General features: G+C 45.0%; 11 protein-coding genes, 3 long non-coding RNA genes and 1 pseudogene across 37 annotated transcripts; 11 read left to right on the top strand and 4 right to left on the bottom strand.

The window, feature by feature from the left end:
* Window positions 1–1,824: 1,824 nt before the first annotated feature.
* Window positions 1,825–11,914, top strand: CNPPD1 (cyclin Pas1/PHO80 domain containing 1). The gene is made up of 8 exons (XM_081920866.1): window positions 1,825–2,028; window positions 4,573–4,675; window positions 6,118–6,199; window positions 7,083–7,203; window positions 8,055–8,183; window positions 8,891–8,952; window positions 9,437–9,554; window positions 10,399–11,914. The coding sequence occupies exons 1-8, from the start codon at window positions 1,960–1,962 to the stop codon at window positions 11,002–11,004; spliced, it is 1,290 nt and encodes a 429-aa protein (XP_081776992.1). The 5' UTR covers window positions 1,825–1,959; the 3' UTR covers window positions 11,005–11,914.
* Window positions 11,915–17,412: 5,498 nt separating this feature from the next.
* SLC23A3 (solute carrier family 23 member 3) lies at window positions 17,413–29,180 on the top strand. 2 transcript variants are annotated; one of them, XM_081920404.1, is made up of 12 exons: window positions 17,413–17,921; window positions 18,411–18,574; window positions 18,791–18,885; window positions 19,852–19,925; window positions 20,871–21,052; window positions 22,137–22,260; window positions 22,484–22,631; window positions 22,720–22,973; window positions 24,288–24,393; window positions 25,467–25,640; window positions 26,412–26,507; window positions 27,394–29,180. In XM_081920404.1, the coding sequence occupies exons 1-12, from the start codon at window positions 17,823–17,825 to the stop codon at window positions 27,717–27,719; spliced, it is 1,842 nt and encodes a 613-aa protein (XP_081776530.1). In that variant the 5' UTR covers window positions 17,413–17,822; the 3' UTR covers window positions 27,720–29,180. The 2 variants fall into 2 exon arrangements, with proteins under 2 accessions (XP_081776530.1, XP_081776531.1); XM_081920405.1 differs by lacking the exon at window positions 18,411–18,574 and having other exon boundaries at window positions 17,847–17,921.
* A 1,768-nt stretch (window positions 29,181–30,948) lies between these two features.
* NHEJ1 (non-homologous end joining factor 1) lies at window positions 30,949–141,521 on the top strand. 3 transcript variants are annotated; one of them, XM_081920798.1, is made up of 9 exons: window positions 30,949–31,194; window positions 33,077–33,173; window positions 33,648–33,837; window positions 35,343–35,552; window positions 43,718–43,856; window positions 46,590–46,648; window positions 133,322–133,439; window positions 136,499–136,623; window positions 138,558–141,521. In XM_081920798.1, the coding sequence occupies exons 3-9, from the start codon at window positions 33,649–33,651 to the stop codon at window positions 138,636–138,638; spliced, it is 921 nt and encodes a 306-aa protein (XP_081776924.1). In that variant the 5' UTR covers window positions 30,949–31,194; window positions 33,077–33,173; window position 33,648; the 3' UTR covers window positions 138,639–141,521. The 3 variants fall into 3 exon arrangements, with proteins under 3 accessions (XP_081776924.1, XP_081776926.1, XP_081776925.1); XM_081920799.1 differs by lacking the exon at window positions 30,949–31,194 and adding an exon at window positions 31,600–31,737; XM_081920800.1 differs by lacking the exon at window positions 33,077–33,173.
* A 7,620-nt stretch (window positions 141,522–149,141) lies between these two features.
* On the top strand, window positions 149,142–174,726 carry IHH (Indian hedgehog signaling molecule). Of its 2 annotated transcripts, none has more exons than XM_081920597.1 (3): window positions 149,142–150,359; window positions 164,402–164,663; window positions 172,564–174,726. In XM_081920597.1, the coding sequence occupies exons 1-3, from the start codon at window positions 150,054–150,056 to the stop codon at window positions 173,211–173,213; spliced, it is 1,218 nt and encodes a 405-aa protein (XP_081776723.1). In that variant the 5' UTR covers window positions 149,142–150,053; the 3' UTR covers window positions 173,214–174,726. The 2 variants fall into 2 exon arrangements, with proteins under 2 accessions (XP_081776723.1, XP_081776724.1); XM_081920598.1 differs by lacking the exon at window positions 149,142–150,359 and adding an exon at window positions 161,727–163,047.
* Window positions 174,727–184,649: 9,923 nt separating this feature from the next.
* Window positions 184,650–186,300, top strand: TEX12 (testis expressed 12). Its single transcript, XM_081920990.1, has 4 exons — window positions 184,650–184,715; window positions 184,924–185,035; window positions 185,129–185,180; window positions 185,704–186,300. Exons 1-4 carry the CDS (start codon window positions 184,656–184,658, stop codon window positions 185,867–185,869), a joined length of 390 nt encoding a protein of 129 aa, XP_081777116.1. The 5' UTR covers window positions 184,650–184,655; the 3' UTR covers window positions 185,870–186,300.
* Window positions 186,301–210,070: 23,770 nt separating this feature from the next.
* On the top strand, window positions 210,071–225,658 carry LOC309377145 (uncharacterized protein). Of its 2 annotated transcripts, none has more exons than XM_081924141.1 (3): window positions 210,071–210,667; window positions 223,143–223,303; window positions 224,076–225,658. In XM_081924141.1, the coding sequence occupies exons 1-3, from the start codon at window positions 210,229–210,231 to the stop codon at window positions 224,385–224,387; spliced, it is 912 nt and encodes a 303-aa protein (XP_081780267.1). In that variant the 5' UTR covers window positions 210,071–210,228; the 3' UTR covers window positions 224,388–225,658. The 2 variants fall into 2 exon arrangements, with proteins under 2 accessions (XP_081780267.1, XP_081780268.1); XM_081924142.1 differs by having other exon boundaries at window positions 224,094–225,569.
* A 6,578-nt stretch (window positions 225,659–232,236) lies between these two features.
* CFAP65 (cilia and flagella associated protein 65) lies at window positions 232,237–274,137 on the top strand. 5 transcript variants are annotated; one of them, XM_081924094.1, is made up of 33 exons: window positions 232,237–232,255; window positions 233,219–233,301; window positions 234,016–234,197; window positions 235,120–235,222; window positions 236,517–236,683; window positions 237,249–237,445; window positions 238,101–238,246; window positions 240,471–240,693; window positions 241,256–241,521; window positions 242,891–243,091; window positions 243,332–243,694; window positions 244,367–244,504; window positions 245,884–246,129; window positions 248,408–248,632; window positions 248,941–249,099; window positions 250,052–250,217; window positions 250,316–250,444; window positions 251,433–251,649; window positions 251,890–252,018; window positions 252,810–252,986; window positions 253,452–253,518; window positions 254,899–255,009; window positions 257,207–257,398; window positions 258,789–258,947; window positions 260,619–260,762; window positions 260,954–261,070; window positions 261,639–261,776; window positions 263,523–263,585; window positions 267,006–267,220; window positions 267,945–268,103; window positions 269,294–269,584; window positions 271,749–271,886; window positions 272,955–274,137. In XM_081924094.1, the coding sequence occupies exons 2-33, from the start codon at window positions 233,227–233,229 to the stop codon at window positions 273,079–273,081; spliced, it is 5,430 nt and encodes a 1,809-aa protein (XP_081780220.1). In that variant the 5' UTR covers window positions 232,237–232,255; window positions 233,219–233,226; the 3' UTR covers window positions 273,082–274,137. The 5 variants fall into 5 exon arrangements, with proteins under 5 accessions (XP_081780220.1, XP_081780219.1, XP_081780218.1 ...); XM_081924093.1 differs by lacking the exon at window positions 232,237–232,255 and adding an exon at window positions 232,315–232,572 and having other exon boundaries at window positions 233,126–233,301; XM_081924092.1 differs by lacking the exon at window positions 232,237–232,255 and adding an exon at window positions 232,316–232,572.
* Window positions 268,188–284,030, bottom strand: LOC309377204. Its single transcript, XR_014171488.1, has 7 exons — window positions 283,630–284,030; window positions 279,851–279,974; window positions 278,365–278,508; window positions 276,111–276,165; window positions 274,897–274,963; window positions 270,959–271,021; window positions 268,188–268,599 (listed from the first exon to the last, which is right to left on the bottom strand). It is a non-coding gene; the product is annotated as an uncharacterized lncRNA (long non-coding RNA).
* Window positions 283,531–313,799, top strand: CRYBA2 (crystallin beta A2). 6 transcript variants are annotated; one of them, XM_081924154.1, is made up of 7 exons: window positions 300,001–300,074; window positions 302,557–302,666; window positions 305,531–305,725; window positions 308,989–309,157; window positions 309,446–309,587; window positions 312,988–313,130; window positions 313,528–313,799. In XM_081924154.1, the coding sequence occupies exons 4-7, from the start codon at window positions 309,000–309,002 to the stop codon at window positions 313,673–313,675; spliced, it is 591 nt and encodes a 196-aa protein (XP_081780280.1). In that variant the 5' UTR covers window positions 300,001–300,074; window positions 302,557–302,666; window positions 305,531–305,725; window positions 308,989–308,999; the 3' UTR covers window positions 313,676–313,799. The 6 variants fall into 6 exon arrangements, with proteins under 6 accessions (XP_081780281.1, XP_081780280.1, XP_081780279.1 ...); XM_081924153.1 differs by having other exon boundaries at window positions 308,986–309,157; XM_081924155.1 differs by lacking the exons at window positions 300,001–300,074; window positions 302,557–302,666; window positions 305,531–305,725 and adding an exon at window positions 283,531–283,535 and having other exon boundaries at window positions 308,986–309,157.
* A 13,007-nt stretch (window positions 313,800–326,806) lies between these two features.
* FEV (FEV transcription factor, ETS family member) lies at window positions 326,807–338,352 on the top strand. 2 transcript variants are annotated; one of them, XM_081920921.1, is made up of 3 exons: window positions 326,807–327,356; window positions 327,892–327,966; window positions 336,314–338,352. In XM_081920921.1, the coding sequence occupies exons 1-3, from the start codon at window positions 327,308–327,310 to the stop codon at window positions 336,814–336,816; spliced, it is 627 nt and encodes a 208-aa protein (XP_081777047.1). In that variant the 5' UTR covers window positions 326,807–327,307; the 3' UTR covers window positions 336,817–338,352. The 2 variants fall into 2 exon arrangements, with proteins under 2 accessions (XP_081777047.1, XP_081777046.1); XM_081920920.1 differs by lacking the exon at window positions 326,807–327,356 and having other exon boundaries at window positions 327,503–327,966.
* LOC309375317 lies at window positions 329,454–359,861 on the bottom strand. Of its 2 annotated transcripts, XR_014170826.1 has the most exons (4): window positions 359,792–359,827; window positions 333,372–333,458; window positions 331,310–331,401; window positions 329,454–329,654 (listed from the first exon to the last, which is right to left on the bottom strand). It is a non-coding gene; the product is annotated as an uncharacterized lncRNA (long non-coding RNA). The 2 variants fall into 2 exon arrangements; XR_014170825.1 differs by lacking the exon at window positions 333,372–333,458 and having other exon boundaries at window positions 359,792–359,861.
* An 8,300-nt stretch (window positions 359,862–368,161) lies between these two features.
* CDK5R2 (cyclin dependent kinase 5 regulatory subunit 2) lies at window positions 368,162–410,775 on the bottom strand. Of its 5 annotated transcripts, none has more exons than XM_081920748.1 (4): window positions 410,493–410,775; window positions 383,254–383,415; window positions 373,865–374,015; window positions 368,162–370,720 (listed from the first exon to the last, which is right to left on the bottom strand). In XM_081920748.1, exon 4 carries the CDS (start codon window positions 370,345–370,347, stop codon window positions 369,391–369,393), a length of 957 nt encoding a protein of 318 aa, XP_081776874.1. In that variant the 5' UTR covers window positions 370,348–370,720; window positions 373,865–374,015; window positions 383,254–383,415; window positions 410,493–410,775; the 3' UTR covers window positions 368,162–369,390. The 5 variants fall into 5 exon arrangements, with proteins under 5 accessions (XP_081776874.1, XP_081776873.1, XP_081776875.1 ...); XM_081920747.1 differs by lacking the exon at window positions 410,493–410,775 and adding an exon at window positions 389,824–389,913; XM_081920749.1 differs by lacking the exon at window positions 383,254–383,415.
* Window positions 390,048–392,281, top strand: LOC309375086 (A-kinase anchor protein 4 pseudogene; annotated as a pseudogene). The gene has a single exon. The product of its transcript is annotated as an A-kinase anchor protein 4 pseudogene (transcript).
* A 7-nt stretch (window positions 410,776–410,782) lies between the features above and the next one.
* LOC309375343 lies at window positions 410,783–442,506 on the top strand. Of its 3 annotated transcripts, XR_014170833.1 has the most exons (4): window positions 410,783–411,544; window positions 429,567–429,622; window positions 437,832–437,929; window positions 440,914–442,506. It is a non-coding gene; the product is annotated as an uncharacterized lncRNA (long non-coding RNA). The 3 variants fall into 3 exon arrangements; XR_014170832.1 differs by lacking the exon at window positions 429,567–429,622; XR_014170834.1 differs by lacking the exons at window positions 410,783–411,544; window positions 429,567–429,622 and adding an exon at window positions 437,277–437,689.
* WNT10A (Wnt family member 10A) lies at window positions 418,488–463,067 on the bottom strand. Its single transcript, XM_081920655.1, has 4 exons — window positions 461,969–463,067; window positions 447,571–447,833; window positions 433,179–433,555; window positions 418,488–419,828 (listed from the first exon to the last, which is right to left on the bottom strand). The coding sequence occupies exons 1-4, from the start codon at window positions 462,028–462,030 to the stop codon at window positions 419,361–419,363; spliced, it is 1,170 nt and encodes a 389-aa protein (XP_081776781.1). The 5' UTR covers window positions 462,031–463,067; the 3' UTR covers window positions 418,488–419,360.
* Window positions 463,068–463,322: the final 255 nt, after the last annotated feature.

Here is a 463,322-nt window from a genome sequence, read left to right as displayed (position 1 = left end):
TCATGTCATTTGTATATCACAAAAATAGCATAATAAATGTAGAGTAATATCTACAACATATGGTTCATTATTAGCAGTGAATGTGTAAGTTCTTGGTTCATGAATTGGTTTAAACAAAGGGGAAACAGGATAGAACAGAGTTAACAGGCAACATTCAACATCACAAACCAAATGGCTAATCAGGAGACCTCGTGGTTGTGCTTAGATTTAAGTATGAGTAATAGTCATTTTTAATTACTCCTTTATGTGAATGAGCACAAAGAAGGCTGGTGACTTGAAGTACATCTAATAAAGTGAAAGACTGTTTTGTGAACACAGCCTAACAGAGCAGTTGAAGAAATGAGAAACAGACCCTTTTGGAAAAATAAAATCCGAATTCCTCTACTGCTGGTGTGATCGTTACGGGTGTAATATTCTCATTGCCAGGTTGCCTGCCAGGCTGTGGTTACTTGTATTATAGAGGCATTGTATAAACTTCAGTTCTTTACTGAGGCTGTTCATGCTTCTGTTTTGAATTTTTGTAGGGACTAGAAATAAGAAATTGGTAATAGTAACCAACTTCAACCTTGTGCTTTGGGAAGTGGAACCAAGAGCAAATCCTGGGATCCCTCTCTCACCACTTCTGTTTGTGCAGTGTGCTATTAACTGCCTTCAGAAAATTAATATACACATGTGGCTCTGGTCATATCGGAGTTTATGGCATTTCAGACACCCAATGGCTTGGTGGTAGTAGATATTAGTTCACCTATACAAGGCCAGAATCATTTTTAGCATAATATGTTGTTGTCTGATGGATGTGAAGAGAAAGTGAGACATCTCTATATCTATTGCAATGCCTCTGTACAAAATATCATTTACTTCCACTGAAAGGAAGTACTTGGTAACCATGAGGAGATTCTGTTTTGGAGACAGAAGGATGGCGGAACACAAACGTGCCACAGTATGTTCTATGCACTGTCAGAATGATCACAATGGACAAAAGGGTTATCTTCCATTCCTCCCACCATTTCAATTTATGATTTGTAGCGCAAATAATCAAATTGGTACACATGGGGTCCAATTTAACAAGATTTATATCCTGCTTTTTCAAAAAAAACCTCTACGCAGATTACATAAAACAATATAAAATATATATTAAAGTACTGATAAAAGCAAACTTTAAAAGCAAACAGACATAACATTTAGCACAATACAGATAAAAACAGCAGTTTTGACATAAATGTTCAAAATAAAGTTACATGTCTGGGTAGGCTTGCTTGCCTAAAAAACAAGAAATACTCTCTTATTACAGGTGTAGGAAAAAATAACATCGTGATGTGCCAGGATCCATCCTCTTGACACGCTCGCTCAAAGGACTAATTCGTATAGATGTGTTCATCCCTTGATTACCAATGTGACTGACGCAAAGCTTTGAAACGGAGTCAGTTCACTTATTCGCGGGCAGTATATCAACGATGAGAAATCGAGTGTCGCATGTATACCTATGTACAACCAGTACTTCTATTTTCCGTCAAACTTCCATCCCTCCAGTTCTGTTTGAGGGGTTGCTGGGTTGCAGCAGGCGGATCCCAACCCTGCAAAGAAAAAAGCCAAGTCCCGCTTCCTTTGCCGCCAGAGACGCCCATCTCGGCTGCTTGCGACCTGAGTTGGCAGGACCGGACGGAGGGCTGATGAAGGCGCCACACGCGCGGTGACTCATCCTAAAGGCAACCCTTTCGCCCTCCCTCGCGCTCGGCTTATTAGAAGTGGAGGCCGCAGAAAAGCCCGCCTCCTTCCCTCCCTCCCTCTCTTCTCTCCCGCCCCAGGAAGAGGAAGGCTGCACCGAGTCCTTTCTTCTTCCTTTTGCGGTGCTATCTGCGGAGGAGGCGTCTTGCTCCCACCCGGGCACCTGCCTACCTACCAACGGGGGCAGCAGCAAGGAGGCAGCCTCGCTTGACGCCCCTTTTCACGCGCGGCAGGATGGATCTGAACGGGCTCCTGTTGGACGAGGAGGGCGCTTTCTCTCTGAGCGGCTTCCAGGAGTTCACGGTGAGCTGCTGTCACCAGACTGAACCGCACTCCCTTCCCCCGCACACGCCGGCCTTCGCCTGCTGATTGGGACCCCCCTCCCCTCCCGCCAGCGAGGGGTCTGTCATTCTCCTTTAGCGGGTGCGAAGGACTTCTGTATTTTGCTCTTTGGGTGGCCACGCCCACCGGGTGCCATTCTGTGACAATTCCTTCCCTCCGTTGCCTTGAGCTTCAAGGCACCATAATTGGGCTTTGCTGCACCTCTGTAAGCGCGGGCTGTCATCCCAGTTTACTCCCAGGCTCGGTGGGAACTTGGGATTTATTACTTCAGTGTAGATATGGCATATGCGTAGGCAATCTTAAGGGGTCCGTCTTTTGCTGGCTTTCAGCACATTGTTTACCTCCAAATGTTGTTGGGACTGCAACTCCCATCAGCTTCAGCCTGTATGCTAATATTCAGAAATTGTGGTAGTTGTAGTCCCCTCAGCTGGAGGGCCACAGATTCCCCATCCCTTGTTACTTAGTGGTTCAATCTATGGCTGTTTGTTAATGACAGGAGTATGGGAACTATTAGCGTCTGTCCAGACTGATCACTAGAAGGGTGTACGTTGGTATGCCAAAGGGGCCATACTGATATAGTGAATGACAACATGCTAATTCTTTATTTGCTCAACTTTATCTAATCTTTCTTCAAAGTATGCTTGGGCGGGCTTCCCTGGCAGTATTAGATGCAGACGCTTAAGTTGGTTAAAAGGGTGAAGGAAAATCCATTCTGTTTGTTACTGTACTTCAAAACTTATTAAGGTTTTTGCAGCACTCAAGTGCTGTAAAAGGGACTTCAGGGCCTGTGGTTTCCTCCCTCTATTTACTCTGGGGTTGCAGGTTTGGGGATGCATGAGAAATCAAGGGGTAATAAAGGTGTGTTTGGAAATCCTGAAAACAGAACCAGGAAAGAGAAAGAAGAATGTCATTAAGGAGGGCTATAAAGAAAAGGCATGAGACAACAGCACAAAAAAGAACTGGTCAAGAATGTTAGAAATAGTACTTTTGTGTGTGGCTGCATAGGGTTTGGTGTTTTCAGTCAATACGTGGGCCTGTTGATTGGTTGCTGACATAAAATATAAAGGAAAGCAAGTTGATAGGTTTTATCACCGAACTTGCATTTGGCTGGGGAACACTGATAAAAGGGGAGAAGGAAAGGAAAAGAGCAGGCACTCATTCAGTCATGCAACCATAATGGGATTCTCTGTTTCCCCTACTGTGCTCTGCTTCCACATAACCAGTGCTTTATTCCTGGGGGGGGGGGGACTTTTTCCATTTATTGTATTTATTTTCCCCGATTTGAACTATAAAACTGTGGTTTTCTTGAGTCAAAAAGAGAGTACCCCTAAACATTTCTTTAATAAAAAAAGCACTGCACATAACAATTGGTATTGGTTGATGCAAATCTTCCACAATAACTGGTAAGAACAAAAATTCCCAGAGCTGAGAGATGCAATTCAAGCACAGACCTGGGAGCATAGAAGTCTGGAGGGAGCAGCCTGTTACAGGAATAAAAGAGGATGTGTGGTAGTCCAGAAAAACCTTTGCTGTCTTCTTCCTCCTTGTTGTTTTCTCCCATGTACACGATCTATGGCCTCAGAGTCAGGGGATACTTCTCTCCAGACCATCCAAGCTTGTATTGTCCACCCTGAGGTGTGTTTCCAGCCTGCTTTTTAATAATAATTTTAAAAAATCCCTTTCCACATTAAGTAGGCCTGTAATTCTTCTGAGCATGTGGACCATGCCACTTTAGTGTGGCCCTTTTAACAAAGGTACTGCTGGTGCTTCCCCCGTAAGTCCCAACCATATTGCTGAATTTCTGACTCTATAAAGTGAGTGTTCTTTTTGACATAAAGATGTAAATGCCACTCGGTACTATACAGTTTGGCCACAACTTTAAGGAAGGATGTGAAAAGCATTCAAATAATTTCAGAAGTTCTTTTATTTAAAACAAAATATAAGGGAAGATTGAGGGGGCTAGGCAATTTTAACTGGGAAAACTGGGGTTTTCAGCTTCTTGCTATTTAAGCAGGATAGGGTGGTATGAAGGTTGGACTTTTAACTTTGGTAAGGGTTTTTTTCTTCTGTTTTTGGAATGAATTTGGCTAGCCTATAACATGAATAAATAAACAAATACTGTATTGAAGGATAACTGTTGAGCATAATTGTTGAGGGTAAAGTAATCTGGGGGTAAAAGTGCAGATTTGTAGGAATAGAAAGAGAGGGGGCACCTGGTGGAATAAATAGGATGGGGTTTTTGGAATCTCCTCTCCTGGAGATTTTAAACGAATTCTTACAGTATGCCTTTTTGCTTCAGCTCAGTGGTTAGCGTGTATGGCTAGGCTGCCCTGCCTAAAATGGAAGCTTGTTGGTAGATATTTATAATTACACTGTTTTCTCCTACAGATGCTAATTATACCCTTATACATTGAATTATGATACTGAGGTGTTGTGTGTCACTTGGGTTGGGGAGAAAGGTCGAGGTTCACAGCACCACACTCTCATTTGCCAGTTTTCTCTCAGTTTCTTCCCAGGCACCAGCAACTGAGTGATCGGGTACGCAAGCGGCTTTACTATGGCTGGGATAAAGAAAGTGCCCTTGATAACCTCTCAAGCCCAGTTGCCGGTGAGTTTGGCTTTGAAATGGGTCTTAAGGGGAGGGGCTAAGGGTTAAAAGCTCCCTTACTTTCTACTCCACACCACCACCTCCTTACCATCCTCGGTAAAAAACAACAACATTCAATTGAATTGGGTACAAGCTGGGGGAAATACTTAAGAATTTGACTGTATCTGTGCTTTCTGGCATTTTGATTGATTGTGGTAGAAGTTTTTCGGAGCTGAGATCTCTCTTCTCCCCTTGCTTCCCTCTTTTTCTCTTTCACATAATCTGGAACAGCACTGCTCACTTCCCCACCACCAAGTTTGGTTGCTATAATGTGTTCTTCTGCCATAATTCTGCCTGGCTCTAATATGGTTAATTACTTCATTTCCTGCTTTGTTCATTTGTCTGCATTGTTGTCCAATTAAACACTCCAGATCATTGAAGTGGTGGAATGTTGAGTCATGTGCCAGAGAACTGCTGTGTGAGAGAGAACAAATATGTGTGAATACTTCATAGCTAGGAACAAGCCCTTTATTTAAAGGTGTCCTGAAAGGCAGGGAGTGGTGGCCAGCATGGACAATGATCAGGGATACTGAAACTTGTAGTCCAGCAACAACTGAAGAGCAACAGGTTGCCATAGGCCTCTGGTTCCTAAACACCTCTATAATTGCTGTAGGCCTCTTGTACTTTTTAAAATATCCCATCCTCCATTTGATGAACGTTGACGTATACTCTGTTCTTCTAGTAAGATATCCAGAGTAGTATACAATGATTTCTTCCCATTTTAATCTCTAGTATGAGCTACCAGAGGTTTCCCCCCTGCCCTCAAGCTATCTTGCAACTGTGGCTGGTAATTTTATTATCTGTTTGTGTATGTATGGGTAGGATGGGAATAATGGATACTAACATACAGCATGAACTTCTGAGCGACTGACTCAGTAGATTCCTTGTGGTTGCTAAGAGACAAGTATTTCAGAGGCGGAAGTCTAAAGTTGGCCTTGAATTGCAGGAATGAATGTATATATGGTTGATCTTGTCAAGTTGCAACAAAAGACACATGGGCCATGAACAATGCTATCAGGGACAAATAACATCAAGGACAAATAAGACAACTGTATACTTATACAGTTCCAGATAGGTGTGTTCAGATCTGGGAGAAACCAGGGCAAGCTGTCTAGTCTTTCTATCCAGCTGTTATATTCTTGTTGACATAACCTTGTTTTAAAAAATGATTTTCCAAATGGATGTTGCATCTTTGGAGATGAAATTGAACCCCCCACCCGGTAGGACTCCAATCCCCCCCATGTTTTCCATTTGCAAGCGCCTTTCTTTGCCAGGTTGGCTACAGAGGGAAGCAGGTATTGTCTTCTGAAAAAGAGATGGTGCTAAACTATAGAGTATGACAATGACTTGGGGACAAGGGGTTCTGTGCACTGAGTTGAACCCTGCTGTTTTCTCCTTCCTAGATATTGCTGTTGAATTGCTCCAGAAGGCTGCTCCCAGCCCGATTCGCAGGCTCCAGAAAAAATATGTATCACATGTCTCCCGGTATGGCTCAGAAATGATTTTCTGTTTCTTTGTTGCCCATACAGAGTTGTTTCCTGTTCTGTGGACTGGGGTGTGTGTGTTTTTTAAACAATGTTTAAATTTGTGCAATTGCATCCCTGCTGATTTGAGGATCATTCTCATAAAAGGCAGCATATGCATTATTGAAATATAAAGTTATATAAACATAATAATAACTTTGTACAAAATCAGCTTTTCTATTAAAAAAACAGTTGGGAGGGGTGGAGGGAAGCCTTAAGTTAGGAAACGCCCTCCCTTTATGGGAACAGCAATAGGTGGGAAGAAGTTTGAGGCTGTTGCCTAGAGTGGCTGCGGAGGAGTTTTTGATGAAGTACTAATTTCTTCACGAAAGAAATTGAATGCTAATTGAGGACAATTAGAAAGCAGCCTGTGGCCTCTTCAGTGGGAGCTCATAGAAAAATGAGCTGGGGTGGATATAAGCCTAAGAGGTTTTCCCCTGGTTGCAGGGAGGATCTGTTTCCTTGCAAAGCCCTTGCAAAGCCCTTGCAAAGGCAAACATGAATTTTCTATGCCTGCAGCACCTTGATGGCACTTAGTTGATCCATTCTCATTAATACTTCCAAGCCTCCTTAGCTGTGTTCCATCTTCTGTGAATCTGTATGGAGTTTGACTGCAGATCAATATGTTGGGGTTGTGCAGTATCCAACTTGCAGTACATATGACATATGGATGTTTAAGGATGGTTTGTTTGTACAATTAGAGTGGCCCCAAGAACGGGCAAAGTCTTGATTTCTTTAAAGTGGGATTTTCAGTCTCCAAAGGTTTCTGGGGTATAGGTGATCTGCTTTACAGATGAACTTATGATGGAGTGCTTGAGCGGTTGTCTCTTAACCTTTCATCCTAGGGAGGCTTGCATCTCGCCCTGCTCCCTGATGTTGGCCCTGGTTTACATTGAGAGGCTTCGGCATCGCAATCCTGAATATCTACAGCAGATCTCCTCCTCTGACCTCTTCTTGATCTCTATGGTGGGTGCCTGGGTTGGTTTAGAGCAGGGAAAGCAATGGTTAAGTAGTAAGAGATTGTTTGGCCCAAAGATCTCTGCCACAAGGAGCATACGTTTTTAATGCTGGAAAAAGGGTTCCTATCTTTCCTGGCGATGCAGCTGCCATATCCATTTTGAACCTCCAGCACTTCAAAACATTTGCCTGTCTTCCGTTCCTTACAATACAACTACAGGAGCCTGTGGATCCCCATCTTGAAGGCGCTGTGATGTAGTTGCTAAGAATGCTGTTCATGAAATAGTATTTGAATTTTTTGCCATGGCCCTGAACTTATTGGGTGGCTTTTAAGCAAGCTGCTAATCCCTGAGGCGCTGGTTCCCATTTGATATTATCATGATCTGAATGGTTTATAAGGATCCATGAGGAAATTTACAAAGTGCTTTGAATAAGCTGGTCCTGTGTGAATGGAAACTGTTGTCTTCTCTTTCCCCTGGGCCATAAACTTCAATGTAACTTCCCTGATCCTCTGTAACTTGACTTCTGTCTTTTTCTTTTTGATTACAAGTCAGAGGTTTTCCTGCCATAGGCCCCCTCCCACCAAACCAGATATTTGCCTTTTTTGAATGGCTGGTACCTTGTCTGTCTAACCTGTTAAAAACTGAGGGTGTTGAACTCTTCACACTGGCTGTACAGACTATGGTCTGTACAGATCCCTCTCTCCTTATTACCTGGGAATCTTGGTAAGTTGAGGATGGGGTTTTCCTCCATCCTTAAATGGGGCAACTGATTCCAGTAGGAAAGCGGGGGTATCTGTCCCACCTCCATTGAAATTTCACCTTGTGCCACTCTCTTAGCGTCTCTCCTGTTGCTTTCAGATGGTTGCCAGCAAATACTTATATGACGAAGGAGAAGAGGAGGAGGTCTTCAATGATGAATGGGGTGCCGCAGGCAAAGTAGACGTACAGACCATGAACACACTGGAGATGAATTTCCTCAGTGCCATTGTAAGTCTGCTACATCTACCTTATCAGGAAGGGAGGGCTGCTGGGGAATTTTCAGCTGAAGTTCAGCAGAATGTAGACCAGTCACTGTGTTTAGAAGGGTGTGAGTGCATGTTGGTTATAATTTATATACTGCTTTTCTTCGCAGCCTACAGTATGGTTAACAACAATAAATTCATTAAACAATTAAATCATAAAACTCTTTAAAATGTCCAAAAAATATCTAAATTTACTAGTACAATCAATAAGAGAGAGCAGTGATGAAACAATCAGTACAGTACTATTTTAAAATGCAGTTACACCAGATCAAAACCATCCACTAAAACAATTTGTGTAGAAATGTGTTTTAACCTGGTGCCTGAATATTTCTGTCACTTGACCAGGGTGGGCATTGAGTATTGTCACTGTTGTAGAAATGTTGCCAAATTGGGGCAGGGGGGCTGAGTGAAAAAATATTCATAGGGGTGAACTTACCCCAACAACTTTTCTTGGGAAGCTTGGGAAGCTTCTTCTATTAGACGTGGATAGCGTGGTGATAATGGCTTCTCTGACCCTTCCCACTCCTAATCTTCTTGTAGAGGGATCTGCCCTCCCAATAGGGTAATTGTGTATTCCATGCATCATTCAAGTAAGATTTGTTACCTTGCAAGTGAGTGCATAGGAAGAGAATTCTAGCTCCCTGGTTTAATAATTCCTGTTACTTTCTATAGGATTGGAGCCTCTATACAGATCCCAAGGAGCTTTTTGAAATGCTCAGCTGGCTGGAGGGATGGTAAGTACGTTTGCTTTTTCAGGATGGCATTGTCCTTCTGCAGCTGGCATAGAAGGAGTCTTTCGGGTTCTCTGTTCTTTCTGGGTATATGCAGTTGCTGCTGTCCATTAGGAATAGGCTGAACATGGCCTCAGAGTCCCTTTCAACATGCCTCTCAAATACCTGGATTGGCTTCATTAATGTTAACAATGTTCCCCAGGGCAGGAATGGTCCCATAGTCCCTGATCACTGGCAGGGGCTCATGGTAGCTTGGAATTGAGCAGCTTCTGGAATGCAACACATTTAGCTACCCCTGCTGCAGGGCAGTGGGCTATTCAACATACCATCCTGCTTGCAGTCTTCTTTATGTGGCTTTGCAGCATAGGGAATAGCAGTAATGGGCATCTGTGTGAGTTCTTAAACGCTTCCTGTTCATGGTGCAGAATGCTGCCAGGATACAAGGTCTTGAGACATGAACTTTATTTCCTTATTTCCTTTCCTGCAGTGTGGCTGAGAGGCAGGGCATCTGGCGTGGCTGGTTCACTTACACTGACCTGTGTGTCTTAATGGAGCAAACACTGTGGCAGCAGGCACTGGGGCATTTCTACCAGCAGGTGGCAAAGGTAAGGCAGGGCAAGCTAGGACCAGCTCACTGAATGGGATGGGGGTTGGGGAACAGAGAGCAGCTGTCCTCTGTGGGTGCAGTGATGCTGGAAATGAATAGACTCTCGATGCCAAGGCATGGGGTTTGTGCATGTGTGTGAGAGAGAGAGGACAGACAGAGACTTACTAGATAGGACCGGATATGCCTCTGTGCAGTGTTTTACTGTTGGCTGATAATTAATAAATAACAAATTTACCCTTTCTATTCTAGGCTGCTTTTCAATATAGGCCCTTTAAGTAGCTCAGTTGAATAAAAAATCTGCCGGAGACATACAAAGCAGCTAAACCAACCATAGCATGGCTAAAAACAGCAGATATAAAAATCCCAAAGATAAGCAACAGAGCTAGCAGCATTTATTCATCCAGCCTAACACATCAGTGAATCAAAGTTTTTAACGTATTCATTGAATAGAAAAAGCAAACAGGTGTGCCAGTCCTCCCAGGGTTGAGATTCCACAACCCAGGGTGCCACTATTCTTTTATTTTAAAAAGGCTCAGCCAATTTGGTCTCACCCAATGATGGAATCTGGATGAAAACATTCTTCTGCTAACTTGTACCCTCCTATCCACACATGTGCTAGGTAAACCAAACCTCTGCCTTTGAAAAGGACAGTGTTCAGGGCAGTGTTCTTACCAGTTTATATCTGGTTGCTGTTGTGGGAAAGTGGGACACTGGGCTGGGTGGGCCTTTGAATGGCTCACATAGGAATCTCCTTGAGTTCATCTATACGTGATCTCAGGTGGATTGTTCCAGGTGGGGCAGAAGACATGCTGCATACTGACATTTGTCATCTCTTTTCACAGCTGGCTTGCATTCTAGGTGTGATGTACCTGACAGGTGTTGCTGCTGTCCTTGCTTCTACTGCAGTGGTTCATCACACTATACATGTGAAAAGGGCCAGTCCTACTGAGTTTGCCAGCACCAGGGATGCTCTAGCTGCATACCTGCCTCTCCCCTCTTCAGACCAGCATCTGGATCATGGCTTAGTGCTACCTAACAGCTCTCCGTGCACAGGAGCAGAGAACAGAACCATTCAAGGAGAGAAGCAGCAACAGCGGCAGCAGCAGCCAGGAAGCAATGGTGTAATGGCTACAGCACTCTACCTGTGGGGCAGCGTCCTTAATGTGTTACCTTATCCGCCACCAGCGCCCACCAGTCCCTTGCGTTGTCCACACTGCAGTCAATCCACCACCTGCGTGGCAGCCAACCTCACAGTTTGCACCCACCCTGCTCCACAGTTGGCCCCCTTTGGACTTTCTGCCCAGTGCACCAGCTGCTCATGCTGGGGTTGGCCTCTTCCTGTGTCCTCTAACTGCAAAGACTGGCCTGAACCTCTGGCATTGAAGCAGTGCCCCTCACAGGCTGCCTTGGAGCTTGGGACGATCAAGGCTTTCATGTTCCCTAGCTAGGGCTGCAGGGGAGGGGATGTAGTTTGGGCTTGGGGCTGGGGTGGGGGCACCTTGATGGGAAATGCTTTGGGTGTCTGGGTGTAGGGGACAAGGCAGGAAAGAGTGGGAAAGGAGGTACCTATCAGTCTGTGCCCCACTGGATGTCAACTTCCCTTTCTGACTGCAGGACTTCTCTGCCCTCCAAAATGGTCACTTTGCCTAGGGGCCACAATAAGTCTTCTGGAATGATGCATCCCATCTTAGCTGTGTAAGGCTGGGTAGGATGAAGGACTGAATCAGCGAGGCCTGGGCCTGTTGGAACCAGTCTTCTGCTACAGCTGAGCCATTTACCTGCCTGAAAGGCCTGACTATATTTTTGTCTGGCCATATTGAGTAAAACTTGGGGTAAATTCACACACCTTGGGAGAGCTAGTATAGGGCACCATGAATGGCCCTCTAGCTTGGCTCTTATTGTGTGGGAATTTGCCAGGGGCACTTGGAAGTAATCATCTGTGGTGACTCCCTATCATGGTGAAAAATACCAGCAATTCTACGCATTCAGGCCATCAAGTGATTGCCACACAATTAACATTACTTTGGCCTGTGCCTGCCTACCTTGCTTTCCTTTATGAAGACAGTGTGCTTTCTAAGAGCCATGCAGGACTAGCCTGGAGTTTTCTTAGCCATAAGTCTGAGAAGAAAAGGGCACCGATTTGCAGGGGGAGGCTCATGGTCCATCAGGTCAAGTCAGTGTTTTGGGATCTCTGCTTGTGAGTGCTTGACTGCCCCCTCCATTTCTTGGGCTGGGAGGGGGTGGAGGGATGGCGACCACTTCTTATGCCCTGTTCCTACCAGCACATTTTTGCTGTAGTTTTTTCACTATTTCTTGTAGATGGGATCTCTTCTAATAAATATAGCTGTTGATGTGCAACTGTCTTGCCTTTTCTTTTTTTACTAAACCCCAAGCCAAGTGCTGCCAGTTCCCTACTAGCTTCCCTTTCTTTGGAAACAGAAAAACCTGTAGAAGTTTTACGGTGTATGAAATGTTTGGGGAAAGGGGTGAAGTGCTCTTGCGGTTGAGCCAGGATTGCAAAGAGGAGCTGGGTGGGTAGCCGTGACCTAATCCCTCAGCCTGACCCACTTCACGATTGTTCTGAGAATAAAATGGTAGAGGTGCATGGGGAGAACCTTGTATGTCACTCTGAGCTCTTTGAAAAAAACCCCAAGATTAAAATGTAATAATAATACAAAGAGAACTGAAGCCTTATTGGAGTGGGAGTGTTGGAGCCACTTCAAACATTACAGTGTTAGGTGTATGCCTAAGATGCTTCCATTGTCCATCTAAAAAATGTAAAGTGTGAGCAAGAAATGCATATGCTAGGTATTATGTAGGTACACTCGGGCAGGGGTCTCCGTAGCTTGTGTGTGTACACAAACACACACACAGTAGCAATCCTGGCATTTGTAGCTGTGCCAAAGATGTTGTTCTTGTTCCAAACATTGCAAATTGTGGACAAAACGGAGTGTTTCCGGAGGTGGCAGAGAGATATTTCCAAATTTGTCTGGCAGGGCAAAAAGCCCAGAATCAAGTTTAAGATATTAACAGATGCAAAGGAAAGAGGGGGCTTTGCCCTGCCAGACTTAAGGTTGTACTATGAAGCCGCAGCTTTCTGCTGGCTAAAAGATTGGCTACTTTTATATGTTTTAAGCTGTTTTTATCTTTTGATTTGTTGTGCCACCATAAGCTGTGGTTTTTATCTATGTATTTTATTTTTGTTTTGGTTTATTTTGGGTTGGGGTGGGGTGATTGTGGAGTGGGGTGGGGATTGGTTTGTTTCAGTGTATTATTATTATTATTATTATTTGCTTTTATATTCTGTAAATAGAGGCGAATATGAGGCTTGGGATTCCTACTGTGGAGGGGCGAAGGAGGTATGGCGGTGGGGGCAGATGTCATAGGCGAAGGGGATCGAGATACGGATATGCTCGTACCCCTTCCAATCTGCGCCCCATCCCGAGAGACGAGGGTAGGGTGAGCAAAGATTACTCACCTCCGTCACTGGTGTTGTGCAATGCCAGGTCTATAGGCAACAAAACCGCCACCCTGCGAGATTTCTTCATCTCGCAGGGGGCCGACCTGGCTTGTGTGACGGAGACCTGGGTGCGCGAAGGGGATACTGTTACTTTACGAGAGATGGCGCCCCCAGGTTTCTCCGTCCTCCACCAGTCGCGGACTGTGGGCCGGGGGGGGGAGGGGTGGCATTATTAATCCGGGAAGATTGTTCTTTCAGGGCTCTACCATCGCCATCGATCCCCGGCATTGAATGTGTTGGCCTAGTGTGGGGCTCCGAGGTGAGCTTGGCTGTCTGGCTGGTGTACCGGCCACCTAGCGCACCAGCAGCCACCCTGTCAGGCCTGCTGGAGGCGGTGGCCGGCTGGGCCTTGGAGTTCCCTAACCTATTGGTATTGGGGGACTTCAACATCCATGCTGATGCCACTCCCTCCTCACAGGCTCTGGACCTGGTGTCTTCCATGGCGACACTAGGGCTCTCCCAGTTTGTTTCGGGCCCCACACATCAAGCAGGCCACACGCTGGATTTGATCTTTGGCGCTGGTATAGATGTGATCATGTTTCCTTCGATGAAGGTGCCATGGTCTGATCACTATGCTCTGAAAGCCAGGATTGACGTTCCACCCCCACCCTGCTTAGGTGGCGAGCCGATTTGGGCTCGCCCGCAGAGGCTGATGGACCCTGATAGATTCCGTCAAGCCTTGCGGGACCTTTCTCCCCCTGGCGACTCATTGACTGAGCTTGTTGAGGGCTGGAATACCCATCTCCTGGCAGCCATCAATGAGATCGCACCTAAGCGCCCTCTGCGACCCCGCAGAAACCGGGCTCCCTGGTTTACCGAGGAGCTCCGGAAAATGAAGCGGGACCTCAGACGGCTAGAGCGAGTATGGCGGCGTGCCCGTGACGGAGCTTCAAGAACATCTTATAGGGTTTTTATGAAAACCTACGAGATGGCTGTGAAGGCCACTAAGAAGTCCTACTTCTCGGCCTCCATTGCATCCGCTAGCTCTCGCCCGGCGCAATTATTTAGTATAATTCGGTCTTTAACGTCCCTCGAAGGACAGCCAAATTTAAATAACAATTTGACACACAGCTGTGAGGCATTTGCGAGCTTTTTTGCGGAGAAGGTCTTGTTGCTCCGCCATGACCTCCCTGCCAATTTGGATACAATAAAGGAACTGGAGGCCCCTCGACTGTCCTCGGGTCCAGTATTGGACCACTTCGACCGGATATCCCCAGCCGATGTGGACAGACTCCTCCGAGCTGGAAAGCCCACCACCTGTCCTCTTGACCCGTGCCCGTCTTGGCTGATTAGAGCGTGTCCAGACGAGGTGCGGGTCCTCCTGGGGGATATCATCAATTTGTCCCTTGGCACGGGGACATTCCCAGGGGAACTGAAGGAGGCAGTGGTGCGCCCGCTCTTAAAGAAAACATCATTAGATCCTTTAGATCTATCCAATTACCGCCCGGTTTCGAATCTTCCGTTCCTGGGTAAGGTGATTGAGAGAGCGGTTGCTGAACAGCTTGGTGGGTTTCTGGATGAAACATCGGCTCTGGATCCATTCCAGTCCGGCTTCCGCGCTGGTCATGGGACCGAGACAGCTCTGGTTGCCCTAACAGATGATCTTCGTAGACAGCTGGATCGAGGCGGGTCGGGGCTGCTGATTCTTCTAGATTTGTCAGCAGCTTTTGACATGGTCGATCACGAACTTCTGGACCACCGCCTTGCCGACGTGGGGATCCAGGGCACAGTCCTTCAATGGCTGCGCTCGTTTCTCTCTGGTCGGGGACAGAGGGTGGCGCTTGGGGGGGAATTGTCATCACGCCACTCCTTGGTGTGTGGAGTGCCTCAGGGTGCGATTCTCTCCCCGATGCTTTTTAACATCTTTATGCGCCCCCTCGCCCAGCTTGTCCGGAGTTTCGGGCTGGGCTGCCATCAGTATGCTGATGACACCCAACTCTATCTGTTGATGGATGGCCATCCTGACTCGGCCCCAGACACACTGATCAGATGCTTGGAAGCTGTGGCTGGATGGTTACGTGGGAGCCGGTTGAAGTTAAATCCTTCGAAGACAGAGGTCCTCTGGCTGGGACGGGATGATATGGGACTGAGGGGGCAGCTCCCATCTCTTGCGGGGGTGCAATTAGTGCCAGCACCGTCCGTTAAGAGTTTGGGTGTAATCTTCGATACCTCCCTCTCCATGGAGGCGCAGATTGCAGCTATTACAAAGGCGGCATTTTTTCATCTCCGCCAAGCTAAGCAGTTGGCTCCTTACCTCTCTCGCCCTGACCTAGCTACTGTGATCCACGCGACGGTCACCTCCAGACTGGATTATTGTAACTCGCTCTACGTGGGGCTGCCCTTGAGACTGACCCAAAAACTCCAGCGGGTGCAGAATGCCGCAGCGAGACTCCTTACGGGGTCTTCGCTGCGAGATCACATTCATCCGGTGCTATACCAGCTGCACTGGCTCCCGGTGGAGTACAGGATCAGGTTTAAGGTGCTGGTTTTAACCTTCAAAGCCCTATACGGCCTAGGACCCTCGTACCTACGGGACCGCCTCTCCTGGTATGCCCCACAGAGGAACCTGCGGTCTTCAAACAAAAACACCTTGAAGGTCCCAGGCCACAGAGAGGTTAGGCTGGCCTCAACTAGAGCCAGGGCCTTTTCGGCTGCGGCTCCAACCTGGTGGAATGCTCTGTCACAAGAGACAAGGGCCCTGCAGGACTTGACATCTTTCCGTAGGGCCTGCAAGACAGAGCTGTTCCGCCAGGCCTTTGGTTAGGGCGCAGCCTGACTCCCTCCTTTGGCAACCTTTACAAAACTTTATGGCTGCCATCAATCTTGATTTTAATTAATTTTTATAATGTTTTTATAATGTCGCACTATTTTGGTGTTGTTAGCCGCCCTGAGCCCGGCTTCGGCTGGGGAGGGCGGGATATAAATAAAATTTATTATTATTATTATTATTCTTGAAGACACTGATGTGTTAGATCTGGAAGGTTATAACAATGCTTTTGGTTGGCATGCATATTTGTGGTATGACAAAGTTAAGATCAATAAGGCCTTTAAGAACCATATTGTCAGAAAAGCAGTGTTTAATGTCTGGACAAAATACAAAGACTTACTGGAAAATAAAACTCCAAGGTGGCTCTCACCTTTGGAAGCTAAGGCCTGGAAAAGACCCAATATGGAAGCCTACTGGCCAAAATATTGGGAACTGTTAGAAAAAGACGGAGATAATTGGAAATTGCAGAGTATGGAGAAAATGAAGGATAAAGTGCGAGACTGGTTACACTACGCTCAGATTAAGGAAATTTTTAAAAGTGACAAAAAGTTAGGATTCCAGGTGGAGAAATCGAAGTTGGAAACAGAACTGTTAGAACCTAAGACTAAGGTACTTTCAAGAATGTATAACTTGCTGTTGAAATTGAATACACAAGACGAAATGGTTAAGTCGGCTATGATAAAATGGGCACAGGATATTGGGCATAACATTATGTTTGAGGACTGGGAAAGGTTGTGGACCACTGGGTTGAACTTTACTGCATGTAATGCTTTGAAAGAAAATGTAATGAAAATGATATACAGATGGTACATGACCCCAGTTAAACTTGCCAAAATATACCATTCGTCTGATAACAAATGCTGGAAATGTAAAGAAAATGAAGGAACATTCTTCCACCTCTGGTGGACTTGCCCCAAAGTGAAGGTCTTCTGGGAAATGATATATAATGAGTTGAAAAAAGTATTTAAGTATACCTTTACCAAGAAACCAGAGGCCTTTCTTCTGGGCATTGTCGACCAGAAGGTGTTAAAGAAAGATAGAACATTTTTTCATGTATGCAACAACAGCAGCAAGGATACTACTCACTAAGAATTGGAAAACTCAAGATCTACCCACACTGGAAGAATGGCAGATGCAACTGATGGACTATATGCAACTGGCGGAGATGACTGGCAGAATCCGAGACCTGGGAGAAGAAAGGATTGAAGAAGATTGGAAGAAATTCAAGACTTATTTACAGAAATATTGTGATTTAGTGGAATGTTAAGAAGGATGCTTGGTTATAAATAATTGGCCATCACTAAAATAGATCAGGATTTGATGATAAGAGAGATTAAGAGAAACAAATTTGCAGGAGAATTATTTTATTGTATTTAAATAAGCGGTTACAAAATTGGAAATAAGATGATAATTTGCTTGACAAAAATTTATTAATGATGTAAGTGGGAGAGGGAGACGTGAGGAAGTTCAAGGATGTGACGAAATTTTGTTAAAACAAAGCAATACTGTTTATTATCATTGTACTCTTTTTCCTAAAAACCCCAATAAATATTTATAAAAAAAAATTGTTTTAAGTATGGTCTCTGAGAAATAATAACATGTAATAGGTCCCTTTTATGCAAATAAACAAGTGCCTAGGCATGTTTATCATATGCACACTGTCCCTTGGTTATAGATGGCCAACCACAGCACTATCCCTTGCTGATACTGTCCAATAGGTCAGGTGTGGTCCACATAAAACCAGCTTGCTGTAGTTTAACCCCTGCTCAGTCATGCCTTTTACCTCTCAGCACTAGTGGTGAGTTACTGGGCAAGCCAAGTTAATAGCTAACAGGCTGAGCAACTGTGGCCTGGAAGGGCCAAAGGTGGAAGTTCAGATGCATATGGCCAGTGAAGGGTGTAAATAAAAGAAGGGGAGGAATTGGAGATATACTCAGTTGCTAGGTCACTTTCCAGCACAAAGGAAAAAGACAGACATCATGAACAAAGTCAACAGGGCTTCTAAAAGCATCCTTCCCCATGCTCGTAAAGGGCCAAAATTTCCTCCCTGGCCCCTGATCTGCTTGTTGGCCTTGCAGGTGAGTTGGGTTGCTTGGAGTGGGCGGGTGTAGCACAACACCCAAGAGGAAACATTCCGCAAAAAGGGTGTCACAAGGCTCTGTGTTGTGTTTGCTGCAATGCAGACAAACATTGCAACTCTGAAGAATTGCAAAAAGTGAGGAGCATCTTGTGAAAAAAAGAGCAGTGATGAACCAGTGGTCATCTCTGATGCAATATATGCAGGAATGTGATTCCAGAGTTTGGGCTGTTTTTCATTAAATCCAGACCTGCAGATACTAGGTGAAGTTTGGAACTGCCGATGAGGCAGAAATTGGTGTTAGCAACTGTATTTTGATGTGGGTCTCTTTAAAGAAAGTGGCAATGTATGAGTGGCAGCAAAGCCAGCATCTGAAGCTTTGGGAGTGACTGAGACACACTATTGGGCTTAAGTGTGTTGTGCCATCTTCTAGGGAAGGGTGAAGGTGCTCACAAGGCCATGGCTCAGACCAACTTGTTTTCCTTCCTAGCATCTCCTGGTCCAGGTATCTTTTCTCTGCATCTTTCACTTTTTCTTCATCGCCACCCTCCCCGGCAAGATGCTGAATGGTACTCCATGTTGGAATGAACTTCTAGCATGCAACCTTTTTGCCTGCGGCATAGCCACAGCCTTTCAGTGTGGATTGGGAACCAGGTAAGCTGGCTCTAGGCAACCCTTGACCTATTGGAATCCCACAGCCCTGCTGCCTTCTTGGTTGGGGAGTTGGGTGTGGCCTTCTATTACTAGAAGTCTAAGCAGGGACTAGCATTCTGGAAAATGCCTAGTTCTACACAGCTTCTAGTTAGCAGCTCCTTCCCTTAGGCTTTGTCCATTCCTTGTAGCAGGATCTCCCCTTTGTCTTCCCTGCAGGTTGCCGCTGGTTCAGGCTCCATCTTTTGAGTTCCTTATCCCAGCCATGATACAGACCCAACATGTGGCTCCCATTCTCCAGTCAAATGGAAATAGTGAGTTATAGGCAAAAGTACCCAGTCCTCTTCCAAATACTCAGCCACCAGCACAGGACACTGCAATCACAGGGCAAGGATGGCAAGGTTTCCAAATGCCATCTCTTTTGAGGAGTTTTGGATCCAGCAAGAATGGTAACCAGCTATCAGTGGCTGCTGTTTTGTTGCACAGTGAATACTCACGTCTTAGTGCTGAATCCTATGTTCCAAAAATAAGCACAACCATCTCTTGTTCGATTGGGCAGACTTAGGTGTGTAATTTGCCTTTCTGGATCAGAACAATTGCTGTCAAGTCCAGCCTTCTGTTCAACAGTAGTCGTTCACATGCTTCTTGAAAAGCTCACAAGCTATTCTCTGTTGCTTTTTTGTCATTAGCTTTTGACAATTAAAGGTGTACTGCCTCAGATCTTATAGATTTAATTTCACTGTCATGGCTAGCGGTCATTGACAAGTCCATGCTTCCACAGATTTAGAAGCCTCTCCCCATGTCAGTGTGGCCACCACCACATCATTTAGCCATGAACCTTCCATGAAGTACTTCCTTTTGTCTGTGGGTGACCAGTATTGTGTGAAAGAAATTTCTCTACACATCCTCTCCAGTTCTTTTACAATTCTTTGCCATGTTCTCCCTCAGTTGTCTGTCTTTCTAAATGGGAAAAACACCTTTCAGTCTCATCCCCTTGAATACAGTAGGTAGTCAAAGGGATGCAATTGTCAGTGTTTGACGCCAGTGACTGGTTTCAGCCCTTTATCCTTGTTTTCCTCCACTACATATTCCTCAAAAATCCTTGCTTATCCCTCACATCAGCATTCCATTCAGAAGCAATGACTTCTGCAGATCAGTTTTTAAAAATATGAAATCTGCTTAACACTAAATTTGAATTCTGGGATCTTCCTCTTCTCCTCATTGTGTTCTTCATTTCACTGTATTCCCAACTCATTTATCTGTCCCTGCTTCCCTTTCAGGCACTGAGGCCCCTGACATATGTGCTGGGCCAGATTGTGAAAACTCAAGAAACTGGGACCAGTTACTCCATGAGGTTGGCAGCTTTGATTGGTTAAACCCAATACGGAGAGGCTGGCATCAGTGGTGGTGGGGTTGGGGTTAGACACCAGGAAGACAGAGTCTCTTGGATCCCTTTGGACATAAGATACCAGCTTGGTGGGTGTACCAAAGTCATGGCAGCACATGGCATGTTCTGTTGCCACCATGAAGGATGGAAAGTAATTCACCACCATGCTGCTGGACTCTGCTCTCAATTGCTTTGGGGTGTCTCCCAATCCTACCATAGCTGTCCCACCAGCTCTGCCTGTGCCTCTCACACCACCTTGCCTGCATGAAAAAAAATATCCCCGAGGAAGCATGTAATGGAGGCCTATAGTAACAGGGCTGGGGGACCTGTTTCAACCTGGGGGACACATGCCCTTATGGGTGGGGTGGTCACATGCTAGTGGTCAGTGAAGTCAGAGGCAAAAGTGGATAGAGGAACAAATGCAAATTTTACCTTTGTAAGGCAGCTGGTTTCTACACACTCTCACACAACCCTCTCTTGTCCATCAAGGCAAGCAAGAGGCATTGTGAGAATTTGTTTATTTTTACATTTAACACCTGCCTGCCCACTTTCCTCCAAGGAACTTAAGGGAATGTACATTTTTTCCCTCCCCCTTTTATCCCCTGTGAGGTAAGTTAGACTGTAAATGGCCCAAGGTCACCCAGTAAGCTTAATGACTGAGTGGGAATTCGAACCCTGGTGCTGGGCCTAGTCGATCACTCTAACCACTTTTCAGCCCGACAAGATCACTCCAGGAAAGGGTACAGCAGGACCAATGAGGGTGTCACCTGAGGAGAGGGATGGTGTGTGGTGTGGCAAGAGTCCCGAGCATCAGATAGAGATGCTTGGAGGCCCACATCTGGCCCCCAGTCCTAAAATTCCACATCCCTGTTTTGTCACTTGACCCTGTTCTGCCTGTTTTTCCCCTTCCAGGTTTCAGGTGCAGTGCTGATTTCCGCTCTGGTGCAGGTGGCATTGGGGATGTCAGGTGCCTGTGGGTGGATTACCCATCGCTGCGGACCCATGGTTCTGGCCCCAAGCCTTTCTGTCATTGGACTTTCAGCATACAGACCTGCTGCTCTTCTCTGCTCTGAAAACTGGGGAGTCGCCCTGCTGTAAGTTCAGATTGCTGACTGCTAGCTCTCTTCAAAAGACCAGCCAGCTCCAGTAACTGTGCTTCATGCCCTCTCAAAAGGAGGTTGTGAAGGGAATGAATGAGGCATATTGGGCTGGAATTGAAATTCAGACAGTCACCAACTTTCTCACACTAAAACTGCCAGATTCAAATTCAAATCTAAGCCAAAAGACTTAAATCCCACAAAACCTAAGGTTCAAACCAGAGACATGTCAGCTGAAGGGGATGGGGGAAAGGTGGCTTTCCTATCTTCTCCTTTCACTCTCCACCCCATTCAGGAGACATTCCCCAATGATAAAAAGTATAGGGTTTCAAAAGTTGAGGTCCTCCTTATGGGATAAGGTCACATCCATTCCATAAAGCACCATAAGAATCCTGTGAAGTGCATTTTACCCTGCACAGATATACTGCTCCCAACACCTTTAACAGACTACAGTTCCCAGGAGTCCCTGGGGGAAGCAATGTGCTTTAAATGTCTGGTGCGGATGTGACTCGAGCTGTGTAGAATGTTTGAGATTCTGGAGTAATTTGTTTAATTTTTTTTCTGCTCTAACATTAGTGCTGGGATGAGAATCCCAGAAAACACTGTTCATTCCCAGAGTTTTCCCAACAATATTTATTTTATTTATTTATTACATTTATATACCACCTTTTTCTCTAAGCTACTCAAGGTGGTGTACATGGTTATTTTCTCCTCACAAAAACCCTGTGAGGTAGGTTAGGCTAAAAGATGGTGGCTGGTCCAAGGTCACCCAATGAACTTCATGGGTGAATAGGGATTCTAACCCTGGGCTCCCCGGTCATAGTCCCTGTTAGCTAGGGATGATGGGAGTTGTAGTCCCAAAACAGCTGAAGGGCCGAGTTTGGGGATGCCTGCATTAGGGAATGGAAATAGAACATTGGGTAGTATTGGGGAAAGGAGTAGCTACTCAACTGAGAAACCTCTTGGAGCCGAGCTGTTCTCATGGCAGCTCTTGGGATTTACATATTCTCTGTGTTAGGACCAAGCAACCTATATTCCTAGGGCAGTGCTTTGCTGAATATCACTCATGATCTCTTTTTAGGCTTGTGTTGCTGTGCGTTTTGCTATCCCAGCACCTGGCTTCCTGCCGACTGCCCATTTGCCAGTGGAGCCAAGCAAGAGGGCTCACTATAAAATCGGGCCGCCCAGCCCTGCACTTTTTTTCGGTATGAATTCATGAACTAACGATACAGCCAAACTAGGCTCCCTTTTCCACTATCCCCTTCCCCTGTTATCTCCCACTCCCCAAATCTCCAATATTTCCAAAGCCCTGAGCTGAGAAATATGGCACAGCTTAATCCTGTGTCCTTTGGCGTTATGCAGATGGATCCAGGGACAGCAAGAGGGGCAGGTAGGCAAATTCTCACTTTCAGTTTTGCATTCCTATAGATTCTGCTGCCCTTCTCTGGGATCTGGCTTGTCTGTGGGATGCTGAGACCTGTTCCAACCTCTTGGGATGTGTTGCATCCTTCCACACCCCACTTAACCCTCACCAATAGCACCCTGCAGTCCCCATGGCTCAAACTGCCTTACCCAGGTAATAAATGGCTTAACCATACTTTGCCCTTTCATTGGCTTAATGATTGGACTTCACTTCTCGTCTTTTCTATCTCTTTGTCCCGCAGGTGCACAGGGCTGGCCAGTACTTAGTACCCGTGCCATTGGCATTGGTGCTGCTATGGGTATTACCGCAAGCGTGAATTCTGTGGGCTGCTATCTGCTGTGCAGCAAGTCCTTATGGGATCCACCCCCACCACAGCATTTGTGCAACAGAGGGCTCTGTACTGAGGGCCTTGGCACCCTCCTGGCAGCTGTGCTGGGCAGTGTATCTGGAACTGCATCCAGCATGCCCAATGCTTGTGCCGGCAGACTGACCCAGGTAAGAGCATGGGTCGAGATCATGGATTCCTTTATGCAGGTTCAGAGTAGGCACTGAGATGTCCCATGGATCACTCTCCTCCAACAGTTGGTACATGAGCTCCTGTTTCAGAGATTGCCTTAAGTCTTGCCTTTCCCCATTAACATCTGAAGCTGTCTGATGCTGAGTCAGAGGCAATTGGTCCTTCTACCCCAGTATTGTTTTCTCTGGCTGCTAGTGGCAGCAGTCTTTCTAAAGGTCTTGTTGTTCAAGCCTTGTTGTTAACATATAAAACCCTGAACAACGTTATACACGTGCAATATTAATTATCTGGAGAAATTCCATTTGTACCACACACTACAGCAGAGATTTCCAAACTGTGTGTCGCAACACATTAGTATTGGCTGCTGTGTGTACGTGTGTTGTGCGAATGCTCCCTGCGCTCCCCCCGGGGCTGGAAAGGGAGTGGGCTGCCCACTGGTTTCCTAGAAAAACTGAATTACTGTGTCACAAAATGATGCATGTCTAAAAAGTGTGTCACCAACATGAAACGTTTGGAAAGCTCTACCCTACAGAATGCGTGGTGAAGTAAGACAGGGAGACCTACAGTAAGTGGAACCAGAACCAATGATGGGAAGTGACAACTACCATATTTTCCCGTGTATAAGACTATATTTCCCCCCAAATTTTTTAAGTTTAAAATTGGGAGGGGTGGCCTCATAGACAGAATGTTTAAAATACTTATTTCTTAATTCTGGGGTCAAAAAATAGGGGTCGTCTTATACATGGGGGCGTCTTATAGACAGAAAAATATGGTAATTATTGTTTTGTCTCCATCTTGCTCCCTGTTGAGTTCTGCAAGAGGCACAGACTAGGGAGGGGGAGGGGGCAGATGGTGCCACCCCCTAGGCTGGTTGTAAGAAAGGAGGCGGATGAGGGTTGGCTAAGGGCAGATTGAGTTTGGTGGGGCAGTGCCCCAAGTGTCCTAATGGACCAGCCTCCACTGCACATACAGAAGCCAACTGGATGGACGATTGACTCTTACTTCAACCCTGGGGATAGGATAGCATCTTAGAGGACCCAGGACAGGCTGTGAGATAATAGGAGGGGGAAATGTTACCATGTGAATGTCTTCCCACAGAGACTGCAGTATGAAGAATAGCATTTTCTCATCTATAGGTTTTCCTCCTGTTTTCTTCCATCCACTACAGTCCCCCACCCTGCCCACTAGTCATCCTGTAGAATGCAGAATGCTCTGTGGGGTTCCATGCCTGGAGAGACCTGAGGTCATGGGTTTTCAAGGTTCCAGTCTCATGCCCTGTTTCCTACATTCAGGCTCCCTCATGCCGTGCAGTGTGGATCAGTGCGTTGGCATGTGTACTGTTGGGACTGTCTCCTCGGCTCATGGGAATTCTTACCACCATCCCTCTGGCAATTCATGGTAATAAACACTTCCTTTCCTTTCCTTATACCTCCGTTCCACCTAGCCAGCCCACCCCCTCCCTGTTTGGGGCATCTCTCACTGCTGCCTTCTTTATAATGTATGTTGGAACAACCATTATCTTCCACTACTATGTAAGGCATTGGCTACCCTAGACATAAATGAGGGTCCTATACTCTTTCCATGGTGACATAATTTTAAATAAGTTTAAGTTCTCAGTCAAGGTTATCCTTGTAAGTGATATTTTATAATCCTAAAGGGTGCCATTGCCAGCCAACAAATTCTATAACCTAGAGCCAGCCTTGAAAGACCTACATTGGCTCCCTGTACATTTCCGAGCACAATTCAAAGTGTTGGTGCTGACCTTTAAAGCCCTAAATGGCCTCGGTCCAGTATACCTGAAGGAGCGTCTCCACCCCCATCGTTCTACCCGGACACTGAGGTCCAGCACCGAGGGCCTTCTGGTGGTTCCCTCACTGCGAGAAGCCAAGTTACAGGGAACCAGGCAGAGGGCCTTCTCGGTAGTGGCGCCCTCCCTGTGGAACGCCCTCCCACCAGATGTCAAAGAGAACAACAACTACCAGACTTTTAGAAGACATCTGAAGGCAACCCTGTTTAGGGAAGCTTTTAATGTTTGATGTATCACAGTATTTTAATATTATTTTGGAAGCCGCCCAGAGTGGCTGGGGAAACCCAGCCAGATGGGCGGGGTATAAATAATAAATTATTATTATATTATTATAGTGTGGGTGCACTTCCTGGCTAGGTTACCAGTTATGCATTGCCAAAAAGGACAGCAATTTTCATAAGATGATGATGATGTTGTTGTTGTTGTTGATGATGATGTGTGTGTGTACAAATTTAGAAATAATAGCTATAATTTCAATTAAAAAACCCTGCATCTTACCAGAGTGGGGGAGATACCAGGTGATGCTGTTTATGGGCAAATTCAAGGCTCCTGCTCTATTCTTATGGTTACTCATATTTAAGTCCCTCTCCATTCTTTGCCCTTTCCCTTTTCCAAAGTCAGTTCAGCTACTTTGTTATGCTTCTTTCTCCCTTGTTATCCGCAGGAGGAGTGCTGTGTGTGACATACAGCATGGCTGTGGGCACCGGTGTCTCTTATTTCCAGTACACAAACATTGACTCGGGCAGGAACATCTTCATTGTGGGCTTCACTATGTTCATGGGTCTGCTGTTTCCAAAGTGGCTCTTCACGGCACCAGGATCCCTGGCCACAGCTACAGGTGCCAAGAGGGGGGCAGGGGCTGGCATGATCAGAGCTGTGGTGAGAAGAAAAGCTTGAGACTGCCTTCTGCAGGAAATTCAGAACCATAACAGGACCCTCAAGTTGTGTCCCTGTCTTGCAAAAAGCAGATAGATCGGGGGGGGGGGGGATTTAAAAAGTTTTCACAAACATTTAAATTTCCAAAGCTATCTGGACATTTTTGCACTTTGTGGAGTGTGCCTTTTTGGTTCTTTGCATCCCATATTTATTGATTATCTAAAACTGATTAATGAAATGATAATAATAATAATAATAATAATAATAATCATCATCATCATCATCTTATTAGTTGTACATCAATGTTACACTGCACGTTATTTCATTTTAAGCCAAATATTTTTATTTGTATGATATGTAGGAAGTACTTAGAATCATAAAGAGGAAGGACTATGTCAGACTCTCCAAGTGTCCCTATTTTCCTCCCCACATGTTGAGCTTCTCTAGTAGACTGGGGTGAACAATATGCTTGATTACTCATTTCCTCGCAAGGTGAGCTAAGCCTGGTAGGACATGTTACCCTATTTAATCTCTTCGTGCATTAATTAGACTTAAGCATGATGGTTATCCCACACTTTCAGCATTTGGGTGGAAGCCTTTTTGCCACAGAAAATTATTTCTGACCCATTCTAGTTACAATGAATAACTATCTGAGGTTCTGTTGGATCGACTTAGGGATGTTAGGGTACCACATTATGGCATTTCTAAGATAACTGTGATGCTCTCTCTGCAGGTTGTGTCCCTGTAGACCTCTTCCTCCTTTCTCTGTTGATGGTTCCTGCCTTTATAACTGGATTCCTATCCTTTTTCTTAGAGAACACAGTTTCCGGTAAGGAGGAAGTCACCAGTTACTTCGTTTTGATACTTTTACTGTTATCCCTCTCTCAGTGTTCAACTCCAGATGAGTGTCTGCAGTGGGTCTTTTAATTAGTTGTATGGTATTATTATAGAATAATCACTGCAGATAAGAATTGGTAGTGTCCATGTTTGCTGACATGCTGACCATAGATACCACTTAGACCTGGGAAACCTTAAGAGATGGCAGCTGTTATGGTGGGAATTATTTAAACATGGCCTGATTTGTAGTAGCAGTTGTTACTACGGTGACTGTAAGCATTTTGGCACAGGAACATACCAACCTAAAACATTTCAGTCTCAAAATTGTTTTCTTACAACATCCTAGTGATATATGGGGGCATTACGTTGTTTCATTCCCTCACCAGATAAAGTATGCTTATCTAAAGAGTGGAACAAGGCCTTCTTGATTGTGATGCCCCCAACTATGGAACTCTCACCCACTAGAGTTTAGATTGTTTATTTACAATGTATTTTCTTTTATGTTTTTATTCCTTTCATTTTTCATTAAATTTACAAATGGGGGAAAAAATAACAGCCATGAATAAGAATGGTTAGATTGGGAAATATGCCGCATTTGTTCCATTAGACCTTTGATATATTTTAATTCCTTCCTGCTCACATTTTGGTTTTATTGCCTTTTTTTTACTGCTGTCTGGTTTGATAGTTTAAAACAATCTACTTTAAATAAATTACATAATTTTGCAGACTGTGTTGGGGAGACCCTTTTGGGGGCTGAGAGGTGGTATGTACATAATGAATAAAGAATTATTGTAGTTGGACAGAGATACTAAATGGCTGCAATCCATATTCCACAATACATAGTTCTTCTAAGTTGTCCTATCATTGTTATTATCAAGGCACCCTGCAAGAGCGTGGGCTGCTCAACTACTCATCAGCAAGCAAACCAGAGGCCAGAGAGAATTCCCTGCAGCAATGCAGAAACGGCTCTGCACAAAGAAATCAGCTGCCTCTAGTCCTACAAAAGCATCCAACACCTTCATGGCGTAAGGGCTTTCCTTTCTGTTTCCTCTGTCCCTTGGGGGACAACAAAGTGGAGATTGTGAACACTTACCCCCTGGAAGAATTGCGGCATTCAGAAGAGCAAACCACAGATCTGCTGCTGAAACCAGAAACAGTGGTGCTGGAGTCAGAACTGGAGCTGGAGACAGTGCCAAGAGCCTAACATTCCACAAAGGAATTTGGAGAATCATAAATATGGCAGACCAACAGCTAATGAGATGACCTCTCTATGCTGATCTCTAAACAGAAATATTATTCAAGGACAGGTACTTGAAAATCCATCAGAGGAGTCTGGTTTCAGACAAATATGGAAACAAATCTGGAGACCATGCATGCTTCTACAAGTCTAAAATGGTTTCTGCAGCATCACCTTTGGGATTTCTTTTCTATACCTTTGTGACAACTTGCATTAAGACTTCCCATTTAATGTCACTGCGTGTGGGAATGAAACTATCCCATAGCAGCATGCAAGAACTAGGCCTGCATTACTGTAGCATGCCCCAGGGAAGCTAGAGTAGAGGATGAACATATTTTCTGTACTTCTGCCCTTTTGTTTTTAAATGTATCACCAACTCAATTCCAAGTGAATAACTTGCCTAACACACTTTATAACCCAGGGCTACAGTTTCCTGTTGGGTACTGTATATTTCTTAGTTTAATAAAGTGGGACTCTCCTCCTTTCATAGGAGGGAGGGAGGGAGCTGTTGTGAATCCCTCAAGGAGGCTACCATTCTTTAGCTGACCATGACCCACTTTCTGTGTCAAGGAGATAATAGACCTTTGGTGTCTCCCTCTACCAGAAGTATAGAGATGCACTGCCAGGGGTGGCATGATCTGTTTTGCCACTTAAGGTGAAACAGGAAGTACTGCCCCACCCTGCCACCTGTCCCGTCACCTTTGCCACTGTTGCAGAAGCAGCTCTGCAACATCTTCTGCAGTTTCAAAAATTGTTGAGATATTGCCAGAAATTGGCACCAGTGTTGGTGCTGCTTCTTCGCTGACCCCATGAACTTAGCCAGGATTTTTGTTGAGGGAGGCAGGAATTTTTAAGGGGGGCAGAACTAACATGATTGGTCAGTTATTGTCTTACATGATTGGGGGGGGGCAGCTGCCTCCTGTCCTTCCTCGGCTATGCCCATGGCTGGGGGTGGAGACAGTTGGGCAAGCAGGGCACTGCCTTAGGAGCTTCTGCTGCCTAAGATGGCAGCCTCAGCACTCCTCCTCCTCCGCAATGGCTGGGTCGGCCCTCTGCTACACATAAGCAACCTGAGGGTGTGTGCATGTAAAGATTCTCACTAGTCAAACCTTTAGAAAATATTACGTGCACCCCAGTTCTCTGGGCAGTGAGGGCCACCGTGTATAGTTGGGTTTTGTTTCCCTTTAATGAGGTAACTGGCAGCTCATTGGCATTTTGTGGCATGTGGTTTAATCACACATATACCCAGATTTGGTAAAGATGAAGCTGAACTCTAACAGCTGCCCCACATTAATCGAGTAGTTGGATTTCTGAGGAATTTGTGAGCATAATGAAACCCTTAGAGGGATCCTACCCCACTTTGTTCTTTTTTCAGTCTCATTTGGATATGAATAAAAAAAATTGCACTCCTTTCCTGTTCACAAAGTTAATTTTAGTACCACATTCTATAACAGGGAATGGGGATGGTGCTCAGAAGATAGCCTATTTTCCCAAACCAGAAAATCATGTGGTCTACCACCAGGCTTCCTTGATCTGTGGCAAGGTAGCAAAGGCAGATAAAACACTGGCTTGGTAAGAAACACCTTCAGCTGAAACATCAAAGGCTTGAATGAATAAAGTTAATAAATGCAAGCAAAGAATTAGAGGGCAGAGCAGTACTACACAACAGGTTCTCTGTGTCACAGATACACCAGTTTTGTAGGAGGTGCTCCATTAGGGTTGGCATATTTCAAAAAGTGAAAATCCGGACAGAAAAGTTGAGTATTTTTTTTGCAAAATCTCCACCCAAAATTGTGGGGTTTTTTTAGGTGTTTATAAAAAATTGCTGGAAAAAAAACCACAGCTTCCGATATGGACTGCCATACGCCTGGGTTTCCCCAGACGTTTCAAGCGCTTTTTGAAAATTCTGCCTGGACGCCATCTTAGAAGGATGAATCCCGGCAATGTCTGGGAAATTCCGGATGTACAGTATTGGCAGCCCTATGCTCCATTGACATAACCAGGGCTTTTTGTCAGCTGGAATTCACCAGAACCCAGTTCCGGTACCTCTCAGGTGGGCACCATTGCCATAACAAGAGAACAAGGTTCATGGTGAGTTCCAACACATCTTTTTCTAGAAAAACAGCACTGGACATAACCATCATTCTGTTGATTTAGTTCCTGCTCCACTAGCAGAGAGTGGCATTTAAACTGCTTCCAAAGGCCACTCAAGCTAGCATAACTGGAGTAAAAGGTTGACCCTAAGATATATGCAACACCATAGAAGATAACAGGGTGGGCATATTTTGAAGAGCAAAAGAGAGAATGCTATGATAGCCATTCAAATCAAATAAATGCAATTTGTCTCTAATTTTCCCCTGGAAAGAGGATGTATCCTGCAAAAAGAGGACACATGGCAACCCTAACATATGAAATACCAATCTCATCGTATGAAATACCAATCTCCTACTATGTAAAGCAACCCCATTGGCAACATCATTTAGAAGGGCAGTGAAAACTTAAATTTTGCTAGGTGTTTTAAGAATCACCTGTTAGTTTTATTGTTGTTTTTCAGATAACGTAGTTGACTGTTGTTTTTGTTTTGCTGTATGTCATTTTGGGAACATCTTATTGAAAGACAGTCTATTCATGGGGAGTGGTGTTCAACCTGTTTTGAGGGAGCAGTTCTCCCTCAAGGACCAAACTTATGGTTGTCACAAGAGGTGGAAGTGGACTCTAAGCCTCAGCTCGCCTTTTACTAACTTAAGCTGATATTTTAACCCTACCAGACAGGGATAGCCAGGCTTCAGTTGCTCATAGGTTTCACACCTCTCAAACAGCAATGTAGGCTGCAGTTCTAGCCTCACTTTTACCTGCAGGCCCTACTGAATTCAATAGGACTGAGTCAACATGTAAACTATTTGTTTTTTTCTTTTGTATTTTTTTACAATCAAGCGCTGTGTGATTTTTACGAAATAAATAAATAAATAAATAGACAGACACAATTAAGATAGAATAAATAGGTAGACACTGTTAGGATCGCAAGGTTAGATTGTAAGCACCCTGAGGCAGGGAGCTTTTCGTTTTCGTTTGGACACTCTTTTGAAACGCCATGTTCACTGGAAGTGGCAAATATAATAATAATCTGTCTATCATGTGAATATAAATATATTTGAATATATATGAATATAAATAACACAATTAACAGCAGTGCCACGGATATTTGGCTCTTGAAGCTTCGCTGTTTTTACTGCGATACTTCAGGAGCGGGTGTCGCGCGCGCACCCACACGAGGGAAACTCCCCCGCTTTCAACGGTCGCCGACGGATTTAACGTAAATTAAATAGGTGGGAAACTGCTTCTGAGGAACAGCAGCCACAGGAGAGTTTCCGGCGCCGTCTGAATCTCCTCCCCCTTCCTCGGCGCGGCCTCGCTTTCCTTGCTGTGGGAGCCGAAGGTCACGGTAAGGCGGGAAGTAAATGGAGACAGAAAATATAATAAGGTTTTCCCTCAGCCTGTTTTCTACCGCTGCCCCAGTTACTTGAGGGATGAAAGACGGGAATTCCCGTCTTGGCCTAATTCCGGCCGGCGGCAGGCAGGCATCTCCATGACTACATCATCCGGCATGCCTTTAGAGACGAGAATGGCACGCTGGGAATTGTAGTTTACATGTGCTGTACTGGTCTGCGAGGCTATGTCGTGTTTATGTGTTTATAGCTATGAGGGACGAGGGTTGGGCTTGGAAAGGAGCTTAGAATTTTGAAGCGCCAAAGGCGGCCCTTTCTCTCCCGGGCCGAGCAAAACTGGTTGTGGGAGTGCAGTCGGAGCAGCAGGGCTGTTGTTGTTGCTAAATGCCTTTGGGTCCCGCCCCTATTTTGCCTTTGCGGGAGAACCGACCCCGATTTTCAGTTCAGTGGGATTTAGTCATGGTTGGTTCCAAGGTGTAGCGCTGGGCTTTCCTCAGAACATTTCTCGCCTCCACAGCTTCCAGTCACAGTATGTTAAGGTATTTCGTAGCCCGGATTCAATTATTACTCCCCTAATTCAGGTTGGAATCCTTACCCGCGGAAAATTCCGAGGAAGACCCCAGAATTTTGAAGCTCTGGAAGGAGGATACCAAATGGGACAATGCTTTCTCTTTTTGTATTCATAGGGTATTAAGCAACAAGCCTATTAGTAAATCAACAAACACACTCCTTTTCCCCCTGTATGCTTAAAAATGTTTAATAACAGGATGCTTGCAGATTGAGCCTCTTCAGATTTATGCAGAAGTAAGAAAGAGGTTTTGAGCCACCCCTCTGCCCTCTCAAGACAAGTACAGTCATAATAACTACAACCTTATACAATTATTTGGGGCTAATTGATAAGTTACTCCTGAAAAACTAGATGCAGGAAGAGGGGAGCGAAAGGGCAGCAAAGCACTGACTTCACTCTCCCTCTGTTTTCTCCCATGTAAGAAAAGCCTTGCTGGCAAAAGAATATTGGTTTATAGTTTTTAAGGAAATAGAGGGAATGACAAGACAGACCATAGATAGCGCCCCAAAGCTTGCCTTACTGAATATATATATTGGATATAATTAGACCAAAAAGTCAAGCACTTAAAGGACATTTGTTGATGGCAGCTTTTTAAACAGTGGCCAGGTGTTTGTGAAGCCTGAAGGGAGCCATGATGTAAAATTGGCTTGGAAAAGTTTGGTATATGGGACTTTGTCAAAAACCTGGCTTACAAACTGAAGCAGGTTAAAGGTCAAAACTGGATATATGTATGCCAGTGTGGTATAATTCCATCACCTATATGAACAAGAAAGAAGAACAGAAAGCCACTGAAACAGTATGGGAAGCCTGCAAACAGGATTTGAGTGCAACAGCATTCCTTCCTCTTGTGATTCCCAGCAACCAGTATTCAGAGGCATACTGCCTGTGACCGTGGAAGTAGTATATAGCCATAATGGTTGCTAGCAATGGATAGTCTTATCCTCCACAAATTTGTCTGATCCCCTGACTGGTGACTATCACTACATCTTGTGGTAGCAAATTCTATAATTCATCTATGAACTGTGTGAAAAAGTACTTCCTTTTCCCCATCCTCAACTTTTCCAACACCATCCAGCAACACTTTAATCCCCCTCATCTCAGGAGAGTAACTGTAAGCAGAAAGGCTGCCACATTCTTCACCTAGTACCCCTCCTCTCCTTGGGCAGTAGAGGACCCAGGCGCATCACTGCCCCGTTTGCCTAAGTTAGTTAAAGAAAGTGTTGGTTCTTCTATTCTGTTATCTCCTCTTGTTAATCTTTTGTGCAAAATGTCAACAACAGATAAACAAAATGCCTTTTCTGCTTTCCCAGTGGCATTATAAGAAGGGAGAAGTAGCTTACAATCTACCTGAGAAGAAAGAGAGAGAGAGGAAAAGAAACTCTTCCACATTTGGCTGCTGTGGTGTAGGTGGGTACACACCTGGAATTCTTTTCATAGGAAATCACTCCTGGTTCACATGCTCTTTTTCCAGCCATCCAGCACGTTCTCCTGCCAGTGCTGCACTGTCGGAAGCAGTATGCCTCTGAATACTCGTATTTTGAAATCACAGGTTGGGGAATGCTGTTGTGTTCAGGCTTTGCTTGGAGGTTCCCATGCATCTGGTTGGCCACTATGAGGACAGGATGCTGGACTAGATGGCTTTGGCCTGATCTAGCAGTCTGTTCTTATGATTGAGGTTCCTCTGCCACACTAGGAATGTTACATATGCCAGCTGATGAAGGGCCAAACTTGATCTTATGTGGGAGTTCCATGACTCAGGTGTCCCTCATTTTTTTCTTTCTTAAAAAATGAGGATTAGGCATCACAGAAGGGCTTCAATTTGTTTACCATGTAGAAATAATGTGATTAAGTGTATAAAAGTGTATTTCATTATTGTTATAGGATGGAGAGCACTGAGGACCCAGAAAACAGACTCCTCCTGCAGCCCTGGACTTCAGTCTGCTTTGATGAGTCCACAAAACTGATGATTAAGGTTTGGTTTGGAGATGCTGGCTATGCCTTGCTCCTTTCTGACCTCAGCAGTATGTGGTACGAAAAGGTAGATACTGAGGTGATACAACAGAGATCAAAGGTAAGTAAAGAATTAGGGTTGTGAAATGTGCACATGGTATATCCACCTCAGCAGCTATTCTATCAGCTCAGGCTTAAAAGAAACCTTAAAAGGCAATTCTGCACAGACAATACATTCTTGTTTGTCACTAGCCCTGTTTTGTAAATGTTCTTCATTATTACACTGCGACTGCTATCCTATCAGTAGGCACAGCCTCCAAATCAGTAGAAGCCTTCACTAAAACTAAAAAGAATCTCAAAGTGGCAAAGTGGCACACTTCTGTTTGTCTCGTGATTTCTAGTCGTGGGCCTGAGAGGTTCTTTTTATTTGTCCCACCGCTTTCCGTGGGAGAACCTGCTGTTTACTTCTGAATTGGAACAAACATCAATTGGATTTTATGTGAGTTAACTTTCATTCCTGGGGAAAGTGGCAAGACAAAAAAAGAACCTCTTGGACCCATGACTGGAAATCACAGGACTAATACTGTAGGTGAAATCATGGGACAAAAGGTAGTGCAGATGAGCCCAGAGTGTGACTGGGGATTTTGTGTGGAATCATCACTTCTCAGAAATTTTATTTTTCATCTAACATTGCATTTATATTCCACCTTATCTCCAAGGAGCTCAAAGTGATGTTTATGGTTCTTTCTATTCCCATTTTATCTACAAAACAACCCTATTATGTAGGTTGGGCTGAAAGAGAGTGACTGGCCCAAGGTTATCCAATGAGCTTTATGACTGAGTGTTAATTTGAACCTTAATCTTCTGGATTCTAGTTCAATACTCTTAATGACTTCACCACAACCCATATCCAGTAGGTGTCTGTTAGCACTCATACTTCCATATTCCAAGTTGCCAATGAGTAGAGTAGAGTTTTCTCAGGTACAGGTTATTGTACATTGAATGCTTAGAAGATGCAATATCCTTGCAACAAGGGAAAGTGCTGCAGCTCAGTGGCAAAGCATGCAGAAGCTGCCAGGTTCAATCCCCAATGGCTCCCTGTAGAGATGGGAATATTACCTGTCTGAAAACCTGAAGGACTGCTTCCAGTCAGTGTACACAATACTGAGTTAACTGGACCCAATGGTCTAACTCAATAGAAGGCAGCTTCCTAGGTTCCTGGCAAAACTATTGGGAAAGATGTGTAGTGTGTACAAAAGCAATTTTTGCAATATTAGGTCTTCCGTTTTTATTATGTATTTTTAAAAAAATGTTCTTACTCATTCCATATCTCTAGAGATGAAGCACAATAGAAATAAACAAGAAACAAATAAGCCTCAGATGCACACATATTTTGCAGAAATGCCTTTAGCGTGGTTTCTGGGATCTTCTGGACAGCAGGTGTGTGCACACACCTTTCAGTGTTATCCACTGGCAGGGTGGGGGTGGGGAAGAGGGAGGAGATAGTGGGGAAACTCCTGCCCAGTTTTCTGTGGGCATTAGTAATTTTGCCCCCATCTCTTTTTTAAAAAAACATAACTTTATTGAATAATACAGTCTCATTGTATTTTTTGAAATCTCATCCAGGAGCTAAATAAGCGTTTGACAGCTCATGTATCCTCCTTCCTGAGCCGCCTGCGCAGTCTGATATGTCCCCTTCTGGAAGGAGAAAAAAGCAGTTCTACCATCTTCTCCTGCCAGCTCAGCTCCAGCACACTGACTCTTCGTGTGAAGAGTGAGCTCTCAGGGCTACCCTTCTACTGGGATTTCTGTTGTTCAGCAGCACCTGTTAAGATGGTGAGTTGGCTCTTGGATTGAGAAGGAAGGTCAGTGCTTCAGTGGAGTACTTCTTGGTTTCTGGATCTTCCAGGGAAGGGATAAAGATATTTGAGTGACGATAAGAAACTCAGATATGTTTGCCTAGATCTAAGGGGATTCTAGGCACAGACCAGCAAATGGATTAATGGAATAATTCTTACCTATTAGCTGAGATGTTCTGAGGATATAGCTTCCCCTTCATAGTCATGGTTTTGGTTTTAGCCCTGCTTATCAGTTAATTGGCAAATGCTCTGGATCTGCTTGTTATTAAAGTGTAGGATTGTGTACAGTAGTACCTCGGGTTACAGACACTTCAGGTTACAGATGCTTCAGGTTACAGATTAAGGTTAAGAACAGTTTCAGGTTAAGAATGGACCTCCAGAACGAATTAAGTTCTTAACCTGAGGTATCACTGTACTTGCATCAGCCATCACCTGCCAAAAAGCAGATCCTTGTAGTAGAGTGTGAGACCTAATACAATGTGAGAATTGGAGCCAATTTCTTGAACACCTTAATGCAGGGGTAGCCAATGTGGTGCCCTCCAGATGTTGTTGGGCTCAACTCCCATCAGCCCAGGTCAGCATGGCCAATGGCCAGAGATGATGGGAATTGTAGGCCAGTAAATATCTGGAGGACACCATGTTGGCTACTGTCAGGGAACTGACATCTAAAGCGCCGCAGGTGCAAAGGCTCCCTGAGGTTGAGAGAGCAGTAGCAGCGGAAGAGGGAACCAGTAGAGGGCGAGCAAGAACTCCAAGGGAAAGTGAGTCGGAGGGATGGCTCAGAGACGCTTCAAGCGAAACCAGTGGGGAGGTCTCAGGACCTCCTATAGGGACACCCACACCTCGACGGAAACTGTCACGCCGAGAGGCCAGACGACGTGTTTCCGTTAAGGAGCTTTTATGTTGGAAACGTTTCCGAAAGCAGCCACTTTCGGATTCTACTAGTGATTGACGCAGCCATGCTGGAGGGGCTCCGTCACAGGCAGAGGTTTGAAAACCTGATCAAACTCTGAGGGACTTGCATTTTACGCACAAGCAGCTCATCGTCCCATCACAGCAATCCGAAAGTCACCGAAAGCCAGCTTGTGCAGAGAGAAGCATCATGAGCAACCCAGCCGGAACCGGGGGTGCAGGAGCAGCTGGAGGGGGTCCAAGCCTGGAAGAAAGGTACAGAGCGTTGGAGATCCAGTTGGCGCTGCAAACGGCGAGGCTTGAGGAGAGGAGGGCTCAGGATGCAGAAAAGGGAAAGGAGAAAACCACCCCGCTCGCCAGAAAGGTACCAGGATTGGTGCAGAAATTCGGGGGGGATCCCAGGAACTATCATGCCTTTAGAACAGAGATGCAATACGCTCTAAACTTGCAGTTTGATGACTTCCCCGACGAGGAATCGCGAGTGGCGTATGTGATTGGCCATCTCGAATCCGGGGCGAAAGATTGGGTTAGACCCCTGATGGCAGCGAATAATGAGATCTTAAAGGACACGAGGAAGTTTTTTCATGCCATGGACCTGATGTTTTCCAGCGATATTGAGCAGGGGGTGGTGCGAAGGCAGTTAATGGCTTGCCAGCAAGGAAGCAGATCTGTCCGTGAGTACTGGACTGAATTTACTATGCTGATTCATAAATTGGGGTGGGACCTATCGGCGGAGCCCATCCAAATGCTTTTCGAAGAGGGGCTTTCTTCAACCGTCAAAGATGAGCTTTCCCGGGGGCCCAGGGCGGAGTCTATGGACCAATTAACCAAATCTGCGCTGGCCATAGGAGCGCGCCAGGAGGCGAGGGCTTTGGAAAGGCGGGAAGGGAAAGGAGACCGTTGGAGGGAGTTCCGCATTCCAGACATTCCAGAGCCATCTTTCCCGCCGGCAGAGCCGATGGAAGTTGGAACAGCGCGGGCGCGCGCAGTTTCAAATCCCAGTGAAGGGCGGAAGAAGGAGGGAAAGAGCGCCAAGAGATGTTATCTCTGCCAACAGCCAGGGCACTTTGCCAGAGTCTGCCCACAAAGAAAGGAATGGCAAGGGATGGCAGGAGCTGTTGGGGGAAAGGAAGAGGAAAGCAAGGAGCAAGTAAAAGCCAACGCCTGGCTGCCACCGTCGGGGCACAGCAGCCAGGCCAAAGAGCAATGAAAGTGCCCATGCCAGAACCTCCCAGACCTGCTTTAGTGATAGAGGTGTTACTAGAACTGCCAAACGGACACCCACTAAAGGTCAAGGCGCTTTTGGATTCAGGCAGCTCCTGTAATTTCATGAGTAAGGAGTTTGCAGCTGAGCACCAGATACAGACCATCCCTTTAAGTAACCCCTTGCAGGTGACTACGATTGACGGCAGAGAGCTGTTGGGGGGAGAAGTTAGCCAACAGACTGTCCCGATGATAATGAGAGTGGCAAGGCACACCGAACAGATAGCGTTTAATGTGGCCATCCTGGGAGGAGCGCCCATCATTTTGGGGATGAGCTGGCTGGCGCTACACGATCCGCTAGTGGGCTGGCATCAGAGGGTGGTCTCCTTTGGGTCAGCGCATTGCCTAGAACACTGCAAGGAGGGGAAGGTCTCGGGAGGAGACAGAGTCACCCTAGCGGGGATGGAAGTGATGGGCAAAGGGAAGGTGCCCCCGCAATACGCAGATCTGAGCAACGTATTCAGCGAAAGGGAAGCAGACAAACTGCCACCGCATAGACCCTTTGACTGTCAAATCAACCTACTCCCAGGGGCCCAACTCCCAGTAGGCAAGCTGTACGCCATGTCAGACAGGGAGATGCAGGAGCTGAGGGAGTTCATTGACAAAAACTTGAAGCGAGGTTTCATCAGAGAGTCCCGAGCGGTGGGGGGCAGCCCAGTGTTTTTTGTGGACAAAAAGAACACAGACAAACCGAGACTGGTGTGTGACTTCAGGGGCCTCAATGCAGTGTCGGAGCCCCTGGCTTTCCCTATGCCCCGAATTGACGACATTTTGACCAGAGTAAGGAAGGGAAAGATTTTTACAAAACTGGACCTGCGGGGGGCGTACAATCTGATACGCATAAGGAAGGGAGATGAATGGAAGACCACCATGTTTACCCCTTTGGGAGCCTTTGAATACCTCGTTATGCCCTTCGGTCTACAAGGGGGCTCCGCCTGTTTTCAAGCTTTTATAAACCACGTTCTGGGACCTTTGCTCTACAAGAACTGTGTGGCCTTTTTAGACGACGTGTTGGTGTATTCGGAAGATGAGGAACAGCATGTGAGGGACGTTCGAGAAGTGTTGGGCAGGCTGCAAGCCAACCAGCTGTGGGTGAAACTGGAGAAGTGCCAGTTTCATACCAAGGAGGTGGAATTCCTGGGGTACCGCTTGTCAGACAAGGGATTGGCCATGGATCCAGGCAAGGTTCAAGCGGTACTGGAATGGAAGACACCGAAGACCAAGAAGGACGTGCAAAGATTCTTGGGGTTTGGGAACTTTTATCGGAAGTTCATCAAGAACTTTGCCCACTTGACGGCGCCCATCACCGACTGCCTCAGCAGCAAGAAGAAATTTGTTTGGACGGTGGAGGCGGATCGAGCCTTTGAAGAACTGAAAAGGGCTTTCGCCTCGGAAGAACAACTTCTGCATGTGGATTTACAAAAACCCATGAGAGTGGAAACAGATGCATCCGACCGGGCTATAGGGGCGGTCCTTCTTCAACCGGGGAGGAGTGCGTCGGAGTGGAGACCGTGTGCATTCTTCTCGCGGAAACTGAATAAGTCCGAGAGGAATTACACGGTGTATGACAGGGAACTACTTGCCATTCACGAAGCATTCCGGAGGTGGAGACATTTATTAATTGGGGCACAACACAAGGTGCAAGTGTGCACCGACCACAAAAATTTAGAGTATTGGAGAACAGCTCGAGTGCTCAACCAACGACAAGTGAGATGGGCACAGGAATTCTCCAAATTTAACTTTGAGATTTGTTATGTGCCAGGCCCAGAAAACGTCAGGGCGGATGCGCTCTCACGCAAACCAGAATATTGGGAAGGGGAGGAGGTGATCGAAGAGAGACATGTCATCCCGGAGGACCGCTGGGTGTGTGGGGCGGCGCTGGTGGGGCAACGGGAACTGGTGGAGGAAACGGAAAATGATGAATATGCCCCGGATAAGCTCAGAGGTCTCAGGGGGGAGGGCGAGAGCCCCGGAGGTTTTGAGGAAAGAAATGGGGCATTGTATTACAAAGGGGCACTGTATATACCCGAAGGTGAATTGAGGGGGAGAGTACTCAAGCAGTTGCATGATAGCCCCACGGCGGGACATTTTGGGCAACACAAAACCATGTGGTTGGTTACCAGGGAATTTTGGTGGCCTAAGGTGAGGGAAGATGTAAGGGAGTATGTAAGAGGGTGTGACCAATGTCAGCGAGCCAAAGGGGAAAGAAGGGCGCCGGCAGGGTTATTAGAACCTTTACCCACACCAGAACGGCCTTGGGAAGCGATATCAATAGATTTTATGACGGATCTGCCAAGGTCCAAGGGGAAAACAGCCATCATGGTAGTAGTAGACCTGTTAACTAAGATGTGCCATTTTGTAGCATGCTCACATGCAGTCACAGCGGAAGAAACGGCGAAGTTGTTTGTGGAACATATCTTTAGGTTGCACGGGGCTCCCTCGAGGGTGATCTCAGATCGAGGCAAACAATTTACTTCCAGGTTCTGGAGGAAGCTCATGAGCTTGCTACACGTGGAAGTTAATTTTTCAACTGCCCGGCACCCTGAAACCAACGGGCAGGCGGAAAGGGCAAATGGCATTCTTCAACAATATCTTAGGTGTTATGTCAATGACAGAGAGAACGATTGGGTCGAAAAGTTGGCGTTGGCAGAATTTGCCTACAATAATGCGGAGAATGTGTCCACAGGGATGAGTCCCTTTTTGGCTAATTACGGGTGTCACCCCAGGGCATTTCCAGGGGAAGGAGGGGAGAGATGGAGCGTTCCAGCGGCTGAACATTTTGTAGAAGAGATGGAAGCCATCCATCAGCAGCTCCAGCTCAACTTAGAAAGGGCCAAGGCACAATATAAGAAGCAGGCAGACAAGAACAGAAGGGAAGGTGAAACCATAAGGGTGGGGGATCAAGTGTGGTTGTCAACCCAAGGGTTGCCGTTCAAAGGGGGTTGTAAGAAACTGAGGCCCAGAAGATTGGGACCCTTTGAGGTGATTCAGCAGGTCAACCCGGTAGCTTTCAAACTCCGATTACCCAACCACATGAAATTGCACCCAGTGTTCCACAGGTCGTTACTGTCACCATACAGGGGGGGACGTGAAGGGGAGCACGTCAGGGGACCAGCCTTGGAAGAGAGGGAACGCCGCAACCATGTAGCGGAAATCCTCGATTCCAGGTGGAAGGGTAATCAGGTGGAGTATTTGGTGGCGTGGGAAGGGGAACCGGAGTCAGAAAACACCTGGGTAAGTGCAGAGGAAGTCAATGACGAGGTTTTAACAGAAACGTTCCACCAAAGGTTCCCGAGGAAACCTCAGCCTATAGCAAGGTTTAGGAGGGAGTATTTCGGCACCACCGATGAGGAAGAGGAAATGGAAGGGTTCGCGGAGTCGGAGTTGGAAGATGGAGTGGACTCTGATGACGAAGAGTACCTAGAGAGTAGGAACAGCAACAAGTGGAAGGAAGTGTTCGCGACGTCGGAAGATGAGGGAGGTTCTTTCAGGGGTTTTACCTCCTCACCGCCAGTAGGAGAGGAGACGGGAGGGGGTGAAGGGGGCCCTGGAGGGGAGGTGGATGTCAGGGAACTGACATCTAAAGCGCCGCAGGTGCAAAGGCTCCCTGAGGTTGAGAGAGCAGTAGCAGCGGAAGAGGGAACCAGTAGAGGGCGAGCAAGAACTCCAAGGGAAAGTGAGTCGGAGGGATGGCTCAGAGACGCTTCAAGCGAAACCAGTGGGGAGGTCTCAGGACCTCCTATAGGGACACCCACACCTCGACGGAAACTGTCACGCCGAGAGGCCAGACGACGTGTTTCCGTTAAGGAGCTTTTATGTTGGAAACGTTTCCGAAAGCAGCCACTTTCGGATTCTACTAGTGATTGACGCAGCCATGCTGGAGGGGCTCCGTCACAGGCAGAGGTTTGAAAACCTGATCAAACTCTGAGGGACTTGCATTTTACGCACAAGCAGCTCATCGTCCCATCACAGCTACCCATGCCTCACTTAAGGTGTTATGCTGGTGACACTACCACCAAGCATTTAAATGGTAAAACATTAACAAATGAGTCCATAATGAATATTTGGCTGAAAGTGGGCCCCAGGTTTGAAAATATTAGACTACTGTTTTTTAGGTTGCCTGGAAACTAGAAAATTGCATTCTTTTTTTTTAATGTTTGCTTTAGTGTCTCTGGATGGCATCTCATCCTATGCCATCCTCTGCTCAGTTGCAGAGTGCTGCCTTACTGCTCTGTATGTTTTGTCTGTCTGTTTACATAATACTACTTAGGATGTGGAAGCAGATGTCGTCTTAGGACCAGCTTTGCTCAGATAAATGCCTAAATGCTCTGCTCTCATATAGTTTTTAGCTGACTGGTTACAGTTTTGCCATGTGTGCACCAGGGGGCACTGCATACCCAGGTAACATTCTCTTCTGACTGGCCTAGAGATACAGAATTTAGTTGTGTTATTTCACTTGAGATTTGTTATTACTTGCATCTCAGAGAGCATGAGAGACATACTTTTTTAAAAAGTAAAATAACAGACAGCTGTATAGAACCTAAACACCTTTTTGAGATAATGTAGCTTTCTAGGCTGGTGCTATTTCAGAAGAGCACTAGCACTTGGGAGTTAATAGCTATTTTATCTATTGCTTATGCATCATTCTGCATCTCTTGTCAGCTGTCAAGTGTTTGATGGACCTTGCACTTTTAGATATTCTACTGAGTTATGCTACTGGGTTACTAACTCAAGTATTTGTTTTTTGCACTTTTATGCTGTGAAATGTAACAGCTCTGCCTGGGGAAAGCTGCCTGGGCAGGTTGATTGAGTTCCCCTATGTGGCATATCTCTTCTTTCTTCCCTGTCTGGCAGGCATTGGTCCTTAAATGTTAGAATCAGTTGAGAATTGAGTGATCCAGGGCTGCCCAGCTGCATGCCATAGCTCTTCCACATCTAATTTTAGCTTTTTCACCACTTACTTTATGTCTCGGATGGTGTATGCAACCAGTATTTTGGCTGACAGTTGAGGTTGTTCTTGTTTCCCAAGGTGGGCGGATTTTCTTTTATTCCAATTAAAACAGAGCTAATTAGGACTTTTAAGGGAGTAAGCATATTGTTCCAAAGTCCATATTCCATGATGGCAAGTACAGCTCAAGAATCCATAGAGTATTTCAGACCTTGATGCCATAATGCTTTGAGGGTAAATATTTATTCTGCACCTTGATTTTAACATCTCTCTTTTCAGCTACAGTGTGAAATATATGTTTCATGCGCCTTGCTTTTTCTCATGCAGCTTTCTGGGAGGTGCTGGAACAGCAGAGACTAGGGGCTCATACAGACTTGCGCTTGCCCCATGCCTAAAAAGCATAGGTTCAGGTAGTTTTCTGCTTGTCCCAAGCTTTCTAGTCATGGATCCAAACAGTTTTGCCCTTGTCCTACTGCTTTCTCCCGGAAAATCCTTTCTTTTGCAGTAAATCAGAGTAAACATCATCCAGAGAAAACTTGAAAGACGTTTGCTCTGATTCAGCAGAAAACATCAGATTCACTCAGGGGGAAAGTGACAGGGCACAGGCAAGTCTGGATGAGCTCTAGGTCTGAATTGCACCTTTCTCACTCAAAAGCCCAGCATGAGCTTTTATTTTTAAATGACCAGGTTGAAAACCTTGTTGCAGAGCCCTCTTGTGGCAAACAATAAAAAAGGCAGAGAACTCTGCTACTGTAGTCTGAGGACCATTATTGATCATGGCAGTGTCCCAAATAGAGTTTATGGCACATGGCAGAGCTTTTCCTTCTCATTTGCAAATATACACTTGCTGGTTCTTACAGTGTCCCTCTCTGACGGGGATGGAGCGGAAGATAGTGTGTGGCTTCATTGGCACTTTTGTCATCCCTGTGCTTGGTTTAAATGACCATGGCTGGCACCAGGCCCTTTACTCTCATTGCTGCTTGTTGACCCTTGCCCTTCTTTTCTGTGCCCTATGACAGGTGTTCCACCACCTTGTGCAGCCCCTGATGGCGATGAGCTTGGTGTTGCAGAGTCAAGTGCAGGACCTGGCATCTTTGTTGCTCCGAAAGGATGCCGAGATCGAAGACTACCGGGAGAGTGGGGCTACTCTCAGTCGAGGTAAGGAGGGAGGGTGCTGCCTGCACTCTGCTCCACTTTGGGACACGAGCTTTCTTTCTTCCTTCCTTCCTTCCTTCCTTTCTCATGGCTGGCACCGAGCATGCTGTCTTTGGCCATTAGCCATCCTGACCTGGATTTCACACACAGCTGCTCCAGACTATTAACCAGAAGCTTTGGGGTCAGTGCCCTGAAGGTGGAAAGAGCTGGACACTGACCAGTAGCTGAAATGCTTGGGGGCTAGCCAAAGGGCTCTTTCCTTTCCTTTGAGCATCTGGCTGCAACCCAGGAGGCTGGGGCCAGTGCCAGCTTGTAAAGGAGCTTGAGTGGAGTCAGGCTGTTCTTTCTGCTCTGTAGAAGCTCTGCAAGCATTTGGCGCAAATGGGGGCTCCCCGAATCAAAGATCGGAAGGGACCACAAAGGGTCATCTAGTCCAACCCCCTATAATGCAGGAATCTCAACTAAAGCATCCAACCTTTGCTTAAAAAACCTCCAATGAAGGAGAGTCTACAACCTCCCAAGGGAGTCTGTTCCACTATCAAACAGCTCTTACCATCAGTTCTTGATGTTTAGTTGGAATATCCTTTCTTGTAACTTGAAGCCATTGGTTCATGTCCTACCCTCCAGAGCAGGAGAAAACAATCTTGCTCCATCTTCTATGTAGCAGTCCTTAAGATATTTGAAGATAGCTATCATATCTCTTCTCAGTCTCCTCTTTTCCAAGATAAACATACGCAGCTCCTTCAACCATTCCTCATAAGGCTTGGGTCTTCTTACCCCCTGCAAAGTTGCAGATAAGCCTACAGGTGTTCTGTTTCAGATACTTTTGGGGGTAGGGAGGGATTCCATTGCTGGCTGTTAAACCCCAGAGAATGGAAAGATTCAGATTAGCCAGACAGGGATTGGGTTGTGCCAGTGATGTGTGTTCAAGGTTTAGTATGTACTCTGGGACAGCAGAGGAGGCCTTGTGTTGCCCTGCTCTTCCTCTGTACAACCATGTAGTGTGATTGATTATCATATCATCTCAAGTGTCCCCTTTTCCCCACCCCACTTAGTAATTGCTGGGGAAAGTGGATCGGAACTTCTAATTTGGTATGGCTTGTTCTTTGCACAGTCTCTTTGAGCAGATGCCAACCACTGTTCTCACTGATTGCTTATACAGCTTGCAGATATCTGCCACTTGTGAAATGGGCCTTCACAATTATTCTTATTCTTATTAATTGAACGCATTACACAAAAAGGTATTCAAGTGATGTACAACATATATAAGAGCATAGGGTTTTATTCAACTGTGCTAAGAAGTAGTTCTGTCTGGACAAGAATTTCTGCTTGCACAATAGAACTTCCCTCCCTTCCCCCTGTGTGCCTCAAAATCTGTTCTTGGGGTTCCCAACCCTCTGTATCAGATCTGGGGGAAACAGGAGGGGAAGGGGCAAGTCCCATTGCGCTAGCAGTAATCCTTGCATTACAGACAAATGAGTAGAATACCAAGCATAGGAAAAACACATTATAATAAAACACATTTACACAAAGCCATACACAAATCATAAAAAATATACAAAACAGCCACTAGTAACAGCATCTGCAAGTTTGGGCAGCACAGCTAACAGCAGACAACATTTTAGTCCATCAAAAACCACTGCTTCAATCTGAGACCATCCATTGTGCTATAAGGGAGAAGAAATGGCAAGTTACCTTGGAAACCTAGGACAAGAATAAGGCTCTCTGTAGGTCATACATTACCAGGGTTACACCTTCCTGGCCAAGTTGCCATCTCTGGGTATCTGCTTGAACCTCATTTTGGACAGGGAAAGTTGGTCTTAGATTCCAATTTCCTTTTTTAATTATCAGGTAGTGCAAGATCTTACATCATTGGCTCAAAGAACAAGGGGTCTGACATGGTTCCTATATATGTGCATGTACACATGCACGCAGCTGTGCTTTCTTGCATTTATTTAGCTAGAGGTGGTATTTTGCACAGTTGGATCTTTTACAAAGACTGAACTCCATACATGTGACTTGTCATACCCCACTTCTATATTAGTCTAAAATGACAGGCTGAGTTGGGCCAGGGATTTCCTGAGGCACAGAGAACCGGAGATATGTTCTGTCCCCACAGGGGAGAGCTCTGTGTTCTCAGAGCTAGGAAATAGGATGTAACACAGATGTGTTACATTTGTCCTCAGTTGCCCTAGATAGACCACTGACCTCAGGCCGCTTCCTGGGAGCGAGGTGTAAAGCACTCTCTTCTTGGAGGTTTACTAGTCATTACCTATGTAGCATGGTCCTCTTATTCACCCTTTTCATTTTTCTTCACACCAACCCTGTGAGGTAGGTTCTCCCTATTAGCAGAGGAGTGGGCTGAGATAAAATTTTCCAGATTCCCTTGTGGAGCCTTTGTTTGAACTGGGGTTTGAACTTCAGTCTCTTGGGTTTAACACTATGCATCAGGCCATACATATTACATCATGTTGACATAGTTAGATGCAGTTGTACCCAGGTATATACCAGTTGAATCACTCAGTGCCTAGCTGTGGGCTTGACACAGGAAAAGGGTGTTGACTAATCTTTGTGTGTTCTCAGGTGGGAATGGGATAAGATTGCTTGAGTTATCTTTCAATAGGTGATATATAGCTATTTCCAAGGTAATGTAGCATCTGAAGAATAAAGAGAGCTTGTATACCTGGCCAGATTGGAGCACCACTCACTCTTCTATTGTTGGTACTTCTCTTGCAGAACGTTTAAAGACAGAACCTTTCAATGAAGAATCTTTCCTACAGACATTTGAGACTAAGGTACAAGAATCTTCATGTTTTCATTAAGTTATTGTATAGGATAAACTGCTTCTCCTAATTAATTTGGTAAATGGTAGTATTGTAGGCAGTAGTGACATGTACTCAGAGCTTCTGGTTGTGGTGGTCTGCCAGTGGGATATTTTGGTTCTCCAATTCTTCACTGGTTTCCTTCTCCCCTTGCCTCTGGTTGGTTCTTCTTCTCCCTGCAAAGTTATACTAATAGGCATCAAGAACTGCAGCTATACATGCATGAGCATGACTGTGCCATGTAGGTGTGCTTTGGTTTTGGTTAACTGTAGGCAGGTATGATTAGTTTAGCATAGGTTTGTGTAATGTTGTCTTTCCAATCTGATGTACAGTCATGTTGTGAAGTGCCAGAGTAAATGAGCCATTGTTGTGTTGTGCTAGGTTAAGCTGCAGTTAGCATAATGTGTGATTGTGTCACGGAGCTTGGATTAATATGGAATCTAAGTGAGAATTTATTTAGGGCATATCTCTCCTGCAAATGTAAAACTGATTTATTAGACATACTGTGTCTCAGGGAATCCCAGGGACTGTAATTTTATGAGATAAAGCTAGGGATCTCTATTGGAAATCCCTCTGACCTCACCAGTTACCATTCCCAATAATCTCTGGGGGCAAACTGTGGCACTTAGTTTGTACTATACATTTGGACAAAGTGATGGCATCTGTACATTTGTCAAGTAATTTTTTACGTCCTTCCCACCAGTGCTAGCACTGAAGCTTTCCATTTCCCCTATGCAAGCAAATCCCATTTACCCTTATTAGCTTTTCTGCTGTTCTTGATAAAGCAGGTGTTAAGACTGTTTTCCAGCAGTCAGAGTTGAGAATCCTGAACATTCCTTATTGCTTTTATGGAGTGTACCCCTTTCCAACCCCATTCTTCCCATTTTGCCATTTTTCTTCTGGGCAGTAACTACTCCCCTCCCCCTTGCCATCTTATCTCCATGTTGGTTGGTTTTCTGCCTCTTCCATCTACTAGTTAAAATAAGCAGCAAATGAAGTCCTATGCTAATGCCAACATTTATAGAGTGCTATGCATTTAGTGGTGTCTGAAGTGGTTGGCTCTTGCTCTTAGGCCATCTTGGCCCATGTGGATTGTCTACATTTTGTGTGTATCATTATCTGCTGATACCCAACCACCAGGGTATTGATGTTAGTGTTTATGAGCTTGTTCTGTTTGGAGCAGGTCCCTTAGCAGCCCTTTTTTATTTATTTGCTTCAGAACATGGCTGCTGGTTTGAGCTCAAGGAGAGGTTACGCCTAAGCAATATGCACACCTGTCTGTCGGGGTTTCATCATAGGAGCTTGCTGATTATGTATCAGAGCCCCCAGAGTTTCACCGCTCTTAACAATGTACAAGCTTGTAATTCATGTCATAGGAAGTGGCTTGTGGAATTTTCCCACGCTCCTACTCTTACCGGCTGCAGTGATTTCATGCTCTCTTTCCAATGCCACGTGCCGTGACTGAAAGTTTCTTATTCCCTGAAGGCTGAGGAGTGGAGGGTTATAGAGTAAGGTCTGTTGGCATGCACTTGAAAGAGATGGAAAGTTGGGGTTCTCTCTCTGTGTGTTGGTTATATTGGCACGTGCCAGGGCTCAAACTGCTGTGCTGTTCACACTGGTCAAGGTTAATCTCTGTGTCAAAAGAACTATGTGCAAAGTGGCCTTGAGAAAGAGCCTGTATTGGAAGCACTGTTTTAAGGGTCATGCTAAGCAAATGTGGGATCACAAAGCCTAAAGTTGGGATTTGTTTATATGTTCAAGTGTGAATTGGAATTTAAGGCAAGCTTAAAGAGGGTCAGTTGCAAGACTATGTAATCAGTAGTAGGGCTCTTATGTGTAATTGGTTGGAGCTTCCAGGGGAAACACAACAGCCCATGAGAGTTACCTAGGGACTGAGACATCTTGCTTTTAGAATGAATAAAGGAGTAATAAGGGCAAAAGTCAAATCCTACAGAAGACATTTATCAGCCAAACCATGATGTGAAGAGCAATAAACATGGTCTTTGGCTTTCTGTGAAAGTTGCCAATTGGCAAGCTCTGGACAGTCCTTCCATTTTTTCCACACTGTCTATCCAAGGTCGGTCAAATGACTGGTGTGTGTATGTTTCAGTAGTACCGTATTTTTCACCCCATAGGACGCACCGGCCCATAAGACGCACCTATTTTTTTGGGGGGGGGAAATAAAGGGGAAAAATTATTTTTCCCCCCCAGGTGCGGGGCTGGGGCGGGGGAAGCCAGAGCTTCCCCCGACCCCAGCCCCCAGAACAGGCAGCTCTCCGCAAGCGGTGGGAGCCCAGCCCCGGGCTCCCAAGGCTTTCAGAGAGCTGCGGGAAGCTCGAAGCCAGGGTGCGCTGAGCTCAGCGCGCCCAGGCTTCGGCATGCAGACAACTCTAGGCAAGCCGTGGGAGCCCGGGGCTGGGCTCCCACGGCTTGTGGAGAGCTGCCTGTTCTGGGGGCTGGGGTCGGGGGAAGCTCCTGAATTGTTTTTGACACAATTGTCTGGGACACTTCCAAAAGTAAAATTGGGGTGGTTTTCAGCTAAGTTTTCCTTGGAATAGACCCACTGAAATTAATGAATATGACTAAGTTAGGTCCATTAATTTCAGTGTGTCTGCCCTGAATAAAACTTAATAGCTTATGAAGGGCTACTATACGAAGGGAGGAATTTAGTGTCACACTAAGGCTATCATTCCATTAGGGAAACTTTTTGGCTTGCCAAAAAGAGCAATTTCTCCCTCTCCTCCCCCCACAGGCTGTTACAGGGGTTCTTCTGATCCTTCTGGGCCATCTTCCCCCCCCCTTTTTTTTGAGGAAGGGACTCAGTTGTAGAGAAGTGGAAACCCCATTGCACAATCACACCCATAGTGTATACAACTGAGTGGAAAGCTGAGCTGAGAAAACAAGGATTGGTGTTTTAGTGCCCAATTTGGTAGGTGAGACCAGCTGGTGAGGGCCTGGTGCATTGAGAAATTGAAGACAAGTTGAAGAGGGTGCTGAGCATAGAATGAAAGATGTCAAGAGACTGGATGGGCAGTTTCCCTTCAGAAGAGGGATGGATAATAATAAATGTGTTTTCCTTTTTATGAAAGGTAATGAAAAAGAAAGAGGGAGCACCTGTTCTTTCCTGGCCCTAGTAAGAGTCCAGAAGAGAAAAAGGAGGCTATTCTAGGTCGCTTTAATTTTTTAATTTTGACAGAGCTTCTAATAATATGTCTTGAGGCTATTTGCAGACAGGGTTTTAGGAGTTCCTTTTGAGACTTAGATGAGTTGTTGGGCTATTGGAGAATGTGTTGATGGAGGAAGGGTAGGCAGTACTCAGCAATGCATGCTAATCTTTCTTCAGTGCATGAATACTGTCTGAAGACCTCTACTTCTGTGCAGTCCTTGAGGGTTTTCATGCCAGGTAAGGGCAGCTGCTGTTCCCTATTCTACTTTTCTTATGCTGCTCTGTAGAAGGCTTTTTTTCTGGGCATTTTGTGCTGCAGCCTGCTTATTGGTAGACACAAGTCTGGGCAGCAAAGAGCTATTGTACCTATAATTCCTCAAGCTGCGCAGCAAGCCTGGACCTTGGTCCGGAACCACATTTGTCTTAGCTGCTCATTTGCAAGTAACTGTTGATTCAAATATAGCCTGTCCCCAAGAATATTTCCCCAGAATATTTTTGTGTACCATGGTCCTGACTTTTGTGCTGCACCTTTGTCCGTCTCTGCGCAGTTAGCTCCAGCAAACAGGATGTGGAGGGCTCATGGGTCAACCTGGGCTGGACCAGAAGGATGTGCCATCAAAATAAGCAATGCTGAAGAGGAAGATAAACAAACAGGCGGCTCCCCAGTGTGTCCGTCACTGCTGTAGCTGGGCAGGCTAAGTGAGTGATAGAGCAGGGAGTGTGGACATCTGCAGAAGAGCACCCTCCCACTGACGTCAGTAAGCACTGGGTCAAAGCTGCTGTTAGCACAACGGAGGGAGGAGGAGGGGGTTCCCTCCCCTGGATTAGGGTTAAGAGGGCTAGACAAGGGGTGCACGTCAATGTCTTGAAAGTCTCCTGGGGATTGTGGAGGGAGGAATTGGGAGAACTGATCTGGGAAGTCACTTTGGCACTGCCATGCTTGTTGTAGGAGCTAGAAAGAGTGTGGAAGGAATGTTAGTGGCATATACATATATATGTACATATGACTTTTAATTCTTAGACTTCAGCTGCAATCTTAACACCACTTGCTTGGCAATAAGCTCCATTGATTTCAATAGGACTTCCTTCTGAATACACACAATTACAACTGTGCTGTTAAAATGATTGAATGATCATTCCCAGAGGACTCTGTGAACTATAATTTTGTGAGAGATACTAAGGATTTCTAACATCCTCAACACCTTTGCAAATTACACTTATTTGGGGGAATCCATGACACTTATATGTTGGTTTTATACTATATAGTGGATAGATGATGATGATTTATTACATTTGTATACCGCCCTTCAGCAGAAGATCCCAGGGTGGTTCACAACAGAAAAATACAAAATGAGAATACATAATACAGAATAAAACAAAAACAAACTGATAACCCCCTCCCACAAACACATTTTAAAAGCCATAGAATGTTAATCAGCAGAATGCGTGGTTGAAGAGAAATGTTTTTGCCTGGCAGCTAAAGATATGTAATGAAGGCATCAGGTGAGCCTCCATGGGGAGAGTTTTCCACAAATGAGGAGCCACTGCAGAAAAGGCCCGTTCTTGTGTTACCACCCTCCAGACCTCTCATGAAGGGCCTCAGATGATGGTCACAGGGTCTGGTTTGGTTCATATTGGGAGAGGCAGTCCTTGAAGTATTGCAGTCCTACACCATTTAGAACTATATAGATCAAAACCAGCACTTTGAATTGGGCCCAGAAACTAATTGGCAGCCAGTGTAGTCAGGTCAGGATTGGTGTAATATGCTTAAATAGTCTTGTCCAAGTGAGCAACCTGGCCACTAAATTCTGCACCAGCTGAATTTTAGAGGCAGCCTTACATATAGCGTGTTGTAGTAATCTAACCTAGAAATGTTGGTGGTGATAACAATAATAAGTAATATAGACCTGTATGTTTTGGATGCTGAAGGCCCCCATTTCAATCCCTGGTATCTTCAGGTAGGGCTAGGAAAGGCTGTTGTCAGAAACCCTGGTGAGTTAGAGAATACTGAACTAGAAGAATTCCTCTGAGAGTGGCCTAAATTATTTTGTGTTGGGAAGTAGGCTTGGGACAGCAGGGTGAGGGTTCTTCCTTTTTAGTTTGGGGCTGTCTCATACTGGCTCAGATGGCACATAAGTAGAAAACTCTGGGTAGGACAGTTCTGTAAAAAGCCCTGCTTCCCTGGATTTCCCAGGTCGCTGAAATGCTCAGCCTGGCCTCACCTAGCACCTGCCTGCTTGTTGCCCAGCTCACCACACTGTCATTTTTATTGGTGCTAAAAATATTCTCCTTGAGAGAAGCAGCTATTGTTTGGCAGGCAGCAGTGATCCTCCTGCATTACAGACGGCCGTGGCAGTGACCTTCACTCCGTTTGCCAGCTCCATTTGCAGAGGGAGGGAGAGGAAGCTACTGTTCCTGTCACCTCCTTCCTTCTGGGGAATGGTTTTCATTAGCAAAAGGTGGCTGTGGTTTGCAGCCTACAGAAGCATGGGAGCTGGGTTTGCTGGGAAAACATGGCAATTTCCATGGCTGAGGGGCACCACCTGCAACAGTTGGCAAGCAAATGTCTTATAGAATTTCTCTTGGCCATCTCCTGTATCACTTGGCTGTGAGTTTGGGATAAAGGGGGGGAAGGGACTAGCTTTTTTAAAATTATGATTCTACCTACCCCCCCTTTTTCTTAAAAAAAAAGAGTTATTAACAACCTTTGCTAGGAAATTATCCTTGCTAGGAAATTATCCACAAGCTGAGAATTCAATAAATATTTTGATGCATCCTTCTCTGTGAACTATTATTATTTATTGAACTTATTAATTACTTTTAAAAGCAACTTTCAAAAATAGTGGTACTTAACTCTAAAGCTTCCTGAGTGACTTTGGGCCAAATTCTGTCTCTCAGCCTACTAACCTTCCTCACAGAGACCTTGTGAGAATAAAAATGGAGAAAAACCCTTGTATGCTGCTTTGAACTCCCAACAGGAGGGAAAGATACAAATTATTCAGACCGTAGACTGTAGTTTTCTCTATACTAACAGAGAAACAAGCAAGATGAGCTCTCAGTACAGGATGGCAAACATGAGCTAATAGGCATTACTGAAACTCGGTAGGATGAGAATCATGACTGGAATGTAGAAATTGAGGTGAATGACCTATTCAAAAGGAATAGAGGAGACAAGAGGGGAGGAGTAGCAGCATTATATGTAAAGGATGTGTACACTTGTGAAGACATCCATTTGGAAAATGGAATACAGATTGAGAGGATATGGGTAAAAATTGTAGGAGAGGGAAACAACAGTGACACTGAGGTTGTAAGCTATAGACCTCCAAGCTAGACTGAAGATTTGGATGATGCCTTCCTACAGCAGATTACCAAATATTCAAAAAAGAAGAAATATAGTAGTGGTAAGAGACTTCAACTACCCCAATATCTGTTGGAACTCAAACTCTGCCAAGAGTATAAGGTCCAACAAATACTCAAAGAGAAGAGTCCAAGATGGATGGGAGTTTCTTAAAGGTGAACTATTGAAGATACAAATGCAGACAATTCCAGCAAGAAAGAAAAGTGGGAGGCACCTAAAGAAACTAGTGTGGCTGCATAAGGGGCTTGCAGGTGAGCTGAGATTTAAGAAGAGCATATATAAGAAATGTAAGAATCGGGAAACCATGAAGGAAGAATATACTCGAGTAGCCAACAGTTGGCAGTGATAAAGTCAAGTTTTCTTAAGCTCAGAATGAGCTCAAACTTGCAAGAGAGGTTAAAAATAATTTTTAAAAAATTCATTGGCTGTGTTCAGAATAAGAATAATAAGCAAATAGTTGGTCTTCTGTGTGGAGAAGATGGAAAAATTATACAGTATTGGGTGACAGAGAGAAGGCGGAACTGCTCAACCCCTACTTTGCCTTTTGAGAAAAACCTCAACACCAAAAGGAAAGCAATGCCCAATCTGATGATAAAAGAATAAATGATGCAAGGAAGGATCTGCAGCTCAATATAGGAAAAGAGGTGTTAGAGTAGTATAGTAGTAGTATATTTAGAAGAAGTATAGTCTAAAATGCATAGTACCACATGTACTTCTACACCTTTAAATTGGCTCTAACATTTAGGACTGTGTGTGTTCTGCGATCCCACACAAGTACAAAATCTTTGATACTAACCTGATCATCATGGTTCGTTGGTTTGTTTTTTGAAGTTTCTAGATCCTATGGCTGTGAAAACATGCAGACGTGGGAACACAGGAAGACCAGCCCATTTTGCATGCTACATTAAACTATATGGTTTAATATGCAAGGGGGAGGAAACAGGTTGGAGTTGGGCAAAGGTAGAGCATCCACTTTGCAAGCAGAAGATCCCTGGTTCAACTCTCAGCATCTCCAGGTAAGGCTGAGAGGGGCTCCCTATTTGAAACCCTGGAGAGATGCTGCCTATCTTTGCTGGCAATACTGAGCTAGATGGACCCAGTGGTCTGACAATGCAAGGCAGCTTCCCATGTTCTATGAGTTCGCTTGTCGTGATGTGTAAACCGTGAGCAGTAAGCCATTGAATACACATTGGCTTCTGCTTATGGCTTGTTTGAGGAGAAATACACCACGAGCTCATGTTTGCACTTTGAGAAGCTGGAATCTGCCTTGTTTCTCCCCTGCACAGCATAGTCAGGCGCAAGAGAAGGAGCAAAATGCTTGTGTGTTTTAAATTGTAGTTAAACTGTTGCAAATCAGACCTTGGGAAGCTGCCTTGTACCAATTGGTCCATCTAGCTCAGTTTTATCTACTGGGAATGAATTTCCAGGGATTCTGACAGGAATCATTCCCAGTCCTCCCTTGAGATATTAGGGATTGAAACGGACCTTCTGCTTTCACAACAAGTGCTCTGGCACTGAACTTCAACCCAGCCTGGAAGTGTGTGGTCAACACCTGGTGAAATCTCAGAAGCGGAGCATTAAGCAATTAAGGGTTTCCAGTGGCCAGGGAGTAGGATTTCAGTGTCTTGCCTATGTCATTGTCCCACACAGCTAGCATATTTTAATTTGCACTATTAGGCTGCAGAAGCCATCTTTTCTTTTTTCTTGTTTTTAAAAAAGCACAAAGCACACTTAGCCCTGCTTACACCTTTTCCACAAATGAAAAGATCCTATAGCTGGTCCTATATATAGGGCAACTAGAAAAACAACCTTGGTGAAAGGTAGACTGACATGGAAAGGTGCAGGTGAGCCCATGAAATGGAACAGAAAGGTTCTGTCAATGCATAATATTGTCAATATTGTGGAAGGGTAATTATTACCTGCATCAGTGACTCAGTATAGAGTTGCCCAAGCTAGTTATGTACGGGGTTGTGTATGTATTCATGCTCCCACTTGGCATGTTCTTATGGCTCTCCTACCCCATTTGTTTGCCATCCAGGCGTCTTTCAGAGGGTGAGCCGCTGTATTTATTTATTGATTTAGGCATAATCAGGTGAGGAGGGAGTTGGCGTGGAGCAGGAACCACAGACCGTTTACCCTGGCTTGTGAGTCAGCTGGGCTGCATGCTGCTGAAACCAGACTGGGCACAGCAGCCCCTGAAATAGAGGCCAGACCACAAGCTTGAGAACAAACCCCAGTGGCAGGATCAGCAAGGCTGCTGTCCTGGGGTGTACTTCTGCCAAGCCTGGGTTCCTTTCTATGGGATCCATTCTTGAAATGTGGAGTGAATCACCATAGTGAGCATCTGAATGGGGTACTCTGCTTGTGTTCCTTGCAGGGTGGAGGATGTGCGGGCTGGCCAATTCTGGAGCTGGGGCAGTGGCTATTCCCCATGTGTTCAGCACTTACGTCATTTAATATTTGAGGGCTTCTGGCCATGCCCCAGCTGCTACTGCTGGCCAGGAAAGGCCTTGTTGCCTTTCTTTCCAAGGCATACCATGAATAGAATCCAGTCCTCCTACTCTTAAGGCACAAACATTCTCTCTGATGCAAGGACAGCTGATGAACTCTTAAATCTCTCTCCTTTCCTCTCAATACCAGAGCATGAAAGTGTGTTGACTTTCTTCTTCTTGTTGTTGTTAGATAAAGGAAAGAAGCATAGTGGATTAGATTGCAGGCCTGTACATATTCCCCCACTCCAATAAGCAATAGCTGGCCTTTCTGGGATTAGAATAAGCTGACAATCTTATTCCAGTGCAGAAAAAGAAAATGCAGGCAAGAGGAACAAGAAGATCCTGATCTTTTGTGTGTAAGCATCCAGGGACAGATCTTATTTGTGTTCTCTGCAGTGTGATATACGGGCTATGCTTCAGGGGGTAGTATGAAAATGAGCAGTCAGTGTTTTCTGTAAGGCTCAGAAATCAAAGGGGTCCTTGCGTATGACTTCCAGCAGCTGTCAAAAGGGAGAGAGAGGTAGAGCACCCTTCTATTAGCTCTCTGCCTTTCCTTTCCTTTCCTTTCCTTTCCTTTCCTTTCCTTGTCATTGATTATAACTTTCCTCACCTTTTTGCAAATGTCTAGGTAAAACAGATGTATAAATTATGTATAGAATTTGGATCTGGTGGGAGGGGCAGAATGTGCCAAGTTCTGCCTGGGGTGGATTAATTTGTAAAGAGGTATCCATGGCATGTGACAAATCAGAGCCATACAACATTTAATAACACTTTGTACTGATCTTTCTGCCAGTAATAGCTACTTGCTGCCACCTTCTCTGTGTTTGTAATGATGCTTCTTGTGTTCTTTATCTTAATGTAATGGTACAGCTTTGGATTCCTGCAGCAGGAAAACTAGTGAGCACATTTTGAAGCAGAAGGTTGGTTGAAGGCTAGTGGGACTTTGCAGGGATGTGTGCTGGGTGAACTTGGCTGGAAAGGACCAAATTGCCAAAGTGTAAAGATCTAGCAAATATGACTTCAATAATTTCAGGCTCATTGTCTATTGCCTGCCCTAGGGGGAAATGGATACAGGTCTTTAGAAATCGTTTTGCAGCAAAACAAATATAATATTGGTTTAATTTTATCAATTGGTGGCAGGCATATCTGTTGAAGTTAATTGCACTGTTTGGAAAAAGTTATTTGTCCACATTTGCTGTCATAAGTGAGTTCTGTGCTCGTGTTTGATTTTCATAGCTCTTCCATGAAATAGGACAAGGTCTGAATCAAGGCATAACAGGAAACTGGACTTCTTGCTAGTGTTTGAAACAAGGACCCCTCCATGTTGTTCTACCCTGCTTTTTGTCATTCCATTTCCCCATCTGTGTTCATTTGTATGTACCTCCTGAGACTATATATGTACCTCTGTGGGTTGAAGGAAAAACTGCAAAGAAGATGCTCTCCATATTAAAGAGGTACTGTCAAGTTGTCAGTGGATTAGGCCTATCTGTAGTGTGCTGTCCTCCATAGATGTCCTCAGTGGCAGGATACTGGACCATTTGTGGGTTCCTCTGTTTGTACCTCTACTTTTCCAAATGCGTGTGAGCTGCTTCAGTGATGGTCTTGCCTGTGTGGTTGTGTGACTCCCCTACCCCATCCCTGGAATATATATGTTGAAGCCACCCAGACAAGGAATATTAGTCTGGCAGTGTACACATGTGTACAATGCATTATTATTTTTACAGCGTGCCAATATTTATTTAGAGGGAGACAGACCTGCATGCATGTACATCTGTAGTGTTTATATACTTTTACTGCTGTGATGTGTAGATGTAAATATGGTCAAGAGGTGGGTGCTGTAGTTAGCCTAACACCTCCATATCAAAGGGTGTTGTGGCTGACCAAACTACCACTGGAGACAAATTGGCCTTCCACTCCCTTGGAACTCCTCTGGGGGATGAGAACATGTCTCCTTTCGTTGATTGCCCAAGGATACTGACTCACCTGACTTTGCTTTTGGACAGGAAGGGTGTTGTAGGGCATTACTTGTACCCCTCAGACAAGCTGCCTGGTCTTAAGAGAATCAACAGAAGCCTCTTGTATGACTTGGTAGCCCACAGTTTCTTATAGATTGCTTAGTGACATATTAAGAACTTAAAAAGAGCCATACCGGATCAAACCAAAGACCTATCTTGTCTAGCACTATGTTTCTCCTAGTGGCCAACCAGAGGCCTCTCAGAAGCCCACAAGCAAGACATGAGTGTAATGTTTCTTAACCAACAATATTCAGAGGCACACTGGAGCTAATATTTCACCATCATAGCTAGTAGCTATTGATAACCTTGTCCTCTATGAATTTGCCCAATCCACCTTTAAAGCCATCTAAGTTAGGGACACGGGTGGTGCTGTGGGTTAAACCACAGAGCCTAGGGCTTGGCAGTCAGAAGGTCGATGGTTCAAATCCCCGTGATGGGGTGAGCTCCTGTTGCTTGGTTCCTGCTCCTGCCAACCTAGCAGTTCGAAAGCACTCAGTGCAAGTGGATAAATAGGTACTGCTCCGGCGGGAAGGTAAATGGCGTTTCCATGTGCTGCTCTGGTTTGCCAGAAGCGGCTTAGTCATGCTGGCCACATGATGCGGAAGCTGTATGCTGACTCCCTTGGCCAGTAAAGTGAGATGAGCGCTGCAACCCCAGAGTCATCTGTGACTGGACCTAACAGACAGGGGTACCTTTAAGTTTACGTTAGTGGCTATCGCCACACCTTGCGTTACAAATATACCTTCTGTGAAGAAGTACTTCCTTTTGTTTGTCCTGAATCTCCTACTATTATGCTTCCTTGGATGATGCCCAAGTTCTAGCATTGTGAGAGAGGGAGAGAAAAATTTGGCCATTCCCAATTCTCCTGGCTAGACAGTAAGGTGACCAGCACATTTCTGAGGATCCGATCTGAGCATTTGACAAACCCTGCCCCCTGTCATTTGAAAGCAATGAGGCAATACGAAGCCTATTTTCATATATTTCATATTTGCAGTTATGAATATTATTTGGCTGTTTAGGAGATGGGAGAAGAGAAAGTACAAGAGGGCACTTAAAGTTGGGAGAGGCATCAAGCTAAAAGGTTTCTCTCCTGTATGGCAGAGGTGGCTAACTTTTATTTTAGCTAGAGTTTCACACTTGCCCATGGCTAACTGGACCACATGCCACTAGTGGGTGTGGCCATTCTGAACACACTCACGTACTAACAGGCAGCACACCCACCCACACCCTACTAGCGCAGAACAACTGAGGAATGAAGTTGCTCATCAAATGGTTGATCAGGTAACTAGGGAGGGAGCAATTTGCATCCTCATCAGGGTGCTGGGATTTGTCTTCCCCAGTGCTGTGTCTAAATTGGTCTCCTTTCTGCCAAAATCTGTGGGATCATGGAGGTCCAGATCAGGCCTCTGAACTGATTATTAGCTCTAGGACATGCCTGCACAGGAAGCTTCCCAGGCTCCCAGCTGATGCAGCTACACACAATGAGCGGTGTTAGAAGCAGCTCCAGAGAAGCAGAGGTCTGAGGTGATAAGAGATTCCTTGCACCAAAATCTTACTTCACTTATGTCCTGTTCACAACCCAGTATTTGACAATATTGACTGTGTGGACAGCCGGGAGATCAGGGCAGGCTGTATATGGGAGCTGTGGTGCTTTTATGGCTCTTTGGTATGTTGCCCTAGGAGGACACAGGGAATGCTTAGCCAATCGCATTGCAGAAGTAGCTTTACAGTCATGAATTGTAAGTTTCATCTTCCAGTGCTATACATAATCACACCTGCTGCCTGGATTGGGTGTTGAATGCATAGTTGTGGTAGTATCTCATCAGTGGTAACAAAGAGGCAGGCTGATGTCCAAGTTAGAACTTGGCATTTCCAGGTAGCAGTAAGAGGTTACTGACCCAGACCCTGCAGAGACTTCTTCTGAGGAACATTGGGGAGTACCTCAGGATAAATGAGGACCTAGAGAAACCTACAGTCATCTCAAGACAACCTGATATCCATCCTGAACCAAAGAAGCAAAGGTAATAGTACACCTGATAGGAAACTCAGAACTGCTGGGTTTTGTCAGGCAACTGTGATTTATTAGGGAGCTATAGCAGGTTAGCTAGTTCGACAAATGATCTATAGTCTAATCGTTTTGGTTTTTCAGCATTGTGACATGAAGTTCAGCATGTTGATGTTATAAATGCCAAGCCTCAGTCAATGTTCTTATCACAATTACTTTCTGATCTGAATTGATATTTTGATATCATTGTTAAATAGTTGCTATAAAATCAGGAAATCGGCTTGCCTTAAAAATCCTTAATGTGCCTATTTTAAAAACAGTGTGGGCTTTGTTTGTTTATTTTTCTTAATGTTTTCAAATCTGTGTTTGCTATTGCAATGGCTAGACGTAAGGGATAACCAACTTGCTAGCTACCCAGTGATATTTTGGGGACTTCAAGCCATCCAAGACCAGACCCACATGTTACACCCAACCCCACCTCTCCAGACTTAGTGACATATGTCATTTCTCCATCTGATCTCCTATCTATGGCTTATACTGTAATCCCTGACAGCTAGCCTCCATCACAGGACCATGATGTGGTCTTTTGGGCTGCCCCTGGGATTGGGTGAGATGGGAGATGTGGAGATTCAGACCTGACTAAGCCATAATTTCTGAGGCTCCTCTGTGCTTTCTGGGACAAGGATGGGGCCACTGGGGAGTGAGCTCTTCCAAAACCCAATCCCAGACAGGAGGATATTGGAGAAGCACTAGCCACAGACCCCATCCCTCAGAGGCCCTCCCCTCAGCCCCTTTGGCCAGATGAAATGCCCATTATTCTGCCAGTGTGCATGTGCCCAGACTGTCCCATTCTGTGACTGTACAGCACACATGGCTAAATATATATCCACATGTGGAGAGTTCAGAGGGTCTATGAGATGCTCTGTCTCTATGGCCCCTTTTCATGGCTGGTGCTAATGAGATTCGTGTCTTTCCCAGGCTGATGTTTTGTGGGCCGAGGGGCCTTTTCAACTGGATGGGCTTTGGCATAGTCATGGCAAATATTTACCAAAAAAGGGACATACCATATAAATTTAGAGTCCTGAAAATAGAGATTGAGAGAGAAAGAGAGAGACCAAACCAGAAAATACAGCCTAGTCTGTTCAAGAGCAAAGGAGTAAAAATGGAGAGATAAAAAGAGCAAAACCTCGGCAGTAAAAACAGCATCTTGGTAAATAGACTATTAAAAACCCTGCTGACCTGCTTTATGGCTTTCTTGGCTGCCATTCAGCAGGCACCGGGGGAAGGTAGCAGGAGCCGGCGGGCGGGTGCTTCACTCCCCCCTCCAAGTGGGGCGTTAAATTTAGCCACATAATGACGGCCCTGAGGAAGCAGCCTCTTGTCGGCCACGCAGTAATTACTGCTTCCCTTATGCATTTTATTTTTCTTATTACGTTGCCTCCTCTCCCCAAATGGTGCAAGAATTGCCCAAGGGCAGTGATCTGCTGTGTGCCTCCACCGAGACTGCAGCTTTAGTGAAAGTTTGGGCAGAACCCAAGGGCAGTGCAGGGATCTCCCTGGGGCGGGGCTGGGGGGAGCATACATTTTGAGGCAGTGGGTTAGCGTTGTTACTTTGAGGGATGGTGGGTCACAGCACTGGATGAGAGTTCAAAGCACTCCCAGTCTACTTTGGCCTGCAAGCCCATATCCTTGAAACAAGGAATCTGGAATCCATAAGAACTGGCAGCAGCATGGATGGATTTAAATCACTACCCAAAAACCTGAGTTAAATCAGTTATTTAAATCAAGTTTCTTCATTTTGTATTTCACATGTTTCCTGAATAAATGAGCACACTCTTTGGTTGCTGCTATAATTAAAACACATTTGCTTGCATTAAATAGAGCCTTTATACTGTACTACTAGGGGCATATTTTAAAATCTTTGATCGTGCAGCTGACACACCTTTTGTGCTACTCTCAGAGACAAGCAGCTAGTTGTGAACTTAATAGGTTTTTTAGTCCCATACACACATACCTGGGCTAAGCCTCACTGAACATAGAACTGACTCGTGGATAAACACTTTGGGGAGTGGGGCATAAAGGCAGGATATAACTGTTTCAATAAATAAAATAAGCACACATAGGACTAGACTGAAAGGGGTGAATCCAAAGTTACATGCGGAAGGTGCCTTCCAATTAGAACAATTTCTCACTAGAGCACCATTAGTAGCCTTCCAGGTGTTGTTGAACTCCACCTGCAGCATGGCCAGTGGGTAGGGGTAATTGCAGTTGTAATCCAACAACATCTGGAAGGCCCCTGTTTCACTATCCCAGCACTAGAGCTGTGGCAGGATACAAGGGGAAGATTCTGATATGTTATTTCTATATGTGCATGGACTTGGTGAACCACAAAAACAGCTATCAAATTTGCTGCAGCACTCTGAACACTTGTACACACTTTTTACAGCAGCATTTGCTGAGCAGTGTTTAATGGCTTAACCCTACCTTCCTTTCTCTCAGTTCCTTGTATCCAACGCATCATGTCCAGAACTTCTGAAAAGTTAATGGGGCAGATCTGTGTTTCTCCATGCAAGTAAATACCTATCCCATTTGTTTTGATAGTTATAATCATTCATAATTTGAGAAATGAATACTCTGCAAAACTCAGAGAGCATAAAATAAAAGTAAAGAATCCTATAAAGGGGTTAGCAGATGATCCTGATGGGAATCCGAATTGTGTCTCCTGGATCTTGCCACCTGTGCTTACATGCCACTTCTTGGACCCAGTATGAACCTTGCAAAATGCATTTAATATTTTATCTATTATTTGACCTTTGAGGTCAAACATTACAAATATTTTTGCCATTTATCTTGGTGTCTTTGAAAGAGGAGCATGGGTTCAGTTTAAGAGATTTGATGCATAGGGACAGATTCACTAATGGTTTCTGTTAGCAAAAGCCCATGCAAAGACTTTCACTAGTGCAATGTGGCTTTCACCCCTCTGTGGCCTGCTCAAAGTGGCTCTGGGGTGGTTGGAAGAACCCCAGAGCAGTGCACAGGTGGAGGAGAGAGGAGATCATTCCATCAGGCAAGTGGAAATGGTTGTGCTCACAGAATAATCTCCTTAGCGTTACATTGAATTCTGCTCAGATACTTCAACATACTTTTAAAAAAAGAACTTAGATTTAATTTTAAACCAGGTTATGCCTTCTCTCTTAAATAATATATACTAAAAGTACTAGAAACCCTATCTTATTTTTTATCTATCTGAAATATATGTATCATGACTTGTATCCAATTTTTGCTCTACTCAGAGCAGTTCCATTGCAGTTAATTGCAATAGAATCATAGAGTTGGAAGAGACCACAAGGGCCATCTGGTCCAACCCCCTGCCAAGCAGGAAACACCATCAGAGCACTCCTGACATATGGTTGTCAAGCCTCTGCTTAAAGACCTCCAAAGAAGGAGACTCCACCACACTCCTTGACAGCAAATTCCACTGTTGAACAGCTCTTACTGTCAGGAAGTTCTTCCTAATGTTTAGGTGGAATCTTCTTTCTTGTAGTTTGGATCCATTGCTCCGTGTCCGCTTCTCTGGAGCAGCAGAAAACAACCTTTCTCCCTCCTCTATGTGGCATCCTTTTATATATTTGAACATGGCTATCATATCACCCCTTAACCTCCTCTTCTCCAGGCTAAACATGCCAAGCCCCCCTAGCCGTTCCTCATAAGGCATCGTTTCCAGGCCTTTGACCATTTTGGTTGCCCTCCTCTGGACACGTTCCAGTTTGTCAGTGTCCTTCTTGAACTGTGGTGCCCAGAACTGGACACAGTACTCCAGGTGAGGTCTGACCAGAGCAGAATACAGTGGCACTATTACTTCCCTTGATCTAGATGCTATACTCCTATTGATGCAGCCCAGAATTGCATTGGCTTTTTTAGCTGCCGCGTCACACTGTTGGCTCATGTCAAGTTTGTGGTCAACCAAGACTCCTAGATCCTTTTCACATGTACTGCTCTCAAGCCAGGTGTCGCCTATCTTGTATTTGTGCCTCTCATTTTTTTTGCCCAAGTGCAATACTTTACATTTCTCCCTGTTAAAATTCATCTTGTTTGTTTTGGCCCAGTTCTCTAATCTGTCAAGGTCGTTTTGAAGTGTGATCCTGTCCTCTGGGGTGTTAGCCACCCCTCCCAGTTTGGTGTCATCTGCAAATTTGATCAGGATGCCCTTGAGTCCATCATCCAAGTCGTTGATAAAGATGTTGAATAAGACCGGGCCCAAGACAGAACCCTGAGGCACCCCACTAGTCACTTTTCTCCAGGATGAAGAGGAACCATTGATGAGCACCCTTTGGCTTCGGTTAGTCAGCCAGTTATAAATCCACTGAGTGGTAGCATAGTCAAGACCGCATTTTACCAGCTTCTTTACAAGAATATCATGGGGCACCTTGTCAAATGCCTTGCTGAAATCAAGGTAGGCTACATCCAAATGCAAGAGACCACAGTAGGGCAGCACCACTGCCACTCACCAGTTGTGTTCTAACAATGTTCCCATGTTTGTCTTGCATGATAGGAACTTTTCAATGCATCCCGAAAGCCCTAGGTTTAATCCCTGACATCTCCATAAAGGGCAGGGGAAAAACTAAAATCTTGGACAGCTACTACTAATCAGTGTAGACAATAATGAGTTAAATAATGATAAGGGTCCTTCCAGATGTCCTTTTAATTGTATGGTCACGTTTATTTGTGTTTAAGATGGTATCGGGTTGATACATGATGCTGTTCTCAGTAATGTTTGCACCTGCAATAGTTCTGGGGTGGACATACTGCCAGCCTGGAGAGACCCTAAGGCAGCTTCCTGAGTTCACAAAGACATCACAGTTCCCACTACAGTGCATCTGTGACCCAAGCTGGACATGGAAGCCATTTCTGAGTTAAGCAGTTCTGTCTTTGCATGCATGCATGTAAATACAGTGGAACCTCGTGTTACTGGTACTGTCCTCTTTGGGAACGATGAGTTACAAGCTCCGTTAACCTGGAAGTAGATGCCCCTTGTTGCGAACTTTGTCCTGGAATGCAGCAGTGGGAGGTGCCATTAGCAAAAGCGCGCCTCCTGTTATGAGCGGTTTCGGGTTACAAACAGACCTCCGGAACAGATTAAGCTCATAACTGGAAGTACCACTGTATTCTGTTAATGCACCCTAAAAAATGGCATTGACCTCTTTTTCTTCGTTTTCTTAAATATGCGCTGTGATCCCGTGTATTATCTTTATTAAATGGTCTTTTACTCAGACCTATGTTTTGGACCCATGTTCTGATTTATCATGTCTCTGCGGAGCTTTTAATCTGGTCTCGTGTAGTATTTGCACGAGTGGGAACGCTTGCTAGCCGGTGATTTTTGTCTTTCTTTCTGTCCAGCAGGATGCCAGACCAAACTTGTTTCAGCAGCACTCTCTTGCGACTTCTGAATTCAGAAAGAAAAATAGCTTTTATGCTTTCCACCTTCCCCATGGCCAGCCTCTATGAGCCTCCTTGGGGAAAAAAAGACAAGGGGGGGAAGGGGTTCAGAGGGGAATGACTTGTGCTTGCACTGGTGCAATTGGGGGACACTTTTAGGCTGGGCAACGACATTCCAGGAAAGGTCTCATTCTTGGGCTTGTTTTCCCAAAACAAAGGAAGCAGCCTTGCATTGCTGGAAGTCGCGTGCTTTGGTTGTGCTGCCTTGTTATCATCCGATAACCTGGCGACCCTGGCGCTGCCCTGCTCCTCACCCGGCAGCCTCGGGCTAGGGGATGTGAACAGCTTCCGCACACTTGCCCTTGTGCACAGATTCACCTTCCTTTCAGTGCATAGCATAGCATGGTGTGTGCGTTACACATGCAGTGATAGCATTAAGGAGAGGTGTCTCTGAACCTTCTCTATCTTCGCTTTCCTCAGCCCTGTGGTGATGTAATTCTGTGGACAGGCTACCATGGAAGGGTAGATTTCCCATCATGCATCAAACATCATCAAATGGCTATTTTACAGTTGCAATTTCTGAAAGTATTTTATAAAATTGTGGGTAGCTAGACTAAGAATGATGTTCTAATTTCACACTTGGAATGTCCTAAAGACGCCTGAAAGTCAGTCATAATGGCACAATTCATTTATTTATTAGAAATATTTTATACCGCATTTTATAAAATCTCAAAGCAGTGTACAGAGTTAACATTCAAAACACAACAATAAAATCATATATACAAGGCAGTTAAATATGATGTCTCTTGCCCTGTTAAATCATCCATTGATAGGTTGCTAATGATGCAGTCTCCATTGACTGGAGAAAGCATATTTGGGCTGTGGGCTGTGGGCTGTTGATCTGACTCAGCCACAGATCTTGTTGAATGAGGGATATGAGGAGGAGATTGTTTAGCTTTATAGCTCAAATGTAGTATGTGAAAGCTGTGTGGGTTTTTTTATATAAAAAATGTACAAAGAATAGCTGCAGTACGCACCCTGCATAAATTATACAAATTAATAAAATGTACATATATTTATTATACATAATTTATTCTGCATCTCCAAAGCTTTTTTCCTCATCCTGTAGTTAGAACACTGAAGTTTTACCTCTGCTCAGCTTCCCACTTTTCAGCAGGGAATATCTAAAAATACAAGCTGTGGCTTGTGGACTTTAGAGCAGATATTGCTCACACTTTCAAGCCAATATTCACAAGCCTTGAGTTATGGGAACTTTGCCTTATTAAAGATAAAAACTGTGGTACTAAGGGCCCTTCTGGAGCACCTTCACAGATTTCACACAGTCCTGACACCAGTAGGAATGTGTGCTTTTACATAGGCTATGAAAAAAAGAGAGAATACAGTGTGTAGTAAGTAAAAGAAATAAATTTTTAAAAAACTCAGTTCAAGATGGACAGGGCCCTTCAGATTTGCTCTGCAAAGATTTTGATGAGTTTCTGTATTCAGAACTTGCTGAAATTTCCTGCTGGATTCTAGAACTTCTTGCTCTTTCTGGGCTCTACTGCCAACCCTTGCTGCACATGAACAGAGGCCTCAACATTAAAATTCCAATGCTTTTTTGATGGCGGAAGTCCTGCCTGGGTGGATGCCCAAATTTAGCACTGTATTCTCAGATAAGCTAAATTTTGGTGTCATTATTAGTACCCCCATTTCCCAGGCTGGGGAGCAAGACCAATTTTTTCCTCTTCCTCTGTATTCATAGGGTGAAATCTGCAGTTCTTTGTTCTTATAATCTCAGCTTTTAATATTTAAATTTTTTTTCTAAACCTCTGTCTTTACACAGAAAAGTCCTTCCAAATGTGCAAAGTTCTTACTCTTTCTGTTGGGAAAAGAAAATAAGAAAATTTAAATTACCCGAATATAAACATACTGGGGGGGGGGGAGCTGTGCTGCGTTGCTGGTGGCCTTTCCCCTTCCGTGCTCTCTCTCTTCCTGGTCTTAGGGAAGAGGACAGGGGACTACTCGCAAGGCGGGCGCCGCTTTGCCGTGCTCCTGGCACTGTTTGCCCCATGCTCCTGGCTGCATACTGTAAGGTTGCGAATATAACCCACACTTTTCATGGTCGGAATTTGGGGGGAAAGTGAGGCTTCTATTCAGGCCAATACGGTATTTGAGGATTTTATGCACACCTTGCACAATATGATTTCTGTACAGAATAGATGTTTCCAGAGCCTGAGACTTTTCAGCTCAGGCCGGTGGGTTTGAACCTCAAGTTGGGCAAAAAGATTCCTGCATTGCAGGGGGTTGGACTAGGTGACCCTTGTGGGCCTTTCCAACTCTACCTTTTTATGAATCTTTGAAGCTACCTTATACCAAGCCAGACAGTTAGTCTGTCTAATCTTGCCCTCTTTCTTTTGGCTGGCCATGGCTCTCCAGGGTCTCTGAGAGAGGAGGGCCTTCTTGATGCCCTCCCACCTGGGGATTAAGGCAAACGAGAGCCACAGCATGTGTGTGCAACCCTGCCAGTCTAGTCTGTTGCTTTTTAGCTATAGTTGGACCAAGCTCACTCATGCCTTGTGCCTGCCACTAAGATTTGTGTGAGGAACTTGCCTATTTTCGGATCTCCTACAAATAGTTATCTACAACATAATGGCCTAAGGAATTTGATGCACACTCTGGATCCTTACCATGGATTTTGGTGTTCTGATCAAATTATTTTTAAGACTTAAAAAAAATAAAATCCTCCAAGAACTGTTAGAAAAGAATAGCACAGAAAGGAGGATTACCCCAACCCTATGGCACGCCCAGGAAAAGGAAAAGACGGCCAGTATGTCCTCTTTACCACAATCTGCACGTGTGCCAGTGTAAAGGAAGCTTGCGTCTGTCTATTTATTTGCTCATCATCACTTCTTACTCATTGTGGGTGTTTTTCTTTCCCTTCTCTTGGGTCTCCCCTCCCCACCCCCACACTGCTCTAGATCTGTAATTTGTTTTATGACTTTCCCCTCCCCCTCAAAATCTCTAGTTTTAGGAACTGAAAACAAAAAGTATTTTTAGCTACTCCCTGTTGAAATATCATGCTTGGTGCGTTGTTGCTATTAGTTTAAGCCTCCATCCCACACATGCGCATAAAGGAGAGGGGGATGCGTGCTGGAGCGGTAAATGAGCACAAGGCATCTCCAATCTGGCCTTTATTGAGGTCTGGCCTGGTGTGGCACAAGAGGGATGTGCCCTGGAATGAGCCAGCCACCAGCGTGGGCCGTCCTTGTAATAAAGCAATTCTATATTTATTCCATCTGTTTATCCTTTGCCCTGTAATAGTGCAGGGAGCCTTTCAAACGGCCTTTCCCCATTTTGGGCTGGAGGGGGATTGGAAGGCAGCAAGGAATTTGTGGATATTCCAAGGACCATGTGTGCTTGTTCTCTTTTAAACATGTGCAGCTGAGAGACAGATCCCATCTCTGAATCTGGAGGAAAAGAATGGGAGGTCATTCTGCCTTAAACCTGCCTTTGGGAGGGATCCAGAGCAAAAGGCCCTGTGCAAAACTTTTTTTTACTTTCTTGTACCCTACAACCCTATAAAGGTTGTTGTTCGTTTGTTTGTTTTTACCCTTCTATACAGGTTTTTCTCTAAAACCTTTTCCTTTCAGGGAATATTCTACGCTTCCATGAATCACAGATTTAAACAGGCATTTCAGTGTTTATCCTAATATGCATTATGTGACTGGAAGATTCCAGCTAAGCCCCTGGGATCTCTGTGGTATAGCGGTTAGAGTGTCAAACCAGGAATGGAGAGGCCTAGGTTCAAATCCTGACTCACCCATAAAATTTGCAGGGTGATCTTAGGCTAGTCACTATCTTTCAGCCTGAGCTATCTCACAGGGAGTTTGTGGTGATAACGTGTCTGTGTGTGGGAAGAGGCAGTGTATGCTGCCCAGAGCTCCTTCTTCCAAGGGCTGGTTATAAATGTAATAAATAATAAATTTCACAGGTAGCATGACATCCATACAAAGCCTGCACATGGGCTATATAGCCAGTTCATGTGTTAGACTGGGGAAATAGCAAGAGATAGCTAAGGTTATAGGGAATGGATGTAAACAAACCTGTGCATTATTGCATTTGCTGGTTTTGGAAGCTGCTTTCTATGCTTCTGACTGCATCAAAGTACCAAATGGAGGGACTAGGAGGCTTGTGTATGAGCATGCTCTTGGAGCCAATTCAAACTGCATATGCATAGATAGCAGTGCCATAGTGTGAGAATGGAAGATGTTCATCTCCAAACTTGCAGCACCTATGTGCTTGGAAGACACATCAGTCACAGATCTGCAATGCACATTCATGAGTGTTTTGTGATGCACACCTTCCCTTCATGCCAGGGCAAAACTTGTCTGCTATGTAAACCGTGACTGAGTTGTATAAAGTAGTTATGTTCTAGCCCTAGAAGCCCTAGAATTTCCTACATTGATTGCTATAAATGATGCCTTAAAATGGGATCTGAAACAACATTTGGTTTCTAGGATGGAAAATACTTATGTTGGTTTACCTTAGAGAATGAATACAGCAAACAAGCAGGAAAGGAATAACCTGAAGGCTGTTTTATCTGATTCCTTCTCTTTAATAGAAAGCATTTAAGAAATAACATGCAAGCGACAAATAGATAACATCATGTCATGTTTTCGATTCATGATGTACTGTGTATATGCTATAGCTTCCCAGTGAATATAAACTGCAGTCATTAAGACGTACTTGTGTGGCAAATTAGCACATCTGATTCTTGATTTCAGTTAGTGCATCTTGATTTCAGTAAAGCTTTTGACAAAGTTGCCTATGATATTCTTGTGGGGAAGCTGATAAAATACAGGATGGACAAGATCATTGTTGGGGGGATTTGTTGACTGATCAAACCCAGAGTTCTCACTAATAGTTCCTCATACTGGAAAAAAGTGACAAGTGAGGTGCTACAGGGTTCTATCCTGAGCCCATTGTTGTTCAGCGTCTTTTTAAATGGCTTGGATGAAGGAATTGAGGGGATGCTAATGCTACAAAATACAGAATCGGGATTCAAGATTACCTTAACAGATTGGAGAACTGGGCCAAAACTAACAAAGTGAATTTCAATAGGGACAAATGTCAGGTTCTACACTTAAGCAGATAGAACCAGCTGCACAAATGTAATATGGGGGACACCTGGCTTGCCAGTAGTATATGTGAAAAGGCTCTAGGGGTCTTAGCGGACCACAAGCTTAACATGAGTCAACAGTCAGGTAGGTAGTCATGTTGGTCTGATACAGTTGAAATAAATAAATAAAGTCATTGAATGTCTGGTGGAAGGTGTCCAGGGTCTGCTGACCATGTGTCCAGATAATAAAAATATTGTCAGTGTATTGCAGGTACAAGAGAGATTTGAGTGGGTTAGGAGTTTAGGAAGCATTGTTCCAAATCTGCCATGAAGATGTTGGCATACTGTGGGTGCCCACTGCTGTGCCACTGATCTGGAGAAACAGGTCACCTCCAAATTTGAAGTGATTGTAGGTGAGGACAAAATAGCAGAGTTTGGTAGCAAAGTCCACTGTGATTTTATCTGAAATGGTGTTCCTTATACCTTGTAATCCATCGTTGTGTGGGATGTTGGTGTACAGGAGGAGTAAAGTGTTCCGATCAAGAGAAGTAATAGTCCCACTCTATTCTGCCTTGGTCAGACCCCACTTGGAGTACTATGCTCATTTCTGGGCACCATGATATGAGAAGGATATTGACAAGCTGGAACGTGTGTAGTGGAGGGCGACCAAGATTACCAAGGGTCTGGAAACCAAGCTTTATGGGGAACTGTTGAGGAATAAGAGGAGGCTGAGAGGAGATAATACAGCCATCTGCAGATATCTAAAGGGCTGTCATATGGAAGATGGAGCAAGCTTGTTTTCTCCTGCTCTGGAGGGTAGGACCTGAACCAGTGGCTTTAAGTTACAAGAAAGGAGATTCCAACTAAACATAGGAAGAACTTTCTGCCAGGAAAGCTGTTCAACAGTGGAATGGACTCCCTCAGATGGTGGTGGACTCTCCTTCATTGGAGGTTTTTAAGCAGAGGTTAGATGGCCACCTATCATGGATGCTTTAGTTGAGATTCCAGCATTGCTTGGGGTTGGACTAGATCACCCTCAGAGGTACCTTCCAACTCTACATTTCTATTATTCTATGTGGTGATCTGCACAGGGGTTGTGCTTTGTTTTCTATGCAGAAGCACTTTCCATAGGGAGTCAACTTGTTACTTTGCAAGCCATGCACTTATTTTGCAAGCCATGAGGGCTCCACTGCATTTTGAAGGGTGATTATCTGTGTTTGGATCACAAATATGTTCTAATGCTGACCTGCAGGTACCTTGTAGTTTCCAGCCTCATTGTTGACATCAATGCAATTAATAGATCTATCACTTATTATATTGCTCAAAGTTCTATTGCCCACAATATCCTTATTGTTTGAAGCACCCCCCTTTTTTAGTATTTCTCATATTTCCTTATTTTTTGTCTCCTACCCCCATTTCTACCACTATCTTTAAATCCTGACTCTTGATTATGCTTCATTCCTGACTTGCAGCTTCATATACCCTATTATTCCTTCTAAAAACATTGAACATTAACTAGCTTCATTAACCCGTGCTGGGCTACCCTTCCCCCTCTAAGTGTCTGAAGGCTGGAACACTGCTGGCCTGTTTGCCCGGGTGCCTGTAGGTCGAGTGCAATCTCTCGGTGAAAGCAACAATGTGAAAAGGCCAAATAATTCCTGGAGATACTGACGCCGAGGAGGAGTGTGACTCTGAGCAGCCCATTCACGCCTGGAATTCTATAAATACTTTTACTGTGTGGCACTAGGAAAACTTCAAGCCTTTTTATTAGTGCTGCATATAGTGTAGTAATTGTGTGTGGCTTAAGTGTGATTCCTGAGCCTTGTCTGGGGTTCATGTTCCTGGGTGTGACCCTGTGCCCTGATGATTGACAGAGGAAAACTACAGGGGGAAGGCGATAGTAGAGTGTTGGAAATGGGAGCTTCAGGGCATTTGGGGAAAGTATGATCAAGTGTTGCGGGGTGTCTCTGTAAGTTTGGTGTCCACAGTACCAATCTTCTATAGTACTCTTGCGAGAGCAACCTTAGAATCCCAAGCCAACTACACTGTTCTCCTCATTTAGTTTATCTTAAATATTCCATTTGCATTCTCTCCATGCTATGTTCTTTCACATGGAGCCCGATTATCATTTCACACACACACAATTTCTCCAAATATCCTGTATATCCTTGCATTTGTCCCGCACTGTTCTTTTTTCTGCATCAGCATCTGGTTGACTGTGGGACTACCCTGATCTCATGCTTTTATATGCAAAGAACAAAAAGTTAACTACCAGGCTGATAGTGACTCAGATTCTGCTGGTTCTGGTCCTGTAGCAGAAATCAGGATGATTTAGGCCTTGACTGCAAAATAAATGTACATGTGCAAGAGGTTCCTCCAACCTTTCAAATGCTTTAAATGTTAGAATTGTAGAATTGGAAGGGATCCTGAGGGTCATCTAGTCCAACCCCCAGCAATGCAGGCATCTTAACACACACTCCATCCAATTTGAAACCGTACTGGACTCTGCTTAGCTTTGCAAATGTGCTAGCAGTTTTATGTTGTTTGGCTTGAAGACTGTGTTGCTGAATATGAGATTTAGAGTAAAAAACATTCTTGGATACTTTTTAGGCATTTTTGATTTAATGGAAGCATGGGGAACCTGTAGCCCTCCATATGTTGTTTGTCTCTTATCAGCTTCAGCCAGTATGGCCAATAGTCAGGTATTGTGGGGGTTGTAGCCCAGCAACATTAGGAGGGCATTGCTCATCCTTGGTCCAGCTGTTTAACTCCCAAGTCCTCTTCAGCAGATGTAGCTGATGAGCTGTGCTTTCTTCCCCCCAAGTAAGCTACACTATTGCTCCCACCATTGAGTATGAGCGATACTATTTGCTCTATCCCTTATCGGTCCCACTGGGGCTGTTCTCACCTGCAAGACAGCTGTGCAGCTGGCATAGTCTGGCATGACTTCCAGACACATCTTTAGGTCTGATGCAAATAATCCCATCTGTGCAATAGACACTGATCATTTTGGTGCCACCTCATGGAGAGGTAATCAGTGTAGTGGCCTTGTTCAGGCTTTGGGTCAGTTCTTTATGGTGCTGTGGGGGGGGGGGTAGGAAGGGAAAGTGGGGAGGAGGGGTTGTTGGGACTTCCCTGTTAACCCTGGCCGTGTTATGGAGCTTTCTCAGTTTCCCTGGAGTGGATATTGATATGCTCCCTCGCCAAGAGTAATATTAGGACTTCTTACTAGTCTTGTTGATGTTTCTGCTGCCTACAGCATCTCATCCATATTCATGAATCCACAGAGTCTCATCCATATTCATAAGCCTTCATATATCTATGAGCGCGTACACAAGTGTGTGGCGGTGTGTGCGCTCACCCTTCTCACCTGTGAGGCACATACCAGCCCACAAAGTGACTCTGTCAGACTGGGACCAAAGGCAGGAGCAGGAATTGTTACACAGGAGTGCGTGAAATGCAGATCCCTTTGCTGAGAGTAGATTTTGTGAAAATCTTTCCCCCTTAGTAGCAACCTCAGCTCTTACTTCAAGGATAAGCTTTGAAGATGAATGAGATAGAACATCTGCATTCTGTCTCTTAACTCCCTCTTCTCCTCACCTTTCTTTCACAGCCCCAAATAGTTTACCCTGCAGCTTTCCTTCCTAGAAATCTCCTCCATCACCCCTTGCCAGTATGCAGAAGTCAACAGACTACTACTCGAACTCAACACTCAGCGGAGTGGCGTTCTCTGGGTATTAGTAAGGACAGCATGGAGGACACAAAACATTGAGATACAGAAATATGTTGAGAGGCAATATTTTAGAGACTGACATGGAAGCAGGAGGGTGACCTATTGAAGGCAAGAATTCCTCCATCTCTCTTGGTTGCCATACATGAGAAGGAATTGCATTCAGGCGAGTCAGTGCCTGTACCCAGCATAGAAATATAGTGTGCTGCTGCAGTAGGGATGGAGCTCCTAGTCTCCCTGCCTCCCTGCTCACTGTAGGCTAATAACACGTTTTGCAGGCTGGTAGCATTGCGAGGCTGGGTCCTCTGTAACTTTGTTAAAGGTAAAGGTAAAGGTACCCCTGCCCGTACGGGCCAGTCTTGACAGACTCTGGGGTTGTGCGCCCATCTCACTTAAGAGGCCAGGGGCCAGCGCTGTCCGGAGACACTTCCGGGTCACATGGCCAGTGTGACATCGCTGCTCTGGCGAGCCAGAGCTGCACACGGAAACGCCGTTTACCTTCCCGCTAGTAAGCGGTCCCTATTTATCTACTTGCACCCGGAGGTGCTTTCGAACTGCTAGGTTGGCAGGCGCTGGGACCGAGCAGCGGGAGCGCACCCCACCGCAGGGATTCGAACCGCCGACCTTTCGATCGGCAAGTCCTAGGCGCTGAGGCTTTAACCCACAGCGCCACCTGCGTCCCACGTAACTTTGTTAGCAGTTTATTATTATTATTTTATTACATTTATATACCAGCTTTATCTTCCAAGGATCTCAAGGTGGTGTACATGGTTCTTCTCCCCATTTCATCATCACAACAACCCTGGGAGGTAAGTTAGGCTAAGAGATGGTGACAGGCGCAAGGTCACCCAGTGAGCTTTATGGCTGAGTTGGGATTCAAACCCTGCTCTCCCAGGTCCTAGTCCAACATTCTAACCATTGCACCACACTGGTTGTTGGTTTTCTGCTGTTAGTCACACTGAAAGAGGAACAGATCTTTTCTAATGCTGAATCTGTGAACAGCAGGTGTTTAGGAAGAAAATGACCCCTAGCTCTGAAATAGCAATTTGGAAATAGTTCTGGCTGCTTCTCCATGGCCCCTACTATTACCACAAAACTTAATCTTCCATGACTGGGTTTTCTGGTGGGACAGAAGCCTTCCTGTTGAGTTCTGAGGTTTAAGGCTTGTTCTGAGCTGTCTCTTCAGATCTTACTGAATCATCTTGAAAGTTTGACTGTGAGAATCCTTCTTACTGCTGAGAATTTAGCTGTAATAGGAGAGGCCTCTTTGCTCAGGGGTGAATGTGATCCCCCTACAAAGAATTGATCTAGACAGAATCCCTTGGCCTCTCCCAAAGAGTAGAGCTACTTGTAGCAATGATGTACTCTCCCTCCAGGACTGGGGGTTCCCACAGGAGGTTGCTGAGAGGACATGACTCTATTGGGAGATAGGATGGTGGGTAAAATGAAGTTCTTTTGTGAGTTTCTATGAAATAGGGAACTCAAGTGTCAACTCTCTGACAATCTTTGGACAGCATGGATCTTGGCTTTCCTGTAATAAGAGAGACAAGGATCCAGCTAGATTTGATCAGGGGAGCTGATTTCTCAATACCAATATGGACTGTTAGTTTGTCCAAGAAGTAGGCTGATACTGTCATTTCCTCTGGAGCCAAGAGAGAAACTAAAGCTGGGCAATAATGCTGCTCTGTCCATTAGCTCTATGTAGATGAGAGTGAGTGCACAGAGTACTGTATGTTGTTGCCTTGTGCTTTAATGGTGTTGTGGAAGAGTATTCTGCAAACAAAAAGCCCATGGCAGGTAGATGGCTGTCCCACTGACTCTAAGAACTGCCAATCAATATGAGTGGAGTTCATACAGTCACTCACGTTACACTGATTGCAAAAGTTTAGGCTTGCAGCGTTTCCTGGATAATACACAAACACACCTGGCTTGACCATAGTTAGGGAAGAGTTAATCTTTTTGTTAAATCAGCTTCCCGAATTTCCTTTGGCTCACCCCAAACTTCATAACTGCCATAGTGATTAACCACAACCACCTCTGTCCCTCACTCTTTTGCTGTCCTGCTGGGAGAAATTTGCAGTCCATCTAGCCCAGACCCCAAGTCGCTTGTAAACATTTCTGGTATCTGCTGTTGTAAGAGAGTTAAGTTGGCTTGCTCCTATTTTACAGCTACATACTACTCCCATCTTTACACTTTGATATTTTGGCCCTGAGGCTATAGGCTTTGTCTTTTTCTCCTTATAACTGGGCAACTTTAACAACTGCAGCTTTATATTCTCCTTGGGCAAGCGACACCATATTGCATCTGTGGGTTTTCCCTGATAACCATGCTTCTCAGAACTTTTATAGCAGGAATGGGGGAACCTCAGTCTTCTTTATCTGGTTCTTGAGACTCTTCAGGCCACACACCCTCCAAAGCACCACCCCTAACCAGCCCTGCTTTGTAGTCTCCCTTAATTTTTTTGCCTGGCTGGAACGTGTCCTTGAACTCTGATCATGCTCCTTGCTTGCCTGGGTAGAGGATAGAGAGCGAGCCGTGTGTGTGTGTAAATCAGCTATGCAAAGTTAAAATTAATATTTCATACTCTGCCTACTTTTGTCTGTGGCCCTGCCCACCACTGGCATATGGCCCCTAGAAGGTTGCCTAGAAGGGAATGTGGCCCCTGGGCTGAAAAATGTCCCCCCCCCCTCTGTTTCATTGTTTGCTTTAGTAATGCTGGGGCAAGAGGTGAGTGCAAAATGATTATAGGAATCCTCTTGGAGCAAAGTGGTGACAAGGTAGGCAGAGGATATCACCTTCAATTCCCCTTTGCCTGTCTGCTTCTATACTTCAGCCATATCCAACCCACAGACTTCTCCCATCAACCTACTGAATATATGCCTACCCCCCCCCCGCCTCCTCCCAATCCCTGGGAGCGCCTGGCTGTCTGAGCTGCTCCTTTTAGCTACTGGACGCAGTGACTTTGCTTGGCCTCTTGTTTGGGGTGTTTACGGCTCCGAGGGAAGCAGCCTTGCTGAATTCCCTGTGTACTCTTAATTTCATAGTTTTTTATATATATATATATATCCATCCATATCCATATACTTTTTGATACAGGTTTTATTGGCATTTCCATACATTTTACAGACACAGCTGTTACAGAGACATGTTTCTCCCAAGAAAGCCCGGGGGAGATGGTGCCTGAATCGGCTCAGTCTTGGCCCAAGAACAAGGCTCTCTTCTCTCTCCCTCTCTATCAGTGTCAGAATGCGCTTGGGGACGACACACTGGCTGGCTAGGCCAGGCCTCAGGGGAGCTGTCTTGCTGCCACGTGGCCCATATGAGCTAGGATCTAGGGCCTTGCAGTCGTGAGATGCTTTTGTTTTCCTCTGTCCTGATGGAATATTTGCCACTTGTATGCCAATGCCTAGAGGTTTCTGCTGGACCATCTCTAGTGCAGGCACCCACTTATATTGTCTCTTGCCTGTCTGATGCCAGTCAAAAAGAGAGTGTTGGGAGTGTGACAGGTTTCAAACTTCTTGGTGATTTAGTTTGTTTTTAAAACCCCAGCTTTATCTGCATTGGTTACCAGTTTGTTTCCAGGCCCAGTTGAAGATGCTCTTGTTAGTGTTTAAAGCCTTAGATGACTTAGACCCCAAATTTCTGAGATACCGTCTCTTGTTTACAGACTCTCTTGGGTGTTATTGTCAACAGAGGGGGCCCTTTTGGTGGCTCCATTGCCCTCTGAAGCTTGGGTTGTGGTGGCCTGAGAGGGCACCTTTAGTAGCAGTTGCTAGGTTATGGAATTTCCTCCCCACAGTGGTGCATCTGGCACTTCATCATATCCTGAAGACACACCTATTTGCCCTGGCTTTTGACAACTGAGATATGTGTTTTGAGACCCACCCTATTATTGTGATTGTGATTTGTTTTACCTGTTTTCAATGTTGAATTTGAGATTGTAGTAACCCATTCTGGGATCTGCTAGTGAAGGATGGGTAATAAATTTAACATGACAATATCAATACAATTTTGGGGCAATGCCTTATGAACATAGACAGTTACCTTATACTAAGTTAAACTATTTACCCATCTAGCCCAGTACTGGCAATACTTTGCCAGGATCTCGGGTAGGGGGTCATTCCCTTCATCTGCTCTTAGCCTCATTCTGTAATGCCATGGAATGAAACTGGGATGTTCTGTGTGCAAAGCTATGGTTCCTCCACTGTCTCTTTTTTCTTCCAGGGTCTTGGCTCCAACCTATTTTTAGTTTCCTTCAAGATTTCTTGCAGCTCTTTATTTTGTCCAAAGAATGGTTTAGAGTTGATCACACTTGTCGCTGTGTAAATAATACAGAAGAATGGCCTCTTTACAGGTTTCCCTCCAAGGATTTTCCTTGGTACGGAATTTGACTTCTTATGTGATCTTTAAGGTGCTTTCTTCTGTCATGCCCTTCTCCCTCTAGCTTATTATAAACAGGCCAGGTGTATATTGATAGTGTGAGCAAGAGATGTCTAGGGAATATGGATGTTAGAAGAGATGGTCGAATTCTGCAACCTGTGATGAGCAGCCAGCAGGAGGCTGCACTGACACATATTTTGCTCTGTGTAGAAAAAACCAGCCATTTCTGAATGCAATGTGCTTTGGGGAGGGAAACACAGGGGCCCTGAACAAAGAACTGAGAAAGTGAGGGTGGCTTTCTTTCTTGGCTGGAGGAATGTCAGGATGGGAGGTAAGGCCTTCTTGAATTCACAGTGCAGACCAGGCACAGCATTGTCTCTTGCAGGACCCCAAACTCTGCTTTGTTGTGAGGAAAGATAGGAGTCCAGCTGTGCCTTACCACAAAATTTCAGTATTTGGATCGCTCTCAGTGAACCTTATCTGACTATGGCTCCCTCTCCAATTTCCAGTCTCACTACCACCTCAGCTTCCTCTTCTTACCAGGTTCGGGGCCCTTGCTTGCTCAGGAATTACCACCCATTTCTTCTATGGCTACCCACCCTCCATCCAAGCTATTCGCCTGGGTCAAGAACCCAGTGCATGGCTTTGCCTTTCGGCTCTCAAGGTGAGCATGCCTCAGCCTGTCATGTCCCATCACGTGCTATTCCCTGCACTGTTTACTGTTCTTTTGTGGGCTAAGGGGTTTCCATTATAGCGTAGGGTGCTGTGAGAGAAGAGGGGGAGGTGTATGGCCACATGGGGGTCAGGAGACCAAGCAACACAAGCCTATCCTTTATAGAACTGCATGGCTGCACAGCTCATAAAGCAGCCCCCGGACAGAGAGGGGGATAAATCATTTGGGTGCTGGCATTGGTGGTTACCCACGGTGAGATGCTGGCTTTGCATTGGACGGGCCCCAGACCATGAGCTGCGAGAGAGCGGAAAGACTGTGCAACCTCAGACAGCCTTTTCTCCCTACTTTCCGTTCTCCCTGCCTTGTTGATTGTCTCTCTTCCAAATCTGATCTTGCCCCTCAAGGCTGTGCCCCATGATTCTAAGGCTTTGGGCTGGCCCCTTGATGCAGAGAGAGCAAACCAAGAGCAGCAAAAACAGTTGCTTTCAGGTTTAACCTCAACTCCCATTTACTGTGCCTGGGAGGTGAAGCCTCCTGCTGGTGATAGGAAGCATTTACAGATTGAATTGCTGGCAAGTAGACTTGGAGGCACATCCTTGAAAGGCAAGACTTCAAAAAAGGGACTGTGACATGCATTTGAGCATGGATGGGGTACCATGATATTTTGCTTACAGACCATCCACACACACACCAAGAATGCACAAATCGTTAGAAGGAGCATAGGGTTTGTGCAGTAGAAAGAGTAACTCCCCTCTGACTCTAACCCTGTCTTCTCCTTTACTGCTCTGGTTGCGTTTTTCTGTTTGACAGGAGAACACAGCTCCGCACAGACAGGAGTGACTAAAAGGTTTGGTGACTTGATCGTTTGTGGTTGGGCCTGTCACACTAAAGCAGGAACTCCTGAGCCAGAAGGATGATTAGCCTGGGGGCTTTTCTCCTCATAAAACCTAGTTTCACTGCTGTAGTTGAGTTGTGTTGTGTCAGTTTAGGAACTCCTTTGGTCACTTTGGAGAGGTGGATTCCTACCCACTTCACAACATGCTCCTCTGTTCAGATCATTGCCTTTTGTTGTCTCATTGTTACATTTTTATCCTGCCCATTCTCCTAGAAGTTCAGGGTGATGTACGTACATGGTTACCTCCAGTTTTCACAACAAACTTGTGAGGTCTGTTATAATGGAGCCAAGAATATTCAGTGAGGTTCATGGGTGACAGGGATCTGAATGTGCTCTCCCTCTTCTATCTGCTGTGACCTTTCTGCCCTCTAAACCTAACATCAGGCTGGGAATTGCTTCAGGCTTGATGTGTTACTATGGAAGGATGTTGCTCTATTTTCTGGTTTTCACACAGAGAGGGGATGGGGGGGGGAAGCTTCTACTTTATTGATTCTTCACTGGATTCTTCAGTTGCCAAACATGACAAGGAATCCTACGCTGCTATAAGTACCTTGTTGCAGGCTTCTCTCCAACATCCAAAGTTAACATTGTCTGCTCTCTCGGTGCACACTCTCACAAAGTGGTTTGGGGCTCATTCTTGCACCCTCCAGTCATGTGTCTCCTATGCTGCCATTCTGAACCCACAGCAGTACACAAAACAGTTTCTGAACCCACAGCAATCCACAAAACAGATTTTGAGGACTGCAGAGATTGTGCTTCTAACTGTACTACTTTTGTAAAGCTTTCGCTCACTTCCAGTCTTGATTTGAGATCCCTGGAAGTTTCTCCATTGAGTTAGTCTGGAGTCTCTGGACCTGCTGGCTGCCTTGACTGTAAACAGCTACTTGGTACCAGGTCCAATTTGGAGGGGCAGAGGCGCAGGGAGCTGGAGTAGGCCCTGTTCTCAACCCCCATGAGCAGAGTGGCTAAGGCTATGCCTAATGCAAATAGACCTGACTCTCTCTTTTCCTTTCCCCCTGCCTGTGCTGCTTGTATGCCTGCCTTTTGGCTCTGTAATAGCTCCCGGGCTTTACTTTGGGATTAGTCTCTAATTGGAAGCCGATTTTGTTTCCCTTCTCCCCTTCACAAGGCTCACCAGTCCCAGCGGGACAAAGCGATTAAGTTGAGGTTTTGGAGGGTTTTTTTAATATGGCAGAATTATTTTGGAACGGCCGGGATCCTTACATGATGGACTCCTTGAAAAAAAAAATCCCCAGGCTTTGCCTTTCCTACGAGGCCCCTTTTCAAGTGGTTTTGCACAGTACATGTCTCTGGGCAGCATGCGTCTCAAACAGTTGCTGGTAATTATAGAAGCCTCTTTCCCGCACGCCCATTACTCAAAGGATTCTTGTGTGTTTCACAGAGTTTTGCTTCAGCCTGAATAAGACTCTATTCAGGATTTCCGAGGCCTGGGATAGCAAAGCATCTCCTCGCTTCATGCAGGCTGTATCTTCCTGCACTGCCACCCCCCACTGGCTCTTGAATGGCACAAGGCCTGGGGCATGCTTAATGGGAGAAACTCCTCCTGGTTACACATACATGCACATGCCTTTTGTGCAAACTTTTGTGCATGTGTTACATATGCACACATACATGTACACACCTTTTTGTAGGCCATATTACTAATAGAGGTCAGGACCTACCCACTGGATTAGAGGAGTGGTGGTGTACAGGAGCTTTGCTAATGAGGTGGGGGAGCACATTTACTCCCTATGGATAGAAACTTTCTCCAGAGGCATAACCAGAGCTTGGTCTTGGGGAAGACTAGCGTACTACAAGAGGTGGGCTTTTTCTGCTGTCCTTTTACACCTACTGCTGTCTCTTTTTTTTGTCTCACTTGGTCATGGTTTAATGGCCACTCTGTTTGCAAAAGAGATTCATGCGCTTGTCATTCATATACTCATTAGGAAACTATTTCTATTGAAATCAGTAGGGGTTGCTCCTGGGTAAATAGGTTTATAGTTAGGGCAGAGGTAGCCAGTGGTGATAACCTCCAATTATTGACCACGCTGGCTGGGGCTGATAGGAGTTGGAATCCAACAGGATCTGGAGGGCACACCATTGGCTACCCCTGGGTTAAGGCATTTAAAGATAATGGGCAGTAATTTTTAAAATATATATGTGTGAGTTACGCAGCTAAATTATATTAAAGAGGAAATTGTCTTTGTTGCAGGGTGTGTCTGATAAAGAGTCAGTGTGGTGTAGTGGTTAGAGTGCTGGACTAGGATCACAGTTCAAATCCTCATTCGGCCATGAAATTTGCTGGGTGACATGGCCATTTAATGTCTCTTAGTCTAACCCAATGTTTCCCAACCAGGGGCCATATGGCCCCCTGGGGCCCCCAGAATATTCTAACGGGGCCATAGGTGAAAAATGCATAAATGGGTTCCCACCGCACAAGGCTAGGGGGCCACAGAGGGAAGTGAGAAGTGAAGGGGGGGGGAAACACACGTGCACTTTAAAAATCCTAATTGGCTGGCTATCTGCTTGGCTAATCACAAGTGGGTAAGGGAGTGGCCCACCAGGGACTAACCCTCCTTTTTGCCGCACGTGTTTTCTTGGAGCAGTCCTGGTTCGTTTCTGGCAGGAGAGGGCAATTGTTAAGGCTCCCATTTTGACCAGTAGAGCCCGCAATCTGGAACCAGGTCAGGTAAGTACAGTGGTGGAGTGGCAATGGGTAGGGCTGGGTAAACAGGAGCTGCTTGTTGCTGCTGCCAATGCTGGGCCCAGTGGGCCTAACTCTGCAAGGCGCAGGGTGCAGTTCACCCCAGCGACTAGTGGATCAGGGCCTTCGGATGTTGCCACGGGGCATAGGGCCTGTCGGCAGAGGTAGCCTGGCTCTGCAAGACATGGGGTGAAATCTACCCTAGCACCTAGCTGAGCGGGTTGTCTGGTGCTGCTGACTTGCATCTTGTAAATAACTAAGTGTCTACTCAGAAGAAAGCTGCACTGAGTTCAGTTGGCCTTTCTCCCAGGTAAGGGTGTGGGGGGCTATAGTGCTTTATCTAGGCAGCCCGGGCTCCTCCAGATGACAAGATCTTTTTGCACCAGGTCAGTGAAGACCACTTGCTTTTTAAAATTCTCCCATATATACAGAACTCCCTGTGCGCCTTTTGGACTGTGTCTGTAGGTTTTCCCCTCTGTGTCAAATCACTGGGGTCAAATAAGTGTTGTTTACTTTTTATAATACATGGAAGATGGATCTTCCTTGGGAGGTTCTGGACTCTCTGTCCTTGGAGGTTTCTAAGCAGAGGTTGGGTGGCCATCTGTCATTGATGCTTTAGCTGAGTTCCCTACATTGCAGGGGGTTGCACTAGAAAGATTGCACTTGGGGGTCCCTTCCAACTCCACAATTCTATGTTTTTCTGCTTCAACAATATTTCATTATGCTTTTATCATTTTATGTAATTGTATTTTGTATAAATTATAAAAATTATAAATAAAACACGTTCTATTTACAAACAAAACATTTAAATACCTACCTTTCTACTGGTAGGATGGGGGCATGGGCATATCCAGGATTTTTGTTGGGGGGACAGAACCTCAGATTTGTATTGATTTGTATTTATAGGGGGGCAGCTTCGCCCCCCTGGTCACTGGTCTAACCTACCTCACGGGGTTGTTATGATAATAAAATGGAGAGGAAGACAATAACCTATGCCACCTTGAGTTCCTTGTACTAATAAATTCAATTTACAAAAAATCATTTCCGTTTAATATGTTATATTAAGGTTCACTCAGCTCCAAAATGCCAGAAAATTACATCTGCTAAGGACAACACCCTCAACAGACACATTATTTAGGTAATATTGATATGGCATGGAGTTCTGTGCTGTGGTTCCAGCTTCACTACTACCTTGAAGCCAGATGGCTGTCAGTGGGAGAGAAGTGGACCTAGCTCCCAGATTTGCCTATTTGCTTGAATAGACATGAAATCTGTGCAACTGAAGCTATCATGCAGTTGGATCTACTGTTCCACATTGCAAGAATCCAACAAGCAACCAGTACCATCCACATAGAATGATAAAAGTTAGAAGGGCCTTGAAGGTCATCTAGTGTACTCCCCAAAGCATACAATCCCCTCTGTTGATTTTGTTTGCTAAATGTGCAGGAGCATGTCTAGCTGGGGGTTTTCAGATCTCTGGCAAGCCTAAAGGTTGCGATGGGGGGAAAACCAGGAAATCCAGCAGGTAAAACACACACAATCACTTGCCCATTAGAAATCAGCTATGGTGCACCTCAGATATATTGCCATTTCTCCCATTATCTTTACTTATCTCCTTTGATTTCTTCTCCCCTCCTGCTTTCTCTTCTAACTTCTAACCTCTTGGCCCACCTCAATTGTAAATTCTTCAGGGCTGAGGACGCTATAGACTATCAAGAAAAAAGAGCTGGCAAATCCCTTATCCGCCAGTGCTATTGTTTATTGGCTATAGCTAATAAGATTGATTAGCATATGGACTAGTGACTTTACCACTGGCGTTGCCAGGGGTGGGACTGAATATTTTCCTTAGTGCCTGGGTATTTCTGGCTGGGTAATGAATGAATTTGAGATTATTTATCTAGAGATGCTGTGGAGGATAGTGAATAGAGGGAACTGAACTGATTTAGCATCGGATCTGTTGGGAAACTGGGGAAGAAGAACTGACTTGGGATGATATGTGGTGGGGTGCAAATTAGTAGAATAACTTATCTGGGATGATTTGGATGGAAAATTAGTTGGCATGCCTTCTGTGACATTTAAAGTCTAGATTTTCATCTATACATGGAAACTGACATACACAAAATTGTGCTTATGCGCCCTTGCTGCAAATCTTTTAAGTACCAAGCAATGCTCCTTGGTCTCACATTGACAACAGTCTGCCTTTGTCCAGCCCCAAGGACCTTTCAGTTTACCTAGCCCATGGGTAGGCAAACTAAGGCCTGGGGGCCGGATCCGGCCCAATCGCCTTCTAAATCCGGCCCGTGGACGTTCTGGGAATCAGCATGTTTTTACATGAGTAGAATGTGTCCTTTTATTTAAAATGCATCTCTGGGTTATTTGTAGGGCCTAGGAATTCGTTCATTTTTAGTTTTATTTTACAATCTAGTTCAGCCCCCCACAAGGTCTGAGGGACAGTGGACCGCCCCCCCTGCTGAAAAAGTTTGCTGGCCCCTGACCTAGCCCCCTCCAGTTTCTCCTCCCCCAGTTAATGTTTTGTCTGCAGGTCTTGTTATTGTTTCCCACCCTATCTCAGGCAGTAGCATGGTATATCTCACCAGGATTAATAGCAATGGAGTGCATTGGGAATAAATTAAGTTGCTGGGGTATTTTCATAACTGACTTGGGTAAAGCTGCTATATGGTTCACACCTTCCACTTTCGTGAAGCACTTCACCTCTGTGAAGCACTATGCTCACTAAACATGTACATGCCAGAGCAGATGCAATGTTTAGTAGAGATGCTTTTCATAAACTACTTTCCTGAGTTTCCCTGCACCCTCCACTGGGTACAGAGCTGCAAGGCTGGCCCACCCATGAGGCAAGATTAAGCGTCTGCCTCAGGTGGCAGGATCCACAGGGGCAACAGATCCTGATGTAGATCTTTATTCCTCCCTTGTTCTTGTTGTAGATAATTCACCCCTTCTTCCCTAGTGAAGAGGGGAGCGGCATTTTGTGGTTCACCTTGGGTGCCAAAATGTCTTGAGCTGGCCCTGCATTGCTGAACAGTCAGCCTTATGTGGAACTACACAGAGACCATAAATATGTTCCATAAAAATGTTCCTAGGGTGAGCTCTCTACAGGTGCAGAATCCACATGTGACACTGCAGAGATGACCACTAAAAGAATACTGTATCAATTTCAGATAAGCTACCTGTGTCCCTTTCCTTTCTTGTGTAGGGGTGCCAGTAGAGTTGTGGTTCTTGGTATGGTATGTTTTTGTCAAGAGTAGGCAGAATATATCTGTGAAAAATCTGATAAACTATATACTCTGGGTCCTGCACCATGATTGGCTACTGAGTAAGTTGAATCCTGTTTCCCAGTGTGGCTACGGTGGAAATGGAGCTGGGGAGGGTAGTATCCGGAGCTTTCCATTATCTCCAATAGAATTGTTTTTGCTTGTAATGACCATTTTGTTAGTTTAACTTTGTGCTGATGAGAGAAACCGTAAGAGAACCTAGAAACTGGATTAATCTCGATATCTTTCTTTCTAGACTAAATAAACTGTCCATTATCAATGGACCTTTGTTGTGACAAACATTAACTGGATTGGGGACTTTCATTAGCACGTACACCATTTAAAATTTCTATAACTTCACTAGCATAACTTAGGGATATGAGTTGAATTGAGCTTCAGTGAAATTCCATTGAAAGCAATGGAACAAGTTGTGACTCATTTTATGTTGCTCATTTATCGCATTTTTATCTCTCTCTTCCTCCAAGGATCTTAGGATTGTTTGCAAGGTTCTTTCCTCTGATCCCTTCAGTCCCTATAACAACCTTGTGAGGCAGGTCATAGAGGAGAATATATGACTAGCCCAAAGTTACCCAGTATGTTTCATGGCCAAGTGGGGATATAAACCTAGATCTCCACACTCCTAGTCCAATACTCTGTCTGTTACCATACTGAGTTTCTCCCAGTTGAGTTGCATTGCTTTCACTGGGCCTTAATCATGACTAGTGCTACTTGGATTGGAGCCTTCCATTTTGCCTCTCCGGTCTTTCTCCATAAGTTTTACATCGGCCAAAATATATTGTATGCCTATTTATTGTATTTTATGGAATCAGGAACTGAGGTTTTGGGGTTTGCTTTTTTACGAGTTGGGAGAGCACATGGAGAAACCCAAAGAAACACTGGAAAAAGATTAAGTCTCTCCAAATTGCCCCATCTTAAAAATCCAAAACAGAGTTAAATGTTTTGAAAGAGTAAAGAACAGATTGCTACCTACTCACATTTCAGGTCTCTGCTTCTTGGAGGCAGCAATTTAATTGAGATGTTCTGTAGTCCAGTTCTAACTGGTCTAATCTATGGAATTCTTCACATTTCTTTTCAAGAAATATCCTTGCCAAGTCCTATCCAATTTATGTTTTCATGGGGATCAACATATAGGTGGTGCAAAGCATCCTCTGATACATGGATAACAGCAAGCTGTACATATGAAGGCTGACAACCCATTTATGTTAGCTCCATTTCTTGCCTTGTCTTAGCAAGTAACAGTGACTTGGTTGTAGCATGTAGCTTCCAGTCATTACCTGATGCTGGTTTCAAGCCAGCTAGCAACTATTTGGGGCTTTGAAAGGGCAGATTTCCTGGAGATGGGTTTGGAAACATCACCAGCCAAATGCTCTGGAAAGGCAGATTTTCACTAGGGAAATGTGAACAATAATTGGGAGGGTTTACTAGACAACCAGAAAGCCACAATTGCAAAAGATGGTTGCTTTGGTCAAAATCCCATTCTGGTTCAGAGGGGAAGTGGGTAGCTACAATTAGAAATAAAATAGCCAGGCATAAAGCAAATACCTAAAGAAGAAGCTGTCAGTTAGGGAGTTAAGTAGAACTAGAGATCTGTAGCCCTACATTTTGGCTGGGTCTTTAGAATCAATATATGAAATGCAGCCCTCTTCTCCAATCTTCTCATCCGGAAAATAGCATACAACTCCCTCCTGTCCCAAAGCTATGTGAGCTTTTTATCCTCCTTCTTCCTGGCTGTGCAGCCCCCTGCAATACACAGTCCCGCTTGCCCTTTGTGAATCTTTTACCCCCAGCATCTTTCTCCTGTCTCCATAGCCCCCCAATACCACTCTGAGATGTGCATTTTCTGTCAGAACTCAGTCTTGTCTGCCAAGAAAGATGAAATTTGGACCAGCTCACATGTTTGGCGCTTCTTCTGAAAGCTGTGATGACTTTTTAATTTTTTTTTTTAAAAAGAGCACTTCGTTGAGTGTGCTTTTAGCATAGCCTATTCCTTCTTACTATGGGACATGGGTGGCGCTGTGGGTTAAACCACAGAGACTAGGACTTGCCGATCAGAAGGTCGGCGGTTCGAATCCCCGTGACGGGGTGAGCTCCCGTTGCTCGGTCCCTGCTCCTGCCAACCTAGCAGTTCGAAAGCACGTCAAACTGCAAGTAGATAAATAGGTACGGCTCTAGCAGGAAGGTAAACGGCGTTTCCGTGCGCTGCTCTGGTTCGCCAGAAGCAGCTTCGTCATGCTGGCCACATGACCCGGAAGCTGTACGCTGGCTCCCTCGGCCAATAAAGCGAGATGGGCGCCGCAACCCCAGAGTCGGCCACGACTGGACCTAATGGTCAGGGGTCCCTTTACCTTTACCTATTGCTTCTTAAGGAAATCAGCCCTGAGTGCTCACTGGAAGGACAGATCTGGAAGCTGAGGCTCCAGTACTTTGGCCACCTCATGAGAAGAGAAGACTCCCTGGAAAAGACCCTGATGATGGGAAAGATTAAGGGCATAAGGAGAAGGGGAAGACAGAAGACGAGATGGTTAGACAGTGTTCTCGAAGCTATCAACATGAGTTTGACCAAACTGCGGGAGGCAGTGGAAGACAGGAGTGCCTGGCATGCTCTGGTCCATGGGGTCACGAAGAGTCGGACACAACTAAACGACTAAACAACAAGATGCAGCATAGTGGTCAGAGTGTCTGACTATGATTGGGAAGTTTCATGTTTAAAGCTTACTGGGTGACCTTGGGTCAGTCATATTCTTTCTCTTTCTCAGGCTAACCTACTTCACAGGGTCTTTATGAAAATAAAATGTATGTGTCTTGGTGGAGAACTGTGTACATCTCTGTGGATTCCTTGGGAAAAAGCTGCGTTATTGATTGACTGATAGACTGAATTTATGTCTTGCCTTACGTAAGGCAACAAATGTGGTTATTTCCCCTCCTCCTTGCAACAAACCTGTGAGGTGGATCAAACTGAGATAGAAATTTGCCCAAGGTCACTTCATGAACTTCGTGGAAGGGTAGGAATTTGAACCCAGGCCTCATCAGTTCAAATCTGAGGCTCTAGCCACAACACCACCACTACACCTATAAATGTAATAAACAAATAATAGCCTGACCCCTCCCTCCCCCAAGAGAATTGGCGCAAAATGAAAATGTGTCCAAAGTGATTGTGTGAATCAAACCTCAGACCCCAGGTGCTTTGGGGAGGTTGGATCCAGCTTATTCTGATGCCCATGAGATGCCTCTGCACTAGGGGGCAGGAATCAGAAGAAGAAACTGTGAAAGCCTCACTTTCTTCAGTCAGTTAGGGGGGCAGTAACCCTAGAACTGTCTCTCTATGTCAGTGACTAAAGTTCAAATTAGAGCTGGAAGGATGCAATATAAAAACGGGTGGTAGTGATTTTCGTACATGTTCAATGTTATTCAAAAGCTGAGCGTGGTTTGCTTATTAAACTTTATTCAACCCAGAGAGTCCTTTGTTTCTGAAGTTCTGCTGTGACTGGGCAGATATGCAGAAGGCAATTTACATTTTTTTAAAATGCTTTTTTATATTTCCTGTCATACTTAGCTCAAAAGCTTTTTCTCTACAGCAACTTACAAAACGAGGCTCATTTGTTCAGTATGCAGTTATGATATATTGATAAACTACAATAGAGCTCTGTGATCAGGCTAGTACCACTCTTGGGGCAAAATGGTACATTTGCAGAGAGCTACTCATAAGGTGTTGAGATAATTTTGTCATCTATGGCAGTGGTTCCCAATTAGGACCCCCTATTTTTCAAAGCCAAACCATGGACCCCCTGCTTTTGATTTTTTTTTTTTAACTCTATGGTGATTACCTCTGCAAAGCATTTTTTTGAACAAAATGTGGGGTAGCCCCTAAAAAGCAAAGGATTTTACGTATACTAAAAAAACGATGAAGGCTGAACGATATCTGGTTTTCAACATCATGATATTTCAGCAGCCAAACATGGTGATATTCAAATATATCATGATGTCTGATATTGAAGATCAGGCATGGGGAGGAGGGAAGGAGCAGCTGCGGAGATTGGATGGGTGGGGGGAGGAGAGGAAGCAGAGTAACCTCCACCGCATGGTTTGAGTGGGTGGGGATGGGGATAGAGGGTGCATCAAGCCACCATCAGCGGAGCAGCCCGCAGTGGCACACCAGCGAAGATGCACATCCACTGTGGCAGAGGCTGCTTTCCTACTACCTAAGAAAAGGTGGTCTGCCTCAGTGCCAGTGGAAGGTAGTGCCATGGTACCTTGAAGTGAGGGCAGTCAGCTGCCCTGTTCTCTGTCAGTGTGAGGGAAAGGCAGCACTTTGCAATTGGCTGCCCTGTTTTCCCTCAGCCTGAGGGGAGGCTGCAGTGTTATTGGCTGCCCTGGTCTCCCTCAGCGTAAGGGTAGGCAGCTCAGATCAACAGCATTATCGGCTGAGATCATCATGCGATATCAGTGGTGCCTTGAAATCAGCTACCCTGCTTTCCCTTGCGTGAGGAGCAATATAGTGCTGTGTATTGCTGGGTCAAAATTGTTATCACGCTGTGAATTCAAAACCGGTTTTGGCCAATACAGTCAAACCTCGGTTGTCGAATGTACTGTAATCCATTTCAGAAGACCATTCGGGTTCCGAAATGTTTGACAACCAAGGCGCGACTTCTGATTGGTTGGGGGGGGAGGAAAGGGATGATGTCACAGCCCCCTTTGGTGCATTCTGTGGACCCCCAGGGGTCCCTGGACCCCTAATTGGGAACCACTGATCTATAGGAAAATCTTTTCCTGATCTTTAGGTGTGGCAGGGGTGGGGAACCTTGTGCCCAGGAGCCAAATGTACCACCTCCCTGGCCTCTCTGTCCACACCTATGCACTCCTCTTGCCTGCATGGAGGATGAAGAGCGGTGTGTGTGGCCACACCCACTTTTGCCATTCCCACTTCTGATATGCAGTCCCCATGTGGTCCTTGAGTTTAAAAAAGGTTCCCCACATCTGACATGTGGGGTGAGGAATATGATGAAACAACCCTAGGGCTGTAATGTCACTGAGCCTTCCACAGAATACACAGTAATTTTTCTTGCTGGCTTAGCCCTTCTGCAGCTTGTAACAAAAGTTGGAGGTTCTGCTTCATGTTTATCCAAAGTGTTGCACCTTCTCATTGCCCAAAGGAAGGATACACTGACCTGCAACCGAGTAGGCTGCTGCTGTCCTCCTGCACCTCACAGTCCCTCACACTCTTACCATGTGCTGGTGGCACTTCAGCCTTTGCCCAACCAAGTGAGGAGGCACATAAGGCAGATATGGTCATCCCCATTTATAAAGCTAGTAAATATATTGCAACCAGTTTGTTTCCCCTCCAAAGGTCAATATTTGTGCAGAGTTTAATTTTAACTTAACAAGCAGCTGTTTGCTGAGCTGCTCTCTTGTTTTAGTTTCTTACGCACTCTAGTGTGTGCCCAAAGTTTTTGATGCAGACTCTTAATGGTGTGAGCATAGGTGTACCATGGGCTCAAGTGTGATGCATTTTGTTTTAATGTTATACTATTAATTCAGTAAAGTTCTTTAAAAAGTGAACATTTGCAGGCATGTGTTTTACTTGTCCATTGCCAATTAACAATTATTGTAGACCCTGGAAGTATTCATAATGAAAAATGGCATAGAAAGTAATAAAGTGAAAATCAATAAAATGCATCTTCCCCATTTGCACAGAGATCACTTACTATTCATTGACACATTCAGCTTAACAGTTGATCACTACTGAGAAAGTGCTGCTCCCTTGCTTTCTTCACCTCTTCCCACCAACACACTACTACTTTTGTTCTCTAGCCATTTGTGCTGATAGGTTTACCCCTTAGCACAGAGCTTTCCAGACTGTGTGTCGTGACACACCAGCAGTGTGTAGGTGTGTCGCGCAAACACTCACCCTTCTCCTTCCAGGGCTGGAAAGCGGTTAGTTTAATCCCTGGTTTGCTAGTAAAACTGAATTACTGTGTCTCCAAAAGATGTAAAACTGAATTACTGTGTCATGAAATGATGCAAGTCTAAAAAGTGTGTCACCAACATGAAAAGTTTGAAAAGCTTTGCCTTAGCACTTGGAATGTTGCTGAATATTCTGTGATACCACAGGAGCTCAACCAATGGCTAGGAAGGTGCATGGGCATCGAAACACCCCCCCCCCAAAGTACATTTACTGTGCTTGCATTGCATTGCAGTGACATTCTTTCAAATAGTTTCTTAGGGAAACTGTCTAATCTGCCTTAGTCACCAATTTGGGATGCTTGCTTATAAGTAAATGCGCTTTTGGGGAAAGTGTGCAGAAACTGAAGAAAGCCCCCTTTTCTCATGAAGATTGCCTTATGTAGTGGTCTTCCTTTTTTGGCAGTCATTTTTGGCAGTCTCTGGTGTTAAAATCTTGTTATAGATCTGTTTGTGCTAAATGCTTGGGTTTAATAAATGTTGGAATTTAATTAGAACTGGCATGTTAGAACCAAGAAATAGCCAGACCCAAGTGTATATTAGAGGTACTAAGAGATAGTACCATACTAAGAGGTAGTAGACCCACTGATAAGCCTCTGTTATTAGTGCATGTAAAAGCTAGTTAAGTAGGCACACTTCCTGGGTTGTGTATTGGTCATTGTAATCCTGCCAAATCGACAAGTGCTTATGAAGTCAGGCACACTTCTTTGTGAGATGACAGCCTGTGAGGATCAAAGGGAAAAGGTGTTAGAATGCAAATGAATGAAGTCCTCCCTCCCTCTGTAGATAATGGGGCTTAGTTTAGGGAAGGGGGATTGGAAGTGATGTAACCAGGAAGCAAAGAGGAGCAGTTGAGCTAGGACAGGGGTCTGCAACCCGCGGCACCGGAGCCGCATGTGGCTCTTTTACACCTTTGACGCGGCTCCAGGGCAGATACTAGCGAGAGGAAGAGGCACATTGTGTGCCCCGACACTCCCCACTGTGGCGGGCACTGTACTGGCTGTGACGTCGCATGGGCGCGGTGTGTGCATTAGTCACGCACCGTCCTGACGTCACCTTCCCGCCCGCTGTCAGATCGCAGCTCCGGAGATATATTTGTTTTAAATGTCTAAATGGTTTTGCAGCTCCCAGTTTTTTTTTCTTCGGAAACGGGTCCAAGTGGCTCTTTTTGTCTTAAAGGTTGCAGACCCCTGAGCTAGGATGTGCCCTGGAAGGTAGAGGATACTGGTGCTGCTACTATGGAATAAGCAGGCATGTTTTGGGGTGCTGCTGCTGTGAGCTCCTCCATTGAAAGCTTCAGGTTGTATATATGTATAAATAAACCATATATCATAAAGATACTGTAGCCTCTGGTGTGCCTAATTTTCTGAAAGAAAGACAAACTCTTGTTAAGTGCCAAGACCCTTAGAATCTCGCACACTGCTCAGCAGAGATGCAGGTGGCCCGTAACAATATTTTGCTTGCAACAAAGCTGAGCATGTTAATTTTGATGTAGAAGCTAGATGTGACGTAGAAATACTAGTAAGTTGTAGCATGGGATTGTTTTCATTTGTTTGTTTTTGTTAGGAGGTTAGTGGCCTTTGTTAACACAGGCTCTGACTTACTTGTCTTGTGCATCAGGGAGCAAATTCACTGAAAGTATGCACAGTATCGTAGTGAAATTTTGCAGGTAGTATTTATTGCCTGATGCCATGCTGCACACTCCATATGGAGCAAACCCTTCCCACTTCAGTCTCCATATCCATACAAGACTCAGCACCATGCACCAGTGACATACACTGGGAGATCCATTTGGGGGAGGAAATTGTCCCACTTAGTTACTGATTGCTGTTGGTTGCTTGGCTTTCTAGCTAGCAGATGAACAATAAGCTCTAATGGAAGAGGAGGAAAGTCTTTTCTTCTCTGCTGTTCCATGTCCATATTGTAAAAGTTATTTTGTGAGGAGTTTCTGTGAGGTTGAAGGCTCCGTTCTCACTCTCCACACCAAACCCTTCATAGCAGGTTGGGGAGAAAATGGTTGGGGCAATGAGGAAGGTTCTGCTTGGGGATTGTTCTCCTTGCTATTTCCAGTGTGGCCCTGTCATCATTCACCATCTATATAGGGTAGAATTGCAGGGTATTGGCTTGAAGGTTGGTCTTGGCAACCAGTTGAGCAGCAGAAGCCACTATCGTACCCGCATACCAGAGGGAAAAACAACAAAGTGTCTTGTGGCACCTTAAAAACTAACAGAGTTAATGCAGCAGAAGCGCTTTTGAACTAGAGCCCACTTCATTAGGATCAGGGAGAAGCATAAATTGTTCTCCTTTGCTGGCAAGGATGCATGGCTACAGAGGAAACAACAGCTGTAAACAGCAGAGCGAAGAAGTTGGGAAATGCAGATCTGCGACACTTCTGTGCAAAGCACAGATACATAAAAGATAAGGACAGTGACCATTTACAGCAGCAGTAAATGAACAGGGACAGGTTTGTTAATTAATTGTAGTTCAGCAAAAGGTGTCTTCTTTTAAATGAATTTTGTTGTTGCTGAAGACTGTTGCCTTTCTGATATCAGATTTTGTCCATTTATTCTTTTGTGTAGAGTAGAGGCAGGGAAACTTGTGTCCAGGGAACATATGTGGCCTCCTAGACCAGGGGTGAACCTAGGGGCCTCAAATTTCAGTGGTGCGCTGTACGATGCCAAAATCCGTCACTTCCCCCTTCTCACCTTCTATTGAACCAGTCATGCTCCCTAGATCTGCCTTGGCCCAGACCTTGCCCTCTTCACTGATCCTGCTCCCTGCCCCCATCAAATACTTTTGTCTGGCTGAAATGTGTTCTTCAACTGTGATAATGCCTCTTGCTTGCCTGGAGAATGGAGGGATTGGAGCAGGGGGATTAAAAGCACTGACTTTTGCATGACTGGAATGTGGCCTTCTGTACATAGGTAAAAGGGACACCCATTTCTCCTCCCTCTTTTCCTCTGGCCCTATCCACCACTGGCATGTGGTCCCCAGAAGGTTGTCCATGAGGGAATGTGACTCTCAGCCTGGAAAAGATTCTCCTCCCATGGTATAGAGCATGGGTAGGCAAACTAAGGTTTGGGGGCTGGATCCGGCCCAATCGCCTTCTAAATCCGGCCCATGGACGGTCCGGGAATCAGCGTGTTTTTACATGAGTAGAATGTGTGCTTTTATTTAAAATGTATCTCTGGATTATTCATGAGGCATAGGAATTTGTTCATATATATTTTTCAAAATATAGTCCGGCCCCCCCACAAGGTCTGAGGGACAGTGGACCGGCCCTCTGCTGAAAAAGTTTGCTGACCCCTGGTATAGAGACTGGTCCGTCTGACCTACAAATTTCTACCCCAAAAAAGTCTGCTATATATTATGTTTGTCACTGTATCTACTCAGGCAGTACAATTTCAGGCTGTCATTGCTTTTTTTCTAGAAAAACATGAAGTTGTTAGAGTAAGTGCCATACTTTTTAACAACAAAAAAGAGGTGCCAGTACTATTTACCCTTGAGTACTCCCTGAAAGAAAGCAATGCTAATAATATTGACCACATAATTTCAGGCTTGCTTCACTTGCTCATCCTCTAATCACCTATCCTACCTTTTTTATTTTCTGCATAGGGCAGACAACTCAGTCCCTGCTCTAAAGAATAGAAAGACACAAATCTGACATCAAAATTGGCAACATTCAGAAACCACCTGGAGAATATCCTTCTACTTTCCTAAAAAGTCATTCCATAAAAAATCAAATCAAAGGCTCCCCTGTGGATTGGTAGATTAGAATTTGTCATCAAATCTGATTTTTTTAGATCTTAATAGGAACCATGGATTTCTTGCCCACTATAGCACTGCATTTGAGCTTTGCACATAAATGTCATAGGCCTTCTGGCCCTTTTGCATTTCATAGCCTTTTAGTCTCCCTGTTTACATTTCTGCTGCTTTTTGCATATCCTTCATCTTTGGCAATCACTCGTAGCCGAGTAAGATTGTCTTCCATGAACACGGTCTTAACAATGAGTCTGTAAGTGACTGTGGAGGCCAATTCTGGATCCACATGTCCTTCCACAGTGGGGACATAGGTTTCCAGGTGAGAGTTGATCATGGTGAGGGTTTGCCAAATATGCCTTCCTCTTAGCACGTTTCTCCTTTTCTTCCAAAGTCCATAACACTTTTGGTAAAGGCTATTCTCCAGTTGGAGCACTCATAGGCCAGTGTTTCCCGATTGTTGGTGTTTATCCTACATTTTTAAAGATTTGCCTTGAGTGAGTCTTTAAACCTCTTTTGTTGACCACCTAAAGTTCAGAATAAAGTAGTTGCTTTGGAAGATGATAATCAGGCATCCAAACAACATGACCAGTCCAACTAAGTTGATGTTGAAGAATCATTGCTTCAACACTGGTGATCTTTGCTTCTTCCTATGCCAACTATGGATTGTGCTTTATGCATCTAGTCCACAAAAGTTCAAGTTACAGTCAGTTGTTAATGTGCCACGAAATTCTGTGTTGCATTTGCTGCATCAGTCCAACTCTGCTACCCTTCTGGAATATCACAGTGAGTACGTGGAAAAAGTTTTCAGCATCCCACCTGCCTGTTGTTGTTGTTGTTGTTTTATAACAAATAAACATTTCAACAATAATTTAACATTTCAAACCTCGACTTCCCTGCCCATCTTCCTGCGGTTCAAAAAAATTATTTTCATCTTTACCTGTATATCTCAATTATCTCTAGTTATTCTTTTCTTCATCTATTTTCATATATGTTTTAGAAACAGCGAATTTTTACAGTAATCCTGCTAATGTCTTAATATGTTTACAATTTGTCTGTAAAATTCAATAAACCATTTCCATTCCTTTGTAAAAAGTTTGTTGTCTTCATTTCTTATTCTTCCACTAAGTTTCACCATTTCTACATAGTCCATTACTTTCTGTAGCCATTTTTCTCTCGTCAGGACTACTACTTCTTTCCATTTTGGGGCAGGTGTTGTTCTTGCAGCTGTTGTTGCATACATAAATAAATTTCTATATTGTTTAGGTAACTCTGATCCCATAATCCCTGAAAGGAAAGCTTCTGCATTTTTTTTACAAATGTTATCTTAAACATATTTTTCAATTCATTATACATCATTTCCCAGTAAGCTTTAACATTATTGCATGACTACCACATATGGAAAAAGGTACCTTCTTTCTCCTTACATTTCCAACACTTATTCAATTTTTAATTATACATTTTTGCCAATCCACTAGGTGTTAAGTACCAGCTGTATAATATTTTCATATAATTTTCTCTTAAACCATAAAATGCTGTAAATTTTATATCTATATTCCACAATCGGTCCCATGCCTCCATTTCTTTGTTATGACCAATATCTATTGCCCAGTGTACCATTGAAGATTTCACTTGTTCGTCTTTTGTCTCCCATACCAATAACATCTTACACATTTTAGACACTACTTTAGCATTACAGTCTAGTAGGTGTCTCTCTAATTGACATATTTGTGACCCAAACCACCATTTCATATCTTTTAAAAATACTTCATTCAAATGATAATATTGTATCCATGTTGTTAACATTTCTGATAAATCCTTAAATCCTTTTAATTTGAATTCTCCATCATCCTTTCTTTATTTTTTTTTTATAGTTTCCTACATTTCCCACCATATTCCTCTTCTTCACCTCTATGGCTTCCAGTAGTGAAAGTCAAAAGGGGTGTTTTTGGCTCCAATAATTTTTTTATTTGTCCCATACTCTATACAAATGTTTCCTAATTACAATCGTACTTTGGTTCTCGAACGAAATCCATTCCTGAAGTCCATTCGACTTCTGAAAATGTTCAAAAACCAAGGCGCGGCTTCCAATTGGCTGCAGGTGTTTTCTGCACTCAGTCAGAAGCAACAACAGACATTTGGCTTCCAAAAAAAGTTTGCAAACCAGAACACTCACTTCCAGGCATCTGGAAGCCAAAACGTTCAAGTCACAGGGCGTTCGAAAACCAAGGTACGACTGTATATGATTTGTAAGTTCTTTATGTGGTTTCACCTTTTCATACCACAAATATGTGTGCCAGCCAAATATATTATCATGCCCTTCCAAGTCTAAAATATGTGGATTCTTCAGGGACAAACATTTCTTCAACCACCACAGACAGGAAGCTTCGTAATATAATCTCATATACGGCAAGGGAAAACCACCTCTCTCTTTCACTATCAATATTTTATATTTTATTCTTGCTTTTTTTCCTTGCCAGATATATTTAGAAATATACTTTTGCCATTTATTGAAACAATCTGTCTTGCCGATCACTGCAATTGTTTGAAACAAAAATACCATCCTTGGTAATACATTCATTTTTATGGTCAACAAAGCTACATTTTATTCTTTGCACCAAAACTTCTAAAACTAATATAAACAATAAATGTGACAGCGGGCAGCCTTGTGTAGTTCCTTTGGTTATTTTGCAGTTCTCCGTTAACACCTGCCTGCTGCTGTTAACTGGCTGGAAGCTTCCCATTGCTGAGAATCAACTTTGCATCATAGCTGTCAACTTACAGATTTGAAAATAAGGGACCAGCAGTCTCGAAAATAAGGGATCAGCAGCCAAAATAAGGAATTTTCTGGGCACAGGTATGTTCAGCTTCTGAGCCCCTCTGAGCCAAAGGCAAAAAGCCCAGCCAGCAGCCAAATGAAGCCTCATCAGTAAGGGACAGCAGTGGGACATGGCACTGGGATAAGGGACTGTCCTGCCAAATAAGGGACACTTGACAGCTATGCTTTGCATCTACAGACTAGTTTTGTAACAGTGAATGGGTGTCAATCACAATTACATTATTAGGTAAGCTTGGCAGTTTCAAAGTGTTTAGCTTAGTTTACTAAATATAAAAGGTGAAATAAGTGAAATGGACATGGGTGGTACTGTGGTCTAAACCACCGAGCTTCTTGGGCTTGCTGATCAGAAGGTCGGCAGTTCGAATCCGCCCAGTGGGGTGAGCAGCTCCAGTTGCTCTGTCCCAGCTTCTGTCAACCTAGCCGTTTGAAAACATACCAGTGCAAGTAAATAAATAGGTACTGCTGCGGCAGAAAGGTAAATGGAGTTTCTGTGCACTCTGGCACTTGTCACAGTCCTCCGTGCACCAGTAACAGTTTAGTCATGCTGGCCACATGACCCAGAAAGCTGTCTGTGGACAAACACTGGCTCCCTCAGCCTGAAGCAAGATGAGCACTGTACCCCATAGTCACCTTTGACTGGACTTAATCGTCCAGGAGTCCTTTGCCATTGCCTGACTATATACAAGTAAAACTGCAGAACCTATGGTCCTCTGGCTGTTGTTGGACTCCAGCTTCCATCAACTCCAGCCAGCAGGGGCAATTGTCAGGGACTATGGGAATTGTAGTCCAGCAACAACTGGTTGCTCATCTTTGTTCTAGGGCATGAGAAAATTTCCTGATGCAAATTCCCTTATTTGAATTTGCCTAATTTGCAAATAAGCAAATTCAGAATTTCCCAAAAACCAACATCACTTTCTCTCCTCCCCCCCCCAAATAAACTGAGTTCTTATTTCTCATTTATCCTGTCCTTCATGAGCTCTACCACCCTTGTCTGCTTTGCCTGAAGGTCACTCACTTCATGTGTGTGTTTCTCTAACATACTGTATATTGTGTGGGAATGCAGACTTAATCTTGACACCTCCCAGTAACCTATGATATCTCTGTGTTGCTTCATTCATTTTTCATGGAAAGATAAGGCAAGAGAGAGAATGAGGCAGGTAGAAAGACGGAATATAAGAAATGCAAGTATGGGGGAGGCTGTGTCCTCCGCTTGAGGCTACTCGTTGCATTTCTCCCCCTCCTCCAGTGCTCTGAGGTTGACCTGTGGGTGCTGTGGTTTGTGGGTTTGTGTTCAACTCTAGTATTCTTTGTTGCTTGTTTTTCTCTCCGTGCCAAGTGCTAGACTGCCAGCCCCAGTGAAGCTGCTTCGGTCAATGACAGCATGCAGGGGGTGGGCAGCTTGGGTGAGTAAACAGAGGCTTCTTGATGGCCAGTGAACTCATCTCATGACAGCCGGCCTGTGGCTGCTCCAGGGAAAAGCAGTGGTTAGCCATTCCCAGAGGAGCGGCTCCGTTTTCCTGCTATTGATGGTTTGCTCTCGGTGCCCGTCTAACGTATAAACTTTAATGGCCAGTTTAAATGGTTCCTGCCATGGGCACTTTGGTGCCAGATTTAGTGTTTTAATTTGGAAACTTTCTCCCTTTGTGGTCATACGGAGGAAAAGGTCTTAGGCCGCTTGGGGCCAGTCATGAGGATTTGTGGGTGCTGAGGAGACAGCACCTCCGGCTGCTTATGACGTTGGATGGGGTGGCTGGGTTGGAGCAAGAGCCAGGCCAGGAAATTCTTGATCATTGTCATTCCCCACCCCCACCCTCTACTCCTGTACATATTGAGGGTGTCCACCTCCCACCTCCCACTGCATCATTTGGGTGGAGAGCATTGCAAGAGAGCCCTGCATTGTCACACATGAATCATCTGGGCTATTTTGTCTCACTTTCAGTGTATGTATTTATGTGTATGTGGATACATATATCTTAAACCATTATTGTCTGTGTTGATGAACCACATTTTCTTACAGCTGAGAGGGTACTGGACATCCTCATCCCTATTTTGGATACCTGAGATTATAGAACTGTCGAAATGGTAAGGAGTTTAGTCCAAACCCCATGCATAGAAGCTGGATGTTCCATAAGCAAAAATACGCCCATACCCTTATTACATTTGGCTAAGATCATTCATATTTAATGGTAGTTCAGGAAGATGGTATGAGTGAACAAGGTATGGCATGCCAAAAGCTTTTACACGGCAAGAAATAACTTCAGTAAAACAGACCCAGATGTCTTCAGCTGCTTTCAGTCTTCACTTGAGGCAAAGAAACAAATTACTCCTTTCAAGACTGGAGGACAGTAACCTTTTCGATCAAAAATCTACAGTGGCAACCAGAATAACCCAATTCCACAATTAATTTTCATATTCACATGCAGTTAACTTAATTTGGACATCATGAGCTGTGGCTTGTGCATACTGTTCTCATTCGATCCTCTAGTCTCTTTAAGGAAGGCTTCCCTCTGGGAATCTGCAGAATGTGGGGACTAACCTCTTATTTCTGCCATATCTCTGTTTTGCTCACATCAGTGATGTAGTGGTACATTCATAAATGTAGGTACTCATCAGTCTCCATAGTATGTTCCCAAGTAGAGTGTATAGACACCCCCCACCCCTAGGGGAGTCCTAAAACACAGGCAGCTGTGTTGTTCCAGGGAGAGAGAGAGAGAGAGAGAGAGAGAGAGAGAGAGAGAGAGAGAGAGAAGGGGAGGGAGAAGCACTACATAACATAATACTTGTTTTATTAGGATCAGGATACCAGCAACCCTATGCATCCTGGGAGTAAACTTCATGGAACTAATTGGTGCTTATTTGTGACTGCATAGTTCAGCTTATTTCTTTTTTAAAAAGAGCTTTAATACAACAGATCTTCAGCTAGCAGAAATGCAACCTTTAGTTTTTAATTATAAATGTGACCAATCTTGCAAAGAGGTGTTGCCACTTAAACTGCTGGCATAAAGTAGGAACTCCATCAAATAAAAGGAAAGAAGTACCTAGCCTCTGCTTTGTTATTTTCCTTATTCTCTGACTTCCTCCATGCTAATCTGTCACAAGCAAACTTGAAAGTCTTATTATTAGTACATTCCCTTGTCAGAGCAAGGAAGGTTTGCCAGTTACCATAGTGCTCTAGGAGATGATGTCATTATTCCTGCTCTGACAAAAAGTCATAGTTGCATTTCCCTTCCATTTCCCATCATCTACATCATTGGTGCACAAAGTGAAAATTTGCTAGTTCTGGTCTGGTTCTGTTAAAAAATACTCCTTCACTCAAGGCTGAGCTGCTCCACCACAAAAAGGATACCCCAAAATAAGTTGGTTTATATTTGCTATTCTGTTTTGTTCACTTCTGCATGTTTCAGGAGCTTCTCACTCCTATTCCCATGAGCCTGAGTTTGCTACTTATGTGGTGGAAGCTTGTTTCGCCCTGAGCCATATATCACTTACTCCTTTCCAGCTTGGCTCAAGGCTATACTCACTGTGCACATATTAGTCGAGTTCTCACCTTATGGCCACACAATGAAGTTGTGGGCAGGACCATCAAGCATAATCCATCCCATGTGTTCATTTAATGTGTGAGTGTGAAAGGAGGAACAGGGTTATGATGTGTTGGTGTCTGATGCGTTTTTGATAGTGATAGTGCTATGGTGTAGGTAGTTGGGCATGGGAAGAGAAGGAGGTGTGACTTCTACCAGGGTTGGGTTGGGGAAATGTCCCAGGGATTTGAAGCAGAGCCTTGGAAAAAGTTTCATATCAAGACAGCCCAAGAGGTCATTGTAGAGGCAAAAATCTAAATTGAGGAGTGTTGCTGAAGGGGGCTAGAACAATGGGAGAAGGAAGCAGCAAACAGGAGAGCTGGTGGCCAGATATAGGAAACCAGCAGACTGAAATAGCAGCATGCACAGATACCTAATTAGTACCCAAGGAATCACACAGAGAAGACCAGAGTCACACAGAGTCTGGATGTTCCCAAGACAAAGACCCAGATCTGACCCAGAAGCATTTTATAGTTGAACTGAGTCAGGAAGAACCCGTGAGCTGCATGGGGGTAGATGGATATGGATCCATGTTGGGTGGGACACAGGGAAGCACTACTTCCCTGCCTTCCTCAATTACACTTCTGCACAAATCAGTTTGATGGATTATGAGAACAGTTTGGATGAAATATCAGGTGTGCATACAGGTAGGCATTTAACCTCTTTAGATTCTTCCTAAAAATCCCCAAGTTGTTCTGAATCAGCTGTGGGTTCATGTCACTCCCTTTCAGTATCCTAGGCTTGTCCAGCAGCAGCTGTCTATGGTGGGATAAACTGCCAAGGGGTGGGGGAGATTATTTGGCAGAAGGCTGTGCCACAATGGTTGAGGGAAAACCCAGGGTGGGCACCAGGATCTCTATTTATAGAGCTCCCATCTTGAGAGGCAGAGGAGTGGCCATGCTTTCATACCATGCTCCTTTCAAGTGGTTGGCATGTTCCTTCCACATCAACCATTTGTACAGCTGCTTCCCTTGGGGGAAGGGGGGATGGAGTGGGGTGTGGCTGGAAGGGAAAATGGTTCTGTTCTTAGCCATTCTTAGGGATGGAGAGAATTGGATGCTTTCTCTGAGCTGTCGGCATTTCACTGGCACACAGTAGCATGAGGCTGTATCCTCCTGTGGTACACACACACACACACACCCAGCATGAATTTTGCTAAAGCTGCTAGAAAAACTGAGAAAGCTTCACTTAATTTGAGACCACAAATAAACTGTAATTGTGTAATGTTCTGCCATGTTCTTGATGGGAATGAAGTATTCTTAGATGCAATGAGGTGTAGGGGTGGAATGCTTAGTATAATAGCTACAAGTTCAACTGGTGTGAACCTTTTGGAACCCCAGGCCCTGCTTGGCCCCACTGCTCCCACACACAACTGTAAACCAGCTCTCAGACCCTAACTGCACCAAGCTGAAAGCTAGTTCCTCTGGACAGTTAACAACTTTGCATCTGTTCTCTAGGGGATTACAGAAGTGCTTATCCCCAAACCACAACCTTTCAAGGTGCATCAGGCTTGGGAAAATTGCTGCCTCTGTTGAGCAGCTTGTCCCCAGTACACTAGCAGATCAATCCCAAAAAATACAGACTCTTTTACAAGCCGGAGTCCAAATATGTTTGTACAGATAATAATAACTGCTACGTGTCTCGCTGTGGAGTTAAGATTAAGAAAGTAGATTTGCAGCACAATTTTGTATAGTCTGCCTATGGACCTCAATATGTGAATATTGTTGTGAATTATGTTGTGAACCGTCCTGAGATCTACAGATGAAGGGGGGTATGCAAATTTAATAGATAAAATAAGACTGCCTATAGTTCTCTTTCAAAGTCCTCGGCACAAGCAGAGGAGTCAAGTGTTGCTGTGCCTTGTGGGTAGTTGTGGGGAAGGGGTGTGGATTGAGGGAATGGCAGTGGTAAATAAGTGTTGCATTCACAGCTGATTGGTGATTCAGCAGTGAGGCAATGTGGCGAAGTGACTAAAGGTTTTTCCGCATTTCTAAAGGTTGCATGGCTGAACCTTATTTAGTCAGGATTCGTGTTATAACAAGCTTTGGCTAATTCATCTCCGTAAGACTGTGTCAATCTTCATATATTCCAAGTATTAGGAATATTTAACACTTAAGATGCACATAAGTTTTTATTTATCAAATTTCAATCCCACATCTTCATCTAAGTAATAAAAACCACAGTCAGCCACTAAAACCGTAATCAATAAAGGAATAAACAGCAAATGCAGATAAAATAAGCAGCAACAGCAACTCATATTAGAAGAAGCAGAAATCCGCCAATATGTTTTAAGCTCTTCCTAAAAAACAAACAAGGGATACGGGTGGCGCTGTGGTCTAAACAACAGAGCCTAGGGCTTGCCGATCGGAAGGTCGACAGTTCATTGTTCGGTCCAAGCTCCTGCCCACCTAGCAGTTCAAAAGCACATCAAGTGCAAGTAGATAAATAGGTACCACTCCGGCAGGAAGGTAAACGGCATTTCCATGTGCTGCTCTGGTCCACCAGAAGCAGCTTGGTCATGTTGGCCACATGACCCAGAAGCTGTCTGCAGACAAACACTGGCTCCCTCGGCCTATAGAGCGAGATGAGTGCAGAACGCCAGAGTCATCCACGACTGGACCTAACAGTCAGGGGCACCTTTACCTTTAAAAAACAAACATCAAAGGCTTTGTTCTTCATTAACACTAACCCCACTTCAGAAGGTGGGTATCATCTAAGCATGTCCTCTGAAGATGATTTTAAAGGCTGGGCAGGCTTGTGTGGGAGCAGGTGTGGGTCTTTCAATTATTCGTCCTCATATTTGTGGGATGGTGTAAGGAAAGAGGCTTTCTGGGAGACAGCAAATTTCTTCCAAGTAGCAGTGTCTGTTGCAACACTTTGAGTTGCTGATACTCAAGCTTTGGCACAAGGGAGCACAAGGGAGAAGAGTGCTGTTGTCATGTCCTGCTTGCAGGCTGCCCATAGGCATCAAGTTGACCACTATGCAAATAGGATGCTGAACTAGATGGGGCTTTGGTGTGATCCAGCAGGGTCACATTCTCCCCAGGACCCAAAAAGTTTAGCAACCACTATCATAAGTCATAGGCCTGTCCAGGACTTTTGAGGGGGGGGGGGACTAAGGAAGAGGATTCCACGGCCTCTCTAGGTAGTCTGCTTCACTGCTGATACGCTGTTATAATTGGTTTTGTCCACCCTTTATCATTATCTTGATTGTACCTCTCTGAAAATGTACCCATGGGCATGGCTGGGCATCTCTTTATTTTCAAAGTCATTTAAAATATTTGAAAAACTGTCGATGTGTTCTCTGTAATCTATCCCATCAAGATATTTTTTCTTTTTCATATGCTTGATGTATCTAATTTATTCACTGCTTGCTCGTATGACTCCTCCTTTTGCACTGCAAATCCCTTTTAGTTTGTCAACATCCTTCTTGAATTCTGGTTCCCAGAACTGAATGCAGTGCTTGCAGTTCCTGTGATTAGAAGAGTGATACTATTGCTCTTGAAGTCTTGGATGCAGTGTTGCTTTTGGAACCACTGCATTTCATTGTTGACTCATGTCTAGTTGATAATCCACCATAACCCCTAAATCCTTACTGGCAATGCTACTTACTGCTAGTCACTTATTCACCCAGCTTAAATATCTGCATTTGATGCTGTAAGTCAGGGTTGGGTATATTTTTCCTCTCAAGGGTCAAACTCCCTTGACAAAACATGGCTGGAGGAGGAGGTATGTGCCCAAAGTGGCCGCGGCTAGCACACGTACACACCATTTACACACACACTCAAATCAGGATCCATTTGCAAGTCTGGACATTCAATTGAAGATCTTGTTGAGAGATATGTGCCACCTTTGCAAATAGCAGAAGTGAAACTGGTAAAAGCTGCAAAACTCAGATCTCTCTCCCCGCCCCCCATCTTTGCTACCTGCATATATAGCTGCCCTGCTCTGCAAAGCTAAGAGTCATATCCATTCTTCTACCACTGGCATGTACTTATGGAAGGTTGCCCAGAAGGAGATGCAACCCTCCATTGGTGCTGCCTTTCCCTCACGCTGATGGAGAATAGGGCAGCTGACTGTCCTCATTTCAAGGCACCGTGGCACTACCTTCCCCGGGCACTGAGGTGGAGCACCTTTTCTTAGTCAGCAGGAAAGCAGCAGCAGCCACAGTGGATGTGCATCTTCACTGGCTGCCCTGCTAATGGCGCCTTGATGCACCCTCCCATCCCGGTCCCCTCCCACCCAAACCATGTGGTGGAGGTTCCTCCGCTTCCTCTCCTACCCTCACCCATCCCATCTCCACAGTTGATCCCCATGCCTGATCTCCAATTTCAGACATTATATCGGAATATCATGATGTTTAGCTGTTGATATATCACAGTGTTGAAAACCAGATGTCACTCAGCCTTAGTCTAATCTTTTAGTATACCTAAAATCATTTGCTTTTTAGAGGCTACCCCATATTTTGTTCAAAAAATTGCTTTGCAGAGGTAGCTACCATAGAGTTATCAAAATTTTCAAAAGTAGGGGGTCCGTGGCTTTTCTTTTGGAAAAAAGAGGATCCTCAGAGATTAGCTAATTGGGAACCATTGTCCTACAGGATCTTTTCCTGAAGTACACTTATAATCTATAAAATTTAAAAAGTTACAAAAGTTATTAGTCTTTAAGATACCACAAGACTTTATGTTGCCTTTTCTTCAACAGACTAACATGACTGTCACTGGAAACTGATATAAAACATGTATTTACCCTTTTGAGCCACCTAAGCTTTCTATGAAAAATAAAAATTCTGCAGAGAGGCATACATAATCGCCATAATAATCAGATGCCAAATTACCCATTCCTTTTTTTCCAGTGACCTCTGGGGAGATACAGATTTATCCAGATCCTGGATATAGGATGTATTCCGAATAACTGTACAAGGAACTCCTGACTTAGGCACGTCAGAATGACACGCAGTCACACACACATGCATGGCATTGAACCTGGAAGTAGCCCCAAAAGTTATAAAGACATTGTGAAAAGGGTCTGGGTGGAACAGAACCCCTGCGCAAAACAAGGATTGCCTGCACAACTAATGCTACATGGCCAAGTGGGACTTTTGACTTGGTAATAGCCATTTGCAACTTGCTGTGTGGCAAGCTGCTTTGGAAAGCTGAGATAATTTCCAAAGCTGTTTGTGACATGGCACAGAGAAGCAGGGTTCGCTACTGTTACTACAAAAAAAGGATTAAAAATCCTGTTGCATAAGTGTCAGCATTTATGCACATGAAAATGAGCTCTCGTGCCTCTGGGTGAGATCCAACATAGTGCAAGTGGGCATTTGCTTAGGTAGTGGGGATTCTGTTTTCTTGTTTCCCTCTTGCAGCCACTGGGTGCCCCTAAATCTTGCTTTGGAGAGTTCCTCTAGAGTAGTTTTGGTGGGTACGTTGGGGAATGGAGCAGGAGAAGAGAAGCCGAAAGTCCTGTTGTGCAAGCAGATTTCCATTGCACAAGTGGGCTGACATCTTTGGATATTGCCTGTATCCATAGCCACAGAATGTTTTTTAAACGTTATGGAAATTATTAGTTCTAGTGTTATTTTCTGTTTAGGTACACAGCGTATAGAATAAACTGGAATAAATTGCTGTATACAGGGTAAGTTAAAAAAGTAATAAACTTACCCTTCCCTCAAGAAGCTCAGAACAACATCATTACCCCCCCCTTTTTTTTTAATTCTTGGCACAACCTTGTGAGGTGGGTGCAGGGTTTGTTATGGTAAGGAGGCCTTGTCAGGTTTTGAAAATCTCAATCTTCAAATGTTGTCCAGGAACAACACATCAAAATAGTAAAGCATGGTGTCCTTTCCATCTCCAAACATGGAGGATCATGGGGATGGGGGAGATTTCCATAGGCTGCTTGCTGCAAATGAGTACTCCACTGGCTATGGAGTCACCTGTTTGGGCCCATGCTTGTCATTGAAGCACCCAACAAGAAGAGGATTTACTAATGAAAGAAGATGAGAAGGCATCAGAATGAAAAGGAAGAACAGCTTCAATGTCCAAGGGTGTGATCACAGCCATGCGGATTTCAAAAATCTGTGTTGTAGTAATGTGTGCTTTGTTAATCTTTCAAAGCACTGTTACTCTGGAAGAGATTTCTTTCATTCCTCCCTACTTATGTATGTGTTCATGTAGGGGTTTGAAGGCAATATATGAATTGGCTGCATAACACATATTTCAGTACCCTTTCTTCATGTTGACTCACAAAGGTTGTGATATATTTTCTCTCTCCCCGCCCCCGTCTAGTCCTTAGTTCAATAAAGTCTGCATGTCACACCTTTTGGTGCTCCACTCATCAATTAGATTCCCTGGAGATCAGCTCTGTGAATGACTCAGGCGAGGCACTGACTCTTACCTCCCAAAGTGGCCCAACCTAGCTGTGGCAAGTGCTGTTGTCATGCTTACCATTCCCTCAACACCCTTTTGTCCCTAGATTGATTGGGGAGGAGGGACCATTATTCAGTGGTAGAGCAAATGCTTTGTATAGAAAAAGGTCCCAAGTTCAATCCCTGATATCTCCAGTTAATATGGAGTAGGTAATAGGAAAGGCTTATGCCTAGTACCGGGACGCGGGTGGCGCTGTGGGTTAAACCACAGAGTCTAGGACTTGCCGATCAGAAGGTCAGCGGTTTGAATCTCCGCAACGGGGTGAGCTCCCGTTGCTCGGTCCCTGCTCCTGCCAACCTAGCAATTCAAAAGCACCTCAAAGCGCAAGTAGATAAAGGTAAACGGCGTTTCCGTGCGCTGCTCTGGTTCACCAGAAGCGGCTTAGTCATGCTGGCCACATGACCCAGAAGCTGTACGCTGGCTCCCTTGGCCAATAAAGCGAGATGAGTGCCGCAACCCCAGAGTCGGTCATGACTGGACCTAATGGTCAGGGGTCCCTTTACCTTTACCTTTTATGCCTAGTACCCTGGATAGCTTCTTTCCAGTCAAAGCAATAAGAGCATGAGAAGAGCCTGCTGAATCAGGCCAATGGCCCATTTAATCCAGCATGTTCTCACAGTGGCCAACCAGATAAATGGTGAGACTGAGTGCAACAGCATTCCCCCTACTTGTGACTCCCAGCAACTGCATTCAGAGGTACACTGCTTCTGACAGTGAAGGTAGAACATAGCCATTGTGGCTAGTCACCCTTGATAGCCTTGTGTTCCATGAATGCAGAGAATACTAGAATATTAGGCTAGATGGCCAACTGATGTGGCGTAAAGTAGCCACAGAAGAAATAGTTATGGGAACCATATTCTTTTACATAGAACTAACCTTTTCTGTTTGTTGTACTGAATGGAGACAAATAAGAAATACAGGAGAATGGATTGAGCTCCAAGAGCAGCTCTTTTATCCTATTGGTACTTCAGTAGAGCTGATTTCACGCAATGGAAACATTATTCAGACATTTCTTAGCTTTTTAGTATATTGTATTTTAAAATGGGGTTTCAGAGTTTTTAGGGGTTTTTGAATGTTTTATGTAGATTTTCATTTTCATTGTTCTGTATAGGACAATGACAATAAAGATATTGTATAGTATTTTAAAGTATGATCTAAGTCAGGGGTCTGCAACCCGCGGCTCCAGAGCCGCATGTGGCTCTTTTACACCTTTGCCGCGGCTCCGGGGCGGATACTAGCGAGGGGAGGAGGCGCATTATGCGCCCCGACACTCCCCACTGTGGCGGGCGCTGTACTGGCTGTGACGTCGCATGGCGTTAGTCATGCACCGTCCCGACGTCACCTTCCTGCCCACTGTCAGATCGTGGCTCCGGAGATATATTTGTTTTAAATGTCGCAATGGTTTTGCAGCTCCCAGTTTTTTCCCCTTCGGAAACGGATCCAAGTGGCTCTTTTTGTCTTAAAGGTTGCAGACCCCTGATCTAAGTTAAGCCAGTGGTGGTTGTCCTATGTTCAGTACTGGAGGTGTGGTCATCGTTCCATCTCCCTTTGATGTTAGAAGCAGCAGGAGGATTGTTGGTAGTGCAAACAAGCTATAACTACACACAAGTGCATTTTTATGTCTCTATTGTTCTTTTGGAGCACAGATCCTTGACCTTTGCTGTGTTGGCATTATGCCTACCAATAAACAACAATAAATAAAAGAATTAATAGTGTTATTGGAGTGGCAAAACTGTGCTTTAGGGGTGCACAAGGGAATTTCCTGTGCTAATGCAGTGTTGTTGGATTTATTCTGGGGGGGAATTCCCTTGAAGGACTAGCTTGCGGGATGTGCATTAGCGGCAGAGATGGGTTATAAGCAAGGTGTTCAGTGTTCTTCTGCCACCTTGATTACTAAGCAGTCTCCACTGAGCCTGAGAATGGAATGCAGAGAGAAATACCAAACAGTTTTCCATAGTGTCTAGTTGGAGCCGGTATGAGTTCTGGGGTCACCTTCTACTGATGAAGTTGAGCTAAGCTAAGGGATGGCAAGATTCCCACAGCCACTTGTGGCTTTCTCTCAGAGATGTATTACTGTGAAATGAAATACATGCATTAAGGTAGTTCTTTGTAGGAAAGAGCTCCTTTTACACCATGGTCCCTCTGTGTGTACCTGAAGGTGTCCAGGTGAGGACAATATTTTCTGCCTCTCACGAAGTAGCCTCTAGTCCATGTTCATCTTTAAGGTGCTTTAGGACTCTTTTTATTGTTTTTGCTACAATAGACTACCCCTCAGGGTGTTACATGTGAAGGTAGCCCTGATGATGATGATAGGATTTGGCTTCATGTTCATTCAGGGGTCTGTATTATGTGAACCCCATAGCAAACCTTTATATATGGGTCACTTCTGGATTTGACCTTGGGGGTCTTGAGTTCAAGTGCCAGCTCTGTTGCAGGCCATGGGTAAATTACCACCTTTTGTAAATTAAACATGATAATGACTTGTCTCAACAGGTTTGGTGTTGATGTGAATGACATAAAGTTTATGAAACACATAATTCTTCACAAGTCCTACAGAAATGACGACCCCTTTAAGGAATGCTACTTATGTGGTTGCTCCTGCTCAGTGCTATGGTTATTTCTATTATTATTTCTATCTTCTATCTCTTATTTCTATCTCTCTAGAGGCTGGAACCAGAATGATGGTGATGGCGCCATGCTGTTTCCGTCAGGAAACTGTGCCATATATATAAAACCCAGGGATCATCTGGAAGCTCTTTAAAATCACCAACATACTCTTTTTGTCCCTCTGTGCCCTGTGGAAGTTTCCTTTGCCTAGAGCGTGTAAGGGTGATCCCATGACAGTGAGTGTTTTATTAGTAGCAGGTGTCTGAGTATCCCTTGAAACCTGAGCTCTCTCTGTCCCCTCACCTGACAATGAACTCAGGACCAGGGCATCCCTGCCCGGTGCCAGAGATTATTGCTGCCCATAACCTGACAACATCATCCTATTGGTAGGGACAGGCGTGTAATGTGCAATTTCTCAGTGGCATGGCGTTCTGTTTGCTTGGTGCACTGATCTATCGTGGCCCTCCCCATCCTGTAGGCCTGGGTGCTGTCAGCTTGGGATTAGGACCACGATTTAGTGGTTGCCACTAATACCTCTTCAGGGACTGGATCACTGTCTGGCAGGAAGCGAAAGGGAAAACCACCCTTGGAATTCAAGTGAAATTGCCACTGCAGACAGAGAGGCCTACCCAGTGTGAGAGGTGATGGTAATCCTCCTAAGAGCAGAACTAAATCTGCAGAAAACAGACCCTACCTAGTGACATTAATTCTCTAGCGCTTAAGGTTAATTCAGCAGTCCTATGAGAAGTAACTGGACTTGGGCATTAGCCACTGGAGGCTCCACCCATAATAAATGTGGTGAAAAGCACTCTTATCAGTACATGGTATAATAGAGAGATGGGCTATTGACATTGTCTGAGAATCTAGGCAAAGGCTATTAGATTCAGGCCTCTCTTTCTAGAATGGAGAGCCAGTGTTCTCCACATTTTTCCCAATCTCCTGGAAATGTTCCTAGTCTGTTTAGAATAGTGAGATAATAGGCAGAGAGGGAACAGGACAAGAAGGAATTCCTTGGATTCTCAGTTGCTTTGACTTTGCAAGACAAGAGGATTGTTTTGGAGACAAATGAGAGACTATTGAGATTGTTGAGGCTACCTGAGTTGCAGATTATGGTGTCCTCTGAATTATTCAGCTGTTTGCCATGCGCTGCGCTGTCATTGGGAAGTCCTGTAGACCAAGTATATTTAGGGAAGCAACATCTCACTGAAGCATATTTGCTGAATAATGTGTGCTGTGTGCTATATCAGCTGTGTGTCTTTTAATTTCATAACTGCACCCATACAGTCCTGATCTGCAGGCTGTCCTGTCCCATGTTAGTGCACTCTGTGGCCACCGTAAAACAATGTCATTGTTGTTCTCTCCACCATGTCAAGCCTGACATTATGTGCTCTGAGGCATTGTGTGTGACAGTGTAACAGTACTTACTCTTCCAAGTACAACTCAGCCTTAGAGCTTGCCCTCCCTCTTCCGCTGCCAGGCTTTTCCTAAAGTGTCACTTCCTCGCTGTTTCTCTAGATCCAGCACTGCCAGCTTTGTTGGCTGAGACATTTAGCCTTGACTGGAATGCAGGGCCATGTTGGCCCCCTGCCAGCCCAAACATCCCCACCCTAGTGCACGACACAAGGTGATAAGAATGAGTGCTCTGAGTGGTCTGGGATCCCTCACGGAGGGGCAAGTATCTTATGCCCAGCCCATAACCCTCCCACCACATGACCTTAGAGGCCATCGTTAATCGTGTGTGTGTGTGTGTGTTTCTTTTCCTTTAGCATCCCTATGAAATGTTCTCAGCGTCTCTGTGGGCCAAACCCACAGTGCCTCATGCCCGAGACCGACTACAAGCAGACTGCTTTGATGGGTAGGGGCTTGACTATATATTTGGCATTCCAGCTGCAGCACGCAGAGGGTGTGAAAGCCTTTGCTTGACAAACTCAGAGTGCTGTCGCCTCCCTGCCTGCCTGCCAGCCAGCCAGCCAGGCCACGGATATTTTTAGGCTCCAAATGTCAAGGAATTTTTCACCTTCTGTTTTTTGTTTTTGTGTTTTCAGTTTGTTTTGTTTCTTTTCCTTTTTAAAAGGAATTTTTAGCTCAGGCGGTGAAAGGTGCCCCTGACTGACAAGCTCAGAGACTGAATCCTCTATTTATCGCCAGGCAGGTAACGGTTTCCACATGCCACCCACCCTGTCTCCATGGCCCATTCAGTCATTTTGGTAGCTACAATAACCCTTTGCTTGCCTGCTGTACCCACATCCTTCCATGGGATGTCTGTATCAAAGCTGGCAGAGGCAGTGAGGGATGCAAGCAATTTCATCTCTACTGTGATTACTCTCCTTTTTTAATTGACTCCAGAATCCTGGGATTCAGATAGTTGCTCCCATCTCAGAAGCACCACCTCATAAGAGCACATATAGCCATCCTTTCCAAGTCTGATATCCAAGTCCCTCCCCTACTCTCACATCTGAGCCCCTTTCGAAGTTCCTAACAGGGTGATTTTTGACACTGTCTTAGCTTCTGTGCTGAGTGTGACTGGAGGAAACTACCCATGGAAGCTTGATGGAGGTATCTTGATCAGGGTGATTCCTTCACAATGTGGTGGCTCCCACCAGGGGGAGCCAACAGCCTTTTCTTTGGCCTCAGGTTTCTGGTATTTGATGGAGACCAGGCTAGTCAGGCCCTTCTTGGCTGCTCAGGAAGGTGTATGAAGTTTGAAGCATGCCTCTGTCAAGACTACAACAATTACAGTTTTTAGCTTCACATAGCTATCTATCTTATTTGGGGGCAGGAAACAGGGTCTTGGGAGTGAAATAATCTTGAACCCATCATACCACCATCTTTGGGGTTGGGCATCTGAATCATTAGTCACAACATGCGAAGCCAAGATTCTGAGGACAGTATGGGTATGGTGGAACTAAAATTAGTAGGCCCCATTCTTCTGTCTTAGGCCTACCCAGAACATAATGGTGCCTGAATCAAACCTGACACTGCCTGTCACCAATGGACTCTTCACCATTACTCCCTATAGTGTAGCCTGAACTTTGCTAGGAGATCCCTCCCTCTGCAAGTGCTGACTTAGCACTTCCTAGTATCATATGCCATCTTTGTTGATGGGAGGTTCCTATTCATTTGGGAGCAAATTGTTTTCAAAGTTCAAGGGGCTATTCCCCGGAATAGAGTGCTTCCTGGAAGAATACTTCACTGTGTAGAGATTGCAGTTTAACCAGTTTACACCTGCCCTTTTCCATTACATCTGTAGATTCTGTACTTGGATAGCACTGTCAGCATCCAAAGTGCATTCTGTGTAAATTCTGGATTTGCACTTTCCCAGTGGCATTATCTGTAAGTTGGCTTTACCATGATTGCAAGGGTTGGCTTGGTGGGGTCGTGGTGTCAGCAGAAATGTATTTTAACAAAGGTAGACAACCTGGTGCCCTCCTGATGCTCTACTGCAGCTCCCATCATCACTGATCATGTTGGCTGGACCTGAGAGGAGATAGGAGCCTAACATCATTTGACGGTACCACCTTGGCTACTCCTGCTTTATAACAGTCCCTTCTGATTCTGGGCAGTGCCTCTGGGCATTAGTTTCAGAGCACTATACTATCTTCTAGCAATATAGTCCTGAACTTTGTGTAGAGGGGAGAGCTGTGCATGGGAAACAGGAGAAACCTTTGTTAGGATGCAGGGTAAGGAGTGTTCCTTTAGGGTGGAACCCTTGTTGTTGGGGAGATCCCGTTAGGAAACAATCTAAGGTATTTGCACTTGTGCCAAATGTTTGGCCGGGTCTTGAGCAGGGAGAGAAGCCTCCTTTTTCATGTGGCTGCTTGCAAGCTTTTGTTGGCATCCCCAGGACCTGCCCAACTCACGGGCCATTCAGAATTTTTACATCACCTTTCTCGTCCTGTGTTATGTGTGTTTTGGCCAGAGGAGAATCCCACTGCAACCTATGCAACAGAAAGGGCCATTCTGCCTGAGAGAATCCAGGCTAGAGGAGATGTGGGGGCAGGGGTCCCAGAGCCTGAATAAATGGGGAGAGGGAGGGAGCTGGGCCAAAGACCATTGGATCTGTGGGCTATGAATGAGACAGCTGTGCACTCGTAGGCCTACCTTTCTCCTCTGTACCAAAAGCACTGAACTAACATTCAGTGCAAGGGACCAGGCAGATGGCCAAGTACTGCCTGGATGAGGTCCCTCTCCAGCATCTAGGAGCCAAATGCCTGTGCAGATTCCATTCCATTCCATTCTCAATGCCGACATCCAGGTAACTGGACAGCAACCCTCTCCCCAACATTAGCTGCAAGGTCCTTTGGGTAGTGCTCCTTTTCTGAAGATTGGAAGCCAGTTGGTCAGGTTGTACTGTTTTCTCACATTTTGATAGCTGAGAGCAGAGGGCACTTCAAGGGCAGCCAATCCTGCACTGGCTGGATATGTGTCTCTTTGGAGAAATGTTTAGGCTGTGCCTTCCTTCCAGATGCTAGGACAGGTATTCACTTAGAAACTCCAATGTAGACTAATGTCTGGTGTGCCAGAGTCCTGGGTGTTCATGTTCTTGGAGAACGGAAGGTGCCGTGGAAGATGTATATGGGAACAAGGAAGTTGCAGGCAGATATATGTTTCTATGGTTAATCCCTTCTCTCCCTCCTGTTTTTGTTGTGACTGAGACACTTGACTCAGTGGTAGACTCATTGGTGTATCCACTACTTCCTGCTGAAGTTTTAGGTCAGGATGGGACAGTGTTCCCGCATGCTTTCTACTTCCTGTGATGTTTCAGGCCAAGTCACTGATAAAGGGGAAATGGGTGCTCTGAGTTTACCCAAAAACCACAAATCCTTCAAACCGGCCTACATGGTTGGTAATCAGCTGTGCCCACTTCATTCTCAAACGCACCCAAATTCCCTCCCTAAGCCCATAATCTGGGTTGATTCCATTGGAAGCGTCTGCATTCTCCATCTGTGTTGTCTTGCCTAATCCTAATAGGAGGTGTACTGGCTGTTGCTTAGCCCATCCCCATGGCCTTTGATTGCTCTCTGCCTCTTAGGCTCCTGTCTCGCCAATCCAGTCTCTTGCCAGCATTCCACATCTTCAAGAAGTTGCAAGATGACGCAATGCTACTATTATGCTCCTTGTTTACAGAAGGGGTTGATGCCATGCTGTGGTCTTCAGCCCATCTTTGCTTAAACCAGTGAACAAAAGTAATGGGTTGTGCCTTACCAGCCTTTGTATTGCAGGAAATATGAAAGGTACCTGGACTTGAGAAGAATGGAAAATTGTAGCACTATATAGAAACATTGGTGGTCAGTGTTGTAGGTTGCCACAATTCTCCCTCCATAGTTGAACACTGGTCTTCAGTTGAAAGGGCTCAGTTCACAACTGGGATGGTTTTTGCCCTAAGGCACAACAGCAGCACTATTGCCACTTTCTTTACTTTTTTTTTTTTAAAAAAAAGGATGGAATTCAAGGTGATTGTTTCAGCAGTGCAAGCATTTCTGCTTGCCAGACAGAAGGATCTCCTCTCTTTTCCTCCCATGTGTTGTTCCAGGGATTCTTCTGACACTTCTGAGAAAATTTGGGGAGGGTGCAGGAATGAAGAGGAGGCGAATAGTCCCATTGTGCTAGCACAACTCTTTGCACTGGCTTCTGCTAGCATAACAACTTAGTTGAATCTGGCCCTTTATTTTTAAAGTGAAGCCTCAGCTTCCTTTCTGATGCAGTCTAGCTGATGCCTTGGTGTACATTTCTGCTGTTGTAGTTTCTTCTCCTCAGCCTGCCTCCCTATGCCTCCTGTTGTTGATGAGGGATAGAGGAAGAGGAAGGAGCAGGGAGGTTGTCTCTGTTGCTGCTTTGATCCTGGAAGGAAGGCGCAAGCACTAGGAGTGATATTTGGTTGTCACTGCAAAGTCTCCTCCTTACTGTGTCTAAACTTCCCTCCTGGCTTGCCCAGAAGAAGAAAAACAATGGCTGAATGAAAAGCTGCTTCAGGAGCAGCATCTGAGGTGCAGTGTGCCTGGCCGCACATGTAGCATTAGCAATGCTGGAAGCCATGCATCAGCCCAGGCCTCCGTGTTAAGTTTCTGTGCTGTTTTAGACATTGCCTATTGAAAATTACACTCCAATTATTATTTTTTAAGTAAGTTCAACTTTTTATTTTTAAAAATAGGGATGGGATTCACCTAACCCAGTATAGGGACTACCACTTGTGGAACAGGTCTTCTCTCCGCCCGCCCCCATACCCCCCCCCAAAAAAAATTGGCTTGGGGCAGTCAGGAGAACCCCCAGAACAGCACACAAGGGGAGAAGAAGGGGAATTGTCCCAGCTGGCAAGCTGCAATGCTTGTGCAGACAGAACGGTTGGAAGAGCGAGACACTGAGTTCCACCCATAGTTCTCCATTGAATATTAGGGTATGTGGTCACTTCTGGGTCTGGGAAATTAAAAAAACATCTGTAGAATACCTTTCACCTCAATCAGATGTATAAAAGACAGCCACCCAAATAAAGCCTATGACTACAAATGAGAGCTGCAATCTGGGAAGCATAAGGCTCATTTGAATGCAGAAAAAGAGTGACCACAATGTCACATTCATAACATGAAAATTAAGTCAAAGAAATATGGATGTATTTTGGTGCTTTGAAAGGAAAGCTGCAGCCTCCTTATTGAATGCTTATAAGACAAAATGACATCTAAAACAAAGATGTCATTAGCTTTGTGTGGCATTTCAACCTGTGTGTGGATCCACAACTGAAATGGACAGAGAACGTCCCTTCTAGGATCTTCCCTCTTTATGTGTAGATTCTTCCTGTCCTGCAGATTCCATAGTAATCATCTAAACTCTTATGTTTTGGTAACCCTTGGATCATTTATAAATAGTCTGAAGTGTCTTGAATAATATACTTGGGTCACACAACTACCAGAGAAAGAGCAAGAAAACCCAAGTGAGACTGAAGCCGTGTCCAGTGAAGGTTAGTACAGCTTGGCACTGTAGCTGATATCAGAACTTGGGCATTGCCTACTGCAAACAGGATGCGAAGCAGTGATCAATAAATCCATACAGTCTCTGGCAAATATCAGTGTGTTTCATGAGAACTCTCTATGCTTAGAGATGCTGGTACCCTCTTTCCTGTGCTGTCCCTGGTGATAGAGAGTAATGCTACGGTTCTCACTTCTCACTGCTTGCTGGGAGCTGCCTTTGGATGCTATTGACGCTATGTGGTTTGCAGAGTGACTCAGGGTGGGCAGCAGGATCAAAGGTTTCTCTCCTGGCTCGGGTGGGACGGATTCCACCGGCTGCTCTGCAATGTGTTTTCTTTCCACTGCCCCCTCGCCAGCCACTTATTTACCTTTTGCTTTCTCTCCTTGTGCAGCATGGAATAACCCACTCTCTGTCCTCCCTACTGTGCATGTGCAATCCCCTCCATTGCTAGTGGCTTTTCACAGGCACTGTATGGCATAGCACTGTGCATGAATGGCTCTTTCTTTACAAGGCTTCTTCTAGATTAGGGGTGAAGAGCAAAACAACACCCTTCCTCTCCGCTGTCAATTTGTCACTAGATGTGTTTTGTGCCTCTCCTGTCTCCTGTGCTTAAGGATCTGGCCAGCCCCACCAGGAGTCAACTGGTACAAGCGAGTTTCCACTTGAACATATGATGCTGCCTTATAGTCAGTCAGACCATTAGCTCATATGGTTCATACTGTTGCTAATGGTAGCTTTCCAATGAGATCTCGTTAGCTTGAAATGCCAGGAATGGAACCTGGGACCTTCTGCATGCAAAGTGCACACTTTGCTAATGATCTGTGACTCAATTTGCTCTCTCATGGGTAGAATTGCTCTGAAATACTACAGTGTTCCTCTTGGGCAGGAGAAGGGGGCTCTGGTAGTGCTTTCCCTGAGCCAAGAGCCCTTAAGAGTGTAAAAGAAGAATGTAAAAGAAGAATCAGAAGGATTGTTAGCTCTGAAGAGTTAGAACCCCAGCAAGTTTACTAGTTCACTTCAGCATTTCACTCTGATGTCATAGTACTTTGATTTACTCTTTAGGAACAAGAGCCAGCTGAAGATGAAACTTAAGAAGCTGCCTTATAGCAAATCAGGTCAGTTATTTATCTTGCTCAGTATTGTCTTCACTCTCTGACAGCAGCTCTTCAGGATTTCAGATAGGAGTCTCTCTTAAGTCCTACCTATAAATGCAAGAGATTGAACCAGGGAACTTCTGCATGCAAAGCAGATGCTCTACCACTCACCTATCCTCCTGTATAGGGAGGATAGGGAAGGTACTTGTATGGGATAAATAGGATATGCAATGCTATAAAACAAAATGAATATAAATGCAAACCTCTAGCCTACTTCCTAGGAACGTCAGATCAGAGAGGGCCACTTTTTAATAACGACCACTTAGCTGAGCTGGATTCTTGAGCAGTTAATAATGTTTGAGGATGATAGGGATGCACATGGAGAATCCAGAAAGTGTAGCATGGCATATCATATCGCATAGCAAAAATCCTACACTGAATTACCTGAAGGTAAGCTATACATATGTTTTCAGAACATGGAGCAGATCTTGCAGTGACAAAATGGCACATGTTGAGTTGTGCAGATTTAACTGGCTCTGGGCAGTCACTTTGGTCACAGCACTTCCTGCAAAGCTGCTTGGATGTTTAATTGTGTGAAGGCTTGGAATCTTCTCTCCTATGCCCTAACTGACACAACCCTAGCCTCCCATAGGCCATTGACTGGTACATACTGGCCTGCCCAGAAAGCTGTACATTAAAGGTTCTGCAGCTTCCTACAGTTTTGGACCTCAGGGGTTTGTTTGTTTTTGGCATGCTTATGATGCAGTTCTGCCTTTTTCCTCCCTTGTTGTAAAAGGAAACCCAAACTCCCCTGTTTAACTTGTAATGAAAACTCCACTTTCTTTATGAGAGAGATAATCAGAACAGGGTTTGTGCTGTGCACTTTTATCCAATACTCTCTTAAGCCTCCACTCACTCCTCTCCATCATACTTTTAACTGGAGGTCACCATAACAGGGCCTTTTCAGCAGTGGCGCCTACCTTATAGAACTCTTCCTACAGTAAATAGGTATAGTGGTGATGTTAGTATAATTATTTATTATTATTTAGTAGCAGCAGCAGCAGCAGTAGTAGTAGTAGTATTTTGATTTCTTACCCACCCTTCACCATAAGGTCCTAGGACAGGTTATAGTAGCTTAAAAATCTAATATTAAAACACTTTAAAACAAATTACAGCCACAAGAATAGGGTGTGTCCTAACAATCTTTATCTTAGGTGTCAAAGCCCACAGTAAAAAAATGTGTGTCTTCAGCATATGATGGAAGTTGTATAATTAAGATGCCATATCTCTATGGGAAGGGAATTCCACAACTTTAGGGCTGACGCAGAGACTGCCCTCTGATGGGCCACCCCCCCAAAAAAAAACTTCTGAAGGCAGTGGAACTACCAAGAGGGCCTCCTCTGCTGATAAAAACATCTGAGAGATTCTATAGGGCAGAATACGGTTTTTCAGATATTTAAAGCAGCATTTGGCTACCATATCCTGTCAGTGCTGGGATTTCTGTTTGCACAATGGGACTTTCCCCCTCCCCTCCCCCTACACCCTCACCAAATCTGCTTCAGAGGATTGGGGGGACCCCTAGGACAGATTTAGGGGGTGCACGGGATAAGGTAAGGGGCATAACACTCCATTGAGCAAGCAGAAATCCTTGTGGTGAATTTCTACATTGGATTCTACCATTGGGGCGTAAGTCATTTAGGTCTTTAAACACCTTGAATTGGGCCTGGAAACAAACTGGTAGCCACTGCAGCTGATTTAAAACAGGGTTTATATTTTTTAAAGACTTTTAAAGATCTTTCTTTTAAAAGGCTCTTAACTTTTTTGTTGCTTTTCTCTTTTTTTGACATTTTTATTTTACTGCTGTGCCTTCGGAATGGTTTTATACTGGCCTGTTTTAATGCATTTTGATGGGTTTATCTTTCTTAATTTTGAAATTTTTGTTAATGCTGTTTTGTTTTATTGAGTTTCATTACTCTATTGCTGCTCGCCACCTTGGGTGCATTTGGTCCAGAAATACAGCTTTGAAATGTCTAAAATCAATAAACCAAGTAGGAAAATTAGCTAAAACCATGCAAATTGACTTAGTTTTATTCTGATTTTGGAGTTCTGAACTTCAGTCAATAGGGGGTTGCTGTGAGCACCAGGGCACAGTGGGCACATGTGCACCCATTGGCAACTCCTGGCCTCCAACTCAAGGATGGAATGCACACTAATGGCAATCCCACACTCCACATAGCAGACCTGACCCCAGAAGTGCTTCTGACTTCATGTGCAAATAGCAACAGAACAATTGCTCAGATGACCATGTCAGTCTGCTTTGCCAATTTGTACAACTTTCAGAACCAAATAACTATTAAAACTATGCATCTTTATGGATGTCAGACCCCTGGCATCTTTCATAGTCTTAAAAGGCAACAAGGAAGTATTGTCCAAAGCTAGTATTGCATTGCACAGGAAAGAGTTAAGATGAATGTGAGGCATTTCAGCTCAAGGGTGAAAGGGGCACTAATGACAATCTCTCTCACACACATCCCAAGTCAGTTTATTTATATACTACATTTTCCACAAAAACATTGTGCTCATAGTGGTTTTTAAGTACAAAGCACAAAAGATGAATTCCATGTTAGGGATCGTTAGGAAAGCAGTTGAAAATAAAACTGCCAGTATCATAATGTTGTTATACAAATCTGGTGAGACCACATTTGAAATATTGTGTTCAGTTCTGGTTGCCTCACCTCAAAAAGGATATTGTAGAGCTAGAAAGGATTCAGAAAAGGGCACTTAAAACGAACAAGGGGCTAAAGCAACTTTGCTATGAGGAAAGGTTACAACATTTGGGGCTTTTTAGTGTAGAAATGAAATGAGGGGGTAGGGATGTGGAGGTGTATAAGATAATGCATTATGTGGAGAAATGAATAGAGAAGCGTTTTTTTCTGCCTTGCTCCTCATACTAAAACTCAAGACTATCCAACAAAGCTGAATGTTGGAACAATCAGAACAGATAAGAGGAGACACTCATTCACACAACATATAGTTATAATGTAGAATTAGCTCCCATAGTGATGGCCACCAACCATTAGACAAATATATGGAAGATACGGCTATCAGTGGCTACTAACTACAATAACTATGATCTGTCTCCACGGTTGGAGGCAGTATGCCTCTGAATACCAGTTGCTAAGAAGAGAGGGGAGAGTGTTATTGTGTTCAGGTGCTGCTTTTGTAGTTGTTGTGCAGCAACATCTGCAGGACTAAAGGTTCCCCACTCCTGCTTTACGGTAACACTTGCCATTCTTTATTGAAGAGCTTTGGTATGATTATTATGCTCTTCTTGGCACTGTTTAGTCAAAACTGGAGTATTTCTTTTCAAAAGCCTTGCTGTTAAGTGCCACATCTAAGGTGACACAGGGTCTCTGTGGCAGAGCAGCAAACTTAACTCATTTCCTCTAAACTCTGGGTCAGTGTCTGACCTAGAGGGCTATCCCCTTCCCCTTGATACATTTTCTCCCAAGTTCCTGCAACTCTGTCCCATTTCCTTTGGCCTTATTCCTGGGGTAGAAATATTTCCACCTCTCCTGTAGACTGTCCAAAATTGCACAAAGGGGAGGGGTCTGTGAGTGGAGATGATTCCACATAGGGCTTTCACAATGTTTCTCTCCCCCACCCCCACATGCACACCTCAAAATGGAGAGCTGTGAGAAAAGGCCTGTAACCCAAGCCAGGAAAACAGCAGCAAACGGGGAAAGAAAAGGTTATTGAGCAGCAGGCCGGGCTGCTGTGGTCTCAGAGCGAGCATAGACTGTCAGTTGTTAGGTGGGTGCCTCAGCGGGGAAAGACTGCCTTGATTATGTGTTATGCGGCAGTTACACAGGGACAGCGGCCCTGCATTCCCCGTTCCACAGTGCCGGCCTTTATGTGCCTGACATTTACTCTCTAAGCGTCGGGGCTACAGGGGGGAAAGGAAAACATTGTGTGCAGCGCTCAGCCATGCTGGCCTGTCACGCTCCCCACTTCCGCCCTGCTGGCTTCTTCCTGTTTGCCCCACTGGCCGCCCTGCCTACGACCCCTCAGTCCCCCTCAGCCATTGCTTGACCCTCCTAGAGCTTTCCTGCCTGGAGGGGTCCCTGGGATGACCTGGAAGCTGAGAGTTGCCTGTACATTGGCCTTCTGAGCAAATCAGTCCCTGGCTCTCATGGACACGTTTAGATGCCTAGCAGCTCAGCCAACACTTCCACCACCCCTCATTTGCTTTTGCTGCCCCCTTCTGACCCATATGCATATGGGGCACTGGGCCAGGATGAAATCAGAACTTCTTTCCTATTCCTGTTCGTTACCTCAAGCCTGGATCACTTCTAGCTCTTTCAAACCTGCTTCTCAAAGTTTTACTTAATCTCTCTCCCTTTAGAAACATCCATTTCCTTTCTTTATGGAGGCCAGACCTGTAAGGCTTTTTGACTCTAGCTGTGCATGTAGGACCTCTCCTGAATGTGTCAGTTAGCTTATGTTTATCCTCTGCACCAAAGGCAGAGGGAAATCTAGAGTCGGGGCTCTGTGCTGCTTTGTTAACTGAAAGTCCTGCAATCAGCAGCTTTTCCCAAACACTCCCAGCTCTTACAGGGGTGTGTGCAACATGTAGTCTGATAGCTGCATGCAAAGAGCAGGAGCCCAGTACTTTGCCTTCTTAGGATACATGGACTCAAGTTCAGCTGTGCCATCCCCTTCTAGCATGGCTGGCAAATTCATGCCCAATCTTCTTTACAATACAGTGGCTTAAGTGGCAAAAATTGAATAAATCTGTGTTTCAGTAGGATTAAGTTAAGGCAAAACACTCCAGGGAGCAGTAGCCCTCTTCAGTGGTCCCAGAGTGCCTTATTGTCACATAGTGGTTGAGAAGAAGCTTTATATTGAGTCTCTTCTGTCATGCCAAAGTTGAGGATACCTCCAGTTCACTCCCTATGGTTTGTCATGGGTGACACCAGTCTTGGGTCCTGGGTTCCACACTGCTCTGCCACGAACCAGTGCTCAATGCCTTATGCCTTGTTTCCCTTTCTTCCTTCCTCCCCACACCCCCCCCTCTCAGCCCAAACCCCTATGCTCCCCTGGCCACAGGGTGATTTATTAAGCATGCCCTCCCTCGATGGAACATGTGCTGAGGTTGCCCACGGGAATGTGGGCAGATCTGACAGTCGCACCGCCACAGCCCAGGCTATAATTTCAAAGCCAGCCCCAATCAGTTAAAAATATATTAAAAAATTGGAATATGGGCTTTGCCAGGGAAAATGTTTGTAACCACTTGGCAAGCTCTGGTGTGATAATGAAAGGGTCCAGACTGCTCCTGGGGAATGACCGATTTAGAGACTGCGCTCACATAGGGACTTGGTCATTGGGCACTGCAACCTTAGCCAATATACTCCCCCTTCCCACCCCCAAATATATACACAGCACTCTGAAACCACTGCACAGTGCTGCTAGCAGCTTGTTTCCTATTTGAACATATAGAGGAGGGGAGAAAAGAACACAAATCATGGAGGGGAAAGGGTTAGGAATGGGCTTTTGCCTTAGGACTTACCAGGCAGTGGTCATCACAGCCTAGTCACCTTCTGGTGCTGCAGGCTGTGTAAAGTATCAGTGCCTGTTGTGTTCAAGGGAGTCAGAAAACAGCTATATAGGCACAATAAGAAACTCCATCCATAAGTATTGCAAGGAGGTTAGATATGAGAGTTTCTGTTATTTATCTGAGGTAAGCAAGTGGTCATCTGTTTGCCAAACTCAGGTTACCAGTTTCTCCTGCCTGTTCCTCTGACATGTCTGTACTGGTATACCATGCTAGTATACCATGTTGCTCAGAATCCTAGTCTCCCTGCACATCTAAATCCTTTCTCTTTAGGTGTGCTTGATTAATTTCCCAAAGTCAACCAAAACACTTTTTGAGGCTAAACTTTAGTAGAATGTGCAGCACAATCCTATGCAAAGTAAGTTCCATTAAATTATACCCAGGCAGATGCAGCTTAAGACAAGCCTAAATTAACAGTTATGTTGTGAACTTATTACAGACAAGGTTGCTCTGCATTTTCTCTCATATTTCTCTAATCCAGTTTTCTATCTGTTGAGGGGATTTCTTCCACACCAACTTGCCTTTCAGTGAACCCTTGGATGCTGGGGACATGTTCAAGGCTGTACATTCACTTCCTGTGGAACACAGGCCAACTCTAATCACCTTTGCAATTCCCCTCGATGAATTTAGCTTGGGTCAGACCAGGCCCTTATCCCCGCTCACTCCTGTACATTGAATGGAGAGTATTGCTAATGGTGGTCAAGCTTGCTTTCTTTGCTGGTTTTCTCATTGAATAATCTCTATAGAACTTGTGAGGAACCCAAGGCTTCCTGAAACGCAGTTAGAAAAGTACTGCTCTAATCCAGGAGTACCCAATGCACTGCCCTCCAGGTGATGTTGGTCTCCTATCAGTCCCAGTGCTGATGGAAATTTCAGTCCAACATTATTTGGAGGGCAGTATGTTGCTCCCCTGAATCCAAAAAGACATCCATATTTGCTGTCTCCAAAAAGTATTTTTTCTTCTTCTGACTTATCTGCCCCTAACAGGGCAACACTGTGTCAGCTAAGATGCAAATGTAGATATGATTACCTTTCTTTGATCATCGCTTCTGTTCAACACATTAATGTCTTTGCTGTACCTCTAAATATTCCTTCCTGGCCAGATAAATGGCTTTAATTCACCATCATAAATAATCCCTGCAAGGTAGGATGTGGTCCCTCCTAGATCATTTCCTGCAGAGCAAATGTATATTGTCTGGTGGCCTTTGCTACCCTATCTGCATGCATTAATTAAGTTGCTGACTTCAGAAGGAAATGGAAGTTTGCTGCACATATGGCCTATAGGTAATGTGCTCTCTGATCATCCACAGGCCCTTGATTCTGTGGTGCTGGAGACCCAGACAACTGCTGTTTTTGCTCTCATTGCTGTTTGGTCCCAACCTTGTTTCGTTATTTGCTTGACTATCAATTGTCTCAAGTCTTTGAAACTCATGCTATACCTGGAATAAAGTATGGAGATGTTTGCCTGACCCCTGGCTTAGATAGAAGCTGTCTGGACTTACAGACTTTACAGGTAACCAGGCCTGAGTGCCTGCCTTCTAAATTTGTACTATTAAAAAAAAAGTGGGGATGCTTCCTAGCTAAAATAATTCTACCACTCATTCATTGGCTCCCTAAAAATCCTTCTATCTGCCACACCATGTCTTGCCCATAGAAGCTGTTATTAAATGATGCCTTGGAATACTGGATGCTAGGGACAAATAATAGAGGAGGCGCTTTCAAGATGTTTTGGCCTATGGGACCCATCAGCCCAGCCAGCGTGGACACTAGTAACGAACAATGGGAGGTATAGTCCCTAACATCTGGAGGGCACCAGGTTGAGGAATGTTGCCACAGATCAGCCTTCCACCCAACCCCTCATGAGATCTAACATCAGCCTGTCCATCCCCCAGGGTAGGGGGGTCTCATGACTATTCTACACCTTTGTCCCACAGAAAGGAATTCTGACATGTCCTTCATAAAGTGTTGCCTATCTCACAGCTGCAGAATGGATTGTGCTGTGGCTCCCCTGTTCCCTGGCAAACCTTAGTTCTGCCCTCTTGGCCTAAGAGTTGAAGGTTCAGAATCTCTGCCCCAGTGCCCTGCAGATCACTGAGTTCCTAGATGGCATACTGTGTAAATCCTGTAGTCCTCCTCCCAACCTTAGCCTTGAGCTGCTGGCATCTGATATATACTTGGCCTTGTCAGGTAGTCATAACACAAGCAGCAGCATACCCCCATTTAACTCATGCTGGCGAGCACTCTGCATCCGTCATGCTCGGCTGAGACACAACTTTTTTTGCTGATTTTGTACAGGGACAATCCAAACCACCCGCCCACCTCAGCAACAGCTCCCAGGCAAGGGAATGGCATGTGCGCTTTTTGGCATCTTCCCCAGTGACTCCCTTCTGGACATTGCTTGGTAGCGATTTTGCTATCTTTGGGACATTTTTTACTGCAGTGTCCTAGAAAGCTTTGGTTATCTTGTGAAGGAGCTGGTGCATTGGATTCAAGCACATGGAGTCCATAATAAATTATCTGTTGGGGGGAAGGGGGAGAATGAGCAGAATACTGAGGAGACAGTTTAGGCTGCTTGGGGCAGTTTCTGGACTGTTTAAGTAACCTATTAGTAATGAACTAGGTGACATTTGTAGGTGGCCTAAGGTTTCATAAATCATGGCATTGTGGAGTAGTTATAACCTCTCTTTTAGACAATGATTGCTGTGGAAATCCTGAGTTGAATGGGGCTGTGGACCTATGTTGTTCATTTGTAAACAATGCAGATTTCTGAAAATCTGAACAACACATTCAGTTTTGAATTCTGACAGCCTTGAAAAATGTCTCCTTGTTTTGTTTTGCCTTGAGGAGGAAGACATGATGACATCATATGAGGAAGTATAATGTGCCTTGTTAGCCAATTAGTATTTGTGTCTTGGAATGGTTCTGTTTGTTGAGAGTTAGCTTGTTTGTTTACTAGCTTGACTATTTTATATAATAACTTTGCTCCAAAAGTTTTGCTTAGGAATTTGTGACATTCGAATATGCTGTACTGGACACATTTTAACCTGGTTTTACATATTTGGTCTTTTGCTATGAGAATCCAACTTGCTTTAAGAACTGAGGCTGCATTCCTATTCCCACTTACCTGGGAGTAAGTCCCACTGAATCAAAAGTACTTATCTTCTGGGTAGATACAATTAGGATTGCAGCAAATTGAGATTGAGATGTCTTACAGTTAACCAGCTGCCACCAACAGTCTGCTGCCATCCTGGGCTATTAAACTAAATGTAAGACTAGAATGATGTGTGATGATTAACACATCTAGCAGCTTGATGTAACCCCCACTGGGGTGGTTACCCAAACTGTGTAGATGCCACTTGGGTGCAAAGAGTGGCTAGCCATCTGAACAGGGCTCAGATACTGGACAGCAAAAGCAGATGTTATGTTGTGTTCCGTTACGTTACAAAGAGGAAAGAAGGTATTTTGTGCTCTCCTGCTCTCCCTTTCCCTCCAAATGGGTTAAAATGCACTATAAGGATGGGCTTCCTATGGAAACAGTGAGTGCACAGGTGCTATGAATCCACTGGGTGGGCAGTTTTAACAGAGGGAACACCAGTTTCTGAGATTTTGGTGTGTTGTTCAGTCTCTGCCGTGCTTGGTTCATAGTGGTCTGTTACCTAATGAGGATTGAGCCTTGAGACACTTCTTTTAAAAAACAAATTTGGAGCATTGTCAACACCAGATGGCACCAGAGCTTCCTTAGGCAAGATGACTTTATTTTGTGTTACTTAGGCAAGTTTCTGCTCTACAGAGACATGCTAATAACCCCAACTCATCTTTGCTGCCTTAATAGCCCCAAGGGCATCACAGTGGAATATATACCTTCTGATCTCATGGACAGGGCTACAGCTCAGTGGTAGAACACATGCTTTGCATACAGAAGGTTCCAGGTTCCGTCCCCAGCATCTCCACATAGGTCCAGGAAAGACCCCTGTCTGAAGCTCTGAAGACCCACTGCCACTCAGTGTAGACAATACTGAGCTAAATGGGATAATGGTGCAGCACTGTATAAGTTTCCTATGTTCCTGTTATTTATTTATATACCACTTACATGCCAAAATGGGTCTAATGGCTCTCCTATGAATATGTGGAGAATCCCTTTCTAGAATGACAAGTGCAGAGATTTTGCTCATCCTCTGCAGTCATTGCCATAATGTCCTCTGCCATCATGGGGCTTACAGTCCAGAGTAACATGGGGCACTTGAGCCTTAGCTTTGTGCAAAGAATCAGTGCTTGTCTTAGTGAGAGACCATAGGCTTTGAGATACACAGAGCACAATTTCTGGCAGTGGCTTAGAGAAAGTAGTGGGGGTCACCATGCTCTGGGATTTACTACCACCTTGATTTCTGCCAGTATTACCATTGTAGGGGGGAGTGAATGGATGGGGAAAGCAAGGAAGGGTGGCAATGACCTGCCACGGTGTCTGCCCTGGGTACACTGTTTTTGTTCTGTGCCGGTCCCCTGCTGTTTACTTTTCCTTGAGTTATGACTATGTCTTTGCCTTTGATCTGGCACCTCCAACTGCCTATTGGCTATTCTTGCCCTACCTTTGGGGTTCATTCACCTGCCAGTTTTACAACTCACCACAGGCTGGACTTGATGAAAATGCTGATCTCAATGGTTATAAGCAAAACCTTTTGTTTGCGGTCCCTCTTGTGGGGTATGAAGGGAACAAAGGTTTATCTAAACCTAGGCTCCTCTCAAAAGCAAGTCCACCCACTACTCCCTCCCTGCAAACAAGTCCACTGTTCCTCAGGAAAAGAGCAGGGGTACTGCAGGAAAAAGCATCTACAGAGGAACAGATTGAACAAGATGGCTCAAGCAAGCAAGCCAAACCATGTGCTATAGAGAAAAGCACAGTTTGTAGATGCAGTGACCATTAACAATTGCTCAAGTCCCTGGCAATCCCTTCCTTTCATTTTCCTTAGTGGTATACCTCTGGCCAATGTGTTTGCCTTCTCCTTTTAGAAACATGCAGGAAAACACACAGTAGTTCTGTTCTGTTTCTGTTTTTTATATGGTATTCTGGACCATATTGTATCAGTGAACAGGGTGAATGCTCCCTAAAATTGCTGAGGTACTGAATTATACTGGGCGGATATAATCAAACTGTCACTATGAATAGGTCATAACACTAGGTTTCATTTGAAAAAGCACCTCCTTCTAGCTTTCATGGCTGTAAAAGGTGAATGCAGCATTTGCCAAAGACTCTGTGGGCCTTTCCAGTGGTTGCACATATTATTCTGGATGCTTGTCAACTCGGTGCCATAATGTACAACATAATGTGTGGGGTGGGGCAGCTTTATTTCAAAGGAGCAGCTTTTCATTATGCTCGTATTGGTAAAATGAGATATTTGTGTCCTCCTTTGCATAGCCTCCAAAGAAAAGAGAAACAAAATCATAAAGTGTAATAAAATGGTGAGAGGCTGTGCTGCAGGCACAGTTGTTAAAGGGCTTCATGGAACAGCAAATGAGTACTCAAAACTTCCAAGTGGTAAGGAGAAACAAAAAATATGATAACATCGGCATGGCAAAGGGTTGTCACTCATCTCCAGTCATGTTATGGGCCATAGTCAGTAGGTGCCCACAATCCTGCAGCATTTGCAATCCAAATGTGTGTATGATTAGGGGAGACGAGTGGTTGCATTTGCTGTGTGGCATAATATTATCCTTTCAGTACTGGGAATATGTGATTTTCCTGCAGCAGAAGCACTTTGAAGGAAAGTGTCTGGATTCCTCAGAAGAACCAAGTAACATAAGCACATACAAATAAAAGCATTTTCTGTGAAGGCTTTGGTTACACTGGAAGGGCCTTTCATTAGCAACTGCAAGAATAAGTCTTTTCATCCTGTTATTCCGTCATAGCCTATAGGTTCATTTCCAATACTCCTTAACTGCCTACCCTTGGTGATTATATCCTCTGCATCCCAACCTCCTTGCTTTCTTTAACAGTACTTTTGCCATCAGGACAGCTTAATTTGGTGTGTGTGGTCGTCTCCCAACTGTGTAGTTGCCTCTTCTGTTGATGTGGAACCATTTACTTCCATTGAACCCAAAGTGATAGATCAAAGAGCAGGTGCATTATTTATATCATTTGCAGAATGTGCTCTAGTCACAATGCAATGGCAGAGCCTTTTGTCTGAACTTGTAGCAGGCAAATGTCTGCTCATTTTGGTGAAGGAGAAACACACACTTGCATTGCAGTGAGAGTGATTCATATGGACCCAGCTTCATGTCACAAACCTCATGTTGTAGGGAAGGGAGTTGATAGGCAGAGTCCCACTACTCTGTATCGTGAAGCTGAGGCTTCCATTCAGACTTCTGTACACAACAGAAATTGATGACGTCAGATTATCCCCAGATTATTTTACATGACTTCTGCCACTCAGTAGGATATCTCCCAAATTAGTGTTCCCAGCCTCCTTTAGTTCCTTGGACCTCACATTAATATTTTCTAGGATGTTGGCATTTGGATAGAATAGGAAGATCTCCACATCTGAAGAATAAGCTTCCCTCACCTGCCACATGTAGCGGAATATCTTTGTAGCTCAGTGACAGATCACCTGCTTTACAGGAAGGTTCTAGGTTCAGTTCCTAATATCTCATCTTGCAGAGGTGGGGAAGACCACTGCATGAAGCCTTGAAGAGTGGTTGCTAGTCAGAGCAGACAACACTAGGCTATACTGGAGCAATGGTGCAACCCAGTATAAGGCAGCTTAACATGTTTAATCTAATATATGTAAATGACCAGTTGCCAGAGGGAAGCTGGAGCCCTACTTGATGCTCAAATGGTCCTGAAAGAGTTTAGGATGGTTTGGGAGTTGTATCAAGACCTGTGTGACATTCCTCTCTCACTCCCCACCCCTTTCTGTCAGCCTACTGTCCCCTCTACTATTAGCTGGGAGCCTTGTGTCACTCCTATGGCCTGGAGTGGGAGGAGTGGGTGAAAGGCACTGCCTTTGGACTCTGGCCTTGAGCAGCTCAGTGGGTGAGTGCCTGGAGAGGAACTGCCCTGTTATCTGTTACACTTTGTTCTCCCGACTGTTTGGGTGTGGAGCAGGCACAGTGCACAGAGAAGTTATCTCTGGAAGCCTTTGAAATGCAGGCAGCAGGCTGGGCTCACTGTGTTCAGGGGTGGGTGTAGGCCTTGTGCCCCTCACCCTGTGATGATAGCTCTCCTCACCATTTTGTCATAAAAGAGAGGGGGGGCTGTTTCACAGCTATTCCTCATCAGTGTGTGTATCTGGGTGCCCAAACTTATTTCAAAGTGAACATGTGTGAGGGCCAGCCAAAGTTGTTGAGCTTTTTACAATTTCCCCCCAAAGTTGTTCAGCTTTTATAGGATTGAAGTTTACCTTGAAGTTGCTGGGCTTTTTTTTTAAAGGATTTTACCCCAGGACATATACTCCCACGGGGGCTGGATTAAATTGATCAGCGGGCTGGATTAGGCCCCCAAAATGGACTTTGCACATGCCTGGTGTAGGTAGCAGCAGCAGCAGCAGCAGCAGCTGGGATATTCTCCTCCAAACACTGTAGCTACCCCCTTTTGGATCAGGTGAAACTGGGTATCTTTCCGATTTCATTCTAGCTTCCAGATTGAAAATTGGAAATCCTTTAATGTATAGTGAGAATTTCCCCAGGAAGTGATACTCGAAGCACTGATTGTTTTGCAGTGAGAGCCATTGCAAGAATTAATCTATGAGGCTCCTTATATCAGGTCAGTGTTTTTGTCCATCTAGCCCAGTATTGCCTGCTCTCCTGAATATCAGGCAGAGATCCCTCCCCTCCCCTGCTACATCACCCATTTAACTGGAGGTACCAAGGATTGAACCTGGACCATCTGTATGCAAAGCATGTGCTCTACCACTAAAATATTATCTCTCCCCAATTACGGCTGTTTAGTATGCAGTACAACTACTGAGATGCCTTTCCTATCACAAACATTATTGGTAACACTGTAGTACAGAATCAGCATCCTTCTAAGTGCCTATCTGGTGAGCTGCACAGTGGTACCTTGGTTCTCAAACTTAATCCATTTCGGGAGTCGGTTTGACTCCCGAAACCAGTGCTTTTTTCTGGGGGGATGCAGGGGTACGCATACCCCTAAACATTTTGTGAATCTAAGTTTGGCCTCATTGAGGGGCAGTATTTCAATATCAGTAGGAAAATGAGAGTACCCCTAAACAATTTTTGAGAAAAAAGCACTGCCCAAAATCATTCGAAAACCAAGGCATGGCTTCTGATTGGATGAAGGAGCTTCCTGCACTCAAAAGGAAGCCGTGTCGGACGTTCGGCTTCCAAAAAACATTCGCAAACCAGAACATTTACTTCCGGTTTGCGGCGTTCGGGAGCCGATTTGTTCAGAAGCCAAGTCATTTGAGTACCAAGGTACCACTGTAGTTGAAATGAGGCTGTCTTGTGTTGTGTAGTCTAGTTTCTTGTATTCCCACCTCTGACATGCTTCATAGCTAGCTTGACATGCTCCTCTTTTGCTTCACAGATTTTGCCCCAGGCTTGCTGCCTGGGAGATGGGCACCAATTCACTTCTAACCTGAAAGAGCTCTATGTGTCAGTGTCCCAAAAGCAGGCTAGGGCAGCTTGCAAACGGCATTGGGAAGGTGAGTAAATGAATCATGCAATGGGAAGGATGTGTCTACTGCAACACTACTCTTGTGAAGATAGGAATACATCTGGCAATGGCCATAAACAGGAATAATCTTAACTTTGATGTTTTTGAACTGCCACAAAATAGCCATGCAATTTTCCTGATGCATCTCCAGATGGATTACTTCTAGCTCAAAAAAAGAAAAAAAGCTAGTCTTACCCACAAGAGAGTGAAACAACCTCTTGATGTGCCATTTTTATGTGTATTATTCTCTTGTACACCCTTGCCATTTCTCCTTGCAATTCCTGCTCATCTGTCTTAAGCACTGGCCACTCTGGCCATTATCGTTAATGCTTTAGTACAGGGATGAGGAACCTTTTTCAGCCCCCAAATCACATTCCTTTCTGGGCAGTCTTTCAAGGGCCACGTTCACATGTATTGCTCTGTTTACTTTTGCCTTTGGCTCCTGCCCACCACTGGCACGTATCTTTGTACAATAGGCTAGAATCTATACCAGGGGCTGCCAACCTTTTTGGACTTGTGAGCACATTTTGAATTTTGAAGAAATACTGGGAGAGCCAGTCACAAAATGACTGCTGTTGGAGGACATGACATAATACAAAATTAGAGAGCCAACCACCCCCAACAACCTGATGCTTACACAATATCGTAACTAAACACTGGAAGAACCTATCGGGAGTGAACATAGACCATGGGTACCGAAATGTGTGGGAACCCACGCTACTAGAGAAGTTAACCAACAAACTCAAACTAACACAGGGACAAGCAAAGGAGGATGCCTTCACCTCGGTGCATAGCTGTCAACGTTTCCCTTTTTTAAAGGGAAATTCCCTTATTCTGAATAGGATTCCTTGCAAGAAAAGGGAAAAGTTGACAGCTATGTCCCGGTGTGGTTCCCCTTTATCACAAACACGGCACAACGGGACAATGACCTATCCCTCCACAACAGCATAAAAATCAATATGGCTTGCCTGACCCAACAACCTAGCCCTCCCTCCAAAAAACAAGCCACACTGCATTCAGCTGAATGAAATCAACCAAGCTTGGGAACCCCTAACCCAGGCTTCCTCAACCCTTTCCCTCCAGATGTTTTGAGACTACAATTCCCATCATCCCTGACCATTGGTCCTGCTAGCAAGGGATTATGTGAGTTGTAGGCCAAAAACATTGGAGGGCCGAGGTTGAGGAAGCCTGCCCTAACCTCTCGCATTATCAATAATAAATAATACATAAACAAAGGACCTACCCATGTGATGCTGACACAGCCCACCTAAACTAATACAGTAATAGGCAATAGAATAAAAGAACAATACCCCCCATCTCTCTCCCCCACTGCTTCCCCCCAAACTGCAATATGTCTATGACAAAAGGGTCTCTCACCAAACATAAACGAACTATGAAAAAGACTATGAATTGAACGTGGAGACAATAGATGTACCTTTCCCTGTTTATCTGTTTGCTTTCTAAAACAAAAACTCCTTCATAAAAACTAATTTTTTAAAAAGGAATTTGCACATTCTGCCCCATAACCTCCTTTCTAGAAGAGCTAGAGACTTACTTTAAAAAGAAAGAAGAAGTGAAAGCTCAGAGTCTGTTGCACCTGCCCAGGCACACCATTGGAAACCTTCACAGACGCCATGGTAAAGACCCCTAATTTATACACACTTGCATACCCTTCTCTATACTCCATGTAGGCAAGGAAGAGTCAATCAGTGTACAAAGAGACATTAAGGCCAGGCAAAAAGACTTGATTTTCTGAAGGAAGGCCAGCAAGAGTTGTAGCCTGGGGAGGGAGTATGGTCTGGAGAGAAGCCTGGAGAGCTGCATTTGGCATTAGACATGGGGTTCCCCATCCCTGCTTTAGTTATTCCAAGGTTGGATTGCCATAATGCACTCCATATGATGCTGCCTTCAAAGTCTATTCAGAAGCTTCAGCTAGTACATAATGCAGCTACTTGCCTGTTGATTGGTGCCTATCAGTATGGTCCTATATCACCTGTTTTGAGGCATCTGTGCTCATGGGAGTAGCCAGGGGGCGGGGTGTATGTGTGTGAAGCTGCCTCCCGCTTAAATCAAGTAAATAATAAAAATACTTAACTAACTGACCTATCACATTGCAGATAGCTCAGTTCTGCCCCCCCCCCAACATAAATCCTGTTCCTGCTAACATAAATCCTGGCTATGCCCATGTGCGAGCTACCTGCTTATTTGATTCAAGCCCCTGTTCAAAGTGCTGCTTTTTAACCATTTAAAGCCCTCAAATGCTCAGGTCCTGATTATCTTAGGGAAAGTCTCCTTCCCTATGCTCTCTCTCCTGGCAGTTGAGGTCTGTACAAGGATCAGTGCCTTTTCAGTGGCAGTCCTAATTCTTTTGAATTATTCCAAAAAAGAGACACACATATTTTCCCCTTCTGTCCTTTATGGAAGTCAATAAAATTATGTTTCAAAAAATCTTCAAGGACTGATTTCTTCTATGACTGCTACTGTATGTACTCTTGCTGACTTTATTCTTTATTCTTTTATTGTTGATACTTTTAATTTTGTAAAATACTATGAAATTTAATGAGCAAAGCTATACATTTGGATAACTAAATAAAATGTGGTCATATTTGCCTTCCCTACTGTTAGTGTTCCCCTGCACATTTCAGTATGACCCAACTCCTTCCAGCTGTTTCCATTTACAAGTTTTAAACTTGTGTAAGTGGTATAGAGTGAGGATGTGAATTATCTTCCTTAGATGTTGGAGGGAGGATAGACTTGTGGGTTAGTTGCTGCTGCTACCCCCAGAATCACATGAAGCCAGAAGAGATGGCCTCTTGTTAAACTAAAATTATCCTTTCCCGGGACACTACTGTTGTTACTCTACAGCTCTGTGATCTTAGGGGGAAGGATTTATATTTCTGTATAGGTAGGTACCTAGGTAGATAGGAGATGTCAATTTACAAAAATATATTTATTTGATTTCTATCCCTTGCCCCTGCTCTTTCTTATGTACATTGGCCTACTGAATTCCTCGCTCCCATGGATGTTGTTTTTATTTGACACTATCAGGAGACTGTGAGAGTCCTGAACATGCCAGCTTCCAGGACCTTGCCCAGAAGGCTGCAGATTTGCCAACTGAGGAGAAGAAGACTGAATCACAGTCAGCAGCTACACAGTGTACACAAGACACAGTGGTGAGAGGAGCCCCTCAGCGTACATGTGGGAATGGGCCAGGGAAGGGGTAGATGTATGAGGATATGATTCGGGGTAACCATGCCGTGAATGTGGATGGAGAGACACAGGAACTTTCCCAGAGATCCTGATGCATCTACTAGATTTTGCAGCTCTGTTATGTTATATAGTGGTCTGCCAGCTCCACAGAGGTGTGGCGGAGTAAGCAAACCATAGGTTGCCAGCCCATGTATGTCCTACAATCTCGGAATAGAAAGGGGCAGGTGAATGTCTACAGTTTGGCAACAAACACAAGAGAGTGTGAGGTGCTGTTGCTCACCGCTTACTGAATACCAGCTGTGGGTTGGGGGTGCGTGGCAAAAGGCTTGTCAAGGTATATTTGTAATGTAAATAGGAGAGGAGGAGAGCTCCCTAGCAGCAAAAGGCATGGGAAAAGTGGTGCCTTTTTCTGACTCATCCCAATGATCCACCAAGTCCAGTGCTCTCTACTATGACTGGCAATGATTCTCCAAGGTTCTTGGCCAAATGTTTTCCCCATTACTGCTACCTGATGCCAGGGTTTAAATCTGGGGATCATTTGCATGCAGAGCATGTGCTCCACCACTAAGCTATGGTCCCTTCACTTAGACATTTTAAAATGTACATCTGCCTTCATACTTCTGGCAGCAGTTTCATAGGGATTCATACTGGGAACCACAGGAGCTGTGCCGTCACCCATCGAGGATGTGACCAAGGATAGCAGTGGAAACATGTTATGCTGGGGGAGAAATGAAATAGGAAAAGTGTTGGGAGGTAGCTTAATAGATTAGAAGGAGAAGGCTCTTCCAGGCAAGTGGAGTAACATGCTGTTGGTAGAAGAAAGACTTTAAAGGATAGATGGGTTTTACAGAATAAGGAGAAACTAATGAGAAGGGGAGAAAACAGGAATTGAAAGCAGACCTAAGGCCTAGTTTGCTGAAGCAGTATGGTTGCCACTTTCATATTATTCTATCCCGCAGTGCTCCAGTGATATGTGAAGTAGCAAAGTCACATGGGAAGAGAAGATCATGTACTGACCCTGCCAGCGCATACAAATTTTTGAAAGCTCATAAAATGAGGATGGCATTTGTGTGTGCGAGGAGTTAAGTCGTTTGCCAGTAGTGTTGTTATAGGCACTAGGCAATAAGTGTATGTGACATTCATACAACTGCATTCCAGACAGCATTCCAGATTGCAGTGACTGGGAGAGAGAATTACATTTCCCCAGTGATTATATATTGCATTTTGAGTGCTAGAAAAATATGATGTTCTATCACAGCGGAGCTTTCTAATGGAAAGGTGTCTATCCCTGTTACAAATGAGTAAAAATTGCACGTGTTGTATAAATAAGTGAATATAAGTTTGGCCATGTGGAAAAACAATAGTACTAAAATGTCAGTGCAAAGCAAAATCAATATTTGATTTACTGCATGAAAAATAGTAACTAGAGAGTCCTTAGGAATGTAGTTTTCATATAAACAAAGGGGAAATGCCATAGGCAAGGGGGTCTTGGTCAATCCAAACCATGCTTCACCATTCCCTTACTGAGTGCCCTGCATCAAGAGGACTAGCTGGTGTCTGGAGTAGGGACTTCCCTTGTTCACTGTGAGATTGATTAACTCATGGATGTCCTGTGGACTCCTCCAGCTTCTTTTTGCCCCACAGATGTAACCTTCATAAGTTAGATATACAAAAGACACATTTATCCCATGACCAAACAACATTACCAAGTGCTACTGCCAGCTACTTGCTACTGTTCACAACCCACGCAGCAACTGTAAGCTCTGTGTCTGGATAGCCAAATGCTCGAAGTGAATATACCAGAGAGATCCTGTGTGGCTGTAATTGTTTTTGTTTGTTCCTACTGATGAATTGATTTGTTAACTGATTGGTTCTAACTATTGCCTCTTCTTTCCAGGTACCTTCCTCCCAGACCCAGAAGGTTCATTTGCCCATTGCCAAGAGCAAAAGGAAGAAGGCAAAAGGGCTATTTGGCTGATGCAAATCACTCTTCCACAGAGACAGAAATGCTGTTGTTGTATTGAACCTCTCCCTCTTCCTGGAACAACTGGAAGAGAGATGGACTTTTCTCCTCCAGAATACAGCTATGCCACTCTGTTCCTTCCCTCTCCTCTCTTTCTTGCCATGTTGGGCACCATAGTGGGCAGTATCCCCTTCCACACTACAGCTGTCTATTGCCCAACCTCTGCTTATTTTTTTCTTATTTTCTGGAGTACAGATACTAGCCTTGAAAATTGGAGATGATGCATTCAAAATAAAAAGCAGGGAAAAGTAAGTGGACAGTGATAGGAATCCAAGACTGATAGTTATCTGGGCTCCTACTACACCTATTCTGTCCATAAAATCTATACCCCACTTTATTAATGTGTGTGTAATGAAGACCTTGGATAAAAAAGTTGGGCTTACTGATGCAGTGTTTTTTACACATGCACTATACAATGCAGCATTGCCAGCATCAATCAGCTGAACCACATCTTCTTTTTTCTACACGCTTACAGCCTTCTTGGTGGTAGATAAATGTTTAAGAAGGATGTGGACATTGTCTAACAAAGGTGCAAAACCCAAAGCAGGGCATGGGTTGGGGTTGTGTTGGTCTGTGTGATTTGCATGGTCTTTCTTCTGTCTCTGCACAGAATCTATGTCTCTTAATCTGTGTCTTCCTTCTCTTCCACTCAGCACTTGCTTCCTCTCATCCTTTGTTTAGTTCTACTCTATTTTTCACAAAATATACTGCAGAGGATTAAATTTTGATGAAATGAAGGTACATTATACTGATTCAAGCAAATTCACACAAACATAATTTTAGCCTGGGCTCCACTTTCCTTGACGCAAACATTTGCTTTTTTAAGGCACAGAATATTCTCTTCCCTAAATATCTAACGTTAAGTCTGTGAAACCTTAGTCCTTTGACTGATCAGACTTTTCCTGCCCTTATAGCTAGAGATAGGACATAACCTTCTACCTTTATTTTTGCACAGAGGCAGTCCAAGGGATGCTTGTGCCTGAGGTAGAAAAATGACACCTTCCCTAGTAATAATAATAATAAGAAGGAGGAGGAGGAGGAGAAGAAGAAGAATTATTTAAATCTTTTGCTGCCTATCAATATTCCAAAACTTGCCATATACCATGTCTAACAACAAGTTTAGAACTGCAGCACCCAGAACTCGGAGCACATATGGGGTTCTCTTGGACTTTTTGTTTAATATCATCATGTTTGTAAGCTGAAGTTCCACACATCCTGAAACATTTTCTGCAACATAGATCTACACAACTTTGGACTTGCCAAGCTGAATGACATATTTCATCTGGGGATCACAGGGCAGTATATTTAAAAATCACCTTTCTGCCCCATACGAGTATAAGGGCTCACTGAGATCTCAGTACATCTATTGCTTTTGCTATTTGAGACCACAAGAACAGTGGGGTTGTATAGCACCTGGCAATGATGGCATTAGGCTTCTGGGCTCTGTTTGGCTTGTGCAGTCATGAGTTGTACAGGACTGTGCTGTAAACCCTTCTTACTCATACAGTTCATTACTACATAGTCCTGTCTTCACTGCTGTACAGTTCTCTTCTTGCACTGACTTTTACTCCATTCTTATGCCCTTCTTCTATCCTTCAACCTGCAGAACTTCACTATACCAAACCTCCAGATTTTTATAGCAAACGTTGTGTCATTTGATGCCCATGAAGTCCTAGTGTTGTGAAAGGAAGCAGTTTACTGTAGCTGCAAAGCAGGTTTCTAACATACTACCCCCTCATACCTGCTTCCAGGATCAAAAGGCGAATAAAAACAGATTGCTCTTGGCCAAAGGAATTACAGGCTATCATTGCAAGCAAGCTGGAAAACCACATCCTAGAGGCCAGAAGGGGAAGAGGCTTCTGCTATAGCAAGTGATGCTAAAGAATTACCTTCCCCCAAATGCTGTTCTGCCCACTTTGGCTGTCAGTCAAGTAGTGCTCATGCTGTCCTGCTGGGCCACACCCAATAGCCACAGAACCATTCACAATGAAATTAACTCCTCTGACCTTAGAGGGAATTAAGCTAAAAAGTCTCTTCCTTTTCCTCCCTATGAAGCCAGAATAGTTCAACTCTGCTGCCTGTTAACAAGATACTGATATGAAAAATGAAGAAATAGTAGATGCAGAGTTCTGGAATTATCTAAAGATTCATCCTAACATACTGGGGTTTGTCCACTGACATTGTGCGACACATTGTGCTATGGTTCCCACTGCAGAAACAGAAGGACCAAAAGGTTTCAGTGAACTGATTGTAGAGTCTTAGATTGATTAACCAGAACAGTACAGTTTTACATTACTGAATGTTTTTAAAATGAAATCTGGAGTTTATGAAATCTTGAAATCTGGAGTCTTAAATTCATATTTTGAACCATATAGAATGAGTGATTACATAATATATAACTTAATGTTCTGGGAGGGCACATGCTTTGTATGCAAAAGATCCCGTGTTCAATCCCTGGTACCTCCAGATAGATTTGGGAAATGCACCTGTCTGGAACCCTAGATAGTCAGCCACTGCCTGTCAGTGTACAATGTACTTGCAGTCAGTCTTAGCTCCCTAGTTTATCTAACACTAATTTTATACTCAAACTTCATACCCCTCCATTTCTATTGTTGACATATCTGTCTTTTTAAAGTAATTAATATGATTATGTTTATTACATCTGAATATATATTGGGAGAGGGGGGAAATTGTTGAAACATAGAGCCCCTCCAGATGTCTTTTTTATTGCACATTCATCATGATTTGCCCCCAATGTGTTAATGGTGAAGTTGTACATGATTGCACTTTCAATGTGCCTGTGAATGTTCCAGGGTGATTAAACTAGATTAGTTGCAATTGATGCTTGTCCTGCGCTTTCTTGATAACAATTCTGTAACTTCTTGTACTACGAAAGTACCGACTTCCTGTCTTCATCCACATGGGTAAGACACAGCACATAAAACTCCAAACATAACAAACAAAACCCCAAGCCCTAAGCCTACAATTTCAGGCAAAGGGAACATGCCTGTAGGGGAAGTGTGCAAAGATTTGTACTGCGACAGTAAGGGACGAAACTGCACATCTCCTGATACAAACTGAGGAGGCAAACAAACATCTTTCCCCCCCTTCCCAAGAAGTCGGGGGCAGCTTGAAAGAGTGAACACTGCTTGGGTGTATATACTCTTTCCACTGTTATCTTTGATCCAATAAGTTTGGCAGGCTTTTCATTTTTGAAAAAACCTGCACAACCTGTTTGAACATAAGCAACAAAGTGACAAAAGGGACGTGTTTGTACACCACAAGAAGCAAAGCCTCTTTCAAACCACTTTCAACTCTCTTTAAAACAATCATCTGGCTCCTGTCTGAGGATGTCCTAGAGGCTGTCATTCCAAGCAAACACGCTACATGCAACAGGCAGAATGGGTGTGAGCTCTGTCTGCAGAACACAGTCCCTGACCACCACACGGCCCTGCCCAAGTGGTGCAGCCCAGACAAGCATCTGCATTTGTCATTAAAGAGACATCATCAGCATAAGGAGAAGTGAAAGAGTTTTTTGTAAAAATAAAATAAAAAATTGAAGTCGTGGTGTTCCTGTTCAGAGACTACTCCTGGCTGAGCTACTTTCACCTTTGCATTAGACATTTCCTGCTAGGAAATCAGGCGGCAAGTGACACTGGGAAGGGTCCAAAAGCAGCCATTGCAATTAGGACTTGGTGTATTGTTAAGAAGGAGCGTTCTTGCTCATCAGGCTAAGTAGCAGAGAGAAATGACACAGAGTATGCTGACAAGACTATGACATTATTAATTTGTTTGACAAGAGTTTAATGACAGCTACTACCGTGACACAAAGTAATACTCAACTACTGTGTCTGTGCCAGTCACTCTAGTTTCATGTTAAAATATTATATTAGCTGGTTTTACTATTAGCAGTGGAAGATCACCTTATCCATATATGGCACTTGACCAATCTGCAGAACTGGCACTGTTACAGGTGTCGCATGATACTCATCTCACAGTGTAAGAATTAGATATTTTACTGTGGTAGCACCCACACTCCCAGCCTGTTGGCATCAGGCAGGTGCCTTCACTGTATTCTCTTTGGTGCCTGCTAAAAATATTTTTGTTTAGGCAAGCCTATCCAGATATGTAGACTCATGTTTTATTCAGTTTTTCAGCTTATCATTGATTTTAATTATTTTTAAATTGTTGTTTTTACTACTCAAATGAAAGCCCAGTAGAATTTGTATATAGGATAGTAGCCTTAGGGTCCACTGTGTTCTGCCAAAATTGCATGTTTGTACAAGGTGTTTTCTAGTGTGTATCTTTTATATATATTTTTATTGCCACTTATTTATTTTTACTTCTTGAAACAATTATTTTACAACTTAACTACAATTGTCTCTAAGTGGTGTACAATAAATAAAAAGGTAAAGGTAAAGGACCCCTAACCGTTAGGTCCAGTCACAGACGACTCTGGGGTTGTGGCGTTTATCTCACTTTACTGGCCGAGGAAGCTGGCGTTTGTCCGCAGACAGCTTCCGGGTCATGTGGCCAGCATGACTAAGCCGCTTCTGGCGAACCAGAGCAGTGCACGGAAATGCCGTTTACCTTCCCGCTAGAGCAGTACCTATTCGTTATCTACTTGCACTTTGATGTGCTTTCGAACTGCTAGGTTGGCAGGAGCAGGGACCGAACAATGGGAGCTCACCCTGTCGCGGGAATTTGAACTGCCGACCTTCTGATCGGCAAGCCCTAGGCTCTGTGGTTTAGACCACAGCACCACCCGTGTCCCGTGTACAATAAATACAATACAGAAAATATTTAAAAATTGTCAACATGATAAATTCATATTTCTATTAAAATTCCTGCTGCGGAAAAAGAGGTGCTTGGAGTTCAACAGAGTGGGGGCCTACCTGATCTCAACTGGGAGTTCCATAAAATTGGGCACACAACACTGAATGCACTGCTTCTGGTGGGTAGGAGTCGTGCAGCTGAACCATGGAGACCATTAACAGTGATTCTCCCAAATACCTCTGTGACTGGGCAGGGATATAAGAGATTCAGTAGTCCTTGAGGTATCCTGGACCTAAGTTGTTAAGGGCCTTGTAAATTAATACAAGAACCTGGCCTGGTAGTGTAGTGTATGGGCAGCCAGTGCAAGTGTTTAAACACCTGAATTATGTGCTGGCCATAGTATAATCAATGTGTTTTGAACCAGCTGGTGGAAATATATCCGCAAGTGAAGGAACTATAGGACCCCCTACTGCAATATTTGTCCCCTAAAATAAGTCCACACTCAAATCAGAAACCGTTGACATAGCTTGGGATGGTCCAGGGTTTATTCCCAAATGTAAATCCTGCTGTTTCTTATGTTTCTTGGTTCATTCATATGTTTATGAGTGACAAATTGCATGGAGGGACATTATTTGCACAAAGGTGAAGCTTTTGGTTTAATGCAATACTAAGGCACCTTGCAGGGGGGAAACTTACTTTATGGAAGAAATCTCCCCTGCCCCGATTTCTTCAGGTAGTAGAAGCACCTCTTGAATGAGGAACTGCAAACCCAGGAACCAACTTCAGTCTCCACCCTTGCCTTCTAGTCTCCACAGCATGGGTGGGGAACCTCAGGTTTATGGGGTGTCAAATAGAGACCCTCCAGCCCTTTTAGTATGGCCCACTGAACTCTACCCAGGAACCTCACTCTTCCTGCTTCACCCCCTGAATGTTACTGCCTGGCTGGAATGTGTCATTGATTTCCCTGGATGGAGGATAGAGAGGGGTGTGTGAGTGCATGCAGAAACTAGCCTGCTGTACAAAGGCAAAGTTTACATTCGTTGCTCTGCCCACTTTTGCTTCTATCTCTGTCCACCACTAGCTTATGGCCCCCAGAAAGATGCCCAGAAGGGAAATTCAGCCCTCAGGCTGAGAAAAATCCCTACCTCTGGTCCACATCAGTGCCTGAATACAAAGATTCATTCAAGAATACAAAAATAGATTTCTGTCTCCATAGAAATAGTACCCCATATTGAAAAACTTCCTTCAGTGTCCCACCCAATAACTATACAGTTCTTCATGGCCACTTACACTATTACGGTGAACCAAGGAAAACATTAATGAAAGATAAGGGAAGCAGTTGGGGAGGGTAAAATTAGTTAAGCTGCAGAGCAAAGTTATACACATGCTTTCCTAATCTACACTTGTTCTCTTAGTTTAGCTCCTGCTTGTATTATAAACTTTTATAATGCTACAGTCTTCTAGTGAGACAGTAACCTGAGCGTGAAGGCCCTGAGAAGAGGGTAGAGAAGAGTATGCTAATGCACTTCATACCATCCATGCCCCTTCTTGGGTTGATGTCCCAAACTCCCATCAGCCTTAACTCCTCTCTCCACTTCTTCCTCTTAAGTTCTAGCCCCCAGTCTTTCACCTAGTGCAGGGCATATACCTTGTTATTTACTTGGGGTGTGTGTATTCAAAGTGAACACCACACATAAGAACATAAGAGCCCCATCATAATCAGGCCAAAGGCCCATCTAGTCTAACATTCTGCTCTCATAATGACCAGCCAGATGCCTATGGGAAGTGCACAAGCAGGACTTGAGTGCAACAGAGCTCTCTCCACTTGTGATTTGCAGCAGTTTCAGGAGTCTAAACTTTCTTTTCTAATGCATTTCTGTCCCTTAAGACTGACAATAGTATGGTGTGTAATGTGTAATGTGTGTAAAGATGTCTCAGAAGCCCAGGAGAAAGGGGAGGGTAGGGTGCACTGAGCTAAATTTTCTGGTATGGATCTTAATTGCCCAGCATAGCATATTTCCCTCATATAATCTAGTATGAGCTGATTGGTGCAAATCTGCATAGAATGGTTCATTTTACAGTGATAGTTTTATCTGACACATTTTTAGTAATATTAGTTTTACACACTGTAAACAGGTCTTTAAAAGTATTGGCACTCAGCGTCTATTAAAAAGAAAAAGAAAATAGCACGCCCTCCATCTTTACCTGGAGATACCACGAGATAGCAGCAATTCTGTTTACCTCTGGATACCTGCTTCTTTTATCTGTGGGCAGAGCTATTCAGTGGAAGCCAATGGAAACTCATAAACCTGGAGCAGATAATCTCCCGCGCATTAGATTTGCAGTGACTATACCGAGAACTTGTGCTGAACCCAACGCGCACGTGGGACACGGACAGCGTCCAAGTAGGCAGCCTCGCTTTGCAAAAATTCAATCTGGATGGTCAGTAATGCAAGGAAAATTCCCTCTCTCCTGTCACAGAAGTGCGCCTCGGTTTTAAAAATTAAGGAAATAGTGCCCCCTGGACTGCAATGCCAGTTGTGATTATGGGGATTTTTCCGGCTGCCCTTTTCGTGTGCCAGCCTGAGGAGGGAGGGATCCATTCAGTACTGCTACACGTCTCTTTTCGAGTCAGTCAACGCCACCACCCACTCCCTCACGTCAGAACCAGAGAGGCCCCCTGCATCCAAGGCAGAGGCTGAAGAACCCAACTCTCAAACTACTTGGGAAGCACAGCTTCTTTCTTTGGCGATCACTCGTAGCCGAGTAAGATTGTCTTCCATAAACACGGTTTTAACAATGAGTCCGTAAGTGACTGTGGAGGCCAATTCTGGACCCACGCGTCCTTCCACAGTTGGGACATTGGTTCCCGGGCATGGTAACCCTGTGGGCCGTGCTGTGTTAAGCCCGAAGAAGTTGATCAGGGGCCGTTTGGGAGTAAAGAGGAAGCGTTTCAGGGCGGGAACTCTTGGCTGTGTAGGCTCTTTGTCGATTCCCCCTACAGTGTGTGGAGACAAACTGACCCCCCTCTTGCGAGGCGGGGGGAGAGAAAGGGAAAGTTGGATTGGCAGAATTGGCTAGGACGCAGGGTGGTTTTCAGCCCATCTGCTATTCTTCGACTCCCACTACCCACCTCACGCTTTGATAGAGTTGATACAGTCCAGGGAAGGGACTACAGCCTAGACGGGGTAATAATCCCTAAATCGCAAGGATTATGCCTGACCTCATGGGAACAGCGAACGAAGAGCCAGGACCTGTTTCCTCATGGTTGGCGCTCTGTTGCCCTGAAAGTTTGTACCAGCCCGTGCTTGAAGGTACTCAATACTAATGTTCAAGTGTTTGTTACTACTTCCTCTGCCGATCCTCCCCTGACAGGTTAACTGGATTGCTGGCCTCTGGGTGCCGACTCAAGGGACAGGAAGTTAGGGAGTTGGTTTATACAGAATCAGACCATCCACTTGGTCCACTTTAGCTCCTTACTGTCCCCACTGACTGTCAGCAGCTCTCCGTGATTTCAGACAGGGGATATTGCCAACCTTATCTAAAGATACGTATTAATGTCTGGAATCTGGAGCCTTCTGCATACAAAGCAGCTGCCCTCCCCTAGAGATGAATCGTGCCAGTTTTGAAGCCCCCCCCCACTCTAAGTCCACACATTTCTTGCCCGTCCTAATAGCCAGAACCACTGACTGCCCCATATGCCTTTCTGTGGCTGCTTCCTTTCCATCCTTTTGCCTTGTTCTTGCTTCCACCCAACCTTAGCTGTCTGCCACAGCAGCCGCAACAAGGGGGGCGGGGGCAAGCTGGCTGCTGATGTCCTCTTCGCAACAAATGCCCCATGGAGTGTATCCAGTGAGTGGATAGAGTTGCAGCCTCAGTAGTGCCCTCCATGCTGCATCCCATCCAGTCTCCACTGAACTTGCAGGGGACATGATTATTTCACAGCCCCAGCATGGACGTGCACGTGTGTTCAACCAAACCCAGGAAGCCAGTGTGTTCCTGGTGCCTAGATAGTTGGAGCTGGCTCTGAGGATTTGGATTCAAATCTCTCCACCACCACTCCGCTTCTGCCATTGATTCAGTGAGTGACTTAAGGCGAGTCATAAGCTCACCCTGCAATTTTCTTTTTTTAGAGCAAATTCCACATTGCCTGCAGAATGGCTGTGCAGGCACCAATAGCTATGATATGCTTATATTTGCAGTAATAGGTTGCCATATTCAAAAAGCGACCTCTTCCTGCACCCTTCTAGGGTAATATTGGATCAGATCTTGGTTTAGGGTCACCGGATGGGTTGCAAACACTGGTAAGAAGGCCCAGCCCAGGAAAAGGCATCCCCAGGAAAAGCTTCCCGTACAGCTCAGTATGGCTGTAGCTGGTTCGCTCGCTCTCTCTCTCATATAGGGAGCCTGGTGATAGAATGTAACCCAGGTGGGTGTAGGTCGAGGTGGTGCCATCAGAGCAAATCCAGGACCCCACTCAGCAAAAGGACCAGGAAGGGATGTCTTACTATGGGTTGAAAAAGCGAAATCTATTGGTCCAGGTACTAAAATGGACCTAAATGCATCAGTGGTAGGTAGGACAGAAAGCAGTAAGTAGGTGGCAGATGGATAATGGGCAGGTGTTCTGATTGTGAAAGGAGGGAGCGGGCGTTACTAGAGGTTATGGGTAGCCCATTCGGGGTCCCATCAAGGTATGTCTGAGGGGTCCTTCACATACACTCTTTTGCATTGGTAGTTAAGACGGGCACCTTCTAGATCCAGTTGGACTACAACTGGAATGACCCCTGACCAGTGCAATGTCAGGTTGGTAAGGAAAAACTGGGTAGTGCAGAGAAGTGGCAGAGAGCTGGATGCATGGGCGTAGCCAAGGGGGAGCAGGGGGGCAGCAGCCTCAGATCAAGTAAAACAATAGAAATACTTAATTAACTGACCAATCACGTCGGTCCTGCTCCCCCGTTAACAAAGTCCTCCCCCCCCAAAAAAAAAAAATCCTGGCTACGCCCATGGCTGGATGGATGAATTAAAGGAGAGGAGCAACAGAGTCCAGAGGAGGGCAGACCTCCGGGAAGTCCATTTATTATATAAAAGAAAATCGATCAAGCCGAAGCTCTTCAGTATGTTTTGGGAACTCTCTTCTCCCCAAGCTCTGAAGCACAAGTCTGCCTCTGACTTCTCGATTATGAGAGAGAATCCGAAAAGAACTTTTCACATGCTCGGGTTCACGCTCACTTACTCCCTTCCTCCCTATCACTTTGCATGCGCTCTGAAGCTAGGCACACGGCCCCGGGACTGAATAAGAAAGCCCTCGCTCCTCTCCAGACAGAGGTGCCAACTTGAATTAAATTTGGGGGGCAGGTAAGCCCCGCCCGTCGACCCCTAGGAGTTGGCTCCTATGTCTCCAGGCTGCGCTCCCGGGCGTTGTGTTGACTTTGCCCGCTGGCAGCTGCAAGGGGAAGCCCGGCCCAGGCGGCATTGTTGTCTCAGCCGGTTAATCAGATCCTACGAGTCGCTGTGGAAATATCGGGCCTCCTGCCGAACAATAGGGCCCCAGGAGGTGGTGGTTAAACTTCAACCAGCTTAACTTCCCCCCTCCCCGTCGGAACCCAGGGAGTCGGGCACGCGAGCCAGGCGGGGACACCCCAAGGCAAACACAACACGGGGCGGCGGAGATGGGGGTAAATTGGCGGGGGGGGGGCATTAAGGGATCAGCAGGGGAAGCAGCTTTGAGGAGCTGAGGGCACCCGCCCCTAACTCTCTGTCCTCTTTATTTTTTTGTAATCCCAGCCAGGGATATGAGAGCGGGTTGGGCACCCGTTTTAACTCCCCCAGCCAGAACTGGCGCCAATTGTGGCAGCCTGGGACTGTGTTGGTTTGGAGAATGGCATTTGCAGACCGATCCTGCACTTGGTGGGGGCTTTTTTCCGGCGACCGAACTGACACTAACAGAAGTGGGCTTTACTCCCAAGTAAGCGTGTGCCTCGGCCCGCAGCCTTTTGGCCCCTCTTCGTGGCGCACGTGGAGTTGGGACTGGGCGCCAGGCGGGAGGGGGAGAAGGGGCGGCCCTGTTTGCCGTGGCGTATGCCTCCCCCGATGACAGCAGGTGAGCGAGGCGCGGGGGTGGGTCGGGCTCCTGCCCCCCCTCCCCGTCGTCGGGCCCTGGTAGTGGCAGGCAGGCAGGTTCCGCGGGGAGGAGGCGAAGGAAAGAGGGAGAGGGAGGGCCGGCCACGGGTTGGGTGCGGTCCTGGCGGTCCCCGATCCCGGATCTCTTCAATTTCCCCTCTCTGTCGCTCACTCGTGCGCCGCGAGCAGAGGCAGCGGCAGCTAGAGCAGCAGCTCCGGCGGCGGCGCTGACCGCTAGAGCGCGGCGGCGATTTAACCGCGGCAGCCAAAACAAACGGGGCCCGCGCTATTTATTGGTGGCGGCCGGAGCGGGCCGGCTCAGAGCGGCCCATCAGCGCACCTGCCCCGCTCGCCGCATGGACGCTGCCGCTGCTCGCTGCCCGGGGCTGCCCGGCTGCTGCCGCCGCCGCCGCCACCACCGCCGCTGCTGCAGTTCCTCCTGCTGCTGAGCGCCCGCTCGTCGTCGTCGGAGCCATGAAGGCGGCGCGGCTCCTGCTCCTGCTGAGCGGCTGCGCTCTGCTCTTGCTAGCGCCGCCGGTGCGCGGCTGCGGGCCGGGCCGAGTGGTAGGCAGCCGCCGCCGCCCGCCCAGGAAGCTCATCCCGCTCGCCTACAAGCAGTTCAGCCCCAATGTGCCCGAGAAGACGCTGGGCGCCAGCGGCAGGTACGAAGGCAAGATCGCCCGCAACTCCGAGCGCTTCAAGGAGCTCACGCCCAACTACAACCCGGACATCATTTTCAAGGACGAGGAGAACACGGGCGCCGATCGCCTCATGACCCAGGTAGGCACCAACCCCAGCCCCTGCTCCAGCCGCGTCTCTCGACTTCGCTCGCTTTCGCTGCCTTGCCTTCTCCATTCGAGTCTACCTGAGCGGCACGCTAGAACCCGAACCCACGTGCCCTCTGCCGTGGCTAAGCTAAACACGGCGCCGCGCTCTGCGCTCCGCCGAGCTGCTCTGTGCCAAGTGGCCGGCGAGCCCTTCGGAAAAAGGGAAGGAATCCTTCGCGGCTCGTCTTCCCTTCTCCAGGGCACCTGCTCACTCCGTGTGGGCTCTGGCCACCTGTTTGCTGCCACCTCCATATCCAGTCCTGTGGGTTTCGCCGGCTTTCGAGGAAAGCAAAGCGTAGCTACGGGCCGTGGAAGCATGGAGAGATTACCGGGACCTTTGGAATGGCTTTTTGGAAGTCAGCTCCGGGTTCCGATCACTTTCCTGCTCCCCAATCCAGACCTGGAAAGTTATTAGACTCTCATTGCCGGTGGAAACCCTGATGAAAGTTTAGGGGCGATGATGCATAATCAATGCCAGATCCTTTTATCCGCTTGGCATCGGTAGCAGTAGCACGGGAAAAATCACCCTTCTTTAGGTGTTGTGAGGGCGGATGCGTTCCGCGACAACTTCTTGTTATTATTGATTATATATATTGGTTGCGTTTTTCGGGGGGGGGGGGATGAACTCAAAGCAACTTTAAAAAACAAAATAGATATAAAACAAGAATAAAAACATAAAATAACATGCATAGATGAGCAAATCCAACACCATCCCACCCCACTTAAAAACATGTTCAGGAAATTAAACTCCCAAGGCCTGGGTGAATATACATGATTTTTACCTGGTGCCCAAAACAGCTAGTCAAGATGTCAGGTTTGCCTCCCTCAGGCTCCCTGGGAAAAACATTCCACAATCAAGGAGCCACCACTGTGAAGGCCAGTTCTTGTGTCATTACCCTTTGCATTTCCCTTGGAGAGGTTACACAAAGGATTGCCACAAATGAAGTTCTATGTGTGCATGGTCCCAATCCGGCAGAGGCGCCCAGGACTTTGAAGGGTTGGTAGGATGGTGATGGGGAGAAATTGAGGTGTTTGGGGATTGATTGATTGATTGATTGAATGATTGCCTGCCTGCTTAGTTTCACAGACAGCATTAAATCCTTTCATTTCTCTCCCTCCCTCTCTCATCCCTGCTCTCAATTTCTTTCAAGAAATGAGATGTCTCATCAGGCACCAGCATAAATTGAAATATGGAAACACATATTGTAATGTGGAGGAAAATGATAGTTGAAGTGCATTAAGAATCATTATTATTATGAACTTTATTCTTCCCCACACCCTTTTCCATAGAGGTGATCACCATAGCACAGATTTGCAATATATTTCTTATTATAGACTGAACAATTCTGTGAGATAGTCTAGGCTGAAAAGTACAGTGCAAGCAAGGTTACCCAGTGGAGCTTTGTGGCTGAGAGGATTTCATACAGGGATCTGTTCATGTATGGTTGGGGGACCATAATTCCCAATATCCCTAGGCATTGGTCATGCAGACTGGGACTGCTGTATGTAGGAGTCCAACAACATCTGGAGAGCCACTGGATCCCGATTTCTGATGTAGGTCCAGCTCTATAGCCACTGTCCAATTATAGCTTGTTTGCATAGAGAGTAGGTTGTGATAGCAAGGCACCTGCCTGTTAGCAAAAACAACCTGTCTGGGGGGGCAATACTTTGATACCTACCTCCAGTGGTTGCACATATTTGACCTTACAAGGCAGCAAGGGTGGGCATATGTGCCCCCTGACCTGCTGTTTGTCCTCCCCATCACTGCAGAAAGCATTTCCCTAACATCTAATTCAAGCAGCACATTCCCTATTGGAAACTATTTTGGCTTCTCTCCAATGCCCCTTTACTATGGTTTTTCCCCTAAGACTGGGTTTACCAAGAGTTCTGTTTTGGCCCATTCTCCACAAAGGGGACCTGGCAGCTATTCAAGTAGACTGATGATTGTAGCCCCACAGTTCCATTCTATGTTGCTTTGCCCAAAAGTAAATTCCACTGTGTTCAATGGGATTTACATCCTAGAAAGCGTGTTAAGGGCTGCAGCTTTAGTGTGGAAAGGTAAAGGTAAAGGGACCCCTGTCCATTAGGTCCAGTCGCAGACGACTCTGGGGTTGCAGCGCTCATCTTGCCATAACTACATCCCACTAAGTTCAGTACAGCTTGCTCCCATGTAAGTATACATAGGATTGCACCCAAAGTGTGATAGGTAGGGAAGCAGTACCCAATATTGGCACTTGGGCAAGTGGTTAGGCATGGATAAGTGCTTTGTGGGTACAATCAATCCCAAAAACTGGATTTTAGGATAGGGAGGCTATATTCTGGATGTCTCAACTGACAGGAATGCCATATCTTGAAGATGACCTTTGCCACTTGGTTTTAATAGCATTATTTAAATAAATAAAAAGAACAATCAATGTATCTTTAATTGTGACCTAATTTGATCTACTCTGCAACAGGCAGACACCACCATGTCCCAAGCTTTTTAAAAAATAGATCAGTCTTGAGTGGTCTACTTAAAAAAGAAAGAACATAATTCTTGTATTCTACAAATGTGATCTAAGTTGCATACTGTACTCAGGCTCCCTTCACATAACTTGTGGTGTGATGGGCAGGATATAAATATTTAAATATGTAAACAAACAAACATTAAAAATGTCTTGCTGGCTTTGACCAAAGTCCATCTTGTCCAACATCCTTTGTAAGAATCCTTGCAGCCAGCATATACTAGGTGGATCACCAGAAACTGGTGCAGCTGTGTCAACAGGGGCAGGACTTGGGGGCTGAAGTCTGTGGCCCCACTTGGGAGAATAAGCAGGATGGCTCCAAATATGTTGGGGTTGATTTATCACATTCTGAAGCAAGTGAAACAATGCACATTACCATCTAATGAGTGGATGGGCTGTTAGGCTGTTAAGTCCAATTACCTGTGCCATTGCATTGGTTAATCATGATCAGCCTTCTGTCCACTCCTGGCTTAGATGAAAACATCAAAGGTGGTGGTTGGCTCCAACAGTCAAAAGTTTTAACATTCATTTTCAGAGGCTGCTGCCCACTTTGCATATCAAATGATAGAGATTAACAAGGGATAGTGAAAGCTCTGAGGACATGCTCTGCTATGAACCACCTAGGAATATTGTGCTGGTTTCGTCATGTCAGAAAACAGAATGCCAGGCTAGAGGGTAGTGGGTTATTTATTATGCTCTTCAGATGCTATTGACACTCAGTTAAACCCAACAATATAAGAAAAATGCAGTTCAGTATCAGATGACATGGCAGAGCAGTCTTCGTCAGCCTGTTACCCTCCAGATATTTTGGACTGCAACTCTCCTCAAACCCAGCCAGCATAACATGATGGGAGTCGTAGTCTGAAAAATCTGCAGGGCACCACATTGGCAATTACTGTGATACAGCGGTGCCAACTCGAATAAAATATTGTGGGGCCCAGGTAAGCCCGCCCCACATAATCAGTCACATGACACAGTGCACACACACCATTTGAATGGGAATGCTTATAAACTTTGTGGGGGCCCAGCCCCCTCAAATATTTTATTGTGGCAGCTGAAGCCCCTACAGCCCCTAGGAGTTGGCTCCTATGCTGTTATAGCCATAGAGCAGGAGGGATTCAAGTATGCCATGCCAGAAAAGCCTATGGGACTAGGGATAAGCATACATAGGAAGCTGCCTTACATCAAATCAGACCATTGGTGCATCTAGCTCAATATTGTTCACACCAGCTGGCACTGGCTCTCCAGATTTTCAAATGGGAGAGGCTCACTCCTACTTGGAGATGCTGGGGTTTTAATCTGGGACCTTCTGAATGCAAAGCAGATACTCCACCACTGAGCTAGAGCCCTGTAAAACATGCCTAGCAGGCTCAGCATGTCACATGCAGCTACAGCAAAAGCTGAAACGGGACTCTTTTAGTCCCCAGCCAGTCTCTGACTATGGGAAGGGAAAATCCCTTTCCAAGCTAAATATGGGGATCCATTACTGACATGGGGACAAATAGAAGAAGATGCATGGAATAGAAGAGTATGGTTCCCCTTTATCACATACATAGTCGAACAAGACAACAACAAGAATCCACTGACAGCATACAAATCAATATGGCTAACCAGAACCAAAAATCCACCCCCTCTCACACACAAACAAATTTCACTACAGCCAACAAAAGACAACTAATCACACCCTAGGCTACCCCCAACCTCTCTCACTACCAAAGAAATATTACAAGTGAATAGAAAGAGAACCCACACAAGTGATGCTGACACAAAATCCCACACATACACTACATGGAAGAATAGAAGCATCCCCACCCCATGCACAATGCCCACCCTTCCCCTCTTTCCACCTCTTTTCTTCCCAACCTAATACTGCATGCAACATTAATGTCTCACAGCAAATTAAACTGATTTGTAGAAAACACAATTTGAAAAAAGACACAATGCACGTATTTTTGAAAACTAAGAATTTATTAAAATTATTTAAAAATAAAAAATATGGAGATTCATTTTAGTCTTTGGAGTCCAATTTGAAATGTGTTTACTTGGAAATAAGTTTCAGTAACTTCAGTGGGATTTCCTTCCTTGAAAGTGCCAGTAGAATTAATACGCAAGTGATACCTGTTCAGAAACATCACACCCTCCCCTTCCCAAGAGCCTCTGCTTCACTTATAAGTCCTAGGGTAAAAAAGTTTGTTATAATGTGTTTACCCAAGAATCACGTAACACAATGTGGAGCAGGATCCTGAGTATGCTAACTCAGATGGAGATTGGAATGACATTATTGCACAGGAAGCATGGTTTTTCCAATCCTATGTTTACCATGTGAAGGGGAAGGAGGTTATGCAGGGGAGAATTAGTAGGCAGGAGGGAGGTGTTTAGCTTTACCTCATTGCCTGCCCACTGCTTTACCTCTGGCTAACGTCTGTGGGGAATTGACCTGGGGGAAGTAGTTGTGGGGGAAATTGGTAGGCTGATCCTTATGTTTGGGACATTTTGAAAAGGATGCCCTAGCTTTCCAGTTAACATAACTGGGATAGAATCTGTCTTGGGGGATTGTTATAGCAAAGTGATCCTGCTTATTAAGTTGGAAGCAAAGAATCTGACTGTCTATAGGCAGCCTAGAGTTCACTAGGCCACCTTCTAAGCATACTGTAACATCAAAGCTAATTCTTAAAAAGCAAACTATTCAGAGTCTAATCTTTGTTTTAAAAACCATCCGGATTCTCCATTTAGCCTGTTTTGAGGAGATGGTGGCCCCAAATAGGGTTATATACTAAATCTAGAATAGGAAGGACTGGGGAAAACAATCTGCCTTCTGTCCCCAGGTCGGGGAGCGTTTTCATATTGGACCCTTAAAAAAAGCCCTGTAGTGTTTGTTTGTTTGTTTGTTTGTTTGTTTGTTTGTTTGTATGGATGTCCATTTTAGCCAAGTGGAAGTTTTACATTACAGATGTGGTAAATGAAAAACAAACAAACTCCTAACGTTTAAAGCAGGGATGGGGAACCTGTGCCCCCTGCAGATGTTGTTGTAGACCAGCAACATTTGGAGGGCCACAGGTTCCTCAACCCTTGATTAAAGCCTCAGTTTTGACAATAGTCTGAGATAACCAATGCATAGTGGGAAGAAAGGCTGGGAGGGAGGCCTGGGAGGTGAATTGCTAGGGTCCAGCTACTTTTGGCCAGCTATTCTTTTTTTGTGGTGGGGTAGGGGAAGAAGTACAATAGACTGGTTGTAGTAGATTAGACCTCTGGAGTGACAGGGGATGTCAGAAAGATCTAGGCCCACTGAATGTTTTAGAACAGCCTCTTGGAGTATAGACCCAATGAGACGTGGCTACTGCTCTGTACAGAGCCCTGTGTTCTGAAAGACAGGGGAAATAGGGAGGGGGTGCTCCTAACACCTCCCTAAATGACATAGTTGCAAGAACCTGCAGGTTTCGGTTCTGACACCAAGATGCTGAATGGGGCTTATTTCCCCCCTCCCCCATGCCTCAGTTTCCCCTGCTGGCCAGGGTTGCTGGAAGGATATTTGAGCAAGGTGAGTGCTGAGCATTGTGAAGATGTTGACACAAGCATGACTGAGATGCTTACACAGGGGACTATTCCCTCTTGTAAATTCCACAAGTCTTGCCCGTTGGAGCTGGAACCTGGGATGGTGATAGTTGGGGGATGGGTACTGTGGAGCCGGAAGTTATGTAGGACTCTTTCAGTATCACCGGAGAAATGCCTGTGGGCTCCAGGAATGCAGATAAAGAGCTATTTCCCCCTCCTGGTCTGCCACCCTGCCTGCCACAAGTCAGGGTTATGGTGCAGGTGAGTCTCCTAAAGCCTCTGGGATGCAGCTGGAGGTCTGCTGGGTCAGTGCTCTCACCCACCCTAGGGGCATGGGGGTGGGGTCTGTCACTGGTTAAAATACAGAGAGTTTGACAGAGTAGGCAAAACCAAAGAGGTTCACTGGTGTTGCACATGGCAGCTTGACTAGGCATAGGGATGGATTATCTGGCTGAACAATCATAACATAAAATCATGCATTGCCTCTATTAACAGGGCTTGGGATCTATGTGGCTTTCAACAAGGGCTCCCCATTCAAGAGACTCTGCTAGAAGTATCACTTAGCATGTTATAGTTCAGGGAAGAACCACCTTTGGCCCGTCAGAAGATGGATTCCATCTCCCATCTGTCCCAGGCAGCATGATCAGTGGTTAGGGATGAGGGAACCTGAAACCGAATGATGTTTGTGTATGTTTACAGCAACAAGCTAACCTGATAATACTTGGACTTTTGTCAGCATCCCCACCTTCTCTCCAGAGCAGGCAGGCATGCTGAAGGCATAGCGTCTGAGGCATGATGTGAGGTTCAAAATGTATCACCTGAGCATGAGGGGTGCTCTTGTTCAGCCCCTCCTTACCTCTCCACCCCCACCCCCATTGCTGGTTTCTTATTGCTCTTGACTTGAGTTTCATCAAGTCCAAGGGTCTGCATATTCCTGGGCAACAGGATCCCGCCCACATGTCCTTATCACTCCATCTTTCTCAAGAATGTCAGTCTCTGTTTGCTTCTGGTGCCTGAGCTCAGAGGTGGAGATAAGGCCCAGGAATAATTGCCTCACCTCTTCTCCACCCATCACCGCCCCCCAGCCCCAGCTTCCTTCTCCTTGCTCTCTGAACCAACCCTCTCCATGATCTGCAGGGAGCTTAAGTTAGGCCAGGCCAACATCCTCTGGGCTCCTCCAGATTGGAGCGTGCATGCATGGGCGGAGGTAGGGAGGTTTGTGGGTGTATTCTGCAACATGTGATTCATGCAATAATATTGCATTAGTGGTGGATTTATACTGAACTGTTCACACATCATTCTGCTTTATTAGATGTTCTGTGATGCTCCCTCAATATGATTGCATTATTGCCATCTGGGCGGGGTACTGTTGCACAGTAGCACAAGAAAAGCAGGCAGAAAAAGAAGAAGCCACCAAACCCAGAACACCAATGGTATAGAAAGTTATAGAATTCCATCAAAAGGTTACAGGATATAGATTGGCTGGAAACAAAGTAGTACGTCCACCCCAAAACCTTTGCAAGTGCATACATTATTGAAAGTGGGACAACAGCCCCAATACAGTACCATCATTAGCACAAAGCATCATGAATGCTTATAAACAGGCTGCTGGTATTCGTTTGTGAGCTGCTGCTGGTCTTTCCCCCTCTCAAACTGATAGGGGAAAGAGTACTAGTTCTAGGGTCTAGTGCTCAGCTCTAGCCATCATCCTCTGACTCTACCAAGACAATTGATCTTCCAAGCACCTCAAGCAACTGTCCCTCCTGGAGGTGGCTTTCATGGTCCCCATGATGTCTATTCACTGCTCAGTGCTCCTGCAGGAATAAGTGCCATTCTTTGCTTTCCAGACCAAAAGTTGTCAGCAACTTAGTGGAGCTGGTATCAATTTGTACAACAGTGGATACTTTTCTGAGCAGCACAGAAATATGCAGGCTGGGTAAATTCCCCCTGTCTATCCAAGGCCTGCTAGCAGAGCCCTGGTCCTCTCCAAGAAGTTGAGCTGCAGAAACTTCCAGCTCTGCCTACTTAATACTGTGGGTTGTATTTAACCTTTATTTAGCACAAGCAATGTGTACAGTGCTGTATAAAACAGAAACAATGTAGTTCCTGCCCTTGCTTGCCACTTGCCATTTCTTTACCTTGCCATTAAGGCTTATTTGCTAATTTTTAAAACCCAACTCTTCCTCCAAGGATCTCAAAGTGGTATATGTAGTTCTCTCCCTCATCCCTGTTATCCTCACAATAACCCCGAGAAGTAGGTTAAGACTGAGAGATAATGACTAGTCATCCAGTGAGTTTCATTACTGAATGGGGATTTGAACCCCAGGTATTCCTTGTTTTCTAGGCTCTATACCACACTAACACTTACCAGCTCTTCTCTAAAGTGTACTGTAGATCTGTCCACTATAATATAAATCAGAGAAGGCTAACCTGCAGCAGCTGGACTGTGAACCCCATTACCCCTGACCATTGGGATTGTTGGCTGGGGCTAATAGATGTTAGAATCCAACAATGTTTGCAAGGCCACAGGTTAGCCACTCCTGTAGGTTACATTTTCTGGATAAGGAGCAAATGGACAGTGCTGGTATTGCCAAATGATTAGTAAATATAGTTCCTATCCCCACCTTTCACCATGGACAACTTCTTCATAGCATCACTGACTGCATGCGCTGGAATGTGGCTTCCATTCTAAGGGTGTGGAGAGGGAACCCTGGAGAATATTTGTGGCTGAATATATGTGGGTATAGTGTTGGAAGCAGGGCTTGCTGAATTTTGTCCTTTTACTGATGAATTGGACTCAATAAATGAGGCAAGAAATGAGGAGAACCTCATCCCTTTCATATGTGAGCATGTACCGCTCCATGTGCTGTTTTCTGAGCATTCAGCCTGATTTGTTTGCAGAGAAATTAGACAACATTAATGAGGCTGAATGATGTTGCATCAAAGCAAGTACTATCTCACATCCCCCAGTGCATTTCTGTAACTTCCCTTATTGCAAAAAGTGCAGTCTTTGGAGAAAATGGGCTTGTTACACAAGAGCTGCCAATCAGGTATAATTGTGCTGCCTGAATTTGTCAATATGTGGTTGAATCCCACCAGAAAATAGCAGCAGTCTGAAAATGTGCCCTGTATTTATATTTACAATTTATGATTATCTCCTTGGATGGTGGGAAGGGCAGACATGTTATGTGCTTCACCAAATATCTAGCACCTTGTTAACAAAATCCCACTTTTTTACTGCTCAACATGTAGCCCCTATGCTGTTAGCCTTGGGAGAATTGATTGGGCACTGAGGCTTACATAGCTACTATAGTTTGACCCTTTCCTCTTCTGCTGCTTTCTCCAAACCCTTCATTGCAGCTCATATTTCACCATGGTACAGCAGCCTCAGCATCAAATGTTGGGGATTCTTTCTGAGAGTATCTGTTCCTATATCTGGGCATCAGAGGTGTTTCTTTAGAACTTGCCTTGTGGTCAATGAATTAAAGTACCTGCCTTGTGACAATCGGCTCTCCTGTTGCAGCTCTACGCTGACACCTTCTGGCTACAGCTGGAATTAGCATATATGTGAATCAATTCTGAATTTATTCCCAATGCAGAAGAATATGTAACCTGGGATTCCCTATGTAATTCTCCCATGAGCTCTCCCATTGCTCTGGGTAAATGATATAGCCTGGAAGAGTATGAATGTGAGGTGAAGGTGATGGGTACAATGGCTATTCCCTGTGCAGCTGACTGTGAGGAATAACAAACAAAGTCTTGTCTGAAGGCTGTATTAAGAGGAGTTATTTTGATGAGAGGAACAGCCCGTGTATTTGGATTCACTAACTCAGGAGTTAGCATTTTAACATGGTGTTCTGTCTAGAGCTAGTCCTTATTCTTGGTCTGCAGTTTAACATTTGTTTTAAACTGGTTTTAATATTGTACTTTATTTTTTAAAAAAGCATTGCTGTACTCCACCCAGGAACCATATGGTGAAGGGTGGGTAAGAAATTGAATAAAATAAAATAAATAATAATAATCCCACAAAACCTGATGCAGCCAGATTTACCAAGAGACTCATCAGCTTGTTTGTTTCTACAGTATGCAAAGTTAAGATGATTTGGAGTGGTTTGTTAACTGTTGTTACAAGGAAAAGTGAGCCAGAGATGGGGATGAGATCCCAATTATGTAACCCCAAACTATGCAACCCTCACCTTTCCTATGGTATTTTAAGGAAATAAATAAATCTCTCTCATATATAAAACACTGTGTGTTGCCTTCTGTAGCTCCTTATCTCTTGAGGTCCAGAACAAACAGTGGTGTGTGTGGTTGTAGAAACTGGGATAGCCCTTTGTGCCTGCCCTGTTTTACTAGGGACAAAGGCCAGCCCTGGCCATATATGACCTTTCCTCTGAATGCAGGGGCAGGTTTTTTGCCTCACCCTTGTGCTGCTGCTGCATTGCTCTTTGCCCTCTTCTCAAGGCTGAGTGAAACGTGACCTAAGGAGTGGGAGGGTCAGGCCTTTTATCCTTGCAGATTGTTGGCCACATTCCAAGGTCACACATGGAAGGGCTTTGCTGTCTTTTTGCAGTTTGGGATGATTCTCCCCTCTTTTTCCACACACAAAACCACACATTCCAATGTGGGACTGCTTCTCTGTTGTGATGTTCCAGGATTTCATGAAATACAGTAGTACCTCGGGTTAAGAACTTAATTCGTTCTGGAGGTCTGTTCTTAACCTGAAACTGTTCTTAAGCTGAAGCACCACTTTAGCTAATGGGGCCTCCTCCTGCTGCTGCTGCTGCATGATTTCTGTTCTCATCCTGAAGCAAAGTTCTTAACCCAAGGTAATATTTCCGGGTTAGTGGAGTCTGTAACCTGAAGCGTATGTAATTCGAGGTACCACTGTGTGTGTGAATACAGTGGTGCCCCGCAAGACGAACGCCTCGCAAGACGAAAAACCCGCTAGACGAAAGGGTTTTCCGTTTTGGAGGCGCTTCGCAAAACGAATTCCCCTATGGGGTTGCTTCGCAAGACGGAAAAAATCTTGCATCCCCCCGCGGGTTTTTTTTGCTTTTTTCGCCCTTTTCTTAAGCCGCTAAGCCGCTTATCAGCTGTTCCGCTGATAAGCCGCTTAACAGCTGATCGCTGGAAGCCGCTTGACAGCTGTAGCGCTAATCCGCTAAGCTGTCAATGGGCTTGCTTCGCAAGACGAAAAAACCGCTAGACGAAGAGCCTCACGGAACGGATTAATTTCGTCTTGCGAGGCACCACTGTATTGCAGCATGAGTGAAGTGGTGTTTTAGGACATTTCTGACTCTGAACTTAGCACATGCACACACCCTCATTAGATGGAAATGTGTTTTATTTCGTTTTATTTCAGTTGTGGGAAACCAGCACTGCTGTATTCAGGATGGGGGGACTTCTGCTTGTTCTGATGAAAGGGGCACTGGAGCTCTGCCTCAAAGTCCTGCCCTGACAGCACCAATGTACATGTGATCACCTGGGTCATTACCAATCAATCGGCATCCTGCAAGAAACTCAGTTTGGCTGCTCTCAGAATTGCCTGTGCAGGTATCCCAGGGTTAATGTAAGCTTTTAGGTCTGTGCAGGACTTTAGTCACAAGTGACATATTTCGTGATTCATTTACTTGTAAGCCAAATCAGTGAGGTTCAGGAATAGGGCATGGAGGGAAAATAGGACAGTAAAGCAATGAATTTAATATTGTTCAGTATGGACAGCAGCAATAGAGCATGACATGCCCATATGGTGTGTATATCTATATATTAATAATGAGTTCCTGATACCTAGAAAAAACTTAATGGCGTGGGGATGCTACAAAAATAATTGAGGTCTATCTACAAATCCTGCAACTCTGTGCACAAGCATACAACATCTCTCTAACTTTGCCAAAAGTTCTCTTATGCATTTTAAAAAGTGGTGTGGGTGAACCCATGTTACTGGTGCAGGAACAAGAGCTGATCTGAGAAACTGGGCCCCTCCAGATTACCTGATTCTTGAACTTTCACCCTGACTTGCTTTACACAGAGATTAGACTACAGTATGACTAGTCTTTAATGAGCTTTCATTCTGATTTGTTTACAGGGCAGTTATATGGTAATCATCTCCCATCTTGTACCCATCCTGATCTACTTTGGAGTGTTTACACATCTTGTTAGTCATTAGTTTATCCCACACTTTTCAATGCATTCTCCAATCATTTTCCAAATTGCAGAAAGTCTTTTTTTAAGGAGAATTTGTTGTGCACTGGAGACTTTTAATCCACCTTAACTGGACACACCTAAATTCCCAGTATGTGCTTGAATCCCTCCTGCAAAATCCTGACAATCTAGAGGGACCATTATGTCTCTATGTAAGGGAGAGGTACCGCCTTCTCTGGAGGATTGAAGGGGCCCAACACAACATCTTTATGTCACATCTTTATGACATGATGTCTTTATGTCCTGATGACACACACACAATGTCATGCTACGTCAGTACATCACATGTGGGGCCCTCTGAACATTGAAGGGGTCTGGACCCCTAAGAAAGAGATTGGGGGGGCCCCAGTGCCTTGGCCCCCAGGAGCCAGTGCCCTTGATGTAAGGTGGTTTTTATTATTATCCCCAATTAGCTTCTGAACCCAATCAAAGTGCTGATTTTGATCTATAAAGCCTTACACAGCTCAAGACCTCAATACCTAAGGACAGCCTCTCCCCATACAAACCAACCTGGACCCTGCATTTGTCATCCAAGGATCTATGTCCTCACTCCCTGAGAGGTTCGGAGGGTGGCAACACAAGAATGAGTCTTTTTTCTGTGGTGGCCCCCAATCTGTGGAATGCTCTCCCCAGAGAGGCTTGCCTGGCATCATCATTATATGGCCTTTGTCCATTAAATAATCTGTGGTCTGTTAAAGCTGGGGGAGTGGCTGTTATTATGATTATTTTATTATTATGCTGTCTATTATTGTGCTTTTTATTAGGTTTTTATTGTTATGCTCTATAAAATGTGTTCTTAATGTTGTACACCACCCTAGGATCTTTTGATAAAGGGTTGTATATAAAATTATTATTATTATAATTATAATTATTATTATTATTATTATTATTATTATTATTATTATTATTAGAGAGGGGTTTAACAAGAATGTAGAATACATTTTGAAAAGCAAAGTGACTTTAACATCTAGTAGTGGACTGAATTGCTACCATGTCAGGATGTTATCACATCATTTGGCTGCATGTGTGTTGACCCAGGTGTGGCTCTTTGTTTCCCGGGTGGTAAATGTTCTGGACTGTGGCTAAGCAATGCTTGATATGGTGGGGAATTTAATCTAGGCTACCCATTTACACATTGCAAAACAAAACAAAAACAGATTTTCAGTATACCTGAAGGAGCGTCTCCACCCCCATCATCCAGCCCGGACACTAAGGTCCTCCTCCAAGGGTCTTCCGGTGGTTCCCTCACTGTGGTGCCCTCCCTGTGGAATGCCCTTCCTTCAGATGTTCAGGAGATTAAGAACTACATAACTTTTAGAAAACATCTGAAGGCAGCCCTGTATCGGGAAGTTTTTAATGTTTGATGTTTTATATATTCTGTAAGCCACCCAGAGTGGCTGGGGAAACCCAGCCAGATGGGCAGCGTATAATAATAAAAGTATTATTATTATTATTATTATTATTATTATTATTATTATTAATAATAATAATAATAATAATAATAATAATAATAATAATAATAATTTACTACTAGTACTGCTATTACTATTATTACAGTATTACTATCACTATTCTCTGCCACCCTTTCAAGGAAAGGATTGTCCTTTGTCAAGAACGACACATGGCCACCCCAATCTAATCCAAGTTTTGTACTTCCAGGTAATGCTCTCCTCTATGTGTAGGTGCATGATGCTAATCTATTTCTATTCTGTCACTTTTCATCCACTTCCCATAGCGCTGCAAGGATCGCCTAAACTCTCTGGCCATCTCGGTAATGAACCAGTGGCCAGGGGTAAAGCTGCGTGTGACAGAGGGCTGGGATGAAGATGGGCACCACTCAGAGGAATCGCTGCACTATGAAGGCCGTGCTGTTGACATCACCACCTCTGACCGTGACCGCAACAAGTATGGGATGCTGGCACGTTTAGCTGTTGAGGCTGGCTTCGACTGGGTCTACTATGAATCTAAGGCTCATATTCACTGCTCTGTCAAATCTGGTAAGCACCAGTTTTGAGATGGGATTGAGGGAGATTGGCAGGAATGGGGGAGGTAGTGGGAGAGTATCTGTGAATCATGAATAAGGGAGATAGGCACAATTGAAGAAAGGTTTGGGGTAATGGAAGGTGGAGTGGGTAAGTTATAAGGTTGAAGAGCACATTTTTGCTTGTGTGGGTCACCGTGGGATAACAGTAGCAATGCTGTACTCCATTCTTACTGTTCATCAGAACTGGGGAACCTGTGGACCTACCAGTATTGTTGAACTCAAACTCCCTCCAGCCACAACCAGCATGGCCAATGATCAGGGATAATGGGAGTTGTAGTCCAGCAATAGCTGGTGAACCACAGATATTCTTCCATGCCTGCATCCCTTATGTTAGTGTTAGCTAATCTTGGTTTGGCTTAGTTCCCCCCGAGTGTCTCCCTCACTGGGCTAGGACCAAGCACACCTGCTCTAAGATCTGGTTGTTAAAGCCACAGGAAATATTTCCCTGCAAATACTCTCCCAGTTGAACACCTGGCTAATATTTTTCATCTGAGCTGCACATCCTCTCATCCAGAAAAAAATTTAGATTTCTACAAGCAGTGGGCAGCAAAAGGTTTGGTCCAGCCCTAGGTATATTAAGGACAGTAGGGGCCTGACTTGTTTGTTGGGATTAGGTGCTGAGGTTCTCCCCCTGTTGGCCAGAGTACCACACTTTGACTGTGGCATCTTGTTCCTATCCTTTGACCATTAGCATGAGCTGCTGGTGTTCCGGCCCTTTCCAGACCCACAGGGTCTCTGGTTGATGGGAAGGAAGTGCCTTTGCCCTGCCTTGAGCTTATACTGCCTGATCCAACAGCCGAGTCTCCACCTACCTGACTGCAGCACACCAGGAGGGATCAGCGCTGGAGAAAGAGACTGGCTCAGCCAGAGTGGAGCACAACCTTCTCCCCTCTGGCACCAATATGGACTGTGCCACTTTATACTCTCCAGGAAGTAGCTGTGCCAGCCAAGTGGCTAAGAAACAAGCACTTTTTGTCCCTTTGGACTTTGGGTCCCCAAAGCCTTGAAATCTACAAAGCTGCAAGTTAGGTCTAAGTGCGGTGGATATAAAAAATTATGCATAATTCTTCAAATGGTTGCACTGGGTACTGTGGCCTGCCACCTCCAGGCTGGGCATCTTGACTGTGGAGCTCTACAGACTGTCCATTTCCTCTGAGCTCCACAAGCAGGAGTAGGAAAACACTTTTGATTTGTCTCTTTGATACTGCACACATTCCTGGGATGCTGTGTCTGCTTCTGGGTGCCCATGCTTCCAAAAGGATGTTGCAACACTACAAAGTGCCAAAGACTGGGAAACTGTCTTGGTAGTAAATGACTAGAGGAGCAGCACAATCTTGCAGGGAAAGCACTGGATGCTGGAGGGTTGGCAACAGCTTTGATGGAGACTGGGTGGGGCAAAAAGGATGAGCGTGAACCAACACTAGAGAGTTTATCCTGGGTGCAGGTTTTACTACAGGTGGAGACAAGCACTTGGGTATAGGCTATTCTGGAAGGGAGGCATTGCTCCAGTATTTCAGGCTGATGGATGGTGGGTAGGGCTAATGTATAGTGCCAGGGTGGCTAACCTGTGGCCTGCCAGGTATTTGGACTCTAGCACTCATCAGCCCCAGCCAGCAAGACCAATAATGAGCATTGATGGGAGTTGTAGTCCAGCTGCATCTGGAGGGCTTTGGGCTGGTCACTCCTGATGCAGTGGAACATACTGAGTACAGAAGGAATGTCCTGGCCTGTGTAAGATAAAGTGTGAGAGACGCAAACACTGGTTTAATGGAGGACTTTTAAGTGTCTGGAAATGGTGTGTATTCAGGGCAGCTGGCCTGCCATAAGTACCTTAATAAATGGCCTTTATTTTTGTACCATTTGTGTGGCCTGGTCTGTCTGTCCTCTGCCCTCCCCCAATCTCTTCATCCACTTGGCTTCTGTAAGTCTTACCTCCTTTTAAAAAAACGAGCTATACTAGCTTTTTATATTTAAACTTGCCCTTTTCCTGGAGACTTGGGTTGAAACCAAACTAACAACAACTACCACTACAATCCCTCCAGGTTGCACACTAGCTTGGCCATAGCCACTGAATCTGATCCCATAGCAAAAAAAAACCACAAAACCCTCTTTTAGAACAGGCTCAGTGTATTTTTACCTATAAGGCTTAAACTGATATATCTTTTAATGAACATACATCCTACACTGCCTCAAATGTTCATTTGATTTCTCTTCCATGGATGAATGCCAATTAACTGAACATTCACAAAAATGTCTCCTGTAAAGCACTTATCAGACTCTGGAAGGGGATTCTTTCATTGCACCTCTATGTATCTTCATTGTTTGGACTTCACAGAGATGGCACAGTCTTGCTCATGGTACCAGGAGCACCTTCTTGACTGTATCATCCATGTAGCAAGCAGGTCATAAGAACAGAGGAAGCTGCCTTTTTCAATGTCAGACCACTCAGTATTATCTAAACTAACTGGCAGCAGCTCTTCAGGGTTTCAGACAGGAATATTTTCCAGTTCTACCTGGAAATGCTGGAGATTGAACCTGGGACCTAAGCATGTGCTCTTTCACTGAGCTGTGACCCTTCCCAAACAATGAAGATACATTGTGTATTGATTTTTACTGTTTCAATTGACATATGGTATGCTCAAAAGGGCACCCTTCGTCACTTGGCCATGACTATATCATCTGTGATCCAAGACTGAACAATGGAGATATGCAGATGCATGACTATGGCATGGCATCTGCTAAACTCTCCATTTTTAAGTGTCTTCTTCCCACATGGTGACAACTTTTAGCATTTCATATAGACATAGCAATTGGTTTCAAATGAATTATATGAGTACGGTAGACTGTTTTATTATTTACTTATTGCACACATGGGACTATGAGAGAGAAAGAATGAAAGGGAGAACATGCCTATAGCAGCTCACTCTCTGAGTTGCTCTGCCATACCAACTCCATTGCTCTCTACATACCAACATCTGTTTGCATGTGGTTAAATCTGACCTACAATAGCAGCAGATGTTGCACAAAACTGAGATTATCTAACAAGTCAGTTGCATGCCAGATCCAAAGGTGAGCTTGGGGCTGTGTTGGCTGCTCCTTGTAGACAGGGACCCCCATTCTTGCAAATGGTGAAGTGAATAGGAGAAAGAAAGGCATTGCCCTCTTGGCCCTCTTCTGCAAGGCTGTGGGTGGCTGTTTGTTCGTTTTAGAATCAGTGCTTTTTTTAAGGGAAAAAAAGATGCCAGTGCTCACCATGAAGTTGTTACAGTAAGCGCTACACTTTTAACAGGGGTGGGTGGGGGCTACTGATACTGTATACCCTTGAGTGCTTCCTGAAAAAAGAACTGTTTAGAATCATTACTGAAAAACAACCAACTAAGAACTGGAGGAAAAGAGTACTGTTTTTGTTAAGTACAAGGAAGTTGGACATGAAAAGTGCCTAGAGAGAACGGGACATATTCTCTGCTACCTTGGGGAGGCTCTCCTTTCATCTTAGGGATCTGAAGAACTAGCTGGAGGGAAGTCAATGCTGCATAACACACACATGATACAATATGCTTTATATTGCCATCATTGCACTGTTGTATGGAGGTCCTGCTAGCAGATAATAATAATAATAATAATAATAATAATAATAATAATAATAATAATAATATTTATACCCCACCCATCTGGCTGAATTTCCCCAGCCACTCTGGGCAGCTTCCAATCGAGTGTTAAAAACAATTCAGCATTAATTATTAAAAACTTCCCTAAACAGGGCTGCCTTCAGATGTCTTTTAAAGATAAGATAGCTGCTTATTTCCTTCACATCTGAAGGGAGGGCGTTCCACAGGGCAGGTGCCACGACCGAGAAGGCCCTCTGTCTGGTTCCCTATAACCTCACTTCTCGCAATGAGGGAACTACCAGAAGGCCCTCGGCACTGGATCTCAGTGTCCGGACTGAACGATGAGGGTGGAGACGCTCCTTCAGGTATACAGGACCAAGGCCGTATTATTTATTATTATTTTTTGTTTTCCATGGGATACTGTGAGAGCAGGATACTGAATTAGATGGGCCCTTAGCCTCATCCAGCAGGGCTTCTGTTAAGTTTTAAAGAAATTTAAATCAGTACTATTTATAAACTATGTGTGCTTTACCAGCTTTCTGATTGTTTGCTGGGTTATGTGAGCTTCAGAAGCCATAGCTGCCTTTTTGAAAAGTAAGTATTTCTTCTTATTGTGGTCCTTGTTTCTCAGGCTGAGCAGATCTATTCTGATGCTCTTAATTGGCTGTTGAACCCACCCATTTTTAGAGGGTGGCTTTTCCTACCCTTTCACTGAAGGCTGATGGCTAAAGAATGGTTTCTTGCTTTACATGTCATTAATTTCCCACCTTTTCTACTTCCAAGCAGAAGCCAAATAGTAAATACAGATCTTAACCAAAGAAGCACTACAAGTAGTCTGAGGAAGTAGACCGAGGCAGATTTATTTATTTGCCAAACCTGTAAAGCAGTTAGAGAATCATTGAATCACAGAATCTTAGAGCTGGAAGGGTCCACAAGGGTCATCAAGTCCAAACCCCTGCAATGCAGCAGCTAAAGCATCCATGACAGATGACCATCCAATCTCTGTTTAAAAACCTCCGTGGAAGGAGAGTCCTACCACCTCTTTTGGGAGTCTGTTCCGCTGCTGAACAGCTCTTACTGTCAGAAAGTTTTTCCGAATGTTTAGTCAGAACCTTCTTTCTTGCAACTTGAAGCTATTGGTTCGAGTCCTACCCTCCAGAGCAGGAGAAAACAAGCATGCTCTCTTTTCCATGTGACAGCCCTTAAGATATTTGAAGATGGCTATCATATCTCCTTTCAGTCTCCTCTTTTCCAGGCTAAACATACCCAACTCCTTCAAGCGCTCCTCATAAGGCTTAGTTTCCAGACCCTTGATCATCTTGGTTGCCCTCCTCTGCACATGTTCCAGCTTGTCCACATCCTTCTTAAATTGTGGTGCCCAGAATTGGACACAGTTTTCCAAGTGTGTCCACTTGGAATTACAGTCAGTGCAAGCCAGTTCTGAGTGTCTGCATTTGCAAGTGGAGAGCAAATTATTGCTTCAGACGGAGTGAGCAGGGAGGTAAGGCAGAATAGAGTGGTACTATTACTTCCCTTGATCTGGACACTATACTTCTGTTGATACAGCCTAGAATATTAGCTTTTGTGCTGATGCATCAATCTGTTGACTCATGTTAAGCTTGGGTCCACCAAGACCCATAGATGCTTTTCACATGTACTGCTAGTAAGCCAGATGACCCCCATCCTATATTTGTGTATCTGGTTCTTCCTGCCTAAGTGCAGAACCATACATTTGTCCCTATTGAAATTCATTTTGTTAGCTTGCACCCAGTTCTCCAATCTGTTACGGTCATTTTTAATTCTGATTCTGTCTTCTGTGCCATTAGCTACCCCTCTCAGTTTGGTGTCATATGCAAATTTGATGAGCATCCCCTCAATTCGTTCAATCAAGTCATTTATAAAAATGTTGAACAACAATGGGGCCGGGACAGAACCCTGCAGCACCCCACTTGTCATGTTTTTCCAGTATGACAAGGAACTATTAATGAGTACTCTTTGAGTTTGGTCAGTCAACCAGCTACAAATCCACCTAACAGTTACCTTTTTCAACCCACATTTTACCAGTTTTCTCGCAAGAATATCTTGGGGGACATTGTCAAAAGCCTTACTGAAATCAAAATACACTATGTCCATAACATTTCCCTGATCCACCAAGTTTGTAATTACATCAAAAAAAGAAATCAGATTGGTCTGGCATGACTTATTTTTAAGAAAACCATGCTGGGTCTTAGTAATCACAGCCTTTTCTAAATGCTCTCAGATCGACTGTTGAATTATCTGTTCTAGGACCTTCCCTGGTATCGATGTCAAGCTCACTGGTCGCTAGCTGCCTGGCTATTCCTTTCCCCCCTTTTTGAAGATGGGGATAATATTTGCCGGCCTCCAGTCTGTAGGGACCTCACCTGTTCTCCAAGAAATCTCAAAGATAATAGACAAAGGCTCTGAAATTACATCCACAAGCTCCTTTAGTACCCTTGGTTGCAGTTCATCAGGCTCTGGAAATTTTAATTCATTTAAAGTAGCTAGGTGTTCCCTTACTACCTCTTTTCATATTTTGGGCTGCAGCTCCCTCCTTACATCATTTATTCTGTTATCACCAGGTCGGGCATCACTTTACTTTTGAGTGAAGACAGAGGCAAAGTAGGTGTTGAGTAGTTCCACCTTTTCTCTTTCACCCAATAGCATTTCTCTGTGTTCCCCACGCAGAGGACCCACCACTTGCTTGTTATTCCTCTTACTTCAGACATAGCTGAATAAACCTTTTAGTATTTTTAACCTCTCTTGCAAGCCTGAGCTCATTCTGAGCTTTAGCCAGCCTGACTTTCCATCTGCAACTGTTGGCTACTCATGTATACTCCTCCTTTGTGATTTCCCCTTTCTTCCATTTCTTATACATGCCCTTCTTAACTCTCAGTTCATCTGTAAGCTCCTTATGCAGCCACACTGGTTTTTTTTAGATGCCTCCCACTTTTCATTCTTGTTGGTATTGTCTGCATTTGGGCCTCCAATATTTCTCCTTTTAAAAACTTCCATCCTTCTTGGACTCCCTTCTCACCAAGCATTTCTGACCACGTGATCACACCCAGTAGCTCCTTCAGCTTTTCAAAATTGGCCTTCTTAAAGTCCAGAGTGTGTGTCTGACTACACTCAGTTTTCCCTTGCCTCTGTATCTTCCAACCCAGGAGAGCATGATCACTTCCTCCCAAGTATAACAAATATAGTTTTTGCTATCTTTGTTATACTGTGTAAAAGATGTGGTAGAATATTTGTTGTTGATGTTTGAGAGTGTGCATTATTCATTCATTCAAAATATAATTGGAAGGAGAAAACAGAAATAGGGGTTGCCTGCTAGCACCCTTACCACACAATTCCCAGCATACTTGAGGAAGACATGACCATTAACCAATGTTTTTTATTTAGCTGGTGTAAATCAGTTGTGTAGATATACTCAATAAGACCATTGGATCCTAGGTGTTGGTTAATCAAGATCAGCCTTTCCCAACCTGTAGCTCTCCAGATGTTGATTGACTACAACTTCTATAATCCCTGACCATTGGCCATGCTGGCTGGTGCTGATGGGTGTTGCAGTCCAAAATCTCTGGAGAGCAATCAGATGGGAAAGGCTATTTCAGATGAATGATGAATGTGCTGTTGTGCATGTGACATCATATATCAGGCCCTCCATCCTCCCTATCTGGTACTAGAAACTCTCCTCAGCACACCCCTTTCTCCTCTTTGAGTGTTCCTGAATGGCTGAAATGTGTCATTGAACTCCAATTAAACTTCTGCCCTGGATGGAGTGTAGGAAGGGGTATGTGTAGAAGCTAACCTGCTGTACAAAGGTGAAATTTACATTCACTGTCTTTGGTCCCACTCACCACTGGCATGTGGCCCCCCCAAAAGGGTTTCTTAGAAAGGAATGTGGTCCTTGGACTGCAAAGTTTCCCAACTCCCCTGCTAGATGAATTAATCAGTAGTCTATATGAACTATACTGTTCATATGAACAGTAGTCTGTATGAACAGTAGTCTATATGAACTCCACCAACCTACAAAACAGAGGCCACTTGATTCCAGTTGAAAGGCCCCCATAACAAAACTTAGCCTCATCACAACCACCCATAGCCCATCTAAATCTTACCAAATTTCATTTGTGTTTACTTATTTGCACCTTAATCAAATCTCCCTCCCTCTAGTAACTGGGCTGGTCTCTCTATTTGTTTCTCCCTCTCCCTCTCTTTGTCTAGAGCATTCAGCAGCGGCAAAGACAGGAGGCTGTTTCCCAGCCCAGGCACTGGCAACTCTAGAAAGCGGGACCAAGATTCCAGTGTGGGCACTGAGGCCTGGGCAGCGGGTCCAAGCCATGGATGAGCAAGGCCGTCCCATATACAGTGAATTCCTGGCATTTCTGGACAAGGCATCATCGGCACGGACTGCTTTCCACGTCATTGAGACGCGGGATCCACCCCGCCGCCTTGCCCTCACTGCAGCACACCTCCTTTTTGTGGGGGAGAATGCCACTGCACCCATGAAGGCTATTTTTGCCAGCCTGGTACACCCAGGCCAATATGTGCTGGTGACAGATGGGAGTGAGCTAAGACCAGCCAGGGTAGCAGCAGCCTCAGTGCAGATGGATATTGGGGCCTATGCCCCCCTCACTCGCCATGGGACGGTGGTGGTGGATGGAGTGGTAGCATCTTGTTTTGCTTTGGTGCAGGAGCAGCACCTGGCCCAGCTGGCCTTTTGGCCCCTTCGACTCTTTCGCAGCCTGGCAGGGGGTGAGCAGACTCAACCAGAAGGCGTTCATTGGTACCCTGCACTTCTCTATCGCCTAGGCCGAATGCTCCTGGCTTCGAACAGCTTCCACCCATTGGCCACAGCACAGTTTGAGAGATGAGACGACGTCATCAGGTGCCCCTTAAAGAGGGAGAAACCAGGTGTCACCTCCTGTGGTTATAGGGAGGGACTGCATGGTAGCCAGAATCCTGAATGTGGGGAAAAGGTGAGGCCACTGGCTCCCTATACCCTTTCCCAGGCATAAGGGCCAAAGAGAGGTTTTGACCTCTATCTGAGTTGCCCCCTTTTTGGCAGGTTACAGAAGGGGATGCCCAATGACAGGGTTGTATGCTGCTATTTTGGTTCAGGAACCTCTGATAGAGGGGGAGTTAACCAGGTGGATGCAGGTAGTGAGTGGAGGCCTGGAAGCCTGGGGTGAATGAATGAGGGGAAGGAAATCCTGCATCTCAATATGCAGACTGGGGAAGTTGGAGGGGTGGGCTGCTACAAGAAGGTATCTGGGAGGGCTGAGTATGGGGGGCCTGCAGGACACTTTCTCTCAGCAGACATCCATGTGGTGCTCCTCCCAGCACTGCGGCAGGCAAAGTAGCTGTAAGGAAGACATATGGGACTCTTCCGATGCTCTTTCCAGCTGCCAGTCAACTGGGCTTGTGTGTGGGACAAGAGGTAGTCCACCAGCCCTGACGTGGAGAGGTAGGCACGAGTTATGATGAGGAAAGAGACAGTAGAAAGTGAAGGTTGTTTATAAAATCACACCGTCTTCTCTGGATCAGGTGAATTTAAGCCTGGAATACTTATAATGCCTCATTTCATTCTCAGATCCAGTAAAGAATCACTCCACCTATAATCAGTAGTGGACACTGGCAGCTTGCACCTGACCTCCAGTTGGTTGCATTGCGGCCACTTACCAGGAGGTAGCTCAGGGGCAAGGCAGTAGTAAGGTTGAGCCAGACAAATTTGTGTTTCTCCCAGTGCATTTGCATCAGTGTTGTCACTTCACCCCTCTACCTCACAGTAACCAGTAGATCCGACTGACAGGAGGTCAAGTGAACACCGCCACCCCACCATGCCATCTGCTACTAGCAATAACCATGCACTGAAAGAACAGGGGTTTGCATAGGGGAGAGAAATGTGCCTTATCAATGTGCTTTAAGTATTGAACGCTCATCAAAAGGAGGCTAGAACAGTTTAACTAAGGATGTTAACCCATGTAAAGTAATCTTGAAAGGAAATCACCTAAAGGGTAGGATAGACATTTACACAATCCCCCCCACCCCCCAGGAAATGCATCATCAAAACCATTGATTTGCATAGACTAATTTATATGTAGTTGCAAATTTAGAAATAACAACTTGTTATTTAAATAGAAAGACACATCCCTTCATAGCAGTTAAGACAGTGACCTAGTGAATGTTGTGTGCTGTTTCCAGGTGATAACTGTAGATGGGCATCTTCAAGCCTCCCCACTCCTCTGCTGCTCTCCTTTCTTAGGATTCTTTCTTTTTAATCCAGATTCACAGTAGGCAGCCCTTGAAATAAAGGACTGTCCTTTGCCACCCCTACAAACAGAAGGCTGTCCTCTGCAAAGTAGGACATATTGACTGTCCTTCTGGAGAGCAAACTGGGACATGGGAGGAGAAATGGAGGTGCAGGAGAGATGGATTCAGTTACCTTTTGTAAAACCATCCTTTGCTTCCTGAAGGTACTGAAGAAGAATATATTCTATTGGGTTGTAATTACTGGGTAGATAATTGTCCTCCATTATCACAGCACTCTAACAGGACAGTCCCCATTCTATTAACCCGGCAGAGGTTCTGATGCCTGTGCTTATGTGAGGGAAGAAATGCACTGTCTACTACAGTACATGCTCAATTTTAGCTGTTCTGTCCTGGATATTCTCAGAAGTAACATAGTATCTCAGGATGGTGGAACTACTTGTTCCTATGAGACCACACTTATGCAGCATTGTGGGGGTAACATTTGCGGGAGAGCATCAGTTTGATTGTTTGTTTTTTGGCGGGGCGTTATGTAACAATTTCCCAACCAACCAATTCTCTGATGCAATCCCTTCCCTGGCCTTTTTTAAAAAAGCTCAGCCACATTTCAAGAAAGGAAAGAAACCCAGATTTTTTTGGGGGGGACACGATGACGACAGAGATTACCTGGAAGAGCACTTGCCAAGGAGAAGCAGTAGGCAGGGGGAGTGTTAAACACTCCCATCTACTGATTCATCCTTGTACACATGCATGCACACAACAATCAGATTCCCTTGGTAAATATGGGTTTGGGAAGATGCATTTGCCAAGGAGATGCACAGGTCCATTCTTGGAGCCTCTTCATGTGTCAGAAATTTTGTTCCAAGGAAATAAATTTTGTGTAGGAAAAATATGTATCATGCACACAACAGTGTCTGATGAGCACTCACACTAGTTTTCCGCATGTGCACGTGTGTTGGAAAATGTGGCTTTGTGCTGTGTGTACATGCAGAACAGTAGACCCTCATGCTCACCCCAGGTGGCAGTGTACACTACACAAGGCTTACAAATAGTTGCTTGTGCAATTGTGTGTAATAACAACTTTCAGGTGATTTGGCAGTTAAGTCTTCTAATGAAAAGAGTTCATTTATTCTCTCTCCCGCCCCCCGCTCCCTTCTCCCTGGGACCATCCATGTGCCAAAGATGACTAATAGATTTTTTTGTGGGCAAATTGGTTATATTTTTCTCAGGCTATTAATCTGAAAATTTAGTTGTAAAGCTGTTGTATACAATCTTTTCCTGCAAGCAAGTAATATCCATTCTGAAAATAGTCACATGTGAAGCAGCCCTTAGCTGGGTTCCAGATGCCCTAATTTCATTCATCTCCTTAAAGAAATCCCATAGCACTTTGTGCACTAGTCAGAACCAGAATCTGCCCCTTCCCCACGCTCTTACTTCTTCCTTGTCTGGTACCAGTTAAGTCATCAAGACAACAAGGAATAAGCATGTCCCTTGCTAGCAGCGTAGCTCAGAAGGCCCCCCACAGTCCCAATATTGTGACTGGGGTGGTAGCATCTGGGAAGGCATCATCTCCTACCCCATGACATTTATTTATTTGCTTCCATTTGCAGGGTGCTCAAAAGATTTCCCTGGTGAGGAAACCCTTTTGCTGAATGACACCAAATGGGGAGGGATGGGACATTTTTTTTCTAAGGATAAAAGTATTTAAGAATTATTTCAGAAGTGATACTTTAATGGGACCATTGGGAATTGCAAAGCTTTTTGTCTCTTCACTGGATGTAGATTTCCTAAACAGGCAAGAAGTCTAATAAATCTCTTGACCCACACTTGGTGTCTGTGTCTTTTTTCTCTGAGTCAAAAGACCCCCCCCCCCACAGGTCTGGCTCCCAGCATACAATCTCTACTTTAACAGACATTATGGAATTGATCAGGAGAGTTCAAGTGTTCTGAAGGAAAAGTATGTTATTTCTTAACACAGAGGTTGCCAACCTTTTTGTGAGTATGTTTGCAAACCAGAGAAACTGTCACCACCTCTGCAAGCCAGCACACCCTGCAACACCCTACAGGCGACACTAGAATGCTTCTTTCAAGCCTAATTTCAATAGAGGGAGGGGAACCTATGGGAACCAGAGAAGCCTATGTGGGCACTCATGCCACACTGGTGACACCTCTCTTAAAATAACTAGGATGCTAGCAGCTGTACCCTATCCATTGCTTCTAGGATGCCTGGGATCTCTGCCCCACACTTCAAATGGAACTGGTGCAGCACTTTGTGCATGTGCACTTGCAAACACAAAAATTCTAAATAGACTGTGAAATTCAGCCATTTCTGGAGCAGAGCTAATCAAGATTGAACAGACCCCAATGGAGTCTGTTTCATGTAGGCATGAAAGAGGGTTTCCATGGCTTGGTTATGAGGGGAGGAGCTTAAAAGCACTGTTGACATCAGACAAGTTCTTGGGAAAGAAGTCAAGGGCCTCAGAATCAGCCAGACGGGCCCCAAATGCAGCACATTTACCCATATTTTGAAGAATGTGAAGATACATGTATCACCATATAAAGGGAAGTAACTGTAAGAGCACTGAATATAGTGTCTAAAATTTTCTCACTGAACCAACAAGCATCTAAGATGGACAATCCCTGCAGCATCCTGAACTAACTTCAGTTAAGTACTACAGTAAATAAAAGTATTCAGCCAAATTCTAGACTGAGCTTTTATATCTACTATTACAGCAGAAACACAAGCTTGAAGCACCTTAAAGGACAAGACATTTAAAAATAGTGTTTATCCTGATGATAATAATGCATTATTTGTTATTCACTGTTGTGGGGTTTTTTTTGTCCCAGTTGCCACTGAAGCAAATTGGTGTGAGCTAAGCAAATTAAGTCTGCATGACATGTCCTGTACTCCATCTTAAGATGTTTACTGGCTGCAGTCTTTGGGCCTTCTCCATCATGCCCAGCTACCTCTTTCCTAATCTTTTTGTAGGTTTGCTTGACATCCAGCCTGAAGAAAAGCACTGGAGAAGATTACATACTTTTATTTTATTTACTTATAAAAAATATTTAAATACTACTGCTATTTCATTGGAAAGTATCAAATTGGTTTACAATAGTACATAAAACCATACAAACCATACTTTATGACATTTCAGTTGCTACTAATAAAGGTCTTGCTCTGTTGTGGCTTTTGGATAGTTTTTAAAATATGAATCTATGATTTTAAACTATTTTAGACTGCAATCTTTATCTTATTTGAGAAGGTGTGGAGGATCACAATATTATTGTGATGTAAATTAGGAGACATTATGTATCATTCTTCAACAATTATTTGTTCTCCTTCAAAGAGAGACTCCAGCCTACTGCTGATGAATTATAACTTGCCAGCAAATTTCACACCAAGTCTGGGAGCAGCTTGCCTACCTGAGAAAGCAATTGTCCCTCTTTAGGACCATTTAATTTACACTATTCAACTTGCTATGCCAATTTATCATCAGGGGCCACCTATATGGAGTATATCACACCTAATATGGTCAGACGTGATCTTCATTAGTACACTACACACCATTGATATATCATACATTGCTTGGAAGTTTTTCTCATTTGGGAGACAGGAAACAAAACTTTTCTCTATGTCCTCATGGTTTGATACCTACAAACTAGGAGAGCATCCTGAGGTGGGCTCTGTCCCTGAAAAAGCTTATGCCACAATAAATACAACCACGTTAACTGACTCATATATACAGCAACAGACAGTCTCCAATCCAGCAATTGAGTCAACCTAAGTTTAGCATGATTAGAATATTATTTATTCATTTAGAAAATTTCTAGACCCTTTAGTATTAAAAACCTAAGGGTTCACAATACATAATAAAACATAACAAGGTACAAAAGTGTTAAACACATCATAAAAACATAGTAAAATGTAGTGGCATAAATACAGAAGTGAACAATTTGATCTTGGAGGTCAGGAAATGACTGGACAAATGTAAAACAACTGATGGCAAACATGGAAAACGCCCACTCCAGTGATCTGTAGAGCATGATGCCACCATTAAGAATAAAGAACCTTTACTGAATCAGGAGCAAAGAACATTTTCAGATGGAAAACTGTATTTTATTCTGGGCAATATTTTGGGAGGGTGCACATGCCAATGGACAGACAAACTAGGCATGATCAGAAACAAAAATGGACAAAACAATTAATATAAATGTCTGTGGGCCAGATAGAGCCTAGAGCATGGGTAGGCAAACTAAGGCCTGGGGGCCGCATCCGACCCAATTGCCTTCTCAATCCAGCCTGCGGATGATCTGGGAATCAGTGCGTTTTTACATGAGTAGAACGTGCCCTTTTATTTAAAATGCATCTCTGGGTTATTTGTGGGGCATAGGAATTTGTTCATACCCCCCCCAAAAAATAGTCCGGCCCCCCACAAGGTCTGAGGGACAGTGGACCAGCCCCCTGCTGAAAAAGTTTGCTGACCCCTGGCCTAGAGTCAAATTGAAGCACTGGGTCTGAGGTTCCCCACTATTGACCTAAGTGGTCAAACATGTTTGTACTGAAAGCAGTCTTTCAGACAAAACTTGTCCCAAGGCCAGGGTCAGCCTAGGATGTTTCTCACTTCAGGCAAAACAGAAAATGCCTCCTCACACCTGCTGCTGCTTCCCCTTCCACTGCACACCCCCCCCCCACCTCCTCCTCTGCAGCGCTTCCTGGAGCAGGCAGAGGGCAGCTGCATGAGAGCCCGGATGAAGAGGCAATAGGTGGGCCTGGGGGAGGTGGCAAAGATGAGGTACACTCCTCGGAGACCAAATCTGCAGCCTGAGACAACTTCCTTACCTTGTCTCATGTGCAAGATGGCCCTGCCTGAGGTTCACCACTAACTAATGCACATGCGTCCAAGGCAGTTTTGCTTTTCTCAGTGACTGTTGTATGGGGACTGCCACAACCAGGTAATTAACTGTTGGAAGCACAAGCGCGCCACCAAGTGGTTATGAGAGGAAATGCTTAAACTAGAAATTAAATCGCTCGTAGGATACATTTTTGTGTCCTTATTAAACAGTGGTAGTTTAATCAAACATTTAACACATTCAGTAAGAACAACTAAAAGTCTCCTGGTTTCTTAAAGACTAATAAATTTATCACCTGAGACTTCAATCTCCAGCAACTCCTGGTAGGACTTAGAAAAAGATTGCTGTCTAAAACTCTGGAGACCGACTGCCAGCCAATATAGACAATACTGAGCTAGATGGACCAATGGTCTGATTTGGTATAAGATAGCATCCTAGAATCCTAACAATGTTCAGTATTTATTACTACCTTAGTAATAATGAAAACAGCACTATATATTATTCCCCCCTCCATGCTACATATGGGGGCAGGGGCTTAGAGATAATGGCTTGCCTCTGGCGGAATAAAGATTTGAACTTCAACTTCCCCAAATTTTGGTTCATTTTCTTAACCTGTACTCATTGCCAGCTTCCCAAGACCATGACTAGTGTCGACTGCCCAGGATCATTGTTGACAGAATGGGGTATAAATCCAAATGCTTTAAAACTGCAAATATATCTCACTAAAGGTCTTGAAGAAACATTGAACAAATGATTAAACAAAGGTAACAGCAGGAAGCAGAACTGTGAAGGTTGTGCAATAGTGACAGAAAGGGAACATTCTGATAGGAAAGCACTGAAGGAAAAGATTCAGTGTCTTTAGAGGAGGTGAAAAGAATGTCATGATTGTGCTGGCTGGATATGTAAATGAGCAATTTTCCTACATTCCATATACGGGACTGAAATAATTGTGTCCCCTCCAACCTTCTGCATTTTTAGTGGCAGCACTTTAATTAATTTCCTTACTCTTGAACATTCCCCAAAGGGTCAGCAGGGGGTGCTGCATGTCAGAAGATTCTTCCATGGAAATTGTATTTGTCCCTTCAAGGCAACATTGCCCTCAGGTGTGCAGAATGCTACTGAGTTTGAAGAAGAGATGTGTTCTCTCTTCACATGGCTGGCCACAGCAGACACCAGTAAACTCACATCAGAAGCATGTCCCATCTGCCCAGAAGTAAAATGTTTTGAAACTAATATGAAATACTTGGTCCAGAGAATCAGAGAATACAAGAATGTCCCAACCTAGAATGATTTTGCTAACATATTCTGTAATGAAGCAGTAGTAGTTTGTTGCCAGAAAATCCTGATCCAACATATAAAATGGAATGTAACATTTAGGTCAGGGTTGTTCTTCAAGTGTCTTATGATACAATTCTGGTACCTGGATCCAAAAGCTCATTCTTTACCACTCACTGACCAATACTGACACAATGCACCTGGGAAGGAATTCACAGGAGCCTGATGGTATTGGAGCAGAATGGCACTTGGGGATATACTATATCACTCACTGGCATTTCCAGGCAGGGTTGGGAAAGATTATTGTATCTCCAGTGAAACATTGGAGAGCTGCTGTTAGGCATTGCAGTAGACCAGGATGGGCAGAAGAGATCATAGATAGGGAAGGATTTCTGACTTCCAATTATTGAATAACAGTAACAACAAAATGACCCCCTCCCCCCCAAAAAAACCCCCCAAACGACAACAACAACAAATATTACTACTGAAAAGAAGAAAACTGAAAGTGGAGGAGGTAACCAGACGTGGATTTGTATATAGAACGACTGTCATGTCAGTTCATTTCTGCCACTCATATCAAATCCCTGGCCTCCAAATTCTATAATTCTAAATGTAGTTGGTGTGTCTCCAAAAACAAAGGTGATTCTGCTAGCATGAAGTCCACCACCCACAGACAGTCCTGAGCTAGATAGCTCAATGGTCTGACGACTCATGTAATGCAGTGCCTTATGTTCCTTCCTATTTTACTGAATTTTCATGAAAGAGGGGAAATAAATTTAAACATTTAATAATCTAATGACTGCACAAGATGGAAGAGCTACATAAACATGATTTAGGATTGTAGCATATGCCTCCATCCTTAATCTTTTCTCATTATTCCTAAACTTGAGAACCAAATTCCTTAAAATACTCACTCAGTAGCTGCGTCTCATTTTTTCACGAGTAGCTTATTTCTCAATGGTGGTGATGGAGCTGATGCTTGCTTGGTAGTCACATTCCTTGATCAGGAAAGTCTGTGCACTCTGACCCTGCTCAATAACACTTTTTACTTGCCCATGAGCTGCATTCTGACATTGAAAAGAGGTTGTGGATGGAAATGCCTGGGATTGAGCATTGATTCCAAATGTTTCACTTCAGAAGCTGGCAGTCCTAGCTCTGTGTCGGAAACCTTTTCTGATTGTTTAATGCATGATTTATTTCTCTACTCACAGGTTTCTGCAAACTGTCTTGCATCTATCTTAACTCATTTTCCGGAAATGGAGCTGCAGTCACCTCAAGGGTATCCCTCAACAACTGAGGTGTCAGTACACAGAACTTTCAGTGAAGAAGCCACCTGCTGGTAGGAAAAAGTAATTATTATGCAACATGGCGCTGTGGGTTAAAGCCTCAGCGCCTAGGACTTGCTGATCAAAAGGTCGGCGGTTCGAATCCCTGCTGCGGGGTGCGCTCCCGCTGCTCGGTCCCAGCGCCTGCCAACCTAGCAGTTCGAAAGCACCTCAGGGTGCAAGTAGATAAATAGGGACCGCTTACCAGCGGGAAGGTAAACGGCGTTTCCGTGTGCAGCTCTGGCTCGCCAGAGCAGCGATGTCACGCTGGCCACGTGACCCGGAAGTGTCTCCGGACAGCGCTGGCCCCTGGCCTCTTAAGTGAGATGGGCGCACAACCCCAGAGTCTGTCAAGACTGGCCCGTACGGGCAGGGGTACCTTTACCTTTACCTTTATGCAACATTTAAAACTAATAAATACTTCTGTAGTGGTCTCTTATACAGTACTTCCGTCTTCAGCAATTTCCTCTTCTTCTGATTCATTTGTTTCTGGAAAGATTTAGAAGCTGAGTAACATGCCACAAACACACTTTCAGTCTGTGTGTGGATTAATCTGGAATAACAGGAACATGAATTCCCAGCTTGCAAAATCTAGTAACACAGGTAAGATTCCCCACACAATAAGCATACATAAACATGATGAATTCTACACCATTAACACATGTTCTTGTTACAGCATTGACAATAAACTTGTAAGTAGCAGTTTGTTAGACTAGGACCTGGGAGGCCAAGGGTTCAAATTTGCACTCAGTCATGATACTCACTGAGTGATTTTGGGCCAGTCACTGTATCTCAGTTTAGCCCACCTCACAGGGTTATTGTGAGAATAAACTGGGGAGGGGGAGATTATCTTTGGAGGAGAGCAAAGCTAGGATATAAATGTGGTAAACAAAAATAACTACAGTAGCCTGCTTTGAATGAGTTGATTCCAATTTGTTCTTCTTGTAATTCTGAAAACAGAATCTGCAAGGAGTGATCCTCGATTAAGAATATGGAGCAGTGTGCAATTTCGTGTATGTGGCAATTATGAGAAAATAGGTGTTTCATGTGGTGCAACAAACTGAACCGACAGCATGTTGCTTCTGTGCTTTTTAAATGACAGCCAAACAAACTGGGAGTTTCATATTGGATAAATACACTTTCAAAACTCGCTGAAGGATAAATAACCCATAAGCTGTCCTGATAAAAGTTGATCCTCAGTATTACTTTATTGTTGTGCCTTCTCCTTTCTCAACATGGCTACCTGATTTTGGGTTGCATCCCACTAAATTCTTCACAGAATTGGAAAAGTTAGTCATCTCCATTCACTTCAATGGTCTGACTTTGAGTATGAGTAAGACTTTAAATAAGCTTTTGTGAACAAGGTAATTATATATAAACTTCCAGGATAAAAGGAGACCTGAGTTGGCTCTGAGGGAGGGCTCACAACTTTTTTCATAGTTCCTATACAGGAAGCCTGCCTCAAATGTGCTTGCTGCCTACAAAATAAACTCTCTTAAATACAATTTGTACCGTTATTCTGCTTCGACTTCTCTCTCCCGAGCTGAGGAGAGCAAACACGACACGCGCTTCCCGCCAAAACTCCCTGAGCACGAGCCGATCGTTAACGGTCACCAGAAAAATTTTGAGGAGGGAGGGGTAGCTGAGCCCTGCGGCGCGTGCCCCCCTCGCTCCGCCTATTCCCCGCGCTGCAGGGAATGCGCATGCTCGGAAGCGGGGATCCGCTTCTTCTTCCCTCTTTTTCCACCACCACATTTAAGGGGGGTGTGAGGTGATGAGGGGGCGAAAATGCGGGAAAACTCCCATGGGGTGCATTCACACGAGGGGCGGAGGGAGCGTGTGGAAACACACGCACGCATATGAAGATGATAAAAGTTAAAGGGTGTCCATTGAAGGATGTTTACATTTAATAAGGAGAAGAGCGCGCGTTTGTCCATGTTGATGAGGGATTCATTTTCCCCTCATGATTAGTTTTACTAGCAAACCAGAGCTTAAAGTAACCCTTTTCCAGCCCTGGAAGGAGCACGGGGAGCTTTCGCATGACAAAATTACACGCTGCATTCGACACACGTGTCGCAACACAGTTTGGAAAGCTCTGCTGTACTCCTTTGACTGCACATTCAAATGAAAATATGAAACATGCGGTGGTCATCACAATGAAATAAACCGATCAGATCTGCTCAACCTCTCAGTATTGATGGGCCAATATGTTTAAGTAGAGCTGCCCAACCTCATTTCCAAATAAATACCATTTCACTCTTTTCCTAAACAGCAGTTCTTGTTTTTCCTTGCTTTTGATCTATTCCATGTTTCAAACTGTAATGTTTCCAGTGAGTGATGGGTGATAGGTTCTAGGAAACAATTGTACAACTGTTAACAGTGCCATTCATGTAAAATAAAAATTGTTGCCTGAATACAGACCTTGGGACTGGTCGCTATGCAAATTATTTTGTTCCTGTTTTTTAAAGTTTCTGTCTAGTTTTGTTAGAGTAAGGACAGCACTGTGATATTATTTTACAGTTACATCTTGCAATACCTTCACAGGAAAAAAATATTGTTTATAAAATATGACATTACATTTTTTATCAGGTAACAATGACAAGTAACCCAGTAAAGTCTGATGAAAATAGAAAAAAACGTAAAAAGGAAGAAAAGGTGAGCAGTTTTAAATAGCTATTTTTATTTTTTAAATGTAAAATGATTGCAGTTTCTGTTTTGGTTCTTTTTCTTTTCCAAAAATGCCTTTCTATGACACATATAGTCACATATTATGTGATAAGTGTGGTGTGAAAAAAAGTATGTGTACAGTTTTGCAAGGCTGAAAGATTATTCCAGCTTTCCATTGTTTGTTTTCTGTTGACAGAATGAATCTTCAGAAAATCCACAAATGTCTTCTTTTGAGAAAATGGATTTGTCTCTTTCTGAAAGCTCCCAGGCAGTTCTCAAAACTGAAGCCCTAGAAAAAGTTTTGAATGGTGATGTATATAAAATTATATCAACTTGTAATAAATATCACTTAATTAACTTTTACATCTACTTTTTACTAAAACAAATATTTATATTAACAGATACAAGCAAAGAAATAAATATTCTATTATCAAAATATGTTCATATTTTAAGGCAAGTATACTGTTTTATTAATTCATTTTTTATAGTACTTATCCAGCTAGTGTAACAAATATTCAGCTAAATTGTTGATAATTTCAAAGTGGTATTTGTGAAATTTTTATTAATTAAAACATTAAACCAACAAACTATTGTTCCTTATCTGGAACAACTTCAGTGTTTGACATTTGCTCTTCACTTTATGTGTAGACCTATCCTCTGTTAGTGACATTTCATAATATAATTACTTTGAAATTAAAATAATTATTTTGTTCTGATCTCCCTACATATTGACATTACAAGTAACTGTCTTTAATATAGGGTCTACAGTACAATTATTTATTCTGTGAGTTGGGAATATTTTAAATACAAAATTATACCTAAAAAATGAGACACATATATATAGCTCCAGTTGCATGCTTACATTATTATTGCAGAAATGTTTGCAGAATGAGTAGGTACCAGCAGACATCAGTAAAAATTAAAGTTAATTTGTAGCTTTATATTAACTACAGATTTTTATTTTTTGTAAATAAAGTGAGAGAGCAGCAATGGATGCCTCATATGTAGAGGAGCTTGGAGGAATTCTGAAAGAAGCTGGTTCTATAGAATATCACTTGAGATTGAAATGGGAGAATCTAAAGCACAGGTTTGCTGCAATGACAGGCCCTCTACAATGTGAAAATGGATTATCTAGCAAATGATCTTTATTCAAAGGCACTGGCTGCATGTTTAGAGTTCTGTATCTGCTGAACACTAATGTATAATTGAAATACCCTTTTATCTGGCTGGATGCTTGATGTACACACTTGTATTGTATACTGTCTTCATGCAAGTTATGATTTCACAGCCTGTAAAAAATATCTCTGTCATGAGGATAGAATCTCTGCCATGCATGTCTACCTGTCTGTTCTTTGTGACCTCTATTCATGACCTCCAGCCCTTACTACACATCACTTGCTCATATCTTTCTGCAACTGCATTGCTCCTCACAATGAATTCTGTAAATTCAAATGTATGTGGCATTGGCACTGGATATTTTCCTCTGAGGACTTAATATGAGCAACCCTGCTTTTTAATGTTTAAAATTTGTGAACTCACATGCTTATTAAATAGATATTCACTGAACAACAAATCTCAAGTTGCAGGAGAAATCCAGTCAGACTGAAAACATGGGATTATTTTATTTGTTTTGTTGTATTATATTTTTTTTGCTGTAATCCACCCTGGGGTCTTGTGGGGAAGGACAGGTTAATTAATTAATAATATCTAAACTATAGGCTATGTTCAGATATCCTGCCACTTTCATAAGTTTTTTTTTTTCTGAAAAAGGTAAAGCAAGCCTTAGGACAAGGAGGGGAATGTGGGAGCTGTTCCACTCTATTAAGGGCTATTTATGGCCCGTTTAATCTTATTAGCCAGGGCCTGGTGCTGTGATCCATTGCAAGCATTTCCTCCAGGCAGCAGGAGGAGGATGGATAATTCTGGCAGTGGGTGGCTGGCTGGGTGGGCCTGCCTGCCACAGATCCATTACAATGGAAATGTCTCCCATCAATTTGTCCTCATTTCCATGTCAATGGCATGGGTAAGAATGGGCAGCTGTGGGGGCAGGACCTTCTGGTCCCATCTGGGATAGTCACCACTCCCTTCATTGGGGCATGGTGCTCTTTTGGGACTCCTTTTTTTCAAAACCAGTGTTCCCTCTGCCCCCCCCCCCCCGCAGAGTATGTATATTTATTTATGCCCATTTAGGCAATGAGGAAAAGGTTCATTAGCTCTGGGTTGTTAACAAGGAGGTGTCTTCCCTTCTGTCCTGCTGTCATGTCAGCCCTGCTGTTTGATCAAGTATGGCTTGACCCTTCATTGTAACCCCCAAAGTCATCACTGCATGCTGAGTTAGTCATGCAAAGTCAAGAGGAAACAAGAGAACCATTTCCTTTTTTCCTTACTTTCGAGAGAGGTGTTGATGTGGAGAGGGGCAGCGCTGGGAACTCAGGCCCAGCAGCAGTAGCAGCAGGAACACAAACTAATGGGGGCTCCTCCAGATAAGACTTGTTTATTCAGCACTCATCTCAATTTGCGTGGCGAGTTCCCGCCCCCCGCCAGGATAAATAAAGACACGAGACACCAAATTTAAGGTTAATTGGGCGAATTAGGCCACAACTTTATTGAATTCAGGAATGAGAGGCATTGGCATAGGCATTGGTCCTAACGACTATCCGGCTCCAGCCCATTTGCTGGAGACACGGGGAAGGGTTAACCTTATATCGGGGGAGACTCCCGTGAGGCACGTCGACTAGGAGCTCCCCCGGGTCACCGCTCTGGGGCGTGCCTTTGGCCCACACCTCCATAGGCTTCGGACAGGGCCACGCCCCCCGGGGTCCTTTAACGGACCACCCTTCGCTCGCTGGGGGGAGGTGATGGCGTTCCTCCCCCCCCCCACATCCTCTTAACCCCTTCTTACCAATGCCTACCGCCAAATGCCGAGAAGTTGTGACGAGTTGCTACGAGGTAGGCGAAAAACCAAAAGGCCAGAAATTGCCAATTGGGAAAAATTCCTACCATGCCCCTTGCGGCGACAGACCGAAGTCCATAGCAAAGTCAAAGACCTACCTAAGCCTACTTAAAGGGAGGGAGGGTGGGAAAACGTGAGGGCGAGCCGGCGAAAAGAGGGCGAGCCCCCTCCGTGCCGGCTCTAAATAGGGCAAACCACGCCCCCCCAAACAGCCAGTGAATGGCTGGCTGGGGGGGGCTGGCCCGGCCGGGATTCCCCTGCTCTTGCGGGGGCTGGGACCAGCCCCCGCTCATGTGGGGTGGGCGTGAAGCCCGCAACCCCACCTCCTGGGCAGGCCGGAAGTGGCTTTGCGTGGCGAGTTCCCGCCCCCCGCCAGGATAAATAAAGACACGAGACACCAAATTTAAGGTTAATTGGGCGAATTAGGCCACAACTTTATTGAATTCAGGAATGAGAGGCATTGGCATAGGCATTGGTCCTAACGACTATCCGGCTCCAGCCCATTTGCTGGAGACACGGGGAAGGGTTAACCTTATATCGGGGGAGACTCCCGTGAGGCACGTCGACTAGGAGCTCCCCCGGGTCACCGCTCTGGGGCGTGCCTTTGGCCCACACCTCCATAGGCTTCGGACAGGGCCACGCCCCCCGGGGTCCTTTAACGGACCACCCTTCGCTCGCTGGGGGGAGGTGATGGCGTTCCTCCCCCCCCCCACATCCTCTTAACCCCTTCTTACCAATGCCTACCGCCACACGAGCAATCGCTCGCCGCCAATACTCTCATGCCTGAAACCAATCCCTTATCCCCTTTGCCACATCCATCAGCCAAATATCATTTCCAGCATACGAGAGATGCACGCCATCAGCCAAATATCATTTCCCGCATCCGAAAGATGCACGCCATCAAACCGGTAGAGGGCCTCACACATATGCCCGGGTGGTCAATGACACTCCCACCCAGGGCTGCCACTCTACGCACCACCGCCCCATTTATGGCTATCGGGCACCTGCCATCTCTCCAAACCTGCCTCTCCATCCACGAGGCCCAAATAAAATAGTAGTGACGTTTGGGTAAGAGGCCTTAAGTTCCTCAAAATCACTAAAGATGTGCCACATCAAGTCGACTGCCTTTCTATAAGCTAACTCTTTTCGCCTAATTGGATAACCAAACATCTGGGGGGCCCTCCGCTGTCACTCTGGCCCTAATAGCGGGCAACATTTCGGCCCAGCACATTCCCCTTTGAGAGATCCAAGATATATTGATGTAGCTAAGGTGCGGCCCGAGACCGGAATTGATGGTGCGGACCCTGGCCCAATGCACCATGCTGTGTCCGATTATCCAGATGCGCGCCCTCATAGCTCCTGCACCCTAGGTCCTCGTTAATGGCATAGTTTCTATCCCAGTGGACGGTGCAGGGCCTATACTCCAAATATGCATCACAACGTCACCTGAAAGCAAAAGAAGGTAACAAAGCCAGGTCAAGTATACTGTGAACAATCACAAGGACTTACTAATATATCCTTTATATGCATCAGAGTTCCCTTAATGCATCAGACTTCCACTGCCCCCAAGTCCTTCATCCTTTCAGATGAGAGTCCCAAATGCACCGCTGCGGTGGGTAAACCGCTGAGGGTAAACCGCAGGCAGCAATCGCCCCTCGCATAACGTGCATGGACTGATGCCAGGCCAGGCCGGAGCCATCCCAATGTTTGATGAATGGACCTGAAACGGTTGGTCTCACGTACATGAATTGTTTAGTGTCCTTTACTGCTGATTGGTTTTGGAACATTGGACATGCAGGACTAAATTGGATCTGAACAAGGTCAGGTCTCTCAAACTACCTTGGGCAGCGGAATCTGGTTGGCCCTTACAAACCACTTCGCATAGCGCCAAAGGCAATGGAGTATGCAGCTGTAAATAACTGGGCCTTGTCCTCGGACCAATAGATACTTGCTTTATGCAGAGGTTAGACTCTATGGTATCTGTTGAGCATTCATTTGAATTCATTGACAGGCAGTTATATGACAATGAACATTCATCCTGATTTCCTTGTGCAGTGTTTACACATTTTCCTGTTGATCTTTCATTTAGGGGAAGGGTCGTAGCTCAGTGGTTAGAGCATCTGCTGTGCCTGAAAAGGGTCCCAGGTGCAATCCCAGGCATCTTCAGGTTGGGCTGGGAATATCCCTTGTCTGAGATATTGAAAATCTGATGCCAGTCAGTGTACCTGCTTCCCTCCCAGCACAGGTCAAAGACAGTATTGAATAAAGGAACTTGTGTGCCTCCAAGTAGGGCCACAGAACAACAAATCTTGGACATGAACTGGAAAGGTCCACATCTAACATGTACTAACAATTAAATATTCATTCAGTGGGACAGACATTTGGCTTATACTTGATCAAAAGGGTCTGTACTGATCCTGAGAAGTTCCACAACATTGACCTTTGATGGGTCTCTTCAGGGACAGACTTTCTACAACCAAGCTATGACTATTGAAAACACTCTATTCTGGATCCTTCATGATGCAGTTAAGTAGTTTTAGACATTTAAGAGAGTGGCCCCATCACAACTCTTTAGACTGTGGTTGATGAACCTGTGGCCCTCCAGAAGTTGCTAAACCACAGTTCCCATCATCCCTGAAGGTTGCTTACGGTCTAACCAGTCATATGACATGGCCCCCAATAGGTGCTGGATAGCTCCACCGTTTGTCTGTGACTCATCTCAGTTCACTGATCGCCTGATTAAGAGGATGAGGATGCCCAAAAACTTGAGTGTATATGCAATCTTTCAGAGACTGCAAATGCTTGTGAAGACTTCTGAAGTCAATATTGTGTATATGTGTGCACAAACACTGTCTCAACAAGTCCTTCCCATATCTATTGGAAATATTTTCTCTATGATTCAACTTATGCACAACCCTACCCCCCTTTTTTGTCTTTCCATTTTTGTCTTTTGATCTGGCATGTCTAAGCACCCCTGGCATTTTATTGTTTAAAGCTACAGCCCTCATCAGCTAATTAAAACACATAAAGTGGCCATTGCCGAAGTTTGACCTGCATACTGGATTGAGATGGTTTCTTTATTATACATTTTAAAAAAATCTTTATAGTCTGTTGACTTGGTTCTTAATGGTCATCATGCATTAAACTTCATTTGGGGTGGGGGTTTTGGGGGGGGCTCATTTGAATTTGTCCCTGTGTTAATGCCAACCAGTTAGGCCCAGTAGGAGGAATGGGGCACTGACCACTGTCTGAAGCTACCCCCACCGGCCGGCCTTCATATAGACCACCGGATGGCACTACTTGCCAGCTCTCTCCTCCTTCATGCCAATCTTGCCCTTATAGAACTCAGCAAAGAGAATGGGGACAAAACTAGAATTAGATGGTTCTGCAAATCATTAGTGCTGGATCCATCAACTGTTGGGCTCTTTACCTTCTGCCCTACCACTTCCAATGGCACCAGCCACTACTACTTCTCTCATGGGGTTCTTCATTATGACCAAAAAGATAAGAGCTATTACTTGAACATCAATGACTGCCCCTTTTAGCCTCCTTTTCCATTGTTCTGTCCAGAGTGCCTGACAAAGCAATCTGCTCCCTGTGATGATATAACCTATTCTGATGATATCACCATCTCTTCACAATTCTCTGAGAAAGAATAGGCAAGGGACAGCGCTTCTCCTAAATTCTGGCTGAACTTGGCTGTTTCGGTGTGGCAATATGCAGTGCTTGAGGGAGGGCAGAAGAGAGAAAAGGGTTTTGCCAGCTTTGAATCCACTCAGACTGACTCATTGAACTCCATGAAATGGATTTGAGGTTGCTTGGAGAGGGATCTGCTGCCACTATTGCTTCCTGTCACACACTAATGATTCAATCAGTCTAATTGATATTGATGTTTGTGTGGGGTCTACCAGGATTTGGAAAGAGAGCTGGGGGCAGGAAGAATGAGACTTCTGTATCAGCTACAAGCAAGCAATGCTTTGCTGGGTACAGGGGTGGGCTTTGGTAATATGGCACCCTGAGCAAGGACAAAAATTGGCGTACCCCCTCACCCATATTAAAATATAGATATTATTATTATTATTTGTGCCCCTTGGCACCCTGTACAAGAGATCCACCCACACCATCCTAAATCGGGTGCTACTGGATTTAGCAGAGGAGCTGAGAAAGGAAGGGAACACGACTGGGTTCAGCTTCATTTTGAAATTACTCCAGTATAGGATTAATGAACATGATCAGTCTAATATAGTGCATGGGTGAGGATCCTGTGGCACTCTGGATGGTGCAGGATTCCAATCCAATCAGCTCCAGTCAGCATGGCTTATGGTCAGAGATTAGGAGAGTCCAGCAACATCATAAGAACCAGAGGTTCCCCACCCTGAGCAAAGATGGCATTTTGGTAGAGCCATCCACAATTCTGAGCTTTCAATTAGGTTAAATGAAAAATAGAAGAGAAAGCACTAAATCCAAGTAGCTTAAAGCCAAAACAAAGAAGGATCAATACTTGGCTTGGAGTCTGTTGCTAAACATAACGGGCTTCCTATGTCACTCCTTCCAAGAAACCCTGTATTTTGGATTCTGAATTCTGATGCCTCACAATAGGAATGTGTCACCTGTAGCCTGTAGATGTTGCTGGGCTACAATACTATTGTCTTGGACCTTTGGCTATGCTGGCTGGGGCGGGTGGGAGCTGGAGTCCAACTACACCTACAGACCAACATCTGCAGAAGTTCCCCCAGCCATGTATTTACAAGGCTAAAGTTGTTTCCTAGCTGGTTGTAGCACTTTTGATCAGAGCTATTACTTGTGAGTTCTGAAGGGGATATTCTTCTGATCAATGAGATGTATGATATGAGGCGACCCAAAGCTTATTTTGGGGGACAGGCACATATGAAGTTCAGTACCTTATTCAGGCTGTTAATACAGTTCTATTTTGAATTAGGAATTGAGAACTAGTTACCACTTTCAGCTTTATCTATTGCTTATCCAAGTCTGGTCACAGCAGAGACCTTTCTTTTTCTTAAATATTCAGTACCATGGACAGTCCCTTATAAACAGGATACTGTCCGCATTAAACCTCTCTCAAATAAATAAGATCCCTATTTCCTCCTTGGAACAACACAAAGTTTTTATTTTCTAAGGGCCTACAGTATGGGCATTGCAGACCTTCAGAGACCAGCTCTTTTGAGTTTGGCTCAAGAGGCAGAAAGTAATGATTTCTTGGGGAAACTACTTCTAACCCCAAATCTCCTTTACTCTAGCCCAGGTGGGGCACAGCTAGTATGACAGTCCCTTGTGGGAAAAGTTCTATCTCTATAATCACATCTTCTACTGCTTAGTTGTAAGCTTGTTACTACAGGGGTTGTCAACCTGGTCCCTACCACCCACTAGTGGGTGTTTCAGGATTCTATGTGGGCGGTAGAGGGTTCTATGGCACAAGTTGAATCCTCCTTCCATCGAGAAGGAAATTTTACCATCAAGAAAGGAGCATTAGTGGGTGGTAGGTATAAAAAGGTTGACTATCCCTGATTTAGAGCAAGATGGGGACTGGGTAGGCAACCTCAATAACATAAGAAGATCCTTGCTGGATCAGGCCAATGGTCCATCTAGTCCAGTGGCCAGCTAGATCCCTATGAGAGGACTATAGGCAGGATCTCAGTGCAACAGTAATACTTTTTTTGTTCTCAGAGCTGCATACTAGCAGTGGGCAGGGCTGGATCCCAAAGTAGGTGGGGCTAGAGACAAAGCCCCCCCCCTTTACTCTCTCTTTCTGCCACTAGCTTGCTGCTCCTATCTCTCTGCCACCCTCCCCCCTTTTTTGGTTAACCTCTTGCCAGTCCATGAAATTAGTCTAAAAGTTACATGCAGCCCTAGGGTTGCAAGTTGCTCACCTGTGAGCTTAGCATTTTCCTCTGGTTGCAGCAAAACCAAGGGAATCAGTAGCCTGGTGTTCTTTTGGCCCTGTGTGGGCCAAAATCACCATCCCTACTGAAGTAGAAATTCTGTGTTTAATAAATACATTCAGAGGCCCACGGTTCCTGATTTGAAGCCTACCTGGCTGAATCAACAAGTAGTTCTTTCTTCCGATGTATGATATGCAATGAATGTGCTTGCGGTGCCGACAACAGCCATCTCCTGGTGACCTTCGAGTGGATGACTCCTTGGGGAGTGTGTGTGTGTGTGTGTGTGTGTGTGTGACAGAGAGAGAGAGAAACACAATTGGAATTGGCTGACAGCCTACACAGTGGAGCGGGGGGGGGGGGCAGTCAAATCTAATCAGTGCCCTTTCCCTTAATAAATCATTTGTCTTAATCAAATGCCCACCCTCCCCAGCTAATAACTCACGGCATCAGGGACCCAACTGCAGCAACAATGCGGCTAATGGAACAATTTATTTTCATAATGGTGCTGGGTTTGCTGTGAGCAAGGAGAAGGGGCAGGCGGCAGGCAGGGCTGTATGGGCTTGGGGAGGTGAGGGGGAGCAAGACTTTCTAATTAGTGAATGAAATTTGATGTAAGTCCACAGCAAGATGGATTTGCTTCCTGACAAGAGGCTTTTCTGCTCAAAGCACCTGTCAAGAGACGAAAATTAAATTATTTCTAATTCCTCACTAACCTCGCGGGAGTCACTATTCCACTGGGAAAAGGTGGGACCATTCCTTTAAATAAACAGGCAATTGAAGGACTGAACAGGAATGCGTTGACATTTGCAGACAGGAGGTAATGGCAATGCATGAGTGTATTAAAATCTCCTGTGTTTTCCTTTGGCAAATGCTAAGAATGAGGACTTAGCATAGAGTGGGGGCATTGGCAGGGAAAGTGTTCTGTGCTGTGAAATAAAAGAAATATGTGGGTGCAGAAAAACAGACATTTGGGTGTATTGAATTAACCCCTCCCCCAAAAAAGAATAAAACCTTAACAAACACACTGAACAGCTATGAATATGTTGTTAAAGACTGGGGAAGAAGAACACAAGAAATAGGGGAAGGCATGGATTAGGAAACCATAGTGGTGGTGAAAGGGTTAGGAAAAAGGACAGGAATAACAGAGGTGGCCAGAAAACTATGAAGACCACAAAAGATTCTTCCCTTGAGCCAGTTTTAAGCATTTTGCTGCTCCAGATGACCTATCTACCTACCTATTTCTTATCCACTTTCTACCATAAGGTGTCGGTGCTGGTTAAAAGGTAAAGTAAAGGTAAAGGGACCCCTGACCATTAGGTCCAGTCGTGACCAACTCTGGGGTTGCGGCGCTCATCTCACTTTATTGGCTGAGGGAGCCGGCATACAGCTTCCGGGTCATGTGGCCAGCATGATAAGCCGCTTCTGGCGAACCAGAGCAGCGCACGGAAACGCCGTTTACCTTCCTGCCAGAGCAGTACGTGTTTATCTACTTGCACTTTGACGTGCTTTCAAACTGCTAGGTTGGCAGGATCAGGGACCGAGTAACGGGAGCTCACCCCGTCGCAGGTATTCGAACCGCCGACCTTCTGATCGGCAAGTACTAGGCTCTGTGGTTTAACCCACAGCACCACCACAATATAAAAATACAATATTAAAAACAATTTACATTGAAACACCAACCTCTTCCACCCTGTATCTGGGATTCATAGTCCCTCATCTTTAACCTCACAACTTTCTGTTGGGTTTCCAAAGACTAGCAGGATCTTCCTTCACATTCCACATCCAGAACTGCTTTGTACAGAGGCCTCCTGCTCTCGCTTCCTTGTTGCACCCATTGTTATGAATCAACAATACTTCTGAACTGCTCTCCTTCCAAGGAACACAGAGTGGCATTTGCAGGACCCTCCCACTTGACTCCTCACATCAATTTGACAGAGAGGTTGCGGCTTGGCCAAAGGCCACCCAGGAAACCCTCATTGCAGAGTGGGATTGCAGCTCACATCTCTGTGCCCTAAAACCCTTCCCTTTATTTTTTGCAACAGCCTAGCAAATTAGATTAGTGTTATTCCAATGGCGTTTATAGAGTTCTTTAAAAAACAACAACTGAGGTTGGTAGTGACCAACCCCAAGTCTTTTCTTCAACTTGTGTGGAGTACATGCTGCATTTATTGTCCACTCTGGCTTCTCTATACTGTACAGACAGACAAACTATCTAGAGTGCTGACGGTGAACTCCACCTCTTTCCAGGTTTCTGGGCTAGATTAACCGGTTCCATTGCCTTTTAAGAAGCAAAGAACTGTCCGGCACAGAAAAGTACTGAAGGATCATTAGAGGAAATTCTGCGTCTCGATTTTAATCCAGAGTTAGGGACGCGGGTGGCGCTGTGGATAAAACCTCAGTGCCTAGGACTTGCTGATCGTAAGGTCGGCGGTTCGAATCCCCGTGGTGGGGTGAGCTCCCGTCATTTGGTCCCAGCTCCTGCCCACCTAACAGTTTGAAAGCACCCCTAAGTGCAAGTAGATAAATAGGTACCGCTTTATAGCGAGAAGGTAAACGCCATTACCATGTGCGGTGCTGGTGCTGGCTCGCCAGTTGCAGCTTCGTCATGCTGGCCACGTGACCCGGAAATGTCTTCGGACGGTGCCGGCTCCTGGCCTCTTGAGCGAGATGAGCGCGCAACCCTAGAGTCGGACACGACTGGCCCGTACGGGCAGGGGTACCTTTACCTATGTTTACCCAGGCCACGTTCATTCTCAAGTACAGCTCTGTCTTCTGCCCATTGACGCTTCTTGGGGAAATGGAAATAGAGCCCGATGGTCCATGAACAGAACAAGGCAGAAGCAATCATGTAGCTTCCTAATAGCATACAGAGGCCTTCACTCCGAGGGGTTGGGATGCCATTCCAGTCATATCGACTCCCAAGTTTTATGTGGGGGGCTGAACTTCAGCTTCCCCTCCACATCTAAGCACCCATCAATATATAACCCTACCCTGAGTTTCCCAGTTTTCAGATTAGCCTATCCCTGTCTCATTTAGGTGACCTGACATGACCAAGGCACACACACGATGATTCCAGTGCTGAAGGCCAATCGTTAACACCCACCCCTCCGTGCCAATATGGGGCTTCACCTGTTGAATTTCTGCTTGTCACGCAGCCGGGAGAAGTGCTAGAGAACGAAACGGGGCGAGAATGGTGCGCCTCAGCCGTGCGCCTCGCTCCTTTCCCCCGCAGGCAGGCAGCCCCCTCCGGCGGCGATCCGAAACGCCCCAGAAATTTAATTTGTTTAATCTATTCCCTAGGCAAGGAGTCAATAAGCGAGCAGCGCCCGGTGTGGCCCTCGCCTCAGAGGTGTCAGCGTGACGAGGTGAAGTCCTCAGCCTGATTGATCCGCCACCGCTCCGGCTAATAGAGCCGCGCTAAGCGGAGTGATTGATATAATGGGGCTCATTAGCCTTAAAGGCTGCCGGGGGAGAAGCGAGCCGGCGCTTTATTTATGGCGTTCACACCCACACGATGGCACCTGGATTGGAAGGGAAGGTCGTTTGAGGGTCTCGCTTCATCAGGGTAAGGAACAGAAGGGACGCCTTGCTCTTGCCTGGACCACAAGTGAGGGTTGCCAACTGGCCAGAAACACAAATAAGCTCCCCTCCACTTGGTATGCAGAAATCAAAAGCCTCAGCTTTTCATTTAACGGAGATTATCATGATAAGAACATCGGAAGAGCCTTGCTGGATGGGGTCAAAGGCCCAGCTAGTCCCGCATCCTGTTCTCACAGCCGTCCACCAGATGCCTGTGGGAAGCCTGGCACTTGCCAGCAACTGGTATTCAGAAGCACACTGTCTTCCAACAGTGGATGAAGAATGCAGCCATCATGTCTAGCAGCCACATCCAGCTGTTGTTAAGCTACAGAAAATAAACTCGTAGAAAAAGAGAGATGGTGTCAGCCTCAGGGCTTTTGGCTCCTGATTTGCCTCTGTCTGGGAAGGTAAACGGCATTTCCATGTGCTGCTCTGGTTTGCCAGAAGTGGCTTAGTCCTTCTGGCCACATGACCCGGAATCTGTATGCTGGCTCCCTCGGCCAATAAAGCGAGATGAGTGCCGCAACCCCCGAGTCGTCTGCGACTGGACCTAATGGTCAGGGGTCCCTTTACCTTTACCTTTTATAGAGCTCAAGCCATTTTGCTACCTGAGGCAGAGCAGCAAATGGCAAAGTGCAGAGTATGCCAGGAGCATCAAATTATTGGGTGGCTGAAGTGAAAAATTCTCACAAACTGTACACATACCACAAACATATTGCAACCACACAAGCATATATACACTGCACCAGGCACACACCACAAACAGGTAACTGTGACAGCGATTAGGCTTGAAAAAATGTTTTTGTTTTCCTCTCCAAGTATAATGAGGGCAAGAAGAGAATATATGTATGGGGAGGCAAGAGTTACATTTCCCTATCCAGCGGCAATCTCCAAGAAGATGCCCCCCTCCAACAATTAGACTTGAAAAATAAAAAAAAATTAAAAAAATACTGGGGGCAAGGAAGGGATTAAATCTTACCTTCACCAGTTGATTTCCAAAAACCACCCCTCCTCCATTGCAATTGGGCTGTGTAAAAAAAAAAGCCTTCTGTTGGCACCAGTGTAAGGCTTCTCTCAGCCCTAATTGTAGTGAGGAGTGTTTTCTGTGGGGGCACAGAGATGCAGAAGTAAGTTTAACACACATGCCACCACAATTAGCAGGCCTGTGTGGCAGGGGTGGCGGGAGCTGGGTATGCTTGCTCCTGGCCTCAGAGGGCTAAGTTGGATGGTGGCACCCTCCAGGGACTGGCTACTCTGTTGTTTAAGTTTATAATTTTATTCTAATTAGACTCCTGACAAGCTTCAGACAAGCTCTTCCTGACTGTCTCAGACAAGCTCTGCATGGGCCTGATAGTTAGGAATGAAATTGTGCAATAGAAGGACTATCTAAAGACTAATTTCAGCAGAGGGTGGATTCTGGGGTGGCAGGGAAGGCCTCTGTAGGTGTGGATGTGCCCACAGACACCATGTTGTCAACCCACGGAATAAACAATCAAATATTCAGCAGGTGAAGTTTTGCTCACAATAGATTCCTTTGTCAAAAAGAATTAGTTATCTTTGGTGCAATTTATTCCTATCATGCACAGGGTGGGGGGCAACTTCACTAGCTGGGCTCCCTCCACCCCCTTTCTTTTTCGTTGCCAGACTCTCCACTGCTTCTTGATGGGTGTCAATCTCACCTGCTTCAGGCTTAAGCTGGTTGAGAGGAAGCAGCTACCCACCTCCCTTTGGCAGTGTTGGAGGGAGAAGTGGGTTAATCAGAAGCCAGAGAAACAGTAATAAATGCCCATTATCTTTTTAATGAGCTGACATTAATTAGAGCTCAAGGTCGTGGGAAAGGGGGCTGATTTATTCAACTCCTCCTGCCCATGCTGGAGGGTCTACTCAATGAAAAGAGCATTAACATGGAATGAAGAAGGGTGCTATCAGCTGGAGTGGTGGTGGGAATAAGCTTTGTGTAGGAGAAGCCTTGACTATGTCTCTATGTACATCCATCCTTCTTGCTGGGCTTCACCTCTGCTCTCTTTTCTTGGCTGTGCTGCAATGTGATGATGATAACCTCCATTTCCATAGGTGGCTGTAGTTAGTTACTATATTTAAAGGATTTCTAATCCTTTCAGGGCACACTACTCTCACAAGATAGTTTGCAATACAGTGGTACCTCAGGTTACATACACTTCAGGTTACAGATTCTGCTAACCCAGAAATATTACCTGGGGTTCAGAACTTTGCTTCAGGATAAGAACAGAAATCGTGCTCTGGCGGCACGGCTGCAGCAGGAGGCCCCATTAGCTAAAGTGGTGCTTCAGATTAAGAACAATTTCAGGTTTAGAACAGACCTCCAGGACGAATTAAGTTCTTAACCCGAGGTACCACTGTAATTTAAAACACACAACAACAGTAGCAAAAACTTCAGGATTAACAGTTGCTTTAAAAAATGGAAAACTTCACACACAAATGTAATAGAAATTTGGTATCAGGATGTGGCCAGGTGAAAAGGAGCAGAATCAGACACATTCCAGGGGTGTGGTATTGCTTTATTGAATATTCTTCCACTTCAGAAAGTAACCATAATCCACCATGAACCCATGGAGATCTGATCTTGGTTAATACAACATTTGAAAGACCTTCCTCGACTGGACCTTTGTTTCTACTCAGAAACCTTGATGCCTCATCATAGTACCATCTCAATTATCTCATTAATGTACTGTTACAGACGTTATTGTCATCTAATGTTTGTATGTTAAACTCAGTTTTCAAAAACTTTTTGAAGTTATTTTCTTGTTTTAAAAAAATTAACCAAATGCATCAAGGAATTGAAATGTCTTGATATCCATCTATTTCGATATGTATTTATGTGCCCTGCAGCAGATGACAAATGTTGGCGATAGGGTGAGGAGGATAAGAATGTACATTTATTAAGAAATTTTGTTGGGGAATATTGGGGAAATGGCAGGTTATAATTTAACACAGGGCCTATTAGTCATTTTGTTTGGTAACATGAAAAAATAAAGGAAACGGGGAGAAAATAGAAATGTTTATTTATTTACTTACAGCTGCCAGAATGCCAATTTGCAAAAAGTAGAAAGAGAAAGATTCCCCATCATTAAGAGAATGGTTGAACAGGACATGAGATATGCTAAAGTTGACAGACATAATCAAAAACAGAGAAATCAAGAATGTCAGCAAGGAAGCAAAAACTCTATTGAAAAATGGTCATTGTTTGTAATGGAGTGGAATAATCAAGTGCAAAATAACGTGCAACCACAAAGAATCACAAAACAAAGAATCACAAATGCTTATTACTTGTCTTCTGTTTCCTTCCATCTTCTGTAAATGGAATTTACTATATTTTTCTCCTCCATCTTTATTTCACATGGAATGTTATAGATTCATGCAAAGCTTGTACCGTGGTACCTCGGATTACAGACGCTTCAGGTTACAGACTCCGCTAACCCAGAAATAGTACCTCGGGTTAAGAACTTTGATTCAGGAGGCCCCATTAGCTAAAGTGGTACCTCAAGTTAAGAACAGTTTCAGGTTAAGAATGGACCTCCGGAACGAATTAAGTTCTTAACCCGAGGTACCACTGTATTACAACTTACTAAAAGTTATCAGTTTTTGTGCCCAAGACATTGGTCATAACATTATGTTTGCTGACTGGGAAAAGTTGTGGACCACCGGAATGAAATTTACGGCATGTAATGCCCTAAGAGAAAATATTATGAAAATGATTTATAGGTGGTACATGACCCCAGTCAAGCTTGCAAAAATTTACCACTTGCCTGATAATAAATGTTGGAAATGTAAAGAGACTGAAGGTACATTCTTTCACCTTTGGTGGACATGCCCAAAGATTGAGGCTTTCTGGGAAATGATATATAATGAATTGAAAAAGGTATTTAAATATACCTTTCTGAAGAAACCAGAGGCCTTTCTCTTGGGTATTGTCGGCCAAACGGTACCAAAGAAGGATAGAACATTCTTTATGTATGCTACAACAGCAGCAAGAATACTCATCGCAAAGTATTGGAAGACACAAGATCTACCCACCTTGGAAGAATGGCAGATGAAGGTGATAGACTATATAGGACTGGCAGAAATGACTGGCAGAATCCGAGACCAGGGGAGAGAGACAGCAGAAGAAGATTGGAAGAAATTTAAGGACTATCTCAAAAAATATTGCAAAGTTAATGAATGTTAGAATGACGTTGGTTTAGAAACTGTGTGGTTTCCAGCCAGATTGGATAAGTAGTAAGAAAAGAAGGGTTAAAAACTAAATGAAATTAAGGGAAAGGATTTGCTGAATTAATAAAATAGAAATTGGAATACAGAGAGGGGAGGTAAGGTATAAGAAAATAAGGTAATGAAATTGTACCTGGTTTTTTTGTGTTTGATTGTATTGTTGTTATGTTTTGTTTTTAATATAATTTTTAAAACCTTAATAAATATCTATTTAAAAAAAAGTTATCAGTTTTTGTTTTTAAAAGGAGGGAGAGAAGAAATGTTTTAAAGGGCTGCTTGAAGACCAACAACAATGAAATCACATATCTTTCAGAGGTTCAGGACCACCACTGAAAAAGCCTTGTCCCTGATGTGGATGAATTGAGGGTTAAATCTGAAAATTTAAATTTAAACCTCCTGTCCCATGTGTGTGGGAGAAATATGAGAGTAAATAGGCTGTGAAACCCTTTTAGCAGAATAAAAGCACATGTGCTTTTGCAACTTGCTGGAAACTATGGATTAGACAATTACACCTCTTATTCCAGTTTACTTGTGCTCTGCTAACCTTTCCCTTCTCTGTCCCTGTTGCTAAGAATGTTCCAGACATTTTAGAATGGAGTCCTACAATATATCCAAAACAATGGGAGAAATTGGAAGGACCTCAAAAGAGAAGATAGACAGGGACTGGAAGGTGTTTAAAGGATACTTGCAAAACAATATTGAAAAATCAGAACTCCTATTAGAATAAACAAGTTCCATTTTAAATACTGGAATACCAAATAAGATGGATAACAATGTGTAATAGAAAAAGAAGCATGAAATTAGGTTAAAGTGTGTGAAAGAAAGTAATAGAAGTGGAAAGAAATTGCAATTGAGTAGATTGGAAGTCTAACACAAAGGTGGGGTGAGGGGTGGTGGATGGTGATGGGAAAAGGAATTATCTGTGGGATTGAGTGTAGGTATGTTTGAACATTTTTAAGGATTGTATGAAATGTATGTTTGTATCTTTGTATATTCGCAATATGTGTGTATTAATGCTGAATTATTTTAACAATAAAAACTTTTTTTAAAAAAAGACATTTTAGAATGTACCAGATATAAAAGCAAAAAAATGTTTACTTACATTTCAATGCAGGCAGCAAATATATCAAAGCAGTATGCAGGTGAAAATGCTTCTTAGTTACAAAATACAAAATTAGTTTCCAAAATGGAGTGTTCACATTGCTGGCATGAAAGAAGAGAGAGACTGAGGCAAGGAGAAAAGATTAAGATCCTTTGTCCTATTTCCTGCCACAGGAAGTAAGAGATATGATGTCACACCAACCTGTCTTCTCTAGGAATGCAGGAACTCTGTGAGCCTTAACCCTTTCATATGCTTATTTAGCAAACATGATTGTCACTTTGACTGCAGATTTTCCTACAGTCCCTGGTATGCGTCCATCTAATAACTCTTAATAGCAAATCAATGAACAGGACCTCTGATGCAGATCCTAAAGCTCAGGCAGGCCCATATGGGTACAGGCTGTTCGTCATATATCCCCTTTTCTCATGTCTTTATTTGAAGCAAGGCTGCATGAACAGTTTAGGAAAAGGAAACTTTCTATGTAAGAATAAGTCACAAATGCTGAAATTCCCTATTTGCAGGGCCGACCTTACAGTATAGCAGAGTCTGGCAGCTGTCTCAGGCAGCTGATTTTGGGTGCCATGAAAGGACAGCAAGTTGCTAGTTATTTAATGTATTATTATTGTATTTTTGCTACCAGGAAAGGGGAGAGGCATTTGTGGGATTTTCTGCCTTACATGCCAAAATAACTTGATGGATACTATGCACCTTATCTCAGGTAAGCAAAATGTTTTCAGTGGACTCAGATTCCTGCCCACAGCTCATTGTGGAGGGCCATGAGAGATGCTGTGTTGAAAGAAAAGAAAAAGAGTTGGCTGTTCTGCCCCCACCCTAAGTTCTGCTACTGTGATCTTCCATCTGGAATAAGCAGTGGAAGAATAGAAGGGAATCCATATGAGACACTTGGATGTGAAGATATGGGGGAACTAAAGGACAGGATGGAGTAGGAGGAAGGAGGCCTGTGGTTGAGGAGCACAAACCATTTTGACAAAGCAGGGAGAAGAACTACCCTTCCCAGCACACAGACTTAATGGGGAAAGTAAACAAGGCAGGTTTCCTCCCAACCAGCCCACTCTTCAAAGATACTGTTTATTTAATGAAGCTACTCCTCAAACAAACCCCTCTGGCTTTAATGAACTGCTAGGCCAAGTGGAAAAGTGTGCTAATGAAAAGCTTCTCTGAAGAAGGGTGTGGGGTCATGTCCATAGCAAAGATAGAGAGTAGGGGGGAAACGGCATCAGACCCCCTCCATTTATTTATTTTTAATTTCGTAATATTTATACATTGTTTGTTTTTTAATAAAAAACCTCCAAGTGATTTACAAAAAGAATAATACAATAAAATCATCAGTAAAAACAGTTAAACAACTATTTAAAATATTTCAAGAAAAATTAAAATCAGTGATAAACTAAAAGCAGATGGAAACACACATCAGCATTCTATATAGCTAGGTAGCCTTGTCTAAACAAAAATGTTTTCAGCAGACACAAAAAACAGTACAGTGAGTGCGCTTGCCTGATGTCAATAACCAGGGATTTCCAAAGTATAGGTGCTACCACATTAAAATATTGTTTTCTTACATATGCAGAATAGCTATTATCAGTGCCAGTTTTACAGATTAAAATGGTTAAGTGGGCACATATGGGTAAGGTGGTCTCTCAGGTAAACTTGGTCCCAAGTTGCTACGGGCTTTATATACTAATATACCTGCCCCAGTAGTAGCGAACTGGTAACCAGTGCAGACATCTGAGCACAGGTATTATATGCTGACAAGGTCTCACTTCTGTCAGCAATTGTGCTGCAGGTATTCTGCACTAAATGCAGTTTTCCATTCAAGCACAAGGACCTGGCTCAAAAAGTTTTCCTTTTGAGAAAACTTACTCAAGTGCATAGCAAAAGGTAGTCCTTTTTAATGGCCCTGGGGGTCAAGGGCATTAAAAGGTACTTAGCTTCAAGAGAGAGGTCATTACAAGATGCTAGGTAGCATATTAAAAGGTGCTAGGATGGTATTTCCTATCCAACATGCCTTTTCACCCATCATTTTTAATTTTTGTTGTTTATTGCATTTCTTTCTCCCGTTCAATGAGTAGGTGAGGTGAGGAAAAAGTCTTTCTTTTTGTGTATAAAATTTGGTGCCCTTTGACCAAGCAGTAAATGTTTTTATATGATTACTCTCAAACTGTTTTCTCTTATAGTGGCTTTAAAGTTTTATTTTAACAGATTTACTGGATATTTTGTTGTTAATGGCCTTGAGCAACGGGAGAACAAAAGAAGGAACCTCTTATCTGTCTGATTTTGGTATCCTATTTAACCTTTGATATCTAGCTGGAAACTCACTTTTACCTTGATCATTCCCCACCCACCCTTCTCTTTTTGAACCTTCCCAAATTGCCAATTATTCCATATTACCAGGGCCTTCACATTCAGGTGAAACCTCTTTCAATTCTCCTTGCCTTTCAGTTGGGTGTGCAGGTAGAAATGCTACCACACTTGCTCTTTTGCTGACTTTAATCACCCATGCATCCTTGCTGCTGGCCAAGTGAGCTGTCAGCCTAGTTGTGACGGATGGCAATGGACTCGCACCTTCCTTCAATGGGAAATGAAGCTAATCAGAGCCTGGACACCTTAATCTGATTTGGGTCTGATTGATGACCTGCAGACTCTGAACTCATCAGTGCTGTTGGCATCTATCACTGACTGGTGCCCGCCCCTTCCAGCCAGCTCTTCTATTCTGTCTTGAGCCTTGCCTAGACCCCTTGCCCTAGTCTTAGGCCCAGCTCTTCCACTGCAAGAGGAGATTGTGGGATTTCCAGGGCACCTGGTCCCAGCTGGGGTTTCCTGGACTCAGATCTACTGATAACATTAAATAGGAAGACCTGTGCTATGGCTTATCCTAGCACCTGGCCAATTAGACATTGGCGGTAGATTTAATCCTCAGCAAATGCAGATCAACCCATCTCCAATGGATTTATAGTCATGTGTGTGACCAAAGAATGTCCTGCAGAGATAGCTAATGTGATGCCATCCAAATATTGCTGGACTACATCTCTCATCATTCCTGACCAGTGGCCATGATGGCTGTAGCTATTGGGAATCAGAGTCCAATAACAAGTGTAGCACGCCACATGGGCTACCCTGTCAGAGTTCCCTGTTTGGCATTGCAGAGTAGGAATGATGGGAGGAGTAGACATACCCTGTTTCTCTTGGAGGTTTGCCTAATCATTGCTTGGAGCCTTACAGTATGAACTTGTACAGCTTTAGCTTCTGCCTTTTAGGACTGTGTCTGCCACTCACCCCTCCCCATTGCCCTGGACTCTTAAAGAAAGACAGCATGTTAAAGTTAATTGTCAAGCAGAGAAATGTTGGCTATGAAATCAGGTGGCCACTGGAATGAGTTGCTCTATGAATGATTCCCTTAGGGATCTTCCAGCTTCCAAACTGCCCTCCCAATTAATATTATTGTACACAACACTATATTTCTAGAAAAAGAGGTGCTGGAACTCACCATGAATGCCTCCCTTGTTCTCTTATAATGGCGACAGCGCCCACCTGAGAGGGGCCAGAACTGAGTTCCAGCTGGAAAAAACTGTGGTTGTATGAAACTGCCATCTCGGAGTGCTTCAAGATTACAGGGTTTCCAGGATCACTTACCCAGGGTTTGTGTTTCCTTTTGGAAATGAGACCCAGCAGAGACTGTCTTTATCGTTTATTTGTGCATATATACAGCCTGAGCCTACGATGGAGGGGTTTCACAGCATAATCACCCCAAGAGGGTCTTGCTTCTCCCATAAATACAGCCCAGGATTTCAATAGACATCAACCATCATGCTCTGCCTGCTATTTTTCTTCTGGCTTCTTTTGCCTCCCACTTCTGGCTCACATAACTCATAACTCCTTACTCAAAGCTCTGGCTTTATCTGTTGAGGAAGGGGCTGGCTGAAGGCAGATGAAGGCTGGTGGGGTATTCCCCCATTCACTCTAATGGACCAGCCTCTGCTGCTGATCGCTTTCCACATTATTTTCCATTCTCTCCAGTTTTCCCACTGAGACATAATCAGCAAGGCCTTCCTTTGCTGTTTAAAGAGATCCTTCATGCAGAGCAAACTGTTGACTTTAGATTGACGCTGGGGATCATTAACCTTTGATCCAACCACTTCTCTCCCTTGAAGGAAAAAAAAATGTGTATATGAAATGCTAAATTACCCCCAGGAGAGATAAGGACAAAATTAATTGTTTGTCTGATTCCTGTTGTTATGAAGAGCTTGTTTCCCCAAATGTTTATGGCCTTGGCCAGTGGCAGGAGACAGGGAGGGAAATGTTGGTTTAAAGCCAGCTTGGATTTTTCCCACTGTGAGGGGCCATAGAAAATATTTTGCACCACCATGTAGGTTGAATTCTACCAAATGACTCCCTGCTCCCTTCCAATAAGCATCTTCCTGCTAGTTTCCATTCTGCGCTTCACAGAAAGCGACATACTGGGAAGTAACAGCATGGAACCAGTGAGACTTCCTTGCTCATGGATGGACCACCACCATCTCTAAAGAAATTGTGAATTCATTCATAGGTGTATCCACCACCTTCACTAAAGCCTAAATACAGTTGGTCTAAAGTGATTGACAATCCATTAAATGTCACTTCACACATTATGGTTTTAGGGAGAATACACAAAGCATTTAGGTGCACCCATAAAACTTTAACATGCAGGTGGCAATTGGGTTTTTCAGCCATGTGTACAGTTTATGTCGGAAGTTTTTGGATGAAATTCAGCTTTGCACTGGAGGCTGATGTGTCTGCAATGGGAAAGATTAGATAGTGAGAGGAACTTCCAAGTTTCCTAAACGCTTTTTTTTTAAAGGAACAAACCTGCATTGACTTTCCCTGATCTCATCTCAGTCCCTCCCTCATCTTGTCTCTAAAAGCTTCTAAAGATAAGTTGCACACAGATAGTGAAATTACTCTGCTGAAATAGGTATTTGCATTCTTACAAAAGTAAGAAGAGGAAGGATAAATAAAATATCCTACGCATCAAAAACCACCCAATGCATAGAACATTGATAATAAATTATGCTAAGTATTAAACTGTTCAGACATTACCATCTCCCCATATGAATATGCCAATAAGGTTAAAATAAGCAGCAATATGAGTGAAACAGGAAACACATTGATATAAAATTGAACTTCCACTTTTGAATAGCAGCGCCATATTTAATCTTTAACTCCCAATAAATAGGAGCTTAAAAGGAATATTACATGAAATGTAGTGTGTTCAACTGTCCTTCATTGCTCTTCCAAAAGATTCCACACATCCTTCACATAAGGACTAGAAAGGGAAGGGAAGGGAAAGGATATCAAAAGAAAGCTGAATTGTTCGGGGCTTCCTGCAAAGTCTGATATACAAAACAGGTGAGGACACCTATAGGTCATCCCGCAACTGGCTCCAGGATTTCAGACGGGGGATAGGTGGGGGAAAGGCATGTATGGGCTTTGAAGAAGGCAAAAATGACTGTTCACGACCTAATATAACGATTATCTCAATGTATTTACTATATTATTACCCCAAACTGGGCGGAGAGTCCCGGGACTAATGATTGCTAACTGATTGCTAGTTGGTGTGTTTAGCTGGCAATTAAATCTTGATTTTATATACTCTTCGATGTTCTCTATAAATGTAAGACAAATGATAGAAGTCCTTTCGGCAAGCAGGATAAAATGCGATTGTTCGAAACTGAAAAATTAGAAAGAAAATAACCCCTGCCCTTGTTAAAACTGCAAACAGATTGAATCAATAGTAATAGTTATGAAATAAAGCAATGCACTGGAATTCACCACCGATTTATTGTATTAAGTTCTTGCTTACTCGGAAGTAAGTCCCGTTGTGTCCAATGAGAACAGACATTGCTGCTTCAGTGGCAACTATATGGAGGGGCAATATGAATTTAGGGGGTGATCATATGATTAATATTCCAATGATAATGGAATCTCATTGGGCATCATGGACAAATTTATTTCTTAATATTGATTCATTATTATGTGATTGGGGTTCTGTGGGCGTAATATAAAATGCATGTGCTGTGAAGAATGTTTCTTTCCGTTCTGTGCTCTAGCAAGGGTACAAGTCCAACGGAGTAATACAGCACATAAATAAATAGTTTTATTTAATATCAGGCACCCGAAGGACTCTGGGCGCGGAATAGCTACCTATCAATCATCTTGGCAAATAGAAGACACGTTTTAGTTTTATAGTATGAAATGCATTTGAGTTGACATCTCTTCTCCCAGAAGCGGGGGAAAGGATCCACTTTATTTTTTTCTGCTGGGACTTCAGAACTGGGCTAGTGGGCTGTGCCCTGCCCCCAACACCTGCCTCCTTCCTGCTTCCTCCGGTGTTCGCATCCGCAGAGAGTCAAGACCATTGGGGAGCCGGCTGCTTTATCTTGGGAGTGTCACTGAGCGTTTTCTAGAGGCAATGGAGAACACAAATTGGTTATCTGCGTGTTCCTAATCTGCCACCAAATTAAGCAAAAAACGTAAAAAGCTTTGCTCTGTGGTTGTGGAACCAGTTTAAATTGGTAGTTTTGGCGGGGAGCTAACAGAGCTCTTATCAGAAGGAACAGGGCCGGTTTATGCGCAGAATTAGGGTCCCGTGAGACTGAGATTATTGTGTCTTTCTCTTATAAAGGAACATTTACAGACCTCCCCAGGAGTACAAGGGCGCCCCTCTGTTTAGTTCTAGCAACCGGGACAACAGTTCTTGATTATAATACTGTGGCCACATGTCAAAGAATTAGCCTCTGTCCTAAAAAGGCTTTGCAGAAGGCTGGCGGCGGGGAGGGGGGGACTACTGTAGCTTTGCAATATAAGCCCACAAGTTACTAGTCCTCAGCATGTATTGTCAACCAGTGGAGGAGGATTGGCCCCTATTTTCCAGCTGAACAGCTGAAAAACCAGGGTGATCTCCATGTTACCCTGTGAAAGGGGCCGTGATGGTTCTCAAGACCGTATCCTCTGAAAGCAGCCACCGCTATTTCTGTAAGCCTTGCAGTGATGTCCAAACTTTTTTCAAAGAGGGCCAGATTTGATGAAGTGAAGGACCGTGAGGGCCGACCAAAGGGCCAACCAAAGTTGTTAACCTTTTATAAGGATTGAAGTTGTTGGGCTTTCTTAATGGTTGAAGTTGAGGCGTTTTTTAAAGGATTTTACCCCAGGAAATAAACTGCCACAGAGGCCGGATTAAACAGACTGGCGGGCCGGATTAGGCCCCCGAAACGGACTTTGGACATGCCTGAAGGGTTCTGCAGTAAATGCACTGGATGTGAGCGCTCCCTCTTCTAAAGAAGCCTACCCTTTTATTCAGGCTACTCCAGACCTGCCTTCCAAAGTGTGCTATTCATGACTTGGGCAGCAGCTCCTGATCCGCAGCGGTATGGACAAAAGGGCCGGGAGCCAATAGACAGGTGGGGAGGAGATTTCAAACAATTGCCTCGCGTGTCAGGCGAGATCGGAGGCGGGAGGGAAAGGAGGAGCGACCGAGGAGAAGAAGTGGCTCCAGAGGAGGGGGCGAGCAGGTGCGCGTGCAGGAGCGGAAGCCTTTCCAAGCCTCCGACCCCGCGCGAGAAGGAGCCTGGAGTCTGCCTGGCCGCTGAGAGGAGGAGATCTCGCCCTTGCGACGGCGTGCCGAAGGGGCTTGCCGCTTTCCCCAAAGGCTCCTGGGGAGCGGGGGCCATGATGCAGAAGGCCATGGAGAAATCTCAAAGCTTCCGCATAGACGCCCTCCTGGCTGAGGAGCCCCCGCGACCCGCGCAGAGCGCTTCCCCCGAAAGCTCGACGGGGAGCCCGGGCTCCTGCGCGCGGAACGAGACGCCCTCGCCGTGCGCGCCCTCCATGGTGGCCCCGTTGCCTCCTGCCGCCTTCATCCCCAAGCCCGGCTTGTTGAACTTTCCCCCTCCGGGACTGGGCGGCCTGCCCGCCATGTACCCGCCCCCTCTCTACCCGATCTCGGCTCTGGCCGGCCAGCACCCTGCTTTCGCTTACAGCGCCGCCTTCCCCCACCTGCCTCAGCCGGGTCCGGAGCACTTCAAGGCGTCCGCCGTCGCCGGGGCCGTCCCGCTGGAGCACTGGATTCGCGCAGGGATCATGGCCCCCCGCTTTCCCGACTTCCACGGTGAGTAAGACCCCAGCTCCGGAGCCTCCGGTAGCCGGGAGGACACCGTGCGCCCAGGGCGCATGGCGAAAGTCTCTCTAGGGCCACTGGTGGAGCCCAATAAGCCACGCCCGGGAAATGAAACACATTCCGGTATATAGCGCGATCTTCCTTAACTGAGCGTTTCCTCTTGATCCTTTTCTACTTTTGGAGGGGTCAGTTTCTGCTTCTCGGTTGGGCATGTAGTAGAAGCGCGCGGAAAAGGTCATGGCATCTTGCGGGGACGTTACTGAAAAGCGAAAGAGGCTAAAAACGACACACACATATCCATCAAAACAAAAACTGTAGGTAAAGATTGCAGGGTGTGCAATGGCAATCACTGTCATTGTGGCTGTGGGCAGTATTCACTGTCACAAGATGTGGTTCTCGCCGCTGGCTTACCAGGTGGTTCAAAGGATACGAGTCCGTCCTCGGCTCCTAGTCACGATGGCTGCGTGCTTCTGAATGACACTTTCTGGAAGGCGATTTCCTTCCCAGAAGCGTCTGGTGAAGTGCTGTGGGCACTTAGGGTGCTGAACGGCGGGACTTTGATCTGATCCTGCAGGACTCGACAAATGGATTAAGTCCATCACAACATCCCCACCTGCCCTCATGCGCTCCTTATCAAAACCGAGCTTCAGCCTCTACTATTTGAGGCATGAATTGCCCACAGTCGTGGATTCTGTTTATAGTTTAGGCTGTCTTAGAAAAAAAAAATGCAAACTGGTTTTTCATGTAGTTAAGCAAAACTGTTCATCGCACCTGTGGCGTGCACGCCTAGAGTACTTGTACCCTGGATTTGTTATTTGAACCCTAGTGTTCTCCCAATAACGTCCTGATAAGAACAGAATATTTATATCAACTTTGGGGATGTATTTTTCCCCACCAATTTTACCTAGTGAAAAGACTGGTATCTGTGTCCTCCCCCCCCCAATAAAAAGTTCGTAACATAAATTTTGAAACGTTTAACATCCTCCTTCATCGCAATCTAATCTAAATGACACATGTTATCTTCCTAGCTTTAAAAAAATGGTTATTGAAAAAAATACATTTGGAGACACCTTTTAATTCTAAGAGCAATTCGACATTGGAGCCAATTGTCATGGAGAGGGGAAAACGGGGGCTTTTCCTTCGTGAAGTCTTCGAGCTGGGCGCCTCCGCCATCTGTTGGAGGTGCTCTAACTCTAGGTTCCTGTTTTGAGCTGGCAGTTAGACTAGGTGACCCCCAAAGCCCCCATCAGCGTGACGTTCAGCCTGCTCTTATGTGTTCCTGTTGCTCAAAACCAAACCACACTGCATTCAGTGAGGCTGATTCCCAAGGAAGCCTTCGCAGATTTAATGTTTAGCTTTTTTTCCTACAATATCGTCCCACGACTTCTACATCCCAGTTAAGCAGAAGTGCCTAAGACATGAAAGTGATTTAAACTGTGGTTCCAGGAATCTTGCTTTGGAGAGAAGCGAATAAAAAGGGGAATTGCTGTCAAGAAAAAAGGGAATAACGGTGCACTCCTCCTGCACATCCCTACTCGAAAGTAAACCCCATTAAATTCAACGAGGGAATGTGTATAAGATTGCAGCCTAAGGCCGGAATTCTGGTCTCTCAAAAAGGGAGCATTGTGTCAGGTTTTAGAAAGGGCGGGTTAATGGCAGTCTTCGGAGGCTGTTAAAGATTAACCTGGAACCTCATGGTGAAGACAGGGTAAGCAATCTTACAAATAAAATTAAATAATAAATTGGGAGGGGAACTCAGGTGTACTTGGAGTAGTTGTTGACATTACTTTAAAATACTATTAAAAACCTTAAAAACAAAGCAAACCACCTCATTAGCAACAGCGCCTTGAACTCTCTCCCGCGCTCACGGAGTCATTTGTTTCTGACACTTCTACAAATAGAAAAATAAGAATTTGAAGGAGAAGGCTAAAATCTTTTTTCCCTGACATCAAGCTTGATATGGGAAGGGAACGGCTTGTCCTGAGAAGCATTTAGTCGTACCTGTCGGAATGGGTAGTTGGAAGTGGTACAGTCCAGAGGCAAGTTTGGGCATAACCATCCCATCTGATGCTTGAGAGAACTAGGCATATATTTCCGGCGACGTTACTGAGCCTGCCCCCCAAGTACGTGCGTACGTGTGTGTGTCGTTCTGGGACAGTGTTTAATTATGTGAGCCCTCGCTCTGTCTAATGTGGTAGTGCCCAGAGGAAGATTTACCACCCGCCTCTATTGTTGTGATAACTAGGTCTGACTGCTCCTCAATGAAAACTGCCAGCTGTCTTAAAGTGGTTGGTTGGAGAGGACGGCGTGTTCTTTGCCTTCCGTAGGGGCCTTCTCTGGTCCTCAGCGCATTTTGCGGTGCAGTCCTAGACGTGTCTAGGCAGTGGCAAGCCCCACTGAATTCAATAGAGCTTACTCTCCCATTGTAATATTTTGTTCCTAAAGACTACATTTAGGCAACTGGAAGTCGAACACCCCGCTTTTGCTATTTATTCCTGGATGGAATGTGCTTTGCTTAAATCGCTCCAGACACCGCTTCCAATGCAGACAGTCTATGTTTGGGAGTGCTTCATACCCGAGCGCCTTTTTGCCTAGGAGACAGAGAGGGGAGCTAGGAAGGAGCCGGGAATCGACTAAGGCAAGACTCCAGGCTTCCCCGCGGCAGGATTCACCTGTTCAGAAGCATTAGGCAACTGCGGTTGTGATATTTTATTGCACCCAAACTCGGCTCTGAGGCATAGTGACGGGGTGGGGTGGGGGCAGAGCTGAGCTGAGCTGAGCCAAGCCACCTCTGGAGCCCTGCTGTCCTGCCGGCAAGTTTTCCCACATCAATCACTCGACCCCGGGCAGGGGAAGTTGTAAAAGGTTTTGAACTTTAATCCGCCCAAGGTCTCCGGGTACTTAGGCTGGAGCTGGCGGAGGGCTGGGCTGGTGCAGTTAATTTGTTACCAACGGCGGAGAAAAAAAGAATGTCTCTGTCTTGTCAGCTGGAAGCAGGCGACGCAGACAAGCGAAGAAAGAAAGCTTTTGCGTGTGTGTTATGTTGCGCTATTTCTTCATCTTCTAGGCTCTTTTTCTCGGAATGCAGCTTACAAGTGTGCGAGATGGGTGGTGATGGCTATCCCCGCCCCATCTAATAGTTGGTGTGAAAGAGTGTGAAAGAGACATTCCGTATCGGAGATTTTTAAGATGCCGATTGCAAAGCTATCCAGCTTCAATCTGACCACTGGCTTCTCTTTAAAAACCTAGGCGATTTTATAAGGCTTTCTAACTGGCTGAGAGGCTAAGTGTTCCATCATTCACATTTCAGAAAGTCTGCTATACAAAAGAAATAGAATCCTCGCAGTTTCGAAAAAAATTAAGTTGCCCTTCAGTAGAGAACGGGGCGGGGGGAGGAGTTGCCAGCGTCTGGTCGCCAAGAGCCAAATGAGAAAGCAATGGGGATTTCGTTTGAAGAAAAGCAGCAGCAGCGACTAAACACCTTGATAAACCTCGTTTAAACACTGAATTGGTTATAAGCTGAAAAGCATTCCTTATTAATTGAGCAGTGGATTAATAAAGCATCTTGACAGGTCCATCAATTAATACATTGGTCGATATTAACGTTACACTGTTTCAACGGTAGTATTTTAACTACATTTAATAGGGCGGTGCATTTAGTTATGATTGCGAATGGTTTAAAATTCTGTGCTCGATCTCAACATAGAAAAAAACCCATGCCCCTAAAAATTGTCTTCAGATAGTAAGATAGATATGCCCCAAATATCAGTCTTCCATTCCTTAAAATTGGAGATCAATTGATCCAGTATCTCAATAAACCACTTTGATTTCCTGCTTCTCCCTCTTCCCCACCCACAATCTCATTCCTTTACATTTTCAATTATTTTCTGGAGTATTTTTTATGGTGTCCTTTAAAACACACACATGGATACTCCAGATTCTTGTAGCAGGACAAGAAGGAAAGGTTGCAGTCAGTTCTCAGATTACAGAGTTTATGGCTGCAAGGGATGAGTGCATGCCACCTGAGCCCACCAATGGAGCTGGCATGCTGAGAGTATGTAGCCTTATGCCGAGAAGGAGCCGGTGGTGCTGATGGTTCTGCTCTCAGTTCTAACTCTTTGTGTTTGTAGCTCGCTATGTCCCTTGCCACAGACAGCAGACAGAAAACAACATTAACTGTGCAATCCTATGTGGGTTTACTTAAAATGTATGTCTCCTCGAGTTAAACGAGGATTACTTCCAGGTAGGGAGGTTGAGGGTCGTCCCGTCAGGCTGAAATCCTGTGCACGCTCCTCTGAGATAAAGCTCAACTGAAACACAATGGGACTTCTAACTCGGTATAAGAGAACCTGGCCACTAAACCTGCAGCTCAGATATTTAATCTCTCAGAGGTCAATAGCCCTTGGTCGCCTGGACTGTGGGAAATGACCGGGACGCGGATGTGGTGATGGTTACTGTCCTGCCTTCATAGTCTCTGGATCCCCAGGTTAGCAGGGTGGCGCTTGCGATTGCCCTCCTTCGTTCTACCAGCTCTTATTTGCAACGATTTAAATCACAGAGATGGTCCTGAGTTTACAAAACCAGGTTCGTCACTCGGTTGGTAACACGGGTGTCTACGTGGCAACCGGCAGGAGCATTGACTGGCGTCGCCTCAAACTCAGAGGTTTCAGCTTGAGGCAGTTCACACGTTCAGCTGTGACAGCGAGCGAAGCACCTGCCGTGCACGTGTGAATGAATGGGCCCTTTGGCGGGATGAACGGGTGAACGGTTTCTTGCCCTTTTTCGGGGATTACTTTCATCTGCCTGGACATTTGGGTAGCGTCCCGGATCTCGCGCATGCCGCTTTGGACTACCTGATCATGCAAGATAACCAAAACTAACCAAAGCTAATGGTCAGGGCTCATCGGCCGATCTGTTCCCACTCTTTTCAAGCGGGAACGTGACGGGTGGTGGTGTTGGAGGGTCCCAGAGTTGGAGACCTGGAGGAAGAGGAAGAGGTGACAGCGTAGTTCCGCAGCTGCCACTTCCCATCAGAGGAAATTGTTCCCGGAACAATTGTCCTTCTTTCTGCTCCAGCGCGCAAGGACAAGCCTTGTTTCACGCCTTGTTCGCCGGTCAACGACGCGAGACGAGTGTCTGCGGCTTATTGCATTAAAGGAGGAAGACCCCGGCAGAAGACTGGTTAGGTAGCCAACCAGCCAACCAACTACAAAGAGCCTTCAAGCGCGAAGGAACCGCCGAGATCTGGCAATGGCGCAGTTAGGCAATCTTCGACTCTAGAGCCGCCTTGCCAACCTGTAGCCTCCATCTCTGGTCATCTTTGCGCATATCTCCGCGCTTGCGAGTCTCGTTCGCAAGCGCAGAGAATAACTCAACAAGGGAAAGAGAAGAAAGAGCTTTGACAGGGCGATCTAGCCATGTGATTGCCATGCACGTATGACTGGGCCATTTGACAACTCGGTCATGTAATGGACAACCACAACTTTCCGAGAGGGTCGCTCGATCAACTGAAAGTCGCATCCGCGCGGGTTATCTTCTGCCTCAGAGAGGATGGTCAAAGCCTCAGTTTTGGCCCGGTTCTTACTGCCCCAATGATGTAGCTATGGAATTGGGAGATGCTCCTCATCACCTGCAAACAAACAGGAAGACATTCCGACTCTTTGCCCTTTGAATGCCTATGATAATATCCTACTAATTCATACTCGGAGTACACGGAGCGAAATCAACGGACGTTAGGTTAGTTACTTAGAACTACTGCTGGGTATTACCCGCGGAAAGGAGACTCCATTTATTCTGCACTTTGGGGGGGGGGCATATTCATTCATACACGCAAGCCACTATTTTAAAGCTGCACTTAGGGAGCAAGGTGCGCGTGTGTGAAAACGCCATCAGTGTGAGCAGTAAAGGCATTGCTACATAGGCATCACTAAGGTTCTCGTGAACTCCATGATATTTGCCGCTCCTGGATAAAGGCGCTTAGGAAGGCCACCCTGTACACGTTTGCTCAGAAGTAAGTCCCACACTCAGTCTGTGATGGGTCTGTCTCAAGAGCTGTACGACATCGGGGAAAAGATTGGAGAACAGGCATCACCCTGCCCCAATACTGTACACTGTACAGTACTTAAAATCTACCATCAATGAAGGGAGAGTCCACAACCTTCTAAGGGACACCGTCCCACTGTCAAACAACTCTTACTGTCAGAAAGTTCTTCCTGGTATTTAGTCAGACTCTGAACACTCCAAGGACATTTAAAGTCCTTCTGAACTCAATATGCCTCTCTTTCTTTCTTTCTTTCTTTCTTTCTTTCTTTCTTTCTTTCTTTCTTTCTTTCTTTCTTTCTTTCTTGACCTTTTGTTCATCCGTGTCGGGTCATCATACCGCAGCTCCAGCAGATGTGCGCCATTTATTTAAAAAAATCGTCTCATTTTTATTTTACTTAAATTAACAACAAATACAAGAAAAGCAATATCCAGCAGCGTAACTGAGCTACGTGCCTTTCAGCTGCAGATCCACGTGTGCGCCGATTCCCCCTTTCCCCCAGGTAGGATTAGCTCTGTCTCTGCCCCTGTGCTGGCTCTAACCCAAACGGTGTCTCTTCCTGAAACACGAAGGGAAAAAAGAGAAAAGAAAGAAAATGTGGGTGGTTTTGAAGAGGCTGTACATTTGAAGAGGCTGTGCATTAGGGGCTTCCGTACATTAAGGTTGAATCGCTCCCTTGATTTAATATGGTCATTAATTGTGATTTTAGAATGGGAAGTTTATTCCCATCCTAAACTGCGTCATCTGCGTAGCTACGGACATCCTTGTCAACAATCGTTCTTGGGAGGCTAGCAAATCAGTTAGCTGATGGATTCCTGCCGCCGCCGCCCCGGCCAAAACCTGCGTATTAATAAACGCCGCAGCCGGTGCGGTTTTAAAGCGGCCCTGGGTCTCTTGTGTTGCTGAATGGTCTTCCGGGCGACCTTGTCATTCGGATTTGTTTGCCTGGACCTAGCCTCAAGGAATTGTTATCCAAGGCTTTCCAGTGCAATTCCCGACCCCCTCCATATCCCCTGAAATCCGATTTGGGGCGCGGACGAAAGGAGGCGAAGAAGGTTTGTCTCAAGAGCGCCAAATCAACGTCAGTTGTGCAACCTGGACTTGCCAGCCTGTGGCTGCGTGCACGCGAGACCTTTAAAGCACATTCGAAGCGCAATTCTTTCTCTTGGAAGTGAGCCCCGGTTCGGTTGAATCAATGGGACTTACTCTCCAGTAAATGTGCATTGGATGGATTGCGTTGTTCGTCAGGACAGGAGGCTTTCTTGGCTAAGAAAGTGACGCCGTCAAGGTTCGCCTTGGGCAGATTCTTGAAGCGTGGCTCCCTCCCTCCTCACCCACACAAACAGGAAAGGACGAAGCGCAGGAGGTTTGTCCTCAAGGCGCTCCGCTGTGCTTTCGTGGTTTGCCAGCGCGGAAGGATCGGGAGCGAATCACACGCAGTTTTCAGAAGTGTTTGACTGGCAAGGAGATGGGGGTGGGGACGACGACACGACGTCCGTAAACTGTGAGCATATCACCACACTGTTGTTGTCTTTGAAGTGTCCAAAGGAGAAAATATGCAAGGAGTATGAACCGTGTGCAAATCCATAGCGCAATCCCATGTTGCGTTTCTAACACCTCTGTTCTCTCTCTCTCTCTCTCTCTCTCCACACACCCACACCCCCAAGTTTTCGTGTTGGATTGATATACCTGTAGTTATACGTATTTACTTACTTACTTATTTCTGTATTGTTTTGCTCAGCCTCTTAGGGCAGCTAGCAGCAGGGGAGACTGTGGGCATGCATGTATCCATAGGTCTCTCCTGAAAATATGCACCTGAAATTTCCAGTTTCAAAGCAAACAAGACCCAGATCCGCATCTAAGGCACGCACCACCCCCAACTCGGATACGTTCCGTGGAGAGAGTAGCAGTGAAGCCCGATTGGCTCCTATGAATTTCAACTTGGTAAAGCGAAGCTCGGGCCTGACTGTCTCATTCGGTTTGGCTGCACTATGCCGAATGTTGTGGGCTGTTCTGTCATCAAGTCCTCGCCCCTATTCTGATCTTGCAAGATAATCCAATTCAGGGAATATGAGTGTTTCATTGCCCAGTACCATTCCTCCGCAACATATCTGCTGCTGGAGACATATCGACTCTGATATGTTAACGCCACATGCCTCCCCGGATTACCCTCTCTAGGCCACCCATTTGATAACTGGGGGATGCGCTCTCCCAGCCCTCTGAAGGTGAGCCTTTCCTTTCATCAATAAAACAAACCGGGAAAATAAAAACGAAATAGAAAATTCGCAAAACCATGAAACAGCGATGGCATCGCAGGCAGCCCGAGCTCCTCTTTTCCATAGGGACAGGGCAGCCTCCAGAAGATCGCGCGTCCCAGCTGGCATATTTGGCATCCTGTTGGCACACCCAGTCAGGCCATTCAGCCATTATTATGCCAAGGTGTGTCCTGTCCTGCGCGGCTACGGTAAATCTTGCAGACAGCCGACAAGCAGAGGTGCTTCGGGAAAACGTGCACTTTAAACATTTTGTTGTTGTTGTTTGTTTAAATTTGCATACCTGCCTACATGCGTAGGTCTCAGGGAAGTTCACAACACAAAATTACAACTCTCCAGGAGAAATTTTAGCAAGTTACTAATATCAGTTGTCCCCCTTTAAAGCCTTTGTTTATGCTCGTTCTTGCGGTGTTTAAAATACTTTTGGTTTGTACACCTGAAAAAAGAGAAACAAAGATGTCTAGATGATCCAGATGATTATTAAAAGAGAAGATGTGTGGTGGGGTGGAGTTTAATATTTTAATAACGACGAACTCCAATAAAAATAGTATATTGCAAGCAGGTGTGTTATTTTTAATATGGAGGGGTTTCTCTTTCCTTCCACAAAGGGCCAATAGTAAGTCTATGTATTAACAGTTTGCGTTAAGCATAAGGTGCTGATTTGCTACATTTCCAGCACCTGAGTTAATGGGCAGTGGCAAATAAAAAAGGGAAAAAGCAGGAGAACATTTTGATCTTAGTAGTAATTCACATTTGTTTGAACAGAACACAGGAGCATCTTTGACATCCTGGCTCCATGTGAAAAGATGTGAGTCTTTCTGTGGCGTTTTTGTTAACCTCTCTCCCCCCCCCCCCCCGCATCTGAGGCTGAAAATCTAAATAGCACCCCAACCCCATGGTATCAAAAAATAAAATTAAAAAACAATCTGAAAGTTCATTCTGAAGTGCCTCTTAATGAGTTCAGTAATACTTGTTCTCTAGTAAGTGTATTCACAGCCTAAGTCACAGATATGAGAAAACTGACGAGTGAAACGGGACATTCTAGAGAATTTTGAATACTGATGAATATTCATTTCCACTTTATCATTATCTGAGGCACATTTGTTTTTCCCTTATGCTTGATAGTGCTCCTTTCGAACTGCCTTGCAAGGGTCTGTTCAAATTGCCTTAATGTTTCTGTGCTGCTCTCCAACATGAAAAATGAATACAGTAAAGAGAAAGAAGGCTGGACAGTTCTCCAGTCTGCAGAACACCCAGGAAGTGTATTTAATTTCATACGAATGCTCAAAATATGAACAAGAGGAAATAAAACATGACATCCTGGTGAAACATGGCTTCCCACTGCTGCCACCCACTTACACACACACTCCTACTCTTCTTCCTGGAAATCATCTGCATTTATCTGAATCCATGGAAGACACCCCCTGCCCTCATTTGCATCTCTACATCTAGATTGTTGGCATATTTTATTTTTTTCAGAAAACAGTTGCCCTTGTAGGTTCTCACTCTGACTTGGGATCCCACCTTCCCTTTGCACGGTGACATTTGAATAGGCATCTTCAAATGCGAACATGTTTTTCTGCATTTTGTATCAGCTTAAATTTGTACATAATGTACAAACGCTTCAGTCCAAGTTAATTAAGATGCGAGTTATACTGCAAGCAATGGGTTTCAATGGACCTACAACTCGACTCCTAGGGTGAGGTGTGTCTAAGCCCACTGAAATAAATGTTTTTTGCAAGATCATAAATAGGGCTGGCTGTTAATCATAACTAACTTTAGCCAGATTAGGGTCATCATCCTTAAATTATCTACAATATCTATATTTTGTCGATTGGTCGATCTGAAAACTGAAATGTTGTACTCTGTTGAAATACTTTATTTTATTATTGAAATGCCTTGGAATTTCCAGACAGCTCCTGCTAACCACCTAGGAGTTTGCTGCAGAAATTCAATCAGGCGGCAATCTTACCCATGGTCCTATAACTTAATTTCAGCATCTTCTTGGCATATACAGGAGCAGCAAGGTGCCCCATGACACAGATTAGGGACAAAGATTCAAAGGCGGATGCCAAATAAAATGCCTTGCTGGATCAGGCATACATACCTTCATGGTTATGATCAGGCAGGTTAGCTTATTTTACATGGAGGCATTCATTTAACTCAGCTTCTGCAATTTAAGCATCACCTCGTTGACAACTGGGGCTTGGAGATATGTTTCAGAGTATGGAGAAGGGCTATAGCTCAGCAGTAGAGAAACTGCTTTGCATGCAGAAGATTCCAGGTTCAATTCCCAGTATCTCCAGGTAGGACTGGGAATATATCCTGTTTGAAACTCTGGCAAGCCATTGCCAGTTAATGTGGACTTTGCTTGATGGACCACTGGTCCCATGCAGTATCAGGCAGCTTCCTATGTTGCTGTGACAGGGATAGCCAATGTGGTGGCCCTCCAAATGTTTTGGACTACAAATTCCATCACCCCCAGCCAGCATCACCAATGGTCAAGGATGATGGGATTTGTAGTCCATGGGAAGGCAGCACATTGTCATTTCCTGCACTACGGGGAGCCTTTTTAGGGGTATGAGTTTCCTTCTCGGAACCCACCTCTTTCGTTTCCAATGTGTGCTGCGATCAAAGCAACTTGCATGTTTGTATAGAATTCCCACAATGTTTTCTCGGCATTCTGTACCTGTCTGTCCTCGCCCACTTCCACCACTGAAAGTCTGTTCTCTATTTAGTGAAGGGCAGTAAAAACTGATCCTAGTGGAAGCCCATAAAGTTGATGATAATTAGGGGCATCAGCAGCACCCTTCCTGTTCTGCCTGTGTGGGGCAAATGCTCTCCCTCAAAGCTTCTTTTGTTCAGTTTCCCCCCTCCTTCCTCTATTCAGCAGGCTGCTCTGATAAAGGTTCATTAGTGAGATAGGCGCTCTAAGGCCTCTGTGGAGTCAGGCTGCCTTTATCACCACCTTAGGACAGCTGGAGGTAATTAAATACACCTTAGGCTAATAAAGGAGGTTTAATTTCACCAACGGAATTGATTGTGATTGTTAAAATGAGCATGATAACATATCAAGCAGGTTAATATCAGTGAGGCAATAAAATCATTACTTGAAGGGAAGGCAGTGGGCTCCATGTGTCTAGCTTATGTCTCCTCGCAGCGTCTGCTGGGCCTCATATACAGCACCAAATGCCACTGCTGGTTAGGGAATACTACCACAGGTGTTATTTCCTTATTGGATCTATGTATGTTGCCAGTGGAATTAATTAGAGGTGTGGTATCTACGAACGAGTCAAAATAAGATCTATTTTTTTTTCTCCAGAGACTTCTATTCCCTGCAAAAAATCACCAGTCTTTCGGTGATTTTTGGAGGACTGTCTTTGAACAGGGATGAAAGTCTTTGCCTAGTGTGAGGGCAATGATTTCTGTTCTCACTCTGAACTGGCTTTGCTATGACATAAAGCAGCCAAATTGAATTTGTAACATGAAGGTTATCAAGGTGATCAACACTCTGACCAGAACACCACACTGGATCTCACTTCTTTGGGCAGAAAGAAGTGTCTTATTCTGCAGAAGAAAGGTGCTCCCATAAGCACCTTTAAGCAAAGCTGCTCCACACATCCCAGTGAGGAGAGCATTGTCTCCCACTGGGCAAGGGAAGAGGTGTGATGCTCTGATGCTTGGTGTGCAGTTGCACCCTGAGGCTGGTGTGAAGAATGGAGATGAGGGACTATTTAAGACTTTCTGCCCTCACTCTTCATTTTTGGTCCCCACCCAGTCCACTGGCTATTTTGGGGCTGAGTAGGAATTTCTTTCTTGTCCATACAATGGTCCATGAGTAGGGTCTTTTTTTTTCACGTTCTCCATAAACATGCTGCTTAGTTTGTTTCTTTTGGCAATGATTTTTTTAAAAAAGTGTATTGTGTTCCCTTCTTTCTCTAGCTAAGGATACAGCCCAGACCTCCACCTCCTTTTCCTCCTCTTTCCTCTTCCTCCTTCTTCCATCATAACAATCTGATTTATTACCCATCCAGCAATTTTAAAATATAATATTAAACCAGTTTTTTAAAAAATTGCACTTACTATGCAGCTGCCCCCTGTAACATCCTTCTGGGTCAAATTTATTCTTCCTGACTCTTTTTTCCCTTTTCAGTTGCCCCACAGTCTGGCCTGATGGGCAAGTGCCGCCGACCCCGAACAGCATTTACCAGCCAGCAACTCCTTGAACTTGAGAACCAGTTCAAGATCAACAAGTACTTATCAAGGCCCAAGCGCTTTGAGGTGGCCACGTCTCTGATGCTGACTGAAACGCAGGTACATCACAGAGGGGGAGAGGGTGCATGGCCTTCGCAACAGTCAAGGGAACTCTCCTCTTCCCCCAGTACTTTCCCATACAGATCTTTGCACCAATTACCACACAGAAATGAAAGCTACAAAATAACTTCTTTGGTATATCATGCAATAGATAGACCAAACCTCTGGGCTCTATAAACAATGTAAACTGTGAGCACACTAGGTTTATTTATATATTTAGGTGTACATCACACACATTTTGTACTACTTAGTGCATAAACACTGGAAGGGCAAGGCCTGTAGCTTTACAAATTTCCAGATGAAAATTGCAGGAAATCTTGTGGCAAACATTGATGGGCTACACAAATGTACAGAAAGGAAGTAGCTCCTGTGCAGTGCAGCAAAAATAGGTAGCTTGTTATCAAAAAAGAGAGGAGGTGATCAGTCATAGGTTATGGCATGGGAGTGAATCTGGTTCAGGTGAAACTAAGGTATGGTTCCACATATGGAGAATAGTAGAAGGCACTGTGACACAGACTATGGGACTATCTAGAGCAGCCTTCATCCCCTTGATGCTCTCCAGATGTTTTTGGCTGCAATCCCATCCTCCTTGACCACTGACCATGCTGGCTGGAGCTGATGGGAGTTGCAGTCCAAAACAGGGCAAGCAGGTTGAGAAAAAGGCTGATCTGGGGTCTTAAGGCTAGGACAGAAAGATGGAAATGCCAGAGTGTTGGAATAAATCTCCTCCCAACAGAGTACCTATCACTGTCTGTCTGTCCATCTCACGCAGGTGAAAATCTGGTTTCAGAACCGCAGGATGAAGTGGAAACGCAGCCGGAAGGCCAAAGAGCAGGTGTCACAAGCTGAGGCTGAGAAACAGAGGGGCGTGAGCAAGGCCTCTGAGAAACTGCTGTCCGGAGAAGGGCGAGGGCAGGAGGAGGAAGAGGAGAGCGGTGGTGATGAATGCAGCAGCCACAGTGCTGGCACACAGTTCCTGCGTCACAGTGCTGACACCTTCAGCTACAGCCCAGATTCCTCATGCTCAGAGGAGGAAGAGGAGGTTCGAAGCCCTACTCACAGGGAGATGAACTTGTTGCTATGAGTGGACCATAAGCCCAACAAACAGGGGGGGGGGGTCATCCATCAACCAACTCTAGATCACCGAAAAAGGATTGGTGCCCTCCTTTTGCTCATAGACTAAAAAGACTCTGCCTGGGCTGGTGCCCTGGTGAAATTGTGCCACTTAACTTATGTGTGTTTGGAATATATTTATCTTATAATTGTTCTATTAGTGTATTTGGAGCAGGGAGGGGAAGCACGCGCCTTGGGATTCTCCTCACGATGGTATAAAGGCATTTACTTCAGCAGACTAGCAAGCTGCAATTTGCTTTGCTGTGGTTTCAAGGCATTTTTCTCCCCATCCATGTATTCTGACAAAACCCTTCATGACAGAACCTTTCCATCCTGCAATTTAATTGCTTCAGCCCTCGCTAATGAGGAAGAGAGGGGGCTCCAGATATTGTCTCCACAATGTTGGCTGGTGAGGAAAAGAGGAAATCCCAGCCTCCTGGGAAGAATCCCTCTCATTGGAGAAATAAGAAAAAAAGAACACATGTAGTTGGAGGTAATGAAAAACTGGTTCAGAACCTGACACATTCACAAATAGTTGAAATGGATGGTTTGGGGGAGGTACTTAGGAGCCATTTGCAACATGCTGAGGTTAGAGATATTGCATGGAAGATGGATTGCAATAGTAACCCAGGTAGTAGGAATTATAAGCCCCTTTTATGGCCATTAGGGGGTTACAAACTGTACATTCTGGTGCTCATATGATGATGCCAGGAAAATAAGTATGCATAAGATCAGGCTGCTAGTAGGAAGCAGATTAGGTTACTTAATACGCTGACTTCCCATGTGTGTGGTCTTCCAGGGAATGAGTTATCAATATCAACTCTACAGGTATTGCTGCTTTCACTCAGATATTGTATTGCTTATGCCAGGAGTAGCCAACACGATGCTCTCCAGATGCTCTTGGTCTACAGCTCCAAGTGGTCCTAAGCAGCAGGGCCAGTCATCAGGAACGATGGAAGTTCTGGGAATGTTCAGGGTGGCAGAAGAAAATATATTGTTTATTAATATCCTTCCTAACTTGCGCTAGCAAGTTCCTTTACTTAGCAGAGTGCATTCCCCTTTACACAGCAGAAAACTAGTTGCAAATTCGTGTGAGTTTCTTAAGACAATATGCAGTTCAATCTGGATTCCCCACATTGCAATGTGTTCTACTATTTTCCTGGTAAGACCCCTTGAATCCCTCCTAAAAGAATAAAGACACCACAGTCTTATTCATAAACAATAAAAAGAAAGTTTACTCACGATCAGGCAGAGCACAGAGTGATCTCTGAAGGCAGGCTTAAGGCTTAAAGTTACAAGCATATACAAACAGGTTCACCCCACATTTGGGTTGACCCAATGACTGCAGTTAGCAGTCTGGGAAGTTTGCAGGACAAAAGGAAGATGGAAAAGAGAGGGGGGGCAGTGAGGCAGCATGCCTTGTCCTTTTAGCAGGTCTGGAAAGCTCACGCTCACCCCCTAGTCACATTCAAGGAGGAACAGGAAGTTTTGACTGGCTGGACCAAATATTCCCTTGCATGTCCACTCTAGGAAAACAAGGAATGTTGTACTTGACTGCTCTCAGTGGATTACATCCCATAGAAGTTGTGGTCCAATAACATCTCAAAGGCACTATGTTGGGTACTCCTGCTCTACAAAGTAAGAGGACACATGTAATACTGTATGGACAGGGCAAAGTATGTTTGCACTCCAAGGCCCCATGCCCTCACACAAAAGGTGAGGAACTCAGTGGTTGCATGTAGAAATCTGAAATAGAGGAAGGAACAGCTGTGGGCAAACAATGTTTCATTCTTTCCCCCCCATAGCAATATTCATAATTCAGTCATATTTTCTCCACATCTAATGTTTATTAGTTCCTCACAATGATACTTAAAATATAAGTGCAAAAATAAAAGAGGCTGGGTGTTCTTGCACATCTTGATCACTCTGAGACAGCGCCCCTCAAGAGTGAGCCAGTGGGGAGACTTGAAGCTGTTTTACCTTGGGCAAACCAAAATTAAGTGTGTGTGTGTGTTTGTACACACATCCATCCTGATATCACATGCAAGTCAAATATTATTTTTGCTCTGTACCTCCTTTTCTGACGAGGGACTGTGTGTGGTCTAGAAGCCTTCAGAATAACAAAAGATGGTTCTGTAAGAGATGTAATCATTACCTGTGTCATGCTGTTGAGCCACAAACCTCAGAAACCTCAGTGTTCATTAGTCATCCAACCACAAACATTCATCAGCTGGTACTTCACCTGTTCCACAAATAAAGACTTCCTTCTTCACAAGCATCCTACTAAACACTTGGCAACATGTATCACCAGGAGTCAACTGTTCAATTACCCATTTAGCCTAGGCTTCATGCAATCTCTATTCCCAGATTCCCAGAGTTCTGTATTCCCAGAGTTTCTGAGCTCCAAGTTGGAGCATCCAAGTGGACCTGATCCCAGCTGAATGCAGGGTTTAAAGCCGGCATCAATCAGCTGATCAGTGGTGACTTCAGGCTCTGCTGGGATTGACTGTGCTTCAGAACATCAGGAGCTCCAATGTGTAGCTGGTCCAAGTGGGCCTTAAAGTCATCATCAAAACTTGAAGCCCCACTTGCATTGGCTGGTATCCTGCTGGAAACTCAGCACAGCTTGAGTTCAAACCTGAGGTTGGTGGGGCAGAGGTTGATGTCTCCGCTGCTAATGGGGCTGGGATTCTTGAAAAGATTGGTGGACAGGGCGGGCCTCCAGCCAATACAGCAAGGCACATCTTAAGGGCCAAAGTACACATGACCTGCAGGAATGCAATCAACATTTTTTGCATCCCCCCCAATATAGATATCAGGCAAAGGAGATCAGACCAGCATCAGAACTGCAAGAAATTGGGAAGGAGAATTAAACAATTTTCTCCTGTGCCTTCCCTCTCAAAGGAAATAGCTGCTGAATGCCACACAATTAATATCACAGTTTGGCCCTGAGGTCTTGAGCATAGACCACTATGGCTGGAGGAATCTTGAGGTGTACATTTCATAGGGAAGGAGGCGATTGCTAGCTTCTTTCAGAAACACTGCAAAATTGCAGCTTATGGAGCTTGAGTGAGGAGATTTCCAAAGAGTTAAAGTGATCTCAACAAGCTGGAGACCTAGCACTGAAGCATTCAAAATAAGAACACAAGAGGAGCCTGCTGGATCAGGCCAATGGCTCATCTAGTCCAGCATCCTGTTCTCACAGTGGCCACCCAGATGCCTGTGGGAAAACAACAAGCAGGATTAGAGCACAAGTGGACTCTACCTTCCTGTGGTATAGAGTATACCACAGTGTGGAACACAAATTGCTACTTCTAAGATGAGGGGTTTTATTTCAGTTAAAAGCCACATCTCTCCTTCAGTAATATGTAGCACAACTTCATTGTGTCCTCACACTATTTTGTTGAACATTATTACATTTGCCAACAGCAGCAGCTAATGACATTGGTTTGGTGAGTAGTGTAATGACATCAAAACCTGGGATATACTGTACTACATCTTAGGAGAAGAAGAAGAAGAGTTTGGATTTGATATTCCGCCTTTCACTCCCTTTAAGGAGTCTCAAAGCGGCTAACATTCTCCTTTCCCTTCCTCCCCCACAACAAACACTCTGTGAGGTGAGTGGGGCTGAGAGACTTCAAAGAAGAGTGACTGGCCCAAGGTCACCCAGCAGATGCATGTGGAGGAGCGGAGACTCGAACCCAGTTCCCCAGATTACAAGACTACCGCTCTTAACCACTACACCACACTGGCTCTCTAAGATGAGAGGGAGAAGAACTTCCCTAACTTCACCTTCGTAGGAAGGCCTGCCTCAAAGGTGGTGCCATAAAATGAACTAGTTAGTACAGCTCCTTACAAACAGATAAGAGGCACAGAGCAACAGTGACACACAGCGGCTGAAGTGAAGAAATGCAGCCCTGACCGTTTTACACCAGGCTTCCACAACCTCAGCCCTCCAGATGTTTTGAGACTACAATTCCCATCATCCCTGACCACTGGTCCTGCTAGCTAGGGATCATGGGAGTTGTAGGCTAAAAACATCTGGAGGGCCGAGGTTGAGGAAGCCTGTTTTACACCAAAGGGCTATTCTGGATGATCCATTTATTGAGCTTTCATCTGGATTTGCTTTCTCCCGAAAAAGCTTGTGTGGAGGGTAGACTATGTCTGGTCTTTATCAAGCATTCATACTGATCTGTTTGCAGGGTGGTTATACGCAGGGATGCCAACAGAATTTCCTTGCTGCATTCCCCTGCAATTTATTGAGAAGAACTGCTGCTAATGTAAATCTATTAATGAGGAGAAGTTTTACGTTAGGTTCAAATTACTGACTTCCCTGAAGTGATCTTCTTACTTTCAGGATGCCACCGCCACCACTTTTCATGCAGATGAGATTCTTCCAATTACGCCCAATGCCTTGCCCCTGTCATCCAGGCATGGATATTCGAGATAGATAGAAATAATAAGGAACATGTTCCTTCAGCATCCTGCATTCAGGTAAGCTTTGCATTCCCCCAACTGGCATAACTGAGATTCTACTTGTCCTCTTCTGCAAACCCTGTGTCTCTAGAACTATGCTTAAAACAGCCAGGTAGCAAATAATGGCTCTCTCTGAGGCACATGAGCACCCATGAATTCTGATAGAAGAGCCAAGCCCTATCACATCCTTAGAACTGACCTCATAATCTGACACCAGAGCTTCAAAGTAGCAAAGGTCACAGGTTAAGTGGAAGCACATGGAGAAGGTGGCACGAGGCAGAGAAAAAGATGGAAGAAGTGTGTGTTATCAGGATGTCACATGCTGAAACATTCCCCCTGATGGGCCATGACAGGTTTAATTTCCAGAGTACACCCATTAAAGTGATGGATGGTGGCATTCAGCTCATGCAGAGTTTGTTTGTGGCTCCCTGCCGCTGCACAAAGCATGTTATTTAGTGGCTCTTATTTATGAGATTGTTTCTGCTCCATCTGGGCACCTGTCCAGTTTGGGGGGAGAGGTGGTATTGAAGAGAGAGGGGAAAGGGTTGATTTATGGTCATTTAGCTGCATGACTCAGAATGTAAACAGACATACCCCATTAAAGACACATTTTTACCCTTCTCCCCGTATCTCAGAACCAATGCAGTTTTACAACACCAAGGGCACTGGCAAGGATGTTTCTAGATCCCATGGATCTCTCTTTAGGATGGGGAACTTGGGAATCTGGACACTGTTGCCTGTGCATTTGCCATCAGAACAAAACCTCTTTTCAGGAACAGATCTGGGATATGTTCTACCATAATACTGTTCCCAAGAGTACCTTTGGGAGAGAAGATGCTGGATACTATAATAAATAATAATAATAAAAAAATTTTTTATTTATACCCCGCCCCGAATTTAAAACACTTAATTGTAAAAGCAGCATAAAATACAGTATAAAAATATGAATAACAATAAAATTCAAAATTCAAAAACCAATTTGGGGAAAATCCATCTAATAAACATTAGGGCTAGCTGGCTGAATTAGTCCTACTTGGGCCAGCGAGGAGGTCAGGGGAGAATTAGCTGTGGGGTCTCAGAGCGGGTAATCTTCATAAAAGGGGAGGGAAGAGAAGGGAAATAAAAAATCAGGCTGAATTCAAATTAAAGGCCAGGTGGAATAGCTCTGTCTTACAGGCCCGATGGAAGGAGGTTAAATCCTGAAGGGCCCTAGTCTCATGCGACAGAGCATTCCACCAGGTCAGAGCCATCACTGAAAAGGCCCTGGCCCTGGTGGAGGATAGTCTGACTTCCTTAGGGTCCGGGACCTCTAAATTATGGTTATTCATGGACCTTAAGGTCCTCTGCGGAGCATGCCAGGAGAGGTGGTCCTGTAAATACAAGGGCCCTAAGCCACAAAAGGCTTTAAAGGTCAAAACCAGCACCTTGAACCTGACCCTATACTCCACCAGGAGCCAGTGCAATTGGTAAAGCACTGGGTGAATATGCTCCCATGGCAGGGACCCCATGAGGAGCCTTGCTGCAGCATTCTGCACCCGCTGGAGTTTGTGGGACAGTTTCAAGGGCAGCCCCGCATAGAGCGAATTACAGTAGTCAAGCCTGGAGGTGACCATCACATGGATCACTGTGGCCAGATCGGGGCAGGAAAGGTAAGGGACTAACTGCTTAATGTGGCAAAGATTGAAAAATGTCGCCTTAGCTGTTGCTGTAACCTGCACCTCCATGGAACGGGAGACATCAAGGAATACACCAACTACTGTACTGCCTTCAAATAGCATAAGGACAACTTAAGTGGGGTGGGCAGTTATTTGCTTTTAAGCCTATTGAACTGTCCCAATGAGAGATACTGAAAGACGAGGAAAAAAATGCATATTGTGCAGGGATGGAAAGAAGATACTGTCCCAACTAAGGAAGAATGGCAGGCAAAGTTAGTGAACTATGCAGAAACGGCAAAACTTACAGGAAGAATGAAGAGTCAAGAAGGAACAATTAAACACATTAGCAGGATTAATTTAAAAACGAAGCAGTTAAAAGGTTAATTTAAAAGAAATTCAGAGAGTAACAAAGTTAAAGGTGTTAAGGGGGAGATGCAGTTTTAAAAATTCTTTTATAAGAAACCAGGGAAGGGGGGGGAAGGGGAGTCAAAATAAATATGTATGTATCTACCTTTTTAATGTATGATTATTGTTGTTAAACTGAAAAATAAAAATTTAAAAAGGACTTTTGTCCAAATGTAGTTTTTGTCAGGTGAACAAAAGCTGATAATATTTTTATCACCCAGCTTTGCAGCAAACATCTAGAATTGAACAATGAATGACTAAGATCACAGCTTCCACATTTTTTGGGAGGGGGAATCTAATTAGCCAAAAGGTTGTATCTAATGTTAGTCCTACTCAGAGTAGACTTATTAAAATTAATGGACATGACCAGCTCAGGTTGATGAATTTCAGTGGGTTTATTCTGAGCAGGACCAGGCTGACTATAACCCAGAGATCAAACTGGTATATAAACCCTCTTCCCCATTCCATCTTTGAATTCCCTACCTGTGTCCCGCAAAACTGTCTCTTGAACACAGTGTGCACTTCCAGTATATCTCCCAATATTTACATATAATAAATATAGTCAATAGTTTTGTAACAAAATATGGCCATGTATGAGACAAAACAGAATTTGAAAACCTCATGACTATGCATCAGACACACAAGGTATTGAGTAAGTTGAATGGTTTGTTTATGCACTTTATCACCTAAAATCTACCAAACACTGGGAGTGAGATCTAGGGGTTAAATATCATATGAAAAAAGGACTGGTTATGGAAATATGTTCCACATCAAACTATTGCTCTCAGTTTGAAGGATTTTTTTAAATGTACTATCACACTGCTATTTAATCCCATTATGATTTAATTGTATCTATTCCTTCATCCATGCAAAACCTCCATGCAAAATCTTACACCAAACGAACAAGAAACCATTAATCTATCCCAGCTTTGCCCCCTCACATGTTGCTGGACTACAACTCCCATGGTTTCTCTCTGGCCATTAGTCATACTAGTTGGGGCTGGTGGGCGTTGGGAGTGAAAACATCTGGAGGACCACAGCATTTTAAAAGATCGTTAGATCTCTCCGCTCCGCCCGCGACACACCCACCCGCTTCTTCAAGCACCTGAGCGGGATCAGGCTAAGGAACAGCTGCATCTAGTTCAATGAGCCGCAGCTGGCAAAAATTAATAAATGCTGGGGTTACACGGAACAGAACCCTCTTGAAGTTGGCGGCGGTTTGGACAAGAAGCCACTTTTTGAGGGGAGGAGAAATGTCACTTCTTGCTCGAGGGCTCTCTCTAGAGGCCAGCTTCGTTATGAGGTACGGGGAGCGGAGCGGGTGGGGTCTGATCTCCTTTCTTCCTTCTTATTTTTTAACTAAACCTCCTGGACCTGTTTGCCCCATTCACGACGCGCGCACCTTGGTCTCGTTTTCCCGGGACGGCCCTCAAACGCCCTTTTGTAATAGGAATGTCCCTCCACGGCGGCCGTACTTACTTACTCGGCTAGGCCATTTCCGCGTCTCGTTGCTGTAGCAACGCCGGTTTCGCGTTCTTCGCCTGCTTTGATCTTCCTCTCGCGCCTTCTTCGCCTGTTCTAGGATTTCCCTCTCCTGAGCTGTGGGAAGGTGAAGATTAGGTAGGACCCGGTACCCGCTCCAGAACGCTCGACCTCCACACTCCCGCCGCCCTCTTAGCAGGGCTCATCGAAAGCAGGATATTCCTTCCACTTAGTGGCACCGACTGTGCGCTCCAGATCTCCTGTCCTTAACTCCCTTTTTTAAAAAATGTGAAAAATCACATGCTATTGGGCACCTATTTTTCTAAAAAGAGAGCCCTGCCGTTACTTACCATGAAGCTGTTACAGTAAGTGCCACACTTTTTAACAACAACAAAAAAGAGGTGCCGGTACTGTGTACCATTGAGTACCCACGAAAAACAAAAAGCGCTGTGCTGGGCATGTTTCAAAGCACAGTGCCAGGGAGACCCCAGCTCATCCAGCATCTTTATTTGCTCAGTGACCTAATTTGCACACACAAAAAATACGTAGGGCACCAATTTGCATATGAATGAGTTTTTAAAGTACCTGGCAACACCCATGCAAACAGAAACATAAGATTACTTATTTTAAATGTTTTGTTTTCAATTTATGTGGAACAGAGTAATCGGTCCCGTAATTCCATTATTGCCAGATTCTCACCCTAGAGAACAGCCTTCTCCTGTCACCAGCAGCTTTGCTGTTCTACAATTTTCTGAACAACTGAGATGTTCTTTGGCTCTCTCAGGTGCAAAGATGCTGACTCATATGCACAGATACACAGCCAACTCAGACCCCCTTCAGAGACTTGGTGGTGGTGGTACCAAGCAGGTGAGTAATCTTTGTGCTATATAGCTGATAATAGAGCTTTCATTGCCTTTAAATTGTGAGTAATTTCCACTGATGTTTTATTTATTTATTTAATAAAATTTATACTCTGATTGTAAAACACATCAAAGCAGTTTACAAAAAAGATAAAACAATAAAATCAAGAAACATTCACAACCTTATTCTTAAGCATACAAAAGTTAAAATACTAAAACAGATGAAATTACCTCAACTTTCTGTGCAGCTGGGTAGGATTTTCAAAACAAGAATGTTTTCTTATCTGTTCCAGTGTAAGGTAAAGGTACCCCTGACCGTTAAGTCCAGTCGCAGACGACTCTGGGGTTGCGGCACTCATCTGGCATAGTTTCTCCTGTAAAATCCCCCCCCCATTTTTTTAATGCATTTTATAACACAAATGAACAACATAAACAGAAAAACAAACAATACAAATTATTTTCTTATCCTTATTTTTTCTAAACATTGTTAGGTGAGCTTCCCCAAGTCCCCCCTATCTGATTTTCATTTTAGCTCATCTTTATCAGTTTACATATATCATAATTTTAACCATTTTTTAAATCACACTTTTACCATAAAAATCTTCACATTTTATCCCTTACAAATAATACTATTTTATTATGTAAAATCTTTGGGCTCACGTGGATACTTTATGATGAAGTAATGAGCAGCATGGCAACTTGCTTTTCTTTGTTTCTTTAGAAGCTGGTGGTGTCTGTGCGGCAGAAGCCTTCATTCTTCACTGCAAGAAAAACCAAGAATATTTTCTGGGGTATTGAAGTACCTGATACTCTCACCTGGCAAGGATGGTGTCTAGGAAAAGAATTCACAAAACATCTCATTTTGAGAAATGTGTGTTTGAAACCCCAGAAGTTGAAGTTCAGGTGTGTAAGCCATGTGGAAGGCGAAAGGAGCTGCCATTTCTCTGCCTTGAATTTTCTTTTCACTGCAGTAGTAGTCATTTACCATTCGCCACTCAACCCTATTCTGTTGAGTAAAACTTTGCTGATATTTTACATTGCATAAATGTGTACATGTTGGATGGTCACTGCAAACCCTACTCAACTGCATACTGGTCCTAGAAATGATTATTTAGAAGTAGCTCCCAGTGATTTCAGTGGGACTTCACCCAAGTAAATATGCATAGGGTTGCCAGCATAATATATTTTATCTACTAGCAACTTCTAACAGATTGCATGGTTTGTTAGGTTTTTCACATTATTTGATGGGTGTATTGTGTATTTTTCAACAATTCTGATTTTTACCATAATTTTAGTATGTATGTATGTATGTATTTAAAATGCTTATAACCCACCCTTCATTTCAGTGGATCCCAGGGCAGGATATAGTAGTAATTATAATAATAGTAATAATAAAAAAAAACTTTTATTTGTATCCCGCCCTCCCCAGCCGAGACTGGGAAAAGAGATTCCATAAAATTCCATAAAAACAACCATAAATAATAAAACTAACTTAATGATAAAAACTGCTGAAACCACAGCAATGGCTGCCTGCTACAGTTATTACAATGCAACACTAAAAATGCCCGGGCAAATAGGTAAGTCTTTATTTAGTGCTGAATTTTAACATTTTTATTACTATTCTCTTCGAAGTATTTCCCCCCGCATATTAAGTATCATTAAATCTGACAGTGCAAATTTTGTTTTGACTTTTCACAATGTTATTTTGTTTCATACAAAAGAGAATAAAATATGTTCTTAAATATTCATAGTTATGCTTTTTGTACTCTCTTGTGTCACCTCCATCTCCACTTTCCATGGTCACTTTGTTCTGATTTGTTTCCAGGCCTCCTACAACTCGTTTCTTCAATACTGTTTTCCCACAGCCAATTATTCTGAGTCCTGGGATGTCCATAACTTTGCCCATCATCTTCTGCCCTTTGGAAAAGGTAAAGCAGTTCAGGGATATACCTACTTCTCTTCCAAAAGCACCAATCTATCAGAACAGTGTTCTCTCTGTGTCCTCTTCTAACATGGCCGGCAAGGAAAGTTGATGACAATTGAACTTACGAGCCTATGTGAAGATTGAGACAATGTTCACCTCCTGTTGCAGCCCAAACGTGTTAATTGTTTGATGTCACAAATGTATGAATTCTGATTTGATTTGCCGCTCCCGCTCCCGTAACAGAAAGGAATTCAAATCTGGGGGAAGCAGGGCAGAATTTGAGCACAGTAAAAATACTGATCTGTTGGTAATAGTGCAATACCATATGCCCTTGACATTTACAAAACTGTTATGTTCACCTTTCATTTGCACCAACTTCACAATATTCTTTTCAGCAAAGTGGCAAAATACTGCAGTTAATGGGCTATGGGCAGGGGCATACAAAGTGTGTGTGTGGGGAGCCGTCCTGGGTGCCATCTGGGGTGTGTGTGACAAGACGGCCCGCTGCCTCCCCCCAGCTGTAAAGTGGGCGTGGGCGCAGTCAGTATGGGTGCTGCTCATGCGGTGTCCGTACGGGCTGCCGCTCGCTCGCTCGCGCCATCCATACGAGCCTCTGCACGGGCTTCTGCGCATGCGCAGTTTGTACGGATGGTGCACATGTGCCACTGGGCATCCTGTCCCGCCCTGGGTGCCAGAGAGGGTTCCTCCACCCCTGACTATGGGGGATTTTTTTGTTTGTTTTCGGGCTCAATTTGGCCCAAGAGCAGGTTATCTTAAGGATAGTCTGCATCTTATGTAATCCTGCCTGAGTCTTAATATTGGCTCTAGGGCCCATCATTAGCTAAGATCTCATTGGAGGATACAAGGAACAGGACTTCTTTTTGTGGAGGTTACACCACAGCCGTAGATTCCCTTCTCTGGAAAGTCTAATAGGCCCTCTGTCTACCATTTGTAGATGGTATTTGAATATATTTTAAATCTGCGTGGTATTTTATGACAGAGTCTGCTGGTTTTGTTTTTTCTGCTGGTTTTTAATGCTGCTGTATGCATATGCTTTTTGCATCGCATATTGTTACGTAAGCTGTTCTGAAAAAAATAAGTGTTTGAAATGTGGGACAGAAATAATTGAAACAAATGGACCTAATCACAGCATAGCACAGCTGCTCATGCTCAGTCAGTCCTTTTATTTTCTCTTGGAATGCATGAATGTGTAATTCCTGCTCTGTGTATGTAGAAGTTGCCTGCCTGTTCTTTGCACTTGGCATGGAGTTCAGCCACTCTCTCCACTTCTTATGCAGAAAGAGTATGAAGACAGCGTTCTTTTTGAAAAGGCAGAAGGAGAGTTTTCTGTTGCTCTGGTAGCCAAGCTACCTCACCTTGATTTGCTTTTCCAAGAGAGTATCCAGCTTCCTGCATGTGCTGTCTATGACTCTACAGAGGCCTCCTTTACCATGTACAATGATGGGTGAGTGTGGTTGTCTGTAGCCTCTAAAGCTGTTTACTCACTGGATTAGGATGGGATCCATACAGCTGACCCATGTTTTTCCATATACTACTTCTGAGACACAGAGTGCCCCTAAGTTTTCCAAAGGGCATCTGTTTGGGATATTGTGGAAAGGCACTGTCAAATGAGATGTCGAGAAAAACTATTTTGCTCTAAAGCCTTTGGTTTACAGCGGGGGTGGGGAAGCTTATTTAGCCTGAAGGCCGCATGCCGGTGGTGGGCAGAGCCTATGGCGAAAGTAGGCAGAGCAATAAATACGAATTTTATCTTTGTACAGCAGGCTAGTTTCTTCACCCCCAAATGTCCTTCTCTATCCTCCACCTAGGCAGGCAAGAATCACTGTTGTAGTTCACGAATGTACTCGAGTCAGGCAAAAGCATTCAAGGAGGGTGCAGTGTGGGGCCCATGAGAGGTGCAGCTCTGGAGGTCGTATTGCCTGGGGAGAATCCTGAGGGACAGGCAGAGAGGCCTTGAGGGCCACATTTGGGGTACCCCATCCCCGGTTTACCGTGTGTGTTTCTTCTAGAGAACTACTGACATGCTTTAGTTGGGAGGTGCCACCTTCCTTCTGCATTCTTCCTTCTCGTGGCATGTTGGATCCAGGCGAAGAGTGCACAATGAAAGTGATATTTCAACCTGAGATGGCTCAAGTGCACAACATATCAGCAATATGCAGTTTTGGAGATACTCCGGAGCAAAAGGCCATCCAGCTGAAAGCTGTTGGTGAGGATTTTTCAACTCTAAAGCAAAAGGGCACACAATGTAGGCCATAACATTAGGTTTTATGGGTATCTATGTTCTTGCCTATGGGTTCACCTGCAACACTGAAACCCCATGAGCTAAAGGAGTCCGGTAATAGAGGGTCCTATCTGCTGTTTTGCAAAGGGTCGCTCTCAGATGTTCCTGGTTGCTGAGAACATCTCTAATCTGAACCTCATTTTTCACCTGTTCTCTCACTCGCTTGCCTCACTTGCAATTTATCTAATTTTGCCACATATTCTTATTTTATGTGCAGCTGCCTAAAATTATACCTAATGCCTCCTAGAAATCATCATAGTATCTGCTACATTTTTTGATACCCTAAGCTATCCATTCAAGGAAGAGTACAGTTGTTATGAAATATAGTATAGGTATTCCAGGGTCCAAAAGGCCCCATGGAGCAGCCATTTTAATCCCCATGCTCATAATTTAGAGGGTTTCTGTCCTGAATATAAAGTTCATGGCCTGAGAACTGTTCAAAAGGCAGATTACTGGTCACTGAATGATTTTGCTTCAGTTTAGATATTTGACACAGTGATTCAAATGCCCCAACCAATATGTTTTCAGTGTAGGAAGGCCTCCACCTTTGGCTTTTAAAAGTAATCTTTATTTTCTGCAGCTAAATATCCCCACCTGCTGGTGAATGTGCCAGGAGACTCGTGTGAAGATGCCAGGCTTAGAAACTTCCGGGATGTGCTCTGCTTTGGTGCTGTTGCTGCTGGCAGCACTGTAGAAAAATATGTGGATGTCTTCAATGTGTCTGTGGTACGATAAGTTGATCCTTGAAGCTTTCAGACAGATATATTCTCATGACCTAGATGTGTGCCCAAGAGGACATGTCCATATTCTGCTTTGTCAGTGCCTACAACATGCCTATATTTTTCTTTTCTTTTTTCCAATTTTTTAAATTGATTTTCCAGATTTTTCACACAGAAAAAAGAAAAAAACATGACAAAACACGCAACAAAGACAATAAACTAAACACAAAAGAAAATTATTACTTCAAATACCTAAATCTCTTAACATTGGTAACTGACTTCCTCGAATCCCCTCTATCTGAATTTCATTATATCACCTGTATAACAGTTCTCCAATTTCATATTTCTAATAATATTAACTCCTTTCATTAACTAAGCTCTTCTCAGTGGCGTAGCGTGGGGGGTGCAGGGGGGGCCGGTTGCACCGGGCGCAACATCTGGGGGTTAGGGTTAGGGGGCACAAACCCACGGGTTAGGGGGCGCAAATTACTTGCCTTGCCCCGGGTGCTGACAACCCATGCTACGCCACTGGCTCTTCTCCTTTATTATTATTCAAATCATTAATATTTATTACCACATATTCTTATTCTACCCCTAAGCCTATTTGTTGCTTATAAGTATTTTCTAATTATCTTATATTGCAATATTTAGCTAAATATTCTTTAAATTTCTTCCAATCCTCTTGTGTCTCCTCTTCTTTCTGGTCGCGGATTCTTCCAGTCAGGTCAGCCAGCTCCAAAAAATCCAACATCTTTCATTTTACATTTCCAACATACTTTGTTCCTCACTCTGTACATTTTTGCTAGGGGTGATATACCAGCGGTACATCATTTTCATTATATTTTCTTTTAGGGTGGTTCATGCTGTGAATTTCAGACCTTCGTTTCATAATTTTGCTAAAATGTCATAATCAATGTTATACCCAAAATCAATTGCCCATTTTATCAGTACTTCTTTTTTCAATTCATCTTTTGTGTTCCATTCCAACAAATAATCGTACATTTTTGATAAAAGTTTTGACCTGCCTTCTAATATTTCAATTTGATATCCTCACATTTTATCACTAAAACCCAATTTCTTATCCTCTAAGTATATCATTCACTTGATGATATTGTAACCATCCTGTTAGTGCATTCTCTATTCAATTATAAGGTTTTAGTTTCCATCCTTTTTCAGTTCTCATTAATATTTCTTCATAAATTGCTCTCCTTCCCTCCATATTCAACTTTCTTACTGTCAACTCTTCCACCGGGGATATCCACCATGGTGTATTTCTTTCTAATAAAGTCCTATTCCTGTCCCAAACATCATATAAAGCACCCCTAATTATATGATTTACAAATCCTCTATGTATTTTCACCTTGTTATACCATAAATAGGAGTGCCATCCATATCTATTATTATACCCTTCTAGATCCAGCAGGTCCATGTTTTCCAATAATATCCAATCTTTTATCCAACACAAGCAAGATGCTTCATAATAAAGCTTTAAATTTGGCACCGAGAATCCTCCTCTTTTTCTTTTTCTTCAACTTATCAGTCAATAGTTGAAATTTTGTCCTGGGTGTTTCCCACTGCCATATGAATCGTGACAAGACTTTTTGCCATTCTCGAAATTGTGTCGACTTAATTGTAAACAGCAGCTGTAAACATTGACTGCATACTTTACATTTGCCACAATAAATTATTTTATTTAAGTTATTCATTCTTTGAATACCACACTTCCAGCAACACTCTGAAAGCATGTGCACAATGTGGAAGTTTTCTCTAGATGTACACAGTAGGTGGCAACCTTTGCTTGGGAATTTTGAGGGGAATTTATAGTCTGTGCAGAGTGTTCAACTGCCAAGAATTGCAGGAGCCTGGACATAGGATTTAATGGAGACACTTGGTTGTAGAATGGATCTCTCCTGAAAGAGAGGGCAGGCAGATGCTAGTGAGTCTTTGGTCTCTGTCTGCAGTTTCCCTGGCATTATCGGCACAGGACCACAAAGGTGGCGGCTGCTGCTTCTTCTTAATTCCTATATTCATGCAATACAGTGTCTCAGAAGCTAAGACTGCTGGTCTCCAGATGCATCACCAGTTACTCAAAGGGGATTATGAGTGTTTTGTGTGGGAATGTACCAAAGTTTCCATCAGAATAAAAAACTGCCAATTTAGAGGATTGGCCTAAGCTGTAGGCTTTTCTCTCTTCAGTGAGTGGAAGGATATCACTTTCTGTCTCTCGGCAGGTCAGTGCCCCATTCAGGATTGAGCGAGCAAAGGAAGTAGTGCTTCGTGATCGTGTTTTTTCTTGTGACACCACCCAAAACATTGCTCCAGCTCGTGGGAAGTCAGTCATCCCTGTGAGGTTCAGCCCACACACCGTGGGTGTAAAGAGTGTGGACTACTTCACTGTTCTGCCTGCTGGGAGCAGCACCCATTCTGTGCTGAAGGTGACAGGTTCATGCAAAGGTACAAGGCAGTGAGAGCCCTTTTGCATCTCCATGCTTCATCAAAGCACGTATATCAGTGTTTCGCTCCTGATTCCAGCAGATTTGGGTTATGGTACCTTGCTGGATATTGAGCATGTACAAAACATTTTGTCCAAAGATTTCAAAGCTGTGCTAATGCTACTTTCCAATAGCATTTGCATTTGAAGAGTTGTGAGTTGTTGTATATTATAGTTAAGTTGCAACCAGAGGTTGTTTGGGTTGGACCCCTATTCCTGCCTGTCCTTGAGATTTTAGCAAAAGGAACCCTGCCCTCCTAGCAGAAAGAGGCTGACCCCATCTGGGTGGAGGGAGTGGGGCTCTGTGCATGTCTTCTTGCCACTGTGTGAGTGAGACTGTCTATATATTTGGGAGCGCTGCTGCATAAAGATAGGTGATGAGGATCAACCACTTTTATAGCAAAAATAATAACAACCAACCCTGGAGGGCAGGGAATTAGGAACTATTAGTATACAAAAACTAAAAACAGCCTCCTTTCTCAATAGCAGCAATGGTGTGAAAATTGGCCTTGTTTGTCATTCCAGGTCCTGCAGTTTCCTTTCAGCACCCCGTTGTCTACTTTAGCTGCATTAACCTTGGAGAGTACTTAGTTCAGCCCCTAGAGATGACCAATAACTCTGACGTTCCAGCCTACTATCAATTTAACATTGACTGCAAACAAAGTGTCTTTTCCTTTGACCGTCCTGTTGGGGTCTTGGATGGGATGTCCACTATCACACTGAAGGTCACCTTCCAACCCACCTACCCAATAATTTTCTACCGACGAGTGGTTTGCCTTGTTCATCATCAGGTAAGAGGGCTAGGATACATCTTCCATTGAAACAGGCCTGTTGGTTGTGTGCCCCAGTCAAGCAGGGGGTGGTTGAATGCCATTTCATGGAGAGAACAGGACCCTCTCTTTTGCCTGGTTGTTGTGCTTTATCAGGCAAATATCCTTACATGGAAATGCTCAGGCTTTCTCAGGCCAATGCCTTATTTTCCACATCTTTGATAGCTTTTCTTAAACATACCTAGAAGCACAGCATTTTATTCATGCCCTAACCTCCATACCCCTGTAATGTGTGCCTAGACCTCAAGCCCTGACCTACTGCATCTCCCCCCCCCTGCTCAGTAGCTCTTGTCCCTCTTATGAACAGAGGTTTTGATTTTAAGTCATTACCCTGTGTTGAATTGTGTAGATAAGAGGACCTGGCTTTCAGGCTGATTTTGGAATGCAGGGAAGGATAGAGCATCTTCCCAAGGCAATTTCCTGCATTTCCAGTTCAAAGTGGTAGCATAAAAGTAAAAATGCATGAAGCAAGCTTAGAAGCATTCTGTAGCTTTCCCTTAGGATGCCCTCTTCTCAGAACAGAAGGCAACTGTCTAGAATGCACAACACTGCTGATTTTGCAGAGGTCTATCAGCTGTGATGACCAGCGTAAGGGGAAGCAACTTGGTTGTGTTTGCTATGGAGGTTGGATGCACAGGAACAGAGCATGTTACCCCCTAAAGGAAAGCTTTGTGGATACGTACCACCAGCACAGAATAGCTGCTGGAGTGCTGCGTGTGGACATGGGAAACACAGATTCACACCCCAGCTTAGCTTCTGAGCCAGTTGGATGGACACAGACAAGTCATTATCTCCCAGCCTCATTTACTGGATTGTTCACTGCAATTCCTTGTAGAAAGGTTGGGAAACTAATACTAAAACAAATGCATATAGTGCACTGCCTCTGCCAGTGTGTAATCTTTCTCATTTTAACAAAGTCCAGCTCTCAAAAGCGGGAGACGATAACTAGAAAATTTGACTGAGGATCCCTTTAAATGTCACCCTAACCACACCGGAGCTATTTTTCTGTGAGCAGTTCCTGTACAGTTGGAGTAAATGTTTAAATGACCACCCACATGGTCGATCTTTCTCATGGAATAAATACCCAGAAACCAAAGGAGAAGCTTATTCTGTGATCAGATCCCACATGATTGGCCCTTTCACATCTGGATTTTAAAGGCTCCCATAGTTGGTGGGGGAGCTGCTTGTGGAAAAGTGCCCCTGGAGGGACAGGGAGGGATAATGTTTAAAGGCTCCCTGGAACAACATATTAATGGGTGAAAGTTGCAAAATTATATTCCTGAAAAGAATGCAGATTAAGTGGACTCTGCTGTGGTCTCTGCTGTTTCAGGACCCATTATTCATAGATTTGATTGGGACCTGCCACTCGGAAACAATGAACCCAAACATTCTGAGATTGAGTGACATTACCAGGTACAGGACACACATGGCCAGAGGACTGACCTTTTTCCCACCGGACATCCTGGGCACTATGTTGAAGGAGGGCAAACTGTTGGTGGATGAAACCAGAGCTCTCACACTCCCACCGGAGGTACAGTACTCAGTTTTGCACCCCTGGAGGTAGATTCCGCAGAATCAGTGATGTCTTGGTGCCCATGCTGAGTTTGCAAGTGATCACAGTTGCTAGACTCTGAGTGCTTACTCAAGTACCAGAGTGCACTCTGTTGAGTATAGCAGAGATGGGAAACTCAGGCCTGGGGGCTGAATGTTGTCTTCAGTAAGATGTTAGTCTTTGGTTTAGGCATACACCTCTCCTTTCCCCCCTTTTTAGATGCTGGAGGACAAACCTCCTGAAGAGTACCCTGCCCTTGAGCCCATGGTTGAATATTTCCATGACGGTGTAAGCAGTGACCTCACGGTGTTTCCTCCCCACGTTAGCCTTAGCATCAAGGAGTATGATTTTGGCTGTTGTGCAAAGCTTCAAGAGGTACAACCACTCCCTTTCTGCGTGACCAATCACACAAAGGGAAAAATCACGGTTATATGGACAAACAAGCCACATAGTCCTTTTCAAGTGACCCCAGAAGTCTGCGACATCCCACCTCTGAAGACTATGGCTTTCCATGTCACCTTCAAGCCTTCTTTGCTCAATTCCATGTATGCAGCTGAACTGGAGGGCTTTGCCTTCTATAAAGTGAGTAAAAATTTGGTGTCCAAAGCATTGACATTTATTGCACAGAAATTCTAGCCTCTGCAGATCCACACCATATATTTAAAGCACATTCAATGCACTTTTAAAGCCTACGACTTCCTCCTAAGAAACTGTCGTTCCGTCCTCACAGAGCTAGAATACCCAGCACCCCCAACAAATTACAGTTCCCAGGATTCTTGGGGCGAAGCCATGTGCTTAAAGTGCATTTGCTTAAATGTATGGTCCCATTGTCCTGGGTTCAGAATTTCCCCTGGTCATGAGAACAGCAAGAAAATAACATGGTTCAATCATCACAACGTGGGCTGGTTGGCTGGCTAGTACAAAACCTTTTGCCAAAAGCACTCTCTAGCAAAACGTTAAATTGCCACGTCCACTGAGAAGAGGAGGGAACAGATTTAAAAAAGAGAAATGATGATTAGTGAGGGGATTCCTGCTGAAGGGCAGTTTTGTTCTCTTTCTGCTACAAAATTCTGGCTTGGAACCCCATGGCAGGGCATTAAGGTAGAGCACAGATGAAGCTCTGCTGTATCGTGCTGCTCATCAGAGAGATCCCAGCATACCCTAGTTTGGTTGTAAGTCACTTTGGCTTGTCTTTGGCAGGTTATAGCGACTAACAAATCTTAAAATTAATAATATTTTGTTTGTTGCTGGCAGGTGCTGCGGAACTTCAACAACATTGAGGAGCCCATCACCATGTGCCCATCCTGGGACTTAGCCATCTCCTTGCGCGGACACACTTTTCAACCTGGGCGGCAGCACTTTATCCCAAAGTACGACTTGGACTGTCACAAGGTGAGAGGGATAGCCTTTGCCTTCTGGGGTGGAGTGTTTCTCATCTACTGCCTGCAAAGTAGAAAGGATTCATTGTTAGTTTTGTGTGTCTGAAATGTGTTTTACAATCTTTCTTTCATTTCCCTGCAATAATGAGATGTTGGTTTCTGTTCTTTCCGTTTTCCAGAAAGGAACAAATTTTGGAAAGTCATGACGAGGACACCCAGTGGCCACAGAGATGAGCACTTGCTGATCTAGGCATACTGGATTGAGGGCTCATTCAGTCACTCCAGCATTCTTTCTGCTTTAGTGTACTTACAAACCTAGCCAGAGCCTTGCATTGTGTCCTTTCCTGATAAAGTAGAAATTGGAGTGGCTTTCTTGATCTCTTCCCTTGCTTCTTCTATTTTGGGGGAAATTATTATTTTCTCCTTAGCAGAATTTCTGGGTTAGTATGTCTCGGCTGGTGCCTCAACCCAGTCAGTGACAGCAGAAGTCAACAAGGGATCCACCTCCAAGGGGAAATACCTGCCAATTTTAAAGTATGGTAAAAGCATATTTGCGGGCCCTCCCTTTATTTCTGGAGTCAAAGTTTGCCCATCTGTAAAATGGGAACAATAACAAAGGAGGCAATTTTTCCTATTCTTTACAACAGGAGGCACTTGTTCAAGCCTGGGTTTTTGAACTAAACCATAGCTCCTTTAATTCTATTTAGGTGTCTACAGACTTACAACATTTGAGTGGTGAGCTTGCTGTGGATTGGTCTGTTTAAGCTCAGGGGAAACCCATACTTCCAATTGGCACTTGAAAAGGCTGTGCACAGTGCTGATCGGCCAGCCCGTATGTCAATCATTAAATCTTCTCTCCCCCCCCCACATCCAGAGCAGGTTTTAAAGCATAAAAGTGTTTTAAAACTTCCCCGCCCCCTTAAAGACAGTGCTGAACAAATGTTTGATCAGATAAATAGGCAAGGTGCTTGGAAAGCAAGACAGAAACCCCAAGTGTGTGTCCTGTGAGAGTATGGCTGGAAGCTGAGTAACTCCACAATAGAATCATGTACAGGTGCACATGCAAAGGGAAGTGTGCACACGTCGTCTCTGAATCATGCGCCTCCCTTCCAAAATGAGGTTAATTTTTGCACAGGTGTAGCTTGCTGTTCATGCTTGGGATTTTAATTTTGTTCTTCTACGCCAGTCAATAAAAGGGGTAAGAATGTTAAACTCATGGACGTGATCTTGGAAAGTGAGTCGGATTTTATGCATTTTTTGTGGCCCTCGTTGTTTTCTTTGTCTTTTGAAGAAGTGCAGCCTTTCCCAACTGGCCATTCAAGGCAGAGATGCTAAGAAGAGAAGAATGCAGATGAGTTATTCCTTCAACCAAAACCTCTTCCTGTCTTCTAGGTCTTCCCTCCGGTGAGCCCAAACATCACCACGTATCGCAGCATGCTGCTCTCCAACGTGGGTAGCACTGCCATAAGCTTCAGCCTAAGCCGGGAGAAGTGTCCTTCCATCCTAGTGAAGCCCAACTGTGGATATATTGCACCTGGAGCTCACCAGATCGTTCTCCTCTCAACTTGCCCAGTGGAAACATCTATACAGCAGCACATCTTGTCCATGCAGTTCAATTTCTGGCCCTCCTTCACCCAGGTAGGGGCAGGAAGAGGTAGACTCTTCCTTTCATTCTCTGCCCCATTTTATCACTATACGGTGAAGAGGGACATACCCCTTCACCCTGTCTGTAACACCCTGGAATAGCTCAGTTGGTATAGCATGAGGCTCTTAATCTCAGGGTTGTGGGTTCAAGCTTCACACTTGGCAAAAGATTCCTGCATTGGACTGCAATAGGATTCTGGTAGTCCCTTTCAATTCTACAATTCTGTGACCCCTAATTTCTTTATCTTAATATTCTAATGATTTGGAGGCTAAGCACACTCCTGCTGTAATAGTTCAATGTTGAGAGCATTTGTTTAGCCTTAAAAAAAAGGCTACCCACCCAGCCCACAGCAGTACCATTTTTTTAATCTCTTTTCTTTAGTTTGACGCTTCAATACTTGAGGTGATTCTTTTGAGGAGCCACACTATTCATGTGACTATAATTTGTTTTAAATGGTTTTTAATGTTGTATTTTAAATTATTGTGATCCTCCTTGGGACCTTAGGGTGAAGGGCGGGTAATAAATGCAAAGAATTCTTTGATGCACTGGAAACCACATCTTACCCTATTTTTTAAAAGTAGTATGGTTTTTGGTCATCTTCCACATGGGCTGAATGAGGTTGAAGTACGCATTATTTTTGTCTTTCATTCTGTTTATCAGCTGCAAAATAGGTCCCAAGACAACTTGTAATACTTAAAATCAAAATTATCAGTCTAGGTCAGGTAAGATTTAAAACTCCCCAATAATGTATAGAATCCATCAAATAAAACTGTTTTCTGATGCAGTGCAGCATAAAGTAGATAAACCATGAGGAAAGGAAAGCTGTTTCATGTTATTTAGCTCCTTGCTATTGTAGGTCCATGTGCTCAGCTGATTTCGGTACAAAAGTCCTTGGGTGGGTAGGAGGGAGTTGTTTACTTCCTTCTCCTTCTGCCAAACACCTTGCAAATGTCTTCAGTGTATTCTCTTAACTATCATGGACATAAAAAGTGGTATTCTAGTGACTAGATTACATACCGTATTTTTTGCTCTATGACTCACTTTTTCCCTCCTAAAAGGTAAGGGGAAATGTGTGTGTGTCTTATGGAGCAAATGCAGGCTGCGCAGCTATCCCAGAAGCCAGAACAGCAAGAGGGATTGCTGCTTTCACTGCGCAGCAATCCCTCTTGCTGTTCTGGCTTCTGAGATTCAGAACATTTTTTTCCTTGTTTTCCTTCTCCAAAAACTAGGTGCGTCTTGTGGTCTGGTGCGTCTTATAGAGCGAAAAATACGGTATTTTGTTTGACTACTTAGATCTCAGCTATTTGGGAAAGCTGAGCCTCTCCTAGCAAAGAACACTTCAAAAGGCAAAATAACCTACTGATGGGTTGGAGGAAGGTGGCCAGCCATCACTTCACTGGTAGCTCTGGTGACATTTAAGTGACTGCATTCTATGTGGTGATCACAGCCAATGTACAAGATAACTGTTTTAACTATTATGAAAACATAAAAGAAGTGCTCCGTTAGAGGAGGCTCCTAGATCCTCTGCAATATATGAATAACAACTGTCATGAATTGAGGAGGGACTGTTGCTCAGAGGTAGAGCATGTGTTTTGCATGCAAGATCAATCCCATATATCTTCCAGGGAAGGATTCTTTGTCTAAAGTCCTGGAGAGCTGCTACCAGTCTGTGCAAATGGTCCTGAACTAGATGAACCAATGGTTGGACTCGGTATAAGGCAGCTTCCTATGTTCCTGTGCTCCTTACGTCGCCTTTAATGATTGGGAAAATTGGTTCACGAGGAAAGGCCTTCCTGCACATGCACATGTTTTGGTTTATATCAGCTTCCAAAAGTTTCTAGACTGCCAAAAAATTGTCAGGCTGGAGACTGACATGAAGATAGAGAATTAAACCACAGTGGCAGCTTGCTTTGTTTCTCTCCTGGGTGAAGAGATTTGGAGTGCTGCATCTCACATCTGCCGGGCTATTCTCGCTCAATCTAGGTGCTATAGACGATGTTTATACACCATCCCATGCACACACCTTCATGCAGTTCCTGGTTCAGTATAATGGTTTACCTTGCACTTGAAAACCGTTGTTTAATGGCACTTCTAGAACTTCACAAATGGAAAAAATTGTTTTGGCAGCGTTGCCCTTGTGCCTCCTTCTGTGTATTGTCTCAGTTTTCCCAGGCCTGTCCATGCCAGCCTAGAACCTAGCTCAACTTTCCTGTGAAAGTGCTGTGGCTTTCAACATTGGCTGAAGATTCTTGCTGATGTTTGCTTCCTCAGGAGCTCCACCTTCAGAGCAGTGCTGAGCCCCTGGTCTTGCTATTAGAAGGTGATGGCTGCCTGTACTTCAAACCCACATATGTGGGCAGCTCCTCCTCACGCACCTTCACTATCAAGAACTGCACCCGGTTACCCATGCTCTTCAGGTGGAAAATCCAGCAGTCAGACAAAAACCTTTTATCTGTGCAGCCTGCTGAAGGAACTATATTGCCCAATGAAGCTTTGGTGAGTAGACCTTGGTCACTGTTTCCACTAAGCAATCTGAAGCAATTACATTGAAATATAGCAAAGTCCTCCTTGGGCCAAGCCAAAGATAGCAATAAATGTGAAACCAGTTCCAAGACAAATGTTTTGTTAGATATATGGACTCACCCCTGCATGCTTCTGGGTGTAGAAGTGGGGAGAAGAGGAAGTTGGGTTCTCCCTGTGGGTTCTCCTGTATCCCTAGCAACCGGCTCACCCAGATGCTGCATCCCAGAAAGGCGGAGTGCTGTGAATCCCCGCTCAGCCTTCTCTCTTGTATGCGATTTCAGGCTCAGACATGGACCTTCACTCCCAGTGAGCAAATCAAATACCTTCTGCGGAGTTGGGTGATAGTGTGGAGAGAGCAAGAGATTCTGGAAGACAATACCCCAAAGACTGCCCGCTATATCCTGCGGGTTATCGGCGAAGGATCACAGGGCACTTTAACAGTAAGTGACAGCATACGGGGTAGGAGAAGTAATCAAGACCATGTTGGAAGAGGGTGGAAGTCCAATCACAGAGCTGATAGTTTAAGCATACCCAGATGACACCTGCCATTTATGGAAGCCTGGACATATCCCTTCCAGTTGGTAGTGCTACAAAGCCTCTATCTGCTGGCCAGTGTGTTTTTTTCCTAGGAAAAAAGTACTGCTCAGTTGCAGGGGGGTCAGAGGGTGAACACTCTGCACTTGCTCAGAGGCACACTGCTCTTTTCCAATGCTGGCATCGTCACTTGGCACCAACGAACAGGCCAACAGGTTTTGGGAATGGCTTTGCAAAGCAGGATGGAGGTTCTTATTCCTAAGAGTGCCTACTGTTTTTGCCATCATCCAGCCCACGGTTGACCTTTGCTGGCAGAGCATCATTTCCTGCCACATGCTTGCCCCTTCCATGAGTGAAATTGCCCCATGGCTGCCCTTCTACAGCTTGCTGCCGCGCTCTCTGATGGGAAAATGGAGGACTGCTTGCATTTCCTCCCCTCACCAAGCAACACTGCGAGGTATACCCAGAACAGCAGAGCACTGTCCACCCTTTGGCCATGCTCAGCCGCAGTGCCCTAGCCCTTGCTTTGCGCTTGCTCTGGCGTGTGGATTTGCCCCAGACCACGCAAGAGGCTGGGAGAAGAGGGTTTTCCTCGGGGAGATAGTTGTACCCACCAGAGAAGGTGAGCAGATTTGACAAAAAAAAGTTCCTGGAACTGTGTTCTGGTGGGTTCCACCAGGGAAAAACCCCCTCTGCTGCTGGCAGTGATGGATTGAATAGTGATCCTAATGAGACCCTTGGCCTACCCCTCTGATGCTATTCTTTTCCCTCAGTGTATTAAATTTCAGAATTTATTTGCATGGAATACCCATTGTCAGCATCTCTTAATAAACTTCCTGTGTTGTACTTGCTCTGCAGGGACAAAAAGAGCAGGTAGCTGTTGGCAACATCCTGGTTGGCAGCACACAGTCATGTGAATTTGCCTTCTTTAACAACGGAGCCTGCTGCTTAAAATACGTCCTTAGTGTGGAGCAGTTGATCACTGGACCATGTGACCCTGAAGAAGTTGCCAGCGACTCCTTAGGTATTTAATGGAAAGACAGATTTCTTGTGCTTTGCAGCTGCCTAAAGTCTCTCCCCATCCATACTCACAATTTTGTTTTTTGTCTTTCCTCCTCACAGCAATAGAACTTGACCACTACAAAGGGACAATTCCTGCTCGGGGAAAGATCTTTGTACGCGGGATTATTAGGCCAACCCGCCAATTGCACTACATCTGGACAATCTATTATGCCATTTCCACTCCCAAAGGTGAGAAATGGAAAGTATGAAAGCAGCCTCACACCAAGGATATTATTAATGGGGTGGGCTCAGCAGGGAGAGGTTCCACACCAGATGAAAAGGCTCCATCTGTTTGACTACACATCAAACCTATAGAAAACCTGTGCGGCAGAGGAATGAGTGATGTGGTGATAGAAGGTTTAGCCTAAATTGTGGGATTGTGAGGCAGAAAGAGAGCTCCCCTTTTTATCTTATTTGCTTCTATCTTCCCCTATTCTGCCCTCAAATGAATATCTGGCATTGGGGTTCAGGGTCTCCTTTGTTTAACCTGAGGGCTTTCTCTCACAATCGAAGAAAGTGTGGACCCCAACCATCTTTAGTCATTTGTGGAAAGCTCCTATAAATCCACTTCACTGACAGTAATGCCCAAGACTTCCATGTGCAGTAATAGACTGAACAGAGAAGAGAATAATCCTTCTGTTGTTCACCCAAAATGCAAACTGGTTTGTAGGCTCCCAAACTGTAACAGGGAGTGGAGAAATTATGAAGGATGGTGCAGAAACCTCAGGGGTTTGTCACCCCTTCCCCAAAAAGTAGATCCCACAAACGTGACATCTGCCCTCCCTTGACTTCATTGTCAGTAGCAATAGCCAGGAGGTGCTGGTGACACTTGCAGAACAAAGTTCAATTCAGCATTATCTGGGGAAAGAAATCATACTACTGGTCCATCTGGTGCTGTAGCTTCTAGGTTTCAGATAGGGGTCTTTCCTATTTGGAGATACTGGGGATTGACTCTAAGAGCGTCTGCTCTCATAAGATATCCTCTAGCTTTGGCCCCCTTTCTAGGAACAGCATTTTATGCAGTAGAAAAACACAGTCTGCAAGAAGTAGCACAGCCTTAAGGGAGATTTGCAGTCCGCAAATGTGGGGAAAGGGAGACATTTATCTATAAAATCATAATAAAAGTTTTACTTTTATGATGCCTAGTCTGCAAGTCTGTTTTGTCTCCCCATGCAAGCCGCGAATCCTCTTGGGGAAAAGCAGCCGCTTTGCCAGGTGACAGCAACAGGTGTCTATCCATCCATCTGCATCACGGATGCCTGTGGGACAGGAAGTGCCAGTGGCATCAGTAAGCTGTTTCTCTGGCGGCTTTTCTCTTTGGAGGCTCTGAACCAGTATTTGGAGCTAGATCCAACACCACAGGAGCTCACCTTCAGAGTGCCTACCAGGCATAGGTAAGAATAGTTCATCTTCTGCCAGATCCTGAACCCCTAGTTCTTCTGCTTCATACACAGGGATACAGTACTCCTGATATCCTCACAGTCTGAAACAACAGCTTCCTTCCCTTTTCTATTCTGGCAAACAAGTGCTAGGTAATATGGTGTGAGTGTGAGCAAGACTTGGGGATTTCCAGCCCCACCATGGAACACCTCTTCATGGATTTTTCTCACATCCAATTTCTCTTTCATTTGAAGCACACGGCTAATCCCTCCAGTTTACACTCCTGTCATGCTGGATTTCAACTTTGGTGCAGCTCCTGTCAGAAGTGTGCCCTCGGTAGTTGTGCTGATGCTACAAAACAAGGGGGGGATACCCGTGAGCTGGTGAGTAATCCTCACTTCCTGGCCCTAACGAAGGAGGGAGTAGTTAGGACAGCCATGTAGAATTCTGATGGCAGGCATCTAGAACAGCCACCCACCCTAGCAGGAACTTACATAGGACTCACAGTGTAGGCATGGCTTCTTTAACATGCAGATACACAAAACCTCTGTTGGAGGGACTGCCAGTGGCCAGGTTGCAGGTCTTTATGTCCCAAAGGGCTCCTTGGCCCCCTGTAAGGCACAAGAAAATGTTTATGGCTTTAGAGATTCCTGCATTGCAGGGGGTTGGAGTAGATGACCCTTGGGGTCCCGTCCAGCTCTATGATTCCATGAACTAAATACATGCACAGCAAAGACAGGGACTGATTGTGTCTGTTAGGAGAAGCATCTTAACAATAAGAGCAGTTTAGCAATGGAACCAATGGCCTAGGGTGCAGATGGGCTCCCTATTGCTAGAGATATTCATAGCATCATAGAACTGCAGAGTTGAAAGGGACCCCCAAGGGACATCTAGTCCAACCCCCTGTAATGCCAGACTCATACCTAGGAGGCTGAGAATACTCTAGCTCTCAATTACTTTCTCAAGCAAGAAGTTGGACTAGGTGGCCCATCACCAGCTTTTCCTGGGTGCAGCAGTTTATTTATTTAAATTTTATGCATATTGCCCAGCTCAGGGTTGGGGAGCTTTGTCAATGTGACCATAAGGCAGGCTGCTCTCTTGGTTTTCATATCTTGATTCTTTTTGGTTTCCAATATTAAGTGATGCCTTTTGCTTTGTTCTGCCTGCTTCCCAGGGCCTTTCTGTTTCCTTCTGACCAGAGGATTGAAATGGAATACTGGGCAGAAAGCACAGAGTTTGACCCCAGTGAGCTGCATCAGATGCGGATCCAGGATAACCAGCTTTTTGCCATTTCCCCCAAGGCAGGAAAGCTTCTTCCAGGGCAAGAGCAAGCTATACACTTATCCTACAGGTACCTACATGCTGTGGTTCCTTCTTTCCCCATGTGGAAATTGATCCCAAACCCAAACGCCAAGGTATACTCCTAATTAGCGTCCACCAGCACAAGGGCCCCTTGAGTATGCCATCTTCTGTCCTTGGGCATTATCAAGGTTGTCTTAAGTGTGACACCCAGGCAGAAAAAGTCACCATCAGTAACATAGCCTTGCACCATGAAAAAGCCAACAGCTGTATGGATTCTATTTCCTCCAAAGCCCAGTTTTTCAGTGCCCTGTTTGTAGAAAACAGGGCATTTCTAGGTGAATGTATCTGTCCAGACATATCTGTCCTTCTGGCTCTTTATGCAACAGTTCAGCTCTTAGCAGGTAAATGTATTGTCACTAATCTGCTGTTTGAGGCAGGATTCTCCTTCTTAAAAGTCTGGAACGGTTTCATCTACGTGTGTTTCTGATATTGGTTTTTTGTTTCCCCTTGCTAGACATGATTTCATTGGCACTGATCGGCTTCCAGTCCTGCTGAAGATCTCCCATGGCCGAGAAATTCTGGTATGATACTGGGCTGAGAGGTTCAGAAACGGTCCTCACTGGTGAGGATTTCCAAAACCCTTTCCTAGAGCCAGTCAGGCTCCTTTAATGGTATAGCAGTAGGAGACATTGTTTTCCTGAAGCTGCCTTCTCTTGGATGGAGGGACAAAGGATGCCTTTTGGTATTATTATTATTATTATTAGTGCTTTTTTCCTAGAAAAATATTCACCATGAAGTTGTTATGGTAAGCGCCACACTTTTTAACAACAAAAAAAGAGTGATGCCAGTAGTGTGTACTCTTGAGTAACCCCCCCAAAAAACACTGGTTATTGTTAATTAAAATTGTATCCTGTCCTGAACCCGCAGGCCTCAGGTATTCACACCTTAATCTGTCCTAGAACTACAGCTCTTCATGCATATAGCCATATTTTATTTCTACTATTCTACTCCCTGCACAGTAAGGCCACATGGATGGCAGAATTTTCCCTTCAGCAAGCACTTTTCTAGGAAGCATCCTCTCATTTCCAGCTCTCTGAATCCTCCTCCTCCTTCACGCAGAGACCTCACTTTTGGCTCACATCCTGACTAGATAACTTTGTGGAGTGCTGTGGGAAAAGATCATTCCTCCCAAGCAGAAACATGAGCCACCATCCTTTTATTACTTCATGCCATCTTCCCTTATGCCACTCGTGTTTCCTGCATTTGGTTGTCCTCAAATTCTGAACTTTGCCTGCCTTTCCTGTTTTTTTCCTCGCTCCCCTTCGACTTGTCAGTTAGAGTCAAAGTCACCTTGTGCTCCAATGGGCACCTTTCTCATGGCCCACTGAACCTCCACTAGGTGCCCAAGATTTCCTGTGAGAGTATTGTGTTCCCATCACCCTTTATTTTTCTTTTCCCCGCTGCCCCACTTCAGGGACCATTGTCAGCTGAAAATCCAGCCTGTTGAGCAGGCTGTGAAAACACAAGGCTTAACTGTGCCTTTGTGCAAAGCCCTTGGATGGGCTCTCTTGGCTCTGCCCATTTGGCACAGGTCTTGATGGCTGCCCAGAGGGGCAGCTGAGTGCAGGGGTCCCGGCTGGGGGGCACACATCCTAGTCAGCCAAGTGGCCAGAAACTCTTTAACCGCATGTTCCCTAAACCTCTTCAGTGGGAGAGTTAAAGAGGAGAATTCCTGACAATGCTGCCAAGCTATTCCCTGAAGCCATACTGCTTCAACTATCTTCGAAGGGCAAGAGTGAAAGACCCTTCATTTCATACTGTTACGCTTTCCTCTGCATGGCCCCTCTGAGTGAAGCAAGCGCAAGGTGTCTTCTGCTTTTGTAATCCGTGTGTTTGTGATCTGCATGGTACAAACTAAGTCTATTCCTCCCCCCACCCCTACAATTATTCTGCATCTGCAGCTGAACTTTATTGGTGTGACCCTGCAAATGGAGCGCCGATACATTCACTTCACTTCAACCAAGCATATGTTCACGCCTATTGCTATTGGCACCTATGACCCTCCTAAACAGGTGAGGCATCAAAAGTCTTTCCCCCCCACTGCTCCCCCACCCTCCCAACAGAATGTTGTAAAGCAATGAGGAGAAAAGAAAATTCAGAGGTCCAGATCTGTATGGGCAGGTACCTTCCAAGAGGAGGAACAGTATAGAATTAAAGATAAACAGTGCTTCTGTGCGCTCTGGCCTCCGTCACAGTGTCCTGTTGTGCCAGAAGTGGTTCAGTCATGTTGGCCACATGACCTGGAAAGCTGTCTGCAGACAAATGCTGGCTCCCTCAGCCTAAAAGCAAGATGAGCGCTGCACCCCATAGTCGCCTTTGACTGGGTTTAACCGTCCAGAGGTCCTTTACCTTTACCTAGTATAGAATTATCAGCATGGAAAAAATTATGGAAAAACACTAAAATTCTCAGCATGTTACACAATTAGAGAACCCCCCCCCCCAAATGATCTTCAGATGGCATTTAACGCCCAGCAAACTGGTTAAAATGTATAAAAGAGGCTCCAACTTACGTTGGAAATGTTTAGACAAGGAGGGATCATAATCCACATGTGGTGGTAATGCGAATTTGCAAATAAATAAATAAATAAATGCCGGGGAATGATTTACTAAGAACTGAAGAAGATGCTTAAATGTTTATTTCCCAAGAAGCCAGAAGCATTCCTGTTAGCTAAAATAGGACAGGAAATTCCAGATCAAGTAAAAAACATCTTCCTTTACGCAACAGCAGCAGCAAGGGTACTATATGCTAAAATGTGGAAGAAGAGGAAAACCCTGACCAAAGACCAGTGGTTGCTTAAACTAACAGAATATGTAGAATTTGCCACAATGATGGCCAAAATAAGAAATACAAAGAGAACAACAGTATTAAGTGAGTGGAAACAACTAGGAGTATTTAAAACGAAGCGGTATAAATATAAATTTACAAGTAGGGTTAAACATATGAACACCAGAAAACACAACAAAGAGTGAAAGGGGGGGAAGGATTGGAAAGCTTTAGGAGTTGCAGCAAACTAAAGTGCCTGGGTTAGAATGTCAAGGAAAGATAGGTTGGAAAGTCCAGGTGAGAAGAATTAGGAGATGATGTCTGTAACTGGAATAATTATAACTGGCTGTAAATGAAAAATGTGCAAACAAATTAAAAAGGAAAAGGAAAAAAAGAAGTAACAGGGTGATAGGTGGCAGAAGAAATGTCATGCTTTGGGCAAGAGTGATGTTACAAACTATAAAGTGAGCATGGGTTTTCTAGTGCTTTTTTAAGGCCAATGCAGGCATAGGGACATTTGCAGGGGAGGACTGGTCACCAGTTGTCCTTTTCAGCAGCTACTCCATGCCATTTTAATTCATTTCCTGCAGAGGGTTCATCCAGAGTTCCGCTTGTCCCACTGCTTTCTCCTGGAAAACCTGCTATTTAGCACTGAATCAGAGCAAACGTCAGTCGGGTTTTCTGTGTATTGATGTTTGCTCCGATTCAGCGCTAAGGAAGGGGATTTCCCACAGACAGTGGCGGGGCAAACAGAAAACCACTCAGACCCTCCGGGTCTGACAAGCACAAGACAAGCTGAAAACCACTTGGACCCATGGTTTCTAGGCCTAGGAGAAGTGGAAGTGTGGATGAGCCCAGAGACTGGAATGTCTGACTGGGGGTGGAGAACTGCAGGAGGAGCATTTACATTGGAGAATCACTTAACACAAGAGTTCAGGACCCCACTTTTTCCCTGTTGATACTTCTCTATAAATCCCCCTCTGTTCCTGCATTTTATTTTTCTTTGTGCCCAGCAGTTAGACTACACTCAACAGTCCGCATAAGGAAAAAGTGGCACTACATGTTCATTTATCACACATTGATTGATCCAGTCTCTTGCATACGTATTGTGGGAGAACCTTCTTCATCCTGATTTCATCCAGTCCATTTCATTTGCCACATAGCAGAGAATGATGTAAATAAAATACCTCAAAGAGAATCCTTCTCTCATATCATTTCCTGAACTGTTCCAAGCGTTCTGAGAAAACACTGCTGGCTGGTTAGCTGTCACAGATTGATATAGAACTTTGGAATTCTGCTAAGGAATAACATTTAAGATTGTAGCTGCCAGGCTTAGGTTTCCTCTAATAGGGACTACTTAGTAGAAGACCCAGTAGAAGCCACACCAGACCATGTGAGCATCTTGAAAGCCAGTGCTAACCAGTCTTTCCCCTCTCTTCTTGCAGATCTATGAACTGTACAATGGAGGTGCCACAACTGCAATGTATGAAATCCAAGTGGATGCTCTGATGAAAGTACAGGAAGAGAATTACCAGCATGGGGTGTTTGTCTGCCTGAATCCAAGAGGAGAGATTGGTCCAGGCTTGACAGCACACACGGAATGGATCTTTTCACCATTGGAAGCCAAAATGTACTCGGTGAGGCTGGCACCTTTAAGAACAAGCACTTTCCTTTGGGAGCTTGTGTCTCATAGCATTCCTACCTAGCTGCTTAGAACTTTCTTCTTTGACTGCCCTTATTCACAAGAGTTCTAATACATTCCCATATTGTTCATTGCTGCATAACTCCTGCTGGGGCAGCTGCTTCTTGGTCCTTCCAACTTTCAGCCCCAATTGCTGCCCCAAAGCTGCATTACAGTGTGAATTCCTAAGAATGCAAACTTGATATGTGACCAACACCTTTTTATCTGAGAGCTTTTTATACACAGTCAGCCAAAACAAGCTCCAGGTGCATTTTAGCCTTTGCAGGATATGCTTCCCAACACACTTTTAATCAGGGCTGCCAGAAGGGCCATGGCCCCAGGTGTGGGTGGAGGGGGCATGAAGCAGGTGCCCACACACCAGCGCCCCCTCCTGGTGTCAGAGGAACCAACACTCGCCGGGCCATTTGTATTCACCTCCTTGACTTTCATTCCTTACCTTGGGCAAACATGGGAATTGTGGCAATTTCTGCTCCTGTTTCTGTTTCTGATATCCTTAATTGCCACTGGAGAATTATACAACAAAGCCTTTTTAAAATGTACAAATTGGGGAGTATGGGAAGGAAGAGCTGGGCTATACACCGCTGGTTATGCCTCAGGCAAAATCTAGTGAGTGGACGTAAAATCCACACAACCACGTTCTATACAATTACAGCAGTAACAAGCATATTATCTGTGAAAATTATTGTCATATTTTCATTACTGTAGTTACAAAAGACTGCATTGTGACTGCTGGAAAAACATAGCTGCAAAGAAACACAACCTTGCAGAAAGATACATGGCGATTAACAAATGAGAAACAACTGGGCAGTCATTGCCCAAGGCCACAATGGTGCAGGAAAGCCCTAAAAGTGGGGAGAAACTCTTGGTTCGTGTGCACAGTGGCTTATCAAAAACACTAAAATTGATTAAAATGGCTCTGAACCATGCACAACCAGGGCTTAATTTGCAGAATTCAATCCAGAATCTGTTTCAGTGGTCATCTTTGGCATGTGTAAAATAATAGAAAAGAATATCATTGAGCATGTAAAAAGCACACTTGCCTTCCTAGGACAGAGATTGTGAGCCTTAAGAGCTCTGTTTTTAGATTTGAACTACCGACTGAAATCTGATTGGAACATTTCCCAGCAAAAGGTAACAGGCCTATTTTGTTTCTGTCTCTCCTTGCTTTGCTAACCCCCTTGGGCTCTGACATGAACATCCTTTCCCTGATTTAACTCGCAAGATAGCTGCTGTACTCCAACAAAGCTGTTTTTGACTCTTATTGAACACCAGAGTAAAACCAGAGCCCTTCCAGTCGCAGCTTTGTGTTTCGTTTTTCTGCCTAGGTAGAGGTACCTATCCACATCCTTGAAGGGGACTCTGCTCTGATTACCTTCCAAGGCATAGGCTTCGATCCACACGTTATGGGTGAATCAGCACAATTCGACAAAGTGGTTTGTGCTGCGACAACACCAGGTTCTGCCAAATTAACAGTGCCTGGCCTGGTAAGTATAAAAGGATAGTGTGCTTCTAGCATGGAAGAACGTTGGAGGGCGTAGAACAGAGATTTCAAATTGTATGAGCCCTTGGCACCGCAAGAGCTATACTTCTCTGTGTAGTTCTGTTTCCTCTTGAGTAATGTGTTGTGTGATCCTCCTCTCACCCAAACAGCAATGGCTATCTTTGTGCAATTGGTTAATTTAAACCAGGCCTATGCAATTTGTGGTCCACAAACCACAAAATCAGTGTTGTTTTTTCTTCAAGAACCAGGCATGCAATAGTAGTCTCCTATCATACTGCAGATGTTTCTGGGTGTGCATGTTTTGAAGAACTTCTTTGTTGTGATATGAACCAGCAGTTTTTTACTGGATAAACCATCTGTTCAATTACAAGAGCCTCAGTAATGCAATTTTAATTCCACTTCTGTGGCCTATTTTGTTTGCGATTTCTTATTAATTTTCTGGTGCTGTTTGATTTGCTTTGTTTTAAAATGTTAGCCTCCTTGATCAACTATGATATGCCCACAAGTAAGGATGAGTAGCGCTAGGCTTTGCAAAACCCAGATTGTTGACCACTGCAAGAAAGTAACTTGCAAATGAGTCATTGCTTTTTGAGAATTGAATGCTGCTTGTTCAGTCATCTCTGGGATGACACACGATGCTCCTTTGGTAGAATTCTATGGCCAGCTTCAGATTTTGCAAGTGTGGTGTGATGGCTGCAAAAACCAAACCAAACAATTCAGTATTATTGAAAGATTCATGCCACTGCTGCAACATTTGTAAATGGAAGCCACAGGGGTTGATTGGGATTGCATGATAGAGTTCAAATGCCAGAGGCAGCAGCTGCAGCAGCGTGCAGCGCTGATGCAGGGATATAGCATGCTGCCCAACCAATCTCCACAGTTGCTACTTATAAATTTTATAACTATGGTGCGGAGGCCTTACCACGTAGAGCCTTTTACCAACGTTGAAACAGGTGAAGTCAGTCTAATGTGACTATATAGTATGATCCGTTATATATTCAACAGTAGGGAGGTTCTGCATGTGACACCTGAAACATTATTTGAAAGCTCACATGCTCTTTCTCCAGTGAGGCTTAAGCTTTCTCTGAAAATATATTCATCATGGATGCAGTGGTGGTGATGGATGAGTAGAGCCATCTCATTTTGGCCAAAGCAGGAAGTGGGGCAGAGGTGGCATGTGTTGCTGCCACCATGACTTTCTCCTTCCCTTTGGGTTGAAAAGAACTGGGAGAGGGGGAAGAACTAGATGAGCACAGAAGGTTGCCCCCTTGAAGTAGCTGGGGTTTTGACCTATATTTGTGTGTTAACTAAGAATTCTAAATCTTACTGAGATGTTGGTGGGAGGTTTTTGAGATCCCGGTTAACACTTTGCTTCAGCTACACTAGGAGTCTTTTCACAATCTTCCCATACGGATGCCTCCTACTAGGAAAGCATTGTTGTAATTGGATCACATCTGTAGCTGAGAGTTTTGTGAAACAGGCTGCTACCACTAATCTGTATTTTTTTAGACATGTTTCATGCATATAGTGCTGCTTAAATGTCTGCCACTGGTAGCACTGTGCTAGCTTCCTTTCACGGGGAGGGGTGGGTGGGGAGACATGAGATCCCGTCTTGTTAGGATAGGGGATCACCCTCTGTTTATTCTCTTTGCAGACGGTGTACTTATCTCATCCCCGGATTTGTTTTGGCAACATCCCAGTCTACAGTAAATGCAGCCGACTCTTTTTTCTCAACAATGCCTCCGAGAATGAGGCCATTGTTTTTTCTTGGCACACTGGGACTTCCAATTCCATGGTGGTGAGCTTCATCTGTCTGATTGCTCTTGGTACCCTTTGGCAGTGTTGTGGCTTCTCCCACTGTGATGCTGGAGTACTGAAAGCCACATACCCTCCTTTCCTAACGGTTAGAAGCCATAGCTCTGAAAACATTCTGGTGGGGATCCATTATGCACTGCTAATGCTTCTGACAACCACTTTCTTTGTTTCAAGGTAATGGACATTATTCCAGAGACTGGAGTTGTGCAGGCTGGGGAGAGCGTGTCATTTGTTCTCACACTGTATGCTGGTGAAATTCCATGCTTCTACAACATAGATTTGATATGTGAGGTGAGGATTAGTGTGTACTTTAGATCATCACTTCTTTGAACACCAAAACCCAAGGATGTTGCTAGATTACTGAAATATACTCGACTCCTATTACATTACCTACTCCTATAGCACCACTGTTGCATATCACCTAGAAACTTATTGTATGAGGTGACAAATACATACAACAAATGAGGATGCTGTTGAGCAGGCATGGCTCAATTTCTCCCCTCATAATTTCTCAGGGTGCTGCAGTTGAGGTTCGTCCTTGGTCCAAACACTTGTAGTTGCTGCTCTGCAACCACCTTGTTCCCTCTTTGATTGTGTGTTAACTAAGAATTCTAAATCTTACTGAGATGTTGGTGGGAGGTTTTTGAGATCCCGGTTAACCCTTTGCTTTGATTGGTTGGACAAGTTATTGTTTCCACACATTTGGTGTATAAGGTCAGAAAATAAAGTCAGAGTTTTGCTAGAAATTCATGCTTAGAAGACATATGTCTATAGGCAGAGCAGGTTTTTCATCATCTCAGAGTACTGAAGTAGCAGGAGTGCAAACATGCTGAGTTAATCATAGGTTTGTCCCCTGTAGATTTTTACCCAGCACCCACTCGATCAGTATGAGAAAGAGCTGCAAGAATGGGAAGCTGAGAAGGCACGCCAGGCTGTGGAGTTCACCATCACAGAGAAAGACCTGGATACACAGAAGAACCTAAAACAGTTTCCAGTGGTAAGCTGGCCTTCCAGAGAGGGAGATTTTAGCACTGAAAAAAGAACAGTACAGCTTCTTTGGATGGGTTTTCTGTTCAAAGTGACACCTGCATCACATGATTCTATTGGTGTTTCGCAAGCACATGTAGGGCACAAAGTGACTTAAGTGATGATAGGCATCTTTGTAGTGGTGGGCTGGTCAGGCACAAATGAGACTTGGGTCCCACAATTGAGAAAGCTATGTGAGTGTTCAGACTTTACAAATATGTATTTTCAGCCATCTTCTGGTTGTTTTCCCACATATAGTTTCCAAATGTAAATCGGGGGGAGACAAAAGTGATATTAAGAACCTATTAGCAACTGAGCTGCTTTCTGTGGGGCAAGCCCAATACATTGCAGCACTTGAAGTGGAAAATCCAAGCGGCATCCTCCTCAAATTAATTAACCCAGGACACAAGCCTCCACGAAGTTCTCCTGCACAAACCTAATTAATGACTGTTCATTTCACTGAAACTTGCACAGGAGAAATTCCAGGCGAATTGTCCCCGTGCATTAGATCTGCCTGCTTCACACTCATAAAAACTTTGCATTCATGTCAGATACAATGCTCTGCAAATTTCCACTTCTGATGATAACACTTGTCAGGATTACTTCATTGGCACCTGTCCTCATCTATCTACATATGCTAATTTGCATGTTGAAAATAAAGCCAGGATGTTTAGGGCCCCTCCAGACTACCTGTTTGTTGTGCATTCATCCTTATTTGCTTGCAGGGTGTTTATATGTGCTCCTGTTAGGCGCTTGTCCATCCCACTTTACAACACATTTCCCCATCACATTGCAAATGACAAAAAGTCTGGGGTTTGTTAAGTGGATGTGTTGCTTTCATCCACAACTTGATTTCCTCCCACAAAATACTGACATTCTGGAGGTGCCTTTTAGATGGAGCACATTAAGGGAACAGAAAAAGAGGGGGGGGACCACTTCCATAACTGTTCTGCAGTTTTATGCAAACCGTGTCACGAGTTGGCAGATTTTCACAGAAGTTTACTAAATTCCTGCCATTCAGTGCACAAATTCAAGGCCATTTCACAAGTTACGTGAAGGCAAACTTGGATTTTTGGTTAGGATGCACTCAGCAGGCAGCTGCAGTCAATTACAGCTCCCTGACTAGTGTACTTGTACATGTTATATGAAAAGGCATGTTATAAAGCACAGCTATATGCCTTTTCAAAAATGCAGAGGAATCTCAGGAGGCTGTTGTTGTGAGCAGAAGAGGAGCAAGGGAGAAAAGAGTTTTGAACCTTTTCTCTGTAGGCAATTTCCTCGAAATCTCTTACACACGTTGTTGTGATTGCTACGTTTTTAACACTGAATTTTCATTCTGTTTGCAAATTGCAGACTATTATTGCATTAGGGAAGGAAGGAAGGAAGGAAGGAAGGAAGGAAGGAAGGAAGGAAGGAAGGAAGAATTTCCCCCTATGTTGTTCCAGATTATCCATCTAGAACCTCACATGGGGCAAAGCAGCTTGAGGGGGAAAATGGCTGGTACAGAAAGGGTTAAACCCCTGCTCCATTGACTGTTGCGCCTCTCTGCTCAAAACTGCACCTTCCTTTGGGTCTTTTACAGTAACAAACAAAATTGCCAGGGCTTTGTTATAAACATTTGCATATACTTTACTTTGCACCATTGAGTACCTTACTTTATGTCATTGTGTAACAGCATCATGGTTATGTTTACTATGATTTTCTTCCCTTTGTTTAGGGGGCTTCAAACTTGGCGTCAGCAAAGCTTTCTGCCACACATCCAGTGATCCGGAAATACAAGGTAATAAGTTGACTGTTACCTTCTCTGAAGTGGAATATGTTGAGATTTCTGAGGGTGACTGATAGGGCAGTGAACCAACGGGGCTCTTATTTCAGAGCTAGGATGCTTGATTAAGAATTTGGCATTTTGGTGGCAGAATGGAAGTGCCCACGCACACAGAATAATTGTGTGTTGCTATCAAAGCATTTGTTGGGTCTGTTTTGACTGTACAGCTTTTCTGTATTATTTGAAAATGCTTTGCTGCAGGGTGGGTAGCAATCCAGTATGATGATCAGGAAAAGTGCATTTTGGGGGCATATGGATTATCCAAAAACAAGAGCTAGTCCCCACCACTTTGATGTATGTGTCAGATTTCTGTCTGCCTTTCCACTACACTGCATAGTCCATTTTAAATACTGATTTTGTAGTTGTGTCCCATTACTCCCTGCTCCCCAGTGGTTTAGGTGAGCTGCCTGCCTTTTGAAAATGTTTACTGAACTACCACTTAAATGTTGATGTGATCCAAAATCTCTTTGCATTTTTTTTAAAATGTATTGTTGGGGGGGGGGCTGTGGTGGTTTAATTTGCAAAGCTGCTCTGGGCAGGTATGGGATCAAAAGTTACCACTACCAGCCAATCAGTGCTGTGCAAAAACAGCTTCAGCTTCCAGCCTACAGAATCAATCTTCCTTAAGAAAGGAATAGTCATATAGTCTAACCACAATGTGGCAAGCAGGCTTCCTGGGCACAGCAACTACCGAGAAGAGTCATCTGGTGTTTTGGAGTGTGTTGTCATCAATATGCTGAGGACACATAGTTCTGTTTCTCTGCATGGTAAACCAGTGCCTGACTTTGGTAATGGGCTGGATAAGGGTCAAAAAACTGAAGCTCAATCCAGCTTCTTCACTGTTGGGGTGGTTCTTCTGTCCAGAGACGTTGCCTGTCCCATGCTGTGGAACTGTGTTTCAGCAGTGATTTTGCAAGCATCCTTGCTTTTGACTTTTGGAGGCCTCTTGAAGACTACTTGCGCCAACAGACCTTTGGAGCCGTTTAATTTTGATTAGCCTTACTGATTGTCTGTATTCTTGAATTTTTTATTTCATCTTTAAATGATGTTTTATGTTTGAGCAGTATATACTACCTTGATATTTGGTGATATAGCAGCACAGAAAAAAATTCAGAATATGTATGTGTGATCATATATATATATATATATATATATTTGCTTTCGTAGATTTTCACGGGTACAGGAATGCAGGTTTTGGTGTCCAACACGTACTTCATCCACAATGGACAAAGATACAAACAGATAGAAGGAGCACCTATGGGATCACCCCTCTCACCGGTCATCGCAAACCTGTACATGGAACACTTTGAAACCAATGCTTTAGACAAGTCAGAACACAAACCCAAACTTTGGCTCAGATATGTTGACGACACCTTTGTAATTTGGCCACACGGGAAGGAAAAACTGGATAGCTTCCTCACACATCTCAACAGCCTACACCCCAAAATACAATTCACTATGGAAATAGAAGCCAACAACCAACTTCCCTTCCTTGACGTCCTAATCTACAAAAAACCTGATGGCTCCCTAGGACACACTATCTACCGGAAAAAAACACACACCAACCGCTACTTACATGCACAATCACACCACCACCCTGCACAAATAAACTCCGTAGCCAAGACTCTCATCTCCAGAACCAAACGCCTGGCTGACAAAGACCACTTGACAACTGAGTTACAGAATCTCTCAAATGTGTTAATTGCCAATGGATACCAGCAAAACAGGGTTACGAAGCTAATCCAAAAAGAAACAGCCCCCAAAAACCAAGACACAGAAGAAAACAATGGCATGGCCCTCCTTCCTTATATCAAGGGCACTACAGATAAAATTAGCAAAATCCTCCATAAACACAATATCAAAACAGCCTTTTGCACCAACCAAAAAATAGCCAATATCCTCAGAAACCCCAAGGATAAAATCCAGTTGGAAAACCAAGGGGTCTATGAAATACCCTGCAAAGTCTGCCCAGCCACGTACATTGGACAAACAAACAGACGAATAAATGCACGTATCGCAGAACACAAGAATGCCGTCAAAAAAGAAGAAAAAACTTCCTCTCTTTTCCAACACATGAAAGAAACAGGACACGAAATTAATTTTGCAGATTCCAAATTGCTCTTTAACATAGAACATCACCACAAGAGAATAATCATGGAAGCCATCGAGATAGAGAAACACCCTCACAACATGAACAAGCGTGACGACACATCCCGCTTGCCAGACATCTGGAAATTAGCCCTCCCCACAAAAACTGACACCAGATCCAGAGGCACACAGAACGCCATCACCAATCAACCACACCAGACCCAAACCCAGACCCTCTCCACAGATAAATTACAGACACCATCCAGTAGCCAAACCATGGTGGCACCTCTGGATGCTGCACCCCCCTGCAATCCCTACACAGATCTGGCTGACACAGGCCACAAAACCACAGCTCGCCCCTATACACGAAGCCAAGCCAGAGCACAACTAAGTGCAGTACAGCCATCTTCTCAGAAAAACTCTTCACAAAGTTCAAGAGGTCAAGACACAAAGACTTTAGCAACTAATCCACACCTAATGACCCACCTAAGTGGTACTCAGGATATCACTCAAGAAATCACTCAAGATATCCCTCAAGTAATTAAGGAACAAAAGAAGAAAAGGCACACTAGCCTGGGAACTCCCTCTCTGCCCAGAACATTGGAGGCTATACACCACACCCCCTCAACAGTATTTATAGGAACTCAAACACTGAGATCCTGCTCTGTTCCAGTAACAAGAAGCCGAAAGCACCAGCCTGAAGATGACGAGTGAGACCTCGTCGAAACGTCGCCTAGACACCCCAACTTTTACACGGGAAGACACCCGAGGACACCAAAACCTGCATTCCTGTACCCGTGAAAATCTACGAAAGCAAATATATATATATATATATATATATAGTGGTGCTTGGATGGGAATCACAATTCTGCTGAAGGAGCAGGTTCTTAGCTTGAGGGTACTTCTTAGTCCAGTAATGAGCCCCTAAGAATGATGTGGTGAAGGTTCTGAGTAATTACTGTATTTTTTATATATATAGTCCATTCTTTTCTCCACACATTTGTGTTTGAGAGAGAGGTCTATGCACAGCCTAATTCATGGGAGAACCAAGATGAAGGCTGAAAATTGGAACTGTGTATAAAACAGAAAGAAACCCCAACCCCTCTTTTAAGCAATTTGTTCTGGTGGTGGTTGTTATTTAATCTGTATACCACCCTTCATCCAAAAAGACAGGGTGGTTTGCTACATACAAATACAAAATGAGAACACAAAATACATAGTGGTGTTTGGCTTTGGAGGGCTCCAACCCACTCATTAAAGAGTGCCTTTTAAAATCTACCCCAACAGACTCTTCCACCCATTAGGAACATCCATGTGCCTAACCCTCCTGCCAGCCGCAGCCAGAGGAAGCTCACGAGGAACAAAGATGCCAGCAGGTTGTGGGTGAAGCCGGAGCCCCCCAAGCCCTTCCTCATGCACTTGGGGGTTACAGCCAGGTCACACTCAACTGATGACTACCTGGTCAACTTCCCTAATGACCTGCCCCAGCACTTCCTTTTCCGGTAAGGCCTTCCCCTGTCCCCAGGTCCCCAGGGGAGATGTTGGTTCTCTGTATATTCTCCTACAAGACAAATAAATGAGATGCTGTTTGTTACTGGCATCCAAAACGGTTTCTTCAAAAAGCAATGGGTGGTATTCAGTGCTGGTCTTACTCAGAGTAGACCTGGTGAAGTTAATGGACATTATTATTAATTTATATACTGTAATACTGATATGCTATGATGTTGTCTAAGTGGTTTACAAATATAAAATCAATCCATAATTAAGAGTACACTAAAACTTCCTTTATTAAAATATACAGTAACACAAATAATTTAAAAACATAACAATTAAAAACAGTTAAAATAATAAAATCACAAGTTCAGTTCAGGGGAAGCTTGCTTTACAACATGACCAGCATATTAATTTCAACTGCTCTACACCATCTACTCTAGGTAGGACTTAGTTGAATACAACCCAATGCATAAGGAAATTGTGAATCTTACGTAAATCTCACTCTTACGAAAGCTGCTTTACATGTTGTTTTTCTTAACATTTCTATGTTGGAATTGAGAAAAGCAGTGTGTGAGTCTGATTCCTTCCAATCCACTGCTGTGAATTGTGGGGAAATTTAACAAACTGAGCCAGAGGACAAAAATCTTGGCTTGTTTCTAGAGACCTGTGGTTCATGGCATTCTTGTATCATTTGGCAAGGCACTTTAATTCTCCTTGTTGTCCTCTTTCCAGCCAACTTAAGAAGACGACAATCAGAAGGAATACGCTGAGCAGGAGCAGGAGCAGAAGCAGGAGCAGGAGCAAAAGCGGATCTCCGAGTTTGATGGCGTTAGCAAGCTGCACGGAACAGGAGGCACAGCTAGTGACAGACATGCTGTCGACAGTGATCAAGTGGGTGGCTCCTCAACCAGAATTCTGCTGTTCAAAGGCAGAATATGCTTTCATAACAGTCTGCTCAGATGCATAGAATTGTCACATTTGCCTTCTTTTCCTCCAAGGTGGTCAGCAATAGTGTACAGGAGTTATTACACTGTGTCCTCACAGTAATCCTATGAGGTGGGGAAAGGCCATAGGGAATGTGTGTGGCAGGGTACATGCTTGGCATGCAACAGGTCCCATGTTCAATTCATGGCATCTCCCGGAAGGGCTGAGGAAAGATCCTGTCTGCAACTCTGGAGAGCTGTTGCAAGTCAGTCAATAATGAGCCACATGGGCTCTGGATAAGGCAGATTCCTATGCTCTCGCGTGGATTAGGCTGAGACTTGGCATTATCCAAGGCACGGAGTGAACCTCATGACTGAATGGAGATTTGAAAGTCAGGTCGTCCTGGTCCAAGTCCACTTCATTGTAGTGACTAAGTAACATGGAGGTAAATTAGTTCAAATTCCTGCAGGAAAGGGAAGAATTAATCAGTTGTGGACATTGGGTGAAGGGCAGTATACAAATTAAATAATAATAATAATCACCCTAAGATCTTAGGGTGGTTCACAACAGAAAAATACAAAATACATAAAACAAAGACAAACCAATAACCTCCCTCCCACAAACACATTAAAAAAGCCACCAAATGTTAACCAGCCAAGCGCCTGGTTGAAGAGAAATGTTTTTGCCTGGTGCGAAAAAGGTGAAGGGCCCAGGTGCACCTCGCTAAGGAGAGTATTCCACAAACGGGAAGCCACCACAGAAAAGGCCCATTCTTGTGTTGCCACCCTCCAGACCTCTTATGAAGGAGGCACATGAAGAAGGGCCTCAAATGATGATCACAGGGCAGGGTCAGTTCATAAGGGGAGCGGCAGTCTTTTGAGCTTTTGCATCTTTTGCTCTGCTTTCTTGCTGATAATTCACCATGACATCTCACTGCAGCCAATTTCACTAATTTACTGTGAAGCGGGGGAACCTATATTCAGGGAAGACTTCCAATACCTTTTTCCTACACGTATCCCTTCGGATGTATACCTGGATAGTCTTAAGGGGACGCTGGCTTTTCATATTCCCAGGGTTTGGGGGCAGAGGGCAACAGTGTGACAAAGGCAGCCAGCTCTGTCTTTCATTCCAAAGTGAATTCTCTCCTGACATTCTAGGGGGCTGCTGGAGGAAAGCCAGTTCCAGGAAGCAGTGATCAGAAGCCTAGCAGAGCCCACACCCTACTTCTGCCAGTTCTGGAGTGAGGAGTCAGCCAAACAAAAGCACAGCCCAGGTGGTACCTCTACAACACCAACTTCCCCAGAGTTTAGCCCTAAGTGTAGAGCAGAAGATGAAGATGCTGGAGGAGTACAAGAGAGATCTCCTACAGAAACTTCAGAAGCTCAAGAGAGTCTAAGTGTCATTATTCGGAAGGAACAATTCCGGGAGCAGAAAGAAACCATTATCAGGTGAGCCAAATTGAGGGGCATATCTAAGTAGGGGTTCTCAGCAAAATAGCTATACAGTGGTGCCTCGCAAGACGAAATTAATTCGTTCCGCAAGTTTTTTCTTCTTGCAAGTTTTTCGTCTTGCAAAGCACGGTTTCCCATAGGAATGCATTGAAAATCAATTAATGCGTTCCTATGGAGACCGCCTTCAGACCAGGTCCGGGGACAGTCTGTCCCTGGACCTCTTCTGAAGGCTGGCGGGGGGAGAAGGACTTTTCTCTCCACCGCCAGCCTTCAGAACAGCCTTCAGAAGAGGTCCGGGGACAGACATCTGCAGCTTGGGGAGCCCTGCAGGAGTTCCCCGCAGGGCTCTCCAAGCTGCGGATAGCAGCCTGCTGCCCCGCGCGAGGGGCGCTCTGCTTCAGAGCGCCCCTCGCGCGGGGCAGACATTCGCAGCTTGGGGAGCTCTGCAGGACTTCCCCGCAGGGCTCTCCAAGCTGCGGATAGGGGCAGCAGGCTGCTATCCGCAGCTTGGAGAGCCCTGCGGGGAACTCCTGCAGGGCTCCCCAAGCTGCGGATGTCTGCCCAGCGTGAGGGGCGCTCTGAAGCAGAGCGCCCCTCGCGCAGGGCAGCAGGCTGCTATCCGCAGCCTAGGCAGCCCTGCGGGAACTCTTCTGAAGGCTGGCGGGGGAGAAGGGCTTTTCTTCCCACCGCCAGCCTTCAGAACAGCCTTCTGAATGTTGGCGGTGGGGAGGAAAACCTTCCTCCCACCGCAAGTCTTCAAGACAGGTCCGGGAACAGAGAAGCGCTGCGCGCCTTCCCCTCTGTTCCCGGACCTGTCCTGAAGGTCCTGTCTTGCGAAGCAAGCCCATAGGGAAATTCGTCTTGCGAAGCCGCTAAAAATCGGAAAACCCTTTCGTCTTTCGGGTTTTTCGTTTAGCGAGGCATTCGTCTTGCGGGGCACCACTGTACTTTGGTGACAATACTTACGTAATGCGAAAGATGCACAGAACAATGGGCAGGATTCAACAATGTTTTTGAGCTAGTGTCCTGACTTAAAAAATATTTAAAAGAATGTCACTCATTCCATGTCCCTGCGGCTCACCTATGTCCTTAAAATGCTAACTCTTGCCACAATTTCAAAATATTGCTAAGCGACACATTTTAGGTTATATTCTGCACTATCAAAGTTTTTTTTTTTTTAATAAAAAAAAAAAACTTTGATAGTGCAGAATATAACCTAAAATGTGTCCTGACTTAAAAAATATTTAAAAGAATGTCACTCATTCCATGTCCCTGCGGCTCACCTATGTCCTTAAAATGCTAACTCTTGCCACAATTTCAAAATATTGCTAAGCGACACATTTTAGGTTATATTCTGCACTATCAAAGTACCTGTTGCTATATCATGGGATGCATTTCTCTTCCTCAACAAAAGCCAAAAGCAGCCATTCATGTCTGTGGGAGAAAGTAAAGCAGCTATAATTGGAGACATTGAAGAGGTAGTGCAAAACTTGGCCTCATCCCAGATGTTGAGCCCATCAGTATCTGAGATGGAGGGATGGTTTTCCCCCTCCACTCCAGTATATTCTCTTTAGAAAGCAAAGGGACAAATACATTTCTATGGGAGAAAGAAATGAGACTGCAGTCTGGCACATACTTGAGCTAGGGACAAAATTTACTCCCTTCCCTGACAGGGCTGTTGCTTTTCTTTTGCCCATAGAAGTGAGCAACCCCTGACTTCTATGGACATCTAAGAGAAAAAGTAAATACAATCCATTACGGTGATGATCCTACTACTCTGAAGTTGAGAAGGATTCCAATGTATTAGAGAGAAGCAATGAATCTGTGCCTAAGCTTCAGCCTAGAACCTCTCTTACATTTACTAGCCTTGTGTATGTGTACTGGTACTTTCTGAGTCCCATCATAGACATTCAGTTCTATATATGGATTCATCTATTCATCTGTCCTGTCTGTGAACACACCCTTTCAATAAAACTGGTTTAGCTTTTTTTCATTCAGGCCAGTGTGCCTTTGGTTTGTTAGAACTTTGCCAACTTGTCAGCTATGCTATTAAAAAGGTAGCGAGTAGGGTGGGCACTATTCTGTAGTACCATTCTGTAAGCATGCTTGGAAACACCAACTTCCCTGGAGAGGGAGAACTGAAATGCTCTTTTCTCTAAAGGTTGCCAGCATTTTCAAATCTGACTGAGATGGTGCTGGAAAACACAATCAGAAACGTTCTGGTGGAGGCCAGTCGTGGGGAGGTAGTGCTGACAGCACGACCCAGAATCATTGCACTCCCTACTGTTTTCTCCCAAAAGTGAGTAACGGGGTATGGAATAATAATAATAATAATAATAATAATAATAATAATAATAATAATAATAATAATAAATTATTATTTCATTTTTGTATGAGCCTAGAACAAAAGGATAGAAGAACTTGGTTGATGCCTATTTAGTAACTATGAAAGCTTAGTAGCAGAGGGTCATTTATGTCCTTGTGGTTGGAATGTTCGTCCCTCTTTTCTTTTGTATGCTATTGGTTTTCTTTTTTGATTGTCTCACCTTGTGGTGTGATTGGCCTGCTCAGTGGCCACGGAATGGAAGCACAAAAGATGAGGCAAATGGGTATATGGTTGAAGTTAAAGGAGATGGTGAATAAAGGGAAAGATGGCTTGGAGGAGGAAGAGGTGGAGTGTGGTGAGTGCTGTGGGTGTTGTGGCCTCAGGTGCAATTTCGAGAGGGGTTGGGGTAGGCTACTTCCTTGGCTGTGGTGCTTGTCCAGGGGAGGAGAGCAAGTGAGTGGGCAGTATTACTGCCACCCACCCTCCTTGGCTGTGGCACTCCTTGTGCCCAGTGGCAGCAGCTCTGCTGGTGGGTTACTTCTGACCCAGCAGCAGACAGCAGAAGTGTTGGTGGCAATGCTGGTGGTAATTATTCATTGGCCTTCTGTGTTCAAGACAGAACCCTCCTTGGTTGTGAGGCGCATTACGCCTGGCTGCAGTAGCAGACATGACCCGGTGGTGGAGGGCAGGAGGAGAGTGGGCAGCAGCTTCCCTGGCACTGCCAGCATACACTCTGCTGCTGGCCAGAGGATAATGGTAAGAGGTAAAAGCAGTAAGGAATCCACCAAGGTTAAGCCTGGAGAGGGGTGAATCAGTCAGAATAGAAGGTTCTCATGGTACCTGCTGCTACACAAGGAAATCAAGCAATAAGGTATGAGAAGTGTGCCATTGGGATCCTGTTAGGTGGTATCTTCCCAAGTTCTCTAGCAAAGAACATGCCCGGCCATGCTCTTTTAAAGTCAGAAACTGGACCTGGGGCTTTAGAATACTTTCTTTAGTATTATGAAGTTGTAAAAACTGAAATGAAGCTTTTTATTTCAGGACTATCAGTCCCATTGCTCCAATGCACAAACCGTCTCTGCTCCACCCCACCACAACACCACTGACCTGTGCCTCCAGAGAGAACAAGGACTCTGAAGGGCAGCGGCACATCATCTTGCCCCCCTAGGGGCTTGGAGAACTCTGGTACCACACAAGTCCGGTATTCACATCTGGCTAGTCCCTGTAGGAGCCATGGTGCTACTGGAAAGCTGCTCCCTTAGAGGTGGGTCAAAAGAGAAGTGACTTGCAGAGAAAGCTATGTGACCCTACCCTATTCAATAATAGCACGGGATCTTTATCATGCAGCCTTCAAAATACAACTCTGGTTTGCACCAAAGCAGAAGTGGTTTCACTTGTGCCATGTGTGAGAGAGATTATTTTTCAAATTAAGATGACTTTGTTTTCATCTTGGGAAGCCTCTTGTATTGTAAGTGTTCAACTTTCCCTCCACCAAGGGGCAGTGCAGTCTAGTTTGTCAGCGCTCCAGCCTCCACAGAGGACAGCACAGGGTGCACTTTTCCTTGCTGCTACGATTCCTACATAATGAAATCTGGCAACCAGATATGCAAGCCACAAAGCCTTTCTGAACACTAGGAACCAAGATTAAAATAACACAAACTTGACAGAAAGCCAACTGGGGTGGCCTGAGCTTCAGCATGCAGTTGTTTAAGAAGCAGGCTGTTTATGGAGAGACTCTTCATTCTGTCATTCCTTTTTAGTTTCCAGGAGCTAGAGGTCTGCAAACCTTGAAGATGTTGTTGTTTTTTAAGGCTAGATCACCACACAAACATTTTCAGATTGCTATACATTGTCGGGCTTGGGCCACTGAGCTCTGTAACAGCAGTGTGTTGCAGTTTCTAAACATCACCAAATATACTCTCCTAGCAGCTTGATTTGCATCTTTCAAAGATCTCTTTTAAGTGTCCTGTTTTTGAATTTGCAGAGGTATCTATCCAAAATGTGTTCTAAGTGTAAGACAAAATTGTTAGCATAACCTCAACACACATAAGCATCTATGAAAACTGGAACAAAGAATTTGAAGTGTGAGAGGTAGCAGGATCTGTTCTCTGTTAAACAGCAACCAGCCAGCAGACTGACAATAAACCAACGGGTACGCCATTCACTGCAATGTCTTGTGTGCAAAAGCTTTACTTCATTATAGAATTATAAACTTTTCTGTGAATGGTGTGGACAGTAGTCTTGCCTTATCTCTTTAGGTTAATGTAATGACTATCATCCTTGATCAACACCCCCCTTTTTTTTGGACAATGCTGAATTGCCATTGTGCCAAACCCATCCATTTGCCAGAGCTGCCTTGTTCATTTTTAGCAAATATTTTAACTTATTTCACCATCTCCTCTCAAGGGTAAAAGGTAAAGGTAAAGGTACCCCTGCCCGTACGGGCCAGTCTTGACAGACTCTGGGGTTGTGCGCCCATCTCACTTAAGAGGCCAGGGGCCAGCGCTGTCCGGAGACACTTCCGGGTCACGTGGCCAGCGTGACATCGCTGCTCTGGCGAGCCAGAGCCGCACACGGAAACACCGTTTACCTTCCCGCTGGTAAGCGGTCCCTATTTATCTACTTGCACCTGGAGGTGCTTTCGAACTGCTACGTTGGCAGGCGCTGGGACCGAGCAGCGGGAGCGCACCCCGCTGCAGGGATTCGAACCGCCGACCTTTCGATCGGCAAGTCCTAGGCGCTGAGGCTTTAACCCACAGTGCCACCTGCATCCTCTCAAGGGTGCCTGGCCTCAATTATTGGGGTATGTGTGGTGGTCTAAATTCAGAATTTATTAAGAAAAGCAACCACTCCCCCAATTTCCAAACATGCAATTTTAGGAGGAAGATATGGGTATGAACAGGGCACGTGCAAAGGTTTCTGCAAGGTTGGTGAGAGCAAAAAAATTAAATGGAATGTGACAGGGCATGATGTACAGACATACCTTCAGGATGACAAATTCCATGCAACCAAATATTGTGCTTCTGTTTCTGGAGCAGAGGGTCCTGTGACTAAAACAGCATGAGAAGAGTACTGAAAACAGTGGCTTTATTCAAACAGCAGTTTAGTTCAACAATAAACACTTTTGTTCCCACCACACTGTCAGTACTCAAGTAGCAACTTCAACAATATCTTCAAGAACTCTCACCATCACAGACTTCTCATGCCACCTTAGCAGGGGGACTTAACACCTAAGCCCATAAGCCTTTTAAAAACAAAGTATTTGTGCTGCAGCTAATTTATTTCAGAAAGTCTGAATTGGCTTTAATTTGGCATATCTAGGGCGGTTCTTTTTTCCTGGGTATCATTACCTATCTTCAAACCAGGGCAACAGCTCAGTTAGCTACTTGGGAGTATTTACGTGTCAAATGGAGACAGCCTAGGAAGAATCTCAAGAGAAAGAAAGCACAGGGGCAGCTATCTATCGTGGCCGGATTGGAAACACTTAGAGAGGATGCAGCCAAAGCGGCCGTGTCCATGCTGCTTAGCAGCATGTGAACAGCAGTATCTTCCCCGTTGCGCAGGTGATGGCTGAAGCTTGGTGGGAAAGGTGGGCAGGGGTGGGTGCACTGCATGGAGAGCAGCCATGGGTTGCGAACACGTGAACTGGAATATGGTCTGATGTGATTAAATTATTGGGGAGGCTGGCTGCTCGAGGCCTCGCTGTTATTAGTAAAGTACCTCTGCTCTGTTCTTTAGCCTGCACATTGCTTCTCTTTTCTGTGAGCTGTTTTAGCTAGCTGCCTTGAGAGGGAGACTAACTAAACCCAAGAGAGAGCCCCAGAGCCAAGCTATGCCATAGCTTCATTATGTGATGGCCAGCAGCACCATGCTAGGCCCTCAAAAGGAAGCTGAGCATGGAGCCTCCAAGCTGCGGAGCTTCAGGGCCAAACAAACATGACAATAATTGTGTGAATGCAATTACTGCACTTCCCCCTCCTTATGTAAATAGCAGTCACAGTCTGAGGATCCTGTCAGATGTGGAGAGCAGTTTAACACTTTGCCTTCCTGCCACATTCCTGGTCCCAAAAATGCCTTTCTGAAGCTGCTATTTGCATTTCAAGTGTAGAAACATCTCTCTCTCTCTCTCTCTCTCTCTCTCTCTCTCTTGTTTTTAAGCCTGGGTCAGCAGCAAGGAAGCTGAAGAGTTAAACTCACCCCTCTCTCCCCATATGGTCCCATGGTTAAGCTTCTTCCTGGCTGATGTACATAACTGAAAAGAAAAGTGTACATTAATTGTAGTCATGTAATTAACATCTAGTTGGCAGTCAAGTTTAGCCCTGTGACTGTCTTGCTTACTCCCTTGCAGGATCACAAAAATAAACCAACTCATGTTTGAACCACAAAGTGCTGTTCTATTGTAACAGCATAATGCTGAATAAGAAACAAATAAGTGCTTTATGCAGCCAGGATCTGGTGCCTTGCCAGCAATCTAGCTTCCTGGAATTGCTGCTGGAATTGCTGTTTGCCATGAGATAGTTTCTCAGGGAGAAAAAAAACCCTCGCCCAATCTGGGGAAAAAGGGTATTAGCTAGACACCAACCTTTGCTCCTGTGCCTTTAACATAAGTTTGAACAGATGTTGGTTGTGAAAATGATTGCCTTTCTACCTCGACAAGCTGCTTCTACACATCACACATCAAGCAACAGTTAAAAAGCACAAGAGCAGGCCAGGTTGAATGTGTTTGTATTTGGTCAGCTGGCAACCCCATAAGCCATGATGCAATCACTGTAGGCAATCCGACTCCCAGCCTATGACTATCTATTCTACCTTATTCACTCCTCTCCCCCTCCAGGAAAACACACCTTTCTTAGTTTGTCTATTATTTCCCCACCCACTGCAACACTGCTTTTATTTCTCATTTGCCCTTTAGTATCTCCTAGACGCCCAAGCTTCATTCATTTTTTATTCTCTATTCCAAAGAGCATTATATATTGTCAGTGGCTCTTCATTGTTGAAATAATTGTGACTGGAGATACAAAAACACAGAATTATAAAAATACTTCTGTTCAAATGTACTGAGAGGGGAAACAACTTGCTCATTTGTATGAACCATGTTTCATACGTTTCTGAGCACAATTCAAAGTGTTGGTGCTGACATTTAAAGCCCTAAACGGCCTTGGTCCTGTATACCTGAAGGAGCGTCTCCACCCCCATCGTTCAGCCTGGACACTGAGATCCAGCGCCGAGGGCCTTCTGGTGGTTCCCTCATTGCGAGAAGTGAGGTTACAGGGAACCAGACAGAGGGCCTTCTCAGTAGTGGCACCCACCCTGTGGAACACCCTCCCTTCAGATGTGAAGGAAATAAGCAGTTCTCCTATCTTTAAAAGACATCTGAAGGCAGCCCTGTTTACGGAAGATTTTAATACTTAATGCTGTACTGTTTTTAACACTTGATTGGGAGCCATCCAGAGTGGCTGGGGAAACTCAGCCAGATGGGCGGGGTATAAATTATTATTATTATTATTATTATTATTATTATTATTATTATTACTACCACAGGCCTGTAAACAGAGCAATCCAATGCATGTCTACTCAGAAGTAAGTCCCTCTGAGTTCAGTGGAACTTGCTCTCAGGTAAGTGTGTATAGGATCACAGCCTAAATGTGTAAAGGTTTATCAATACACAAATTATCTCCTGCTAAATTGATTCTGGATATATGGTTTAAAAAGCAAGATTATGAAGATGAGTTTTTAAATATGTATTATGTAGAAGAGATAAAACACCATGATAAAAATTTAATGTTTTAGGATTCACAGAGTCTAATTGTTAGTTCCATTCTGCTTTGTCTTGTACAAATTTTATGTAATGGGGAACAATGGCAGGAACATGCACTGATACGAAGACAAACCCCTATTTGCTTTTGTTTTCTACTCTCTTCTACTATTAAAAGACTAACAATGTAAATAAATTTTGGAAGATTATGGTCTAATATCCTGTGAATTGCTATATAAAAGGGTGTGAAATCTCTTCATAGCTCCAAAAGAAGATGGATTTTGCATCTATCTCAGATGCAGGGCTGGATTGTGACCTGCATAATTTCAGTCTCCAGTTTATATTGTGCAATCTGGATTCCAGCTTGCAAACAAAATGTTGCAGCTTTTGTAGGATCTTAATTCACAAAATGTGGGAGCGTGTTGAGAAAGAAAAAGATTAACCAACATATATAGAGCATCTTTCATAACTTCATGCAACAATTTTGAATGTATCTAACATATGAGGTGAGGTGTTTAGCCAACAATCTCCCACTGTTTTCATACACTTCCTAAAATTTACAGTAACATTTAGTTCATTTTAACTGTTGCTTTCACATAGTGCACGTTCCTGCTTGGTTTTCCATCAGTGGTTATGCCCACCAGAAGCCCAGACCCTTTGCACAATTGAATATCCTTCCCCCCCCCCCATACATACTGTTTCTCAAAGAGTAGCCTTTTGTCCATCGTTGGTCCTCTTGTTAAAGGGGTGTGTACCGACATCCAGGTTTTTTTGGCAAATCACCCCACCCTGGAGCGTTTTGATTGTGGAACACAGTTGTCCTTCCTTCACACTGAGGCTCTGCAACAGGGAAAACCGGTTTTACCAGTACACAGTCTTCTTGTTGCTGGCAAATCTCCTACCCTCACTCTATAAGCAACATTTTTTTATTAATTGAAGTGTGTTCTTGTGTAATCGTCATGGGCACATGTGCCTATGACATCACTTATGACAATCAACCCCCCAAGCAATTGTAATGAATTTTAAAGGGTTAGATCCTCATTCCTGATTTCAATGGAAAATAACTATCCCTATTCCCTGGTGCCTTGCTGGTTCCCCAGATTCAAAACCCATCTTTCCCCCTCTACACTGGAACTCCCCCTCTTTTGTTTAAAGCAGTGATGGCCAAACTTGGCCCTCCAGCTGTTTTGGGACTACAACTCCCATCATCCCTAGCTAACAGGACCAGTGGTCAGGGATGATGGGAATTGTAGTCCCAAAATAGCTGTTTGGCCATCACTGGTTTAAAGTAACAAACATTTATAATCAGTAGGGCTATAGTTCTTGCTACAGGACCCATTCGAACATATGCACAAAGTTAACTGGCAGAGAGCATCATGAAGAATGTTGGTCCTTTAAAAAGATAATTCCACACTCAATGACTGAACATGCATGAAGCCCAGATCCTTCTTGGTCAAGTTGCTGCCCAGCAAGGGACCTTTTGTTTTCTAACACATAGTAGCATCATTTAACCTGTTAGGGTCACTGATTAATGTCCTGCTTCCTAAATTATACTGTGTGTGGATTCTGATCTGAATTATAACTGGTGCTATCCCACTGTCATTCTTGATGCAAGTAACATGTTTTAAAATGATATCCACATCAATACATACATGTTATATATAAAAGAGTTATTTTCATTTTTTTAAAAACAAACTTCAAAATAATATTTATTTCAATTCATAGTCTTGCTTTTAACAATGATTGGGACAAGACAACCTGGTGAATTTTGACATTAGATGGACAACACACACTTATTTCATTTTACCACAAAATGTCTTGCCAAAACTTTGTCCAAGGTCAGAATGCTAAAAATCAATGATGATATCCATGTCTTATGAGGACATTGCCATCTTGGATATCATTCTGCATGTACAGTACAGCTACTGCACATTTCTATCTAAGATGACAACTCAGGCACAAAGACGTATTTGAGAGGCAAATTTCACCAGGAGCAGCTCTTTCCAGCACCACCAGCTACAAGCAGAGGGTACAACAGTTGTGCATTTCCCACCTGACAGCCTTTGGGGGGGGGTTCTTTGGGCCAGGTGTGATCCTCAGACCTGTTAAACATTTAACACCTGCTGTATCTCTCCATTGTTGGTCTGAAAAAAAGAAAGAACAAAAGCAGTGGATGGATCACCTGTTGGCAGGCTGTTCTTTGCAGGCTTACGATGATGATGATGATGATGCTTTCCTTCAGGCAACTGGTGCGTAAGGGTCCAGTTTTGTTGGCTAGGACAGGGTGTCATTCTATGGCATCCTTGCTATAAGTGGGGGGTGGGGGAATGGGGAAGAACATCAGTAAGACAAGATGAAACATCATACTGGAGAATGCCTGGGCTGCTTTAATAAATCTTTTGAGAACATGGCACATCCCCTGGTATATAACAAAAAAACAGGTAAATTGTTTGGGGAAAGGAAAATGCTTTTAAGGCCATTAGAATGTCCTGTATTGTTCATGACAGTTCCAACAAAATACAATGCAGTGGCTGCTGGCTGGTCCTTTCGGAAAATAAGGCCCTGTCCTCTGTTAGTCCCACCTGCCTATCTTTTTACTTAGAACCATTCCAGAGGGTGACACTGACTGCCCGTGTTGTCCTTGAATAACTTAGCAGGGAGAAAGAAGGGGACAAAACAAGAATTAGTTGGCTCTGCTTACCATTGTCTCTTGTTCCACCTACTGTTTGGGCTCACTGCCTTCCGCCCCAGTAGTTCTACTGTAACAAAGTAAACCAGAGCTTTCCAAACTGTGTGGTGCAACACGTTAGTGTGTCAGCTGCAGTGTGTAGTAGTGTCATGCAAATGCTCTTATAAGGTAGTTTAACCTCCGGTTTGCAAGTAAAACTGAGTTACTGTGTCACAAAATGATGCATGTCTCCAACATGGAATGTTTAGAAAGCTCTGAAGTAAATGATCACCTTTCTGTCTATCATTTGAAAATCAGGGATTTATAAGAGACCGTGACATATAGTTTTATGCAGAGGTCTTATATTGAATTTATGGCTCAAATTATGGTTTGTATAATTATGTAGAAAAGAAACACCCACCTGGATTTCTACTGATACTGGTCCCACCAATGCTGCTGGTGTTACTGCACACATTATATTGCAAGCACAAATTGAGTCCCCTCAAAAGTGAAACTAACATGCCACTTAAGGCAAGAAAATTGAGTGAGAATGTCTCTAAAATATGTAGGAAAAAAACGCATTGTATGGTGTTAGGTATGTCACTAATCTCTTTGTCCTTAAGATTTCCAGCTGCAAAATGGGAGCAAGAGTAATAGCACGCATTCGTCTTGAAATCAAGTAACATTGTAAAGCATTGTCCACCCTGTAAGTGTTATCTAAATAAGAAAAACCATACAGTGTCAAGTCATCCTGGAAAAAGGGCAAAATTCAATGAAAAATTAACCTCTTTGAATTCCTACCAATCTTTTTCACACACACACCCCAATTGCTTTGCTTCTACTACTTTTCTTCTTATAGTTACAGCCTACAGGCACTTCTGGCTGTCACACATACACTACAATAACAATCAAGAATCTTGCGGCAGGCATCTGAAAGAAATTATGACATAAGCTTTTCATGGACATCAGATGCACCTACACTTTGCTATAGTGATGATAAAGTCTACAACAAAGGCTGCACCCTTCTGTTTTATGGGACTGCTGGCACATGGAAATTTCAGTTTCATTTCTGACAGGCTACTCTAAATGATGTGCAAGTCCGCTCCAACCTTACAATTTCATTGCTGGCATAGTATACAAGGGGAGAACTAGGCATTATGGAAAACACAGGAATGCCTCTTAAGGCCATGTCTATTGCCCCATGATGTGGATCAAGGGATGTGTGTGTGAATGCACAGTATGATGGTATCATTACTAAATATTACAGGGGAAAGGAACTCCAGATGTGGCAGCTGTTTTAGGCAGCAGTTCTGTGCTTTGGATAAATTCTAGTTTTGCCTGGAGAGACTCCATTCAGTGTGGGTTTTTGGGATGCAGAGCCCCTAGCAACATTGACTGCAGGCTGCCCTAGGGCCTTAACTACCAGCACTGCTTTAGGGCAGGGGTCAGCAACCTAAGGCCCGTGGGCTGGTAGCGTCCTGTAGAGGTCATTTGGCCAGCCCATGAGCTGCCCCTGAACCGAGCTGCCCGCTCACATGCTGCACTAAACCGGCGCAGCGCCTTGCTCCCGCGGCGCCGAAAATCGCATCTGCACAGACACAGACGCTGAAGAACGCATCTGTGCAGGCGCATACACATGGGGGCACATGCTCATTCACGGGCGTGCAATCCAGCCCACAGAGGGATCTCCATGGGACCAATCTGGCTCAGGCTAGATAAACCTTGTTGACCCCTATTTTAGGGGTTTGGGTTTTTTTAAAGCTAAAATACTGTTTCGTTAGATGACCTCCATGAACTCAGTTTGGGAGTATAGTTTAATCCTGCAACATGGAACCAGAAATGCATTCCCAGAACAGGCAACGCACACACTAGCTTTAATGTTTCCTTTCAGTCACATAAAGCTGCCTTAACAACTAGAACTCAACACTCTCTTCCAAGTCCCTGGCTCAGAAATCTCATTCTCATGGCCTTTTTGGTTTCCATAGAGAGAACTCTGTCCCACTGACTTCAGCGGTGGCTCTGCCAATGCTGATGTTGTTTACAGAAGACCAAGGGGAGAGGGATCCCAAGGAGAGAAGATTTTTGTCCAAGCGGAATGACTGTAGATGTGTAGTAAAGGTTCAAGTCCGCTCAGCATGAAATCAGTGGGTAGACCTTCAGGAAGTACACCTCTTGCCTTGGTGCCCAATATGTAAAATGGGAGGAATATATCACAGCAAAATGAAAACTGTAAAAAGCACTTTAATATAATTAAAGGGACTAGGCAAACGATTAATACAAAGACTGAATCTTGTTCTCCAGCAGAAGCTCAAGCATACAGTCACCTCCCAAGCTCCAGTACATTGTGTGCAGTTCTTTTGCTCGACCGTCTCCAAACTGTGCGTAATGTACGTGTGTGCGTGCGTGTATAAACACCACGCTGAGTTACATTCAGTTTGTGACTTTCTCCAGCCTCTCACTCCTCAATAGTGCACTCAAGGTACTCTTCCCACTTAGGCCTGATTTGAATTTGCTGGCCTCTGCCTGGCACAAATGGGCAACCTAGCTTCCCTCTGGTTTGCCATCCAGTGCCAGCGGTGTGACAAAGGGAACTCTGCACAGCCTCCTCTCCTGTTCTCCCTCCCAAAGCTGCACATTCAAGCCCGATTCTCCTTGGCACCTGCCAATCCCCTTGCACCTGAACCAGGATGTGGACGTTTTACACGTCCCTCCCTTGGCCATGCCCATCCCCTCCTTCCTCCCTTCTCCTCCTGTGTTCCCAGCAGTGCCATACACCTGCCCAGGACTGCGCTCCCTCCCTCCCCCCTCCCCACGCTGCCCGCCCTGGGGCAGCGAAGTGAGAGAGGCAGGTGGGCGGAAAGCGACAGCTGGTGTTGTTCCAGGGAAGGTTTAATGAGCATTGCCTTCCTTCCCTCCCCCTCTCTGCTCTTTGTGCAGCGAGTTGCCCGGGCTGCTGGCTCTAATCAACCCCATTAGCAAGGGCTCTGGTGCTAATCTGGGGGGCTCCTGATGCCCCCCTCTCCCCCCACCCTACATGCCTGGCTTGCCTTCCTGCCCTGCTGTGTCAATATTTGCCCTGAGCAAATGCAGAGCCCATGACAGGTGTGCAGGGGAGACGGCACTCTCTCCTGGTGACAACCCAGCCCTCGGGCTCCTCCATGCAGCCCCCCACGCCCTGGCCCCCCTTGCTGCCTGCCAAGCCAGAGCTATTTTTATCAGGCCTATAAAAGCCACCGCAGGGCCAGCATCACCCTCATTTTCCACTTGCTCGGCTGGGAAGGTGAGTCCCTCACCTGGAGCTGCCAACGTGTCACTGGAGCCAGGTGAGATGTTCCCAGGCTATTGCTCAGCAATGCCGGGGGGGGGGGATGGGCGCTGGGAAGAGGAGACCGGCGGCTGGAGGCTGCCCCAGTGGGGGTTTGTTATGGGGGGCTCAACACCCCAAATGCACAGGGGCTTCTGCTGTGCCCCAGGACCATCCCTGGTACTTGGGGAAGGGGGTGGGAGAGAAAAGGGAACCTGCTGGGGTGCCTGATTCAGCACTGCACTTCTCTGCCTTCGATAGTTTTGCCAACAAGAGGGAAATTAAGCATATGCAGCTTCTCCCATCAGGGTGGGAAGAGAAGTTAAGCTTGGCAAAATTCTCCCCTCTGTCATTATTTTTAATTGCTTACAGCAACGTGGCTACCCAGTGTGATTCATGAGTCAGAGGAAACGGAATCTGGAATTTCCCTTCTCCTGGCAGCATTCGGTCCTACATTGTACTGTTGTAAAACGGTTGGATATTTATTAAAGGCAAAGAAAACCTATCCCACACTAAATCCGAGGGTTTAGTTCTGCCAGACATGACCCTTGCCTCTCCTTTTCTTTTATTCGTTTATTGTTAAGTATTTTTTTACTCCTGCCCCCATTTTTCTTTTATTTTACCATTCCCTTCCACCATCCCTTTTCCTTTCCTTTCCTTTCCCTATAAGCTCTTTTTCTTCCACAGATACCTCGGCGTTCCCTTCCAGGTGATGCTCTGACTGGAATCCCATGTGGCGGCTGGGGCATATTTCGTGGCAGAATGACATGGCAGGAATGGGCTCCTTCACACATCTCCAGTAGCCAGTCCCCAGGCTTTTGCTGTGCTTGCCTCGCGTTGAGCCCCACGCACAAGACCTGACGTGAATGTTTTGTTCGTTCGGCTCGCGTTAGGCAGGTCCAGCCTATCTGCAAACACATGGCATGCCTGCACAGTGGAAATGGGTGACATGCATGTAGCATACATACCTACATGTGCTGGGTGCTCACGGGGCATCATGTGCATCCTTAGAGCCTTGTACACCTGTGCCCTCCTACTGCTTCAACACCCAGCCTCTGCATCAAGTAAGCTACGCTTGGCAATACAGCCTGTCCAGGAAAACAGCCATAGACAGCCTACGCAACTTTATAAAAGGCTTGGCTTGGCCACCATAAGCCTTTTTCGGAGCATGGCTATAATGGGATATTTTGAAGTGAGTTGTCAGCCATCTTTGTCTTGCATTACACAGCAGCTATGCTTGGGAAAAGCTTTTATTGAAGGCTGCCAGCACTTGGAGGAATCGTATGTTCAGAAAGACAATGCAGTTTACAAAGGACACCTGTAACATTGCTGCCCATTTTGTCCTCTAACTACTTTATCGACCAACTGAATTTTGCCACTCTTGTTACCTTCTTTTAATGCCTTTGACCTCCCACTAATTGCAAGTCCCATTAGGCTCATTTTGCAGAAAGAAACTGAAGCGGAAACTAAACAGTTTGCCCTCCAATCCCAAAGGGATTCTGTGGCAAAACTAGGATTTTAATTTGGCTTTTAAGGGTATTTCTACTGCGCCCATTATTCCCAATGCCAGTTCATCCACATACTCCTGTCCTCGATTATGAGCACTTTGGATTGGATCTTCTTGGCTGGCTATTTTAGCTGCTTTGTCATATACAAAGAAAAAATTATCATCACCCAGATACTGTGTTCTTTAGCCTTGTTGTAGTAAAAAAAAGAATTGCTTTCCATACGGTAATGGGGGGAGGAAACAGAGTGGAATGAAGATGAACACATATGAGTTTTCCTCCTTTCACCAAAACAGATTCCCGGGGGGGGGGGGGGACCTACTGAAAGAGGGTGCTTGTGTGAGGTTCAAAGAGCAGTCAGCAGTCCTTATGTATGGATACAGAATCAGATTAATATTAAGCGATGCAGTTGTGGGCTGCTCAAAGAAAACTTCTGCCTTCCAGTTGGGAAATCTCCAGCAACAGTTCCTCTAAAAACCCTAGAATCAGGAGCACGGATGCATCTCCTCCATATTTACCTGAAAGTTCAGAAGTTACAAGAGAGAGAGAGAGAGAGAGAGAGAGAGAGAGAGAGAGAGAGAGAGAGAGTGAGTTGCAGGGTGGGCTAGGGAGTGTTCTTCTTAGTCCCCAGTAACTTTATCTCTCACATCAGTCCTTGCTACCTCAAGCAGAAAGTGGAGAGGAGATTTGCATCCGGGAAGGGAGAGCCAACACAGCCTAGCTTCAGTTTTGAATAAAAATTACCTACGAGCCAGCTATTTTGGGACTAGCCAGGGTGCAGCGATAAATTTGCTTATCACCAGGGATGAGAAAAGATAACCAAAGAGGGCAACAATTCTTATGTGGTCTATGTAAGAAAAGTGCTGCTACTGCTATGGTAAAAAATGAGGGAGTGACTCCAGTAAGGACTCCAAAGGAAGCACATTTTTAACGTGACTATCCAAATCTCCAATCCTATGCACATTAACCTAGGACAAGGACCAAGTCCCATTGAATTTAATGTGTCTTACATCTGAGTATACATGACATAGATTGTACCATAAATCTATTAATTTAAGGGACCTTACTATGAACAATCATAGCTGCCTATGAATTGTGCACTTTCCAGATGCTCTCCTTGAATCCCAGCTATTTAAATGAATAAGCAAGTACTGTACTGTATTTGTTTAGCTGCATTAACATTCTAACTTTTCACCAACCAAAAGTAGATAACAATGGTTCATTGACCCTAATTTCCATCTTGGATATTTTGTTTTAGTTTCAGACATAATTCAACTCTAAACAATAGGTACCCTGCAGCAAAAAGAATACTTTAGAAATCAACCAATTTTTTGTATATATTAAGACATCTTCATGTGGACAAATTTGCATTTACAAAAGGTTTGCTTTTCCCCAAAGCCCCTTTTTTCAAACACATAAACAAGATAACTATCAGTTTCAAATGCACCAACAAGCAATTTTTGACTATAGAACACACATGAATATTTTAGCAATCACAACCATGTAAATTACTCAGCTTTCACAGAACTTCTTCAAAAGAAGATTGCCAATCTTTACTTGGCAGGGTCTTTCTGCTTTTGAACCGCTAGGTAACAAACAGAAATTCAGCAAAGTGATGCTTTTTCCAGCATCAAATAATGGTGAAAGTTTCCTCTGCCTGGTAAGAAAAAAAGGTACAACCTAAACACCTGGACACAAATAACAGACAACTCTCCACTACATTTTGTTTCCTTTCAGGAAAGTACAGTTGGGCCATGAGGACTCCTACCCTGTCCCTAGGGTTTCTAATTTTTCCACTAGCCCCAGTAACTGTGCTTTTAAGATAACTTGACGTGCAGATGTTAGTAAGTTATACTATTTTCCCTCAATGCTGTGAAAAGCCTCGTTTGCCGATTTCTCCCTATCAAGCTGCTGTTACAGGCACAGAAGCTGGCCAAGTAGTTTCTTTCTGGTGAGTGTGTTTGCGCTTCGGAGATTTAATATGTATGATCCAACTGGCAGAGCTCCTTATAAAATCATATTTACTGGCTACTGGATTTGGTTCACTGGTCACAATGCAGGTCCACAGGATATTTGCCCTATGGTATCCACAGTAGGGTTGCCAGCATTCTCAACTGGAGACAGTGATTAAAACTTTGCCTCATTACACCAAGAGACGATACAGCAACCACACAGCCTACTCTGTTCTTTCACAAATCCCTTCACCTATCCCCTTTCCTGTCTACTATTCTGTGGCCAGCAGGAACCATAAATTAAACTCAAAACCAGCAAGGAAGGGGTGTAAGAGGAAGAGCAGGTTGGAAAGCACAGAAGTTGCAGACGACTCAGGACCTTGCTGCAGCCTTCCTCAATCTGTTGCCCTTCAGTTGTTTTGGAACACAACTCCTATCAGTCCCAGCCTGCATGGCCACAATCATAGTCCAAAACATCTGGAAGGCAACATGGTTGGGTGCCTTATACCAATTAATAGTACAGACATTATACCTCGCAATGAGTTTGGAACCTTAGTGGAGAGCTTTCATAGACCGTTACTCAGCACTTCTATTTAATCTACATATTAAAATGACATGTTGTCAAGAACATAAGAAGAACATAAGAAGGCCAGGCCAAAGGTCCTGCTGGATCCGGCCAAAGATCTATATAGCCCAGCATCATGTTATCACAGTGGCCTATAGAAATCCACAAGCAAGACCTGAACACAAAAGCACCTCCCCATATCATTCCCAGAAATAAGTATTCAGGAGTGTTAGAAAATCAGATATATAATCTAATTGCCAAACGGCACCTTAAATATAGGTTGTGATCACCACAATGGAATGTCTAGGCATGTGTTTTGGGTATTTTTTGTAGTGGGGTTTATTATTATTATCGATTTCATTTCTACACTGCTTTATATTAAAAAACCACAAATCTCAAAGTGGTTTACCACACATTAAAACATCAAACCAAACAATCCAGAATAAAACAAATTCACGCTTCAAGGAAAATATTGTGACATTTTGCTTCCCCCAACTGCCAATCTGGCATCCAGAGATTTCCACGTGGTCGCAATTGGACCTGTACTAGTTGCAAAATGTACCGGGTGCCTGACTAATTTCTAACACTGATTCAGAGACATACTGCCACAACAAATGGATGTAGAAATATAGGCATCCTCCATGAATTTGTCCAATACTCTCTTAAAGCCATTCAAGTTTGTGGCCATCACTACTACATCCTGAGGCAGTGGAATCTATTGTTTTACAACATGCTGTGTGAAGAAGTACTTTCCTTTGTTCAGAATTTTCCAGCATTAGAGGGTGCACCTCCACAGGCACATACCTCCATGTGGTGGGAGTGCCCCAAAATCCAACTCTTCTGGACAACAGCCATACGAGAAATATGTAAGATAACTAAGCAAATATTAGACATCACCCCAGAATTGGCCCTACTAAACATCTTCCAAGACAACAATGCCCACTTACACCACAAAGAACTCATAGCCCGCCTAATTTCAGCAGCCAGAAACACCATAATCAGACACTGGAGAGACCTGTCAGGAGTAAGCATGGACCAATGGTTCCAAATAGTATGGGAAACAGCCCTACTAGAAAAATTAACCAATAAACTGAAATGGGGACAAACAGAAGATGACGCTCCCCTTTATCACATACACAGCCCAACAAGACAATTACAATAATTCACCAACAGCATACAAATCAATATGGCTAACCTGATCCAAAACACACACACACCCCACTCACAAACGAAAACAAAGATCACCACAGCTAATCACAAACAAGCAACCACACCCTAGGCCAACCCCAACCTCTCTCACCACCAGAAGAACACAAGTGAACAGCAGAGACCCTGCACGAGCAACACTGACACCAAACCCTACATACATTAAGCAAAATAGAAACATCACACCCAACCCTAACCCCACCCATCTTCCCCCCCCTCCACCCCTTTTCTTCCTAATGTCTCAACAAATGAAACTGATTTGTAAAAATGTTACATGGAAAAAATACGAGAGACATCACACATACTTCTGTAAATCAAGAAAATCTTTAATAATACATAACTAAATAAGCATTTTCCAGCATTCATCTTAGATAAAATGGCCCTGATTTTGATTTCTAGTATTACGAGGCAGAAAGACTTCTTCATTAAGAGGAAAATTACCACAAAGAACAGCATGAACACCATGGTAACAGTTCTGCAGTTAAGACAGCAAAAACACCACTTACATATGTATCAACATTTACATGTTAATGGGTACCACTTAAATGAGACACCCCCCTTTCAAACTCATGGGTTAGATGAAAATCACCATCTGTATAATTAAACCTTCTCAGGAAGTTCATTCACCCCATTCAAACAAAACATTTTCTCCTTCCCCAGAAATGGCAGTGAGTCAGAGCTCAACAGGTGGGTATTAGAAAACAGCAGTTACAATACTATTCGGAAAAAGAAGCAAAAAGAAAAAGCTGTTGGTCACTTCAAATATGCTAATAGCAAAGCCCCCAATACAGTCTGAACAAAATGATAAACAGCCCACATGTATGTGTGTGTGTCCCCTAGGTCCCCTAGGCCCCCCTAGGCATTTAACAAAGAGTGTCTCCTTAGAAGGTAGCCCCATTGAGTTCAATGGGGCTTACTCCCTGGTAAGGACTGTAATCTCAAACAGCACTGCTATCTGTTTAACCCCACCAGTTTAAAACTGCCTTGACAAGTTTATTTATTTATGGCAATATTTTTCCTAGCTATGCAAATCTGTGCCCTTTTTTTGGTGATATATAAGCAGCCACCTTGTAGACAGACCAACACATTTAAGCTCTCTCTCTCTCTCTCTCACTTGAACCATGTATGGTTTTAACTGCTTAAGAGAACACAAATCTGCTTTTTCACAAATGGGATGCCATCTGTTTTTTATGGAAGGAGACTGTGCTTTTAATTGCTATTTGGCAGGTAGGCGCCCAACAGGCAAGCCTTTTTCATTTACGGTATTTATTTTTTGCATGGAAATGAAATTATGATGACAGCTGTACTTGTTGAATTTCTATTACGCTGTAACTGCAAAGGGCATAGAATATTGGTTCTTAACATGGAGGCAACCATATGCACAGATCAGGGCTGCTCCCTTCAGATCAGTTCCTCTTTTCTCCTGAATCTATCAGATGCATTCTAGGAGGCCTCCCTCCTAGCAAATTGAAAATGCTTCAAGCTTTATTTTAGGGTTGCCATGTTTCAAAAAGTAAAAACCAGGACACCTGAAAACTATACCACACTTCATTTACATAGATTCTATTTAAACGGGTGGCGCTGTGGGTTAAACCACAGAGCCTAGGACTTGCCGATCAGAAGGTCGGCGGTTCAAATCCCCGCGACGGGGTGAGCTCCTGTTGCTTGGTCCCTGCTCCTGCCAACCTAGCAGATCGAAAGCACGTCAAAAGTGCAAGTAGATAAATAGGTACCACTCTGGCGGGAAGGTAAACGGCATTTCCGTGTGCTGCTCTGCTTCGCCAGAAGCGGCTTAGTCATGGTGGCGACATGACCTGGAAGCTGTACGCCGGCTCCCTTGGCCAATAAAGCAAGATGAGCGCTGCAACCCCAGAGTCAGTCACAACTGGACCTAATGGTCAGGGGCCCCTTTACCTTTTATATTCAGATGCAACCTGCACTCACTGGCATTCTTATTACACATTCCCACATTGCCTTTTGTTTTCTTATGCACTAAAGTCATTTCACAAATCTCAATCAAAGTCCATCCTGTTAACTTTATCAATTTTTCTGCCTATAATTCCAAGAATCCAAATATCATTCTTCAGGATTTTTCCTTGCACAGCATTCTGAAAGTATTTATTTTTTAACTGTTTCATGATATTCCCCTGCCCACCAGTGACTTTTTAATAATGAAAGTGTGATAGATAAGAGTGAGATCCTGTTATGCTGCTGTTTCTCCCTTAAATAAAACTAGTTAATTTTATGCTCTAAGGGAAATGCATAATATTTAGTTAAGATTGCCAACTGGCCAGAAAACAACTGATCAGCTCCTGTGCCTTGTAAAACAGCTTGAAATCAGGTGCTGATTTCACACCACTGACACCTACTAATGTTTCCATTAAAAGCACAAAAACAGGAGCTACTTTTTTCCAAGTTGGCAACCCTGTCTCTAAAGTGAAAGCTCCAAAAAATGATGCAGAAGTGACCTGAGGGAGGGAGTTCCTTAAAGGAAGAAAGAATACAGCTAGATTCATAAACTAGAGGAGTGCATGGCCTCTAAATAATCTTTTAAACTATCAAATAGTTTTTCAAAAGGTATTTGGTGTGTGTGTGTGTGTGTGTGTGTGTCTGTGGTGTCACCTGTCACAGATGATCAACATCATACCTAAAATAGCTGTGACACCCCTAAAATGTCGTTGTGACTAGCACAACTACATTTCACATTACGCATAAACTAACGGGAACCAGTGTGCATTTATTATATGCACAAACACAGAGGTTGATAACCTGGATATAATAGAACTGAAGTCAGGTGTGGTGCCAACATGTCTTCCTTGCACAACAGCTGGGATTCTAGCGCCGGCCATTCCCAGGCCTTAAAAAGAAGCCCACCTAGTCAAATTCAGTCTTCTTCTCTATGTCTCTTCAAAGTACAGGAAGTGCTGGCAGGGACTGGACTCTGCATCAGTGCACCCACATTGTCCTGTGTTTTTCAGACTTTTGATCTGTATCTTGGGTCATGGTAAAAAGCCTGCCCAGACAGGGAATGGGAGGGTAGTGGTAAGTTCCCGCTTGTCAGGGTAAGGCACCAGGATGTGGTAGCTAGGAGTTAACTGCAGCATGTTTTGTGGATGCATCCCTGAGCAAACAGAAAGCAGGGATGCAAATATAGCTGCAGGTAGTCCTTCATAGGGCAGCAAGATACAAAGGAAGAAAAGGCTTGTGTGTTTAACAGGTCTTCTTGACACACACACACAAATTGTTTAGCAGATGCAGCTTGCCATGCAGGGGTGATGAAATTCCCTCTAGTGGTCCCATCCACTCCAGTACCTCTCTGGGCAGTCATCTCTTCTGCCCCTGTGGAGCAAGGCTGATTTGGACATGGTAAGACCGATACTGTGGGGGTCTATGTGACACAGAAAAATCAAACATGTTTCATTTTATGTCTGCAAGTCAGAGGCACTCTCCATGGGTATAAAAAAGTAAAGGTAAAGGGACCCCTGACCATTAGGTCCAGTCATGACCGACTCTGGGGTTGTGGTGCTCATCTCGCTCTATAGGCCAAGGGAGCCAGCGTTTGCCCGCAGACAGCTTCCAGGTCATGTGGCCAGCATGACTAAGCCGCTTCTGGCGAACCAGAGCAGTGCACGGAAACGCCGTTTACCTTCCTGCTGGAGCAGTACCTATTTATCTACTTGCACTTTGACGTGCTTTTGAACTGCTAGGTTGGCAGGAGCAGGGACCGAGCAATTGGAGCTCACCCCATCACGGGGATTTGAACCACCAACCTTCTGGGCAGCAAGTCCTAGGCTCTGTGGTTTAACCCACAGTGCCACCAGCGTCCCTCTCCATGGGCATAGCCAGGATTTATTTTAGGGCAGGCTTTATGTTGGGAGGGGGCAGAACCAAGTTATCCGAGACTCAGTTGGTCAGTTAAGTGTTTTTATTTATTAGCTTGATTTGGGGGTGGGGAGCAGCTGCCCCTCAGCCCCTCCCCGGCTATGCACATGGCATTCTCCCATATCAGTCTCTACAACAGCAGCAGGCGCCACAACCTTCCAACACCCCAAAAGCGCATTCCACCATTGTCTCCCAAAACAGACAGATGCCAGCAACCAAACAGATGTGAGTCCATGGTGTCTGGAAGCAGCTGGAGAGAGACTGTTGGAGTTTATAGTGCAGGGCTGGGCTGTGGAAACCGTAGAGAAGGTTTTAGCTGCTATAGAATTTCTTTCCTGTTAACTGCATGGTGTGATATGTGTGCTCATAAGACTCCAGGGCAAGAAGCTTTAGTGATTGATATCTTTTCAATTCCTAGCAGGTCACCTTAACCCCAACTAGCCAAGGACTGCAACCAGGACTCCTAGGCTCCAACCTACAAGAGATGAGACAATAGTTTGGGAGACAAGGAGTGGCTGCAGAAATGAACCATGTCGGGGGTCAACCAGACTAAATATGTTGTTTGTTGAGTAGTCCACTTAATCCACCTTTGACAACTGGTCTCATATTAATGTATTTTTGAGGAGTTGGGTGGCAGGAGAGAGACCAAGGATCTAGATCAGTGGTTATTAACAGCATTAACTGTTAATAACTCATTCTCGAATTGCCCCCCTTAAAATTCAAATTGTCCCCGTTTGGGAACCATGGATTTAGATAATAATATTTACCCTTCCATCCTCAACCTAAATAAGGGCTGCCTTTCTGGTGAAGGAAAATACCAGAAAATCACCTGGTGGTATTTTACATTAGCTGAATGGGTTAACACCCTGCTTCGTTAGTGCTGTGGTCTCTACTGGAAGTGGCCCAGGCCCAGCAGCTGCTTAAAAAAATATTAAATGATGAGTGTTTCAGACACAGATCTCCAACATCTTATTTTAGTTTGGCCTCTGCAAGTTGCCAACCAATTGGCAGCCAATTTTAACAAAACGTTAAAGGGCACCAAACTATCTAGTGTTTCCCAACCTTGGGCCTCCAGCTATTTTTGGACTACAACTCCCATCATTCCCTAGCTAGCAAGACCAGTGGTCAGGGATGATGGGAATTGTAGTTCAAAAACAGCTGGAGGCCCAAGGTTGGGAAACACTGATCTAGGGTAAGCAAGCATAGGCTTGGGCTACAAGGCTTAAAAATCAGTTATAACCCTGGGCCAGTTGTTTAGGAATTTTATAAGCTTGAAACCAAAAGGTAAATTCACATAGCAACTGTAGGGGCTAAACTAGAGCATAATGTTAGAGCTGTGCCCTTTAGCTTAGGTTGTTGTTTTTATTTTTACACAAATAGGCAATGCAGAAGGCCAGGCCAGTTTTCAGTGCAAGTGAGAGGAACTTTAATCCTTTGGTCCGTGCTATGATCCTGATCTGAAGTGTGCAAGTCTGCAATTTGAATGGGGGGGGGGGGGCGGGGAAGCTCCCATTGAACCATGTGGCATAGGAGCCAAGAACATTACAAGCTGAAATGTTGCTGGTTTAAATCTGACCTGTCAGCATGAGCTCACAAGGTGGCTGGATGAGGATGAAATATTCAGCCCCTCTATCAGGCAGGGTTGTTGTTCCCACCGAGCTGTCTGTCTGGGCACCCTCAGGCAATAGGATGTTCTGTTCTCACTGTACCACAATCGTCACCAAGTACAGGAGGGACAGATCCACCCGCTAGGGTTTCATTCATGAGCTATCAGAGGCAAGTTTTATTGCTGATGCTATCAATGGTGATTGTTCAGCACTGCAGAATATCCCTCAGATTCTCTCCCTGAAGCCATGTCTATTTTCCATACTTTAGGATTGCAATTTTATATATTTTAGTGGCAGAAGCACTGTGCACCCTTAAGAGCTGCTGGAGAAGCAGAAACTGCAAGCAAAACATTTTCTGCTTTCATGGTTCCTTGCTGGGAAGTGTTTACCTGTTGATTTCTGCCAGACAAAGTTATTAAGAACACAAAGCCTTGGATAACGTTTCTGCCAAAGCCTTAGGGTTACCAGCTTTCTGAGCCTTTAACAACAGTATAATCTGCAGAATCAGCTTTCTCCATGCTCTGGAAAGTTGAAGTCAATTCGAAGTCCAAGCAGTTGCTGATTGATTCCCCCCCCCCCTTTTTCTGGCCAGTTATTGGCAACCCTATGAGAACCTCAATCCTATTCAATAGTTTCCTTGTTACTCCACTCCTAGGCTTAACTGAAAATAATAATAATAATAATAATAATAATAATAATAATAATAATAATAATAATAATTTATTTATACCCCGCCCTCCCCAGCCAAGGCCGGGCTCAGAGCGGCTTACAAGCAATAATAAAAACAAGATGAATGATTACAACTTAAAAACAAAAATAAAATACAACATTAAAATAATGGAACATTAAAATATTAAAATGTAGCCTCATCGCAGGAGGAGAAGGAAAAGAAAAAAGAAAGAGAGGGAGGGAGGGAATCAAATTGGCTCCAAGCCAAAGGCCAGGCGGAACAACTCTGTCTTACAGGCCCTGCAGAAAGAAATCAGATCCTGCAGGGCCCTGGTCTCATGAGGCAGAGCGTTCCACCAGGCCGGAGCCAGAGTTGAAAAGACCCTGGCTCTGGTTGAAGCCAATCTAACTTCCTTAGGGCCTGGAATCACTAGGGTGTTGTTATTTATGGACCTTGAGGCTCTCTGTGGGGCATACCAGGAGAGGCGGTCCCGTAGGTACGAGGGTCCTAGGCCGTGAAGGGCTTTAAAGGTCAAAAGCAGCACCTTAAATCTGACCCTGTACTCCACCGAGAGCCAGTGCAACTTGAAAAGCACTGGGTGAATATGCTCCCATGGCAGAGACCCTGTGAGGAGCCTTGCTGCAGCATTCTGTACCCGCTGGAGTTTCTGGGACAGCTTCAAGGGCAGCCCCGCGTAGAGCGAATTACAGTAGTCAAGCCTGGAGCATGGATCACTGTGGCCAGGTCAGGGCGGGAAAATGACAGATACGGTATATTGTTTAGAAGACCAATTGGCTGTTAAGTGAGCTTATGTCTATAATGTAGATAAACTCAGAGTTTGTACTCAATATATATGGAAAAAGCCAAAAGATTATAAACAGTCTAGAATTAGCATGGTTGCAAACCCTACAACTGCAGCTTATCTTGAATGACCCTATAATTAAACTTCAAACTTGCAGATCGCATATATGGTACAAATAAATAGTGAAAACAGTAACTTATAAGTGCCAAGGAGTGAAGTCACAAATTTATTCCGTATTGCTGGGGAATTAGATGGGAATTACTGGACTGAGACAGATCTGCGAGACTGACATAAATCACAGATACTAGCGCAGGATTGAAAAATAAGTTAGAAAGAGGGTGCCTCTGGGAAGGAGTCAAAAGGCCAGTGGGCCAGCGAAAGACACTGTCTTGCGGGCAGAAGAGGCGACGGTCAAGGAAGAAAAGAGATGGTTTGAGGACAATGGAGGAAGCCAGGGTCCAGAAGGAAGACACTAAGAGGATAATCAAGGAAGCCAGCAAGCCAGGAAGAGGATCCTGCTGCAGACAGCTAAGGACAGTGGGCTAGGAAGAGAGTCCTGCCCCGTGGCAGGGAAAGAGAACAAAGGACCAGAAATGGAGGCAGTGAATCAGGCCAGTAGGCCTGGAAAAGCGATGCTATGGACAGCCAAGAGGCTAGTGCAGCAGGAAGAGCTTCTATCTGGGGAGCATGTCAGAGGCCATTGACCAGAATGAGGGTCAAGGAGTCCAGCAGGCTAGGAAAAGAGGTACAATGGGAACAATCGAGGCCAGTGGTCCAGTGAAAGAACCACTATGGAGACAGAGGCTACTGGGCTTGAAAGAGGATCAAGAAGGGCAGAGAAGGAATTGTTGATCATTGCTGATCATGTCAGACCAACATCCTTCCTTCTCTGCCACACCCAGTGACCCCGACTGCTGAGCCAAGGAAAGATGAATGCATCATAATAGAAAAATATCTGGGGAGATTATATTTGCCATAGTTTATAGGTTTGTATATTTGAGAGAGAGGTGATGGTATCACAGCCTGTCTACACTACCTTTCCTCCTTACAACAATCTCCAAGGCAGCTGCCAGGAAGCATGATAATTTTTTTTAAGGCAATGGTGAGTGTGAAAGCTCTGGAGGGATGAGAGTGGGAAATGTCCACACCTCGACCCTTATTAATTACTGCTGCTACTAATGGTTGTTGTTTAATGGTTGTTCCCTACTTCTAATCTTTGAAGGTTCTGTGGTAACCATAGAGGAAAATAACAAAAACTGCTGCTCTTTCAAGGTTCCATGTGTTACCATGATCACCATAGGGGGAAACAGCCCCTCGCCTGGAAGTGTGCTACCTAGCAACTGGGCCAGGTGACACTAGACGTTTAGGTCCCCATGTGACGAGAAATTTCCCTATCTGCTCTGCTAAATAGTCTGTTGCCCCTGATTCTTCCCACCAGCAGGGCTGACCACTGAAGGTGGAAATCATCCACTCCCTAAGCTGTAGATATTCTGCTACCAACACAAATTAGGGTGTTTATTATTATTCCATTTCCATCAATTTCACAACACCAATACCACATTTTCCCAACCCAACCCCCCTTTGAAAAGCATCTTTTACTGAATACAAGGTAATATCTCATCAGGAAATAATAGAGGATAAGGCTTCAACTAGGGTGCCCAGCTGAAACCAAGAAGACTGGGTTCCTGTACTTTGAATAGTGAAGTTCCCTTTTCTATACAATTATTTTGAGTTTCGCATAGGGTCGCCAATAACTGGCCAGAAAGGGGGGGGGGGAGGAATCCCTCAGCAACTACATGGACTTCAAATTGACTTCAACTTTTCGGATCATGGAGATAGCTAATTCTGCAGATCATGTTGTTGTTGTTTAGTCGTTTAGTTGTGTCCAACTCTTCGTGACCCCATGGACCAGAGCACAGGCACTCCTATCTTTCACTGCTTCCCGCAGTTTGGTCAAACTCATGTTAGTAGCTTCAAGAACACTGTCCAACCATTTCGTCCTCTGTCGTCCCCTTCTCCTTGTGTCCTCCATCTTTCCCAACATCAGGGTCTTTTCCAGGGAGTCTTCTCTTCTCATGAGGTGGCCAAAGTATTGGAGCCTCAGCTTCAGGATCTGTCCTTCCAATGAGCACTCAGGGCTGATTTCCTTCAGAATGGATAGGTTTGATCTTCTTGCAGTCCATGGGATCTGCAGATCATACTATTGTTAAAGGTTCAGAAAGCTGGTAACCCTAAGGCTTTGGCAGAAACGTTATCCAAGGCCCCCATCATTTTTAATAGTAGCGTAGAAGACATTTCAGTATATGGTTGTTTTCTCATTGGTGCCTGAGTGAGGGGAACAACTGCACTAGCTAAACTTCACTGTTTGACTCCCTCCTTGCCTTAAGGATAAAATACAAAAACCACTTTGTTAAGACTTTCAGTTGAAAGTACTGTTGACATGATCTGCTGCTGCTGACGACGACCTTAAATGATTCTGTTCTGGAGCCTTTCTTTTTACGTGAGATTGTTTTAATAGTAAGGTTATATTGTGTTTATTGTGGCAAGCCACTTTAAGCACTAGAACAGGCAGGATAGAAATTATGATTATACACAATTATGAAGAAATATAGAAGCCTGGTCCTTTATTACATCTGAGTATCCTAACACATGCACATATGCTCATGAAAATGCTTGCATCCTGTCCTATGTCTAGAGTTACCACATGTAAAGGAGAACCAGGACCCTGATTCTTTCAACAGTTGGGGCTTCTTTTTTTCAAAGTGTTGTATTTTCATTCCTAAGTGATAATCTATACCTGTGAGCATCCCCTCTTATATACAGCAATTTTAAGGTACAGGAGTCTTACCCATCTTTACATCTGGCTACCCTTTGTACATGCATTAACACACACATTTAGCAAATCTACAGCCAAATGCCACCTCTGATGTCCACATCCAAACAACACACAAATTCCAGCCTGCACCCTCTAGATCCACCAGTATTTTATGACAGGGTGCAGAACCTGGACCCCAGAGCCACACATAGCTGTTGCCTGCAGGGAGAGAGAAGATGGGGGCAAAGGGGGATAAGCTGAAGGAGGAAGTGGGGAAAAGCTCTACAAGTGATCAGACCTATAGGAAGAGCAATCTGTCCCTCCCTGGACAGATCACTGAGAGGGCTGAAAAAGGGGGAGAGAAAGAAAGAAAGAAAGAAAGAAAGAAAGAAAGAAAGAAAGAAAGAAAGAAAGAAAGAAAGAAAGAAAGAAAGAAAGAAAGAAAGAAAGAAAGGGAGACAAGGGGGTGTCAGAAAGGGAAATAGAAAAGGAATAAGCTTGCTCAATTTTGGCTCTGACCACACTAAGCATCTGCACATTCCCTGGGGGAATGTTGCTGACATCAGCATAAAAAGTTTTACCAATCTGTATTCCTAATTTGGGGCATCTCTCAAGCTACCTGTACCGCGGCCAGTTAAAGTCCCTCTTGTTGGGCCCTGCTGAGGCGTTTCGATACTGAGGAAGAAAGCCGGACCTTCACAGTGGTTGCTCCAACATACTGGTCAAGTTTACAGGAAGAAATCCAGTTGTGTCCCTCCCTCTCTCTTGACATGCGGGGGGGGGGAGGGGGGAGGGATGCAATGCACATATTTTGGGGGTGATTTTTAGATATAGGCATTCTAATTCCCCCCAAGTCCTTGTTTTTGTTTTAGCTGTGAAATTCCATCTCACTTTTTATCACTGTTGTTAACTGCCTCAAGTTTGAGAGAGGTGGCACACTTTTTATTTATTTAAACAAAGCAGTTCATAGAGTGTCACTTCTGTGGGTTCATATGTTTAGGGTCTATCTAGGCTATACAGTTCTATGGAGCTAGGAGGCTTCCGCTATGGAAGCGGCATCAATTAGAGACCCTTGTTCAGTCCTGGGAGCCAGGCATTGAGACATCATCATCTGTGTGGTAACAGCTGGCTGGTCTTTTGTGGCCTTTCAGGTGGATTAGTCCCCATAGCAATCAGAGGCCAGACAGGTAACTTGATGTTCAGGGAGGGGGCGGGAGAAGCTGTGCTCAGGATATCAGCAGGTCTGTTTCCTTTCACACTGTGTACCAAGGGCAAGTGTGTGTGTGTGTGTGTGTGTGTGTGTGTGTGTTTGTGTGTGTATCCCCAGTGTCCAAATACAGAGAAACATTAAGCTGATGCTCTTCCTTTCAGAGGTCCCTTCAGAGCCTTCCTCTCAAAAGATCCTTCTCCTAAAGACATCTGGGGAGTGGGTAAGAGCATGAGCTTTGAACTGGATGCCCCTCAGAGCAAACAGCTCAGCTCAGTCAAGAACTCAGTGGGTGCCTTCGGTGAACTACTATCCTCCTCAAGCTATATAATATATGGCTAATCATATTGGCCTACCTTACAGGGGCATCATTAATGATGTACTGTATGTGTGCTTTGGGCTTTCTAGAAAAGCACTACATACATATTTTTATTCTTTATACTGTAACACACCTACAAAATTTGGAAGTAAAATCTCTTGCAGCAATTGACTGAACAGAGTGACAAAGGCAGTTTTCATGCACGATCAAGCAACTTGTCCAATAAGAGGTTACTGGGAACTGGACAATAGTTGTTCAGTACCTCTGTATCCAGGGAATCCCTCTTGGGAAGGCAATGGACCATTGCCTCCTTAAAGACCAGTGGCACCTTCTCCCTCCTGCGACTCACCCATGTGGGCTCACCCAGCAACACCCTTTCATCTGCCTTTTGTAAGCCATGATGGGCAAGGGTCAAAAGGACACTTAGTCAATCTCCTTCAAGCAGCTTGTCTGCATTCTCAGACTGCAAGAATTGAACTTGATCCAAGGTAACCTGACCAGATGATGCTGGTCATGATCATTCCATCAACTCAAGGAACAAACCAATCAGCTAAACAGTATCTTCACTCAGGGAGGGAAGAGGGCATCAGTTTGGCTGGGTACAAGGAGAACTGGGTGTGAAGCAGACTGAAGCCGACCAGAAAGCTGAGAAGCAAGGTCTTCCCAAGAAATCTGGTCGTGTGGGCGGGCACATCCAGGTGTCCCTCCCTTAACATCATGTCCCTTCCAAATACTGGTGTTGCACATATGTAGAATCATAGAATCATAGAGCTGGAAGAGACCACAAGGGCCATCGAGTCCAATTCCCTGCCAAGCAGGAAACACCATCAGAGCACTCCTGACATATGGTTGTCAAGCCTCTGCTTAAAGGCCTCCAAAGAAGGAGACTCCACCACGCTCCTTGGCAGCAAATTCCACTGTCGAACAGCTCTTACTGTCAGGAAGTTCTTCCTAATGTTTAGGTGGAATCTTCTTTCTTGTAGTTTGGATCCATTGCTCCATGTCCACTTCTCTGGAGCAGCAGAAAACAACCTTTCTCCCTCCTCTATGTGACATCCTTTTATATATTTGAACATGGCTATCATATCACCCCTTAAGCTCCTCTTCTCCAGGCTAAACATGCCCAGCTCCCTTACCCTTTCCTCATAAGGCATCGTTTCCAGGCCTTTGAGCATTTTGGTTGTCCTCCTCTGGACACGTTCCAGTTTGTCAGTGTCCTTCTGACATATGTCCATATCTTGCTGTGATAGTGCCCTTTTATTTATTTATTTTTCACATTGGATTTCCTCGCCACCTCTATACAGCCAAAGTTAGTGTTATGACTTGAAGGGTTCGCATCTTGGAAGAACATCTAACATTAAGGGGCTTAGGATGGGAAAGCCTGTGAGATGACGGCAGGAAAGGTGTGGATAGGCAGAGGTATTTTGGAAACTAGAGGTAAGGCTGCCACCTTTGTATGGTGTGGCTTATGTCCCTTTAATAGCTGCAATATGATGGAAAAGCTCCTAAAGATGCAAAGACCTGCCTAGATCTGGAAATCTAAAGGGAGTAGTGAGGTCCAAAGGGGCACTATAGAGGTAACAGACTGAAGATGGGGACTCTCCACAAGAGGTCCCGGAGCTCGCTGCCCTCTTGGGATTTTCAGATCAGGCAACCTGTGAGGAGGATGAGGCAATGAGCGATCAGAAACTTGCAAGTGAGTGCATGAGAAAGAGGCAACTGGCCATTCCTAAGATTAAGGTTCAATAACATTTGTGCTGGAGTGAAGGAGTGTCAGAAAAAACCAGAGTGCCCTGTCCAGAATGCTGGCAGTACTGCCTGTTGGTCCACAGTACCCAAAGTGATAAATAGCAGGTGGTGTACTTGCGTTTGGAATGGATTCAGTGGCCTGGACATCTCCTAGCTCTTACTGAAGGAGATGCTTTTCCTGCCACCTTGGCACCTGGCTGTATTGGGGTAAATGACAGGCTGCCTGCCCTATTTGCATTTCCTTCCTAAGGCAGCAAGATGATTTGTTAGTGAAATCAGATGGCAGAAGCAGGGAGAGAGTGTGAGTTGGGGGAAGAGGGAGAAGAGAGGCAGTGGGAGCTATTCCTGATCTAATCAGCCAGACCTGGTAAATAAACCCAGCTGTATCTGTGCCTGCAGCAGGAAATGGTCCTCGGAGCAAACAGTGCACCAGGCAACGGGTGGCAAGATAAACAGGGGTTGGTGCTGCTTCCATCTGCTCCAGGGAGGGGGGGGGGGAAATGTGGCTGCAGCAAAACTGTCTCCCTAGTACTGGACAGTCACACACATGGGGGGACCAGGAATCCACACCGAGGGACCTGCTGCAGTCTGTTAAATCTATGCAATTGCTCACCTGCCTTCCTATTATTCCACCTAGAGGGGCTGAAAATAAGGGAAGGTGATGTGATGCCCCACGCTTTGGAAATCTGCAGAAGAACCAGCAGACTCGGCTTGACACTATTTACTCAATCATACACTTAACAAGTGGTAGGATTTATTATTGCCTTGGTTCCTTATTCAACATTTACCTAATTTGTGGATGTAATTGTGTGACTGGTTTTGGGGTTGGTCCCATGATGTGAAAGTAAGTGATTTCATTGGTTCAGTCACTTTTAATGAAGTCAAATAGAAGGTTTGGTTACTCAGCGATTTACCGTAGCTCAACAAACTAATTATACTCTGGTCTGTTATAACAAACGAATCAAAGATAATGATGCCAAGTTCTTTGTAGGTACTCTAGAGATGTATTAACTGAAATGATTGCTCACATTTAATTCACCAACTAGATCAGCCAAACTTTCTAGACACAAACCACAGACATTCTTTCCACCAATACCACAGTAGGGTAACTGGATGCAACGTTGTTCTTTCAACAGAAGAATAGAATAACTTGTTTCGGGAGGTGCAATTTTTCTTATTCTTACATGGCAAGCTACTTGGCCTTGGCTTGGGTGCCAAGGACACAGGAAATGACAACTGAACTCTACAGAATAGAGACACTTTTCCTTTGGAAGTTTCAAGGCTGGTCATTGGGGAGGGGTGGGGCCATTTGGAGTAATTAAACCATTGCTTCCTGTGGCATTTGGGCATCCCAAGCCAGTAAAGGACATTGAGGGAAGTAATAGAGAAACCACTTGCAAGTAGACCAGCCAATCAATATTGAGGTCCAAATTATCCTGAAAACCTTGCAGGGAAGGGATATTTACTGACCATACCTGCTGGGTACAACGAAAGAGATGATCTGTTTTAGTGCTGCATAGAATGGACCTGACAGATCAAATTAACTTATGCAGCAGCAGGAGAAGGCCTTGAGCTAACAATAGGAGGCAGCAACTTCAACACAGGAAACAAAATAGCCCCCCTTCTCCTTCTCTTGCTTGTAGTATGGCTAGCAGATTAGTTAGGAACCCCTAGAGACAGCACCAGTTGTTGAGGATAGAACAGCTGGCAGAAGGGCATGAGATGCAATTGTTCCAAGGCATGAAGGAGCTGAATCACCTTTGGATGCTGGGGGGCATATTGCTGCCTTCTCTTTCCCCTTGATGCAAAGTTAAACAGCACAATTGTTGAGACTCATCCCCACTTTCCTTATGGGGGCAGCTGTGGTCTTCTCATCTAATCCTTCATCTTCCTAGCGTAGGGGAGGTTCAACTCACCCAAGCCATTCCTAACACATTGATGATCCATAAACAACTTAGGGGTCAAAGTATAGAATGACAATGAAAGTATAAAAATGGTGGGGCCACAAAACACATCACATCAGAATGCATGGCTTCAATCTGACATTTGTAACTATTTATTTATTAAATTTGTATACAGCCAGCGACCGTTTTAGGCTCATCTCATATGTGTGCGACTGCAAACGCATGCATTGTGCCAAACCTGGAAGCGACCTGAAAACATCACAAAAACGTCACAAAAGGAGGCAGAATGGGGCAGGGTTGGAATGAGGTGTTTACAGGCTTTCAATGAGTGTTCCGATTATACACAAGTATGCAAACACGTGTATAATCGGAATACTGCCCTTCATCTGAAGATCTCAGGATGGTTCACAGCATAAAAATACAAGATAAAAACACAAGATACATAGAGCCATAGAATTGTAGATTTGGAAAAGGTCCCAATGGTCATCTAGTCCAACCCATATTTTGGAGGAGACGAATGCATAATGGCACACAAACCCTGCCACAAAAAAGAGGGGAGTGAAGATCTACATCAGGAAAAAGGGGGAAATAAAGATTAACACTGATCATAACGGAGTTGGAGACCAGTCGAGGGAGATCTGCTGTGTAGGCAGCATGGGGGAGGGGCTGCCAAGGAGGTTGCATATCTGGCCTCCAAGGAGCATGTTGCAGCTGCCGCTGGCACTATTGCCGTACTGGTGAGTGAAGCATTCCTTGGAGGCCAGATTTGCAGCCCATATGGATCCTTCCAGGTGAGGCGGTTGCCTCATCTGACTCATGGGCCTGGATCTCAGAAATGCTGAAGTCACATGGGTCACCTTACACATCTAAGAGGTACTAAGTTGCCCTCAGTATCCTCAGAGAAGCAACTTCACTGAGGTTTGCCATGTATTTATTTTACATATGCACCCCACTCATCTTTATAAATGTGAAGTGCCTAATTTAATATGTAAGAATATTTAAGGGAAATCAGTTAATTAGCCGGTTAAAAGCCAAAATGTAACCGAAGGGGGAAAATACTGACTAGCGTGATAACTGTGAGCCTAAGATCACAGCTTCTCTATGACCCCATCAAACTACACACACATCATAACTGGTCTCTTATGAAAGCACCTAATATGCACAAAGTTCTGTACAAATATAGAACAATAGGTCTCTGTCCACAGAGTCACAGTCTTCAGAAGACCTGAGAGAAAAGGAGAGGGGAGTTGGAAGGGTGAAAAACAGATCAATAATACATCTAAACCATGGGTAGGCAAACTAAGGCCTGGGGCCCAGATCCGGCCCCATCACCTTCTAAATCTGGCCCGCGGAATTTGTTCATCCCCCCCCAAAAAAATATATAGTCCGGCCCCCCACGAGGTCTGAGGGACAGTGGACCAGCCCCCTGCAGAAAAAGTTTGCTGACGCCTGATCTACCAATACAGAACTGTAATAATGCATAGAACAGGCTTCCTCAACCTCGGCCCTCCAGATGTTTTTGGCCTACAAATCCCATGATCCCTAGCTAGCAGGACCAGTGGTCAGGGATGACGGGAACTGTAGTCTCAAAACATCTGGAGGGCCGAGGTTGAGGAAGCCTGGTATAGAACATCAGGAAGGGAAAGCAAGTGGGAAATAGTTTTGATTCATTTCAGTTAGTGAGTCCATTGTCTTTCTCTTTTGCAGTTCCCTGAACAATCCCTGCCCTTCTGCACCCCCTTGTGGGCCAGGGTGGGATTCTCAACAACCACAACTGAGTGCTGGATTTTCGTGGAAGGATTTCTGCAAGTACAGAATCGGCTGGGAGGCCACTGAAGCAGGTGTGGCTACCACAGAGGTTACTCTGAAATACAAATGGACAGCCCTTCATTGTTGTGCAAGGCAAGTACTGTATCATCACTGTGGCTGGAACGCAACCCCACAAGGCTGTGCACACATTATGGTTCCATGTATACTATACTTTTAAAGCACAATCTTTTCCTCAAAGAATTCTGGGAGCTGTAGTTTGCTAAGGGTGATTGAAAATGGTAACTGTGCACTACAGTTCCCAGAATTCTTAAAGTTAAATAACATGCTTTTGTGGCATTTACCTATTAGTTGTTGACATATGCCTCCAGCTTACTTTCGTTGTGGATTCTTGCTTATTATCTACTTCTTTGGAGACTTTTCCTACAGCTGTTACCCCATCTAGGTACAACAGGGGCTGGGGGACCTGTAACCCACCAGCTGTTGGACTGCAGCTCCCATCAGCCGCAGCCAGCACACCCAATGGTCAGGGAGGATGTGAACTGTAATCCACCAACACCTGGAAGATCGCAGGTTCCCCACCCCTGTGGTATAGCAATCAAAGGGTAAAATGTAAAGGGTGCCAAAGCAGAAATGTGCATTCTTATCGCTTTGGTGTGGCAAGCCCACACCATACATTTACAGCATATCCAAAACACATTTAAAGCACATGATCCCCCCTGCAAAGGAACTTGGGAACTGTAGTTTGTTCAGGGTGCTCCCCATTGTAGCTCTGAGAAGGAAACTACAGTCAAGAGGGGGAATCTGAGTCACAAAACCTGGAGCTAATTTGAGGGCTTTTGAATCACCCCAGATGTATAGGCTCAGTAAGGTTTCACACTCTGAGGGGCACGATGCCAGGGACAGGAAAGTATGAGGCACTTGGGGCAGAGGGAGGCATTTCTCTAGAGTGCCATCCCTGATGGCGCCAGGGGTAGCTTCTCTGTCCTGTGGAATGGCTGTCAGCCTTTCCTGTGCAATGTCCTGGGAAAGGGCCGTGTTCTTAATCCTCCGGCTGAGCAGAGGCATTGTTCGGAGGGTGAAAGAAAAATGGCACGTCAGGGCCTTTGTCTTTTGTGTCCCTCCGCTGCTAAGCAAACATGCCCAGTGCTTCCCATTGTTAGCCTCAGGAGAGAGGAGAGGCATCTCGCCATGATGGGTAAGAGGAATGGACAGCCCGGGCTGGGGCTGGGCTGCTTCACCTCCCACAGCTGCCACTGCTGACTCAGCACAACCTATTGGTGCTCAGTCATTGGACACTTGGCCAAGCCAGGCTATATAATGCTGCTGGGGTCCCCCAGCCCAGCACCACCACTCTTGCCTCCGTGCACTGCCAGCCAAGTAAGTACCAGCCCCCTGCCTTCCCCAAACAGCCCCAGTGGCCCACCCCCTGTGTCCTGATGTGTGGTATCTTGGTCGGGATGGAAGGACCTATCAGTTTTGGTTCTCCCGGTTTCTCCAGTCTTAAATTTTATACCTCATATTTCTGGAGCAATTTTGTGCTTTATTTCCCTAAATTCTCATAAAAATTCATTTGCATTTTAGCGCGTATTTCTCCTAATAAACATACTTTTGGATGCAGTTTATTAATGAACACATTTTTGCTAGCAATTGCCTGTAATATAATGCATTTTTATGCTATTTTCCCATAACATTCATTTCTATGCACACTTTCCCCAAATACATGCATTTTTGTAAACACTGTTTGCTTTGAGATTTGCATTGCAAAATTGGGATAAGTACAAAATTGAAGGATAATTGCTTTGGAAAATGTGAATTTAAATGTGAATGGAATTGAGTGTCTCCCCCTTCCCTATATCCTTCCCTTGGAGAATCACTGGGGAAAGATTTCTCTGCAAGGACTTCAACTCATAATTTCTGGGTCAACCGACAAAGGGGATGAATTGGGCAGGAAAGGTTCAGCACATGCCTCCAGGGTATGGTTCTGTACTGGTTTCTCTTGCTTTCATGAGTTACTTCAGGGTTCAGGGAAGTTTTTAATGTATGATATTTTAGTGTTTCCTGGTTTCTATGGAAGCCGCCCAGAGTGGCTGGGGGGGCCCAGCCAGATGGGCGGGGTATAAATAATAAATTATTATTATTATTATTATTATTATTACTTGGAGATGTTTGTTCTATCGGCACCTTTCCTGATGCACCTGCTCTTTGCTGGCAGCAAGCTGGATTGTGTTAGTTGATGGGTGTTGTTGTTGAATGACTGGTCCTGCCTTTAGATAGAGGGCTATGTTGAATAGCATTTCAGACCCATCTACCTCTATAATTCTGTATGACCCACAACTGCAACAGGGCTATCCTTTTTTCTTTTGTTCTTTTAAAAGTAACAATTAGAATGCATTGGCAGGAAAGTCAAACACAGCACTGAAGGGTGTGTGTATAAGTAAGTGTGCACTATAAGGTAAGATGGAAGGGGCCAGCAGAAATCTAGTGGCACAATTCTGGCACCAGGCTGTGTGTAATAAAAATGTAAAGGAAGCTTTAAAAAAAAAATAAAAAAATTCCATTGAGGGGAGGGGGGCTGTCACTTGGATTCTGGATTTCCCTTCAGCTCCAGACAACATACTTCATAAACAGACAGGAATACAGCTGGATCATGGGGACTGACAGCCCTACGAGAGCTTGCAGATGTTGACTGAACTATAGGTTAAAGGAAGGTATGAGATTTGGCTCTGTTTAAGAAAAAAGAAAAGACCCAATATATTTGGCTCCCGAGTCAGAAAGTACAGAGTGAGTCTTTGAAAAGAGGCCCCGTGGAACATGTGTACTCTGTATCCACAGGGTCTCTTTTAAAGGACTCACCATGTAAAATATAAAATGAAATAAGGTCCCTTTAATAGGACCTTCAAACCTGCTCCCTGGGGTGAGCTGCATCGCCCTGTCTAATGGTAGAGCTGGGTGTGTAGGCACCCGTTTCCCACTGACTCACTCCACCATCTGCATGAATCCAGCCGCTGGTCAGCAAGGACAGGGGGCTGCTCCATTGTACAAATTAGCCAGGGATAGGTGCTAGTAAAATGAGATGACAAATTGGGGAGGAATAGATGAAAAGGAGCATCATGGACTCTCTTGGCCTGTACAATTCATCACTTAGCCAGATAATCCTCCTCAGAGTTCGGTTACTTTTTCTAGCATTTCAGATGCTACTGTCTGTCTCTTCTCCATGACCCATTCTCTTACCTGTATGGCATGGTGCTTGCTGATGCTACTCCATGATAGCTGCTAACAGGGTGTACTTTGGCTTTTCTGTGGGTAGTGCAGGGGGACACGGCTGACCCCACCCTGCTGCCCTCACCACCAGAAACAAGCATTAAAAACCCACAAACATTGCATTTCTATAGCAGAAGAGCTGCCCATGACCAGCCAGCACATGGAGACCCTGGGTCAATTCAAGATAACCGTCTGGGAGGAAGAAAACTTCCAGGGGAAGCGCTGTGAGTTTCTGATGGAGTGTCCCAGCATCATGGAACGTGGCTTCCGCAAGATCCGCTCCATCAAGGTGGAAAGTGGCCCGTAAGTGCTTCGGTGTCCATTGAGCAATATTTGCAAAGCTGGCTTGAAAAGAGCAGCATGCTTGGAGAATCCACAGATATATATGGCTGATGGGTAGAAGGAGAGAGAGAGAGAGAGAGAGAGAGAGAGAACTCCATAGGGGGCTTCTGCCAGTCTTTCACCCCATAATGTTTCACAGGCAGTTATTGGATGGTTTGAGCAATATTTGATTTTGATTTTTAAATTTTATTGTGAGTTTTAAATTTGAAGCTACCAGCATTCGCGCTCTCTCTCTTCTCATCTTTACAGCTGGGTGGGGTTTGAGTACCCTGAATACCAAGGGCAGCAATTCATCTTGGAGAAAGGAGACTACCCTCGGTGGGAGGCCTGGAGTGGGAACAGTGGCTACAGGACCGAGCACCTGCTCTCCTTCCGGACTATCAAGTGTGCTGTGAGTGTAATAATATATTCTCTTGGCTCTAAAAAAACACCTGAATGGGACCCAATCCCCAATGGAGAAGGGTGCCTCCTGGTCTTGTTCCAGAGAGCACAGAGTAAAAGGAAACACAAAACTATCTGGTGGGGCAAAGGGATCCCCAAATGGTGGTGGAAAACAACAGCAACAACAACACCAACACCATATTTCATTGATCAAGCACCATCTCTCTGAAAAGCACTCTTCTAACCAAAGCTACTTCCAGAACATACCGATTTCATTTGCTGCCTGTAATAAATTAAGTGGAAGCATGACAGAAGAGTCTTCAAGGACAAAGGTGGTTTCAGTGAAATTGCCAGGGGGAGTGACATTAACAAAGCTGAAATGAAATTAACAGGCTATCTGACAAACTGATATCCCACAGATGCACAACAGGTGAAGGTGATTGCTTTTATGAGACAAATGAAGTGCTGTTAATCCAGTAGCAAGCAAGCTTTTGAGTTCTACAGAGCTCTTCATCAGAACTCTTTTGTTGCGGATTTCTGTATAGCTCCTGTCAGTCAAGTAAAACCATGGCACTCTTCCTGTTTTCCACCTTTTTATTTTCGGGGGCTCAGGGCAAATGTAAAATTATGCTCAGTGTTGAATGAGGGCAAGGACTGCAGTAAGAAGGAACAAGGGAGAAAGGGGTTTGGAGAAGCTGCAGAGATCTCATCACCTGCATTATTGGGGAGCCTTAAAGGTAAAAGCCCATTCTCCAGATGGTGACTCAATAACCGGGGAGGGAAGGGACACATATAAACAGTTAACAATATACTCAAGAGGACAGGGCCAAACACGGTTGCAATCCTGCTTATCTTCATGACCTTTCACAAATGAGGGTGGCTATGGGGAAGAAATAGCTTTTATCTCAGACAGGATTGCTAGGTCCAGATGTCGAGAGGGCTCTTGCATCTTCTACAGTGGCTCCCAGTTTGGTTTTCGCCATCTTAGTCCTCCAGTGATGAGACAATATTTCCCTTCTGCTCAAAGCTTCATCAGGGTCTGGGGTCCCACAACCCTAATCTGAACCAATGAAAGGCTCAGATTAGGGTTGCCAGCTTCAAATTTAAAGGGGAAAAATCACTGCTGTAGAACAATTCCCTCCAAGACCTTCCCCTTGCTTTCACTAAAATGAGTGAAATCGAGGAGAATGAAGAATTTAGATCGCTCTCTGCAGAAGTGCTGTGCATTGGGGCTTTTATGGCAGCATCTTTGGGTCAGAAGGCTGAGTCCCTCGGCTAGATCAATAAGAGGCCCATGCTGTTTGACAAACAATACACACCCTGCAAGCCAAGGTGGTAAATAACTCTAAAATGAACCACATGCTTTGGACTCCCTTTTTGTCTAAAAGTGTCCCAATCCATAAGTAGAGTGGACTGAACTAAGGCAAGCCCATGGGGGAAACCAGGTGTTCATTCACTGTACAGTGCTGGGGCAGAAAGGAGAGACATACAGCTCAGTTTGGCACATGGCTTTGGGGCCTTTTCTGCCTCAATGGCAGAAGCAAACTAAATAAATGAATGAATGTGGAGTGGCATATATTAAAAAGCTTCCATAGACAAATGAATAAGTTGGGAGGGGTGCTTTTTTTTTTAGCATTAAAGTCAGAAAGCTGGTCAAGGGTGGGAAAGGTTGGCATTGAAAAGGAAAGGTTTTTTTTGTTTGTTTTTCGCAAGTGTCAGCCAGGCTTTCTGGGACAAATGTATACTACCAGCTCCAAACAGGCTATAGCCAGTATGGCATATCACTCCATCTTGAAGAGCGGTTGCTTCTGTTCCTAACCGGGGTTTAAAATCTCTGCACGTCCTCATCTCTGGGCTTTAATAACAACCAGTCAGATTATGTCCGCGCTTTAATAAAGGGGTGTGAGATATCATCTCGTTTCTGGCTGGCAGGATCACTTGGCGGAGTGCAGCCTGCAGGAATGGGTGATAGGGGAGGGGGGAGGGGGGATGCAGCTGTGCCCAGTTTCAGTTTTAACCCCTTGAGTCCACAGCAGGATAGCGAGAGACTACACATCCTGACCACTTGGAAAGCCGGGAGGGTTTTCTTTGCATAACGGATAGAATCCCAAGCCTTTCTTTGGTGCTTGCTGGGGACTATGTTAACAGACAGACCCATGAAGATGCTTGACAGTCATTCACCAACAGCTGCTTGGCAGCAGCACACACAGTCCCCAAGGATGTCCAAGTAAGGTCCTCCGGGTGTTACTGGTCTCTTAACTCCCATCATCCCTGACCACTGGCTATGCAGGCTGGGAATTATAGGAGTTTGAGTTCAACAATGTCTGGAGGTCCCGACTTCTGATCTAGGAAAACCAGAGGCAATGGATTATAAAACTCCTTTGCATGCGCTCTCTCTGTGTGTGTGCACATGCAGTATCACCACTGTGCACAGAGTTTTACAGTGTGTCAAGCAAAATACAGATTCTAGCTCCTGAGAAGTTTACAGTATATGTCTACAGTTCATTTAGGCTTTGTAGGGGATGGGGATTAAGAGGGGTTGTGCCAAAAGCCTTATAGGAAAAGGGGATTTTCAAAAGGTTTTTGAAGGGAGGTGGGCCACGCAGAGGTCCAGTCATAAGGGGAAGCAAATATAAACATTGTGGCATCATCCAGAGGATGACGAGACCTCACATGGTTGAAGGGACTGGCATTAGAGGGGGTAGGGAAGAAGGGAGCAAGTCCATAATACAGATCAGGGAATTTTGGCAGGTGCTGGTTGTGCAGGAAAAGGGCCCTTCAGAGCAATGCCTGAGGAGCTCTACCATCCACTGCAATCTGATCACTGCAATCCAACCTGCCAATAGGACAGTGGCTTAGCCACAGGGGAATAAAGGGAAGAAAGTGAAGAAAAGGAGAGCTGAAAGGGAAGGTGGATAAAAATGCAGGAATAGCAAATGGTGTTCTTTTAGATTCAAAGATCTTGCCTTCTTCATTTCCTCTGTCATAACTGGCCTGGTTTGCATACAACACTAAGTCATGGTTTATTAAATTATGGTTTAGCATTATGTGTGAACCCTGCCCAGCAGTATCTATGGTTTGTTTACTGCCAACAAATCACCATATGAAACTGTGGTTTATTATTGGCTTACAACACTTGGTTTGTTTTAACTATGGCTTGGTGTTATCTGTGACTCCAGTACCCTTCCATAAACATGGTGTGTTTCACCACCTCACCGCAGACACTCACCAAAAGACACGAGGCTAGGGCAGCTGGAAAAAAACCCAAATGTAGGAGAAATAAACCATGGTGTGTTTGCTCATCTGTTAGGCAACTCATGGTGAACTTGTGGTTTATCTGTTGGGTATTAAAAGTCTTTGCCTGTGACAGTCTCACACCAAATCATCCTCCACTTTAACCTATCCTGCAGAACCACAGTGACAGCAAAGTGACCCTGTATGAGGCAGAGAACTTCCAAGGACGTAAGTTTGAGCTCAGCGATGACTATCCATCCCTGCAGGCCATGGGCTGGGGCAACAAGGAGGTGGCTTCTATCAAGGTCAATTCTGGAGCGTAAGTGATGCCTTCTGAGTTGGAGCGAAGTTGGAAGGGCCACCCACCCCGCAGGTTCTGTGAAAGGAATCCTCCCATAACCTCATTCTTACTTTGCCAAGAACACAGCTAGCTGGATGAACCAGTTAGCTGGATGAACCAGCTAGCTAGATGAACCAGTAGCAATCCTGGGATTGCCATAGCTGCCTCCCTTTTTAAAGAGAACCTATCCCAGGCTCCCGGTCTCCTTCCCCAATTGCGTCCTGCCCTTTTGAGACTGGTTGATCAGTAAGAGCTGCTGGAGGAGGAGTGGACCCCTCAAAGGATATGGGTTAAAAAGCAGTGGGAGCAGGGCTGAACCATCCCTTTTTCGGTGTAGGAAGTGCCTGTATTGCCAATGTTCTGCTTTATCCCCTAGATGGGTGGCATATCAATACCCAGGGTACCGGGGCTACCAATATGTCCTGGAGCGGGACAGACAGAATGGTGAATACAAAAAGTACAGCGAATACAGCACCCAGGCCCACACCAACCAGATCCAGTCCATCCGCCGTGTCCAGCACTGAGCTGTGTCTTAGCAGCAGCAGCATCGGCCCTCCTGCACTCCACCAGCATCCCCCACACCTGCCTCTGCGCCCAAGGGCCCACCAAGCAGTAGACCTGCACCTGGTAGCCAATAAAGGCATTTACCAAACCCATCTTTCTTTTTGTGCATCTGTTATTATTAATTAATTAATTAATTTATACCCAGCAGGCTGGTTGGTTTACCTGCTGGCATACAAACCAAGAAAGCTAAGCAGAATTCACTGTCTCTGACACACACAACAACACACTGAAGGTCCATCCCTAAAGCCTCAACAAGGTACAGACAAACATTTGTTTTTTTTACACCAGAAGGAAACTAAAACTGAGCCACAGTAGGATTGCCAACCAATCAGAAAAAGTGGCCTGGTCTGTGTTTGTGTTTTTAAGCCGCATCTTCACATTCAGAAATCTGGCAGCATGAAATCTTCATTTCACAGCATGAAGATAAACCTTATCTGCTAATGCCTGCACATATCAAGCTGCTGTTAATGGCACAGTTCCTGAGACCAGCTGAAAAGTTGGCAACCTTAGTTGGGGATCCTTATGCAAAGGCACAATGGCTCATTTTCTTTCTTCCCCTTGTGACTGTGGAGACATAGCTCACACACCCCTCGCAATGGAAATGGAGAAGTCTGAGGTTCCCCCCTCAGCTACTCAGAATACAGGTTTTGGTACAGCCCAATTACAGAGAGATAGGAGCCAAAGGTTTGATCCAAACGTGAACAGAATCTATTCATAAAACAATAAATGTGGAAAAGACCTTGCAAGTCATCTAGCCCATCCCTGTCTACAATGCAGGATGCAACTGGAGCATTCTTGACAGCCTTTGCTTTAATTAGGTGCATAGCTGTCAACTTTTCCCTTTTCTTGTGAGGAATCCTATTCAGAATAAGGGAATTTCCCTTTAAAAAAGGGAAACGTTGACAGCTATGATTAGGTGTCAGGAACCTTTAGCTCTCCAGATTTTGCTGAACTACATCTCCCATAATCCCTGGGCATTGGCCATGCTTGCTGAGGCTGATGGGAGCTGTAGCAACATCCAGTGGGCCAAATCTTTCCCATACCTGGCTTAAATGTATCCAGCGAAGGAAAGCCCACCACCTCTTTAGGTAAGTCTGCTCCACTGTTAAATGGCTTTTACCATTAGGAAGTTTCTCCTGAAGTTTAGCTCAAAACTGCTTCCCTGTACCTTCCATACATTAGTTCTAGTCCTGTCCTCTGGATGTTATTTCCTAGGTTACATGACCCATGACAAGTTATGCAACAAAGAGTGCAGATAGAAGACTCAGAGTTGAATCAAAACAGCAGCACTGACATATCACATAACTTGAGCAACCAGTTAAACCAACACAGGTCCTTTCATAGAACACCACATCTGCTTCATAGCCAACCCACCATCTGTAAAGTGGGCAAGACTCTCACAAACTTGAAGTAGACTTGTCCACTCCAAAAAAGCCACAAATACCCCCCCCCACCGTGGTTTGCTTTACTAGCAGATTGGTGTGTAGAAATCAGAAGGTCATTCATTTCACTTGCCAATGCTGGCTAAAGTGGGCAATCTTAATTGGGAACTGAAACTAAGTTTGCTTCAAGACAATTTGTTTTTTGAACATTCATCCTGATTTGTTTTCAGGGAGCATAAAGCAAGTATTATCCCACCCTTTCCTGTAATTCTCCTTATTGGGAAGAGGTCTGATTTTGGGGGGAAGTGGGTTTGTGGTGCAACTCTAACTGTGCCACTGAAATTTGCTGGTGCAGTGGTACCTTGGGTTACATACGCTTCAGGTTACAGACTCCGCTAACCCAGAAATATTACCTTGGGTTGAGAACTTTGCTTCAGGATGAAAATAGAAATCGTGTAGTGGCAGCAGGAGGCCCCATTAGCTAAAGTGGTGCTTCAGGTTACGAACAGTTTCAGGTTAAGAACAGACATCCAGAATGAATTAAGTTCTTAACCCGAGGTACCACTGTATATGATTGCATCCCAGCCAGAAATAGTGATGGTCTGGAAGTGCCCTAGAAAATGAAAGAGAAACACGAAATACCAGCTGACCTTATTCTCTGAATGAACATTCCCTCCAGCTTCTATGCTAAAGCTACCCATTTGACTCCTATTGACTTTTCTTATCCAGTGTATCACCTAATATTCAGATTCGCTTTTGGAATCAATAGATGACCTGCTGTCAGTCCTAGCAAGCTGGGCTGCTACTGGTCACTGCTGATCACAGTTTACCATACTGTCAAAGCCTGTCAAAGAGAAAGCAGGCTTTGGGTGGGAATTGTAAAATGCACAAGCAGAGTGTCTAGAGGTGGTAATTTTTTCCTCTTGACGTGGAGTCTCTTATCCCTAATCCCAGTGTTTTAAGGTTATTGGAGTTACTTGATAAAATGCAAAATGCATTCAGAGGGATTCTCTTTTTTATTTCTTCATTTGTTCCAGGACAAAGAAGATTATTAGCTATACTTGTGTATGGATTTGTTGGTCTTGAATTGGGCAGCCCTGGAATTAGTAGTCACTACTCTTGGCAAGCCCATGTTGGCAAGACATTTGTTCTCAGGAATGTAATGTGTCTCTGCAGACTCTAGGCCAGTTCATGCCATACAACAGATTTGTTAGCTTGCAAGGTGCCACAAAATCTGTGCCATTTTTGCAACACTGAATGAAAAGGAACTCAGGTGTGGCCTCTGGTGAAAAGATCATGTCTGATTGTAGGTGCATGGCTCCTTTTCCCTCTCCAAACATCCCTTATCGTGAACCTTGGCAAGCCTTACATAAACAAGCCTTGCCAACAGAGCTGCTTTGAACTGAATTGACTTTGCTTGCTTGGGGCTCCTCCCTCCAGCAAAACACTGCCAGGCTCCACCTCTCAGAGTCAGCCACATCCGCCCAGAAATCCGGCACTGGACGCCTTTCGTTTGCAGCGAGCAAACCCACCCAGAAGTAAAGTGGGGGAAACACTAGCAGCCGGGCTTCCCTTCCGACACTCGGCTGCAATCCATTGCATGCCGGTTACAAATGAATATCCCCTCCCTCTGCTTCACCGGAGGAGAGGGTGGGGACCAATTCCCACCAAGCCCCTCCTCTGCATCAATTGATTTGGGGTGGGGGAGGCGTCCCATCTCCTTACTCAGAAAAGGGTCGGAGTCATGTGCTTGTCTTGCAGAATTAATCTCCAGGTCCCACATTTCTCTGGATTCTAGTAATCTGCCCTCGCTGACAATACACATGTGGTACCTTGGGTGCAAGATGTCCAAGAGCAATAGCTTTCATGTGAATGCACTTTTCACTCGGTAATCATGCAATGATTGATTCATTAACTCCTCTGGGGTGGTAACACAGGGAGGCAAAACCAGGGGGTGGCAACCCTTCCACAAACAGTATTTTGGACTCAAGGATTATTCCTGGGGGACCTATTACCTGTGGTGAGATCACTAGTTCTACTTACTGATCCACATAGCATATGCATGAGAAAGGCACAGACCCCCTTGCTTCAAAAAAAAGGGGGGATGCCTGTTCATCCAATGTTAATAACATTCCTATAGTTTGAAGGAGATATATACAGCACTGGATATGCTCTTAAAATACACAGCATATATGCCATTTAACCTTCAATGTGCTCAAAATACCCTGATGAATCCCCTCACCCACTGCTCTGAAATGGCGTACCTGCAATAACATTTCCAAGCATTACTTGAGCTTCCAGCTGCTCAGAGCATACTGCACCTCTCTGACAACAGCCACATGCACACTGCACATTTAAAAGTGCAATACCATCACTTTAAATAGTCATGGCTTCCTCAAATATTTCTAGGAGCCCCTATTGTCCTCACAGAGCTACAATTCCCAGGGTGGTTCAATAACCATTTGTGGGAAGCCATTATGGGCATAGCCAGGATTTTTGGTGGGGGCTAGCAAAGCTGTTGAGCTTTTGAGAAATCAAAGTTGTTGAGCCCATGGAAGTCGCCATGCCTGTTTAAAGTGGTACTGTAGCACTTCAAATGTAAGATATGAATGTGGTCAATATTTAAGCTTGTCCTCGTGTACCATGCAAACAGGTTTGGGAAAGCTGGGCTACTGTGCAGTGCAGAAAAAAAACTCAAGAAAGGGTCTTGAGGGAAAGGATGGGGAATCTCCTTCAGCTTGAGGGCTACAGTCTCTTGGGGAACCTTTGGGGGGCTTCATGCCAGTGGAGGGTGCAGGGCAGCTGCAAAAATGGCCAGAGCAACAGATGTGTCTTTCCTTTATACAGTAAGCTACACAAGCAGTTTGCACCTGTGAGCACACACTTCTTTTCAGGAAACAAGAGGTATTATCACAATTCAATGACACATTCTGGCTAAACAAAAGCACTTGAAGAGAGTGTGGAGAAGGGCCAATGAGTGGCATTACCTGGGAAGCAGCGTGGCCTAGCGAGAGCCCCAAGGGCCATACAGCGAGGCCTGGAGGGCCACATTCAGCCCCTGGGCCTGAGGTTCCTTCCTCCAGGCCTATAGTCCTGCAGCTGCCCTATAAATGTGAACTTAGGTCTGTACTCTGTCTCATACTTTGGCTTTGAAGAAATACCCTCCAGCCTCAAGGAGCCTAGGCTCAATCCCCACAATTAAGAGCTGCCCCTCTCCTGGAGTCCATATACATATGGAGTTACATATTCCTCTTGAGCTAGAGGAACATAGCAAAATTTAGCATTGGAAATTACTTTTATTATTATTTATTAAATGTTGTATATCACCCTCCACCTGCAGATCTCAGGGCAGTTCACAACATTAAATTACAACATAAAAACCACAAAATACATAGTAAAAATAAGAATAACTTAAAACATAACATAAAACAAAAATATCTAACAAATCTAATGAATGCCACACAGGTACAGTCCAATGAAGTTTAAGTATTTCAAAGTCCCCTTGGCTAACAAAGAGTTAAGAATGTGCTTGATTGAAATGGCCTGCATATTTGTTTGCTTCCCTGCTCCATCATTGTAAATAAATAATTAGACGGCCTCAACCTATTCATGTTTTGGTTCTTCTGATTTCTGATTTGCAATCATGTATTATGGGGTAATGACCTATTTTCTGATAGACCTCCTGTGCTGTGAACAACTGCATACAGGCAGAAATTCAGCGGGTTTCTGACACTGTACTGCAATGCCTATTTGTAGTGCAGCTGGTAAAAGTGAAGCAGAGAAGCCTTGCCAAGAAAACAGGTGGCAGCCAGATCCATTTGCATTTCTCAACATGCCCTTTCAATCACAGGGCACATGTGGGCTGCTCCTTAGCACTTTCCCTCTGCCCTGCCTCCAATAAGGAAGTGTTTGCTGCAGGCCTCTCCCTATGCACAAACATTCCTTCACACACAGAACGTCCCACCCCACTGGAGCTCAGCTGTCCACCCTCCCTCCCTTTTGCAAGCAGGTAGCATACCTGAGGCTTTCCTTGCCAGGGCCACGTCAGCTTCTTCCCTGAGCAGGCCCACAGGTAAGTCGAAACAAAGCTGGGGGAGGATTATGCAGTGGCCATCTGCTCCAGAGCCTCATGCAGGAGTTAGAAGTTTTGTGTTTATGGTTTTTTTTAAGGGATGGGAAACTTGAACCTATTCTGGGTCTCTGGGCACAAGATTGCTGTTTTGTGCTGGTGAGAATAGTCAGGTCAGCCTATGGCTAGAACTTCATAACTAGGCTGTACTCATCACTGGAGTAGACAAAATTATTTTGCATATGCGAGTATAAGTGGGGATGTGGGGATTTCAATCCCTCACAGATTTGTGACTGAGTGCAGAATCAGGGTGGCAGAGATGATGGTTTAAAGGGTGCACACAAAATACACTTGGGTGAGCTTGTACCATTTATAATTTCCTTTCTCTATACTTGGACAGTCTAAAAATCACTCTCCTATCTCCCCCTGCCCTGTCCCTGGAACCTGCTCTGTTTATTTGCCTTCCCTGATCCAAAGCCTTTCAGCCTGTCCTCTGTCCAAATTCGCAATCCAGTTGAGGTTAGGACTTAACACTGATGACCCGGAAAAACTGTCTGCGGACAAACGTCAGCTCCCTTGGCCAGTAAAGCAAGATGAGCGCCGCAACCCTGGAGTCATTCGCGACTGGATTTAACTGTCAGGGGTCCTTTACCTTTTAAGAATACAGCCAGGCTGGTGCCAGTGTATTTGGAAGAGTGTGGTTCCAGCTCTTGATCAGCTATGAGATTCACTGTGTTGGGTTTGTCTCTGTATGGCTTACCCTTTGGGGATTTTGGCAAGGATAAAAAAGGTAAATAATATGCCATTTGATCAACCCACATAGAGGCGATTTGCTTTTAAAATGGAGGTTCCAGAATGCATGTTTGCCTGGAAGCCACATCATCTGAAGAGAGGGGTCCCTTTTTCCTGATCCCAGAAATGTTGGGACTGACTATGGTCATCTATAGTTGAGAGAAATGTACTACCGGTACTTACATATTAAGGTTCCCTGCTTAATGTTACTGTACATGTTTCAAGGCTGTTTGTATAGCCTGCAATTCCATGCTTTCATCATGCAGGCACCAATTTCTTTTTATTCCTTTTTCTAGCCCTTATGGCTACAAATTGTGTGGGCAATACCTGGAAAAATGTTAGAAGCCTTGTGGAGCATTGAACAGGATTTGCACTGGTAGAGAGGCTCTCTAACCAGCAGAATATGAATATGCAAATGTGCAAATATTTGCAAATTTGATTATTCATGTTGTAGAATTCAGGGTGGGGTGGCTGGTGAAAAGGTTTAGTTTACCTTAGCGTAGATTTTCATTTTTCACACAGAGTACACACAGTCTGGTGATTTTAGACTGGAGTGGTAGCTCTCCTCCTTCCCCTGTTTCTTACTCAACCTAGGTGCCCAAATGCAAACAGTTAATAGCCCCAAGTTGTGTTTCTCCTTCACACAATTGAGCAGGGGTTAGATGCTCTGGAATAGCTGCACCTCAGCAGTGGCAAGTAGATTTCAAGTTTGCAGGATCCACTTTGTTTTTTCCTGGAACCTCAAAGTCCACCAGCTGAAGCAAAGTGCAAAAGAGTGGCTTAACTGGCTGGACATACGCTTGGAATTAAGGGATATGGCACATCTGAGTGCATGTCTCACCCCAGGAATGGAGCTCACAGTCGTTTCATTCAACAATCCGTTCCTGGTTTCCTATCACTCCCACCCCACAAGCTTGGTTTTAGCAACCCAGCTTGGTAGAAAGTCATTGCCAGTGCTTTTTTCTGGGGGGGTGTAGGGGTACACATACCCCTAAACATTTTGTGAATCTTTGTACTTTTGTCCATTTGCTGTATTTATTTTCCATGATTTGAACTATAAAATGGTGGTTTTCTTGAGTCAAAAAGAGTACCCATAAACACTTTTTTTAGAAAAAAAGCACTCGTCATTGTTATAGTTAAACTACTGAGAATCAGAAATTCTTGGTGATCTGTTTCATGCAAACTACCCAGAAAGCTATTCTGGATCCTAATAAACCTTCTACCCTCTCTCACTGTGGCAAATGACCTTTCTAGCCCCTTTGACATTTCTCCCCAGAAAAGGGATGGGGAACTTGTGTCTCTCTACCTGTTGCTAAACTGCAACTCCCATCCCCCCTGCCAGTGGGTTGGAGTCCAGCAACACCTGGAGGGCCACAAGTTCCCCATTCATGCTCCTGAGCCACCTGTCTCAGAAGTGAATTCAACAGGGTAACGCAGATCCTCCTGATGGGGTATGGGGCCTCATAAAAAAAAATAAATGGCGCAACACCAGCTCTACAAGCCAGACCATTGTATTCACCACCATGAAAGGGAGGGAGGCTGTTGTCACTATCTCACATCTCCTTTGCCTCCTCAAATGCTGCTTTGCTTCTTATGTCTCCAGAGACTGTGTGGGAAGCTTTGGGGGATCGAGAACCCAGTTCCACCATCTTTAATCTACACCACATATCCTACCTGCGCTGGGCTTGTTTTCAGTTGCCTGCGGCTGATTAATAGGACTCAGGCAGCTAAAGCAAGTCTGGGGCGTGAAAGGAGAGCCCTCCATTTGTGAAAGATCAAATGTAGCAAGCTGGAGAAGATGCACTTGAGCCAGGATATGGAACAGGACATAAAGATGGCACAGCTGTGGAGCATGATGGACCAATGGATCACAGGGCAGAGACAGGTGGAACTCCAACTCCCATCAGCCACACCCAGAAGACCAATTGTCAGGAATGATGGGAGCTGCAGTCCAGCAACATCCGGGGGGAGAGGTGCATAGGTTCCCCATGTCCGCTCAGGGGTGACAGGATGTGAGTGGCCTGTCTGGCTTCCCAAATAGATGATTTGGGATGACCTGGACAAATAGTTTCTGTATACCTGGGATAGGGAAACTTTTTTAGCCCAAGGGCCACATTCTCTTGTGGACAACCTTCCAGGAGAGGATCCACTTAACTTCCCATTCAGAAGCATCCCATCCCAATGTTTAAAAAGGAGTGTTGGGACTGCATGGGGAAGAGGCGAGGTGCCTCTTAACACATAGTAACAGCAATAACAGATGAAATGGAAACCCTGGAATACTACATCATTGGTTATCCAAGGATATTTGAGCCCTAGACACTTCCAAATGAGTATGTTTCTATTAGGGTCCACAAGAAGAAGAGCTTGTCTGCCTGTGGGACATCCTCTGTGCAGGAAACCCAGCCTAATCTTTTTCTACATAGAGAGAGAGGTGAATAGAGGACACTTTGCACATGTTCAGAGGCATGCCACCTCCCAGTCCGCTTGCATGTACAGAAAACCATTAACAGAGGGCATTAACATATGAGATTCCTGAATCTGACAACATTTTCTTAAAGAGGTTCTGATACTTTATATCAGCAGGCCCCATTTCAACATCTGAAAGGATGTCTCTTGTAAACTACACAGAACCATTAACATAGCTTGTCGTGTCTGTTCTGGGGGCGCTCTCTGACGAAAGGCTCCTAGCAAAGGAAGGATGTCCATTATGCCCATATATGGGAAGGGGAAAGGAAATTTTTGCCCTTGGCATATTAAAACATTGCAAGGGAGCCTGCAATAACAAATCTCTTGTCTCACCACATAAACAGCACACAGCAGCCTGTTCCCACACAAACTGTTCAGCTAGGCTGCCCTGACAAGGTGTCGTTTGAACACTGCATTGTTAATTTGAACATCATGATGTTAATTTGCCAAAACCAGCTAATGGGCCTTGGAATTCAAATGATTAAAATCCTTCCAGTCCCCCATAACAGGAACTGGCCCAAAGCTTCTCAGATCTTCTGTGACAGCAAGCAATTCAAAGCATGCCTCCAGACTGTTCCTATTTTTCAGGAAGGATTCGAGCCCTCTGCCACCCTAGGACAGCAGATCCACTTTATGCAGTTAGGAAAGTGGCTGAAAATTGGACTGAAAAGTGTGGGATGAACAACAGTAAGATGCATGAGCACCCTGCAAGCAAATTGGGATGAATGCCCACTATCATGAAACATATCTACAAATGAATCAAAATGAATGTTCAGTAGAGACTGAACATAGTGTAACCTCCATGAAATCTTTGTGTAAGCAAATCAGTATGAACGCTCAACAAACAGATTGTGTGGAGGAACCCTAAGCCAATGGCCAACACTGGCGCTGTGACCCCCTCCATTGCATAGGCTGCATTAAGACACCAGAGAAGACCAGCCATCACTGACCCATTGTCCATACGCAGGAATGTCATGAGGTTACAGACAGTGGCGTAGCGTGGGTTGTCAGCACCTGGGGCAAGGCAAGTAATTTGCACCCCCTAACCCGTGGATTTGCGCCCCCTAACCCTAACCCCCAGATGTTGCGCCCCGTGCGGCCGGCCCCCCCCTGCACCCCCCACGCTACGCCACTGATTACAGATTAGTGGCCCATCAGCACTGATGTTATATTGCACCAAACACCATATTAAATCAAGCATCCATTTTAGCTTAGCCTGGGCTATGAGCACGCTAGCAGTTATACAGTTGTTGTCCATGAGTTATACAGTTATATGGTTGTTGAACCCCTGACCTACCTAGCAGCAAGTCAGTAGTCCCCAGTCCAGTGTCAATCCACATGTCCAAAGTCCAAACCTAAGCACAGAAATCCTGGAGCCTTCAAGCTGAGATTCATCAACATGAACAGACACAGCCCTAGAACTCTGCTGCCCTTTGTATGCTGATTGTAGCATCTGGGCTTGATGAGGCATGTGACCCTCATCTTTTTCAAACCTACTCCAGCTGAGGAATCACATACCTCCTCCCAGAGCTATCAAGCCCCACCTGGCCAGCTAGTGAACTGGGCTGTGGAACCTTGCTTGCCTCAGCCTCCCTATGCCTCAGAGCCCACCATGTTTGTGGAGCCAGGGGCCCCTCTGACTCTGGTGATGGGTCCTGCTGCTCTGGATCCTGTGCACTGACCCCTATGCCCTTGTCAACCTCCTTCACCCTGTAAGTACTCCCTACACCAAATTCCCCTTCCCCAGCTTGCCCCAGTGTGTCCCAGTTCATGACAGCTTTAAGCCTCTAGTTACATTTTGTTGCAGGCTAATGAGAACCTTTGGGTTGGCCTGCAAACTGATTCCTACTTCGGTGAGATTTACCAGTAACTTGCTTGTAGTGATGGAAGATGGGGAGGGAGATCCTGTGTGCAAAACAACAAGGGCAATTTTCATAGCAAAGGGGCCTGTTGCTATTATTTTTCTGAGATTAAAAGTAAGAACTCAAAAGGAGAAGGCAAGGAAGCAGATAGGCATTGTTCTTTCCAGATCTCTCATCTGCCTACCCCATCTTCTTTCAGCTCTATGGGCAAGAGTGTAGACCACGTGTTGTTTTCTTGCTGCCTTCTGATGCCTTGACAGTGTGAAATACATACATTTCCCCTTATTTAGCCACTAGATGTCTCTTTTCTGTCTGCTTGCCCAGACAAGGTACAGTATACAGAACCTGGGGGAAATGACAGGACCTAAGGAGGTAATGCCCAACTTTTGTGCATGTGCATGATATGATGATTATAGATTCATAAATATTTTGCCCCCCCCAAAAAAAAATTAAAGGTAGACTGTGGTTCTGTATTCTAACAGGGGACAGGATAGAGGCTCTTTGGCATTTTGGCAGAGAGCATATCAAACTTGCCAACTCCAGCCTGCATTCATCAACCACTCTTCAAACCACGTTTCTGTAGAAAACTCTTCCCAACCTGGTGCCCTCCAAATGCTGGTGGACTACTGCTCCCATCACCCCTGACCACTGGCTGTGCTGGCTGGGGCTCCTGGGCCTGGAGTCCAACAGCATCTGGAGGGTACCAGGTTAGGATAGAGCCTTGGCAGCCCCTCCCCAGAAGCCAGTGGCAACTGGTCTCATTGGTACTTGCAGGGCAGAAGACAGGGAGGACAACAGTAGGTAGGACAATTTTCTCACTGTCCTTCTCCCTGCCGAGTTCAGCAAAGGCAAAACTGAGACTAAAGAGGAAGGAAAAGCTGACAGCTGTCACCCCTTTCCCTTGGGCTGGTTGTAAGTAAGAAGGCAGGCAGGTGGAGGCTGGCTGAGGGAAGAGGGACGTTGGTGGGGTGTTGCCCCTTTTGCCCTAGCCTCCACTGCCAAGAGCAACACTGTTTCACCACCATCACCCAAAATCTGCTGTCTTGGATAGACTTCTCACTCGGCTCCATAGTTGTGGCAGTAACCTTAGCACTGACACCACCATCATGTTTGCCTAGGAGGACCCTGTTTTCAAAGAGCTCCTTCCATTATCATCATCAATTTATATGCCACCCATCTCCCTACAAAAAACAAACAAACAAACGTAAAAACACAACACATACACACACAGAACTTCAGACATCTTTTAAAAATCACATCTGCTGGGCGGATGCTCCACAGGGCAGGTGTGACTACTGAGAAGGCCCTCTGCCTGGTTCCCTGTAACCTCTTCTCTCTCAGTGAGAGAACCACCAGAAGGCCCTTGGTGCTGGACCTCAGTGTCTGGACTGAACAATGGGGGTGGAGACACTCCTTCAGGTATACAGGGTCAGAGCTGTTTTGGGCTTTAAAGGTCAGCACCAACACTCTGAATTGTACCCAGAAAAGAAGAAGCCCTCAGAAAGGAAAAGAGAGCTCTGCCCTAACCTGGCTCACATAATGCCACCCGTTTTCCTGCTAAACCTCCTTCAAGTAGGCTGAGATGTGGAACTCATTGTGACTGAGTGATGCGAGAGGTGGGGAAAGAAATACTACTATACTGCACTATTATAAGAGGGTTATAATACTGTTATATTTTACTGAGATTAAGAAACCCACCATATAATTAGTATTAATGACACATCCAAAAGTGCCCCCTTGAAAGCTATCATGTGTTGGTCATCAAGATGCAACTATCCAACATGGTTACCCCTTTGGAAATTCATCTACTTACTACTACTGTTGTTTTAAGTTACTAACGTATATACAGTTTTGATTCACTATTGTATAGATATTGGGGCAGGTGGAATCGCTTTCCTCCACCAGAGTTATTGAGAGGGATTGGACTGTACATGCAAATAAAATTAGTTTATTTGGGGGGGGGAGTTAGCAGTAGCAAGTAGTGAATGTACCATCTAAATCTTAGATGAGGTATGTTGTCAGGCCACAACTCCCATGAGCCCCAGTCAACATTGCAGGCAGCCCAAGACGTCTGGTGGCAGGGGTGGCAGCCAATCTGAATAAAATATTGGGGGGGGGGTTTGCAGGTAAACCCCACCCCACATAACTGATCACATGATGCAGTGCATGCACACCATTTGAACGGCAATGCACACGAACTTTCGGAAGGCCTGACCCCCTCAAATATTTTATTGGGGCCAAAGGGACTTTGGCCCCTAAGAGTTGGCTCCTATGTCTGGCGGGCACCAGGTTGCAGAAGGATGGGCGAGTCGATTAACAGATTATCCGATGGTAGCGAAATGGAACCTCTTCATTCAGAGATGCTCGACCTCTGAGCATCTGGTACTGAGGACAAATATCAGGGAAGATCGTTGCCTTGCTGTGCTCCCTCTCAGCTTCTGGAAAGCATCTTGCGAGCCACGGTGGGAAACGACAGAAGCCTTTTGGGTGATTCTGCGAGGCTCCAGGGCGAGGAGGAGGATGGGGCACCTTCGCCGCGGCTCCGCTTGTGGGTGGGGGGCGGGGGGGCACAGAATCACTTTCAGGTTAAAGGCCCATTAGGGCCTCCGTCGGGGCTCGTTTCCTTGTTGGCTCAGAAGCACTGGAGCAGAAGCGCCGCCGAGCGAGGGCCAGGCCAGGCGCTGTGTGTTTGCAAAGAGTTAAAGAGGCGGAAAATGCGAGGGCCGCGGCTGCCTCTCTCCATAGAAACGGCGATCTTTAACGGGGGGAACTTTATTAAAGTCCGATGGGGCGATAAGCGCCCGCGCCGCGCCTTTAATTAAAGCGCAGAGGAAATTGCAGGCGCCCAGGCCCTGCGCCCCTCGCAGGTTGCTTGGAGACTGCCCCCACCCTCGCCGCCGCTCTCCCCATCCCGCGCCCTGCCTCGACGGGTGGGGACCGTAATACATAATAACAACCATCATCTTCCCCAGGCGAAGGCAATAATACCCCCCGCGGGCGCGGGGTGGGCGCAGAGCTGCCATGAGACGCGGCGCGGCCCGGACCCTGCTGCTCAACATGTACCTGCCAGGTAGGGCAGGGACCAAAGGCGAGGGCTGCCCGGCGCCGCCGCCGCAGCTTTCCGCGTGGTGGATCGGTCCCTTTCCTCCCAGCCCAGACCCGAGGCTCCCACCTCTGCCTCCCGTTTCTTCTCTTGCTCGTTTCCCCTAACTGCCATTTCTCCCCCTCCACGAAGATCGCTCCTTGGCGCTCTTCAGCAGGCGCGCAGAGCCGTCTCTCTCGCCGTCCCTCTTTAAAGCTGCCCCGACGGCTCCCATCGGAAGTCGGATTTCCTTTTTCCTGGACGCGTTTCCTGGCTTCATAGCGGCTTGGCATGGGTGGGGGGGCGAGGCAGAGCGGCAGAGGCGGGCGGCGGGGGGACTTTGAAATACAACCAGGCTCGCTCTGGAGAGAGAGAGAGGGAGCTTGTCCAACGCGCCCGCCCCCTCCATCAAGTCCCAATTACGGGGAGATTCTTGGGTGGGGACCGGGATCGGTTTGGGTTTGCGCTCATTTTCCCCACCTCTCTTTCTCTCTGTCTCTCTTCTTGCTGATCTTATTTGCAGACCCAGTTGGGGAAACTTTGTTCAAAGAAGGCAAAAGCCAGGCGTGGGGATCACTGGGGCCGGGAGTCCAAAAAGGTAAGACCCTCGCTTCCCCGCCTTCCCGGAAAGTACCGAAAAAGGAGTGCGTGGGGCTACTGGGGCGCCTTTCAAGGCAGTCTGTTGCCAAAGGGCGATCAATTTGTAGGTTCTTTTCGAAGGGCAAATTTGCTAAATATCCAATGGGGGGGTTCTTCTCGCATCATCATCTGCACCTGACGCTAAGCAGAGGATGCGCATCATCCAATGCAACAAAGTCTCCCCTTCAGGGGTTCGGAATCTGCGCCTTATAGGAAGGAGCGCACCCTCTTTTCTCTAGCAAACGCTCTTTAAAGTTGGGTGGGCCGCCAAAACCTTAGAAATAAACGATGGTGTATATGAGTAGGTTGTTGCAAAACCACTTCAAAAGCAACGCGGTACCCGAATCAGTTGCGGGTGCAAAACAAGAAGCGCGCCCGGGGCAGGATTTGATCCTGCCTGATATATCTATCATTTCAGTAATAATGCAGTTAGTAGGGTTAGGGGGTGCGCTCGTTGATTTGTACCTCTAAAGCACTTGGAGGCGCAAAGCCCCAAATAATGGTGGAAGAGATCTCTGGCTTTTTTTGAATAAAAAGAGAGAGAAAGGAGGAATTAATATCGACTCCCTTCTCTGAAATCCGATCCTTGGTCTGTCTGGCTCAGTATCGCCTGCCGTGGGTGGCAGCGGCTCTCCGGGGTTTTAGCCAGAGGGTCTTCCTCAGACCTACTTGGAGATGGCAGGAATTGAACTCAGCACCTTCTGTAAGCCAAGCGGAAGTAGCTACAGCCGCTCCAAAACCTCTGCTTTAGCTTCCCATCGCTGTCAAGGGAACCTGCTCCTCAAATGCTTAAGGCGGCGAAGACGTCCTTCAACACCCTGCGCCTCCCGAAATCGGTGCTAGCTTGGATCATCTGCGCGGAGAGCTGGACCCTGCCTTGGACTTCAGGGGATCTTGACCAGCAGGTTTCCACGGAAAGGGAAAATGGCACCTTCCTTAAGGCTGCTGGCAGAGTAGTAAGCTTTGGTATTGCACCGGGCTCTACTTCAGGCAAGATTGACTACTGCGTTGTTCAAATTCACGGATTTCAGTGAATTTTTTTTTAAAGAAAAAAACACTTTCAAGCTTTAGGAGCGTGGAGCGAGGCAAGGATCCCCCCCCCCCAGCTCTGTGTAGCTTGAAAACTTCCTCTTTTAATACACAGTACTGCAATTTTAGTGGCAAGCCCATCTGGGCAAAGAGGGGTCCTATTAAATCTCCTTTCTGCCCTCCAAGAACCGGCACCAAACATCCCCAACCCCGCCGCCACCACCAAGCGCCCTTTCCCTTCTTTCGGAGGCTTCCCCAGAAACCAGGCTCTGATCGGCCGGGCAACCCTGCCTAAGGTCGTAGGGACAGGGAGCAAGGGAAAGAATCGAGGGCATATTCGGCAAGGAGCTGCGGGAGACGTCTTGAAAGAAGGTGAGGCTGTTTTCTGGAGCAGAGAACTTAGCCGAAAAGCAGCTCTGAGTTCTGCAATATCATGGCTGGCTGCCGATTCATTTTTATTCTTATAAGAAGGTGAAAACAAAGTCACAGCCGGACTCCTAAGACCCCGAGGAAGCGTTCTGTCCAAATGGCGCTGCCGAGAACTATTTGTATTCCCAACGCCCATCTCTTGCACCACCTCGAAAATTCTCAGTCCCTCCGTTGGACTCTTTCTCTCACCTTGGAGATAAGGAAACAAGCAGCCCAATTAAGCCCCAGAACTTGGATCCCGTTCTCTCTGAAAGTATTAAATACGCTGAAATACCACTGACTCAAAACACACGTACAGTAACTGTTTAATTGCGTTTCGGGGTTTGGGCCACTTAATTACAAAACAAACAAACAAACGCGGGGAGACTTTCTAGCACCCCAGCCTAACATCAGCCTCGATTCAGCTGCTACTGACCCACGTCCCTCTTGGCTTAATCGGTTCCCACTGATGTGCGCCTCTGGCGCAGTTGGGGACCAGTCTTTGGCATTCGTTTCAGCGGGATCTCTCAGGCAGGTTTTCTAGGAAGTAGTAAATCCCCTGAGTTTAACGAGATGTCACTCCCAATCTGGACTACAACCGAGGAAACCAACTTCTTTCTTAACCTGTTAATGCCAATAGCTGCTACACAAATAATGGCTTAGGAGCGGGGGTGTCGCGTTCATAATTCCCAGGTGGGAGCGCGGACTGACTGCTTAGAGCAATTTAGGCGCAGTTGGTTAGAGCATTTTTCACACCCCATTTCCTACGGAATCCAGTTTCGCAGCAGTAGCAGAAATCATCTATAGCATCTCAAAATCGCAGGTTTGAGGGAAAAGAGGCGCAGAAGTGCCAACTTTTATTTATTTATCATTACCATCACAATTATTCTACCCCAATTTTCTTCCATGGAGCTTAAAGTGTCCTACATAGCTCTCCCCTTTTCTCATCTTATTCTTACAACAACCCTGAGAGGTAAGCTAGGCTGAGCGAGAAAGCGACTGGCCCAAGGAGAACCGCTGGCTGAGTAGAGACCTGAATCCTGGCTTCACAGGTCCCAGCGCTCTAACTACGATGCCACACGGGCTAGCGGGTTTGGCAAAAGGGCGAAATGATGAACGAACGCCATAAAGCCAAGGTTATTATTATTATTTAAAAGAAATCTGATTTTATTTAACTTAAACGAAGTAACTCGTCGGTGTGCATTTACCCATTTTTATGTACATCTCTTACCCCAAATACAACTCCGAAGGGGGAGAGGAGAGGAATTCACGGTTTGGGGGGGGCAACTGGCAAGGGATTCAACAAATGTCAAAATCCACAAAACGCGTGTCTTGCGCTGCGGTGCATTGCTGGGCAGATCTCAATACATCGCGAGTGCAAAATAAATAGTTCCTCTTGAACCGGCCAAATACCGACTCCGGTAAGAGAGAGTAAATAAATATTTCTAAATTCGGCCAATAGTGCCCAATATATGAATAACGTTAGCGGAACCAATAATTCGTATGCATACAGCACTGTAGAGCGTACAAAATACTTCACGCACCTTATTTTGTGTTGGTGCTATCCATAAAACTGCCCTGCAAGGTAGATCAATATTATTATCCCAGTACAGTAACTGGATTTTTCCCCTCACCAGGGCAGTGTATGTATATTGGATAAAATATATTAAATAACATTACGATATCACTTAAAAGCACCATTAAAACACACAAAAATGCTATAATGCAGAAGGACGGAGGCAAAACCCGATGTAAACAGATTCATCTGCTGAGAAATGTGGAGTGAAGCTTCCTTTAGAGCCGACTCCATCTGCAGTTTATGCATCCTTGCCCAAAAGTAAGGTTGCATTCCTATACTAACTCACCTTGGAGTAAATCCCACGGAACTCAGTGGCTTTCTTCCACGTCAGTGGATATAGGGCCGAAGCCTACAAAATCGGGTACCGCAGAGGGGAGCCTGAAAAAAACAAAACAAAAACAAAACAAAAAAGCGTGATACTGTACATCAACATCATTATATGTCAAACGTATTTATGAATCGCCTTTCTGCCGCCAAGACAGTAATTACAAGCGCTGCAAGATTAAAAACCCACCAGTTAAAGCAGAAGAAAACCAGAAAGAAGAATTAAAAAGCTAGGCGAAAGATGTAGGCCACCAGTTTGACCTCCCCAAGGGCGTCCAAGGCAGTCTCTTAGATAAACAATGTTATTTTCGCCGCTTAAGACAGTGGGCTGGAAATAAATGTTGCCCATTTATTGAATCTCGAGGTTGCAGATCAACGAAACACAGCGGATAGGGTTTCTCTTTTCTAAGAGAGAGCGAGAGAGAGCGCTTTTTCGAGAAATAAGATGGGAATAAAGTTTTGGGGTCTTGGGGACATATTTTCCCTCCACAAGGTAGTTTCGTTTGCTGTTGCCTGAACAATGGACTCCGCCCTTCGGTCTATTTGCAAAGTCAAATCTGCCACCAGTTGACAGCGTGCATAATTTCTAAATAGTTTTGGGCACAATCACGATTTGAGGAGTTGATATCTGAAGTCCGGTTGATCTCAAGAGCGGTGGGGGCGGGAATCAGGCGAGGTTTTAGGGGGAATCCGATGCACATTTACCCGAACGTAAACTTCATTGACCAGTCAACGACGCTTATTTCTGAGGAGCAGAAATTTGAGCAGGCGTGTTGTAGAGGATTGCAGTGTTAAGGTGAGGCAGTAGTCCCACGGCGATGGGTACGAAGTACTTTGCCTTAGAAGTGCTAAACAACCATGCTCCTTGGGTTTATATCTAGGGCGCACGGGGTTGTACACAAGCATTTGCGTATATGTAACAGTGTGTATTAGCAAGCATACCCACTTTAAGTAAGAGAGCACATTAGAAACCTGACACGTGTTGGAAATCAACTGCGGTTGTCTTGGTTTTTAAACGTTCGATTCCCTTTATAAGAGCGTGCACCCTTACAACATTATAGAGGCTGGTACGTGGTCGCCCTCTCCTAAAAGCAAAAAATGAATCGAACACACTTTTCCGCACCTGGAACTCAGAATTGTGAAGAGGAGGGTTAGCGCTTGGACAAAAGCTCTTTCCTCTTCCGGGTTTCATTTATCTGACTTCAAATGTGCTATAGCCTTCCAGATGTTGAATGGACTACACTTTCCCTTTTCTCTGACCATTGGCCTTGCTGGCTGGGGCTGATGGAATGCAACATCTGGAGGACCGGTTTCCTATCCCCTCTGATTCAGCTGTGGTCCCCCCCCCCCAAAAAAATTGCTGCTTAAGTTACATTTTATATTGGGCGACTGGTTTCCCCAGCAGCAAGTACGAAATACTTGAACTGTGCCTGATCAGGTTAAAACTGTCAGCGCTTTTCCTTGTAGCACCTTAAAGATTAGCAGGTTTTATTATGCCATATATTTTCTTGGGCTAAAATCCACTCAGCGTCTGATGAAGTGGGCTGTAGTCAATGAATGTTTGTGCTTGCGTTAGGGTGACAGCCAGCCTTAGTGATACTCCAGCAGCCAAATTGAAATCAGTGGACTCCAGTGGCCCCTTGATCTCACTTAGTCTGCTCTGAGTATCACTAACCTTGGATATCACACGCAGTCTTCTAGAGGCTATAAGGCCATTTGTCGATTTTAACTGCCACATATTAACAGGGTTACCCTTCTGGAAATGTTTCATCTTTTATCTGTAGCCTGGCCTACATATGCAGCAGAATAAAGTTTTTGTGGGTAGATGAGGAAAGTCATTTTTTAAAACATTCCCTAAGGAAAACAAAAAAAGCCCTTTGAAAGTAGAAAGCTAGCAGCTCAGGGAGAAAGGTTTTAGCCCAGCCACCTCTCTGCTGTTCTAGTTTTCTACTTGCAAAAGGGTGTGGTGGGTTTCTTGGGGGGGGGGTTGCACAGGGAAAGATTAAGAAATGTGATTTCCCTACCTGGCATCTGAAATGGGTACCATTTATTCTACCATCACCCAGTCTACCACCTCATTCTGTTGCAAGTGTAGAGGAGGCCTCTCTAGACTACAATAAAAAAAGGAAAAGGATTAAGATCAGAAGTTATTTCAGAACCATTTGTTCAGGACAGCAACATCAATAGAGGACATGCATGTGTGAAACTGCTAGCATTGGTTAAATGCTGAACAATATTTTATGTCACTTTATAATAGCACTCAAATCAGTCACTTGTCAATGTTTAAGCTGACACATGTGGCTGTGTGAATCAGTTCTTCTTGTCTTGGAAGAAGTAAAGTTAAAAATTATATCATTAGTAGTGTGAGATCCCATAATTGTACACATACAGAAGGTTGGTTCAGATATTTTATTTATTTAATTAGTTATATGAACTATGTCTATGTTCACTATGCATATTGTAATGTAACCTATCTGACTATCTAGAAACACAGAGAGCATTGATTTTGTTTTTCATTTTCTGACCTCCATTCCTTCAAATTAGTTCAGACAAAGCAACTTCTCAGGTTTACCTGTAGTAAATAAATGTATCAGTTGTATATTTTTATACAATTTTTGCTTAAAAACAAAACAAAAATATTTAGCAGGAAGCAACACAGTAGGTGTGCCATGCTGTGTAAACCATAATACTCTGAAGAAGTGTGCATGCACACGAAAGCTCATACCAAGAACTAACTTAGTTGGTCTTTAAGGTCTACTGGAAGGATTTTTTTTTTTATAATACTCTATAGCGCTTTGTTTGTATCTAATTGGTCACAACAGTCAAATGAGTGTAAGGCTGTGATCTTCATTGCAAACTAACTCGGGGTATTAAATCCTAGGGTGCTTCTGGATGGGGGCTTAATATTGCAAACAGCTCATTCAGATACGGTAAATGGGGGGTGGGCTTTTTTTAAATATCAGATTTTCTAATCCAGATTAAATAGGGGGAAATATGAACTGGTGTTTTTATGCCAATGATGTCAGGTGGAAGCTGTGAAAACCTGCACACATAGAGGTAATGATTCTGCAATATACACCCACCTAAAAGCACTGCATCTCATATAGAATGGATTCACTTCCTAGTAAAGGTCTATAGAGAAGAAAGAGAATATGGATACATTTTTTTAATGAGGTAGGTTTTGGAGTGACTGGGAAAATGCAAAGGATTCAGCTCTGAAGAGTTCAGCTCTGAAGAGTTCAAAGCAGTCAACAGTGTGAGCTATTTGGCTTTCTTAACAGACACAGAGGAATAAGAGTATTATTATATATTTGAGGGTGGGACAGTGGTTATGGGAAAGGGATTAAAATATTGTTGTGAGTTTGGGGGAAGGGATTAGGCTATATAATGCCTAAGTCCCTTCAAATTCCTGGATCCAGCAAGGGTTAAAATCTAACGGAGGATTCTATTGCTGAATTACCAGTAGCCAGGCAAGGGCCATAGTTATCACCTAAGTATGGTCCTTAGTCTGACAAAGAAAGCTGTTCTGTGCCAGAGGGTAAATGGGTGGGCTAGAAGCAGGCTGCAGGCAGAAGCCAGGGAGTGAGAGCCATGCTTGATTCCAAGACTGTGTCTATGAAAGAAGCAAGACCACTTGGAGTGTTAATGCTGTAAGCTCCTTCATCTTGAGCTCTGGTTTTATATATGTGTAAATAAGGATACCACAGTCTCCACTGTCCCTCATTCCAAGGAAACGGGACCCTGGGTAAGTTCCTGGAACCCCTGAAATCTTGCACCTCTTTGAGACTGGGGTGGGATGCAACAATATATTTTGAGCTCTTCTAGTGGGAGCCTTAGGTCATAGATACTTATTGGTTAGTAATTATGGGTAGGGGAAAAATAGGAAAAGAGTTGACCATATTTTGGCTCAGCCAGGAGTCTGATGTACCTTTTGTTTACCTTTAAATGTCCAAATGATAAGGAAGGATAGCAAGGATTTACAGCGAAAGGAACACAGCAGTCAGTGGGTGGATTTCAACATAGCATTAAGTTGGGTATGCAGGAGCAGAACAAGGTTTGCCCTCCCTTCCCCTGTTCTCTCCTCCCCTCCCTTCATGCCTCCACCTAAGCCTGTTCTGAAGGTTCCCCCAACCCTTTTGTTGCTTGTATTTCCTTTTGTTGTTGGCTTTACTTGTGTTTTAATCTGGAAGTTGCTTTCCAGGCCATTGGGGATAGAAATCTTTTGGGAAAGTGTTATGTTAGACTTGGGCCCCAAATATCTGAAACAACACCTTCCCTGTACGGCAACCCTGGAATTAAGATAAAAGAAGGAGGGTCTTCTGGTGGTTTTGTTGCTCTCAGTAGTTGTGAGTGGGTTGAGCTCATGACAGAGCCTTTTTGGTGATGGTCCCAAGAGATGCATCTGACACCACTTCTCTACAGCTTCCATTGACCACTGAAGACACATCTCTTTACCCTGGCCTTTGAAATTGGAAGTTTTGATGTTGGTGTCTTTTAACTGGAAGGATTATTGATGTTGAGCTTTATTGGAGGTGTTGTTTAGTTTTGACTGTTTTAATATCCTGTAATCTGCCCTGAGCGTTCTGGTGAAGGGCAGCTAAGAAAGAACATTATCATTGTTTACTTATTTAGACTGTCCCGGTAGAGAGGGATCTAATGGCTAGTTGGTGTCTTCAGCATGTGTTTGGCATAACATTTAGTCTGGCCCTCAGAATTGGCCTGGACATGCCAAACATAATGCCCTCCTGATGCGGCTGGACTCCAGTTCCTGTCAGCCCCAATCCACCTGCCCATGACCAAGAGTCAAAGATCATGGGAGCTTTAGTCTAACAACTTCTGTAGCAGCAGTCCTGGGCTACAAGAATGTATGGGTCAGCATAAAGCCAGTTTCCTATGTTCATGTGAGGGTGGCATGTCTGCCCCTTCAAGATGGGCCTTTCTCACTGCCCCTCTTTTGGCTTTTCAGGCAGTGGGCAGATCCAGTTGTGGCAATTTCTGCTGGAGCTGCTTTCTGATCGTGCCAATCTCAACTGCATCGCTTGGGAGGGCACCAATGGAGAGTTCAAACTCCTGGATCCCGACGAGGTGGCCCGGCGCTGGGGGGAGCGCAAGAGCAAGCCCAACATGAACTATGACAAGCTGAGCCGGGCCCTGCGCTACTACTATGACAAGAACATCATGACCAAGGTCCACGGCAAACGCTACGCCTACAAGTTTGACTTCCAGGGCCTGGCCCAAGTCTGCCAGCCAGCAACACCCGACCACACCCTCTACAAATTCCAGGCACCCCTGCCCTTCTCTGGCATTTCCAAACTCAACATCATGGCCTCGGGGGTGACTCCAACCAGCTTCTCCTATTGGCCAGGCTCTACCCCCACTCTGTACCCCAGCCACGGCTTGCAGCCTTCAGCGCCCTTCAGTGCCATGGCAACCTCCCATATCAACAACATGAACAGCCACTACCACTAGGCCTCTCACCACTGCAGGGCAAGGGGGAGGGATGGGGAGAGAAGGGACGGCCCTCAGATTTCATCCTAAGACACTTCCCATTTTGACCAAGGAGGCAAATGTGTGCAGCAGGGAGGGACACTGTATTGAGACGACATTTTAAGATGGGCTGGATCTCAGCAAAGGCGTTGGATGATCTAGGGGGCATTTTGTGGGGGGTGAGCTCCCTCCCCATTGAATACAGGGCCCTTCATTTTGTAGAGAACGTTTCAGCAATGCTCCCAATTTCTCTCTTTCTTTTTTCCCAACCCCTCTCCCACTATATTGAAATGGCTTCAGAACACTCTTGTATGTTTTGAAGTCTGGTCAAGGACAGGCGTAAAGACCAGCCAGGGCTCAGCTCAGCAACACACATACAGTCACATATCCTGAGAGGTTGATGATGGAGGTGAGATAGACTTTCAGGTCAAAGTTAGGCATCCTTGTGAGGTGGGGAAATGATGCTCCTCCTCCTTTTAAAATCCTGCTGGACACGAAGCCCATTCCCTTAGCTTCAGTGTCTTCATCTTCCCTGGAATAGATACATGGACAGGAATCTCATCCTATCAGGAATCCTGTACTGAACAGGAATACATTACATAGCTGCCATCAGATTTAGCTGGCTGATAATGCCAACTGAGGGCAGTTGAAATGGACGAATGGACATTTTCACAAAGGGGGAGGGATTTCTTTTCTTTTCTTATTCTTTGCTATTACCCGAAGTGCTGACAAAACCAAGTTTTGGCTCATCCCTATTCAAAATGCAGTTCTGCAGATACTTCCTTAACCCACAGGAATTAATATTAAAGCAGGAGGACACAAATATTTGAAAAGATGCGGCATGGTGTCCCCCAAGCTCCAAGAATTTTAATGTATCTGCCTGAGCCCGAGGTCTCTGATCTCACAAACTAGGCATCAAATACCCCTCTATGAGCCCCAGCCTAATTCTCAGCCCAGCTGGGCTTCTCCTTTGCCCCCAAACCAAATCCCTTAATGCTGAACACACACAAGAGTTGCTGCTTCCATGTAGGCAGCACCACAATACAAGTGTGGTAAAAGTTGTCAATGTATAAAGTTTCATTTTTTTAAAATAGCGAGGCAATATAATGGAAATGAAATATTTAATGAAATTCATTCTTTGCCCACTCTAAGTAACTATCAATATCATTATAATCATCATCATTATTATTAAATGTATTCATATCCCACCTTTCTCCCAAGTTGGGATTCAAAGTGGCTTCCAACATCTAAGAACATCATTATATAATACAAGTAATATAAACTAGTTAAAAACAATACTTAAAACACACTTAGAGCAGCAGTTAAAATAGGGAACTACCATGTATAACATCAGGATCTGTTGCTTTGAACACACTGTAGAGTTTGGGGGTGGGAGCTGTGGCGAAACACATATATTTATTTATTTATTACATTTGTATACCACCCTAGACCTACAGATCTCAGAGCGGTATACAAATTTAATAAACAAATTTATCAGTTCAGCTGTGTCGTCTCACACAATCTTAATGGTTACCATTATCAACAGGGCACACATGAAACTTAAAGAGGCTTGTGCTTTAAAAAGTCGAAGCTTTACAAATGCCTTTCCTCTGTTTTCCATGTGGAAGAGAAATCCACCAGAGGCTCAAATAGTGACATGAGCCTCATGTGTTATTGGCATTTTGACCTCTGAACCCTAAAAGTTATATTGATGACTCCTGTTCAGCATGGAAATGCACTTCAAATGGCATACAGAGATTCTTTTATTTCAATAAGTTATATACCATTTAATTGCATAATTTCTAAGCAGTGTACAAGAGGGATATGACGGACACCAGAAAACCTGCCGGAAAAACTGAGATGGTGGCTAAAGTCAAGAAAATAGCAATTGTCCTGGAAAACAGACTGCTTCTGCCCCTTCCTTTGCTTTCATGATTTCATCCCCTTTTGTCCCATTCTCAGGTTGATGGACATCATTTCAGGTTTCTGTGTTTGTGTGTGTGACAATGTTCAAAGACCTACTCTTAAATATATTCATGGCAAAATGCAAAAAGAGGGGGGAAAGGAAAAGTGTACTTTAATAGCACTTGTTCTGGTTCCTTTCTGGGGGTTCTTGATTTTAAAAAATGAGAAGAAGACACAAGACATACGGGTGCTCCTGAGGAAAAGTTCCACCGAAAATGAAGCACAGGGGCAGAAAAGCACGCATAGTGCCCTGCACAAGAGGCAACTTGATGGGGTCCTGTTCCAGCCTCAAGTCTTTGCCTACATATGGTAGGGGAAATGTAAACCCTCTTTGAAAATCCCAGGAGAAATGCACAATAGAAATGCAAGCTATTTCATTCATCCAGGGGGAGCTATGTACACCCAGAAGCCTAGAACAGGGGTAGGGAACCTGCAGCCCTCCAGGTGTTGTAGGAATACAACTTCTCCCACCATCCCTGGCTATTGCCCACGCTGGGGGGAGCCAATAAGACTTGAGGTCCAGCAACAACTGAAAGGCCACAGGTTGCCCACTCCTGGTCTAAAGGAACCTCTTACCTAGCTGGAAACGTGACAGGAATCTAGTACCAACCTCAGATTTGGGGTGTGTGGGAATGCTCACAATACACCGCCTTTCTCAATTCTCCTCTCTCTCGCTCACATTGTCAATGGTCATCTGTTCATTCTCTCTCTCTGGGTCTACAGATCATCACCCAGAGGGAAAGTGCAAGTTGAGCGGAGAAGGATGCCCCATCTTTTCCCGCCAGGCACTTCCTGCATACTTAGAGATGGTAGACAAACAGGCAGTGACAGCAAAAAGGAGAAGGAGACCCTAGGAATCAACAATGAGTCCACTCTGCAGGGGTGTAGACTTTGGCAGGCACCTGACAATGTCCAACCCTTATTATGGCCTTAGAAGCACACAGCTGCTTTCATCAGTGTGGTGCAGTGGTTAAGAGCGGTAGTCTTGTAATCTGGTGAAACGGGTTGGATTCCCCGCTCCTCCACATGCACCTGTTGTGTGACCTTGGGCTAGTCACACTTCTCTGAAGTCTCTCAGCCCCACTCACCTCACAGAGTGTTTGTTGTGGGGGAGGAAGGGAAAGGAGAATGTTAGTCGCTTTGAGACTCCTTAAGGGGAGTGAAAGGCGGGATTACAAATCCAAACTACTCCTCCTCCAACACCTTTTGAAAGTGCTTCCCCTAAGCAAACACAACCTGGTCCATAATAGTGCTACTGAAAGTGTCTTTGTCTCCCTCACACCAGGCATGTGCCCCCCCCCCCCCGGAAGCTTGTGTGGAAGGGAATCAGGACCACAGGCTGCAAAAGGTTCCCCATGCCTGCCCTGCAGTGTTTGTTCGTGTGAGTGTGACACAGGGAGGGAGGGAGACACTGGCCTGCTCAGGCAGCTATCTGCAGCCTCCTCGAAGCCTTCAGGAGAGAACACAGGTCTGGGGTGGGGGATTTAGCTTGCAATCCGTATCACTTACAAATTCTCACACATCTCAGTTGCGCTAAGATATAGTGCAGAATATGGAAGCTGTGCTACTTTCTCCGCTTCTTAACTCTGCCTCCTAAAAACTGCTTTTCTGCCTCTTTTTCCTTAAAGCCTGTTTAGGCTTTGCGGCCTGTGTTTATCAGGCAACACCTACTTTGGCTCAAAATTGCTTGCTATTTCTGTGAAAAAAAGTGCTCTGGTTTTGTCCAGCAGGGGGCAGTGCCGAAACACAGATAAGCCGCCCCATTGCATATTTGAGAATACTGTCAAACTGTGAACCACTTCCAGGTAGCAGCTGTTTTAGTCTACTGGGGCTCCTCCAGACAACCTGTTTATTGAGCATTCATCCTGATCATTCCACACTTTCCTAACCACAAAAAGTTTGTTTGTTTTTAAAGTAGATTTATTGCACTAGGACAACAGGGCAGCTTAATCCGCTTTAGGTGTGCAAACCCAAATTGTGCTTGAATCCATCCTACAACACAGTGACAGTTTGGAGGCACCCTTGAAGTAAAAACAAGCATGAGTCCTGTGGCATTTAAAGGCTTAAAAATGTGCTGCGATCCAGAACCCTCTTCATCAGATGCATGAAGTGTTATCCTCTCCTGGCAGATACATGGATGCAGACAGAAGTGGGAGAAGTTCCGGCAAAGCAAAAAAGAGGTGGATCATATTACTTCTTAGGGCAAAAATGAAAACAAATATAAAAGATCCCATCAGAGTGGGAGTGACCCACTCCAAACGTGATAAATCAAGAAAACAAGGGGACTTCTGATCATCACTATTCTGGAAAATTAAGGTTACGTGATTACAGTTGATTGGGCCAGAGATGTATATAGGCTCCCTTGTGCCCTTGACAAGGAGATGTATTGGTGTGCTCCCCCCATCCCTTGTGACAGCCCATGCCAATGACAGGATTCTTCCACCAAGGCACACAGAGAAGCCAGTGTGCCTCACCCGGCTGCCCAGAGCAGTGGAGGAGGAGCCCAGGGAGTGTGTGGACAGGCAGGCAGGCTCCTAGCACCTTCAGGTCAGAGTTGAGAGTCCCAATTTTGCAACCACTGGACCTGTCACTTTGGCGAGGGCCAACCTGACCTACCCTTAGGTAGGTACACCCCTGAATTGAAGGGTATTGCACAACACACCCTATTGCCAAAAAGATTGGACTTTTTGCAGTAAGAAAAGTGATGGGGAAAAGGCACTTGAAAGTGTGGATTAACACTTGCTTTGATACAAACATCATCTAATCTCTCCCACAAACAAATCAGGATGAATGCTTGTTAAGTAGCCAACATCATCTACTCTCCCTGCAGTGCAAACTAATTGGGATCAATTCACAATGAACATGTTGACAGGGCTCCTTGAAGAAAGAGCAAAATACACGTGATGATGCTGTTCAGACGTTACCAATGGAACGTCTCATTATTTGTAGCCAGTGCAAGATTTTGGAGGGGGAATTTCTCATGCTTTGCAAGTACTAAGAGTCACATTGGAACAGGAATCTTAGTCCTGCGGGCCAAATGCGACCTACAGACCTCTCTGACTGGGACTTTGCCCAGACCACAGCTCCTCCACCACACTTTCTCTCCAGGCCACACCCTTCACCAGCCTTGGTTCGCACCCTCTGTGTTTGTTTCTGCCTGGCTGGAACGTGCCTTTGCTTTGACAATGCCGCTTGCTTGCTTGCTTGCTTGCTTGCTTGCTTGCTTGCTTGCTTGGATGGAGAAAAGAGAGGTGTGTGTGCAGAAACAAGTCTATTATGCAAAGGTAAAATTTACATTAATTGCTCCTCCTTCCACCCCGCCCCCAAGCAGATGACACATATACACCCAAGTTGCCCAGAAGGGAATGCATCCCTCTAGCTGAGAAAGGTTCCACACCTCTGCAACGGGATACCTGAAATGCTTTATATTCAAAAGGCAATGAAGTAAAATCAAATTTCAGTCTTGCAAAACTTTTCGAATTTCCAGCAAGTGGCAAATCTAGTCTCAGTTTTCCTAAGTACCACGCTTTATGCTTCACATTTTCATTTTTTTGGAATTATAATGTTATCTGTGGCAGTTATCTATGAAAGATAACATTCTTATAAATTTGGGGGTGGGTTGTAATATGTCAGTAAGAAATAATGTTTGTTTGTTTTTTTTAATCCAACAATGTAAGCTTTCATTTTTGCCATAAGTGGAGAATAATTTTTGAACTGAAAAATGTTGCACTGTCCTCTGAGCTGGGATGTAATACAAGATCTTACCATAAGGTGTCCCACTATCCCCAGCATCACAGATACAGAGTCTTGCTGTGGAGTGTGCAATATAGGCAAACAATGGGACTTCTGATGTGTTTTATTATATTACTTGTCCGCACAGAGTCCCATGAAGTTACAGGAGTGCTCTTAAACATAATGGCTTCCTCCCCATAGCACAATTTCCTTTTCTCTCCACATATCTAAAGAGTCACCTCACTTATACTGCCCCACTTTTGAATCTCATCACTCTCACGGAGATCCTGTTATATTTCTGCAGGAGCTGACCGTTCATCTCTTCCTATACCCACACCTCTATTTATGTCTCCACACCTGGCTTCAGCTTTTCCCCTTTTTTCATACTCAACAAAGAGTCACAGAATTCTAGTGTTGGAAGGGACCCCACAGGTCATATAGTTCAAGCCCCAGCAAGGCAGGAATCCTGCCCACAACTGTCCCTGGGTGGGCTTGAACCACCAACCTTCTGGTTAACAGCCAGACACATTGACCCATTGTGCCATGAATCACCTGGGAGGCTGGTGGTCCATCAACCAACTCATTAAACCTATGGACCTCTCCATACGCTGCATACCCAAGATATCTTTAAAGCACATTCAAAACACACTCTTTCTGTCAAACGGTTCTGGGAACTGTAGTTTATCCCTCACAGAATTACAATTCCCAGCAGCCCTCAACACAACTACAGTGCCCAGAATTCTTTGCAGGAAATAATGCCCTCCAAAGGTGTTTTAAAGGGATAGTGTGTACACAGCTGTAATCCACTGTTGCTGACCTCAGGGGAGACTAATTCATCACCCAGTAAAAAACTTAAGTTGACCAAAGAACTAATTCAGAATAATTTCAGGCAGATATTACATTGTGTGTTAAACTTCCATGTTCCCAAAAAAGCTATTCTTAGAAAATACTTCTCATGATTGGCAAATAAATGAGAGAGAGAAGCAATGCGGCCGCTTTCCTAAGTGGCCTTGCCTTTTGAAATGTTGTGCTCTTCACGGCTCCACCCACAGCAGCTGTCACTGTGCAACATACCCTACACACACACACTTTCAATGCCCGGATCCTGGCACAGAGCCTCTCCCTGGATTTCCCAGTGCTGACGTCAATTCTCCTTGTGTGCCTTTGTTAAATGGCTATGGCCAGATGCTTCAACTCTATGTGGCTTTGAGCCAAGAACCTCTGAGAGCTAGGGATTATGCTTCAGGGGAGGCAAAGGCAGATTGGGCAGGAGTGGGGAGAGCAGAGACACATTGTCCCTCTAATTGCAGTCACTTTCCAAATTGCTGATTTACAAGTAATCCTGCCCAAGGCCTGATGGGTACCATGGAGACCATTTGAGTAACACCTGGGGCCATGACTTCACCAAAACAGCTAGTGTTGTCAGTCTCCATTCATTACTGTCTGTCTAGCCAGCAGTTACCTGGTAACAGGTGCAGCGGTGGGTAGCTCAGTCAAGTATCCTTTGCAGGTTCTCCAAAATCAATATGCCACTTGGCTGCCCTGGCAGACTCTTTGTTCAAGACAGACTGGTGGCTCTTGGATTCGTCCCTCTCCTCTGGGAACTGAGCCCAAAAAGCAGAGGAAGGCTGTGCAGGCAGGTTGTGAAGCAACCTGTTGAATGGAATTAGGTGTGTGACTTGCCCCAGTCCATCAAAAATGTCTCCCCCATCCCTGCACCTCAAGATCTAGTTTGCCCATTGAGATCTAGCTTGCCAAACCAATAAGCTAAATTCATGGAGGAGAAGGCTATCAGCGATTCCTAACTATGATGTGTATGCTCTGCCTCCATGCTTCTGAATACTAGTTGCTGGAATTGTATCACTGCTGAAATTCAGCCCCCAGCAAGATACAGTCAGCACCTCCCAGCTGAAGAGGAACACTGTGTATTCATTCTGCTTTCCCTGAGTACATTTCTTGCAGGTAAGAGACGAGCTATGTTGCTTAGCAACTGGGGAGCAGGTTATCTGTTAAGCACCATTCCTTCCTCTTCAAAATGTAAAACATCCCCCTCCCATACACACACACACACACATACTTCACTCTTATTATTAGAGAAGAAGACTATCTGGCAGGAACAAGATCCTTGTTTTGCTATCATACTCTTACCTTTAGAAGAAACCTAGCAACTAGCTGCAATGCCCAAGTTCTACTAAGAGTGTCAGAGGAATACCAGTTGCAGGGAATCTAAAGTAGGAAGAGTCCAGCTGGACTCAGCCTTCTTTCCTATATGCATCTGGCTGGCCAACATGAGAAGGGGATGTTGGACTAGATCAGGCACATCCAACAGGTAGATTGTTATCTACCACTAGATCACTGGATGTCAGTGGTAGATCACTGGTAGATCACTGGCTCCCCCAAAGAAGCTCGAAACTTTGCCTCCCTTAAAAAAAGTGGGCTTTCCTTCCTTTCCTCCTCTCTAAAGAAAGCTCAACAGCTTTGACCTGAACACCCAAAAAGGGGGTAGATCACTGCCAGTTTTTAACTCTGTGAGTAGATCACAGTCTCTTGGGAGTTGGCCACCCCTGGACTAGATTAACCCTTTGGCCTGATCTAGCAGGGTTCTTATATGAACTCTGTTCCGGGGGGGGGGGATCCCATCTGCCTATTTGAATCCAATAAGGATTCTAGGAATCCAATGCATTTTCAGACCCATTTTTTCCCACCTGCCTCGTTCCTGGCATTAAACCATGCTGCCATCACCAATGGCCATTAAACACTGGAAACAAAACAGAACCTCCAGATACAGAGGCAGTATGGTTCTGGGGACAACTGATGGCAAGAGCAATACTCCCTACTGAGTTGTACAAAGGCAACACTGAGACTAGGAGAAGGAAGCTGACAGGCAGCCTCAACCCCAGAGCTAGTTGCAAGTAAGAAGGCAGGCAGGTTGGGACTGACAAAAGCCTGGGTGTAGCCAGGATTTTTGTTGGGGGGGCTGGACATTTGTTTTAGGGGGGGCATAACCTCAGTTAGCTATGTATTTCTATTGATTTTTATTTATTGGGGTACATCTGCCCCTCCCTGCCCCCCTTGCCTATGCCCATGGACTGAAGGCAGACTGAGGTTGGTGGGGGAGTGCTGCTGCAGCTAGACTGTGTGCATTCTCTCCTTGTACATTACATTGACAAAAGGCATAAGCCACTTCTGTGAAATATGACATGTGGGGGGCGGAGGATAATTTCACATATGAATCAGTGCTTAGGCACAACTGACTTCCTCTAGATTGCACCTTTTGTCTTTTAGCCACTGGAAAGCAAACTAGCACAAACCCCCAGAGAGGAGCTCACCCCCTTCCTGACTTACAATGACTTTTGCCTGGTACGTGGCATCTCTTTCAACAAACCGCCTTCCCTTCTCACCCAGCCCACGATGTGCTTGAAGCTTGCCTGCTGCTCTTGCCCTTGACACTTGCTGTACATCACCCTAGTGATGCGCTGCCTGCTTCTCAGAGGCTCCAGCAATGCACACCTGCTGTGCCCAGGTTGTTTCCTGTATCTGGGGGTGATACGCTCTGCATTTCTTTCCAATTATCCGTTGACAGAGGGCAATTGGCATAATGGGGCCAAAGCCATTTGGTGGCTTTACGATAAATGCCTCCTGTCACCTGGTAGACAGGGACATCAGACCATTAGCTCATCATCTGAAAGGAATCTGCAATGCATCACGGGGAAGGGGGCACACTAATTTGAAATATGCTTCTTCGGCTGCTGCTCTACAGCTGCGTGGAAAAAGGATGCTTTGAGCATATTTTATTGTCAGCACCAAAGTCTTCAGAACAGCCTTTGCCAACCTGGTGCCCTCCAGTTATTTTGGACTACGGCTCCCATTAGAAGTTGTAGTCTAAAACTTTTGGAGGGGCATCTCCAATCATTAAGTTGCTGTAGCTCCTTGTTAATATTACCAGAGCTTGCTCAGGCTGTTCCAAAAGTTTCCATAGGGATCGATAACCTTGCTTGGCATAAATAAATGAATAACCAGAATCAGACCATTTCCTAGCTTGCTAAGGTAGCCTCCTCTCTGCAGGGGAGCTGTACTCTCTGAAAAGGCCAGCCAGTAGATTAAAGGTGCAAGCCAGCTTCCATGATTGCCTCTATCCAAGCTGGCACTGGCAGTGTCAGCTGCTCCCAGCTTCTGTTCATTACCCTCTTGTCCTGCCGCCAACCATCACCTAGTTCTCTGCTCTTTCTAATCATCTGTCCTGAAAGGCCAGGCCCCTGCTAACTGTCCATACTTGCACAGTACTTTTTGCATGGTGGCTGTTTTCATCTCAAGGGCTTCTTTCAGGACGCAGCTTCCATTTCCCTCTCCTCCTTCCCCACTTTGTGTTCCAGTTGCCTCCGCTAATGCTCACCATTCCGCCTCATTGACAGGTGTTGCTTCAGTTGGGAATGCTCATTTAAACTTGCTGAAGCTAGAGCTCTGAGCATTATTTGATGCAGCAGATATCTTTGGGGTATTTGTGAAGCAGGGTTTCCACACCTCTTGTTTTTCTGTATGTTATTAATTTAAATTATTAAATTTATTAAATTATTTTGTACAAGGCAGTGTACAATATATATAGAAAGGCTAATGCTTACAGAAAAAATAAAATAAGGAGCAAGCATATAAGCCAAAAAATACATAGAATTACTCCTATATATTTAGGAGTGAAGAGTTTGGTTCTCATTTTTTGTTGACTTAGTAATATTAATGGAAGGCTGTCTTTTCTACATGAAAGGAAAATGCACTTACAAAACATTTGAAACCAACATCATTTAAAAAATAATAATAATCCATGTTCTGCTCTAGGAAAAGGAAAGCCCCGCGAACTGTACAAGTTGTGCAAGTTAATAAATCATTCCCCCATTAACCATGTTTCAATGGCGAGTGCCTAGCTTTATTAGACCACACAGTCCAGATCACAGTGTGCCACACAGAGAGAAAGAGTTATGTTCAGAACAACAACACTATAGTCACTATCTCTCCTTCCTTTGAGAAAACCCCATCCTGACTCTAATGTTCTGTGTTTGCTGACATCACTGCTACCTGCCCTTTCTCTTGGAATCCCTCACTCCACTCCCCCCACAACACACACACAATCATCCACACTTGATCCAAGCCAATAAGCTGATTAGGACATAAGCACAGAGCAGCAGATGCTTTTGAAGTTGCCACTTAAAGGGGCAGTCACCATGTTCAGGATAGGCAGCGTGGCTGGGTTGGGGAGTGAAACATGCTTTGAGGGCATGCTGGCCACTTAGCACATGCTGGCATCAGTGCGCACCTCCTTCAGGGGTCTTCATCCTCCAGTTGTAATGTAAGCTGCCTCAGCAATGCTGAGAATAAAAAAAGGTATGTTCTGAGAGACCATGGTTCAAATGATTCAAATACCCTCTCGGTCATCATGTGGGGTGACCTCAAGCCAGTCACCATCTCTCAGCCTGACCTACCTTACAGGGTTATTGTGAGGATGGGGAGAGGGGAACATGTACGCCTCTTTGAACTCTTTGGAGGAAAGGTGGGGTAGAAATGCTAGAAAAATATATATTATGGATGGAGACCAAATACTAAGAATTATCCCAGCTAAATGACACAAGACCTTTTGCATTTGTGCAAAAAAAACACACACAAAAAACCCTCTTCCAAGGCGGGGGGCGGGGCAGAGAGAGAGAGAGAGAATGTCTTATACCTAGTCAGACTATTGGTCCACCTAGCTCAGTATTGACTACATTGACTGGTCATGGTTCTCCCATGGTTTCAGATAGGAGGTTTTCTCCCTGCCCTACCTGGAGATGCTGGGGATTGAACCTGGGAGGCAAAGCCAGACCACCACTGAGCAATAGTCCTTCCTAAAGAGAGAGAGATCTGTGAGGTGCTTCCCCTTGTTATCATTATCACCCCACATCAGTGGGAAATGTGTAAACACTATAATAACATAGGCAATAATCCAGACAGGTCTTTCCCACCCTGTTTCTTAAAATGTTAGAGGTTAAAGACAATCAGCGGAGGGCCAGAATGATGAAGTGGGTGGAGTGTTGGGTTTATCTATGAGAAACCCAGATTAAAATCTCTGCCTACTAATATGATAAGCCAGTCAAACAGCAGGTGAAAAGATATACATCTTGTAAGGAGATGTGATCACACTGAACTGGAGAGAGAGAGAGGGGGGGGGGGAAAGGGGTTGTTGGAGGAGCCCCCCTCCGCCTTGCTAAAATCAATAAAAGGCTCTTCTTCACTTCAGTGGCGCTAAGATTTTTGCCATCTGTGCAATTTGATTATGCCCTTCCTTGATAGAAGAGACAAGGCACCATTAAGAATCACCTGCTGAGGTTGCTGCAAAAGCAATCAAAACGGTCCACTATCGACTAAAAAAGGTGGGGGGAATACATACTAAAGAAGACCTGGACTTTTAGAAACATTTGCTCTCTTGCACACAAGCTAGCACTGCATGCTCGTAGAGTACAGCTCTGAAGACCTGCATCTTCTTGCTCTTTCTGTCGTCCTGACTGCCTCTGGGTCATGATGGATACATGAGGGTGATTTGGTCAGACTGGAATTGCAGGTCCTTGGATACCCCCAACCAGACAATTTGGTCGCTTCCAGACAACTCATTTATTGTGCATTCATCCTGATTTGTTTGCAGGGAGATTAGATGATGCCAGGTATTTGCTGAAGTTAATGTTGTAGCACCAAGCAAATGGTATCTCACACTTTCTAGTGCATTTCCCCATCACTTTCCTTATTACACAATGTGGGGGAGGGGATTAGAGGGAGAGCAGGCATGTTGCATAAGACCTCCAAGACAACTTTAATTGCACAACCTAAATTTGCCAACATGTAATGAGAATCCATTGGGGGAGGGGAAGCAACAGTCTGCATGTGCCCCAGTCTGGAATGCAATTGCAACCTTTTAACCATGGGTAGGCAACCTAAGGCCCGGGGGGGGGGGGGCAGATGCGGCCCAATCGCCTTCTCAATCCAGCCCACGAACAGTCTGGGAATCAGCGTGTTTTTACATGAGTAGAATGTGTCCTTTTATTTAAAATGCGTGGCATAGGAATTTGTTCATCTCCCCCCCCCAAAAAAAAATTTAGTCTAGCCCACCAAATGGTCTGAGGGACAAGTTGCTGACCCCTGATTTTAACCTTCTTGAATTACTCCCCCAGGCTCTGCCCCATTCCTGTAGACTGGAGAGCTGTAAAAGAGCAGTCCTCCAGCCTAGAATCTCAATCACCTTGTTCCTTCCCTGCACTAGTGAGAGGTCACTAGTGAGCATGAGGCCACTGATATAAAGGGAGGTAGTGACTGAAGAGAATCTGACTTAAAAGGAATTCAGTCTGGAGGCATCTGGCTCACAGGGTTCCTGGCATCAGGGCCCAGGTCTGGATTCAACACCTTGTTCTGCTGGTCTTCCCAATACAGCTGAGTCAGAGCCCTGGCTGCAGCTCAGTGTTGAGTCATGACAACAGGTTCTTTCAGGACAACACTTTAAAGGCAGAACTCTTTTATTCTGCCTGGGATTCTCTACACTTTCTCGGATAAGATTGGACTGAGTGACAGATTGATCCAATCCAGTCCAGCCCATGGGCCTAGATCAATCAGGATCTTCTCAGTTGTTTTGACAGAGTTATGAAACACACTCCACAGGGATGTCTGCTTGGTCCCATCTCTGCCCAAGCAGAGGGCATAAAAAACATATCATTTTCAACAGGCTGTGAGTTGACTGATCTGATTTACATTTTAAAAAGAGAGTACTAAGGATGCTTGCTGAATTTTATTCTGTTTGTGTGGGTGTTTTGCACTGTGGTGTTTGAGCTTTAAGCAATCTTTAGTCTATTTTGGTAGTGTTTGATGTAATGTGTGCTGTTATTCCCCTGTTAGGAACTCTGAGTAATTTAAAACAGAAAAGTGAGATTTAAAAGTGCCCTGGTATGTAATAAATAGCCATTACAAACCAGCTCTCCTGTGTGTCTGCCCAGGAAAGAAAACGCTTTGCTGAATAAACCACTCGGTGACCTAAGAGTGTCCTGGGATTAAGTGATATGGGTCAGCCAGGACGTCAGCACCATGGACAGGGGCTGGTTTGTTTTACAGCTCTTGGAAACCCAGCCTTTCAGTGGCACGAGGCTGGCACTTGTGCTTCTAGTAAAGGGAGGTTAGGGTGAGTAGCACTCTCAATTGGTGTCTTGGGGAGCACATCCTCTTGGAGCTGAGGATGCTGAGTAGCTGAGTGCAGTAAATCTTGTAAGCTGGAGAACTTGTAGCAGTGGAGAACTGAATTCACACAATAGAGAAGCAGAGTTTGGAGGCTATGAAGCTATTCTGCCATGAAGCCAGGCCTGAAACATAGGAATCATCCTATTAGTCCATCTAGTTCAGTATTGTTTATGCTCATTGGCAATGGCTTTCCAGGGTCTTTCCCATCCCTACTTGGAGTTGCCAGGAATTGAACCTGTGATATTCTTCATGCAAACCAGATGGTTTACCGCTGAACTATGGCCCTTCCTTTGTCCGTACTCTGCCCTTCTCCTTGCAAATGAAAGCTTTACACCAGAAAAGAAACCTTCGGACTTAGATAATTAGCTTTACACCAGAAAAAACCCTGTACTTAGATAATTCTAAGTACAGAATTACCTGTACTTAGACCACCAGCCTAAATTACACCATTTTATTTTGTGTTAGTGGTATCTTAAATTCTGAAACAGAAGGCAGATTCCATGTTTTATATTTTGTTACTATGTGTGTGCTCTAGAAATAACAGCTGCCCTCTCCCCACCTGTTATGTATGCCAACCCAAGCTTATGCCATGTGCTAGTCTTTAAGGTGCAGAAGAGTCACTGTTGTTTAGAGAGAAGAAGCTATCTAAGGACTCAGACATGGATACAGAGCTCTGCTCCATGTTGTCCACAAACCCAGAGCAGCTTCCAGCATCCTGCTATCTAGCCCAGCCCCTGGCTCCTTGGGGTGTGTGAAAGAGCTGAAGCACACAGCCTGTTTGCATTATAAGCACCCAGGAGATACCCAGACATTCCAGTGACAGGGGCCAAGGAGATACCCAATTAAAGAGTGATGCCTGGAAATGATACCATAGGGATGTTACTATGGCTACCAGGAATGCTTTAGTTAGAAAATCCCGTTCCTTGGTCTCTGCCTGAATGCAGAGTGCAGCCGTGCACAGATCTGTTCAAGGTTTTAGTTATTCAATGAGGGCTCACTCTCGTTCTCTGTCTCTCTCACACACATATATGCACACACCTTCCTCAGAAAGGGTGCCACAACTGCAGCAGAGGCGCTGTTCTGTTATCCATTAGTCTTTGACCCAGCCCAGCCTCCAAGTGTGGTGCACGTTTCAGTCACTAAACGACAGCTTGGAATAGACTGCAGCAAAATCTAACCAATCAGGAAGCAGGCACTCCCTGGGCCATGTGGAGCATGCCTTATTCACAATTTTTAGAAAGGAATCCCTAATGAGGTTCCCGCCCCACTACAATTAGCTGCTGCAGACTGGAGGAGGAGGAGGGATTCCCCCCTCCCATTTATTTCTCCCTAGCAGAAGAAAATGCAGAATAAATGATTTGATATTAGGGACAGGGGAGGAAGAATGGGATGGAATCCGACACATGCACACCCAATCCCCACATCTGTTTGTTAGATGGTTTGTCTGTTGGGCACACCTGCCTGTCACATCTGGTGGCAAGCTCAGCCAACTGGTTTGATAAGCGATGATGCCGACTTAATCAGAATGACTGGGGCAGAGGAGAAAAAGCTGTCTCCAGTTGCTTCTTGATTGCTCTTGTACTTCATGCTATTATCTAACAAGGAGTTATAATGCTTGAGCCTTTCTAAGGAGGATTTGGAATTTGTTTGTTTTTTAAAAAGATATAACTTGCATTGTAACCTGAACATTGTAACCTTTACATAATCTGCAGGTTTCATCATCATTTAAAACAGGTTTGTATGATCTAACATAACAAGCACATCTCATTTTTGGTGAAACATAGACCCCTGGACAATGAGAGCGATTAATCACTGGAGAAGGATAACCTGGAGCAAGATAAATTGAGGCCATTCTGTATAAGGAGAAAAAACTAGTTCCTGCTTTATTCACACCCTAGAAAGGGAGGAGGAAAAAGATTAACTATTTGACACAATCAAAACTGATGATATTAGCTGTGCAAAGGATTAGACTGTGAAAAATATGAAAGATCGATGGATTCTGAGGCCTCTTCTCTGTTATTCTCCTCTGACTTGACACTCTTTACTTTCTCCTGTCAGTTTGAAGTTCCCCTCCAGAGGGCCTCCTTCAAAGCTAAGTGAAGCATTTCCATGAGGTTTGGCTAAAGCTCATATTGATTCTCTGCACAAAGGCAGAGAAGCAAACTATCATTTCAGCCATGAGCCCTGTAATTTTAGGGGTTGAGGGAGGAAAGCCACGAAGAATGAAAGAGCATACACTAGATGTACTGGGTGAATGATGCTATTGTGTTCTGAAATGAGACAAAGGATTTTTAAACACATTATTTGGCTTACCAATAATTTGGCTTACCAATGCCAGAATGTCTGTGTAATCAAAACCTGTTTTATCAAGTATCACTGTTAAGGATGCAGTTGTCACTGTTTGTATTTGATGCAGTTGTCACTGTTTGTATTTGACTGCATTTCATTTTCCACTGACCTAACATTTTACAATCCAACACAAATACTTAGGCTAATTGTGGTCCATGAAAGCTTATGCCGTAGTAAATGTGTTAGTCTTCGTTTCTTCGATGGCTTTGCTGCAGAAGACTAACATGGCTATGCCTCACTCCTACCAGGGTCAAGGGACCTCTAAATGTGATTGTATGTGCAGACCGGGGTCAGTTTTCAAAGAGCCCAACCCCATGCTTTCTTATGTATCAGCAGCAGAACATGGGATCAGAATAAACTGCTAGCACAAAGGGGGCCATTGGCCTATTTAGGAGAAGCTTCTACACAAGGCATGGAGGCCAAATCCAGCCCGCAAGACTTCTTAAATGTCCCCTAGCATTGCCTCTGATCCCAAAGATCCTTCCTCTAGAGTCTAGCATAATGTGTTCATCTACTTAATCCTCTTCTGGGCCACATGGGTATGATTCTTTAAGCCTGCACTCATTCAGTTGTAACAGCAAAAGAGCCTCTTTCAGATTTATACGTCTTTGTTGTTTCTACCATAGGTAAATGGGCTCGAGCCTCTGGGTGCATAATAAGTGGAAAATTCTACCCATACTGCTGATGGGGAAAGGAAGCTGATGGTGAAAGGAGCTCTTTGCCTTTATCTTGGTTTGCATGGAAACAAACTCAGTGGACAGATGAAAAGTTCCTGGCACTTTAGCCCTGGCTTGGTTCTGAATTTCACCCTCCTTAAAAATGAGTCACCAAACCACATTTTCCATGGCACAAAAACCATGATCCTTTTTCAGGATGAAGAGTGCCTGGTAGGGGAGAATGTCCATCATCTGCCCCCTTGAAGCATCCTGTTGAGGTCCACCATTGGGGTCTTTTGCTCCTAACATCAAGTGTATCTTTATGCTGCACCAGGATCTGAAGTAATGGAGGTTTGCTTCACATTGAACAGCTTGTGGGGTGGGGGGAGAACTGATGATTTGTCTGATTGCGGGTGTTGTTTATAGCTGCTGCACACTGCCAGTAAATGAAATCTGGGGGAATGTAGGAAGTCCTACTACTAATGCAGAAGAAAAAGAAGGCTGTTTTATTTATTTAAAAATCACCAATCACTACAAATACTGTATAGTGTAAATGCTTAGGCATAAGTATGCAAATATTCGGGTGACTTCCTGCCATTTCAAATTCCCACACAATTCAAGGGTGTGGGGACTGCTCAGTCATTACACTTACAGCCCAAACAGATGTGATGGAGATCCAATCATGGAACTCCCAATCATTATTTTTATTTTAAAATGTAAAGCATCTGTGGAGGGGATACATTGATTGAAAATTTATTGCATTGTAACTGTGTTGTAACTTTTGAATAAATGTTGTTGTTGGTTTCTTTAAAATGTAAAGTACATGCAGCATTTGCAAAGTATGGGAACCAGTTTTGACTGGAACAGCAATGCAGAGGGAGGAGGTGTTTTAAGCATCCTTTTGATTGAAATCACTCCACTCAGCTGCTATTAGCTCCACTGGTTGAAAAAAAGATAGGCACTCCCTTTCCTTTAGTGGGGCAGTGTGTGTGTGCGCACACGCACAACTTCAATGGGGAAATAGTGCAAGGGAAGGGGTTAAACACTCCTTCCTGCAACCAGGGCTCTGATTAAAAACCTACCCCAAGATCTACTGTAGATTTTAAAAGCTGGGCATCCATCAGATCTCCTGCATTGGATCTGCCTTGATCCTTATCAGCAGCAGAAGCCCAACAAAGCTTACCATGTAAATTCATCAGACCCTAGCAATGATATGAATCGGTCTGATCCTGCCTTAGGGCACTGGGTGGATGATTGGCAGCCTTATAATTCCATGTCTGTGGGTATAGAAATATGAACATAAGTATTTTGTGTGCATTTATGATTCCGAATAAATGGTTCAGAGTTTTTAAAGAATGGCAATCTGCATTATCAAAAGTATGATGTCTGTTGTAAAAACTGGCAGCATCTCCATCTTCCTTTCAGTGTGTATTTCTCCTTTTTTTGCATTTGGCTTAATCCCTATTAGAGAACTGGTTCCTACAAATTGCAGGTGAGGATGTAAGGGATTTGCTGTTTTTGCTGTACCACTTCAGAATGCAGACAGAAGGCTGGTCAACACTTCTGCTTGTGCCATGCCTAGAAACAGGGGTCCAAGCAGTTTTTCTCCTTGCTCTGCTTCTTTCCAAGGAAGAACCCACTCATTAGTGATAAATCAGAACAAATGGCAATCCGGGGAAAGCTGCCATTGCCATTTGCTGTGATTGAGCACTACAGAGCAGTCGGGAGCAGTGGGACAAAAGGAAGTGTGGATAAGCCCAGAAGCTCATATGACTGAAAGCTCTTTGTAGCGTGTGAGAAAATGACATAGTCCCTGCACATAGAAAATAAGCATAGTGAAGGCTAGTGTAGAACTCTTCACCCTGACACTCTGGCTTTCTATATGCAGGGTGTTCACCACCTGACTGCACTGGGCCTTCATTTGCTAAGGTTGGGCAGCAATGGCACAAATTGCCCTCACACCTGAAGCTTTTTTATACCAAAATTGGTGGATTTGAAACGTAATAGATGCGACCAGACTTCAGCCTGCAGCATCATTCTACTATGCAGTCACTGCACTGGGAAATCCTCTGCTAGGAACCGTTGTTACCCTCCCCACCCCTGAAAAAGGCAGTCTCCATTCACTTCTTTCTCTGAGCATTGCCTAGAACCAGCTAAACACATAAACACACGCACACTAATGCCAGATTAACCACTAATGCAAAGCCATGGCCTGAACAGCTGGGGAGAGTGCAGGTCTTGACAAAGAGCCTTGAGCCTTCCATTTTCAGGGGCAGGGGTGGGGAAAACTTCATTAACAGGAGAGGAAATGATCATGGTGCAGCAAAGCATTCAAACCTACTGCTCATTCATTTGTAAACATCCTGAGCCTGTTCTGCCTGGACGGCTCACTTGCTGATTGATTGGGCTCCTGTTGCTGCTGTCTCATGTAAATGTGGAGGCTTCCACACACACTAAGCACCAATTTGTCCTAGGCTTGACCTCTTGCTTACTGTCAGAGGCACGTGAGGAAAAGAATATCCTACTTAGGGTTATTAAGGTGAAAGGCAGAGAGCGTGCGAATTATTTTCTTTAAAGACTACCGGATTGATTATGGCATCAGGGGCGGAGGAAGGGGGTGCGGTGGGGGTGGTCTGCCCCAGGTGTCTTCGCTGAGAGGGGTGACATTTGGCGCACCACCCGCCTGCAATTCCCAAGCCTACCCTGAGCTGTCGGGGGAAGGGGGGAGCTGCACCGCTTTGCTGGCAGTATTCCCCCTTCCCCTGACAGCTGGGGGAGGCTTGGGAGTTGCAGGTGTGTGGCACGCCAAATGTCTGCCATCGCTATCGGCAGGTTGCTCTGCCCCCGGCTGCAGGGCACGCATGCCACTCCAGGCACCCAAGCGGCTATCCCACACCTGGGACGGCACCTGGGCAGTGCGGGCATATGCTCTGCTGCTGTATGGCATAAGGCAGGGGTCAGCAAACTTTTTCAGTGGGGGGGGGTGGTCCTCTGTCCCTCAGACCTTGTGGGGGGGGGCAGACTATATTTTTTTGGGGGGGGAAATGAACGAATTCCTATGCTCCACAAATAACCCAGAGATGCATTTTAAATAAAAGGACACATTCTATTCGTGTAAAAACACGCTGGTTCCCAGACTGTCCGTGGGCCAGATTTAGAAGGCGATTGGGCCGGATCTGGCCCCTGGTTTGCCTACCCATGGCATAAGCCTTCATGGACTAGAGCCCAACTCACCAGATGCATAACATGTTAACAATGGATAGCAAACAGTCAGAAACACTTTGTTTATTACATTTAGATACCACCTTTCCTCTAAATTGTTCAAGACAATGTATTTGGTTACTGCTTCTCATTTTTCCTCTCACAACCACCCTGTGGGACAGGTTAGACTGAGAGGTACTGACTGGTCCAAGGCCACCCAAAGAGCTTTATGCTGGGGAGGGGACAATTTCAGGCTCGCTCTAGATAGAGCTATCCAACATTGTAACCACTGCACAATGGTTCTACACACACACACACACACACACACACACACACACACACACCAGTGGTCAAATTATTTGGGTATGTGTGTCACAAATGAGGCTCAACTCCTTAACTTTGTGATGAGCCCCTCATCTAATGTTTTAGAAGGATACAGGGGACATGATTTGACTAAGGTGATGAGGTTTAGGTTTCATTAAGCCCTTTATATTTTTGCCATAATTTGAAAATTGATACATTCTCATCCTCTCTCTCTCTCTCTCTCTCTCTCACACACACACACACACACACACACACGAAAAAAATGCATACAGGGTAGAAAAGTCATGAAACACTCTAATTCAGATAATTAATAAGGAAACAGGATAAATTCATCAGGGGGCCAGTTTCCTACCAGGGGAGTTGATAGCAAAAGTTTGTGTGCACTTCACATTTCACAGCACAATCTTTACTTGGAAGTAAATCAAACTGTGTTTTGTGACTCTTATTCTCAGGTTAGTAGGCATAGGACTGCAGACTTAATTTCTTCCTTTTTAAAAATAATTTTTATTAAAGATTTTCTTGGTTTTCAAGCCAATCCCTAGTATATGTGTGGCTTTTGTGTCAGTGTCAACCGGGTAGGTTCTCTTTCTATTTGCTTATTACATTTCATTAGTAGTGAGAGGGATTGGGGGCAGGGTGTGGTTGGCTGCAGTGAGGTTCCTTTGCATTTGTGAGGCAAGGAGGGATTGTTGTGTCAAGTAAGCCGTATTGATTTGTATGTTTTTGGTGGATTCCTGTTGTTCTCTTGTTGGGCTGTGTATGTAATAAAGGGGAGCCATACTGGGGTGAAGGCATCCTCTTCTATTTGTCCCCATTGTCAGTTTCAGACTGTTAGTTAGCTTTTCTAGTAAGGCTGTTTCCCATGTGATTCGATACCAGTGGTGCATATTCACTTCTGGCAGGTCTCTCCAGTGTTTGTCTATGAGGCTTCTGGCTGCTGAGAGTAGGTGCGTTATAAGCTCTTTATAATGTGAGTGGGCATTATTATCTTGGAAAATGTTCAGTAGGGCCAGTTCTGGGGTGAATTCTAATACCTGATTAGTTATTTTGCATACCTCTTGTAGGACTGCTGTCCAGAAGGGTTGGATTTTGGGGCATCCCCACCACATGTGGAGGTATGTGCCTGTGGAGGTGCAGACTGAATTTATCTTGCCTCAGCATGATAGACATCAAGTGGTCTCTACCAATGCAATTTATACATCATGCACATGGTACAAAGCTCAGGAATGTTTCACTGCTGAGTGCTTGTGAATACAGACAGAAATCTGAGCTGTGCATAAATGACTGCATAATATGAACTAAGATGTTTCTCCATATAGCATTATTAACTTTGTCATGAAGCCCAACTGAATTCAATGGAGCTGCTTTCTCAACAAATGTGTCTACGGTTGTGCTGTTTGTCTGTTTGCTGGTTATTCCCACTTCCCTGGGGAAGGTAGTTATGTGTGGAGATCTCCAACAGAGAATCTCCAGCCTCTTCAGCAAACCATCTTTTAGAGCCCTAAAGCAGATGTGGTGTGGTGAACCTGTGGTTGTTTGCACTCCAGCTCCCATCCGCCTCCAGCAAACATGGTCAGAGATGATGGGAATTGTAGGGCAGCAATATCGGGGGGGGACCAGGCTCCCTATTCCTAACATAAATGACTGAGCCCTGTGTGCCAAGAAGACCATATTCTCTGCATGCAGCCCTCCCTGTCCACTGAGGTTGGATGGAGATCATGCCCTTTCATCAGATCAAGTCAATAAATGAGGGGAGGGATTCAGGGACTTCTCAGCAGCGGTTCAGCCAACATTGTGGAGCTTCCTTCCTAGCTAGAACCATCTGGTTACTTCCCTCTCTGTCCACGAGCCTGTTTCAGCATCATTTTTGCATCTGTCTTGAGCTGAGATGGAAGTTGCACAGAAACCACACACACACACACACACACACCTATCTTTTTATGTTCGCTATGTTTTTGTTCTTTTACTTGCTTTATGCATAGCTTCAGGAAAGCACAATGACAAACTGTCTGTCAGACAGACAAGAAAGAAAGAAAGAAAGAAAGAAAGAAAGAAAGAAAGAAAGAAAGAAAGAAAGAAAGAAAGAAAGAAAGGACGGACATCTCATTGGCTTGTACTTTGCAAATAATTACCCTGACCTTGAACAGTATGGACTTAGGAAGCCAAACTGACTGTGCTTGGAATCCAAGTATTGCCCCATCTTTTACACTGACAGATCTGGATGTTATCTCAAATGACTCAGTGGGTTTTTTCTGTAATTGGATGTTTTGATATCCGCTTCTTTTTAATTTATTTATGAAAGGATTGTGAGAATGGAATTGCTACAGTTGCTTACTTTGCAAAAAGCATAAACAAAAGGAAGGGGAGCAGGGAATCTGAGCATTGTTTTCATTAGAACCAAACCCAACCCCCATACCAGGCTGGAAACCAAGAGCTGCAATAAACTACTAGAGATCTACACTCTTCTCCTGCACTGAGCTAAAAATACTTACAAACAGGGCTTAATTTGTGGCCGGGAATGACTGGGGCTCAGCATGAGTTTTCAGTGCCATGGTTCAACCCAGGAACAGATGGCAAAACTAGATTAAAATTTCCCTGAGCAGGTGCAGAGTGCATTTCCCAATCAACAGTTACAGAGAGACCCCACATATGGTTGGAGTTTCCAGACAGATTTAACTCTCAGCGTATCATTTCCCACCCCCCCAGAAACCAAACATAGTACTTCAAACAACCTACCAGTGAATATATCCCCCCGCTCCCCAAAGGTAGGGAATTCCACTATATGACTAGTACCTTTAGGTGTTGCATCTAATAACTAGAAAATATATCCTCCCCCCACCCACCCCCCACAACCTAAATCAGCCCTCTGTCCCAGACACATTAACTGATTAGGCAGTCCAAAAAATAAAGCACAGGTTGGAAATAGGGATTGTTGTTTTCTATTCACATCTACACCCCCAAGTTTTCCCTGCAACTACCTTTCTTCAAGGTCCAGCATGAAGCAGGACTCCTTGAGGGCTGAGAGAGTAACAGTTGATGACACCTGAGCAGATGGAGAGGGGGGATTTAACCCTTTCTTCTCCTCTGTGGTCTTGAAGAAAAACCCTTTCCCTAAAGCAAACATTTGCTTTGGGGAAAATCCCCACTGGTACAACTAGAAAACTCTGGGAACCAGATGGGTCAATGGTAACTACACATACAGTTGGTATCTACCGTAAATCAAACCAAACTATATGGATCCTGGTGCCGTTGCAGTAGCTGATAGATTACCGACATCAATCTATGGATTTACACAATGCTATTTTTCTAGAAAAAGAGGTTCCGGAACTCACTATGAACACCGCCCCCGTTCTCTTAGAATGGCAATGGCGCTCACCTGAGAGGTGCTGGAACTGAGTTTTGGCTGAAACAAAGTCCTGGACTTACATTGATTTAGACAAAGAGCTTAACACAATTTCCAAAATATTGTATTATTTTTGGTGTTTGTTAATAAAGATAAATTGTTGTCTTTATTAAACGTCCTGAGACTACATATTGGTAACCCATACTAATTTACTGATTAAGAGCAAGACTCCTAAAAGTACTCAATAGCTGGCATCCTTGAACTAAAAAATCATCCCCCTTCTTGTTCTCCTTTAATAGCTAATCTCTGTATATCCATCTGCATACTGCTCTATCTGAAAGGGGCTTAGTAAGCCTGGAGGTGTGGAGCTATAACACAGAGGTTTGTCCTTGGACTCTGAATCCTGCTTGTTGGTAGAAAAGCACTAGTTTAGAGACAGATATTTAGAAAACAGGTTGGTGATGCAGCTGACGCCAAGCAAGAAGGCTCTTAGGCCACATTCCTATACTGAAAGCCCACCAGTTAGGGGGCTATAGGATTTGGTGAAAGCCTCACTGGTCCAAGGAACATGTCAATGTCCCAAACATCATTGGGCAGCAGGTATGTCTAGGCTGCCATTTTCTCTACAGCCTCTTAGGCTCACCTGACATGATGGGCACATCTCTGGGGCAACCCCTGTCCTCAACTGTCCTGGCATGCCCAGAACCATAGTGGCTGGATCTCCATCCTCTGCTGCTCACCACCAGGCATGCACATACCTGGTTGGCATGCCATGGGCTCCCCAACCCACCCAATGACCTTGGCGCAGCAAGCTAACATCCAGCTGCTACATCCTTACAAGTCCAATAATGCTGTGTCATGGAGCCAGAAGCATTTGGGGTGGGATGACAGTCACTGCAGACCATCAGGATCTTGGCCTTGGTGTGGTGTCGGCCTCCCCTCAGCAACCAGAGTGATCCCAGAAGAATCCTGGCCCAACACTACAGACATGATGGCCAACCTCCAACTCATGTTGTAGAGGATCATGTGGACCACACACCTCTCTCACACATCCCACAATAAGGAGATACCAGAAATGCAACTTCCACAACCATACATGTTTTCTGGTAGTATTGTTCAGTGAGTTTCACCAAGCCCAGGGCAGCCAGAGTGAATGTGGCATTGTGTGGGACCTCCTAGCTCCCGCTACTGTGAATGTTCTCCAGTGGCCTCATGAAGTATCTTCTTCCTGTCCGTACACACACCACTTCCTGCAGCTGTGGCAATGGATGTCCAGTTGGCTTTTCTTCCCCTGCCCTGGTGCGTCTTCTCTCAGGAAGGTCATTGAAAGCAGTTTGCCACTGGTTTTGTGGAGAGTGCCCTAGAATTATTCCCTTGGTACCTGTGGCTGCTGCCATGTTTTGCTTCCTGGGCATATGGCAATGTAATACATGTCTTTGTTGGCCATCCAGAGCCTGTGGGCCCTGACAGTCAGATCCTGATGCTGGGCCACCCCCACCCTGATAAAGGTAAAGGTAAGTGGACCCCTGACCATTAGGTCCAGTCGTGACCGACTCTGGGGTTGCGGCGCTCATCTCGCTTTATTGGCCGAGGGATCCGGCGTACAGCTTCTGGGTCATGTGGCCAGCATGACTAAGCCGCTTCTGGCGAACCAGAGCAGCTCACGGAAATGCCGTTTACATTCCCAGCAGAGCGGTACATATTTATCTACTTGCACTTTAACGTGCTTTCGAACTGCTACCCCCACCCTGATATATTGGCCAGTATAATCCAGGACAACAGAAGAGGGTATAGAAAGCGGGCCCTGGTTGGTGGGCATTGCCAATATTTCCTGAGATGCAGCAGGGGTCTCTGCTGCCATTACAGCATTTTTCTCTTTCCCACATGCATGCCTTCCCAATCTCTCCTCCTGGGCTGAGCGCACATTGGATACAGCTGCTATTCTGCCAGTGGAGCAGAGGTGTGCCCCCCACCCAGGCAAAATGTGAGTAAAGAATTCCTCTTTCAATCACTATTCAGGTGCAAGTTGGATAATCAGGTGCATGAGAAATACTCAGCAAATTCCTTTTTTAAAAAAATTATGAAAATCAGCCCCATGGACTAGGCTTCTTAGATAAAGTAGACCTTCTTGACCGCAGCAGAGACCAAGTTGCCAGGCCCTAATTTGTAAATTACACCGATACCTTTCATAAATATCTGAGGCAACTGCTGTGACTCCTGCCCAATTCTTTCACCACCCTTTCTGCAATTCTATTACTCTTTCCCAACCTGCTGTAAGCAGTAGAATCCTCCTTCAACCTAGAGCAGGTAAATTGAATAAATAATAATTCCTGCATTGCAGGGAGTTGGACAAGATGATCCTTGTGGTGCCCTCTAATTCTACATTATACTATAAAAAGCAATAAAAGTTTTCCTGCAGTTTCCTGAATTCCACTATTTAAGATTCTCCATGCCTTAAAGTCCAGGGTCAGCAGTGGATGCATCGGTTGTCTGAGCATTTGCTTATTTACACATTCATGGGCTATGAAGTAATAGCTGGGCAGCAGCAGGAAGTGCAATGCTCAAGGTAGAACTGGTCCAGGTCCAAGATGCTTCAGCCAAAGCTCGGCTGCCACTACCCAATGCAGTCAACAGCTCAGAACAACGAACCTCCCTCCCTGCACCCCATTCCCAGCCTATTCCTTCAGTTCCTGAGTTGCTTTTCCTATTCAACTTATCTGATGCACAGGGAAGTCTAACTACGGTAGTTTCAGATATTTTCTTGCCTCTCTGCCATGAATGCTTAAGTTGAACTACTCCAAAACAATGGACCCCACCTTGATTTGCTTGGCTCTGAAGGCTCCAAAGGGATGGTGGAACTTCATCAGAGTTGTATGATACTATGAATTACACAAGTTCGCATCACACAATTTCTCCCACACTGTCGAACATCAGTGACCCACTATTTTCCGGTTCATAGCAAACATTTTCAGGCAGCATCACAGGTTGCTCCTCACTCTAAAGTAAGTTTTCTAGTCCCTAAACTGGGGTTTTCCAAACTTGGGTCTCCAGCTCCCATCATCCCTAGCAAGGAAGACCAGTGGTCAGGAATGATGGGAACTGTAGTCCAAAAAACAACTGAACACCCAAGTCTGGAAAAGCTTGCCCTAAACCAGGCATCCCCAACCTGTGGCCCTCCAGATGTTTTGGCCTACAACTCTCGTGATCCCTAGCTAACAGAACCAGTGGTCAGGGATGATGGGAATTGTAGTCCAAAACATCTGGAGGGCCGAAGGTTGGGGGTGCCTGCCCTAAACCATCTGCACCCACAATTTTTCCCATAAACACTCTACAATGCAGGCCACACATCTGGGTACTATGTTGCTGGAGACCCTATGCAAGTCAGAATAAACAATAGTGGACCAGTGGCCTGACTTGGTAAAAGGTCTTTCATATATCCATAGTAATAACCCTATTACGTAGAGTGCAAAGACTTCTGCCTATCCCCAAGAGTTTTGCCATTCTAGATAGCAACTAATTTAAATGATTGAAAAAATGGTCTCTCAGACCTTCTCTCCACCCTACTGAGGTAAGCAGTAATACTTGGGAGTCTAGCATGGCTAAACCCTCCTGGGGGGCAGTCTCTGCGCCATAAGTACTATATGAATTGTGGCTCTCGTTTTCTTTCCCGTTCTGGTATTTACTGTTATAGACACCAGCCACTGGAAAGCAAGCATATAAATTGGGGGGAAATAGAATGAACGTTACAAATCTGTCAAAACTTTGCATAGTGCTGAGTTGTATGTGCTTTGGGGGCAAAGCCTATGAGTAGTCCACACACTATTCTAAGAGATCCCATCCAGCGGGACCACGGTCTGCCCAAGATGGAAGCAAACATGGTTTGTGTGGATCTCTTCAACTGAAATCTTCTCTGACATACATGCATAATGAGCTATAGCAAGCAGATAATATACATGGAGCAACATATAAAGTTTCAGAGGTGGATTCAGTTCTCAGAACACAGCTTTCATGGGAAAGATAGTTATAAACATCATGAACTGTAAGCACTGACTTTTCTGAAAGAAGAGGACATTTGCTTACAAAATTAGAATCAGAGATCATGAGTAAGAATGTGTATAGTTATCTCAGTATCATGAGTAACATGTCAGTATTGAGGGTGCCCCAAATAGTCCTTGCTATTTTAAGAATGTGATGAAATTTTAAATTTTCTCCAGCTACATTATTAAAAAATCTTTTTTTTTTAAATGGCACCTGCCATTTGGTTGGTTGGCTGGGGAAAAAAATAGAAATACTTGCCCATTTACCCCCCACCCCACATTGGACCCCAATTAAACCAAACACATTATCTGAGTGGAGTCTTATGTATGCCTACATATGTAGCACCTAGCTTCAAAGTACAGGATTGCAGCCTGCAGCCTTAAACTGTTAGATGCCTATCTGTCTACATAAAGTCTGTTGACTTAAGGAGCGTCCCTATCAGGATGCATACTTTAGACAACAACAACAGCAAAGCAAAAGACACCAGATGCTGTTTGATAAGGACCCCCTGTTTTTGCTTACACAGGAGGTAATTGCCTATGAAAACATAAATAATAAAACACAAAACCAGGCTGCCCCCTTTCAGAACTGCTGTGCTTATTTGCAAATGTATCCAAATTTAAACCAATTAAGATGGATAATCAACTAATATTTAGTTGGCTGTCCTCAGCTATAAGCTTTTATGTGCTTCTCCACTGATTTAAAGCTGTCTGGGGCATTTGAGGCTGAAGGGGAATCCCCCCCCCAAATCACACTTGTCAAAAGGTCAAGAGATAAAATAAGCAGATGGAAGGCTATTAAATCACTTTTCTCCATGCTCTCAGAAGCAATGTTTTTAAATTGTCAAGACATAATATTCAAATTATAGAAACATAGGTGTGCTTCAGACAAAACAAGTCTCCACTGAAATTCTAGATCAAATCATGAAACCAGTCCTTAGCAGTTCTAATGCAGCCTTCCCCAGCCTGGTGCCCTCCAGATGTTTTTGACTACAACTCTCATCAGCCCCTGCCAGCACAGCTGATGCTGAAAGGAGTTATTGTCAAAAACATCTGGAGGGCACCAGGCTGGGGAAGGCTGCACTAGTACATGCTAGCTCTCATAGTCAGAATAATAGAAAACCATGTATCAGTAGCATAAACGCCTGTAAAATTGTGGAAGCTATAGGTGCAGTTAGCGTTGGAGTCAATTTGCTAATGCACAAGGCCTGAACTCTGGCCCTCTGAGCATTATGCTGGACCTGGCTGCTTTATCTTGACAGTTTTAAAAAAAGAAGGAATAATGAAGCAGGCATACCTTACAATTCAATCTGTAGTGGCAAGTACTATTGAAACACAGACTGACAGAGCCCATTCTAACATACAGAAAATTGGAGTCTATTATGAAGTGCATTATTATCATAGTAAGTGTTAATTCTGCATAATCACGAAAACCATCCTTGATCATGCTGGCTCAGGCTGAGATTCCACAACAGTTGGAAGGCACCAGATTGGTTACCTCTCTCATAGACCAGGTGTGGTGGGGAAACTTCGACACTCCAGATGAACTACAACTCCCATCAGCCAGTTTTTTTAATTAATTTTTTATTTGCCCACTTAACAAAAAAGGGAAAAGAAAAAAATAAAGTAAGATAAATAAATAAAAAGTAACCAAAAAAACCGCCACCATTTCACAATGTGAATTCAATAATGCCAATGGCCAGGGTTGATGGGAGTTGTGGTTCAGCAACACATGGTGGGCAACAAGTTCCCCACAGCTGCTGCAGACAGTCAAAAATGCTTTTGGCACATGACTGCCATAATATATCCAATAAATGTTTGAATTATTCTGTGCCAGAAAAGCAAAACTCAGATGTCAGATATTGTATCACTCAGTAGAAAACCACCTCCTAAATCTGAATTCATATTCCATAGTTATGAGGGTCTAGTTGACACAACAAAATAAAGGAATGAAGCTTTAACATGGACTACTCATAGCTCTCCTGTCAGAGAAGGCAGTAATACTGCAGCCCTCCATTGTGAATTCCTCACACACACAGTCCAATATCATAGAAAATTGATTGGCTCAGCTTATCTAGTTGCATGTTGCAATTCTGGAATAAAAATCCATTTAATCTGTTCTATTTCAAATTCAAAATCATTATCTCAATTCCTAGCCCATTTCACTAGTAAGGTTAAGGCACAGGCCAAATTACACAAGGGAGTTGTATGGCAGTTAATACTTAAAGCTGCCACTGATTTGATCATAGCAATAAGAATCTCCAGTTTTATTTAGTCACATGTCCAAACTACCTTCTAACAAAAAATTTCCCTCTTCAAGTTTCTGTTTATCAACATGTTTCGGACAACTGCAAGGGTGTCTTAATAACTGAAGTGGCATTGTTAGTTCTTTTAAACACCCTCAACCCAGTTCTTTAAATAACCCCCTAAAAAAATCCAGGGTGGGTGAGGGGCAGATTGAGGCAACAGAAATAGCCCACAGAATTCAGTACCTTGGACAGCTCAATTTAAAAAATCCATTATGAAATTAAAAATAAAATCTGTATTAAGATGGAGAAGCTACAAACAGCAGCATGACGGCTGTATAAATGCAAGCAGGGAAGAAAATGGTTTTTAAAAATACTAAATAGTGGTGGTGAGGAGATGGAAGGAACAAGACTGCATCCAAAACCATACATGTCTCCTATCCTAATGTAATTAAGGGAATGCAAAGCACAGCATAGGTTGTGGCCCATCAGCATTCTTCAGAGAACTGAGCATTAGGACTGTCAGTCTGCAAACAGACTTCCTGTCTGGAAGAAGCACACAATAAGCCAACAATGTGCTCTTAATATATGCAGCTTTTTTTTGTTAGCTGCACTTTGATACATGACAGCCAGGCTGTCTTGCTTGGTCAGCAGGGGACATTCAGGATTGCTTTTAAGAGCTCTCTCTCTCTCTCTCTCTCTCTCTCTCTCTCTCTCTCTCTCTCTCTCTCTCTCTCAAGAATGTTAGGCATCCAATCAATTCCTTCTCTGATCTTGTCTGTTTAGAAGATATCAGCCATAGATTATTTATTTTTAAATTCTGCATACTTAAGCAAACAAGACTAATGACAAGCAATTTCCTTCTTGGTCTTTCTGTACATTTGCAGACATTTTAATTGGAGACTATGCGTGTTTCATTTTAAAATTAGTTCTTGACTAATATTTGCCCAGCCAGATCTCAAGAAAACAGTGTGTGTCCTCATCTAAAAGGCCTCCGGAATAAGATGAACTGCAGTTCGATATCAATTCCCATTAGCAAGTCTGGGATCTCCTGCCAACACAGCCATTTAGGAAATCATCAGCCAAGGGCTAATGCACCATTGATGCTGACCGTAAACCCCCCCAACACAAATTGCCATCCTTTTCTTCCCTCCTCCCTTCTTTGCCAGTCCCAATGCATTCTGCATTCCTCTTCCCATACATCTGCGGTTCTGAATGATCAAAGGATTCCAAAGCTCCGCTTTGACTCATTATTTTTATCTCTTTTAAATATACAATATAAAACAATATGTTATTGTACATTTGAGCAACATTGGCACAGACATCCTGTAAGTCAAACATTGTTCTGTTACATTCAAACACCATGAGACAGCTTGTTTTCAGCTTCGAGAATGTGCAAATGTATGTCGGTCTAAGAGGCTAGCACCCTGGACAGCTCCTAGCCTCTGCTTCAGATGGGAGGGGACTGGGTGGGGGAAAGAAAGGAGGAGGCAGGGAGAGAATGGGTCAAATAAGGGCCATTGAAGGATAGCAGCACAGCTTCCCCAGCACTTCCTTTCGGTGTTGGAAGCAGATGCACACACCTCACTCTCCCCCATCCCCACCACTGCGATGAAGGAGGGAAAGAAATGATGAAAGGCATTTGACTTTGCAGAGGTGGACAGCAGTAGTATATAACCATCATCTACTTTGTAGAACAACCACTATGGCAGAGCCATCAAACAGCAGGAAAGGGCAAAAAACATGCAGGAATTGCTTCACTGGAAAAGTAAAAGTAAAATACAAGACGGAATGCTCTGGGCTGTACTGTGATTCACAGTAGCAGCAGAGATCCAAAACCATGGATACACTGGTGGGGCTTCCACAGGTGAGGTCACAGCAGCTGCTTTTTCCTGCAAAAGGCAGAACTTTGTCAATACGTAATGCCTAAGGTTGACCCATTAGTCTAGGAATTCTCCCCATTTGGAAGGAGGAGGAGGAGGGGAAGAACAGCCCCTCCCTCCCAGGATGCACCCACAGGGCCTGAAGTGCACCCAGCTGGGACAAGGTAATAGAGAAGGGCAAGTTCTCCTCCTAGCCAGAAGGCAACAGTACATCATGGGTCAGACACCACCCCCACCCCCCAATATTCAGGTGCTGCAGTTGTGGGAAGGGGCTGATGTAATTTTGGGTGTGGCCCACAAGATGGAGGGTGGAAAGACTGGACTCCAGCAAGTCCTCACCCACCCCAAAAAAGCCTGACTGGCTCATGGAGAGCAGCACTCCACCCTGTACGATGGGGTGGGGAAAGGATATGTCCCTAGCAACTCCCCAATCCCCAAACTCCCCAGAGTTTTTCTGCCCCTGTGAAATCCTGGCTGAGAAGAGCTTGGGAGGGGAGAAGAGAGAGAGAACGAGGAGCAGTGCGTCCGGAAAGGTGGAGGGAGGAGATGGCGGGGGTCGGGTGGGGGGTGGTCGGGGCTCTCCTAGCGGTCCAGGCTTATAGTCCAGTGTTTGTTGGAGCCGGAGTCCTTTGTCGGCGCACCCTCGCTCTCGTTCTTGAGGTCCTGGAAGACCTGCGTGAAGAAGTGCGGGTCGGCGTTGATCTGCAGCATCTTGGCGCTCAGGCCCTGGATGATCGCGAGGCAGCGGTCCCAAAAGCGCTCCTTGTCGCCCTCCACCAGAAAGGGCTTGAGCGGGTAGGAGATCTCGTTGCCCATGTAGGAGTAGGCCAGGTAGAGGCAGGTGAGAAAGGAGGCCTGCAGCTCGGCCTGGCTGCCCACCTGGTCGCCCTGCAGCGCCTCGCGGCACAGCAGGTACACGAAGACCAGGTTGGCCGGCGTGATGAAGCCCTGGTCCTGCCAGCCCTGCAGCAGCAGCGAGCGGTCCACGCTGCGGAACCAGCCGATGACCTCGCCGGGACTCAGCTCCTTGAGGCGGTAGCAGCGGCGGCACACGAAGTCCCCCAGGCAGCGGAGCAGCTCGCCCGTCGAAGCCTGCACGATCACCCGCCGCGGGGAGCCGGGGGCGGCGGAGGAGGCGGCGGCGACGCGGTTGCCGGGCAGCGGCGGGGGTGGCGGCGGCGGTGGCTGCTTGCCGCCCTCCTGGGCGGAGGCGGGCACGGTGGGCACCGGCACGGCCAAGGGCCCCTGCTTGGCGCCGTCGGGCTGGGACTTGCGCGCGTTTTCGCGGTTGCGCTGCTGCACCAAGGGGTCGGGCGCGCCCGCGGAGCCCGGCTTGGGCGTCACCTTCTTGGCGTTCTTCTTCTTTTTGGCCGAGGCGGCCACCAGGCGCTTCCAGGTGAGCGCCGAGATCAGCACGCCCGGCCGCTTCAGGCGGCTCTCGCCCTTGCCGTGCGCCCGGCCCGGAGCCGCCTTCTCGGCCAGCACGCCGCCGCCGCCCTTCCCCGGCGCGCTGGGCGACAGCGACAGCACCGTCCCCATCTTGGCTGCTGCTGCGAGCGAGCTGCGAGCGAGCGGCTGCTTGGCGCCTTTGCTGCGCCGCCCGAGCGCTTACAGCTGCTGCCCAGGCGCGCCCGGCGCACCGGCCATGGGCTGGGGCGGGACGCAGCAGCTGCGCCGGCGCCCTGAGTCGGAGCTTGCGGAGAAACCTCGAGGAGCCGCAGTGAAGCGCGCCAGGACGGACGAGGACTCGGGTCAACCGGCGCTCAGCAGCTCCCCTCTCCGCACTGGCTGCCGCACTAGCCCCGCCGCGCCCCGCCCGGCCTCTCCCCGAGCAGCCAATCCCGCGCCGCGGCTCCCCCGCCCCTCAGCCAATCGCCTCGAGGCATCGACCCCCAGGTGCCTTCCTTTCCCGCTGAGGATGAGAGAGAGAGAGAGAGAGAGAGAGAGAGAGAGAGAGAGAGAGAGAGAGAGAGATCCTTGTGATGATGGTAAGAACAGCTGCACTTCCCGGATCCCAAAATCCAAGAGAAATAATATTGGGGAGGGGAGGGGGGCTTCCAAACAACAACAAAAGAGAGAGCTTGTTTCCCCCACAGTTCCTCCCTGCCAGAGCTTAATCTGAGTCAGCTGAGCATGTGCAGAGTACCTGAGCACCTATGCAGGTTTGATCAGCAAGTAGCTTTACTGTCAGGAGTGTGTTTTACAGGCGGATATAAATCCTGGTGTCTCCCTATTAGGAGAAGAACTATTAGTCTGTCTCTTTTCGTCACTCCTCCACTAACGGCTTCGAGTTGATGCTTTGTATCTCTTAGGTCTGAGGTTGGCAACTTGCGGCCAGAGGGCCCCCATGTGTCCCCGATTTCAAAAGCTTTATGCAAGTGATCAGTTCAGGCCTCTGGCAACAGCAAGTTGTCCCTTGGCCACCAGCCAGCTGGGCAGCAAGGAAGACAGAGTGGGAGGCAAAAAGAGAAGAAGGTGAGATGTCACCCACACACCCATGATTGGCTTCAGCTGGGCCCACAGTCAGCATGCGGCCCCTGGAGATTACCCATGAGAGGTCCAGTAACAGGCCTTTCCTGCAGTGGCTCCCCACTTGTGGAATGCTCTCCCCAGGGATGCTTGCCTGATGCCTTCATTAAATATCTTTAGGTGCCAGATGAAAATGTTTGTTTTTGTTTTTATTATGTATTTTGTGTTCTCATTTTGTATTTTTATGTTGTGAACCACCCTGCGACCTTCAGATGAAGGGCAACATAGTAATATAATTTTAATAAATAAGTAATAATAAGGCCTTCATAAGAAAATGGTTGACTACCCTGGCTTAGAAGACATTTCCTAAAGCAGGTGTGGGGAATCTTTGGCCCTCCATGTGTTGCTTAAATACAGCTCCTATCAGCCCCAGTAAGCATATCCAATGGCCAGGCTTCTCCACACCTGTCCTAAAGAATACAAGGTCTGGTACCTTACACTGAGACCAGAAGTCAGTACAGATTAGCCAAAATTGGTATTATACAAACTTTCCACCCAGCCCCTATCAAGATTGATTCCATCCCTATCATGATCTGACTGGCACCTGCAGTCTGCACTTACTGAAGCTTCCAAACTGTCTCCAAGGTGAGGCCCACATAGAACACTATACAGTAGACAATGCATGAATATTGGCAGCCTCAAGGAGCAGGACTGGGTTCAGAAAGACAGCAAAACTGTGAAATCTAACACAAGAGGAATGCTATCGTGCCCAGAGGTGATAGTCTGACCTCCCCAAGGTCACCAAAGCTGCCCAACCACAGCAATGGTGTGCGGGTTCAATTTCAATGAACCCCAAATCTGCCTCTCAACAGGAATTCAGAAGAACCAATGTTGCACCTGAATTGGCTGAGAAAGAAAAGCTGTATGCCACTGATGGCACTTCCCAAATGTTGGACTATCTATTCATGTCAATCATGTAGACCCTTGCAGGACTCTTTATTATAAAAATCCAAGGGGGTTAAGCAGAAGCCACTCTTTAAATCAGGGGTGAGATACCCTTTTTCTGTCCAAGGGTCACATTAGCTAATGGGCAACCTTCAAAGGTCAGCATTTCAGTGGTGGGGATGGACAGAACAAAAGTGGGAGGAGCAACAGGTGTAAAAGGCAGAAGTTTCCACATACAGTGGTACCTTGGTTCTCAAACTTAATCTGTTCCGGAAGTCCGTTCCAAAACCAAAGCGTTCCAAAACCAAGGTGTGCTTTCCCATAGAGAGTAATGCAAAATGGATTAATCCATTCCAGACTTTTAAAAACAACCCCTAAAACAGCAATTTAACATGAATTTTACTATGTAACAAGACCATTGATCCATAAAATGAAAGCAATAAATAATGTACTGCAGTCACACAATCAATCAATCAGTAGCTGAACTGGGTTCCACACAGTCACACAAAAAAGCTGCAGAAACAAACACACAAAATAAATAGCAAAAACAGACAGACCTCAGTGTAACACTCAAAACAGAAGTGTGGCACTCAAATCGGAGGCATAACACTCAAAATGGAAGTGTGGCCCTCAAACTGGAAGTGTAACACTCAAAATGGAGCATGTCTGGCTTCCGAAAAATGTTCGCAAACCGGAACACTTACTTCCAGATTTGCAGTGTTTGGGTTCCAAGTTGTTTGAGTACCAAGGCATTTGAGAACCAAGGTACCACTGTACACACATATAAAATTGTGGTTTTATGTTGTAACCGCCCTGAGACCTACAGATATAGGACAGTATACTACTATTACTACTAATAATAACAATAATTATAATCATAATACCCACCACCACCACACACACACACCAGATAAGCCAGAGGTGCTATCACAGTTCAAAGATGCATTTCAGCCAGGCAAAAATGCTTGAGAAGGTCATAGAGCAGGGCTGTTGATCTGTGTAGCCTGGGGGATGGGCGTGGCTTGTGAAAAGTCCTGGGGGCCAGACAGTAAAGCCTGTAGGGCTACATCCAAATATACCCAGATAGGAAGGAGTAGAATTGCAGTGGAAATCAATCCCTGAACTTTCCAATCTGCCAAAGGATTGCACAAAGATTTAGGGGTCAAGAGTACCAAAAGCTGCTGAGAGGTCCAGCAAGGCCAACAAGCTCAAAGTCCCATGTTGATCTCCAGTCAAGATTGCCCAGCAATGGCTGTGGCAGGAACACACTCGGATGTGTCTTGCTCACCCTGCAGCGAAGCAGCTGTAATGACTGTGGTAGATACTTGCACAGCGCCAGGCCTTTGCACAACAACAAAAGGGTGTTTGCTGATGACCTTACAACATGTTTTGGCCTGCCTTGTGTGTTTATCCTATGCTTTACCTTCTCAGTGGCTTTAACTGAGGCTAAGGTCTGTAGTGTTCACACTCATATTGTACCTTTGATGTCTGTTCCACTGCACACCCCAAGGATATTTGTTAATATTTGCTCAACAACCAATTTCTGAGAAAAAACATACAAGTCTGGGATTCATCAATCCAAGTAACAGAATTACCACTCTATCCATCTATGCTGTACACATGAGTACAGCAGTTTCTTTACCTCTTTTGCTGGAGAACATGGTAAGAAGGAAGTAGATGGTAATCATTCCCATTTCACAGGCTGAGATGTTTCACGGTGGTCTGTCTTATCAGCTTCAGATTCAGGGAGACTCCCAAGATCATGGCACCTATGCATTACTGTACAAAAGGAGCTATCATGAGAAAAATGAAATGCAAAGGATATGTTATTTTACTCTTCATTGGACCTACATAGGTTGTGTGAGTGCATATGCACCTTTGAGCTTCTCAAAACTCTTAACCAGATAAATGAAACCCATCTGATTAAAAGTGCTGTGAGAGTTTAAAAAAGAGCACACTCCTACACCAGCTTGATAATAAATAATATAATTGTACCTACTTTCCACCATGTATCCTTGGGATCAACATTAGAATAATTGAATTACTGGGGGGCAGGAGAGTATACAAATATTCTAACTCATTCTTCATAAACCAGAGACGGTACTGCAGTAAAGCACTTTAGGCGAATACTAAATGTACTAAGTCTTGAACCGGTTTAAACTGGTTAAAAGAATATGTTAGCATGTTTTGTTGGCTGAGAAAAACAAGATGGAACAGCTCAGATCTCATGATAAAGTTAGCAACAAAAAGAGGAAAGGAATTTGTAGGAGAGCCTTGGATGAGGAGGGGTTGTGGCCTCACTGGATGACCCAGAGAAGGCCCCCTGACACAGGAAAAGGAAAAGTGTGCATTTACTACAGATATTACTCAATTCACAGTCAAGTGCCCCAGACAACACTTCACATTGTAGAGCCATTCCGTCACCCCACCTTCACCCCACTTCTCACAAAGAGCAGTGGTGGCAAGCCTTTGTCTGAACTGTACTATTTCAAATTTTATTCACATGGGAGTTTACTACACAAACACATGAGAGTCCTACAAATTAGGGAGAAGGCAGGCAGACGTTCACCCTGACATCTAGATCTGCTCTTTTAACAAGGCCTAAGCCTAGAGGTTCTTGCTTCAGGAAACTTATCTAGCTCACTGCCACTACTGGGACTGGGAGTTCTTTTCTCCCTTCTCCAGAAGCACCAGAATAATTCATGTATAAGCATGCTGACAACTCTCTCCATCACCAATTACTCCAGAAACAATTTCTCCTATTCTAGTGTTTTTCATGCTTTCACAGGTGTTTTCCATCACACTGTAATTCTGTTTCTACTTACTTTGAAGCTCCATTGAAATCAGCAGGATTTACTGCTAAGTAAATGAGAAAAGACTTCTAATTGCATTCCAAATACAAGATCACACACAACAATTTGAATCAAGGAAACACTCACCAGTTAGGTTTCTAAATACACAAGTTAAAGACTATTCATGTTTTTTGAGTGGGCTTCATCAAACCTAATGTTTGGGATTTTTTGTTCTAACTGAGTTTATGTCAGCCAATGGCACACAGCAGACACACAAAAGTTCCTTGCAGCTCCCTAAAGACTTACTAGATTTATTATGGTGTTTGCTTTCTTGATTTACACTTCACTTTATCAGGGATAAAATTGCCCTATCATTTCTTGGCAGGGCCTCTTGTGCCTTTAAAAGCTGCATTCAACAGGTGCTGCTTTTTTTCTCAGTCATGCTGCTGCTACTTTGTGACATGAAAAACTGCACCTCTTGAGACCCTGGCAAGAAAAAAAGTGGCATTCCCTACAGGGGAATTGGGAAGACTGGGGAGGAGGGAGTTGTCTGGGCTGGAAGTGAATGACATCAATAAAATGCTGTTTGCATATGAGCTCTGTCTGAAACTGTTATCAGATCCTTGTCCTTCCCTAGTCTTAACTAACCATTTCAAAGGGAATGCAAATGCCTGTGTCTTGTGCCTTGGGTGCAATAAAGTAATGTTGCCTCTGTTTTTGTGGTTTTGCGGGCACACGCGCTAAACCCTGTCTGTGGTGCCTACCCCTTTCCCCAAATGATAAGACAAGAGACCAGAGTATGGGTTCAAATTGGCCACAACTTTATTGAACTTCAGAAGTGGGAAACTTGGCACAGGCCTTGGCAGGTAACCCTCTCAGCCTGCCTGGCTGAGGATATGCAGGCAGTTGAGGCCCAGTGAGAGGGGACTGCAAAGCGCAAACTTACACAGCATGCCCTTCCACCGACCTCGTCCCGGGAGTTTGACCTACATGCCGCTGCTCTAGGGCCAGGGACTCTGGGTTTTGCCCTTTAACGGGCCCTGCAAGCGCCGCCGCATGGGGAGGGAGCATGAATGAACCCCCCCCAACTTGATGTTTGACTAAAGGCTACCTTGCCAAGGCCTAAAACCGCCAAGGTTGTGACGAAATTGCTATGGGAAAGGCGAAACCTGCCAATGCAGGGAAAATTCCTTCCCAGTTCTGAATACAGCAACCATCTTATGACCACAGCAGCGCCTGCTGACCTGGAATGCAAAATATTAGCCTGTAAAGAAGGAATCATTAAATTGAAGATCGCTGACCTAAGCTGAAATTAAAAAGGCAAGAAATATTAATTGAGGAGGGTGGGTGGGTGATCCTGGAAGGAAGAAAGGCAAAAGAGGCTTGAGCCCAGGAGTCAGCCTCTTTTCCTTTTGGCCTTAGGCCCGCCCCCGGCCGGCCATCCATTGTCCTCCCTGGCCGAGGGCGGGTCAAAGGCAAGCTCAGGCAGGTGGGTGCCACCCGCCCAGGTGAGCCTCGCTCGGTGCCGCAAACCCCGCCCACCTGTGGGGAAGGGCGGGCGGATATTGTCAGATTGCCCAGCACATAGGTTTTCCTATGCCTTATTTCAGAAAACAAATAAGTCTTATATTAAATTGATAAGAGCAATGCATCTACGCAGCATTCATTGTTCTTCTAACATATACACTCAACCCTCTAACCCTTCCCATGTTTTCTTAGCCCCAAATTCCATTGACCTCAATGGTAGTTACTTCTTGGTTGCAGCACTGTAGCCTGATACTGGAGCAACCTTGCCCTTTAGTCCAGGGATGGAGAACCACTCGATCTCCAGATGCTGTTGGACTACAACTCCCATTTTCCATGACTACTGGCCATGCTAGCTAGGGCTGATGAGAGATAGGGCTGTGAAGAAGAAGAAGAAGAAGAAGAAGAAGAAGAAGAAGAAGAAGAAGAAGAAGAAGAAGAAGAAGAAGAAGAAGAAGAAGAAGAAGAAACAACTACTCCTTTTCCCTTATGGGTTACAAAAGAGCCCGTATAGAGTCCTCATGTAGGTTTTTTATCGGTAGGAGAAAATAACAGAGGCCAACCAGAGAATATTGAGAAGCAAAGCAGCTAGTAAGCCTGATCTTTATTAAAGCTGTTGCAACATGATGCTCCCCACACACGCAGGAAGGAGGAGGAGACCCAGAACATTGGTGTGCAAACTCTTATATAGACATTTGAAACTGCCTCCCCTGTAGCTCAAGACCACCCCCAATACATCATACATACATCACAGAAGGGGCAGAAATCTGAGTGTTGTTTTTCTCCTGTCTGCAGGATACCTAATAATGGACCACTGATTGCATTACCTGGGCCATTTGACCAATATTTTGTGATGATGACTACTTATTTCCTGAATCCAGGTCACAGGCTCACCCTATTCATACACAGACACACCCTTAAGACAGGATTTGTGAACAAAGAGACAGTGGGGAGGCTTTTCCATTTCCTTCCTCCTTTCAGAGAAGTATTTGAGGTGACTGAGTCAAAATGGCTTTAGGACTGTTTTCCTGTACTGTTTCCAGACATGTGGTTTATATATTTATGTATGTGTTTGCCTTGTACAGTTATGAACATTTATTTTATATATATAAGACCTTAAAATTCCTATAACAGGGTGGTAGTCAACTAATGTGTTCTGTCAGTGCAAGAATTTCCACTTGTGCAAAGGGACTTTGCCTCCCTGTCTTCTCCCTGTGAATGCCCCACACCCAACCCAAATCTCCTGCAAAGGGCTGGGGAAACCCCCAGAGCATATTTGGATGGTGGGGGAAGGAGGTCAGAACTTTCCAATGCAAACAGAAAACCTTTTGTGGATGGAATGTTTACAGAGTGCTGCTACGCTTGGTACAACCCCTGGAACCCACCAACACCTGAAGGAGCCACAGGTTCCCCATCCCTGTTTTAGTCAGTGGTAGAGCACATAGAATGAGCCCAGCCCATTCTATAGTGGGATTGCAGGCAAGCAGACAGACAGATATTCATTCATTCTCTCTCCTGCAGTCTGAAGAGAAAGAGTCCATTCTGCCACTTCAGGACTGTTGCACCTCATCCTCTCTGGATTTTACAGCATGTGCTACTGGTGACTCACTTCTGGTCACTAGCCTAGTTTCTGTGCTTAGCTTGCTTACAACTTCCCTGTTTTGGAGATTTTACTTCCATCTTTTATGCTCTTCTATGGCAGATGGGGGAGAAGGAAACCAGGATGAAGCTCATAGTTGACATTTGAAGAGTTCTGCCAGTGGATATGGTTTGGATAAGCACTCCACTACTGCTGCTGCTTAGCATTTCTGAAGCTTTAGCTGAGTGCTGTGTGCTGTGCTACAGAACACAGAAGTGTTGGCGTCACCCCATGGCTTGCAATTTACACAAGAAAGACAGGCAGTGAGGGGTGGACCAGTGAGGAAGGCCTGTGGGTATGGAGGATCAAGCCACGTGAGGCCAGGGGGTTCACAAAAGCCTGCCCTGGGGCTTTTTTCCTCCTCTTTGTTCCTGCTTGGACTTGTAGTGTGTGTGTGTGCGTGTGTGTGTGCATGTGTATCAGAGACAGAGCGAGAGAAGCATCTGCAAAATGCACTGCAGAGCCCTAGAGCCCTATTTCTGTGCTTCCCCTGGTGTGCTCAGCCCTAGAAGCCACTGATGTGTATGTTATGAAGGGCAGCTCGAAGAAAAGGGAGCATGGGGAATGGGAAGGCAACCAAGCTGTACCTCTGGGTGGCAACCAGCATGAAGCGGAGGAGCAACACTTTCAGATGCAAGAGAAGGATGATTGAATCTTTGCCTGCAGCGCCAACATACAGTATACACAGGAGGGGACAGTGTGTTGGCACAGAGGCCATGTCTCCCAGCCTTGGCCTAGTGACCAACAATTAGCTTTCAAGGGTGTTTGTTTCTCCAGCTAAAGGAATACCTTCCACATTGTCAGGACCAAAAAGTCTGAGTCTCTTTGCACCTCACATGGAAACCAGAGGGAGTGAGGCTGTTGGAATGAACAATGCACCTTCTTTCTCTTCTTTCAGTGCCTCATGCAAAGGGAGACTTTGTGAGGTTTCCCTGAAGGGAGAATCCATGTGCTCTTGTTGTGGATATACATCTCCCTCCATGTGTGCATATGTAGATGTGAAAATTATCCCTTTGCATCAGGCGTCAGAAGGGTGAAAGGGGGAGTGCGGCTCACTTGCACATCCCTTGCTTTGGCCTCACATGTGAGGCCACTTGCAGACACCCACAGGAGCAAAGTGGTCCACGAGATAAAGATCAGCTTAACTCCTGCCACCCCTATGTCAAGTTGCATAGTTACTAGTCACAATGATTATATTCTATCTAGACTAACAGAGGCAATATGTCTCGGAATGCTTATTTTTAACAGGTAAATTTGATTGATTGATTGATTGATTGATTGATTGATGGATTGATTGATTGATTGATTGAATCAAGTGAGTTTACCAAAGGACTGCATAGTCCTCTTTGAGGGGGCATGGGGAAAGAGGAAATCTGCTTCATCCATCCATATACTCTCCAAAATTACAAACCTTATTGTAGCCTTCATAGGTATTGCTCTTAGAAGCATGTGGGACACTGATTTGGTTAAGACTGGGGGAACTCAGGATGTGAGGCTTGAGGGTTTCAAAACTCCCCCAAAACACACCTCATTTCCTATATTCAAGCATTTGTCCACTTTCAAAGCTTAATTTTCTTCCCTATCAATATTTCATTGGCTTGAACTAACTGCTACTTTCTCTTTGGAGCCCTCTAGTGTCCATGAGGCTTTATGGCTTTAGGCACTTTCCCCATGAAATTATTACCGTAATATCCTTCAGTTCCTATCATCCCTGACTATTAAAACAGCTGCAGCATGTTAGCCTCCTTGCAAAATTTAAGTGCCTTACCGCACTACCAGTGCTATTGATGGCTACCAGCTACCAGCTTTCACTCTTGTAGACAGTATGCCCCTGAATGCCAGTGGCTGGCATCACAAGTGAGGAGAGTGCTGTTGCACACAAGTTTTCTTGCGAGCTTCCCATAGGCATTGTGAACACAGAGTACTGAAGAAGTGGACCATTGGCATGATTCAGTAGGGCTTCTCTTATGTCACAGTACTGCTCTATGAATGGAGAAAGAATGATGGGGTCAGCACACCTAAAGACATCAACTCCCAGACTACTGTATTACTCTTCACAGTATCTGACGCTGTTCTGCTTATTATCCTGCACTCCCAGTTTTCTCCTTGCCTACTCAAAGCACCAATTATGCTAAATGTACCAGCATTAGTTCCTGTGTTTCCATCAGGGCTTATCCACATTTGAGCATTATTTAGTTGTTAATCCTTGCTTTCTCAATTAGAATTCAACCAGAGTAATCCAAACCTGCACGTACTTGAATTTATATATGAGGCACAACTTTGGTCTTTCCCGTTCATACCAGTAGGAGTTCCCTTTTGTGTTTGCCCCAGCCTTCTGTTATGTTGCTTCTGTTATGCCAGTTAAGTACCAACAGGGCATGCATGCAGCTAGCTGCTTGAACACATTTTAAATAAACAAATCCCATACAAAAAGTGTGGAAATGCACGTAGTCAGGCCATAGTAAAATTGCTTGCAGTTTTCTATTTTTTGCAAATCTGAGTGATCAAACGGGGGAGGGGGACCTTCACTCAAGAGCACACCAAAAATAGTTACATGAGCTCTGCCAAAAAATAAATGAAAGCGTTGAGGAAGCATTGGTCATGGAAGGGGAATATCAGAAAGCAACAACTGATCCACCCACACAAAAGCACAGAAATAAACTGCCTGCTACCCCCGGTGGAGTGGGTTAAAGCTTGATTTCCCCCCATTCATTGAATTATCCCTATATTGAGTAAACCCAAATTTACAGGGAAAAGCATTAAAATTTGTGTTTTTTGAGGGTACTGTCATGTGGACTACACAAATTAATCTGTTTGATCAATCTGTTTGACAAGATTGTATGACTGACTAAGGAACTAAAGACCTCATCCACTACCCGTTGCTTTTTCTTCAGGTGAAGCTATCGTAGGATCCATGTTTTCTTCCCCCCTTTTAATTACCTACCGGTATTTAGCTTTCTGACTGATGTGCTTCGACTCCATATCCTTAACCAACAAATGTATGTTTTCTGATTGACAAACCGATTAAGATAAATGCATATCTGATAAGTAATCTTACCCATTTTGCTTTCCCTTTCTTATCTCACTCTTAATTGCTTTGTGTGATAAAGATCTAGTTACATCATGCTATTAAGAGTGAGTTATTAATTTTACTCTAGAACATTTTCATGTGTCTTCTGTTATTATAGCAAATGCTATCAATGTTGTTGCACACTGTATAATTTTGGATTAGGCATGGATGACCTCTCTGTTTTGGGTGGTGTTATATATATGGAGGGACGCGGGTGGCGCTGTGGGTAAAAGCCTCAGTGCCTAGGGCTTGCCGATCGAAAGGTCGGCGGTTCGAATCCCCGCGGCGGGGTGCGCTCCCGTTGCTCGGTCCCAGCGCCTGCCAACCTAGCAGTTCGAAAGCACCCCCGGGTGCAAGTAGATAAATAGGGACCGCTTACCAGCGGGAAGGTAAACGGCGTTTCCGTGTGCAGCTCTGGCTCGCCAGAGCAGCGATGTCACGCTGGCCATGTGACCCGGAAGTGTCTCCGGACAGCGCTGGCCCCTGGCCTCTTAAGTGAGATGGGCGCACAACCCCAGAGTCTGTCAAGACTGGCCCGTACGGGCAGGGGTACCTTTACCTTTATATCCCACCTTTTCCCCAAGGAGCTCAAGGTGACAAACAGGTTATCCCTGCTCCTCATTTTATCACCACAACAACCATTTAAAGCAGGTTAGGCTGAGAGGCAGTGACTGGCCCAAGGTCACCTAATCGAATATAATGGTGGCCCTTTGGAAGTGTTTCTATTTAGCACAAGGCAGGGCACCTGATCTTTGTGAATCCCTCTTACTTAATGCATCCCCACTGTACTCCCTAAAAACATTTCCAGAGGGTTTGGAGATCCTCTGAAACAGTATGGTCTATGGCACAGAGCACTGCAATTGGTAGGAGGAGATTTGCACACCTAACCCATCAGCCTCACCTTGCACACCTAACCCATCAGGGCTTATTTCTGATTAGAGCTGCCTAGGAAGGAAATTCTTTTTTTATAATTTCTATTGAAATACTTTCTTGGTTTACAAAAGTACATGCATGCTCTCTTTTTTTCAGGTTGTAAAATCTTTTCTACAGATCAGTTACATTTGATATGATAAATTAGTGTTGTGTACAGTAGGAGGTTGGGACGCAGGTGGCGCTGTGGGTTAAAGCCTCAGCGCCTAGGACTTGCCGATCGAAAGGTCGGCAGTTCGAATCCCTGCAGCGGGGTGCGCTCCCGCTGCTCGGTCCCAGCGCCTGCCAACCTAGCAGTTCGAAAGCACCTCCGGGTGCAAGTAGATAAATAGGGACCGCTTACCAGCGGGAAGGTAAACGGCGTTTCCGTGTGCGGCTCTGGCTCACCAGAGCAGCGATGTCACGCTGGCCACGTGACCCGGAAGTGTCTCCGGACAACGCTGGCCCCTGGCCTCTTAAGTGAGATGGGCGCACAACCCCAGAGTCTGTCAAGACTGGCCCGTACGGGCAGGGGTACCTTTACCTTTACCTTTACAGTAGGAGGTTGGGGAAGAAGAGAGTGAGGGAGAGGAGGGGGCTTGTGGTGAAACTGATATTGTTTTACGTAGTGTATGTGTGGGGTTTTGTGTCAGCTTCAATTGGATAGGTTCTCTTTCTATCCGCTTATTACATTTCCCAGGAAGGAAATTCTAAGTAGAGGTAAGCATGGTGAAAAATGAAGCAGGGCAGTTTTCACTCTGGATTAGTTAATCCAAAATAGTTTTGTCTGTGGCTTTACCCATCATAGCCTCTAAGTCTGCCAGCTGTCAGTATGTAGACGCAAAGATTACTCTTGAGGAACTGCAGCTCAGGAGATGCCAGGGACTGAGCCTGAGTCCTTCTGCACGCTCTACAACTGAGCTGAGGCCCTTCCCCAATAGAGTGGCGCCCTCTGCTGCAAATGAGGACAGCCAGCTTGCTTGAGGAGTAGGTTGCATGGCACATACATACAGCTCTGTCCATGAACCCCCCCCCCAACTGCTCCCTGCCCCTCAGCACCTGCCTCAGTTCTGCTAATGGTAGTAGTAGGGTCTCACCTTGTAGTCATAGGTTCATGAGCTATTTCTCTACTCCTGTCACGCTGAGTGTGTTTGCAAAGCTCCTGATTCATCTGGGCTCCCTCGTCTTCAGGCGAACTATATACCGGTACTTGTAAAATATGCTCAACAGGTGGCGCTGCATCCTCACCATTATTCACACTGAAAAGGTAACACAGAAGCAGCCTTCTGTAGTTATTGCCTAGGTAGTTTATCTCATAGCAACCTTTTCTGGATCTCTTGGGGGCAATTTAAAAGAGCTCGACAAGTAGTCAGATCCCTCAGCAACTACTCTGTTCTTCTGCAGGGCAAACAAACGACACCGTAATGTGGAAACGTTGGCTACCTGAAAGATCAGGGATAGCAAATGCAGTGCCCTCCAGAGATGCTTTGGACTACAAGTCTGATTGGCTATGCTGGCTGGGGCTAATGGGAGTTGTTGTTCACAATGTGTGAAGGACACCATGTTGTCTACCCCTGCTGAAGGTATCACTTACATAGAATCACAGAATCATAGTGTTGAAAGGTACCCAAGGGTCATCTAGCCCAACCTCCTGCCACCCAGCCAGGTGGGCAGGGTATGAATATGATGATGATAATGATTCAGGGATATACAGAATTCTTGAGTAGGCATGGAAGCCTACCAAACTTAATCATTAAATAGTACTAGTTAATATTATTCACTTTTAAAAAATTAGTAATACAGTGGTACCTCGGGTTAAGTACTTAATTCGTTCTGGAGGTCCGTTCTTAACCTGAAACTGTTCTTAACCTGAAGCACCACGTTAGCTAATGGGGCCTCCTGCTGACGCTGTGCCGCCGCTGCACGATTTCTGTTCTCATCCTGAAGCAAAGTTTTTAACCCAAGGTACTATTTCTGGGTTAGCAGAGTCTGTAACCTGAAGCGTATGTAACCTGAAGCGTATGTAACCCGAGGTACCACAGTAACCATAGAAATATCTTAATGTTAATGTGTTTAAATAAACTTAAACACTTGCTGTAGCATGGAGATATGGGTATATTTGTGAAGACCTAGTTAAAGTGGATGGGGTTTGCTTAAAATAGCATCCGGCTAGAAGCCAGGCTTTTTTGGCAAAAATACAGTATGTTAATATTCTTTAGTTACTGTGGATGCATGTTTCCTGAATGGGCATCTTTCACCCTACAGGGATGGGGCCTACAACAATATGTACCGAGCTGAGAAGTAAAACCATTGGCTGAGTTTGAAGGACAAAAAGGAGACAGAGGGAGGGTGTGAAGAGAGGCAAGGGTAGAAGATCAGGCTTTGTTACTTCTCTGTATGAGACTTGGGAGCTTTTCTTCCTCAATGTATGTATACTCTACAAAGGAAGCAAACATTACAAAGCTCCTTAAGTCTCCAGTGCCCTTTCAACCAAAGGAAACTAAATCCAGAAGCACTCACATGTGTGCCATGTAGTGGTTAGAATGTCAGACTAGGACTGGGTTCAAATCCTCACTCAGCCATGGGCCTTCAGCCATTCACATATTAACCTACCTCGCAGGGATGTTGTGAGGACCAACTAGGGGTGGGGAGCCATGTATGGTCTCCTGAACTGCTCAGAGGAAGGGTAGGGTTAAAATGTAATACATAAGTAATAACCATGAATTTTTCACTGCCAAGGGAAGTGGGGTGAGCATGTGTCTGCCTATCTTCTGCTCCCATGAACATGCCCACGACCAGCAATCTTTCCATCCATTCATTTAGAGGACTAATTCCCAAGGATTGCGCCAAGGCACATTAGCATGCCATGGAAGAACTCCTGGTATCTAGTTAGAAATACATACATTGGACCATGAAACGCTCCTGCTCTCTCTCTCTCCCCTTCTCCCTCTCTCTTTGGACTCACCTCCTTCCAGTCACCTCAGCTTTGGAACTGAATAGCTTTGCTGCATCTCTGCATCAGGTTCACCTGATCTTGCAGAGGTGCAACAGAATTACCTGTCCTTGAAGAACTAACTCACCCAGACTCACCCACAGACATAGGAACTGGCATCTTATGAAGGTGAATGGCTGTTATTTTTGCACTCTAAAAGTGAAAAGTGTGTGTGTGAGTGTATCTAATTTGGGAAACGGAAGTTTTTGGATAAGAGCCAAGCCAAGCTCCACAGTTCTGATTCTTGCCACCAGAGGGGGACACTAAATCTACGACCAATCCACAACGCTTTTTGTATGTTCTGTTATTGTATGCGGGTCTCTGGTTGCCCATGTATCTCTTCCCTTCTAGAATGGAGAAAAGCTACCAAGTTTTCCTTGTGCTTGTTATATGAAGGGGACCATGAATTGCCCCAATTCTGCTGCCCCTTCTGAGATCAGGGAACATCCCATCTATGCCAGCACACTGCATAGCAGTGATAAAATTATGGGCCCTGAGGTGTTCTTGGATCCAGTGGAGCAAGGCAGGAAAAAATAACAGTAACTGCATGTCTGAACAAAAACAGAAAGACCAGCTTAGGCAGCACCTACCTTTTAGGCCCTTACACTCATTTCCCCCCTTCTTGACTCGTTCACAGGAACAATCATCTGAGGTGCCTAATGATGGGGAAAGGGCTGTGTGAAAGTCTGACTTGCTGTTCACATTGTGGGACAGGGAATCATTAAAAGAGCCCTGGAGAAAATGGCTACAGGGCATAAATGGGGGGTGGGTATTTCAGAGATCCATGGCTGTGCTTGGGGCCAGCTGGGAAGTCTTTGGGTGGGTGTTGATTTTCAACCCCAGCCTCTTCTCCAGGAGAATCAAGAGTCCTTGGAAAGGGCTAGACAGAACCAGCCCCTTCTAATATGCTACAGGAGCTGCTGGTGTCAGCTTTTCCCAGTTACAGAGTCCACAGCAGGTATGGGGAATCTAGTGTGCTCGAGATGTTGTTGGACTCCAACTCCCATCAGCCCCAGCCAGCACAGCCAATAGTCAGGGCTAGTGGGAGTTGTACTCCAATACCTCCTGGAGACCCAGAGCTCCTCCATCTCTGGTTCAGAGGGCATTTTACTGCTGGCATCAACAGCAAGGCTGCTACCTTCAGACAGCTGGGCAGGAAATAATTGCCACTTGTTCAGAGATTATTGGCCAGAACATGGAGGGGAATAAAAAGAGGAATCTGTCATTGCAAGGAATATTAAACACTGTGGAGAAGGAGGAAGGGCAGTGGGTGGAGAGAGCTTTATCGCCTCCGTTTTGGAACTGTGTTCAAAGGCCAGTTAGTGCTAGTTCAGTACTACTTTTCACTGAATGGAACTGATCGCTGGGAAGAAAGCTCTGGGATTTGGCCAGGAAATACCTTTGTTTGGATGGTAACATCGGGCTGTGAGTTATCCTGAGTCCGGTGTTGCACTTCCAGCAGCAGCCATTTCTGGCTGTCTTAGAGGAAGAGCAGAGCAACGCAGTGCAACAACAGGAGCAGAGAAGAGAACTGATGATTCACTATCAGCTTGAAGTAGTTAATGCTGAGGAACACTTTAACCTGTGTGTATACTAGGCAAGGCTCCTCAACACACACACACGCACACACACACACACACACGCACACACACACACACACACACACACCAAGAGTCCCAGCCAGCCCAGTATATGTCAGCTCCAGAAATGACAGGTACAATATTTTAGCAATCCCACATCATATGCACACACTCAAATCTACTGATCAGGTCTCTTTGTCCGGTGTGTACAAGACATTCACCGCACCCCTCCTTGCTCTTCCCTTACTCATCATGGCACAGAAGGTCTTTGTTTTGCCTGTCTGTTATCAAGCAGACCTGCCATCTCCTCCTTCATCAAGATGGTTGGTGGGGGCACAGGTGGAGAACTAGTGGAGGCCCAGGGCTGAGAACCATAAAACAACCGGGGCGCAGCTGGGAACAGAGGAGTGAACAGAGAGAGGGAGGGAGGGAGAACAAGAGCAAGATAAGATAGAGAGAGAAATGCAAACTATGTCATGGGAAGAGATGGAGGGTGCATGTGGAAAGCTACCGTAGGCCCATGGGAAAGGAACTCGGGTCCATGGGCTGTCTCCTCCCCCAGCCCTGGCATCAAAGCCTCCTTGCCTGTCAGTGGGAGAGCTGCCCGCCCGTCACCCACACACCTGCAGCTTAAGTGGGGGCTGGGACCAGACAGAATGTTGCTCTGTCACACAGAGGGGGAGGCGGACTAAGTCACCTCCCCCACCCCAGTTTCTGTCTGTGGCTGCCAGAGGAATGTGACACCCGCCCCGAGACCAGACCCACTGGCCTGACACAAAGAGCCAAAGCAGCAGCAATTTTGCGCCACCACCCATCCCAGCCTGAGAATTTAAACAGATACCCAGTGCTACAACATTGCATATCAAATATATACCAGAGCACCCTGAAGCATCTGCAGAGAGACAGCTGGGCCATACACACATAATATTGGTGGGCAGGAGGCAGGGAAAGAAGCTCCTTAAATCTTTCTCCACTTACCTATCTCAAATCTACCTACCTATCTATCTACCTACCCAACTTTCTACCCATGGGCGTAACCAGGGGGCAGAGAGGCAGCTGCCCCTCAAATTGAAGTAAATAAATAAAAATAATTAAGTATTTTTCAGTTAACTGATCAATCATATTGCAGATAGCTCAGTTCTGCCCCCCTCCCCAACACAACATAAATTCTGGCTATGCCCATTTATCTACCTATTATATTTATATCCCACCTGTCTTCCAAGGAGCCTAATATGATATATATCATTCTCCCCCTCTCCATTGTATCCTCAAAACAACCCCACGAGTTTGTTAAGCTCAGAGGCTGTGTCTGACCCAAGGGCCCCCAGTGAGCTCCATGGCCAAATAGGGACTTGAACTTTGGTCCCACAGCATCCCTTCCACTTCTCCTGAAGAATGGCAGCATTCCTCTTCTATGCTACATTTTAAGGATGCAAGCCTATACCTGTGTATCTGGGAGTTAAGTCCCACTGAGCTTCTGAGACAGGTACGAGATGGTGCCGTGAGCCAGTAATGCTTACCTGGATATTGCCAAAGGCCAGAGAGTGCAGTATTTTAATAAAATCTCATCAGACGGGCAAAACAAAGGAGGGTCTAATCCCAGAGGAATAGGAAATTCAACCCCTGGAGTACAGAACAGTGGAACAGCCTTTGCCAACCTAGTGCCTGGCTGTGACGGATGGCTGTCGTAGTCCGAAACATCTGGGGGGCACCAGTTTGGTGAAAGCTGATGGGGCCTCAGAGCTCATTTTAATGTTGCTGCTGAGTACCACCCCAGAATCTGCCACCAGGAGGCAGGCTTGTTCTTCTCTGGTTTCTTTATTCCCTTCGGCTTGTGGAAGCTGGCTGGTTCCTTTTTGTTAAAGCCCGTGCTTGAAAGATTAGAGCATGCCAGCATATGGCATGAAAGCGACCACTTGCACAGATAACCTGGGATGTGGACTAAGCTTTTTGCCCAATCTGGTTCACAGTTGGCCTGCCCACCTGTGCCTGTTCATGAGCGGAGAGCAGCAAATCCAGCAGAAATCATCCATGAGCAAATGCAACATCCTTGGAATACAGCGACAATGCTAATAGCTCCATTCCCAAAGCACTGGGGAAGGGGCTGCCCAAAAGGGGCTGGGAGAATGATGAGACAAAATATAATGCAAATGGGCTCAATCCAGGGGGTGGAGGTAGTGTCCTTTGGCTTACCATGGGATGGCTGCCAGACATATCACATTGGTGTGATTGCTTCTGGCAACTGAATCTAACAATTTTGCTGGAACAGAAATTTCCCTGTGGGTGATCCAGGCCAATCAGAGATCATGTAATGAGCAGAACAGCAGCAGAACACTACCTGGTCTGTCTCTCACTTCTGCCATGGAGCTCATTTGGTGGCCTTGAGCAAGAATTTCCCCTTCAGCCTCTGTCCCCCTCTGCAACACAGAAATAATAATACTACCTTACAGGGATAGGTTGTAAAGATTAAAAGAAAATGTAATCCCAGCACTTTGAACACTTATCAAAGCACTATATATGTAAATGATTATTTAGTATTACATCTGACATTATGATGTTCTTCGACACCAGTAAATAAAATCATGGGAGTAAAAGCAACCAATTGGATTTGGCTGTATATGCTGGCATCAGTATTGGGAAATGATAGCAATTTTAACCAAAAAGCAAACATTTTTGCATAGTGTCAAAAAAAAAGGCATTTTCTAGCAATGCAAAAAATGATTGCAACAAGTGATGAGTAACTTTAGTTCAGTGCTGTCCTTAATGAAGTGCTGCTTACTTCTGGATAAGTTTACATCAGACCTGGATGTGAAAGTTTTCCTAGCTGATTCTACAAACACATTTCAGTCTGGATTGTATCACCCCTGAGGGCTATTAATGCAGGACAGAAAGTGGAATGAACTGTCTAGCCAATGTAAATGTTCCATTTGAATTCCAGATGTAGGAAACCTCCCCACAAAAAGAAAGAGGTAAACATACTTTCTGAAAAATAGCATTAGCAAGTACCAGGTTAACCTGAAATGTGGATCCATCAAAAGATGAAACAGGATGAAACACATAAACTGGGTCTGCCTCCTAGTGGGTCTCTTTCTTACCTGCTCAGAGATCCACATGCTTCTACTTATTCTCTTGGTCATCAAATTGTCTGCTCAAAGGAATTGCCTTAATCCTCATCTAGATGATAGTTTAAGAAAATTACAAAGCTAAAACACAGGCACCTCCCTGGTTGGTTGGTTAGTTGGTTGGTGGGTGGGTTGGATGCTTTGTGATGTCATTGTTGCTACATGTCCACACAAGTGAAAATGTCCCTTGCTGGCAGAAGAGCATGGAAAGATAAGAGAGGTAACATCTTGAGTCTAGCAGGGTCACCAAAGCAGCTCATCTGAAAAGAAAGACTCTCTACAGCCCTGGTTACAGTAGTGGTGGAAATACACACTCTTGCTAAAGCATTTGGCAACTCTTTGCTGGTTGGTGGAAAAACATTGATGCTTTGTGAAGTCACCACTGCTGTTATGTGTCCACATAAGTGAGAAGACCACCTGGAGGTAGAAAGAGCATGGAAGATTAAGAGGAGCCAACATCCCAAGTCTGGCCGGGTCATCCAAGCTGCTCAGCTGGAAGAAGAACACTGCACAGCTCTTGATCCATTTCTACTTGTAACTAACAAAGATGGCACAGGAAGTAGACTGGCTCAGCAGCCAGGCTGGTGTGTGCAAGATAAACCTCTACCGCCCTGATACACATAAAGACCAGGAACGTAAAGTGATTTGCTTTGTCGACGTTGCCAACCTGAACTCAAAGGAGAGAAATGGAGCTACTGGTCGATCCAAGTACATCTCTGACCCTGACAATGAGCTGGACTTGGCGAATATGGAAGAGAGGGAGGTCATCATAATCAAGGACAATGAGCAAAACAGCTGCTTTAATACTGAGGGAGCAGTTTGCCTTTTCAAGCAAGGCTCCATTGATGATGACAATGTTGTCAGCTGGCTCAACAATGACCTCCAGAAATATGCAGTTGGATTCCAGCATGCACTGACATCCTTAAGAAAGCCTCGCAAGACTAAGGTACTTGACTTGGCATCCAGGAACAACAACAACACTTCTTCCAGCGCCGGTAGTGAGGGAGGGAACTCAGATGACATTGCCTATTACGCCAATAAGCTCTGCAACTTAGTTGTTGAAATGACACGCAAGGAGATCAAGGAGAAATGGGAAAGCTCAGGGAAATGCACCCGCCATATGATTAGCCCCCACAGCAACAGGAACAAGGTGAATATAGCTGAGAATATGGAACGATGCAAGACGCCTCCAGAAATCAAGAGGGACGACCCATTTTCAGGGGACATGGCAAACCACAATGACTTCAAGCAACATGAAGCCATGTATATGGACAAAGAAAGGAAAGCAGACGACATGACTTCCATAAGCAAAGGGATGATGGTGTATGCAAATCAGGTTGCTTCAGACATGATGCTGTCTTTCCTGAAGACCATGAGAGTCCAGAAAGGTAGGCACCCTCCGCCAGCATGTGCCGTTTTGAAAGAGGTACTTATGAAGCACACCAAGGAAATCGTATCAGACTTAATAGACTCCTCCATGAAAAACCTGCACAACATCACAGGGGCGCTCATGACAGACTCTGATTTTGTTTGTGGACTGAAGAGGAACCTTTACAAGGCTGGAACCCAGAAGACCGCGGAGGTTTTGGAAGTCATGGTGAAGCGCTTGTTTAAACTCATCTTGGGAGACGATAAGCAGTACAGAGCTCAAAACTTCACCTTTGCAACCTATAAAGCAGGGGGGGCCCGGGGCCATTGCAGTCAGGGCATGCAGTTTGCATCCATGAAAAGGGAGTCTTGTGACTATGGAAAGGAAAGAGCAGGTGGCCCATGCCCAAGGAAACATTTTCCAGCAGGAACCAAGGTGCCGGACCAGAAATCCCTGGATCTGTATGCTAGAGAGCTTCTGGTAACAGCATTGCAGCAGATACAGCAGCACCTACTGGAAAAGAACAAAGACTGTAGACCTCGTGAATGCAACACCTCCTCATATGGCTACATTCCCCGTGACTATGACAGGGCGGAGGGGAGCTGTGGCCCAAAATTCTCACACAGGTCATGTGACAGAAAAGCAGACCCCTGCCATTCGGACAGCCTGAAAGATAAAGGACACCTCATAATGTCCATGGTCCAGAAGATTTTGGACGAGGCTGGCTTAAATCTAGACGAGAACTGCGGGGACAAAAACAGGGGATAGAAGCAGAGGCCTTGGTGGGGAAGGAGCTTCCCAAACCAGAACCAACATAGCAACATCAAATGCATATGACAATATGGAGCAAGATGGATTCGAGCACATTTATCAACCAATTGATGGAATCTGTGATGAAGATGATCTCTCTTTTCATAACTAAAGGCATTTGCTCTGGTATTAGCTAATTAGATACCATCATCACAGCCCCACTGCAAGCAGCAGTGGCATGAATTCAAACTGGTTGATAAAACGGTAGCTGGGCAAGATCATCGATTAAAAGCAAACATTAAAAAGTCAGAAGAGGAGAGAGGCCCTGTTATTAATTCCCTCACCCAAGCTTAACAAAAGTAGACCGGTAACAGTCAGCTAGTTGCTAGGTGTTACCCAAAGAAACAATAGTGACTAACAGGACTTCTTCTGGTAGGTGGGACAGGGTTAGAAAGTACACCACCATCCTCTTCTTGATCCTGTACATCTTAGGAAGGCCCCTGTTTCAGCTAGCCCTTCTCAGCTTAGAGGCGCATTTGGATTAAATCTACCAGAAACCCAATCAGGTCAATGTTTTGTTTTGCATTAGAGTTTGAAATGCTACCCTTAAACATGGCAGCAGCCCTTGCAAAACTTGGCGCCTTCCTGGTGTTTTGGACTACAACTCCCAATAGTTGCTGGCTGGGGCTAATGGAAGTTGTGGTTCAAAACAGAGGGCACCAGGGTTGGTGAAGGTTGCATGAGAGGAGCTCTGAATAAATGGGAGATCAGTTAGGGCCCCTCCTGCCCTCCCTCGCTTCTAACACTAATATCCATTTAGCCGGATGATGCTCTTTCCTTCACGGTCTCTCCTTTCTGGCTGGAATTTTGGTGAACCACAGACATGTCTGAGATCTGTGCCAGGACACACATACCACAGCTGCGGGGGGCAGAGAGCAGGTGTAGGAGCCCCTGCAGAAGCAGCTCCTACAGAGTTTCACGTGCGAAGAGCATAGCAGCCACTGGCATAAAAAAGTGTGCCCCCTAGAATGCCAATGAGCTCATTGCAGCAACAATTCTGGTGCACAAAGACCTAAGAAAGTGCCAAGTACATGGATGTGTGTGAATTATAATCAAATGCCATTCAGTGTCAAAGCCTAAAGCGGTCACTTGAAAGTCAAGGGCAGATCCACACTGTACATGTAAAACACATTCAATGCACATTTAAAGCACATGACAGACACACACACCCAAGAATCCTGGGAACTGTAGCTTTTTAAGGGCGCATGGAATTGTAGCTCTGTGAGGGAGGAGGGAACTACAGGAAAATATGCCTATCTCTTTAAGTTTTTTCTTTTGAAAGCTGTCACATAAAGTAAATGGGGGAAGGGGCTCTAATTTTATGGGGTGGGTTCTTATTTTGTTTGGAGCAGCAGGGCTGGGGCGTTTAATGCTCCTGCCCTTTCCCAGATCTAAACTGCCCCTCCCATATCTGCTTCACATTTAGTTTCACAGTGGGGGGAAATGCAAATGCAACGCAGGCACCTGTATCCTCACACTGCACTTATTTTGGCCCTGAGATGCACACAGCATCTATAAATCAGTGCATCACATTCCCTGTGCTACTCATATACATCATAAACACTGCCTCCTACTCATTAAAGAGTTCCAAGGATTCCTTTGTAGACAAACAGAAGGGACTAACTGGGCTGATTGATTCTCTTAATATTTTGTCTTTCAAAGCACTAGTGATTTATTTCCCCCTAATTTAATTAGGAAACAAATTCCCAGAATTCACTGCATCAGCACGTGATGTATCCTGTTCTCCAAGACTTTTGGGGAGCACTAGAGATTTGACAGAGGCTTCCTTTTTGTCTCAACCTCTTGCTTTGGGGGGCTGGAGAAGATTTTAAAGTTTCAATCTCAATTGAGAATTCTGTCTTGACAAATACACATATTTATACAGTCCTGTAGTAGTCAGAAGAAAAGTCATCACTTATGTCAATTTCCACTTGTACGACACAGCACAATTTGGAATGGGGGGAAATATAGGTAGACAAAACAGGCTGGCATAAGTCAGTGTGCGGAAACCGTTTTCCTAAACAGCAACTGACAATCTTCCTAGAGCACCTATCTCATGAACCATGGCATCTGCATCCACAAAAGGTATGACAAACTATAAGCGTTGAGGTGTAACAAAGCCAATGGTAACACTTCCAAAGTTACCAACAAATAAACTTCTGGAAGTTCTACAGCAAAGTATCAAAACAGCTTGGTGACTTCATTATATATCTTTAGGCACCAGGCGGAAACATTTCAACCAGGCATTCAGCTGATTAGCATTCTCTGGCTTTTTAAATCTGTTTGTGGAGTGGAGTTTTTGTTTTTTGTTTTTATTATGTGTTTTGTATTCTCATTTTGTATTTTTCTTTTGTGAATAGCCCTGAGATCTTCGGCTGAAGGGTGGTGTACTACTACTACTACTACTATAACTACAGCTACTACTAATAATAATTACAATTAGTATGAAAGGGTGAACTGAAAGCCATGAACCTGGATATCCTATAATATCCTCTATGGTACCTTTTTGGATTAAAATGAGAGGCTGGTCAGTGCAGGGAAGGAAGCAAACTCCTCCTGGCTGGAAGCCCATATCCAAAGGGCCAGTGACTCAGGGCAGGAGGGAGGGACTAAGTGAGAGGCTGGAAGGGGTGGCACTGCAGCAAAAGCAGCCCCCCCCCCTCAATGCTCCCCGACACTAATGAAGATGAAGTGAGCCAACTCCTTTCTTCTCAAAGGGAAATTTAGTAGCTAAGAGAGAAAAAATGCTTTCAAGTGTATTCATCTAGAACAGGGCCCGGCGGCTAGAGATTCCTGCGGAGTGAGCTGGGCCTGGAGACATGAGTGACACGCCGAAAACAAAACAAAACAAAAACCCAGACATGTAAATGCACACAGCAAAACACAAAGAGATGCATGCAGGTGCATGAGCCCTACAGATATACAAACACCTAGCTTGCCAGCACGCAGAAGGACACAGGACTCTCCTGGCTGGGTCAGTCCACAACCCAGTTAGCCTGGTATTCTGTTTCCAAAAGAGGCCAAGGGAGGTGTCTCTGCAGAGGTGTGTTTGCACGTAAACTAGGGATCGTCACACCGAGCTGCACATCTTGAGTGGATACATGCATTCACACATAGAGCTTGACCCATGCACACAAGTGCATGGAAGGTCACAAATACACCAAAATGTAAGCACCTAAATAGGGTTTATGCCTGCATGGCAGTTTTGAAGGGATACCGCCGTGCGTGTGCTGCAGTCTGAGCATGCACTATGGATTTTGCCCACGCCAGGCTCTCCCTTGTTTCTGATCTGCTATACTGTAATCAGCAGTGAGTACCAGATTGGTGTAGATCATGATCTCTGAATAGAAGAAGAAGAAGAAGAAGAAGAAGAAGAGTTTGGATTTGATATCCCGCCTTTCACTCCCTTTAAGGAGTCTCAAAGCGGCTAACATTCTCCTTTCCCTTCCTCCCCCACAACAAACACTCTGTGAGGTGAGTGGGGCTGAGAGACTTCAGAGAAGTGTGACTAGCCCAAGGTCACCCAGCAGTTGCATGTGGAGGAGTGGAGACTCGAACCCGGTTCCCCAGATTACGAGACTACCACTCTTAACCACTACACCACACTGGCTCTCAATAGAATAGTAGGGTTCATAATACTGTATAAAAAATAAGATACCTGAACATTTGAGCTATCATCATAATGTCAGAGCCTCTGTCTATAATATTTAAGAATGACTGGAGAACAGGTGAGGCCTCTGCAGACTGGAGGTGGGCAAACATTGTTGCCATCTTCAAAGCGGGGTGGGGTGGGGAGTCAGGAAGACCTAGGCAACTACAGACCGGTCAGCTTGACATTGATACCAGGAAAGGTTGTAGAACTGATAATTAAGCAGCCAGTCTGTGGGCATATAGAAAAGGATGCTGTGATTAGTAAGAACCAGCATGGGTTTCTCAAAAACAAGTCAGGTCATCTTTCTTTTGTTAACACAAGTTGGGTGGATCAGGAGAATGCTGTGTATGGTAGGTTAGTATCTACACACACCTCTGTATCTGCCATCTAGGCAAGCAAGAGGCATTATCAGAGTTCAAGGATGCATTCCAGACAGGTAAAAATACTTGGGGTGCAGAGCAGAGCTGGTGAGGGGTGTAGTATGGGCAGATGGGGGCTTGGCTTGGGGAGAGTTCCAAGGGTCAGATGGAGGCCTGTGGGGCACTCCTGCTCTGTTTGAAAAAACACACAGAGAGAAACCTCTGTGCCCCTCTAGAAATTTGGTTTCATTAATGTACCTCTTCCCACTGCCTTTTGTGATTAGACCATCCTCATGCCAGGTATCCAATAACATTATTTTATTGTGCCCCACATTTTTGCCAATGTGGAACACCAGCACCAGATAATAGACATTTGTAGTGCAGTGCCATACAGTGAAATAAATACAATCAGAACAAAAGTAAAAAGGGAAAGGGGGTTTGGTTTGGTTGAGTTGGGATAGGTCCCAATAGAGTCTGCTGGGCATGTACTTCATGCAAACAAGTACACATCCCAGATGTCTGAGTGTTTATTCTCTTAGTGATGCTAGCTGAAGATAGCTTTTTCATATGGTGCAAGAGTGGCTCAGCCTCCCAACCACAGAGCAATCAGGGGACACGTACAATCCAGCTTTTGGCCACCAACAGAGCATACAAAATCCAATTACATAACTCCTCTGTCAAGGCCCACAGTGTTGGAATATAACTCAGTATGGTGTGAGCATCTGAGGATTTTAGGGGTTTCCCCATTACCAAGTTAATATGGACAATGACTTCCGTCCAAAACAATGCCACTATCAGGCATGACCTTTCTGGTCTCATTCTAGCTCCTGATCTCCCAGCCTGCTCCACAAATAATCCTTCCGCTCGTGGAATTGTGGGGTTGGAACCAAAGGAGTCCCTGCTCTGTGCCTGAAGATAGGACTATCTACCTCAACAGATTCCTCACTGTGAGCCACAAGCAAAAGGGAGGCATGTTGTAAGGTTTCAGAGCAATAGCAAGTCTAGGCCCCAGCAAAACAATGTCAGTAGTTCATAATAGCTGGAAGAAATTTCTTTCTTGACATTTGGGGTCTCTAGCTTATCCTTGACAGCCCTTTGCTCAGCAAATGTGACACATATTTGTGAGCCATGCTGTGGATATATGGTGCCACACTGCTCTCATTATATCACTGTTACATACAAATACAGAGGTTGGACTAGATGATCCCTGTGTCTTTCTCCATCCCTGTATCTCAGGCTTCAGGTTTGTGGCCAAATCAGGTAAGAAAGAAATAGTTTTGCCATTAGATCAAAGTGGCTGGGGAAAACCCACTTTCTCTGTTACCCACAAACCACCTCATCTCTCCAAAATGAGAGAGGATGAACTCTAGAAATTTAGGGTGCTACCTTTACACTGGGTGTGTTTTTTGTGTTGACTCATATTGTACAATGTAAGGAAAGGCAACTAAAACCTGTCAATTTAACATTCCTTGAGCCAAATGTAAGTAAGTGGCATGACCCAGTTCTAAGTGTCCCAGAATCATACTAGGCTGGACACAGATCAGGATAACAATCAGAATGCAAATTTCTCATTTACAAGCTCAAAATATCCAAGTTCACAAAGGCAGACCCAGCAGGAACCCCAAATCTGGCTGGAATATCTTTTTTATTTTATTTTTTAACTTCAGTTTTTTAAATGATATCTTCCTAAAAGACTGGATCTATTCTGTTCTTGGAAACTACCTTGGATATTGTGGGTGAGGCGGACTTTAAATAATAGAAATGAGCATTGTTTGAACAGCAGGGATGGAACTCTGTTTTTATGGCTGCCATCTCAAAGGGGCTTGTGGTGACATTGTCCTGAGGACAAGTGGAAACAATTGAGAGGCGGGCCGTGTAGTTATACAAGTTTCCTGCTGAGAGCCAGGGAAGGCTGGAGTCCGTTGCTCGGTTTTTGCATTTAGCAGAACTACTGTTAGTTATACAGCTTCCCTGGACTGTGCTGCAAGAATGTGGTGAGATCCACTAACCTAGATGGCTTGAGCATGGGAGTGTACAAATTCATGGGAGATAAGGCTATGGGTGGTTGCTAGCAGTGACGGCTGTATAACTGCCCACATGATCAGAGGCAGCATTTCTGGGAAACATAAGTAGGGAGAGCTATTGTGTGCTGGTCCTGCTTGTGAGCTTCCTATGGGCACCAGGGTGGCCACTCTGAGAAACAGGAGGCCTCTGGTATGACCCAGCATGGCTAATACCATTTCAAGCTCAGATGTTGGAGGAGTTGCATGTTGGGATGCTCCATCCCTCTGTCTCATAAAGCCCCCAAACCATACACATAGAAAACTCTCATGACATCTAGGACTCCTGACATGCCTGCTGTCTGTATGCAGGGAGGTAATCCCCACCTTCCCATGGAGCAGCATCCCATCTGCACTGGTGTTGTGTTTTATCAAAGCCCCAAATGTGGTCCCTTCAGTCAATGTATATGTTTCTGTACTTACATGCTCAGTCCACCAGAGGGCACTCACACTCCAGCTTGCTCCCAGCACCTGTTGGCCAGATGTGTCCATGGAAGCCTGGGACTGGTCTTTTTAGAGTTCTCCTGCACAGACTTCCTAGCTGCCTTTTGGATTTCCTACCCCACTTCTGCATCTTAGTTACATCCATGTTAGATGTGGACAGGAAGGAAGCTTTGCAGATGACCGTTCAAGATCACAGATTGGATCGTAACCCCACTACTTTGGGTATATAGGTAACTCCATAGCTAGCTGGTCAGCTAGCCAAGGGCCATTCAGTGATCACACATCCCTCACTGCTGCTACTCTGCTCCCTTCTAAAGTGTTTTTGCCTGGCTGGAAGCTATCCTTGATCTGTGACAATGCATCTGGCTTGCCTGAATAGAGAATGGATAGGTGATAGTTGGGTGCTGTGGGATGTGCCCTTTTTCTATTATTAGTAATGTGTTTTAAATATTTTTGTGTATTTTAATTTGGTATTCTATGCTTTATTTTTAAAAAGTAAGTCACCGAGAGAATTTTTTGTAGTAAGCAACATAACAACAACAACAACAGAGAGTTGCATGCAGGAGAGGTGTATAGAAACCTCCGACTTTTGCCTGGCCATAAAGTTGTCTCCTGTACAAAGCTAAGAACCACTGCTCTGCCCATTTTTGCCTCTGGCCATGTCAGCCCTCCAGCATGTGACCCCCAGACAGTTGCCCACCAGGGAATGTGGCCCTCAAGCTAAGAAAGGTCCCCCACCTCCACCCCGATGCATCATATACAGACAACCACTTCTAGAGTCAGTGCCTGGATCATGTACAGACTGCCAACAAGAGTTAACAGCACCACCAGCGTTGTACAACTAAAGACCAACAAACAAAAATGGTTTTGGTATGGAAAGATACTGAAGGGTATAGGAGAAATAGCAGCAATTTCTCACCAGCAGTATATGTAATTAGCCAATGCCTGCCACTGAGGAAGACTGTTTTGTTGTTCTTTTAAAGGCAAGGGACAAGATAAGGGGTCTTCTGGTTTCATCACCACCCAACGCCTCAGGGAATCCTCCTGGGTTCTGGGAGAATTTGCCCGCTCCTACAATCATGTCAAGATTCCCTGGCTGCTCTTAAATTCATACTCTGCCTATATCTTTCTTTAAAAAGCTTTACCTAGAGCTCTCCTGCCCCAACTTCTCTGTGTCCTACCTTTTCCTCTATGTACCCCAAGACCCCAGAAGCAAGGGGAGGGTGTGCCCTTTTTTCTGTAAGCGATAGGTAACAGACCTACCTTTCAGTGCCTCCAGACTGTCCATGTTTTGTGGGGATTCAAGCACGTAGCAGGGAATTTAGCTTTGCCGCCTTAGTGCAACAAATCTACTTTTTGAAAGAAACAGGCCTTTTGTGGTTAAGAAAGTGTGGCATGAGCGAATGATGGACAGGGGGCTTGTCAACACAGAAACAAAAAAGGAAATGTAGAAACACTCAACGAGCAAACCAGGACGATTCTCGTTATCTCATAACCTCCCCTCACAAACAGATCAAGACAAATGCTCGATAAGTGGTCAGAGGTAGTATAATCTCTGTGAATGCACAGACTAAGAGGCAACTTGGACAGGATGGAAATCAGCAAACAAAGTGTGACCCAGTCACACAGCAAGGCTCGCAAACATTGAAATCCTTCCAAACTTGTGGGAGACGATCTGGGGACAATGAGGCCACATCGGTTAGATTAAGAGGACGCATCCAACAACCCCTTTATTCCCCCCTTTACTTAGCCTCATCAAGATTTTTTTGTTTTGTTCTGTTTGTGGATCCCTCCCTCCCCCAGGGAGAGCTGCCTTGGTCTGCTGGGGAAATGCTCCTGTACACCCCCCCTCCTCGTTCTGTGCCTGCCTCTCTCTCCTTCTCTCCCCAATGTGTGGGAGTGTGGTTTGGGGTCGTGGTGGGGAGGGTGCCACATGTCACCGCTTCACACAGCTGCTGCTGTTTAAACCAGCTGTGCAAGGCACACGCGGTGCTGGCAAAAGCACCCAACTCAAGCCGGGCTGCGCAAGTGACGAAGCCTGTACTTAGGCAGCCACAAAATGGCAGGAGAAAAAAGGGCATTTCTCCCTTGGCAGGGTCACCTGCTTTTGATTACAAGGGAATCTACAGGCCAAGGCTGTTTCTTTCTGCTCACTCTTGCCGTCTCTACCCGCCCTCTCTCTACCCCACAACACTCATCCCCAAAACATACAACACAAATGGAATCCAGACTCAAATCTATTTGCCAGAGGAGAACTCTTGAAAAATTGTCACGATCCATTTCAGAGTTACAGGGAATTGGTCTGATACAGGAATGGGGAAATCGTCCCAGCTCCCCTCCAATCCTCAGCTAACCAGCACAGTCAATAGTGAGAGATGGTGGAAGTTGTATCTCTACAACTTCCAGAGGGCTACAGGTTCTCCACCCTTTGGACTGATGAAAATGCTTTAAGAGAAGGATACAGTCTTTGCTTTCAAATTTGGTCTCTGGAGACCATCATAACGCAGTTCATAACCTTGAAGCTAGTCAACTGCAATACACTCTGTGTGGGGATGCCCTGGGGGACTGCTGAGAAACACTTGCTGAGATAGGATCCAGCAGCCCACCTTTGAGGAGGGCCTGATTGCTAGAAGCACATTACACCATTCTTTCAGCATCTGCACTCTCCGACCTCCTGTTGTCTTCTAGGCATAGCTGACGAAATTCTAAAATATTTTTACAGCCAAATTACAAGTTTGGTTATTTCAAAAAACAAGCTTAAGCTGGTCACTTATTTAGAGGAGAAGGAAGAGGAGGCGGTGGTGGTGGTGGTGGAGGTGAAGAAGCCATGTAGTCCCTATTCAGAACATGTTCCTGATCTAGATTGTACTCATTTCTTGCTATAATCAAATGCACACTGCTGGTTGCAAACAAGGTAAATAGTTATCAGAGCAAAAATTTGGTCACGAGTCACACTGGAAGCAGATTCAAGACTGGGGTCACATGGCTGCTTTTCCCCTTCAGTATAAAAGTACCCAGTTTAAGCGCCCCCCCCTCTTTTCTTATTTAAAAAGTGTGAAATACATAATGTGGCCATTGGGCTGCAAAGCTGTGAGTAAGATGCGTGCTTTCAAAATATCAATCTGGATGCACTTATAGGAGGCTGCCACCTTGCTGAATCTAAGCAGGGCTTGGGTGTGGTGTGGTCAGTGCTTGGATGGGTGACCACCTGAGAACCAACAGGTACACAGCCTTAGGTTTCATCGTGGAAGAAAGGTGGGATATAAATGTAAGAAAATACATACATTGCATTACATACATACATACATACATACATACATACATACTAAAAGACATCTCCGCCCAGGCAGGCAGAGCTAAGCACTTTGAAAGCACAGATCTGGACAGATCCATTCTTTTAAAGGAAATCCCCTCTGCACTTGGGCAGAGAACAGAGCTCTTTTGATCCACAACCCACACTTCTGAAAGATCTCAAAATGGCATCCCTTTTGTGCGTGGGCTGAATGGATGATTGGTATGGAACAGTGTTGATCAGATCCCTCAGAAATATCAGCTCTCATCATGCACGTGGCCTCTGTCAGGCTATCTCTAAGAGAATGAGACCTTTAGCAGAAAAATGGTTGCCTACTCCTATCTTAAAGCAGTTAAGCACAGCATTTGTGTAACATATTAGGCAAACAAGGACACACAGAGTGACATTCTTGGTGGTTTCTCCCCAGTTTTAGAATTCCTTGGCTCCAGAGGTTTGCCCAGACCTGGGCGTCTTCTAAAAGCACTATAAGACTTTGGTTTGGGCAGAATGTTAGGACATATTTACACAACAGCTTCAGACTGATCTAATAGTCATTCACTGGGCTTTTGCCAGAGAACCTTTAGAAATGCAGGTCTGGGGAGCTATGGGGCAGAGTTCAGGGAGAGAAAATTATCAGCACTGTATCAAATTGCATCCCCAAAATTATTGGGGTGAGGGAGCCATGGTTGTTAAAGTGGTACAAAAACTACAAAGTGAGAGGTTACAAGGGTCTCAGCAGCAGCAGCAGCAGCACACCCTTGGGTTTGAATGGCCTCTGGAGACTAGAATGAAATGATGGTCACTGGAGACTTGTGGCGCCTGTGCGATTTATAAGATTTATTTACACATATATATGAGCATAAGATGGAAGGGTCCATGGCATTAACACATCAACAGATTCTGTTCTCCCATTAGGTTTCTATAAGGGGACAGGTTCCAACAGCATGGCTTTGGATTTGGCACAGAGAACATGTCAGGCCTCTGTGTGCACTTTCCAGCTTCAGTCCCAGTCTTTTTGTTCCTCCCTCTCTCTCTCTCTCTCTCTCTCTCTCTCTCTCTCTCTCTCTCTCTCTCTCTCACACACACACACACACACACACACACACACCTTCTGCAGACTCAGATATTGTAGCTATAATATTGCTGGGCTGGCAGGAACCCTGAGAGGGCATCCAGCTCAATCCCAATCCTATAACAATAGGCTTGCAGTCTAGGTATATCCTGATGCAACTTCTGTAGGTACTTTTTAGCTCTGCAAAGTATTAGTGCACAGACTGAGAGCTCTGAACACAGTACTTTTCTTTTAGAACAGGACCTTATTAATGCTTTAGGACCCATCTTCTTTGGCAATATATTTAATGAAAATATGTGCTTTCTCCTATTACTAAGTGTACCTGTTATTTTCTCTTTTACGAATATGTGGAGTGTATGGAGGAACTTGGGAAAGGACCATAGTTTAGTGGCAGAGGTCATGCAGAAGGTCCTCAGATTAAAAAATGAGGTAGATAGTGATGTGAAACTTCTGAAACTCTGTAGAATCACTGCTAGTCAGAGCAGCAGTCAATACTAAGTGAGATGAAGAAAGAGGTTGACCTATGTCCCTGAAGGTTACTGCTTGGCATGCCTGGAAAACACAAAATAAAGCTATGCATCTTGCTTGTAGTCCAGATCTTTGCCCAATGTCTCCCTCTAGTGGTTGCTAGGGCCAATTCATTACACTTGAATGCCCATACTGTTTTAAAAAAATATTTAGTTTAATTACTAGCTGAGTCAAAAAAAGAAAAGAATAATTGTTATGCACACAAGAAAAAACATACAAGATGCCACAGGCCTGATGGAGGGTGCAAAACAGCACCTGGGAGAAAAGTTTGACCAGCGCAGGGGGCTGGGGGGAAGCGCAAGAATGAGATAAGGGAAGAACTTCTCCCCACTTTTCCAAATGGAGAGTTGGCCTTCTATGACCTCATCCCTTCATTTGTGAAAACACCAGGCTATTGAGTTTTGCTGAAGACTTTTTGACATAATGGCATCATTGCTAGTGGATACTGCGCTGAAAGGTCTCCTGCTTCCAATGGCATGAGCCTAACTCTGCTTACCTACTTGGAAGTAAGGAGCATTATTTTCAGTGGGACCAGCTTCCATTTAAGTACACTTGGGGTTGCTGTTCCATTTATTTGCAGAGGTTCACTTGAATGCTTGCTGCCTCCTTCTGCATTCAAACTTAAGACTGTGACCAGAGGCAGACTTTCCTGGCTTCAACACCAGCAATTATTTCTTCTTTATTTCTTCTGCCTGAGCTCCTGTTGCTCAGTTTTACCATCTAGCCTGATGAAGAGCTACAGAGAACTCAGAAACTAGCACAGCGGGGGGGGGGGGTCAGTGTGGTGTAGTGGCTAGAGTGTTAGACTAGGACCTGGGAGATCAGAGATCAAATCCCTACCTAGCCATGAACCTCACTGGGTGACCTTGGGCCAGTCACTGTCTACCTGACAGGGTTGTGGTGAGGAATAAAGGGGGGGGTAATATCATGTACACCCTTTTGAGATCCTTGGAGGAAAAGGTGCTATATAAATGTATCTAAGATATGAATTTTGGTCAAGATCCACCAGAAAGGAACCACCAAAATGATCAGGGACTGAAGTGACTCCTCCACGAGGAAATCCTACAACATTTGGGGCTTTTAAATTTAGGAAATAGGCAGGCAAGGGAGGAAGGATCAGGGAACAAGAAGCCCAGGTCCAGGAGCCAAAGTGGCCCTCCAGCCCTTTCTAAGTGGCCCTTGAGAGTCTTCCCATGCCACTTCCTGGCCCTGCTCCACCTCCTCCTCTTTTGCCTGGCTGGAATACATCCTTCAACTGAAATTTGCCTCTTGCTTGCTTGAATGGAAAAATGTGTGCGTATAAACCTCTGGATTTTGCATGGATTGAATGTACCCTGCTGATTGAATGTATAAAGGCAAGAGTCACATATGTCGTGCCGTCCATTTTTTTTTTACTCTGGCCCAACCAACCCCAGCTAGGTGGCCCCCCATAAGGCTGACCATGATAGAATGTGGCATTTGGGCTGAAAAAAGTTTCCTGCCCTTGGTTGAGGTTATGAAATTATGCACAATGTAGGCAAAGTGGACAGAGACATTTTTCACCCTCTCTCATAATACTTGAACCTGAAGCCATCCGATGAAGCTGGATGGTGAGAGATTCAGCACATAAACCTATGGATCAAGACACGGTAACAGTCAGCATCTTAAAAGGGAATTAGAAATATTCATGGATGATATGGCACTCGATGGCCATTAGTCATGATGGCTGGATATCCAGTATCATAGCCAGTATGAATCTGAAACACTAGTTGCTAGAAAGCACAAGTGGGGAGTGTGCTGCTGTGCTCAGGCCCAGACTGAGGATTTTCCAGAGGTATCTGGTTGGTCCTACTTATGTTCTTATGCCTTGCTGTTGAGAAAAGTCCCTAGCAGATGTTAGGGAAGACTATGTTACAGCAGTCCACGGATATGGCTCACAATTATTAACAACCACACCCACACCCACAGGGTTCCCAATTTGTAAAGAATTTCAGGGGGATTAGCAAGCAGACATCAAGAACCCACAAATATTAGAGCAGATTTGTTTAGATCCAGTTGCCGCATCTAAGCCTGTTTCTCTTCCCTCCGTGCATCCAGTATCTGCCTTGTTGATAGACATTTCATACAGCGATACAAAAAAACAACAACCCCAAACCCAAGTATCTGCCTCACACCCAAGATTTTTAGAAAAGGTCAACAGAGAAAGCAAGATGTGATGGACGCTAAGTTTCAAGGAAGCCACAAAATACCAGGTTTCAAGCTGTGATTCCTGCATTGCAGGTGGTTTGCTTCAAGGTACCTCTCCACTCTACAACTCTATGATTCTATGAAGCTGTGGAAAAGAAGAGGGAGATTAAATATTTCCAAAGGTCAGCCAAAAATAGGGAGAAGAAGGAACTGGTTGTAGCTGAAGGGGTCCTCCGGCAAACTCATCTCCTTAGCCCAGGAAGCTCTGGAACCATCTCCTACAGAAGCTTTTTGTACGACAGCAATGAGCATCTGTTAGGGGTCAGAAAAACCACTTGGGGGAGTTTCCAGGAAGCCATGATTTTCTGTTGCTGAGACCTCTGAGGTTCTTTTCCAGAGTTAGCAGTTGGGTCAGATTCTCTTGTGCAACCCCACCTCCACCCAATGGAAATGTCTGATCAGCAGTGCAATGATAGGATGGTACGGGGTGGAGTGCCAGGGAAATGCAGGCTTCAAAGGACAAGGCTTCGTCACCCCCAGATCCGGAGCTGCCCTTGCATCTGAGGGAAGGGCTCCCAGCAGCCAGTCACCCATCCTGAAACCCCATGTGCTCTTCCTCAGCCAGCCGAGATGAAAGCTCTGTTTGGCCACAGCCCTTTCAATAACAACCACCCCCACTCTTAAGCCCTAAAATTAGAGCTTTCTTTGAGCCCGAGGGTGATGCCAGGGAGAAGATAGCACAGCAGTGTTTATATACGCAGGTTTGAATTGTTCTCCCCCCCACCCCAGCCCCACTGTCTATGTTGCAGTAATTACAGAGTTATGGCCTGCTGGAGTTTGGTTGTTTGCAGCCTGGCTAGACATGGCATCGTTCTTGGGCATCTGGCCTCGCCCAAGCGGCAGCTGGGAATGTGCTGGATCATCAAACCGCAGCTCACCTCAGCTCCCAAAGCAAGGTAAGAGCCAACCAACCTGGGGCAGATCAGTGGTCGAGCCACACCAGCCTCTACTGGCATGGGTTCTGCTATGAGTGAGCTACAGAATAGGGTAACCATAGTACACTTCTCAATCCTGCCTACACTACCCAATGATTGCAGCTCAGTGGTCTCAGGTTCAGTCCCTGTCATCTCCACATGGGGCTGGAAGAGACTCCTGTCTGGACCCCTGGAGAGTCGCGCTGCCAGTAAATGGAGGCAGTGCCAGGCTAGAAGGCCCAGTGGTTCGTTCTGGAGGTCTTGTGCAACAAACCCACCTCCCACAAAGACTGGACTTTTTGCGGTAAGGAAAGCGATGGGGAAACACACTGGAAAGTGTGGGATAACATTTGCTTGATGCAACATTGTCTAACCTTGCTGCAAACAAATTATAGAATCATAAAACTTCTAGAGTTGGAAGGGGCCACAAGGGGACACTCACCCCAGTAAATAACAATGGTGAGCTTTTCAGCTGTTGCTCATAGTGTTACCAGTTGACCAAAGCAAGGACGAAAAAACCTGTTCCAATTTTGTGCTTTTAACAGCAACTTGATATGCAGATGGAAGTTGAGGGTTTTTTGTGAGGTGGTGGTGGTGGCATTTAGGTTACCCTTTTCTATGTCCTCTGATCAAGCTGCAATTCAAGACACCGAATCAGGGTCAGATAATATGTTGACAGCATCCAAGGTCTGTTGAGTCTCTGAGCTGTTACTCTTCTCTGAATAAGAAAACCAGTTTTTCAAGTCCTGATTCCTTCTCAGTAACTGGGTTTCTAATTGGGTTTATCTGTCCTGCCATAGTCAACCCAAATCATGCATCCAAATCATACCTAGGCAGAGACTCACACAGAGAGACCACTAACAACTTCAGCACACCAAATCTACTCAATACAGCACATATTTGTTTTTGGAGCAATCTCGTGTTCCTCACTGTGGACATATGAATCACCTTGAGATGAAAGTAAAAGGGGGTTAGTTAATTAATTAATTAATAATGATACTGATGAAGATGCTGATGATAACAACAACAGTAAATAATGTTAGGGGCTGGATTTTTATTGTACCAACAATAAATCACTTTGTTCTCCCCCCTTTTTTAAAAGGTTAAACATCTATTTTGCCATGGAGAATTATTCAACCCAGTAAAATGTTCAATGCATTAAGAATGTGCCCATACCACAGACAACGCCTTTCAGATGCAGGTCAGATGTTTTACATCTCCTGATATACAGTTGTTGTTAACCTGCCCTGGGACTGGCTGGCTATAAATACAAATAAATACATACATAAAACACAAGCAGGGCAGGTCGGATATGCTTTATAGGCACCTCAAATCAGCACTGAATGGCACTAACAACCAGTACGGAAATGCTCTCACGTTTTAGTAATTGAATAAAATAAGTCACTATTCTTATCACCCAATGAATTGAGCTGGTCCTTTAAAAAGAAAAAGAAAAATTCTGACGGGGGCCATAAACCCCAAGCTAAGAACATAAGAAGATCCAGCAGGATAAGGCAGTGGCCCATTTAGTCCAGCATCTTGTTCTTACAGTGCCAGTCAGATGCCTGCAGGAAGCACACAAGAAGCATTTGAGCACAACAGCACTCTTCCCTCCTGTGGGTTCCAGTAATTGGCAATCAGAAGCATACTGTCTCCAACAGTGGAAGTAGCTTTCAGGTTGCTACAGTGCAGCATGGTCAGGGGTGGGGAACGTGTGGTCCTCCATCTCCCATCAGCCCCAGCCACTATGGCCAATGGTGCTCAACATCTGGTGGGTCACAGGTTCCCTACACCTGGCTTAAGCAATGAGAATCATAGAGTTGGAGGGGCCTAGTCAACAACCCTGAAAGGTCAACAACCCTGAAAGGCAGCCCAGTATTAGTGTTCCATTCAGCAAACGAGGGCCAAGAAAAGAATGGCTTGCTTAAGGTGACCTAGTGAGTCTCTGGCTGAGACAATAGTTGAACCATCGATTGACCAGCTCAAGGCCTACACTCTCATCCACTATGTTATACCGGCAATGCACAAGTAAAAATAGAACTTGCCAGGAATCAAGGTGGCCTCTGCCAGCCTATGGCTCATAACATCATCAAGGCATCTCAACTTGCATTGACCTCCAGCCAGGTCTCAGAATGAGGAATTACAAATACTATTTCAGTTGGGCAGGAGCAAAGCAGGAGAGGGAAACCCTGGAAAAGGCAAGATGTCACCGAGATGCTGGATGCTTCAAAGAGAAGGAAGTCACAGGGTCCATCTTTTCCAGCTTTCTGTGTGTTTTCAGAGTAGCATGGCCCACTGCCCTCCCATCCCCTCACCCAGCACAGAATTGGGCTGAGCTCTCAGAAGCTCAGAGCAGCAGGACACCCACCATCAAAGAGGATTCCTCCCTGGCCAGTTCCAACCTGTTTTCTGCCAGCCCTGCAGTAGAGGGGAACTGAAATGGGCTGGGCTCAATGCAAGGTTTGGTCCAAGGCTACCCCGAAGAGCCTGTTGTTTGGGGGGCAGCAGAAACACTCACATGCTCAGAGCAAACTGCCCTGTTTGCACTTTATTATTCCTATTAATCATGTACTTGGCATTTGCACACACTTTGAAGTACTATATTATTATCCCTATCAAACAAGGAGAAGGAGGCAATTACTAGGCCCGCTTTACAAAAGGGTAATTGAAGCCTCATCCAACTCACCCCCCCCCGCAACCCCCATCCACTAAGTCTGCGGCTCAGGTGAGTTTTGAGTCCAAACCCAGCATGCAATGCAAAGCACCACACTTTCTCTCTTGAGGAGGAAAATTGCTCTGTGCAGGTGGAAAAGTTAGCTCATCCAGGGCAGCACACTGTGCATTGGAATATTGATGTTGTTTATTAAATTTCTATACTGCCTTTCATCCAAATTGCTGTTTGCTCCAAGTGAGCGCTAAAGAGCAGTATTCCTTGGGGGAAAGCAGCAGGACAAGAGGAAGTGTTGATAAACTTTCTCTCTCATACAGAATTTGGAATTTGTCTTTTTCAAGATGAAGCTTGCCACCTCGATTTTTGTTTGAAGTCTTTGTTTTTATAAGTCATTTAAAAAGAATTCAGATCTGCTATTCAACTACATTTTGAAAGTCTATGGGTAAATGTTTAAAGCTGATTTGTCTTATTAAGTAATAACTGACCTGACATTGCAGCCCTAGACAGCACCTGCGATTTTGGATCCACATGTAAATGTCCTGATAGCAGACCACTAGCTTACTGATGTTAGGTGTCATTAAAGGGCAGCAGATAGCTGGTTTACCCCATACACCCAAAGTACTTTTGTTTCGTTTTTACTCCCAGGCAGTCATTTGTAGAATTTGGTATCTCAGATGTGAAAAAGATGTATGATCAAGCTTGGGTACTATGCACTTTGATTTGGGAGGAGGTGTGCAACTTGCTGCTCCACCTCAGGCAGCAGAATGTTTTGGTCTGGGCCTGGGAAGGACCCAGGTTCATTCCCTGATATCTCTTGCTAAAAGTGGGCAAGACTCTTATCTGATATCCTGTAGTGCTGCTGCCCATCAGTATAGACAGGACTGAGCTGGATAGGTACACGAAAAACTCTGGTAAAAAGCAGCTTACTATAATCTTATGGAAAGCCTATGAAAATAATGCCATCAGAGATGGAATCATCTGTCTCTAGACCCTGTTAGATTAACCTTTTAAATATGTTTTGGGGAAGGGGTTATTGGTTTGCTTTGTTTTTGCTATTATGTACTTTGTGGTTTTATGGTGTATTTTTATGCCGTGAACTCCCCTGAGATCTTTGGATGAAGGGTGGTATAAAAATTCAATAAATAAATAATAAAGATAGGCACAGGCCAGTTTAGTGGGCCTTTCAAGATAAAGATGCATATACATTTACTTTTGTGTAGGTCTCATTGGTTCAACTGGTCTTACCTGCTCCATCCATCTGTGCCATGCAGGAGTATGTCCCAGGTGGCCTGCAGACTTCCACATGCCATTATTATTGTTACTGATATTATTCATTTGATGTCTATGCTGCCTTTCTTCCCAACCAGGAGCTGTGAGATATTTGTCTCTCCTGTCTTGGTCTGTACAGCCACAGCAGGCTTCCAACAGATTTGACTTCACTCCCAAAGGCGCACTCCTCTATTTTCTCCAAAGACGGACACCAACAACAGTCTGGCCCTCAGCTCTAGCACTCCATCAGAGAACGCTTTCCTTGCACAATTCTGGGATGTGTTCTTCATCATCTGCAGAGTTCACACAAACTTCTAGTCAGGCCTAGGAGTTTTGCCTTGATTCTTCCCAAGCTGGCTCTTTGGCTCTTGTTCAGGGCGCACCAATATCTTGGCACCTCTTAGGCTGCATGGATGGGCCTGGGTGGCATCCCACCTTGTTCCAGGCAGGCAAAACTGTAAGGATCTCTGGGCCACGAGAGCCAAGAAGCCCCAAACCCAGCCACTGTGGACCACCCCCACCAAACACCCCACCTTGCCTCTGCATACTCACCATCCCTTGGGCTGTAATTAAGCTGCAGCTGGAAAGCCCCAGCACCCAAGAGCTGGGGATGGGGCCGACCGCAGGCAGCTGCAGGCACCCACATGAGAGGGTGGATTAGAGGGTGAGGCCCCACCCAGCCCATTGATCTCCTCCAAGCTGATCAGCCAGAGCAGGCAGAGGCAGTAGCTTTTGACACACACTGCTGCCCCTCCTCTGCCCTAGTTTCCATGGCAACTACAGACACAGTGGCTTTGCTGCCCAGTCAGGCCCAAAGACTTCTAGGCCAAACTTGGATAGGCAAGGCCTGATTCAAACCAGCTGCGGGAGCTGCTTTGCAGCATCAGAACTTCAGCCTGATTGCACAGCTGAGGGAGTTAATGGCACTGGGCATGAATCCATCCATATAGGTATCTCCTGCTCAGCACCAGCAATCTCATTCCTTCTTCAGAAATCGTTACTCCTAGGTTATACAGGCAAGGAGCTGGGTAAGGAGCTGAGTAGAGACAAATGCATTTTTATTTTAAGTCTAATTTTAATTGAAATCAGATTTTTGTAATTAAAAATGAGTATAAGTGCCTTGTTGAAAAATAACCAGATTTAAGCAAAATTATTAGTAGCTATAAGCATGTTGAAGACTGCTTTCCACTGTAAAAGAGAGGGGGTGGGGTGGGGGGGGTATCTGATTTTGGAGGTTAAGGGCGGTAAATGCATTCATTTGCCATAAGAATGACTCTTAGGAGAAAGTTATAAGAACACCTAAAGTAAAAGGCATTTTCACCTGGGGCCAGTCACTATCTCTGAGTCTAACCTACCTCACAGGGTAGGAAGGGAGGAAAATGGGGAGGAAGGAACAATGTACACAACCACCCTGAGCTCCCTGGAGGAAAAGTTGGAATATAAATGCAATAAATAAACAGAACTAAATCAATTTCACTTGCAATCATAAATCGCAAATCACCATTTGGACACCTTTGCATTAAAAAAACCCTAGGGTAATGTGATGAAAATTATGAGTAAAATGTGCACCCTGCAAAGATGTGGAATTCTGCTTGGGATGTTCCACTCACTTTCAGCTTCTTCTTCCAAGACTTCTCACTGTCCCCTTTATATTTTTTGTTTTCCAGAGTAGCTCTCCAGCCTTTTTAGAACCTCCTTTGTTACCAAGAGCAGATTTAATCATTATGCTGAGTATGCCGTAAACAGCTAAATTAAGGACCTTGCTATGATACAAAGCACAGCTGGTCTACTCTCTATGCCGAGCAATTTTAAAAATCCCCACATAGGGTGGGATTTTAGGGGGCTCTGGGGAGAATCACAGGCATGGATTTTTATTCACGCCCAGCTGTTCTCCAAGTACAAAGCCATTCCACAAATTATGTGAGAGAAAGACCCTTCCCACCCACTTTCCCTCTACCCTGTCCACTTTTGGTATGACAGGCACGCCAACTTTACCTTGCACTTTGCAGCTTTAGGGTCTTCAAAAGGGAAAGTGGAGTCAAAGACTGAGATCAGGTTAGCAGGGTAAGAAATAGAAGGTGAGGCTGGAAAATAGTTATATACTTTGAATGAAGATATTAGGAAGTAGAAGTGGGGAACCACAAGTTGGGTCTGGGCAATCCAAGGACCCAGAACATCAAAACTTTGTGCAGGGTCAGCCCTTAAAACTTAAGGCAGAGCAAGGCAACCTTGTGATTTTGAATGTCATTGAAAGAGCAGTGAATTCCTAGGTTTTCATTTATTGTTACAGTATTGTACTTTTATTGCCAGGGAGAGACGTTTCTGGGATTTTCTGCCTTAAGTGCCAAAATACCACAATAATCCCAGAGCTACTATGCACCTTGACTTGGGGCTGGGGTGCTATTTGCTGCTATAACTCAGACAGCAAAATGTATTGGGCCTTGTGAAACAATAATGGAAGGTCTTTCTTTGAGCTACTGATTTATAGCCCTTCTTTTGGAAACACTATTTTCTTCACCTGAGCAAGAGAAGAGAAAGGGTGTCACTGGCCTTCTGGAAGAACTGGGGGACCTTCTTCCTTAGCGCTAGCTTTGCCTGTCACCTCCGACACCAGGAGCAGAGTTGGTTGGGGTGCTGCTGTGATTGCTCCCCCACCTTGTTTCAGATTCCTTTTCAAGCAAGAATGGAATATGTCTGCAGCTGGGCGTTCCCTGTGCATCGCTAGTGCCCCTGGGGGAATACCTCTCCTCTGATGGGTGTTCTGAGCAGGGAATAAATACCAAAAGCCTTACTCAGAGAGAGGGAGGGAGGGAGAGCTCTTACAATTGCTCACTACCTTCCTCCAGGAGATGCAGTGATCTCCAGCAAGGGAAAATCCCAGTGTAATATAAAAATATTTGCTGATCAGTGCTAGAACTTTCCAGAAACTGAAAGGAATTTGGAGTTCAGAAAAATTAGGCCAACTGGAGTTTGGGCTATGTTTTAAAACTCATAAAGATGTCTGGGGGAAAGAATGGACTAATTGATTATACATGCAATTTCTGTAGCACACAGACACCCCCTCATAAGATTATTAGCCTGTAACGTCTGCTTTGCAACTTGGAAGTCCACAAGAATGTGCACGCATCAATTAATGTGCCAAGATTCCCCAGTGAGGCTTGTGACAGGCAAGAGCCCATATATAATGACATTTCAGATGGTTAACAGGCTCATCCATTGTCTAGTTTTCTGGGTCTGTAAGCACAGCAGTGGGACAGCCTCGCCACCAGCTCTCTGTTCTTCTTAGGTTGGTCTTAACCTGGTGCTCATTGAATAGGTTTGCCATCTTTTTTCTGACAAGGTCGGGCTGTCAAAGAAGTTCAACAAAAATGGAAAACGAAGTGGAAATTGCTGCAGTTAGTGTGTTTGTCTGTGCTCAGAAATGGAAATCACTAAAGTGAATCTGATTGGTCTTCCTTCACATCACTGTTGTTTTTAGGTCCACATATGATGTGTAATGAATGACATTTTAACACTGTTTTGATGTTTCGTTTATATTGAAATGAATTACGTAAGTTACATAAATAGGTAAGTTATATAACTTACATTAAACTTGCAGACTTTGTATTTGGCAGAAACCAAACTGCAGCATAATAGAAACATCGTTGATTGTAAGAAATACAAGTTGAACACAAACTGCCCACCTTCTTATATCCCTAGACTCAGGGCTTGGCAAAGCCTGGGTATAGTGGTTAGAGCAGGGTTCACCAGCCTTTTTGGGCCTGTGGGCACATTTGCAAATTGGATAAATTATTGTGGACACCACATACACATTGCAATCTATTCTATTGGCTACATCAGAAGGCTTCTCTGATGCCTAATTTCAGCAAGGGGAGAGGAGCCTGTGGGCACCAGGAGAGGAGGGCACATGTGGTACCTCTGTGGGCACATGTGGCAACCCCTGAGTTAGAATGCCATACTAGCTCTAGGGACATCCGTATTCAAATCCACAGGCAGCCACAACACACACTGGGTCAGTCATCATCTCTCAACCTAACCAACCATGTAGGGTTGTTGCGAGCATAAAAGAGAGGGAAGTTAACCATGTAAACCAGCATGAGCTCCTTGGATGAAAGGTGAGATATACATGTAATGCAAGCAAGCAAGCAAGCAAGCAAGCAAGCAAGCAAGCAAATAAATAAATAAATAAATAAGGACTGAATTTCTACCAGGGCTCAACACTAGAACCCATTTTCAGTAACAGGAACAAGGCCTTGAACACATGAAGGAATAGTTAACAAAAGTGCATCTGAACATGTGAGCATGTACAGAGTACTTTTCTCTCCTCCTGCTGGGCAACAGTTTTCTTGCCCCAAAGCATTCACTTTCAGCAAGAGGTTGAAGTGTTTATCTAGGCTGAAAGATTCCACAAAAAAGGCCATTCTCCTTTGAGGATCCCGTAGAAAGGAGTTTCAGCAAAGTGTGGCTTGTCCCACTGCTGCAGCACTAGACTGAGAGAAGCTGCACCCGTCAAAATTCACCCCGGGCTCTTGCATTATCAACTAGAACTTGGTCTGCCCATATGCAAGAGATTTCCTCTCACCCACTGTAACAAAGGATAGCATTAACTCATGTGCATGTTTGTGTGCCACCAGTTTGGTGCTGTCGGATGCAACCAGATGCATGCCTAGTGTCTCCCCACTGTTACCAGTCCAACTAAGTTGTGTCTCCTCCCACATCCTAGCAAAGGTGATGTCAGGGAGACCACAGCATTGCATGCAAGACCCTTCTATGCCATGCAGTTACTCCAGTGTGCTTGATGTAACGTAGCCTAACACTGTGCTAAAACCTCTCATGTGCCCTTCCCAAAGAAGCAGAGATGTTTGGATTTTGCTTGCTGTCTGTTCTGCTCCCACGGCATGTGGCCACTCGCTTCCCTAGGTGGGTGTTTGTTCAAACCTGGGCTTATTGGTAAACAGCACCAAATGGGAAATGGCTTCATTGGAATGCAGAGCTCTTTTTAAACGTGATCAGAAAGAAGCTTTGTTAATGGTTTTGCTGCAAGGTTGCCAGTTTGCAACCTGGAGGTGCCACTTTTACTTTCCTGGGTTCTGTCCCTCACCTTCTTCCCACTGACAAAACTAGAATGCTACTGGCTTTGGCACACAGAGGAGGAAGAGAAAGGTAAAATAAACCTCTGCTAAAGATAAAATAAACCTCTCCAGTTTACAGCCCAGCAATCTTACTGATGACTTTTCTGACTAACAGCCTCAGACACATCAAAAGACTGCATTGGAGATTGGTCCACTGGGGCAAAAGGGCCATTGCAATCTACCCACAGCCAGCTCCCACTGCCCGCTGTCACAGTAACAGCGGGTGGCTCTGCCTGTCACTGGCTCTACTTCCACCAGCTAGAGAGCTTGTGTGACAAGCTAGGATGCAAGAACTTAGTTTACTGGCCCTTATATAAGATATGTGTCATGTTCTAGTCTTTAAAATTAAATTGTTCAAAAGAAAAAAAAAAGGCAGGCAGTTCACCCAATGTTTTGTGGAATATGGTGAGATCAGATGGGAGATTTGATCCATTTTGCAGCATTTATTTTGATTTAAGTTGCGGTTCTGGTGTTTCATCAGATGAGCCTTTGGTCTGATCCAGCAAGGCTCTTCTCGTGATGTATGTCTGTGCATGTGTTGGCGGGAGGGATTAGTAGAATGCCTGCTGCTGTCCTTCCTCACAAGCTATATCAAGCACCCTCTGGTGTATGTTCCTTGCTGGACAGGTGAGCACTGTGCAGCTGTTGCAGGGGGTGAGCGCTGCGGGATTAGTAGCTTGAGCTAGGGGCAGGGCTGCTTTGGGAACATGCATTATCATCAGCGGTGGCCAAGCGAGATCACAGGCTCCCAGCCAAACCCCCTTGCTTTGAGCTTGCCAAAGGATGCTGAGTTCAAAGGGCTGAGGTGTGATTGATGTGTGAAGATAATTCTCCCCCCTGCTTTCCCCAGCAGCATGCGAGCACACACACACACACACTCACTCCTCCCTTCCCCAGCCTGCAAAGTGGTTGTGGAGAATGCTGATGGGAACAGAGGGATCCCACATGGGTTTAGGAAGAGGCCAGAGCGTTTAAGGATTGGGGCAGGCAGGATGAAGTGTGTGAGGGCACTGAGCTTAGACCTTACCATGAGGCAACTCTGGCCAACTGGGCTAGATCAGCCCTTCTGAAGGCGGCAAACTGCATGTTTGCTTCAGCATACCCTCCAACATTTCTCCAATGAAAATAGGGACGTCCTAAGGAAAAGTGGGACATTCCGGGGTCAAATCAGAAACCGGGACGGTTTCTGTAAATCCCAGACTTTCTCTGGAAAATAGGGACATTTATAAGAGCTGAAGCAAACATGCAGTTTATCTCTGTGTGTACATGTACATGCACATATGTTTCTTCTGGACAGAACAGCAATAAGACCCAGCTGAAGGCAAAACTATTCCTGAGGATAACATCTTTTTTCTTGAGAGAAGCTCTGGGCACTTCCACACAACACTTTTTTGTGGCCTCTGTGCAGCATCCACATCTACATGACGGCAGCCTCATATTTTCTTGCTATTAGATTAGGATTTACCGTTTCGGTGGAAAATCTGATAAGTAAAACAAACAAAATTTAACAAGCACTCTGCTCCCGAGTTCCCCTTGCAGCCTGAGCACACCTTGAGCACACTGAGAACTTGTGGAAGGAGGGGCTGGCAAGGTAAGCTTCCAGAGGTGCCAATATTGTAGTGAGCATTGTGGTAGACGTCTCTGCCCTCTCCAGTTCATCCATCTAGAGGCCCTAGAGAATCTTGTGTGCCCCCTCCATAGATAGAAAGGCCTTCCAGGTGCTGAGGTTCCTCCCACAACCTTTGGCTGAGTGCAAATTAAATAAATAAATAAAAGCTGACAGCTCCATAATGTGAAACCAAGATACCACCCACCACCAACCAACCTGTAGCGCTTTGGAGCCTTATGAAACAAGGTTGCAGGGAGCTCCTCCCTGGCGAGGCCTGTGCACCGTGCCCCTGGCTAGACTGGTGCACCCTGCCCACTCTTCCCTTCCCTTCCCGTCTGGTGTTCCTTTTGCAGAGCCTCAGGGCCAACATTATAGGCAGGGTGGGGATTTATCAGACAGCACCAGATACCAATAGGGTGACTCATCGTTACCCAGCCCATGCAGGGCAAAGCGGGCAACAAGGGCTGTTTAGGATGCAACAGCTTGCTTCTCACCAGAATCACCACCACACAAGCACAGGCCCTGAATTCTTTGCACATTCTGCCCATACGTTGGGACCCCAGGCTGCCCACCTAAAAGGGTCGTTGGGCATTTGTAGCCAGCAAGCAAGAGCACCCAGTCTCAAGTCATTTCTGTCTTGGAACGATGTAACTTGGGACTCTATCCAGAGCCTTGCTACTGCCCCATTGACACGCGGGAAGCCTTTCCCTTACTAAATGATCATTCTGCTCCTCTTGTGCTTTTCCAAATTAGGAAATGCTGAGGTCCTCCCCAGTGCCACCCCTGTTCCCCTTTCCTAAGTACAGCAGATTCTTGGACAGGATTAGAGACACCACTGCAGCCTTGATCCAGCAAACATTTTCTGGCTGCAGCAGCAGTCCTCAGAATTTGAAAGTATCGTGGAAAATGCCCCCCACAAATAATCTCAGCAGCCCATGCATGTTGAGACCATAAATACAACATTCCCAGTGTGAAGGCTGCCTGATGGATCACCCATCAGAATGAGTGCCATGGAGCTCAACTGCTGAGCTTTGGATGGAGAGACTGGCATGTTTCTTTCCAGGGGCCCCCCATGTGCTCTTTTTCCTGCAGTTCCATTTTGCAGATCTGGCATAAACCAAAGCACCCACGTGTGAGCTATCGTGAGATGCCACGCAAAGCAAGTAGACATCCCTAGGCTTTACCCAATAACAAATCTCATGTCTCCATCATTACACCCTCAGACACACACCATCTCTGATTCACTTTTATTCTCACAATAATAAAATAATTTACCAACCACAGTTACCATCATACTACATGCCTACAGTGCCTGTATGGGACACTGGAGTCAGAGGTCTCTGTGCCCCCACCCTTCAATCTCTTGCTAGAAACATTTATTTTAAACAAACTCAGCATTTTTAATTTCTCTCTCTCTCTCTCTCTCTCCTGAATAACAAAGATACTAACAGCCCAAAACAGGTCTTGAATTGGTCCAACGTGAAATGTGGCAGCTGGTACAGCTCAGTCGGTAGAGCACAAAGCTCTTAATCTCAGTGTCGTGGGTTTGAGCCCCATGTTGGGTGAAAGATTCCTGCATTGCAGGGTGTTAGACTAGATGACCCTCGTGGTCCCTTCCAACTCTACAATTCTATGATTTCAACCCAGGATTTTAAAAAAGAAAAAACAGGTATTTTGTTCTGTAAGGGCTGCCTGCCACCTGAATGATCCCAGTGCGGGATTTGTAAGATACATCACGGGGGGAGGACTGAGTGAGGTTCTGCAGAAGGAACCTACGTAGGTGTCTCCTGGGCCTTCGAACCACAGCTGAAGATGCCAGTGGCCAGAAGCAGCTGGAGTTAATGTCTGGGATTCCAGCTAAGCCCACTGGCGTGCAGCTCTTTGTGCTTCAGAGGTGCCAGGCTCGCGACTAACGCCCATGTACAACCGAACCCCTTGAGTGCTCATGCACAAGTCAGAAAGGAGGAGAGGAAGTGCCAGGGAGATGATGTGAAACACAAACGTGCCAGGCTGCCCAAGCCGTGCCTCCTGCTTTTTGCAGGGCTCCACTGTGCCCAGTAGAAACCGCAGAGTCTCTGGAGCGTCCAGCAGGGGCCACGGTCTTCATTTGCAGACACTGACCCACTCCGTGAGCCGGCACTCCTCGCAGGCCACGAAGCAGCACCAATGGAACTTGCAGTTGCATCGCTCACTGCGTGTCTGCCGCAGGATGTTGTGTCCCCGCCCGCAGCACAGGCTCTCGCAGTTGTCCATGCCCGGGCTGGTCTTGTTGCATAAGCGCCCTTGCGTCCCCATGGAGTCCAGTGCCGGCTCCCGCTCACAGAAGTCCGGTGACTTCTCAAAGTAGATCAGGTCGCTGATGCCGGCCCGGCGCCTCTGGCGGGCATGGCTCAGCTCCATCTGCCCTGTGTTCCTGTTGTGGGGCCGGATCAGCATGGCCCCATAGAAGCGCTCCTTGAGCAGGGAGCCTACCAGGCGGAACTCAGGAGTCACCTGCCAGCACGTCTTCAGTTGGCAGCTCCCCGAGGTGCCGTGGCACTTGCATTTCCTCCGCATGTTCTCCATCACCACCTGCCAGGGGCACAAGCAGACAGTGGTTAGCAGAATTCAGCTAAAGCTTTGCCTTGCACTGCAGTTTTGTATTCCCCTCTAGCACACCTTGTTCCCAATGGGCAGCTTGGCTTTGCCATCCCTTGGAACCAGTGTATGCTGCTGGGGCAAAGGGGTCTCTATGCAGTTTTGCCCAGTTGAAACAAGTGGCCACACAAAGGGTTCTCCAATGGCTTGCTTCATCTTGCTGGGCCAAGGAGAGCCACCAGAGCTCAAACTGCTACTTTCACGAAGCCGGATAGCACAATTCTTGAATACAGTAACAGCCCAACTTTCTAGGTGGAAAGAACAGGACTAAAATGGTATATAAAACATGGCTAACATGCAAACTAAAATCAAATATAAACAAAAGCATCATTACAAACAGTGTTAGCATCAATAACTGTTTAACACAAATGTAACTGCGGGCTTGTCCACACTTCCGCTTGTGCCGTCCCTAGAAAGCACAGATCCCAGCAGTTTTCCACTTGACCCACTCCTTTCCAAGGAAAAACCCACTCTTTAGCAATAGAATGGAACAAACGGCAATCTGGGGGAAACCCAAATTTCCATTTGCTCCAACTGAGCACTAAAGAGTGGTTTTCCCTAGGGGAAAACAGCAGAACAAGAGGGAGTATGGATTAGCTCTAAATCTGTCTGGATGGGCTTGCCAAAACATTTTTTTCCAGACAGGTATCAAAGCATTTATCCGCACTTCCTTTTCCTTTGCTCTTTCCAATCACACTCTGTGATTTAAAGCTCCATGTCCAAGTGCCCTTTCCCCTGTCCCTTCTGGAGCTTTCCCTGTGAAAACCTACTCTTTAAAGCCCAATTGGAGCAAACATCAATTTGTAGAAAACCCGAATTAATGTTTGCACTGGTTCAACTTTAAACAGTGGGGTTTCATGGGGAAATCTCGGGGCTAAACAAAAACAAAAAAACTACTTGGACACAGAGTGCCTCTGCCTGGAAAGAGCAAGGAAAATGTAAGTGTGGATAAGCCCTTAAGCAGTATAGTAGAGGCACCTGCCTAACGTCAACAGGCAGAGAGTTCCAGAGTCACACTGACACAGCCGCCACACCAAAGGGCAGAATTAACATTCTACGGCACTTGTAAAAAGTGCAAGTAACACAGATCAAAGTGATCCAGTAGGCACATAGAGGGAAAGGCTTAGGAAAATTAGTCCCAAGTTGTTAAGGGCTGTAACAGCTTGAACTCAGCCTGCTACATCTGAATTTCAATAATGTGATTAATCATTGTCACCTATAACGGAGGGAGGAGAGGTCCTTCCGCATGTGGGATGTAGGTGTGAGCAGCATTTGCCCTTCCCAGGATTCCATATAAATAGATCCAAACTGTTCCCAGTTGCTATGGTGTTCATTAAGAGGTGGGATGAGGATAGTTTGTTCAACCCTGTATGGGTGCAGCTGTTGTACCTGGTTACATGCAGCGACGTGCGGTCAGGGATTACATGGCTGCAAGAGGGTAGGGCTGTTTGCAGAGTGAGAATGAAAGATGAAGCTGATGCTCTAAAATTATGCATCAGTAACTCAGATTTAGACAACGTTCATATCACAGGACCTTTTCATTTACAAAAGTAGAGAAAAAAGCTGGCTTTTTAAAAAGATACTTATCTCCCCCTCCCCAACACACTTTATTTTGGAGTCTTGCTGCGAAGTACACAGGGCACTAAGGTTCCTTTCTGTAACTATAAAGGCAAGAAGTGTAAAAGCTACCTTTCGTGATTTCTGCAGGAAAAAACTAAAGCTAAAATGCGTTTTTAAAAAATTGAAGCTGCAAATATGAACAGCACAATGTGTAATCACCCCTCCCTCTCAAATGGAAAGGTGTGTGTGTATACTACTTCCAAGTATTGAGCAACTGCATAGACATAGGCCGCAGAAGAGACATCTGAGTTTTGTTTTGGATTCCAAATTTCTGGTTCTGCGAGAAGAAATGTAACTTTCAACATCCTGATTTGGTTTCCCAAGCTCTAACTATTGCAACTGTGTTTATTCTGAGTTTTACTTGATCTGAAGCTCCATCTGGGACTCTGGACTGAAATGATTATTGTTATTAAAGTGGGCCCTGCCCAAGTTTATCATCTGAAGATCAAAACGAGACACATTAGGGAGGAAAGAAAAAGAAAAAGGGGAAGGAGCAGGGTCAATCAAGACTCTTCAGAGTAAAAACAGAGAAAATGAGTTGTTTGCCAGGTGGAAGGGCGAGAAATGGGATCCATGCAGGGAACAGAGAGTGCAAGTTTAGGACTGATTAAAGGGCTGGAAACTGTAGATAGAAGGGTCTAAGCAGCAATGCAGAGAGAATGAAGAAAGGATTGATACAGGAGAACATTGAAATATCTGAATATACTCACAAGAGGTTTAAAGCTAAAACAGGGAGAAAGACAGACTGCTGCAAACTCATCAGGATAACCAGCATAAATGATCTCTCTCCAGTACAGGGAAGAGCTGCCTACTCATTGTATGGCCAACCATCTCCAGAATCTTGAGGGAGAATGCTTTTGCCCACCTGCCTGGTACCTATACTGAATGTTCAAATGTGTTCTCGCTACTAGAAAAAAATGTCCTGAAGCTGAGATTCACCAGGTATGGGGGGTGGGAGTGGAATCACCAACTAGAGAAGGGATGGGGGAAACTGGTTCTCCAGCTGCTGCTGAATTACAACGTCCATCATCCTTGACCATTGGCCATGGTGACTGGGGCTGCCAGGGGTTCAGTAACATCTGAAGGGCCAGAGATTCCCTGCCCCTGAGCTAGAGGGTCCGGCCGTAGCATCTATCTCATATTATGTTTGGATCCAGCTAAGATGACTGGTTTGGCACTGGGATGCAGAAGACCTTGGGGCTAATAGAGAATTAGATATATTGTACAACATAAGCTTCCACTTGATTGGCATGTAATGAGGCCCTGAAGGTTAAGTTACCTCTCTGTTTGACCTTGCATGTATGCTTGGAAGGCCTAGGTCAGGTGTGCGGTAACTTTGGCCCTCCAGCTGCTGCCGAACTACAACTGCCATCATCCTTGGCTATGGATCACACATGCTGGGCTGACAGGAGTTGTAGTTCAGCAACATGTGGCAGGCCAAAGGTACCCCATCGCTGGTCCAAGTATATTGGGAGGAGAATACCTGAAAAGAAAGCAACTGGGAGGGAGGGTCAGCAGTGGCTTTGGTGTAAAGGGCAGGGGGCTAAGCCAACACTCATGAGTTCTTCTAGGAATAAAGATGGGCAACTTGGAAAGAAGCACCCAAGGTGTGATTCCCTGCATAAGATCATTTTAAATAAGTGGAACAAGCCTCAGCCTGGGATGACTTAATGCTGGATTCATCCTGGCTCAAGATGCGTGGGTGAAAAGACTCGTGAAGGATGTCCTTTTGCTGGCTTCCTGGGCAGAAGTGCCCTTGTGTGAGGTTGCTTTTACACAAGGAAAAGCCCATGTGCAAAGGTGGTGGGAGGTGCTGTGGAGAGAGGGAATGTTCTTTATCCAAGTTTGGATAGGTTGCTAGGCAGAGAAGCCTACTTGCTGCTTGAATGCAGCTCGCCCATCACATGCTGGTCCCTCCTTCTAAGATCTGGAGGGTACAGGATTACGGCCCCCTGCCTGTTATGTGTACAGAGGCCTGGAGCAGTGGTGGAGTATGCTTGTACCTCCCCGACCGTCAGGCAGGCATGTTCCAACCAGGGAAGAGGTGACTGCCTCCAGCCTGGGAAATCCCGTCTTCCTAATGGGTGGGCGAAGGCAGGAGAGAGCTGGGACTGACAGAATAAACTGATGCCACTTAGCCCAGACACCACTATTAAAGGGGCAAAAGCCCTGCCCTCTTTGGCATCTGGCCACCCTACACCATATCTATAGTCTCTGGGGCAGATCCTACAAATGGACCCACATAGTCTCTTTGCCTTTCACTGCTGCTTGATGGCATGCAAGAACACAGCTCTACCTTATGAATTTCTGTCTGCCTCAAATGGCTATTCAAAGTACAACATCAGGAAACAACAATAACTGTTCTATCTTGTGTCTGTTCTTGGAACAACAGGCAAGAGTGGACAAGATGGGGGCCCTGGGAAGCCCAGCTGCAAGTCTGTGCCTATCTATGTAACCTATTTGAGGGGCAATTGGCAACACACCATTTCTCAGCATGATATACCTCGCTGGGATGTGTAAGGAAATATAGAACAAATGCTGTAAAGCATTTTATACACTGTTCTTGCTACTGGCTTGGACTTACGGCAGTCTTTTCTGCTCTGTTTGCAAGTAGGAAACTATTAATATCAACGCACCTGGGAGGCATTCCAATACATAGTAGATTCTACCACAAGCGAATTAAGAATGTTATCAGGAAAACTGCCAATGTCTGTAAGAGTGTGTGTGTGTGTGTGTGTGTGTGTGAATGAAACAGTTTGCTACCCACCAAGCCAAACTCAGTGTACCAGTGAGGTTCACCTACCAGGTGTTTTGACAACCACCTTGCTCCTGCAGTCCCAGGTAAGGGCAAAAACAAGTGTTATCAGGCTCCTGGCAACCCATAGTACACTTTTTATGGCAAGTCACTAAGTGTGCAGACCTGCTCCATTTAGCTATATGCCACCTGCTCCTGCATGCATGCTATAGTAATTGTCAGGCAAGTGCACGTGTAGAGGGAGAAAATGGGACTTTGTTTATTCTGTACAGTGGTACCTCGGGTTACAAACGCTTCAGGTTACAGACGCTTCAGGTTACAGACTCCGCTAACCCAGAAATAGTACCTCAGGTTAAGAACTTTGCTTCCGCATGAGAACAGAAATCGTGCTCTGGCGGTGCAGCAGCAGTGGGAGGCCCCATTAGCTAAAGTGGTGCCTCAGGTTAAGAACAGTTTCAGGTTAAGAACAGACCTCTGGAACGGAAGACCTCTGGAAGTTCTTAACCAGAGGTACCACTATATATAATTGTGTACCAAAAGTCCTGTTTCCATTGGACACAACTTTCAGCATATTGGATTGCGCTATCTTGACTTCTGTTCACACAAGTTTAGCACAGAGCCCAAACCCATTGTCTCCTATTCTTTGGCCAAATAGCCAGGCATTTGCCTGGTTTATTTCTTGCTTACTGTGAACTGGTTCAAATATCCAGAAACAGCATTGAGTGCAGCAGGACATAATAGCACATGGCTTTAAGTCTGAAGGGGGTAGGCGTGGGTCTGTGCAGCAGGTCACTTTCACTTCTAGCAACCTGAGATAGCAGTGCTTTAAAAAATAAGATGCTCCATATTCAGGGGCAGTATAACCCTGATTAATGGGTGCTGGTAGCAAGGAACAGGGAGAGGCTAGAGCCTTTTTAGAAGCTTGCCGGGGTGACCTGTCTGGTGACAAGAGGACAGGACCAGATGGGAATTTTGGTCTGATCCAACAAGGCAAGTTATGTCCTTCATGGGTGCAGCTCTAGCCTTGCTAGCTCAGGGTTTTCCTAATGCCACAGCAATGCCAGTTGCCACAGATCCATCCCTTAACCAAGCACAGCTGCAGTACAGACTGCCTTGCCAAGCAAGCTCCTCTGTGCCTCTTAGAGAGACAAAAGGGGCCAGGGCAGGCACATGATACCAGCCTGCAGAGCAAGCCAGTGCCATCTCCCCACCAAGTGCTAGCCCTGCTGCTTGCACAGATTTCATGGCAAGATCAGCCACACACACCCCACACATACCGAAAGCAGCAAGCACCACCCCCTGCTATGCAGGAACACTGTAATAAAGGAAATTAGCACCAAATTACAGAGCACTAATAGGCTGGGAGCCATTATCCCCCTTGCAACCCACCTAGTGGTTTGGAAACCATTTCCTGTGTGCTTCCCCTACTGGGGAAGGGTGCTGGGGAACGAAGTTCCCATCTTGCCCAAGGCAGGGGCTTCCCAAAGGAACCAGCGGGAGGACAATGCTGCTGCCCCTCAGAGAAGCCCTCCAGAGCCATCTTTCCTAAATCAGAGCTCTGTCTATACCATGCAGAGGGGATAACAAAAGGTCATTCACAGCAACCAGGCAGGGGCATGTCTTCCTCTCCCCCACCTCCGCTCACTCTCCAGCCCATTACGCTGAGCTTGAAAGTACAACTGTTCAAAGGACACCTAATCTCAAAGAACAGCTGCACAGTACAATCCTATTGCATGTTTACTTGGATGAAAATCCCACCAAGTTCAATGAAACTTACTTCCAAGTAAGTGTATATATAGGATTGCAGCTGTAGTGGGTTTTTTTCCTTTTTTCTTTTTAAAGAAACAAACCACGAAGAGTCTTTTCTCTGGCAAGAGATCTACTGCAATTCTGTCAGCAAGGGACAGTTTCTGCAAGTGGGTGGAACACCCACCAGCATGTTCCAGGAAAGGCTTCGTAGGAGAAGCCAGAATGTGGGTCTCCTTGAATAGTGCTGGTAGGAGCCAAGGTTTAGTTTCTTCACTCCCAATATTCTACCCTTTAGGTCACAAAGAAAGCATCCGGTGGAAAACTGGTCCCAGGAGGGAGAAGGCCAGAGGGAATCAAAATGCTTTTTTAAAGAAAAAGATGCTTAACATGGTAAGAAATTGGGGACAAGTATCCCATCTTCATGGGCCAGATCTAAAAAAATCCTATTAGGGCTCCTCAAAATATGCCTAGTTTGTTCATATTAAGTAGAACTGCCACTTTATTAAATTAACTTGCAACTGAGAGATGTCCCATTCCTCCCTCCCAAGTCTCCCCTCTAAAACCCACCACAAGAACATGCCCTTTCTATCACCTTGAGAGCCAGGTTACAGGTTTGAAAGGTCTTTTCTGAAGAATGCTCTCAAAGTGCTGCTATCAGCAAAGTGCTGCGATCAGTGCCCACTGGCTAAGTCTGATACACCATTTCAATACACTGTAGAAATACTACATTGGGGCACTGTGGGCAGCGCAGTCCCAGAACCCAGTTGGGGTACCTGGGTGTCAATGTAATGCAAACTGTGCAGCTGCCATGTGTCATTGCCAGGCCCAATCACCATTCTTGGATATATGCCTCTTTGACAGGGCCTTTTGTGGCTCCTGTGCTGCCTGGATCTTACTCTGCCATCTCCTGGCAGTGACCATAGTCTTCTCATTGCACGCCTATCAAACACATTGCTATCATGTACACACAAACACACACACCATCATTCTCCTGCTTCAAAGCAATTTCAGGTTAGTCCTAAGAGATGAAAGAAAGCCACACATTTTGGCTGGATATAGCAGTCAAACACTGTTTTAGTAACAAGGTGAGCCTTTCTGCTCCACAGGAGTAAAATAAGTGCATTCTTTTTAACTGCCACTGGTCAAAAGAGCTTCACAAAGTGAAGATCAATGGGCAAGGTGCATTTGTAGCCAGTGTTCAAAACTCCCATTGTTCTAGGCACATTTTGCGACAGAGAATTTCATTAGGGTGAGCAGTTTCTGAGCTCTGGACGCAGTACTGTGCCTAGATTTCAGATTAAAACTGCAGAGTGGAAGGAAAGGAGGACCTTTTTCTGCCTCCCCACTTCCAGCTACTCTCTGAAGACTGGAGAAGAGACCCTCTTAAGAATATTAGGGGGGTGGGCAGGGGAAGGACTAGACCATGTGAAAAACGAACATAATATTTTAACTGCAGTTCATTCATTTTCAACTTTGTATTCTTGTTTTAAAAAAGGGTGCCTAGACATTCTGTTGTTGCGCCCATAACCTAGGTTTAAGATGCCATTTAGCTTCTACCTTTCATATCTCAGTTTCTAACACTGTAGCAATCCCTCCTTCCCAGCTGTTGGACCTTCTTGGCCAACCAAGTTTACGCAGCGACTGGGGCGATGGAATAAAAACTTGCCCACAATATCTTTGCTTACTTTATTTTTAAATAATAATCAAACAGCTGCAAAACACCCCTTCTCACTACCATTCCTCAACAGCATTTCTTAACAGTATTCTATAACAGTACACACTATACCACTTGATCAACTTAAATGCATTTTTCAAATAAACAATTACCCTATCACATCGCTGCATTCGGTGCAGTAGGTAAACTCCCCCCTAATTAGTTAAATTGTTAAGATACCTCAGGTGTGCTAAATTGTGAAAAGCTCACAGATGTGCTGCCATGCAGGTTATAATTACAAACACTCACACCTGAGTAGCACCACTGACCACATCAATATTAAGAAAACCCGACACCAGCTCCTAACACTGATACTGGATCCTAGTATGCGACTCACTCTAACATCTTTTTTATAGCGACACTTTCTGCCTCCTTGTTTTGCTTCCAGTGTTTTGAAAAATGGGTAACCCTTTGGTGAAACACATTCAAGGCTTTCCTTGCTGGTCACTAGAATTAAATTTCTGGCTGCCATTAGCTGTCAGATTTATCGACTCTTGGGGATCCAGCTCCTTTCCTCACTGAAGCATAATATATTATACGTCATAATATCTTATACATCACGTATCCCCCCACAGATTTTTTATTTATTTTTTATTTTTAAAAAAAGGAGATTCCATTATCAGCCTGGCCATATTGTTCCATCCAAGTATCCCATACATAACCTCGATTTCCCTGGATTTGAAAAGCACTGATTCTTGTACCAACCTTGGTGGAACAATGGTTCTCCTAAATTCACAGATACAAAGCAGTGGCAGAGTGGTCTGACTCTGATGGATTAGGCAGAGAGTGCAGGGCTCCTTCCCCTTGTCAAGGAGCCAAAAGGTCAGAGTTAGGGCAGGCTTGTTTACAGGAGGAAGGCTTAACCTGTATTAGCAGTCATTAACCTGGATTAGATTTCTCCTATATCAACACAGCAAGGGCATTTGAACTGCAGATTTTACCATTCCATCTCAAAGGAATGATAGAGACACTTCAGGCCAGTAATTTTCAACCAGTGCGTTGTGGCACCCTGGGGTGCCTTGAATGATGGTCGGGGTGCCTGCCTCTGTCCCTCTTTCCTTCCTTCCCTGCTTCCTCTGATGCCCTCTCACATCTCTGCCTCTCAAAGGCTTGTACAGCTGTTTGTTGCAGCAGTCCTTGGCAGTGCTGGCATGAAGTGGTCTTGCTTAACACATACGTGAGTTAGTTCTCAGTGGTATATATCAGAGGAACAGTCACTTGCTTTTCCAATGGATTCTTAAAATAGTCCTATTGGACCAACTCCCCAGCACACTGCATACTTGCTTATTGTGTGAGAGGACTCCTACACCTTTTACAATTTACACAGAAGGCAAAGCTTCACCATGTATGGCTTTTCACATCAAAGTCATGCAGAGGCAGAAAAGCCACCCATGACCCCTTCTAGAAAATTCTTGTAAGGCACTGGAGCACTTTCAGGATCTGGATGTGCCAGCCTTCAGTACTTGTAATTGATGAACTCATATAAATAGAAGTTGGCCCTATACGACTGGACATCTCTTTTGTATACCTTATTTTGAGATTACTTATAAGTAACATGACACAGTTCATGGGCTTCCTTCTATCCTAATGTGATGTATCTCAAGTACTGATGTTCACTAGGGCTGACTTTATAGTTAGGAATGGTGAATCCAAAATAGAGTTCAATTTACCATACATACATTGTGGCCACTTCACGTAATTGGTACTTTAAACATATATCATAAAATAAATTGAAGCAAAAGACTGAAGGCTGTTATGATGCTTAACAATCCCAAATTACTGCAGATTGTCTTCTGAGTTCAGTGGTGCAATTTTTAGGAACATTTCTTTTTAGGATGCAGACTGAGAGGTAACAGAGGAAGTGAATGTGCTGGGAGAAGTCATTTTAAGGTAACAAGCTTTTCTGTCTGCAGTCATGCATCTATATTATTTAATTTGCAATGTTAAGCACTGCTCAGTTTCCACTTGCATATACTACCCTTGAGGATGTCTGGTGCACTAAGCTATAATTAGAACACTATTTCTCTTAAATTACAAAAAAATGTATTTTTAAGTAATCTCTCTCTCTAAAATATGGAACACATTATACTAGTGCTTGAACACCTGCACTGGCTTCCTGCTGCTTTCCAGGAACAATTCAAAGTGCTGGTTTTGAATTTTGACCTAAACAACTGAAGTTAAAATGAAATTAAGGTGTCTCCAATGCTTACTTCTACATTTGCATAGAGTGGTCACAGATTACACACAGCTCTGTTCACAGATATCAAGTGCAGCCAAAAGCTATTTTTGCTGAAGAACTTTGTCTAGCAATGATAGTAGCCTTAAGTACAGTGGTGTCCAAACTTTTTTCAAAGAGGGCCAGATTTGATGAAGTGAAGGGCCGTGAGGGCTGACCAAAGGGCCGACCAAAGTTGTTGACCTTTTCTTTTAGGATTTTACCCCGGGAAATAAACTGCCACAAGGGCCAGATTAAACAGACTGGTGGGCCGGATTAGGCCCCTGAAATGGACTCTGGACATGCCTACCTTAAGAGGTGCTCCAATCAATCATCTTGCTGCATAAATTAATCCATCCAAATGCTTGCCTAACACTTCCAGACTGTAGCCATTTTCAGGTGAGATTCAGGTAGGATTCATATACCATCAAATTCAGGTTGTGCAATTATAGTTGACTGGAAAGTCAACTAACAAACCCACCTCCCAAAAGATAAGACTTTTGGAAATAAGGGAAGTGATGGGATAATGCACTGGAAAGTGTGGGAGGTTAACTGACACTGCATCAAAGCAAGTGTGGGATAAACTTGCTTTGATGCAATGTCATCTAACCTCCCTGAAAACAAATCAGAATGAGTGCTCAATAAACCTATCACCTGGAAGCACCCTGCCTCTAAGGGGCTTCCCCATTCTCTTCAAGGGAGTGGGCAAGTCCATGCAGACATCCCTCTTTTTTCTGATTGCATGATATTAGAAATGGGTGCATCAGATCAGATAGGTGTACCTATACAATGCAGGTGAGCAATCTGCAACTCTTGGCCCAACTTCCTGTGAGTGGCAAATGGGAAAAACAGGTGGAAAGGGACAAGGGGGGGAAGTGGGTGGCAAAAAGACAGAAAGGGAGTAGCTGCACCCACTTCTGACTCTACTGCTGTCTGACAGATTACTCCCACGGGAATGTGACCCTCAAATGTGTCCATCAATAGAAAAAAGTTGGCCCTCCCCAACTGTACAGCTTAGAGATGACTGCACAATTTTTGCTTGGCTTACTTCCACTGAAAATGTTCATTGCCATTTTCTTCCCTTAGCAATTAACTTCTTCATCCATCTTTTGTTATTACAAAACCACTTTCTAGTTGCAGGTAATGAATTAGTAATAGTAACTCTCACTGGATTTTCCTGTAGAACTATTAGTTGTGGGGGAATATAGAGGCTTGAACCTAGCTCAGATCATGGGTGGCCACCCACTCAAACTGTTCAGTATTTTAGCATTCAAACCTAAATCAGCAGAATGATGTGCCTGACTGAATCAAGCTTTTCTCGAAACCTCACAAATGCTCTTCTCCAAGATGGGGGTTACTGCACTGGCTGATCTACATCTCAGTATGTGCCATGCAGGAAAAAATGATTCTTTGACACCTTGAAAACTAAAATATATTGTAGCGTAAGTTTTGATGGGCCTGAATCTACTTTGCCAGATGCATGTACAGATGATAATCTCTACTACCTGCAGCTCGACGATTCCTCAGTGAACAACAAATATTCTTAATACAGAGGAATTTCAGAGGTGTGCATGCAGATCATTAAGCAGATCAACAGGTTTAATCATCATGAGCTACTTTTGTGCAAGGAGACGGTGTCTGTGTGTTCACAGGGACAGGATTTTAAAAGCATGTTACAAAGGGCTGAGTGTGGCAACACCAGCTGCCACTTTACAGGCTCCATTTCACAAGGCAGTTTACACCAGGAAAATATAGTGCTGGAACTGGTCGTTGTACAGTTTGTGCATGTCAGATATGCATACATTTTAGCTAGTAAATTTTAGACAAATTCAGGGCTTCTAGCCATGATGGAGGCTATGCTCTGCCTCCAGTGTTAGAGGCCACATGCCTCTGAATACCAGTTGCTGGAAACTTCAGGAATGGAGTGTTCTTGTCCTCAGGTCCTACTTGCAGGTTTCCCACAGGCATCTGGTCACCCACAGAGAGAACAGGATGCTGGACCAGACGGGACATTGGCCTGGTCCAGCAGGCTCTTCTTATGGCAAAAGTGAAAACATGGTCTTCTATATTTACTTTAAGAATTTGCTCCCTTGTGCCACTCATGAAGGTATCAAGGTATGAAAACCATCCCTATGTTGGGCAGGTTGCTGCTGCAATTCTGGAGCCAGATCTATGCTCACTTCTTATGGAAAGCAGAAATCCACTGAGCAGTGTAAGAAAACAGAGAGTCAATCTCTTCCAGCATTCTCATGCACATCGTGTCCAGCCAAATGCCATGTCAGTCTCATAAGCAAAGAATAGCATAACAGTCATTCTAGCCATGGTGGGATAAATAGTCAACAAATAGATGAATACAGTCCATGCCATGTTTGCTCTAAGCATTCAGTGACTAGGAGTAAACTGCTTCCAATCATGGGTGTTCTATTTGCTTTCCAGTGAGCTTGGAATCAGACTTGAGTATGCAGAGTAATGGGGCCTTTTCTTGTGGATTAAGTAGTTAAACAGAACAATAAATCTCTTGAATTACCATAATTTTCTTGCACGTTCCACACTTCTGCTTCATCTAAAATATGAGAAGCTGTGCTTTCAGGGAAGCAGAGATGAGGATGGCCCTACCATGCTATCATTTCTGCTGGTAAACAAACCACAATTGATGCTCTTGGTTCTCAGATTGCTCCAGGCAGGGATCAAGCACTGGCAGAATGCAAGCACAGTACACTATGGGAGGGCTTATCCACACTTACCTTTCCTCTGCTCTTTCCAGGCATGGTCCATGCTTTAAATCTTCATGTCCACACGCCCTTTCTCCCCACCCTTCTGGAGCTTTCCCCATGAAAACCTGCTCTTTAAAGCTCAATCAGAGCAAACAGCAATATGCCCAAACCCCAAACTGATGTTTGTTCCCACTGAATGCTAAACTGTGGGTGAGGGGAACTTGTGCCTGGAAAGAGCAGGGCAAAAGGTAAGTGTGGATAAGCCCTGACTCAAGTCTGCATCTGATTGCATCAGAAGTTGTCATCACATTAAATGCAGACAGCATTTCTCAGTTACGCCAGCCCTGTACAAACCATCTTGGACCAACCAGGTAGATGAGTGTCTGAGCTGGAATGATCAGCCTCGTTTATTTCTATAGATCAGGAACTGTCTGGGTTATTGACTCCCTCCCAGAAACCTTTTTCCAAGCCTTGACTCCAACTCGCCACCCAACCCATTGCTGCGCTTTCAGCTCACCTGCCGGCCAACACGGTTGTTGTGCAGTCTCATGCGAGAGTGGATGTCTCGGTAGGTCTCCCGGGAATCTAAGAAGTCCTTGGAAAATTTCTCCCCATAGTCCACATCGGGGCTGCAGCCCCCCCACTCCCAGGAGTCTTGCAGGCCTGGGGCCTCGGCTGGCAGGTGTTCCAAGTGCACTCCATGCATCATCCCCTTGCCTCGGTTCATGGCCTCCAGCTGGAGACGGTGCAGCTTGAGGCGGAAAGCTTCCTCATCCCCACGGCGCTTCTGGTCACAGCCACATGCCTGCAGCTTGCCCAGGGAGCATGCATTGGAGACAGCATGTACCACCCCTGCGGCTGCAATGGCATAGGCAAAAGCACTCTCACGGAAACCTGCAAGAAAGAGCACATTTCACTTAGTCACCATTGCAATGCTCACCACCCACATGAGATCTTCCATTGCACTTGCACAGTACGGTTGTGTGAAGGCTTAACGGCTTGCCCAAGAGCTTATTCCAGGGATGGCGAAACCTGAAAGGGATGGCACTTCAGATTTTGCTTGGCTACATCTCCCTTCATCCCACGCTGGCTGGGGTTGATGGGAGTTGGAGTCTAACAACACCTGGAATGTGATAGATTCCCCAGTCCTTGTTGTGGCCCCCTTCCCCCTGCTGTCAGTCACACATAGCAGGGATTCCAACAGGCATGGCCTTTTCAAGTCACAGCAAAAATCACAGCACTTTACACCTTTGGCAATCCTATCCCCTCAAGTAACAGAGGTTTCAGGCAAGAGATTTTGGAGATAGGTGAAGGGTTAACCGGCCCCTCTTCAGTGCCACAGCCCTACCCTTTATCCAGCCCCACTCCCCAGCAGCTGCTTTTAACCAAGAAAAAGGCATTTGGAGACCTGATCATAGATCTTCCATATCACACTGTCTTTTGGCCCATAGGAAAACAACAAACTATGTTCCTTGATAAAGATGAGGCGGCAGTTCTGATCCCAGCCCCTCAGGACGACAGATAAGGGACTGGTGTCCTTTTATTTCAGACAGCTGCTCAGCTTCAAAGCTTAAGCACTGCCTGATTGTTCATCCCCTTGTCTGATGGCCTAAGGCCTGTGAATGCTATCTTGTCAAACAGTCCCTGTCGCCTCCATGGGTGATTAGCTCCTAGACCTCTATATGTGCACATTGGGAGAGGAGTGTTCTTTGGCTCCTGTACCACAACTCTTGCTTCACATCACATTAGGCCACGCTTGTGAAATAGGTGAGTAGAGTTCACCTCCAGATGATTAAGGAAGAATGAGTTTGCAAACTGGAATAAATTTATTCCCCCAACCCCCAAGCCCACTTCACTTGTGTGATCAAGTGAGCTATTAAAATTTGTTCTGCCAGGGGCCAGGCTGGTGACTTTATAGACAGAGTCTGTACTAGGCAGCATGAGGACTATGGGAGAAGGAGATACAGGGAAAACAGGATCTTGCCTGTGTATTCTTGGCTTCCTCCTGACACGCTTATCTGAACATGGGGGAACAGGTGAGTCAGATCTGAACACAAGCTGTAGCTCCACACTTTCACTGTCCAAATCTGTAGCAATTTCTTGCTCTTGTCACCCGCTTCAGTCTCTGTTGAATGATGCACAATTCCTACTATGCTGAGGTTACTGGACAATAGTGCTGAGTTATGACTACCCCATGGGTGTTAATGCTCTGGGGTGTACTGAGCCTCAGTCTCCACAACACAGTCCTCTTCCCTCTGCTACAAGAGGTCCTTCACTGACCACCTGACCCAGATAGACAGAAACAGAAACATGAAGCAGTTACTGCTTTCCTCTCCTCTGCCAGGATTCAAGGAGGCAAAAGGCAAGACCTTGCAGCTTTGGCCTTAAGACCTTAAGACCTCTTTGGCAGCCATGGTAGTTGCTGCCAACATTCTGGGCTTTGAGCCTGGAAAGCCCTAGAGACCACCATGCCAGGGTCAGAAGATCCTACTAAGGCCCACTGTGGCAATGGACAAGGCAAAGAGCTTCCTGTTTAAACCAACATTTGAAAACTAGGTGCAGAGTACGTTGACTACTCGTCTGCTATCTGGGCAATCCATATTTTAAAGCTGGTTCTAAATGTGTCTTGTTGTATTTTTAACTATTGTTTTTGACCACTTCATATTTTATAACAACTTGGGGGAAAGGTAAAATATATATTAAATAAACAGGCAGACTAGGCCTATGCTTACTTATTACCTTACTTATTAGAAATTATTTCCCCTGTACACAATGGACCTCACTCCTAAGTTAAAAGAGTGCACAGGGGTGCAGTGTTAAGGTAGTTGTCCTTTAGTCTTCTGTGCCCTGGTGTCATACTATTGCTTAGATCTCAGGCTGCTGCCAGAGGCCAAACTTTGGGGCCAGGAGTTGTACTAGCTGACCTTGGAGATCCATTCAAACCCTCCAGTTACGAGCAATTTGAATGGGAAGGTGAGGATGGGAACTCTTAGGCACCATAGAGTCTCTCACCATTGCAAAGCTTGCCAGCTATAATTAGAGCACGTTTCTGGCTTTGGCTTTGTTTATACTCTCTGAGATGCGCTGGAGTCACGCAAGCTCCCACAGCACAAGCTGCAGGCTGCAATCCCCATAGCCCAGCATTGTTTCACTGTGCAGAGGGGAATTTCCAGAACTGAGTTTATCAATGAGAGAAGACAAACTCTGCTCAAAAGTCTGCTGCCAGGGAAGGTTTCATATTACAAGCAGTAACACACATGAACACACACACACACACACACACCCCGTGACAAAATACCCTATGCACGAAGGATTAAGTATGTGTGTTTTATGAAGTATGCAAGTATCCATCAGATAGATAAGATTTGTGATTAAGTGTGTTTATGAGGAGTTGGTGGCTTTTATTTAGGACAATAGAACCAGCCAATAAGCTGATTGCTATCTGGCCTAGTAAATCAGGCTAACCAGTTTCCTAACAATCCAGTATGTTGTTTTGGCTTAGACAGGCATTAATGAGAAGCCTTGGAATTTTAATTTGCACACATTTAGCTCTATTCATATATGCAAGTGAGCAATGACAACTCATCTGCTAGGAGAGGTAACAATCCTATAAACACCCCAGTTTTCTTAGCAAGATCCAGTGGAACCAGCCAAGAGGATTACATAGGCCCCAATGACACCTGTTTGTTTACTGCAGGCTCCCCAACATTTTGGGAAGTCAAAGATGCATTTGGAAATCTAAGAAATCAAAATGGGCAACTCAAAATACCCACGTCACAGAAGAGAAACTGGCAATGCTTAGAAACATCCCCCCCCAAAAAACCCACAAACAAAACACCTATAGCCCACCAAAACAGGCAACATCTTGCCAGCAAACAGCAACCATGCACCCTCTCACCAAACCTCCCAAAGTAAATATTAAAAAATCACTCAATTAAAAAACAAGAAGAGCAGAAAGCTGTGGCAGGTGCCGACAGATGTGTCTGAGGGTACTGTGGCACCTACAGACACTACATTAAGGGCCCCAGGTTTAATGTGTCAAAGGGGATTTTTCTGTCTGAAGCCTCTGCTCCCAACTTTTCTCCCAGGTGGGCAACTGTAATTGCTAGTGTGGTATCATGACAGCCTCAAAGGCTAAGGAACCAATAGTGTTACCAAAGCAGCGGTGGGACTAAGCACCACCACTGAACCAGGGGTATCCTAGAATAAGATTCCAAAGATTCTGGGACCAAGAACTCCTGAGATTGGACCAGAGACTGCATCACTGCCTAGGACCAGCATACTTACCTCCCAGGGGCTTCATACTATGCACAGAGTTTGTGGGGAAACACAGGCAACATGTCTGGCATGATCTCCCGTAGGGGCAGCAAAATGCAAGCCTCCAGGCCAAGAGCTGACCCTTTAAGGCCACCCACTTTTCAAGGCTGGGGTGGAACCCAGCATGGGGTTCCCCAACTGCCAAGGCATGAAAGGATTCATTACGGTCTCACACACTGTTGAAACATGTTGCTCACTAGGAGCTCTCCTTGGTGCTGCTTTGCAACCTCCCAGCCCCCCTGCCCCCATGGACTCTTCTTCATGACCTGATTAGGACACCAAAGAAGAAACAACCCAGAGGCCAGAAGTGAGACCAAGTTGCTTTCTCATTGAGCATTTAGTTTCAAATTGCCATGCATTGTTCACTCACATTCTGGAATCCTCTCATGTTTTCCCTAGTGCTGCTTCTGTCTTTTTTTTTTTCTTACTGCAGAAGGTCAGATACTTTTGAGAGCAGAAGAGAAGGCAAAATATCTACCAATGTAGATGCTCTTGCCACTACTCTTCTGCCTGTTTTTTGAGGCAGTATCTGATTATCAGGATGGGGAACCTATCACAGTTCAGCACACATTCACTATAACCTTTGTAGCAGGTACCATTTTATAACACCATTCTAGTGCTAAGACAACTTTCTGACTAATCCAGAACAAAGACCACCCTGCTTCAATTTTCATCATGGCTATCTCAATTAGAATTCCCAAACCTATGCAGGTAAGCTCCACTGGGTTTGTTGGAGTTACTCACAAGGAAGTATACAGAGGTGATGTTTATTTTTTCAGTAGTAAAACAGACCAGTGCAGTTTTTGGGTTTTTGGGAAAGCGAGTGAAAGTAATTGCTTTCTCATTTTGCTAGATATACACATGGCAACAGCCTACCAACAAGTTATTAGACAACGTGGGGGGAGGGAGGCGACGGCAAGTTCCTTCCCAAGTCAAACAACCAAGCGAAAAGTGAGTAAGTAATGACATTTAGTTGTAGCTAATAAAATACTGCTCTTTTTAATTGCTTTAGAACTATATAGAAAAGGGGAGAAACACTATAAAAAGCCAGGAATTGTAAGAAGGAACTGAAGTAGGACAGAAGACTGCGGCAACTTGGGGAGATATTGGGAGGCTACCAAAAATGAGGTTGGGGCCACCTATGGCTTAAAATGAAAGAGTGCTATAGCACTAGAACTCTAGTTTAGAAAACAGGGGGCGAGAACCCTTTCTGGTCACCACCATTTCAGCAACATGCTTTCTTTCTTAGAAACTGCAAAACAATCCATAACAAGCATTTTTTTTTTTTTTTGACATTTCATGAATAGCAATGAGCAATCATGCTTAAATGAATGAACTGCTAGCATTCAATAAATTGATTTTATTTTAAAGCATGGCTCACAACTTGTTTTCAAAGTGACCACTCAGCAAATTTGACCTTCCTTTCCCCCATTATGGCAGCTATGCCCACTGGTATTGATGGAACATAGCAGAATACATACACAAGAAAAACCTGTCTGGAAGCAGCCCTCATTTTGCATCCAAATATTCCTAGCTTCCACCACCATGCTCCCTTCCTCCCTCTCTCTCCCTCTCCCCCCCCCTCTCTCTCTCTCTGGTTTCTCTATCTCTGTTCCCAGCTACAGCTTCCTAAATTTCTGGGCTTCAGTTTATGTCCAAACTTTCTAAATTCAGCATTCACTGTCCTGCCTATTCCACCATCCTTGAGCTGTGAATTATTTTCCTTTCCTTTTGATTGAATTATCTGAACTAGGCATGTGACACAGTTCTCTACTGAAGCTATGCAGGTCTGGTCCTGTAAGCTGCCTGGATGGGAAACTTTCTCTGAACCATATGCAAGTCTTTCCCAAGAGCTCTGGAAGGAGGAAATAAATATTTGCTATCAACAGTAGGCTAGGACCTCTCAGTCCCAGAAGCCCAAACACAACATTGATATTTATTTATTTAACTATTAAACCAGGATTTTCATCCCATCCAAGGAAAGGGAGTGCAGAGAGCAAGTGCTGTAGTTGTGGGATGATAGGTGCTCAGTATGTTGTTCAAAGACTGCCACAGACAGTATTGCACAAACGATGATCAAAGAGGCCATGGGGTGGTTTGAACAAAAAACAAAAGGGAATATCAAAGTAAATGTGGAAGGGGGGAGGTTTTGCATTCTCTCAGCAAAGGCAAAGTGAAAACCACCTATGTCGAAACTGAGGAAGTTAACTGAAGGGTAGTGATCTTTATTAGCTTCTTCAGGAATACTTATTGCAATGCATACAGGATCGTTGTTTTTTTACGCATGACACATTCTGCTATTATTACTACTGAACATTGATACGCAATGATTATTGCAATGATTATTTGTTACTAAACAAACCCTATAAAAGTTATCTCACGAACAAAATTATACACTGGGAGAATTGTGATCAGGTCACAGTAGTTTTACAGTGACCGCCAGGAGAGGGTGTGATTAGTTTCAGGGCTACAGTCCTAGATATAGTCAGCAGCAAACAACCCTAAAAACAACACTTTTGGACAGGACAATAGTCAAGGCCAGAATTAAAAGGAAGGAGTGTTATTCCTTTCACAACAGCTACCCTACATCGTAGCTCAGTGGGCAAGAAGCCTGCATGAAAAGGTCCTCTAGAACGAGAGGTCAAGTCCCACAGTGGTCCCAAAGGTTGCACATATGATGTACACAAATCTGTACACAGTACACTTCTGTTGGTTTCAGTGTGAAAGATACAGGCATTTTGGAAGGGAAAGGAACAGCGGGCAAAGAGACAGGGAAGAATGAACACATCAGCAGCAACTCACAGTAAGGAGACAGTACCTTGAAGAGGCTGTAAATTCAGTGGGAAAGAGTAAAACAATGGGAGAGTTTGTCCCTCATACTTCTAAAATGGAAATGTAGTGACTACAAGCCACTAAAGTCCATCTTTGGGCAACCTGTTGGCAACAATAAGTTTAGATGGGAAAAGGAGACAAAATGTTCAGGTGGAGCTGCAGCACAGGACATAATGTCTCCCCCTGCTGCATGCCCCATCCTAAAGATGTCTGAAATGCAGAATTGCTGAGAAGTGCAGCTTACCTATCAGCTGACCAACAGGAAACAGAGACAGGCAGTTGAAACAGTCATCGCTTTTATTGAGCAGCATCAACAGCGAAGGGAGTTCTGACATCTCATAAACATGGGTTTTTTTATTTGCACAGGACCTCCATGCCTAGACTAGATGGCTGGCAGGCAGCCCAGCAGGCAGCCCCCACCACTAAACTTCCACACTGGGTACATCTGCCACCTGCTACAATCCTGTATGCAGCCCACTTCCAAGAGACTGGGTGTCCATGTGCAGCTGGCATATTAAAGCTGCCACCTATCCAGTCCCACTTCCCACTCTCCCATCACCAGTTCCCCCTGATGTCACCTCTTGGGAAAAATAATGCAATCACTGAGACAATAGTCATCTATTCTGTACAGGAAGCTGCCGTGGAGCTCTGTCTCTGGTTAAAGTTTGTTCTGCTTCGTGTATCCCCAAGTCGACTCCTACAAAAAAAGAAGTGTCATTAGTGTTTGGGTGGAGGGGATGGGTCAGTGTTCACTAAACGTGGTTGTGTTCCCTATAGCCTTTCTCAGGACATTGCAGGAACTGATCTACAGAGACAAGAGGGTTGTGGTCTGCAAAAACTCCCTGGCCTGCAGAGTGCATTATTGCCCTGTGTGGGAGACACAGCCATAACCTTTCGGAGCAAGAGTGGGCTGTTAAGCCAGTACACTTTGAGCCACATTGCAAAGGGAGACTTTGTGCTCCTGGGTGCTTTTGAGTGTTCAGGACTTCTTGGGCTGCTCAAGGGAGAGGGGTACATAGGATATTTAGGAGTCATACTCTGAAGCGTAGGCGCCACTTTCCTGACCAAGGTCTTGTCTTGCTTACCTTGCTCTGTTCCTGCAGCCCCGAATGCAGCCTGGGTTTAACAGTTCATCTCTGCAGGAGGAGGACCTGTAACGTTCTGAGGGAGGACAAGTGTCATCATTTGCTCTTTTCATATTTGTCGTTGCCTTGGCTGTTTGTGCAAAAGTGCTCCCCTTAAGAACACAAGAAGCACCTGCTGGATCATGCCAATGGCACATCTAGTCAAGCATCCTGTACTCCCAGTGCTCAACCAAATGCCTGTGGAAAATCTCCACCAAGTTCTCACTTGGGTAACTGCAACCTTCTAGACATGGGGGCAGACTGATGTAGCCCCATGCTACAACATCACATACATGCCATGCAGCTTAATATACAAGCTGAATTCTTTTACGTGTATTCTCCTGTGCATTATTTGCTCCCGAATGAATCACAATCCTATCCTCCAGTACATTTTTGCAGGGTGGGCATATAGAGCATAAGTGTCATTACAACATGGTGGAACCAACTTTTGAGGGAGCTCAGAACCAGGTCTCAGCTTCACATATCTTCTCATGCCTGTTTGGCCCAATGTTTGCTCCTTACACCTGCATTTTGTATTGCAAGTGCAAAATGGCATAGCTGCATAGGCATAGCACTGTCATCTGCCAGCACAGCAGAATTTAGACCACACTGCACATGTCTCTTTCATAGAATACAGCAGGCCATCTGCCACCATCCCGTTTCCAACAGATCCTCACTTTGCAATGGGCTGTAAAGGAGCTTCACCAACATGAACAGCCTGCTAGGAGAGGCTGTTTTTGCAAGTGTCTTTTGTCTGCTAAATATGTAGGTAAGGAAATTCATACTGTGAACATCTTGTTGACACAATGTACAACAATTACAAGAGAATATAATACTGCTGGAAGTTCCCACAGAGCTACAAAAATGCAGAGGAAAAACTACACACCCATAGCTGCATAAATCCTGCAAAATAATGAGATGTTGCTATATGATAAAGTTTTGAGCACGCAAAGGTAAATCTGATTTTCTGTTCCTCTACAACTAATTGCTAAAACATCTCTCCAATGGAGTTCCTCTTGGTATACAGCATCTGAACTGACTGCAGTGTGCCCTAGTAACAGAGGGCTCCTCAGTTAGTTCCACGGTTCCTCCGGCAATGTCAAAACTTGGATGATTTCCTGCCCAGGGTGCAGGGAGAGTCTGCCATGTCCCAAGTGCTGCTGCCTACTGCTTCCCCCTTCCCAACTCCTCCAAAGGCTATGCAGCCAGCCAGTTGAAACATGCCTCCCTTTCCCTCTCCTCTGCCCCATCTCCCTCGTTCCCTAATTAAACTGCAGGTGAACCCGCCAGGGACTGGCAACACGCCAGACCTTGAGCTCTCTGCTGCGGATCTTAACTTGCCTCCCTCCATCTTCCAAAGCAGCCCCTGAGACCTTGATCGCTCTAGCTGCAGAGGGCTGTGCTAGGGAGGTAAGAGACAGCCTCCTCTTTGCAGGACTTCCTAGGTGGAATTCAATGTTGCTCTTCCAATTTTTCCATCTGCAAAAGCATCCCCTCTCCTCCCTCAGCATGCCCTTTCTCCAAGCCAATTTCAGGGGCATTGGGGGCATGCAGGGGGAGGGGAGAGTCCCATTATGCAAGCAGATGCAGCTCCTTAGGTGAATCCCAACCACTGTTATCTATACAGTGGTACCTTGGGTTAAGAACTTAATTCATTCTGGAGGTCCATTCTTAACCTGAAACTGCTCTTAACCTGAGGTACCACTTTAGCTAATGGGGCTTCCCGCTGCAGCCACGCCGCCACCACACAATTTCTGTTCTCATCCTGAAGCAAAGTTCTTAACCCGAGGTACTATTTCTGGATTAGTGGAGTCTGTAACCGAAGTGTCTGTAACCTGAGGTTCCACTGTATATGCCTAAACACTGCCAGTGGTCAATTTCTTTCACATCATAACAAACTTGAGATATGAGGGTGAGAACCAGTGAATTCTAGATCCATGGCTAGACATAAGTTTTAACATTATAAGACTACAAAAGAGTTCAGGGGAGAATAGCCTAACAATGAGAATCAAGGACAAGCCCTGTGCTGAAACATGGGAGCCCCTCAGCTCAGCCTAATGGCACTCTTTTTGACCTGACAGTTTTAACAAAGATGGACACAGACAAATGACACCCCCCTCCTGACACAAAGGTGGGTTTGCATGTGAAAATGAGGTGCTAACAAGATATATACAAGTGGGTTGTGCATATTCTATGGTTCCATTGTCTTGTGTGAAGATACATTTGTGAGTATGTGTCACTCACTTGCGCATCCTTTTACACTTGCTTCCATGCCACACAGGAAAGGTCTCATAAGAGCACATTGCATGTTTCAGACTCTTCCATTCTACCCTGTTCCTATCCTTGTGCCTCCCAGAAAGCATTGTGATTGTCAGTGCACTGGCTTTATCACCAACTTCCACAGCTACACTGGGATTGGAAAGATAGCCACTGCTCCTAAGTCGTGTGGTAACAGCCACCATGTCCTGATTTTCAGAGAATTTTGAGGGAGCCTAATCCCATTTGCAGGCAGCTGGTGGGCACTTTGGGAAGATTCAGAATTTAGGATGTTGCAGAGAAGGCCTTGGTTGGCTGGAATCCTGCTCTGTAGAGAGTAATGTAACATTTAAACTGGCACTGGCAAGAGCCCAAGGAATCAAGGAACTATTAAACAGATTCTCTGGACAGGATTTAATAGCAGTAATGTTTTAAGTACCTTAATCAGATAGAAGTATAGCTGGGAGCTGGAAATTGTTAGTTTCTTATGAGAAAAGGTAGAAATGTTAAGAGGAGGAGAATTAAACATAAGCTCCCCCAGGCTGGGGAAAAGGAAGAAAGCAATAGGAGGATTATTCATCTCTTCATGGGCTTCCTAAAAACAAACATTATACAGTTGAATAACTGACAAATCTAAGGTAGACAGGGAGAAAGAGAGCAGAATATTTTGACTGATCTTCCTGTCCTACTCCCACATACGAGGGAATCCATTCTTTCACTATCCCGACTAAGCTTCTGTCAAACTCATGTCCAGCTAATGATCTTCAACATCATGCTGGAGAACATGCCAAGTGATGTGCACCAAAAGACATAGAACTTGAGGGACCCTCTAGACTGGTGGTTTTCTGCAACATACCATTGGCACAATAACAGTACATTAGTGGCAGATTCATCTCTTTCTTTCTTTTTGGAGATCACTCGTAGCTGAGTAAGATTGTCTTTCATGAAAACAGTCTTAACAGTGAGCCCGTGACTGTGGAGGCCAATTCTGGATCCACACGCCCTTCCACCATTGGGACATAGGTTTCTGTGTGGGAGTTGATCACGGTGAAGGTTTGCCAAAAGTGCCTTCCTCTTAGCTCGTTTCTCCTTTTCGCCCTGAGTTCATGTTTCTTCAAACTCCACGACACCTTTGGTAAAGGCTGTTCTCCAATTGAAGTCCAGAGTGTTTGAGGACCAGGACATTCACAGGGAAACCAAAATGCTTGTTTAGAAAGCCATTGTACTACAAACTTTACTGCACACTTGCGAAACATGGACCGCTTATAAATACCATCTCCAACTCCTCAAAAGATTCCATCAACGGTGTCTCCCGAAAATTGTACACATCACTTGAGAAGACAGGCGAACTAATGTCAGTGTACTGAAAGAAGCAAAGATCACCAGTGTCAAAGCAATGATTCTTCAACGTTAACTTTGTTGGTAGATTCATACTGGCTTGTTCACACACCATTCGGCTTTATTAGTTGTTCTGAGATGCTTCCCCAATACGACTGCCTTCTGAGGCAGTCACTTCACCTTGCCTCATGGGTGGACCAGCCCTGCAGATGCTTCATTTAGCACCCCCACCCCCTTTGGGGGTTATCGAAGGAAGGAGAAAGAGAGAGAGAGAGAGAGAGAGAGAGAGAGAGAGAGAGAGAGAGACTTCTGTCCAGAAGTAGTATGCATAATGACAGGTTGAATTAAGAAATGCTTGGCATAAATAGAAGTTGAGGAATCCAGGAAGCAATGCATTAAGAAGGGGGGGGATCCATATTTCCATGATGTGCAGTATGCAGTGTATCAGCTTCTATTGTGATTTTTCTGCAACAGTTTACCAGGGAGAAATAATAATCAAGGTGCACCCTTATTTAATTGGCTCTGGCAAGACACAAGCATTTATAACAACCATCTTTGTTCCCACACTACAAAACTGCTTCACATCTACCTTCTACCAGTCTTCAGAAGGTCTTGTTACCAGAACTTGAGCACCCATTCAGTTCAGTCCGCCTAGCTGAGCCAGGGTTGGAAGGAGACAGGTTTTCTGCAGCCAGTTCTTCAGCCTTGAGAAACTGATGGGGCTTTCTCTCTCTCTCTCTCCCTCTCTCCCTCCCTCCCTCTCTCTCACTTGGTTGGAAGAGATGATGAGGCGTAAAAGATCAGGGACTGGAATGGGGAGGAATGGAGTGATCTACAAATTATTTAAAGTGAGGAGCACGCATGGCTGAGCTGATGGCAGCGGATGTGGGAAGAGGCATGAAAGATTCAAGGGATCTGTCACTTTAGGTTACCAAGAACCATCCTCGTAAGCAACAGAAATTCCCAGGTGAGACGCAGCGAGACACAATTCACCCTCACCCTTACAAGCAGCATTAATGCAGGTGACAAGGGACTCGTGTATCTGCCCCTTGCCATCACTCTGCACACGCACATCCTTGTCAAGGTCCAGGGAACGTTATGGAATTCCCCTCAAACAGGCTCTATTTCGACTGAGGAGTCAAATTCTTGTTCCACGATTCAGGCAAAAGCAACAGAAAAGGGCAAAAACTTAGTAGCTTTGTATAGTCCTGATCATTAGGAGGAATGGCTTCATAAGCTTTCTGGAGGGCAATGGAACTGGACAATGGAGGGTAAAGCAGAATAGAGGATGCTGCCCAGCTTTTACAACAGACTGGGGCAGGGCCTGCGCAGTCACAGTGGATTAGAGAATTTACAGCACAAGCCTACAGCATATTTACTATGAAGTAAGCCCAACAGGCCTTGAGCCCAGATAAATATGTATAGGGTTACAGTCTTCAGCTGACAGTCGTTCCTTCTCTTAAGAGAAAACGGGGAATTGGGGGGGGGGTTCAGGGATAGGGATCCCTAAGAGACAAGTATCAGAACCTGCAGAAATGTAACATTGCCAGGATTCCTTGGGGGAAGCCATGACAGTTTAGAACCAATCTACTATATCAGGCATGTCCAACGCCCAAGAGACTGTGATCTAATCCCAGTATAAAAAAAAAACCTGGCAGTGATCTACCCATTGTCACTGGAGGGAGGAGCAGCATGCGTGGGGTGGGTGGATTGCCTAGAGTTGTTGAGCTTTCTTTAGGAGGGAAGAGCCCAGTGTTGCTGAGCTTCTAGCAATCTACTGGTTGGACATCCCTGTACTATATATTTTGGAAAGTGGTTTGTCTGTTTGTTTTCTATGCATTGGACACCTCTTGAGATATTGCCACCAAACAAGTTGGAACAAGCATTTCAGAGGTGGAGGTAGAGCTCACTGTTGATGTTTGGATGCTGGTTGCCATCTTGACTCAAATGGTGGACCCAAACATGACATAGTTTTGGCCGCATCTCAAGACAACGTTGCCAAACTCGGGATGAGGCTTCCTGAGGTGGGGTTTATGCCAATGTTTGGATGCCAAGCACCATTTTGAATCAAGACACGGTGAGCACACAGCAAACAAAGTCTCCCTCCTTTGGGTGATTAGTGTCAATAGTGTGCATGCAAAGCAAATAGTCCTTCTGCACTCCTTTTAATCTTGAATTCTCAGACTATGCATAATATTATGCAGCAGTAAGTTCCACCCGCTAGTGAAAGCCTGTGTGTGGAAATTGTTTCATTTAGTTAGTAGCGAAATATTTCCTTAGGGCTTTCCATTTGATAACAATCTGAAATTCCTAAGGTCTCCTTACCTTTGTCCTCTGCTATGCAATATTCTGAACAAAGCTTTCATATTGCTTTGTAGCTAAGAATGGGTTTGGTATGTCTTGAGGCTAAAGAAAGAGTGATAGTGCTGAACACCTCTAGGCTTCTATGATTCATCTTATTCCCCTCCATATAGCTCTACCAATCAGCTAGAGTTAGGCAGGGCCACTGCTCCTCAAAACTGTCACAAGCACATTGAAGCTTGCTGTGGGATAACAGGATTCTGGTTTATTCAAGTGCCTTCTAGCAGCTGGGATTCTTGCAAAGAATGCTGAACCTTGATGAAATCCAGCAAGGCAGGTTCAGAAACAGAAGAACATCCACAAGACCAATTCAGTTTAATGTAAACGGATTGTTCCCAAGAACACACCCCTGAATTGTAAATCCAACCACTAAATTGTAGTCAAACAAACAAACAAATAGATGTCAGCCCACCCCTGTCCAAATCTAAATGATTCTTTTTCAATGTGATCAAACTATCAGATTTCCATTTCACAATAAAGCACCTGTGGAAACCTCTGTATAACAGGTATTCATGAGCTTGCCTTAAAACCCAGGAACATGGTACCAGATTCAACAAATTCCCTTTCCATCATTTCTTTCATTGCTCTCAGATTTATAGGCAGCCAAGCGCACAGAAGGATGTGATCATTTTTGCCTGCTCAGAGCTTTCACAGAGCCAATGGCAGGAAGAGAACTCTAACCTCTGCTGAAGATGATGCTTTCATAGGGGATCTTGTTCTTGGTCTCCAGGCTCGAGCAATTCCAGCGCTGATCGCGGAACTGGTGTTGGCACTCGTGGATGGCGATCTGGATGCCTTGAATGGCAGAAGCCGTCACGTCAGGATTCCGCACGCACACCTCCAGTTGTCGCCGTGTCAGACCAGGCAAGGTCAGGCACACCGTGTTGGCATTAAGCACAGGTTCCAACGGCAACTTCAGGCCCAGAATCTCATTGGATAAGGAGCTGGGAAGAAAACAGACAAGTCAGTGGTGCCATCACCACGTACACCAAAGTGACCTTAAAAGCTAACATTTTTTCTTAGAAAGTAAATGTCAAGATCCAGGATGGGCAACACCCACTGCTGCAACTATCTCTGGAGCTGATACTGCAAACTGCAGAGGAAAAAAGGAAACCTTTTAGCAAGGGAAACTTTGCAATCTCCCTTGAAAGCTGCTTCCAAATCATGATTGTTCTTAGAGCCAGAACATCCCAGGTTGAAGCTACATAAGTATGTTCAATTTGTATTTCACTAGCCAAACTGCTTCCATGTTGGTTATGAAGTTTCCAGTGTATAGTGCATTTTTTATGGAAAATAGCCTACTGAACTACCTTGTTTTGTATTTGCATTCTATAAACAAACTTTTCCTTGCGCCTTATGAATATTCTTTTTCCCTGAGTTTTTAGAAAGTAATCCTTACAAAATAAAAGGAAGACAGTAATCCATATACCGGTATGTTTCTACCTTTTTGAGACAAATAGCACGATTCAAGTGTGTAATGAGGCCTGTTCCTGCAATGTGTGTAATGAGGCCTGTTCCTGCAATGGGACTCCCCCCCCCCCCGCACTGCCCTAAATCAGCAAATGGTGAAAAAGTGTCATTATGTGAGTGGACCTCATTCTCCGGAAGCATACCCCACATAGGGCTTTGGGCAGATATCCGCAAGCCTGGGGAGACCGGCGCGACTTCCCGCCGGGCTCCCTAGGCTTGCGGATAGCAGCCTGTTCTGGGGGCTGGGGTCGGGGGAAGCTCGGGCTTTCCCCGCCCCAGCCCCACGCCTGGGGGGGAAATAAATATTTTTTTCTTTATTCCCCCCCCCCAAAAAAAACCCCTAGGTACGCACTATGGGCCAGTGCGCCCTATGGGGCGAAAAATATGGTACATATTTACCTCTTTTTTAAGAAAGAAAGAAAGAAAGAAAGAAAGAAAGAAAGAAAGAAAGAAAGAAAGAAAGCTGAATTTATCTAAAGACCAGATTCCCAAACCATATGTGTTGAATGTTGCTGGCAATTATCCATTAGGTTATTGTCCAAATGCTAAGGTCTATATCAGAATTTTCAGGCATAATTTGCCATATGGGATGAGTTAAAATAAAAAGGCAGCATAAATATTAAACAAAAGAGTTATAAATATTATACAGCAAGTTACTATTTCTTATTAAAAGTCCAGACAAAAAAAAATGTTTGTGCCTGGCAGCAGACTGAAAGCAAACTTGGCACCAGGTGAGTGTCTCAGGGGCATTTCCATGTTGCACAGAAGGGAATCTTATTAGATGTCTGTATCAGGCAGAACTTTCATTTATGTTCTTCTAATTTGGTGACTTGGATGTTTAATAGCTACAGATGTTTCAGATAGCTCAGTCAGTAAAGCATGAGACTTTTAATCTCAGCGTTGTGGGTTTGCGCCCCATACTGGGCAAAAGATTCCTGCATTGCAGAGGGTTGGACTAGATGAGCCTCGTGGGCCCTTCCCACTCTACAATTCTGTGATTCTATGAACTGAAAGGTGTTCCCTCAGAATTGTCCATCATCTCTTCATTTTGGACCATATTTATTTCTTTAAAATATTTCTATATTGCCTTCCATTAAAATAATATCAAGATGGTGTACAATAAAATAATTCCATGCAAATTCATTTAGCTGTGTTTTTAGATATATTTTTTCCCGTTGGATGTCCTTAACTGGTTTTTATGTAAGTTGCTTTGGGTCCCTCTGTGAGAAAAGTGACAAACAAATATTATAAATCAATAATTCAAAAAACAATTCCATACACAATAGAAACAATCCAATAAAAATAACACATCTTGAATACAGTAGCCATGAATTGTTCAAATGTTTATAGAGATGAGAGAAAACTTAAGTAAACAGATAGGTTTTTAACAGCTGGCAGAAGCTCACCACAGCAGGTGCCTGCCATATCTTGGTGGGGAGTTCATTTCACAGACTGGGGGCCACCATGGAGAAGGCCCTCCTCCAAGTTGCTGAGAGATGAGCTTCTGTAGGCTGCAGCATAACTAACAGGGGGCCCTCCCAAGATCTCAGTGAATGGGCAGCTCAGTATGGGCAAAGGCATTTTTTCAGATCACCTGGTCCTAAGTTGTCCAGGACTTTATAAGTTAAGAACTGTACTGTACTGTACATTTACTGTGACATACACAGTGCCAGGATATTGTTTCCTATAAATAGCTCTCTGCTTTTTTCTTGTCAACACAGCAATCAGCTTTGCAGTTTGATTCAGATCCTCGTTTACGATTTGTCAAAGGGGGAGAGAACCAGCCCATGCTCCTGTGTCTCAATATTCCCAGCCCTCCCACAACCACCTCGATCTATGAACAGCCTAGTGAGTTACCAGTCCAGGTGAACAGAGGGAGCGAGAGAGACGCAGGTTAATAGACAAGAAGGCTTTAATTACACGGCAAAGTGCTCCCTTTGGCGGTTTTAAAAAACAGGGACTCCCGACTTGAGCCTCTAATGACTCAATTTGAGGGGAGATGCAAAAGGTGCTTATAACTCACTAATGACAGTGCTTGATCAAAGGTGGAGGAGTGAGGTACTGAGTTCTCTACACCAGCTGGGTCATGGGTTTCACATCGGCAATAGAAACTGGCCTGTTCTCCCAGCTGGAGAATTTCCTCTTGCTCAGATCACGGCCATCACTCATATTTGTCTACAAATCATCTGTTTTAGAGCAGGACTACACCATTTCTGTTCAGCCGAGACAAGGCTAGCACAAGCCACGCAAGCCTGTCTTAGAGAATAAGCTCATAAATATGATCAAAATTGCCAGTCACCCACAATCTGCATAATGCAGGTGGCAGCTGCCTGGGAGATTCTGTGTCACTTTTCTAACCGTGTAGCAGCAAAAGCATAGCAAGATGGTGAGCATGTGTTGCGTAAGGATGAGTGACGATCCCAGATTCCTGTGGAGCATTTTCCCACACCCTACCACCATTCTCTTGGTGCTGAGGCCAGGGCTACCAGCTTCTGCAAAGGACTGGGCTGCTGTGCATTTAATAGTTGTGTAAGAGGGAGGTTTCCACCTTGTGGGGCTCTTTGTACATCATGCTGTATATCTTCTCTCCACACAACGTGACTCTTCTTTAAACTCCAGGTATCGGGAACCTGTGGACCTCCAGATGTTGCTGAAATACAACTCCCATCAGCCCCAGCCAGCAAGGCCAATGGCCAAGGATGATGGGAGATGTAGTCTGAGGGGCCAAAGGTTCCTCACACCTGTTCTGCTGAATCTGGCAGCTGTACCAATACCTGACCTCAAAAGGTTCCCCACGCCTTCAGAAAACTCTATTGGCAGTCAGACAATTGGCAGCTCAAGTTTCTCCCATCACCATAACTGACAAAACTGGAACGTGTCCAGAGGAGGACAACCAAAATGGTCAAAGGCCTGGAAACGATGCCTTATGAGGAACGGCTAAGGGAGCTGGGCATGTTTAGCCTGGAGAAGAGGAGGTTAAGGGGTGATATGATAGCCATGTTCAAATATATAAAAGGATGTCACATAGAGGAGAAAGGTTGTTTTCTGCTGCTCCAGAGAAGCGGACACGGAGCAATGGATCCAAACTACAAGAAAGAAGATTCCACTTGAACATTAGGAAGAACTTCCTGACAGTAAGAGCTGTTTGACAGTGGAATTTGCTGCCAAGGAGTGTGGTGGAGTCTCCTTCTTTGGAGGTCTTTAAGCAGAGGCTTGACAACCATATGTCAGGAGTGCTCTGATGGTGTTTCCTGCTTGGCAGGGGGTTGGACTCGATGGCCCTTGTGGTCTCTTCCAACTCTATGATTCTATGATTCTATAACACCTTAGTGCTTACCTGGCAGCTCTCTGCATACAAAAGTAACCTGGGCCCATCTGAACTCAACTCAGTGCTGGTGTCAGGAGTAGTAGGTTTCAATGGACATCTGCTGAAGCCCATATACTTGTCCACTCTCTAGAGCCTCCTAGTCCTCCTCTCATTGGGGCAGCCTGCTCACCTGCCTTCTCTGAGCATCCAAGCAATGGCAAGTGGAAGGAGAGAGAGCAGAGCCCTCCACTTGCTTTGTCCCAGGGTATGGTCAGAAGATACATGACCTTGCTGAAGCTAAGCAGGTCTGGGTCTGCTGAGTGACTGTATGGATAAAAATGTGCCAAATTAGGACATCTGGTGGTCCCATTTGGTCTAGAGGCTAGTGATTTCCCATGCCTGCTTTAGTAAGTGGGCTAGTTAGTATCAGCCTTTTTGCCACCAACACTTGTAGAATGAGTGACCAAGGCAGAAGGGAAAGAAGAGTCAGACAGGGATGGTGGTGGGGTAGGGGTGGGGGGTTGTGATAATGGTGGGAGGGGCTAACAAAGCATCATCAGTGGGACACCCTGCCGCCTAAGGGCATCTTGCCCAGCAGCCCCTCAAACCTGGCCGAGTGACCATCTAAAATAATTCTTAGCCTCTTCAGCAACCATAACATTCTCAGGTTCAGCTATGGAAACCTTCGCAAGTCACAACTCATGTTTATCCACACTTACCTTTTGCCCTGCTCTTTCCAGGCACAGGTCTGTGCTTTAACACGCCATAACCCACTCTTTAAAGCTGGATTGGAGCAACTGTCAGTTCAGGTTTTCCGTGGATTGACGTTTGCTTCAACTGAGCTCTAAAGAGTGGGTTTCTGTGGAAAAAGCTTGGGGGGTAGGGAGGGAAGAGTAGCTTGAACACGGAGCTTTAAATCATGAATGGTGCCTGGAAAGAGCAGAGGAAAGGCAAGTGTGGATAAGCCTTTGGGCTGTAGACCACACTTCTGTTTATTCTGGATCCAGCGTTCTCCCACTGCTGATTTGGGAAGCAGTACACAAATGACATTAGTTACAATCCACCATCTATCCTGTATTTATCCTTTTGTTTCTTATGAAAATGTTGCCTTTAGATGCATCTTCCCATCATGTCAGCTTCATTATAAACTGAGGAAAATGAATGGCCTAGCTGAGTTTTATGCCAGTAATGTGTACACCACCTTAGTTTCCCATTCACTGCACAGGTGTGTCCTCTGCATGATGGAGAGTACCCACTTCCAACCAGCTGCCAATCCTTTATTTCCCCTCAGCTAATGAAGTTATGCTTTCCTCCTGTGAAGAGGCTTACAGAGCAATTGTATGCACCAGGTACACGGGAGCGGGAGATATGCTGCTGCTACTTTGAGAGCAGAATAGCCCCCGTCCTAGACTTGCCGAGGCCAGGGAAACACATAAACGCAGAAAATTGTGGAATAGCATAAGAAAAGCTGTCATGCTCTCAGCATCCCTGGAAACAGCATTGGCATTGGCTGGGTAGAGTGTCTAGCCTTTGCCAACAGTGGGCTTATCCGCATATGGGGGTGGGCATCTTCCCTGTATGGGGGAAACATCACCCCTCACTGTTGGGGAGGAACAGCAATAGAGCTCAGATATATGAGAGGCAGTTGCAATAGTTATCTGTTAAAGAACCTGATCCCCTTTCCCTGCGTTTACCTGTGTGGACTGCTGTCTCCTGGCCTCCCCAGGTGCAGAAGTCACTGCTGGATCATGGACATAGCAAGGGTTTATTTTAGGGGGCGGGCATTATGTTAGCTGGGGCAGTGGCGTAGCGTGGGTTGTCAGCAACCGGGGCAAGGCAAGTAATTTGCGCCCCCTAACCCATGGATTTGCGCCCCCTAACCCTAACCCCCAGATGTTGCGCCCGGTGCGGCCGGCCCCCCTGCACGCCCCACGCTACGCCACTGAGCTGGGGGATACCAAATTATCTGTGATGTAATTGGTCAGTTAGTTCAGTATTTTTAGCATGTTCTGGAGGTGGGTTGTTTAGTGCAAAATGCTCCCTTTGTGCATCAAGCGCCCTTTCTCCAGAGCTGCCACTCACGAGCGTTCCCCCTTGTGGGCTTAAAATGTCTATGGCATAGGGACAAATTCTATCATAGGGAAACACATCCTATCATCAGAGTTGTGGTCTCTTTGTGCGAGGTTTATATACAGTGGTACCTCTGGTTGTGCACGGGATCCATTCCGGAGCTCAGGTCGGATCCCGAGGAATTCACAACCGGAGGTGCCGCTTCTGTGCATGTCATGGTAGAGCGCTTCTGCGCGTGCGACAAAACCTGGAAAAATACTTCTGGGTTTGCTCAGAGGTGTGTGTATCCAAAGGTACCACAGTACTGGCTGTGACATATATCCATATCCTATGCTCCACTGTGACAACATGATGGGATGGCCATGAGTATCCAGACAGCTTAAAAAACAGAAAACAAAACCCCCTCCCATTAGTTAATAGGAGGGAGATTTCTTACTCCAAGTCTGTGGGGTGTAAAGTTGCACCATCAATAGGGGTGTGATCATGGTCTTGAGGAGACAGTGCAAGTTTGCTCCTCCCCTGTGCCAACCCCATCCTGCCCACAACTCCGTTTCAGTACTTCCACCAGCACAGTCTCACCGGCAGAGCAGATTTGCAGTGCTCTGTTAATGTAGCTCCTGTTTTGTCAGCACAGCAGGAGTTCTGCCAAATCCTATGTCTTAGCAACCAGCAAAGCTGAAGTGCAGGATTGCTCTTTTTTTATATGACTCCAACGCCTATGGTGGTGCTAAACAACTTAACATTCTTTCAACCCTTCCCCACCTCTTCCTTGATTTGTAAGCACTGTTAAGGATATACAGGTGAAGAATCCCCCTGTGCTGTTGGTCTACCAGGTATCATAGGTATGTCACTCTCACAGAACAGGAGGCACCAAATTGAAAAGCAGATACCTTTTGACCTGTTCAATATTTTTAACAGCAGCCCGATGACGTTTTTCTTCAGACATAGTCAGGTCTCATTTATTGCAACAGTCAAGATTCAACATATATCAAACCAGTGCACTGCGACTTAAGGAGACCTGAGGCTAAGCTGCCAAGAAAAGGCAAATGGTTGACTTCATACTTTACCAGGACCACACACGAAATAAGCTCCACCCTCCTGTCTTATAAAAAGAAAATGCAGTAGCAAATCTACAATATGTCACCCCAACACATCCAGATAGTGTTGAAATCTGATTACCAGGCATCAGACGCCATGTACACAGGATCACACCCTTGTTTAACTAATTGGGAAAAGCTAACATCCTCTGCTTCTGTACTGAGACAATCATTAACACAGGTTGGAATCTGTACTTCATCCATGTAGGCTTACCCTCTTGCCATGGGAACTGTGAAAAACCTGGGATGATTACTAGTTGTCCCATGGAAACCAATCCACACTTTGACTCCAATCTTATATGTATCTATGCAAAGATTCCTGCATTGAAGGGGGTTAGACCAGATGATCCTTGTGGTCCCTTCTAACTCTAGAATTCTAAGGTTCTATGAAAGAATGTGAAATCCATGGACCTTATTTGCATCTGACCATGCTTAAGAACAGTCACTAGTTTTGCAAATATATTGGGGCAGTTTATGCCTCTTCCAGCTCCTACTCCTGGCTGCATGTAGCATCCCACAGAGAATATTACTCAGGGAACGTTCCACTCCATATTTCCCCACCCCAAAGTAATAAAAAGCTCATCCAATTGGTCTAGTGGACAGAAATTTGTACTTCGGTCCATGGGCCCCAAGTTCAAGTCTCATCCCTATTACCAGCTCTGTATATTACTTATTTCATGCATTTATATCGCACCTTTTTGCCATGGAGCGCTAGTCCTTGTACAAGGTTCTCCCCTTCCTCATTTAATCCCCACAACAACCCTGTGAAGGCTGAGCAGCAGTGACTGGCCCAAGGTCACCCAGTGAGCTTCATGGACAAGTAGGGATCTGAACCTTGGTCTCTCATATCCTAGTAAGACATTCTAATCACTACACCACACTGGCTCTTGGGCATCACTGGACCCTCTGGCCCTTTAATACATCTGTAATGTGGGAACCGCAGAACACTGTAAGAGCAAACACAAGATCAGAAAGTAGGTGCATTTGCGAAGACCTGTTAGAATCGTGAACTCAAGCTCCTCATTCACCATACTCCCCTTTACACCCACACAACCACAGTCCAACACTGCTTGCTTGCGCGCATACACACACACCCCTCACCCACATAAAATACACACACATATACATACTGTATGCCTCCTTACCGGCAACTCCTGCAGCCAAGCAGGTGCCAAACATATTGCTCTGCTTTCCTTTGGGCCACATCAGTGAGTGGGTCTTGTTGTCTGGGCAGCCTAGGACCTCCATACACACTGCCTAGCCTTGTGGCCCAGGAAGGTCACTTCAGTGCTGCTTGCCCCCCAGCTTCACCCCCCCCCCCCGGAGACACAATCCATTCTCTCTCAAGACAGGGATGCCGACAACAAGTCCATCACATTGTCTGTTCTATCCATACAATTGCATAAGCAGATACTAAGCAGAAACACACTCTGTAGACATTCATCCTTGAATGTACATAACCAATTCTCTCTCTCGCCCCCCTCCCGCCCCCACCCAGTGGTTAGCCCTATATGTCACTGTGCCTCAGTTCTCCTCTATGTGTTTCTTATAATAGATCTGGAATGCATTTTACCAGACCTTCACCTGGGACATTGGCAAATTCCCCATGGATTAAATGCTGCAGGCCTTCTCGTTCCCTTTGCAGCTACATCCTGGTGGAGAGTGTCCAGGACTTCATTGAACAGAACCTATTCCACTCACTTGGGGTGGCTCATGATGGCCAAGGGATGGTTGGGTTGGATTCTGAGAGCCCAACCCACTGTCAGATAGAGGGGAGCGTGACTGGTTCAATTGCACTGGGCACAGAGCCTCCGGGCCCCAGGGGACATCTCAACTATGATTGAGAATGAAGGGCAAGAGGTTGAGGGGTGCTGAATTTTAGTATCACATGGGGTGCTGCTGAACTTTGAGATCCCAAGATCCGCCACTGCCACTATCATTCCCCACCTACCCTATCCTTAAGCATCCTTCCACTGTTTTAGTGTTGAGAAGCAAGTGTCTGTCAGTCTTAGGAACTGACTGTAGGCTTTTTCACTTATCCTATTTGGCAGGCAAGTCTCTTGTGCTATCCAAGTCTCACCCGAACCGGTGTCCTTTCCTCCCCCTCACATCCTGCCATCCAAATAACCGACATATACACTGACATCGCTCTTACGCCCCTGCGGAGATCATCCCCACCCCCGCAGAAGCAAGACTTCCTTAACCCCCCTTTCTTCATTCTCCCTCCCCAAATAGACATTACAACACACACACATACCACATGCACATGTTCTTGTCTGGCCCAAAAAGCACAAGGACTTTTAGGGAGGTGGATCCCTGCAAAAAGACCCACAGAGTTTGGGGAGAGGAAAGATGGAAGTGTCAAGAAGGGCAGTTTACCATGTCTGCTCTTTGAATCTGATTGACCTGTGCTCTCCCCACCCTCTCACTCTATAGCACTAAATGAGTTGAAACACGATTTCACAGTGAAAGGCCCGCAGGTCACAGGCTGTGGTTGCTACTGCTTTAATTAATACAAGTTCCAACGGTAATAAATTATATTTTTTGGAGGGGTGGCAGTAGGGGGTGGAGAGAAAAAAACTAACCCAAAAATAACTATTACAAACAAAACAAAGCAAAATGGAGACAGGAGGGGGAAGGAAGTATATATAATTATTAACCCTTCCCCAGACTCTCAACACAAATGTTTTGTGATGGGGCGAGATTCAACCAGGAGGCAGATAGTAGCACACAATGATGAAATGAGGAACATTTCCCATTTATCCCAAAATGGGGGAAGGAGAGAGGGAGCCGTAATACCTGTTTGAACTGAGGTAACCTTAAGAGACAGGAGGCTCAGTGCACATTACGTGCTTCAAGTACATTCAAATGACATTTCCTCCCACAAGGAAATTTGGGCACTGTAGTTTCTTAAGGATTACTGGAGAGATAAACTACAGTACCCAAAATCCTAAAGGGTGGAAAATGTGTTTCCAGTGTGCTTTAAAGGTACAGAATCATAGAATCGTGGAGTTGGAAGGGATCCCTGAGGATCATCTAGTCCAACCCCCTGCAATGCTGGAATCTCAACTAAAACATCCATGGCAGGTGGCCATCCGACCTCTGCTTAAAAACCTCCAAGGAAGGAGAGTCCACACTTCCCAAGGGATACCATTCCATTGTCAAACAGCTCTTACTGTCACAAGTTTTTTCCTGATGTTTAGCCAGAATTTCCTTTCTTATAACTTGAATCCATTGGTTCGAGTCCTACCCTCCGGAGCAAGAGAAAACAAGAAGATGAGAAAACAAGAAGATACTGGAAGATGGCTATCCTATCTCCTCTCAGCCTCCTCTTTTCCAGGCTAATTATGCACAGACAAGCCTGAGTCTTCCACTTCTTGAGGTGACCTAAAGTTCAAACAGGTGTTGTAGCTTCCCCACAATTCAAAATAAATGGGAAATGTTCCAGCATCACCACAAAACAAAATCAGAAGTTTGTTTGAGAACATGTGATTTGACCACCTGTACTCATCCGAGACAGTAGATTCTTCTACCTGGATGCTAGTGCCTCGAGGTGTTTAGGAGAAGGTCTTCCCCACCACCACCTCCCTCACAAGCTCTAGCAACATGTAGGCTCCCAAGCCTTGATCATTGCCTCTGGGCTGCAGACTGTAACGGCTGGCAGAGATGCCAAATTATTTTCTACCTTCAACACCTGTGGCAAAAGGCAGAAATGCAGCAGGTGAATACCCAGCACAGCGCTGCCATCACAAGCAAAAGTTCTGAGGCATTTCTGCTTTTCACCACCTCTGCTGGCACAGCAGAAAACCCCTATAAGGAAAAAGTAAACGCCGGCAAAGACTGGACAATTCACCCTGTTCCCAAGGCAAATGACAGCAAGTAACAATTTTAAAAAAGTATCCACATTTTAATCTGAATCAGGTGCATTTGACTATTTTCAAGCACACAGACTGGATGTGCTCTCAGAGCAGGCCTCCCTTCAGCCTGGGGCTTATCCACACTTACCTTTTGCCCCATGCCTTCCAGGCACAGGCCCAAACTTTAGCACTCCATATCCAAGAGCTCTTCTTTCCCTGCAAAAACCCACTCTTTAAAACCAATGCACAACACACGTCAATTTGTGTTTTCCATGGACTGCCGTTTGCTCCAATTCAGCCGTAAAGAGGTTTCCATGCGAAAAGCTCAAGAGCAAAAAAAAGTGCTCGGACACAGAGATTTAAAGAGCAGGCAGTGCCCGGAAAGCGCATAGGAAAAGTAAGTTTGTCCTCCTGTCATTATTGGATCCATCAGCCCCCGCCAACATGGAATTATGGGAGTTGTGGTCCCAAACACAAGACTGGAAAAGGCTACTATAATCCAGTGTTTCCCAACCTTGTGCCTCCAGATGTTTTTGGCCTACAACTCCCATCATCCCTAGCTAGCAAGACCAGTGGTCAGGGATGATGGGAATTGTAGTTCAAAAACAGCTGGAGGCACAAGGTTGGGAAACATTCATTATTCCCTTATTTCACTGATTGTACCTCCTATGTGCCCCCCCACCCAAATGTAGCATGGTAATCTGATATCTAAGAGAGAGCAGGACTATGGCTAAACAAAAATGAGCAATGCACTTATTCTTATCAATTCACACTCCCAGGAGGGAAGTGACTGTATCCTAGGTGTCCCCACCAGCTTTAACTGGGCATGACAGTCTGATAGTTATGAGGCTAGTCTGCTGCACTGTTAAAACATGCCCTGTTTCTACTTTGTGTCTGTGCCCCTTCTAACCACAACCTCTTGATCAGGAGTATTTCCTTTTGAAATCTAACATCACAACCAGAAATCTAGTATCCACTGCCTGACTCTCAGCTGACAGCAGAATTTGCAAGATCGCTCATGTGCAGAGGGATGTGTGGCTCAGGGTGTTAGGAAGCACTCACTTCCCCCAAAACCCATTCCAAGAGATGACTCCTTCCTTGCACCCATGGACAGGAGCCTGAGAGAGACAGTTACCTTGCATATTATTTACCAAGAGGGAAGGGACTGGCCCAAGGGCTCCCAGGAAGAGCCGGTGTCAGAGACGGTGCCAAATGCAAGGCTCACTCTGAGCCCCAAAACAACCAGGCCCCAAACTCAGAGGGGAGGCGTTTCTGCTCTTTGGCACGGATCAGGCTCTAGCCCTCAAGGAAGGGACCTGCCCTTCGAAGAAAACGATTAAGACATTGTGTGTCTTTCATAACAAGGCAGCTCAGAACAGCGCGGCATTTCTCCCTAATGAGAGCAGCCTTCTGCATGCCTTGGCGCATGCCTTTCATCCAAGCATCCCCAAGCCTTTTCCAAACATGATGCTGATTGATTGATTAATTAATGAAATCACCACCTCCCCCCACCCTTTTATATAGGCATGTGTATGTATATATGAGAAAATGCTTCCAATCCCACAGGGTCTTTGAGAAACACAAATTACATAAACATTTTTCTTCTCTGTTTAAATGATTCACAAAAAGGAACAATGTGGCTGCTAATCCCACAGAATGATACAACAGCCAGGACTCCAGAAGCGAACACAGGAATCCAGTTTCTCCACTAGACCCCAAATTCTCTCCCTAAACTGGAAAGGTAATGATCACCCATCCCACATGCTTTGAACGCTGCTTCCTTCCCATTGCTAGAATAGATATTGGCGATTATATCCTCCAAGTTTCCACTTTTTCTATGAATGGATGTTCATTTTCTGCTGACAACTTCACTGTTAAACCTATTTTGGGTTAACACATTTTCAGTACTAATGCTGCTCCTTGTGGGTAATTATTTATTCACTTTCTATTCCCACATACGCATTTTCCCATTCCCAAAAATCTCAACACGGGCAATCCCAGTTGATCATCAATATAAACCTATACAGAAGGTAAAACGGACAGCGAGATGGGATAGAAACTCAAAGCCACCCAGTGATCTTCATGACTAAGCCGGGGATTTGAACAAAATTTCTCACGCCCAAACTTAGAACTCAAACCATGTGCTTAAACTCCAGTCAGATAATTTGGGGGGGGGGGTTCTGCAGCACTTCCACATAAAATTGCTAAATTGGGTAGCTGCAATGAAACCAAAAGCCATTCAGCTGAAATCTTGGGACTACAGAAGGATCCAATGCACCCTTAACAGGTTACCCAATCAAGAAAAAAGAGGGAAAAGTAAGGTCCCTAATAGACTACCATCGTAATAGAACACAACCTATGATAACACAGAGCAGGACAGATTACTGGGTTTATATCCTATACAACACTCTTTATTAAAGTGTAGTACAACTGACTTTTGGGAAACAATGAGATTTTCACCGGCTCCTGCACACCAGAAGGATCCTGTGCTGGAAAATGAGCAAGGCCCACTCAGAGAAAAGACTGCCAAATTTCTGACACTCTCAAATGAATGAATTCAGAGCGATCAAAAAGAGCTACCCATTGCCTCAAGCAAACTAGTGTTTTGTTCTAGTCGTAGATAGTGTCAATCCTACCCAAAGGATAAAACCAATGGATTTTGCTCTATACATGGCATTGGGACTCTTAAATTCCCGGCTCCAAAGCGGGAATTACGACAATGAGAGCAGACATCCACTAGCCCGATCCCTCAATTTCTCTAGCACCACTTCCAGGAGAAGAGGCACAGACCCCTAACCCAGAACTCAGAAAGTGACAGAGGAATGGAGGCTCTTCCCCAAAATGTTTTCATGTCAAAGCAAATGCCCATTGGCAAGAATTTCACCATTACGGATGGGGTGAGAGAATATGTCTGTAGAGGGAGATGACAGCCCGGATTATAAGGTGCTGGGGGGTGGGGGAGAGAGGAGGCGTGAAATAATCCTGATGACTAGAACCACTCGTAAAAGAGACAAATCTGCTTCGACACTGCATTCCTGGGAGAGTTGTAATTATAGAAACGGCTCCCAAGTGACATCTCCTCCAAGCCCTTGGGGGTTTCGAGGGGCTGCATTAGGAGGGGATATGTAATTAATCTCCTCTTAGCATGGTGCGTATGCTGGGGGCATTGGAGGGGGGAAGGCTGTCAATTCCTGGCTGCGTGGTAAAGGCCTCGCCAACGAGTGGAGAGGGTTTGGAAAGCGGGGAAGCCAGAGAAAACCAAAAGGAGACGGTCTTACCTTTGGCCCCAGAGACTGAGGAGAAGCAGCGGGCAGAGCCAAAGAAGCAGAGTTTGTCCCATCCTGGCTGCTGGAAGTTTTAGTCTGTCTACCAGCTGGTTCTTCTTGTTTAAGGGCTAGTAGGGTGGGGATGGGGGTAGGTTGTCTCTTCGCTGCTTGCTGCTGCTGCTGCTGTCGATTTGCGCTCTTTCTCTCTACTCCTGTCACTTTCCCCTGCTCTTTTAGGACCTCATTGATCGCCTTGGATTGGAGAGGGAGGTGTTTTTGTTTTTTCGACAGCTCGTTGCAAAGATTTGCAAGCCCAAACTGCAGCGAGCACCTCGGGCCTGCCCTCTCTCTCTCTCTCCCTCTCTCTTCCCCACCCTTCTCGTTCCTTCAGCAGGGCAGCTGGTTTTCGAAGAGGCGTCGAGGGTTAGTCGTCCTCGGTGAAGGTAGCAACGGGCTCCACGGTTGTCCTCGGAGCTCCATGCGGGCAGGTCCTCCTCCTCCTCCTCCACCCCCCATCCGAGAGCGCTGGGAAGAAAAAGAAGGAGGCTGGCAAAGATCTCTCTCTCTCTCTGCCTCCCTGTCTTATGTACACACCCTCTTTCCTTTGCAACTTTTGAACCCCCCACCCGGCTTGCTGAAGTTGCAAGCAGGGGCTGCAGCGGCTCTATCAGGGCAGGGTAATCTTTCTCCGGGGGGGGAGGGAGGGGGCAAGGGTGGGGTCAGGCCGGGCCCGGCGGGCACGTGCGGCCCCCGCAGCCCGCCCCTCCACTCATCGCGGCTGCTCCCGCCGGGGCAGCTGGCGACTGAGCCGCGGGGCGGAGGGCGCACGAGGCAGCGCGCCGCGACCGGCGACCACGGCGGATTCTTCTCGGCCTGGACGGGACGGGAAAGCAGCAAAAAGCTCTCCACGCGCAGCAAGCAACCGCCGAGCCAGCGCCCCAAGCCCGAGTCCCGACACGCCCGTGCAGGAGCCCTCGGGCGGGCAGGCGGGAAAAGGACGGGCCGGGAAGCGTGTGCCAACCGCACACCCTGAGACATGCACCCTCGCACACACACGCACGCATCTGCAGAGACGCGCACAGCCATCCCGTGCAACCCCGGCCACACTTGCGCGCCCACCTCCTTCGCAGAAGTAACGGCTCCAACGCTGCATGCACGCCCACACGTGCACAGCCCAACGCTGAGAACACGCGCACAGGCGCGCATCGCCATGCACACAGCAGGATTCGTATCAGGAGAAATGGGCGCACAACACGTTCGCGCAAAACAGGCGCAACACCCAGCAGCCACAAACATTATTTGCATAGATTATTTATATGCTGCAGGCTCACTCCATGTATATTTTTTGCTAACTATCCACCGGACT

Source organism: Podarcis melisellensis, assembly GCF_964234715.1.
Source record: "Podarcis melisellensis genome assembly, chromosome: 1".
Lineage (NCBI taxonomy): Eukaryota > Metazoa > Chordata > Lepidosauria > Squamata > Lacertidae > Podarcis > Podarcis melisellensis.
This window is presented reverse-complemented; position numbering and strand designations above follow the sequence as displayed.

What these genes read in the sequence shown, in the direction of transcription:
- CNPPD1 (XM_081920866.1), top strand. Translation starts at nt 1,960, where the DNA reads ATGGATCTGAACGGGCTCCTGTTGGACGAGGAGGGCGCTTTCTCTCTG. An exon ending in GCGGCTTCCAGGAGTTCACG is followed by an intron (nt 2,029 to 4,572) that starts GTGAGCTGCTGT and finishes GTTTTCTCTCAG; the next exon opens with TTTCTTCCCAGGCACCAGCA. An exon ending in TGAATTTCCTCAGTGCCATT is followed by an intron (nt 8,184 to 8,890) that starts GTAAGTCTGCTA and finishes TACTTTCTATAG; the next exon opens with GATTGGAGCCTCTATACAGA.
- SLC23A3 (XM_081920404.1), top strand. Translation starts at nt 17,823, where the DNA reads ATGAACAAAGTCAACAGGGCTTCTAAAAGCATCCTTCCCCATGCTCGT. An exon ending in CAGTGTGGATTGGGAACCAG is followed by an intron (nt 18,575 to 18,790) that starts GTAAGCTGGCTC and finishes TCTTCCCTGCAG; the next exon opens with GTTGCCGCTGGTTCAGGCTC. An exon ending in GGGACCAGTTACTCCATGAG is followed by an intron (nt 19,926 to 20,870) that starts GTTGGCAGCTTT and finishes TTCCCCTTCCAG; the next exon opens with GTTTCAGGTGCAGTGCTGAT.
- NHEJ1 (XM_081920800.1), top strand. Translation starts at nt 33,649, where the DNA reads ATGGAGAGCACTGAGGACCCAGAAAACAGACTCCTCCTGCAGCCCTGG. An exon ending in CAGCAGCACCTGTTAAGATG is followed by an intron (nt 35,553 to 43,717) that starts GTGAGTTGGCTC and finishes GCCCTATGACAG; the next exon opens with GTGTTCCACCACCTTGTGCA. An exon ending in AGTGTACACAAGACACAGTG is followed by an intron (nt 136,624 to 138,557) that starts GTGAGAGGAGCC and finishes TCTTCTTTCCAG; the next exon opens with GTACCTTCCTCCCAGACCCA.
- IHH (XM_081920597.1), top strand. Translation starts at nt 150,054, where the DNA reads ATGAAGGCGGCGCGGCTCCTGCTCCTGCTGAGCGGCTGCGCTCTGCTC. An exon ending in CCGATCGCCTCATGACCCAG is followed by an intron (nt 150,360 to 164,401) that starts GTAGGCACCAAC and finishes CACTTCCCATAG; the next exon opens with CGCTGCAAGGATCGCCTAAA. An exon ending in TCACTGCTCTGTCAAATCTG is followed by an intron (nt 164,664 to 172,563) that starts GTAAGCACCAGT and finishes CTCTTTGTCTAG; the next exon opens with AGCATTCAGCAGCGGCAAAG.
- TEX12 (XM_081920990.1), top strand. Translation starts at nt 184,656, where the DNA reads ATGACAAGTAACCCAGTAAAGTCTGATGAAAATAGAAAAAAACGTAAA. An exon ending in AACGTAAAAAGGAAGAAAAG is followed by an intron (nt 184,716 to 184,923) that starts GTGAGCAGTTTT and finishes TTCTGTTGACAG; the next exon opens with AATGAATCTTCAGAAAATCC. An exon ending in CCTAGAAAAAGTTTTGAATG is followed by an intron (nt 185,036 to 185,128) that starts GTGATGTATATA and finishes TTATATTAACAG; the next exon opens with ATACAAGCAAAGAAATAAAT.
- LOC309377145 (XM_081924141.1), top strand. Translation starts at nt 210,229, where the DNA reads ATGATGCAGAAGGCCATGGAGAAATCTCAAAGCTTCCGCATAGACGCC. An exon ending in CCGCTTTCCCGACTTCCACG is followed by an intron (nt 210,668 to 223,142) that starts GTGAGTAAGACC and finishes TTCCCTTTTCAG; the next exon opens with TTGCCCCACAGTCTGGCCTG. An exon ending in TGATGCTGACTGAAACGCAG is followed by an intron (nt 223,304 to 224,075) that starts GTACATCACAGA and finishes CATCTCACGCAG; the next exon opens with GTGAAAATCTGGTTTCAGAA.
- CFAP65 (XM_081924091.1), top strand. Translation starts at nt 233,065, where the DNA reads ATGTTTTGTTTTCAATTTATGTGGAACAGAGTAATCGGTCCCGTAATT. An exon ending in TGCCATTTCCACTCCCAAAG is followed by an intron (nt 250,445 to 251,432) that starts GTGAGAAATGGA and finishes TCCCCATGCAAG; the next exon opens with CCGCGAATCCTCTTGGGGAA. An exon ending in GCTATACACTTATCCTACAG is followed by an intron (nt 252,987 to 253,451) that starts GTACCTACATGC and finishes TCCCCTTGCTAG; the next exon opens with ACATGATTTCATTGGCACTG.
- CRYBA2 (XM_081924155.1), top strand. Translation starts at nt 309,000, where the DNA reads ATGACCAGCCAGCACATGGAGACCCTGGGTCAATTCAAGATAACCGTC. An exon ending in ATCAAGGTGGAAAGTGGCCC is followed by an intron (nt 309,158 to 309,445) that starts GTAAGTGCTTCG and finishes TCATCTTTACAG; the next exon opens with CTGGGTGGGGTTTGAGTACC. An exon ending in TCCGGACTATCAAGTGTGCT is followed by an intron (nt 309,588 to 312,987) that starts GTGAGTGTAATA and finishes CCTATCCTGCAG; the next exon opens with AACCACAGTGACAGCAAAGT.
- FEV (XM_081920920.1), top strand. Translation starts at nt 327,660, where the DNA reads ATGGGTGGGGGGGCGAGGCAGAGCGGCAGAGGCGGGCGGCGGGGGGAC. An exon ending in GGGGCCGGGAGTCCAAAAAG is followed by an intron (nt 327,967 to 336,313) that starts GTAAGACCCTCG and finishes TTGGCTTTTCAG; the next exon opens with GCAGTGGGCAGATCCAGTTG.
- CDK5R2 (XM_081920748.1), bottom strand. Translation starts at nt 370,347, where the DNA reads ATGGGGACGGTGCTGTCGCTGTCGCCCAGCGCGCCGGGGAAGGGCGGC.
- WNT10A (XM_081920655.1), bottom strand. Translation starts at nt 462,030, where the DNA reads ATGGGACAAACTCTGCTTCTTTGGCTCTGCCCGCTGCTTCTCCTCAGT. An exon ending in AAGCATCATCTTCAGCAGAG is followed by an intron (nt 433,556 to 447,570) that starts GTTAGAGTTCTC and finishes TCTTTCTTGCAG; the next exon opens with GTTTCCGTGAGAGTGCTTTT. An exon ending in ACAACCGTGTTGGCCGGCAG is followed by an intron (nt 419,829 to 433,178) that starts GTGAGCTGAAAG and finishes TGCCCCTGGCAG; the next exon opens with GTGGTGATGGAGAACATGCG.